This window comes from Pseudorasbora parva, chromosome 13 (assembly GCF_024679245.1).
Source record: "Pseudorasbora parva isolate DD20220531a chromosome 13, ASM2467924v1, whole genome shotgun sequence".
NCBI classification, from domain to species: domain Eukaryota; kingdom Metazoa; phylum Chordata; class Actinopteri; order Cypriniformes; family Gobionidae; genus Pseudorasbora; species Pseudorasbora parva.
In genome coordinates, this window is record NC_090184.1 from 36,292,257 (window position 1) to 36,868,972 (window position 576,716).

A 576,716-nucleotide genomic window follows, 5' to 3' on the forward strand; every position below is an offset into this window, starting at 1 on the left:
TACTGTAGGGTCTCCATGACGGTTCATAATGGCCATCGTAATGTTGAACGCAATTCATGTACTAAATGCAAATATCATATGTTGTGGGAACGCATGTTGTGAGTGTTTTATCATCAAAACGCAGTATTTTGTCATTATTGTCATCAAGTATTTTGTCTAGTATATATGTGTATGGTCTTCGTGCTTTAAAGACTGTACAGGTTCTCATCACTTCAGGAAACCACACCAAATGATGTCAGCTGGTCATACGCCTAGCATCACAGAGAGAGCACTCAGAGCATGCAGCATGGACTGATGCCAGGCAACACTTCATACATGCAGTCAGAATGTGTCAGAGTCAAGCTACTTGCATCACCGGAAATTAGTTATATTTTCCCCATAAATTAAGTGCATTATAACAGAGTTAATACGTTACAAACATGTTCAAGAGACTATTACAATAATAAATAGTTATTTTTGTTCAAGTTACACTTTTCCAGCAATAACAATGAATGAGGCTTTCAAGCTTCAGCAGAAAAAAATGCACAAGCATAATCAAATCCTCATAAATCCTTGACTTGTATTTAAAATACAGACTTGTATTTTCTGAAATGGACGAAAATGTTTCTTATTTTATGAGCTATTTTATAAGTTTAAGAAAAATAAGCCCCATTCATGAACAAATCTAGCTTGTCAACTGGATGTTGTAATAGGATCAACCTATTATCTGAAAAGATTCCAAGCTGGCAACTTCCCTAATGAAGAATGTTAATTTGTCAAAAGTACACATTTTACAGCCTACTCTTATACAACACCTGCTACAGGCTACAACTGTGCAACTAATCAGTGCATCTTGCACTGAATAGCATCCCTTACAAATATTATGTATACTTCAAGTATATTTTTGAGTATACTTTATTCTTTATCTCAATGTGATATAGTATATTTCTAAGTGTACTATTTAAATATTACTTGGGACTAAATTGGCCTAAATTTTATTGTATAAAGTATACTTTTAAGTATACTTTAGGTGTAACAGTAGTATACACAATTATCAACCAATTCAGAACCTGTCTATAATATACCTAACCCCTTACCTGTCGTGTGGACAGGTTAGGTATACGGGTCCTTCTCCAAAAATTAGCATATGTGATAAAAGTTCATTATTTTCCATAATTATTTATTTTTATAGTCTCCAGTTTACTTTATCTCACATATTTTATTCCACATCTCTTATTTCTTTTACTTGATTTATTCATAATTCTACATATGTATATATAGCACCTTATCCTATTCCTATTTTATCCTATCCCTATTTTATAATTTATTGTGCTTTTTTTGTTAATTGTTATTTGCTGTCCATGGAGCGGACCTGTTTACATTTCACTGCCGGTTGTATTCTGTATAACTGTGTATGTGACAAATAAAACTCTTGAACTTGAACTTGAAAATAATGTAATGATAAAAATTAAATTTTCATATATTTTAGATTCATTGCACACTAGTGTTGTCACGATACCAAAATTATGACTTCGATACGATACCAGACTAAAATACCTCGATACCGATATGTACATATACCGATATATGTAAAAAACAAACAAAAACAGATAATATGAATAATATGACAACATAACTTATTATTCATTGTTTTATTTTTGTTACTAAAAATTCACTTGGCCAGCATGTTCCTGTCCTGATTTTTTATCATTCCCTCCTCTATAACTACATGCCAGTGTGAAGATCCTCACAGAGATCACATTATCAATCATGTTATCATTCACTAACCTTTCACTTCTCAATAGGTTGGGATGAACAAAATCTTATTTTATGATTCAAGTAATTTAATATTTTTTAAGATGTAATCTTATAATTTTAATATAGATTTTTAGTTGTATCTTGTTTTTAAAAATAAACAAAAATGCAAATTACAAACAATATGACAAAAACAGTTCTTTATTTTTCAGCTTCATTAGGTCTATTTAACAGTAGCAAGTCAAGAAATAAATTAAATAATCAAATATAAAACTGCTTACTTAGTCTTCACTCTATAATTTAACTATACACTGATTCTTAATAAATATATTTTAGTTATTTAGCCAAACGTGGTGGTTTTCTATTTTTCATTGTTTGCTTAACATTAATCACAGAATATTAGGTAAGGTTTAAGACCTGCACTGATCTAATTACCTCAGTTGTAGGCTACACGTTCACTAAATACAGAAATGCAGCTCATAGGCGCTGTCCCCCTTAAAGTACCGGTGCTAATAAAAGTCCATATCATACTGTTTGTAATAGCAGGGTATCGCAATACTTTTCTAGTACCGGTATATCGTGCAACACTATTGCACACCAACTGAAATATTTCAGGTCTTTTATCGTTTTAATACTGATGATTTTGGCATACAGCTCATGAAAACCCTCAAGAAAATTCTCAAAAAATTAGCATATCATGAAAAGGTTCTCTAAACGAGCTATTAACCTAATCATCTGAATCAACTTACGAGAGGGTAAGACACAGAAAGAAATTTCTGAACGAATAGGCTGTTCCCAGAGTGCTGTATCAAGGCACCTCAGTGGGAAGTCTGTGGGAAGGAAAAAGTGTGGCAAAAAACACTGCACAACGAGAAGAGGTGACCGGACCCTGAGGAAGATTGTGGAGAAGGGCCGATTCCAGACCTTGGGGGACCTGCGGAAGCAGTGGACTGAGTCTGGAGTAGAAACATCCAGAGCCACCGTGCACAGGCGTGTGCAGGAAATGGGCTACAGGTGCCGCATTCCCCAGGTCAAGACACTTTTGAACCAGAAAGCACTGGACTGTTGCTCAAATTTTGCATGTCATTCGGAAATCAAGGTGCCAGAGTCTGGAGGAAGACTGGGGAGAAGGAAATGCCAAAATGCCTGAAGTCCAGTGTCAAGTACCCACAGTCAGTGATGGTCTGAGGTGCCATGTCAGCTGCTGGTGTTGGTCCACTGTGTTTTATCAAGGGCAGGGTCAATGGAGCTAGCTATCAGGAGATTTTGGAGCACTTCATGCTTCCATCTGTTGAAAAGCTTTATGGAGATGAAGGTTTGGTTTTTCAGCACGACCTGGCACCTGCTCACAGTGCCAAAACCACTGGTAAATGGTTTACTGACCATGGTATTACTGTGCTCAATTGGCCTGCCAACTCTCCTGACCTGAACCCCATAGAGAATCTGTGGGATATTGTGAAGAGAAAGTTGAGAGACGCAAGACCCAACACTCTGGATGAGCTTAAGGCCGCTATCGAAGCATCCTGGGCCTCCATAACACCTCAGCAGTGCCACAGGCTGATCGCCTCCATGCCACGCCGCATTGAAGCAGTCATTTCTGCAAAAGGATTCCCGACCAAGTATTGAGTGCATAACTGAACATAATTATTTGAAGGTTGACTTTTTTTGTATTAAAAACACTTTTCTTTTATTGGTCGGATGAAATATGCTAATTTTTTTAGATTTGGAATTTTGGGTTTTCATGAGCTGTTTGCTAAAATCATCAGTATTAAAACAATAAAAGACCTGAAATATTTCAGTTGGTGTGCAATGAATCTAAAATATATGAAAGTTTAATTTTTATCATTACATTGTGGAAAATAATGAACTTTTAACACATAGCCTATGCTAATTCTTTGGGAAGGACCTGTATATGTTAACACTGAAGCAGTGGTGATGTTGATGAGCTAATTTGGTGATTAATTAAGTGATGACTGACCCTTGTGGTAACACCTGATGATAATAAGTTTAGATGTTGATGTTTAAATGTAGGTTTCTTTTGAAGTTGCCATTATGGTATATTATTTAACAAATTATTGGCTTTAGTTGGGCTCTTGACCTTTTACTTTTTTCTTATATATTTATATTTAAGAAAAATACCTTATATATTTTTCTCTGGATGCTTGTAAAGCACATGGACATGATGTTATGGTAAGAGAAACAATTACCTAGGCTGCATTTGCAAAAAGCATTTTAAGCCTAAGTTGGTCATATAGACCACTTGTTGCTGTTGGGATACTATCAGGTTTATGTTGCTTTTGGGAAATCCAGCTCAAAATACAGGAAATACAGGTTATGTGACATACATGTGTATGTTAAAGGGTAAGTGGATAACTTTTGTAAGTAGTCATAGCAGCTCAATCTCGGAACAAGAGTTGTCTGACAGACAGCTGTGCGCATCAATTTATGGTAAAAGATTAATCCCTGACTTGACACATGACATATTGATGAAAGCGGAAGTGCTGAGGATAGAGCAAAACAAGTCTAAGTCTAGAATTAAAATTTGTAAAGAGAAATGTCTTATATTTAAATATAAGAGAAGAGGATCTTGAGTTTTTTGCCCAGCCTTGTTTGTTTGAACCACAAAAGGTGTCAAAGCCTACGCTGCTCCTATTCTATGTCATACATTGTGCTTTTGGTGCAAGTCTACTTGCATAGACTGTCAGTCGGAAGCTAGTTATACTTCGGAAGCTAGGAATACTTTTATTATGGATGAATGCACTTTTTTGGACTTCATCAGGACCGTCATTTATCACCATTATAAACTTGGAAAAGCAATGATATTTTCCCAGTGCCACATTTATATTGAAAGATGTGTGTGAAAGCTGCTGACACTTCTGTCAGACACTGAGAGAAACGGATTGTGCTGATATAGGCCCATTTTCGGTCAGATAGATGTGGCTGTCAGGCTATATGTAGGTAAAACCCAATGTTGTGGCCCAAGGCACAAGCTGTCATTTTTAAATTCACAAATAAATCTAATCACCGCACAAAGAGAAGAAGAGAGCAAGGAGAAGAGCAAAAAGATGGCCCTCAATATAAAAGATAGACAGAGAATAAAAGAAACAGAGCATCAGTTACAATCTTCTTTTATCTATTCCTTAACCATGTAACTGAAACCCAAACACAGACCAGACCCAGAAATTCAAACTGAACAATCAGACCAAATTTGCCCCACCAAAGGTGTGGCTCACATTTGGCCTACAGAATCTCGTTGTCTTTAGAAATTCCAAATGGCCCTTCTCATGAGAGATGGTGTTGAAAAGAGTTAAGCAAATGTCAAAGCAGATAAATCTGAAGCCCAAGCAATTCAATCAGTCAACTACAAATTGACAATTCAAACATACCATGTTTCATGTCTTAGCTAGCATGCAAAATAACACGCACGCACGCACGCACGCACGCACGCACGCACGCACGCACGCACGCACGCACGCACACACACACACACAAAAGTAATAGGTTAAAAAATATAGCAAAAATGTACAACCCAATACATTATTTTATCAAGCCCGTAACGTATCACAATTTCCTGAAGTCCAGGAACAGGCAGCCCGCGGACCATACCTGGCCTGTCAGCATTCAATTTGCAGCCAACATCATGCTTAATATAAACATAATTTGTTATTATACTTTGCATTCAAAAGTAGAGCTAATATTAAGCCTAAAATGTACTTTGGTTTTTATGTGTACATTAGGGTAGGTGTTGTAAGCCCGCCCAAATTGTCCCAATGGAGGCTAAAGATCCGAGGGTGAATGTCGCTGCGCGTTCTATCTTTTCAGCCGCGCAAAGGGATTTTATTCCAATTTATCTTTATATGACTCCATTTTATTATGACCTTGAATTTGTTAGAATGCCAATTGGTTATTTGCTCATTTATATTTAATAGTTAACCACACATGTAATTATTCTGTTTAACCCTTTGTTGTAAATTATACCCGTTCATAACCTGAATAATTCCAGATAAGTAAATAAATTACATAAAACATAAAATTTAAATGGAGAAACAAAATCTGCATGCTTTTAATTTCAGTGCAACAGAATAAAGTTTTGATAAGCTTGGTAGGAAAGGTAGCATATTCTATTTGGTAAGTTTTTACTTTTGTTCACTTATGAAGACAAAGAGTGGGCAAGAGCTGCCTAAAATGTGTCTGCGGTGCCTGGTGTTTTGTACTGTAGGGTCTCCATGACGGTTCATAATGGCCATCGTAATGTTGAACGCAATTCATGTACTAACTGCAAATATCATATGTTGTGGAAACGGATGTTGTGAGTGTTTTATCATCAAAACGCAGTATTTTGTCATCATTGGCATCAAGTATTTTGTCAACAAAGCTTAGCACATAATTCTAGGTCTTTCAAAAGTTATTCGCTACCATAAAACATCACTGCTCTTTGCTTTGTACAATTAATAAATGTAACAGCATTCTCGAGCAAAACTATTGGGACCCACTTTATATTAGGTGGCCTTAAGTACTACTTACATCAAAAAATAAGTACAATGTACTTATTGTGCTCAAATTGTATTGCAAAACACTTTTGCTGATATTGAGGTGGGATACGGGTAGAGTTAGGGACAGGTGTGGTGATATGGGTCAGTTTAAGGGTAAGGTTAGGTGTAAGGGAAGTGCCAACTGTGTAAATACAAATGTAACTAACCTACAGAAAAGAATTACAGATGTAATTACATGCAGGTATTTTTAAAAATGTAAGTACAATGTAAAAACATGTATGTACGCAATAAGTGCATTGTATCAAATGATTAATTAAAATGTTAGTACATATACTTAAGGCCACCTAATATAAAGTGGGTCCAACTATTGTAATGTGATTTTTTTTTTTTTTTACACACCAGTGGGTTTATCTTAAAGTTTAGACCGTTTTATGATTTTTTTGTTGAGTTAGGATGCTTCTGTAATTAAGAAAAGATTCTGCACTTAAATCTACAATATGTAATTTTTCACCGCTAGAGGTTGCTTATTCAAAACAAAGGCGTGGCTTGATGACGCTTTGATTTCACAGAGCTTTTATTATGCCACAGATGGCCGCTTCCGCTTCTTCCGGTTATGTGTATATGAGAAAACAAAGCGCTGTTTGATAATATTAGATACATTTAAGTGTGTTGAAACTTTCTATAACAAAAATTAAAAAAAAAAATCTGCGTTCTGGGGTGACAGTATGGGGGGCTTCTATGATATTAGACTGCGTAGGAAAAAAATGCTGCAGCCAATGAGCAGCCGGCGGAGGGTGGTTGCAGGATGACTCAACCTCCGCAGACAGTTTTTATTGTTTATCAGACAATAACTTCTCAAGATTTTGCTTTAGTATAATTTTCGAAACAATTAGGGCCAGATCCTTACACAGAGTTAAAATGTTTTTTTTTTTTAATCATCCATAAAACCACCAGTGATCATTCGGAAATCAGCTATCATGGCAACTGTCTAACATAATAAAACATAACTTGATAATCAAAAATGAATTGCTGAAAAAATAATTGATTGCCTTTTTCCAATTTTGATCGTCTTACATCTCCCTGAAAACTATCAACTAAACGGACAGCGTCTACTTCTTATTTTTGGTAAATTAATAACTGGGAAAAAAGCTGTTCACGGTCCATTATGATAACGAATGATAATGACGATTGTAGCAGCAGTAGCACGACTGGAAGTAGAGCTTTCCTACTTCCGTTCTCGGTCGCCATATTGTGAAATAAGGGCAGGGGCAGGGGCAGAGGGGAGCAACCGAACTTGGGTTTTGTCCAGGCAATCGAACCAAGTGTGAAAGCACCCTTAAAGTCGCGCATGTACAATAGAACACCAGACTGCTGTTGCCGTTCCATCAGCAGCTGTTAGCAGACAGAGAGAGCCACACCAAGCCGGTAACATTGCAAAGTTGTGGACAATTCAGTTGTAAATAAGAGTTGCTACCGCAACTGAAATCGCATTATTTATATAATGGTATGTTATGTGCTCTGTTTTTTATTAAACTGTTTACCTTGTTTCTCTCTCCTTTTCCTCTGCTTTCAGCCTATCTATGTCCATCCAGCCTGGGTTCAACATATATATAACTGGGACTGCCGTTCAAAGCTTTCGGCCCATCAGCAGTTCTGCAGGACTATATCCATTAGCTAATGGTGTTGCCCAATATTCCGTAAGAGCAAGATATGGATCTGATGCTTTGGTAAGGAAATCCTTCACAGTCCTCTTTGCCCTTTCAGCTTCCCCATGGACTTGAGGATATGTAGGACTGGATTTTGTATGAGAGAAACCCCACTCTTTAGCAAATTTCTTGAAATATTCTGTTCCATTGTCTAACACCAACTCAGTAGGAACTCAGTGATGAGCAAACATACTTTTGAGATGGGTTACCACACCTTCAGCATTTGCTGATGACAGTTTTCCACAAACCTGAAAAAATAGTCAATTACCTGCAAGTATTGATCCTCTTTCCAATGAAACATCTGCTCTGACCTTTGTCCAAGGCCTCTCAGGGAAATTCTGAATTTCATGAGTCTCATTCGCAACCTTTGGATACATGGTGGTAGTTTGTCTATGTTCTTTCAACATGGCAACCAGGCACGCTCCGGGTACTAGTGATTTGGGCCTGCCTTCAGACCGTCACACTGTGATTCAAACATCTCCTTTCTTCAGGCCAGATTGCTCTTAGAACGATTTTCCAGACATGTTGTTGTATCAGCAGATGCCTCTGCCCTGGGTTGGGGTACCATTTGCAATGGACATGCTACCACGGGTTCCTGGACAGGACTCCAGTGCCTTCTGCATGTCAATTGCATCGAGTTGCTGGCAGTATGCTTTACTCTGCACCGCTACCGGGCATGGCTCAAGGGCCAACACATATAGCCTGGTCAGACAACACATCCATATTAGCATACATCCACTGACAAGGTGGCCTACGCTCCCGCCATATGTCGCAACTCGCCTGCCATATCCTCATATGGAGTCACTTTGTGCCATTCACATCCCGGGAGACTTGAATTACGCAGGTGGTAAGCGCTCATGGTTTTAACCATTTCCTGGGGAATGGAGACTCCATCCCCAGACGGTTTGTTGAATTGGGAACAGTTTGGCAATGCTCTGGTAGATCTGTTTGCCTCCCATGACTCTTCCCATTGAAGACCCCAGAAAATGCCTGATTGGGTCCTTGCTCACCTTTCTTGGTTTACTCCCTGACCGGGGGAACCCTCAACATGGATGCAATAGCACACAGCTGGCCACAGGACCTCCGCAAGTATATGTTTTACCCAGTGACTCTTCTCGCACATACCCTGTGCAAGATCAGGGAGGACAAGGAGCAGGTCCTTTTGGTTGCACTGGTAGAAGTTAAATAACGTGTTTCCCATCAAACAACAGGTGGCTGTTGAGATCAAAGGGTTATTAAATTATAAATAAAAATATGATCTCGGCTTTGTTGCTTTGTTTAATAAAGTCTTATTTTGACGTCTGGAACTCTTGAATCCTGAGCTTTATTTGCAAGAGAATCATTTTTATTCACAACAGTCTCTCAACCGTACCTGTCAACACTCCCATTTTTGCCGGGAGTCTCCCGTATTTCACACCCATCTCCCGCCCCCCTCCCGTTTTGTAATTTCTCCCGGAAATCTCCCGTAATTTGTATTGCCCAAACCTCGTTCTTTGAATAATCACAAATGTGTTATTCCAAGGTTGTTCAGTTGCCAGATCTTGTATGAAACGGTGACTCATACAATCGACACATTGCACAAATTTCAAACCCTTTGTGGACTCGACCTGGCAACCTAGTTGCGCTGTTGATATCTGCGCTGGGCGCGGGAAGTTGAATCAAGCATCATTAGTAGAAACCATGGTAGAAACGAGAGAAGACTCCACTGGTAAATATTTATTTTCTCTAATCCCCTGACTGTTACATTATATGATCACGAGTTTATTCATGCAAATGCTTTTAAACCATTTAAGAGCGACAAGACAAAGAGAATGTGCTGTATGAAAAACTCACACAACGCCCAGATTCAAGTTCTATTTCACGCTTTAACAAACAATAACACACACAATTATGCCAATATACCAGTTTTGTTAAGTTTCTTCGTAAGAGCAGCCTTAAAAAGTTAAATAACATCTTAAATGAGTTTAAAGAGGTGTGAGAAAATGAGATGTGTGTGAGATAGGCTACGCATCATGTGCGACAGTGGAAGATCTTTTAAAGGGACAGTAACCACTTATAATGACAATGTAAAGAACAAAAGTAATTGCTCACTAAATATGCTCTGCTCTTGACTAAATAACTTTAGTACCTTTAATAAGGATTAATCTATATATAATTCATAATGTATGTAGTGCAAACTGATAACATGTATTTTTCCTACTTGCTAACTTCTTGAGCACTGGTACACATGAAATGTGAGGATTTTTTTTTTTATTCACTTAAATTAAAAGTAATATTTTTTGAAGCTTAATAAATGTTAGTGTGTTATTTCATTTAAGTGTAAATTAAATATTATTTCATAGAGACATCAGAAGCTGTATTACTATCAGTGATACTGGCCTAAAAAGATAAAAAGGTTCCAATAAACAAATTTTTATGTTGTTTCTACATTAATTTGGAGCTAATATACATATTATATACAGTGTTGGGTAAGTTACTTTAAAAAAGTAATGAATTACTAGTTACTAATTACATCTTCAATAGTGTAATTAGATTACTGTACAAATTACTCTCTGCAAAAGGCATTTAATTACTTATTACTAATTACTTTTTAATTACTTTCTAAATCCTATATCAACCTCGAGTTAAACAATTCATGAAAGGGCTATTTTAATTAATTTAAATACATAATATAAAACTACATAAATTACACTTATTAACTGACCAAAGTATTACAAATCTGAGAAGGATACATAAAAACATGCATTTTTAAGTTAGACTTTTAATGTTGATGTTAAGTCCACTATTGAATTATAATTACATTTAGTATTTTGTTCAATTACATCAAAAGTAACTGTAATTAAATTACAGAAAATGTAAGATGTAATCCCTTACTTTACTTTTTCAAGGGAAAAGTAATTAAATTACAGTAACTAATTACTTAGTAACTAATTACACCCAACACTGATTTTATATATGTATATATATATATATGTTTTAATGGCAATTAATTGAATCACAGAAACAAAATATCAATATAGTTAATTAAAAAACGAAGAAACATATTTATATAAAAAAATATGTATTAATTTTAGATTTTTAAAATTAATACATTAATATATTTAATGATGTGCAGCCTATACATATCTGTTTACATCTCAAAAAAAGTGTTTTGGGGTTTCATGACCCTTTAAAGTTGGGCAATCTTTGACACATTAAAATGCCTTTAAATTCTCAGCCACAGAATGAGGAAGGGCCTAAAGGTATACTAGTCTCTTTGAATGAATGCAACCCTATGGATAAGGAATGTTAAAACTCAACAAAAAATGCAGGCCCGGCTCCAGCTTTGAGATATAGGGTTGGTGAAGTGAAATTCCTGGTAAGACCAGACTTTTCAACATTATTTCTTCCCCGTAACAAAAGAGGCAGGTCTTGAAAGGAACTCTCTTCATGTGCAGGGCTCAATGCAAAGGAGCTGTAGAAAAACAGGTTCTTTCTGGTCCAGATTTGTATTTGCCCTGCAAAACTTTTCACTAACCCCACCACAAAAAAGTATTATTAATATTTTAATAGATATTAAGACAAGTAAACAGTCAGTACTAAAATAAAGAACAAATGAACATATTACAAGCAGTAGCACAAATAAATAGAATCAGGGCAGGACTGAGGGGTCTAGGCTTTAGTTTATGTCTGGGCCGTATACACTACAAATGACCTCTACTAGAACATCATTATAGATAGCAACGAATACACAAACATTTAAATATACTTTGAGGTTCCTATATCAATTAATATGCCACATGCCTAGCCAAGTCTGTCAGGGCTTGTTGAATGGAAAAGGAGCGATGACTCAATTCCAGGAGGAATGGGCTTTATTAAAAAAAACAAGAAAAACAAAAACTACCCCAAGGGGGAAAAACAAGACTTGACTTGACTTGACGAGCAGGGAAACATGAGGTACATACGACGACGACCCAGCCCAGGACTGCAAACAACAGTGGCCTGTTGCACAAAGCTGGTTTCAGTTGCTACCCATGTAAGTTCAAGATTAGTTTGAGCAAACTCTAGTTTTTCAGGCTCAAGAAGTTGGATTGGTTTTTATCAGTGTTCATCACCAAGTTTTTGGTTTTAAGTTTTGATTTAGGTCTTCATTTAAAGATGACAATCAGCAGATTATTGCTGAAGTGAAAGCATTTCAAAATATAAAATTATAGAAAAGTTATGGAAGTTTAAATTTATTGAAAATGAAAAAAACAGTACTAAATATTATTTATTCTATATAAAATAAATATTTAACAAAAAATGTTTTACTCTAAAATTACTATGAAATCAAAGCCATATGTCTAACCAAATTGTGTTCCAAATTTGAAGTTGATATCACAAAAATTGAAGTCCCCCATGAGATTTTGTTTAGGCGCTATACCAAAAATAGCCATCGGGTGTCATTCAATTTTTCATTGATTGTTTATTTGATGTATTTTCCTGTAAATTTCTGTCCAAATATAACTTCCATCATAAAACAGTCACCAAATATGGAACATTGAGACTCAAGACCTTTCAAATTATATGTGTTTTGTCAAGAAATTATGTGTTTTGTCAAGATAAGAAAAGATTTTCATTACAAAGTAGTTAAATGTATTAAATGTGTCCTCTTATGTCAGATCAAAATGTTACATCTTATGTTAAAATGTAATGTAAACCTCTTCCTTTAAATACTTTGGTGAGTTCAAGAATAAGTTATGCAATTTTATGTTATTTAAACATATACACTCTCTCCTCCACTTCTGCAGTCATCGTTCTTCTTAGTTGCATTCACTCATTTTCCAGTCATCTTGAATGTTATTGAAAATACAACTAAATACTTTGGGAAAGCGTCACATAAGCTGACTTTATAAATTTATGTTGATTTCCTAAAATTTCTCACCATTATGGTGATCAGGGTTCCCTTTGGTTGGGCACTTGGAACTTAATTTATATTACTGTAAATCTCTTGCAGCAATGCAACACGAAATCAGTTATCTGATTTCAAAGGAAGGGAAGTAATACGTATATATATATATATATATATATATATATATATATACACACACACACATACATACACACATACATCTACGCACACACGCACGCGCTCACACACACACACAATTTTAATAACAAATAATGATCTTTTAACATTTTATTGCTAACACTTATGACACACTTTTAATTGTGTTGATATAATGCCTCTATATTTGTGACAATATCCAACAATTGACCATGCTTGAGTCACACAAAGACTTCAACATTCAGCATACAAAACACAACAATGGTAAAAAAAAAAAAAATTGTTTACACTTAATTAGACCATTACAAGTTCATTTGCTGTCATTATTGGGTTAAAATAAATAAAAAGCAAATAAAATGGTAAAATAAAGCCAAAAATAATAAAATGGAGTTACAATTGCCCTGTGATTAATTTATTCATGCTGCAATGCATTATGGGAGTACACTTCCTCAGCTCACAGAAACCCCTTTTCCACCAAGGCAGTGCTGGTGCTAAATCGGAGCCAGAGCCTAGTTTCAAATCGGTTCTTTGTGTTTCCACAGCCAAAGCACCAGCTCCGAGCCAGGAAAAGTGGTTCTTAAGTAACACCAAAACATTGCTGGGCTAGAAGTAAGAACCGCTTGCGTCACCGGCTGGGGGCGGCGTTACCGTGATCAACAAGATGAACACAAACCTGTGACCACCATTTTTTCAATAGCAGCTAATCAAGCTAACAGCTGCTGGATTGTAATCTCCGTCTATACAAATCATGGAGAGCTGCACGAATGCGTTGGATTTGCGGCGTTTTAATGCTGATGTAGGATCATAAAGCCATGAGCCACTGAGGGAAGGCTTGTTCGAGATGCATCGGCGCGCGCTGTGCAGACTGATTGCGTATGACATCAAAGTAGAGCGTGCGCCAACGACTCATGCTTTTGAATCGCTCACGCGGTATTTTAATATCATACACGGATCGGTCTGCGCAGCGCCGATGCATCTCGAACAAGCCTGGTGTGTTTGTATTTCCCGCTGCCTCGCTAGCTAGTGAGAAAGATGAGACGTATACAGTGACGTAAGACCTAGCTCTGCGGTGGCTCTCTTACATGTGGAAAGCCAAACCGGTTCATAAAGGCTCTCAAGTCGAACCAACTTAGAACTCACATTAGCACGGGCTCTGAACTAGCACTCGGTTCATTCTGGTGGAAAAGGGGTAAGATAGAATTATGTCGACACAACTTGAATGGTTTAAGTAAGAACAACTTGATGCAATTAAGCTTACTTAATTGAGTGTTAAGTTCAGCTTACTTGATAATTTTAAGGCAATCCATTTCCACACATTCTTCTAGTAAAATGAACAAGCAGACATTAAAAGAACTACTTAAAATAACTATTTTGTTTGAGTTCTGCTTACAAACCCCAACTTATATATGTAAGTTGGCTGAACTTTTGAAATTGAGTTACTTGTACTCAAGTTTTATGGAAACCTCTACAAATACAGAAGTTAACTCTACAAAGTAGTATCAAGTCAAAAATTTACTTGATACTACTTGCAAAAATTGACTTGAATGCTTGCGTTCTGCGAGTGAACGGTGCCTCGTGGTTCCATCCCAAAGGGGCATGAAATCGCTCTCACTGACATTTTCCTGGACCGTTCCCACCTGGTGGAATGACCTGCCGATCTCAATTTGTGCTGCCGAGTCTGTAGCCATTTAAAAAAAAAAAACATCTTAAGACACATCTTTTCCAATTGCACCTGACTAATAAAGACTAGCACTTAACTATCCAATTACATTTTCTGTTTGTTTGTCCCAAAAAAAAAAAGTTTGTGTACTGTGCTCGATTAACTGAGAATTCTTACAGCTCTTACAGCTTGTTTGTTTCGTTGCTTCTATTGCTCTCCCCTTTTTATAAGTCGCTTTGGATAAAAGCGTCTGCTAAATGATTAAATGTAAAGTAAAATAATGACCTAATTTGCTTGAAAATTCTGAGGCAATCAGTTTCCACAGCTTTTCTAAGTCAGCTTATTACTTTTTACAGTGTATTTTATTTAAGTCATCATTTTCAAAAGGTATTCATTTTACAAAGCTAATTTTAATAAACTATATTTGAGTCACATTTTTTTAAAGGTCCCATTCTTCGCGTGTTTTCGAAGCTTTGATTATGTTTACAGTGTGCAATATAACATGAGTTCATGTTTCACGTGTAAAAAAAAACAAAGTATTTTTCACACAATTGACTTATCTGTACAGCGCTCTTTTCTCTGTCCTAAAAAACGGCCTGATGATTTCCTCTGATGATTTGTTCTATGAAGTCCCTCCTATAGAAACACGTAACGAGTTCTGATTGGGCCAGCGCTTCCCGTGTTGTGGTTGGACACTAGAGCACTTTGCCCGGAAAGGTCCCGCCTCTTACCATCACGGGGAGATGCAAGCGCTGAATGCGCGCTCTTCTCCACGTGGGAGAGCAACAAGACCACGCCCCCTATTTTGTGTGTACTTGTGGGCGGAGAGTTTGTCAACAAACGGTTCTAGTGACGTCATTAATGCAAGGAAGTGCAGGGGTGTAGTCCATAGTAGGGCTGGGCGATATGGCCAAAAATTAATATCCCGATATAGCTAATTTGATATCCCGATAACGATATAGCAATTTTTCTGTTAATTCAGTTTATGAATAGTCTATACAAAATTGCATTGTGGAAATGCAGTTTGAAATGATATACAAAACAAATAAAGGTAGTATGGACTACATTTTTATTTTATTTAGAACCTTTTTTCAAGCAAAACTGTTGGTAAAGTTAACACCTGCCTAGGAATGTTAACCGATGACCGTTTGACCGATGGTTGACCGTATCAACGCTAACCGATCAAAGTTGTCGGTTGAAAAAAAAAAGTGATTTCTAAATTAGGCTATTATACAGTGGACTAAACGCTACTACAGTTAGCCATCTCATTCCAAAATCTTTTTGTGTGAAGTGAACATATCCCTCGCACTCAATTTTTCATAACTCGCCTGTTTGCACTTAAAAAACTAATAAAAACATTTGACGCGAGGTCACAGCGTTTGGGTTTGCGCGCTCACAAGGTTTGCATAAAGTAAACAGGCTAAACACTCGAGGTTAGAGCCAGAGCAGACGACAGTATGAAGCGTGCATTTCGCTTAAGATGGGCTTACATTTGGAAATGTATATTACATCTACATTTCAGTGGTAACACATAAGGTGTTGATCGTCTTTCTCGAACTAAAGCGGCGTCTCTTCGGAGCTGTCATTTTCTTAAATGAGCCGCGGCAATGTTACAAATGAGCTTCTAACGCTAGACAAATGCCTTTATTTTCAACGCGATCACCTCGTGGAAACTAAGGAGCCATTTGTCCTCAGATTACAAACAAGCTCCTCGGCGTCGCGTTTGCGGGACTCATGTTTCGCGCTGTAGAGGATTTTAAAAAAGTGACGTGAGTGGAAGGGAGGCGGCAGCGCTAGGACAGTGCGTGTGTGTGTGTGTGTGTGTGTGTGTGTGTGTGAGTGTGAGAGAGAGAGAGAGAGAGAGAGAGAGAGAGAGAGAGAGAGAGAGAGAGAGAGAGAGAGAGAGAGAGAGAGAGAGAGAGAGAGAGAGAGAGAGCAGGAGCGAGGCTCGCGGCTGTTATTTCAAATAGCGCAGCATATTTTAAACTAACCGGTTAACCGGTGTCAACCGGCTAATGAGGCTCGGTGGTCGGTCAAGAAAATGTTAAGTTTTCGCCATCCCTACACCTGCCATTAAAATATTTCAATATATGGCTTCAATATGTGCCACGCGTAAAAGCCCGTTGCAGCGTCTGTGTCTGAAGTTTGTTTTGAGCGCTTATGCCACCACTCTGGCATAGGCTAATTACTCTGAGAATTACCCTGGTCTGAACCGCGTCTACTACTCCATGTTTGTTGTTTATGTATTGCAGCGTGCATGGGCATGCCGTGGCGTGAGGTGCATCTTGACATAAAATTCTGCCGTAAACGCCTTATCGTAAGCGATAGAGCCTTATATAAAACGATAGACATTTTCTATCGTCCAGACGATATATTTCGTCATATCGCCCAGCCCTAGTCCATAGACAGTTAAAGAAATGGACAGAGCTATCCCATGGACTTCAACGGCGGAAAATGAGGTCAATCAGAGGCACTCACTTCCTTATGGCTGAGCGAACTGCGCAGGCTCAGACTGAGCTTGACGACGTAGATGTGACGTGAGCCTCCTGTCTGACAGCTGTAGGTCTTCTAGTAGTTGTGGAAAGTGAAATCTGAATCACGTTGTTTAAATATTTTCTCCCGTTGCTTTTGGTTCACTATCGGCTTCTCCCCATTCTTCCCCCTTGACTTTATCGGACTTTATGTTGCCACTTCCCCTGACTGTCTGATAGACAGTAAAAGATTGTTTCTGAGCGTCTCCTCCTGTCTATACGAGAATTTCTTAACTGTGCGACAGAGTCGCGTTGGTTATGACGCAATCGTTAGCCTATTTTTACAAAAACAGCTTCTACGGGGCGATAGTGTAAGATACAAGGTAATGGAGCCTTTTATGCATCGTCGTGTTTCTTTATAAATAAACAATGAACAAATGGAGTCTTTAAACGCCTCAGATGTAAAGTTGTTCTGTCAAAGTGACTCAAAAATGAATGGGAGTCAATGGGATGCTAACAGCAGGTGATGGCTTGGTTAGCAATGGCCGCCTCTATGGGTGGAACGCTTGCCGAGTGCTAGATTACCCCCTTGGTGTAGTCCAGACCGGCCATTCGCTGTAGGTTTTGAAAGGGAACTTCTGTTAAATAAAATATCTCGCTTGGCATTGAACTTTGAGCTTTATAATTTTACAGGTATTATTTATGCTCTAACAGCAACATTTCACACTAACTAAAGTTTGAAAGATGGAATCGCGAAGAACGGGACCTTTAAAGAAAAAAAACATTCTTGGGAACCTCATTAATTAAAAACAAACTTCTCTTAAAAGCTCTTATGTTTCACACCCTGTTCAGTTGTTTATGGGCTTTCCTGAAGAGATGAATTTGTCTTTCCACATTGCAAATGTGGGTTTTGTATTTCATTCCACATTACAAAAATCATGTGTGGCAGAAATCTGTGGACTAATATGATTTCTCTGTAATAGCAAGGGTGAAATTGGTCAACGTTGTTAGCTGGGACATGCAGACCAAATGTCCTTACACCAATGTGGGATGTAGGTTTGAGACCAGCCTTTTCCAAACACATTCCCATGTAAACATCATCAATGGGCATTACAATTATAGAGTGAGACATGTTGTAGATAGTTCTGGCTGTGAAGCCAGAGAGAAGAAAACCTCCTCCACTACAGTACGGAGGATAGCTTTCAGACTCCTGAACCTGCACCGGGACAAAGTATTTACTTGAAGAGTGTCTAATAGGCCCTACGTTCTGGATGAGGTGCCCAGTAAAGAGATGTTTACTGCCATCATTGTCCTTTTGACCTTGAAGATACTCAACCATGTTAAACGTATTGGCAAAGATGTCATCGTCCCCGTTTAAGAGAAATCTAGCGTGTGGGCACCATCTTTCCATCCACTCTAAGAAAAGGATCTGCTTTAGTGTGAGGTTGAAGAAGGAATCATTGAAGTCCCACTGTAAAATGTCCTTGTTCTCATTGTTCTCCAGCTTCAATAGCTTATTCAACCTGCGCTTCTCGAAGCCAGTTCCAGTTGTTCCGACTATGAAGAGTCTTCGGATCCACACACCTTTGTGCAGTCTTTCCTTAGCCCATGTTTCCCGCAGGACTTCTCGTCGATTGTAGTTTTCTGGAGAACTCTTGATGACCAGCAGAAGGAAGACATCTGCAGAATTTAGAGGTCCACCACACTTATTAGGCACGTCGAGCATTATGGGAAAATTCCTACAATGACGGTAAAGCAGGAAATCTTGGATATGACGTGGCAGAGTAGAAAATCCAGTCACATTATAAAAAGACATATTCTGTTGACAGCGTGAAGACAAGGGCTTGAGAGTTTCAAATATAGGCAACTCGGTTTCATGAGGGGGCATCTCATATGTGTTGTTCTTGGATGTCACGTCGTTTTCAGTGTCGTTTTTGCTCTGATTTTTTGCTTTGATAATGAACAGGAACACAATACCTGTGAGAATCAATGCAATTGCCTCTGGTTTTTTCTTTCTCATCTTTGCACCTGTTTAAGAACAGAGACACAATTCAAAAGTTCAAGTTCACTCAACAAGGATTTTTATGTTTATATTTTCCATAGCCTATACCTTTATTTCAGGATTTATTTGATGATGTCCAAGAAACTTCTTTTGTGCTCTGCAGAAGTCATACACATTTAAAAAAGAACATTATCATTTTTGTTTTAAACAGGGATGAAAACACAGGTGTAGCCCAGTGGTAAACTTTGGCATTATAGTGTAATGGAAACTGGGTGGGTTATGATTAATCCCTCTTATTCTCAAAAACAAATAACATGACTATTAAAAAGTAAACGTTTCTTTTCTTTTCATAAATAATAGTGGGCACCTGATTTTTTAAATAAGTAAATATCTATTCATTTTACATAAAGCCGGGTGCACACTGTGCGATTTTGCCCACGATTTGGCCGTCTGGGACAAATTTAGCAAATCCTAAAAGATTCCTCTGATCCTAGGCTAAAATCTGACGTCTTTGGTCGTTAGTTTGACATGTTCACCGGCAGCCGATTAATGACCGCTGCGATCAAATTTTACCTCAGACGAAATTCTGGCAGTGTCAGAAGATTTGGCACACAATCCTGCAGTGTGACTTCTCCTACGACAACAGTCAAATATCTCCGTTTTTCAAGACAAACTATGACCAAAACGAGAGCTAGAGATTTCTTTGTAGCCAGCATTTCAGTCCCGCGTGTAATGCAGCTCACTGTCACTGAACGCGTCATTCATTGATGATATAAAACTCCGGGTGAGTTTTCTTGCGCGTGTCCGTTTTTAGCGCGCCTTCACAATCGTGCAGTCTGACATTAATGACAACTGAGATCTTACAGTGTGACATGGCGATCATGTTCGTACAGTCTGACAAGGGACATTCGCAAAGGATTTTGAAAAATCGCACAGTGTGCAGGACCCATAATTTAAAAGGAGATCAATATTGGGTAACTTTATTTCATGAAAGTGATTAAAATTAAAGTTTAAAGTATATTATTTAGATAAATAGCCTAACATTACCTACTGTTTTATTGTTACTGTGGTTTTTATTGGTCATTTGGGTATTCATGTATAGTTGATATCTATGGTTGATAGTGTTTGGCTGCAGGCACGTAAAAACGTGGATACACGCGAGAGGCGTGTGTGAGGAAGTGCTATAGAGGACGTGTTTTTTCCCTCGCGCGGAGCACGTTTGGAGCACGCGACGCTCGCACGTGTGCGGGAAAGAAAAGACGCTGTAAAAGACCTAGTAAAGTAGTCGCTGAAACTGAGCGGGAGGCTTAGAGAAGAGGACCGCGGACTCTTGATGCGGGTGAGCAAGAGATTGAGTGAAAAACGAGGTCGGAGATCCGCAGGGCCGCATCAAGACTATAAGGGGCCCCTGGGCTTTTATCTCTTGAGGGGCCCTTCATCCATTGGAACTGCATAATTAATCGTTAAAAGTTATGGTCCCACCCCTTTTACCCCACCAGGTGGAAACAAGATTTGTCATTGAATCAGTCTCAATTTTACTCAATCTTTTTAATCACAAAGCCTTTTATTTTACGGGAATAAATGGTATTTAAAAACATCCAAATCTACAGGTCTGTTATATAAAATAAACAAATATAAGTATAAATATAAAGGTACTTAAAGACACCATGAATATGAACTAAAATGTGCTTTTTTTAAATACAGAGATAGTATGTTAAAAACACATTTTAGTTCATATTCATGGCGTCTCAAAATGTTCTTAAGATTATCGTAGGAAATGTATGATAAGGCCTATTTAATTACATGTAGCCTATGCAGAATTTTTTGTATCAACTTTTTGTATCAAATTTTTTATTACAACTTTTTGTATCAGCTTTTCCACAGCTCTAGTGTGGTAGCTAACTACTGGGAGCTCAACTAAGTTGTTAAGTTTAAAAGGAGTTAATTATTTTGATCATATCTAGCTACTGCAGCTAACCTGCTGTATCACAACCTACCCATACATGGTGGTGATTCCTTTTCCCCTTCACCGTCACTGTTCTGACGTTTTACTTTGTCTTGGGCTGTTTTTCTGTTTTGCGCACTACTTTTATATTACGAGACATTGTTGTCACACAGTGGCGGAGCCAGGATTTTTTTTTTAGGGGTGGCCGGGCAGGGGCCAGCAACCATTCTCCAGTGGCACAGAAATCTTTGTTATTTCAACATAAAAATTAGTTTGACTATTATATACTGGACTGTTTTAGTGACTACAACACAAATTAATACAGTTAATTTGTACTTAATTGTAATTGAGATAGTATAGTGAATTAGATCATGGAATACTGAGTGAATTTGACAATTTCTTAGTGTTATTCCCCACCTCCAGGCAAGGGGCTTACATTATAGCTAAAGTTTAACCTGCTCAGTCAGCTTGGTTCTGGTTCTCAAAAACCCAATAGCTTGTTCTCCATTGTTGCATCTTTCATGGATGAGACATGCAGATAACTACATAGCCTAAATTATTCAATCTTCTTTGAATTTGATATAATCAATTAACTCTTCAACAGTTCTGAGTTAGTCTGTAAGGACTGTTTCTTAACCTTGCAACTGAAAAAGTAAAGACTGAATGTTAGTAAAGTATAAAGACTTTCTAAATTAGTTGTCAAAATAAATAATTGCAACAGTTCTGTCAAAAATTAAACTCAGTAAAAGAAAATAATTCTCTATTGAATCCCTAAGAATATGAATTTATTTAAATGATATAATCAGGACAGAAGTCAACATTTTATTTGATGCATTTAAATATTATACATTGTTGTTTGTGTAGGCTACTTTACAAGTTAAAGCAAAATAAGCGCCTATATTTCAGTATAAATGCAGAGTGCTCACATTTATTTGAGCATTAAAAAAATCATATTATCAGCTTATGCCTTAGGCTATATTGCTATATTACATGGCAGAATATTTTAGCACAGTTTTGATGCAACTGAAATACTAAGATTTTGCATGTTGGTAGTTTCTTTTGTGCTTTATTTGAAGTGATATACAGCGCGGCGGAAAGCGCCACATTTTTGCGTGATATTCAAGAGTTTGCTTGTCTCGGAATCTAACAGAAGTGTCAACAGTTTTCACATACGTCTTTTGAGCAAACATAATTTTACCGGTGAGGGATCATGATGATTGCGGATTATTGAGCGGCGTCACACCGGTCCGCTTCGCTCATTACAGGCTCGATCTTTCTCATCAGAACGCCCTTGTATTGACAAATGGTCGGATTTAAATCGGGCTCATAATTACAGTTAATGTGTCGGGCAGGGCCGGGCTCGGACAAAATAAGGGGCTCGGTAGGGTCGGGCTTGATTTTTTGAGCTCTAAGCTCCAACTGTGACTGTTGATTGCAGGGTACATTGAGTGAGAGGGTTTGACTGACATTTCTCGAGCAGGACTTGCAAAGCCCGCATGTGCATTCAACGCGATAAAGCGTAATTTTAAAGGGACAGCCAACATATTATAAAATCCGGTTACAATATTTTCCGGCATCATCGGGGCCCAGGTAAGCCCGTGCATTAATGCGGCCCAGGAGATCCGCCAGTCGGAGCGGGAGAGATCAGAGCAGAAGCCGTGATCGGAGGTAGCCGAGCGAGCATAGGCACAGCGGGCATACGCTGGGCGGAGCATGTCGGTTCACCGCACAGCACCTGAGCATCCGGACCAAAGTTTTCCACACTCTAAATGCTTTGCAAGAGTCCATTCAGTGCACTCAATGTTTTGCAAGACCCAACCGGCCTACAACGTGTTTTTTTTTCCGTTCAAATCGGTACCGTTTGCGTGCATGTGTGTGTGAGTGGGCCCACCATCGCATTTGCTAAAGCCTAGTTCAGACTGCACGATTTTCAAACTCGTCGGGTCACTGCTCTTTTCACACTGTATGGCTAGTCACTGCTGTGTTCACACTGCAGGATGGTTTGACGACAGAGAGTTCACACTGCAAGACTGAACAAGAGGAAGAATCGCTGACAACTCTCTCTCTGGTGCGCAAACTACGCTTCCCAACTAAACAACGCGAGATCACATGTGCGTCAGACCGGGGTTCTCGAGACTTTGAATTGTTATTAAAAATAAACTGCACAAAGTTTGCTTCAAATTGTATGTACGCTGATTTTTGGAGAAAAAGAAAAAATATTATGGCGGAAGAAATTGTTGGAGAGACAGAGGGAGCCAGGATTGTGTTCTGCAATGAGAGTTTGAGGTAAATAAACAATTTTGTAATGCGCTGCTGCTGTGGCTGGATGTGCAAATGTTTGGCCTTTGTTTCTGTTTGATAGAATTGTAAATATATCTATTAAAATACTTATATTCTGCTCTATAACTCCTCCCTGAACGTCCTGTATGATAGACACGAGAGGACAAGATAGACTTCTAATAAAAGTTTAGTGCACAAAAAACATAAATCAGAGCGACACTAAGCGCTTATGTACGGTGGCCCAGTAGTGCAGCTGTACTAAATTAAACCACAACACAACAGAAACGAGCCACAACACAACAAAATCACCACAAAACAATGGAAACCAGCCACAACGCAACACAATGGAAACCAGCCACAACACAAAATCACCACAACACAATGAAAACCAGCCACAACACAAAATCACCACAACACAACATAACCGAGCCACAACACAACGAAATCACCACAGCACGACGGAAACGAGCCACAACACAATAAAATCTCCACAACACAACATAACCGAGCCACAACACAACGAAATCACCACAACACAACGGAAACGAGCCACAACACAACAAAATCACCACAACACAATGGAAACCAGCCACAACACAACACAATGGAAACCAGCCACAACACAAAATCACCACAACACAATGGAAACCAGCCACAACACAAAATCACCATAACACAACATAACCGAGCCACAACACAACGGAACCGAGCCACAACACAACGAAATGCTCCAGATCACGGGGGGCTCTCGGAGTGCAATAAAGTTAGTTTTCCTTGCCATTGCTCTACAGATTGGCCAGTCTTACAAAGATATAAACTAGGGATGGGCGATATCCTATCGTTATCGATATACCGGTAAAAATCCTCCCTGCGATAAGAATTTGTCTTCCCGCGATAATAACGATAAATCCTATTTGATGACGTATTTCTGTGTGTGTCGGTCTGCGACCCATTCGCAGCTCACGTGTAACAAGTTAGAGCGAAAACAAGAATGGCGGAAGGCGGGCGTGAAGCTGAGGAGGAGTTAACCGCTAAACGAGGAGCTACTTCAACAATTTGGAACTGGTTTGGTTATAGAAAATCAGATGTGGAGCAAACGACCGTAATATGCAAACTTTGCAAGAAAACGGTGGCTACAAAGGGTGGAAACACATCCAATTTGTTCCACCATCTTAAACACAAACACAAACCTGAGTATGACGAAAATATGAAGATGCGTGAGGAGAAAGAGTCAAGTAAGCCTAAAGTTAAGACATTTCCTACTCAGACAAAAATTGCCAGCGCATTTGCAAACTGCATTCCTTACGATAAACAAAGTCAACGATGGGCCGAACTAACAGAGGCGGTGGCGTTTTGTTTGGCAAAAGACATGTTGCCATTCCAAACTGTCGAAAAGGAAGGATTCAAGCGAATGATCCTTAAACTCGACGCAAGATATAAGTTGCCTTCAAGAAAGTATTTCTCCAAAACGGCCCTGCCAGCGATGTATGATGAGTGCCGTAGTAGGTTACAAACAACGCTGTCTACGGTGGAGTTTTATGCCTCAACTGCAGACATGTGGAGTAGCAGAGCGACCGAGCCGTACATTAGCTTCACAGTGCATTACATAACAAATGACTGGAGTTTGAACAGCTGCTGCCTCCAGACTAGTTTTTTCCCAGATGACCACACGGGAGAAAACATCGCGAGTGGTTTAAAGCAGTTTCTTCAAGATTGGGATTTAGACGAGGAGAAACAGGTGTGCCTGACAACGGACAGTGGCGCTAATATAGTAAAAGCAGCCACTCTAAACATGTGGACAAGACTGTCTTGCTTTGGCCATCGTCTACACATTGCTAAGCATACTCTTTCTCTCAGTGTCAATGTATTTAATGCATGTATATTGAGCATAGTAGCATACGTTTTATTAGAGGTAATGATACAAATTTATAAAATTATAAAATTGCACTACACTTAAGTCAGTGATAATAATGCTGTTGTTTTTTTCACGTTCTGTATATCATTTTTGAATTACTGGAAATGAAAGCATTATAATAGTAACTTAACATCTTTATTAAATTTATTAATTTATTGTGATCATGTTAAATACAAAATTTGTTGTATTAAAATGTGTGGTTAGATTACATTTTTTCTTATATATAATTTTAACATTATAACAGGCAAAAAAAAAGTTAATTTCAAGCCTTGATTGTGTATATTTAAGATTATTTTTTAACTGAACTTTCATTCATTTTGTTGTTGTTTTGCAGAGAGGAGCATGAGGGATCCCAGGATTGACAGAGCTGTGGGGGTTTGTAAGAAGGTCGTCTGTGCATTCTCACACAGCTGGAAAAAGCAGCGAGCACTCAAAGATGCTCAAGTAGAACTTGGCCTTCCTCCACACAAACTTGTGACTGAATCACCAACACGATGGGGATCAAGGCAGAAGATGATACAGCGCCTGCTTGAGCAAGAGAAGGCTATCACGCATGTCCTGGCTGCTGACAGGTCAACCAGGCATCTGGTACTTACATGGCAGGATATTGATATCCTGGACTCTGTCAGTAAGGCACTTGGGCCTCTTCTTGATTTCACAGACGCCCTCTCCTCTGAAAACTATGTCACAGTGTCGTGCTTGAAGCCTACTCTTCACCTGTTCAACAATGAGCTGCTGCAGAGGAAAGATGAAGACACTGATCTTACCATGACTATTAAAAGTTCAATACTGGACTATATGAACACCAAATACAGTGACCCAGAGGTTCAGAAACTAATCAACATGGCAACGTTTCTTGATCCACGCTTCCGCACGCAGTATTTGAGTCAAGAAGAGATTCTGGTCATCAGAGCTAGAGTGGTCAGAGAGGTGGAGTCCCTTTCTGTCAAGCCAAGTGATGCTGGCTCCGCTACCCCTGGAACATCTGGTGAATCTACAAAAGAAGCCCAGAGTGCATCAAAGAAGCAAAGGAAGAGTCTTGGAAGCTTTTTCAAGAAACCAGCTGCTGAGATGACCACCAGTCTTTCTGACACAGAGAAAATCGAGGCTGAACTAAACAGCTACTTGCATGGCTCACTGGCAGATAGTGAGAGCAACCCCCTCACATGGTGGAAGGTACACGAGGTGAATTTCCCTAACATCAGTTGCTTAGCAAAAAAATACTTGTGCATCCCCGCCACAAGTACACCCTCAGAGAGGGTATTCAGTGCTAGCGGAAATGTAGTAACATGCCAACGGTCCCTTCTGAAACCAGCTACAGTGAATATGTTGGTCTTCTTGACAAGAAATCTTAAGGTTTGAGCTCTGAACAGTGTTCTCTTTTTGAATTCTGCTACTTCCTGAATCACATGCTTAAATAGTATGTGTGCTTGTGTTTTTTTGTGTTTTTTTACAATTTAAGATTATATCAGTGTTTACACTTTAATTTAATAATTTAATTTTGTTGTTTTGCAGAATTTTGCACTATTTACACTATGTAACCTAACTGAAGGGAGGGATTGTTACTTTGTTACAATGTTTTGCACTACCTTTTAGCTGTTGTTCCATGAGACGAGTGTGTGATATTAAAGGAACTGTTTGTTACTTTAAGGGTTTAATTTGCACTCTTGTGTAATTTTGTAAGGAATAAGCATGGTTGGGATTGTTACTTTTGCTGTTTGCACAATGAGAGTGAATAAATACAGAATCTGTTTACATTTCAAACTTGTAATTGATTTATTTTATGTAATTGATATATTTCAGTAGTCTATTTGATGATACATTTGACTTTTAGATCAATGTTTGTGAGGCTGTCAAGACTGCATGCAGCTATCACTTATAGCCAAAAACAGTGAGTGGTATTTATATCGTCATTTATATCGTTATCGTGATAAATACCCGAAAATATCGTGATATAATTTCAAGTCCATATCGCCCATCCCTAATATAAACACTACAATCAGTAGTGTAATTAGTGTAAAATTGGTAGTAGTATTGCCGACAGACCAACTAGTTGGCGTGGCAAGCATAAAATATCTCTACACATCCGACTTTCTGGCTCACTCCATGTTGCTTTGAGCATGCGACACACGTGCAGCTGACAAATGACGTAAGGTTCTGCTGCGATTAAAAAAACAAAACAAAAAAACACCTGGATCGGCCTGTGGATCTGTTAATTTTTCCAATCCCCGATCTAGCTTTGTCGTCAGTATCGCGGCCATTATCCGATCCTAATATCAGATCGGTGCACCCCTAATTTGTAATGGGATAAAGAGAAGATCAAACAGCCCTTTTATACTTTTTTGTTTATTTTAGATTAATGCACAGAAAAAGAGATTTAGGGTAGATTTCTCATTTTTCGTGCGGGATTAACAAATCACTGATTAGTGAAGAAAATCTAAGCATTTGACGTCATCTGTCATTCTCCAGGTTTGAATCCAAAATCGCCCCCTAAACCCTCACTATTCCCTACTTTAATCCACTAATATAGTTAACTTGAAGGAGTGAATGAATGTAGGTCCGTTGAGTTTTGTTTCGGGGGTGGGGGGTGGAGTTAACAATAATAATGGGAAATGCTCTAATGTGGTGTGACCTGTTTTTTAATCAATCAATCAATCAATCAATCAATCAATCAACTTTATTTATATAGCGCTTTTACAATCACGATTGTGTCAAAGCAGCTTCACAGTGTCAAACAGGATAATATTGCGACAAAATTAGATTTGGCTGTACAGTTGTACTGGAGAAAACAGTGATGTTATCAGCTTATTTTAATTTATCATATAGCGACAATGTTGGCAGAACAGTATTATAGTTTATAGAATTAATTAAAACCTAATTCATACATTTTATTTGTATAATAAGTTGAATAACTTAAATCATATTTTCTGTGTCCCCAACTGAGCAAGCCAAGCCAAAGGCGACAGTGGCAAGGAACCAAAACTCCATCGGGGCATGATGGAGAAAAATAAACCTTGGGAGAAACCAGACTCAGTCGGGGTGCCAGTTCTCCTCTGGCCAATTAACACACCGTGTAAGATTATTATTCTGGCAACCTTACAGGTCGGAAATCATATTAGATTGGAATATTCAAAATTTCAGGGTATCCCGGAAGAGACGGATTTATTTAGGATGGGGCATCGATTACACAAGAGTATGAATACATGAAAGATCGGAATTATTGCGCCGAAGACGGGTTTTGAGCATGTCGTGCCAGTGAGGCAAATTCGAAGGAGACACCATTTGACACGGCTCAGCAGACACTCCAGGATGCGTTGGTCATGTCCAGGCAGGTCCACCATCCGATCCGGACAGGGCCCAGATCCGGGATAAACCTCGGGATAAACAGAGAGACTAACATTAGCGTAGATGCCACTCTTTTTATGATGTAACTAGTACATCAGGTGTTATGGGAAGTGTTCCCGGTTCCGGCTGACCTAGTTAATGCAGCCTAACAATCAGTCAATTGATCTGAATAATGAAAGTTAAAAATGTTCTATGTGTATGCCATAGTAAAGAGATTTGTTTTTAGTCTAGATTTAAACTGACAGATTGTGTCTGCTTCCCGAACAATGCTAGGAAGACTATTCCACAGTTTAGGAGCTAAATAGGAAAATGATCGACCGCCTGCAGTTGATTTAGATATTCTAGGTATTATCAACTGGCCAGAGTTTTGAGACCGCAATAGACGTGATGGAGTATAATGCGTTAAGAGCTCGCTTAAGTACCGGGGAGCTAAACTATTTAGTGCTTTGTAAGTAATAAGCAAGATTTTAAAATGTATGCGATGTTTAATAGGGAGCCAGTGCAGTGTTGACAGAACTGGATTAATATGATCATACTTCCTCGTTCTAGTAAGAACTCTAGCTGCTGCATTTTGGACCAGCTGGAGTTTGTTTATTAAGCGAGCAGGGCAACCACCCAGTAGAGCATTACAATAATCTAGCCTTGAGCTCATGAACACATGTACTAACTGTTCAGCATTTTGCATTGAAAGCATGTGCCGTAATTTAGATATGTTTTTAAGATGATAGAATGCGGTTTTACAGATGCTAGAAACGTGGCTTTCAAATGAAAGATTGGTATCAACGAGCACACCCAGGTTCCTCACTGACGACGAGGGCTTGACAGAGCACTCATCAAGTGTTAGACAGTATTCTCGGTTACTACTTGTGGAGCTTTTCTGTCCAATAATTAAAAATTCAGTTTTATCTGAATTAAGTTGCAGGAAATTACTATTCATCCAATTTTTTATATCAGCTATGCATTCCGTTAATCTTGTGAATTGGTAGGTTTCGTCAGGGCGTGAGGAAATATAGAGCTGAGTATCGTCAGCATAACAATGAAAACTAACGCCATGTTTCCTAATGATATCTCCCAGTGGTAGCATATACAGGGTGAAAAGCAACGGTCCTAACACTGAGCCTTGCGGTACCCCATACCGAACTTGTGATCGGTGTGACATCTCTTCATTTACTGCTACAAACTGATAACGGTCAGATAAGTACGATTTAAACCATGCCAAAGCAGTTCCACTAACGCCAACATAATTTTCGAGTCTATTCAGAAGAATATTGTGATCGATAGTATCAAATGCAGCGCTAAGATCGAGTAACACTAATAGAGAGATACGACCACGATCAGATGATAAGAGTAAATCATTTGTAACTCTAATTAGAGCAGTCTCAGTACTATGATACGGTCTAAATCCTGACTGGAAATCCTCACATATACCATTTCTTTCTAAAAAGGAACATAATTGTGAAGACACGGGCTTTTCTAGTATTTTTGATAGAAACGGTAGATTCGAGATTGGCCTGTAATTGACTAATTCTTTAGGATCAAGTTGCGTTTTTTTAATAAGTGGTTTAATTATAGCCAACTTAAAAGTTTTCGGTACATATCCTAATGTCAAAGATGAATTAATGATATTAAGCAGAGGATCTATGACCTCTGGAAGTATCTCTTTTAATAGCCTAGTCGGTATAGGGTCAAGCATACATGTTGTTGGTTTTGATGATTTTACAAGTTTAGCCAATTCTTCTCCTCCTATAGTAGTGAATGAGTGTAATTTTTCCTCAGTGACCCTACAATGCTCTGTCTGAAGTGATACTGTAATAGACGGCTGCATGGTTATAATTTTATTCCTAAAATTATCAATCTTACTAGTAAAGAAGTTCATAAAGTCATTACTGCTGTGTTGTTTACAAACATCAGAAGCTGAAGCTTTATTTTTTGATAATTTAGCCACTGTATCGAATAAATACTTAGGGTTGTGTTTGTTTTCTTCTAAAAGAGTTGAGAAATAAGCAGATCTAGCCGTTTTTATGGCCTTTCTGTATGCAATTATGCTCTCTTTCCACAAATTGCGAAAAACCTCTAGTTTTGTTTTCTTCCAGCTGCGCTCCATTTTTCTGGCTGCTGTTTTAAGGGCCCGAGTGTGCTCATTGTACCACGGCGTTGGATTATTTTCTTTAATCTTCTTTAAGCGCCGGGGAGCAACTATGTCTAAAGTGCTAGTAAAGAGAGAGTCAATAGTTTCTGTTGCAGCATCAAGTTCCTCTTGGCTATCTGTAATGCTGAGGAGATGGAACTGATGAGGAAGATTATGTACAAAGCAATCTTTAGTCGCAGCGGTTATCGTCCTGCCATATTTGAAGCGAGGGGATGGCTTTGCAGCGTTAGGTAAATTAAGTATACATGATATTAGGTAATGATCTGAGATGTCATCACTCTGCTGCAGAATTTTAACAGTATCAACATTTATTCCATGTGACATTATTAGATCTAAAGTATGATTAAGGCGATGAGTGGGTCCCGATACGTGTTGTCTAACTCCAATAGAGTTTAGAATGTCTCTAAATGCCAATCCCAATGCGTCTTTTTCATTGTCTACATCGATATTAAAATACCCAACAATTAGTATTTTATCTACAGCTAATACTAACTCCGATACAAAACCAGCAAATTCTTTGATAAAGTCTGTATTGTGCCCTGGTGGCCTGTATACAGTAGCCAACACAAATGTCAGACGGGATTTATCATTTACACTACACAGCGTTACATAAAGCACCAAAACTTCAAAGGGATTATATTTGAAACTAGACTTCTGAGTAATACTGAAAATATTATTATAAATTACAGCAACACCTCCCCCTTTACCTTTCAGACGTGGCTCATGTTTATAACAATAATCTCGGGGGGTGCACTCATTTAGAGTAATGTAATCGTCAGGTTTTAGCCAGGTTTCTGTCAAACACAGCACATCTAAGTTATGCTCTATAATCATATCATTGACAACAAGCGTTTTTGGCGAAAGGGATCGAATATTCAGCAACCCAAGCTTTATCAATTGTTCATCCGTATTATATCTGTTGTTTATTTGTTGGACATCAATTAAATTTTTACTGTTGAATGGTTTTGATGGTTTTTTGTATTTACTAATTCGGGGAACAGACACAGTCTCTATATGATAATATCTAGGTGAAAGAGTCTCTATGTGCTGGGATTTAGCTGACTTTGGTGACGTGAGACAGCTAGCAGACGGTTGGTTTAGCCAGTTTGTCTGCTTCCTGACCTCGGCCCCCAGTGAGTCAACTTTTAACAGTCTATGAGCATGACATTCACAGATCACTTTAGCCCTCAGTTCAAGCAAAAGGAGCGCTCACGACATGAACCAATCACCTCCGCTTTACAGCACAAGTATTCTGTAAGAACTGAATTTCTGCGTTTTGAATTTTAGAATATTGAATTTGATGATCTGAATTTCCTTTTCATCTGAGATCTTGAATCTGTATTTTCAAAAACTGAATATTTGCAGTCTATTAATTCAGAACAAAATATCTGCTGTTTGAAAATACATGTCTATACAATTTCGACATAAAAACATTTTAGATGTGTTTAATTTTCAAATGTTCTATATTCAACATTTAAAAAAATTCAAATTCAGTTCTATGTAAAATGCAACATAATATTCAATTTTGTTAGATTACACTTGTCAATAATTCAGATTTATACAATTCAAATTCAGATCATTTTGTCATATTTCTAGCTCCATATTCCAACAGTTTACAGATCAGTTGTTTCTTCACAGTTTTAAATTCCAGTTATTGTGTGTGTGATGCTAATGAGTCCTTGTGTAGTTACCCGATCGCGAGTACAACATAGTTCAGAAACAGCTATAAACTCAAATCCACAGCCCTTTATTTACAGATCAAGTATTATAACGGTAATATATGGTCTTGGAGAGCTTTACCTGCTGACTGTCGTAACCAAACGCGGCGCCCAGTTTGAATGATGAACGGTTGATGATTGATAGCTGCAGCGGAGGGAACACGAGTTTCCGTCAACTTTAATTTTACGATGGAAATAATATTAAAGGTGCCCTAAAATGTGAAAGAATATGTTAAATTGTTAAATAGATGGTATTCGACTTATTTAAGGGCAAAAATTGTCCAGATATAGTTTTACAGGTCCATTTACAACCCTATAAATTGTCCCTAGGATGTAATGCTCTGTTTTTGCCTTATTCGGAAGGGTCATGTATATTTATGTTGAGCTCTGCTCTGATTGGCTTATTTCAGACACTCACAGCAGTTCAGCGAAGCGGCTCGTGAGTCCTGACAGAACACAGACTGACTGAATGAAACTTTAAGCAGAACATCTCAAAATGGAGATTGGTAAAATACAGCATACTTGTTTATTGGTGTTTTCAGATCATCTGCGCGCATGAGAGAGAGCTCGTGTTCGTGCGGTTGCCAGATTTCAGTAATTTAAATCCCCCAAACAAAGCTTTTCTGTGAAAAGAAACCTGTATACTATCTGGTGTTTTACCTAGACATGTCCAATCTGACAACCATATGCACGCAAGCTCTCTCTCTCTTATCTGTGGATGATCTGAAAACACCAATAAACAAGTAAGCTGCATTTTGGAGTAAGCTCCATTTGAGATGTTCTGCTTAAAGTGTCATTCAGCCTACATTTTAGACTTGTCTTTTTTCGTCAACGATATTGCATGTTTACATAACGTTAGTCACAATGTAAGCTACGCAGTGACTGTGATGAAATACAAGCATGCAAAAACATCATATGCCTACTTCAGTTCTCAAAAATATAAAGATATAACTTATATTTTTACAAAATGAATAGCCTTGTCTAGGGCTGGGCGATATGGCCAAAATTTCATATCCCGATATAGCTCATTTGATATCCCGATAACGATATACATAACGATATAGGAATTTTTCTGTTAATTCAGTTTATGAATAGTCTATGCAAAATTGCAATGTGGAAATGCAGTTTGAAATGATATACAAAACAAATAAAGGTAGTATGGACTACATTTTTATTTTATTTAGAACCTTTTTTAAAGCAAGACTGTTGGTAAAGTTAACACCTGCCTAGGAATGTTAACCGATGAACGTTTGACCGATGGCTGACCGTATCAACGTTAACCGATCAAAGTTGTCGGTTAAAATAAATAAAAAAGTGATCTCTAAATTAGGCATCTAAATTATAGACAGTGGACGTTGTGGACGTTGTCTCTACGTTGTTTAATTTATGGAAGGAATCCTATATCATACCAGTACCCAAAAAGAAAGCAGTGGAGTGTATGAATGATCTGAGACTGGTGCCCCTTACCTCGGTCGCAATGAAAGTGTGTGAAAAAATAGTTTTAAATAACTTAAAGCCAAATGTGGAGAAATATCTTGATCCTTGCCAGTTTGCATACAGAAAGAAAGGGGGCAGAAGATGCTATTGTTTTTAAACTGGACCGTATTTATACACACCTGGATACTTGTGGGCGTTGTGTTAAAATTGTATATTATGATTTTAGTTCAGACTTTAACACTATTCAACCACATATAATGGTTGAAAAGCTCATAAATATGAAGGTTCCAGGGGTTTTCAGTTTATTTATTTTACATTTTATAGAGAACAGAACCCAATCTATCAAGTTGAACTCGAGCATACAGTCAGAAAAAATCACCACAAATACAGGTTCTCCCCAAGGAACAGTTCTATCAACATTCTTATTTGCCAATACATAATTTTACACAGGAAAAGTCACGAAAAAAGATGCTGTCGAGTGATGATGTTAAACGCACATGATAATTGTCCTAAAAGGTATTTTTATGATTTATGTTTAATTTAATGAACACATGGTTAACCATGGAAAAACCAAATCTATATTTATTGCAATAATATATAGCCTACCATCAATTAAACTAAAGCTAGCATGGAGGAAGCCTATAATTACAAACTAAAGCCGCTGTGATTGTTTTCTATTTCTAAAGTAAGCACTCAAATAAATGTGTATGACAAAGTTTATACGACAGCTTTCTGACACGGTATATTAGGCCTACGTCAGTGTATTACCTCACGGATCGCTTCATTTCATTCCCTCCTTGCTTATAGTGCACTCAGCTGCCATGCACTTTAAATGAGAGATTCAGAAAACATTCAATAAACAAGAGCGATTTCGGACACAGCAAGAGTCGACACCGAGAGTCGATTCCAGTACTGCAGTCGACCCCGACTCTGGGGCTATTAAGAGTCGAGGAATCGACTCTTTTGGAGTCGACTCCCCATCATAGGCGCCGATACTGTGGGTGCTCCGGGGCTCGAGCACCCACGGAAAATATCGAGCACCCACGTGTGCCAGACTGCCAGTCAGGGACGGATTGGCAATCTGTGCGTTCTGGAAAAATCCAGAACGGCCGTCCAACCGAGGGCCATCGGCCAAAAAACCCCAAAAAGTATAATAACTGTCGCGATAGTCAATGATAATAAAATAATGAGCTCGATAATTTTTCCGGCCGCGATAATTTCCATTTGCATGCTTGTTTGTTTTCGATGTTTCTCTCGCTGACGGAGCGCGCGCCTCGTCCGTTTGGGGAGATGTTTAAACTCGACGCGCAGACTGGGTGTGTGCCGTGATGAGACGTCAGGCTCGGCCAGATTCGTCTGGATCTCGTGCTTCTTCGGTTGCGGAGCCGCAGGCAAAGTTAAAAGATTTGACGGGTGCACCGCCAAGCGAAACGGGGTCTCGCGCACTCCGCGTTTTTGCAGCGTGCGCCCTCGCGCTCGTGCGGACGCGTATAACAGGACGCGAGTATAACAAGGCAAACCTACACTGATGTTGGCAGTTTGATAAATGCAAGTTAATTCTTCAGTTCAATGTTTGTGTGCTAAAAAGGGCAATAAGTTCCTGTAGAGATACGTATTCTCCTTTTTTGACAAATAAAGGCATGTCATCAATGTCTTCTCTCTAGCTGTATCAAAATCTCACCTAGCTTTCCTCAGAGATGGTCAAGTTTTGTGCATGATTACATGATATATTTGTCTGTATTTGTGAGAATTGGCGCTGTCTTGATTTGAAAGAGATGCTACTTTACGGCTTTATTATCAATTAAATAGGTGTGTGTGTTCGTGTCGGCCGCTGTCCATTTCCTAAGGTTCTGAAATGCAAAAAATGTTTGACCAATTTTTTTAGGTCTTTCTTTAAAGGCCGCGTGCGCCAATGAGCACCCACGGAGGAAAACATAAATCGGCGCCTATGCTCCCCATCACTAATCATATTCTGACTAGAATTGAGTATGATCACGTCAGGCTAGGGAAAACCATCAACAATCAAAAATATAAATAATCAAAAAGTATATGGTGTCATGGCTTTGCAATCAAAAAATGTGGTTATAATGGAAGTCATTGGGGCAAAAACAGCCACGAGGAGTAAATGAGGGAGAAAATATTAAAATCTGATCATGTAAATAAAAAATCCAGTCCACAATCACATTTTATATTAAAAATAAGTCATTTTGTGTGCTTTCTTCACCAAATCAGTGACATAATTTATGAACTTGGCAATTAAATATAAACATTTAGTAGTTTTGATCAGGACTGAGGGTGATTAATAGATTTATGCAAAATTTGAAAGAAAAAAATATATTTATCTGATACATTTTTACAGCAGTATAAAGTAGTGGATGTTTTCATCCACAAGGGTAACTAAAGGGTAGTGAATCTGAAGGATGCCCTTTATAGGGTTAAAAGCTCACACAGCGCACATACCCGGTAGCCTAATTTACTGGTAATGTTACAACTTCTCTTACTGGCACAATGCAGGCATTCTGTTGATTTGTTCTACCTTGTCAGATTTTGCTACTTCCCATTAAAACAGAGTCATTCTAAAAACAAAAGCAAGGGACCGTTAGTCATTACTTAAATATATTGCTGTGAAATAAAAAATCAAGTTCTGAGATGCTGTAGACTTTTTACTTGTAATTGTTATTTTATTAAGCTTTGATGACACCTTATGCCTATTGATTCAAAATACTATCATGACTTGTCATAGTTTAACATTTTCAGTTAATCAAAAATAATACAATTTTAAGTTCTGTTAATGTAAAATACAATTTGAAGACGTGTAAAGGTATAGTCTTGACTCTGCCCTTCGATGATCGCTGCCTTGCCAGTCGACGGCACCATTTTATCTTAATTTATCTTAAAATTAAGTACATTTGTTAACATTTTTAGTCAAATATGGCGGCGAACACATTTAGAAATGATTAACTGCGCGTTTATGTCAGAAAGCTCTTCAAGTTCATTAGATCCTGAGATAGCTTCAGAAGAATGCTAAAGTTCATCATGCAGATTTGATTTCCTGGATTAAGATAATTTTACAATTAAAATAAATTTGGTAGGATGTGTTTACAAGGTTTAGCCTATATATACTTTTAGCTTCTTTCATTTTGGTTTGTTTACAACCTTCATGAAATTATGCATCCACACCTCTGGTCAAGCAGAGGCTTGGTTTGTTACGTCAAACACAAAGGAAAATGGTGCAAGGACTCATGGTTATACGATGAGTGTGGCACAGAAGTTGATGAGGAGATCCGAAGCAGCCACATTTGTGTGTTTTTTCTGCGCTGCGCAGATGAAAGAATTCTTCGCAAATTCACTTAAGGAAATATTGTGTAAAACATCAAAAGACATAAGTAAACATTTGTTTAGTTATTTAAAGGCCACAGGTTTAGCAGATAGTTTATAGACAGGATATAGTTTACAGCTCGGAATAATTTTTTTTTGTGTAATTCAACTTCAGTCCACATTCCAGTACAGTAGGTGACGGTAATGCACAATTAAAGTTGGATGCCAACCGAAGAAGAAGAGAGAATTCTTCAAATGGTAATTTTATATTTGTTTTGAAAGCCTTAAGTATCCATTACGTTTTGTCCTTTCCTCAAAAACTGTAACAATGGCTGTGCTATAGGCTACACTGACGTTAAGAATTCAGTTTGTGTGACGCATATGCATTACTAACAGTGTCAGTGTGTTTAAGTGTCTTGTAAGCACACAGTGCTTTTTGCAGACTGAGGTGAGGAAGCGTTTAAACTTTTTATTTGCCCTATGTTTAACAAGGCTATTATAGTTTTGCATTTTTCATTCGTTTTTATTTTTATTTCGTTTTGACTTTTAGTTTTCAAATTCAGTTCAGTTTTAATTATTTTTCAAAGTGGGTGTGCTAGTTTAGTTTTTATTAGTTTTAGTGTTAGTTTTACTCTTATTTTTTTGTCATGTGGGTTATTTGTCAGGGACAAAATTAAAAAAGTTCAGAAAAAGTATTGTATAATAATAACATCATAGAATTTTAGAAAATATTAATTAAAAAATAAAACGAGTAGGCCTACATAAAATGTACATATGGGCAGAAATATGTAAGTCTCAAAACTCAGCAAGTGCAAAATGTGTAAGTGACGTGCCAATAAAAATCCTAAAAAGCCAACAGACGAAAGAAGACATGAACGACATGTATTCAAGCCACAAGTGACTTAAGTTAAGCCATCACAAAAAGGCTGTATTTACATTTTTTTTAATTTCATGTTCTTTTCTTAGATTGAGCTCCCTGACAATGTGATAGAAATGTTTCTTATATTTTTAACTTATGACGCAGCACATACGCAATAAATTATAAGTAACATTACCTTTGTTTCGAAGGTGGGACCTAGAATATCTGGTATATGCAAATTTAGGGGGCGTAAAATGAACCCGACTGCAAAGTTATAGGTGTTATGTTGGGATTTGCCCCTAGCTTTTTCAGTAATCTTTTGTATGCGCACAAGATTTACATATGAAGGAGGAAGCAATGAAGTTTGAGGCTCAGGGTGTCAGTTCCATGAACACAACTCTTATTGTTTAACTATACCAAGGTAAAAAATAGTTTTACATTATGGATCCTTTAAACATTCTTTAAAAAACTAAATAATTAGGCTACACTTTGCAACCAATACATACATTTTCACAATACATATACATTCTGCTTAAATTGAGCCCTAAAATGCAAAATAACAAGCCTAATTAATTTAGCTATATAATTTTCAAGCACAAACGTAGCAAACAAAACATTTGAAGTTAAAACGTAATTTCTGTAGGCTATAGCCTACAGTATAACCCACTTGTGAAAATTAAAATATACAATTATAACATGTAACAATATTATAACAATATTTGTTAAATAGTTGTAGGCCTATTTATATAATACATTTTTTTGTTGATTTATTTTTGTAATGTGCTTTTGTAAAGTTTGAATTTTGTGATTTATTTTTTTTCGTCTGCAGTGAATTAAAACCAGACCAAAAATCCTAATAATCAAACTAAATCATAATCATTATTAATGTAAATAATAGGCTAATATGGGAACCCACAACAATTAAAAACCAAAAACATATTCATTAACAAATGAGATTTCAGGAGAACTCAAATAGGAAATGTCCCCGGTTTCCATTTCAGAAATCTGGTCATCTTAATCATGGCGTAATAATGTAACATTCACTAAAGTAGAAAATCACACAATTTAATTTTTGTTAAATGAAATATTATTTATTCAGCAACAATATTTAAATGAACAATAGGCTAATATTTTAGGCCATTATGAAAGTGTATTTGTGTGAGGAAATATATATATATATATATATATATATATATATATATATATATATATATATATATATATATATATATATATATAGATATATATATATATAAATATAAATATATATATTGTTTTGTGTGTGTGTGTTTTTTTTTGTGTTTTTTTCAACAGAAGGTTATGTTTTTCTGTCTTCTGATGAGTATTATTCTGGGCTGTGTGTTCATAATAGCTTTGGAAACGCAGTTCTGTTTGAATACAATGGCATCAGTGAGAAAACAATTTTGAAATGCTGTTTCATGCATACTGAGCTTTTTACACTGTTAAAGACTTGGATTCCCATCCTAAACATGGACAAAGTTTCAAAAACTAATGTTGGACGTTTGATGGAGTATTTCTGTTTTTTTCGAGTATGGGTCGGCTTGACGTCGACAGAGCGGAAGGTCCTTCTATGGGCCGTACGGGCTCTTCTCCGCGCGCGCGTGACTAGAGCGAGAGAGGAAATGCACGCTCCATCAACAATGCTCTCAGCTGCAGATCCACTCGTCCTTGAACACTTATGTCGGTTATAGTCCGCGCCGCGCTCCACTTTATTCCTATGGGTGACATCAAGCGACTTCAACGCTTCAGCACAGCATTCCGGGAAGGCAGTGCTGCATTTGAACCGATTTGAACGCAGAAATGACGGGACGCTTCACAACATCGCTTCAGTCGCATCGCAAAGTGGATCTCCGCGGTCACTGCTGTCAGGACTTTACCAAATCATACCAAAGAAGTGTGTTTTTGACGGCACGGTCCCAGCGATAAAGGTTCGGTCCTGCTTTGGAAGCAGCCGGTGAGTAAAACTGCTTCAAATTTCTCTGCTGTTGGCTCGTCGCGTGCGTAAACATTAAGAAAAGACACGATCGCGTGCTTCGTCATTCAAATGCGCTAACGGTTACTCCATTGTTGTTCTATGTATAACGTTACACTAGTCTGACGTGCAAAACCGGTTTGCTTGCTACTGCTAAGGTTTAGTCGCATACAATAGTCCATAAACCGAATCATGTCCTCCTAAACTGCGAGTAAAGACACAAATGTTGACAGGCCACTAAATACAGTACCACAGAGACGGACGTCCTGCTGTTGCTGTTTCTCCTGTTCAATTTATTTCAGCCTCCGAATGATTCTGGATCATTATCTGTATTAGCTGAATTTGATCGATAGCGATGGGTTTCTCCACGCTTGAGGACGTCACCGCTTTGTTCGCACTCGTCATTCTTTAGTTCCGCCCACTCGATACGCCTCCAGGCGCTCGTTTTTTTCCGGAAAGACTCGGTACAGCCTATATTTATTTTATAAATATAATAAAACTAAAGACTTTTCGGAGATATGAAGGATGCAATACTACTCTATAGGTACTCAAGATTGACATGAGATTGATTTGGGGAGAATGAAAATATTCCAGCATTTTCTGAAAATACAGTATGAGAATTAACTGCACAATTACTATAAATGTGTACATTGGATAATATACAATTTGCATACATGCAAAGTTAGTGGGGGAAAAAATAGAAAATTTCAAGATGTTTCCACCTCTGACTTTGCACCAATTTTCTAGAATGCACCAATTGTATGTTAACTTAACTAATCTTGATTTTTTTTTTACTGAAACATACTTTCAAAGTATGGCTATGGGTGCACACACTTGTGCCTAAGAACCATCTTCTTCTATTTTGCTATGAACTGATCAGTGTTCAAAAAAAGTTGGGAAAATGTATATGACCCTATAAGAGTGATTCCTGACAGACTGTCTGAAACAACAGCAACAAAAAACCTTTTAAAGATGAAAAAAATCCTCAGACTTTCGACCTTGATAGAAATGTAGTGGAGTAAAAAGTATGATATTTGTCTTTCAAATGTAGAGTGTAAAAGTCATACGTTTTCAGAAAAAATAATACTCCAGTAAAGTACAGTACAGATACTCAAAAAGTATACTTAGGTACAATACTCAAGTAAATGTACTTAGTTACTGTACACCTCTGCATAACAGCACTTGTCATCTCATTAGGTTCATTTTCTAAGAGCAGCGATAAAAAAATCTAAATAATGTAAACTCATTTAAAATGACAATATTTATGTTTTTACCCAACTTAGCCTACCTTTCACAGTAAATCGTTTAGTTATCTAAACATATTAACTTCTTACATCAAAACAATTTTATCTTACCTGAGCATTAATTAGCTTCTTCGGGTAATGTCGACACAAGTAGCCTAACATTTGATGTCGAAAAACGCTTTAACAATCTTCCTCACCCTGTATGCACTGCTCTAACATCCCTCCTCATTATGAGGAAATAATAGAACCGCTGTTTTTGTACAGAAAAAAACTGAAACTGAACAAAACCTGGAGGGTATTCCAGAAAGCAGGTTATGTGACATTCCATACGTTTAAGGGTAGCAACTTCAATGGTCGTTCGAAAAACGGAGGTAACTTTGAGGGTACTAGAGAGGTATCTGATATCTTCCTTGCCACGGTGTCATTCTGTGTCTCAAAACGCGTGTAGAAGTGGTTCAGTACATCTTGGAGGGTGGCATCACTGTGGTGAGGCATCACAGGGGATGTTGGCCTATAGTTGGTAATTATGGGAGGCCGAATGGGACTAAACACATTGAAAACCTTGCGCACACACTGAAACACTCGCGCGCACACACTGAAACACTCGCGCGGACACACTGAAACACTTGCGCGCACACACACTGAAACACTTGCGCTCACACACACTGAAACACTTGCCCACACACACTGAAACACTAATTGCCCATGTACTGTTGTGCTGCACCTTCAAACACATGCGTGAGAGAGCAAAACACATTTTAGTGTGACCGGAAGTCGTTTCATTGCATCCGGAAGTTTTAGCTTAAATAGTCTCCATTTGTGGCTCCTTCCAAACTTTTTTAAAGAATGAAGTATTTGTTGATATTCTTTACAATAGGCTTTTTCATATGTGATCACTCGTGTTATTGCTCTATAACTCTGACGAAATTTTTAATTTTCTTTCGCGTGTCCTTCAGTGCCTAGAATGTTTACAAACTGACCCTGTAATATATTTCACAAAATATTTACAGCTTCTGCAGCAGCCTTGCTATCTGCCATGACTGCTAGATTCCAATAAACTGCACTTCAATTTCCAAATTAACTAAGCTTCCAGTTGGAAAGAAACGACTTCCGGTTGCACTGAAAAGATTTCCGGTCACACTAAAATGTTTTTTGCTCTCTCACACGTGTGTTTGAAGGTGCAGCACAACAGTACGTGGGCAATTACAGGTTATATGCAAGGACTTCCTGTAACCGCGTGTGTTTCATATGCGCCCAAATATATGTTCACGAGTTCACACTTACAAATAATTCAGATAGAATAAATGGTATGCGTATTTGGCGTGCTGTCCGAGGAGAGGGCTCCGAGCTCGGTATTTGGCCCGAACCCAGAGTACTCCCCCCGTATTTCTGGTTAGGAAAGTTAACCAGGTGCGTGTGAGGTAGAAGGGGTGGTGGAGGGATGCTGCAAACTTTGTCAAGGAACGTTGGTGAGTTGACTGGGTATTTATGTGATCCTCCACTTGAGCTGATTGGTAGACATGTTGATTACTGATTGTTGACAGCTGGTTGGAATGACATCATGATTAGGTAGATCATTTGAACGTGCTTCTCCCGAACTTAGTTTTTTAAGAAACATCATTTCACGAGTTCACACTTACAAATAATTCAGATAGAATAAATGGTATGCGTATTTGGCGTGCTGTCCGAGGAGAGGGCTCCGAGCTCGGTATTTGGCCCGAACCCAGAGTACTCCCCCAAAAAATTGCTACTAGCATAGGACAGCAGCCAGTAAATGATGTTGATGCCCCCCAAAAGTTGCAGAGCATGAACTGGTGCTGTGCCAATCGAAGGGGGGGGATAGTCACTGGATCGGGAGATCTTGTTCATCATTGTCTGAGGTTTGTATGGTCGTGATATCAGAAAGGTGAACCTCGTTAGTAGTCAGCTGGGGTGGTTGCGTGTAGGCGAGAGGAGATAGCAGTGCTGTGGCAGTGGAGACGAGCCGTTTCAGCATACTTTCAAACATATCCAATGAGCTGGCTGTACAAAGAATTAGGCTCCTGTAGGAGTTGAGAAGATGACACTGCTGTGGGGGTGGGACAAGTTTGGATGGAGGAACAGAACTCCTGCGGGAGTGAGGTTGGTGATACTGCTGTGGCAGTGGAGATGAGCCCTTTTAAATCTGCTTTCCAAACTATCTGAAGACCCAGTTGTACAGAGAATTGGGCTCCTGTGGGGTGGAGAAGGTGAGACTGCTGAGACAGTGAAACAGGTTTTGAAAAGACGTATCAGAGCTCCTGCGGGAGCGAAATTGACTATAACTGCTGCGGCAGAGGATACGAGACGTTTCAACTTGCTTTCCAACTATCCAAACGAACAATTTGCACGGATGATTGGGCTCCTGTGGGAATGGAGATGACGACATTGCTGTAGTATTGAAACAAGTTTCAATGGAGTATCGGGCTTTGCGAGAGCTGAGTTGTCGATACTGCTGCAGCCGTGGAGATGAGCCATTTTAACTTGTTTTTCGAAACCAGTGAGCCGGGTTGGACGTAGAACTGACACTCCTGCGGAAATATGGAGAAATCACTGCTGCGGCAGTACAAGCAAGTTGAATGGAAAAACGGAACTCTTGCGGGAGCTGAGGCGGTATCACTGCTGTGGCAGTGGAGGCCTTTGGGTGGAGGAACTGGCTTCTGTTGGAGCGGAGGAGATGACACTGTTTTGCAATAAAGTCGGTTGGAGAAACTGGGCTTCTGCTGGAGCGAATGAGATAACACTGCTGCGGCAGTGAGAACTAGCTGGATGGAAAAGCTTAGCTTCTGTTAGAACGGAGGAGATGCTGCGGCAGTGAGAGCCAGCTGGATGGGGAATTCTGAGCTTCTATTGGAGTGGAGGAGATAACACTGCTGCGGCAGTGAAAACCAGCTGGATGGAAAAGCTTAGCTTCTGTAAGAACGGAGGAGATACTGCTGCGGCAGTGAGAGCCAGCTGGATGGGGAATTCTGAGCTTCTATTGGAGTGGAGGAGATAACACTGCTGCGGCAGTGAAAACCAGCTGGATGGAAAAGCTTAGCTTCTGTAAGAACGGAGGAGATACTGCTGCGGCAGTGAGAGCCAGCTAGATGGGGAATGCTGAGCTTCTATTGGAGCGAAGGAGATAACACTGCTGCGGCAGTGAGATCCAGCTGGATGGGGAATACTGAGCTTCTATTGGAGCGAAGGAGATAACACTGCTGCGGCAGTGAGTGCCAGCTGGATGGGGAATAATGAGCTTCTATTGGAGTGAAGGAGATAACACTGCTGCGGCAGTGAGAGCCAGCTGGATGGAGAATTCTGAACTTTTGTTAGAGCGGAGGAGATAACACTGCTGCGGCAGTGAGAGCCGGCTGGATGGAGAATCCTGAACTTCTGTTAGAGCGGAGGAGATAACACTGCTGCGGCAGTGAGAGCCAGCTGGATGGAGAATCCTGAATTTTTGTTAGAGCGGAGGAGATAACACTGCTGCGGCAGTGAGAGCCAGCTGGATGGAGAATTCTGAACTTTTGTTAGAGCGGAGGAGATAACACTGCTGTGGCAGTGAGAGCCAGCTGGATGGAGAATCCTGAGCTTTTGTTAGAGCGGAGGAGATAACACTGCTGCGGCAGTGAGAGCCAGCTGGATGGAGAATCCTGAATTTTTGTTAGAGCGGAGGAGATAACACTGCTGCGGCAGTGAGAGCCAGCTGGATGGAGAATTCTGAACTTTTGTTAGAGCGGAGGAGATAACACTGCTGTGGCAGTGAGAGCCAGCTGGATGGAGAATCCTGAGCTTTTGTTAGAGCGGAGGAGATAACACTGCTGCGGCAGTGAGAGCCAGCTGGATGGAGAATTCTGAACTTTTGTTAGAGCAGAGGAGATAACACTGCTGCGGCAGTGAGAGCCGGCTGGATGGAGAATCCTGAGCTTTGTTAGAGCGGAGGAGATAACACTGCTGCGGCAGTGAGAGCCGGCTGGATGGAGAATCCTGAGCTTCTGTTAGAGTGGAGGAGATAACTGCTGCGGCAGTGACAGCCAGCTGGATGGAGAATCCTGAACTTTTGTTAGAGCGGAGGAGATAACACTGCTGCGGCAGTGAGAGCCAGCTGGATGGAGAATCCTGAGCTTCTGTTAGAGCGGGGGAGATAACACTTCTGTGGCAGTGAGAGCCAGCTGGATGGAGAATCTTGAGCTTCTGTTAGAGCAGAGGAGATAACACTGCTGCGGCAGTGAGAGCCAGCTGGATGGAGAATCCTGAGCTTCTATTAGAGCGGAGGAGATAACACTGCTGCGGCAGTGAGAGCCAGCTGGATGGAGAATCTTGAGCTTCTGTTAGAGCGGAGGAGATAACACTGCTGTGGCAGTGAGAGCCAGCTGGATGGAGAATCCTGAGCTTCTATTAGAGCGGAGGAGATAACACTGCTGCAGTGAAAAATTTGAGGTGGGTTCCTGCGGGAGTGACTGGAGAGATGCTGCTACGGCAGTGAATATTATTAATTCATTTAGTGAATTTGGTGATGTTGAATTGGAGTGGATGTGGTGATCCTGTAGGATTGAGTGTATGGAAACAAGCTGAAGCTGAAACAATTTTAGCTGATGAGGGTCTGTTGGGCTTCTTTGATGTGGGAGCGATTGGAGCGGATGTAGCTCTTGAAAGCCTCTGACGACCAGCGACCAAGTTTTTGGATCTGGTGCTGGGAGAGACCTTTTTGAGCAGTTGTGGTTGCTGCACTTATGCGGAATGAATGGCTAGAAAAGTTGTCTGCCGAGATGCCGGATAGAATCAGTATAGACTTGAGGTGTTTTTGGAACCAGAAACGTGTGACAGGGCGGTTAGCATCGTCTGTGAAGAGTGGTTCAGATAAAAGTTTAGTCTGCAAACTTCTGAAATGTAGGTTGGCTAAAATGGATTGATACGGCTGGATTGGTGATGGAAGGTTGAAAATGTAAATGGATTGCCCTTTTTTCATTTGATCCGTCTTGCTTTGTTTGATGAAGTAAGAGATTGTTTCGTCATCTAGCACTGCTAGGTCTGAAATTATAGGATGAAGCTTTGGGTTGAAGGTGGTCGTGATGGTAATTTCTGAGCTTCTGAGAAAACCGGAGCAAGCCAATATAAACATTGCATCCAGAGTGCGGGCAGTATTGGTGGAGTGGTAGCCTTGGCGGAGGGTGGAGATACATTTGGTAAGTATGTCTAGAGTTATTGGTTGTCTGCGTGGGTGGGTTGAGTTTTTTGGATGCCTTTGATGAGCATGGATGTTTGTGAATTGGTTATTTCTGTAGAGGGCAGACCAAACACAAGTTTGTTGAATTCAGCTTAGATGACCCTTGATGGAGCTGACTTGGAGGTTCTTGATGCTGTTGAAATAAGATATGAATGAAGTGATGGTAAGCAAAGAATAATCTGGAAAATTCAGCTTGTATATGGAGTGAAAAGACTTGAAACACTTCCATGCAGTTAGGTAGGATTGGAGGGTTCTGGGGGAAACAGCTTGAAGGATGGAATTGAGAGAAGCGTCAATGAGGGGTCTCAATGGGTGGTTTATGGGAATATTAGCTCTCAATACTTTGGTACTGGGGTTGGGAATGGGAATGGGTCCGCCTCTGGCACCAACAGCCTGAATTTCTGTGAGGATCTGTGCTCTAATGTTGCTGCCGACAGGGGGCAGTTCCAAGGCTGTAGCATTCGGTGGGAAGGGCATCTGTGTTGCAGAAAACAGGGTGAGTGGAGCACTAGTTTGGGAAAAAGTGTTAGGCGGATAGAAACCAGGGGCCGAAAACCGCTTGTGGAGGCAACCTCTCGTTTCGGTCGGTCCCCGACAAAGGAGGAATGGGAAAAAAGGGGAAAGAGGAAAGCTAAGGAGGACAAAAAGCAGCTGGGCCTGCACCGCTAGCGGAGGCAGCCTCGCGCTAGAGTTTGATGGTGGGGCTGCAGGCCAAGGGAAGGGGTTAGAAAAAGTGACAGGAAAAGGCTGTGATACAAAGCTTGAGCTGCTGGCGGAAGCGTACTTACGCTTAAAGGATTGCCTGGGGCAGAGGAAACTGGTATTGTAACCTGAGGTGCAATGCTGGAAACACCCACGGTCTCTGGCTCGGCGGAGCAGAGAGATGAGTTGGGCTGGGTGGCGGCGACGATGGCAGCGGTGGCTGGAACTGGGGCGCGGCCCGGGCTAGCTGAGGGCCTGCTGCAGTGGCCTGGTGCTCGAGGAAGAACCAGTTCTGTGCGAGAAGGGGTCTTTTGAGAGCGTGAGTTCGGATCCTTATGTTTCCTTGACCTGTTTGTAGTTTTGGAAGGTGGAGTGGATTTTGGAGATGGAGAAGCTGCTTGAAGTGACACATACAGGTTGTATAATTTGGCTTTATTAATTCTTCTGGAAAAAATTATCATCGACACTGATTAGCACTTGTCTTAACCCTAGTACGGTCCATTTCTCTATTGCTGGAATCGTAGGTTGTACTGAGGAGTAGGAGGAAGCTGGAGATGGTGGATGTCTTGAAGGTGGAGGTGATGGCAAGCCTCTGCGTCTCGGTGTACGGGATGTGGCTCGGCTGGGCCGACGGCCACGCTGTGTTGCTGGAGATTCAGTCACGGTGTCTTGTTGGGTTGTGATGCTCCTTGCAGCTGTGGGATGCTGTAGAGGATCTTCGTCAGATGGACAAATTTCATTCTCAAACATTGCAATGGGTAGGACCAAATGCTGATTTTCTTCAGCTCCTGCGGAAGCATAAAGAACAACACTGCTTTGGCAGTGGAGAAACGGTTAGCCAGAGAAACTGAGCTCCTGTGGGAGCAGAGGGAACAGCACTGCTGCAGCAGTGGAGAAACGGTTAGCCAGAAAAAACTGAGCTCCTGTGGGAGCAGAGGGAACAGCACTGCTGCAGCAGTGGAGAAACGGTTAGCCAGAAAAACTGAGCTCCTGTGGGAGCAGAGGGAACAACGGTTAGCCAGAAAAACTGAGCTCCTGTGGGAGCAGAGGGAACAACAACTGCTTTGGCGGTGGAGAAATTTGCCAGAGAAACTGAGCTCCTGCGGGAGCAGAGGGAACAGCACTGCTACAGCAGTGGAGAAGAGATTAGCCCGAAAAACTGAGCTCCTGTGGGAGCAGAAGGAAACACACTGTTACGGACACTGGAGGAATTAGCCAGAGAAACTGAGCTCCTGTGGGAGCAAAAGGAAACACACTGTTATGGATACTGGAGAAATTAGCCAGAGAAACTGGGCTCCTGTGGGAGCAGAAAGAACAGCACTGCTGTGGCACAGGAGAAAAATAGCCGGAGAAATTGAGCTCCTGCGGGAGCAGAGATAACAGCGCTGCTGTGGCGCAGAGGAGAAAAAGATTAGCCAGAAAACTGAGCTCCTGTGGGAGCAGAGAGAATAGCACTGTTATGGCAGAGGAGAAATTAGCCAGAGAAACTGAGCTCCTGTGGGAGAAGATGGAACATCACTGCTTCTGTGGTGGAGAAAAAGTTAGATGGAACAAAATGGAAAAGCATGTTTGTAAAACCATAATGGGACTCTTATTTTGAAAGAGACCCATTTGGGTCCAACTCTTATTAAATTTAGCATACAACATTACAATATAATCACATTAAAGGAAACAGTCCTGGTTCATAAGAACTTGGCGCCATACATTGATTGTAAATGCTCTGAAACTGTAATATTCTGAACGCAACACGGCGCCACATTCAAAAGTTTAATCACAATTAGGAAGATGTGATGTATGTTTCTGTCTCCAAAATATAAGATGGCTTAAATAATCATTATGCTGTATTGTCAACATTTAAGTTACTTAGCCTCACGATACATTCATTCGCTTTGCGAGCGAGTAAATTTATTGTTCATCACCACGGCAAATGCACTTTGTGTGTGACAAGTTTCTGTCTGTTGTACACAGAGGCAGCAAGATCACAACAAAGCTTGATGCATGCCGGAACTATGTTATTTAAGATACATTTCTATTTCTTGGGACAGGAGCTGTTGTAGCTGTTGTAGCTGTCCTGCTGCAAGTCTGTGCAGTGTGCACTCTTTACAGTGTCTGAGCGCTGCTCAAACAATTGACTCCTCATTGATTGAATTGTGGCAAAGACCACATTACACTTTGGAAAAAACAGGAATTCTTTTACCGTGATGTTGAGGAGCCATTGGTTTGAAATAATGCTGATGAAAAGCGGCCAAAAGGGGCTTTAGGTAGCTTAGGAATTTGTAAGGAAAGTTTTGTAGCATTGTAGCATAGCTTCAAGCAGCATGTGGAGCCATGTTGACAGCGTGGGTAGAAAAAGTGACCTGCCAGAATGCTGCAAACTTTGTCAAGGAACGTTGGTGAGTTGACTGGGTATTTATGTGATCCTCCACTTGAGCTGATTGGTAGACATGTTGATTACTGATTGTTGACAGCTGGTTGGAATGACATCATGATTAGGTAGATCATTTGAACGTGCTTCTCCCGAACTTAGTTTTTTAAGAAACATCATTTAGTCTGCACAGTGTATGTGCAAGTGTTTCACATGAACGTGCAAGTGTTTCAATGTGTGCACCCGCAAGTGTTTCAATGTGTGTGCGCAAGTATTTCAATGTGTGTGCGCAAGTGTTTCAATGTGTGTGCGCAAGTATTTCAATGTGTGTGCGCGCAAGTGTTTCAGTGTGAGCGCAAGTGTTTCACATGAACATGCAAGTGTTTCAGTGTGAGCGCAAGTGTTGCAATGTGTGTGCGCAAGTGTTTCACATGAACATGCAAGTGTTTCAGTGTGAGCGCAAGTGTTTCAATGTGTGTGCGCAAGTGTTTCAGTGTGTGTGTGCGCGCGCACACGAGTGTTTTAATGTGCGCGCACGAGTGTTTCAGTGTGCGCGCAAGTGTTTCAATGTGTTTAGTCCCATTCGGCCTCCCATAGGTAATGGTTTGGATGCCCTGCCACATACACTGTGTGTCGCTGCTGTCACTGAACAACAGGGTCCCCGCGGAGTCCTAAAAAGTATTACATTTCAAAATCAAAATATAAGGCCTTAAAAAGTCTTAAATTCGCGGAAGCATTGCGTTCTAGGTCTTAAATAATGTTAAACAGGTCTTAATTTTCATGTAACGCTACCTTGAAACGCTATCGCCTCCCGCAGCATGCGCGCACGTGTGTGTGTGTGTGTGTGTGTGTGTGTGTTTGTTCCGTGGTGTTTGTAGTTCTTTCTTTCTTTCACTAGACTAACTATTGTTCGCCATGTTGTTCGCTCTATTACAACTACAAATTAGACAAGCATGCCACTTATATTGCAGCCAATCAGCTTTCGTGTTATTGGCACTTACACAGCCTCTTTCTGATCTCCACAGACAGACCATAGACAGTAAAAGCATAAAACGGATTTTATTCTGACGGTTCTTGTAGTTCCGCGATCGTGAACGCGAAGGCGAATCTTTCTCACCATCTTGCTTAATGACCAAATAAAAGTATAATATAAAATGATAAATCCCGTTGGTCTGGCAATTAATTTGGCCTGCTGCCATGGCGAGGGTTTATTTTTAATTTTTTTTAAATAATTCTTATTTTATATTATTGCTTTGACTAAAGTAATAATTTTCGAATTCGGCATTGAATACAATTATTATTAATAATAAAAACAAATAAATCACGAATCTGTTAGTCTGGAGAGCGCGGGAACCGGGCAGCACCAGGGCAGCAGGGGCAGCACCCGATGATGGAGAAAGCGGCAGGTCAAGCAGAGAGGAAAGGCAAAGAAAAAGAAAAAAGGATGCATTCAAAGAAGAAGCCATGGAAGAAGCAGCAAAACGTTGCAAACTTACAGGTCAGTTTTATCTGTAAATACAGTTCTTTTTTTCTGTGTTAAATTAGTATTGAACTGCTAGCGAACGTTAAGCGGTAGTACCCCTACCTACTATCGCTAAAAGAGATTAATATTATTTAGTGTAAAGTTACATTAGTAATTTAGCAGAAAAATATTCACATTATGTAATATTGATAAGTACTGTGAACAGGGAGGAGCAATAGTCCAGACAACAAAAGGACAATGCTTTTCCCATCACTTCGGAAAGGCATTTATTTTGAATTAAAATGAAGAAATGTTCCAAAAGCAATGTGTTCGCATATTGCATACGTTTCCAGTCAACTCGCTCCTTGTCCAATAAAAACAACCCACGGCACATAACCCGCCTTCTTCATGAAAAATCTTCCTTTAATCTTGATTTGTTAATAAATTAAGCAAATATAATAAATAAATATTATCTTAAATCCTAAATATTACGGATGCAAGAAAAGGTGAGACTCATAGACAGTAAAAGAAATGGACACAGCGACCCCATTGACGTCAACGGCGAAAGAATGAAGTCAACCTAGGGGCACTCACTTCCTGATGGCTGAGCGAACTGCGCAGGCTCAGACTGAGCTTGACGATGTAGATGTGACGTGAGCCTCCTGTCTGACAGCTGTGAGTCTTCTAGTAGATGTGGAAAGCGAAATCTGAATCACGTTGTTTAAATATTTTCTCCCATTGCTTTTGGCTCACTATGGGCTTCTCCCCATTCTTCCCCCTTGACTTTATCAGACTAGTCTCCAGGACATGTCTCCACGTCACCCCGACTGTCTCATAGACAGTAAAAGATTGCCTGCGAGCGTCTCCTTAGGTCTATACGGTAATTTCTCAACTGTGCGACAGGGTCGCGTTGGTTATGACGCAATCATTAGCCTATTTTTACAAAAACAGCTTCTGCAGGGCGATAGTGTAAGATATAAGGTAATGGAGCCTTTTATACATTGTCGTGTTTCTTTAGAAATAAACAATGGACAAATGGAGTCTTTAAACGTCTCAGATGTAAAGTTATTCACTGTCAAAGTGACTCAAAAATGAATGGGAGTCAATGGGATGCTAACAGCAGGTGATGGCTTGGTTAGCAATGGCAGCCCCTATGGGTGGAACGCTTTCCGAGCGCTAGATTACCCCCTTGGTGAGACTCCACTCTCTTTCGCCTGATTTACAGTCGCAATTTCTTAAAGGGCCAGTCTACAATTTTAACATGCAACATATTTTGATGTAAAATTAGAGAATAATTATCTAAAAGTACACACAAATAAATAAAGTGTACAACCTAAACACAAATACTTAAAGACTGAAATGCACCACAGAATTTGCAATATTTGTCAGTGAAAATAATTAGGGATAGGTGTCCCATTAAGGCTGCATTCATTTAATAATTTGAATACATATAATCATTTACACATATTATTAGTGAATCATGTTAATGTATAACAATACTGAGGTGCAAATATTAGGTTTCTGTCAAAAAGTATAAATTGCATGTTATTACTATTTACACATATTGCAAAGAACTGCTCCTTTTATATGGTGTAAATCTAATCTATTTTCACTTAAGCTGTTTCACTTTGTAAATAGTATCTACAGCTTTTTTGTTTTGGGAACATGGGGGCTCATCGGGACTGCAGTGCATAGGGCCAGGAGATGGTGCATTGGCCTGGATCTTGTGCTAGGCCCCTGCAGATACTGTCAAAATATAGTTTATTACTGAATACATTTTGACATTTATTTATAAAATGATGGGTGCGTCTCAATCAGCTAACTAGTTTGGTAGGAAAGGCACTGATCAGGGAATTAGTCTGAGTCTTAAAGGGATCCCCTGGTGTTGAGACTTGTATGGCTTAATATAACATAAATAATGTCTCTTACTGAAATATGTAGTAGAAAACTCATGAAAGATCTACGTTATTTTAAAAATCGATTTTATATTTGGACCATGGGTGGTGCCATTTTGTTTGCGTTCCAGGTTGATGACGTAGAATGGTTGCACTCCTCAATCAGCTGGCGTTACCCGTAGCTATTTTTACCACAACGCAACTCGAAAATTGTTTCAGAGTTAAACAAAACCAATGAATTGCTTTGTAATTGTACTTAAAACACACTCAAACATACATGTGCACACAAACTCACCTACAGCTGTTTGTAAATCGGCTGTACACTCGTTATTTCGGTGCAACGTGAGACTGAATGACTGCACTCGAACATGTCCACTATGGTGTCGGACAACACTACAAATGGCCGTCCCTTCAAATAATGCCCTATTTCAGGGTATAGGGGGTCGATTTCAGATTCAGCCCGTCGTGGAGACTGAGCAGCCCAACATCTCGATTGAGACAGCGCAGTCTGTCAGGTGTGTGTGCCCGCCCGCCAATCTGTTTGTGACTTGTGTAGGTGAGTTTGTGTGCATATGTATGTTTGAGTGTGTTTTAAGTACAATTACAAAGCAATTCATTGGTTTTGTTTAACTCTGAAACAATTTTTGAGTTGCGTTGTGGTAAAAATAGCTAAAACATAAACACATAAAGAATCCTGCAGTCACTTTACATTTCCCTTAATTTAGATTGCACATTGCATATGATTAGTGATATAAATGATACTGTATTAATTAAATAAAATACTTTGTCTCGTGTTTTAGGCTTATGGTTGTGTTCTTTATTCTTTTAAATTATAAAAAACAAAAACACACAAAAAAGAAATATTGCAATATATTGCCTCTCTTACAATATCGCAATATATTGCAATATATCGTATCGTAACCCCTGTATCGTGATACGTATTGTATCGCCAGATTCTTGGCAATACACAGCCCTAGTCATCAACCTAGAACGCAAACAAAATGGCGCCGCCCATGGTCCAAATATAAAATCGATTTTTTAAAATAACGTAGATCTTTCATGGGTTTTCTACTACATATTTCAGTAAGAGACATAATTTATGTTATATTAAGCCATCCAAGTCTCAACACCAGGGGATCCCTTTAAAACTCCCCCCCCCCCCCCCTTTTTTAATCAAAAGAAGGTGGAGATCATTTTCCTAGCATTTGATGGGTGTAGGATTTCCCGGCCTGAAATTGTGTCCCAGTCCGGCCCTGGTTTGTTTGTATGTGTGTGTGTGTGTGTGTGTGTGTGTGTGTGTGTGTGTGTGTGTGTGTGTGTGTGTGTGTGTAAAAAAGGCACTGTATGGTTGCAGCAACTGCTATAGCATAATAAAACTCATAGATCTAGCCTGTGACATGGTTGTGCATCATTTGGCAATAGGGGACAGCCATTCTGCTGAAAATCGAGCCGACTCACAAATTTTTTGAAAATGTATGTTTAAAAAATATTGTGAGATAGGGAGGTGCGAGAAATGTGCTCGGCTGGTCTTGTTTTTCCTCACATGCTGCGAGCCACGACCATACGAGCATCCACAATGTCCACGCGAGAGAAAAACATTGTCTGCGAGCTCGTATGACAGCAAAAACAGCACCGTGTAACTTTACGCCCCGCGCCCGACTAACGTCTAATGTGGACGCCGAGTGTGACTTAAACTAGATGGCCTGAACTTATTATTAGTTTCTGTTATTGGTATCAATACTCCTAGATTTCAAATACCAGCTTTGCGATTGCCTGATACATGATAATTATCTGCAAATTATTGTCTCCCCCCAGACCTGCAACTGTCTGCGCTTCCACCGCGATCTAAAGTTCCGTGAAGATTAGGCAAATTAGTCCGGTGATGTAGGACTGCGCGCGATTGCTCCTCCAGTCAGTGACGGACAGTAATCTTTTTTGCTCGACACTAGCCACGTTTACAAGCACACTTTTTTTGTCATTCCGATTGAAAGATTTAGTGGACTGTTTACATGAGACGTTATCCGATCTTGTGTTTACATGTGATGACTTTCAATCACAATCATTTTGTGACATGCAGTTTGTCTGCCTCGTCAAAAATGTCAATGCTGTTTTCTCCACCAGCTGGAATGTGTTAACTGTAGCCATAGCAACTCTTAAAGGGTTACTTCACCGCTTTTTCATATTAAACTATGTTATTCCCTTAACTAAAACGAGTTGATACATACCTCTCTCGTCTCAGTGCGTGCACTTAATCTCTCTGACGCGCGGTGACTATCTGATAGCATTTAGCTTAGCTCCCTAAGCCCAGTTCATTCACTATGGAACCAAACAGAGATCAAGTTAGAAGTACCAAACACCTCCATATTTTCCCTATTTAAATACAGTTACACGAATAGTTGAACGATCAAGTATGGTGACAAAATAAAACATGGCGCGTTTCTAATTGGATTAAAAAGGAGAACTATAATGTATGGCGGATTAGCACTTCTGAGAGTACTTCAGCTCGGCGCAGTAAAAAGTCCCGGCCGAAACATCTTCCCTCACACCTCCCCCTCACTCTCTCATTTCTGTCAATAGGGAGATGTGAGGGAAGATGTTTCGGCCGGGACTTTTTACTGCGCCGAACCGAAGTACTCTCAGAAGTGATGAAAAATGATGCGAGCACGCCCGAGTTCTATTTGGAACCATTTTACTGCTGGAGTTACACCTTCATCATGACTGCAAGCCTGCATGTGCATTCGCAGCCTTTTGTTTTGTGCAAATGTAAGTTGTAATATTTTGTGCAGGCCTATCTTTAGCTGATTTATCTCATAAGGATGCATTTGGTTAATAATTAACGTTAGAGGTGAGTGGTAGTAAAAGCGTGGCGGTGATCAGCTTCAGCGTGCAGCTCCAACAGCACTAATAATGACTGATTGGGACTGTCCTATTAAACAACATTAATGAGAACACTATTGTAATAAAACATTGTGATTGTTAATTATTTGGGTTTATTTGCCGTGTGTTTCATTGCGTTGATCCAGGAGGAGCGCATGCACAACATGAGTCACGCATTCTGACTCGCGCATGTAACTTAGTTCAAGTTCACTTGTGCATTCGCATCAGATTGTGGCATTGTGCTGAAGTAATTTGTAATATTACATTTATTTTGTGACGTTATATATGTGATCAATCATATAGGATGCGTTTCTTTCAGCGAAAAAAAACGCACTAACAAAAGGCTTCAGTCAGTGATGGCTACCGGTTTTCATTCAGTGCTTCGGCTTTAGCACATACAGAGCAATGCATAATAACGATGATTGGGACAGTCATATTATATAACAGAAATGAGAACACTATTTTAATAAATGGTTGTAAAGTCATTGGGTTTAGATGCCGTGTTCATAGCGTTGTTCCTAGAGGGCGTCTCCCATTCTGAATATGAATATCAGCAACTCAATTCAAGTTCACTTGTCCATTCGCATCATTTTGTGAAGATATATAATTTGTAATATTTTGTTAACTTAATATAAATCTGATTAATCTCATATAGGAAGCTTTTTGTTGAGTTAAATAACGTGCTAGCAAAGAGCAGTGTAACTTACCAGTGTTGATTAAGCTCATCGGCTTCAGCTCGCGCAGTTCAAACAGCAACGCACGACTAATAATAACTATGATTGGGGCGGTCACATTACATAACATTAATGAAAACAATATTTTTATAAATCGTTTTGAATTAACTGGGTTTATTTTTAATTAACGTTGCTCTTGCAAGTGCGTCCACAAATTCTGAATAACAGATCTGAGGCGGCGTTCGTGTTGTATTACATGTTATATTCGGTTATTAAATAAGTAATTAAATTAAATTATAAATAACATCGACTAATTTTACAATCCCATAGCCCTTTGGTTAAAAAAAAAAAATCCTTCTCATTCATTTGGTGAAGAACATGGCGTTTTGAGCAGCATTGCACATAGGCCTACTGTCATGCTGTCGGCTATAAGCCACTGCTGTAGACGCATATTTCAGTATTATGGTTAACGATTAATCGATTAATTGATCGTTAATTTAAACGACGATCGATCATGGGAATTTGTGAAAATTGACATCCCTAGTGCTTACTTAATTATACTTTTAAGTACATGTCAATCAAAAGACTGAGTACAAGTATAGGCCAAATAGAGACTTTTCTGTCACTATGTCTTTTCTTTTTTTAAGCGTGTATATATATAATATAATCTTAATATATATATAATATATACACTCCTGAACAAAATCTTGAGACCAGGGGATTCATTGCAAGTTTTACACATTTCACACTAGTGGATCATAACCGGGGTTGTAAGTGCTGATTCAAAATGCCAAAAGAAGAAACAGGAGCAAGAGACAAAAAATAGAGAGTGGGCAATTTATTGAAAACTGCATATAAACTGAAACAGGCCGTTCATCAGCTGATCAAAAGTTTAAGACCATAGCCATAAAAAGGTCAAATCTGCACAAAAATATAGCTTTCATGGCATTGTCCTTCAAGCAGTCATACTGTTAAGATCTCCTGATGGCAAAGGCAAAAAGGCTTTCTCTCTTTGAACGTGGCAGGATTGTTGAGCTGCACAAGCAAGGCCTTTTGCAACGCGCCATCGCTGCTGAGGTTGGACGCAGTAAGACTTTACATTTCTTAAAAAATCCTGAGAGTTATGGGACAAAAAAGTCAAGTGGTACACAAAAAGATTTCACCTGCACTGAGCCGCAGGATCCGACGGGTCTCCGTGAAGACACAGGTCGATCCTCAACCCAAATTAAGGCCCTTACTGATGTTGACTGCAGCCCAATAACTATAAGATGTAATCTGCTAGAGAAGGGATTCAAGAACAAAAAACGCCTTCAAAGGCCACGTCTCCTCCCACGACACAAACTTGCCCGTTTAGAATTTGCAAGGGAGCACCAAACATGGGACATTGAAAAGTGGAAGAAAGTTTTATTCTCTGATGAGAAAATTTAACCTGGACGGTCCTGATGGCTTCCAACGTTACTGGCATGACAAGGAGATCCCACCTGAGATGTTTTCTACACAGCACAGTGGAGGAGGCTCCATCATGATCTGGGGTGCTTTTTCCTTCAATGGGGAAATGGAGCTTCAGGTTGTGCAGGGGCGTCAAACGGCGACTGGCTATGTGGATCTGTTGCAGCGGGCATCCCTCTTGACCGAGGGCCCCCGTCTGTGAGGTAATGACTGGGTCTTTCAACAGGACAATGCTACAATTCACAAAGCCCGCCTGACAAAGGACTTCTTCCAGGAGAATAACATTGCCCTTTTGGACCATCCTGTGTGTTCCTCTGTTCTAAATCTCATTGAGAACATTTGGGGATGGATGGCAAGGGAAGTTTACAAAAATGGACGTCAGTTCCAGACCGTGGATGCCCTTCGTGAAGCCATCTTCACCACATGGAGCAACGTTCCCACCAGCCTCCTGGAAACAGTCGCATCAAGCATGCCGAAACGAGTTTTTGAAGTGATCAACAAGAACAGTGGGGCTACTCACTACTGAGTCCTTTTTTGACACTTTTAGTACTGTTGTGCGTTTATTTTTGGGCTATGGTCTTAAACTTTTGATCAGATGATGAACTGTTTTAGTTTAAAAGCAGTTTTCAATAAATTGCCTACTGTCTATTTTTTGTCTCTTGCTCCTGTTTCTTCTTTTGGCATTTTGAAGCAGCACTTACAACCCGGTTGTGATCCACAAGTGCGAAATGTGTAAAACTTGCAATGAATCCCCTGGTCTTAAGATTTTGTTCAGGAGTGTATATATATATATATATATATATATATATATATATATATATATATATATATATATATATATATATATATATCAAAAGTTTAAAAACATCCCCATATTTTACATTCTTTGATGGTTCTTCAGTGTTGTGTAATGTATCCAGCCTTCAAAAATAAAGATACCTTTATGCAGGTTGACTCCAGCACATTTTACTCAGATAAGTAAGTCAAGAAAAATATGTAAGTAAAAATAATGAATAATTCAATATGAAAAGAAGCAATTTTATAAATAATACAACTGGTTATGACAAAGGTAAGGTGCTGCTTGAGTCTATGTAAGAGTAAACTCAAGAGAAAGGCTCTGAACAATTCATTGAGCGAGTTCAGTGGATCTCTGGTGCATAAAACAAAGCAAACAAGGAGAATAAAGCCACATCATGACACCGTGAGTAAATGTAAATCTTTCATCTTATACCTATATTTGATCTTTGAAGTTGGTAACTGCTAAAACTAATATGATCAGTGGTAACAGTATTAAGTTTCTCCTCAAAAGGAGTAAAGCAAAACACAATATACAGTACTGTAAACATAAATATTCAAAGGAAGCTGAAACATCCCACAACTCATAATTAGCCAACAAGCACTTTTTTTTTGTATATATTTTTGTGTTTTGTTACAGCCCTGTACTTTTTAACACATTCAGAGATGTAAAACCCTTTATTTGCTTTTGCAGCAATCACGTAATGCCTGGTATGAATGTGAATGATACTTCAATATATAATTTACTCTTAAAATTTGTTTTAAAAGGGCAAGATGTAGATATTTCTATCTCTGTATCTTGAGAAGTATTCTGATTATTTAAAAACAAGCATGAAGACTACAACGACTATTGCTGAGAAAGAATCTAACACCTATTTCATTTAAGTCATCATTTTAAAAAAGTATTCATTTTACAAAGCTAATTTTGCTAAACTATATTTGAGTCACTTTTTTTTTAAAGAAAAAAAACGTTCTTAGGAACCTCATTAATTCAAAACAAACTTGATCACATAAATCCCAGCAAGCTCTTATGTTTCACACCCTGTTCAGTTGTTTATGGGCTTTCCTGAAGAGATGAATTTGTCTTTCCACATTGCAAATCTGGGTTTTGTATTTCATTCCACATTACAAAAATCATGTGTGGCAGAAATCTGTGGACTAATATGATTTCTCTGTAATAGCAAGGGTGAAATTGGTCAACATTGTTAGCTGGGACATGCAGACCAAATGTCCTTACACCAAAGTGGGATGTAGGTTTGAGACCAGCCTTTTCCAAACACATTCCCATGTAAACATCATCAATGGGCATTACAATTATAGAGTGAGACATGTTGTAGATAGTTCTGGCTGTAAAGCCGGAGAGAAAAAAACCTCCTCCACCACAGTACGGAGGATAGCTTTCAGACTCCTGAACCTGCACCGGGACAAAGTATTTACTTGAAGAGTGTCTAATAGGCCCTACGTTCTTGATGAGGTCCCCAGTAAAGAGGTGTTTACTGCCATCATTGTCCTTTTGACCTTGAAGATACTCAACCATGTTAAACGTATTGGCAAAGATGTCATCGTCCCCATTTAAGAGAAATCTAGCGTGTGGGCACCATCTTTCCATCCACTCTAAGAAAAGGATCTGCTTTAGTGTAAGGTTGAAGAAGGAATCATTGAAGTCCCACTGTAAAATGTCCTTGTTCTCATTGTTCTCCAGCTTCAATAGCTTATTCAACCGGCGCTTCTCGAAGCCAGTTCCAGTTGTTCCGACTATGAAGAGTCTTCGGATCCACACACCTTTGTGCAGTCTTTCCTTAGCCCATGTTTTCCGCAGGACTTCTCGTCGATTGTAGTTTTCTGGAGAACTCTTGATGACCAGCAGAAGGAAGACATCTGCAGAATTTAGAGGTCCGCCACACTTATTAGGCACGTCGAGCATTATGGGAAAATTCCTACAATGTCGGTAAAGCAGGAAATCTTGGATATGACGTGGCAGAGTAGAAAATCCAGTCACATTATAAAAAGACATATTCTGTTGACAGCGTGAATACAAGGGCTTGAGAGTTTTAAATATAGGCAACTCGATTTCATGACGGAATATCTCATATGGGTCTTTGCTCTTGGATGTCACATCGTCTTCTGTGTCGTTTTTGCTCATGATAATGAACAGGCACACAATACCTGTGAGAAGCAATGCTATTGCCCCAGTGTATTTCTCTCTCATCTTCGCACCTGATCAAGAACAGACACACAATTCACAGTATGAACACAAAAGTTCACTCAACAAGGATTTTCATGTGTTTATATATTCCATAGCCTACCTTTATTTCAGGATTTATTTGATGCTGTTCAGGAAAATTCTTTTGTGCTCTGCAGAAGTCATACACATTTAAAAAACAACATTAGAATTGACATTTTTGTTTAAAGATGGATAATCTTTGACACATTAAAATGCCTTTAAATTCTCTGCCACAGAATGAGGAAGGGCCTAAGGGTATACCAGTTTCTTTAAATGCACGCAACCCTATGGATTATGGAATGTTGAATCTCAACAAAAAATGTCTAAATAATAGCACAAAACAATATTGGTATTTCCTGTGGAGTTTACAGGGCAAACATTCAGTATTAGTGGATTTTCAACCATCAGGCCAAACCTTCCTCGCTGGGGCTGGGGCTGTACTTATGCTGCCTTCACGTGCTATTGGAATTATTGTAAAAACTAGTTTCATAGGTAAAGAATTGGACATGAACGCCCCCTCAAGTTTAATGCGATGAGCTCATAATTACAACTAGCACGTGAAGGCAGAATAGGACCAGCTATATTTTTCAATTGGAGCGTTAAAAAAATGCCAGCATGAGGAGGCTGAGCACTGTGCGCTTGGCTTTTTTTCCGGAGACAGAGTTGAAAAATGTTCAAATGTAAATGCAGCGCTCATTGACAAGCACCATCACTTATTATAGAGTCGTCCAATCACAGTGAAGGAGGGGCGGAACAAATACCACACTGACCAACCGCCACATCCTACTTGGTGTTCACTAAAGCGTTTTAGGGAGCTGAAAACACCAGGCACTTTTCTGAAAAAGCCTTGCAGCACTCCGGCACAGCAGGGTTTTTTTTCTTTTCAGATGAGTCACTTTGGTTGAAATGATAAAAAATATATGTATTACTAGTATCTAATTTCACACAGAGTTTGTTTTCTGAATATAAAATGTCGATACAATGTTAAAGGGGGGGTGAAATGCTGTTTCATGCATACTGATCTTTTTACACTGTTAAAGACTTGGAATCCCATACTAAACATAGACAAAGTTTCAAAAGTTAAGGTGGACGTTTGATGGGAGTATTTCTTTGTCAAAAATACTACTTCCGGTTAGTCATAAGTTTCGGCAAGTTTTTTGAGATCATGCGTCCCCTTTGACGTTAATGGGGGCGGAATTTCCTTGTATGGGCCTTACGGACAATTCTACCGGAAGCGCGTGAGAGAGAGAGAGGGAGAGAGCGAAAGTAACAGGCTACGCCCATCAAAGTGCTGGCTTGTAGGATGCTGGACAGGTGATGTGCACATAACAATGTCACCAAAAAAGTGCGTTTTTGGTTGCCAGACCAAGACAGTCCTGCACAGATTCCCCCAAAACCCCGCGTTAAGGCAACAGTGGATGGAATTTGCTTTTCCGGATCAGCAACTGAGTTGCGCGAATGTTTATATCTGTTCGCTGCATTTCGGTGCCGACTGTTTCATAAACAAGGCCCAGCTCGACGCCGGATTTTCCCGATCGCCTAATGCTGAATGATGGAGCAGTCCCAACGTTAGTACCGCAGGCGGTGAGTGAGACTGCTTCAAATGTCTGTGTTTCTGCCTATGCTCATCAAGTAGCCCAAACATGATCACGTATAGTTAATTGATCAATGGAGCATGCGATGTGTAGTGCGTGTACATTTGTTTAGCTGGCCACTATATGTGTAACTTTATGTTTGTGTATTGTAAAAGCACTCCAAACAACAATACACAAAGAGGGGGGAAATATGTTGAACTAAATAAGCACGCTTCTTCATTCAAATGCGCTACTATTCCGTGTCTTTCTATGTAAACACTAGTAAACCTGCCGTGCAAAACCAGTCCGCTTACTGTCTACACAAACCACGCGTAAACACACAAACACACGTGCACAACTGCACTTCCCACATGTACACCTTCAAAGACAAAAATACGACGATATAATTCAAGTATAAATATGTAAATAACACAAGCCGCTAAGCATATTATATAGTTAGTGTATAACTTGTACCACATAGAGACGTCCTGCTCTAGTCGTTTTTGCTGCTGCTCCTGTTCAACTGCAGCCTCTGGGTCTGATTCCAGATCATAGATGTATGGCTGTATCTGATTAAAAGCCATATTTTTATTTTGAATAAAGTTTTTTTCCCGCTGTTAGGGATGACACAGCTTTACGACGCACTCGACTCAACACAATAGCAGCAGCGAGCACACGTCATTATTTAGCTCCGCTCACACGACACGCCCCCACCCGCTCGGCTTTTTTCGGAAAGACTCGGAACAGCGCATCTTTCTTATATAATTATAAAAAAAAAAAGACTTTTTCGGAGATATGCAGGATGCAATGCTACTCTATAGGTACTCAAGATTGACATGACACTGACTGAAACTGAGTGTTTCACCCCCCCTTTAAGTATTTGCTCTTGCTTTAAAAAATATTGTGTCATTGCTATGCTTGTGGAAAAAAACAGAAAGTGCCCTAGGGTGGATGGTAGACAAAGGATCAGTTGGATCGATACTGCATCTTTGTCATCTGTTAATGGGACAGAGCTTATTCATTCGTAACTGAAAAATACTGGTTAAAACAGATTTAATTATTTTATCTCTGACTAGTATTATGTTGATGTCCCCTGTGCAGCTTTCCAAAAGGGTCACATGAGGATCAATGACTGTTAGGATGCTGTCTAAGTAGGCAAAATAATGTTCACAGGTTTGAACAAGAAAAAAACTTGTATTTATAAAATCTAAAAAGACATTAAATTACCATTCTAGCCAGCAGAATAGTGACCAGCAATCACTATTATAACATTTAAAATCAACAGACCAAGTTAAATTTAAGATTGAACATTGGTCTGGGTAGTCTGCTATGTAATTTCTAATGCACAAGAGGCGTGATAAACGAGCATAATTCAAATGACTCTGCAATCTGCACGTAATTGGATATTAGTTGGAGTGATTAACATCGCTTCTCTATCTGTCAACGCTCTCCATTGACTTTGTATTGCGTGAAGCGGTCGCCTTGTCTTTTCTTACTTATAACAGGACAATGTCTAAAAGCTGATATGTGACAAGGTGTAAAAAAACCCGCATAACTACGTTTTTATAAGCTGTCCACCCCAAAAAACGAGTGTTTAAGGAGACAAAAGTGGATACAGGCAATGAGATGTGAAGCTTCAGCAGGAAGAATGGGTCAAATGTGGGATACTGACACTCTGTATGCCTCAGTATGCCTACTTGTGGAGAAAACACTTTGCAAACACTTTGACGAAGACCACCGGGGAGGAGGGGCGGGCACCCTGAAGTCCTGGGGGCTGGGACCAGGCTGGCTGGGGACCTTCAGGGTGAGGCCATGGCGGGTCAGGGGCCTTGAGCGGCCATGGCAGGACAGGAGCCTGGGGCGGCCATGGCGGGACAGGAGTCTTTGGCAGCCATGGGGACAACAGGAGTTGAATGGGGGTGCTCGTAGGCGTCTGGAGGCGGCTCTGGGAAGCGGTAGCCTCGGGTAAGCCGGGAGGCCTGGTGAAGGCTCTGGGAGGCCTGGTGAAGGCTCAGGGAGGCCTGGAGCGGGCTCTTGAAGGCCTGAAGTGGGCGCGTGGAAGCCAGGAGCGGGCTCGGGAAAGCCTGGCGTGGACTCGGGAAAGCCTGGCGCGGAGCGGGCTCTGGAGGCAGCCGGGAGCGGGCTCTGAAGGGGCAGTAAGTGGCTCAGCCCAGAAATCGATTAGCCAGCCCTCCTCTGCTGGCGTGGAGGGCTGGAGTGGACTCTGGAAGGGCGTGGGTGGCCATCTCTGCCTGGCGGGTGCACACCGAGTCGTACTCGAGGAAAATGATGGAGGATGAGCGGGACTGGGCGCTGGCTGCGGAATCCTCCGTTCCCTCGCCCACGACGAAAGAGGATCCCTGCACCCATAAGGCCATGGTGACATACTCGGCCAGCGTCCAGCAGGAGTCTCCCCTCAGCATCACCAGCCGCTTCTCCTCGTCGAGGCCGACCCAGAACCCTTCCATGAGGGAAATGTCGCTGCAGGTGGCATGGTGGCAGACGCCCAGAAACTCCTCCACATACTCCTCTATGTCCCTTCCGCTCAGGAACAAAAAAATGATAGCCCCTGTGGTCCCAGAAATCTTCCCCAGAGGGGCTACATTAATGGAGGCAACCTCCATTCCTTTATCGTCACCTCTTCGGAAGTCTTGTTTGTTGGGGTCCGGTCTTCTGTTACGTGTAGATGTAGCTGGGAAGAAGGTTCCAAGACTTCCAAAACTCAAAGGAACTTTATTAACAATCAACTTGACTTTACAAGAAACATCTAACACGTGTGTGTTCCATCTCAGAATATCACAAACATCGAGGACCATCAAAGGTGTGAACATCAAGACCGGACCAAGACATAGTGAGACCTAGGAACTTAAATACAAACACTGATGACATACTAACGAGGGGGAACAGGTGACACAGATGACAAGACACAGCTGACAATACTTAATACACGCTGGGACTGACTGTGGCGGGAAAACTAGAACAAAGGGACATGGGTAAAAAAACTGAAACCAGTGCTGCGTTCCACTCCACTTTAAGACACGCACTTGCAAACTTCCCTAAGCACTTTCCCTTGGGGGAATCCCTGCCGCCATTTTGAAGTGCGTTCCACTTCGTGAAGTGGACAAGGGAAGTTTATATGGACAGACCCTTGCTCCCTCGATTTTGACCGAGTGAGCGAGTCTACTTCATATGTACACTTCAGGCAGCTTCATATACCACAATGCAACGCGATTGTGACGTCAACACATATCGCGTTTAATTTACCCCACCACAAACAACTCTATGATATTTTTAAAAACATTTGAAACAACCCAGACACATCCATATACATATAGAATGCCGCATTAAACAATTTCGTAAAGGAAATAAATAAATAATAAATCAACTCCATAGTGGATTCCAAGTGATCAAGGGCTTAGGCCGTTCCAGTTCAGTCCATTGCAAAGTTTCCGCCAGTAGTGGGCACTCATGCAACATAAGCAATGACGCACATCAGAGTGAACGAGACGGAGGGAAGTTTGCGAGTGAAGGGCATGATAAAAATGAACTGGAACGCAGCACAGGAAGAACATGAGGAAAACAGACAAAGACTAGACTGACAATATGTTACAATCGCAGTCATTTGAAACATACGCTGTGTCAGAATTAAACAAGACGTCCTTTGTAGGACAGACAGGCAGGAAGTATCACGTTGCTATGCCAACACATTCAGTTTCGTTGCGCTTGCACACCAGTCATATGAATGAAAATTATTTCGAAAATAACTGGAAAATGACTATGAATTGTTTCTTGCCTTGCAGTAATGTACTGTTCTACACGTTTAAAAAACACTAAACACCTGTAATCAGTAACCTGTAACCTGTAATTGAGGTAATACACAAAAAAAAATTGGTGCTATTTGGCACTTAAAGTGGTTCTTGGCTTGTAATCATAGGGGAACCACTTTTCGTGCCAAATAGCACCATATCTTTAAAGGTGCTCTATTGCACCTTTGTCAAATGGTGCTATGTAGAACCCATAAGAGGTGCCATATCGCATTTTATTTCTTCCTCAATAATGGTGCTAAACTTATTTGGTGGGTAAAGAACCTTTAAAGGGGCTTGAAAGGTTATTTTTAATATATGTTAGTTATATAGCACCTTTATTACCCCAAAGAACCGCTGAAGAACCACACAGGGGCCTAACAGGTTCTGTATATGGTAACGGTGCTATATTGGACTTCAGTCATCCCAAAGAACTGGTGAAGAACCGCTGAAGAACCACTGAATCACTAAGATTTGGTGGTAGACAGCACTTAAAGTGGTTCCCCTATGATTACAAGCCAAAGAACCACTTTTAGTACTATATAGCACAGTTTTTTAGAGTGTACTGTTTAAAAAAAGTAACATCTTCTACGGAAAAAAAGGCGTTTGGGGGATTTATTTTGGCAAGGCTGCATTCTAAAATTTGCATTCCTGGGTCTATATATCACATAATTGAGGTCGCTTCAACCTGCGGACATGGAAAACAACCCTCGGGAAAACCGCAGACTTAGCAGCAGTGCAGTTGAGTTCTGTTGACAACTAACGTTATGTGTCACTCCGTTGCTCTGATTGGTTGTAGGTCCGTCTATCCAACAGGTCTTTCCTGGTTCGGTTGAAACACGCCCCATAATTACAGCCCAGTGGATTAGTATCAGACTCATATTCTGACTAGAATTGAGTATGACCACGTCAGGCTATTCCAAAATGAGAAACAGCTATGGATTCATGCAGGATGAGAGAGCTAGGCTATGTGAGCCCAATTTAAAGGTGCAGTGTGTGAATTTTAGCGGCAACAAACGGTGAGGCTGTCAATTGCAATTACCCACTGATCACCCTTCCCTTTGAAGTACACAGAGAAGCTACGGGGCCGACACAGGACAAAAGGGACTCTGTCCTTGTCAGAGAGAGCAACTGTAGAAACACTGCGGCACAAAATGTTGACTTCACTGTAAGGGGACCAGTGGTGTATGTACAGTCCCTGACAAAAGTCTTGTCGCTTATCTATTTTCTAGAAATACCTGATATTAACCTGAGTTTTAATTAATTCATTGGTGTTAGAAATAGCTCATATGAAAAGCCAAAACCCTCCCAAATGATGTGTAATGCACTGAAATAAATAATTTTCACAGAAAAAATATTTATCATTTAATCAAGACAGAAAGGTCAAATTTTGGCAAGACAAAAGTTTTGTCGCCTATACAGAAATTGAACAAATTTACTGCAAATACAAAAATATGTCAGCAAATTAAGTTGTGGTGCTGTGAGATCCAAATTTAATATCTTGTATGACTTCAATGAGCTTGAAGGACTGCATCCATGCGGTTTGGCAAGGATTCATACAATTTATTGATGAAGTCATCAGGAATAGCTAAGAAAGAAGTCTTGCATGCCTCCCAGAGTTCATCAATATTCTTTGGTTTCGTCTTCCATGCGTCCTCTTTCATCCTACCCCACATATGCTCAATGATGTTCATGTCTGGTGACTGGGCTGGCCAATCCTGGAGCATCTTGATCTTCTTCGCCTGAGGAACTTTGATGTGGAGATGGAAGTATGCGATGGAGCACCGTCCTGCTGCAGAATTTGGCCTCTTTTATGTTTGGGAATATAAGAGGTAGCTAAGATTTCTTGGAATTTTAGACTATTGATGTTGCCTTCCACCCTGCAGATCTCTCGCACACCCCCATACTGGATGTAACCCCAGACCATGATTTTTCCGCCACCAAACTTCACTGTTTTCTGGGTGAATCTCGGATCAATTCGGGCACCAGTAGGTCTCCTGCAATAATTGCGGGCGACTGTGGTGTAATTCAACTGAAGATTCATCTGAAAATCCACCTTCTGCCACTTTTCCAGCGTCCATCCTTTTAGCAGGCTGTGGGCCTTGGCAAATGCCACACGGTTTTTCAATTGTCTTTTGTTTAGTGCTGGCTTCTGGGCACTGATTCGACCATGGAGGCCATTTCGAGACAGAATCCGACAAACTGTTCTGGTTGACACAGGAACTTCAGGTGACCAGGTCTCGTGGAGCTCTGCTGCAGTGGAAAATGGGCTTCAGGTGACCAAGTCTCGTGGAGCTCTGCTGCAGTGGAAAATGGGCTGGCCTTGGATTTTCGAGCCAACAAACGGTCCTCTCGAGCAGTTGTCTTGCGGGGTCTGCCTGACCTGGGCTTGTCAAAAACGTCTCCAGTCTCTTCAAATCTTTTTTTTATCCTCTGTACTTGACGCTGAGACACATTGAAGGTGTCTGCCACATCAGCAGTGGATCTGGTCTTCAGCCTCTTGATAATCAAAACTTTAGTCTCAGGGTGAATCTTAGGCATGTTTGCAGAGGTCTAGATGCAGTTGATGTGAAGGTCTAGTGTACTGGGGTTCTTTTTTATACACACTTGAGACCTAATTGATCCATTATTAGTCACAGGTGAAGCTCATATGACAAGGTGACAACACTTATGTCTTTGCAAAAATTGACTCAATGGGCTTTACCAAGCTGTGAATATTAGAATACTTTTTGAAAGTTTAGTTTTTCACTGAAACATTATCACAAAAGCTGGTGGGATTAAAATGAGCCATTTCTTGTAAAAGAAATCTTGATTAGAAATATATTTCAGCGGCACTTTAGGTCAATTTGTACACAAGCGGCAAGACTTTTGTCAGGGACTGTAGATAGAAATGGCTTATCTAATGATACATTATGTAAGGGTTTTATACACCACTGAAAACACATACACAATAAATTATAGGTAACATTACCTTTGCTGCCTGGCCTAGAACATGGGCTGGTATATGCATACCGGTATTTAGGGGGACGTAAACATTAATCACCCCGACTGCAACATCAAAGTACGTGTTATGTTGGGATTTGCCCCTAGCTTTTTCAGTAATCTTTTGTACGCACACAAGATTTACATATGAAGGAGGAAGCAATGGCGTTTGAGGGTCAGGGTGTAAGTTCCATGTACACAACTCTTAGTGTTTAACTATACCAAGGTAAAAAATAGTTTTACATTATGGATCCTTTAAACATTCCGCTGTTACAAGTAATTTTCACATTAAAAAAAACTAAATAATTAGGCTACACTTTGCAACCAATAGCCTAAATTTTCAGAATACATATACTTTCTGCTTAAAATAAGCCTAAAATGCAAAATAACAAGCCTAATTAAGTAAGCCATATAATTTTCAAGCACAAACGTAGCGAACAAAGCATTTGAAGTTAAAAAGTAAAAATGGGCTATGGCCTATAACCCTCTTGTGAAAATTAATGTTCAAATATTTGTTAAATAGTTGTAGGCCTATTTATATTATAATATTTATGTTGTTTTATTTTTGTAATGTATTTTTGTAAAGTTTTCAATGTGTGATTTTTTTTTTTCGTCTGCAGTGAATTAAAACCAGACCGAAAATCCTAATAATCAAACTAAATCATAACCAATATTAATGTTAATAATAGGCTTGAAACCCACAACAATTAAAAACCAAAATTGTCCCAGTTTTTTAATTAATAGAGATTAACAAATGAGATTTTAGGAGAACTCAAATAGGAAATGTCCCCAGTTTCCATTTCAGAAATCTTAATCATGGCGTAATAATGTAACTTTTACTGAAGTTGAAAATCATTTTTTTAAATGTATTTAAATAAAATATTATTTATTGAGCAACAATATTTAAACGAACAATAGGCTAATATTTTAGGCCATTATGAAAGTGTGTGTGTGTGTGTGTGTGTGTGTGTGTGTGTGTGTGTGTGTGTGTGTGTGTGTGTGTGTGTGTGTGTGTGTGTGTGTGTGTGTGTGTGTGTGTGTGTGTTTTCCAGTAGAAGGAAGTCATTCGATTTTTATTTCATGAAAGTAGCATTGATATATTTTGGCTTTAATATCTGTATTGTGTGGTAATCTTTTTCTAAAAGCATCGTGCCTAACAACGCCTTCCAGCCGCCTCAAGAATCTTCAGATGTAACTTGGTAGACTAGCCTATAGATACATAACAGCACTTCTTGTCATCGCATTAGGTTCATTTTCTAAGAGCAACGGTAAAAAATCAAAATCATTTAAACTCATTTAAAATGACAATATTTATGTTTTTACCTACCACAGTAAACTGTTTACTTATCTAAAGATATTAACTTCTTAAATAAAACAATTTTATCTTACCTGAGCATTAATTAGCTTCTTCGGATAATGTCGACACAAGTAGCCTAACATTTGATGTCGAAAAACGCTTAAACAATCTTCCTCACCCTGTATGCTGCTCTAACATCTCTCCCCCTGATGAGGAAATAAACGAACCACTGTAGAGGAAAAAACTTAAATTATAAATAGACCGCTCTTTCAAAACCTGGAGGGTATTCCAAAAAGCAGGTTATGTGACATACCATACGTTTAAGGGTAGTAACGTCAAAGTTCTGTTCCAAAAACGGACGTAACTTTTAGGGTAGCCTATAGCCATAACTCACTCTCTGAACAGAACCTGCTCCGGAGTAGTTCCAGGGTTACTTTAAAAGTTGTTGCTGCACAGCTTCAGGTCCATTTGGAGCATAACCATCTTTATGAGAAATTTCAGTCTGGTTTCCGCTCAGGACACAGCACAGAAACAGCTTTGGTCAGGGTCACAAACGATCTTTTGATGGCGGCAGATGCTGGTTCCCCATCCCTTCTCATCCTCCTGGACTTAACTGCAGCTTTCGATACAGTTGACCATAACATCCTCCTTCACCGTTTACATTCCACCATTGGTCTCTCTGACTCGGTCCACAACTGGTTTTCTTCTTATCTCACTGGGAGAACTGAATATGTTGCGTTAGGAGAAGCTACATCCCTGTCACACAATGTCACCTGCGGTGTCCCTCAAGGCTCTGTGCTCAGACCCACCCTGTTCATACTCTACATGCTCCCCCTTGGCCGACTCATCAACCGGCATGGGATTTCTTTTCACTGCTATGCTGATGACACTCAACTTTACTTTAGGACAAGTTCATCTCCCTCTGCTGACCTCACACCTTCCACTTTGATCACTTGCCTGGATGAGATAAAGGCGTGGATGAAGCAAAACTTTCTGCAGCTAAACAGCTCCAAAACTGAAGCTATGCTAGTCGGCACTCCACTTCAGGTCCAGAAGTCCGTTATCACCAGCATTGCTTTCTCTGATCAGGTCATTCCTCTTTCCACTTCAGTCACGAATCTGGGGGTCAGAATGGAATCACAGCTTACTTTTGAAGCGCACATCAAACACCTGTGTAAGACCTCCTTCTTCCACCTCAGAAACATTGCCAAACTTCGTCCCATTCTATCACTGGCTGATGCGGAGAAGCTTGTCCATGCCTTTATCTCCTCCAGGCTGGACTACTGCAATGCGCTCCTTATTGGCATCCCTAGCAAAAATCTCCAGAGGCTGCAGTGTATTCAGAACAGCGCTGCTAGGATCCTCATGAGGGTGCGCAAATACGACCATATCACCCCCATTCTAAAATCACTCCACTGGCTTCCTGTGTCGTTCAGGATCGAGTACAAGATCTCTCTCCTTACCCACCAGTGCATCCATGGTGATGCTCCCTCCTATCTCAAGGAACTCCTCACCACACAAACAGCCACTCGTAACCTCCGCTCTGTTTCGCTGTATCGCCTCAAAACTCCCACAGCCAATCTCCGTACTATGGGGGATCGGGCCTTCTGCTCTGCAGCCCCCAGTCTGTGGAATGCTCTCCCTGACCACCTGCGGACTCCACAGACTATAGATACTTTTAAGCGTGGTCTTAAAACCCACCTTTTTAGCAGAGCTTTTAATTGACTTTTAATTGACTTGCTACTTGTTTAATTTATTTTATTTTATTTTTCGGTTTTATTTATTTATTGTTGTTGATTGTTTTGTTTTTGTTTTTAAATTCTGTAGCACTTTGAGATTTTGTTTAATATAAAGTGCATTATAAATAAAATTTATTATTATTATTATTATTATTATTATAGTTTGCTTTCACTAAAGATGCGTGTTACAGGTTGCCTAGTTATGCATATGTTAATATTACTAAATTAAATTCATTATATAGTATACAATATTATATATTAATAATTCTAAAGCACTATTATAAGAAGGTAATGTTTTAATGTTTGGCTAATTAAATTCACAAATATTTATTATTGTCATCTCACACGTGGATCTACATTAGGGTAATTAGCATCAAACAAACAATATAATCATTATTCTCAGTGAAAACAACAACTGAATAACCATTTTTTTGTAAAAAAAAAAAAAAGTGGTTGTGTGTAAGGCAGAGTTGGACCAGTGTTTCCAGTTCTTTTAATGTTTTAAAAAAAGTTTCAGATTTCACTTTTGAGACATTAAAAATAAAAAGCAAGCATTGAAGTTTTGTACAGACTGTTTAAATGAACAATTTTACTCAAAAGACACTGTATGAAAACTGCGGTGTTTACAGATTGCAAGCTCTTTTATCAATGAAACACTGCACTCTCATATTGATAAACCTTAAAATTGTGAAACTGTTTAAAAAAGTAAACATTTGTGTGAATATTTATTATTTATGGATCTGGCATTGAGTGACCTGTTTTTCTTTGCTTTGTCCTAAAGATATTTTAAGCAAATTTGGACAAGTGTTAATTAAAGGGTAAATTTGGCCAAAAATGAAACAAATTGTCATTTACTCACCCCATATTGTTCATGACTTGCATGTGTCTGCATTCTGTTAAACACAAAGGAAGATATTTAGAAGAATGTTGGTAACCAGACAGTTGACAGTAGCCATTGACTGTCCTGTACATAGTACCCAAACCCCCCCCCCCCCCCCCCCCCCCCGGACATAGTACCCCCCCCCCCCCCATGTAAGCCAATGGGTGCCGTCAACTGTCTGGTTACCAACATTCTTCAAAATATCTTCCTTTGTGTTCAATATAACAGAAGTGTCATACAGACACTTGCAAGTTTGGAACAACCTGTGTGTGGTAAAAAATTTTATGCAATTTTGGGTGAACTATCCCTTTAGGAATTCTATAACATTTCACTGCATTCTGTTAAAATGTATGTACTTGCATGTGCTTACAACTTAAATAAACAGATTAAAATAACTCAATTTCTGTCATTTGTAAATAGATGTAAAGTCACTAAAATAATTATAGGAAGGATAGTGTCACTAGACTCTATTTTGCATTCAGGAAACAGAAAATGTTTTTAAAAAAACATGAATGAAAATGAATTACCTCAACAACAGTAATTGTTGTTTCAGTTGCTGTGACAAGAATATTTTTATTAGCAAAATACGACTATCAATATTGCATGAACAAACAAATTTATGTTTACAAATTATCTTTACTGGGAAGAATTACAAAATAATTGTTAAGGGCAGATCCAATAATTTTAAACTTCAACAGAGTACCCGCCGTCGCGGAAGTAAATGCGTATCAATGAGAGTGGACTATGTACAAATGAACTGTACAAGAGTCTGGTAAGACCAGGTTAGTTCATGCAGGGTTGCCAACTCTCACGCATCTGGCGTGAGACTCACGCTTTCAGGCTCTGTGTCACGCTCTCACCCCGCCCAACTCAATCTCACGCCAAATTGCCAAACCTGCGTTTGATATTAAACAAAGCTAAGCTTTAACATTTTTAATGTGTTTTAATGAAATTCAAACAATAAATAGGGGTTTGGCGCTAATGTGGCCAGAGTCGTTGAAAAGCAGAGTTGCATGCTCTCGTCTCCCTGCGGTGCGCGCTGGTCACGTGGCCCATGAGCGCTCAATACTTCTAGCGCTGTGCCAATGCATTTAAATTGCTTAAGCGGATACACAACAGTTTCACTATATAGATGTTTGCTGCAAGTTTTGGTAAACAGTACAGCATAGTGTTTAGTGTGTATTGATTATTAAGTCAGCCATATTTACAGGATCGTTTTATTATGGAAAGTGATAGAGATGCAACATTGTTAACATTAATGTTATTCTTGTATTTAGCCATCAGGTATTCCTTACTAATTGGTCACACTCATACTCATCAAATTATATTTTTTTAATATTTTGAGGAGATCTTTTGGTACTAAATACTATTTGTGCAATAATTATTGTCAATAAATAACCACTTAAAATATTTTTCTTCTAATATTTGTATATATTTCTTCTAATATTTATATTACAATTAGTGTAGTAATTAAGGTTAAAATAGAGAATTCCAATTCAACGAGGCAAATTAGAATCATTTTGTGGCTAAACAATATTAATGTTTATTTTTAATGCCATTAGGTGCCTTATGGCTCTTTAATAAATATACATGTATCTAATCGGCCCCAAAAAAATCTCACTCCAACCTGAACTTAAAAGTTGGCAACCCTGTTCATGTTAGCTTCAGTGGGAAACTTGGGCTACAGGGTGATATGATCCTTGTTCGTGTGAGGCGTGCCACTTCTCGAGATTCCTGCCTTTATTAGAGAGAATATGTTCAGCCTCCTCCCTTCAAATATTTGGTGTTGATTACTACTGAAGCTTCGAAGCTCAAAAAATGGTATTCGGAACAGCCTTATATTGCAGTGATTACAATGTTTCTTGGATGTTATATGTTTGGGAACAGTTCTTCTAACCTTAATTGATGGAGTGTGTAGCTTTGAATTTCTTAAAGGGGTCATATAATGGTACATCAACTTTTACAAGCTGATTGTATGGAAATGTGTGTTGGCAGTGCCTGTACACAACCATCCTATTATGAGAAAAATCCATCAAGTGTTTTTTTTTTATCTCCTTATATGTTTTCCCGTCTCTCTAATCGAGCCGTTCGATGTGTGACGTCACATGATCGGACACCCCTCCCACAACTGTTGATTGACAAGCAGCGTTTGATCTCAGACCCGCCCTGAGCTCAAGTGTCGTCGTTACCATAGACATCATATAGGTTTCAAATCTATGGTCGTTACAGTCCGTCATTGTAAGTAGAGACGCTGGGCGATTGTAGTGTTCTGTTCTTGGGTGTAATAATGAACACAGCAGTCATTCTGATGTTCCTAAATCCGAACATTTAATTCAGCTGCTCCTAAATAAAGATCTGTACCAGCTCTTCGTGTTTAAGCTGCCCCTCCACAAGAAGTTAAAAAGCTTCATGATGAACTGCAGCTAAAGTTTACAGGGTAACGTTAAATTACGGCATGCTTTCTATGTTTGATGTTGTTAATAAAATTCATGATCCCACGTTTATAATGAACAACACGTTATAGTTATTGTGTTATTACAAACTGTGTACGCTGGTTTTAAAGTTAACGTGGATGCGGTAAGTCAACACTAAGCTTAATTATGTAGATGGTTTATAACGGTGTTTGTTACTGTCTAAATAAATCGTGTTGTAACAGTTATTACTATGTATAGATAACGTTACACATCACTGACAAACAGACATTAACAGAAAAAAAGTTTTTATTGGCATTAGGTGTAACAACATCAATGAACTAACTTATACATCAGTAAACACATAGCATTCACGCTAACATTACCCTGCCAGTCCATAAAGATAGATCAAAGTGACATTACGTTAACCAACTATTCATAAACTTCCCGTTAGCCTTAAATGTCAAATTTCGTTGGCGATGTGATCTTGTCCCGGTCCGACTCCGGTTAAAATGGATAGAGTTGATCTTTTTTACGGTCTATGATCTGTCCTCAGAGACTCGTGTAGCAGTTCTTTCACCTCTGTTGTTAATGGCAACACTCATGAAACAGGGGCCGGTCATTTGTCATTTAAAGCTGTATGCACCGAAATGGCTTGGTGAAAACAGCTGCTTTTGATCAGGTAAAATCATAGACAGTAAAAGAAATGGACACAGCGATCCCATAGACTTCAACGGCGGAAAATTAAGTAAATTAGAAGCACTCAGGAACTGCGCAGCCTCAGACTGAGCTTGACGACGTAGATGTGATGTGAGCAGCCTGTCTGACAGCTGTAAATCTTCTAGTAGTTGTGGAAAGTTGAATCTGAATCACGTTGTTTAAATGTTTTGTCCTGTTGCTTTTGGCTCACTATGGGCTTCTCCCCATTCTTCTCCCATGACTTTATCGGACTTTATGTCTCCACGTCCCCCCGACTGTCTCATAGACAGTAAAAGATTGTTTCTGAGCATCTCCTCCTGTCTATACGGTAATTTCTCAACTGTGCGACAGAGTCGCGTTGGTTATGATGCAATTGTTAGCCTAATTTTACAAAAAGAGCTTCTACGGGGCGATAGTGTAAGATACAAGGTAATGGAGACTTTTATGCATTGTCGTGTTTCTTTATAAATAAACAATGGACAAATGGAGTCTTTAAACGCCTCTGATGTAAAGTTATTCACTGTCAAAGTGACTCAAAAATGAATGGGAGTCAATGGGATGCTAACAGCAGGTGATGGCTTGGTTAGCAATGGCCGCCCCTATGGGTGGAACGCTTGCAGAGTGCTACCCCCTTGGGTAAAATGAGTGTTTTCTTACAATAATAATGAGAATTTTTTTATTAAAGTATATTACAAAGTTTTCATTTAGGCACTAAAGAATCATATTAACTTGTATAAAAATTGCATTATATATATTACAACCATGTATAAGACACATCATGGCCATATTCCAGGATGATAATGTCAAGATTCATCAGGCTCAAACTGTGAAAGAGTGGTTGGGAGGGAGCATGAAGAATCACCTCTGAGTTCAGACCTTAAAGGTCCCGTTCTTCGTGTGTTTTTGAAGCCTTGATTATGTTTACAGTGTGCAATATAACATGAGTTCATGTTTCACGTGTAAAAAAAACCAAAGTATTTTTCACACAATTTACTTATCTGTACAGCGCTGTTTTCTCTGTCCTAAAAACGGCCTGATGATTTCTTTGTTCTATAAAGTCCCTCCTTCAGAAACACGTAACGAGTTCTGATTGGGCCAGCGCTTCCCGTGTTGTGATTGGACAGCAGCTTAGCACACTTTCCCCGGAAAGGTCCCGCCTCTTACCATAACGGGAAGATTGGAAAGATGGAATCGCGAAGAACAGGACCTTTTAAAGGGTCATGAAACCCCAAAACACTTTTTTTGAGATGTAAACAGATATGTATAAGCTGCACATCATTGAAAACACTAAGGGTACTCATTAATGGTATTCATATGTGAAAATAGTTATTTTTGCATTTTTCAGAGCGATTTCTGTCTTCCAGTTTGAAAAGCTTAGTTGGAGCAACGTCACAAATGCTGACGTCGGCATGGCCTTTTCGGCCCAAGTATGGGCTGCTGGGCACATGCTGACGTCGACCGCTCCGAGCGATTCTCGATATATATTCATGACATGAAGCTCATTCAGTCCAATCCCTGCGCTGGCTGTAGTATGCATACAAGATAATTTAGTTAATATGCATGAGACAGTCACTTCTGTCAGGCTCGTCTTCCATCATTATTGTAGAGATATGGTGGGGAAGTTTTGGAAGCAGCGTGCGGAAAAGTCACGGAGGAAAGCTAGGCGTTGTGCTGATACGAAGTAACGTAAAGGGCGCCGAGCGAGCTGTAACCGGCGCCGTCTGTGGAAGCCTTTGCTACAAAGGCTCGGTAAAGTAAAATTCACCTGAGGAATCGCACGCCGAACCTCCAAGCGTTGACTATCTATGTCAGGAGTGCAAAATAACCAATCTGTAATCTGTAGGCTAATGAACAAAAGCCACGTCCTCTCCGTTTTATTTGTGGTCACAGCCATGCACTAAACCGCATGTGTTCGGGCTCTTAATGAAACAGTGTGCATATTTGGTGGGGCTGTAATGATACACCAAACCCACGATTCGGTTCGTATCACGATTTTTGACCCACGGTACGATACAAATCTCGATATGGGGGGGACAAAACAGTTTTATTCTGTACAGTATTCTGTAGCCTATTTTGCCGTCAATACCATATATCTGTATGGTCAATAGGCTACTGCCGACATTTTCTTTGCGGTACCAATAGGCAATATATATTTAACATGAAGTATAGGGCCTCCTGTACATCAATACCAACAGAAGCGCCGCGTCAGACACCCTTCTGGTGTGCAAAGAAAGAGAAAACGCCACGCAGCCGCCCCGCAGATGACGCAACAGAAACGCCACGCTCACACCACGTTGCCGGCCGGTTGGGGAAGTTTCTTGAAACACTTACGGCAAATTGTGTGGGTCTTGTCAACTACACGATTGCCATCCTTGTTCTCCACCGGGTAGCTGAAATGTTGCCATACTGCTGACTTAAAAGTTGGACCTGGACAGGAAGGATAATTCTGGGAGTTGGAAGGGGTGTGTCGCAATTCTGCCTCCTCACATCGCGATACAGGTTCGTGGACCTGCGTATTGCGATTTCGATTTCATAACGGATATCGTTACAGCCCTAATATTTGGACAAATATAGATTTAGCTGCCGAGTGATAGACAGCGCGGATCGTCACGGCAACCCAGCGCGCGTCGCTCTGCTTCAGATGCGGGGTCGAGACTATGAAGCCTCAAACCCCTTCGCTTTTACCCCGATCTAGAATTACACATCTCTGTCGCATCGCATGTTGGGTGGTTCACGTTCTCTTATCACGTTGGCGCGTTGTTCATCTTGCCAAACAGCGTGCATATTTGTACAAATATAGTTTTATCACGTTTGCAAAATATTTCGTCATGCAGAATAACATTTATTTTCATTTCTCACTGAATTATGCTGGTTTGAAGAGCTGAATGATTTGCAATCTCTGCTGCACGCCACTCATAGCTCTCTCATTCGCTGTACTCATCCCTCATTTAATGTCACTGTGGTAAACAATGCCAACGGGAACCAAGAACATGTCTCAGAACCGCTGTAACTGCTGCTGTTGGTATCGCTAATCTTAATGCACCTATATGACACTCCCCTATTTATGCAAACCATTCCCTCTTTCCACGCAATACCATCCCACCTTTTCACAGTCGACCACTCCCCTTTTAACAAGCTTTTTCAAATCGAAGGTGTGAAAAAACACCGCTGCAGCAGGGGGGTTTCATGACCCTTTAAATTCACTGATAGTCTTTAGGATGTGCTGGAGGGGACTTTACAGAGTTCTTAACTCTTGCATTCTCAATACAAGATCTTGAACATAAATTTATTGAAATAAATCACAACATTTATTTCCATAAAGAGGTGCATCAATTTTGGTCAAGATCTTGTATTTTTGCTGATAACCACACCTTGTTTGTTAAAAAATCTTGCTGCTTGATTTAGGGAACGTTCTAACGGACTCAATGGAAAGTTAAAAGACATGAAAATAAATATATGATATTCATTTGATGTGTGCTGACAGGTTATTTCAGTTTTGATTAGGCTTTTAATGCGAATGCCAAAATATACTGGAACAACTAGCCTGCCTTTTTACTGCACTTGATTGGAACTGCACTGCATACAATGGCAAAATAAAATCACAAAAACTAAAAGTGATGCCTTAACAATGACTATATCTTTGTGATGACAGAGGAAATCCAAAGCATTTTATGAAGGAATATGATTAAGGTATATGAAAGTGGTAGTGATAGCTCTTTAAATGTGCAGGAAACTGCTAATATACAAGCTGATCTACTGTAACTCTTTTATGGTCAGAAGTTCAACATTCATTTAAAATGTAAAAAAATATTAAAAGGATACTGTAAGAATATATGCCCTAAAATTACCAATTTATATATTAAATATACATATTGAAAATACAGAGATCAGTTTAGGGTAACTCTAATTTACCCCTTACATCCCTCTCTCTCATCTAACAGGCTATTTTCAATCAGGTCCTGTAGAGAGGCGAAGCTTGGTCTGTCCTCGCTGTTGAACTCCCAACACTGCATCATAATCCTGTGCACCTGTGTAAAAAAAAATATATATATATATCAGTAACACTTTACAATAAGGTTTCAGTTGTTATTATTAACTACATTAGTGTCAGGGTCATGTTTAGTCTTGTATTTTCATTCATGTCTAGGCGATATAATAATAATAAAAAAATATTAATAGGTCCATAATATATTCAGAATTTAAATAATACTTTTGTTTTCCATTCTTGACAAGCAACTACATACACGCTTCCATACACTGACCCATCAGCATATAGATGCGGGATTCAATCGAAAAATGTGAGGACTCACAGTTATAAATATTCATGTCGAAATCAGGCTCACAAGTATGTCAGGAAAACACGATTCCTGGCTGCATGTCATTATCCATGGATCACTAAATCTTTGGTAAGTTGTAAGGAAAACTATATCGAGCCCAAATTTTAGTTTAAACTAGGGCCGGGACTTTAACGCGTTAATTAAGATTAATTAACTACGGGACTTTAACGCGTTAATTAATTACGCAAAAAAAAATAAAAAATTAATCGCACTTATTTTTGCCCCGAGGAACGTTTTTCAATGAATGAGTTTTGACGGACCGATTATACTGGAACACCAACTAGCGCTCATGAGTCACGACAACAACCATGACAACAACAAACCATAGTGAACATGAACGAAGAAGCTGATGAGACCGCTTTGCTTGGCCCCGTGGAGGATGGGAAATTTAGTTTTAAAAAACGAAATGATGGAAGCGTCGACAAGAGCATGGTTGTGTGCAAGCTATACAACAGGGGTATCCAAAGTCGGTCCTGGAGGTCCACTGACGTCCTGCAGAGTTTAGCTCCAGCTTGCCTCAATACACTGCTAAAGTTTCTAGTATGCCTAATAAGACCTTAATGAGCTGGTACAGGCGTGTTTAATTGGGGTTAGAGCTAAACTCAGCAGAACAGTGGCCCTCCAGGAGCAGGATTGGACACCCCTGCTATACAACAAGGAATTAGCGTATCACCGCAGCACATCGAGCCTCAAATATCACAAATATGCTTTTGCTACACTTAATGGCAAACATTGCACTGGTCTGCTGGACTGAAATAAATAAACAATATTTTGTTGATTAAGCTTATGTATTCAGTCATTATTCAATGGTATGCTAAAAATTCATGTGAAAAATTGGGCTACTTCTCATTGTTCCAGGTCAAATATTTATATGCAATTAAAATGCAATTAATTTCGATTAATTAATTACAAAGCCTCCAAATAATTAGATTTAATTTTTTTAATCGAGTCCCGGCCCTAGTTTAAACTGATAGTTGTTTGCTCTATACTCGTGTTTTCCTCTGTTAACTGCAGTCACGCAGCAGCTCTTCTGCCACCCAGCCCGGCTGTGTGGGCGTGTTCCGGCTGGAAAGTGACGTCGATGCATACCCTCTATATATAGGCTTTGGCCCTATCCCAAATGGCACCCTAAACCCTCATGGTCTTCCTTTGAGTCCGCATTTTCACGACAACACGTTACAAAACGGTCCGCAAAAAGTGAGAATTCCTGATTTTTTTTACCTTTGGTGGACACTGAGGCGGTGCTGGTAACCTCCAGTTATCCTTGAGAAGATTAAGAAGATGGATGGCCATGGATGGACTCTGGACATAACTTCCAATCTTCTGGATACACAACTGCATGAAATGATTTACAATAAAGCAGGGTTTAGAAAGTTAATACATTAAGGTCATTCGAGTTGGGGTGATGGCAGTATTTTCATTTTTTTGAAAAGGGGCCATTGAAGCTCAGTGACAATCATTCATCCACTTTGTATTGAATGAATGTTAATCAACGCAAGCTTCAAGGTGACTGTAGTCATACAGTAGTGGCACCATTACTGTATGGAGCTTAATTTACTCACCCTTTTGGGGTTTCGACTTATGTCACAGTAAGAGAAGAGCTCATGTAGAACAATGCCGAAACTCCATACGTCTGATTTGTGGGAGAATTTCAGTTCTGAAATCGATTCAGGTGCATACCTGAACAGGACACAGAACAAAACACAAAAAAAGAATGAAAGGCAACATGTAAAAAAAAAAATAAAAAAACAACAACATGAATCGTTCACGAGGACGTGGACGCACTGAAGCTCTCTTTGCTTAAATTAGCTCAAAATTACCTTGACAAACTATACATCATTAAAAAGATCTAAGACTAAAGTTTATTTCTTTTTACCTCTGTTTTAATCTCAAAGTCTTATAGTGACCGTAATGTGTTAATATGTGCCAGGAGTAATAATTGATTGTAATATGCACGTCATTTGCATAGACCGTAAAAAAATATGGACGACTCGACATCATCCGTTTCCGCTTGCCATATTTGAAGCTTTCAGGCGGGGTGCACGGCGCAGACATCTTGGGACTGAGTCTGCGCAGTAGCGATTTCGGGACCGGAGTTGCGCAGTAGAGCGCAGGAAGTAGAGCAGGAAGTACAGCTGCGATATCAAAAGCCCTCCCACACTCTCGCAGATGCAGAACAATTCATTATGTTGGTGTGAAATAAACAGTTATGGAAATATAGAAAATAAAGCTAAAGCACCAATCTGTGCCTAAAAAGTCCGAAAAAAGTCCGTTAGTGCCTCAGTGACAACTTCACTCAGAGAAGCCGTCCATCTCAGCTGTCAATCATGACGTCACACCCTACCGTTTTTAAAGCATCAGATAACTAACTAAAACTAAACTTATTTTAAAAACGAACACTTGAAATTAAATCATCGTGATGATAACTGCCTTCAATGACATAAACTAACTTTGGGGAAAAAATATTTGAAGTGTAATTTTATTGTTTAGTTTGCCTCGCGTCCATTAGAAAACACAGAGGGGCGGCTATACTGGGACCGGTCACCGGGGGACGATCGAGGCGCGAAAGCTTCAGTATCTGAAGCCCCTTTCACACTGCGATTCCGGCAAATACACGGATAATGCGACCCGGCATTTGTTCCCGGGCCGCTAGATTTGGTCCATTCACACTGCCAGCGAAATACTGTAATATGTGCGCTGACAGGTTGCTTACGTCACATCTATGTTGTCAAGCTCAGTCTGAGCCTGCGCAGTTCGCTCAGCCATCAGGAAGTGAGTGCCTCTGATTGGCCTCATTTTTCCACAGTTGAAGTCAATGGGATACCTGTCCATTTCTTTTACTGTCTATGCATAAACAACAGCTGCCAGAGATCTTCAGATCGCTATAGCATGCAGATAGACACGTTTGAAGACAATAAACACACAATCGCGGCAATATATGGTTGGTCTGTGTTCTTTATGCCATGTTGGTTTAGGGTTAGGGTTAGGCCATGTTCTTTATGCCATGTTGGGTGTTGACCCGAAGCTACATGAGATCACAGATTGTTATATAAAACACTCAACTCATAAAGTATAAAGTGATATGAAGTAAGTTTTGAATAAAACATGATTTTAATCTTATACATTTTAAGGTGTGCTAAGCTAACATGCTAGCCTGCCCTAGATGCACCTGCCACTGAGCAAATACTTAATTTTTATGAACATTTTCTAAATGTAAAACTACTGAAATGCTTATTTGGACGAAATGCATTTGATATATTCAGGGAAGGTAAAGTGAGAGGTTTGATTTAGAAATGATGTTTGAATAGAACAGTTTGAATAGATAATCATTAGGAATTATTTTTTATTTTCATAAAGATATTTCATAAAAATAAATTTCTAATAACTTTTCAAAACTTTGAAGCTTATTATAGCTATTTTTGATTATACAAAATATTATCATTTTGACTTTAATGATAATAAACTGCCAGGTGTCTGCTTTCAAATGAGACCATAATTATGCTTTTAGTGCAAAGGTTTCACAAACTGTATTTGTTTTAGTCTGAGTATGCATTTCTTAGGATTTTTTCAAAAGTTGGGATTCAGCTTAACAGGTTAAAAACAGGAAAGAAATGCATCTGTCAACACTGATTCAGTTTCAGCAAGTTCAGTTGGTGAAAACAAGCTCCAACAGACTCCAACGAAACCCGATCTGATAAAGTGTATGTTGCCATCTGTCAGCTTGGTGTGAATAAGCCTTTATATTTACTTGTTGATTTGTAAAAAATGTTACTGTATTTGTGCAATTAGAACATTAACATTCAGTTCACTGTTGGGTTAAATGCACACTAATCAAGGTAACACTTTTCAATACAGGTGCACTAATATGCATTAATTCATGCTTAATCATGCCCAGCAAATTGTGTAGTCTGGATGAACTCCAAAGAGCTTAATGTAATTGTTACCAGAAAATAGGGCTTTCTCCTGGCTGCGTGACACGGTAGTACTCTTTATCCAGTGGAATGATCTTCGTAAGCCCAAAGTCAGCGATTTTCACCAGAGAGTCGCTGGCGACTAGGACATTGCGAGCTGCTAAATCGCGGTGAACGTAACGCATGCTTTGCAAGTACTCCATTCCCTACAAATGAAAGTTACATTGCTGGTTAGAAATGTGAAGCTCCACACGCCAATTCAAATAAGCTAATCTGACCAGTTGTATGATTAACAAAAGGTTTGGTCATATGTTTGTTAGTCTGTTTGTACCTTACAGATTTGCGAGGCAAAGATCAACAGTTTGCGGATACACACGTTCTGTCTGTTTTTCTCCATATATCCAATCAGACTGCCGTACGGAAGATATTCCATCACCAGTTTTGTGCTGAGTCGACCTGTGAAGAGTTCAGAAATAAGGTACGTTGAAATGGGCAGACTGTACAGATTGTAAATGGATCTGTATTTTCAAAGGTAGTCTGACCTGCACTGTAGCAGATGCCCTTGTATTTGACAATATAGTCAGAGTGCAGGGAACTGATGGTTTGGATCTCTCTCTGGAAATCTGCCATGGTGGCTTGTTTGTTAGACTGAAGTTCCTTGACAGCAACCAGATCTCCAGTGTTATCACCCCACGGATCATAACGACAAAGTTCAACGCTACCAAAATTACCCTAAACACACACGTACACAGAAACCCATCAGTCTTTATTTTAGTTTTTACCAATGATCATTACGCTTTGTTAAAAAATCAAACTGTGAATTATGAAAATAGCAAAGTACATCATCCATTTGCATAAACATAGCCAGTATTAGCCACTATGTTCAAAACTATGTCTAAAGAACTAGTCTAAACAAGGGTAAATAAGTCTTACTTTTGGGATCCAAATGATACAAATCTACCTTTCTATGTAACTGACTTTAAGTTATAGCATCAGTATCTTGAAGGAAAAAAAATTAAATGACTAGCTTGTATGCAAATTGTGTCCATTAAAAACAAGCTCAACAGGCTACAGAGCTGTGTTATTAAATGTACAACAGCACTCTCTATGGGTGGAATGTTTCTCTATGCATTTTACATTTTACCTTCCCCAGAATAGAGATGAATCGCAGGTGCCTCTCCTCAAAAACATCCCGTTGTTGCTTTTTGAACATGTTCGTTTTTTTCCAGAAGCCATCACTCTTGGGCAGTGTGCCAGTCGCATGAAGTATCTCATAATCTACAGAATGATGATTAGAACTGTCATGATAGCTTTTCATTATGTTCCCATATGTTTTATGACATTTTTATATATTTATATAACAGGATGATATGTAATGCAGCCATTTGTCCCTCAATAAAAAGCTACATTTCAGAGTAACAATGAACTGTTCCATTAAAATGAATGGGGGAAAAAAATATTATTACACAAAAATAACAATGATCCATGTATTTAATAAAGTAAATATTTTACATATTTTAATATAGCCCTTCAATGTCAAACAGTAATACATAACACTTACTAATAAAATCTTTATGTACTAAATTTTATATTAAATATTTAAATTTTATAGTGCTTTTATTCCTTTTGTATTAGTTACACATTTCATATCTATATTATATAAGAGATGTAGGCCTATACATAATTTAATACATAAGTGGACATTATTAATACATTTAAAGCATTTTTAAATTGATCCCTTAAATGTCAAACAGTAATAAATAACATTTACTAATACAGTATGTATTAAATATTATATTACATATTTGAATTTTATTCCTTTCAAATTAAATTCAAATTTCATATCTATATTATATAAGAGATGTAGGCCTACACATCGTTTAATAAATAAGTGGAATTAATGATAAATAGTGATAATGATCAAATAATATTATTTATTAATTATTGTCTATTAAATATATACACTTTATTAATTACATTTATATGTATTATATTAGAGATTTATACATACATTTATTTCATAAATGAGATACTTAATGAGAACTTAAATGTGAAAAAGAAAGTGATCTTCCTCAAGGGGTGGTAACCAGCCTTAAAAGCCAAGACTATTTGCCACTTTTTCTTTCAAGAATGGGAAAACTTAAACTGAGCAGATCACGCACATCAGAGTCATTATGAGAAGGGAGCTGGTGAAAATCTGTGTGTTAGTAGACCTACCTGAAGTGATGAGGCTGTTAAGTTGTCGGATTATGCTCCGGCAGGACGGTCTGATCTCAGGCTGGTACTGCATGCACTGAGTGACAAGGTCGGCCAGCTCAGTCCACTCCAGCGCAGGCAGGTTTGAGAAATGCTCATAAAACTGCTGCTTCTGGATACAAGGAAGGACAGCAACTGTTCAGCCACAGTAGTGGAGTCACATTACGTAACACACACATTTTTAAAGGTTGTGGTGACCTTTATCTATTAATGTGTAACATTGTAAAGAAAAGTTGAAGTTAATTTATGATGTTGTATTTCATTTATGTTCCATTTATATTTATGTGAGGTGTCTGTACTTGTATGAGGTCCAGGCCCTGCAGTGGAGCTTCTCCACCGTTGAAAATCTCCCACAGCGTTGTTCCAAAACTCCACTTGTCACACTCCAGTTCAATCTCAAGTGTGTCCAGAACCTCTGGCGCCACCCATGGGATTCTGTCCAACACCACTGGATTCACAGAAATGTGCATTTCATTCTTTTATATACAATCATGTTATGGTGTAAATATAATACACCATCAGCTAGATTTAGACAAAAAGTGCATACATTCAGCAGGCAAAAATGTCAATAAGGGCATTATTTAATTCATAAGTAAATAGTTGGCACAACACATCTCCATAAAAACACGTTACAATATAAAGGTATTTGTATGTTATAATGCATTATATAGTTTCATAAATAATTGTAACCACAGTTATAATACATTATAATACATTAATTGCTACAGCTTAAAAAAGAATAATGCACTAAATCACATGACAAATAACACATTTCCTTTAAACTTTAGTTACAATTATTTATGAAATATATATATATAATGCATTAAAACATATATCATGCATATTATTTATTGCATGTTTTCACCAAAAGCGAATGTTCAAGCCATGGTGCAATTAATTTCTAATTAGAGCTAAATAAAGAATCTATTATTATTCTAGAAGAGTACATTGTTTTGATATTCATATAGGTGTTCATTCAATATAATTACCATCTTTTCCCAGCATTGCCATGCTGATGCCAGGGTCACTCAGTTTAATGAAGGGCGAGTTATCAGAGGAAGGGTCACCCTCTCTGGCTAACAGCAGATTCTTTGCACAAATATTCCCATGTGCAATATTCTTCTCCTCCTGCATATGACAGACAAAAGAAAAATAATCTTGCACCACTGCCGAAATCAGGGCTGGGATGCACAAATAACTTCTTGTCAATTCTGAATATTTGGTTGCCTTTCCAGAATACACCTTTCTACACTACCAGTGAATATGTAAAAGGGTTAGTTCACCACAAAAAACGTGCCCTCATGTCGTTCGACACCCGTACGAATTCCGTCCATCTTCAGACACATGAAGATATTTTTGTTAAAATCAGTTGAAATTCGATGGCCCAGACAGGCCTTCATTGACACCAATGTCATTTCCTCTCTCAAGACGCATAAAAGGCACTAAAGACATCGTTAAAAGTCCGTCTCACTACAGTGACTATAATTTTATGAAGCAACGAGGATAGTGTTTGTGGGCAAAAAAACTATTTAAAAAACGAAATAAGTTAAATAACTTAAATAGTAGCCTAGTGATCGGCCGATTAAAAAAAAGAAGAACCGTTGTACCAAAGTCACGTGATTTCAGCAGTTTGGCAATTTGACGCAGATCCGAATCATGAATCGATACGTTGATTCATAACCGTTCGAATTTGTGCACAAAACATATTATCGTCGCTTCATAAAATTATTGTAGAACCGCTGTAGTGAGATGGGCTTTGTAACAACGTATTTAGTGCCTTTTATAGAGAGAGGAAATGACATTGGTGTCAATGAAAGCCTTTCTGAGCCATCGGATTTAAACAAAAAAATCTTCATTTGTTTTCCGAAGATGAACAAAGGTCTTGTGGGTGTCGAACGACATGAGAGTAAGTAATTACTGACAGCATTTTTCATTTTTGGATGAACTAACGTTACCTTTGAGTTTATGTTAAATTAATAGGTTTATTCAGCAAGAACGCAACAAACTGGTTAAAAGTGACTGACTGCAAAGACTTTTACTTTATTACAAAGAACTTTCTATTCATTAAAGAATATAATGTATTCTTTGGCAGCAAATCAGCATATTAGAACGATTTCTGAAGGATCTTGTGACACTGAAGACTGGAGTAGTGCTGAAAATTCAGCTTCGCCATAACAATAATACATAACATTTTAAAATAGAAAATAATTTAAAATTGTAACAATATTTTACATTATATGTATGTTTTACTGTATTTTTTTTTTAATCAAATAAAAGCAGATTTAAGTAAACATAAAAAAAACTTTCCAAAAATCCTTATTTAGTCAACATTTTTGAATGGTGTATATATATTGTATATTTTATTATGAATAGGGGTTTGCGCTAATATGCAAAAAGGTCTAGCTAAAACCAATAAGACAAGTGTCAAAAATGTTATATTTAGTATTGACTGGTAAATAGCAACCAATACCAATAAATTAAAACCGAGAACTGATATTGTCCTGATATACTGTAGTTCTGTATTTTGTCATTGGTAGCCAATTTATCATGCATATTTCTCACCAGGAAGTTGAGCGCACAGGCCAGTTGTTTTGCCACGTCTAGTTTCCAGCTGACTGAGAGAGACGTGCTCCTCTTCAGGTACAGGTCCAATGCGCCGTGCTTCACAAACTCCTGCACCATGATGTCTGCGGGGGTCGGGGAGGACACACTTTAGAGACATGGTTACATTCACAGGTACTCTGACAGGCAACCAGCATTACCAACGATACTCCAAACCTACTCAGAGTTTAAGATGATTTAAAGAGCTGAGGTCATTACACAGACTTTTAATTGCTTTTATAGGGTTTGTCCTCTTCAGCTTACACTTTGATAAAAGAGTGTCTCCTAAGAGTGCTTTTACATGACTTTTAAAGATGCACACTTACTTTTGGATTTGTGCACGCTGATGCCATATACCAGGAGAAGGTGCTTGTGGGAAATTTGACTCATCAAACTGGCCGCCTCAAAAAAAGACTTGAATATAGCGGGAAGATTAAAGTCATAATTAAATGGCTGAAAATACAGGGTTCCTACACATTTTACATTTCTAAATTCCACACTTTTCCAGACTCAAATATCAAAACCTCTGTAGATTTTCAGACCAGTATTATTTCTTTCAGTATTATTTTCAGCATTGTATTTGGTATAGTATAAATATAGATATCTGAAAGTGACAACATGTGTTTATATATGCTGAGAAAAAAACCTAAAAAACTTTATAACCTGCATAAAATGTTTAACTACGAGTTTGAAATGTACTGTAAACTGTAAAATTAACTGTAAATGTGGTTTGATTTTGCACAATCACCATGGCAAAGAGAAGTCTGAAGTTCAAAAGAGACTCGCTAATGGTAAAGACAAATTATGTTATGACATTATGAAAACGGCGTGTTTCACAATCACTAAATGACCACTAAAGTTTTCCCATGAAAACACTGCTTGTATGGTGCATTATATTTTATTTTATTTTATTTTATTTTATTTTATTTTATTTTTTCCCCTATATTTTAGAAAGCTGAATTGGGCAATAGTCTAAAAACACCATTTTCTCCTTATTCAGACTTATTAAGACCTGGAAATGACTCAAATCAAATTCCTACTTTTTCGAGCTGCGTAGGAACTTTGTGTAATCATTATTCATTACACAAGGTCTTTATTACATCACTTTTTAACATTTTGGTTTCAGAGACTGAAGATTATTTCCAAGACTTCCAAGTTGCAAATACTATAGTACACTAAAACATTGTAGTGAGTTGTCAATTAATAGGAAGTGCAATATTCTCCAATGCAAAGTAAATATTTGAGTAAGAGTTTATAGGGAATTGTCTTTTCAACGCAAATAACCACATTCAGCATATGTTCCAGGAATGAATACACACCTCCCAGCAGTTTTTATGATTTGCATCCAGGACCTTCAGAAGCACCTCTGTGGAGTGTGTCACTCCATCTCGCTGGTCTGTCTTTCCGCCTCTAAAGATATGTGTGAAGGAACCTTGGCCTAAGCTTTCCTTCTGTTAAAAGATAGAAATGAAGGAGCTTGACTTGAGTCATTTTGAGATTAGACATATTGTTGGTAAAATTCACACTTCCAGTCGCTTTCAGTCATTCACTATAGTTTGAAAATAATAATAAAAAATATATACATTTAAGCTGTCCCTATTATGCTCTTTCAAATACCCTTTCATGCAGTGTGTAATATAGCTGTTTGTCAATGTAAAAGGTCTCAGCAGTTTTAAAGATTAAAGTGCATGACAAATAAAGTTATTGTCTCATAAAAGAAAGAATCGATTCTGAATTCCTGCCTGAAACCATAGACAGTAAAATAAATGGACACAGCGACCCCATAGACTTCAACGGCGGAAAATGAAGTCAATTAGAAGCACTGACTCACTACAGTGTATCTAGAATCATTTTATGAAGCAATGAGAATAGTTTGTGTGCGCAAAAAAACAACAACAACTAAATAACAACTTATATAGTGATGGGCCGATTTCAAAACAAAGTTTTGAACGGTTATGAATCAACGTATCGATTCATGATTCAGATAGCGTGTCAAACCGCCAAACTGCTGAAATCACATGACTTTGGCGATCCAAATCATGAACCGATACGCTGATTCATAACAGTTCAGAGCTTTGTTTTGAAATCGGCCCATCACTATAAAAGTCGTTATTTAGTTGTTGTTTTTTTGCGCACAAAAAATATTCTCATTGCTTCATAAAATGATTGTAGATCCACTGTAGTGAGACAGACTTTAACGACGTCTTTAGTGCCTTTTATGGGTCTTGAGAGAGGAAATGACATCGGTGTCAATGAAGGCCTTTCTGAGCCATCAGATTTCAACAAGAATATCTTCACTTGTGTTCCGAAGATGAACGGAGGTCTTACGGGGGGTCGAAGAACATAAGGGTGAGCAATTAATGACTGAATTTTCATTTCTGGGTGAACTTACCCTTTAAAAAAAAAAAGAATACACTGTTATGCGCTCAAAATAAATAATGGTGATGCCTTTCATTCATGGAAATGCATTTAAAATAACCCTTAATAAATGTGTACCCAGGTGAGGTCCTCGTGTTTAATCATGTGGAACTGCATGTGGCTTGGGTTTTGTCTCTGTAACATGGGGGAACTGGGCATCTCAGTCATACTGCTGTTACGAATAATGATCATGTTGGTAAGTTCTGCAAGGAAGACAAGACATAGCATGCATATATATTAAATACTTAAATAATATATCTATAAAAAATATGAAGAAAATGTTTAAAAAAAAAGAAAACAATTACAAAAAATTCCTGCTCTCGAGCTTTTATAGAAGATAAACACAAAAGCAAATAATGCACAGAAATGTTTATACCTTTTGGTCTGGGTGGGCAGCACTTGCCCAGGATGACGGGGATGTCTGACATGAGAAGTGTATTGTGCTGATAGAAGTCTGTGAGCTGTCTTAGACAACAGAATGAGTTCTGGATCCCGGCCAGGCTGAACTTTTCATTTTTATCTATCAGGCAGTCCTTGTAATCCATCCCCAGAGGAGTCTGTTGGAACATCCAGAAGTTAAGAAAAATAACACTGGAGTTTAGTCATTAACAATGCAGCCAATCTGTAGAACAAAAAAGAACGGTCATGCTGGCGTCAAAAAAATCACATTATAATAATACTAAGAAGCTTTGTTGTCAGTGTCTTTTAAAAAGTAACTATGTTATTTAGTTAATTTTAATGGAAAGTAATCTGCTCCGTTACCTTTGCGATACACCTGGCTGAGGCTTGCTGTTTTTCTAGGCCTTTTTTTAAATACTTTTTTCTCCAACTTTTTTGCAAATGTTTATCATAATAATGCATTTATACACCTTCATTTACTTTTTAAAACACATTTAGAATATTATTATATTCTGACCACTTATTCCTGACCCCCCAGAGGTATGTATGCCATACAAAATATATCTTCACATTATGGATTATATAACATACTGTACAGATCTTTTTATTGAAAGGTAAAAGTGATGTTTTGTTACTTTTGTACTTTTTGCTTGTTCCTGCGCACACATGAGTGTGTAAGTGACTGTTTTGGAGAAGAGAGGATTTTAATTCAGTAGTTTTAAAAAATGTTTAAGCAAATTATTTTAAATGAAAAGTATTGTGCTTTACTGTAAAAAGTAACTCAAATATAATTGTAATTTTAAATGTATTAAGTAAGGAGTTAAGCTGATTACATCATGCAAGTTATTTGTAAAGCATTACCCCAACACTGCTAAGAAGTGAGATATAAGATTAGTCAGAATTAATCAGAATTAAACACATTTGAAGTTTGCATTTATATGCTGTTTTATTTACTTACTGTCTGTGAAAACCCAATGCTTGGTGCTTTATAATGTTTGTGTGAGTCCAGCAAATCTGGTACCTGTATGCAAACAGTGAGGAAGTACTTGTCAAAGTCTTTGGGACTGTGACGTAACAGGAACATCCCATTTTTGGCTCCAGCTTTCTTAAGCTTGTGCACTGCAAATTCTGACCTTTAGAAAACACACAAACAAATTTTTTTCTTATTATTTAGTCATTTCATTTCTAATTTCACCACATGGGTATATATGAAATTGTGTAGTACGTGATTGGGCCGTGGCAGTAATTTTGTATGTCCTCCAGCAAGCTTGGCGGAGCAACCTCTGCGCAGAAATAGTGAGTCGAATCTGTAGTCAGTCTAAAATATCCATCAACCAGAGATACAAAGGAAAGAGCCTCAGTTAGTGTCTGAAACTCAGCCTCCTATTGGTGGAAAGAAAAACAAAATGCACAATTTAAAATAAAACGAACTGCTATGTAACAGAAAAATAATAACTAACAAGAAAATGTAAAAAAAAAAAAGAACTAAACAAGAACTGTAGCAAGCTTTGGTTAATCATAATGAAAGATGAGTCAGTGACACTGATACCATCAGTGTAAAAGTTTACTTCCTTTTTCTAAAGAGTTTGTGTTAAATGCTGTATCACCCAAATTTCTGTCATTAATTATTCACACTCATGTCATTCCAAACCCGCAAGATTTTTTTTCTGTCCCTCCAGAAATGTGAATGAAATCCTAAATTCAATCTGTTCATCATATAAAGAGATTGAGTCTCTTAAGAAAGTTTGACTAAACAGCAATAGGTTTACATGCATAATTTATATGGATTTGTTTTAAGATCTCTATGAACTTCAAAGTGCCAACGTTTGAACCGGCATGAGGGTGAGTAATTAATGAAAGATTTGTTTTGGGCGATCTATGCCTTTGCAAAAATGAATTTAATAAATGACTGCAATGCCACTACCATGCACTGGTCGTCCTGGCGTGTGAGGGTGACCACCCTTCCTTCCAGGGGCATCTGCTCTTGACAAAGACGTTTAATACTAATGTCTGTGATCTGGGGGAAATCACAGAACGTCTGCCATTCCTGTGAATGGTACCAGAAGGAGCTCGGTAAATAACAGAGGGCAAATTATTCTGAATGTCTAATGTACTTTACATGCATTACCATTTAAATGTTTTTTTTTTAAAAGTGCTCACCATGGCTGCATTTATTTAAAGGAAGTGTATGTACGATTGTGGCCAAAACTGGTACTGCAATCACTTTCAAATTGCTAGAGCTGCTTAATATTTTTGTAGAAACCGTGTTACATATGTCTTTGATTAATAGAAAGTTTAAAGTATATAGAAATATATTTTGTAACATTATAAATGTTTGTAATGCCACTTTTGGTCAATTGAATTCATCCATGTTGAATAAAAGTATAATATTAAATAACATTAATAAAATAAAACTTTCAAAAAAATAAAAAAGAGAAATCATACTGTCCTCAAACTTTTAAACAGCAGGGTATAGATACAACTTTATGAAGCGTTAACAAGACCACTTATTTAATTCATTGTCTTCTCATTTCTTTTTAATTAACTTTTTAATTAAAAAAGTGTAGAGATTCTGAAGTGTACATATGGTGGACACTTTACTATCCCAAGAGGCCACATGAGAGGGTTTGTAAACGGCATTGAAGTGACATAAATGATGCAGGTCACATGATAAGTCACATGATAATGAAAACATGGAAAATGTAGTACGTCCAGATTGGGTACTACACACACACTTTTTTTAGCAGTCATTAAGTAATTACTGATTCAAAATAAGTAACTACTCGAGAGTATGCGATTTTAGACGCATTGTGTTAGGAACTATTTTCTTTGGCGGAGCAAAAATAGACAACGTAACTGGGAATACTGTGTCTAAAATGTAAGTTACTCGAAATTAAGCTCTTGTTTATTGAACTTTTGTATTAAAACAACATCACACCACAGATGTACTGTTTGAACATCACAACGGATACTCTTCTAGATTACCTGGCTCTCCGTGGTCTGTATCTGAATCCCTCCCTCTCCAGACACCTGAACAGCTATGACTCTCTGCTGCTCGCTCTGCTCCAACCATCCAGAGTGATGCAGACTGAAGCTCTCTGAACCATAAGATGGCTCCATCGCACTCAGCTCCATCAGGTACTTGAGCTTCAGGCTGCGTTCTCCAGCTGAGCATTTGCCCAGCTTCTTTAAGAAGCGATTCAGCGTTTTGCGGATCTGATACCGTGCTAGCCGACTCATACGCTGTATATCTTGTCTGTGAGTCTCAGGGAGGCAGGACTTGTAGCTGGAATGAGATGTTTGCAGTGGTTAGCGCAACTTGAACATTTAAAGTGTGTTGAATGCACAGAAAATTTCTATCCGTCAATTTATACGAAACTTTCTCCATTCTCATGTTGTAACATACCTTGTTGTATTGCAGATCTCACTAACGCTCAGGTTTCTCTCTTTGGCCATACGCCACAGATCTAGTACTGCCATACCCAAACATTCCTGCAAACCCAAAGCAGGAGAAATCCAGCCACATCCAGACACAAAATCACTGCGGGACTAAAACAGGACAAGAGTTCAGTCAGAGGTGAAGAGAAAATTATCTTAAACAGTTTAGTGAGCAGTTTTATGGTAGCTTTTTTTAAATTCAGGATAGAGACACATAATACTGGATGTACATTTCACATTCACATACGGTTTTTAAAATAATTAATTTGCCTTTTGGGAAGCCAATGGCAGATTATTGTGCTATACATACCTGAGCAAAAACATAATCAACGACGCAGTAGTCCAGCACTGCAAAGATTCGTCCTCTGCTGAGGCTAAAGCGATACGATGCTCTGGACCCTTGACCAAACCAGCTTGAGAAGAAAAACCTTTAACATAAAGAAAAGCCTTTCAATCACAGAAACAGTTTTCACTCTTATTGTTTTATTTGTCCACTAGCAATCAGCAGGTTTTAGTCATTTTAGTACAGCACTTTAACAAACTTTTTTTAAAATCTGATATTTATATTTTATTTCAGCTACTTTGAATGATTAGTTTTAGTTAACAATAAATAACACTGATAGCAATGGGCAACAGGGTGATATGGCTGCTGGCTAAGCAGACATGCATTGTTGGCCATTGTTATCAGTGCTATATAAGACTGGTTTCCACTGAAGCTAAGCTGGGCTGAGCCTGGTCAGTACCTGAATGGGAGACCAACTGGGAAATATAGGACGCTGGTGAAAGAGGTGTTAGTGAGGCCGACGGGGGGGCTCACCCTGTGGTCTGTGTGGGTCCTAATGACCCAGTATAGTGATGAGGACACTATACTGTTAAAGAGCACCGTCCTGAGATGTTAAACCGAGGTCTTGACTCTCTGTGTTCATTAAAAATCCCAGGATGTCCTTTTATAAAGTATAGGGGTGTAACCCCGGCATCCTGGCCAAATTTGCCCATTGTTCCCTGTTCATCAAGGTGTATATATATATACATTAAAACAATAAAATATTTACATAACAGGAATTTGAAAATATATATATATATATATATATATATATATATATATATATATATATATATACACGATTGTCTCCTCTGCACGTTGCTGATGGATGAGTTTCCCCCCTTCTATGTAGCGATTTGAGTGCCTAGAAAAGTGCTATATAAATGTAACAAATGATATCAGTGCACCACAAAAATTCAGTTAAAAAAAATCTGCAGGTAATTTCCATGTTATTTCCGTTACATATCAAATTATATATTGTGTTTGATGACATTCTGCGGTGCAAATGATGGTGATGGAAATGACACTGACCTCCTTTGTCTTACCAACTCTAATTGGTCTTAGTCAAGTTAATATATTTCGCATATTTTGACAAAATGATTGGGAAAGAAGCACTATACAAATATTTTGTTATTGTGCATCATATATATTTTTTAAAATCAAATCTAAAGATGAAAAAAAGTTCTTATGAGTTGGTAACAAAATGAAAGAGAGTATTTAATTACAGAATACAATTTTTTTTTTTTTGGGGGGGGGGGGGGGGGGGGGTAAACTAACCCTTCAAGTATGTTCTTCACAGACACTGATGCCTTCTTGGTGACCAAGTTTGTTTGTAATGGAAATGACACCATGAATAAGGGTGTGTGAACACGATGATGATTATTAAACCCTTTAATTTATTATTTTAAAAACATAATAGTATTTTTTTAATGAAAAAATGTATGCATTAAAACAATAAAATATTTACATAACAGGAATTTTAAAATTGAATGAAAATGACACCCTTAGAGTAAGATATTTGTAAATAAAATATGATTATTACAGCTGTGTTATACCTCACTCTGTAGTGAACTTTGATGTTCTCCTCACTCTTAAATACATGAGTTGGTGGATACCAGAATGAAAGATCTTCTGATGCCAGAGCAAACAGGTTGTGGAACACAGGAATAATTCCTAAAAATATAAATATTCAATTCAGGTTATTGTAATATTTATGGTGCTTAACTATTTTAAATGTATTTAATTATAAGAGGAGCAGATTATAGCTCATTTATGCTCACCGCTTTCTTTTGCAGCAATCAAACACACACTTTCCGCTGTGATGGATCCGGTGTAGACAGGGAAAGTAGTCTCTGAATTTAAGCTGGGGCTGTAATACAGGTGCACCTGAAGGGCAGAGTCACAGCTGGACTTCTGACTGCCGGCCCTTTCGCTCTTCATCAAGGGCACCTCTTCCTCTTCGCTCATGGTCTTGCCAAAAGCAATTTCCTGATTGGACGAAAAGAACTAGAATATTTTTTTTCTCAACAGATAGAGGTTCTGACTATTCTTTCTTTCTAAAACAGTGCATATAACTCAAACTAGGATGTTCTTAAAATAAGACTAATGGTTATTTCTAACAGTGAATTATTTTGATGTAAGAAGCAATAATAAAGTACTGAATTAAGATTAAATAAACCCTTATGTTCTGTTCAGGGCTTTTTGATGGTCTTTCAGTTTTTACAAGAACAACATCGTTATGGTAAAGCGCCACGTTGCTTTAAAAATAAACTTTCATGCAGTGTGTAATATAGCTGTTTGAAAAATAAAGTTATTGTATCCTAAAAGAAAGAATCAACTCAGAAGAGAGTCGAGAAATAAGCAGATCAAGCTGTTTTTCCTTTCTGTATGCACTCATGTAGCCTAGAAATCTAGACGCACCCTAGCGGCAGCAAATTTAATTTGCCCGCAAACATCTTGATGTGGGTCTGGCTTGTCAGGCTAGCACTCATGCTCTCTTTCCACAAATTGAAAAAGTGCTAGAACAGAGAGAGTCAATAGTTTATTTTGCAGCAGTGAGTTCCTTCATGCTATCTGAGATGCTGAGGAGATGAAACTGATTAAGGAGGATTATTTACGAAGCAATCTTTAGTCGCAGCGGTGATAGTCCTGCCATATTTGAAGCGAGGGGATGGCTTTGCAGCTTTAGCTAAATGAAGTATACATGATACTAGGTAATGATCTGAGATGTCATCGCTCTGCTGCAGAATTTCAGTGGTATCAACATTTATTCCATGTGACAGTATTAGGTCTAAAGTATGATTATGGCGATGAGTGGGTCCTGATACATGTTACCAACAGAGTTTAGAATGTCTCTAAATGCCAATCCCAATGCATCTTTATCATTGTCTACATGGGGCTGGGGAAAAAATCGATGCGATTTAAAAATTGAGTTGGTAGGTTAAATTGAATCATATTTTCCAAAAATCTTATTTTTAAAGGGGGGGTGAAACACTCAGTTTCAGTCAATCTCATGTCAATCTTGAGTACCTATAGAGTAGTATTGCATCCTTCATATCAAGTCTTTATATTCATAAAAGAAATATAGGCTGTACCGAGTCTTTCCGGAAAACACAGAGCGCCTGGGGGCGTATCGTGTGAGCGGAGCTAAAGAATGACGAGAGCGCAAAGCGGTGACGTCCTCAAGCGTGAAGAAACCCATGGCTATCGATCTCAGCTAATAGATATATGATCCAGAATCATTCGGAGGCTGAAATAAATTGAACAGGAGAGCAGGACGTCCATCTCTGTGGTATGTACTGTATTTAGTGGCCTGTCAACATTTGTGTGTTTACTCGCAGTTTATGAGGACATGATTCGGTTTATGGACTATTGTATGCGACTAAACCTTAGCAGTAGCAAGCAAAACGGTTTTGCACGTCAGACTAGTGTAACGTTATACAGAACAACAATGGAGTAACCGTTAGCGCATTTGAATGACGAAGCACGCGATCGTGACGTTTTCTAATGTTTACTCACACGACGAGCCAACAGCACAGACATTTGAAGCAGTTTTACTCACCGGCTGCTTCCAAAGCATGACCGAACCTTTATCGCTGGGACCGTGCCGTCAAAAACACACTTCTATGGTATGATTTGGTGAAGTCCTGACAGCAGTGACTTGCTGTGCTGAAGCGTTGAAGTCGCTTGATGTCCCCCATAGGAATAAAGTGGAGCGCGGCGGGAGTGTTTATGGGCGTGCATTTCCTCTCTCGCTCTAGTCACGCGCACCCTACCAGGAGAAGAGCCTGTACGGCCCATACAAGGACCTTCCGCTCTAGTAACGTCAAGTAGACCCATACTCTAAAAAAACTCTCCGAAACTTGTGAGAAACCGGAAGGAGTATTTTTGACACAGAAATACTCCATCAAACGTCCAACATTAGTTTTTGACACTTTGTCTATGTTTAGGATGGGAATCCAAGTCTTTAACAGTGTAAAAAGCTCAGTATGCATGAAACAGCATTCCCCCCCCCCCTCCCACCCCTTAAGAAATATATCACTGTTGTACAAATACTAATGCAATAATGTTATAATTATTATTTTAGTTAGGATTTTGTTGTTGTTTATTAGCTCAATCCAAATACAGTATAAATAATTTGGATGTTTAACAATCTTTGTTGCTCACTGCACAGTGACTTTTCAGTTAGATAAAGAAAAAAAAAGAAAAATTTGTTCATGCACTTTAATTTAATATAATAAATATATATATTTAAAATATATGTACAGTTTGCAATTATTTTGTTTTAAATGGGGGGCGGGGAAATAAATCGTATTTTTTTACGGTAATATTATGTCTACATGAATATTACAATTATATTTGAAACTAGATTTCTGTGTAGTGCTGAAGATATTATTATAAATTACTGCAACACCTCCCCCTTTACCTTTCAGATGCAGCTCGTGTTTATAACAATAATCTTGGGTGGACTATAGTAAAGTAATGTAGTCGTCAGGTTTTAGGCAGGTTTCTGTTAAACACAGCACATCTAGATTATTATCTGTAATCATATCATTAACTAAAAGCACTTTTGGAGAAAGGAATCGACTATTCAGCCATCCAAATTTCTATCATTTGTTTATCTGTATTATATCTGTTGTTTATTTGTTGGACATCAATTATATTTTTACTGTTGAATGGTTTTAATGGGGTTTTTTTGTGGGTTTTTTTTTTTGTATTCACTAATTCAGGGAACAGACACAGATGGTTGGTTTAGCCAGTTTGTCTGCTTCCTAACCTGGGCCCCAGTGAGTCAAGGTTTAGCTCTAAGACTAGGTGCCAAATGACTAGAGAGAAGAGCAGCACCAGCCCAGGAGGGATGATTGCCGTCGTCTATCTTTAAAGGCGCCCTAGAATGAAAAATTGAATTAACCTTAGCTATAGTTAAATAATAAGAGTTCAGTACATGGACATCACATACAGCGTCTCAAACACCATTGCCTCCTCCTTCATATGTAAATTTCTTTTGTGAAAAACACCACGAAAAAACAAGCGATTCTCAACATAACACCAACTGTGGCGCAATCGCTGGGATCATTAATATGTACATTTTCATCCCAGCCAATGTTCATTGTCAGACGGAACTGCGGGATGTGAGGACTTTTCATACCCTTCTCACAGATAAAAAATGTAAACAGTTCTGTATGATGTTTATTTACATTCGGATACCGCAACAATTTAATTCAAAATCGTTTGTTTGCGCTGCCCATTTCACCACGGACAGTTTTTCTAACCTGGACAATATCAAGCAGGATTTGCTCAGCGTCTGATATGGTTGGGTCGATTCCAACCATATTCCTGCAAACAGTAAGTAGTGATTTTATCCACTTCTTGACTGTCGAACCCGTTTCTGGTTAAATTGAAAGTTTCTTTGTAAGACAACATTAACGATAATATCCCTGTGTTTTCTAGATCCAACGCAAGATTCTAGTAAAGTAACCATTGGAAACTCCAAGTAGCTCACATAACAGTTTGTCAAAGGACAAAGGTTAATATTATTTCCTGCCAGTGTTGTTATAAAATACAACAGTAGATACGTATGTCGACCCCTTTTGACGGAGTGAAATCTAAATTCGCCTAAATTTCATCATCAGCTCATAACTACGTTCACTACTACTGTTTAGTTTTCTACAGATCGCTCACTCGATCCTTGTAGCTAACAACACCTTCTTCAACATCTAAGCTGAAACGATCATTTGACAACGCATCTAGTCAATTTGTTAAATAAATATACATTTTTCAGAACTGAAGTATGATTATTTTGCAGCGGTGAGTATAAACATGACATTTGAGTGGCTTCTACATTACTTTGTTTGGCTAAATAAATCAACTTTTAAATCAGTACTCTACTGTACACACAACATATTTACTTGCTACCAAGTTCAGATCGTGATTCAAAGTGGAGAAGCTATCATTGTAAAATCATTGCCATGACGGATGGTAGATGTGTTAGCTGTAATTGAGCAGCAGTGGAGTTAAACAGCCCAACAGAGCAGAACTCTGCATTATATTCATGACCCTTCCAAATAAGGCAAAAAACAGAGCATTACATACTTGGAACAATAGGATATAATGGACCTGTAAAACCGCATCTGGACAATTTTTGACCTTAAATAAGCCACATACCCTTTATTTAGATATCAGAGAACAATTTAACATATTGTTTCAAAAGCATTCTAGGGCACCTTTAATAGACGGCATTCAAAACAGACAGGATCTGACCAGCCAGGACGGAGTAGCCCAATCACAACAGACTGAGCCATCTGACCAATCAGGACGGAGTAGACCAATCACAACAGACTGAACCATCTGACCAATCAGGACAGAGTAGACCAATCACAACAGACTGAGCCATCTGACCAATCAGGACGGAGTAGACCAATCACAACAGACTGAGCCATCTGACCAATCAGGACAGAGTAGACCAATCACAACAGACTGAGCCATCTGACCAATCAGAGCAGAGTAGATCACAACAGACTGAGCCATCTGACCAATCAGAGCAGAGTAGATCACAACAGACTGAGCCATCTGACCAATCAGGGCAGAGTAGATCACAACAGACTGAGCCATCTGACCAATCAGAGCAGAGTAGATCACAACAGACTGAGCCATCTGACCAATCAGAGCAGAGTAGATCACAACAGACTGAGCCATCTGACCAATCGCTTAATCCCATATCCTAGTTTTGTGCAATAGGCCCCAGAATGGTGTGTAAAGAACTGAGATCAGAACTGAGAAAAGAAAAAGAGGGGTTTTGAAAGACTGAATCTTGGAACGAACCGTTTTCAGAAAAGAGGTGATATGCAGTGTACATTATGAGAAAATGAAAGTGCTTTTGACTTTGGATGCGTGTAAATCTATTGTATAACGGAGAATAGGGGCACTTTAAGGTTGGGTTTCCTAATATTATAAAGACTGATTATAAACGAACAAAACATCCTAAATGAAGGAAAAAAAACATTACTTTTGCTGGGGGTCTCTTATGCCTCAGCTATATTCCCCAAACAGAAGCAACACTGCTATTACTGACATTACCTTTAGGCATAACCTTCTGGCATTTAACAGAGAGTTCAAATTTAAGAAAATCTCTCAAACAGGCTTTAAGTTCTAAGTTAAGTAAGTCAAGGGAGCATATTAAAAGGGGAATTTAAAAGGCTAGGCTTACAATTACTATTACTATTTTTAGACACTAATCAACCCCTAATATAAATGCAACAGTCCATCTTAAGAGAATCTAAGGCCTACTGTAAGTAATAAACATTAGAAGAGACTTTGACATCGTACAGTAAAGCAGTGGATTACTGCTAACACCAGTTTCTGGAACCGTGGTGGTCATACCAGTGATAAAAGTGAGCTCATCGTTCTCATGTTGATGATCTGTACTTTCCGCAACAAACTAATTTAATGGGTGTTTTCCAAGAGCTTAACAATTTTAAGGAACTAACAGTAAAGGATTGAATATATATGATATTATATATGATTTTATATATATATAAAACAGATTTTAAGTTAAGGTTAGGTTACATAGCCTACGTTTGGTTTGGTTTTGATAAATGTTATTTGCTGTAAAAATATAAAATATTATAGTGGAACATCCTATTAAAAAAACATCTATTCATATTTCAGTAACACTATAGCAATAATACAAACAATAAAACATGAAACACAACGCCACACTCAAAAAACGTATATTTCATTGGTAGTCACACTCTTCACACAGACTTCCAGTGGCATATTCTCTGAAATGTTAAAATGTTAAAGTTACAAGTTTTTTTTTCGTATCAAGATTCTAATAAAGACAACTAAGAGGTGTTACCTTATTTAAGAAGAAACATTGATGATTTGTTCATGTTGATGTGATGAGCTGCATAAATATAACTCCGATTTTGCTGTTGTGAGCCTCTGGTGGGAGGGATCAAATGAGACTCGTTTCCGGAAAGCGACAAACCGCAAAAAGCACCTCATTTCTGACTGCTTTAGCAAGATCGACACCACGTGGTGTTTCTTTACTGATCTGCCTCATCTGACATCTTGGTTTCTAGACCTGTGACTAGGCCTTAAATTGACACCAGGTCCACCTGTGCATATTATGAAGTGCAAGAATGTGTATTTATAAGCATGAGAGAGAGGGAGGGTGTTTGCTGGAGCTGCTGGGGTTGGTGCTTTCTTTACGTGGGAAGACTGAAACTGTGGTTTCCTCTTTCTCTTCTAGTGAGCGGCGGGTTTGTTATTTCCGCCTGCAGAGAAAAACTGAGTAGGTTTTCTTCCGTTTGGCCTGATACAACACAGTGGCATATGAAACTTTCATTTAAACTATTTTAATCAGAAAGTATGTGCACCTGATAGTAGTGTTGACATTTCAGTTTATTGTGAATGTGACAGGGGCACTGCATCATTCTACAGCTCATATCTGCAATACTACTAACAAAGAATACACAGATTCAAAATATGCATGAATTATACAGCCAACAGCATTCAGTACATAAACACTGAAACAGTTTCATCCTGATTTATGATGACTTTTAGGGCTTCTGGCACATTCAGGGACTTTTCTAGGTAATGGCACCCAGAGCTTAGAAATGCTGAGGAATTAATATCCCGTTAATGGGCCTTGTTTTATAGAAATCATATTTCTGTCTGCCAAAAAACAAATGAAATGCATTATGCTTATTGTAGGTAGTATGGCATAGTTACAATCTGAAGCATGGTAGGTAAAATGGATCCTTATAGTAACCATTTAGACTACATATCTTAATTAATTTGCACTAATACTCATACATACTTTTATGGAGTTATTGGATCATAGTGATATATCTCCATTAAAAGCATTCTGTTAATTAAACAAATTTCAAATCACTTAGTGTGCGTGCTTATGCTCTCTTCTCCTCTAGACTTGGCTAGGAATGAAAGTGAACTGACAAACAGGTGCGATGCAGGTGTGTGATGAACAGAAACGTATTGTGTGGGATTTTGTACGAAGAAAGAAAGCACTATTGTTATATAGATCAAAGAATCATCCTTTAAATCAGGTGGTGATGGTCAGGTATTCAGTAATGCCAATCAAAAAGGAAGATAACCAAAATCTGTATGGCTTTGACATATTTGATATGCGAGTCTGTGCAGAATGTACCTTGCATGATGTTAAATAGTAAAGCTGTGTCTTTCAATATTTCATTGCTTTCAAGATTTCAGTTGTTTTCATTTGAATTAATTGGCATTATTTATTGGAAATTTAGTATGAAACCTGACTTTACAAAATGGGTTCTGCACATGTCTAAACTTCACCTTTGTTCAGTAAAACAACTTGTTTATCAGCAGTGGCAATTAGTTCTTTTGGACCGAGAAGGATTTCGGTGGGATTGTGCGTCGTCGTTTCATTCTGTAGAGACAAGAATATGATTTCAGTGGTGTTAGTATTGTTAACTTAAACTATTTTAAAAAATGTGTTTACTGAAATAAAGCAGAAATAAAATTAGATGAAAAACTTAAACTAGTAACCAAATTTAGAAATGTTGTCTTGGCAACTAACTGAAAGAAAAAAATCAAAAACAACGAAAACTAAAAATATCTCTAAAAAAAAAAAGAGCTCATTTAAAATATTAATAAAAAAACTATAAATAAAATATCACTGGATTTCAGATGGTTAGAACTGAGCTGTAAGTGAATTAATGAACTGCTACAACTAACTTACCACGTTATGACAGGACTCATCGCAGGTCTTTTGTTCTAGGTTCCATCGTAATAAACCAGGACTGATAGAATCCTTTCTGGTGGGTCCTGCATTAATTCATCACATGTTCATTTGAAGGTAAAATAACATTTGTTGAGATTTTCATTTGTTTTATTTTTAAAGTGTTAGCTCATCCTTACATGAAAAATCTGTCATCATTTACTCACTGTCATGCTGTTCCAATCCCGTAAGACTTTCATTCATCTTTGGAACACAGATGAAGATGAAAATGAAATTTTCTTTTTAATGAAATCTGAGTTTCTGCATTGACATGCAACTACCACTTTGACGCTTCAAAAAGTTCATAAAGAGATGGTAAAAGTTTAATGCATATTTTCTGAAGAGACAAGATCACTTTATATGATGAACAGACTGAATTTAGAATTTATTCACATATAAACATTAATCAGCAAACATAAACAGAAGCTCAACCAAGTTTTTTTTGGAAGGGGGGGGGGGGGTCTTATTGGTTTTATTTAAAGGAAATAAATTATTAAAGGGTTAAAAGGGATAAAAAATAAGAAATGTAAAAGTTCCTGTTCTATTGTTGTTATGAAGTAAACGATTTGGAATAATTCTAATTATTTGAGGAGACTTGTCCCCATCAATGTCTATGGTGGTTACGGCCCTGGCACAACCGAACCAGCTTGACGTGTTAGAAGAAACCTCATTGGTTCTTGAGGAAGCTCAAATGTGCTGCATAACATGAAAATGAACCTCATTGGTTCTTGAGGAAGCTCAAATGTGCTGCATAACACGAAAATGAACCTCATTGGTTCTTGAGGAAGCTCAAATGTGCTGCATAACATGAAAATGAACCTCATTGGTTCTTGAGGAAGCTCAAATGTGCTGCATAACACGAAAATGAACCTCATTGGTTCTTGAGGAAGCTCAAATGTGCTGCATAACATGAAAATGAACCTCATTGGTTCTTGAGGAAGCTCAAATGTGCTGCATAACACGAAAATGAACCTCATTGGTTCTTGAGGAAGCTCAAATGTGCTGCATAACACGAAAATGAACCTCATTGGTTCTTGAGGAAGCTCAAATGTGCTGCATAACACGAAAATGAACCTCATTGGTTCTTGAGGAAGCTCAAATGTGCTGCATAACACGAAAATGAACCTCATTGGTTCTTGAGGAAGCTCAAATGTGCTGCATAACACGAAAATGAACCTCATTGGTTCTTGAGGAAGCTCAAATGTGCTGCATAACATGAAAATGAACCTCATTGGTTCTTGAGGAAGCTCAAATGTGCTGCATAACACGAAAATGAACCTCATTGGTTCTTGAGGAAGCTCAAATGTGCTGCATAACACGAAAATGAACCTCATTGGTTCTTGAGGAAGCTCAAATGTGCTGCATAACACGAAAATGAACCTCATTGGTTCTTGAGGAAGCTCAAATGTGCTGCATAACACGAAAAGGAACCTCATTGGTTCTTGAGGAAGCTCAAATGTGCTGCATAACATGAAAATGAACTTCATTGGTTCTTGAGGAAGCTCAAATGTGCTGCATAACACGAAAATGAACCTCATTGGTTCTTGAGGAAGCTCAAACGTGCTGCATAACACGAAAATGAACCTCATTGGTTCTTGAGGAAGCTCAAACGTGCTGCATAACACGAAAATGAACCTCATTGGTTCTTGAGGGAGCTCAAATGTGCTGCATAACACGAAAATGAACCTCATTGGTTCTTGAGGAAGCTCAAATGTGCTGCATAACATGAAAATGAACCTCATTGGTTCTTGAGGAAGCTCAAATGTGCTGCATAACATGAAAATGAACTTCATTGGTTCTTGAGGAAGCTCAAACGTGCTGCATAACACGAAAATGAACCTCATTGGTTCTTGAGGAAGCTCAAATGTGCTGCATAACACGAAAATGAACCTCATTGGTTCTTGAGGAAGCTCAAACGTGCTGCATAACACGAAAATGAACCTCATTGGTTCTTGAGGAAGCTCAAATATGCTGCATAACACGAAAATGAACCTCATTGGTTCTTGAGGAAGCTCAAATATGCTGCATAACACGAAAATGAACGTGTTATGCAGCGTTCATCCAATCAACGTGTTAATTGGTTCTTGAGGAAGCTCAAACGTGCTGCATAACACAGAATGAACCTCATTGGTTCTTGAGGAAGCTCCAACGTGCTGCATAACACAGAATGAACCTCATTGGTTCTTGAGGAAGCTCAAACGTGCTGCATAACACAGAATGAACCTCATTGGTTCTTGAGGAAGCTCCAACGTGCTGCATAACACAGAATGAACCTCATTGGTTCTCGCAAATCTAGTGAACATGCTTGACCTTACGTTTACCACAGCTGATTTGTGAGTTGATGAATGTTTATATGTAAAAAACAAACAAACAAACAACTAAATTCAATCTGTTTGCATATAAAGCGATCAAGTCGAGTCATCAAATTTGGACTACACCACTCAATTCATATGGGTTCGTTTTACAATCTCTTTTTGAAGTTTTAAAGTGGTAGCTGCATAACTCTCAATGGTGGGATAGAGATAAATCCCTCAGATTTCATCAAAAAGATTAGTGTTCTGAAGGGAACGAAAGTCTTATGGGTTTGGAAAACATGAACGATAATTGATGACAGAATTGTCATTTTAGGGTGAACTAACCCTTTAACAATACTGTAAGTGAGTTTTTCTCACCTGTAATGTAGCTAACCACCACACCTACTAGTATGACTGCACTAGTTGACAGGGCTCCGAAGTACAGGTAGGATATTGAATAGATATTTTGAAAGCTGCATGAATTTATTTGGAAAAAGAAAACTTAATGTTTGTGCTACGTCCCAGTATTCAATCACACAGCAGTGAAATACTATGCGATTATGGTCAGTATAAAACCTGATACAACTTCTAGAGTCTTACCCATAATCCTGGGGGACTGATGATAACACGATAGATGATTCAGTGTCTACCATGGTGCTGTTGAATGTTGCATTCGTTGCTAGACAGTGATCAGCACTAGTGGGTAAAACACCCATTATTTGTGGTGTAGGAGGATAAATTGTGCTTCCAACAGCAAGCCATAGAGACAGACAGAAACCCACAGCCACACCTGAGAACACCCCCTATAGTGTGAGAAATATTACATAGCTATTCATTGAGTGGGAGGATAGAAGAATTATATAGTGGACATAACAGTGATGTCTATGAAATCTTACCGGTTTATTTGTGGCTGGAACAAACATGCCCAGCACAAATGCTCCCAGGAGTGGACCATTCACTACACCCATGACTGTGAACGAACCCTGAGGTTATTAGAGTTAAAAGAAAGCTGGTTAGAGCATAGACACACAGACTGAAAAACAGCATGTTTAAAATCCCAGTTATTCAAGTAGTTCACACCTGAAGGACTCCCCAGTCCAGCAGAGAGGAGAGCGCAGCCATTGTAATGCAGCCAAGCCCGTACAACAGAGCTGTTTTACACATGTACACATTACTTGACACTGTAGTTATATTCAATATAACTTATATTTCATATAATTTCATTTATATTTCATTATCATGTTGATATCATCAGGTATTTTCAGAATCTCATCATGGTTTCTTAGTTTAATACTGTAAATACTGTAAAAACAATCTCACCAATAGTCTCATTTTAATACATTACAAATCCAACATTCATTTAAATGTATTTTAAAAAAGTTGTTTTTTATTTAAAGAGGCAAAAAAACCTAACATTATATAGTTATATTTTTTATAGATGAATATGAATAAAATATTATATACTGGTAAATATATTCAAATAATCTTTTCCCCTTAATTTTAAATAAATATATATCAACATATATTTTTAGATATATTAATATAAGTAATATTCAAATGATTGGTAAGATTTTTTATGTTTTTAGAAGAAGCCTCTTCTGCTCACTAAGGCTGCATTTATTTGATTAAAAATACAAAAAAACTTGAATATGGTGAAATATTATTAAAATCTAAAATAACTGTTTTCCATTTGAATATATTTTAAAATGTAATTTATTCCTTTGATGCAAAGCTGAATTATCAGCATTACTACCCCAGGCTTCAATGTCACATGATCTTTTCAAAGCATTCAAATATGCTGCTTAAAAAACATTTATGATTATTATCAATGTTGAAAACAGTACATAATAAAGCAAGATTTGGTTGTTAAATAAACTATTCGTGCACTTTGGGGAAGTTTGGTCTTTTTAAGAAGATGATGTTTACTTGCACCACAAGCAAGAATGAGAAGTGGCTTTTGATCCTACATAATGACTTGGAGAGCAAGAGCTGTTTTCTCTGTGAAACTGTAATTAGCCACGGCTTCATTACATCCTCCATAGTAACGGCTGCCATGGCGTTAATGCTGGTGGAGACAGTGCTATGGAGAAAGAAGGAGGTGATTTATTCTATTGGTATCAGTAATCAACACCTCAATGAAGATTCAGATCGTTTCAAGCACCTTAAAGTTCCACTGTAGGCACAGGCCAGAAAAAGACCCGGGAAGCCTGGATGATTCCGGAAAATGTCCAGGACCAAGTACGGCATGTACTGGGAAAATAAAGATAGTGAAAATGAAAATAGTTTTGCTTAAAATGTAATAGTGATTAGTAGAAATACAGAAAATACAGTTAAAGGAACACTCCACTTAAAAAAAAGGCTTATTTTCCAAGTCCCTTGGAAACAGTAAACAGTTGAGTTTTACCGTTTTTGAATCCATTTAGCCGATCTCTGTATTTGCCAGTAGCACCTTTTAGCATAGCTTAGCATACATCATTGAATCGGATTAGACCATTAGCATCGTGCTCATAAAAATGACCAAAGACTTGCAATATTTTCCTATTTAAAACTTGACTCTTCTATAGTTACACCATGTACTAAGACCAACAAAAAATGAAAAGTATTTAGGCCGATATGACTAGGAACTATTTTCTCATCCCTGGGTAATAATCACAGATTTACTGCCGTAAATGTGCATTCTCTGCAACTACACAAACTTAGTACTGGATGCATTGGAAATTACCTCTCTGAGGACTACTTTTAGTCACTGCGTAATATTATCGCGTAATATTAACTTTAAAAAAAAAATTGTTGGTCTTAGTACACAATGGTACTACAAAAGAGTCCAGTTTTAAATAGGAAAAATATTATCTTTGAAAAAATAAAGATGCTAATGGTCTAATCCGATTCAATTATGTATGCTAAGCTATGCTAAAAGGTGCTACCACCAGGTACAGAGATCGGCTGAATGGATTAAAAAACGGTAAAACTCAACTGTTTAACTCTAAGGGACTTGGAAAATTAGCCTATTTTCAAAAAAGTGGAGTGTTCCTTTAATTCTGTTTATGCATGTATTCATTTACCTGGTCAGGTGCAGATATTCTGCCAGTCTTCAGTGGGTCACAGTTGGAGTATAAAGCAAACATCACAATGCCACAGGTGGCTGCACTGCTCACAATCAGACACAGACCCACCTGATTAACTAGCAGCGCCCTGCAAGACAAGAGTGACACTGGGATCTGTATCTCAGTGAGCAGTAGCAGAAAATATGTGATTTACTCAGATTAGACAGATTTTACTGATCTATTCTCTCACAGTTGGGCTTGTTTCTCAGTCCTGCATGATATGTAACGCTGTACTTGGGCCTGATTGGCTCCATACATGGATAACCAGACCATTGTGCCACCCACTGTGAAACTCCAGAACGAGTACCGCCTCTGAGGGTCTATGGCAAAACTGTAACACACAGAGAATGAGCAATAGAACACTAAATAAACATTTAATGAATTTGAGAATTTATCGTTCAATACTCATTAAAATTGATGCGTGATCCATTGTTGGCGATCTCTAAAACTCTGGCAGGCCCTCCTGCCAAAACGGTGCCCTGAATGAAGACCGCAATGAACCCAGAGAGCATGACTACAATCTGAAACACATCTGTCCAGATGACAGCCTTTATACCACCCTGCAGGAAAACAGAAACATGTTACGTTTTACTAATTCATCATATAGTCAAATACATACACACAAATCAAATATACAGGCCAAAAGTGATGTCCGGCTTAGAAAAAAATGGACATCTTCACCCTTTAAATGAAACAAATATCCACTCCGGCTCCGGACGTCACTTTTGGTGACTACTGAAATTTATGAAAAATATTTGATCACATTAAAAGGGTCGAAATAGTGCACCAATAAAGCAAAGACCGTTTTGGACACCAGCATTTTTATTATTCAGATCAGGCAATATTTCACAACACTGGCCTACCACTGTTGTGTAAAACGTGCAGATGAGTCCAGTTGAGAAAAGAGACGCCCACATATTTAGGCCTGTGGCTTGATTCAGAAAAGAAGAAAACTTGATAAGAATAAGGGCAAAATCAAACACATAACTTCCAACCCTCATATGGGATCCACTGATGGATTTGTAATGACTGACACAGAATGGACTCATGAAGCCAAGAAAATGAGAGTAATTCAGTTTTAAAAGGAGGAAATCTGTTTATTTCTCTTACCCTGATTCAAGATGACTGCTGGAGCAAAGATCACTATTCCAGTATAGAGAAGCTTCAGGAAGAACAACACAATATCAGAAAATTATTTATCCATTCGACAAAATTCTAAAACTAAAATAAACATTTAAGAAAACAAAGGAATACTTTTTTTGTGCAAACTAAATATTGGAATAAAAATATGCAGATACGACTTATTGATCAGACTTACATTTTTCTTTAATAGTACTCAAATTATTATATTTTATATGATTATATGAATTTATCTTACTGTGGCTACAATGAACTGCAAACTCCCCAACAGCTGCATCCCTCTGCCAAACCTCATTCCTAAATACTGACACACAAGTACAAAAACAGTGCGGGCCAAAAGTAATGTAAATGCTTGGTGAACATAAATGTAAATCCAGACATTTAAATGCAACAAAAATTATATTGGGAAAATACATATTAAATTAGAAAAATAGATGGAAATTCCATCTATGAGTGGCCTCACATTTCTACACTCTTTTTTATCACTACAGAGGAAATACTCCTCCTCACATTACTGAGACGCTTTGTGAAATCTATTAAATTCAATAGAACTCATGGTATGCAATTCATATATGTGTATGTATAAACACATTGCAAAACTACTGAGAAATGGACAAAATCCAAACCTGATGTGCGCTGGTGATTTTAAGACGATAAAACACAGGAACAAACACAACTGCAGTAATGAGGGAGTTGAGGGCTTGTCCCAGACACATGTAGAGGAACTTAAAGCCATATAAATATGCCTCTGATGGCACACCAAGCACTTGGACAGCTGACATAAAGCTGGCACAGAGCGACAGTCCAACTGGTACCGCAGAGAAACCCCTGCCTCCTGTGAAGAAGTTGTCCACGTTCGAGCGACCTGGGGTCTTTCTCAGAGATTGGAATAGCCCGATGGCCACCGATACCCCCAGCATAGTAGCAAATACTGCATAGTCCACCAAACAAAAGCCCAAGTTGCCCGAGTCCGAAGCCATGGTGCTCTGTTTAGACTCTGCCAGAGCTTAAATGACTCTAGTCCTTCTCTTCAAGAGATTGTCAGCTGTAACAACAAACTTAGAAATCACAATGCATTCTCAATCGACCCCCTGTTATGTTCTCTTGACTTTCTGAGATTAGGACTCATGCAGTGCATGGTGTCATTTAAGGTAAGAGCAGATTGAGTACAAAATAAAAAAGGGCATTACAAAAATGTTTTACACAATATTTAAATATTTTAAAAACAACTTACCGGCTTTGGCCAAAACAATGTTAAATGAGTTTATGAGTGTATGAAAAGACCAAATTCCACAGGCCAACACGTACAGTAATCAACTCATACAGGAAATAAAATGGGAAGATATGGTCACTATCACTGACCAAGGGGAAAGTGAATGAGCATTTTTTCAAGTAGAGGTGGATTTATTTTTCTGGGCTGATCATTTGGATAATCGAAGGCAGTCTGATGGGAGGGGAATTAGGAATAATGTAACATGGGGAGGGAGGAGTATGTTGTGATTGACAGCAAGGCTAAGTCATTTGACACCACACATTATTTCCTTAACTTTTGTTTAAATCTTTTTTGCTATGACACTCATGATTTAATATTGATTTAATAACTTTAATGACAGTGCTGAGAAGGATTAAGAAATATCTATTCTGAATGAATTTTTCTTTCTTTCTTTTTTAAAAATTCAAGTCTAAGAGCACATTGAAAATCTGGCAAATAAAGTACAATTCAACAACAAATAGATACAATTAAAAAGGTATAATGAAGAAATATTTCAGACTTTGAATGGGTCTTTAATGAAATATATGTGTAAAGCTGACCATGTTAATTCCGTTGTACAAAAAGCCATAAGATGCTTCAAATTTCAAATCAAATTTGTTAAAGTTTGTTATAGCATAATTTAAATAGACTTATTTTTTAACATTATGTTAAAGCTAAAATATGTTTAAGGCAATTGTATTTCTAATTATATTTTTAATTTTTTTTTAATTAAAATCCACATCAAATGGGAAAATAATGGAAAATAGAATTTGAATGGCAGATAGCCTGCACACATTAATCTCCATTAACGTCGAAGACTTTCTCATTACTTTTGGACTCCTGTTTACTGGTTAAGGAGCAAATATACTCATACCAGAGTGACTCTGAGTGGTATCGTGCAGTATATCACACGTATTTCGATTTTTATTTACCTGTTGAGTATTGACAAAACGGGCCACAAGTAGGCATGGCGTTCGCTGTTTACCGACCGTGTGCGTGTAGTAGTGGATTGACCATCGACCCTGCAGAGGGCGCTAAACGAACCGCTTCAACTGTGACACAGCGGCTTGAGAAGAAGCGCAAACAACATCCCGGCGCAGGAAAAGGTTGGTGCTATTACATGATATATTAAATTCGGAGGCTGAAAATGACTTCGATTAATAAAATGAGATGTTTAAGACGCCCCCGTCTACATCTGCTTTCATTATTTATCTGACAGCTTCTGATTTAAGCTTGAACATGAATACAGTCACTCTCTGAAACCAGAGTGCTTAGCAAAGATGCTAACGAGAAGGTTTCTGGGGGAAAAAAATACAATTAAAATGTTCATAAAGTTCCTGAATTTTCACTTTACGACACAATTTTAGGAAATTTTGAGAATTAAATCTTCTAGCCAGGAAACATTTCAGACGATACGTGTGCTTTTAAATAATTTAAAAAAAAATCAGGAGCAGGTGTATGAGTCATGACAGTTATTTATTTTATGAAATGTATGTAATTGTATATTATACAAATAATTGTGCGTTCTCTCTCTCTTTGTATACACACACACACACACACACACTATGTATATATTACGGTTTTACGTCAACTTGCCATTGCTGCTGCCTAAAAATTTAATTCTAGTTTTACCACAGCTTTTAAATATCGAAAATACCTTTCAAATAACAGAATAAAATATATAAGGTGATAATAAGTGGATACATATTTTAACGTCTACCTTGTTCTCTTTTGAAACCGCTGTAAAAATATTTGTATTTGTAACTCCAGTGATACCAGATTATGTTGATACTGCAAGAACAAGGGCTTTCAAAAATCCTTTTTATTGAGGTTTGTGCTTTTCTGTGAAATGTACAAGATGCACAGAAAACACACAAACCCTAATAAAGAGCCCAATAGCATCTAGTCCTAAATAGATACTATGTTTTAGCCTCAGGTCATGATTGCCATGTGTTTAGTTTATTGTCTTTCTCTCATCAGTATGTGTTAATACACTACACTTTAATGCCCTTTGTGATCTTAACACATGTTTTGCAACTTTCAACTGATCATCATCTCTACCTTACCTCTGCAGGGAAGTCCCAGGAATGCCGAAGAAATTCCAGGGTGAGAATTCCAAATCGGCCACAGCGAAGGCCAGGAAGGCTGAGGCCAAAGCAGTCGCTGATGCACAGAAACAGAAGGAGCTGGAGGATGCGCTCTGGCAAGATAATGACAAACATGTCATGAAGAAAGAGCAGAGGAAGGTAGGCTAACTACTCATGTCCTTCAAATCAGGGAATGTGATCTACTTGTAGAATAAAAAAATAAAAAAAATCTATTACTGTTAGATTTTTGTCACATCCATACCTAATTGCCTGTGTATTCTATGAAATGTGTGCATACAGAGTGTAGAATAAACACAAGGTGGCAGTAAAGATCTTCCCCTCTCCATTTAAACAGTTTGACAGTGAAATAGTTAGTCCTAACCAATGTAGTCAGTAGTTCCTGGAGAGAGATTGCTATCTATTAGAAGTCAATGGAAAATGACATCACAACGATAGTTGGCTGATGGCACTATATGAATATGAACATCTTAAATTGTGAAATTAAAGGCAGCAGATACACAAAAATATTAGTCCATTTAACTAATTTAAACTCTTCAGAATGAAAATGGTCATTAAAATTGGCATTTATACCTTACCGTTCAAAAGTTTAAGGTCGGTAAGATTTTCAAATCTTATGCCTAGGCTGCATTCATTATGCTATCATTATAATTAAAATAATGAGGATATATAACAAAAATCCTGTAATGCAAAGCTGAATTTTCAGCTTCATTAGTCCAATTTTCAATGTCACATAATCCTTCAAAAATCATTCTAATATGTTGATTCTCTGCTTAAGAAACATTTCAGTTGTGCCGCTTAATATTTTTGTGGGAACTGGGATGAATAGAAAATAATTTTTAAAAAAAGCATTTATTTGAAAAATTATTTTTAAGTTACAAATGTCATTTTTAATCAAGTTATGGCATCCTTGCTAAATAAAAATATTAATTTAACAACAAAAATGAGTTTTTTTGTGTGTGTGTGTGTGTGTGTTGTGTGATGCTGTGTTAGGATGCTTTTTGTTCATATAAAGGTACAGTATAGTAATACAGTTTTGGTCAGAATTATTGGCCCCCTTGGTAAATATAAGCAATTAAAACTAAAAAATATGTTTATCCTTTTGATCTTTTATTCCAAAACAATCACGCAAAATCAAACCTTTCATTGAAGTAAAACAATTGAAAATGTGGGGAAAATCTCTTTATGAAATAAAATGTTTTTATCCAAAACATTATTGGCATCCATTTTTTGAAATGTTCCTTTGCCAAGATAACCCTCTTCTATAGCCTTTTTTATAACGCCTAATGAGTTTGGAGAGCACCTGATGAGATCATTCCTCCATACAGAATCTCTCCAGATCCTTCAGATTCATAGCTTACATTTGTGTGTTGATTTTTATGTTTTTTTGGATGATTGTCCTGATGGAAGATCCAACTATGGCCCATTATACAATTTCTAGCAGAGGCCGTCAGGTTTTGATCTGTTGGTATTTACTAGAATCCATGATACCTGAACAATGTAATGGAACAAGATGTCCAGGACCTCCAGCAAAAAAATGCCCACAACATTAAAGATCCAGCGGCATATTTCACCATGTGCATGGGGTACTTTTTATCTCTGTTTACACCAAAGCCATCTGGTGGGTTTGCTGCCAAAAAGCTTCTTTCTGACCCTAATAACAAAGTCTAATTCTCCAGCTGTAATTCTTGGAGAGTCTTTGGCCACTCAAACTCTCCTCCTCCTCATGCATTAGGATGGTGTAGACACGTTCTCTTCCAGAGAAATGCGTAACTTCTCTAGTTGATTGGAATATCTTTAATTATTGCCCTTGTGGTGGAAATGGGAATTTTCAATGCTTTAGCTATTTTCTTGCAGCCGCTTTCTATTTTGAGAAGCTCAGCAATATTTTGCTGCATATCAAAATCATCATCTTTGGTTTTACTCATTGTGATGATTGATTAAAAGAATTTGGTGTTTGTGTACCTCATATTTATACTGAAACAAGAAGTCATGGCTGGAAAATTTCATGTTCCTAGTCACCTTAGGAATATACTTCAGAGATATTTTACTCATAAACAAATTCTAGGAGTGCCGATAATTATGGCCAATGTGTTTTGGAGTAAAAAAACATTTCATAATGAGATTTTCCCCCCACTTTCAATTCTTTTATTTCAATGAAAGGTTAGATTTTTGTATCAAAGATCAAAAGGATAAACAATGCATATTTATTTTTAGTCATCTTTGATCATATTTACCAAGTGAGGCAATAACTCTGACCACAACTGTAGCTAACTACCCATGCTACCCATCCAAACTTTGGCCCCATTGGTCCTAATTGTATTTATAATTTGGAGATGTTTTTGAGTTTTGTTCTGAATGTACAGAAAATTGATTTCCACCGCGCCCATGTTTTCCATGTTATGTTGTCTAGCATTCCCGCCGTTGGCTGCTAATCTTGTATCTAAATGACACAGCTGTCTTCCTCGCTAAAGCTGCAGACATGTGAGTCTGAGTAGCGCACAATAGATTAATACATTGCAAGTCAGGTTTAGGGTTGCTCAGGAAATGAGGTCCCAACGAATAAAATGAAAGCCGAAGCCGACTGGGTTAAAGTAACACGATTACGGAAGCTCTGATATCCTCTATCAATTATGCCGCATATTGATGAGTGTTCTTTGACAGTAATGGAGCATGAGCCCTGTTTTGAGCCCTGGATGAAGTCCATGGGCGAATGTTGTGTCTCGTATGCAGTGATTGGTTGGTTATGTCGCCAAAGCCGTTTTTTACACCATGTTAAGTGTCAGTAGACTAGGCTGCAATGCAAGTGATCTATGCTAACATATAATAAAGGACAAAACTCATTTCCTGGAGGGCCACAGACTTAGTGGTGTTTTTTTTTTCTAGACTTGGTTGTGTTTATAAGGCGCAGTATAACATGTCTTATTACTTCTTTTTTTAAAACGCCGTATTCTTCTTATATTTGACCTTTATTCCACACCGCTGTCTTCACTGTCCTTTGAACGGCTCGTTTGCTTCCTGCTTCTATGAAGCCCATCCTTCTGAAAAGCGCTATGGTCTTGGATTGGTTAGATTGCCGACGGTAGTTTTATGTATTTTATTGGCTGAAGTGCCAAGCACAGGTTGTCCGGAAATGCCACACCCCTTACCATTATGGGCAGAAGTCACATCTGCGGTGACTAGCTAAGGGTTTATGATGTCACCAACCCAGGAAGAAGCTTGTTGTAGTCCAAACCGGCCGTTTTTGTAGGCAATAAACTACCATAACTTTAAAAGACAATATCTCCATTTGCAATGAACTTTCAGTACTGTAACTTTGCAGATACTGTTTATGCTAAACATTACACAATAACTAAAGTAAAAAAAAATGGAAATCGCATGCAACACCCCTTTAAGCGTTCACATCCTCATCGAACTTGTAATTTTGAATTTTCTGGGAGCTTCTACTTGTACCACCTGACCGGTGCAGATTAATTTAGGCACTGATAGTGTCCGTGGACGCGAGAAGTAGAACGTCATGTGTTGTCATAACGAAATTACGGTTCAACACACATACCTGTAGTTTTCAAATGAGCCTGAAGGACTTGATTAGCTGGATCAGGTGAATTTAATTACGGTTGAAGCGAAAAGCTGTAACTTGTAAGTTAACACATGCATAATCATAAATCAGTATTTCACCCAAAAATTGTGGGTCAGTACGATGCAATGCAGCTTGCAAATGTTAAAGGAACACTCCACTGTTTTTAGAAATAGGGCTTATTCAACTTCTTTCTTAAATTTAGATATGTTTGCAAATGCTTTTTTGTCTCTCAGTGCATGCATTGTTTTAGTTTGGCAAGGCTCTCATCCTCAAGGCTCTCATCCTCAAGGCTCTCATCCTCACGGCTCTCATCCTCACGTCTCTCATCCTCACGTCTCTCATCCTCACGTCTCTCATCCTCACGTCTCTCATCCTCACGTCTCTCATCCTCACGTCTCTCATCCTCACGTCTCTCATCCTCACGTCTCTCATCCTCAAGGCTCTCATCCTCACGGCTCTCATCCTCAAGGCTCTCATCCTCACGGCTCTCATCCTCAAGGCTCTCATCCTCAAGGCTCTCATCCTCACGGCTCTCATCCTCACGGCTCTCATCCTCACGGCTCTCATCCTCACGGCTCTCATCCTCACGGCTCTCATCCTCATGCCTCCGGCTGGTGAGCGATCGCAATCTGTTGCGTGATACCTCTGCGCCCAAGTAGCAGTGCTTCGCCTGTGCGTTCCCATAATATAGTCCCACGTCAATATCTGCCTAGGAAATTGCCTAGTCTTAATCTGCATCGCTATTTGTACTTGTTGTGAATACGTAGGCCACAATAAGTAATTAGATGTTTTTTATTTTTTTATCACTTTTACTTTGTACATGCTACCTGGCAACATAGGATTCCATTCATTATGCTAAGATAAGTTAGCGGCGACCCTGCCAAACTAAAACAAATGCATTTGTCCACATATCTAAATGTAGGAAAGAAGTTGAATAAGCCCTATTTCTAAAAACGGTGGAGTGTTTCTTTAAACGGATAGTACACCCCCCTTGTCCTTTTTGTCCGTTGTTGTTTTGGTCCCCATTGATTTTCAAGAATATCTGTTTCACAGAAAGAAAGAAAGCCATACAGGTTTGGAACGACATGAAATTATATCTGCTATAATAAATTATTGCAGAATTTCATTTTTGGTGAACTATTCCTTAAATTGCCTCATATTGACCCAGTTCTCAATTTACCTATTTTGATGTGTTTTTGGTCTGATATAGATGAAGTATTTTAATTATGAGAAGATATTTTGGTAGTCTAAATATTTAAATAGCACTCTTTGCAGGCCATCGGTGGCTTTTCTCCCTCCCTGCTCTCTCCTCCCTCTATTTCATACATTATTTAGCCAGTGTTGGCATATGTAGTGAGCGTCAGCAATGCTGGCATGATGTGTGCCAGTCTACTTGGTAAGTCACTTTGGTTAGGAGCTCCTCACACCCTGTTCCTTTCCTCCTGTTTCCTCCCATCGCTGCCATCTGATCCCTGCCTATCAGACCCACACCGCTGTTATCCTACTGCAGCCATTCTGCTAATTATACCCCATGTCACTGGGGGCGCTTTGTGTGTTCGGACAAGCTCACCTGCAATGGAAACACTGATTTATCCCTTACATATTCTAAAGATCAGTCACCGTCTCGGACTCAATGTAGATCCGGCTCTGTGAATATAATTTATCACCCATAGATATGTGAGAATGTCAAGAGAGAGGAACGTATCTTGGTTTGCTCTTAAGCGCGGCCTGCCGTGCGTCTTATCTGTGTCACGCGAATGACATTTCAGCCTCTGTTCGACATCTGAAGGTGTCATCTCATTATGCGTATCTCCTTACTGTTGTGTCACCATTTCTAGGGATGTTATCAACAGGAAGGTGGCTGGGTGGTTAGGATGTGGACAGTTAAGACCATGTCTGATCCTAGTAACCATTACTTACCCGCAACGCTGACACAGAGTGACTCTGAGCAGGCAGGAGGCATCTCTAATTTCTTTACTCTGCTCTGCAGTTTACACTTACATTTGCCTAATGACCGTCAGGCTGCCTCGATAACATCAGTCCAGTTGTAATTTAAAAGAGTGTGTGTGTGCGTGTGCGTGTGTGTACAGGATGATAAGGAGAAGAAGCGGTTAGAGGCCCTGGAGAGGAAGAGAGAAAAGCAAAGGCTCCTTGAGGAAGAAGATGCCAAGATAAAGGGTAAACCGACAAAAGAAACCGCCCCCAGTAAAGTGACTCGAGCCCAGATCGAGGAGAACCTACAAAAAGGGCAAAATGTTAAGGAAGTCAAGGAAAAAGGTAAGGACAAAACCAATCCAATGACTCCAATGGCTTCAAAATGTACAGCGCTTCCTACGCAGGGAAAATCCTAAATATCATGAAACCTCATAAGTGACTGACTTCCAGTGCTTTACATAGTGTATGTCACAAAAAAGGCCCTCATAGATTTGAATCACATTGACTTAAGTGGAGTTTTACATTTGCATGTTGATAAACCAAAGACATGACATTCTAATAAGCATAAAAACGCAAATGTTTAATATTTGATGCCATGGTTTATTATTATACTGTTCTTTTTGTCACACTGTATCATTTCAACCATTCATGAAGGAAAACCTGACATGGTAAAGTCACCTTGAAACTGAAGTGGTGACATCTTTTCTTCTGTATTGTGGCATACATCTTAGTGGCAGATTGGAGATCAGTCTTGCACTTTTTCCAGAAAATCAAAATTAGTAAACATTTGCATTGGTGAATTGTTAAAAATTTGATGTATTTTCATTTCATGCTGATATTCAGCCCTATTTAGAGTCACACAACAAAATTATTTGGATTGCTTGACAAAATTCTTACCCAAACTGTTCACACTGTGTGCACAACTGGATAAGAGCCACATGTTGCACTTATTTTTGTGCATCTATATTGTTTCATTGTTTTGAATCTACTTTTTCAGTTTCCTCGTTTAGTCTAATGTGTCCTTTCAAATCTACAGAGAAAAGCCACTTGGAGTTGCCGCTTGAGGAGAACGTCAATCGGATAGTTCCAGAAGAAGGCGAGGTGGAGGCTCGAACAATAGAGGATGCTATTGCGGTTCTCAGGTATTCTGCTCTCTGGAGAAAGACGTTTTATTTTCCAGTACATCTAAGAGCACTACAGTCCCTGAACAATCGACATGCGTCAGTCTATCAGAGGGTCCCCGCGGGGTCTTAAAAAGTCTTACATTTTAAAATCAAAATGTAAGGCCTTAAAAAGTCTTAAAGGTCCTGTTCTTCGCAATTCCATCTTTCAAACTTTAGTTAGTGTGTAATGTTGCTGTTAGAGCATAAATAATACCTGTAAAATTTTAAAGCTCAAAGTTCAATGCCAAGCGAGATATTTTATTTAACAGAAGTTCCCTTTCAAAGCCTACAGCGAATGGCCGGTTTGGACTACAGCAGGAAGTGCAGGGATGTAATGACGTCACTAGAACCGTTTGTTGACTAACCCTCCGCCCACAAGAACACGCAAAATAGGGGGCGTGGTCTTGTTGCTCTTCCACGTGGAGAAGAGCGCGCATTTAGCGCTTCCATCTTCCCGTTATGGTAAGAGGCGGGACCTTTCCGGGCCGAGTGCGCTAAGCTGCTGTCCAATTACAACACGGGAAGTGCTGGCCCAATCAGAACTCGTTACGTATTTCTGAAGGAGGGACTTCATAGAAGAATGAAATCATCAGGCCGTTTTTAGGACAGAGGAAACAGCGCTGTACAGATAAGGAAATTGTGTGAAAAATACTGTTTTTTTTACACGCGAAACATGAACTCATGTTATATTGCACACTGTAAACATAATCAAAGCTTCGAAAACACGCGAAGAACGGAACCTTTAAATTCGTGGAAGCATTGAGTTCTAGGTCTTAAATAATGTTAAGCAGGTCTTAATTTATGTAATGTATTACAACTACAAATGATGCCAACATGCATCTTATATTGCAGCCAATCAGCTTTCATGTTCTTGGAACCAGCCTCTTTCTGATTGTACCCCACAGACGCATAAAACGGATTTTATTCTTTATCGTAAAAGCAAAGGCGAATCTTTCTTACCATCTTACATAATGACCAAATAAAAGTATGATAGCACTAAAAAGAGTTAATAAAAGTGATGTAAACCACGAACTCCGATGTCAGACTGCGTATTTGCTGCCTGTCAGCGCTCACGCGAGTGTAAAGTTACCGAATGTGTTATTTCTAGGCTCATCATTCTTGAACGATCAAATACACACATTATTATGCACATGTCCTTAACCTGACTTGAGTAAAAAAAGTTTGGGACGTGTCTCAGTAAGTACCGGATCTGCGCATTAGTAAGTTCTCAAAGTGAAAGCAAACTAATATAGCTTATACTCGCACTTGTCTGTTTGTTAATGTTTCACAAACAAAAACACACACGGGGAAAACGGTGCTTAAAGCACTGTTTGTATCTTTATGTTGTATTTTTTTAGTCCTATTGTCATTTGTTTATAAGTATATGTTTTATTACTGACCATTTGCTTGATTAGCCTACTTGATTACTTTAAAACTTTTTACTTAAAGTGCATGCTGTGGTTTACTTTTAAGATTTTGGTCATATTTCCCACCCTTAGCAATCATGTTATTAAAGATAGATAGCACACAACTGGACCAGCCCTTTTTTTGTAACAGCAAACAAGATTCAGGTATTTTGTTTGTTGTATTGCCATGTGTGACCATAATAATATGGTTAATGTGTCATCCTAATTATGAAATAAAAATGTAAAAAAATTGCAAATTTATGGAAGTGACCACCACAAAATAAAACAAAAAATCATTTTGATGTAAATAATTAAATTTAACGTGTATATATAGTTAAATCCTGGTGGGATTGCGCTATGAATAAGTGCGAGTTTACTAATACTTTGTTCAATTTAAATTAATTTATTTGTTTTGCAAGTAATTTAGTGATTTTGCATTTCCTTTGTGTGTTACATTTACATTTACATTTAATCATTTAGCAGACGCTTTTATCCAAAGCGACTTACAAAAAAGGGGAGAGCAATAGAAGCAACGAAACAAACAAGGCCAACAACCTGTAAGAGCTGTAAGAAGTCTCATTTAATTAGCACCGTACACAAGTTTTTTTTTTGTTTTTTTTATAGCCATCTACAATAGCCACCTACAACAAAAACTCACGTACGCAAAATACAGAACACTGGATTTTGATAGCCCTGATAACTATCAAAATGTTAGTTTTGATACTTTTTTTAATGTTTAAAAAAAGTTTTTCGATGTTTTTTTTAAATGCGCCATATAGGTCTTAAATTTAATTCATAATGGTCTTAAAAAAGGTCTTAAAAAGTCTTAAATTTGACCTGGTGAAACGCAGATACCCTGTAACAGTAAGAACAAATGCATAGTTACTCTTTTGCCCATTCTTCTTTGGATTGTCAGTCTACATCTTTGTCTACTGTGTATCATAATAATCCATCGTGTCATCACATTCATGATCAGATGTACGGCTGTATCATTGTCCTTATTTGCGCATATATTTCAATTGAAGAAGACGTGGTTAAATATGTGTAGTGGGTCGTGGATCATTTTAAAGGGGGTCGCAAGACGTTCTATGCGATCTCCTATTTTAGAATTTCGTATGTTGAATCATTATTGCCGTAACTTTCTAACGCTGATTCTAAACTGTCCTATCACAATAATATATCACTGCCGCAAACGGCTCTTATTGGACAAGGTCCTACTCTCTTTACGCAAACGATTTACCCCGTTGCTTGGTACCGACAGCACGCTCGAGATGCCAGACCTATACTGTACGCAGCCACGGCCTGTTAGCTTGAGACCTGAATTCCTTCTGGATTCAAACCAGACACGAATGTCCAGAACTCGCAGATCGTGCAACATAGTTTCTCTTGCCATTCAGCACTACCTTGCCATTCAGCACCACCACGCATCTTTGTGAGTCGGGATTTTCAACAGTGACTGCAATGAAAACAAAAAGCAGGAATAGACTGACAACAGCTAACGTTAGTTTGAGTGCAACACTACGAGTGGCCCTTTCCCCAATTCCACCACGTCTGGATATCATCGTTTCAGAGCAGCAGTCTCAAATGTCACATTGTGACATGTGAGTAAAAATAATTAATGGTAAAACTTAACAATATGGTTCATTAGTTAACATGAACTAATAATGAACTGCACTTTAGATATTTACTAATGCATTATTAAAATCTTGTTAAGATTAGTTTATGCACTGTGAACTAACATGAACAAACCACGAACAGTTGTACTTTTATGAACTAGCCTAGGTCTAAAATTTATGTTATTTATTTCTAGCCATAGTGGGTCGTATGACTGGCATACAAAAAAAAAGTGGGTCGCAGTAGGCAAAAGGTTGAGAAACCCTGCTCTAGAGTATATGAAATGTGTCCATAATAAAAACGTATCTAAATCTAGTCTGTATCTGATCTATGATCCATGAGTGTTGTTATACTCATCGCAGCACTGGAATGCAATCTTAGCTGTGTCCTCGCTGCAGTGCAACAGTGAAAAGAGACCACTCACAAACAGTGTTTTAGCAGCACACTGGTATTGTGGTATATTAAAAATTCATATTATAACAAAAATAAATACCGGTATTCGGTGTGAACCGCCCAGCACTAAATCACCATAAACAACTTGGAGCACTGACCTGTATCACCTGAGTGCTGCTGATTCATTTCAGCGTTGATATTGTTGCCAATGAAATGCATACATTTAAGTCACAAACTGCTCCGATTTTGACACCACGGGTTTCCATCTCTTCAAATTACAGTAGTTACGGTATGAACGCAGCATACGCTTGTTATTTTGGTTCAGGGGGAACTGTAAAAGGCGGTTGCTATTTTGGTCGCAATGCTCTGTGACTGGTGTCTGTCTAACTTTGCATAGCATGAAATGCACTGAATGACGTGTGACGTTTGCGCGAGCAGGGTGTGCAGAGGTATGAAATAAATACGTTGACAGGCAAGGTAGGGCATTGTATCATTGAATATGGGCTGAATGCAATGATTGGGCGAACATTTTAATTTTATGGTCCTACACTTGCCACAGATGAGACATGCATTTAGACCACTTAACTTCATGATTGAACTTAATGATCAGGATGTGAAGAAACTTTCAACAAGCATAACAAAAAATTATTCTGGAACAAATCGCCTACACTGCCTTTAAATGTACAACAAAAGGCTTAATTATCATTTTAAGAGCCCTTGAATTTGAGGATGCAGAATAGGAATCATGACACAGCCTAATGTGAATAAACTTCAGAAGGTATGATTTAATTAATAAATGTGAGTTTAAAGTGCAAAGTGTGACGCTTTTGCGCGTTCTACGGCTCGAGTTTTCAGAGCAGTTCGCAATCAGTTAATAATGCGCATTTATATCAAGCGAATGCTTATGATTTACTGATGATGATGTTTACTTTATGGTTTGTAGATGGTTGATCTCCCTCAACAATTTGAATAGGCATCACTTATTCAAAATAAGAGTCACTGTGTAGTTTATAATTAAAAGTCCCAGATTACACACAACATTTTTCTGTCAAATGTATCTGACATTTGCTTTAAAGTATTGTGGCTTCCCTCTGGTCCTCCCTGTCACTGGAAGAAAAGACTTTGAATATTAGAATATAGAGAATATAGAGTTTACCAGTATCAACATGATAGTCTGTTTTTGCCTTTCTTTAAACTTGAATTAATTTCTACTTTTGGATCACGCCACTGTTTTTTCTGTTCTTCAGCACTAAGGAGGACCTGGATCGACACCCTGAGCGTCGTATGAAAGCCGCCTTCGCGGCATTTGAAGAAGCAAATATGGCACGCCTTAAAATGGAGAACCCCAATATGCGACTCTCCCAGCTAAAACAGCAGCTGAAGAAGGAGTGGACGAAGTCTCCAGAAAACCCCCTCAACCAACGCGTGGCCTCCTACAACTCCAAGTAAACCAACACAATGGCACTTAAAGACTGACCCTCAACGGCGATTCTAATGAATACAAAAAAGACACCATGAATAATTTGGACACACAAAATTAACACATGAACTGGTGATCTATTCACAGCCCTCGCCTCTTACATGAACTCCTAGACAAACTTGGATTATTTAACTAATTATTCAATAAATATCTCATGAACATATATGTATGAACAGCATACAACCTAATTTGCTTATCTGCTAGACCATGGCCTATCAAGAGCTGCTGGAAAGGTTTTAGTTTTGGTTTGGACTGAACGCAGAGTCAATTCTTCTCAGCTAGCACATGTTTTTTCCACATGTGTTTCTTCACATGTGTCAAACTCATTTATTGATGTCTCCATCTAATATGCGGCACTTGAGCTGGAGTGTGGTTAACCTGAAGCAAGTTTTTATTTTTGAATTTAGTCTCTATGTGAACAACTTTAGGGTTCAGCTTCTGGTTTGATATTTATGGAGAAGAGAAAGGTGATCTGATAACTGCCCTAAATTAAGATTATTATGCTGTTATGGATTTTTTTTTTTTTTTGATTGATTGATTGATTAATTGATTGATCTTACATGGGCTATTTGTTTTGAAACTGCACTTTGGACCTTGGAACAATATCTCCACATTCCAAAAGAGAGTGGACTAATAGCAGTTGGATTCCCATACACACGTGTCAAGTAGTGTTGTTAACACACTCTATGCTTTGCTTTGCATCCACAGAGGTGAGGACACACACTCTGGGTAGCTCTTGGAAAAAAATAAAAAAGAAGGACAAAAGAGCTATTATTACATTTGCAGTTTTTTCTTTTAAAAGAAATGGCCTTAAATTAAGGGAAAGATTTTAGTTCTAGTTTGATTCCTTTTTTGGTCTCTCATTTAATTTATTTTTCAGGAAGTATTTGGTGTCGGTTTTAACTAACCCTAGTTCTTTCCTCTTTTACAAATATTGGAGTGTTGTCTGCATTTGTCAAGCTGAATCTTTCAAACCTGATACCCAAGTTATGGTAAGAAAAACTGATCAATACTTTTCCTAAATTTAAGGGAAACTGAGAACCACTTGTTGCAGCTAAATTTAGGCTAGCTTTACAAGGTTAACTTTACAACACTTACTTGCAACTGTTGGTGTATTCACATTTTATTTATTACATTATTTACCTATATTAATTTAATTTCATATTTAATATAAATTTATATTGTTTCATTTTATAAAATATATAAAAAATGTATTTATGATATTTAATTCTACAAAATGTATCACTTCATTTTTATTTAATGGTTAAAATTATTGCTAGAAAATTACAAACATGCATGTTTAATACCGAGATTTGGTTAATAGATTTGCAAAAATGGCTAAAACTTAGAGGAGAATAAATAGAAACCAAAACAGCATATGGAATATTTAGTTTGACCCCTAGAACTGACTGACCATTTGTTTTATTTTTTGACCAAGTGTTTCCGTTCTTATTCTGTATTATATTCATGGAAAGCAGAGTCCTGCACGAGTCCATTTTTGGAGACCCGCCCCCGCCCGTACCCGCAAGGTTTAGCACCAGATCCGACCCGTGACCCGTGAAAATATCAAAATTAAATCCGTACCCGACCAGACCCGTTAATATTTGGCCCGTTACCCGACCCGTGCCCGCAATAAATCACACACGCTAAAACATTCAAATTAAAATGCTTTATTTTTTATCCTGCCCCTCTCTCAACATCAACAGCGTCATGAATGGGCTAATGAAACAGGCAAAAGTGCCTTTAAAGACTCATTGTCAACAATTTCATATAGCTACTCCACTCACCAACTTTACTTTTACTTCATCCATTGCTACTCCTGCAACGCTCGCTTCATCCGCGCTACGAGAGGCATCAACAAAGGTTTCAATGTCGCAGTGATGGTGACGTGATGGGTCAAATGGCATATCGTTGTTGCGTGTGTGTGTAATGATAATTTGGACATAGAAATTGTAAAAGCCTACAATATGTTCGATGGGGGAAGAAGGAGGCGGAAACCGGCGAACATTTAAAAGACTTTAACCAAACAAAACAAAAGTAACGTGGGCAGCCCCTCATAGACATCTGCCAACCGCACACACATAATAAAAAGTAAACAACTCAACGTCAAATCCAGGTGTGGTGATCTCTCGTCCTTATATGCTTCCGAGCTCCCTCAGAGGACTCGAGACCGGTGTGGCTCGCAGGTGACGCTCATTCACAATCACGCCCTGGTCTCGCTCTCGCTCTCGCTCTCTCTCTCTCGTTCACTTTGCCACAGAAATATTGCACATATTTTTCATCCGCCCATACGCGCAACTACCCGCCCGCACAGAGTTAATTATCCGCCCGCATCCCCGCCCGTGAATTTTATAAATGTCACAATCCACCCGTTTTAGACACTTTTATGCGGGTACCCGCGGATACCCGCGGGTACCCGACCCGTTGCAGGACTCTGATGGAAAGTGCCATCCCATGATGACATTGTCCCTCATTCAACCATGTTTGCAGCGTATGTGATACTCCAGACCTACTGAAGGTAGATTTGCTTTTGATAACGTCTATGCAGGTACATAATCGACAGACATAACTGGTCACTGACCCCTATGGGACGTTCCGGAAGGAAAGGAAATTAGCCTGCAGGCTGGATAATTCCCAGTGGCCACCTTTATCCTCGGCAGGAACACTCTTTAGCACTTAAGGTAATTTATGGCCATAATGTGTCATCAAGCAGCGTCAGAGTGAAAGAACTGTAGGTCATCTAGAGATTATGCCATGCGATAACCTCTCCCGTTTACTCGCCTTCCATTAAAAAAACGTCTCCCATGCAGAATGTTTTAAAGAATGTGTCCTTTTTATAACTTCGACGTAACTGCCTTTAAAACAATCACGAGGACAACATATGAAGACCTCAAATACTATTGTAAAACAAAAGGTGTTTTTAATCAACCTAAAAACCTTTGAAAAAGGGTGTTTCAAAGCAAAGATATTACTCACGTAAGAGTGCCGTTTTATTTTTAAACCTATTTGCACATTATTAGTTGTGACCCACTGAGAGTGTTAATTAAAAAACATCCCCTTCCTGCACTCAAGGGCAGTGACTATATTTGGCCAATCTTTATTAGCAGCGCTGTTTCATCGTGATTGTTTTATCAAGATCGTTTTAGAGATAAGGTTTCTTAAGTGCAAAATTCTTTGCTGACTGAGTGGTTTTGTCGCAGGATCAAGCTCAATATGAATAGCTGATACTCTGCGCAGCATGATGAATCTAAAGGCACCCACACACTACAAGATAAGCCACTTTTGGGCCCAATTCTCCCCTTTGGACAATGTTCGGATGGTTCTACTGATTATTTTATTCGATTTTCCTGTGATGTGAGGCGTGTTAAGAGTCACTGAATCTGCTTGGAATCTGCTATGGTGTACATTTTAGGACATCCTCAGAAGTCAGTCATATGTCAAAAGGGCAACATACATCAGACTAAAGGGCTTCAGCCATTGGACAAAACGGCATTGCGCCTCAGACTGAAAGGCTTCAGGTCTCCTGAAAATCAATGCCAGGTGTCAGGTCTCAATTGGGAGAAACTGGCTCATACAAAAAGGCATCAGACATCAAGGTCCCTATTCAATCTGAGCGTATGGTCTGACGCATATGGTCCACTTTTGAATCCACATTTGCTTTTTAACGACAGGGACAACAGGCACCAGGCATATGGTCCAAAAGGGTTGTACCTAGTCTCTTAATGAGTCATGGGTGTGTTTTGGGTGTAACACACAATAAACCAATCAGAGTCTCATCTCCCATTCCCTTTAAAAGCTAGTTGTGGTTGCACCATGGCGGATTCGCTATTTACATGGCAGAATTTGCAAGCAGAAAGACTGAACGTATTTTTATTCAATAATGTTTGTGTGCTGCTGTGCATCCCTGTGTATGTAATAAGCAGTGTATGCATGTTGTGCACCTGCTTATAGTCACGTTATTAACGCATCAGGTTTTTCTGGTCAATGGCGCAGTCGTTTTCAGTTGCTTCAAAATAGCAACCCGCCAACAATGCGCACAAACAACGTGGACGTAAAAATTATGATTGCATCATGCTAAAACTAGCAAAAAACAAAGCGTTGCACTTGCCGTCATATTGCGCCGGCTGTATGATAGGGCCCTTAGGCATTCTGCTGTTTTCTAAGTGCCACAGTCTAGTGTCCGAGAGAGGATTTGCATTTTCATTACACTACTTTAACCCACTGACTTCATATGACTTCTGAGGTCTGAGGATGTCCTAAAATGTACACCGTATGGGCCCGCACTGATCTCAAATCGTAAATCATAATCCTGTTGTGTTGACACCATGGACAAATGCACAGACGCTATAGATTGTCACGTGGAGCGAAAACGTAAAGTCCATGTTCATCAGAACATTTTTCTTCTTGCCCAATGTCCACTGTGTTCATTTACTCATAAGTCACATTTGACGAGAGATTTTGCAAGATTTCCCATGTTCAAAGTCGGGACTCTGTTTTTTTGTGAATGTAATCTTAAACCTGGCCATGATTTGGCCGCCTGAGACAAACTTTGTGAATCCTAAATGATTCCTCTGATCCTAGGTCAAAATCTTTGTCTTTGATCGTTCGTTTGACGTGCACCAACCACGTCAATGATCAATGACCATTGCCATCAAATTATACATCAGACGAAATCTGGCAGTGTGAGAAGATTTGACGCACAGTCCTGTAGAGTGACTTCTACGACAACCATCAAATCAAACACCAATAGGAGCACAGAACCTGATGACCCAACAAAAAAACGCCACTTGCTCCACACATTGTTATCGCTCTTTTCTATTTTTCTTTTCAAGAGAAGCCAGAGTCAAAATGAACACTAGATTGTTTTTGTTTGCTAGCCACCATTTCTACCTTCACATCACTGAACATGTCACGGATTGATGATGTAAAACCCCGGACGAATCTTCTAGCTTCTTGACTGCTGTACAGTCTGACATTAATGACAGCTGACAACCCACAGTGTGACATGGCTTACAGCGGGGATCGTGTTTATGCAGTCTGACAAGCAACAGTCGTAAAGGATAATAAATCGTACAGTGTGTACCCGGCTTTAGTGTGTGGTGTGCTGATGGTCACATCGGGGCACTCCACACACTATAAGAACAAAACTGTTAAATATATGATTGTTTTTAATGTCATGTTTGTGGTCTCTCACATTTTGCGTGGGACGATCCAGCCATTAGAGGGAGATGTCTTAGAGAGCATCAGGCCTAAAATAGCACGGAGTTTCCTTATCTGTCTCAGAACATCACTGATTGATGACGGTTCACATCCAGCTAAGGCAAAATGCGAAGTCCGTCATTATTCTTTCTAGCTGGAGGCCTTTGAAGAACTTTAATTATAAGTGATTTTTGTCTGATCTGATCAAATCTGTGACACTGAAAATGTTGCCTCAGATGTTATTGCTTCCATTACAGCACAGCATCTCAAATCATGTTGGAGAACATGATCAGGTTCTGTTCAAGTATTCAACGCTGCTGTCGTTAACATTAAAGGGGGACTGGAGAAACACTAGGAAATTCATATAGATTTTAAACATTGGTTAACATTGCACTCAAAATCATTTGTAATGTTATTTTAAATATATGTTTATATAATGTTTATTATAATATATGCTTATGCAGATCCAAAATACAAAAAAGCAAAATTAAACATTTGGGCCCCACTTTATTTTTCCAAGCTCTTCTAGCATTGCTAAATTATTTCGTTTTTACATTTAAAAAGAGATTTATTGAAAATGCTTATTTTAGAGAAATACTAAACAACATTAAAGGTGTCAAGAACTGGCTTTAAATTTTTTTAATACTGTTGTCTGAGGTTAACTTATGACGTTTGTGTGGTTTTTACATTCAAAAACATCATAACTAATAAGTATTAGGCTATTTTCTACACTGGTTTTGAGGCTCTCTTCTGAATGCTGTTTTTTGATGGTCACTGGAGACTTGGAAGTAAACGCCCACGGCTAGGATTGGATAAGATTTGTATATTTATTGAGCTTCAGGGCTCGTAAACGTCTTTATCAAACAAACACAATGATTTATTTCTCATCCACCCGCGATTAATTGGACTATTATTTTTGTATTACATGGCCCACCTGATTGGTGGATATAAGTGCGAACCGCGCGCGCACCCTTCAAATGTCAAGTCAAGAGAGAGTGAACAGCGCAGATCAAGAAAGGAATATGATTTCACTATTTGAGCTTCATCGGCCTGCCGACGGGCTTTCGTTTTGGTAGCCCGTCTCGAAAACGCATGCCTCCGGGACTTTGGGCTTTGCGAATCCTGGTCCATACATATACGAGTCCAGCATGCTAAATGTATGTTCTGTTAGACACGTACACATAATCAAAACGATCTATAACAATGCAATACTATTACATATAAAAACACATTTTACTCACATAAGTGTGTTGCACCATTTCTGTTGGATCCAATCTAGAAGGCACAGCATTGTGTTTTAATCTCAATATGTCTGCAAATACAGCATCGACCTGAGACTAGGGGTGTGACGGTTAGTATATAACCGTGAGGCCGACGGTTATAGTTAAACCCTGTCATTAGAAATCTATAACCGCCAAAACCGTGTTATTAAAATATTTTTTACAAACATAAAAAAAAAAAAAGATGCACTCCGGAGGGGAAATTGTATCAGCTGACGGGGGAAACGGAGGCGGAGTTAGTGGTGCTTCAGAGGTTGCTACTGCTAGAGATGATTCAGGAGAGGTCTGTGCACCACCCTCTACCAAGAAGAGAAATCTTGGACATCTCCTTAATAAACGGAGGTCTGAAATCTCTGCCCCTTTGCCGATCAGAGCGCGCAGTTTTAAAAGTGCCATGTTGCGCAATTTTTTACGGTCGGGTGCGTTTACATGGAGCACTGTAATCGGTTTAAAAGTCCAATCACATTGAAAATGCGCCATATAAACACCTCATTCGTAATAAAAATGCCCAAACTGAATGAAATTGTAATCGTTTTGAGATGGGTGGGATCAGCCACGGATTTAGAAAGCAGAGGCCCTATGGCGCAGAATTTTGGAGGCCCCCCAGAACTCGTGGCCCAAACTCACACAGCTTAAAAAAATCATTAAAACACAGTTTCTAAACAATCTTAATTTTATTAGACACAGTAAAAGGGAGCGTATAACAACGTCAATTTCAGGGCCGTAAGCAGGGTTTTAAAATGAGTGAGCTCTCAAATGTGAGGTAGTTAGGGGGGGTTCAGGGGAATACTCCCCTGAAATTTTTTGATTTTTCTGATCAACATATGTGCATTTTTAAGACGTTTGAAGGCCCCCAAAAATTTATACAAATTATATTCTATACTTTTATAAATTGAGAAACCATAAGAAAAAGTTCAATGTTCAGAAAGTATTAATTATTATGTTTTGAACTATGCTGTATAGCTGCATTTTACGATGTTTGTTGTCAAAGAATTTTTATTTACAATTTTTATTTTCTTTCTATTATATCAGATACCATTTTAATCTGTCATATGCTCATGTTACACCGCATAGCCTACTGCACCTATGGGGGAGGTTGTCACATTTCACTTCCATTATTTCAGGGTAAATCAAGAAAAAAGTATAAGCTACTGAAACAAAACCACATAATTGCAGGCTAGACGTGTGAAATTAATGTGGGAAAAAATAAATACTCTGAACCCCAAGTGGATTTACACAAACTGAGAAAGTCAAAAAGTCACATTCTGCCTAATCTGATGAAATCTCGTTCATTAATGTTTATTTTCCCCTCACATTAACAAAATATGTTACATTAGAAAAAAAATACATTATGAATCACTTGAATTATGAAATTCGCGCTAAGTATCTTCTGTGAATGTAAAGCCCGCCTACTTTTGATTTGATTGGTCATCACAAATTTATGGTAATATTTTGATGAGCGCCGCGGTGACAAACCGCTGAGGCAGCTCCGATGAGAAGCGCGCTTGGTGCTGTGCTGTATCATTCATTGCAATACTAAAGTAGTGTTAATACTATATTAGGCATTTATTTCATTTATTATATAGCCTACATCTCAGGAAAATACAGAGGTCCGGACCTCGGTGACCTCATCATAGCTGCTTTTTTCTGAGATGATTATTACACTTTACACGGACGGCTTCGACATCTGATGCGGTAGACAGACTTAAAACTCTGATGATTGCATAGTGGCACATCATTTCGATTAAGTTGATAACCTGCTGATATACGCCTTTTATACAACTTTTACATTATTATTGTACTATAATACAGCATTTCTCCGTGTTAAGCAACACAAGCCATTCAGCATTTATTAAAGGGGGGGTGAAATGCTGTTTCATGCATACTGATCTTTTTACACTGTTAAAGACTTGGAATCCCATACTAAACATAGACAAAGTTTCAAAAGTTAAGGTGGACGTTTGATGGGAGTATTTCTTTGTCAAAAATACTACTTCCGGTTAGTCATAAGTTTCGGCAAGTTTTTTGAGATCATGCGTCCCCATTGACGTTAGTGGGGGCGGAATTTCCTTGTATGGGCCTTACGGACAATTCTACCGGAAGCGCGTGAGAGAGAGCGAGGGAGAGAGCGAAAGCAACAGCCTACGCCCATCAAAGCGGGGCTTGTAGGATGCTGGACAGGTGACAATTACACATAGCACATAACAATGTCACCAAAAAAGTGGGTTTTTGGTTGCCAGACCAAGACAGTCCTGCACAGATTCGCCAAAAACCCCGCGTTAAGGCAACAGTGGATGTAATTTGCTTTTCCAGATCAGCAACTGAGTTGCGCGAATGTTTATATCTGTTCGCTGCATTTCGGTGCCGACTGTTTCATAAACAAGGCCCAGCTCGACGCCGAATTTTCCCAATCGCCTAATGCTGAAGGATGGAGCAGTCCCAACGTTAGAAGGGTGAGTGAGACTGCTTTTAGTCCGCTTACTGTCTACACAAACCACGCGTAAACACACAAACACACGTGCACAACTGCACTTCCCACATGTACACCTTCAAAGACAAAAATACGACGATATAATTCAAGTATAAATATGTAAATAACACAAGCCGCTAAGCATATTATATAGTAAGTGTATAACTTGTAACTTACCACATACAGACGTCCTGCTCTAGTCGTTTTTGCTGCTGCTCCTGTTCAACTGCAGCCTCTGGGTCTGATTCCGGATCATAGATGTATGGCTGTATCTATTCAAAATAAAAATATGGCTTTTAATCAAAGTTTTTTTCCCGCTGTTAGGGATGACGCTCGACTCAACACACAGCGCGCTGCTGCACACGTCATTATTTAGCTCCGCTCACACGACACGCCCCCACCCGCTCGGCTTTTTTCGGAAAGACTCGGAACAGCGCATCTTTCTTATATAATTATTAAAAAAATAAAAACTTTTCGGAGATATGCAGGATGCAATGCTACTCTATAGGTACTCAAGATTGACATGACACTGACTGAAACTGAGTGTTTCACCCCCCCTTTAATATTCTAATATCGATCCAGCTCATTGCAGTGTGCAACAAGTGTCTCATAGCAGCTGCTGAGAGAGCATACGGAGTAACATTATGATGTCATTTTCAACACACTCAGATATATCTAATATGATAAAACAGCGCTTCGTTACCCCACACGTTTGACCAGAATAAGTGGTCGACTGTGGCATAATAAAAGCTCAGATGCTCTCAAGTCATGTGTCCCGCTCCTCTCTCATTAGCAATCGCTCCTGTGGCCTCGTTCACCTTCCACAGCACTCGGCCCTGCTCTGCTTTATACTACAGTAACATTAATCATTTCATCCATGGACATGATTTCTGCCCGAGTCCCGTCCCCATTCTTTTCCACAGGCTGTGAGGTGAAGACGTTTCACGCATCAATTTACGCCTTTCTTTTGAATAGGCGACCTCTAGCGGAGAAAAACTACATAGTGTGCCTTTAAAAATAAACATCTTGAAACATTTTAAACATTATTTGTAATTATTGTTATTTAAATATTTAGTTTTTTAAATAACCAAAACTACCCTCTTCACTGCATGACACTGAATTTGCAATATACTTTTCTTCCCTACTGTGGCATATCAGAGAGAAACGGCTTATCGAACAAGAAAAAAATGTAAGGTTGGACTTGATTTTGTCCATCGGGAAGGTTGTCCTGCCCTCGCGGCAGTAAAACGTCATCAGAGAAGAGATGTCACTGCAAGAAGGAAGTTATTTTGATTTAAAGATGAGAGCACATAAATAAAAAAATAAACATGTGCATGGATAAGTCAGTCATTTATAATAAATACTGAAATATACATTTAAAAAAAAGTCAATTTTGATTTCATGGTGACTTAAAATGTAATCATGAATAGAGGACCATATACTCTTTAACGCATGAAACGCTGCTGTTTGTGTACATCTCCAACATCCATGTTTCCGTCTAATGCTTAGTGTGATGTGTGTTTGTCTTTTATCTGAGCTGCCTCTGTGGCGGGAAAGATAAGAGGGTTTGGGAAGGCCTTTGAACTGCTGAGCATCAATCGCAGATTTCTCTCCCCTCGATTTCCTCATCTGCGGACCTCAATGTATTCGACTACCTCAGCCAACCTGAGCAGTGGACGCAATAATGACACCCGACACTTAAAGCAGAAAGTGTTGTGGTGTGCGCAACATATAGTGTTTTGCTCTCCCTCCCTCTCTCTCTCACTGTGTTTCTTTGTCTCCTTATCCATTTGCATGCCAACCCTTATCAAGCTGGGCTGTCCTTTCTTCAGCCTGCATCCTAATTATGCGTCTCAAAGAGAGACCGGCCGGCCCCCTACATCTGACAAGCGTCTGAGGAAAAAGCTGCATGTCTGATGACTAAATCCTGTTTTCTCGAAAAAGCGCCCATCACTCACACCTCATGTATGTTAGGGGACCTGAGTCTAACGCGCTTACCGAAGGAAAGGAGCACTCTGCTTTAAGGTAAGGATGTCTCAGTATACAATTATTAATGCTTTTTGAAAGTTTTTTAATCTATATGTCAGACTCCATAGTATTAACTCTTGTATGCAGAGATTGGGCTTTTTGGAAACTTAAGTACAATGAATAGCTACTATTTCTAAGCAAAAATAAAATTACATTTTCATTTTGAGTAGTTACTGTGCAATAGTTTACATATATTTTAGGCATGGTGGCTTAACATGGTAGATTTACTCTTATTCTTACAATAAGGCCTCATTTGTTAACGTTAGTTAAAGCATTAGGTATAAACTATGAGCAATATGTTTTTGAGTGTTTATTATTAAGCTTTGTTATTTATAGTTCATAAAATAAATTGTTCATGTTAGTTCACATTAACTAATGTTAATGTGTTAACTAATGTAGTTAACTGTAATGAAAATACAACCTTATTGTAAAGTGTTGTCGTCTAACAAAAAGTGTATAGAGTTTGCTCAGATCAGATCATCAGGCTGTATTTTCAGACAGCTGTAATTTATTATACATGACGCATGGGTGAAATGTCCATAACCTTTATGACAGATGTTATTCATCCTTTTAATTTTGTTTTAACATCAACCCTGTTGCATGATATATGGGGAGATATTAAATCACAAGTTGCCTGTTATGCTAAACATTGTGTTTGTAGGAGTGATTAAACAAGGCCAAGAGTTATCAAGAGTTTTATGGTCTGTTTGTTTTATATATATATTGGAAATGGCTAAGGTGTCATCCCACAAATTAGCGTGAAATCTCTTTCCCTTTGCCCAAACCCCCCGTCAAGGGTAAAGTAATGAACACTCATCTGCTTGTGACAGGACCTCTCCATCTCTCTCTCTCTCTCTCTCTCTCTCTCTCTCTCTCTCTCTCTCTCTCTCTCTCTCTCTCTCTCTCTCTCTCTCTCTCTCTCTCTCTCTCTCTCTGTCTCTCTGTCTCTCTGTCTCTCTCTCTCTCTCTCTCTCTCTCTCTCTCAGACAGGAACATGCGCTTCTTCATACAAAAGAGCATCTGTAATAGCAACAGTTAGCTTAGCACAAACAGAAAATAACACAGGAGCAACCATTTTGCAATATTTTTCCTGAGCCGTTCTCACAATATTGCTAATCAGTTTCATAGGCTGACTTGAAATTAACATTTTTAAGTGTTGTTCAGATTGACTCTATATTAATTTAATTAAACTGTAAACTGTCATTTTGCCATCCCTGAAGCTGAATATAATTCATTTCAATCTGCAGACATTTATATTTTATGCAAATGAAGTATCTACATTAACACAAACCGCTCTAGTGCCTTTATGGCTATTGATTGGTGCTGATCTGGAGGCAGTGTTGCTTTTCTTCAGGCCTGGATTTTTCCAAGAAAAATGAGCCAAGATCAGCAGAAAGGCAATTAAAGGTATAAAATCTATATTTAGAGTGTGTGTAACCTCCTCGTAGCTGTAGGCGAGAAGTTCGAATGCAGTTTAATGAACAGGTGGAACGCCGGGAGGAGATGTATAAATAATGCACAATGAGAAGCCTTTGTATAAGAGCTGTCAGCTTGATTGCTAAAAGAATTACTTATGTTCACTCTTTGGTACAGGTTAAAATGGAAAACAGATGGCCCTTCTGTTGTAAAAGTGATACCTGGATATTAAATACCTGATAGACCATAAAATTGCTCTGTTTGTTTCCAGGCCCTAAGTGGTTATACAAATTACAATCTGGTCCATATGGGGAGGTTTGATTCTGATGTCAGTGCAGAGATGTGTTGAGATTTCATTTCATTTAAAATGGAGAAGAAAAAAAAACACTGTCAATGGTTCTACATCTTCTCTCTGCTAAAAATGACATCCTATTTGGTTAACACTTTACATTCATTTGAGTATTGTGAACTAACAATGAGCAACATTTTTAACAGCATTTATTAGTTATTAGTTTATTAATATACTTTTGTTCATTGTGAATTACTGTTAATTTGTATCACATAAATGCATTAGCATGTGCAGACATTAATATTATCCAAGACCAATTAAAAAAAGCATTCTGATAACATGAATAGTAAACGTAAACATGAATGAACAATATTGTAACATGCAGTATTTGTCGTAGTTCATGATACTAAGGTAAACCAATTTAACTTTGAAGCCTGGTTTCACAGACAAGGCTTAGATTAAGCCAGGATTAGGCCTTAGTTCAATAAGGACATTTAAGTAGCTTTTATAGATGTGCCTTATAAAAAAATAGCATTAATGATGAGCAACTTGAGACAAAACAATGGCATTGACATATTTTAAGATATGTCAGTGCAAGTTGCTTTTAGTTAAGACAGCTAAAACATGCATTTTAATCTGGGACTATCTTAAACCTTCTCTGTGAAACCAGGGGTATGTGGTGATATTAGGCTATTCATTTAGAATGTATGCTTACTGGTCAACATTTCCCTATGCACTTCATATATCCTTCTGATTTCAATGTTCAGCCTGTAACCTGTTAACAAAATTAAATAAATCTAAATAGCAGTGACAACTGAGAACATTTTGTTTAGCCTAATGTAAATGTTGTTTGTTAATTCTACACTGGGGTCATTTCAAGAGGCAATCCCATGTCACTGAACATGGAGTGGGAAAGGGAAATTAATTATTCATTTGGTTGTAAGCAACATTGCCTTCAAAACCAGCAAGCAAATGATACAGCCCAGGAACCCATACAGGTCTTCAGGACTAATTACTTAATGAAAAAGCTCAAATTACCAGCTTCCTTCTTCTGCGCCCCAGATCCACTCTGAACTCCAAACTTTGGCATCACCTTCATTGACATCAGCACTCAATCCTGATGAAAAACAACACTACTATCCTGAAATCTAAACAACTTTACTCTTGAATTTCAATGTATTTGTGATACTGATGTAGGTGCATGTGCTGCATACATCTTAGTATACCTTATTGTTTGAGAACACAAGGCTTCATTGGAACTGATGTGCATTTATTCTCTGATCTTTTTACAGGTTTACTAGGAGATTCATGACTGCCTGACCATCAGATTGACCCAGCATTGCATCACATTAAGATTAGATGTGTCACAACTGGTCAAAATTGGAAAACTGGTCACAACTCATTGTCATTTTTACGCAATTATGTTAAGTTGTAATTTTTGTTATTGAAATGGCCAAGCTTAAGTTGCCATTAAGCTGATAAATCTCACTAAAGGACACTTGCCCATGACCAACTTCATATAAACATGAGTACAATAGTGCCCGATCAGGACTGCGATTTCTGTTTTCCTCCGGTTCCTAAGTCACCTCTACTAGGGACCAAACCAGCAGGATTTGTGTTAGCAACCTAGCAACTCTCACCACTAAGTCATTACCACCTTCTAAGTATAAGGAGCATGGACGACGATTTTAAATGAATTTTAGTCAGGTAAAAAAAAAAAAAAAAACATGTTTTTTTCTGTCTAGGTTCGTCTTGCGCAGCGAAAATTGTAATTTGGCAAAAGTTAGCTAAACGTAATTGACTTTCTAAAGTTATTTTCAAACACCAATTCTTTCTTTTTCTTTTTTGTGAAATATATATATATCTGAACGTGATCGAAATAATGAGAATATTTCCCACGTTTTACGGACATATCGACAGAATCTGACCGCAATGGAACCGGTCGAGTGGCTTCCTATTGCTATTACACTAGCAAGCGTACACAACTTTTATTCGTTAGCGTTTGTTCGTTAAAGCCATAACTAACTTGTATAAAATGTATTTAAACTAAGATCCCCCTCAACCTTTTGTTTTGATTTCCTTTAGGGGGTTCGAGTCTTCATTTTGGGGAGCCTGGTTTCTCCAACCCCCCCAAAATTCGCAACCTCGTACTGTGCACTTCCCTTAGTATACTCATTCATATAAACACTTCGACTGTCACATGTAGGCGGGGCTCCCTGTAACTCCATAGTGACGTGATGAGGCTGGTCTTGGTCAAACCTACCAATGAAACGGGCCTTCTTGACTCCACCGGGGCTGCGCGCAGTGAAAGGGTGCCGGATCATTGCAACGCAAAGCGGCACTCCGCCGCAGGTGAGGCGGGGATGCAGCATCGCTACTCGGGAGCCGTCCATCAGCATCACCACCAACACGCGGAGCACAGGGGTGGCCACAGACAGACCGCAAACCCTTTGCCAAAACAGAGCCAAGAGAATCTGCCCAGCCCTTTCAGTCAAGAAGCACCAGTCAAAAGCCAAGGGAGCAACCCAAGTCTCACAGACTGTTCCAAACCCTCCCTAAGTCGGCAGCAGAGTGTCGGAGGGGCTGCCAAAACTGCGAATTGCCAACAAGATCATTGTTCGTGCAGCTGCGGATTGCAAGAGCATCAACAGCTGTTGCAGCAACAGCATCAGCATCCAAGCCAGCGTCACAACCCTCCACCACCTTCCCTCCAGCTACAGGTTCAGCAGCAGCGGTTGCTGAGGAGCAGCCTACCCAACTGCTGCGTGAGAGGATCCGGGGAGCTGAGAAGCCAGCAGCCGTCTCTGCTGCAGCACCGTGACAACGACAGCCTGCGATCAGGCGAGCAGCGGAATCCAGCTCATCACGCCCGTGCATGCACGCCTGATAGATGCCAGGGAGCCAGGAACTCCGTTTCGCCGCGGAGTAAAAGCAGCCCGCTGTCTTCTGACAGTCGCGTGTGCCTCGAGGAGAATAAACATAGACACGAAGGCTTTAAGGTAAACCTGCATATACCAACTCATGTTCTGTTGTTGCGCACAGACCGCATGAAATACGCATCGTTTATACATGCACTCTGTGAAGTTTATGCTTAACAGGTGGCCAGTTTTATCAATGCACCCGATTACGCAGGCTTCAGCTTGACTCTGGGAGGTCATGCTTGATATCGCTTGCCGTTTTTAACACCACATTTCGGCCGTGTAGATGCAGAAGGCTGGTTTGTAGTTGCTAGGTGGTGGTATTCGTGTTAACCTCGAAAGCATGGAAAGAAAGAACAGGCGGGGGTGCTTGCAACAGGCTGTCCATGATTCCCATGATGGCGTTCAATAGTAAGTAAACATTACGAAGCATTCATTCATTCCTACACCTGCATCAGTCATATTTAGTCCATCCCTGGGTATTTCTAGCCTACCTCGTTATGTGAGTCACAGCTTAGAATTATAATGCATCTATCTATTTATCTGTCTAGCCGTATATATCAATGCATCCATCGCCTGAAAGGACCTGGGGCAGAAAAGCAAGGCAGAAAGGCAAATCAGTGTCATTCATTCCTTGTGGGAGAGCCGACCCTGTTTCTGCCTCGCTGTTCCATTTTCTGCCTGTGCAAGCCAAGGGAAAGCCCCCCTGAGTGGCACTAACATGTACTTCAGGCCTGTATTATTCATGACGGGTTAGACATCACTGCCAGAGCGGAGAGACATTAGTATCAGTTTAGTACACAATGCACAGCAGATGGAGGTAAAAGCCATCACCGATCTCTTCTCATGAAATCTCCCATAAGTCTTCCCTGTTGTTTGCGTCAGTCTGTTTCTTTCTCCGCTTGACTGGTTCTTGTGTTTGACTGCATTGTGCTTGTTCTAAAAAAAAGTGATTGCTCAACCTGTGCCATTTGATTAAATTGTGATGTAATGAATGCCTTAATACAAGGTTCAGAAGCAGCTTTTGGTAGGAAGTAACATCACCCTGGGAGCTTTAGATGTTTGTACAAATCAGCCTTTTAGGAAAACCACATTTATGCTGAATTCTCTCTGCGGAGGGGTTGTAATTATGTAAATATTTACGCAGAGTTTACAGTAAGGCTTCTTGATTGTGCATGAGAGGGAGTGGAAGCACTGGGATGTGCTGTGGATGTTGAGGGGAAGACTGGTTCAGTATGAGCGAGCAGGCAGAGGGGAGAATCTCTGGGTGTTGTTGCTCTGCAGCTGGTGTTCTGCTGCTTAATCAAGGGTAATTTGTGGAGAGTATAATTGGCTGAGCTCTCTTGTCTCTGTTTGTATTCGAACTAAAACTAGCCAAAGGCTCCCTCTATAATACCTAGTGTGTGTGTGTGTGTGTGTGTGTGTGTGTGTGTATCTACTATGTCAAACTATGTCACGTCCTATTGCTAGGATATAGATTATTTATAAAAGAATATGTTCAAGAATATGTTTGAATTATTGATACTACCAGATAAAACTACTATTTCAGAGTAATTCATCCATCTATTTTTAAATACATGATTCTATTTTCTATAGTTGGTTCAAAGACTTTGATTTGAAAACAATGTCTTTGATTCTGCAGGTTTTGTTCCTGTTGTCTTCTAGCCCATGAGAGTCTCTGCAGTTATTTGTGTGATAGTGCACAAAATTTCACCTGGGAAAAGGATGGAAATTATGTTATGAAGTCAATTGCTTGAGGATGTAAATGCAGTCCTTTTAACCTAAACTGTTTTGCAAGCGAAACATTATAAAATCTACTTTTCATGATGCTGGATTTGGCTGGAAAGCTTTCCCAGTATTCCTAGTTTCAATGGCATTGCTAGGTTATTGCTGTGTGATCACTAATTTGTTGCCAGGTACCTTTTAAATGTAAATCGAAAGGATTTTTTTCCCCTGCAGATTTTATCACCCACCCTGCAAAAGGCATGCCCATTCCCTTACAAATGTAATTAGGCAATTAGGCATGATATGAGGTGTCATTCATATTCATATCTTCAGCACTGTAGCATGACTTGCAGACACTTAAAAAAAGGTTCTTGGTAACACTTAATTACAGTACAGTGTCATTGTTACATGTTACTATAGTAATAGCTAGCTATAAATTATGTATAATTATTACATGCAACTAACCCTAAACCAAACCCAGTAAAACTTTATTTTACAGTGTCCTTGTTACGTTACATGTACTTACCATAGTAAGAACAGTAAATTAGGCATAATTACAAACTAACCCTCAACCAAACCTTAATCCTGCCATAACCCTTTAGTAAGTACATGTTGTTAGTTAATATTACTCAGTACTTAAATGTATAGTTACAATGTAACAAAGACACTTTAAAATAATGTGTAACCATTCTTTATTGACATCTATGGTTCCATGAACTTTACATCCATGGAACCTTTCCATTTCACAAAATATTATAGTGAAAAAAAAAGATTGTTTAGGTTTTTTAAATCACTAAAGGCTGATTCACACTGCACTGACAGATGCTGACCAATGCGGACAATCACCAGTTTACTACATTACTTTCCAGATATGCCACGACCTAATAAACAATTGCCGACCAACAGCAACAGACATTGACGTGGAGAACACCCTGATATGACACAATCTGGTTGCGTTTGTCATGCAGTATGAATTGGCCTAAAGAAAAAAAAATCTTTTAAGAATTGTTCACTGAAAGGTGAAAAAAAATGGTTCTTCTATGTCATCACTGCAGGGGGAAAAACCCCTTTTGGAAACTTTAAATTTAAAAGCTAATTCACACTGCACGACTGCACTGACACCGGTGGGTAACACAGATCTGACAAAAAAACAGACAAATTAGATGTCTGCATCTGGCGTTGCTGTGTGAATTGGCCTTAAGAGTGCACTACAGCTTTGTAAGAATAATAATATGTAATTAAAGGCACCGTGTGTAATTTTCATCGATAGAGGTCGCTTATTCAAAACAGTAACAAAGGCGTAGAATGAGCGAATGAGTGGGGAGTCATAGGAGGTTGTCTTTACCTCCACAGCTGATGGAAAGCAATACGGCGGGACTCGGGCAGTAGTCATGTTCATAGATGAGCTAATGAAGCATTGCTGTTGCCTCTCATTTCTTTTTGTTGTTTAGGCATATTTTACAAATGAAAGTTACGTTTAATGTTCGCCTCCTTCCCTAAACTTCAACTTTGATAGAGTTATGTTTGATCATTTAAATTCGCCTACTCTATTACTATACAATTCACTTTATTTTACTAATTAAAACGGTGGCAGTGCCGTTTTACTTGGGTCAAAACAGTCACTCTAAAAATACATTTGAGTGTGTTGAAAGATGTTGTAAAGTTACTCTAAAGCAGCTGCTATGAGACACTTGTTGCACACTGCAGTAAGCTAGATTGATATTAGAATATCATATTAATAAAAGCTGGATGAATGCAATTTATAAGGGGTGTAACGATTCATCTACTACATCGATGTATCGATTTATATTCCTATGATCCAATTACATCGATCTGTGCTCGGCAAGTTGGCCTTCCGGTTGATATGTATCGATCTAATATCGTTTTAAAAGGTAATCGATCGATTGTATCGATAATAGGAAATAATGCATTTGATTTAAGCACGCCAGACTTTATATGGTTGTTTTTTTTTTTTTGATGTCTTTTAATGATAAAGGCGTTAAACGTTACTCAGTCTGCCTATATGTGACATCAGCCACGCGCCGCAGCAGCAGCGCACACGGACAGGAATTGTCATGACAGTTGATGACAGAGCAGAAGCCAATGAGCGAGAAATGATCAAGCCACCATTGCGTGTGGACACTTTGGCTTTAGTAAAGACGAAGATGTTCTAAATAAGTCGCTCGCTGTTTGTAGTAGAGCAGGTTCAGCCACTGCTCATTTAACCTGAAGAGATGTTGGTTGCACTTTATATTTTATATTAATATTATATTTGTATTATTTTTATATTGAAAAACAACAGCAAAAGTAGCAGGTAAACCTACTGTTAATTAAACCTGAAGAGATGTTTGTTGCACGGCCCCACTTTATATTAGGTGGCCTTAAGTACTATGTACTTACATCATAAAATAAGTACAATGTACTTACTGTGTTCAAATTGTATTGCAAAGCACTTTTGCTGATATTGAGGTGGGATACGGGTGTAGAGTTAGGGACAGGTTTGGTGATATGGGTCAGTTTATGGGTAGGGTTATGGGTAAGGGAAGTCCCAACTGTGTAATGTACCTACAGAAATAATTACAGACGTAATTACATGCAGGTATTTTTTTTTTAAAGTAAGTACAATGTAAAAACATGTATGTACACAATAAGTGCAATGTATCAAATTATTAATTAAAATGTTAGTACATAGTAGTTAAGGCCACCTAATATAAAGTCGGTCCAGTTGCACTTTATTTTTTATATTAATATTGTAATATTTTTATTTTGAAAAACAAGCAGAAGTAGCAGTAGTAGTAATCTTGGTTGCACTTACTGTAGTTTTATTGAAAATGAGAGCAGAAAAGGTTAACTTCCTGTTAATTCAACCTAAAGTGTTGTTTGCACTTTATTCAAATAAAATGTGAACACATTTGCCATTAATTGTTTACTTGTTTGTTTATATCCATAATTCATTGATATCTGGTTCCCTTAAAAGAAACAACAGGAATCTAGGAAACTTCATCTGCACCTATGTATTTCAGTCACACTGATTTAAATTTTTGGCAAAAAAGTTTTTGGCAAAAAAGTTACTGAATCGATTTCAAGTTACTGAATCATTTCGGATCGTATCGTTCTAAAATCTAAATGAACCAATATCGTCCTTGAAAATATCGACAACCTCAAATCGTGATACGAATCTAATCGTTGTTAATACGAATAGTTACACCCCTACAATTTATTTTAAAACATTCTAGTGCGGAGAAAATTCTGTATGTCTGTTACTACAAAGAAAGCTCTTTCTGATTAAGTTATGTTAGCCATTTAATTAAATACAAAAAGCGTTGTCTCATTTACTTTTTATGTACAAACATGTTGCTCGCGGTAAATCAAGAAAACGAGAGTGAAACAATAATACTAACCGTGCTGTGCTATATAACAATGCTTAGTTTTCTGTTGATAAAGGTATCTAAACTGTTGCTCACCTGTCTAATAAATCTTTGATGGTTTCTACGGATGTAAGAATGGAAAGAGATTATAATGCGGATAGACACAGAATGTTTCACTGGTTACAATAGTTGATTTCACAGCATTTAAACATTGTCGAAAACAATTGGGATAATGTAAGTACACACATCAACAGAATATATAACATTGTTCTAGTGGTTTTGGATTTTAAGCCAAAAATCTTACATATTGTGCCTTTAATAATGATTAGATGATAGAATGATAGAAATGATTTTCACAATTTTTCCTACGTCTCTGTAAAGTGTTTGGGACTGAGTGTTCTTGTGATGCCATCAGCTTCTAGCAGCTCTAGTGTGATTCGTCACAGTATTTACTGTTCATTTGCTCGACTCAAAAAGTTCTGTGGTACCCATGAGCAAAGGCGGCAGATTTCTTATCGCATACCTCCGAGGGTCCTGAGCGGGCCAGACAACTGGCATCTAAATGCTAACTGATAGCTTTCTCCATGGTATCATGATTCAATCTACATAAAAATCACAATTGCTGAAACAAATCACATACAAATGTTTTTCTTATTTTGTCTCCTCATCGGACGGGCCCTGAGGTGCGAATTTTTTGCAACACGAGACGTGGGAAGATGTCTGGTTGTAAAGATCACATTTTGATAGTGGTGAGCAGTTAGAAAAGATATTCTTGAATAGCGGGATCTGTAATCAGCTCTCAGGTCTGCTGCAGACATTTCATTACAGAAAGAGACCTGAGGAACAGAGAGTCCGATGCCACATCTGAATGAGTGCAAATTCAATGTCAAAATAGATTTGCTAAATTGGATTTGTACGGACCAAAGCTTGCAGAGAGGGGAATGAAGGAGCAGGGGAGGGTGAAGTCTAAGGGCCCTTCAGCTTTGACACGCACAGAAGAGAATATTGGTTAATATGGAAAATTAGTGACATGTGAAATTGTGAGGCTGAGACAATGAAAACGCCATCGCAATGTGGTAAATGCTTAGCCTGTTGCATCACAATTTAGTAAATGGGGATGTTGCAGATGTTGTTTTTGTGACTGATATATGATCAGTTTTGTAGACGTATCCCAAATCAGCATAAAATTGCACCCGGAGCGTGCAGCTGTGTGTCTTTAATTGACTCTTCAAGGTCATGCGAAGAATTTCTAGCTTTTTGCGTCTTTGTTGTTACAGCAGCTGTGCTGTCATTTGTGTTGGAAGTTACATTGTGATGCATCCCATTGGAAAGAAAAATCACAAATGAGATCTTTGCAATATCCCAATTGTTTCTCTTGGCAGCAATGTGATTAAATGGAGAGCAAATGGAGACTTTTGCTTAAAAAATGCAGCAATCAATGTGCCTCCTCTGAGTTTCAGAAGAGATCAATGTCACTAACTGTTCTGAGATTTAAGCCTGCGATGCAAAGTCAGGGATTTTTTTTTTTTTAAATACATATGGTATATGAATAGAATAGCTTATTTGGAAATTGGTATGTAGCGTGTATAAAATACCTAATATACAGTACAATTCAAAAAAGTACTTTTATTCAGCGAGAATAAATTAAACATCAAAATCTTATGTTAAAAAATTGTATTTCAAATAAATGTTCTATTTAACATCAGAGAATCCTATAAGAAAATGCATCACGGTTTACACAAATAAATGAAGCAGCACCAATGTTTTTAACGTTGATTAAAATAATAAATGTGAGCAGCTAATCATCATATTAGAATGATTTCTGATGGGTCATGTGACACTGAAGACTGGAGTAGTTAGATGCTTAATAGATGCTATTTCTTTTATAAAATAAATGCCTTGGTGAGCACAAGTGACTTCTTTCAATGAAAAAATAATCTCACTGACCCCAAACCATTGAACGGTTTATAAATTGCATTCGATTTATAGCCTTACACTCTTACTGTATGTCAGCAATAATCTCAAGGATCTGGGATTTCAAGGATTTAATTTACCCAAAACAGACCCACTTTATATTAGGTGGCCTTAACAACTGTGTAATAACATTTTAATTAATCATGTGATACAATGCACTTGTTGTGCGCATGCCTGTTTTTACATTGTACTTAAAAAAATGTAATTACTTGTATATAATTACATCAATCTATCAACTTTATTTATATAGCACTTTTACAATCACGATTGTGTCAAAGCGGCTTCACAGTGTCAAACAGGATAATATTGCAACAAAATGAGATTCGGCTGTACAGTTTTTCTGGAGAAAACAGTGATGTTATCAGCTTATTTTAATTTATCATATAGCGACAATGTTGGCAGATCAGTATTATATTTTATAGAATTAATTAAAACCTAATTCATACATTTTATTTGCATAATTAGTTGAATAACTTTGATCATAATTTTAGTGTCCCCAACTGAGCAAGCCAAGCCAAAGGCGACAGTGGCAAGGAACCAAAACTCCATCAGGGCATGATGGAGAAAAATAAACCTTGGGAGAAACCAGACTCAGTCGGGGTGCCAGTTCTCCTCTGGCCTATTAACACACCGTGTATGATTATTATTCTGGCAACCTTACAGGTCAGAAATCATATTAGATCAGAATATTCAAAATTTCATGGTATCACGGAAGAGACGGGTTTATTTAGGATGGTGCGTCGATTACACAAGAGTATGAATACATGAAAGATCGGAATTATTGCGCGGGAGACAGGTTTTTTGAGCATGACGTGCCGTAATTATATCTGTAAATAATTTCTGTAGTTACATTTATAATTACACATCCCTTACACCTAACCGTACCCTTAAACATATCCATACCACCACACCTGTCCCAAACTGTACCCGTATCCCAGCTCAATATCAGCAAAAGTGTTTTGCAATACAATGAACACAATAAGTACATTGTCATTATTTTTTTTATGTAAGTACATAGTAGGTAAAGCCACCTAATATAAAGTGGGCCCACCATAACTAATACCCTTGGATTAATACAAATGCTCTCGATATTGTATTATTTTAAACCTCAGGATAATATTAATAATCAACTTTATCTTTCCAGAACCGATTTTACAAATGATTGTGCTTTCCCCCCTCATATCCCCCTGAGACAAGAGATTTATGCATTTTATTTCTGGAAAAATTCCTCCTATAACGCAAATTGACAATATTTGCATCATCGGAATGTTTGGCCAAAGGCTAAAGACTACAGCCAGCAGAGAGAGCCATTTCCGCATGTGTTGAACCCGCGCATGGGTGATGGAGATCACACTCAGAGCTCAGCTCGCAGCTACAGGCACTCATTTAAACAGAGCTATGGTGAGCAATGTAAGTCTTTTAACTTCTCAAATTAATTTCTATGAAAGTTAAGCTTCCAAAGGCATGAACTGAAACGCGCCAGCCGCCAGACTGAACTCGCGTTGTGAATGTATGCCGCGAGTGTAGTCGCGATTCCCTCAGCTCTCATCATGAGAGCTCATTCAGCTCATTTATCTGACTCCTGCAGTTAGTGCTCAGTGCTGTGGTACTCGCGGTGACTCACTCATTATATTGAACAGACACTTTCGGTTTTTAATTGTAGTGTCTTCTCTAACTCTTTCACAGTATCAAGTAGGTGGCTTTGGGAGTGGCCTCACAGGGCAGCAAAGCATTCTGGGAATTGTAGTCTGTCATCCCCATGAGACAAAAATAGATTTTCTGTCTTTTCTCAGTCTAGAAGGCACCAAATTCAAAAATAATTTCACATTTCTACTACATTGATGACCCAGTTTAAATACAGATTCATCTTACCAGCTCTGAAGTACCCCTTTAATATTTGCAGGAAGAAAGACTAATAACACAATTGACTACTGGCTCTCTTTGGGCATTGATAGAAAAAAAGAGCTCATTTGGCAACTGGCAAACCATGTTGGCCTTGGAAAGAGTGGAAGTTTTGACAGAAGCTTTGCTATGTATTGCAATTGATCCCTGGAGCGCTTTCATCAGAGACAGTCACTGCTTGTTGGAAATCAGTTCTGGGTCTGTTTTATTATGTCTATTACTCCTCCATTGTATTTGAAGTACTATATGTTCACATAAGCAGTCCAAGGACAATAGATTTATTTTTCTCTATAGCCTACAGTATTTTAGGGACATTATTGGAGGAGAAGTCCTCCAATTATATAGTCCAAAGTGTGTGTATGTTTCTCTACAGTAAGCTTCCTTTCTGTTCTTAGTTTTTTACTTCTGCAAAGCTTGTTTTCCCATCACACTCTCATTAAAATGTGTAATAATTTGGTAATAATGATACAGTTATGATTTGAAAACATAATATTTCCTATTACAGTGATTATTAGGTCTAGGGGTTGGGGTTTTGTTACATTTAGGTTTAGGTATTATGTTATGTTTATGTTGTATGTTATTTAATGCTGTGCACTGCAAAAAATGGTGTTTCAGCTACTAAACTAATACAAAGAAACCGCAAACAACAATTATACATGAAATTTTGTTGTAGAAAAAATGTAAATAGTATTTTCTTGTAAAACTTACTACTGTAATCATTTTTATTTACAACTTCGGAAAATAGTTTTATTCACAAATTGATAACATTTTGCCATTTCAAATCAATTCTATAACTTTTCATCTGACCAGGTTGACTTTTTATTTTGGTAATAAATGATATGCAGTTGCATAAATATAAAATATACATTTTAGACCACAGGGTTGTTGAATGCTTGATTCTGGTTCGCATTGTGGCCGCATTACTTACCACCCCAAATGTGCATTATTTTTCTAATAACAGCCCGTCGTCAATTATTCCTTTCATTTTGAAATTGGTTATTCAGAATGTTCCTAAAAGGGTACACTTTGTACAAGACTGTACTTTTGGACAACTTCTAACAGCCCATTTTGTTTAAAACAACACATAAAAAGTGAGACAAACAAAAAGCTGTAGAGAATTATCAGTTGCCATGTGAGCAGAAAGCCTTGTGAAAGACTCCATGATAACTGTCTTGCATGAGGGGCCTTGATGAAAATGTACTTTTGGGGGTCCTAAATGCTTGTTTTTCCAGTTCTAAATTGTATTATTTTTTTTAGGGCTGGTCCGAATACCGTTTCTGGAGCTTTCGAAGCTTCGGTAGTAATCAACACCAAATATTCGAAGCTTCAGAGGGAGGCGGCTGAACATCTTCTTCTTGAAGCTCCGCCCTCACCGTCGTTTTGATATTTTATAGTTGGGGAAAAAAAATGTTTAATTAAAAACCGAACATGTAGTGTGAGCTGAACGAGAGTGGCAGCAAACTAGCAACAAGAGTCAGATCTCATCCATCACGAGAGTGAGGAGGCGAATGACAAGATGATTGCAGAACATTTGGTTTCAACACGAAATGTACAAGCACCTATTTTAAGGGAGTTCAATTGTATTGTACTCTTCTGTTGTTGTGTTTTTCATTAAGAATAATAGGCTACTGAACCCACCATTCAAGAAACCATACCCCGAATTGGCAAAGCGAAAGTGTTTCGGACGAATATTCAAATATTCTGGTCCAGCCCTATTTATTTCCGGGCTCAGCTTAATCGTCAGTAGTGGCAGTGCTGTTATTCCTGATAACATATGGAATAACTTCCATAGAAGACTTTTTGATAAAAAGTCAAACTGTCAGTTATGCTGAGATGGATGGAGGTTCAAGCAGTGGTGGTGGACTCATTGTGATCTTTACGAAGGTTCAGGTAAACCAGCAAAACCTGGTTTGTGTCAGGAGTGGGTTTCCAGGTGGTGCCACAACTAGCTTTGGTTAACTATGCCTAATCAGCAGTGATGGTTGTGTATGTTTGATATATTATTTCGTTTTCTTTTTTTTTTTTTCAAAGCAGCTGTCTTGACTCTCATTTGTAATCCAATGGTGTCTCTATGTTCGGTTTGAATGTGGGTCTACATTGTGAGCTGCCTATCAGAAAATGACATTACAGAAGTAGGTCTCTGCAAATGAGTTGGCATTGTGTCAGCCCAGCAGCAGTAGCTAGATAACAGAAACTGATCCTTATTGCCACGAAATTTAGAACAGTAGAATAAAAATTCAATTCAGAAATAATTTAATAATGCAAGATTGTTTTGAACAAGCTTTTTTTGTATCATCATCATAAGCATTATCACAAGTATTTTGATGTATTAATTGGTTTAATATAATTAATTTCTGAACACTTCCTATGTTCCCATAAATTTAAAGGCACACTGTACTGTCAGTTCGCATGACACTAAAAGCATATTTACACTGTCTGAATTGTTGCCTATTCCCTATATAGTGAACTATGCACTATCGCCTCAGCTTAAGCTTCTATTTGAGGGTGGGACCCTTCAGATTCTAGAGAGCATTTGATTGGACAAAAAATCTGATGAGAGGCTGAAGTGAAGATATTAAAATGGCATTGATCAATATTAGTGGAAGTGAGACACTGTATGTTTGGGATGCTTATATCTTCTAAATGTGAATTTTGTCATTGTTTTGGAGCAAACTAGCTTAGAGATAACCGTAAGGGCGTTTCACACTTGACGTCTTTTTTTGAAGCTGCCAGTATCTCTTTTACATTATAATCCTATGGAGCAAAGCGTGTTTTCAAAAAAGTTGTGAGTGCTATTTTAAATCCCAACATTGACGTCTTTTTCTGCACCTCAACGTGTCTTTTCAAATTGAAAAATTCTGATAAAACTACCTACTTTTTGACAGATGACCAGTGATAAGCAAGTAGCAAGACCTGACTTCCATAACTTCCATAAATAAGATCGCTGTGCTAGTATCGGCGCAATGATTTGTAGCAGGTCTTCAAACTGAAAAAAACAAAACATTTTATTGAAAGAGTTGTGCTGCTTAATATTTTTGTGGAAACAGTGATGCACTATATGTGATGAATACAAAAAAGTTCAAAAGAACAGACCATCCATCCTCCCGCATTATGAACCATGTAGATTCTGGCATTTATAATGTAATTTTCTAGAGAAATGTCCATTAAATCAAGCATTGTTGCGAATTGGCAGTGCTCTCCCTCTCAGCCAGTACACAAGATCCTGGACACAAAAGACATTGATCAAATCTATAAAATATCTTCTCTTTTCTGGCAGGTGAATGCGGATGCCAGCAGGCTGAGCCATGCTGGATCAGGGCCTTCCCTGTCCCACGGCGGCCCACAGTATCCTCAGATAGCCATGAACAGCTGCAAGTACAATGGGGGCATAGTCAGACCACTCGGCAGTCTGGGGGCGTCCCGGAGGAACCTAGCAGAGCTGGACTCTGAGACACAGCCTTTGCAGACCCTGCACACTTCCGGCCTGGAGGTGGTGGTCTCCAAAGGGAACGGGGAAGACCCTAGTAAGCAGTCCAGCGAGAACCTTGTGACGCAAAGACCATGCAGCACTCCGCATAAGAAGAACAAGGACATTGGCTATAAACTCGGGCACCGGAGGGTGCTATTCGAGAAACGCAAGCGCCTTAGTGACTACGCTCTGATTTTTGGAATGTTTGGGATTGTTGTCATGGTGACGGAGACTGAACTCTCCTGGGGAGTTTATACAAAGGTAAGAATTCCTCAGACATGGCTATTCTGACGTTTTAAAGGGTTATTTCACCCAAAAATGAAAAATATCCCGTGGTTTACTTACCCTCGAGTCTTCCTAGGGGTATATGACATTCTGTGAGTTATATAAAAAAAAAAAGCCTGGCTCTTCCCAGCTTTATAATGGCAGTGAATGGCTGATTTGTTTCTGAAGTCCATAAAAGGGCATCTATCCATCATATAACTGCTCCACACAGCTCCGGGGGTTAATAAAGGCCTTCTCAAGCAAAGTGGCACGTTTGTGTAAGAATAATATCCATATTTAAAACTTTATAGACTAAAATGACTAAAAAGTTGTGAGAAATCAAGATTAAAGGGAACTTATCACATGACTTTTTCCATGTTTAAGTGCTATAATTGTGTCCTTATTACATCTACCAACCCAGAAAACGTGAAAAAAGGGACAACCCAGTAACTTTGTTCTGTTAAAAAAAACAACCCACTCAGATTTCGGTACCCTAGTGACGTAGGAAGGGGATCTATTATAATATTACCATCCCTTTTTCCACATATGGGGCTGACGCTCTGTTCCGTACTAACATTGTTTCTGCCCTCATTTTCTGCCATTTCCTCAGTGCACAAGCAGCTATAGCGACAACAATGTTTTGTAATCAATGCGGGGGCATTGCCTGAATGAGTGACAATTCAAGGGTTAAAGTTAAAGTTTAGCTTTAAAGTTAAAGCTCAAGGGTGGATCAGTACCAACTGTTTGTGATCCGTCTTATAGTCGCTGTGTGATGCAAGGTGGTTTTATTCAGCTCTTACATTGATTTTTCTGGATTGAAAACGGATGCTTCATCTTTTGTGTGATGAACAATAAACTTCATAAAACTTATCAGTAATTCTTGGCCACCATTCGGGAGGGGTCCGCTACAACAGGCTTGTACTAATAGTAGACAGCAAAAGTAAAATGGCAAAATAAGGTAAATCATAATTTAACTAAACTATACATGTTCTATCTCCATGCTGCATATATTCTCTGACTGGTGGCATCATTATCCAAATCCGGTTCAAACTGAACACGGACAGTTTCTGACATTTTTGTTTTGTTTTTGCATGAGCTCTTGATGCTCCGCCCTCTTCTTGAAAGTACAGACTGTAAGCACCAGCTCATTTGCATTTGAAAGGCTTACACAACAACGGTGTGCTTTTTCTCACCCCCAAAAAGTGGCAATTGTAACATTCTATAAAAAAGCGATATTTTGAGCTTAAACTTCACATCCTCATTCTGGGGGCAGCGTTTGATCTCAGACCCGCCCTGAGCTCAAGTGTCGTCGTTACCATAGACATCATATAGGTTTCAAATCTATATGATGTCTATGGTCGTTACAGTCCGTCATTGTAAGTGGGATAAATAAGTGGGAGTGCTTAAATTACTTCAGAAATAAAACTGAAATAAAATAAATGAAAGCCGAATAGAAATTATTAAAACTTAATTATAAAACTTAATGATAAAAATAAAAGCATATAAATTACTAAAAATAAAATAAAAAAATAAAATACTAATATTAATAAATAATATTACTATGTAACTAATATTAAAATAACAGTGTTTGAAACCTAACAAACATGTTTTAAGAAATTATTTGCTTAAAATGTTCAGAGTGTATTTCTTGCAAATAAATAACACTTGATATTTTGTTACTTAATTCAAAGACAATTGTAGATTTTTTTTTTTTAGTGTAGTTTAGTTTTTTCCTACTGTCCAAACAATTGTTGAGGCCGCCGTATATATATCTGTAGGCTATTGCTTTGATGTTGGTTTGAAAACGGACTTCATAACTGCAGTATCTTACTTAATTAGCATGCCTTTCCTAGTAAAACCATGTTTGTTAATCAGCAATTTTCTTGAAATGGCTATCATGGCTATCAAAATCCAGTGTTCGGTATTTTGCGTACGTGAGTTTTTGTTGTAGGTGGCTATTGTAGATGGCTATTAAAATTTTTTTTTTTTTTTTTTAATTACAAAATGTGTACTGCGCTAATTAATTGAGACTTCTTACAGCTCTTACAGGCCTTGTTTGTTTCGTTGCTTCTATTGCTCTCCCCTTTTTTGTAAGTCGCTTTGGATAAAAGCGTCTGCTAAATGATTAAATGTAAATGTAGAATGGCTGATCTACAAGTTAGACGAGTGCTAAACAGCATAAACCTGAACCACCATTAAAATTCATGCTTGTGTAAGATGGTCTTTTTAAAGAGGGCAGTGATGTATCACAAGATATTGCATGTTGACCTCTGTAAGAATAGCTTTATGCAACTTATTTCATCTTTAGTTCTTTGATTCATACCATGTAATTAAATGCTGCAGCATATTGAAGTCTGGGATTGATCTATTTATGACCGTTTAAAAACACTAAAGGATACATTCATCATTGACATCTGCTAATTTGTGTGCACTTGCTTAATGTAAAGAGGCATCAAAGAGCATCAATCAATGATCTCTTCATAACATGTTCTTGACCGTTACATCATATGTATTTTTTCATACAAGCATTTGCACTCTTTCCCTCCAAAGTATAGCTTCTATATAAAAGGGCCTGAGCTAATAGGCCTTACCCTTAAATATGTCCTCACTTAATAATTTAAGGGACCTTAATGGGCTCATCTATAGTAAGTGCATGCGATCTTTACTTAGAGATGTGCTCATCAGACCGTCAAAAATGCTGTTTTCTGAAAGAAAAGAGAATGGTTGTATTTTATCATTGAAGACATTTAGGCACAGTATGCATTGTTTGGGTTGGTTCAAAGTTTTCTGTTTAGAGATTCTCATATGGTGCTACAGTAAATCTGTGCAGTTTCTTTTGGCCCAAGTGAATGGCTGGCCCAAACAATCCCTGACAATCCCTGGAGTGGAGCTTTCTTCTTTTTACCTTCCCCTAAAGCATATTTCAATGCCTTAGCCAGCACATCATGTTCCAGTGTATCAGCAGAGTCAGACAGGCTTAATGAGCCCCAATTGCACTGATCTCATAATGAGGATTGTCATCCAGAGAGAAGAACAAGAGCTAAGATTGAGGGACAGAAAATTATTATTGTTGTTAGTTCCTTAGATCTTATGGTGTTCATTGTGTGGTAAAATCTGTTGGAATTAGTTATGAACACACACTATACTTCCCGGCTGAGAAAGAATCAACAAGCTGGTTTTAGATTTAGGTCTAGTTGGCCTGGAGTTATATTAATAAATATCCTGACACTTCCAAGCTTTATAATGGCATTGATGGGGTCCATTGAGTTTAAAGCTCAATAAAGTGCATCCATCATCATAAACGTATTCTACACGATCCCCGGGGGGTTAATAAAGGCCTTCTAAAGTGAATCGATGTGTTTGTTAAATAAGTATAAAAATATACTTATTTAGCACGTTATGAAGTAAAATATCTAGCTACCGCCAGACCACCTTCCGTATTCAACTTATGATAATAGCGCAACTGACACAACGTATGACATTGGACGTTGCATAAGCATTTTGAACTGCGAGGCGAGACTGGCTTTATAACGTTAAATATGTATATTTTTCATAGATATGATTATTCATTATGATTAATAATGAATATTTGAATCAGTTAAATAGATTAACTTGATGTCGCTACATTAACATTACAATCAATCAATCCATTTATCCTGTGAACGCTCAGTATTGATTATTTATTAATTGTTCATGGTTACGGAAAAATAATTCTTCCTTTGTATTTACATAAGCACTTAATAAGTATCATTTAAGTGACAAACGTTTAATAACTAAATCACGTACAAGATTAAACAGACATAAAGCATACATAGAAACAACAGTTACATTGCAAGAGGTAAATTCAAAGTGGTTATAAAGTTGTGGTGATGTTATGCTAAGAGTCTAAAACCTGAGAACCATCATTGATAAGCTTCTTTGTCTGAACAAAGGGTTTTGCAGTTTTACTAAGTTCACAGTGATTTGTATGTCATAGTATGTTACTTGTATTTGCCTGGGAAGGCGTCCAGATATACAGTATTTATTAATATAATATGATGTAATATAATTATTATATAATAATATTGAGCTCATCAGAAAGTCATATACACATAGGATGGCTTGAGGGTGAGTAAATTAACACATCATTTAATGCTTTTATTCAGCAAGGATGCATTAAATGTATCAAAAATGGCGGTGCAGACATTTATAATGTTACAAAATATATTTAAAATAAATTACGTTATTTAAACTTTCTATATATCAGAGAATAATTTTTTTTTACATAATATGCAGAGAAGCAATAATGGAGTAATAATAAGAAATGTTTCTTGAGCAGCAAATTAGCATATTAGAATGATTTCTGAAGGATCATGTGACACTAAAGACTGGAGTAATGATGCTAAAAATTCAGCTTTGATCACAGGAATAAATTACATTTTAAAATACATTCCTATAGAAAACAGTTATTTTTAATTGAGAAAATATTTCACAATATTACTGTTTATTGTATTTTTGGCTTAATGAACACAAAAAACCCAGTATTAAAATAAATAAATAAATAATAATAACCGGGTCGGTTATTATTATTTATTTATTTATTTTAATACTGGGTTTTTTGTGTTAATTAATCCAAAAATACAATAAACAGTAATATTGTGAAATATTTTAAACTTTATGCTAAAATCTCCCAACCAAACTGAAAGATCGTACATTTTATATATATAATAGCTACGGAAAGTATTCAGACACCCTTACATTTTTCAATCTTTGTTATATCGCAGCCATTTGCTAAAATCATTTAAGTTAATTTTTTTCTTAATAATGTACACAGCACCCCATATTGACAGAAAAACACAGAATTGTTGACATCTTTGCAGATTTATTAAAAAAGAAAAACTGAAATATCAAATGGTCCTAAGTATTCAGACCCTGTGCTGTGACACTCATATATTTACCTCGGGTGCTGTCCATTTCTTCGGATCATCCTTGAGATTTTTCTACACCTTCATTTGAGTCCAGCTGTGTTTGATTATACTGATTGGACTTGGATTAGGAAAGCCACAGAACTGTCTATATCAGACCTTACAGCTCACAGTGCATGTCAGAACAAATGAGAATCATGAGGCCAAAGAAACTGCCTGAAGAGGTCAGAGACAGGATGGTGGCAAGGCACAGATCTGGCCGAGGATACAAAAAAATGTCTGCTGCACTTAAGGTTCCTAAGAGCACAGTGGCCTCCATAATCCTTAAATGGAAGACATTATTTGGGACGACCAGATTAGAGCTGGCCGTCCAGGCAAACTTGGTGAGAGAGGTAAAGAAGAACCCAAAGATCACTGTGGCTGAGCTCCAGAGAGAAAGTTGTAGAAAGTCAACCATCACTGCAGCCCTCCACCAGTCAGGCTTAATGGCAGAGTGGCCCGACAGAAGCCTCTCCTCAGTGGAAGACACATGAAAGTTTGCTAAAAAAAAAACAAAATAAACAACAACAACCTGAAGATGGTGAGAAATAAGATTCTCTGGTCTGATGAGACCAAGATAGAATATTTTGGCCTTAATTCTAAGCGATATGTGTGGAGAAAAATATCAGCTGTCCAATACAATACCAACAGTGAAGCATGGTGGTGGCAGCATCATGCTGTGGGGGTGTTTTTCAGCTGCAGGGACAGGGCAACAGTTTGCATTCTAGGGGAAGATGAATGCGGCCAAGTACAGGGATATCCTGGACGAAAACCTCCAGAGTGCTCAAGACCTCAGACTGGGCGGAAGGTTCCCCTTCCAACAAGACAATGACCCTAAGCACACAGCTAAAGTAACGAAGGAGTGGCTTCAGAAGAACTCTGTGACTGTTCTTGAATGGCCCAGTCAGAGTCCTGACTTAAACCCAATTGAGCATCTCTGGAGAGACCTAAAAATGGCTGTCCACCAACATTTACCATCCAACCTAACAGAACTGGAGAGGATCTGCAAGAAGGAATGGCAGAGGATCCCCAAATCAAGGAGTGAAAAACTTGTTGCATCTTTCCCAAAAAGACTCATGTCTGCATTAGATCAAAAGGGTGCTTCTACTAAATACTAAGCTAAGGGTCTGAATACTCAGTTTTTCTTTTTTAATACATCTGCAAAAATGTCAATAATCCTGTGTTTTTCTGTCAATATGGGGGTGCTGTGTGTACATTAATGAGAAAAAAATACAAATGGCTAGAATATAACAGAGTGAAAAATTTAACACAGGGTGTCTGAATACTCTCTGTACCTACTGTGTGTGTGTGTATATATATATATATATATATATATATATATATATATATATATATATATATATATATATATATATATATATATATATATATATATATATATATAATATATTCACACACACATCATATGTGTGTACATGGGCATTGGAAGTAAATAAAAAGTGGGTGGGACCTGAAGTAACGTTAAATGCCATATTTACATTAAATACAGATAGGTAAACAGACGTGCTAAATTATAGACGATAAAAGTGAGTGGGTCCAACACCATTTGTCATTAATGGGTCTTGTCCCACCCACACACAATGGTTCCGATGCCCATGTGTGTGCAGGTCCTTCTAAAAAAATTAGCATATTGTGATAAAGTTCATTATTTTCCATAATGTAATGATAAAAATGTAACTTTCATATATTTTAGATTCATTGCACACCAACTGAAATATTTCAGGTCTTTTATTGTTTTAATACTGATGATTCTGGCAAACAGCTCATGAAAACCTAAAATTCAAAAAATTTGCATATTTCGTCCGAACAATAAAAGAAAAGTGTTTTTAATACAAAAAAAGTCAACCTTCAAATAATTATGTTCAGTTATGCACTCAATACTTGGTCGGGAATCCTTTTGCAGAAATGACTGCTTCAATGCGGCGTGGCATGGAGGCGATCAGCCTGTGGCACTGCTGAGGTGTTATGGAGGCCCAGGATGCTTCGATAGCGGCCTTAAGCTCATCCAGAGTGTTGCGTCTTGCGTCTCTCAACTTTCTCTTCACAATATCTCACAGATTCTCTATGGGGTTCAGGTCAGGAGAGTTGGCAGGCCAATTGAGCACAGTAATACCATGGTCAGCAAACCATTTACCAGTGGTTTTGGCACTGTGAGCAGGTGCCAGGTCGTGCTGAAAAACGAAACCTTCATCTCCATAAAGCTTTTCAGCAGATGGAAGCATGAAGTGCTCCAAAATCTCCTGATAGCTAGCTGCATTGACCCTGCCCTTGATAAAACACAGTGGACCAACACCAGCAGCTGACATGGCACCCCAGACCATCACTGACTGTGGGTACTTGACACTGGACTTCAGGCATTTTGGCATTTCCTTCTCCCCAGTCTTCCTCCAGACTCTGGCACCTTGATTTCCGAATGACATGCAAAATTTTCTTTCATCTGAATAAAGTACTTTGGACCACTAAGCAACAGTCCAGTGCTGCTTCTCTGTAGCCCAAAAGTGGCTTGACCTGGGGAATGCGGCACCTGTAGCCCATTTTCTGCACACGCCTGTGCACGGTGGCTGAAAACCAGCAGATGTTTCTACTCCAGACTCAGTCCACTGCTTCCGCAGGTCCCCCAAGGTCTGGAATCGGCCCTTCTCCACAATCTTCCTCAGGGTCCGGTCACCTCTTCTCGTTGTGCAGCGTTTTTTGCCACACTTTTTCCTTCCCACAGACTTCCCACTGAGGTGCCTTGATACAGCACTCTGGGAACAGCATATTCGTTCAGAAATTTCTTTCTGTGTCTTACCCTCTCGCTTGAGGGTGTCAAATTCTGTCAGTGATGGCCTTCTGGACAGGGTCGGGTCGGCAGTCTTACCCATGATTGCGGTTTTGAGTAATGAACCAGGCTGGGAGTTTTTAAAAGCCTCAGGAATCTTTTGCAGGTGTTTAGAGTTAATTAGTTGATTCAGATGATTAGGTTAATAGCTCGTTTAGAGAACCTTTTCATGATATGCTCATTTTTTTGAGACAGGAATTTGGGGTTTTCATGAGCTGTATGCCAAAACCATCAGTATTAAAACAATAAAAGACCTGAAATATTTCAGTTGGTGTGCAATGAATCTAAAATATATGAAAGTTTAATTTTTATCAATACATTATGGAAAATCATGAACTTTATCACAATATGCAAATTTTTTGAGAAGGACCTATATATATATATATATCAAAAATGTTCAGTCATGATGTGAATTTATGATCTGAACCATGAATGCCAGCTGGTTCCATTGAGAATTTTTTAGAATAGCAATTTTCGATTTATGAGTAGAGATACTTTAAAAGCTTAAGTTTTATGCATGAACAACTTCCACAAGGTGTACATGCTGCCAAATCAGCAAAACTTGTAGTCTTTGTGACAACTTGTTAGCAACTTAGCACGTATTTCTTAACCACTAATTTCTTAGTGGTTAAGAAATATTAACCACAGACATTAATGTACTTTTCAATTAAGTGTTGGTATTCAAAAAAATCAATTCTCTAAGGAATCTCTGACTCAAAAATGCAAATGCTAATTCTTCCTGGTTTTTAGGACTAAAAACTGAACTGTTCTATACATTTAGCTTGCCTGCATCATAAAAAACAAAGAATCCTCCACAAAATGCAGTATGTTGCATATAGCAGATCAAGACTTGTGCACACTATACTGTAGCTGTCAAGAAATGGTTTGTCTATTCCTCATAAATAAATTTGCTCTAGTAAAAGACTATTTTTTCCAAAGCGACATTCAATTAATTGAAGGCATACGTTTTCTAAGTATGCGTATTCTCTGGTAAAACTGTCATGACATATATGAATATAAAAAACTAATGTATATATTTTTTTTTCCACTGTTTCTGCAGGAATCCTCATATTCATTTGCACTGAAATGCCTTATTAGCCTCTCCACTGTAATTCTGCTCTGTCTGATCATTATGTACCACGCACGAGAGATTCAGGTAAGTAGCCGACTCAGCCTTGGAAGTCATAAACTAGAGTAGTGACTGAGACAGGAGCCTAAAAGATTACAGAGGAAACACTTATGCCAATTCCTAATGACTTATAGTAGCAGTAGCCCTGGCTTTTGTAATTCCTGATATCTGCATTCAGTGTCTGTGCCATTTTACCTATCCATTAAAAGGTCTTTATTGAGAAGACACTGATTTTGATTAATGTTGGTATTACAAGGCTGCGTTCCACTCCACTTTAAGACACGCACTTGCAAACTTCCCTAAGCACTTCCCCTTGGGGGAATCCCTGCCGCCATTTTGAAGTGCGTTCCACTTCGTGAAGTGGACAAGGGAAGTTTGTATGGACAGACCCTTGCTCCCTCGATTTTGACCGAGTGAGCGAGTCTACTTCATATGTACACTTCAGACAGCTTCATATACCACAATGCAACGCGATTGTGACGTCACCACATATCACGTTTAATTTACCCCACCACAAACAACTATAACTATTTTTAAAAACATTTAAAACAACCCAAACACATCCATATACATATAGAATGCTGCATTAAACAATTTCGTAAAGGTAAAAAATAAATAATATATCAACTCCATAATGGATTCCAAGTGATCAAGGGCTTAGGGCGTTCCAGTTCAGTCCATTTGCAAAGTTTCCGCCAGTAGTGGGCACTCATGCAACGTAGGCATGACGCACATCCGAGTGAACGAGACGGAGGGAAGTTTGCGAGTGAAGGGCATAATAAAAATGAACTGGAACGCAGCACCAGTGGGGCTTATGGCTAATAGGAGATGTAATTCAATACAGGCCTGTCAATCAGTTGCTTTGTGAGTACTATTTAATGGCTGGGAACATAAGATGATAGTCAAATTACAGAATGGATGAACCTTTATTCCTGATTGAAACAAAAGAGAAGAAAAATCCATATCATAGTCTTAATACGAAAAACACAAAGAATGTTTTTATATTACTTGTATATTATTATATTAGACTATATTAGATTGTTACATAGGCTTTTATACAATTTTATTATTCACTGTTCAGAGAATTTGCTAAATCCTTAAAATAATGTCTTTGTCTAACGTCTAGCTCTTCATGGTGGACAATGGAGCAGATGACTGGCGGATAGCCATGACGTACGAGCGTATCTTCTTCATCGTTTTGGAGCTGCTGGTGTGTGCCATCCACCCTATTCCAGGTCAGTACGTCTTCACCTGGTCTGCCCGCCTGGCCTACACCTACTATCCGTCTGTGGCGGATGCAGACGTGGACATCATCCTCTCCATCCCCATGTTTCTGCGGCTGTATCTGATTGGACGAGTTATGCTCCTGCACAGTAAGCTCTTTACGGACGCCTCGTCACGCAGTATTGGAGCCCTCAATAAGATCAACTTTAACACACGCTTTGTCATGAAGACTTTGATGACTATCTGCCCAGGCACGGTCCTGCTGGTTTTCAGCATATCATCATGGATCATTGCTGCCTGGACAGTGCATGTCTGTGAAAGGTGAGATAAACCTTTGATTTTTTAAGAAACACTGTTTGTACCGAGAGAATTAAAGGAATATTCCAGCCAGAAATGAACTCAGCCCTCATGTTGTTCCAAACCTGTATCATTTTCTTTTGTCTGTATAAGAAATATATCCTGGCTGCTCTTTTCTCGTTTCCATATTATGTAAGTGAATGGGGACTCAAAATATCTAAAACGCATCATAAAAGTTGTCAATTTTACTCAGGCACTATTTTCCATGTCTTGTGAAGTCATGCAGTAGTTTGTGTGATGAGCAGATCGAAATTATAACCATGAGCCAATGATGCTGACACACTGTTGTCCGTACGGCTTTCCACTGCAGAGTTCAAGAACTTCAAGAAATAGGGGGACAACATCTTAAAATGTAGTCTGTCCTTCACTCAAAGCTATAAAATGGCTTCAGAAGCATTGGAATAGGCTCATAAGTCATATTGACCATTTTTATGGTAACTTTGTTGTTTTTTGTCATTTTAAAGGGTTAGTTCACCAAAAAATGAAAATTGTCATCAATTACTCACCCTCATGTCGATTCATATTTGGAACACAAATGAAGAAAAGTTTAATTAAATCTGAGATTTCTTTCTGGATGATCCGACGGCAGCCATATTGCGCCAGAACGCTCACCACACACCAGCTGATTGGTGGAGAGGAGAACGAGTGATGAAGCCAATCAGGATATGGGGATTATTTAGACATCCTGGGATTTTTAATGACCACAGAGAGTCAGGACCTCGGTTTAACGTCTCATCCGAAAGACGGTGCTCTTTGTCAGTATAGTGTCCCCATCACTATACTGGGGTGTTAGGACCCACACAGACCACAGGGTGAGCACCCCCTGCTGGCCTCACTAACACCTCTACCAGCAGCTACCTGGTTTTCCCAGTTGGTCTCCCATCCAGGTACTGACCAGGCTCAGCCCTGCTTAGCTTCAGTGGGAAACCAGTCTTGGGCTACAGGGTGATATGGCTGCTGCTCTATAATCTTTCTGCTGCTCTAATTCCTATATAATCTATAGGAATCGAGAGGTTTAGTCCAAATTTTCTGATGAGTTTTGATCACTTTTTGTGATGAACAGACTGAATTTAGGGTTTTATTCACATATGAACACTGATCAGTGAACATAGACAGCTGCTAAATTGAACCTGCTAAACACATGAGAACAAACCTCATTGGTTCTTGCGGAAGCTCAGACATGATATGTAACACACGAGAATGAACCTCATTGATTCTCGAACATCAAGAAAGCTTAAAGAGTTAGTTCACCAAAAAAATGAAATTTCTTTCATTAATGACTCACCCAAATGTCGTTCCACACCCGTAAGACCTCCGTTCATCCTCGGAACACAGTTTAAGATATTTTAGATTTAGTCCAAAGGCTTTCTGTCCTTTGAATGTAAGTGTGCGCCCACTTGCTGTCCACGTCCAGAAGGTAATGAAAACATCATCAAAGTAGTCCATATGTGACATCAGTTAGTTAGTTAGACTCTTTTGAAGTGTCGACATTACTTTTTGGTCCAAAAATATCAAAAACTACGACTTAATTCTTCTCTTCCGTGTTCCTCAAATAAAGAATCAAACGGTCATGATTCATGATTCGGATCGCGTGTCAAACTGGCAAACTGCTTAAATGACGTGACATTGGCGATATGAATCATGAATCTGCTGATTCACGACCATTTGATTCTTTATTTGAGGTTTGAAAACAAACGCGGAAGAGAAGACAATGCTGAATAATGTCGTATTTTTGGTTATTTTTGGACCAAAATGTATTGTCGACGCTTCAAAAGAGTCTAACTAACTAACTGATGTCCCATATGGACTACTTTGATGATGTTTTCATTACCTTCTGGACGTGGACAGCAAGTGGGCATACACTTACATTCAAAGGACAGAAAGCCGTCTGACTAAATCTAAAATATCTTAAACTGTGTTCCGAGGATGAACGGAGGTCTTACGGGTCTGGAACGACATTGAGGTGAATCATTAATGAAAGAAATTTCATTTTTGGATGAACTAACCCTTTAAAGCTCCCCAGTCACTTTCATTGTATAGTAAAGAGTGGCCACTAGCATATGCTTCCACAAAAGAAAATCAGTCTTGGGTTTGAAAAAACATACAAGTGAATAACAACATACATTTTATTTTTGAGTGAACGATGTCTTTATTCATGTATTTTTTCCCCATCAAATGCAGTTGGTCAAGACCCTGTGTTGTTGCCTTTATAAAATGTGATGTGATGCCAGTGGCAAGTGGATGTATGCGTGTTTCATTGTTCATGGTTTTGTTCTATGTTTCTCCCACATGGCTGCTGCTGGATAGGGGTCCAAAGTGAGTCTGTGATCTGCAAGGAAAAACTATTACTTGGCTCTTAGCTTCTGCTCATCTCTCTTGATGAGCTATACTGGCACAACAGCAATTTGCTGGCATCCTGGAAATCCCAAATTCTTTTCTTTTCCAAATTCAGATCCATTTGTTTTCGCCTATAAATGGTCGGGCATCTTATAGCCTCTGTTAAAGAGGGATCTTAGTGCTAGGTAATTTAATTTTTGAGTCATTTGGATTTTGGGATTTTCACGCAGCTGACACCATGTGTCAACATGGTGGTCATCATGTTCATGGCAGCCTGTTCTTTTCCTAAAGCGCTGTCAGATATGTGACCTTTTCTGGTGCTCTAAAGTGCTATTCTTACCAAGATACCATCTTGACCTAGACCTTGGGGGAGAGTAAAGATCCAGTATGTTGTCATGACCCATAAACATAGAGAGAGCAGCACAGCTATGCTAATCAGGTCATCCTTAGCCCTTTAGCCAGGTTCTGCGCCCACTTCTTACCCATTAGACGATATGTGCTACATCATCTGCTATTTCTTCACTGCACTGCACCACAACAATAATCCATAGTGTGAATATATGGGTTTTCTTCAACTATGGGCACTTTTCACTTCTAGAATACAGACACACCATTCACACATTTTTTTTCAGTAACAATGTCTAACAGCCGACATCAATGCATCACAGGAGAATTGCTATTTTTCCCTTTTTTCACCATTTCCACAGCCTTATTATTTAATAGCATTCTGTGGATAGATTTTATGTATCCTAAGTGCAATTACGGTTTCAGAACGGTTTCCACACATAATTACAGAATGGCTGTGTTGTCAATTAAAATATGAAATGTTAAAATATGAATTTGTTTGATTAGTATAGATTTATTTTATATTTATTAAATATCTCTCTCACCCTTTTACTTCTCACACATTTGTCAGATTAATATTACAGCATAGTCGTGTTGTTAGTGATATGTTTCTTTGTTTTACATGGTAATTTAGTACAATAAAGTAAATCTTTATCCATTGGGATGATGCAAAAATGATGCCACAATTAAGGACTGGTGTATTTTAGTATTAAATATTGAAATGTAAGAATAATGTTTATTAGATTATTTAAGGATTTAAAATATACTATTATCTTTATGATGGTTTAGCATATTTTATGACAAAAAAAATCTGGAAACAGGATTAAAAAAATACAAAGTGAAAGTGTAATAAGTCCCCATATTTGTGAGACACCCATATCACCATTTAAGTTGATTTCTCCTTGAAATTTTTCTTGTTTTGAGAACCTTGAGAAAAAAAAATACAAATAAGTCAGGATACAGTCTCACAATTTAGCTTCACAGATAAATATATATTGTTTTAAGCAAGCCTATATGTTGTTAATGTAAAGCAAGAGAAAAATACAGAGTTAAAAAATATTGTTTTTGCAGTGTGGTTGAGAAAAAAGTGCTGAGGACACCAAGAAAGCTAATGTGCTAGTCAGGTGTCATGCTAGCTTGTTTTTCTTCTGTATTGTCTTGTTCTTTGTAAGAGTTTCAGTGGATGAATCTGTCAGAGGAATGGAGAGGTGCTTCATCAGCACCTTTGGAACCCTCTGAGGCTCTGTATTTCACCCTCGCTTCACCCCTAAACGGCCACAGTTACTTCCACGCTTTAAATCATTTGTCGGCAGGCTAGTCGACAGGCCTCATTTAATAGCACTCAAGCTAATGAGTCCTCTGTTAAATTCATGGGCATAGAAGCTGGATGCTCACTGATTGATTCATTACAACAGAAATGTAGTTACCCCGTAGTCAGCACATGGGCTGTTCATGCTGTTGGAACATGCATTTGAGGCGAAGTCCTTGTTTTGAAACTGTCATCATCATCGTCATCCATTTTTAATTGTTTTATCCTTTATATTTGTTTAAGGGTGTTTGGGTGCGAGTGGTTCTTGAACTGAGTGGACTGTTTTGTTATGAATGTTTTTATCGGAAAGAATCAACATGGTATTCTGTTTCCTTTACAGAAATTTACCATGGTAACTAACCACAGTATCACCAAAAATACCATAGGAACTGTTATTTTTTGTTTCTGCTGTACAAACACTATTAGAAGCTTTTCTGTTTACTTTTGATGGCGGCGAATATCAAATTACCACAGTTTTATTTCAGTAGCAGTTACTGTATAGTTACTGTCGTGAATTGCGGTTACCCTGGTCAAATTCTGTAAGGGGTTGAATCTATGTTTAAGATTCTTTGATGTGTACAAATAAAGCGCTCAAACAAGTGTTCTCTGATTTGAGATAATGCTAACGTGCCTTTGTTGAAATCTACTGCCTGAATGCCCTTATGTGCTCCATACTGTCAGAGCAGTGCATTATCTGAGTTCATGGCAGCTTTGGATTTGGTTACACTGCCAGCATGTTTCTCCATATACCCTCTTTATGCTTGTGTAATGGACAGTGACTTCCACAGTAGTTTTACACAGACGCATTCTCCACACAAGACCGAGCTAGAACACTGGGGGAAGAAGAGCAAGCCATCTAATGGGTCCTGGCTGCCCTCTCATTCATACGAGCAGAATATGGACATCACTGCTTTGAAATTATGTACACAAAGGCACCTTGATTTATATTTGGGCTGTCCGCCTTTTATCCAGTGCGGTCAGGCCTGAATATTGATATATGCTGCTGCATTCAATACTTATTGATATGGCACTTTAGGTCGTTTTTAAGATTACCCTTCAAATGTAATTGGGCTTCTCAAAGACCCCTAATGTAAAGCGTACCTGCATGGGCACTGATTCGGACAGGTCCTTCTTCATGTTTGAGCCGCGTCCATCTGCAGTGCTGTTTAAATTTCAAGGGAACATAGCTTAAAGCTTTTGTAACTATATCATTTACTGTAGTATAGGACAAATCAGTGAAAAAAATCGATGAAAATATTATTGCAGCAGCACATCGTATTAAGTAGGGGTCAGAAAACCTGGAATTATTATTTTTTTGGTTCATTTTGTTTGTCAACAGAAATGTAGCTACTTTTGTATTTTTTATTTCTATTTTTTTCAATGTTTTAAATTATTTAAATAATCTAACTAATGAATTAACTTATTTTAACCTTAGGAACAAGATATTACTTCAAATATATATTTTTTCTGGTTATTTTATTTGTCAACATAAATGTTGATTCAGTTATATTTTTTAACTTATTTAAATATTATAAATGATGTATTAATTTACTGGACTGAAGTGCAAGAATCACTTCAAGTATTGTTTTTCCAGTTAATTTTTTGTCAACATAAACATAGGCAATTGTATATTTATTAATTTATATAAATTTAGTTAAATGTATTTAAATGAATTAAATAATTATTAAAGTAATTCATTCATTTATGTTTTAACCTGAACAAAGGTACAATAACTATTCCTATTTTTTGTGGTTCAGTTTTGTTTGTGTTAACATAATGTGTATATGTACGTCTACAGTATATACATAATATATATATATATATATATATATATATATATATATATATATATATATATATATATATATATATATATCATTATTATTATTATTATTATTATTATTATTATTATTATTATTATTATTATTGCCTTTATTTAACCAGGCAAGTTACTTAAGAACATGGTCTTATTTTCAAACATGCATATTATTATTTAAATAATCAAAATAATTAATTTAGATTTTAATCTGAACTCGACGTAAAACAATTATTAATTTCCTTTCTTGTTAAATTTGTTTGTTAATATAAATGTAGATGGAGTGTGTATATAATTGATTTAAATTATTTAAATAATAAATTAATTTAGATTTTAACCTGATTTTTTTTTCTGTCAACATAAATATTGCTTTTTTATATTTAATAATTTATATCCATTTAAATGTATTTACAATTTCTACATTTATAATTAACTCTTTTTTTTTTTATTATAAACTTATACTGCAGTCACCTTTAACTTTTTTCTTTTTTGAGATTTATTCTATGAGATATTGATTTGTCATTTTCAAATTAATCCAAAGTTTTTTTTCTTGTTATTTTATCTCATCAGATACCATGATAAATTGGAAGTCACCAGTAACTTCTTGGGAGCCATGTGGTTAATTTCCATAACCTTCCTGTCTATTGGTTATGGTGACATGGTGCCTAACACGTACTGTGGAAAGGGAGTGTGTCTCCTTACTGGAATCATGGTGCGTCTCTCTTTTACCCTAATAATTATACAAATCTTACATTAAATTCTATGTTTAAGACATTTATGTCATTGTGAGTTTATCTGCATATATTTTACAGTTATTAGTGTCCATTCAGCCATAACATCATTACGCTATAAAGCCTTTTTGTGGAGGAACTGTTTATAAAAAAAAAATGCATGTCACGTCTTCCATGAAATTCTGTTTTTGAGATATTTACATCCTTGTGAGTTTATCTGCATATTTTTTACAGTAATTAATATCCACTCAGCCATAACGTAGTCAAGCTGTGAAGCCATTTTACAGAGGAACTGTATACAGTATATAAAAGCTTTTTGAACTTTCTTACTATAGGACTGTTTTCACCTGGTATTAAGATGCATTTTGGTTGATCAGATCACAAGTGAACGATTCTAAATACGAGTTTAAACAGGGTCTAAAATATTTTGAGCTTGTCCGCTTTTGACCACTTCCAGAGATGCCTTCATCGTGGAGATGCTCATGTGGTCAAATGCATCCGAACAGACACAATAGACCACCTATTCTTCGCCTACACTCTTAAAAATAAATGGTTCTTTGGCAGGGTGTATGGTTCTATGAAGAACCTTTACTATCCAAAGAACCTTTCCATTGCACAAAATGTTCTTTGTAGTGCAAAAAGGTTCTTTAGACTAGAAAATGGTTAGAAAAAAATGGTTGTTTAAAGAACCTTCCACAAAACGGTTCTTTGCGAAACCAAAAATGGTTCTTCTGTGGAATCACTGTAAAAACCCATTTTTGGTTCTTCTTGGCATCTTTATTTTTAAGAGTATACTAACCTGATTAGGGATGGGTACCGAAAACCGGTATTAAACGGGCCCCGGGGGTGAATTTTGAAAGACCGTTGTATCGATAAGCTCGGACGTTATCGGTTCTTCTGTCGGTACTTTTGAAAATACACGTGACGAGAGAGAGAGAGAGAGAGAGAGAGAGAGAGAGAGAGAGACCACGAGCAAAACGACAGAGGACAGAATTAAACAGTCAAACATAGCCTGGTTACACTTTAGATCTGTGATAGTCTGATTTTATTTTAGATTTTGGCTTCCAAAGATTAAAATAATATTTATGTCTAGCGCAACTTATAGGCTAATTCCCTTTGCAGCAGTAGCCCACGCTGTCATTTCTCCATAAAACTCAAACGCAATGACAGAATCAGCACGATCAGGGATTGTTGTAAAATACAGTCTAGCTACTGTTGGTAAATTGTGGGGACGCGTTTTAATAATAAAAAGAGCGATTAAGCACAAAAATGTGCGCAAGAGGATGTTCCCAAGTCAGCGCGCGCCCTCCGAAACAGCCGCAACGAGACGAGCAAATTACACTTTCGGTTTCACACTCGCGTCTAAACGATCAAATGTACACAAACATCTAGGTCAAAATCCCGGCTTGGAGAGTCTCTTAAACACAACAGTTTAACAGTTTTAGTTTGTGTCTAAAATGGACGTAGTTATTATGGATATAGTCAGGAGAAAGTGTAGTGTATCTGCCTATTATCAGTCGCCTATAGATCTGCACATCTGTCTTAAAGAGGCAGCGGTGTAAATAAACATGCTGATGAATTACTGCGAATTAAACAACCAAATGCAAAGAGAAAATCACTCACAGCTCTTGAATTAATAACTTCAGCTTTATTACGCATTATTTTGGCTATTTATGATAAACTATGCAGTGTTATTTTACTAGAATTCTTCCTGAAATTAAAGCACTGTATTGGCCTATATAATGTGTATTTTTGTTAATTGTGTGTGTGTGTGTGTGTGTGTGTGTGTGTGTGTGTATATATATATATATATATATATATATATATATATATATATATATATATATATAAAATCTCAAAAAGTACCGATAAGAATACCGTTAAAGTACCGGACCGATAAGCAGTATCGGTAAGAGTAGTAATATCGTTAAAATCTTAACGATACCCATCCCTAAACCTGATGCGTAAAATTTGTGGGAAGCTCGCTAGCCAGATGGGATTTAAACTTTGTTGGCTGAAGACCCAAGTTTGGTTTGAAGATGAAAAAGCTCCAAGCACAATGTTCTTTCACAATCCTGATTTCTAACATGCACTCAGAGTGTTCACCATGGTCTCGTGGCTGTCAGAGCAGAAATGAAAGCCTCTGCTCTCTTGTTTTTTCAGTTGTCTCCGGTCACGTTCATATGTAAATTGTCTGAGCTAATTTTGTCCATTAGATAGATCTTTTAAAAAGGCCATAAATGTAACCACCCATAGACTCTACCCTTGAAGAAATCAGGATAGAAGTGGTTAATAGTGGACAAAAAAGACGGAATAAAACAACTGGTATGAACTAGGATTCACCTACTTGTGATCCGATTGATCAAAACTCATCTTAATGCCAGGTGTAAACAGGGCCTAAGATGTTTGTTGTGGTCTGTGTGTTTTTTTCAGGGGGCCGGCTGCACTGCCCTAGTGGTGGCTGTCGTAGCCCGGAAGCTAGAGCTCACCAAGGCTGAAAAGCATGTCCATAACTTTATGATGGACACTCAACTCTGCAAAAGAGTGAGCATGTTTTAATATACAGAATTAACATAAGACTTTAGCTAAGTGAAAAACAAGCAAGTATAAAATCAGTGTTAAATGGAGCAGTCAAACTCGCTGCAAAAAGCACTTAATGCCAAATGTTGATGCTGCATAAGCTGTGGACGCTAGCCAACATTCACTTGATGATACCATTTTCTAGACGAAATCTGGCAAGCATATCTCACCGATATCTCTAATTCACCAGAACCTTGCAGGGTCTACAACTAGCACTTAAAAGGATAGTTCACCCAAAAATGTACTCATCCTTAAGCCATCCTAGGTGTATAAGACATTCTTTTTTCAGATGTATTCAATCAGAGTAAAAAAAAAAATTGTATTAACCCCCTGGAGCAGTGTGGATTAATTTTATGATGGATGGATGCACTTTTTTTTTTTTGGCTTCAAATTTTGGGCTGCCATTCACTGCGATTGAATCTGAAAAAAGAATGTCATAAACACCTAGGATGGCTTGAAAGTGAGTAAATTATTAGATAATTATAATTTTGGGTGAACTATCCCTTTAACACTTTATTTCAGGAATATCCACTTAAATGTTTTAATGTAGTAGTAAGTTCCCAAACATTCTGTAACTGTACGTCTTTCTGTCTAGCTTTACTGATGTTTTAAATGATTTTCTTAACTGGACTTAATCTGCTGACAGGTGAAAAACACGGCTGCTAATGTACTCAGGGAAACATGGCTAATCTACAAACACACAAAGCTTGTGAAGAAGGTTGACCATGCCAAGGTCCGGAAACATCAGCGCAAGTTTCTGCAGGCCATTCACCAGTACGTATATTCGCAACATTTATGCTTTATATTGCTACGTGTGCCGTCCACCTTTGTATTTTATATGTGATGAAATATTAATCTACAATTTTTGGTGATTTAAAACTGGATTTAGTTCAAGTTCACTCTTTCCAATTTAGGGAATCTACTCAAATAAAAAAATGCCTATGGAGTTTATGAAACTGAATTGAACCTTTTAGACTGAGTAAACCTCATATTTCTTTCCTAATGTATTGATAATTTACAACATTTTCTTATGGGTGTCCTCGAAGCGGAATGGAAATGATGTGTACTACGGAGCCCGTAAAGGTGTGGAAAAAAGGTGATGGAAATAAAATATGAGATGGGAGAATAAAATAGATTTCAATGCTTTTGCATTGTATTGCAATCATATAGTTGGCTAATTATATTGTATGTAATTTTTGAAAATTTGCTATCAATATGCGGGGTATTGAAAAATAGTTTTTGAATGCTCGCTTTTTACTTTCACTTTCCAATTTCCGTTTACGCATACCCTGTGTATAAGGAGCGGCATGTTTTACAAGATCTGTGAATGATGCTCGGGATCTGTTGCACACCAATTCCTCCGCCATCATCCTGTCAGTCATCTCTGATGTACTGTAATGTAACCTCACCATGTCCCTTTAAGGGCTCCGTAGAATGCATTATTTATTTTTCATGCCTTCGGGCACATCCCCAATTTTTTGGGGGGGTTTACCTGTCAGATCATGGGCTGAGAATGATTAGATTAAATACTTTAGATGATTAGGGTTAGTATATTGGACAAGCTGCATAATTTGTGTACATTAATGACCAAATGCACCTTTGTCTTGGTGAGATGTTAATGTAAACACAGTCATGTTGTATTACGTGAATGTAAACGGGCAATATCGGATCAGTGCATTGGAACTTGCCATGTAAATGCAGCCTGTCTATGTCTATTATGAAATTATTAATCAAACATCAATAATGGCAAGAAAATAACAAAACTAACTGCTATTAATTATATCTTTGTTCTTTATTACTGACTGTTTATTAGAATAATTACTTGGAAAAACTTAAAGCAATAATGTTTACTTACAGTGGGGCCAAAAAGTATTTAGTCAGCCATCAACTGTGCAAGTTCTCTCACTTAATAAGATGAGAGAGGCCTTTCATTTTCATCATAGGTACACTTCAACTTTGAGAGAGAATGAGGGGGGAAATCCAGAAAATCACATGTTGCTGGTAGTTTGTACATCTGTTGTACTCTATTTTGGTTTCATCTGACATTCTCCCAATCCTCTTCTGGATCATCCAAATGCTCTCTAGCAAACTTCAGATGGGTCCGGACATGTACTGGCTTAAGCATGAATACACGTCTGTCACTGCAGGATTTGAGTCCCTGGCGGTGTAATGTGCTACTGATGGTAGCCTTTGTTACTTTGGTCCCAGCTCTCTGTAGTTCATTCACTAGCCTTTGACAGCTCTTTGGTCTTGGCCATAGTGAAGTTCGGAGTCTGACTGTTTGAGGTTGTGGACAGGTGTCTTTTATACTGATAATGCATTCAAGCAGGTGTCATTAATACAGGTAACGAGTGGAGGACAGAGGAGCCTCTTAAAGAAGAAGAATCTTGCTTTTTTTGTAGGTGACCAAATACTTATTTTCAACTACAATTTGCAAATAAATTCTTTAAAAATTGAAAATCTTTGTGATTTTCTGGATTTTTTTCTCATTCTGTCTCATATAGTTTAAGTGTACCTATGATGAAAATTACAGGCCCCTCTCATTTTTTTTAAGTGGGAGAACTTGCACAATTGGTGGCTGACTAAATACTTTTTTGCCCCACTGTACAATAATAGAGATATACTTGAAGTCAACTAGGCATTGCTTTTATTTAATTTGTTTATATTTAAACTAATCTTTAACTTCTTATATAAAAGAGTGTCTTCAATGGAATATTATTAGTATTTGGTATTGTAGAGAGTAACCTTGATACATGACTTGCTCTCAGCTCACCCAGAATATGTGCTGGGCAGAATAGTGTTTACATTCAGCTCATGCAAAAGCACTGAAGCATTTTTCACTATTGATGGAAATACCATGAAAAATTGAAGTGAGACAAAAATGTTGCTAAATGGTCTGGCAATGCAAATTAGATATTTTTTTTATTATTATTTTTTATTTTTTGGTGTGGTGTGGTGGGCAACTTCAGGATTTTAAAAAATGTATTCTGTGTTCCATTTGTTTTGCCTTAAATCACTGCAGAGCTCAGAAGTAAGTCATGTCTTCTCTCTTTCCTTACCATTGGAAACCCTTTTCATTTTTACAAGTCTTATTCAGCGATATCAACCAACATAATGAACATTGAAAACATTTGAAGCTGGGCATCATTTTTATTTAGACTTGATATCCATTAACGATATTAAGACAAATAAGATTTGAAAGGCTTACCAACCTGTTAAGGTACTTGAGGGAAAGGTTCTTCGCATCTTCTCAGCTTCAAATTTATCAGATGCCACAATGTCCGAAATTCATTCATCTAGCCTGTACCAGATTTCCACAGAACACTGCACTTTGATCCTTTTAGTCGTACCACCATGTACAATCTGCTAGTCTGGTGGTCTGCAGTGTTTTCTTGCAAACACAAATCTATTGCAAATCAGAGATGAGTTTAGAGGAATACCAAATGTAAATGTTAACTTAAGAGACTGCATGAGACGTTTAGACACAAGCTTCAGCATTTGGTACTCGTTTCCTTTCACTTGGTTGGTTCTTTTTAAAGGGACAGTTCACCCAAAAATGTTTAATTCTGTCATCATTTACTCACCCTCATGTTGTTCCAAATGTGTATGTCGTACTGATGTCTGATTTGTGAATGAATTGAATAACTTGGGTTGCAGTCATATTCATACAAAAAAATAGTGCACTACATAGAATTTGTCCTTTTGTGTTCCTCAAAGGAAAGAAAGTCATACAGGTTTGGAACAACATAAGGCTGATTAAATGATGAACAGAATTTTAACTTTTGGCTGAACTAATCCTTTAAGTGCAGCAACATTTTCTGGCCGTGTTATAGGGTCTCTGATGTGAATCGTCAGTCCTGCCTCTGTTTGGCACGCAGTCAAAGTGAAAGCACGACTGCTGAGCACAACAATTCATTTATAATGTATTTGGCCTTCACTTTTACGAGACCACATAAACATTCCCTTGCCTAATGCATACAATCATAAAATTCTATAAATATCTGCACATGAAATGCTTCGTAAACTCAAATCGCCCCGTGTTGCTCGAACTGCGGAGAAGGTAACAATTTCATCTGGAGTGCAGGGAACTATGGAGGTCTGGGTACAGAAAAAAAAACAGACCAATTTTGGCCCTCCCAAAATTGAGAGTTCATATTTAAAACAGTACAAGCACATGTGAAAAAGTACAAAGTGTTCACCTTTTATTTTCCATAAAGCTTGCACACTTGAGTTTTTCACACTTGTTTTATCGTTTGCTTTGGGAGGGGGAGCGTTTAAATCAAATGGATGGTTGGGATTTGTTTAGGTTGTTTTGTTAACTCTGGAAAAGACAAAGTATTTCTGAAGAAGCCATCATGTTGTGTTTATATTCTGCATGTGAGAATCGTTGAAAAGCATTTTTCTCAAGACATTTTATTAAGATCTGACAAAAAGTTCCTCATTCTACACTTACAAAACTCTCTTCGCCATCTTCCCTTTCTGGGTTTTGTCCATGCTTTCCTAGAGGAAAGCCCAGCTTTGTGCATCTAGAGTTTCTGGTGGTAGCTTTCTGAATTCATAGGCACTGCAATTAGGTTCATGCTAATGCATCACTACTAACACATCTGTCTTTTCCATGGACCACAAACCATGTGTCCACCACATTTTTTTTCCATCTGTTTGCACATGTGACACTGGCTCCATTCTGACATATAATGAATGTTTTCAGCTACATCTCATTGAGTTTTAATGTCTGCAGTCTCAGTGTTAAGGTGGTGTTCAAGGTGTGTTTTCACACATTTTACACTGTTCTTGTTACAGTAGAGCTGTATAGTCTTGACGTCAAGTTGTAGGCCTGCCTTTCAGCTGCCATAAAAAGGTGTTAAAATCCAGCCGTTTGCTAAAATCATTTAAATTCATTTTTTCTTCATTAATGTACACACCACACCCCATATTGACAGAAAAACACAGAATTGTTGACATTTTTGCAGATTTATTTATTGCTCCCTCCTTTAAAGGAGTCTGAATACTTTCCTTACCCACTGTATATACAAATTTAGTTTCAATCTCAAGTAAAAATCTCTTGGCTCTTTTAAAACTGGACTTTAAAGCAACTTTAAAGAACATTATGAATGCATTTCATGCTTTTATTACTTCATCATTGTCTAACTGCATTTCATTACTGTCCATGCCACTTTTGCTGAAAATCTGAATCAGGTCACCATCTAAAAAGTTCTACAGCACATTTTCTTGACTTTGAGGTATTACTGTACAATCCATATCCATATGCTTATGGAGTTTTGGACGATGCCTCAATTGTTCTTTTCAATTCTTTCTTTTTCATTTTACTTCCTGTGGCTGAATACATTTGCATGTCTGACTGGACAAAACTGGAATGTAAATGTTTGCATGTGGGCATATCATAATAATGGGGGAAACTTAGACCTTCATAATACGACACTTAGACCTTCTAGATTTCAGCCTAATTATCAAACTCTGTTTCTTCTCTTTTCCCTGCTAATTTTCCTGCTCTTTTCATTGACACCTCATCATAACCTCCTGCACTTCCTTTTGCACTCCTTCCTCTTTAAACTTCTGCCTCCCTTGTATATATCTGTGTGTCTTCTTTCCTTGCGGCCCATCTTGTTTGCTTTGTCTGTCCACCTGCTCCCTGGCTTCTTTTTTTCCCAGACTGCGAAGTGTGAAGATGGAGCAAAGGAAGCTGAATGACCAAGCGAACACGCTGGTGGACTTAGCAAAGGTGTGTACTGTATTGCTTGTTCACCTTAGTAGATTTATAGTAATGGCATGCTTGTTTAGTATAGTCTTGTACTGTAAGGATTATGTGAGAGTGTGTGTATTAGACTAGATTTTGTATTAGATTGTGTTTTAGTAGATTATAATTTCAGGAGGCGTGTGATGACAAGGCTATGTTATGTACACTACCATGCAAAAGTTTGTTGTAAAAATTATACATATATATAATATATATATTATAATATATATTATATATTATAATATATAAAAATTATATATATATAAATATATATATATATAATTATTATTATTATTATTATTTATTATTATTTTTTTTTCAAAATACAAGACATTAATACAGCAAGGATTCATTAAATTGAAAAAAAAAAAAAAAAAGAATTATTTTAATCAGCCGGGATTCATTAAATTGACCAAAAGTGTCAGGAAAGACTTTTATAATGTTACAAAAGATTTCTATTTCAAATAAATTCTGTACTTTTGAACTTTCGGTAATACATTATAATAACTTTCAGTCATAAGTCACTTATAAGTTATTAATTACAAAACATGATTATATGGTCATAAAGATTAATCGGTGATATGCTAACATTTTACATCTCGGTTTCCACAAAAATATTGTAATAATCGTGTAATATATACAGCATGTTGTAAAATAAATCTAAATTTAAAAAAATTAAATGTCTAAATAACATAGATGTCTGGAACAATATATAGACATTTTATTTAAATTAGGGGTTTTTCCATAATTTTTTGTCTTAATGTCTTAATTTTGTGTCTTAAAATTCTGAATGCAAAAAATACCTCACTACATTCACCAGAGCACAATGTGTTGAATACTGTATCCCACAATGCAATGCGCTTGACCCTGACCTTTCATTAACTGTGATTTTTACTAAAATGTATTTCTAAATCAAACTCCTATATTTTTACGCAACAGTTAAATAAACTTCTGGTGGTCTTTGGTCACAGGTTTTTAAAATCTGAATGCTTTCATTTTTTTCTGGTCAGTGCCTATACTATGTGCAGGTGTTTTCCATGCCATTGGACACATAGGGTATATGTATGTGTGAGTCTATTTATTTTATTGTGATTGTCAGTGATTGTCAGTGATTTTATTGTGATTCCTCAGACGCAGAATGTGATGTACGACCTGGTCTCAGAGCTGCAGGAGCGCAGCGAGGAGCTGGAAAAGCGGATCGGTCACCTAGAGGCAAAACTGGACTCCATAAACAGCAGTCTGCAGGCTCTGCCTGGCCTGCTCTCACAAGCCATACAGCAGCAACAGCACCACCTGCTGGACGGGCTGACCCAGCGCGGATTCACTGTCACGAGACCCTCCTCGCAGACCTCCGAACGTTCCTGGGCATCGTCCGTGCACCGACGGAGATCACCTTCTACCGCACCACACACATCCTCCGATAGCGGCTAGCACGCTCTCACACACTCGAAACCATGCTCTAAACCTACACACACACTCCGACACACCTCTGTCATCAACTAACACTGCTAAATATACTTTTAGTACTAAAACGTTAACAAGAATGACAACTTCAACACACTGGAATAAAATGTAATGAATTAACACATCATGGTAGAGATATGGTTTATGTTTAGCCATTGTATGGCTGTTTAAAGTTAGCTTTTTTGTAAAGCCCTTGTATAGTATGGACTGGATTCAGACTGCAGGGGGTGGAATGGATTTATACAGAGAGATATAGTTGGGAAACAGAGCACTAAATGGAACTAAACCCATGAAAATAAAGAGGACTGAGAAGGAAGGAAAAATGTGAGGGAGAGGAAGTCACCGGAGACTTCCTGTCCATGGCAGTGTTTGAAGATGTAGGCTACGTTCAGATTAGCATACTAGCATACTACTTACTGTTGATGCAGTATATATTTGTGTACAGTGTGCAATTTTGTCTGTGCATAAAATACGTTACTACATTTCCCAGAGCACACTGCATTGATACCGTATCCCACAATGCAATGCACTCGACTTGACCTTCCATTTTAATGGTGGTTTTAATTGTATATTTCCAGATTGAACTCTAAAATAAGACATTTTAACCGAAAATGTAATTATCCCTCTGGTGGTGTTCGGTCACTTTAGACCAAATCATTTTACATTTTGAATTTTTTTACGTTGTTTAACTTTTTAGACAGAATGGCACAAAACTTGTGGCACTTACTAGATTAATACATACAATGTGGGCATCATTAGAAAAGGCTAAATGGTCTTTAAAATAGTCACACTTGTGATCGCCGCGGTTAAAAATGAGAGCTATAGGAAATAAAGTTTCCATGATGAGGTAGTCCGTGGTAATTTTGATGAATATTGTCTAGTACCATGAAATTCCCTCAAAATACAAAATATTAAAGATTATTTAATATTATTTAAACAAAGTATAGTACATTTAATTTCATTTTTTAAAAATGTATGCTTACAGTCTTCGGTCTCATTTGACTGCCGAGGATCACAAGAGTGAAGCTGAATTGAGAAATACCTTAGGGTTGTAAGTGGAATATAAATGTATTCCAAAATGATAACTGGACGCTACTCTCTGAATTAACATTTAATTGAATTTTAAAAAAATAATACAGTATACTGCACAGTATTCAGTAAGTACTAAGCTGGTATTCTATTCCGTTGACTAGAAGCTTATAGAATTGTTGTTGAGTTCATTGGAGGTGAGGAAGGGCCTTTGGAAGACTGCTGATCAGGTTTATTAATCATTACTAGATATATCGAAATGTAACCAAATATAAGGATTCAGAGCAACAGGTGTCTCTTTTGTGTTTTACAGGAGCCACATAATAATATGTGGCCAGTCAACACAAGATTCAGGATGAGCTTCCAAGGGTCCTTCCAGCTCTTTTAGCTCAAGCAATCTTCAAGACAGCCTGGGGATGTGATGGGAAGGAAATACTGTACTCAACCCCCTTGCATGTTTCAATGCAAATGATGATGGAGATAGGATGGTTTTCTCTTCATTTTTCCTTTCTTTTCCTTTCTCATTTTTTTACTGAGATTCCTTTTTTATCATTTACCTACATTTTTATAGCTTGTAGAGGATATAGAAAATGTTTTCCGCAGAGTGGCAGCATAGTTGAAAACATGCATTCCTTGATGAAAATTCACCTAAACAAAATGTAGAAACAAACAACAGGAGATGAATCCCACACTTGGTTATCATTACCCCTTACATGAATTAACCAATTTGGTTCCCAATTCTAGGTTTAGAACAAACATGTCAAGATGTGATTGTCATTACGGGTTTGAAAAACAGCAAACTGCCTTTACTGTGTGTCTTTGGCCTTGTTGACCAAGCTGTAGCGGATTAACTTAATGCTGGGCTCCAACATAAAGAAATAAATGAACAAATCCACTACCTAGTCACAGTGCATTTTTATCAACTTTGTCTTCGTTGGACATGTTGTCTTTACAATAACCCTTCTTTGGTCCATTTTTGGACAACGGCGTAAGCGGTAGTAGGCCTAATGACGCAGGATGTGGGACACAACCTAGAAATAGCAATCCACTCCCGTTTAACCATGTAGAACCTTTGAGCTGAAGAAAATGTGCAGCATTTTTTAGGTCACTCTGAACAAGCAACCTGTAGTGCTTTTTCGAGTGCTTTTTTCTCTCATTCTTCATCCATCCATCTGATCCTAACCCTGATTTGCAAAATTAAGTTTGACTACAGTCTATTTGAAGGAAAGGATTGTAACCTTCTTGTAATAATTTAATGGGGTTTTTTTTATTATCAATTTTTATGTTTTTTAATTATTATTATTTTTAATTACACTGCTGGCTCTGACTCAGTTCTAATTGGGCGATTCCGCCGATTGGCTGACAGCCTGTTTCTCCTAAATTGTAGTAAAAATGTCTCTGGTGCTTAAGTAAGGTAACTTAAGGGAAGATGAAAATTCAAGATAAAAATTACTCTATGATTTACCTACCTCCAGTCATCCTAGGTGTATATGACTTACTTATTTCTGATAAAGACAATTGGAGTTATATTAATAAATATCCTGGCTGTTCCAAGCTTTATAATGGCAGTGACGGGGTCCATTGAGTTTGAAGCTCAAAAAAAGGGCATCCATCATCTTAAATGTACTCTACAGGACTCCGGGGGGTTAATAAAGTCTTTCCGAAGAGAATTGATAGAGTTTTGTAAGAAAAAATATCCATATTTAACACGTTATAAATATAATATCTACTTTATGCCAGAGCAAATCATGGGGTAATTTTCACTAATCCTTTAAGAGCAATGTTCATTTACTTTTAAATCGTATTTAGATATAAGTTTAGCATGTGCAGGATGATGAAGCATCAGCCAATGCGCTATTGTAGGAAATAAATAGAAACATTTGCTAATTTGTAATGAAAAAAATTCCACCAAAAGACCATCTTACATCTGACTACTACTGGGTAACCCGCACACAGTCAGGATAAAAAAAAAATTAAAGGATAGTTCATCCAAAAAATGAAAATTGTATAATCAAGACAGTTGACGGGACTCAATGACTTCCACAGTATTTTCTACTCTGAGAGTTGATGGCTAAGGGTCAACTGTCTGGTTGCCAACATCTTTTATGTTCAACAGAATAAAGAAACTCATTCAGGTTTGGAACAACATGAGGGTGAGCAAATGATGACATAATTTTCATTTTTGGGTGAACTGGGTGGTGAGACCATCGCTGGCCCACAGGGCATCTTCCCCCGAATATGTTGTTTGTTGTTTTTCCTCCTACTATAGGCCTACTAGCTATAGGCTATGATGTAGCCCACAGAAACAGGATAGGCATATAGCCTAATTCAAATCAGTCTATATAGCCTACTACTTTATTTCCACACATGTATTTTTTTAGTTGCCGTGTAATAAGCAAAATAGTTCACACTCACAGTTCACCTAGTGGCGCGTCAAACACCGATGATTATCGCAAAATCTCTTATGCAGTTGTGAAAGTTGATATATTCAGTCAGTACAAAGGAGTGGGTGCTGTGATCCGGACAAACCTGTCTCATCTCGTCCTCATTGATATTCTTTCTTGTATTATGTCTTGTTTTAGTAATTGACTTCAGCGCTACAAAGCGTTTCAGTGACACACACAGCATGCATAAACATGTGATCAAAATACAGTTAAATGCGAATAGCTACTCAGAATGAAGATTACTCTCCCAAATGGTTGTACAATCATACAGGCGGTGTCCAGTGGCATATTATGAGTAGGCTAAGTTATATATATATATAAAAAAAAAAATTAACTGCGAAATGCTGTAAAGCTGAGAAATAGGTTTACCTGCATCAAAAAAAAAAAAAAAAAAAAAAAAATGGCTCAGTCAGGTAGCGCAAATTGGCAGAAATTGCCCATTTCTTTATCAATGCCTCTAAATCTCATTCAAATTAACTTTTTCTCTCTTTCTCGACAACATAGGGAAGACTGGGGTAAAATGAGCCACAAGGTAAGACGACCCCTTGTTTCTCTATGCAGCCAAACACTAAAGCATGTGACAGCATTTTCATGTAGAAGCAATCATTTTTATCTGTGGGGTTGCACATGTTGAATGTGGTTATGATATCCAAAAAAAGGAATTCTAACCTTTCCACATGAATTTCAGTAATGTCTGGAGTTTGGATGAAACTATGGGAAACTTGTAGACATCACATTACAGTTTTTAGACCTTATAGAGCTCCAAGCTGACAAATAAGTAAGATAATATTGTGAATGTTGTTTGTGGTCATCCTACTCCATCTGTTCACACTTTCTGTAAAAAAAGAAACCCGCATGAAACTTTCACAGCCATAAAGCTGTTTTACACTAAAATTCTTCTGTCAAAACTGTGTAACCCCAAGTGCTCTGGTGTGGGGAAATGCCTTCTGCATTAATCTTTGAAAAAAAAGCACTTTCTCTCTTTTCCGCAAGCATGCTTACTCAACACTCCCAGGTCAGACTTCACTCAGTGAATATTTATTAATATTTAAGAACCAAAACAAATAAACCTGGCACATTTTTCTTGCAGTTTTGTTGAAATGGGGACACTCTAAGTACAGCCAAGGGCACAGAAATAATGTGAATGAATGGCTTTATCAATTATTTACACACACACACAACCACTCACATATATATATATATATATATATATATATATATATATATATATATATATATATATATATATATATATATATATATATTAAAGGAGTGGTTGTAAGTTTACTTTTTGTTCATAAAGGGTAAAACAAGCAATTTTGGCTGTTGTTGGCATGCTTATTCTACTCTCTCGATGATTCACAAGAATAAAAGAGTCTTTCGGGATCCCTTAATCTTATTTTAACAGTTATAAGAATAATGAATCTGGTGCAAAAATGTTATTATATTGTTGCCTATATGGCAATGTCATTTTTTCAACTGATGTCATTCGAACATTCAACTAAATAACTTTGAAAAATAAGGCCTAAACTATTAGAACCACACGCTCTTTTGTCCACAGATGGACATGCCACGCAATATTTTTGTGCAACATCTATTCAGTTCAAAATTATATCACAAGTATGGCCATTGTTCTGCTTTTGTGCCAAATGTAAGTTAATTACCATGTTTACATTCCTTAACATTGTTTACAGTTGTTCGTTTATTTTTAAATATACATTTGTATATGTAGGCTACAGCCTTTACATTTCGACATGTAGCAAAAATGGGCAACAGATTATTGAATAGGGCATATACTGTTTTATAATCCCATTTTCCATATACTAGTATTAGTCATCGTAATAAACAATGTAAATAACATCAACCAATCAGACACATAGCTCATATGTTGCTCAAGTATTTAGAATGTTCACTTCTCACCTCGGTTTATTCTCATGCCAGCCTTTGATTCTACGCTAGAGGGCGCTATTTACCTGCTCTATGCAATGAAAGGTCGCTCTTTGAAAACACGCATGTAACTCATGCTTACTTCTCAACATTAAAATCACACTAAAGCGTCACCAACACCTAGCCTAAGTTTTTACATAATGACAAGGAAATTAAAAGAATGGCGTCGAACAGCTGTCAAAAATTTAAATATTAGGCATTTCTTTCTTTTCTATAGTTGTATGCTAGTTCCCAAGGACCTTTCAAGAAGTGATAACATTTGTTGAGGGAAAACAAGTGTAAAAACATCAATAAGTAGGCCACCAGAGTGGATGTCCCTTATGCAATTATAGAAAATGGTATGATATCAACACTTCAAAAGTTAAATATAAAATAAAATATATTTGGAGCAGGTGTGTTTTTTCCCCCATGTAGGCCATAAATATATATAAAATTTATTTTTGTAACGTGGAAAAAAAACACACCTGCTCCAACAAAAATAGTGAAATTATCTTATTTATATATATATATATATATATATATATATATATATATATATATATATATATATATATATATATATATATATATATATATATATATATATATATATATATATATATATATATATATATATATATATATATATATATATATATATATATATAAAACTTAATTTTGATAATATAAAACTATATTTTCAATTTTTTTTAAATTAAGAAATGCCTGAAATTATTTAAAAAAAAATAAAAAATCATAACACTTCATGCAGCCTACGAAAAACACCTGCTTGAACCAAAATAGTGAAATTATCTAATAAATAAATAAATGAATTAATTAATAACAACTTAATTGTGATAATATAAAACTAAGATAATTTCTATTTACAATATTAAAAAATATTATTATTTTTTTATCCACTATAATATGAGAGGGACATAATGAAATACATAGGCAGGCTATAGTTTATATAGTAATGACCGGAATGACCCGCCCCCTGGAGCTTTTGTCCAATGGGATTAAACCTGGACGGACGGTCACGTCCTTACATTAGATCGAGTAAACTTCTTGTTCTGAAGGAAGTTTATTTTCGCAGTCGTTCATGCATTTCCACCCACATCTTTTCCAGGGGGGTCAGGACTGGTGAATCAAAACAATCAGTCCTCTGATAAAGAGAGACAAATAAAGATGTGCTTCACTGCATGCAGGCGCAGGTGGACCAGAGAGATTTAACCGAAAGACAGAGAGAGAGAAATTCTCAAACAACACCTTTACTTTCACCTGCTGAACTTTTTCAATATTGTAGACATCAAAAGCAACTGAGAACTGAATTTGAAGACGAAGAAGAATAATCTGGGATAATAATACCATTTTAATTTAATCAGAAGTCACATTCAAAAAGGTAAACAATGTTTTCTGTGTTTATTTTAGGTTTGCATAGCCTGCATATTTTAGATATGTATATATAGTTTATATTTTAAAATGTATTTAGCTGTTTATAAAGTATTTTTTGACATTGATGCGTTTAAGCTTCTTATCAAATGAATTGTTGTCTCAACAATTAATGAAACTAATTGTAGTGCGTTATAGACGTGCAGCAGTTTTACGACCAGGAACAATAAGAGATTTTATGATCTTTGCTCCTACTTTTCGTAGGTCTGGAGTTCATACACCATCTTATTCAGAAATACTATGCTAATTTTACGTTTGAACAGTAGGCTATGGTAATACCATGGGTTTATAGACATATGTTTCTTTTTGTATTTGATCTATTTACCGTGGTGTTTTTTACTTGCGTATTGAACTACAGTAATACCATGTTTTTTGGCCATGTAATGTGGTAGTATTCTTTTAAATATCTTGTGTTATGTATGTACCTTTGTATATACCCTGACGCTGCTATAGTTTTTATGGACGACGACCACACAATTTCAGCCTGAAAAAGTGTAATCACCTTTTTTTACCCTCTCACATGTTGGTCATTCAAAAGATTCATTAATTAATCATTAAAACAAACCTGTGACGGGATGGTAAATAAGAAAGGATTGTCTTGAGGACACCTGATCTTACAACTGTATCTGCCTGCGTAGGCACCCGCTCTCCAGAACGGCCCAGACAGTGAAGCTCTTGTGTTTTTCTATCCAAGCCTCTCTTTTTTTCTTTCTTCTTTTCTTTTTTTTAACCTCAGGCCTTTATTACCATGGGAACCATGCGCAGACATAGTGCAGCCTTGACTTTTTGCTGTAACAAAGGAGAGAAGTTGGGGGAGGCTGGGCAGTAGGTGAACAAATAGTAACCAACAAGGCAAATGGAATAGTTTATCTAGGCCCTTGCCAAGGTCTAAAAGTGTAGTACGCATTCTTCTCTTGTTGTGGTTTTGCACGCTACAGTAGATACTGAGACAGAAGACTTTTAAATAAAACAACGCATGCTTCTTGTTTTTCCCTGTTTCAATATTATATTGTATTAATGTCAATAAAATCATGACATTACAATTTTTATAAACAATGCGAGGACTTTCATATCTCCTCTATAAAAAAAATGAAGAAGAAGGAAAAAAAGATACAGAAACAGAAAGAACTTTTCATGAATTAGCTAAATATCTCACAGTAGATTGTGCTGTAGCTGTATCTATCAATGGTAACATGAAAGTACAACCAGTATTCGACTGTACTCAACATATAACCTCCTAAGATTATTAGACACATTTTAAGTTGTGGATTTTGAGTCCTGTTCTGTCTAGTTTTGCCCTGTTTGTGACCTTATCTCTAGAGCATATGATCTAAAATTAAACAAACGGCATATTTGACAGGAACTGAAATCTATGCATTTCAAAGTCAGTGCTGGACAATGGTTGAGATTGAGTTTAACTCCCACGGTCAGGCCTGTAAACAGTGGCTTTGTGTGGACAGACTCTGATCCCTGGTGCCGATGTCTCCGCTCTGTTGTTACCTCACACTGATCAACAACACAGTTATTTCAGCACAGTGATTACACGGCTTGTGGTTTTGGGTAACATCATTTTGGCCTGTGCATTAATTGATGTCACTGACCACGTGCTGACCTTTAAAAAGACATTTAAAGGGACGGTTCACCTTAATTATAATTCTGCCATTGTTTATTCACATGCTGTTCCATTCTTTCCAGAGTACAAAAAGGAGAATTACTATCCAGTAATTATATTTATATGAAATTCCATGGCAGCTCCTATACACTTCCATTCAAAAGTTTTTTTTTTAAAGATATTAATACTTTTATTCAGCAAGTATGAATTAAACTTGATCAATGTTATAATGTTACAAAACATTATATATCAAATAAAATATGTTTGTGTTTTTTTTGTTTTTTTTTACTTTCTATTAATATAATACTATCCAAAAAAGAAAAGAAAAAAAGCATGATGATTTCTGAAGGATCATGTGACTCTGAAGACTGGAGTAATAATGCAGAAAATCTTGCTTTGCCATCACAGGAATAAATTACATTTTAAAATACATAAAAATAAAAGAGTTATTTTAAGTTGTAATAATATTTGACAGTATTACAGTTTTTGCTGTATTATTGTTCAAATAAATGCAGCCTTGGTGAACATTTTTTTTAAATGTTACAATTTCCAAACTGTAATGTTTGTCTGTGTGTAATTTCATAGACTTGATAAAATAATAATATAAAAATAGATATTATAAAATAATTTATCAATATTTGTTTGTTTCTTCTTTTTTTCTTTTTTTAAAAACTCTTTTCAGTCAATAATTGCATCAGGCAATAAAACATTTGCTAAATCTGTTCGCTATTGTATGCCTTAGACTGGAAAATGGTGCATTGCTTAAATTGGCCTATGTTTATGTTGTTTTTTGGTTTTCTTAAAAAAAAAAAGATTTGTAATTACTTTGTCTTAAAGGGATTATTGACCCAAAATGAAAATTACCCCATGATCTACTTACCCTTAAGCCATCCTAGGTGTATATGACATTCTTCTTTCAGTCGAATACAATTGGATTTATATTAAAAAATGACCTGTCTAATCCAAGCTTTAAAATGGCGGATGAAAGGCAGCCCAAAATTTGAAACTGAAAAAAGTGCATTCTTCCATTATAAAAGTAATCCACACGGCTCCAAGGAGTTTAATAAAGTCCTTCCGAATCTATGGGTTTGTGTAAGAAAAATATCCATAATTAATACGTTATAAAGTAAAATATCTAGCTTCCGCCAGACCGCCTTCTGTATTATGGGATCATTTAAATCTTTGTCTGAACTATTCCTTTAAGAACCTAATCTGTCTGTAATAACTGAGTGATGCTATTCATGTTTACACATTCAATTGCTTCTTTTAGCAGGTCATTGGCCGTCATTGAGAGATGTTTGAGAAACAACCGTACGATAGTCCCCCGATGTACACCCCCCCTTCCAATGGCTTTGGACCCCCGGGGAGCTTCCATGACCCACGGAGTGAATTTGATCTCTTCCCTCCACCTCCAGGATCCTACTATATTGGCGAGGAGGTACCACAGCATTTCTACAAGTGGTTCTCCCCTCCGGGAATTGTGAAGATTATGATAGGGGCCGTTATAATCCTCTGTCTAGGAATCTTCGCCTGCGTGGCCTCGACTCTGGTTTGGGACATGCAGTACGGATTAGGTTACGGATCTAGCTATCCTGGATATGGAAGTGGGTACGGATACGGCAGCGGGTATGGATACGGAAGCTACGGATATGGAAGTGGTGGATATGGTTACGGAGGCTACAATTCTTATCCGACCCCTTACTCGGCAAAGACCAGCATGATCGCCGTCGCTGCCATAAACTTCATCATCGCTTTGGGATTCTTTGCAGCCAGCTTCTCCAAAACAAACACGTTTCGCAGCAGGAAGTTCTACCTGGCGGTGCTTATTGTCAGTTCCATAATGGCTGGGATTCAGGGCATTATAAACATTGTGTACATTGTAGGAGTGAACCCTATGGCCCAAAGCTCCAGCAGCTCATACTACAACCCCATGCTTATGATGTGTCAGAACCTCTACGGCAGCAGTGTGACAGGAATGGGGGCCGGCTTTCCTGTCTATAACCAGTACTTGTACCACTACTGCTACGTGGACCCTCAGGAGGTACCATTTAAATATACAGGATGTTTGGAAATGTCTTTAATTTGTGTCTTCCTTCAAGTCTACAATCAAATGATTACAGCAGACCATAATTTCAACTCATCCCTTAGTGTATAAAATCCATCAGGAAGTGCATTTACTCCTACAATGGAAGCCTGATATAACCGTTGCATTTTGTTTTGAAGAAGTGCAATATGTAATATACTGAAAAAAATATGTTTCAAAGTTTCAGTCATTCTACGTACGTAAATACATAAATTGGGAATGTATTTGCAATTTGAGAAAGTTGCTTATACATATTTTTCTCCGTTTATTTAGGCTGATTTAGTTATTTCTGGCATCAGTTACTCATCCTCATGTCGTTCCAGGCCCATAAGACTTTCATTCATCTTCAAAACAATAATATTGATATTTTTAATGAAACCTGCCAGATTTGAAAGTCCATGTAAACATTGTTAAAAAGACAGTGTTAAAGAAATCCATATGATTTAAGCTTTTATTCACATATAAACATTGATCAACTCACATAGAGCACATCGAAGATGGTAAATGGAAGCTCTTTTTTAATTATTATTATTAAGGTAATTATTAAAAAAAAAGATGTTAGATTAGTTTACTTCTCATTTACAAAACAATAACTTGTTTAACATATTTTTTCACTAAGTATGGGCAACAAGAGATATATTACGAAAATAAATTCAGACCGTTATACCGATTAAAACATGTTGAAGTAGATTCAGCTCTCTTCTCTAAGTTTTTACTTTGACTTTCTGTAGTGAATAATTGACTGGAGTTTCTAAATAAATGAGTAAATAAACAAGTACGCTAAATTACCCAATGAGGAGGGGCCTCGGACTTGTGTTTCCCTCCAGCCCCCCTGAGAATTATAAAAGCTGTTTCCTCAAAACAGCAATTTTGCTTAAGAACAGTTACACCTCAAATACATGAAATATACATTTTAATAGAAAGATTCATACAAACGCTTAACAAATATGTGAATTAGGCTTTCATTGTGAGTACATTACTGTAAACACATTTTCTGTTCCCTTTTGCAAGTTAAGAAACCATAATTCAGTGAGGAGTCAAAATGTGTGCTAATGTAATTATTAATTACCCAGAACTTTCATTTCAATACAGAACTGATTATAAGAGGGAGATGATTATTAAGTTGATATGGCATACAAAATTATTTGTTATAGCATACAATTATAGCATACAAAATTATATAAATAATGATAAATAAATTCTATATGCATTCAAATTAACTATCCAATTTCGTCTTTCCCAGGCAGTTGCAATGGTTTGTGGGTTCATGGTTGTGTTGGCACTGGCTGTGGCAGCTTTCTTCTCGTATAGGACCAGAAGTAAAATCTGGCAATTTGGGAAACCAAACATCTATTGGGACCGACCACTGATGGGAGGAACCGAGGGCAGAGATGTGGAGGATTGGGTGAGTTTTATTACAACTTTGGTTGTCTAGGCTGAGACGTGCTGCATGGAAGAAGAAACACATGGTCACTAATTAAACGACACACCCAGATCAAAGTGGCATGACGTTTCCTGCCTAAGATGATGAAAATGAAAGGCAAGTGTCAGGGTTATTGCTCGTCTCTAAAGCAAACAGTATCAAAAAAATTAGCAGTGGAAATATAGTCATTTCAATCCGCAAGATATGTCATAAATTTATAACTGATATAAAACTGATTATCTCTTCATCACAGCACCTGTTAATGGGTGGGATATATTAGGCTGCAAGTGAACATTTTATCCTTAAATTTGATGTGTTAGAAGCAGGAAAAATGGGCAAGTGTAAGGATTTGAGCAAGTTTGTCAAGGGCTAGACAACTGGGTGAGAGCATCTCCATAACTCCAGCTCTGTGGAGTTTTCTTGGTCTGCAGTGATCAGTATTTATCAGAAGTGGTCCAAGAAAGGAACAGTGGTGAACCAGCAACTGTGGCCTAGGCTCATTGATGCACGTGGTGAGTGAAGGCTGGCCTGTGTGGTCCAAACAAACAGAAAGGCTACTGCAGCTCAAATTGCTCAAGAAGTTAATGCTGGTTCTGATAGAAAGGTGTCAGAATACACAGTTCATCGCAGTTTGTTGCGTATGGGTCTGCATATCCGCAAACCAGTCAGGGTGCCCATACACTGTATTTGATCATAATGTCTGATCAGTGTATATTATAGGCTCCAGCATCCCTTTGACTATCATAGGACAAGCAGTTTAAATATACTAAATTGTTTGGGATAGTCAATCCAGACCTTTGTTTATGTATACTGGGGGAGCGGTTTGAAGGTGTTTCGAAGCCTTTAATAGTTTCAATAGCCTGTGCGACGTTGGTGATAATTCAGTCACAAGGTTGAATGAATTGCTGATATGGTCTGTTTGTTAACAGCCAGCCCAGTTTCGCTGTGATTGATCATTAACCAAACTGTGAAAGTTGAGTAGCTTTTAACATCTCTGGACTGTGAACTTGTTCAACTTTTGTAATACCCAGATGGTTAGTAGACATGCTTGAATTAGTATTCCTTTGAAACGGATTGAATAAATGATATATATCTTTAAACATTTATTTTTTTAAAGTTATATTGTTTAATAAATATATATATTAAATTGTAGTAATATGTCACAATATAAAAAAATTGGTTCCGTATTTTTGATCAAATAAATGCAGGCTTGATGAGCAGAAGAAACTTCTTTCAAAAACATTACAAGTAGTAATGTGTCCAAACTTTTAGCCTGTACTGTATGTGTTGCAGAATGGTTTCAGTGATACAGTACATTTGTGCCGTGTAAGAGAACATGAGTCATGATGTGTGTGCGCATCACACATTAACATTACATTACTCATTGTGACTCTTGAAAAGTAGGAGCAATTCATGCAATAAATGTTATTCATAAAACAGGCAAAATAAGCTTAAATATAATTGCTATCAAATAAAATAAAGTTTGAGTACTCTGCGAGGCTCATCGTAGTAAAGAAAAATAAGTTAACAGATGAGATCTCTTTAATATCTTAAAAATACCTTTTTTACATTTTTATCTTTATAATAATAATTTAAAAAAAATCTCAGTTACAAAGCACAAACACACTCCAAAGTGAGTTATTCTCCATATCAGTAAGCATTGTCTGAACAAAGATTTCTTCCAGGAATGAACACATCACAATATTCCTCATTTTAACAATTCCCACCCAAGACTATAAGTTAAAGTAAGGGGTGTGACATTTCCTGGCGTGAAGAATACAATGTTTTTAGTGGAACGTTGTCGTCTGTACTTGAAAAAGGCAAAGGAAAACTTTCCATTTTTAGTAAATTGGAGGTGTAAAAATGTGCCCTAAGTAGATCATCCAACCATTATCATAGAATGATCAACTTAGCTTATGATCTTCCCAGAGGAAGAGTGCTGCAACAATGTAAAATATAACATTCAAGCATGAAAACCTATTCTAGTAGAGCCCAAAATCGAGACTTTGTAGGAGGGCATAATGCGGTTTTAATTGTTTCAGATTAAATGGAGAGCAAATGGCTCCTCACATTGTCTCCCGAGGCCCTAGAAAAATGTCTCTCCTTTCACATTTCAATGGGATCACAGTGTGCTCACTGCTTAGATTTACAGAGATACCAAAGTCTGCAATAAAAAGTCAGAGATCTCAGTATGAACTCAAACATTTCTCATATTTTTCCAAAACCATCCATAATTCTAAAGCTCTATGCTATTAACAGATGTTAAAATTGCCTCATTTGTTTCTATTTTTACTTCTAGGAATTTTAGGAGAAATGTCTGAGACAGAGTTGCTGCGCTATAACTGAAAATCCTGAGCTATAAACTTCTTAGGAATAAATCTTTCCACCAGTCTGCAGGTTGTTAATGAACCTGTGGTTGGTAGTAAAGGCTCCGTGGGGTGCGGTTTGATTTTGGATTAAGTCCATTGGAAACATAATTACAACCATCATGAGACAGGTCTGTCTTTCTCTGCCCTGGTGCTTTCAGGAGATCTATGAATTCTGACAGCGTTCCACGCACTCCCTTTGAATACCTTTCTCTCTTTGCCTTTCTGCCTCTCCTTCACTTTTTTTCTGGTGAAAAAGGAGGTCACGAGCATGCAACGACCCTCTTTTCTGTGTTCTCAAGCATTCTTTCCCTGCTTATGTAGCGTAATCACGGATCAGCGGTGGCAGTAGCTCATGCAGGGAAATCATTGTTGGAATTCCGGGATGACTTGGGCTCTTCTACACAGTGGCTTTTCCCTTTCTGCCCAGCTGGAGGGAAACGCACCTCCACCCTCTTTCCTGTTGCGTCCTCCCTCCAAATACACAGACATATCTTCACAAACAACCTCTCCAGAACAAAACAAACAATCCCTCTGACACACACACCTGCTTTCATTGTTTTAGCAGTCTGCTGCTCGGAATAGTTTTTCCTTATATCCACATCGCCACTCACTTTTTTTCACATTTTTGCTAGGAACGCTTGTATATTGTACCAGAAGTCATAACTATATTGGCATTGTGTGTTTAACACAAAACTTGCATGCTGAGAACATCCTCTGAAATCAGACTTACACAGGAAGAGCTGGAGCACTTTTGCGTCTTATTTGCTACAGAATTTCCTGTACACTAGCAGAAGGGGAAAAAAGGTCTAAACAATGGATCCAAAATGGTATAATGTTATGCACAGAATAGAGTTTTAAAAGTCTGCATTTAAGACTTGTGATGTTAATTTCAATGATTATGTTTTTTTCTTGCATTATAGCAATAATCTAATAGGCAGGCATAAGCTTTTGCAGATAAAACTTTTATTTATGTTGAATCATTTTTCCAAACAGATTTAAATTTGAAAATGTGGTTCTTTTGAACTTTCTATTCATCAAGAATACTAAACAATGGATTACAGTTTCCACAGAAATATTAACCAGCACATATCTTTTCAACATTGATAATAATACATAATTGATTTTCTTGAGTAAATCAGCGTATTAGAAAGATTTCTGAAGTATCATGTAATGATGCTAAAATTTCCGCTTTGCCATCAAAAGAATATTTTAAAAATATTTTAAATAGAACACATTTATTTTAAATTGTACAAATATTTCACAATATTACAGTTTTATTTCATATTAAGACTTATTTCAAAAACAAACAATCCAAAATTTCTGTTTGAATGATATATAGATAACATATTAAATGTTGAAAGTGAGATATTTTGAAATGTCATGCCAAATATTGGCTTATTTTGGATTTCATGAGAGCTACATATTCCAAAAAAGTTGAGACAGGTAGCAATAAGAGGCCGGAAAAGTTACATGTGCAAATAAGAAACAGCTGGAGGACCAATTCGGAACTTATTAGGTCAAATGGCAACATGACTGGGTATAAAAAGAGTCTCTTGTGGCAGTGTCTCTCAGAAGTCAAGATGGGCAGAGGATCACCAATTCTCCAAATGCTGTGGCGAAAAATAGTGGCGCAATATCAGAAATTAGTTTCTCAAAGAAACATTTCAAAGAGTTTGAAGTTATCATCATCTACACTGCATAATATCATCCAAAGATTCAGAGAATCTAGAACAATCTCTGTGTGTAAGGGTCAAGACCAGAAAACCATACTGGATGCCCATGATCTTCAGCCCTTAGACGGCACTGCATCACATACAGGAATGATACTGTAATGAATATCACAACATGGGCTCAGGAATACTTCCAGAAAACATTGTCAGTGAACACAATCCACCGTGCCATTCGCCGCTGCCGACTAAAACTCTATAGGTCCCAAAAGAAGCATATCTAAACATGATCCAGAAGCACAGGTGTTTTCTCTGGGCCAAGGTTCATTTAAAATGGACTGTTTCGAAGTGAAAAACTGTTCTGTGGTCAGACGAATCAAAATTTGAAGTTATTTTTGGAAAACTGGGACGCCATGTCATCTGGACCAAAGAGGACAACCCAATTTTTATCCGCATTCAGTTCAGAAGCCTGCATCTCTGATGGTATGGGGTTGCATGAGTGTGTGTGGCATGGCCAGCTTACACATCTGGAAAGGCACCATCAATGCTGAAAGGTTTATCCAAGTTCTAGAACAACATATGCGCCCATCCAGACGTCATCTCTTCAGGGAAGACCTTGCCCTTTTCCAACATGACAATGCCAGACCACATACTGCATCAATTACAACATCATGGCTATGTAGAAGAAGGATCCGGGTACTGAAATGTCCAGCCTGCAGTCCAGATCTTTCACCCATAGAAAACATTTGGCGCATCATAAAGAGGAAGATGCGACAAAGAAGACCTAAGACAGTTGAGCAACTAGAAGCCTGTTTTAGACAAGAATGGGACAACATTCCTATTCCTAAACTTGAGCAACGTCTCCTCAGTCCCCAGACGTTTGCAGACTGTTATAAAAAGAAGAGGGGATGCCACACAGTGGTAAACATGGTCTTGTCCCAACTTTTTTTAGATGAGTTGATGCCATGAAAATTAAAATCTTATTTTTCCATTAAAATTATACATTTTCTCAGTTTAAACATTTGATATGTCATCTATGTTGTATTCTGAATAAAATATTGGAATTTGAAACTTCCACATCACTGCATTCAGTGTTTATTCACAATTTGTACAGTGTCCCAACATTTTTGGAATCAGGTTTGTGTATTGTGTTATTTGTCATTTGAAGAGCCTCTGCCAAATAACCATATATGTAGAAATGTTCCTGTTCATCTTAAATAGTGTTTTAAAAAAACACACAGACCTTTTGCTTTCTCATTATCTGAAAATGTTGCTTCCTGATTTTATGCGAGTCAGACTTTTTGTTCAGATATATATCGAAGTTGGCAGACTTTGTACTGAACAGATAGTTTGTTCCTTTTTCAGGTCAACCATGTACAGGATGGGCAGAGCGTGCGGGAGGCGTCCATGGTGTTTTCAGAGAAGATGGCTCCTGTTCTGGCTTCTGCCCCCAGTGTCGGTTCTATCCCCCTAAAGACTGGCAGTGTCTTTAGTTCTGAGACCCACAATATTATCGGGTGAGTGAGTGATCCGGCCCTGACCTAACTGGAGATATTAATGCTGATCTCCACGTAAACAGGAAATATTGCATGTCCCTGCTAAGGAAATATTGGAGCTAACTTTATTGCCTGAAGTCATTTGAAATTGCATTCCAGTTTTCCACACACTACAGATCAAACGTTTGGGGTCAGTAAGGTTTTGAAAAGAAGTATTTCAGTCACCAAGAAAACTATAAAACTATAATATTATTAGAATTGAATAGTGGTGTACCAATATCCTCATGTCAGGATTCGATTCATATCACAATACTGAACTCACGATACGATATTATTGCGATACGCAAAGACACATGGTAAAAAGTTTACAAAAAATGTACTGTTGATTAAAATGCTACATCTGGGATTACAACTTGGATTTGGTGCTGGTAGCCCAATGCCCAGGACAATGGTGACACCAGAATAAAAATATTCACGATTCTGAAACTGAACATACAGAATTGTTTTAGACAAAATTTGCTTGCACTCTGTCACTGGCTAGATATATTTAAAATATTATAGGCCATTTTTTTACTGTAAAAAGTAATTTGCCATTATCAGGACCCACAAATATTCCTCCATTGCATTATTATACATTATATTCAACATGAAATAGTTATGTAGTACTGACACTAAAACTCTATTCATTTTCATTTTGGGTGAACTATACACAATCTATTGTCACTGTCCACGATATATTGTTACACCCCTAGAATTTAATAGAACTTTTCTATGTATAATGTATTTTAAAATGTTATTTATTCCTGTGACGAAAAGCTACATTTTCAGCATTATTACTCCAGTCTTTAGTGTCACAAGATCCTTCAGAAATCATTCTAACATTTCTTAATATTATCAGTGTTGTAAACATTTTTTTAAATTTTTCAGGATTTTTTAGGGCTTATTTGAAATTACTTCACTGAATTATTTATTAAATTGCATCTTTCCTTTCTGAATAAAAGTCTTAAAGACCTTACACTTTGGAACAATAGTGTACATTTACTCCTGATTCAAAATAGTCTGTGCTGTGGCATTTTTTAGACTTTTCTGTGACCTTTGCTAGATGTAGTTGGATCAGCAGTGCTATTGTGCTTTCATTAGTTATCTGGGCCATTAGTCTGGCTAATGGTCTGGGCCATTAGTTTTTATGAAGTCAGGTCAGATTACACCAGATATTACGTGTCTTGGCCTGAGATCAAACTGTGTGCATTTTTTAATCAGATGTTCTTTCATTATAATTAGTTTTTTTTTAAATTAAGTCTCTCCCTCCACGTCTGCCTCTGACTTTCTCTGTGTGGCTGCATGAGCTTTGATGGTTTTGATTCAATATAAATGAATGCATTCATGTCATTTTTTTATAAACAGTGTTGACAAAGTCCCTGTTAAGAGTAAACAAACAGACATTGTCTCTGTAAAATATGAGTGGCTCTTCATTTCATTTCTTTTAACAGGTATAGCACATTTACTAAAAAAAAAAACATCACAATAAAAAATCTATTTTGCTACGTACAGGGTTTGTACGGGCTACATTTGGAAAAAAAAAATCCTCACAAACACCAATTTATGAGGGCATTTGAAATTTTCCCCACAATTTTTTTTGGTATTCTTATAAATTGAGCAAGTGATATTTTGCTACAAAATAGCCAACATGTTTCTGTTAATGTTATATTTAAAAACAGGGTATAATAGCTTAAATATGATTATCTCAAGAAAAAAACTCTTCACATTAACATTGTTTTTAACATGCATTTCCTCATTCAGTTCATTAATTTCCTCATAACTATGCAGTCTTGAACCTCATTTTCCCCTTCAGGTTGTCATACAGTATTCTGAAGAATATTTGGATTCCTTGCTTCTCTGTTTGGATACAGTAGTAACAGTTTTTTTCTTCCCACAGTTACCCTGAGCGCTCTTTCAGCCACCCGTCTCAATCTACATCCCCGTCAGGAGACGTGAGCTCCAGCCCCTCTGACCAGACGGACACCATCCGCAAACCATCCGCCTCCAGAGGAAAGAGGCGCAGGAGGAACCCTGAGCTGGACGAGTCCCAGTACGAAACGGAGTACACGACGGGAGGAGAGACTGCCAACGATTTTGACGAGGATCTATGGACACGGTGAGGATTTGTTGTAGGCTTAATGTTAGAAACACATTCCCGCAATGAAGTTTTTAGGAGAGAATCAATTCATCTCTGGAACGGATGTTCACATGCTAGTAACATGATAGACTAACTTTAGTTTATAGGGTGAAAGGCACGTGTGAATGTTTACATGTCTTGTTTGTTTTGCTATGATGAGTTAAAAAACAGACCATGCTGGACCATCAGAGGAAAATCTCTTAGCAAACAAACCTAGTAAACCTTATTTGTTTTAATGACATATTTTAACCTTTGTTAATGTTACTTTAATGTTAATTTTAGTTCAAAGTGGATTAACTGATGTTAAAACTACACTGTGTAACTTTTTTAGTTTATTCTTAGCTAAAAACACTTAGTTCTTTCAAAAATATATGTGCTCATTAATGTATATTTACTTCTTTCAAGTTATAAAGTATTTTTGTAAGTTTATAATATACCATTGAAAATATATACAGGTGAGGGGTTCGAATGCCGGTCGCCATGTTGCCCCTCCATCTTGAAGGTACATTAGCCAAAGAGGGACATACCCGTAAATTCAAGCTTCGCCTTTCGCGTTTTAACACTCGATGGCACCGTGTCGAATGTGAAGAAGGGGATAGCCATGTTAAACTTGGACTAAATCGGCCAACGAAATCAGAATTGAGAGGAACAGAAACTAATATTTACTGGATGGTCATATACCTTTTCACCGCTAGATGGGGGAAAATATCCCACAGTGTAGCTTTAACAGATACAATTTTTAATCTTAAATGTATTGTAAATGCTTAGATTATCATTAACTAAGATTACTAAATTTAGAAGTGGAAACTATTTTCTTTGTTTGTTCATATTAACTTATGTATTTAACTAAAGTTGTAGAAATAAAACCTTTTTGTGAAGTGTTACCCAATATTCACTGCATTATGGCTAATTCTAGCTATATTTTCTCACTAGTTTGCTTTTTTTCACTCAAGAATATAGGGGTGAAAGTTTGGATGGCCACATATTCATGCGAACTTTCTGCAAATAATGTAATTTTACAAAAGTGAAATTTTGGTAAATTATAGTATTTCATATTAATGAACTTATGCTGCAAATATGGGAATTTTACAAAAGCACATTTTTGGCAAATGGTAGTATTTTACAAAAATGAAATCTTGGCTTATTATTAATATTTGTGAAAGTACTTTAGTACATTATTTATAGTATTGTTTCATATTAGTGAAAATGTGGTAAATGGTGCAATTTTACACATTAGGTAAATTTCACATTAGGTAAATTTCACATTAGGTAAATTTCACATTAGGTAAATTTCACATTAGGTAAATTTCTTTGAATGTTGATATTTCACTTTAGCAAAATTTCTGTGAATGGTGAAATTTCACTTTAGCAGAATTTTGGCAAATGGTAGAATTTTACAAATGCAAAATTTCGATGAATGGTAATATTTCATAGTAGCAAAAATTTGGTAACTGGTGGAATTTCACAAAAGTTGATTTGGCGAATATAGTAGTGTTTCACATTAATGAAATTTTGGCGCATGGTGGGGTTTCACATTAGCAACATTTCATTGAATGTTGACATTTAACTTTAGCAAAAATTGGTGATAGTTGGTGATTCACATTAGCAAAATTTCACTAAGCAATGTTAAATGTGTGCACTGTTACTTGGTTAATGGTGGGTGTTTTCTGTGTTGTGGCAAATAAAAGGCTGTCAGTTCAAACTCCACAGCAGTAAATCCATTAAATACCATCATTGTTGCCTTGATCAAAATGCTTAACTCTAGCTTTCTTCAAAGGGATTGTTGCAACAAAAAAAGGGTATTTGTTTATCCATTTCTTTTAATAAATGTTTATTAAATTACTACCAAATGACTATTGACCCCCTTTATCTTTTCTTCTTAAAGCTGAATATACATACAATTACCATCACAACATCTATGTTCCTGTGCACTTCCATGTTAACTTCCTTTGGTTTCATTCCCAATCAGTCTGTATCCAGAGATCAGGTCTGATGGCCAGCGGCACGAGTATAAGAAAGAGTTTGACTCGGACCTCAGGACCTATAAGGAACTGTGTGCTGAAATGGATGACATCAACGATCAGATAAACAAGCTCAGCAGAGAGCTGGACACACTTGATGAGGGAACGTCCAAGTACCAGGTGACTGACTGAAACATTTTAGAATTAAACTTCATCTCCCTGTTGTTCAGTTACATTACTTAGTTTTCTATCTCACGTTACAGGCTGTAGCAGAGGAATATAATCGTCTGAAAGACCTAAAACGGGTGAGTCATGATTATAAATCTCAAGAATGTCTAAACATCTGACTCATATTCATCATGGTAATAGATGCCCTGCTTTTTGATGATAATATGAGGCTTTCTTTCCCTTATTCTCTCTGCTTAGATGCCAGATTATCAAAACAAGAAGCACCAATGTCGCAAACTGCGCCACAAGCTTTTCCATATTAAACGGATGGTTAAGATCTACGACCGCGGTCAGTAATGAGCTCCGTTAAACAACCACACCTGCTCTCCTTGTTTAACATTTTTGCATCTAATCATGGGCGGCCAAGACGAAGCCTTCAAAGGACTGCATGACCAAAGTGGCCCGAATCCTAACTGCTGTAACATTGGCTTCACCCGGTGCTTATGATTAACCTGAGCCCTAAAGATGGTTGCCTTGGAAACAAGGACCAGGGATTCCAAAACCAATCCTTTCAAAGTCTTTCCATTACCTGGAACCTGTTCTTTCACTGGAAACATCTGGTTTACCCAAAGAGAACAACTTCATATAGCCTGTAAAATGCCACAAAGCATTGAAATATTGTCATTTGGTTGTTTGTGTGTGATTTGGGTGTGGTTGTGAGCTCAAGGTCAGCTGATTACAGCGGTGCATGTTTGTTGGGAAAAAAATGAACTTTGGACAATCCTCTCCAACTGAGTAACATGACGTCTATGAAATCAGTTTCCTTGTGTATGACGATAAGTGAGTTATGTTTGCTTTATTGTGTATGCCTGTAATTGTCAAGGTGTCACTGCTTGTTTTCAAGTCAGAAACCATAAATGTTCTCATTTCCAAGGTGAGCCAAAACACTTCCAGATAACCATTACAAAAACAACTGACTGCCTCAGTGAAAGAAGATAATAATATTTGGAATTTTAAAACACAGAAATAAACGTGTAATTTTAAATTCAGTAGTGGTGCACTGTGAATTTAAGCAAATATGCATTAATTCTGTTCATGTAGTTCTAGATGTTTATGTTGCACTTGATTCATTTGGGAATATTGTGATCCTCACACTTTTAAAACATTAATAGCTGCTTATTTCTAACTAATCGACTATCTATGCAAGATCAAATATTGAAGCTCCATTTGTTTTATGTTGTTATAGACATCAAATAAGTTTTGTTCAGAGATTTTTTTGTATGGAAAACTGAATTTTTTTAAAAAGTGACCTTTATAGGGCATTCACTTTCAGCTGTTAATGAGATCGTGCTTTTTGTTTTTCTCATGTACATAACAGCGTTTGTTTTTGGTCATCTTCATATTTGTTGTCCTTTCTATTTTGAATAAAGTTTTGTATTTTAAGTTTGGATCTATTTTTGAAAGTATATCTAAAATTGTAGCCAGGTTATTTACGGTGTAAAGTTTTGTTTTAAATCATTAATAGAGAAATATGAAAATATGTAATAAATTACAACAATAGCAACAAAATTGAGAGGTTTCAATTTAAAGCACAGTAACACTAGTATAATAATTATTTACGTAATTTAAGTGTAAACGCAAAAATGTCACAAAGAAGATTATGGTATGTATTTATTATAAATGAAGTACCTTTTTCAACTTAGGACATGCGTCGAATGTATAAGAAATGCTAGACAACAGCGCCCTCTGCTGGAAATCTTTTAAATAACAAAGCAAGAGGACGCACTCGCCCTAGTTCTTCGACAATGTTACGAAAATATACGAGGAGACATCGGCCTGTTTCGGGAACGTCACGGAAATGCACGATTGTTCAACACTCCGCTACAAAGAGCTTTTGCTAAAGTACCAAAAAAGAAGCGAAAGCCTATTGGTCACCACGAGAGACACCACACTCCAATCCTGACCGCTGAGGCGAGTCCATTCAATGAACGAGATGCACAAACATGAAATGAGGCTGTGATGTAGAAAAACTTTCTGAGGATATTGCGAAAGGTTAAACATAAAGGTATGTGACTTTCATTAGTAAACTTCCGTCATTATCAGCGGTGCTTCTGTTATATTTAATGCATTTTGTTATGCGTGCACAGCGCAATATTATGACTGCATTGCGCTTCTCTGAGTTTGAAGAGTATTATGACGTCTTTGTTAGTATATATATATTTTTTTCTGATCAGGGATAATCTACATTACTTAAACATAAGGAAAGAATGAGTTTTTATATTATTTAATTTTTCTAAATGGTCTGATAAGAAAAAATACATGCTCGTATTGATTAATGAGATGCCAAAATGCTTATAATAATACAGTGTTGTTTTATTGTTGTTGTTGTTATATTCAAAAATACTTATTTGTATTAATAATCTAAATGTAATATAAATACGTGATATTTTCATTTTAATGACAATGCAAGTGACCTGTGTTCAGCAGCTTTTTTTATAACCTTCATCCAACACCACATCTCACACTTACATTACACGCAGGGTTCCTGGTTTAATTCGCTTAAAGGATCAGTGGTGTGATTCGGGGGAGCAGCTCCTTGTGTTCGTTCACGTGGTTTGTGTGTCTGAATCTGTCAAGACCTCTTTTTAATCTGTCCCTATTCCCGACCTGACACGTGGTGTGACAGTGCCAACACTTCGCCAAGCTGAAAACAAGTGCATACTGCAGTGCACACCAGGGGAACCAAACAAGGTTCAAACTCTGATCTTCTGGAAATGCCTTGATTTACTTACAGATAGATGGAATGGCAGCTAATGTGTCTGAGTGGTTGTTAGGGTGTTGCCAGGTAGTTTCTTGAGTGTTCTGGGTTCTTTTTGCTGATGTCTACAAAGCAACAGTGCATTTAAAAGCAGGATAGGCAATTTGTTACACTGGTTGAAAGCCTTTAAAAAGTTATGGGGTCTAAATTAATTTATATGTATATAATCTGTGAAAGGACCATAAAATGTACTAGGTCCGAATACCATTGTACAGTGTCCTACCTGCATGTCATAGCCATTTTCATACCCTTGTGCAACCTGTTCACGCAGACATCGCACTTCATCACTGAGTTGGTTACACTGTGTCCTAACTACACACGATGACATGACACTCAATAAAAGTTATCTTTTCCATGTTAATTTGAGTTTTTGTCCTAACCAGACAATGGCAACACGGCAATTCTTTTTTTGAAACAGTTTCTATTTCTATGACGTCATGGCTGGAACAGAAACATAAAAAACATGGCAATGATAATCTCAGGTAATGTCTATGTGCTTTATTTAAAGCTGCACTAAGTAATTTTTCCGTCCACTGGATGGCGCCTATTCAAAACAAAGGCATAGTTTGATGACGTTTAGTTTGAGCACAGAATCTTAGGACGTGGTTATCACCTCATAGCCGGTGGAAAAGAATAGGGATAAGACTCGGGCAGAAATCATGTTCATGGATGCGGTTATTAACGTTACTGTATGAAGCAGAGCAGGACCGAGTGTTGAGGGAGCTGAGTGAGGCCACTGGAGCGATTGTTGAGCAACACACGCCCTGCAACCAGCGAGACTTTTATTATGACGGGACACAGTCGTCGGTCGGCGTCAGTTCCGTTTTTCCGGTCATGAGTATGAGGTAACAGCTCTGTTTATCATATTAGATGCATTTAAGTGTGTTTAAAATTATGTTATGACGTTACTCTGTACGTTCGCTAAGCAGCTGCTGTGACACTTGTTCACACTGCTAAGAGTAAAGCGTTTCTTCAGAATAAAACCGCAAACCGAGGGTAACGCAGATATGACGCAATTGACAGGCGACTCCCTCAGACCGACGTCCCGGCTCCTTGGTTAAAATACCAATTTTCTCACAATTTACAAATAGTTGGAAACATTTGGGATATTGTAAGAACTCACACAATATATAACACTGGTCTAGTGGTTTTTGGATATTTTACTACAAAAATACTACCTAGTGCACCTTTGTTAATTAACAAAGATAATGTTAATTAACATGTAATGTGACTTTGAATAGCATTTAGTGCTCTCAGCTTTGTAAGTCGTACTAAAAGCAACAATGGATAATTCACCTCAGATCTTGAAATTAAATAAGTGGTAAAAAGTATATTCTACGACAAAGATTGTTTTAGTAACACAGTATGTATTTTTAGTAATGTTTAAATGGTGTAATATTTGTGAATTTGATTATGTACGTATCCATTTCCTTGCGAGTGCTGTCAAATTAATCTCTGGTGCCATAGCCTACACTTGCCTTCGAGAGCCCGCCCACACACTGTTCTGATTGTCTGTGGTTTTTGATTGATTTTGTCGCATCTCGTAGTCATGTTGTGCCTGGTGTGAAAAGACAAGTTGCTTGACGCTGGAATCTTATTCCATGTTAGCATTCTTAGCGTCTAGGACACGATGTTAGACAGACGTCAGTCACTGAGCACCGCAACCGAAACAGCAGCCGCCTTGTTCAGTTCCACCTGAACCAAAACAAGCTTATTGATTTGTATGCTGCGTACACGCCGTAACTACTGTCATTTGAAGAGATGGAAACCCGTACTGTTATACTATAGCGGTTTGTGGCTCGAATTTATGCCTGTCAGTGGCAACACTATCAACGCTGAAATGAATCGGCAACAGTCAGGTGATACAGGTCAGTGCTCTTCAAATTGTTTATGTTCGTTATCGTTGTAATGTAATGTGCTTTAAGACATGAGGTAGCATAACTCTGTCTCTTTTCTCGTTCTTTTCATCTAAAGAAGGCGTGGCTTTAGAGACTGATGAAAGTGTGGGATCTTATGCTTTTAAAGCTAGCGCTATTGCTAGCCTCTCTGAAAATGTCCTACCCTATCTTTAAATGTATTAAAATATTTATATTTGGATTGGAGTGATCCTTAATTTATCATATTTTATTTTTCCAATCTATTATATAAAAAATGAAAGCTTACTTGGCTTACTGGCTGTTTGTCAAGTTTGGTGGATGTAGCTTAAAACCTCTAGTCTAGCAGGAATTACAGACTGAAGGAATTATGATGATAAAAAGCTTTTAAGTTACGTTTTGTCTGGTCTTGCGGTGGTCTAACAGCGCTATTCAGTGTCAAAATGACTGAGATGTACTGCACATTCACGCTCTGCCCCTCAACAGGAGCAGAGTGTGAATTCCAGAGAACGTTCCCTATCCATGCAGTGCATTTTTTTCTTAGTGCACCATATACTGTCAATGTAGGGGACTTTTATTTCTTTATTAATCATGTTAATCATGTTAATTCGTCTAAGTCAGCAGTTTTATTTGATCATAAAAAAAAAATAAAATCCGGTTAATTAGAGCCTAAATAAAACAAGTGCATATTGCGCACCAGAGGAACATGATTGAATTTAATTGAGTTCAGTATAGCTGATCATTAATAAAGTCTTATCAGAGTCTGGCTCCCTGAGGATGTGGTGCCTGTGCATTTTATTCTCAGTGCACCATGTAAATATACAGACAAAACTCATTTATCATGTTCATTCAACAGGTATAGTTAATCGTGAATAAATCTCTTGTGTGACATTGCACTACTGTGCCAAAACAAGCTTGAATTGCACACCAAAAGAACATCAATTTAAGGAATTTGCCTAATTTCCTAATTGCCAAATAAAATTAATTATTTAGGTCTTATTTAATTCTATAAACTATAATTCTGATCTGCCAACATTGTCGCTATGATAAATTAAAAAAAAGATGATAACATCACTGTTTTCTCCAGAAAGACTGTACAGCCAAATCTAATTTTGTTGCAATATTGTCCTTTTTGACACTGTGAAGCTGCTTTGAATTTACCTATCATGATTGTAAAAGCGCTATATAAATAAAATAATAAAAAATGTTATATATATATATATATATATATATATATAAAATTTTATAAATAAAATAATAAAAAAATGTTATATATATACATACATATATATATATATATATATATATATATATATATATATATATATATATATATATATATATATATATATATATATATATATAATATAATTATAAATAAAATAATAAAAAAGTTATATATATATATATATATATATATATATATATATATATATATATTATTTTATAAATAAAAAAATAAAAAAAAATTGTTAAATATAAAAGTATATATATATATATATATATATATATATATATATATATATATATATATATATATATATATATATATATATATATATATATATATATATATACTTTTATATTTAAAAACAAATCTTATATCTTGAGAAAAACGGTCCGACTTGCAAAGTATATACTCAAAATTGCGAGAAATAAAGTCAGAATTGTAACATAAAAAGTAATTGTAGCAATTGTGAGGGAAAAAAAGTCAGAATTATGAGATAAAATAGAAAATAACACTTTGTTTTTATTTTTTTAATTTAATGGCTGAAACAAGCTTCCATAATTTATTCTAAATGATTAATCTTTTTTTAATTGATGTGCCTCATAATCTTTAATGAAAACTTCCCCTCCCTGTAAAACAAAGAAGAAATATTTTTTATACTGCACTGTTTCACTCAAAATGAAGCTAATTAGATAATTCCCAAATCATGCTGATGTCACATGTCTGTTGGGTTTTTTGCACTTGTCACATGTTCGTTTGTCTCGGTTTCCCGCCACTTGTTTGTCACCATGGTTTCCCTTGTTAGTCTAGTTTAGTTCAGCTGTGTCTAGTTTATCTCGTTTCTGTTTGCTACTTAAGTTCCTCTTGTGTAGTCACTCCTTGTTCCAGTCTTATGTCTGATTAATGGTGTTTGGTGTGCCGTTCAATGTTCCTTAAAATGAAAGGCTATCTGTTTGGAAGTCCTGGATCACCTCATCTCTGCTGCACTACACACACTGTGACAGCTGAATAACATGATCACAATTTACACAAATGAGTGCTTCTGTCATTAAAGCAAAAGACAATCCAAATGTGAAAAGATATCATGAAATTCATGGTTATTTTTTTATTGCACTCAAATCATCATCCTGTTTATATAATTTGTAATGAAAAATGTTGTCTTAAATTCTAAAAATGTTTGTACTATGTTATAAGCTGTTTTAAAAATGTTTGTACTATGTTATAAGCTGTTTTTGACATTTTATTATTGGGTTCTGAAGATTTGGGAATCGACTGAGAGGTGAGGTGCTCTGGCAGGTTATGTGGAGAAACGCTGAGAAGACGAGCTGACTCGGCACAACCGCATCCCACTCTGTCCCCGAGCTTCCATTAAAAGTGCTTCCGCGGGTCTCCCTGGACCTGCAGGACCCACTGTCGTAATGAGCTGAACCGAGCAGAGCCGCAGAGTGATCAAAAAATATTGCGTTGTTGCAGGTTGAGTCTGTGTTGAGTTTGCTGAGTTTTGAGAAAAAGGCTTTTTACAAACCCCTCCCATCTGTCTCAGCTGCTACACTCCCTCATTTACATCATCAGATCTTAAACATCTCAACTCTCTCTCTTTTTCTCTCCTGCTGTATTCTACACTTCGCCTCTTTCAGATTTCTAAAAGGGTCCCGTCAGCCTGCCAACATGATGAAAGATTGCCTTCAGTTCCTCATTGAGCCGGCCAAGAAGCTCAAGTTTCGTCTCAAGGTACAGTGTGCCATTCATTTATTCATTGCATCAAATGGTTTATCAGTAAATCAGGCTGTTTTTAATGGCATGCACTTGTACAGTAGTGGCCAAAAGTGATGTCATTGACCCCTTAAGTTCAAGTACCATCAAAATACATATATATATAATACACTTTAGAATAATGGTCATTAGTTATATTAGTTAATTTATTAACTAACATAAACTAACCATGAGCAGTACATTTGTTACTGTATTTGTTCATCTTTTTTAATAATAGTTCATAAAAATCCAGCTGTTCATGGTAGTTCACAGTGCATTAACTAATGTTAACAAGACTTTAATAATACATTAGTAAATGTTGAAATTAACATTAACAAAAACAAATAAATGCTTTATAGGGGCAGTTCATTAGTTAATGTTAATAAACTAATGATCATTATTCTAAAGTGTTACCTTGTTGCATTTGAATAAAGGATGAAGATTTAAATGTAGAATTTTGGTCACTACTGTATATCAGATGTTGGGTGCTTGTAGGGTATGTATAAGTAAATTATTTGTGCCATTGTTTTTTAGCAAGATAAGGTATGTATGTAATTAGGTCAAAACATATGCAGAAAGTGTAAAAATGTCATGTAAGGTACAACGGCAACGGGGTTAAAGGCACACCTTAAGAAAAATGTGTTTTTCACTACTTCTATAATGTGTGATATACAGAAAAAAAAATGTTTTTGAGTGAAAATAAATCATAAAAATTATAATGGTTTCATTATAAATACGGTGAATACCTCTAATGTAGCCACCCAACTTAATATATGAAATTACCTTCTGAATCTATCCGTCATGTCAACAATTGGAAAAGTCATTCATCTGTTTACCATCATGTTAAATATGGTGCCTTTTGCCACAACAGCAGGGGCGCCTTTTACCCCAAATACCATACTTTTACACATTCTTCCATTTTTGAAAAACTGTTGCTTTAATTACCTTGAACAAAACTGACAAACATTAACAATTTTTGTAACAAAATTTTCAGTAATTTCAGCAATTTGTATTTGCTACTTAAAGCTACAGCCTTTTAAAAAAACATAAAATATTAGATCAAATGAGCGCAGGATCAACTTTGCGCAGCTGGATCACCTCAAAAATCGGACAAATTTCCACGTGTATCTTGAAAAATGGATGTTTTGGAAAGTGCTGAGGCAAGTTTTTGTGCCAGCTAATGGTTTAGAGAAATATAAAATCAAAGGAGCCTTTTACCCCATTGTACCCTAATTATTTATTTACTATGATTATGATATTGAAATATTGGTTTGAATGAATGATTCAATGACCCAGTCATAAATACTTCACTTGTTTCATTACTGGATAAATCAGCGTTTTTGAACGAATCTCTTAAATGAATTATTCAATGACCAATACATTTTTTAACAGTCATTTATTGCCACCTAGTGTAACCATGTAAAGACAAAATGAATTTCTTGCAATGTAGTGTAAATGTTCATGACTTTCAGAAAAAAATGGATATAAAATTGATATGTTCAGCTATTATATTCCCTAGTGGAGTTTTAGTTACTCCATAGTTTCCAAATCTCTGTACAGGAGACACGGAAAAGAGTGAAACATGTAAAGAAAGAGCCGTTAACAGAGAGTCAGCTGTTTATAATGGAGCTCGCGCGAGAACTCAACAGGATCTGTCAGGTGAGACAAATATATTTTTGCATTTTGCTTAGCTTTTCTCCAGCTGTGTAGAGTCAGGATGAATCATCCTGCCATCAGCTCAGAGATGTCCACTAGATTTCCACACACATTTTCAGACTCTGTTGGAACCTCTTATGCTAATGTCTTTCAGAGGTCAGATATTCTGGCTCACATCTGGACCGGAGAGGACGTATGGCCTCCGCACGCCTGTCGAGAGTTCATTGTGGAGACCGCTAATATTCTGGAGATGAAGGTTAGAACATGAACTCAGTCACAGGCAGAGGAATTTACTGAATTGCACTTTAATGAAATTCAACACACAACAGGAATTGTATTAGTCCAACAGCAAAACACGAGACCAGATTATTTCACGTGCGGCCTAAGGTTTTTCTATTTTGTAAGCTCCTTCATCAAGACTGAAATACAGCTATGGGAAAAATTAAGAGACCACTTAAAATGGATTGCTCAATGTTAAGTGGTCTCTTAATTTTTTACTCTTAACTTAATTACTTATTCTGTCATGGTCCATAAAATGAAAAATAAGTCATTAAATGTATCCATGTGTATATAACAGCTGATTAATATATTATAGAAGAATATTATTGAAATTTGTATTTAACATTCAATTTTTTAAGTTAATTCATAATAGCTATAATGATATGCACTAGAGGTCAACAGTTTGGGGTTGGTGAGATTGTTTTTTAATGGTTTAAGAAGTCTCTTATGCTCAACAGGGCATATTATTTTATTTATTTATTTATTTAATCAAAAATTCAGTAAAATATTAAAATTTCAAATAATTGTTTTCTATAAATATATTGTAAAATGTAGTTTTTTCATGTGATGGAAAAGCCACATTTTCAGCATCCTTACTCCAGTCTTCAGTGTCTCATGATACTTCAGAAATCATTCTAATATGCGATTTGATTCTTCAAATCGTCTTTAATGACTAATTAAAATTTGTCTTTAATGTCACCTTTCTTAAATTTTTCTTCAATCTTTTATCAGTTATTAATGTATCCTTGCAGATTAAGATTATTAATCTCTTTCATAAAAAAAACATTTTTTTACTGACCCCAAACTTTTGAATGTTAATAAAAATTATTACTGCCATTATAAATGTATTAATGTGTAATAAAAGTTTAAAATTATGTGAAAATTGTTTATATATATATATATATATATATATATATATATATATATGCAACTTATGTTGTGTGTGTAATAATTTAAGGGTGATAAAAAAAATATTAGCCTAATATCTTTATGTATAAAATCAACCCAGTTAAATTCATTTTCATTCTTCTTCTTTAAATTAAATTTTTCATCTGATTTTCTGCCTCAATTTAAGATCAGGATATAATTAGAATTGTAACAACAATTTTCAGTTCATTTTTTGAATAGTGCACAGCCCTGTTCCTCAGCAAATAAACTCACCTTCCTGTATTCATTTAGCTGCATCCAATAGGAGATACACACTGTTTTTCAGACAGCTGTTGTTTCTCAGGATCTGCATGACTTTAATTACAGGCTGATGTTTGTTGGTTAGAACCGGGTGTTATATTTAGATAAAATCCTGCTTTAGACTCAAAGTGCCACCAGTCCCCATAGTAACCAGCTAGTCTGTTTATATCAGGCTGACTGACAGGTCCAGTGGCTTAAGGGTTTAAAATTCTGTGTCAGTTTTCAAAGGATCAAGCTCTAATCATGGTTTGTTTGTAAGTTATAGGACACTTTTGTGTCCTTGAGAAAGGCGTTGAGCTGTAGTAGTTCACTCCAGGGCGTCCGCCTCACGGATTTAGTGTACTTTTAAAAAAGCTTGTTGTCAGCACATTTCTTCGGAGAAATCAAAGTAATTGATTCGAGTCAGACACGGGCTGTTTATTAAAAAGGTTACTGCATCATAAATGTCAGCTCAAGGGGCCGAGTAGGCCTCTAGTTATTGAAGCAATTATTTTCAGAATCACTGATACTGAATCAAATATATGTTGCAAATTTGGACCCTTTGCAAAGACCTGCCCCCTCGGTTACTGTTGCTATGTCCGACAAACCATTGCAATCTCACATCACACATCGTTTTCTCAAGCAGTGAAAAATTCATCACGGAGCAAAGAAGACACGACCACGCAGACTGACAAGACTGAGCAGGTTACTTTAGGTTCAAATTCAAACAATAAATATAAATCATTGTTTCTTCAGTGTGACGTGACGGATCGCTGTAGCGCCTCAGTTCAAGCAGCATGTGAACCAATCATCTCTTCCTACTAACTATAGCACGAAATAAACACAAATAAAAAAACTAAACCTTAAAGGCTCAATATGTTCCAATTTTTGGATTCAAATATCCAAAAACTATTTTTTTTAATAGAAACCATGGAAACACCAAAGACGCTTTAATATATTATGTGTTTTATTAGACAGACGAGCAACTGTTTGGATACATTCATCGACAGAAAACTAATCATTATTATATAGCTCAACACAGTTAGTCTTATTCCTTAAATATAGTTTTCATGATTTACCGCGAGTACCATGTTTTAAAATGCCTAATATCAATCTAGCGATATGAAGTGTGCAAGTGTCTCATAGTAGCCAACAAACACAGAGTAGCATTATAACATAACTTTCAACACACTCAAATAATGAATCTAATATGACCAGAAGAAGCCTTTGTTTTGAATGAGTGACAAATTGACCATATTTACTTTGTTAGCCGATATTAAAGGTCTTCGGGTGAACATTTAATCCATGCAAGTTAATTAATACACAGAAAAAAATAGTTTGTCGCGTAATCTTTAATCAAAATCTGAAAAGTAACTTCCGGTATGGAAACGGCATTCCTTCTCAGATTACGGCAGTTTGTCGGCTTAGGTTTGAAAATGCTTAACCACACCCCTCCAACCGTTAGTTTGCTATGAGCGATCCATGGAGATATTCAATATTCTGTTTCACTTGGAAATATGTCACAGCACTGAAGAAAACTCACTTGCATCTTCCGGTTCACTGGGACTTAACTATAAAGACATAAAAAAACACGAAAACAACACGACAAAAACGCAATAAAATGACTTAAATTTTAACAAATTATAATAAAAATGTAAATCAAAAATTAAATCAAATTAAAAATATTAACTAAAACCACTTTAGAGGGGCGTGAATTCAAAAACAAAATAGAATGATTCAAAATTCAAAAACAGAAATGACATTTGCAGGAGCATCAAGGGTGACTGTACCAGGGCAATGAACTAGGAAACTGTAGGAGTGCAATATAAATTTAATTATAAATAAACATTTATAATACATTTTCGTACAAATTCTTTATACATTTTTGTAAAAATGTTTTGACATTTTCTTGAAAATTTTCTTGACCCCTTAAACCAAAGAATTTCTTGCTGGGATGCAACATAAATGTGTATTTTATACAAATAACTTTTATTTACAGATCGCAAAACAAGCAATGCTGCCAGATGCAAATATTGCTGCTTTAAGTCAGACAAGAACAAATCGTCACCGCATTCTGTGCAAAAAGACAAGAGACGTCCGATTATTAGGTTATACTTTACACATGCTCTTTTTGAAGCTATAGAATTCAAATGGTCCTTCTTTGTTCATTGATGAAGATCTTACCTTGTGACAGACCAGGACTGGACCAGATGTTGGCATAGATCAAGAACAGGTCTTCGGCTGCGGGATAATTTCCACACACCATTACGAGGAGGAGGATCCCTAGTGACCACAATGTTGTCGGCTTTGCGTGGTACTTGCCGTTGTATTTAGCCTCTGGTGGACAGTAACCTTCTGTGCCTGGAAGACAGAGACATTGTCTGATGTTGAAAACATTTCCACAGCATGTTGACTATATAGGATGAGTTTCTGTGAGATAATCAACAAAGCGGTTCATAATAAGCAATTCTGCTAGATGCAAATATTGCTGATTTAAGTCAAGGCTCCAGATGCTCGTATTATTTGCTGGCCCCACAAGACGCTGTGGCCCGAGGCTGACTGAAGAAAGAACAACAGGTTAGCCGTGACAGGAGTTGTTTGCTGATGTTCTCCGTGTCTTACTCAATGACCTGAAACAAAAAAATAAATCAGCATTATTTGTCTAAACTAAAACCATTACATTTAGAGCAAATGTGACTTAGCGACACGTTTATAATGATTTTATGACTGATGCTCAAACTAAAAAAACAACAAAATGAAAAAAAGACTACCTTAAACCAGTCATGAAGATGCATCTTCTGCAGACCGAGTCTCTTCTGTGGTTGAGGGTGCAGACAGGCACAAATCATGTCACAGCATTCTGTGCAAAAAGACAAGAGACGTCCGATTATTAGGTTATACTTTACACATGCTCTTTTTGAAGCTATAGAATTCAAATGGTCCTTCTTTGTTCATTGATGAAGATCTTACCTTGTGACAGACCAGGACTGGACCAGGTGTTGGCATAGATCAAGAACAGGTCTTCGGCTGTGGGATAATTTCCACACACCATTACGAGGAGGAGGATCCCTAGTGACCACACTGTCGTCGGCTTTGCGTGGTACTTGCCGTTGTATTTAGCCTCTGGTGGACAGTAACCTTCTGTGCCTGGAGGACAGAGACATTGTCTGATGTTGAAAACATTTCCACAGCTTGTTGACTATATAGGATGAGTTTCTGTGAGATAATCAACAAAGCGGTTCATAACACATACCACTGAAGACTTTGAAGCCTGATTTCTTCATGAGCGCACCACACCCAAAGTCAATCAATTTGACCTCCATGGTGTCCTGGTTCACCAGCAGGTTCTCCGGCTTTATGTCCCGATGGAAGACACCACGCTCACAGCAAACATTAGCGGCGTGAACGACCTGCCGCATAACATGCTGTGCTGTCGCCTCGTTAATGCTTCCTCCGTGGAGCTCCATGAAACTGAACATGTCCATGCAAGGCAAGGGCCGCTCCATGACCATGATGCATTGGTGTGTGTCATCCTGCCAGTCCAGCATTTGAATTATCTGAGGAATGCTTGGGCCCTTATTGGCCATCAATGTCAGGCCGATCTCCAAGGGGAGGCGCTTGGGATGACCGGGCTAAAAGAAACAAAAGATGACAGTATTTTCCAAGATAAATAAAAAATTGCCTTCTAAAAAATAATTTGTAGTCTGTGATTAGCATGAATATAAGACATGACAGTATAAATTGAAAACAGTGACTGAAAAGCAATAACAGGCTACTCACCACTTTGATATATGGCATGTCTGGAGTCTTCTCTAAAAATTTCACAGCCACCTGATCAACAAAACAAATAGTTAACAATAAGCATGTCACAGAGATAATATCATGCCAGTCAGTAACTGATATGCAATGTTTTGCAAACAAAAGAAAAAACCTCAAGTCCATCATATCGAGTCCCTGCATACACAGAGCCAAATCCTCCTTCACCTAGCTTGAGGCCAATTTTATAACGGCTGCAAATGTGGTCTATTAAACAATAAACAATTGTTAGTGTAAAATATTATATATTTTGTATTTAATGATTTATAATAACATTTTTCTAATTCTTCTTACTCTCATTCAGGACGGCCTGCTCTAGCTTCTCCTCAGCAGCAGAGTAGCTTACTTCAGAAGTTGGAGCTATATCAAATAAAATAAATAAATAAAAATTGCAATCTCAAATTAGAGTAGTTTCTCATTTAGAGGCACTTATTCAGTCATCAATCAGCGATAATTCGGTCTAACGTAAGTTACTATCATGACATGTTCATGTGATTTTACCATTGGAAAGTTGTCGGTACTTCTGATAGTCTTTCTCAGCCTGAACCAGGTCGTATTTTCCAGATCTAGGAAAGCGGAGAGCGGGCCACCTCCAAAATCTATCATTCGTCTTTTCCTCCTCTCTCCCTCCATTAATCTCCTTCGTACCAACAGACGTCTCATCAACCCAATGAGGATAGTTCTTCTCCGCCGTGTTGCGAGTGTAGCTGAGTAGTACACAAGGCTCGTGTACAGACTCATCAAACACTTTGTACGATCGTGAAAATAGCTGTCCCATGGTAAAACCGTTGTCACACTGATATCAGATACTCCAAAACTTCAACCTACAAAATGAGCAAGACACTTTCGACCCTTGTTATATCATAATCGGCGACATGTTCTTAATGTGATGTCATAAAGACTGCTGAGGAGAATGAGAATGCAAACAATATCTATTATTATTTGAAATGTAATGTTTATAGCGCAGTATGTAAATATAGCTTCGCAACGCATGATTGCTTAAGTATTTGACAAGTTAAAGCAAATAAGAAAACAAGCAACCGCGAAATATTACAATATCTGGTAATATTAAGAGCAATAAACCGCGAAAAATTGAAGGTCTTAAAGCGACAGCAGCCACGTTTTTTAAATATTATGATTAAAACGTATTATTCATGCCAGGCCAGTAAGGCCGAAGTCACTGTAAAAAGTATGCACATTATTGTTTTCAAATGGGCTTTGGCCCAAAACATGACAATGGCGATTTGGGGGCCTGAAAATGTAAACTTTTGAAAACTGGATTCAGAGTGCAAGTTTTTGAAAACATTGCTGTTATCGTCTCTCTAAACTACAACAACGTGAATTTGTGAAAATGGTGATATCGTGCCATACATGTTCAGTAGTTTTTTTACAAAGTGACATCACCAGCTAACGTTATATGTTCCAAGTCTTGTGGTTTTTACACACTATGCAGGAAAATACTGAGAAGCCCATGCAAGTTTATGCCGATCTGCATCCAGAAAAGCGGGACTGGAAGAGTCATTTACTGAGCATGCTTGAGCAGGGAGGAGAGCATGACATGGGCCCATACAAAAGGATCATAATGGACTGGACCAGAGGACAGCGCAACAGACACCCGGTGAGGATCAGAAACAGCTGCATGTACACTTCCAGCCATTTTCTCAACTTCACGATGTGCATCCTGGGATTCATACCGTATTGAATCAGTTAACAGGTAACATGTCATATTTTTTTAGATTCATTCACTCAAGCAGGTACACATTTTTGAATGGTAGTGTTTAGGCCTCTATATATATAGATATAGAAAATACATTTATATCAATACATTAATGTGAGTTTGTGTGTAATTCTCTCTCTCTCTCTCTCTCTCTCTCTCTCTCTCTCTCTCTCTCTCTCTCTCTCTCTCTCTCTCTCTCTCTCTCTCTCTCTCTCTCTCTCTCTCTCTCTCTCTCTCTCTCTCTCCCTGATTAAGAATTAGAATATTATCCTTGCTAGATCCTCTTGTCCGACTGTGATTACACACGACCTCACTGACTGACCTGAGAGAGACATGCACAACCCGTTAAGCTGTAAATGTAAACGTACCAGCTGCTTGTACAGTTTTTCAATTAAAATAATTAAAAAACTGCAAGACAGGTTTGCCAAACTTCTAGCTTACTGCATGTACACACACTATAAACTACCTAAATACTTTAATAGTATGTAAAACACTATGCATTGTGCAACATTATCTAGATTAATATAGTCTGTGTCGTATACCTAACGGCTACCCAGCTAACAGAAATGTAGAATACCGTTTTGCTAACGTTCCCATGGAGGGAATACATAAGAACCTGTTCCCTCCATATACACATATTGAAAACCAATTTTGAAGCTGTTATGTTTATTTAAAAAAAAGAACATTTTAATCTGTGCAGTTTTATAGCAAGATGTTCATGTATCGTCAAGTTGTTTATCACAGACCTTGATTCTCTCATATATTGAAAAGCCCATATAAAAGCCCATGAAAACCTCAAGGGAACCAGTGGCCAGTCTGGAGGGTTTTGATGGAATTCCTGTACCAGTTCCCATCAAAACATTATTGCTGAATTCTCTTAAATGTTCAAGATGTTTGCTTATTTAAATGTTAGAGAAAACATAGTAACAGATTGTTCAGAAAACATTTAAAATGTTCCGATAATACTTGCAAAATTATAGAATAGAGAAAATATTAGACTAACATCCAAATAAAATCTTTTAGAAAAATATTCATGAATGATGTATGCGCAACATGTTTTTTTTAAAAGTCTGATAAGGTTATTAAATACCAGCTAACTTTGAACTAGGGCTGTTAAACGATTAATCTTAAAAGTTAATGTACTGTGTATAATTATGTATATTTGAACACACACACATACATGTATATATTTAATAAATAGTGCATGTATAAACACTATTTATAAATATATATAATATTACATTTATACATGCATGTGTGTGTTTATATATACACCATAATTATACACAGTACACACACATATATTATGTAAACACATCTATCATTTGACAGCACTACTCTGAATGAACATCTATTAACGTTAATTGAAGAACGTCAGTTCATAACTTTAAGAGAACCTTGCCAGAAGGATTTGCCAGAATGTCTGTGTTAGCTGGGGAAGCAGCCCAAACTCACATCATTGGTTGAGGCAGATGATTTGAAACGCCTCAGAGCCACAGGCTGGCCCCTATACCCTCATTCACTATTCCCTAAGTTAGTTCTACTAATGTAGGCTAGTTCACTTGAAGGAGTGAATGAAAACAAGTGAGTGAATTCAGACACTGGCTGTATCTGAAATTGCTCCCTACACCCTTAAACAGGGCACTATTTGAGGGCACAGCCATTTGGAGTGGTGTCCGAAACCATAGGGGACATTACTGAGTGCACTCATTCAATCCCACAATGCACCACAATAACGAGTGTACAGCCGATGTACGCTAGCCTGACAAGCCAGACCCACATCAAGATGTTTGGTCTGGAAACTCACCATAGACAGGGCTCAATCCGAGGGGCAGGATAAACGGTTGTCTTTCAAACTCCCTCTGCACGCGATAGGATAGCGCTACACCAACCAGAGCAACGGAGGTGAAACAGAGCTTGTTGATAGATTAAACATTCGCCGTATCCTTTTGGCTAAACTCCGAACACATCTTCCCTTTTTAAGAATGACTTCAGTGCCGTTCTTTGTTCTTTTCTCAGAGAAAAGCTTAACTCCAAGTCTTCCAGAGTCGCGGTCAAAGCTGATTCGAAAGACCGCCGCCGTTCGCAGTTTCTGTGTTTACTAGAAGCACGCAAGCGCAACTCGGCTGTCGTCATTATGGCCCCGCCCACCGACTCTATACACGATGTGATTGGCCCGGCAAGAGTTGGGCGATTACAGCTCAGAAGGGTATTGAGAGTTGCTAGACGACACTCGCGGGCAGATTAAATTTGCTGCCGCTAGGGTACGTCTAGATTTCTTGGCTAGATGTACACTCAAAGACTAGAGAATTTCAATAATACACTGTGAGGGTTATGCCAAATGAATTAATGCATCTGACCAGAAGATGGCGCCCACAGCAGAAGCATCCATCCATTTTCCAAACTGCTGTTCCAATGTGGGTACAGTGTAATATCATACAGGTATAAATTCATCAGTTTAATCAAGGATTATACCTCGTTTCCACGAGTTCAAGATAAATATTTTTCATGACAACTGGAGTTGCCAGTTAGCTGTTTCAAATAATTATTAAACCGCACAATTCAAAGCACAAACTGTGCAAAAGCAGCATTTTATACCGAATTTAAATTGGTTGAAAATGGATGGATGGATGATTCGTCCGCGGGCACCATCGTCTGGCGAGATACGGGAATTCATTTGGCATGACTCTCACAGTGCATTATGGGTACACTCATTATTGTGGTGCATTGTGGGATTGAATGAGTGCACATGATAACATCCACTATAGTTTCGGACACCACTACAAACATCTGTCCCCTCAAATAGTCCCCTATTTAAGATTGTAGGGCGTGATTTCAGACAGCTACCGTGTTTACACTCTTCGAAGAAATCAACCTTCAAATGGCAAACTAATAGTTGTCACACATTAACCTGGAAACGATTAAACATTTAAACACTGATTACATGAAAATGACACTCCTTTAAGTCTATAGGGACATGTATCCTTTCAATATAGCATCACATTTATGATGCCTAATCAATAATTCATTCATTTCTCAGAGTCCCCTTTTTATCCTTTTAGGAATAATTTGTGTGGAACTTAATATCATTAAATACTGTTAGTGAACAAAAAACTCCACTGACAGATGCACACAAAAAGACTTTTCTGAAGTGTGGTATAAAAATATATATTTTCAGATTTCAGTCATTTATCAGTTTCTCTCTCCAGCACGGTATCTGGCCGGGAGAAGCAGTGTTGATGATGTTGGATGACGTGGAGCTGCAGTGGAAGCGGGGTCACGTGTCACACCTGCAGTCTGCTGTAGAGCTGATCATTGGGCTCGTTCTCGGGGAACACCTGGACAAGGTGCGATGATGCCTCTGGAAACATATACAACATCCAGAGACTTGCATAAAATCTGCAATTTATATTTTGAACTGATCTAGTAACAAGCACCATTGACATTGTAGGAGCTCATTCCAAGACTGTGGCTGGTACAAAAACAAAAGACTCAGAAGATCGGTGAGCAGGCAATGACATTAATTAGTTTTGATGACCTACAGCTGCTGTAAGGGATTTCTGCATAACCCTTAGAACTGGAAATTTAAAAAAGGTTAAATTGCTTTGGTAGTGTTCTGGGACGGCAGGAGTATCCAACCCTGGTCCTGGAGGGCTACTACCCTGCAGATTTTAGCTCCATTCTGAATCAAACACACTTGAACCAGCTAATCATTGTGTTCAGGGCTGCTTTAGAATTACAGGCAGGTGTGTTGGAACTAAAATCTGCCAGATGGTAGCCCTCCAGGTCCAGGAGCAGGGTTGGACACCCCTGTAGTATAGTGTATTCCATGAAATTACATACAGCAGTTTTATTAGATCAGACCTGAATTTCTTTGGACATTGAGAAGATAATTGGTCTCTCTCTCTCTGTCTCTGTCTCTCTCTCTGTCTCTGTCTCTCTCTCTCTCTCTCTCTCTCTCTCTCTCTCTCTCTCTCTCTCTCTCTCTCTCTCTCTCTCTCTCTCTCTCTCTCTCTCTCTCTCTCTCTCTCTCTCTCTCTCTCTCTCTCTCTCTCTCTCTCTCTCTCACAGATTGCATTGGCTACATTCCACACCTTGGTAAGAGTAATAGGTTCAGCCCTCAAACTATTATTTTATACTATTCAAATGCACTGGCACTCAGTGGAATAGTTTCTATTATCTTATGAAGTAACACAGATATGTTGCTCTTTGTTTCAGTGTGGAACTGGATATGTGATGCTACAGGTATGTCAACATTTTTGTCATGTTAAGTTAGGTTACTTTATTAATACCTGCAGGTACATTTCTTTTGCAGTAGAATGTTATAATAAAACAATTGCAAAAGAATGGCAAAATTTGTGTTAACATTAGTTAATGCACTGTGAACTAACAAACAAACAATGAACAATTGTATTTTTATTAACTAATGTTAACAAAGATGACCAAATACTGTAAAAAAAAATGTGTTCATTGTTAGTTAATATGTTAACTAATGAAACCTTATTGTAAAGTGTTATCAAAACACATAATATAACACAAAAAACCCCCACTATATATCATAACAAAATATAAATTACACGATACATGTGCTTAATGCTCCACCACTCGAGACTTATCAGAAGATATAAACCTGTACATTCAAATACACATTGACGTGTGTGTGTATGTATATATATATATATATATATATATATATATATATATATATATAAAATAAATGATCCTTCAGAAATCATTCTAATATGCTGATTTGATGCTCAAGAATCTTTTCTTCTGTTATTGTCAATGTTGAGAAAACAGCTGTGCTGCTTATATTATATATATATTTAAAATATATATTATATTTGGACTGAATTTGGACAACTTTAAAGACAATTTTCTCAATATTTGGATTTTTTTTTTGCACCCTCAGATTCCAGACCTCGACGAAATACTGTCATATACTAACAAACCATACAACAATGGAAAGCTTATTTAGCTTTCAGTTGATGTATAAATGTCAGTTTCAACAAATTGAAATTCATGGGTCATGGGTGGCCTAGGCATATTGATGCACGTGGGTCTGATCAAAAAGACGAGCTACTGTAGCTCTGATTGTTCAATAAATTAATGCTGGTTCTGATAGAAAGGTGTCAGAAATCCGTGCATCGCAGTTTGTTGTGTATGGGCGGCATAGCCAGCGCTGACCCCTGCCCAGCGGCAAAAGCGGGCACGCGAGCATCAGAACTGGACCACGGAGAAATGAAAAAAGGTGGCCTGGTCTGATGAATCACTTTCTTTTACAACACGTGGATACTGCATCATTATTTTTGCAATATCCTAACATCAAACTTTTTTAATTAGCTTTACATTTTTAATTAGTCTTCAATTTGTTGATATATCTAGCTTTCTTGAAAACCTTCCAAGATAAACCTAAAAGCATAAGTCTTACCGTAGTGTGGCCTTATTTTACAGTGGAGGTGACTTTTGACCCAGAGTCGGCCAACCCTGCCCTTGTTCTGTCTGAGGACCGCAAGCGCATGCAGTGTGGTCTGGAGCGGCGCGTGGTCCCCTGCAGCCTGCGGCGCTTCGATGGCTGGTGGTGCTGTCTCGGCTCAGAGGGCTTCTCGTCAGGACGCCGCTACTGGGAGGTAGAAGTGGGCGACCGTGATTGGCGTCTCGGAGTGGCCAGAGAATCAGCCCTCTGCAAAGGCTATAAACCGCTCAACACTCAGAGCGGATATCTCACCCTCAGGCTGGAGCGGGGGTCCGAGCTCAAGGCCCTGACCACACCGCCTACCTTCTTGCCCCAGTCGCTCATCCCGCGGAGGGTGGGAGTCTACCTGGACTATGAGGAGGGGCAGCTGTCCTTCTATGACACCCAAAAGCGCGCACACATCTACACGTACAGTGAGAGGTTCACAGAGAAGCTTTACCCAGTGTTTGGGACGGTGGAGATGGTGCGTGAGATGGTGATCAGGCCTGCAGATCTGAGGGAGCCATGTCTCTGTAAGGGACAGTGTCTGTTCTTCTAACATACATGACAAGCACACAATTCTCACAAACAAAGATACAATAAAAATCACACACCATTAAACAATCATACAGTAAATGCTTATTAAAAAAAAACAAGTAGTTTGAGAGGTGCATAGAAGGTATATTACATTTTTTAGAGTAGCTAAAGCTGTTATTTCTGCACCACACGGAATTGAAAAAGACACATTTGTTAAAGGGATAGTTCACCCAAAATTGAAATCACTTACCCTCAAGTTGTTCCAAATCTGTATGAGTTTCTTTCTTCTATTGAACACAGGTGAAGATATTTTAAAGAATGTTGGTAACCAAACAGCTGACGGTAGCCAATGACTTGTATACTAGTGAAAAAAAATTCTATGGAAGTCAGTGGCTACCGCAACTGTCTGGTTACCAACATTCTTTAAAAAATATTCTTCTATGTTCAACAGAAGAAACTCATACAGGTTTGGAACAACATGAGGGTAATTGGTCAGACAAATAGATAGTCCCGCCCAAACCTCATGTCTGCAGTGATGTATTTTTATAGGTGGATCTGGAATTTAGCATCACCCTAGTTCACTTGACAAAAGCCCAGTAGGATTTTTCAGTTGGCTTTTGCAGTAACGGCTAAGCTACGCAAAGCATCAAGGCTTTCCTCTCAACTGTATCGCAAAAAGGTCATTACTCAAAGCATTTGGATTATTGCAGAAAGTTTATGATTCTTGCAAGTTTTGTTAATCATTATAATCTTCACAAACTTTAATGAATTTTGAAGCCTACATTCATTCGCCAGAAGTCAAAGCTAAATGTAATATAAAAACAAACTACACCACTGTCGCATTATTTTCTTATCAACACCAAGTAGCATATGAAAATGCTTTTAGCATTTTTCTGAAAGTTTTAATACTTTGCAAGAGTGTGATTATAAACACAACAAAGGTGTAATAGCGGACTAGTGAGTAGATGATGTTTAATGTCCTGACAGCTTCTGCAGTCCCATTAAGCAACCACCTTTTCAAGACACGTAAAAGCTTAAAAAAATCACAAGGGGTATTACTGATGCATTCATGTTCACCACTGACCTTGCTTCAAGCATTTAACCAAAAACCCATTAAAAAAAATTCAATTATTGGAACCAGAAGTGCTAAAATGCTAACTCATTTCTGGGTTTTGGCCTACAAAAATACCTCCCTGCAGCCAGTTTTGGGGTGTGCGCTGTGTAAACATGATGGTTACTGTAGTTCTATTGCTGCCTTCATGTGCTATCAGAATGATCCTAAATACTAGTTTCCTAGTTAAAAAATTGGACACGAATGCCCTCTCAAGTCACAATTTGAATGTTATGAGCTCGTAATCATGACTTTAGAAGTGGGTAGTAGGAAATTTCAGCATAAACTTGAGCATGCATTTACTCATCTCACTCGCACAAGCACAGATTCGGTATTCTTCGAAATAAATAAAACGAATGAAATCCAAACTCAGAATATTACGCAAACCTGAGATAATTAAATGTTAAATAACACAAATATACTTCATGTATTTAATCTCACTTTATTAACCCATTTTTCTACTACTGACCTTCAATGATCCAATTCAACCATACTAATAAGCAAAAATTGACTAGATAAACCACATTTGTTTGATTTGTTGCTGAAAAAGTGTTGTTCAAAAAAACTTTGTTCTGCATTATTTTTTTTTGTGATCTAGAATGGCAGCACGGCTGAAAGGTTTATTTGAGGAGCTCTCTACTGTACAGGCGTGAATGTACAGTTCCTTCAGCCTGAGGCCTATCCATTTCACTTTGGTGAATAGAACTTTAGTTTTTTTGTTATTAAAAAACAAGCAAGCCCAGCCCAGGTGTGAACAAGTAATACCGAAATAATGTTCTTAAAGGTGCAGTGTGTACATTTTAGTGGCATCTAGTGGTGAGGTTTGTGAATGGCAACAAACGACCACTCACCCCTCCCTTTCGAAGCACATAGAGAAGCTACGGTGGCCGACGCAGGACAAAGATGTCCTTCGTCTCACAGCAGAGTAGCTAACGCTCTGTAGAGAAGTTCGTCCGTTTAGGGCTACTGTAGAAACGTGCCGGCACAAAATGGTGACTTCACTGTAAGGGGATCTCAAGGTGAATGTAGATAGAAATGTCTAAGGTAATAAAAATATAATGGTACATTATATAAGGTCTTAATACACCACTGAAAACATAGTTATGTATATTATATTGCATTTCTGTCAATAGATCCTTACTAATACTACACACTGCACCTTTAAAAAGTAACTATGTAACCCAATTCAATTACTTTTTCATTTGAGAGAATGTTCAACATTCAAAATGTAACCGACAGCGATTGTAATGTTTTTTTTATTATTATAAATGGATAGTTTGTGTTTTTCAATAACGTAAGGAACCATATAGAGGTCCCCGTCAGCACGTACTCCTTTAATAAAGCATTTCAGTAGGTCCACAGTGTGCTAAAACAGTTGATTGCACTAAATCTGTTTATAATAAACAAAGCTACACACAATGAGTCGACTGTGGTAGAATGATTTATTGTTTCATTTAGTGCGGTGAACTGATATGCAGTGAGAAATTGTGCATACTACATACTACAGCTTGAATATGATGGTGAAATGCAATTTTAGTATAAACATCTAAAAATATATATTTTTCCCCCAAGTCAAAAGTACCATACAGATTATAAAAGGCAGTAAAAAATGTAATTTAAGAGTACATAGGTGTGACGTCAGTAATCTTTTCCAAATTGCCAGTAGTGCACTAACCTGGCAGACGTTACATGTCATCAAAAATACAGCCGCAAGCCTGAAGTTGCAACAGCACATCTTGCAACCAGGCAATAAAAAACGAACATCAGTAACATATTTACAGTCCTAAGAATCGAGTCCATATGCATGCGCCTGTGTTGCAACAAGTTAAATTTGATTTAGGAGGAAAAATACTAATGAGTTAAAGTGTAAACTCTAAATCAAAAGACATGGCATATTTGATGTGAAAAATACATTTAGAAAACCTCTATGCTTAAAAAACTTGATACAACTAGAAAGCAACATCAGGATATGAAATCTGCTCAATTCAAACCGAACGCAATCAAGCTCAATAAGCAACAGAAGATCTCAAACTGTATCCCATTGCGCATACGTCAATAATATTTCTCGCACACACTATGGCAAACACGGCTTGATCCCACACGTTTTACCAAATACCTGTTTGGAAGCGATAACACTAAAAGGTTTTAAGTCTTTATACATTCAACAAAATATCAAGGCTTGAAGACTTTGGTCTTTATGAACAATCATCCAAGGAATCCAAGAGCTCAGCTGTTCTCTTTCTCACATAAAAAACATATTTTGTGCACATTGGCAGTGAACTTCTCTAGTTAACTTAGTTTAGTTTGAGCGTATATATATATACATTCTGCTGAAGGCAAAGGGAAGTTCGATTAGGCCTCGAAGTACTGCCTCTCCAGCTTCTTTGTGACGGTGCTGCTGGACACGACTCCTCTCTGCACCATCTCCACCTGCCGCGTGACGGTGCTGCCCGACTCCGTGATCTGCCTGCTCGACATCATCATCATACCATCTTGGGGAACAAACAAAAAAGACAAATTAATAATGAAAAGACATTAATAATGTAGTCTTGCATCTAGAATTGAACTCACTGGTGCTGATCGCATGGCGGTCAAAAATGGACTGCATTTATATATATGGACTGCATTTATATATATGGACTGCATTTATATAGCGCTTTTATCCAAAGCGCTTTACATTTTTGCCTCACATTCACCCATTCATACACCGACGGCGATGTCAGCCATGTAAGGCGCCATCCAGCTCGTCGGGAGCAGCTGGGGTTAGGTGTCTATGCAGTAGTCTATTTATGCAGTAGTCATAACCCATTTATTCACTTTTTGAGTATAGAAATTTCCGACTTAACCTGTCATAAATCTTGAATGCTTTGGAACAGTTTAACTTCGGTCTCTTTTTAAAGACAACACTTGGCAGATTATTGCTGAAATTAAAAAAGTTGAACTAAAAAAAGTTATAGAAATGTAAGTTTATTATTATAAAAAATACACAAAAATATGCATACATTTTTAAAGTTGTTAAATCGTTCTAAATATAAAAGAATAGCTGAGTCCACACTACAACTCCAACGATATCAGCACAGAGAAACAATGTCATCGGACTCCTGCTGATGAATAATAAAAACCTTCACAGCCAATCAGAATCCATCCTGATTTAAAGAACTCAAACCTTTAAAGTTGCAGTGTCTGCTGGTGTGGATGCTAATATAGTAATTGTTATCTTTATAGTTATCGTTCTTGGTGTGAACAGGCCTTATCTGATGTATCGAGTTCCTAACCCTGGAAGATGTGTAGTGTGTGAGTTGGTACCTGAAGACACAAAGGGTTCTGTGAACATGGTGTGTGAAGTAATCTCTGTTGGTAGGTTAAACACCTCTCTCTTTGTGACTGACTGACTGCTGTACTGTGACATGGAGCCTGAGGAGGAGGAGAAAAGAAGAAGAGATGATGAGATTATTTCAACCATGCATTACCCTCCAAAAAAACATTCAATGTAATTCTCAAGTAAAACAGAATATTCATCAGCATATAATGTAGGGCAAGACTGAAAGACTCTATGCATTGTGATTTTATTTAATCATAAAAAGCACGCTATGATGTTATTAAAACATTTACCCGAGAAATACATAATAAGGCCTAAAGCCTTAACGCTATCATGTCACTCTCTCTGTGACACTGTCCCGCATACCTGCATCTTGAGATTCGATGGTGATGATGCCCTCTCGCTCCGGTCCAAAGCCCTGTGTGGTTTGAGCTTGAACTTTAAATTTGTACGGCATGTTTTCCTTCAGGTCAGACACAGTCAAAGAAGTCGCAGCGTTACCATTCACCTGGAAGGAGCGAAGATCTCCTGCACAGACACCAAAGATAGGGTCTTAAAAAAGGAAGCTGCAGAATAGGGGTATATAAGTAAACATTTTCTTTCACATGTCAAATGAAAAATAAAGCCAGTTTGGTGTCTGACCTCCACCGTGCAGCTGTTCGCAGGTAACCACGTAACCCAGGATGTCCCCGTTGGGTTTGCGGGGTTTCTCCCAGCTCAGCTGCAGCGTGTCTGGACTCAAAGCTGTGAAGATCAAAGGTCCTGGAGCGCTGGGAGTGCTGAGAGTGAACGGAGACCCTGAACAACAGCACACACACATACATGCATGATTAAGAGCAATGAAGTGATACATAATAATGTGGTAATATTTCATCAAGATTTCACAATAGTTGCCACTGCTACTGCTGACATTAGCTACTCTGCCTCTATAGCTACCTTTTAAAAAAATGAACCAGCTCACCTGGCATTGGGCTCAGTGGACTCTTGGGGTCGACAGCAGACTCAATGGTAATGACTCCCTCTCTATCAGGACCCCAGCCCTCCCGACTCTGGGCCTTTACTTTGAAGATGTAGGAATGGTTGGGCAGGAGATCCTGAACCACCACAGAGTTCTGAGCGGGATTGTTCACCTCGATACGCTTTACATCACCTATAAGATGAGTAAAATACAATAAAATTGGAAAATAAATAGGAATCAAATAAACAACCTCTACCATTATATACAATATTAAATTCTTGATTAATAGCATATAATAAATTACTATATATATATATATATATATATATATTATAATGTAATATAAACAAGGACACACATTATTATAATATAAATATATATATATATGGGGTTTTTTTGGTTGAAAATGTACTTTATTCTAACTTGAATATATTATCAGTTTATGCAAATATGGCATATAAATGTATCAGTTGTATATATATATATATATATATATATATATATATATATATATATATATATATATATATATATATATATATATATATATATATATATATATATATATATATATATATAAAATGAATAAGTATAACAACTATGAGTGAGAACAGATGAATCACCTCCATTGATTTGCTGGTAAAGGACGCAGTAGCCCAGTACACCGGTCTCACAGTGGGGCTCCTGCCAGCTTACTTTCAGGGCCGTGGGCCCCAGGGCAGAGAACACCAGTCTGCTGGGGGTCTCAGGAACACCCGGGTTGAAGCGAGAGTCTGAGGGCACAAGCAGTGCAGACGGTAAAATGTCAAACCACAGAACAGACACATTCAATTTTGCAGCCACAAATTGTTTTATTGGTTCAGCACTGGGAAAACAGCAAGGAATTGGCTGAGGTGTGTCAGTCTGCAAATGTTGTTCAGACGCGAGTGGTGTCTCAGTGTTTAATTGCTTGCAGTGTTGAGGAATAAAGAAAAGTAGAGCGCTACTAACTTGATTACATTTTTCAGTAGTTCAGCTGTTTTCAAATTCATTTAGCCACTTCTCACAATGACTAGGATGACAAAAAAAACTCTTGCAACTTTCGCACAAATGAATGAAGAAAATAATCGTGTCGTCTCTAAAAATGCTAGATTGTGGACAATTTATTTCAGCAAATCAGTTCAGTCAAACAGGCTAAGTAAATGAACCAGTTCTACATATTTAGTAATACGTTATGTTTTATTATTTTTATTTATTGTAAAATTATCTTTTTAATCTAAGTTCAATGTTGTAAGATATCCTCAAGTCCCCTGATGCACTGATTGCTGTTTCCAGGTTCACTCACCCTGAAGAACACTATCCAGGTTCTGCAGTGCATCGTTGATATCTTCAGACTGAGTACGAGCTCTGGAGCTCAAGCTGTAGCTGGTAGTTGTGCTCTGGCTGAAGCTAGAGACCCCTGAGAGACAGCCAAGCCACGGCAGGGTGGGGTACGGCAGGGTGTGGCGGGAAAGGGTTGGCAGGCAGCCGTCGCATGACGAGAAAACAGTGAGAGAAAGTGTAGAGAACAGACAAATGGCACAAGAAAGAAGAGCAGGGTTGAAGCGAGAGTCAGCCAAGGATTCTTGCCAAAAGCTGCACCTTGCAAATTTGATTGGCTTTGTCACTATGTGAAGGCAGATCTATAGAGATCACTTTACCTAAACTGTCCAAAAATCCTCCGGACAGGTTTCCCATGACGATAGAATCCCTCACACCATCACCGTCAGTGTAATGCCTGTTCTCAGATCGCTTCCTCAGGGTCACTTCCTCTTTGAGAAGCCCGCCGTCTCTAAGATCATATCTATGTGTAGTTGAGCCCCCTGATTGAGACAAAGCAATAATTGATGAATGAGCGACAAAGGCAATTTATTCAACAGTTATGTTTTTGAAGCATATGAATTGAATTAAAGAATGATTCACACACCCTTAAATTAACATTCTGTCAACATTCACTCACCCTGGTGCCATTCTAAACCAATTTAACTTATTACTTTCATGGAACACAAAAATAGATGTTCTGAAGGAAATTCAGTTCTGTTCTTTTGCATAATGAAGGAAGACAAATGAGCATAATAAACAAAATTAGGGGCAAAAAAAGTGCAATAAAAGTGATCAAAATTTGAATTCCATGTTAAATAGACAACATTTGGAACAACATAAGGGTACTAAATACTAATAGAAATTTAATTTCACTGCCATTATAAAGCTTGGAAGAGCCAGGAGATTTTTTTATATAACTCTGATTATATTGATCTGAAATAAGAATGTCATATACACCTAGGATGGCTTTAGGGTCAGTAAATTATTGGGTAATTTTCACTTTTTTCACTTTAACCCTCTGATGCTCTTCGAAAAATTTTCACAGAAATGTTTTTTTTTACTTCATTCATCATCAAAAATTGTTAAATATACGCACAGAAAAAACAACAACATGGACAAGATTCAAAAAGGTTAAATGTCCTGAAAAAAATAGTCATGCATAAAGTGACTGCATTGGAAAATAATCTAAGAATCTAGTGGAAACGTTTGGTACTGCGGCAAAATGAAATCTTACTGAAAGCACATTTTTTGAGATATCAACCTCAAATTTGGAGCACACCTTGTTTAGATTTATGGCTTTAATGGCTGTGCAGTTTTAGAGTAAAATGTGTTTTGGAAAATATATATTTTAGTTAAAATTTTAAATGGTATTTTTGTGTATTTTTCTTACCAATAAACATGCCATTTCTATAACTTGATGTAAGTTTGTTTTTTTACTTCAGCAATATTCTGCCAACTGTCATCTTTAAAAAGAGGCCAAATTTAAGTGTGTTCTCTTAGCATTTCGACATTTTCAACAGTTTAAGATTAAAAAGTAAATAAATGGATTATAACTACTGCATAAATATAATTTAGTACCATAAAATAGAAAATATTAAAGGGATAGTTCACTTTGAAATTAAATTTTGATATGTTTTAGCTTACCTCATGGGCATCCGAGATATAGGAGTATTTGTTTCACCAGTAGTTTCAATTTTGATCATTTTAGGTCAAACCGTTCTTGTTTGTGCCTCACAGAGCATACACAGAGAAGTCCAAATTAAACAATCCCCCATCGTAAGTACACACTGATGGCCTAAGACACGAAACGAGCGGTTTGTGTGAGAAAACGAACAGTATTTATATCGTTTTTACCTCTTGTACACCACAGGAAACACGCACACGCGCCCTCGGATCAGTCGGACGTAGTGGTGTACAAATACTGCTCGTTTTCTCACACAAACCGCTCGTTTCGTGTCTTAGGCCATCAGTGTGTACTTACGATGGGGGATTGTTTAATTTGGACTTCTCTGTGTATGCTCTTTGAGGTGGTGACCATAGACCTGCATTATGTGAGGCACAAACAAGAACGGTTTGACCTAAAATTATCAAAATTGAAACTACTGGGGAAACAAATACTCCTATATCTCGGATGCCCATGAGGTAAGCTTAAACATATCCAAATTTAATTTCAAAGGGAACTATCCCTTTTAAAAAAAACATTATCAAACTAAAATATTGTATGTTCATTTCATTGAATAATAAAAAAAAATGGTCTTTTTATGACCGCCACACAAAAAGCACTAGAGGGTTAATCAGGAGAATGATATGCCAAACAAACGTCTTTGTAAAAACCTTGTAGTAAAACAGTAAAACTGTAAAGTTTGATGTATGTAAGTGCAGCTGAAGTGGAGATTGAAAAAAAAGTAGACAATGTGCAATAAAATAACCACCTAAATGTATATTTGCGATGTTTTGTTCCCACTATTCTGACAGAAGACATGTTGTGGAAGCAAAAGCCTACAACCTCAAAACTGACCAGATGGAAGGAAAAAAATAACGGTTTGGCCAATTAATTGTTTCTTTGATCATCTTACCAATACCTTTGCCGGAAATGTATGTTGTGGAGCTGCTGTGATTGGTCACAGCGGGGCGGGGGGTGGAATGGCTGTACGTCGATGACGAGGAACTGACGTTGCGGGAGAGGGAACTGCTTCCTCCCGGGAACAGGAAATTCTGGTCCCATTTGCCATTTACAAACTGGTCTGTAAGGATAAATGAGAAAAAGACAATTATTCAAGAATTCGCATAGCAACATTAAAGCATTAGAATTCACAGTTGAAGTTAGCGCTCCAGATTAGCGCTTTGAGCTGCAGCCTAGAGGAGAGAATCACCTCAACAGACCCAAACTGCAGAAAGCCTCTCAGTTCAGAAGAAGAAACAATATTTATAAAGTAGCAATGGAATTATCAATCTAGATTAAGCAAGAGAAATAATGCCAGCTAGCACTCTGAGTCTCTTGATGGCAGTTAACACTCAAGCGACTTTGATAGCACAGCTGTGGGTTGACGTTGGGTGTAGCTGGCATGCTGTCTGCCAGGGACAGGTCTTCACCTTGTGGCAGGGTGTGTGAAAGACCATCTGTGGCTGGGCTCAGGCGGCAGGGGATGATGTCAGCAGGCAGTTTCCAGGACACTTTACGAAGATCCAGGTCCGAACCGACTAGCTGGACATGTTTCCAGCGTGAGCCTTCCGTAATCATGTGGGGAAGCAAGCAAGGCACAGAGGATGTGTGGGCTGTCCGTGCTCAATTGAATTCACCCAAAAATTAGAATTCTGTAATTATACTAACGCTAAATTTTGTTTTAAATCTGTATGACCTTTCTGAACACAAAAACATTAGTTCTGTCACTAATGTCAAAGATGACTGGCAATTAGTATATCGTTTGGATTGGTGGTATGATTCTGTTCTGGGCAAGAACTCTCTGCACATCCATGCAGCCCAGCATGGATAAGAGCAGGGAGCGCAGCGATAACTCGTGAACAGAACAGAACCAACATAATGTATTAATAGTTTGATTCAAGGGGAATCAGAATGCCAAATCCTGCCTGGACAAGAGGAGGAGCTGGGGATGGAGGAGGGTAATTAGCGATAGAAATGTGATAGGTATAGATGCTGATACTGAACTGAAAGAGCTATATATTTATATGCTGTGATAGACATTTTATTATTATGGATAAATGTGATCAGCTGAAAGTCACCTAATGCAAGCTTGACTAACGTGACCTGCCAGAACTAACACTGCGCTTGATGTCTGTGCTTTTTCCATATGATAAAAGAGTTATGTGGCTATAAAGCTCATTAAGAACATAAAACTAGGATAAAAGTAGTTATCTGTTTCTCCGCCATTGACGGAATGCACTATTATGCATCTTCTGAAAGAGTGCAGACTCTCCGGATCAAAATACAGGAGAAAAAGAAGCAGAAACAACCGATAGCATATGTAAGCAGATGCATTTGTAAAATAATGTGATCATTAACATTAAACAGCATATAAATCAAAAATGCCTAATGTTTTCTGAATACATTTTTTTAAATTTTGTTTAAAAGTAGAGTATGTTCTTTGTTTTGATCTATTGCATGTTTAGATATTCCTCAAAATATGCTGGTGGCCTTGAAAGTTTTGTGACAATGATCAAAATGCTGGCACTGGCAACTTTAAAAAAAAATGCTGGTGGGGAAAATTATTTTGTGAAATGTTAATCACAAGTCTATTTGTATTTGATAAATGTATATTTCATTGTATATTTCAACACTTCTGAAGCCATGTGCTTGGTTATGTGAGGAATAGACTGAAATATAACTTATTGGCTGAAGAATCTTGCCTTCTGAAAGTCTTTAATTTATATTTACTCTTTTAGTTTTTCATTTACTCTTTAGATTTAAGAGTAACGGCTGATAGGAAGATGTTCAGTGAATGTCTTTTTACGGAAAAGATCAGCTTCTTATTCTGTGCTCCCTGAAGTAAGAAAGTCATACGGTTTGCAACATCTTGAGGGAAGAGTAAATGATGACAGAATTTTCATATTTGGGTGAACTGTTCCTTTATGAATTATAGCGAGGCAAAGAAGGAAAGAAGAAAAGGTGGAAAGCTGATGTCTTCTGAGCCCATCCATGATGTTGCTAACAATGTTTAGTTTAACTAGCAAAGCCAAGTCTGATCATTCTTGCCAAATGAAAGCCGAAGAAGCCCAAACGTTACAACATTCTCTAAAGGCTGCACAAACAAGTTAAACTTCCACAAAAAAAAGCCCAGTCACCCAGTTTGACAAAGCCAAAAGAAAAGAAAAAGACATTGTTCCATGACAAAGGCAAGTGCTTGTGGGGTCTTCAATGCACAGGGGACTAATTAGAGCCTTTCGATTTCAACAGGAGTTGCATACGAATGATGTAACAACATCATCCTGTTACACCAAAGATGAAGGCAGACCATGATGTCTGACTGTCATTGACCAATAGTCTTTAGGTCACACAACACAAAAAAAGCTTTCAAATGCTTGAAACAGTTCCACCAGCATGTTCAGGCATGCAATACGGACAAGCATTTGGAAAACCTGTCGTGTTTTAATTTCCTGCTATCACCGATAAAAAGTCTAGCATTGTTACACCGTGTCTACACCGGACATGACAGTTGTTGTGTCGCACTGCAACAGCTTGAGGCTGTCTACAATGGATGCGACCAACCAATCGTTGCAAATCCATTTGTCCTGTGTGTCAGAAGTAGCGTTAGTGCTTGAAGTATATGCGAGTAGAGAATGGGGCATCAGTTTACTTATGCGTTGTACCACGCTGCATCCAGTGTAGACAGCATCACTGATTATAATGGGCTCTATCTGTTTTTGTCACATCACGCAACTCACGTCTGGTGTAAACACAGTGTTAGGATGCTAGTGCACTGGCATCCCATTAGTTGGCCAACCAGTTTACCCATGCTGCTTGACCACCTTCACCAGCTCAAGTTTTGCCAGTGAACCAGAACAAAACCAGTAGTATAAATCATCCTTGAATGTCATGGAAATACAACCTGGTCTTTTTAGCAGGAATCTTCACCAAATACACTGTTCAAAAGTTTGAGGTCATTAAGATGTTTTAATGTTTTTGAAAGAGGTCTCACCATACCTGCATTTATTTGATTAAAAATACAGTAAAACAGCAATATTGTGAAATATTATTACAATTTAAAAGTATGTTTTCTAATTTAATTTTTATAAAATGTAATTTATTCCTGTGATGCAAAGCTGAATTTTCAGCATCATTACTCCAGTCTTCAATGTCACATGATCCTCCAGAAATCATTGTTATATGCTGATAAGTTGCTCAAGAAACAATTCTTATGACTATCAAGGTAAAAAAACATTCTTCTTAAGATTCTTTGATGAATAGAACGTGTTAAAGAACGACATTCATTTGAAATAGAAATATAATATTTTAAATATCTTTACTGTCACTTTTAATCAATATAATGCATCCTTGCTGAATAAAGGCCACAATATACTCACAGCTAAGTTCTTTATCGTTCTTTATTTAGGGATGAAACTAAGTTCAAAACACTTGACTAGCGATATACTGTTAGCGAATATCCATCGCCACGCACACTTCTGTGAGCAACAGTTAGATGAATATGTAAATATGGGCTGCACACTTTCCTCTCAATAAAAAAAACAGCTCTGTAATTCGGCGGCACTCTAGTAAGGTCATGTCACGTTTATTTAAATAGCACTTCATACAATAGATTGCTTAAAATTAAGCAGCTTTACCATATTATAAACACTGTCAGTGTTCTTCAGAAGTACAACTTCATTTTCTACTATAAAGCAGGCTGATTTTGTTCAAAATTACGTCACATCCGTTCATTCTTGAAGTATATTGAAGTCTTAAAGTTATTAATTTATTTCTTACTGACCTCAAACGTTTGGGTAGTGTACATTGACATGATTCTAATGTGTTGAAATAGTGCACCACATCACAAAAGACACCCACCTTCGGACAGATCTGTGACACTAGGCCTCTGGCTACTTGATGGGGATCGTAGTACTTCATTACTGTACATCAGATAGCTGTCATAGTCATCACCAGCTTCAGCATCCACAATTGGAATGTCGGGAATGATGGGAACTGTAAGATTGATGTAAACCATAACAAACACAATCAATCCACAGTCAGTACAATGGTTTATTAAACAACTGCTCAAGTTCGATTCTACCCCCTTTTTGTGAGCCGCTTACTTGACATGGGTCTGGTAGGCTGTGATGCCAGGTTGATTGTGGCATCTCTGTATGGGCCCCAGCCCACCTTATTGCGAGCACGCACTTTGTAACAATAAGTCTGAGAAGGCTGCAGGTTCTCGATGAGCAGCATGCGCTTTTTGGGGTTATCAATCATCACCTTCTTAGAAGGTCCTGAAGGCTCTGAAGAGAGAAATAAATATGGATATTTACAATCAAATCACAAAAAAGTCACAATACTCACACACAGAAGGCATAAAGGGAATCTTACTTTTGTCCTCATCTATGGGTATGTAGATGACTTCATATGAAGTAATTACACCATTCGTCTCTGCTGGCTCTGCCCAGCTGACCTGAGTGACTGTGGGGCTGATGACATTGAAAGCCAAGCGACCAGGTTCACCGGGTACTGGAGGGGTTAAATAATGCAGATGGACATATTTGTGAGACAGAGTCTTCAAAAAGCAACAACTGTCATGCTAGAAAAGATAAAATATAAAAATATGCATGCATGCTTTCCAAAAATCAGACAAAAAGTCCATTACAATCCCCAATTAGTATAAATACAAAATTCAAAGATTGACTTACCATCCTCTAGAGTTTGGCATTGGATCATATCGCTGTAATTGCCCTCTCCAAGTGCATTGTACCCACATACACGCATCTCATAATCGCAGTAGGGGTAAAGGTTAGTCAGCTCAGCTTGTGGAGTCTTCACATCCAGCACCTGAGCATCAGCCTCAGGATCTCCATATATCCAGTACTTCACCTGGAAACAGCAAATCATGGCTCAAATATAGTATTTAACATCATTTTCAACAGCTAGTGTTTTTTGAAATACTAATCTCATAAAAATATTGCAACTAAATAACAGACATTAACTAAAAAAAATGTATTTAAATAGAAAAGATAATAACATTTCATAATATTAAGGTTTCGGTATTTATAAATGCATCCTTGATGAGCATAAGAGAGTTAAAAACAATTACAAATAAATCTTACCAACTCCAAACCTTAATTAATTTATATATCATCTCTGTATTTCAATGTTTAAAATTACATTTATTTCAAAAACTATAAATGAAAAAAATCAATAAATAAAGTCACATTTCAAATTAAAAGCCTAAATGTTCTGCAACTTTCCTGGCTTTTGCTACTACAAATAAAGTAAACAACATCTTATATTGGTTAATGCTGTGTTAAATACCGAAGATTTCTTAACTGTAGCTAATCAGTAACATGATTAATGGTCTGAGGAAGATGTTTTAAATAACTGCTGTTGCTTTAATGGGCGTAGTTTCTAATATTTGTATTTATTAAACTTTAGAGAGATACAAAAAAGAAGAAGCAAAAAACAGATCATACATGGTAAATAATACAAAAACTGATTCAATTTTGTAATATGTTATGGCAGATATCATGTTGCGTGACCTACTTTGTAGCCATTGGCATTTGTACTGGGGTTCCAGTTCAGACGGATGTTTTTAGGACCGGTAGCGACAGCTTTGATGTTGGTTGGAGAGTAAAGGCGTCCTCCAGGAGATGTGGCTGTCTGAAATTTCTGATTTTCCATTTTCTGCAAATCCTGGATTTTCCCATCCCCTGAAATCACAATACACAAAGATTACGTGCCATTCAGCATCTGCAGATTAAAGGGTTCAGTTCTTCCATAAACATGAACTAAGATAAACAAAACAATGAATATTTTTGTATTTATAAATTGTTGCAAACACAGACCCCAAACCCCCTTTTATCTCACCTCTAGCATCGATGACGTTCACCAGCGTAGTCTTCCTGTCTCCAATGACTGCACCGTTGCTTGGGTCAAAAAGTTCCAGTTGGAAGGTCTCGGGTACGATGGGAGATGGATATGCACGAGGATCAATGACAACATTCTTTTCCATCTCTCCAGGAGCAAATTTGAGAGGAGTGGAAAGGTCAAAGCGTGAGGCTTTCTTTGTGCGCCAGTACACAGTGGTCGGAGACTCCTGGTTTCGACTGCGTACCACAGGGATGGAGTATAGCTGGTCGGTTGTATTGTAAGTTTGAGTACTCTTCTTAAAGTTCACAACACTGGGTTCTGTGAGGACAATTCAAATTTAGGTTAGGGAATAACAACAAATTATAATTGCAGATCTGTAAACTTGCTATGTACCTTGTTTATCGGCGATGGTGATGGTGGTGCGGGGGTACCGGCCTAGTTTAGCACCTTGCCGTGGGTTACTCAGATCCATCACAAACTGTTTGACCTGTTTGTCCTCTAGTAGTCCATCTCCTTCCCCAAGCTCCAAGAGTTTCACTGGGACAGTCTTCTGCGTTTCCCCTGGTCCATAACTCATGTCTCCATCAACTGAGATATAGTCCTGTGCAAGTAAGTGAAAAGAAAATAAGAAGACATTACCTTCAATTACACAATCAAACCCTGAGATTACTTTTGCAGGTTGTTTGGCCATATATAGTTAAATATGATCAAATACATTTAAATAGACTGCAAACTAGAACAATGAAACTCAAGATGTAAAGTTAATGTGTTTTACCTTCTTGTCTTTAGCAGTGAGGTCACGAGTGCAGTATGTGACCTGAGTCCGTCCATCCTCTATAATCTCACGACTGATCGGGATGTTCGCCACACCGTCCTGACGACTGTAGGTGTATGAAGGCTGCAGGAAGGTAAAGATGCTCCTTGCTGTGGTAGAACAAATAAACATACACAAAAATCTAAATTTTTGATTATGCATCATCTTAAAACAAACTTATCTATATCAACCTAATCTAATTCTTATGGTGTTTTAAGGGTGTTTAAATATTCTTAATAAAAAATAAAACTCAGTTAAAAAGATTTTAGGTAAAACTTCCTACCATGTTCTTTAATCACCGTAATGTTGACATGATCTTTGCCGATCTTTGCAATTCCAACTGGAACATCAACTGCTTGCACAAGCAGCTCCTTCTTTTCATCATCCTCATCTTTGACGAACAGGGGAACCCGGACATCCACTGACTCCACGCCCTCCTGAAACTCCACAGCTCCTGCCGCCTCTACAGAGGTGAAGAGGAAGTGGAATCAGAACAATTGAAATTACAAACAATTGAAATAGCTAAACATTTGAAATGTTACAGAATAACAACAACATATTGTAACCAAACTATGACAGCCCACTGCAAAAATATATATTTTTTACATAGTATTGTCCAAAAATCTAAAAAAAATGTTTTTAAAAAGACAAGCTATTATGTCTTGTTTTCTGAAAAAAGACTGAAAAAAGTTTTCTTAAAACAAGCAAAAAAAAAAATTTCTTTCAGAAAACAACAATAATTAAAATTGTCATGAGGATCGCAACTTAATCGCACATTGTATCAGTTGTAAATGTATCTTAAATTAATGTTTCAAGTTTTTAATACTCTAATCAACATGGGTATGGAAAAATATGCATGCTTTATGTAAATGTACATTTATTATTAGTGAAACCATACTCAACATGTTCATGTTTCTTATGCCTAAACTTAAAAATTCAGAATAAGCAGTGATTTCTCTCATTTTAAGAATATAAATAAATGGAGCTTGTACACTGGCAGTTTAGTTCAGAAATGGGCAGAGTTCGTATGAAAAATTGGTAATGTGAAAGCTGTCATGCGGACCTGATTGTAACGAGTTGGAATATAATGTGGCCCTATTAAGAGCTGCGCGCTATCTATTGAACTGGCCATATTTTGTGTGTTTGTGTGCGCCGAACTGTGCCGCGATTCACATGAACAGTGTGAGAAACACGGACTCGGGAGTACTCTTGTTCAGAAAAGTAACCTGCGTATTCGTTTTAGCCGGTCGTAATGTATAAATGTGTTCAATAAAACACATGTACTGTGAGTGGTAATGGTGTTAATGATTTACTTTGGATATGAGTGAGAGTAAGCTTGCAGTGTATTCGTGCATTCGCTATAACTGCACTTGTTCCAGAATAGTAATGTTAATGTTAACCCTTTTCTTTCCCTATTAATGTTTGCTGCTGCATCCTTTACATCTATGGCTTATCTTAATTTCTTCAACTACGGGCTACGCCACAGATCAAAAAAATGTGCACTGCGTTATTACGCGTTAATAAAATTTGTGCCGTTAAAATGAATTTGCGTTAACGGGTTAATTTTGACAGCCCTACTTTTTAGATATTTGGACTGGAAACAAGACAAAAAAATACTAAGTAAGCTTTTTTTGCAGAGCAGTTAGTGTTTGAAAAATAAGTGCGTTTGTACCTCTGTCAGTAGCTACGGTGTAGTAGCCTGGAACCACCTTCAGATCCCGGAAGTTTCCAGCCTGAACCTGTTTATCAGTCAATTTCACAATATCTGGGTAACTGGCCCGAGGGGCAGTTAAAACTGTGTCCACAATTGTGTTGTTCTGTCTGTGGATGAAAATTAAAATAATTATTGTTCAATTATGTTAACATTTTTAGATTTTTATAGTAAATCTCATGAAATATTCAGGTTATATTTTACCCCCCCAAAAAATTAAAACTCCACAAAGATTGCTAAGCACATTATACATAATACTTTGCATAATGCAAATCATTTTATTTGCATTAAGATATATTATTTTTTAAATAAGAAATTAATGTCCTAATCAAATAACTCGACATACACCATTTAACTTATGTAATCAACTGTAGCCATTGTACCTCTTTCCAGAATTTCTTTGTGTCCTGAAGGATAAGAAAAACAGTACATTCAGACACATGATGAAATCTGAAACTCATCCAATACTTTAGACAAATTTGCCCACAAGGCACAGCTTCAGCCATTTTTATGAGTCATTGGGAGCTACTTCTCACCTGAACCGAGTCTTTTGCACTCTCTGTGCGCCAGGGATCTGCAGGAACACGTCACTGAGCTGTTTATGAAGAACACAGAGAGTCATTCGCAGTCAGGCATGACCAATCATGTGTGAGAAGTTGCTTCTTGGTTAGCACTCACATTGTCCTCCACTTCTCTTTTGAGCACGTCTGTGTCCCGAGCCTCAAGGTGGGAAAGAGTTTCGGAATATTGCCGGTTTAGACGAAGAGAGACAGGGTACTGAACTATGACGAAGAATAGAGAGGGATGAAAGAATACGAATATGAGGTAAACAAGCACAAAAAAGATGCCAGTTTGGTTTTACAAGCTAAAAGAACAGTAACCTAAAAATAAAAATTATACCATCATTTTCTCAGCCTCATGTAATTACAAACTTGTATGACTTTCTTTCTTCTGTCGAACACAAAAATTGATATTTTGGAGAAAGAAAAAAGTCCATACAATGAAAACCAACGGGGTCCACTTTTGTTTTGGACAAATAGACAAAAAAAACTTTTGAAACATTTATAATAAAAAATTTAAGTTCCACAAAAGAAACCAAGATATAATGGTTTGAAATGACAAGAATTTACTGTTCCTGAACTATTCCTTTGATTTTGATCTGAATGTCAGTTTAGACTCACTGGTCTCATTGGGGTTGGGTTTGATTTGGTTCTGGGGGTGGTTTGGTCCTCGATGAACATTGTCCGTCACTTTCCAGCGCACAATGTCTGTGCTCTTGGGTGGGCCGGTGCGCACCATCGGGGTGTCCAAATGATCAGAGGTCAGCAAAGACTGCCGTAGCATGTAGTGGTCTTCTTTGAATCCCACCATACGACCTACCGATCACACACACATTAACAACAATACACTATGTCTGTTTCCACTGGTTTCTTTTTACTTAAGTGTAACAAAATGATTACCTTTGCCACAGCATGGAAGAAGAGCAAGACATGCCTGTTGGGGACAGACGCAAAAGTAAATTAATTGAGCTATAACATTACTACACACGTCCTAACCAGTTGCATCACAAGTTTTAAACAGCAAGTAACTTGTTTGGTTTCTATACAACAATCAGAATGTATAACAACCTGGACAAGCAACAAGGCATTTGATTATCATATATGATCATTTTTATATTATACTGTACACCAATGCCTCCAGTAAAGTCTTATTGATTGGCAGTCGTGCTCCACTTAGCAGTAAATTACACATCAAACATGTCATGATTGGAAGTAATTTTGCTTTTTGTGCAGAATTTTCTCTTTTATCCAGAAAAGAAAATTATTTGACAATGGAAGCTTGTCATGTTGTGCCTGGTTAGGTGTTATTTTGTCAGTTTGTCTTTTAATATTTTTTCTATGTTTTGTTGTTGTTGTTGTTGTTGTGATTGTGCATTTGGATCTACTTAGCTATAATTTGATTACAAAAAAAAACAAGTTAGCTAAATCTGACATTGAAAAAAATGTAAAATGGCAGGGCAAAATCTGCACTTTTCTGAAATTGCGCTCTCACGTTAATTTGCCCTGTTTAGAAAATTTAGCCATAATAATAAAAAATGTGTTCAGAAAATGCAAACCGATTTATTTTAGGAGTATGGGAATGTGGTACGGGTTAGTTTATAGTAATTATAACTATCTTTATATAAAAAAGCAATCTATGGTACAGTATGTTTAGACAGCTAGGTGTGTGATTTCTGTGTAGCTAACAGATAAAAACGCTAGAATCTATATCACTATGCTTTGTATGTTCATGTGTGTGTGTGTGTGTGTGTGTGTGTGTGTGTGTGTGTGTGTGTGTGTGTGTGTGTGTGTGTGTGTGTGTGTGTGTGTGTGTGTGTGTGTGTGTGTGTGTGTGTGTGTGTGTGTGTGTGTTTGTGTAGCTACCTGGCAGCAGGAGCAGTATTTCCAGCAGCAGAGCAAAAGCAAACCAAGCAATAGCATCAGAAACATGATGAGAGGAATCAACCACAGGAAACCTGCAGGAGGACAGTCTAACACATGGAGAAACAATCAGTTAGTTGATGCATTCTCTGTTTGGTTGGGTAACACCCTTTGTGACAATGTTGATTCCAATACTGCTGATTTTATTGGCCGTGTGTATCTTTGGGCCATGCTTAATGCAATGTTTGATGAATAGAGTATATGCTACGATCTCTAGCATGACACCGCCACATCACTATGAACCAATTTCAAAACGTTAAGCTTTCAGCTTAAAAGAGGGGATTGAAAGATTATATGTGCATATATATTCTGCGTATGTGTTTTCTGCAAACTGTCTTTCTGAAAACATAAAAGGGGAACTGATGTTTGTGTCCTGTTTTGCTGTGTACAGCGTGCACCCACCCAGCTGTTATCATCTAACTGCAGAGCTATCTATTCCTGGTATTTGACAGCTAAATGCGTGCATTTCTATATTGTTGACATATATGGAGTTATCTTTCTGTTTCCTATGTAGGGCGCGTCCAACTATTAGGGTGTGGATTGATGTATAAGTATCACTGCTTTTCCTGTTGTACTTTGAGAGCTGCATTCTGAATAAACCATATTGACTTCACTCGTGTGGTTCATTGACCTGCACTCTCCCGAGATCTCGACTGATTGCTGAGCAGAGACTGAGGCACACAAAGACACGGGAACAATTTCCTACATAACCCTCGCACTAGCAGCTAGAAATACAGAATAAGTAGTAGGTGCATAACTACAAAACATATAGCTCAATTTTATTTAAAATGAAATAATATAGATGTATATGAATATCCCATTTAAAATGTACCTGCAGGCCACCCAAATGGCAAAATTCTGTATGAAAGAAAAACTTTATTAAATGTATTTTTCACCTTTCTTTTTCTTCACTAGGACTCTGTGTTCTTTGTCTGTGATGTTTGATGGATAATTCACAGTGTAGTGATATGTGCAGTCGTCGTCTTCATCACGAAAACTGCATGTCTCTATCACGTTTTTATCTGTGTACACAAATAAATCAATAATTTGTTCATCCATTCATAAACAAACCCATGAGTATAGCTATGTGTTAATATAAAAGAAAGATCTTACCTTCTTCAAGCTCTTCCACCAAGATGATTTTAAATGGGCACTCATCGCATTTCCGTCCTTTTCTCTCACCAGTGCTCCAGGCCTGGCACTGAACACAGCTCCTCTTGGCCTCACACATACCCAATTGTTGCTGTATTATGAGAGACGGTTGGTACAAGGACATTTGTTAACTAATAGTACTTATTAACATGCATAGAAAAGAAATACAGATGGACAGACACACATTCACAGACATCACAGTCGTACCTGGAAGTTCGCTTCACAAGTGGGGCTCAGTGGAAGTCCAGAGTGTTCACACTCACAACGACCACATTTACACACACCACGGTCATTGCAAATTCCCTACAAAAGAGAAAAAAATATTTATATACACAGAGCTGTGTTCACCTGTGATATTTGTAATATAGTTAATGATGCATTGATATCGAAATTTTGGCCAACACCGTCATGATCATCTATATTGCCTTTTCCCTTACAAAAAGGCAAAATACTACATATTTATCAAAATCAAGTTATGAGCAAAATCCGGTCTCTTTCTGGTTTTGTTCAACTATACTATGATTTAGATTGTGAACAGATTGTGAAAAAAAATTTAAGTTTCAGTTTGAAGTAGTTAATTGAATGTGATCAATGAATTGTCTGTTGGGTGCGTAATAAATGGCACTAATTACATTTAATAAGTACTACATTTTAAAAAGATATGTATAATAAAATATACAATACATTTAAATATTTTAATTTGTAGGGTACAATACTATTATAAACTTTCAGTTTTTATTTAGATTTTTTTTAAATATAATTTTAAGTGCTTCAGGTGTAAAAACAATGTTCATAAATGTAATCATAAACAATTATGTAAAATCAGCAGGTTAATATTACAAAACAAACAAACCCAAACAGCATGATCTTGTATCACCCTGAAGATGTTCTTCATTATATCAAAATATTTGACCACAGAATGTTGTGAGTGACCAATTTGAGTCCAATAATCCAGAGAACAGTATTTAAAAAATAAGTAATATTTAGAAATAAATATGTATATTGACAAATATCACACATATATCAAGTGAAATTTAAAATAGTATGTAGACTACCATTCAAAAGCTTGGGGTCAGTAAGATTTTAAAGAAGTCACTTATGTTTACCAAAACTGCATTTATTTGACAAAAAAATATGGTAAAAATTTTGTAATATTGTGAAATATTATTGTGGGCTTTACCCCTCTGCTGTCCAGGCATGAGTCGTTGCTAATGGGACATTCACATGCATCTCCCGACCAGCCTGGTGTACACACACATCTGCCCATACTGCAGCTTCCACGTTCTGTTGTCACAAACAAAGGTGAAAGATCACAAACCTCGAAATGGTATGTATGAAAACACATTAAGGCACGTACATCATTTTCAAATGTACTGTTTTTCTTTATTTTCTCAAACAAATTTTTGAGATATATCCAGGTCTGACCTAGGGGTGACCCCGAATAGTCGAAGATTCGATGCATCGATATGCAGGACCGGATTCGACCACTGATCTCACGGTTGAATCTTCGCGGGTGTTATGAAACGAGGAGTATACTAGGCTAGGAGTATACCATTTTGGCAATAAGGGGCTGCTCAATATTAGTCTTATAAAGACGTGTCGCGGCGCTGAACGATCGCCCCTTTAAGGGCACTGAGCTTCGCACCGGACGCGTCGCGCCTTTAAAATTCGAACACATATACACCTAGGGCGGCATTCAACGCCTGTCCTCGGCGATTAAATGTATATTTCCCTCAAATCGTGAATGTACTGATTTCACCCTGTGCTACAAGATACACTCATCGTGCAGCTCTTCTGTCAGGAGTCGATTCAAAATTGAGCTCGCACATATATAATGTTCCCTTCTGCCTGGTATGAGATACCGGAGACACGGCGCTGAGCTTCAGTCCGGTGTGCGACCCCCTTTAGGCACAATCGGCTTAAGAATGTGCATATAAACATACTCAAAGTGTTCTTTTCCTCTCTAGGCAGGTATTTTTTTTAGGTTTATTTATCAAAATGTTCTTTTATATATATGTGTGATGTTCTGTTTTGATCGCGGCTTTTAAATGTTATGAGATAACGGTTCATTTACGAATGTGTAGTGTAGCCTAGTTTTGATCACTTTATTAAAAGTGGTGGCTGTGTGCCATGTGTAAAGTAAAGTAAAAATAGTCTTAGCCTCCTGCTGACTAGTGTCCTGCCCTTCCCAACCTGTTTATACCGTTTACCATTTTTTTCTGGTCTATGGTTCACACACACACAGATGATTCGACTATCGGTTGACCATAGAGAGATTCGAAAATTCTGATTCGAATGTGTAAATCCTTAGTCGGGGACACCCCTAGTCTGACCCATAATTCTGCTTAATGCAACCAAAAATTTTATTAGACGATTAGTCAATTATGTGATTAGTCAATTAATCGTCTAAATGAAGGATTACTAGTTGACTAGAAAAATCTAGTCAGAGGCAGCCATAGAAATATGTAATATATATATATTTTTTTCATTAATAAAAAAAGACTAACCATTACAGAGAAATCCACCAAATCTCTGACACTGAGATTTGTCAAACTGGCAGAAGGGTCCTTCAAACTGGTTTGGGTTATAGCACACACAGGTCCCACACATGCAGTCTCCTCTGCCTGAGCATGGCTCGGTCTTCCCAGGTTCGATGCACATGTCAGAGCCTGTGGAGGCTCCCACTGAACAGTTACAGAAAGGGCCTAGCCTATAAGGAGCAGAGCATAGAAAAGAGGTGGGGTTATGGAATGCTTCATATATGATGTCAAAATATGTATACACCAAAAATGTCAAAGGAATTTCCATCATACCATCCTTCAGAACACTGGCATTTCCCACAGACAAGATCTCCATGGCCAGTACAGCGGACAGCATTTTTAACGGGGGTCTGATGTTTAAGTAAAAACAAAAAGTGTAAGATGTGAAATAAATACATAGAACAAGAGACATTTTTTTAAAAAAAGATGGCAAACCTCACCTTTTCACAGTCACATGCATGACAGAGCACTTCAGCATTGATTCTGAGTGCGGCGCTAAAGGTTGTGGGTTTGACTCTCAAGGTTCCCATCCGGTCAGCCTGGTTGGCCTTACACACATGATCCTCTCCCACCTGAGTAAGAGCCTTCAGACGGACTTTAAATTTACCCTAGAAACAGAGAGAAATTTGAATCAGTCTCTTCATGGCAAGGTTTTCATATTTTAAAGTGCCCATATTATGTTTTTTGAATATTTCCTTTCATACAGTGTTATATAGCTGTTTGTAAATGTAAATGTTCTACAAAGTTGTAAAATCAAAAGAGCACGATAAATAAAATAATTGTCTCCCAAAAGAAAGAGTCGACTGTAATTAGCCTAAACGAGTCGTCTGTAATTAGAATCCTACTGCGTTATGGTTCTATATCACAAAAAAATACATGTGCATAACATCTGTCTATGTTAAATGTTGTCTGTTCATGAAAAACTTGACCAGCCCTCAAATGTCATTTTACTGACGACTGTTTCTCAAATCTCGGAGGTCAATGCGGGATTTGCAAAATGCTTGCTCTTGAACATTGGGTCAGTACTCAGTTTATTTGGACCAACTTGCTCAGAATCACAACCTGTAAGTATGAATAAATATTGATGTATATATTTTTCACCTGGGTGTTCAAAATCCGAAGTTTTGTGTTTTATAATGTGTAAGTTTCCAGCTAACTCACGTTACTACTGTGTTACTGAAATACTTCTGCTAATCAGCTGTGGGCCACTATTACCTAAAACTGTGTCTATTAATGCAGATTGGCTGTCGTTCTTACTACTTTAAGTATAGATTAAGGATGGACCAAGACTTGTTTTCTTCCAATGGACTCGTGCTCGGATTGATATGGTAACATTTACTTCATAGTTCCTGTCTTTACAGTGTATACAATCGCTGAGGACTGAGGAGAAAGCCTCCGGATGGAGCTGTAGTTCAGTTATGATAATGAGTGTTAACTTATGACACGCGCTGTAAGGGGTAGACCAATCGTAGCAGACTGGGCCATTTGGCCAATCAGAGCAAAGCAGGCTCACGGAAAGAAGGGATTGAATTGTCATAAGGGCATGAAATAAATTTTAACTACTGGCCCAAACTGGATTATGATTTTATTTATATTCATTTTTATTTTTTCCTTCATTATTTTCCCACTTTTGAAAATAAAAAAAGTGTGTGCAATACTACAGTTGTAGTTGTCCATTTAAACTAATGTAAAAACTCACAATTTGTCCTGGTGTGATTTTGAAATTGCCATATTCAGAAAAAGTGCCAGACTGAGACAGAATCTTGGCTTCCACTGCCTTTGGTCTGTCCTCTGCACGAATGCTAATCTTGGAACGAATATTCTGTTTAAAAAAATTAAGAAGAGTTACATCACATTTGAAAAGAAATCCCAGCAATGTATTTGGTATGAAAATGTATTTACCTCAAAAGCTTTTTCTAAAATGTTCAAGATGTTGGAGGAATCTTCCTGTAACTGTCCCAGCTCGGCAATAGGGAAGTATTCATGCAGTTTCTACATACATGGCCACACAAAGGAAAGCATCACACTTGATTCACATAAAAGTTTTTATCACAGTTTCAAAATATTCAATTTATTTATATTGGGGTTACTGAATTTTTTTTGCGTATTTAAAAGCACACACACACCTCATAGTATGAGTATGAATGGTTGGTAATAGCGAAGATTGGGATGATGTTATGTTTCACCAGAAGTCGCACTAGGGTCGGTATAGATGGGTAGTCTTGAAGAACGTCATGTGTGTACTTTCCGTCTGGAGTCAGATGGCATTGCTCATCATTACGGTCCAAGATGCCCGCTAGCACGTTGGCACCATCTGCCTCATAATGAAAAGCCGATTCAGTGGAGAAGACAAGCAAGTGGGTGCTGTGTTCCCTCCAGCCAATCTGTTGCTGTGAAAAGAAGAAACTGTTATACTGTACCAGTAAGAAGCAAGCTATTCAATTACAGTACTGTAAATGCCAAGCAAGGCATTTAAGTGTATTTTCTACTTCCATCTACCAACATGTCAATACCTGGCAGACAGCAGTCTGTAAGATGGCATCAAAACCCCCCTCAGGGGCATCCAGGTTGCCAGATATGCGCTCTCCCTGGAGCTTCTGTCTGAAGAAGGTGATGTTCTTGGTGAGAGTGATGACGTTACGGAATGAAAACGGAGGGTCACTGTTGGTCCATGGCTCAGCTAATCTATAAGAGGGAAAACATATACATAAGGAACATATGCAGATAAATTGAAACTGTGTGGTGCTGTAACAGTGTATTGTTCTTACTTGGCTGGCCTCATGTCTGTCTGAGGCTCAGTGACTTTGTCCACAAACTTGCCAAATCCGATGGTGTAATCAGCAGAGAGGTTGCCAACAATCGTAGCTGTAAGGAGTCGAGACAATGAATAAAAATCAAAAAGTTGCAAAAACGTCTCGGTTACGTATGTAACCCTCGTTCCCTGAAGGAGGGAACGGAGACGTACGTCAGAACTGAACCGACGAATGGGATCTTACTTTAGAGAGCCCATTCGTCGGTTCAGTTCTGACGTACGTCGAACGTGACCGACTGAAAGGGAACAAACAAATTTGTATTTATGAGTGTGGCACACGAATCATAGTTTACTTCAGGAATATGCGTTCAAAAACGAAACGGATTCGAATAGGGAGTTGAAATGCTTTTAACTTGACCCACCATTTAAATAATGCGATACTCATGGCTCAAGATAAAACATTTTTTTTTAAACGAATGTAAAAAATGTAAATGTAAAAAAAAAAAAAAAATACAATCACAGCATAGCATGATAGTCGAGATGTTAACTTACAATAGGCCTTATCATGTGGCAGCATAAAAATGATTAAATTATTAAAATTATAAAGATTTTAGTATTATGATGGTTCCTTTGATTATGACCACACCTGGTAGTATTCATTCTATTCATTTATTTATTCAGAGTCAAAAGTTCAGATTTCATGCATTCATGCATAGCTAGCCTAAACTGTATAGTTAGCCTAGTTCAAACAATGCAAGGGGTGATGCATGAAATATTATTAATAGTATATATGTGGATTTTTAAGATAAAAACATTTAATGCATTTCAAATTTATTGATTGATTGATCAATTGATTGATATATTTGCTCTGGAATATGTTTTCAGAGGAAGCGTCATTTAAACAAGCAGCCATTAAGCAAATTAGATTAACAATGTTAATGTTGAAATGTATAAACAAAAAAATCACAATACATAAGTAATGTTTTAACAATTTAATATTATATAATACATTTTAATATATGAAAATTGCCAGCTTTGTGAGTTTTTGATCCACTGTAACTAAAATGACACAAATAGCCTGAATTACAAAGTTTACTGTTACTCCACCATTCCTCACTCACCCAGCTGTTCTCCCATTCTCTTCAGGTTGTCCAGATCATCAGACATAGAGTTTGAGAAGTCCATGAGGATGTAGAGATCCAGAGGGCCATGTGTTGGTTCAAACACTTCCATCTCCACCTCTTTCTCCTCCCCTGGGAGAAGCGTCATGCTCATTAGCTGAGGGGCCACCTGAGAGTACTTTCGTGACTCGTCGATTTGCACGTTCTAAAAAAAAACCACAAAGACACATAAATGCATAAACGCTCACGATTTTATTATATAGAAACATAACTAAAGTGAGGGACAGGCCAGTAGAGTCAGATGGAACAAACCTCTTCAATTTTCCTGGTGCTCTCAATTGCTACCATCCGACTACATTTACGGGCCTCCAAGTTTTGCTTCAGGTCACAGCGCTCATACTCAAAGATCTGATGAGAAAAAATAAGATACAAATAAAAGTGTATTCATACAGAGAGCAACAATAGCCTTTATGAACATACAAATAACTAAACACAATGTTACAGTGGGGGTGTAAAATAAGATTCACCTCTGTTCAAAAGTTTGGGTTTCTTTTAAATAAATGTAAACTTTTACTCAAGTGACAGCAAAAATATTTATAATAATAATAAATGCTGTTCTTTTGAACTTTCCATTAATCAAAGAATCCTGAAAAAAAATGCATCACGGTTTCCACAATAATGAATAGTCCAGCCATGAAACACTATTTGCATTCGTTCAATGTAATGTTCTCAGCTAATCAATTTCACATATCATTACTATTTCTCTTTATAACCAGCCAAACGAATGCATGCTATGAAAATTCTGGAACACATTATGTCTTTTTGTGTTTTTGTCATTATGTTTGGAACACATTTAAGTCTCATTGTTACATGTTACATGTACTTACCATGGTAAATTGTGCATAATTACATGTACCCAACCCTCAACCAAACATTAATACACAAACCCTATAGTAAGTACAAGTTGTTAATTAATATTGCTCAGTACATAAATATAATTACACTGTAACAATGACAACCAAAAATTCTTACTCTAGCCTCCCGAGCACCACTTGCTTAGATTATGCTACAGAGGGTCTACCTCTCTCTCTAGTAATTATCTGTCGTATTTGCTCAGCAGTAGTAGCAGAAACCACAGCGCCAGCAGCAGTATGTATTTTCTATTTGGGTTAATAAAATGTTTTACAAACTATCCCGAGAGTTCTCATGGCAGAAATAATAATAAGAAATGTTTATTGAGCAACAAATCAGCATATTAAAAGATTTCGGAAGGATCATGTGACACTGAAGACTGGAGTAATGATGCTGAAAAATCAACTTTGCCATCAAATGAAAAAAATTATATTTTTTAAATATATTAAAATAGAAATATTTGCTTTTTTAAAATTGTTAGTCTGTAAGTTCTGCCTCTTTGTCTGTATCTCTGTTTGAAACCTGCAATTGCAGTTATTTGCAGAATTATCATCTTTACGTGGGTTATGCATCGGCCGGCTTCTCAGCTCGGATGAATCTAGTGTTTTGAGGAGTATGTGTGGTTGTCAGTCACCGCACCGGTGTGGATACTGTACTTCAAAAACACAGATTCTATGACTTGAAAGTAAGACCCAAATAATAATTTTCTCCCGAAAAGTAACGTGTCTGCTTGATCGCTTAGCTCATATCAAACAAGTGCAAATTATTATTCTTATACTCTGTTCTCAAATTGTTATTGTTAGCAACATCAACATTGCATGACTGTGTGTATTTAGTGTGCATTAGCGTTAACTGTAGATTTAAATTACTGTACAGTCTAATCTCTAATTGTCCTACCATTCCAAGTTCATATAAAGAAATTGTTCTTTCATACCAAAAAGCTAATTAATGTTCCTAAGATCTGGTTTTCTTTTAAATACAAATATTTTTTTCTGCCACTCCGCAGTCTGAAGTCTATTGTTTTTGACAACGGGTGACACCCCAGTTGTCACTGATGACTGTCGTTTGGACCTTTCTGGATTACAATCTGCCATCAAAATGATACATTTAATTATTCTAGCAGCTGTGAGAAAAGGCTATAAATGATCCGCCACCTGCAGCATCCTCACAAACGATATAGTCTACTAGCCCAGCCCCAGACTCCTCCTTTATGTAGACAAACGTGATGTAATGAACACAAAAACGACAGGAGAATTTCCTGCAGAAAGCTACCAGCATGGGCGTAGATTACGTGGGGGACGGGGGGGCATCCCCCTCACTTTTAATAAAATGTATTTTCGTCCCCTACACTTTTACTGGGTCTCCCCGATCCTAGTCGACCTGCTCAGAGCAGGATTCGAACCGGCGTTCCCTGCGCGGGGGCGGGCAAGTTAACAGCATGGTTACCAGGGATGCTAAAACAGCTTTCTCTAGCCTCGGTTGATAGCGCGCTTCTTGAGGTAACGGGGAAGTGTTTGTATTCACATAGAAACCAAAGTGAATACATCAAGATTTAAATTCAGAGACCAAAAAATAATTTATGCATGACCTGTCATTTTATTCAAATCTAAATATGAGGAGGGCACTCTCACACAGAAAGTCCAAATGCGGATTCATAGAAGTAACCCTGTCACGCTGGAGCTGAAGCTGAAGGAAAACAATCGCTACGATGATGATACGTGACGATGACAATCAGACGATTGTGACAAAATGCTTTATGCGTGTTTTTTCAAGTCATCTTAATAGGCTAATTATTGACAATATAGTATCATATGAATAATGCAGCTTTTTTAATGTTTAGTATCTTCTGCTCACCAAGGCTGCATTTATTTAATCAAAAATACAGTTTAAGCAGTAATATTGTGAAATATTATTACAACTTAAAACAGCTTTTTTTCTTTTTGAATATATAGTAGGCCTAGTGTAAATTATTTCTGTGATCAAAGCATCAATATTTTACTGTATTAAGTTTTTCACAGCATTTTTAATTAAATAAATGCAGAGCATGTGTGTGTGTGTGTGTATATATATATATATATATATATATATATATATATATATATATATATATATATATATATATATATATATATATATATATATATATATTACATTGTATAAACTCTATGGAGGATTAATGCACAAGTGTTTGTATTATATAAACCAATCATAAAATTGGCATATAATAAAGAAGAAAAAATATATAGATTAGTGGTTATTTTTCAGCAGTGTATTTGATATCTTACCGATTTAAAAGCAAGAGATGCGATAAATTATATCGGACAAAAAAAAAAAAAAAAAGGTATTACGACATTTCTGTCCCCCTCACTTCTGAAAAGATGGCTACGGCCCTGTCTACCAGTACCGCTCAAATTATAAAGCATTATTACAGGCTTACCATGATGAATTGGGCTAAAGTAAGGAGATTAAAGTAAGGAGATTGTTTTGAACACTGGCTGGTTATATACTTTATTTTGGATAATTTTTAACCAAAAAAAGATATTGACTGCAGTTTTAAATTGTAATAGAATATGTTATAATTGAAGTTGAACAGTGAAATTGTTATTTTGGACATTTATAATCATATGGTTCACAATTCAGTTTAGCTAGCACTCTTCTCCATACCTGATCTCTGGATCAATGTCATATTTCATTCACGAGTTTAGACTTACATCAAATTAAATAGAGTAAAGATTATGCGTATTTTTAGTAGGGAGGTTAAGCCCAAAAAATAGGCCTTTGACTTCAAGTCATGATGCAAAGGTCCCCTTTGGTATGGAAGTACCTTAGGGTCATACAAATAAATTTATCCTAAGACACAAGTGAGATCACAATTTTTGTCAAAAATAAACAGGTTTTTTTTTAAAATGGCCGACAATGTGCCGAAAATACACTAGAGCCCATATCTTTGCTTCTGTTATCGCTATAATGACAAATTTGGTGTCAAAGTGTACATTTTTGGGGTCAGGGAATCCAATAAAATTGGTTTCAGGTTTAAAAAAACAAAATATTTCCCCATACTATGACAACTGGGGGTAAAAATGCACATTTCACATAAAAAATGATGTCATCAGAGTGACTTTTTAATTATATTTTCCTTCAAAAACTTTAATTTTGTATTTAAGCAGTGCAGCTACTGCTGTACATTACATTTGTCCTAAGTAGCATGAGATTTCGACCAGTCAGGAGTAGCCTATAGCAAATCAGTTCCTGCAACAACACATCCCATCTGCACCAGGAGCTGTGACAGCTGTTAAAGGTCAGAGGTGACAGGTTAACACTTTGAGGTTCGAATGACTTTCTTATTAAATAGAAACATGTTTTTAATGTTAGATAACTAATAACTAGCTAGCTAGTAACTAGTTAGCTTCATCATAACTGTATAAATTTTTATTGAAGCAAGCACATAGCCTACTAGTCCAGGCATTTAAGGAAACAAGGGTGAACAAATTGCAACAGAATCAAACTCAACTGATTTTGTATCCTCAATATGTCCTGAGTAAGAAAGAAAAAAAAGCCCAGAAGAATCCCATTAGGGGAAATTTCAGAAAAAGACCCAAATATAACATATTCATACGTCTATTCATTATTTTTCTCACATGAATAGGGTAAAACGTTTAACCTGTATTACAAGTTTTTTTGTTTTGTTAAAATGGACAAACGGTGTATAATCTAATTACAGATGTGCTAATTTGAATAAATACCACAACAGATCTAAACATTGCGTACAGTGTTTTTAAAACATTCAGAGATTCAGTCGGTCATGGAGGGGTCTTGAATCAGACTGAAGGGGTTAATATTTGCTATAACAACTGCCTCGCTATACATTATCCCTTACTTGAGATTAATGACTTGAATTAAATAGCCTACATGGCTGTGTAATTCCTACAACAATCCATGTATCCATATCTTAAGACAGCTAACAAGTTATTTGGTGCTGATTGCCGTGTTAGCTATCTAATGAAACTATTCTCTAATCCTAAACTTGACATCATTTCACCAAAAATAGTTTTAAAACAGCTCAACACACACCCAGATGTTCCCAATAAATTGTAGTTGATCACCAGGTATGATTTATTAATGAATAATCAAGTGTATCTCATCCGAAAGTTGACAGTTGAGTGGACCTTGAATTAATGACTGACTGAATCTCTGAATGTTTTAAAAACGCTGTACCCAATGTTTAGATCTGTTGGGGTATTAATGCAAATTAGCACATCTGTAGACAAGGCAAGGCAGTTTTATTTGTATAGCACATTTCATACACAATGGCAATTCAAAGTGCTTTACATAGAAATTAATTAAAATAGTGATAACATATGCATAAGAAATAAGAATACCATGTGTAAAAAAATAAAATAAAAACAAGGACAATTAATATGGTTGTAAAGAGAAAATAATAATAATACAATTAAAATATAATGGTGAGAAACAGATCCCTATCTGCCTTATTCTAAATTCTGGTTCCCCTGTCTGAGATGGAAGAGATGGAGCAGGTTCACAATGTCTCCTGGACCTTACAAGTCGGTCCAAGATGGCCTCCTGTAGGGGACGTTACCGATGCCCCGCAGGGCCTCCCCTTTCTTGAGTTCGCTTCTTTACACTCTGCTACCACAAGCAGAAAGAAGCGAAGCACACTGCTCTCCTTTTCCAATCTCTTCCAGTTAGACAGCCCAAACCAAAAATAATAATCAACCGATGCATAAGAAATAGAAATATACAGTTGCAAAGAGAATTAAAAAGAATAAAATGATGATATATACACTCACCTAAAGTATTTTTAGGAACACCATACGAATACTGTGTTTGATCCCCTTTCGCCTTCAGAACTGCCTTAATTCTACGTAGCCTTGATCAACAAGCTGCTGAAAGCATTCTTTAGAAATGTTGGCCCATATTGATAGGAGAGCATGTGGGATGCACATCTAGGGCACAAATCTCCCGTTCCACCACATCCCAAAGATGCTCTATTGGGTTAAGATCTGGTGACTGTGGCGGCCATTTTAGTACAGTAACGAGTGGTTATTTCAGTCAAAGATGCTCTTCTATCAGCTTGAATCAGTTGGAATATTCTCCTCTGACCTCGAGCATCAACAAGGCATTTTCTCCCACAGGACTGCCGCATACTGGATGCTCTTCCCTTTTCACACCATTCTTTGTAAACCCTATTAATGGTTGTGTGTGAAAATCCCAGTAACTGAGCAGATTGTGAAATACTCAGACCGGCCCGTCTGGCAACAACAACCATGCCACGCTCAAAACGGCTTAAATCCCCTTTCTTTCCCATTCTGACATTCAGTTTGGAGTTCAGGAGATTGTCTTGACCAGGACCACACCCCTAAATGCACTGAAGCAACTGCCATGTGATTGGTTGATTAGATAATTGCATTAATGAGAAATTGAACAGGTGTTCCTAATAATCCTTTAGGTGAGTGTATATATAAAATAACAATAACCAAAGATAAGAACAAAGGTAAACTAAAACAGTTATAAAAGAATAAAAAAATGATGCATAGATAGGGAGCAATCAGTCGGACGTACAGTGCTCAGAGCTCATTCAGTAAATGCTCAGCTGAACAGATGTGTTTTGAGTCTGGATTTGAATGTGGCTACTGTTGGAGCACATCTGATCTGTTCAGGAAGCCGGTTCCAACTACGGCTGGCATAATAGCTAAAAGCAGACTCTCCTTGCTTTGAGTGAACTCTTGGTAATCATAACTGATTTGATCCTGCTGATCTGAGTGATCTGTTGGGTTTGTATTTAATCATCATATCTGCGATGTATTGAGGTCCTAGCTCATTGAGTGATTTATAAACAAGTAATAGTACTTTAAAATCGATCCTAGATGTAACTGGAAGCCAGTGTAAAGACCTGAGGACTGGTGTGATATGGTCATATTTTCTGGTTCTGCTCAGAATTCTGGCAGCAGCGTTCTGTATGATTATATCTATATATTTTGCTGTTTTAGTTATTGCTTTGACATGACTACTGAAACTCAGGTCTGACTCCAAAATCACTCCAAGATTCCTGACTTGATTTTTTGTTATCAGGCCTTTAGCCTCAAGATATGCGTTCACCTTGAGAATTTCATCTTTGTTTCCAAATGTAGTGATTTCGGTTTTGTCTTTGTTTAACTGAAGATAGTTTTGGCACATCCAGTTGTTAACTTCATCAATGCATTTGCACAGGGAGTCAATGGGGCTGTAGTCATTAGGTGATAGTGCTAAGTAGAGCTGGGTGTCATCAGCATAGCTGTGGTAAGCAATATTGTTCTTTTTCATTATTTGGCTCAGTGGCAGCATATACAGGTTAAACAGGAGTGGTGCAAGAATGGATCCTTGTGGGACTCCGCATGTCATGGATGTCCACTCAGACTTATGGTCTCCTATACTCACATAATAACCTCTCCCTTCTAAGTATGATCTGAACCATCTGAGGACCATCCCAGAAAGCCCAACCCAGTTTTCCAGCCGGTCTAGAAGTATGTTGTGGTCAACAGTGTCGAATGCAGCACTGAGGTCCAGTTGTACCAGAATTGATGTTTTGCCTGTATCAGTGTTTAAGCGAATATCATTTATAATCTTTATGAGCGCTGTCTCTGTGCTGTGATGTGGATGGAAACCAGATTGAAAATTGTCAAAGAATCCATTTGAGTTTAAGAATTTGTTTAGTTGATTGAAAACAACTTTTTCGATGATTTTGCCTATGAAGGGGAGATTTGAGATTGGTCTGTAGTTGCTCAGTATGGAGTTATCTAGATTTCTCTTTTTCAGAAGAGGCTTAACTATTGCAGTTTTAAGGGCGGTTGGAAAAGTCCCATAGAGAAGTGAGGAGTTCACCACTTCTAGGAGATCTGCTTCTAAACAGTTAAACACACTTTTGAAAAAAGAAGTGGGGAGTGTGTCAAGGGCGCAGGTTGATTTTTTTTTAAGGTGCTGTACCATTTCTTCTAAAATACGGTCAATTGTTTCGAAATTAGACATAGTAATTTTCTGATGTTGTGGTCTGATCTGACTGACCCCAGAGCAACTAGAGGATGTGCTAATAAGATTATGCACCGTTTGTCCATGTTAACAAACAAAACAAAAAAACTTGTAATACATTTTTTGTTTGTCTTGATATAAGTAATCAATTCAATAATTTTCATGGCGATATCTAAAGGTTAAACGTTTTACCCTATTCATGTGAGAAAAATAATGAATAGACGTATGAATATGTTATATTTGGGTCTTTTTCTGAAATTTCCCCTAATGGGATTCTTCTGGGCTTTTTTTTTCTTTCTTACTCAGGACATATTGAGGATACAAAATCAGTTGAGTTTGATTCTGTTGCAATTTGTTCACCCTTGTTTCCTTAAATGCCTGGACTAGTAGGCTATGTGCTTGCTTCAATAAAAATTAATATAGTTATGATGAAGCTAACTAGTTACTAGCTAGCTAGTTATTAGTTATCTAACATTAAAAACATGTTTCTATTTAATAAGAAAGTCATTCGAACCTCAAAGTGTTAACCTGTCACCTCTGACCTTTAACAGCTGTCACAGCTCCTGGTGCAGATGGGATGTGTTGTTGCAGGAACTGATTTGCTATAGGCTACTCCTGACTGGTCGAAATCTCATGCTACTTAGGACAAATGTAATGTACAGCAGTAGCTGCACTGCTTAAATACAAAATTAAAGTTTTTGAAGGAAAATATAATTAAAAAGTCACTCTGATGACATCATTTTTTTTGTGAAATGTGCATTTTTACCCCCAGTTGTCATAGTATGGGGAAATATTTTGTTTTTTTAAACCTGAAACCAATTTTATTGGATTCCCGACCCCAAAAATGTACACTTTGACACCAAATTTGTCATTATAGCGATAACAGAAGCAAAGATATGGGCTCTAGAGTATTTTCGGCACATTGTCGGCCATTTTTAAAAAAACCTGTTTATTTTTGATAAAAATTGTGATCTCACTTGTGTCTTAGGATAAATTTATTTGTATGACCCTAAGGTACTTCCATACCAAAGGGGACCTTTGCATCATGACTTGAAGTCAAAAGTCACTTAACCTCCCTACTATTTGGCGTGCTGTCCGGTGGAGGGCTCCGGGCTTGGAAATTTTGGCCTGAACCCAGAGTATCCCCCCGTCATAGAGATAGGCTAGACTTGTATTATGGATTGTGTTGACATCAAAAAAGAGTCTATTCAATCAAAGTGAGAAGATGGGGTGGTGGAGGGATGCTAAAATAAAAATGGTCAATGAAAGAAGCTAAATCTTGTGTGTATATTCTATCATTGATCGATTGATTAGCTTGATAGGAGATTGGTTAGCTTATAGTGCTCCACTCGTGTTTAATTAGGTTTAATTATCTGACGTGCTCCTCCCGAAATTTGCTAATAAAACATCACTGAGATGTATTTATTCAGGAAAACATGTCGAACACATACAACATCAGTTCATCTACAGCATAAGGATAAATTATTTCTCACCTCATCGGGGCAGTATGCACATCCTGCACCGACCTGGATACATTCTGAGCAGGTTTTGGTCCTGGCAGCCGTACAGTGGTTCACTAAACACAAAAAAAGCATATTTAGAACATAAAGATAATTCTGTCTTCTCAAATATAGTTTTAAAAGTTTTGATCTCAGTAATTTATAGGACTTCTTAGCATTAATGTATACATTTGGGTAACACTTCTGAATTGCATTGCATTAAATAGGAAAATATAAGTCGCATTTGCAAACAAATGATGCTAGAGATTTTTGCAATGATTATTTAATCAACTAGTAATTTTTAGTGAATGTATGAAGTTTTACCCTAAAATTCACACAAAATGACGGAGATGTTTCACTGACAACCAAAAAGCGTCTTTATTTTAAACAGTATATATATTGTTTTATCATTTATATAAAACTTTTCTTTTGCTTGAAAATTCTTTAAAAGCACATTTGGTTGATGTTTTATTATCCAATGCTGTCATTACTGACAACAATTAGCAGAAAGTAATCTGGGGTTTTTAACTGACTTAGTATTGCTTCCTAAGTAAACGTGTTTGTACTTGACATTTGAGGTTTAAGGGGATTAAGAGTTGATGTTCCCACCCTCATTAGCATGGCCGACTGTCACAGCAAGCATGAGAACATAGATCCCCACAGTGAGACGCAGCGCCCATCCTCCCATTTCAGTCTGAAAAACAAATACAATAATAGCCAAATAACAAATATTACATAAAGTTAAACATGGTGAACAGATGTCACACATATACACATGCACACACATGGAGATAAACACCATAAATGATCGTAAGTGAACTGAATAATTCAAGGCATGCAAGACATGTGCCTTGATAAACACCATAAAACATGCAGTAAAAACTTCAAACTGACGACTCTGATGAACAGACACACTGCATTTACTATAAATCTACACCATATTTGTGTATGTCCAGTAGAGTTTTACAAACTGCTATCCATATCTAATCTACAAAAAGAAGAGCATGCACTTCAGCTGTTATATCGGCGCTTAAATCAGTAAAACAGCAGTAGAAATCTGATCCACCTGCTGATATCACCTTCTCTCGCTTTCACCCGCTCCCTTTTTCCCTGAAAACATCAAATGAAAGTTGAGCCCATTTCACCCCCCATAAATCTGAACTCTGACAGTCGAGAGGAGAAACAGACCAATGATTCCTCAGGAATTCCACTCATATCCTCTACAGATGGACACAGAATCCAGGGAAGAGAAAGACAGTGGATTGTTTCAGAACAACATTTTGTTTTCATTTTTCTTCTACAATGAAAGATAATAAGTGAGTGCTTTAATCATATCAATATTTGTCTAATTAAGGGGAAGAAACACATTCTTGCCATCAACACACATGTATGCATCAGGCAGACGTTGTATCACATCTCACTGTTTTGCCCCCAAATGTTTTTTTAGTTTATACCTGTTTAACTGCATCTGTGTTCTTGAACACGTTTAAACACCTCTGTACTCATTCTGTGCCGCATGTTCTCTCTAAATGTAATGAATTTAGTGAAAGAGTGGCTCTATAGCAACTGGTGCTGCACTGACTGCTGCAGACCTGCAAAAAGCATCAAGGTGGTTCTTCGAGTTCAATATCGCCGATGGTACAAAATATACGATAACTTTACAAGTCAGCGAGTATGATTTTTATAAAAATAACTGTAATCTAGACTTGAACCCCCAAAGTCCCCAAATCATCCCCAAAAAAGGAAGTTCTAAACCTGGTGTTGGCACATCCATCATCTTTACATTCACGTATATCTGCTCTGAGTTCATATTTTGACCAACATCCCTGGAATTTCACTCCTGAATGAGAGAATACTCAATCTCATATAAACATCCCTGTGCCTGGACAGTCACTTGTGACCTAAACAGACCTCAACAGGCTATTGTGAACCAGATCTGTGCTGCGCTAACCTAACAAATGGGCAGATAAATCATGTTTAGTCAAACACCGAGAAAGAAAACATATCCCAGAAGTACAATAAAAACGTATTAAATATTTTGTGTACTTGACATTTTTGTGTGGCAAATGATGCGTAATTCTGTATAATGTTTCCAACCAGCATGCTAAATACAAATTTTATTAAATGTTAATCAATCTGAGAATAATAATGATATTATAATAGCATAAACAAACCCAATATTCACATCCAGGCACAAATGTGATTCGACGGGCACAATTGCATAACAACATTAAAATTAAAATTAACAAATGCAAATGCATGATGCAGCCTTGCAAAAGGTATAACAGTTAAACACTTTTACCTCTCACATCTTTATTCATTTGAAAAAGATTAAACAAAAGCTGAAGAACAGAAAGAGCTGAACAGTAGTGGGCAAACTTCAAAGAATTAAAACAAAACGATTCAAAGTCTTCATATCGCCAGCAACAAACATCAGCAAACAAAAAGACCCAAGCTAGCAGATAGTAAAGGGGAAGTATTAAGAGAGATTAAAAAAAGAACCTTACAAAATATATGCAGGACTGTGAGGCTTTACAAAAAGATTGTTGATCTCACAAACCTCTTAGTTTGTTGTTTACCAATCCAAATCCCAGAGTCCAGCCAGAAACAGCAAAGTTCTGGAAAAGAAAATCCTTAATTCTCTCCCTGTTGTCCAATGATTAACCAAAGAGTGAAAAGAACCGGTTTTCCACCTGCGTCTTCACAAATCCAAGCAACACGTAACCTTCTTGTGCTTGCAGGAAAAAGTCCCCCTCCTACCCCACGTTGTGCTGTGCAAAATCGACTGAATATTCCCCCAGATACGACTTGTGTTTAAGAGTGAATGTGCGTCTGGTCCCTCCTCTCTTGCTCAAGTTGTTCAGGTGGGTTACAGGCAACACCCTTCCTTTCTTTCTCTAGCTTTGAGGTAACAAAGTTGCTCCACCTTTCCCTCTGTCCTTTGCTCGCTTGCTCTCTGCACATTCCTTCAGCAGCACCCTCACCTGTGTGGACTTGAGAATGACAGGTCAGAGCTCCTCCCCAAGGGAAAAGGAAAAGAGAGAGAGAAAGAGTGAAGAAAGCCTGCCCTAACTGACCTTGCACAGGGAGTGGCAGGCAGATATATTGCCTGCAGGGTACAAAGAAACACCGCCGCACTCATTTCTGCACATGCACACAAACACGTGCCCTATCACACTTTAGGACGACGAGGATAGTTTTGAAAGCAACCAACTAAACCCGGAGGAATGCACGAAAAACAATCCGATAGGCTTCACACACTCAAACAAACTCAACAGCGCACACTGCGCATTGCCTTTGAAGTCTTTCAAATGTCACTGCCACAAAAATGTGCCCTAATTCAAGAGGGAAAAGAGAATGTGAGACAGCAAGAGAGGAGGCGAGACAGGGGACAGCATTCGAAACGAGGAGACAGAGAGAGAAAGTGGTGAAAACAAGCATTCCTGTGCAGCGGGAACAAAGCAACAGTTTTCCATTTACAACTTGACCAGGTCAACCAGATCAGAGAGAGAGAGAGAGAGAGAGAGAGAGAGAGAGAGAGAGAGAGAGAGAGAGAGAGAGAGAGAGAGAGAGAGAGAGAGAGAGAGAGAGAGAGAGAGAGAGAGAGAGGAGAGAGAGAGAGATGGTGGCTGGGTGGAGCCACAGAATAAACATACAAATAAGCAAACAAACAAACAAACGATAGATAGATAGATAGATAGATAGATAGATAGATAGATAGATAGATAGATAGATAGATAGATAGATAGATAGATAGATAGATAGATAGATAGATAGATAGATAGATAGATAGATAGATAGATAGATAGATAAGGCAAGGCAAGTTTATTTGTATAGCACATTTCATACCCAATGGCAATTCAAAGTGCTTTACATAGAAATTAATTAAAACAGTGGTAACAAATGCATGAGAAAAAAAAGAATACCATATGGACGAATAAAGAATTAAAAACAAGCATAGTTAAAACAGTCGTAAAGATATAGTAATAAAAAAAAGATAAAATAAAATAAAATGGTCAGATCCACAATAATGGTCTGATATAAAAATAAACATTCTTCAGTTTACAGCCTACATACATGTACCATCTTAATTAGAACACCTCTCATTCATTTCTTTCTCAAACACGTTCATAACATCCATTTTAATCACTATTCCCTGATTTTTACTCAGAAAACCTTCTTGTTAAAACCCTTACTCACTCATCATACCCTCCACAGATTTACACATACTCAAACCTTATTGTCAAACTTACTATTTCCATCAAACCCAGTTTTCACTCGTCATATTCAACTCAAAAGAACATATAAAATAAACAATAACCAGAGATAAGAACAAAGGTAAACTAAAACAATTATAAAAAGAATAAAGAGATAAGATAGGGTGCAATCAGTCGGACATACAGTGCTCAGAGCTCATTCAGTAAATGCTCAGCTGAACAGATGTGTTTTGAGTCTGGATTTGAATGTGGCTACTGTAGGAGCAAATCTGATCTGTTCAGGAAGCTGGTTCCAACTGCGGCTGGCATAATAGCTAAAAGCAGACTCTCCTTGCTTTGAGTGAACTCTTGGTAATCATAACTGACTTGATCCTGCTGATCTGAGTGATCTGTTGGGTTTATATTTAATCAGCATATCTGCGATGTATTGGGGTCCTAGCTCATTGAGTGATTTATAAACAAGTAATAGTACTTTAAAGTCCTAAATGCAACTGGAAGCCAGTGTAAAGACCTGAGGACTGGTGTGATATGGTCATATTTTCTGGTTCTGCTCACAATCCTGGCAGCAGCGTTCTGTATGAGCTGCAGCTGTCTAATGGTCTTTTTGGGAAGGCCAGTGAGAAGGCCATTACAATAGTCCACCCTACTGGTGATGAAAGCATGAACGAGTTTCTCTAAGTCTTGCCTGGAGACAAAACATCTAATCCTTGCAATATTTTTCAGATGATAGTATGCTGATTTAGTTATTGCTTTGACATGACTACTGAAACTCAGGTCGGACTGTAAAATCACTCCAAGATTCCTGACTTGATTTTTTGTTATCAGGCCTTTAGCCTCAAGATATGCGTTCACCTTGAGAATTTCATCTTTGTTTCCAAATGTAGTGATTTCGGTTTTGTCTTTGTTTAACTGAAGATAGTTTTGGCACATCCAGTTGTTAACTTCATCAATGCATTTGCACAGGGAGTCAATGGGGCTGTAGTCATTAGGTGATAGTGCTAAGTAGAGCTGGGTGTCATCAGCATAGCTCTGGTAAGCAATATTGTTCTTTTTCATTATTTGGCTCAGTGGCAGCATATACAGGTTAAACAGGAGTGGTGCAAGAATGGATCCTTGTGGGACTCCGCATGTCATGGATGTCCACTCAGACTTATGGTCTCCTATACTCACATAATAACCTCTCCCTTCTAAGTATGATCTGAACCATCTGAGGACCATCCCAGAAAGCCCAACCCAGTTTTCCAGCCTGTCTAGAAGTATGTTGTGGTCAACAGTGTCGAATGCAGCACTGAGGTCCAGTTGTACCGAATATCATTTATAATCTTTATGAGCGCTGTCTCTGTACTGTGATGTGGACGGAAACCAGATTGAAAATTGTCAAAGTATCCATTTGAGCGTAAGAATTTGTTCAACTGATTGAAAACAACTTTTTCAATGATTTTGCCTATGAAGGGGAGATTTGAGATTGGTCTGTAGTTGCTCAGTATGGAGTTATCCAGATTTCTCTTTTTCAGAAGAGGCTTAACTATTGCAGTTTTAAGGGCGGTTGGAAAAGTCCCATAGAGAAGTGAGGAGTTTACCACTTCTAGGAGATCTGCTTCTAAACAGTTAAACACACTTTTGAAGAAAGAAGTGGGGAGTGTGTCTAGGGCACATGTTGATGTTTTAAGATGCTGTACTGTGTCTTCTAAAATTTTGCAGTCAATAGCGTCGAAATCTGACATGGTAATTATCCGAGGGTTTGGTATGATCTGACTGACCCCAGAGCAACTAGAGGATGTGCTGATCGCCTTTCTGATATTATTGATTTTCTCTGAGAAGTAGGAAGCAAACTCACTGCACTTACTGTCTGAGAGCATTTCACTAGGAGTCTGACTCGGGGGGTTTGTTAGTCTCTCGACAGTAGCAAAAAGAGTGCGCGTGTTGTTTATGTTTCTGTTTATAATATTTGAGAAGAAGGTCTGTTTAGCTTTGCCTAGTTCAACATTGAAAGCATGAAGGGTGTCTTTATAGATGTTATAATGGACTACAAGTTTTGTCTTCCGCCACATGCGTTCAGATTTTCTGCATTGTCTTTTCATTATTTGAACTGCTGTTGAGTTTCTCCATGGTGCCTTTTGTTTGGTACTCTTTTTCCTGACTTTTAGAGGAGCAATATTATCAATTACACTCTTAACTTTTGAGTTAAAGGAGTCAAGGAGAAAATCAACAGAGTCTGCAGATATGCTTGGTGTTAGAGATAAAGCCTTCATAAACAGCACATTAGTGTTCTCATTTAAGCATCTCTTTTTGACAGAGACAGATCTAGCTTCAATGGCAGGAGAGATTGATATGTCAAAGAAAATACAGAAATGATCAGACAGTGCCACATCCTTAATAACAATTGATGAAATGTTTAGACCCTTAGTGATAAGTAAATCTAGGGTGTGTCCACGATTGTGTGTGGGTCCATTTACATGCTGTGTCAAATCAAAAGTGTTAAGAACAGTCATGAGCTCTTTTGTTTTACTGGATTCAATATTGTCTATGTGAATGTTAAAATCCCCAGCAATAGCAAAACAGTCAAACTCTGAGGAAATTATTGATAACAGTTCTGTAAAGTCCTCAGTGAAGCCTGCAGAGTATTTCGGAGGCCTATAAATAATGATAAGCAGGATGCGTGGAGAACCTTTTAACACAATACCCAGATATTCTAGAGACAAATAGTCACCAAATGATACTTGCTTACATTGATAGAAATCTTTAAAAAGAGCAGCAACACCCCCACCTCTCCTAACAGATCTGCAAACACTCATAAAAGTAAAGTTAGGAGGGGCTGCTAGTTAGGAGCGCTGTGTTGATTTGCTGAAGTTGAAGTTATGAGATAAAATATAGAAGCGATAGAGCAAAGCGCGGAGCAGTAAGCAAGAGCGTCCGAACAGTAGCGATGCAGGAAGCAGAACGCTACTGCTTCCTGCATAGAACGCTACTGCTTCCTAGATAGATAGATAGATAGATAGATAGATAGATAGATAGATAGATAGATAGATAGATAGATAGATAGATAGATAGATAGATAGATAGATAGATAGATAGATAGATAGATAGATAGATAGAGACAGCATGATAGACAGATGGATGGGTAGATGGAGCACCAGAACGACAGAATGACAGACAGACAGATAAATAGAATGACAGACAGACAGATAGATAGCGTGACAGCAAGATAGACAGATGGATGGATGGCTAACTTAATAAAAATAAATAAATATACCACAACAACAAATACCTAAATGTAATGACAAAAACAATAACAAAGCAAACAAAGAGCAATGTAATCTTTCAACAGTAACTGTCCTTTATTTAATGCCATTATAAATCTATAAAGCAAACCAAACAAGACAAGCAACAATACATCCAATTGAAACTGAGTTCTTTCCTACGGGAAAGATATTTGGGGAGACTGATAGACCGATGCATGATACATAGACAGACCAGGTGTTAATTATTCATTCTTCTAACACTTAGTAAATTCACAAGCTGAAAACACACAGTAAAAGCACATGGACTAACCATGGCAACGAGAAATCATGGGAACCACATTCCCGCAGGGCAGATGCATAACACTAAACACAATGAGTCAGAAACGAGGTGTGTCCTTCCCTAAGTAACAATCAGACTGCCTGGCACTCAGTGAAACTTTAGAAAGGGATGTGTGTGGTACAGCTGTCCCTCTGGGATGACCTGTGGAAAACCTTAGCTGTTACTGCCATTGCCGGACATCAAAAAAAAAAAAGAAAAAAGTTCCAACTGCATTTCCTCACATGCTTGAATGTGTCCCTTGGATTATTCTTTTTTTAAACATCAAAGTACTAAAGCATAGTTTTTGGTCTTAAGGAGACATCCAATTCACATTCAGACCTTCTTTTGATTATAAAGACTGAGGTCATAACATATTTGCATTCAAAATTGGCACAAAAGTACAAATAAATATACAAATAAAACAGTTTTAAAACAAAGGAAAACATATTGCCTACCAAATATTACAGGTTTTCTTGGAAGTCTTGTGTACATTTTTTGCACTAGAACAAAAAAACACAAAAAAAACAGGTCTTATTACTGTAGCTATCTTCTGCCAATTTCAGGCACAATTTCCAAAATAAAAATTGTTTTCCTCCTTTAGTGATAAAGAGCATCCCTCTCAGGATATCCCTACCCCACCAAAAAAAATAGAGAGAGAGAGAGAAAAGAACATGGTAACAATAGCCAGTTACTGTTTGTTACTAATTTATATCTAATAATAATAATATGGGATCTGCTAAAGATAATGTTTATCAGGTAGGTCTCTCTCGCTAACCAAACTAACATTTTAAAATACATAGGATATGTAGCTATTTATAAAATAAAAATGCTGACGACAGTGGTGACTAATATACAGTTGTATTGTAGTGGACCCACTTTATATTAGGTGGCCTTAACTACTATGTACTAACATTTTAATCAATAATTTGATACAACGCACTTATTGTGTACATATATGTTTTTACATTGTACTAACATTTTACAAAATACCTGCATGTAATTACGTCTGTAATTAATTTCTATAGGTACATTACACAGTTGGCACTTCCCTTACCCATAACCCTACCCATAAACTGACCCATATCACCAAACCTGTCCCTAACTCTACCCGTATCCCACCTCAATATCAGCAGAAGTGCTTTGCAATACAATTTGAACACAGTAAGTATATTGTAGTTATTTTTGATGTAAGTACATAGTACTTAAGCCACCTAATATAAAGTGGGGCCCACTTTATTTTAGTGTCATTGTTACATGTGTATAGTTGTTATAGTAATACCTCTAAATAATGCATAATTACATGCAACTAACCCTAAACCAACCCAAAACCATATAGTAGCCCAAGTACAGTTAATATTATAATTACAGTGTAACAAAGACACCTTCAAATAAAGTGTAACCAAGAAAGTTAACTCTTGGTTAACACGGTAATCTTTCTTAGGAGGATGTATCTTTCAACTCTTGAGCATATTATGTTTTATAAATACATATTATAACCAGTCACAATTTACAAACACAACAAATATTGTTTCCGCCTCAGCGCTCTCAAACATTTCTCTCAGGATTTCCCTTGGCAAATTCGACCACCCACGAAGCATAAACTTCTGCAAACGGTTAAAACGTGATTTTATAACACTTACAGTGTTCAGCACGAGCATGGTTTGGTCAAAATAAAGTAAATTTAACTCACCTCTTCACTGAGAAGTACTTCAGTCAGTGTCAAAACTCAGCGAGGTCCTAGAAAACATCTGTCCAACATCCAAGTCAGCTCAAATATTACGTATCATACTTACAAACATCCATGCTTTTATAAATTCACATTTTCCTTGCACTTTCAAACGCCCTGCACTGCATTACGCACATTTTTGGCAACCGCTCTTCGAGAGGCAAACGGCTCCATCATTTACATGACAAAAGATTCACTCAGAATTTATTACTTTCTTTTGTTATTTGTAATCAGGCTGGACAAATGAAAACGGCTAGCTAGCTGTGTCATTGAAACCAGACCAAAAATATCAAATCAGAAGAATCAGACTCCAAAGAGCAAAATTCTAGTCTGCTTCACCCAGCAAAAAAGAAAAAAGAAAAAAGAAAGTTTATTATCCCATATTACATCACAAAATTGGAAACGTCCACGTCCTACGCGCTATGCATGGTTTCACAGATATATCGTTCAAAAGTGTAATGTGTCAGCAAGATTGCTTTATGGAAATTAAAACTTTTACTTACAAGACATTTTTAGACATTTATTATAATACAACATATTTCTATTTCATATAAAAATTCTAAAGAATTCAAATATTTAGCAACATAATTGTTCCCAACATGGATAATTATAAATGTTTCTTGAACAGAAAATCAGATTTCTGAGGGATCATGTGACACTGAAGACTGGAGTAATGATGCTGAGCCTTGTTATATCACTGTTTTTTATCAATTAAATGCAGTTTTGGGGAGTAAGAGAAACTTCTGACAAACATTAATACGTTTGTATGTTTATGTAACAACGCACACATGCTAATTATGTTGAAAAAATAAATAAAAAAAATAATAATAATAGACAATAAAAAAAACAATGCTATGATGAATTCTGAAAACTTGCAAACCAAAACCACCAGCAACAATATCTTCAATATGAAACTGCCTGTGAATTCATAGATTCTGCCTACATTCATGGTCCAATACCCCTATATTGTACTTGCTTTTTGAAAAAAATAAGTGCATCAGTGGTATGTACGGGTTTTGCTGTTGTCAGCAGTGTCTAGAGTTTTCACAACATTACACAGAAAGGTAAGTTCTGGTTTAATCATTGAATCACTATGCATGTTACTTGGTAGCAACATAATTATGTGTAGTGTATGAGTAAACCTTCGTGGCCGGATTCAGCTGTATATCAGTGGAGTCAGGGCTTGTACCAGGTGTGTCTTCAATCTGAGTCACACTGACGCACAGTCAGCGCACACTGCTGCACTCGCACAATACCCATCTCTCAATCTCAGCTGGCAAACTCACTCCTGTGTGTCAACTGATTTACCTGGGGCCATGCACAAATCAAATAATAGTAAAAACACCCTTTGTTACAACCTTGCGTTTGATCAGAAATACAATTTGACGGATCAATATAAGAGTGGGGTAAGATGAGCCACCATAATTTGCTTTCCTTTAGCTAGGAGAATAAGCAAAAACAAATGTTATTTATATTTCAGAATGTCTGTTAATGACTGAAATGAGGAGAACGCATATAGAATCTGTTTTAATGAGGTCATAATAGCAAAGAAGAAAATAACTCTTATATTTAATATTATGGTTAAGCTGAGCCATGTCAAGGGGTAAACTGGGGAATAGACTACAGTTCAAACATTTGAAAGATGTTCTTTAAAGAAAATAACACTTTTATTCACCAAGGATGCATTAAATTAATCTAAGTATTACAAAAACACTTCAAATAAATGCTGATCTCATGACCTTTCTATTCATCAAAGAATCCCGAACATTGTCTTGCACAAAATTTTACAAACCCATTGCAGAATCTGTGAAAATTATTTCAACAAAATAAGATGGATCATACAAAATGCATGCTATTTTTTAATTAGTACTATCCTTAATATGATATTTTACATACAAGATGTTTGCATATAGTCCACAAGACTATCAGCTGAATTTATAAAAAAAGTTCCCTGTTCAAAAGTTTATGAACCCTTGATTTTTATACTGTGTTGTTACCTGGATGATCCACGGCTGTTTTGTGTGTTTTGCGATGGTTGTCCCTTGTTTGCCAGCAGTTAAACTGCCCAATGCTCTTCAGAAAAATCCTCCAGGTCGTACAGTTTTCCAGCATCTTTTGCATATTTGAACCCTTTTCAGCAGTGACTGTATGATTTTGAGATCCATCTGTTCACACAGACAAACTTTAAAAAAAAGTTTGAAACATTCACTGATGCACCAGGAAATACAATGCATTAAGAGCTAGGGCTGAATTATTTTTGAATTTGAAGATCAAGGTAAATTGTATTCAATTCATCTTCTGAGCAGTACTAAACTAATTTTAAATAAATATATATAAACAAAATAAGAAAAATGTGGACAACAATATCCTATTTAAAATGTTAATGCAGGGTTCCTTCTGGAGCATCATTGAATGTTTTTTTTTTTTTTTTAAGTTAACCATTTTATGGTTTCAAATGAACTTGTCATTCATTCTAACGTTACACTAATTTGTTAATGTGTGCAATGTTTTATCTGAAAGAATAGTACACCTAAAGCAGTGGTTCTCAAACAAAGTGCTGGCACCCCCAACATTGCACATAATGTATGTCTCCCTCATCAAATACAACCATTTCAGGTCATCAGCTTATTAGTAGAGATTCAAAGACCAGAAATGGGTGTGTCAGACAAAAGAGAACCAAAAGAGCACCAAAATTAGTGTTAACCACTAATAACGATAGTGGGAACCACTCACGTTAGAGTAACCACCACTAAGAGTGAAGTATCTAGATCAAGGGCAGTAGGTTTGAACACACAACCTTCTGATTATCAAGCCCACATCTTTAACCACTAGCCTGTACCACCACATTCTCAGCAGAAGGTTTTAAAAATAACCAAGGGAAAGTGCCAGAAAATAATCTCATTGCTCAGGATTTCTTAGGTTGAACGAAAGTTTGGATGGCTCAAGTTCAGAATGGAAAAGGTATCAGGTGGATATAAATCAGTAATGCATCTAGTGAACGCACACCATCTTCCAATTTCAGAAGCAAAACAACACATTCCACATCCACAACAACGTTCAACACTACCGACATCACATCCTATGGCTTTCTTCATCCATCCTTTTAGATTTAAATTAAACACAGAAAGCAGAGTTACCAATTTTAACAGCTTTGCAATTATACAAAAAACATTTATTTTACACTGGTGATCTACAGAGAAGCCACAGAGTCGTTTTAATATATACATGTTTTAAAAAAAAGACCTAGTTGCATTGCTAAAATTAAATAAAAAGGGTAGAAGTGACAGAAGAAAAACTGTAAAAATGAACTTGCACTAAATGATAAGACCCCCTTCAGTCTATACAACAAATGCAATAATACAGTCACAATTAGCCCTGATCAGTTGTAATAAAATACCAAATGAATACTCCAGTGATGTTTAATTCGTGTACTGTGACGTGACCTATCCAAAACATGAAAATGGAAACAGACAGTAGGCAAACCTGACTGGACTTCTATCAAACATTGAATGATTACTAAAAGGAAAAATAAAATCACTTGATAAATTATTGCAGGTTTGAAAGAGTTTTCATATGTTGGACATGAAAGTTCCGATGACTTGCGATGTATGACAGCTGCAGGATAATTTTTACATACATGAACTCAATGGAAAACATCTGGGCAAAGACAACCAAGAAGTTTAAATACAAAAAAAGTATCGCCCATCAGACAAAAGCACTTGAAATAGCTAGTGAAAGTTGAACACAAATGTCTGGTACAATTATGCCGTAATGAAGATGTATCCAAAATATTCTCTTTCTGAAAATGAGATAAAGACCATCTATTCCAGTTGTCAGACAGTTTAAAATAAGCTGTTGCTCATGTGGTTTACATGTGGCCCTGCAATTGACTATCAATCTGGCAAACGGAAGTGACATCCCATGTCTTTTTCCAACACTTTTTTTTCCTGTGTCATTGCTTAGCTTTTTTGAGAATGGTTCCCACTGCAGAGATGACTGTGGTCTTGGTGCCGCTGGCTGTTGTGGTCACAGAGACGACTCCAGGGAGGGTGGCAGTGGTGGTGAGGAGGGCGGGTTGTGCCAGGGTCACTGGCACTGCTGAGTCCCATTTGCTCTTCCTCTTCTGAGCATCTGCTGGGTCAAAGCACTTTGGTTAATGCTTCTGTAAACAAACCTAGTTGAATTAAACCAAAGACCGAAGATGTAGGGCAGTCACGAATCCTCAATAAAATTTGAGTACTCGATTTATAAAAGTCCTCGATTGTAATTTGCCTGTCGGAAGTGGCAAATTCCACGGACGAGATTCCATGAAGGGCATTATTAGACGGTTTTCAAAGGTGCTATTGTGAACATATAAATATATATGCGCTGAGGGTTTTAGGGTCAAGCTTTAAAGATACAGTGTGTAATATTTAGGAGGACTTATTGACAGAAATGCAATATAATATACATAACTGTATTTTTACTGGTGTATAAATACCTTACATAATGATCTGTTATGTTTTTATTACCTTATAATGAGCCATTTCTACATCCTACATCTACATTCACCACCAGTCCCCTTAAAGTGAAGTCACCATTTTGTACCGCCATGTACAGTTGCCATAAACGGACAAACTTCTCTACAGAGCACTAACTACTTTCTGCTGTGCCAGACGGACGACATCTTTGTCCTGCGTCGGCCACTGTAGCTTCTCTGTGTTTCGAAAGGGAGGGGTGAGCGGTGGGTGGTTGCCATTCACAAACCTCACCACTAGATGCCACTAAAATGTACACACTGCACCTTTAAGAACATAATTTCTTTAAGTTCTTTTTTAAGTTCATCAGTTCTTTAAGAATTATTATTTCTGTATTACTTTTCACAGCTGGGCTTGGCTTGCTTGTTTGTTTTTTTATAACGATGAATTCTATTCAGTTCTATTATAGTGGCTGTAGCATTTCTATCTTAAATAAGATAAAGATTTAAGTAGACAGTTTCATTAAATATTGTTTGCCCAATATTAAATAAGGATTTGATCTGCTGTAAAATGTAACAACAATCGACTACATAAGATGATTATTTATTATTTATTCATTACATTATGCATTTTAACAGTCTTGGCTTATGGCTTATGTAACTATTATCAAAGTGGTGACACTAGAAATAGAAATATACTGACAAATTTTATCTTAAATTTTTAATTTAAAATGTTTCACATTTTCATAAATAATGAATAGTACTGTTAAAAAAAACCTAATATACTGTATTTAAAAAAAATAGTAAAGCCTCAAATCTTACGGTCTTTAAAAAAAAAGAAAAAAGAAAGACCATACTCACTTTGTGTGACCCAAAATCTATAAGCTATTTATTCATTAAAATAATTGTATTTGATAATTAGGATAAATCATTTACAGAAAGAAAGGAAGATCTCTTTTACATCATTTTTAGTAATACATTTTTTCAATAATAATAATCATAAAAATAATCAGTTGAATAGGCTGTTACTATATAACAACAGCCTACTGATGTTGCAATTTCCTCACTTTAAATGTTTAAAGCCCTGATTTTTTGCATCAAGCACTCAATCATGCACTGTACCTGTGGATGAGGCAGTTGATGTGTTTGTGGCCAAAGCTGCTGCATTACCAGTGGTGCCTTTTTTGGTGCCCGTCACAAATTCAATCTAAAGACACATGGGTAAAACATGGTAAAATGGGCCATTACAGAACAAACTAACTTTTAATATTTAAAAATAAATAAATAATAGTAAAAATAGGTGGAGTGCCTCAAGGTTTTAACCTTGGTCTTTTCCTTTTTGGCTTTTTCCAGTTTGTCCATCTCTACCTTCTGAGCTTTGGCTGTGGAGAAGACAGGACACAAATGGTTAACAGATGTTGTCAATTTAATCCACACAGATGTCAAATCTAATTTCAAGCAAAACCTACCTAGTGCCTCATAATACGAATCCTCCGACCAGCCATGGGGATCAAACATGTCCTATGGAGAAGTAAACACAAAAAGTTTTATAAAACAGCAATTTGCATCTACATGTTATTAAAACGTAAGCATTACATACTTTTGGATAATTGGTTCCAAGTTCATCGATTCCACAGAACTGGATTAGCTTCTCATAAATACTATAAACACAAACACATGGTTAGGTTGCAAACAAATAAAACATTATAAAAATATAATCTGCATCAGGTTATGTCTGGTGCCTGATGGGTCATTAACACTTGTTATCTCCAGACCTTGGGTTGCGAAACTCTTTCTTCTTTTGAATATGGCTGTTTGTATCAAAGTCTCCATGAAGCTTCCGCTCGTAAAGTTTAAAGATCTTTTCCTGCAAACAGAAAATGTACAACAGTCTTATTCACCTAAATATTTTTCTGATCATTACTGATATTGAATGCATATATAAACTTGTTAAATGAGCAAATTGTCGCACTGCAAAACAAATACTGCTTTGCTCCAAATGTTGTGAGACACTAAGAATGAATAAAGTCTTTGTGCGACTGAGTTTCTAGAACTAGAGGGTGATTTTTGACAACCGGACTCCAAGAAGCACTTGGAGATGTGCCATTTTCAGTTTTTCACATTCCAAGAGCTCAAATAAATTAAAAAAGTCCTTTGTTGACAGTTAAGTCACTGATCTTACTTCATTTGTACAAAATGTACTACAAGAAAGTTAGCAGGAAAACCAACTAAGTTGTATAAGGGAATGATGATCATGTCTGAGCAGTGATAAAAACATAGCCACAAGGACAGGATAGTCAACATGACGTGGAAAAGCACAGCCCATCTATCAGTAAAAGGCTGTACGATACGAAGTGTGAAAACCACACCCATATACACCTGCCCTAACAGCTCACGAGAGATAGAGCCACAACAGGAAGTGGTAAGATTAATAGGAATTTGACAATGAGATGTGAATAAATATTAACAAACCACATTATTCTGAAGCAATAAGGTCAGATATGACCTTTGGATCAACATGGTTGACATCATTGACCTCAAATGTTTACACCCCAGGGCATGTGCTGACAGCACGCAAGTTGCATGATTTAGGGCGAACTGCCAGTCCTTACCCCGGGGTGAGGCAATACACCTGAAAGACTGACACCCACAACCTTACACCCCCTTAAGCCCCCCCCAAGTGCCACACCCTGAGATAAAACATGCCAGCCAGGATCTGAATATGTGGTCTAAAGACTTTGCCAAGAACTAAGACAATGAACCCATATGATCTCTCTCTTTTTATGACTGTTGACAAGGAGCAGCAGCCCAACCAAAACAGAGCAGCTGAGAGACGACTTTTACGACTGCTATACGGAAAAAGCAAAAAAGATTTCACCAAGAATGAGTAGGCCATTCTGTTTATTTGCATGTTATAGTTATTTAAACTATAGCTGTTTTAGTTATTTTAGAACATCAAGTTAAACTAAATGAAAATGAGAAATGGCAAATCACTGCAATTAAATATAATTTTTTTATTTGAAGTAATGGATTTTATTTAAAGGTTTTAGCTTTAACTATAATAAATAGTGAATAAAATGCTAAAATCCGGTTTAATCTGCAAATAAAGTAACACTTTATACTAATGATTACTTATTTTAGCATGAAAATACTATTGGCATAAAGTCAGGTCTACAGCATACATCCTGAACTAACAATAACCAATATATTTTTGTACATGTACACACACACACACACACACACACACACACACACACACACACACACACACACACACACACACACACACACACACACACACACACACACACACACACACACAGGATTATTAGGAACACCTGTTCAATTTCTCATTAATGCAGTTATCTAATCAATCACATGGCAGTTGCTTCAGTGCATTTAGGGGTGTGGTCCTGGTCAAGACAATCTCCTGAACTCCAAACTGAATGGCAGAATGGGAAAGAAAGGTGATTTAAGCAATTTTGAGCATGGCATGGTTGTTGGTGCCAGACGGGCCGGTCTGAGTATTTCACAATCTGCTCAGTTACTGGGATTTTCACACACAACCATTTCTAGGGTTTACAAAGAATGGTGTATAAGACTTCAAATAATCATGCCACAATTTCCCAAATTTGTGTCCAAAAGCAAAGGAAGCATGGGTTAGGATCTGATTTTTTAAAAATGTGTCCTTGAGGATCTAATTTATTACCAAAAGGATCTCACAAACGTGAACAGTGCAGCAGTCTTCAACACAGCTTTTCCTGTAAACGTGAATCCTGGAAATTGCATAGCAGCCAACCAGTCAGATTATATTTGCTTTTGGCCCAGTTTCGTTATTTATTTGTGCCTGTGAATGGTCAGTGATCTGGACCCGAAATCTAAGACTAGCATCTATAAAACAAAAACAAATGCTGTCAAGATTTCTCTTATTGGACCCCATGGCAGCAAGTCAAGAACATCTCAAATAGAACAGAGCAACAATCTCACCTGCAGATGACTGGAACAACGCCCAGCAGGTTCAGGAGGAATTCTGATCTCATCAGGAGACATGTTCCGAACCTTCTCTGAAAACTGGGCTGTAAAGAAGAAAGAAAATACTCATTTGAAGACTGTAAACATCTATTAAAGTATAAAGTATATTGCAATTTAGTTTACAGTATTAACAGGTATGCTGTAACATCGTAATGACAGCAAGTCATACATTTATAAAAACAAACTATGTTTTCTAAAAAAAATCTGTGTGTGTGTACACAGATCAGGCATAACATTATGACCTCCTAATATTGTTTTGCCACCATCCTGCTGAAAGAGGCCACATCCACAAGGGAATACCGTTTCCATGAAAGGGTGTACATGGTCTGCAACAATGCTTAGGTAGGTGGTACCTGTCAAAGTAACATCCACAAGGATGGCAGGACCCAAGGTTTCCAGCAGAACATTGCCCGAAGCATAACACGCCAGCTTGCCTTCCCATAGTACATCCTGGTGCCATGTGTTCCCCAGGTAACAACCATGCATGCACCAGGCCATGTAAGGCCAAGATGTAAGAGAAAACGTGATTAATCAGACCAGGCCACTTTCTTCCATTGCTCCGTGGTTCAGTTCTGATGCTCACGTGCCGTGCCCACTGCTTTCGGGGGTGGACAGGTGTCAGCATGGGTACCCTGACTGGTATGTGGCTATGAAGCCCCATTAGCAAAAAATGTGATGCACTGTATTCTGACACCTTCCTATCAGAACCAGTCCAATTTGATCTACTTGAACTACAGTAGCCCTTCTGTTTTATCGGACCACACAGGACAATCTTCACTCCTCACATGCATCCATGTGCCTTGGCCACCCATTACCCTGTCACAGGTTAACCACTGTTCCATCCTTGGAGCACTTTTGATAGATACTGATCACTGCAGACCAGAACCACTCCACAAGAGCTGCAGTTTTGAAGATGCTCTGATCTGATGTTGTCTAGCCATCACATTTTTCATACTTCTAACACATCAACTTTGAGGACAAAATGTTCACTTCCTGTCAATATATCCCACCCACTAAAAGGTGCCGTGATGAAGAGATAATCAGTGTTATTCACTTCAGCTGTCAGTGGTCATAATGTTATGCCTGATGGGTGTGTCTATACACATACAGACATAAAGTGCAAGCTTATTTATACAAGTAACAATATTTTTTGGCATATTTTTTTCAATAAAATATAATGTAAACTTATTTAAATAAGCTTATTTGTTGTGCAGTTACATAATTTTTCTTTGATATAGACTTTTACAAAATTTCATGCAAACAAAATAACTTAAAAAGCAAGCACATGTTTAAAACCTTTTTTTTTTAAAGAAATAAAACATAATGAAAACCCTCCCATCAGTGGCATGAAGTTTCCAAACACAAGCATTCTGGATTCTGTATGCAACTTTAACCTCAAGCTATATTTTTTATTTTCACATTTTTAAAATGACACTGAACTATTACAATTTCGTAAGCATTTACAAGAACTGTGTTTCTGTATTTTTTCTTTATTTCCTCAAACTAGAAGGATCTATCAGCAGTCTTTGCCAGACATCGCTGGAGCGAATTACAGAGAAATGGAATTTGTGGTTGCATACACATGCAGCAGTGAACACTATTCAAACCATACTGGTTGGAACAGGTCACTGCCGAATTCCCTTTCACCTCACCTCCTCTCTTCTCAATCCCACACACCCTTCCTCCCCCATCTGCCTCTCTCACACCCCCTGGCTGCTGTTCTGGGCAGGTCTGAGGCAGTGACTGTTGGCCAAAACATGCCTCCTTTTGTTAAAACACATGACAGACACACACACACACACACACACACACACAGAAGCAGGGAAGGGCTGGGTGGGGCTCTCTAGATGTGGCACACTTCCCAAAGCAATGCACAGACACACAGACATAAACATGTAGAAACAGGCCCTCTAGCGATGGAAACTTTCTGAGGTAGGTTGGAATTTCGAAAAGGTAAAAGTATTTTTCAGCCAGAGCAGCCTTACGTAAAGTGAACATTTGAGAACAACCCTGCAGCAAAACAGATCATGCACACCCGTAGAGCTGCTCTAAGCAGAAAATAATATAATACACAGATACCATTTAAAATAGTCAGATTCACTAATTCTCATTGCTCATACTTAAAAAATAAATAAATAAAGACCCATAAACTTGCATAAACGGTGCCAGTGCACTTATTCAGGTTTTTTTTCCTATTCTTATAAGGTCAACAAATCAAAATTTGTAATGTTGTTAAAGCAAAATCAGAGAAAAAGACAGAAGGCGTCAATGAGGAAAAGACCTACACTCACAAGAAGCATTGTAAACATAATAGAAAAACAAAACTAATGATTGCTGACCAGCCAAAAACGTTGCTGTTTGGATTTAAATAGGCAAATGCTTAAGAGTCTATGATTGGATCATTATTACAGTGATTATTATGTTTCTAGCATGTTATATGTTTGGCAACAGTTCTTCTAACCCTAATTGATGGAGTGTGTATTTCTTAAACAACTGTGTAGGAAGACACATCATGGCCATATTGCAGGATGACAAGAAACTGTGAAAAAATGGTTGGTAGGGAACACGAAGAATAATGTTTCACATATGATTTGGCACCTTAAATTCCAGACCTTAAAATCATTGAATGTCTTTTGGATGACTAGATCTTTAACCAAAAATGTACGCAACTCCTGATGGAGTTCAATGTCCATGGTGTGTCTGCCTAATTCCTACATGTTTGTTAAAGAAATGAAAAACTACACACTCTATCAGTTGCCAAACGTAAAACATGCTAGAAACATCATAATCACTGCAAAAACGACCCAATCTTAGATTCCTAAGCATTTGCCTATTTAAGTGACTTTATTTGGCCAGGCAGTGTATATAGGAAATAAATATTATGTTTATTGCAATACATAAAGCAACCAACTAGAAACCACGCAGAACACCTTAGCAACTAGGTCTGGGTAATGACACAAATTTCACAATTTGATTCATTTTTGATTCACAAGCTTGCAATTAGTTTCCGATTTAATTTAGATTATTTTGGATATTGTTTACAAGCCGCTTTACTGACGTCTTTCCACGGTTGAAACCTAACTGAGGGATTATATAAAACACAATACAGATTTTAACAAGTTGTCTCTTTTAACATACCTTCTGATGTTCATTTATGTTTATTTCGCGCTGTAACTAGCAGTAAAGTGGAAGAGTCATAGAATATAAGTTCATAAATTGTAAAAATAAAAATTATAAATACATAAATAAATAAAAAATAAAAAAATATATATTTTTAATCCAACGCTATTAGCAATCAAATAGCAACACCATGGCAGTTACCTAGAACACAGGCAAACAACTAAAATGTTCTTAGAAAATAAAATAGTCCGTTTACAGGACTTTGTGATTGTATTGGTGGCTGTTATGGATTAAACTGTAGTTGGTCTGAAAGCTGTTTTATAAAGCATTCACGCATGTCTTAATTACAGTGTGATTAGAATAAATGTGGTAGCAGCAGGCAGCAAGTGAGAGCAGGAATGTTGGCAAGACAGGGGTCTTCTATAAAACCCACTGCTGCTTTCAAGCCACGTTTCTTCATCCTGATTTAATTTACAGTGCGATTTTAGCTAATCTCTGAGCAGCAGATCTCTCCCCATGTGTCATATTTTTTGTCATTTCCTCTCCATCAGAGTAATCAAGCGCTGACTGTAAGTGACTCATTTTTCAGGCATCTTCAGAGCAGTGTTCATCCAAACAAGTGGCACCATCGCACACAAAGCCCATACACCAACTCCCATCTCAGAAAGACTCAAAAAAGAGAAGGAGGGAAAATTAGAGCCGAATCTAAAGATCTTCTGTCTCCCAACCACAAAGCAAATCTTTGAGTCTCCAGCAGGACCTTCCTGTCTACAGTCTATTCTGAACTTTTTACATTTTAATGTGAAGAAAAACAAGACAAAGTGGAATGTTCAGTTACTCGCCCAAATGTCTTGTTTACTGTAACTCCCTACAATTGTAAAAGTAGAATATTCTGGCTCTGAGTGCATCAGAAAGATATGTGGCATAATAAATACAGTTTTTATACATAAATACACAGGAAAAGTTTAGGAATGTAAACTTCACAAACTTTCAGTGCCGGCTGCATGTATTATGCTGTTTATAATGTTGCTCATTACAAAGTTATCACTAAGAAAAAACTGCACTCTCTTTATATCAGGACGAAGTAATAATACCACATAGATACTGACGTAAAATGTTTTTAAAACACAATTTTAATTTCTATTCAGTGCTGCTAATGGCATCTATTTTCACAAAGCATTATATATATATAATGCTTTGTGAATATATATATATTATATATATGCCTATTTAATACTACAATTTACATATTTTAGAAATTGCCAATAAGGCAGATGGAAGACTATCAACTGACAAGACTATAAACTATCAATTCACGCCAAGGACCATAACGATAAAGTTTTTATAATCGTTACAATTCTATGAGAATAGAGAAGTCGACACCACAGCTACAATGATAATAACAATACAAAGGATAGATATTGTTGAAATCCCTATTAGAAGGGTCCAGATGATGAAGGATACAAATATTGACAGCCAATCAGACTTGACCAAACTTTAAAGAGCTCAAGCATTTAAATCGACAGGTGACAACCGCAGCACATGCTGACTATAATCAGAACATTACTGTGTATTATCTGGACACTTATGTAGTTATTCTTGTGGTTGTTGGTGTGAATGTGCCTTTAGTTGGAATCACTTTCAGAACACATTTTTCTGGAGATTTAGAATCCACAAAACTTTAAAAAGCTCTAGCATTTAAAGCGGCATACAACATAACTGCAGTGCAAGCTCATAATAAACGGAACCATATTGTATATCTGGACGCTAATGAACAAGCAATAAAATGTAAGTGTTTTTTGCTTCTTCTGTTGTTCTGCTATTCATTTATAGCATTTTATTCGTATTACTTAATCAAACCGCAAGCTATAATGACAGTCAGATATCATTGATGTCTTTAGAAAGTGACGATCCTGATGTCTCACTATAATCAAACTAATAGCACACCGAGTTGCCATAAAATAGGACTGAAGCAATCCAACCTGGATAACTCATTTCCTGGGCACGGCTAAGATAGACAAACACACACACACCTCAACCATTTTCTGAGAAAGAACTTGGCATCATGGTGGCTGAAGCACAAACACAGATCAATGTTTGGAAAGATATTTTACTTTTGATACTTACCAACAAGCTCATTGGGGTCTTTAACCTCCACTTCCAGGACATCCTAAAATAGAAGAAAATGTGAAACATGCATTTTGAAAATCAATAATACATTTCATTTTTTAAGTGGTTTCAAATAAGCTTGTACATCCACATTAGACAAACTATGATAAACCAATCAATATATATTTTTTAAACCATTTAATCAGATGGTATTTGGGCATTTTGGCATTATTAGCATCAACTAATAACTGCGCCTGCTGTTAATTTAACAAGTGTTAGCACCCCCTTGAGTAAACTCTAAAAACTACCAGCTCACATTGTTGATGTTTTTTTTTTAAATAAGCATTTTTGTCAGGGTTCCATGTATATAGGTTTCTACCCAAGTACTGGTACTTCTGAATGGGCTGAGGCTGGGATTTAGTAAGTTTAAAGTGACTGTATTTTATGAACGTATACTATAGGTGGAGAGCATTCACTTAGTATCATTATCTCCTTATTGACCAAAGTGGCTTTTAGAGGCTTTTGCGTCTGAACTCTTTATATGTATATATGTATGACATATGTATAACAAAAATGTTTTTTTGTTTTGTTTTGTTTTTCCAAGTAAATAACTGTTTATTAACATATATTTACACACTACTAGCTATTCAGAAGAGTAGCAGTTTAATCATTTTCTGTAGCTTTTAAAACCAAATGTCTCTCCTGGGAAGCTTAAAAACCAAGGCGTGATGAAATTTGCACCGAAGTGCAAAAACCCTGAATAGTAAAACTAGGCTGAAAAATACACAGGGCCTCTCTTCACTGTCCTCCTTTACACAAACTCAGATAGTCACTCAGCAACAGGATGTGCAGATGGAAGAATCGTCTCATAAAAGTGCCCAAGTAGAAAATGTGTCTAGGCATGGCACACACACAGAGCGAGAGAGAGAGCGAGAGAGATATGACTCACTAAGAGATGATTCTCTTGTAGCCAAAAGTGCAAATCCTAACAACAGTCCTTTCACTTGAAATCCCACTATGGCAATACAATGTCAGACACAAAAAAGGACCCATCCATCTCCACTGAGGCAGGGGGGCTGCTTTAAAAGAGGTCTTTTTCATTTAGATGAGCCCAAAAATGGGACCACGGGTTAATAGAGCTACCCCTCGCTACTTCATTGTCATGCCCCTGCATGCACTGAAGACAAAAAAATTGTCTGAATCATAAAGTTATAAGACACTTAAGTAAGTGAAGATTACAGCCTTCATTTAAAAGGAATTGTTACCTTCATGCCATTCCAAATCCATTTTTTTTCTGTGTGTGGGTGTGGAAAATCAATATAATTTTTTTTTTTTTATTCCTTTTTGGGCTAATGAAAAACAACACCATATGATTTTGGAACAACAAGTAAATGAGTAAATGAGAACTGTCTTTTTTGGGTGAACAACAGTCAAGGACAAAAATTAACTGAACCCACATAAAAAGAAAAAGCACTACAACTCTTACATATGAAAATGCCATTATTAAGCAATCATAATTTCATAATTTCATAAAACATGTTTTGATGCTCTTTTATCATTTAGTGCTCATAAAGTACAGCGTTTTCTCTCTGGGGTGTGGCTCTAAATTTATGCAACATCACAAGCTACTATTGTGAAAAAGTCATTTCAGCGCATGAAATAACTTGCCACTGCATTTATTTGCACATCTGAATTCCTTTTAGTTTTCTTGGAATTTAGAATCCCCCTAATCATGAAAAATACTATTCGTAAAAAAGCAACATAAACGTGTTTTCTGACACCATCATCAAAGCACCATGTAAATACCATATACACTATTATTCAAAAGTCTGGTATCAGTAAGAAAAAAATCAAGTAACTGTCAAGACATTTATAGTTATTTCTTTTGAACTTACTATTCATCAATGATTCCTGAAAGAAAGGTTTCCACAAAAATCTTAAAAATAAGAAATGTTTCTTGAGCAGCAAATCATCATATTAGAATGATTTCTGAAGGATCATGTGACACTGAAGACTGAAGTAATGATACAGAAAATTCAACTGTCATCACAGAAATAAATTACATTTTAAAATGCAAAAATATTTCAAAATATGACAGTATTTTTGATCAAACAAAAAAATGTAAAGATCCCAAACTTTTGAATGGTAGTGTACATTCAGTTGTTAGTTACAACAAAAGTACAACAAAAACACACAGCTACAGCATTTAAAGTATATTTAAAAAGATTATCAGATTACCATAGTATTTATCATGATACCAACATAGTACTGTTTTGTAAAGGAATAAAAAAAATTAAATCTTTCATTTTTAAATCTTTAAAAATTGAAACTTTAAACACACTGACAGCAAAAAGTATTTAGTCCGCCACCATTTGTGCAAGTTCTTCCACTTAAAAAGATGAGAGAAGCCTGTAATTTTCATCATAGGTACGCTTCAACTATGAGAGACAGAATGAGAAAAAAATTCAGAAAATCACATTGTCTGATTTTTAAATAATTTATTTGCAAATTGTGGTGGAAAATAAGTATTTGGTCACCTACAAAAAAGCAAGATTTCTGTCTCTCACAGACTTGTAACTTCTTCAAGAGGATCCTCTGTCCTCCACTTGTTACCTGTATTAATGGCACCAGTTTGAACGCATTATCAGTATAAAAAACACTTGTCCACAACCTCAAACAGTCAGACTCCAAACTCCACTATGGCCAAGACCAAAGAGCTGTCAAATGACACCAGAATCAAAATTGTAGACCTGCACCAGGCTGGGAAGACTGAATCTGCAATAGGTGAGCAGCTTGGGGTGAAGAAATCAACTGTGGAAGCAATTATTAGAAAATGAAAGACATACAAGACCACTGGTAATCTACCTCGATCTGGGGCTCCACACAAGATCTTAAGCCATGGGGTCAAAAAAGAATGGTGAGCAAAAATCCCAGAACCACACGGGGGGACCTAATAATAATAATAATAAATTTTATTTGTAAAGCCCTTTTCATAGTTAAAAACAATCCCAAAGTGCTACACACATAAAAAAAAAAAAAATGAATTAGCAAAAAGTAAAAAATGCTTGTTTAAAAAGAAAGGTTTTTAGTTCTTTCTTAAAAGAGTCTATGGCTTGAGGAGCCCTTAGGTTTTCTGGAAGTGAATTCCAAAGACACGGTGCGGCTGAGCAGAAGGCTCGATCCCCCATAGTGCGGAGCTTAGTTGTGGATGGTTGAAGCCGGGCTTTATTTCCAGAACGGAGGTTGCGTGAAGAGTTTTGTGTTGCGACGAGTAGTTCCTTTAAGTAGGGGGGTGCGTTTCCGTGGATGCATTGATGGGTAAGTAAGATGATTTTATAACTAATCCTGTATGAAACAGGGAGCCAGTGGAGCGAGTGAAGGATGGGTGTGATATGGTCATATTTTCTTATCCTCATTAGGATCCTGGCAGCACTGTTCTGAATGTATTGTAATTTTTGTAGACTTTTGCCAGGAATCCCAAAAAAGAGAGCGTTGCTGTAGTCCAGCCTGGATGAAATAAAAGCATGGACAAGTTTTTCAGCATCTGACAGACCAAGTGTGGGACGGAGTTTAGCAATGTTCCTGAGATGATAGAAGGAGATCTTACACAGATGTTGTATGTGGGCTTCAAATGTGAGTTGAGCATCAAATCTTACTCCCAGGTTAGTGACTGTCGATGAAATTGGAATGTTTTGACCAGAGAAGGTGATGTGCGTTATAGGTGATGACTGGACCTGGTGTGGTGTACCCACTAAAATAGCTTCTGTTTTGGAGCTATTTAGCTGTAGGAAGTTTGCCTTCATCCATGCCTCAATATCCTCAAGACAGGAGCTCAGAGATGACCGAGTGGCTGTAGATGAAGTGATGTTGGTTTTTATATATAGCTAAGTGTCATCGGCATAGCAATGAAATGATATTCCATGCCTGTTGATTATGTGGCCAAGGGGAAGAGTATAAATGGTGAACAAAATCGGGCCGAGGACCGACCCTTGCGGGACACCACAAGTTACTGTATGCGTCTGAGACTTTACACCTCCCAAGGAAACATACTCTGTTCTTCCAGACAGATATGACTGGAACCAGCTCATAGCAGTGTCAGAGAGTCCGATAGAATGATGGAGACGCTGAAGGAGGATATTGTGATCAACCGTGTCAAAAGCAGCAGATAAATCCAGTAAAATGAGCAGCGATGGTGTGCCGGTATCAGCTGCCATCAACAGGTCATTTGTGACCCTGATCAGGGCTGTTTCAGAACTATGAGCGGAACGGAAACCGGACTGAAATTTTTCAAAAAGGGAGTTTGAATTTAGATGATCCTGAAGATGGGCATCAACAAATTTTTCTAGAACTTTGGACAAGAATGGAAGGTTGGAAATAGGCCTGTAGTTTGCAAGAACTTCAGGGTCTGAAGTGGGGTTTTTCAGAAGGGGTTTGATGACAGCAGTTTTAAGAGCAGATGGAACATGACCAGTACGTAGAGAATGGTTGATGACTTTGGTTATTAAGGGACTAAGAGAGCTGATGTGTGTTTTCACCAAAGCTGTGGGTAAAGGGTCCAGCATACAGGTGGAAGCTTTCATCCTGCTGATGATGTCCTCAACTTGTTGCTTAGAGATTTCAGGAAAACAACAGAGAGGCTGGAAGGTCCCAGGCTGTGGGTCAGCAGTAGGGACAGATAGAGCAGCAGTGCTGGAAAGGAGAGAGTGGATGGTCTCAACTTTTTTCCTAAAGAAGGTGATGAAGCTGTTGCATTTCTCTTCTGATGTGTCATTGTGTGAAGTAGTTTGTGGCTTGATGAGATGATTTATTGTGGAGAAAAGCTGCTTGGAGTTCCCCTGATTTTCACTAATGATGTTTGAGTAGAACTGTGTCCGTGCTTTTTTTAGTGACATTGAGTAGGCCTTCTGATGTTCTTGATAGGCTATTTTGTGAACAGTAAGTCCAGTTTTTGAAACACGTCTCTCAAGTACACGCCCTGCTGTTTTCATTTTCCGTAGTTCTGGAGTGAACCAAGGGGATGTACGAGAAAAAGTTACTATTCGTGTTTTTTCAGGTGCATGGAGGTCCAAAATACTGCTCAAAGTGTTATTATAAAAGTCCACAGAATCATTTACAGATGTGAAATTTGCTGCAGGGATTTTCATGAGGTCCAAAGCCAAAGTATCTGGGTTGATATTTTTTATGTTTCTGAAATGGATTAGACGTTTTGATTTGATGTAATGAGAAAAATTCACCTCCATTGAGATGGCTTTGTGATCGGACACTCCAAAATCATATACCAGTAGATTTTCAATGGGGACAGAGTCAGTAATGACCAGGTCAAGTGTATGTCCTCTGTTGTGTGTTGGGACATCCACATGCTGTTTGAGATTCAGACCATCCAATAGCTGTAAAAAATCAGCTGCTGGGTGACAGGAGGGGGTGTCAACATGAATGTTCAAGTCTCCAAGTATAACAATGTTAGCAGATGTGGTACAGAATGAAGTGAGAAATTCATATATCTCTGACATAAAAGCTGGATTTTGCTTAGGAGGCCGGTAAATAAGAAGAATAGTCACAGTGAGAGGTGGTTTGCATCTGAAGGCAAGGCATTCAAAAGTAGACTGTTCAGGCAGAGACAACGGGGTGAGTTTTAAGTCACTGCGATGTAGTACTGCTAGGCCACCACCGCGACCCGAGTGGCGTGCTTTCTCCAAATATTGATAACCAGGAGGACATGCTTCATTTAATGCAAAATATCCTTCTGGCTAGGGCTGGGCGATATGGCCAAAATTTCATATCCCGATATAGCTCATTTGATATCCCGATAACGATATACATAACGATATAGCAACCTTTCTGTTAATTCAGTTTATGAATAGTCTATACAAAATTGCAATGTGGAAATGCAGTTTGAAATGATATACAAAACAAATAAAGGTAGTATGGACTACATTTTTATTTTATTTAGAACCTTTTTTTAAAGCAAGACTGTTAGTAAAGTTAACACCTGCCTAGGGATGTTAACCGATGAACGTTTGACCGATGGCTGACCGTATCAACGTTAACCGATCAAAGTTGTCGGTTAAAATAAATAAAAAAGTGAACTCTAAATTAGGCTATTATAGACAGTGGACTAAACGCTACTACAGTTGGCCGTCTCATTCCAAAATCTTTTTGTGTGATTGAACATATCCCTCGCAGCTCGCACTCAATTTTTCATAACTCGCCTGTTTGTACTTAATAAACCAATAAAAACATGTGACGCGAGGTCACAGCGTTTGGGTTTGCGCGCTCACAAGGTTTGCAAAAAGTAAACACTCGAGGTTAGAGCCAGAGCAGACGACAGTATGAAGCGTGCATTTCGCTTAAGATGGGCTTACATTTGGAAATATATTACATCTTCATTTCAGTGGTAACACATAAGGTGTAGATCGTCTTTCTTTATTATTGTTAGCACTACCTCGAACTAAAGCGGCGTCTCTTCGGAGCTGTCATTTTCTTAAATGAGCCGCGGCAATGATTCAAATGAGCTTCTAAGGCTGGACAAACGCCTTTATTTTCAACGCGATCACCTTGTACCCAAACCATTTCGAAACTAAGGAGCCATTTGTCCTCTGATTACAAACAAGCTCCTCTGCGGCGCGTTTGCGGGACTCGTGTTTCGCGCTGTGGGGGATTTTAAAAAAGTGACGTGAGTGGAAGGGAGGCTGCAGCGCGTGTGTGTGTGAGTGAGAGAGCGAGAGAGAGACAGAGGGAGCGCGTTTATGTATTGCATGGGCATGCCGTGGCGTGAGGTGCATCTTGACGTAAAATTCTGCCATAAACGCCTTATCGTGGCGTAAGCGATAGAGCCTTATATAAAACGATAGACATTTTCTATCGTCCAGACGATATATTTCGTCATATCGCCCAGCCCTACTTCTGGCTGATGCCAGGTCTCAGTAAGACACATGATATCAATATTCCTGTCCAATATGTGGCTGTGTATAAGACAAGATTTATTTGTGAGAGACTGTGTGTTAAACAGTTCTATTTTGATATCTGATGGAGCAGTGTACTGTAGAGAACGAAGTACACTGAAGTCCACTCCACGTTTTATGTTCCGCTCCGTAATATCAGTCTCCGTAGTGACGGGTCTTATGCAAGTAGACTTCCCAACGCTTTTTGTTCCAGGTAGAGAGGCATTCTGATGACGTGGATGCCGTGCGACAATGCGCTCGCTTTGACCAAAGTGATGGAATAGAGTCACCGGACTGATAGAAAACAAATTTTCTACGGCAACTTCTATGGATGTAGCGGGGTCGGCTTTGAAGTTGACGCTGTTTAATGGCTGGAATATGTATTGGACTGAAGTTATTCCTAAACTTAAGCAGTTGCGGGATGGAGTACCTTAGCGTCATGTCGCCCTAAAGAGAAGATCCGAAGATTATCCAGCCAGTCGGCAAGTGGCTACTCGCTGGGGAGATGTTACTTTATCCAGCGAGGGCTAACTTGGCAGTGAAGTGTTGTCCGTTTAGACGCTGTTTATGCTGGTGTTGATGAGTGATATCAAGACCAGGGCCAGTAATAAAAACTCTAATGCAACGGCTCAGGTACAGGCAGCACGAAAAAGATTGCCAGCAAACACAGGTATGATGCAAAAAATCCATACATCCATATAATCCGAAAAATAGCAGATAGTGACTTTGCAAATCCTTTGCCGTTTCCTATTTGGAAGCACTGAAGCAACCGCAAAAATCCAAACAAAAACAGCAGAAGATGAACGATGAACAACGTCCTCTCAGCAGTCGCCAGCAATCAGCAATGGTCCCAACTGCAGCCCTGATCATTTGACTAGTCACAGCCACAAGAAAAAAAAACAAAAATCTAAATCTAACTGTACAGTTAACTTGATTTGTGAGTGGAGAAGCGGCGAACAGACAGCGCCAGCGTCCTCTCCCCCTCGTTGCTAGGCAACATTCACCTAGTGAATGACCTGCAGAGAGCTGGGACCAAAGTAACAAAAGCTATCATCAGTAACACACTACGCCGCCAGGGACTCAAATCCTGCAGTTCCAGACGTGTCCCCCTGCTTAACCCAGTACATGTTCAGGCCCGTCGGAAGTTTGCTAGAGAGCATTTGGATGATCCAAAAGAGGAGCTTGTCGTGTTTGGAGGAGAAATGCACCATACCTACTGTGAAGCATGGGGGTGGAAACATCATGCTTTGGGGCTGTTTTTCTGCAGAGGGACCAGGATGACTGATACATGTAAAGGAAAGAATGAATGGGGCCATGTATTGTGAGATTTTGAGTAAAAATCTCCTTCCATCAGCAAGGGCATTGGAAGATGAAACATGGCTGGGTCTTTCAACATGACAATGATCCCAAACACACCGCCCGGCAAACGACGGAGTGGCTTCGTAAGAAGCATTTCAAGGTCCTGGAGTGGCCTAGCCAGTCTCCAGATCTCAACCCCACAGAAAATCTGTGTTGCCCAGCAACTGCCCCAAAACATCATTGCTCTAGAGGAGCTCTGCATGGAGGAATGGGCCAAACTACCAGCAACAATGTGTAAAAACCCTGTGGATACTTACAGAAAACCTTTGACCTCTGTCATTACCAACAAAGGGTATATTAAGCCCCGTTTCCACCAAAATTACCTGGAACAATTTATACCAGGAACTTTTTTACAGGAACTTTTCTCCCCCCCAGACCTGCAGCTGTCTGCGTTTCGACCGCGATAAAGTTCAGAGAAGATTAGGCAAATTAGTCCGGTGATGTAGGACTGCGCGCGACTGCTCCTCCAAATCAGTGAAGGACAGTAATCATTTTTAAGTGTACCGATTGAAAGATTTAGTAGACTGTTTACATGAGACGTTATCTAAACCGATCTGGTGTTTACATGTGATGACTTTCAATCGCAATCATTTTGTCACATGCAGTTTGTCTGCCGCATCAAAAATGTCGCCGCTGTTTTCTCCAGCAGCTGAATGTGTTAACTGTAGCCATAGCAACTCTTAACGGCCACCAGGACTAATACAGTATTATTTATAGCTATTTGTTGTAAAGTGTAATAATCATCTCAGAAAAAAAAATCTTCTGTCAGGCGCAGTTAAAGTAAAAACTGCCCGGGGCAATATACGCTGTGTCATTACTCCAACATTATCTTCATAACTTACGAAATAAAAAGTTTACCCCTCAGAAAAATGTACTTTCCTCTGTCAACATGAGCGCGGCGCGCGCCGTCACGTCATGTAAGGACACACACTTCCAACATTATCTTCATAACTTACGAAATGAAAAGTTTACCCCTCAGAAAAATGTACTTTCCTCTCTCGTCAACATGAGCGCGGCGCGGGCCGTCACGTCATGTAAGGACACACACTTAAAAGTAATCGGTCAGGTCGTTTACATGGTGAAAACAAATTAATAACGAGTATGGAAGAGATTCAAGCTGTGCCGCTTTTGCTGGTTATGTATAGGTTTACTAAAGAGGTAATTAACAACGACAGAAAAGAGCACTAATATGCAGATTCAGCAGCATGCAGCATATTCAGAAAGCTTGTAAAGCTAGATTTAAAATGACAATGTATATTATTATCAGCTATTACGGACATTGAACGTGAGATGGCTGAGACGACCGCGCGCCACCAGACAGAGAGCAAGACTGATATTTACTGAACGCAGAACGAACCTCGCAAAAGACTTTTAAAAATGCCAGTTGAACTAAAATGCTGCTTGAGCTCAACCAATCAGCATGTTCAGCGCCCAAGTCCCACCCTCGAAAGTTCCTGAACTTTGAAAAAGTACTACCTCGCGAGCAGGGCCGTTTGGAGGGGGAAATATTTACCCGGAACTTCATTTAGACCCTGGTTCCTGCGGTCTAAACACACGAAGTACCACCCAAAGTTCCTGGTTCCTGGGTAAAGTTCCTGTGGTGGAAACGGGGCTTAACAAAGTATTGAGATGAACTTTTGTTATTGACCAAATACTGATTTTCCACCATCATTTGCAAATAAATTCTTTAAAAATCAGACAATGTGATTTTCTGGATTTTTTTTCTCATTCTGTCTCTCATAGTTGAAGTGTACCTATGATGAAAATTACAGGCCTCTCTCATCTTTTTAAGTGGGAGAACTTGCACAGTTGGTGGCTGACTAAATACTTTTTTGCCCTACTGTATATGTATTTTTATTATTATTATTATTATTATTATTATTAGGGTATGCTGTACTATTCTCATAAGTCTCTTCTCTGCAAGTTCAAACACACATGATCCTCAGATGGAGTGAAGTAGTGTTCGGAGACCAATCATAAGACCAACTACATTAAAGTGAGGAAGAATTTTTCTTGAGTTTGATATCCTGAACAGGGAATTTAGATGGGGTCAAATACCTTCACATCCTCTTGGGTCCGCCCAGAGTCCGACTCCTCCTCTTCCTATGAAAACAAAAAAATGAACAGGGTCAAAGCCACATTACCATATTAATAAACCATATTCAAGAGCTCCCCCTTTAGGTGTGCAAGGTTTCAACCATGGTTCTCAGAGAATGACTGGGAATTCAGTTCTGACTGTATGGACTTTTTTTCTAATTAATCTAATTATGACACAGACCAGATGAAATCAAATACAATTCATTAAATACATTTTGGTCCAAAAATAACAAAAACTACAACTTTATTCAGCATTGTCTTCTCTTACGCATTTGTTTTTAAACTTCAAATGTAGATTCAAACAGTCATGAATTAGCATATTGATTCATGATTTTGATCGCGTGTCAAACTGCTGAAATCACGTGACATTGGAACTCTGAATCATGAATCAATACGCTGATTTATGAATGTATGAATGTTTAGTTGAGGTAGGGATGGCTCGATACCACAATTTTGGCTTCGGTACGGTACCACAATCTAATACCGAAGTACCGATATTAAATCGATACCACAAGGTCTGATATTAGCGCGGGTATATTGGACGCGAATGAGAACAATTATGCAACTTTTGAGTTTATAAAGTGGGAAATTACCACAAATGTTTATTAGTAAATTAATCAGCAAAGCTTATCACATCAAATCAGTCATTTGAAAACTTTCTTGTGAGAAATAATTTCAGCAAAAATCTCTCAAAATTAGCTAATTGCTTCTGGTTTCAAAAGACATCGCACTACACTAAAGCAATCTGCATAATCCTATTCAACATTTCTCGCTCGTCTCGGGATGGATAACGGAAATCATTTGAACATGCAAGTGATTTTATAGCATTTCGTAATAACAGTTACAGGAGATATGAGAATACGACACACACACACACACACACACACACTCCTGTCACTTAGTCACGCTCGCACATTACACATTAAGTTTCCTTAAACAGTCAAATACACAGAATTATGTACAAATGTCCGTCTTTAGTGAGTATTCACATAAACACAGTCGGGTGTGTCTAACGTGAATGTAAATAGTGTAATAGTACGCGTGCAAATATAATGAGATCTAAATGTCATTGGTTGAAACGAACGCTGGAGATTGTGATATTCGATCTTATGTTAGGCTATGTGTGTGCGTTGATCAGTGTTAAAAGAAAATAAATGTCTAAATGAGATGGTTTGAATGATTCACTGACCTGTCGATCTCTTCAGAAGTCTTAAAGTCAGGATAGTGACAGATGCTTCTTGGCTAGGTTTGATGGTTCTTCATCAGTTTTATAAGCAAAGTCATTACAAATGTCACTTCTACTCCTCTCTTTATTAATTCGTTTTGGGCATCTTGAGTGAGATTCAACTGCTTTATCCATTTTGTCCGTCTATGTTGTTGTCACATTTGCCGGTTGTTTCGGCTCAGTTTGGGTAGCGCGCTGCCATCTAGCGGTGAACTTCGGAACAGCAGCATATACCGAAATGTGCCAAATCATGATATCGTACCGTTTTAAATAAAATATATACCGGTATTTTTCCAGTACCGGTATATCGCGCATCCCTAAGTTGAGGTTTGACCTCAAACTTGGAAGAGAAGACAATGCTGAATCAAGTTGTAGTTTTTGTGATTTTTGGACCAAAATGTATTTTCAATGCTTCAAGAGATTCTAATTAACCAACTGTTGTCACATATGGACTACTTTGATGATGTTTTTATTACCTTTCTGGACATGGACAGTATAGCGCGCCTACACTTAGATATGCTCTCGGACTAAATATAAAATATCTTAAACTGTGTTCTGAAGATGAACGGAAGTCTTACAAGTGTGGAACGACATTAGGGTGAGTCATAACATGAACTTAGTTTTTATTAACTAACATTAACAAAAAATAATAAATACTGTAACAAATGACCATAATAAGTTTGTTAGTTAATACATTAACTGTATTTACTCACCCTTAAGCAATCCTAGGTGTATATGACTTTCTGTTCAAATTATGTGTTATTAAGGTTGAAATTAAGAAAATAAATACTAGGTGTATATGACTTTCTACTTTTATACAAATACTATATATATATTCAAAAATGTCCAATCTCTTCCAAGCTTTGTAATGGCAGTGAATGGAGGAAAAAATTGAAGCCAAAAAATTAATCAAAAATTGCATCCATCCATTATAAAAGTAATACACACAGCTCCAGGGTATCATAAATTAACAAATCTCAGTAATTTTTCATTTATGTTTGCAAAATGTTTTAGTATAGTATGCTAGTATACTGTTTAGTATACAGTTACCTTTTTGTTACAAATGGCTCTATTATCATCTAGTTACAATAAATGAAAGAAAAAGGACCTTTAAAAATGTGCAGGATAATTTTGGGGAATAGGAGGTCATGTAATAAATCTAACAGTCTGACCCAAAACTGAAAGATGTGGTGAAAACTGACCGAATTTCTAGTGCTGTCCTCATCACTATCCTCATTTTCTGAGGGCTTCTCATCTGGCTCCTCCACACGACTCACGTCATCCTCTCCGTAACTAGCCGACACCAATCCACCATGAGATTCTGATTCTGCCCAAACAAAAAGTAGCCATTTTCAGTTCCACTGTTCAAGATATTCAAAAGAACCTTGACTTACATTCCTGATATAAAGGGGCGTTTCAACAGACTACCAGATTCGTCATCATACAAAAATCATATAAAAATGTAACAATGAAATATGTTACCATTATATAATATAGATCAGAATGAGACAAACTGAATAAGACAAGTCATAAATACATAGGCTAAAGGTATGCATACATACATGGAACACATGATGTGCCAAACACTGTTACAAAAACAGTGACAAATGATTTTAAGTTTAATTGGATATGGTAACAACGGTAGCCTATATAACGTTACTATGTTACAACAAGTTATTGATACAACTGTAAACTCATAATACATTAATAAGATATATTTTTGATAACAGTCTAGGTTAATGACAAGTTACCATCGTTTTTCTGTCGTAACAATGAACGTCACAAGCATAAAGTTACATAAAGTACCAGAAGAACATAACGTTAGCTAAGAAACAACTTTAAACGAAATAGGGTCTCATTCTGCGTAGTGCCATGGTAACGTATAGCACTCCACGACCATCGTAATAAAAAATGATTTACTAGCCAAAAGTGTATAAATAGCTGCTTAATCACATAGCAGTGGTATATTTCACAAAATAAGCTATTAACATATAAATATTCTGTCTATTTCACCGCATATTGTAATTCGCTGTCATTTTTACTGGTGCGTAAGAGGCGCTTAACCACAACAACAAAGCCATCAGTGTTGCAAACTCCCAATATCTACATACTTTTCCTAAGTTTTATTAGACCCTATACCTTGATCATCTGTGTCTGGATCTGAATCCTGCTCTGAATCATCGCCATAAGCCGCTAGTGAAGAGAGAAGCGCACTTCTTTTGCTCGCCATGTTCAGCGCTGGCGCACAACGGTGACGTTGCGGTCTATATTCCGTCTGCGCATGCTCGCCGTTTCGCAACGCGCGTCGCGCAGAATACGCAAGCATAGCTTTGTAGACGTATCTATGTACTCAAGCCTGTTTGGTTTCCATAGGTTACCACGACGCTTTAAAAACTTTGATCAAACATGCAAACTTTTGTTAGAATTAACTCTTTAAAAAAATAGAACAATTATTATTTAATAACTTATTGGCAGTATTTATTAGAAGAGCCATATTCACACTGTAATTAGTGAGTTTAATGAAATCGGAGATGACATGCCTCCCAAACGGAATAAAAGTATTACTCCGTCTGGAGTAACTTCAACTGGGGCATCTGCTGCTAACAAAAGCTGGGAAACGGCTCTTACTGATGCTGTATTTGAGGAGGTAAAATATAAATGACCCTTAAGAAACTGTGACCCTTTAAAACGTTTTTGACATTGCTGCTCAACTTAATGTTGTTGTTCTTCTTCTTCAATAACTGTCCTCTTTCTCATTATTTACTCACCATTATGTTGTTAGGCAGAATTACATTCCCAGTCACTATTTACGTTCATTGTATATTGAAAAAGATTCAATGGAAGTGAATGTCCCTCCCTGACATCTACACTATATTTTCAAAATTATTTGGGATATACATTTATTGTTAACGTTACCCCTCAAAAATAATAATTGAATTCAGGTCTTCCAATCACTTTCATAGCCACAGATGTATAAAATCAAGCAAGTGCAGTGCAAAGAGTCTGGGATTGACGGTTGCCAGGAGAAGGGTACTTGCCTGACTTCATTGTGGCAATTGTAAAGTTTGGTGAAGGGGGGATTATGGTGTGGGATTGTTTTTCAGGGGTTGGGCTTGGCCCCTGAGTTCCAGTGAAAGGAAGTCTCAATGCTTCATCATACCAAGACATTTAGAACATTTTCATGTTCCCAACTTTGTGGGAACAGTTTGAGGATGGCCCCTTCCTGTTTCAAGCCTTCTCAGAAGAATTGATGCTGTTTTTGTGTATTCCTTTAAATAAAGAAATGCAAAATCATATAGCAATAGCCAACTCAGCTTGTAAACAATGCAGAATGTAGCATTGCTTCAACTGTCAAAAAAAAGTATTTTTCTTCCTCTGAATCATCTAGAATGACTGGAGGACCAGTCTGTCTATGGTGCAGGCAGAGAGAGAAGAGGACGAAATGCTCATCAACGCCCTCCAGCAGGCTGTCCGGCAGCCCCTGCGCAAGCTTTTCAGCGTGCTGTCCTGGGAGGATACCCTGGAAAAGGTTTCTGTTCAAATTATGTTTCATTAATGTTGAAATTAAGAAAATAAATATTAGAATCAGTTGTCATAAATAAACCAATCTTCCTTATCACAGATCAATGAAATGGGAAATCCAAAGACCAGAAAGATTAAAGATGTTCCCATGTTTTTTGAGGTGGGAATTGCTATTACCATGACAAGTTGGAATCTCATTGTTACAAAAATAATATAGAGATTTTTATTTTAAAATCATAATCCAAATTTGTTTACATATCTTTTGCAACCTTTAATAATGTAAAATGATGTTGTCCATTTATGGTTTTAGTAATATGTTATTTGTGCTTCTGTAGGTGACTGAACTTGCAAAGTCTATGATGGATTCTGGAGAGGAAATTACTGTGGACCTGATGGCAAAATTAATAAAGTTCCAGCTTCTGACCATCAAAAACAATGACATTGCAAGAAGAGCTGCTGAGCAGAAGGTGAGAGCTTTTTATTATTAGCTAAAGCATACACTGATCCAGCATAACATTATGACGAAGTGAATAACACTGATTATCTTTTTATCACGGCCCCTATTAGTGGGTGGGATATATTAGGCAGCAAGTGAATATTTTGTCCCCAAAGTTGATGTGTTAGAAGCAGTAAAAATGGGCAAGTGTATGGATTTGAGTGAGTTTGACACGGGCAAAAATATGATGGCTAGATGACTTGGTCAGTGCCAAGTGCCAAGTGCAGCGACTTGGTCGCTTGGGCAACACATGGCAGCAGGATGCACTATGGGAAGAAGGCAAGCCGGGTAGGCAGTGTGATGCTTTGGGAAATGTTCTGTTGAGAAAACTTGGGTCCTGCCATCCATCTGAATGTTACTTTGACACGAACCACTTACAAGACCATGTACACCCTTTAATTGAAACGGTATTCCCTGGTGGCTGTGGCCTCTTTCAGCAGGATAATGCGCCCTGCCACAAAGCAAAAATGGTTCAGAAAGAGTTTGAGGAGCACAACAAAAAGTTTAAGGTGTTGACTTGGCCTCCAAATTCCCCAGATCTCAATCCAATTTAGCATCTCTGGGATGTGCTGAGCAAACAAGTCCGATCCATGGAGGCCCCACCTCGCAACCTTACAGGACTTAAAGGATCTGCTGCTAACATCTGGGTGCCAGATTCCCCAGCCCATCTTCAGGGGCCTAGTGGAGTCCATGCCTCGATTGGTCAGGGCTGTTTTGGCAGCAAAAGGGGGACCAGCACAATATTAGGTTAAAGGGATAGTTCACTTTAACATGAAAATTCTATCATCCTTTACTCACCCTCAAGTTGTTTCAAACCTGTATGAAGTTCTTTCTTCAGCTGAACACAAGGGGAGATATTTTGAAGAATGTCAGTAACCAAACAGTTAACTGGAGCCATTGACTTCCATAGTAGAACAAAAAAAAAATACTATGGACGTCAATGGCTCCAGTTAACTGTTTGGTTACTGACATTCTTCAAAATATCTTCCCTTGTGTTCAGCTGAAGAAAGAAATTAATTTAGGTTTGAAACAACTTGAGGGTGAGTAAAGGATGACAGAATTTTCATGTTAAAGTGAACTATCCCTTTAACATTGTTATGTTGACACATGGTTGTTCTATTATATTTACTCATGGTTATTATATTATGTTGATTCATGTTTATTCTATTATGTCTCTTTTTTATGAACAGACTGACAGTTTATTTATAAAATGGCATTGTAATATGGTAAACAACTGAAAGCTTTAAACACTGATAACCAGATTGTGAATAATAATTTATAATAAAAAAAATACTATATTATGTAGAGGAGAATTACATTTACACTTAATATGTGATAACACCAATTTATTCTGCAAAATATTATAATTTACTTTGCATACATTTTTATTATAATAGTTTCTGACAAACAGTAATGCACAGTGTGTATTTTTAAGGCAGTAGAAGAGAATACGCATGTTAAAGCGGGCCTAAATTCTGCCAGCAAGGACCAGGGGGGTAAAGGAGCAGCGAAGGGGAAAAAAGCTGCTGAGCTTCCAGTTCCAACCAAAGACACCAAACTCAAACGCAGAGGGGAAGAGGAAAATACAGTCAAATACATAGGTGAGGCCTGATCACAGTTACTAAAAAGCTTAAACATTGGAAAATTATTGCTTCTAGTTGAATAGCCTGTAAAGGTCAGATTTGGAAGTAAAATGGGTTTTGATATTGACTTTAAACATATCCGTCCAGATGATGAGCCTGATGATGGGCCGGAGCACTACATCCTGATAGTGGGATTCTACCAACCTTGTCTGATTTCTGCATTGGATTCTCTGGCTATCCATGTGTCCAATGTTATTAAACTGAACTTAGATAGAGAAGACCAATCAGAGGCAACAACGGAAACAGTGGCAGGGGAAAACCATCACTCGCCTGAAGATCAGGGCAAGTTACTAAGAATTTCATTACACATATAACTTTTAAATTATATTACATAGTGCAAGCAGAATTGGCTGGATTTGGTGTTGAGATGTAGTTGTATTTGTACTTAAATTAGAAGGCTGTTGTTACATGTGTATACATACAAAATCAGGATTTAACGTCAAATCAGGTTTAACTTGTGCTGTGTTCAGAAGTGGAGACTCTTAAGCAAAGAAGGCAGGGGGAGCGAGATGTGTTCTGGGAGCAGTTGGATCAAGTCTTGAACAGTGGGAATATGGGATCCAGACTCAGTAATGTGGCCAGGTTGAACTATAGTCTGAATATCCATCTGCTGCCACAGGACAAGGACAACACTGAAGAAATGGTGAACAAGTACACTTTCTTGTACCACACTGCACTTTACTCACATTTTTTATTTTTACATATTACTCAGATATTTTTAAGTACAAATATATAAACATACTTAAATCAAGATACACTGGAAAAGCAAAACGAATTAAGATATTACGTCTTAGTTTCTGACAAAAAGTACAGAAAGTAAGTTACTACTACTTACTTTCTGAAAAATGTATTCAAATGATATTAGTTTATGCTTAAAACAAGAAAAAATATCTGCCAATAGGTTAAAGGGATAGTTCATTCATTTCATTCATTTCTTACGACAAATGTTGTTTCAAAACCGTACGGCTTTTGTTTATCTTTGGAAGTCAAATGCAGATCTTTTTGATTAAATCTGAGAGCTTTCTGTCCTTCCATAGACAGCTACGCAACTACCACTTTGGCGCTTCAGAAAGTTCATAAAAAAGATTGTAAAATGATCGTAGAGTGGTTTAGTCCAAATTTTCTGAAGAGACTTGATCACTTTATATGATGAACAGACTTAATTTAGGGTGGATCAAAGAACATAAACAGAAGCTCAACCAAACCTGATTGCGAGAACAAACCTCTTGTGGAAGCACAAGCAGGCTGCGTAACACAGAATGAATCTCATTGGTTCTTGCAGAAGCTCTAACGTGCTGCATAACAAATGAGAATGAACCTCATTGGTTCTTGCATGTCAAGCGAATAAGTTCTTAACCTTTTGGCAGATATATTTTTTCTTGTTCTAAGTAAAAACTCAATGACTGTTTGTATATAATATTGTTATAATTTTTCGTTTGTGTAATTTTTACTGTCTGAAGCTGGCGTTCGGAGCTGCTATATTTGAGGGTGTGGCATGTCTGGTGTATGATAGCTTGGATTGGAGAAGACAGTACAGCCATTATCTCAGCTGCATGAGGTTGATCCAGGTGCCTGTGGCCTGCAGATCCATCTCAAAGTCTCGACCGCAGAGCTCCACTGAGGTACACGACTGCCTTTACTGATAGTAGTGCTGTTAATATGTCATATAAAGTAGACAATTATGAAAAAACAATTTATAATCAGTTATTTTCAGAAGTGTATTGTTGCAGATGTTAATGTTGGTTTCTTGGTGCTGATATTTATCATGATTTATGTTTTAGGTTGTACAAACTCCAAAGAAGAAAGTAGTGACAGAGGAAGACCCTGTTACAAGACATGGTACACTGATTCTGAGCTTTGGTTTTACCTTTACATCCTTTACACACACACACACACATTTGTTTTTGTGAAATGTTGGGACATTCCATAGGCGTAATGGTTTTTATACTGTACAAATCGTATTTTCTATCCCTCTACACTGCCCCTGCCCCTAAACCTACCCATCACAGGAAACATTCTGCATTTTTACTTTCTCAAAAAACTCATCCTGTATGATTTATAAACCTTTTGAAAAGCGGGGACATGGGTATGTCCTCATATTTCACCCTCTCCTTGTAATACCTATGTCATACGCATGTCATTATACACATTTGTGTCCTGATATTTCACAAAAACAAGCACACACACACAAGGTTTTTTCTCATTTTTATTGGGGACTTTCCATACACATGCCATATGAGTGCATGTGACTGTGTCTCAGCACTCTTAGTGAAGGAAGTCAATAAGGGCATCCGGTGTAAAACCTGTGCCAAATCCAATGTGTGTGTCCAGATAATTCCAATGAAGATAAGCAGGACTAACACAAGGAAAATATATATTCAAAATAAAAACACAAAATCCTGTGCTTATTCACATATATTGTTCTCTGTTTGGTCAGTGTCTGCTCCATTTCCTAATTCATTGCAAAAAAAATTAGAAAGTCTTAAACTGACTTTAAGTTTCCTTAGCAGAGCCAGAGTCTCCTATTCAGAGCACAGAGGTTGATATGAGATACTACTGCGGCCTACTGGACAAGATTCCTGTTGAAATCACATCTGTACCACTTGTATTGCATTGCATGCTGGAGCAGGTGAGCGAACTTTGTAGGATTCCACATAACCTTGAATTTAAAGAGATAGAAGACTGTTAAAGGGATACTTCACTGCCTTTTCATATTGAACTATGTTATTCCCTTAACTTAAACGAGTTGATACATACCTCTCTCGTCTCAGTGCGTGCACTTAATCTCTCTGACGCGCGGTGATGATCTGATAGCATTTAGCTTAGCCCACTAAGCCCAGTTCATTCATTATGGAACCAAACAGAGATCAAGTTAGAAGTACCAAACACCTCCACGTTTCCCCTATTTAAATAAAGTTACACGAGTAGTTGAACGATCAAGTATGGTGACAAAATAAAACGTGGCGCGTTTCTAATCGGATTAAAAAGGAGAACTATAATGTATGGCGGAATAGCACTTCTGAGAGTACTTCGACTCGGCGCAGTAAAAAGTCCCGGCCGAAACATCTTCCCTCACATCTCCCTATTGACAGAAATGAGAGAGTGAGGGGGAGGTGTGAGGAAAGATGTTTCGGCCGGGACTTTTTACTGCGCCGAGCTGAAGTACTCTCAGAGGTGCTAATCCGCCATACATTATAGTTCTCCTTTTTAATCCGATTAGAGAAGTACCACGTTTTATTTTGTCACCATACTTGATCGTTCAACTATTTGTGTAACTGTATTTAAATAGGGAAAAGATGGAGGTGTTTGGTACTTCTAACTTGATCTCTGTTTGGTACCATAGTGAATGAACTGGGCTTAGGGAGCTAAGCTAAATGCTATCAGATCGTCACTGCGCGTCAGAGAGATTAAGTGCACGCACTGAGACGAGAGAGGTATGTATCAACTCGTTTAAGTTAAGGGAGTAACATAGTTTAATATGAAAAAGCGGTGAAGTAACCCTTTAACTTTAAAATGTATTTACCACATGAGTGAACAGACTAAAGAGACACAAAATGCAGACATTTGCACATGGGTCTTACATTCAAATAAGGTACACATGCACGAGACAGTGCTTGTAGTGTTTATTTTTTCATAATGTGGTTTCTTGTTACTTCCGTTGTGAAGGTGGTGGCCTCAGAACAGGATGTCAATGCAGCATCAGTTGATTCAGAGGAACACTTTGATAAAACAGACCAAGATTTAATCAGATACATGCTTTCATCTGTGTTGAGTCTGCCACTGGATGAAAAACACAAGAAGGTAAAATGTCTGCTCACACCAATGCTACAAAAACAGCAAAAGTCACTAGATTATAGTGATATATATATACGTCTTTCGGATGAGACGTTAAACCGAGGTCCTGATTCTCTGTGGTCATTAAAAATCCCAGGATGTCTTTCGGAAAAAGAGTAGGGGGTAACCCCGGCATCCTGGCCAAATTTGCCCATTGGCCCCTGTCCATCATGGCCTCCTAATAATCCCCATATCCTGATTGGCTTCATCACACGGTCTCCTCTCCACCAATCAGCCGGTGTGTGGTGAGCGTTCTGGCGCAATATGGCTGCCGTCGCATCATCCAGGTGGGTGCTGCACATTGGTGGTGGTTGAGGAGATTCCCCCCTTCTATGTAAAACGCTTTGAGTGTCTTGAAAAGCGCTATATAAATCTAACGCATTATTATTATTAGGTTTCTAAATCAAAACCAATCTACAGCTGCCATAATCTGCGTTTCTTTGATGCCAGGAACTCATGGAGGATCTTGGGATGCAGAAAAGCCCAATGGATTCTAATCAGAAACTCCCTCTCCTGCTCAATCACCATGATGAGAGAGCGAGGAGACTCCATCGGCTTCCTGTGAGCATGTGAATATACATTCCCCCAAAAATGCTTGAAAGCATACACAAATGTTTTTATTCTGTGCATTTGGATCTCTTGAATACATTGATGCTTTTTTAAACAAACACATTTTAGCGTTAGGTCAGCTATAACAGTATGTAAATATTCTATATAAACTGTCATATTAATAAAATCCTTATTCGTATGACGCAGATCCTGGATGGTTTTGATGTCGTCAAAATTGAAGCAGACATCATGAAGCAAAGCCTTGTGTGGACCAATCTGATGTTCAGACACACTGAGAGCACCACTGATAGACTGGCGAGGTCCCAGGAGCTAATGCACTTCTGCACTGATGGTAAAAAAAAAAAAGGACGATGGATTGCTGTTTGTTCCCTTCCTAATGTAATGACTTAAAGGGATAGTTCAGCCAAAATGGAAAATTCTGTCATCATTTACTCACTTACAGGTTGTTCCAAACCTTAATGAATGTCTTTCTCTTGCTGAACACAAATGAAGATGTTCTGAAAAATGTGGGTAACGAAACATTGACTTCCATAGTATGGAAAAAAAATTACAATGGAAGTCAGTGGTGCCCATCAATAGTTTGGTTTACATTCTTCAAAATATCTTCTTTTGTGTTCAGCAGAATAAAGATATTCATACAGGTTTGGAATATCTTGAGAGTGAGTAAATGATGACAGAGTTTTACATTTTGGGTGAACTATCCCTTTAACGTGTCTCTCCAGATTCACTGAGCTGGTCTGAGCTGCAGAGGTTTCTCCAGCTGTTTGTGTTTGAGAGCATGATTTTGACTGCGGTGGATGAGGACGGCTGTATTAAAGGTTCTCAATCGAACCTTTCAAACCCCACACCATGGGACAACCCTGTTGAATTCACCAAACACCTGTATTGGAACAGCAGAAAACCAGGTGAGGTACCAGCACTAGAGCAGCCATTACAGTTTACTTCAAGTTATGCAAATACATTTAATTTCTAAACAAATATTCTAAAGCAGTGTTTAATTGTAAACATTATTTTAATTTTTTTGAAGGATCTGCAAAAAACTATGCTGGGATTGACAAACCACCGGTATGACTGAAGTTTTTAATTTAAAAAAAGCTGCAATTTGAACATTATACAAGTAAATGAAACATTTTTCTTAACACTATCGTTAGCAAGTGATTGTTTTTGAATATCCTAATAACTTAAATAGGATAATGAAGTGAGTGTAACAGATCTCCAGAAGACCTTGATTCGTCAGCTGGGACACTGGAACTTTGTAGAAAAGCACAGTGCTTATGTTTTCCCCCAGGTATCTTATAATATTTTTGCAATATAGTTAATATAATATATCATTCTAAATGCAATTCAATATTTTGAAAATGTATGAGAAGTTAATTAAAAAATGACAGATCATTAATCTCTCCTCATATTCAGGTCCTCCAGTCTGCATCTGAGACTTATAGATGTGTGGACACATTCCACTGTAGCAGAGACAATGCCACATATGTCATCTGCCACAATCCCATGAGCCCTCAGAGGAGTTGCAAAGAATTCTGGGATGCATTACTTCACACAGATGTGGGCTTTAGGTAGTTTGTCTCATCTTAAAAGTTGTACATGCCAATTTATTTCAGAATGTAATTGCTACATTTATTTAAAATTTTAAAAATAGTTATATATTATATTATGTTATACTATAATCATGTAGGAACTATTTGGAGTATGTGGCAGACTCAATCAGTGAATGGACCAGACAGGAAGAGGAAAAATGGCTGATGGAGCAGCAGAAGAAAGAGGCAGAAAGAACTCCCATCCAAACCCCTTCAGAGTCTGACAGAAATCAAGGCAACATATTCATATCTAATGTCTAATATATGTGTCTTTGAGCAGTATCCTGTAGTTAACATATCTCTGCATCAAATATATTTAAAAAAAAATATGTTACTATGGATATAATGATGTAACATGTTTAAAATTGAATTTCTTTCTTTTAGACTCTCCAGTAAAGTCCCCATTCTCAGATATATTAGAACCATATGTAAGAGAGGATTCTCTCAAAGTAAGCTGAGACATATAAATATAAACATATGAATATTTTTGTTATTCACATTTTCAGATTGCATGATTCTTATTCTTGTCCTTGTTGGCATGCATTTACTTTAGGCATGGAAAATCGAGCAGGATAGATTAAGGGAGGAGGAGCAATCCAAAAAGACCAAAAAAGAAAAAGGTGGAAAAGCAACACCAAAAGTAGAAGAGCGAATCGATTCTGTAAAGGAGAACAAGAAGACGTCACAGTCCTCAAAAAAGAATAGAGACACCATGTCCAAAACACCCAGCTCGGCTACTAGAGACAAAACTAGAGATGTTCCGGAAACACCCCAAGAACCAGCAAATGAGAGAAGAACAAATGTCTGAAAAATATATTGCCGGATTAAATTATTTAATCTAAATTTAATGGTGCTTAATTTTAAATGACCTGGCAAAATGTGTGTGTTTCACATAGGTATTCACAGGCTACAGTTTAAATGGGAAACTGGTGCAGGTCACTGGCAAAGTTCAGTCTCTCTTTCCCTGTGATGGAGGACAAATAGATGTGGAGAGTTTTCACTTCACACAAGGTTTGACAAATCAAACAGGCAAAAATGCACATGCAAAAATACACATTTGTTTTGTTATGTTAGAGCTTCTTATATATAACTTTTGTTATTTTCGATTTTTTGTTATACCTTATTTATACGATTGGTTCCATCCTTAGGATTGGCACAAGTGAAGGTATGTGTGAAGAAGGATGGCCATCACTTCTACACAAACATTTCAGAGAGAAAAAAAGAAGGCAAACTAAAGGATATTGACATGGTTAGTAAACAAGGTATGTATTGCAAACGTAATGTAACACTATTTTAAAGTTGTTGTTTTTTGCATGAAAACAAGCAACTTTAAACAAGCAACTTTATATATATATTAATCCACTTGTCCCGGACAAGCGTTAATGCAGAGCCCTATATATATATATATATATATATATATATATATATATATATATATATATATATATATATATATAGGGCTCTGCATTAACGCTTGTCCGGGACAAGTGGATTTTTTGAAGTGAAAAAGAATTGTACTTGCCCGACGGTGTAAATTATTTAATTTTATTCTTAACAGCCTTTATAGTGTCTTAATTTAATTTAATGTATTGATCAAATTTAACAATATAAAATTAAACCTGAAGCATAGCCTATATTTAATAAGATTAGGGGGAAATGCCCTTTATAAAAGGTAAAAATATCACAAATTTGTAATGATTCAATAAAAAAATAAAAATGCAAAAATATGCAGATTTAAATATGTCAAAGCTGAATGAACACTGGTAAGAATATTGCTTCAGAATAAATTATAGTTACAACACACACACACACGCGCGCAAAATTAAAAAAAAATATCGAACTTTTTTCCGGACAAGCACATTTTTTACTCAGACAAGTGAATGAACGATTTACTTGTCTGAAGGACAAGCAGATGAACATGCTTAATGTCAAGCCCAAATATATATATATATATATATATCTATATATATATATATATATATATATATATATATATATATATATATATATATATATATATATATATATATATATATATATATATATATATATATATATATATATATATATATATATATATATATTTGCACATATTGTTTTGCCCAATTCAGCCCCTCTTGGAGTCAAACCAGATTGTGAGACAGAGAAATGTGGCTCTTTTTATGCTGTACTGGCCAATGGCATTCAACTCTCCTTAAGTCACAGCAGCCTGAATAAAACAAGATGTCAAACTCTCCATCCCACTGTGCCCAGTGCCTTCTGTACAGACCAGCAGGAACAGGTGAATGGGCAAAGAATAATAATGGAAAAATGTTAATTAGTTGATTAGTGTTAGTTTTGAATGCAATAACATTTTTTTTTAGCTGATTACCATAACTAAATAGCCATATTCTCCTTCACAAATGTTTCTGAGGTACCTGAGGTACACTGTGAGCCGATGAACGCTTCCTCTCCTCCACCATTCCTCAATCTGTATGTATCACTTCCCAACGGACTAATTCTGCATTTCGATTTTGAGGACTCAGCAGGTGAGATATTTTTTATTGGCATACATAAATAGCTTGAGCACATAAAATTCATGCACCATAAGATTCATTCTTTTGATGCAGTACATTTTCATGTCTCTAACTTATTTCTTAATATAATGAATAAAAGATGTAATTCATATTAGTCTTATTTTATCATTAAATACATTTTTAAATAACTTAAAAAAGGTACCACACAGCAGGAATGACCCATACAAAACATAATTTGTAGTTTATATTAATCATTGCAAAACATCAACAAAAATGACTATAAATGACGATTTTAATAGGCTTGATGTTAAGATTATTTATAGTTTCCCTCACACAGCACAGCACAGAGAGCAGCTGTAAGGTCTTATCTGTTTGTTTTTTTAGATGGGGAATCTTGTGTCCGATCTCTTCTGATACGACAGAGGTTTTATAATGCAGGGTCTAGTTCAGACCTGACCCCAGACTTCAGCATACACACTGAGGTCTCCAGGGTCATCACCATCACAGGGACTGTCATCAAACACAAGAGAAATGGATCTACTGAGGTATTCACATAACACTGATAATATAGCACACTATACTAATTAATGACATAGTATACAGAATATATGTGTATGTGTGTTTGTTTCAGGTCCTGTTTGCAGACGGTACAGTCAGTACAAGTCCAGACTCTGGACCAGTGTGTGTGCTGCTTCTACACAAGCCCTTAAAGGAGGCGGAGCCTATCAAAGAGCCGACAGTGGACACCAAAGACACTAAAGACAAGAAAGGTAATAGCAAACACATACACATTTCTTTGAATATTGAAAACCTCTATGGATACTGATTTATTTATTCACACTGTATACACTACCATTATAACGTTTGTGGTCAGTAAGATTTTTTGCTGCATTTATTTGATCAAAATATAATAAAACAGGAATAGTATGAAGTGTTTTTGTGTTTAAAAAGAACAGTTTTATATTTTAAAATGTAATTTATTACTGCTTTGGCAAAGCTGAGTTTTCAGCGTCATTACTCCAGTCTTCAATGTCACACAATCCTTCAGAAATCATTCTAAAATGCTGATTTTATTGCTTTTATTATTATTATTATTGTTGTTGTTGTTGAAAACAGCTGTGCTGCATAATATTTTAGTGTAAACATGATACATTTTATACATTCATGAACAGAAAGAAAAAAAAACGAAACCGGCATATATATATATATATATATATATATATATATATATATATATATATATATATATATATATATATATATAACTGTTCTTTGTACAGCACAGTGGTCAAATTTTGTTGTGTTTATTTGTGTTTTATAAATAAATAAATGAAATTATATATATATTTATTTATTTATTTTCTGCGACTTTTGATCAATAATGCATTCTTGTTGAATAAAAGTATTAATTGCTTTAAAAAAAAGAATGATGACCGCAAACTTTTGAACAGTAGTGTACATGAATGAAATCTCCACCGTTTGTTGTTCACAGGCAAGGCTGATTTTAAGGTAAATATAGAGGATGAGCAACAAATCTCCATAGAAAATGAAAAACCAAAAAACTATCTTGAGATTACTGGAGGCTCTTGGACCACCACCACCCCCTCTGGGCTCAGAGTTGCCTCTGTAGGAGGGAGGGAAGTCGAAGAGCAGCCGATACTGGCCTATCACGCTACAGATCCCTTTAGCGGGACAGTGAGTGCCTCGTCAATCAAAACTAACTTCTTCTTTTCTGTCAATAGATGATTGTTGTAATATAAATGTTTCGTGTGTAGGTTGTGGTCACAAGAGAGGACAAAGTGTTGTCTGTGTTGAAGAAAGATGGAACCGTGATAGTAGATCACGCAGATGGAACACGTATTACCACCTTCTACCAGCAGAGGGAGCTGCAACAACATCTGCTGTCAGGTGCAAGGGTCTTCACGCTGTACAAATAGCTCATACAGTGTTGGCAGTTACGTAAGTGTCTAAAATCTGATTTCAGAAGAAAAACTGGTTAGGGTGGAGAAAGCTGAATTTGCAACGGTAATAATGAACTGCGATAGAAGAACATGTGATGTTTTATTCGGGGATGGCACTTCAATAAGCGCAACTGCTAATGGATCATATAAAGTAAGAAGACGGATGGAAGAATATGTTTGAAATGTGAAATGAGTGAACATCTTTTGTAAATACTCTCTCTGTCACTATAGATTTATCCTTGTGATGGTGGTATCCTCCTTATTGATAAAGATGGTGGAGTGGTGTACACACCTCATCAGTCCGAAGAGGGAGCAGAGAAAGACACACTAGGCCAATATGTGATGAACCACAGAGCAGATGTCCTCTGTCATGTGACGGACCCCAAGGGGAACTACTTTCAAGTACTTTCCATAATAATGTCTATATAGTTAACATTAAATGTGTCACATTTTTGATCTGATATCATATTAATAATCTTGGTCATGGAAAACCTTCAAAATTGTGATTTTTACATGACAGGACAGTCATATAAATGTCTATAGTGAAGGGAAAAAAAAAATTTATATATATATATATATATATATATATATATATTCATTATTATTTTATTTATTTATTTATTTATTTATTTATTTATTTATTTATTTATTTATTTATTTATTTATTTATTTATTTGGTACCTTTTTTTTTTTTTACCAGAGTGTATCTGTCAAAAATATTGAAAATAGTTATCCATAATTGAAAATGAAACTGATAAATTAATTAATTAATTAATTAATTAAAATGAACCTAAATTTAAGTTTTAGTAATTTTGTTATGTGCTTTTCTATATAGTATTCGATATAGTATTCTATCTATTTATATATATATATATATATATATATATATATATATATATATATATATATATATATATATATATATATTTTTTTTTTTTTTTTTTTTAAATCAGCCTTGGCAAGTACTAAAATTACAAAAAATTATTTAAAAAATATATAGAATACTATATAGAAAAGCACATAACAAAATTACTAAAACTTAAATTAAATTTAAACTGAAAATATAAAAATAAAAGCCAACTCAAAATAAAGGTACATTGCTATAACTGGGGCAGTACCCTAAGGTACAAAACCTTAAAGGTACTAATACACACTCTTGAAGTCCTGATATGTACCTTTTAATGTACTCATATGTACCATTTAGGGGTGAGTACACTGTCAGAAAAAAAGATACATTGCTGTCACTGGGGCAGTACCCTAAGGTACAAAACAGAAAAGGTACTAATATGTATTTTTAAGGTACTACTATGTACATTTAAGGTACTAACTCGCACTCTTAAATTACTGATATGTACCTATTAAGGTACCTTATTTTCTGAGAGTGTAAGGTATAAAGATTTGAGTAAGGTATAAACCAGTGACAGCACTGTACCTTTTTTTTCTGAGAGTGTAATAGACTTGTTTCCTAGTCATTCTGAATAAAACCCCAGAACATGTTAATGCTATGTGCAGGTCAGTGCAGATAGTCAGATCACCGTCACGACTAATGGACCAGAAATGAGAGAGACAGAAATAGAGATTCCTGATCCTAAAACAAACCCACCCAGGTAAGTCCCTAAAAACACACACCAACGGTCACTTAAAATTAAAGGTATAGTTCACCCAAAAATGAAAATCCTGACATCATGTACTCACCCTCAAGTTGTTCTTTCTTGCCTTGCCTTCTTCTGTTAAACATTAAGAAAGATATTTTGAAGAATGTTGGTAACCAGACTCGGTAATATTTTCTCTCTCTATAGTATTGTGGTGGACTAAATATATATTTAAAATAGTACGATTTTTTACATATTGTGCCTTTAAATTTTCTAATAAATCGTCCCCAAACTCTTGAAAAGTAGTGTATACATTGTATTTTATTTGCATTCATAGTAAGGAATGAAAAACTTTTTTATTTATTTTAAGTTGTAACTTTTTTTTAAAACTTTTTTGACTTGTTAAAAAAAATGTTTAAGGTTGTTTGTGGTACATGAGGACGGTTCAGCCTCAGAGCTACTGAGAGCTCAATATGTGGAAGATCTCCTACAGAAGGCTTACTGTGACTCTTCTATCGCCGTTCTCACTGACCCAATACCAGACTCACAACGTGAGGACAGTTGCCATTCATTCTGTGCATTATGTTACCTTTAGAGTCTGTATTTTCAACATCAATCCATTTGATATGATGTTTAAGGCAAGTTTGCGTAAATACAGCAATTCAAATATCCCAAGTGTTGTTCAACCGTTTTGACTTCTCTTCAGAATCATTTGGCATCACTCTGCTAAAGCCCTGCCGAGAGATCAGCACTCATTGGCTCTCATCCAACGAAGATGATGACATCATTCCCACCAACCTCAAATCCAGGAAATGGGAGTCATTCCCAGCATTTGAGGTAATTTGTAATCAATAGGTGTTCTATCTTAGATGGAAACTTTCTTGTAGTGTTAAATTTGGACCTGCTTATAGGAACAAACTAATGTGTTTTATATTTTCAAAACAAATCCACATTAAATATCCTTTTTTTTTGCTCCCAAACATGTTTAAACGTGTTTGTGTTTGAGTATGCAGTGTGAATCATTTATAATGCTTTGATGATTTGTTTCCATCTCTGGCTCTTAGAAGAAGACTCCAGGCCCCCCTTTTGGGACCACTCTTGGTTGTAGCCTCGAGTTAAAGGAGAAACCCTTGAAGTCTAGTTCCATCGGCATTCAACCGGTTTTGGAGTGCCCTGACGTACTACTGGTGCGTCAGATTACTCAGCATCCACCTGTCACTGAACCACTGCGCAGGAAATTTCAAGAAAAAGTCAAGGTGATCTAATTCCTGTCACATATAATAACTGAATGTGATATGTTTCTTTTTCAGGATAACCTTTTTTAACCTTCCTGTGTTAATATAGTGTGTCATTCAAACCACAATATTACCAGACCCCATTACTGTTCTCTTTTCACTTCCCTTCAACCTAATTTGTTCTGCAACTGACCAGTTACTAAATGTGAAAAAGAAAAAAGAAAAAAAAAGAAAAAAGGATTTTACCTAGTGGTTTGAATTTTAAACTGTATATCCATGCCTATTTATATAATACTATAATTACTATTATATATAAAAACATTTATAAAAAAAAACTGACCTGAACATAGCAGCAGTTCCTTTAAGTCCTGTAAGTTGAAAGGGAGGGCCTCCATGGATCGGACTTGTTTGTTCAGCACATCCCACAGATGCTCGATTGGATTGAGATCTGGGGAATTTGGAGGCTTTGCTTTGTGGCAGGACGCATTATCCTGCTTTCATGAAAGGGTTTACATGGTCTGCAACCATGCTTAGGTAAGTGGCACGTGTCAAAGTAACTTCCACATGGATGGCAGAACCCACTGCCTCCACCTGCTTGCCTTCTTCCCATAGTGCATCCTGGTGCCATGTGTGCAGCCCCATAGACAACAAACTGCGATGCACTGTGTATTCTGACACCTTTCAATCAGAACCAGCATTAACGTCTTGAGCAATTTGAGCTACAGTAGCTCGTCTGTTGGATTGGACCACACAGGCCAGCCTTCGCTCTCCACGAGCCTAGGCCACTGATGACCTTGTCGCCAGTTCTCTATTGTTCCTTCCCTGGACCAATTTTGATAGATACTGACCACTGCAGTCCGGGAACACTCCACAAGAGCTGCAGTTTTGGAGATGATCTGTCATCAGCCCATAACAATTTTGCCCTTGTCAAACTTGCCCAAATCTTACACTAATGCCCATATTTCCTGCTTCTAACACATCAACTTTGTTCACTTGCTGCCTAATATCACACACACACTAACAGGTCTTGTAATGAAGTGATAACAACTGTTATTCACTTCACCTCATAATGTTATGCCTGATCGATGTATATTCTAAAATATATTTAAAAATATAGCTAATAATGTTATTTTTCACTCTATGGGTTTAATCAAACAGGCATATTTGGAGCAGCTGCTACAGAGAGAGAATCAATGGGAGAAGATGCAGTTGAAGGACCTTCGGACAACAGAGGAGAAGGTTCATCAGAATGATCTACTGCAGCTTGTACTGGTCAGACAAGATCCAAAGTCATATTTTTAAAATGATTTAATGAATTCAGATGTCTATATGCTAGCTTGGCTTAAATCCATTTAAACTTTATGTTTGTTTTAGTCCCTGCCTGATGCTGTAGATCCTCCAGTTGAAATGGAGATACGGTCAGGTGAGCAAATGTATTTATTATAACATAAATTCTAAATGTTTAATTATGATTATAAAATAGTATTTCATACTTAAAGAAAGAAGTTAAAGGGATAGTGCACGCAAAAGTTAAAATTCTCACCCTCAAGTTGCTCTAAACCTGTATGAGTTTCTTTCTTCTGTTGAACACAAAAGAAGATATTTTGAAGAATGTCGGTTAAGAAACAGTTACCGCTCCCCATTGACTTCCATGGTATTTTACACTATGCTATAGAAGTCAGTGGGCTCATCAACTTTTCGGTTACCAAAATTCTTCTAAATATCTTTCTTTATGTTCAAAAGAAGTAAGTACGTCATGCAGATTTAGAACAACTTGAGGGTGAGTAACTAATTGTATGAATAATAACACCAATATTTTAACATTTCCTTTTATTTCAAAAATAATAATCCACAATGTTGTTTAAATTAAGAATTTTGAGAGTGTTAAAGATCAGCAATAAAAAAGTGAATATATGATTTTTAGCTCTGTTAATCGCTGTCAATGGTCTCACATTAACTGATTGTCTGTTTTTGTGCTTGTCTCAGCTGATGTGGCGTCTCTCTACACTCAAGCAGTGAGAGCAGCTCAGCGTCCCCACAAACTACAGGAAAAGACAGAAGAGAAAGTTTGGTTGTAAGTGGTAATTGTTCCTCATTCACTACAAATGCAATTTTATGAGAGTTATTAAAAACATGCTTATCACTCAGCATTTTAGTGGGTACATTTGCTTAGCCAATAGACTAGAATTCATAGATAAAAATAGACCACAGATAAGCGTTACCGTTAGTGAAAGTAAAAAAGCGTGAGGCGTGACTAATTGCACTTCTGTTTAACAGCGTCAATAAAAAGAAGCAAAAGTCACTGTGGGAAACCAGGGTTAACCAGAACAGGTAAACAGTTATTCTGTTCCACCGCTTTTGGTTTCAGAAGCTCAAAGCAGGTGATGCATACATTTTTTGTTTATCCAACCTTCAGGCAAGAACTCCGGGAGCAGAAAAGACACCGAAACGCACTCAGACACCATATTGTTACTCCATACTTTCACCCTGAGCAGAAGGAAATGTCACTCTTTACAGATGAGACGTCTACAACCATTTGAATATTTATGGAGAGCCGAATAGCATTCACCTCATCTGATTATTTTTGTCTTTTTTTTTTTTTTTGTTCAGAGCAGGAATTCCTACCTTTGTTTTTGAGTCAAACCTAATTGACATCAAATATTTACTTGAAAAGAAGGCTATCATCATTAATTAAAACTATCCTGTTGATTGAAATAATATTAAAATATTAGTAGAAAAAACTTTGCCTTGGTAATCAAATCAAATAATAATTGGAAATAAATAAAAACTCAAACTAAATTAAACCTAAATAGCAATATAAAAGACCTAATACATTGAGGTATGGTATATAGTATATAAAATAAGGTATGACCTAATATTTCAATAATTAATCAACAAAGCATTAAAACAGAAATGTTGGTTTAATTTTGGTTAATTGTTGTGCAGGTTAACAAATAAATATTTAGTATTTTTAAGTGATATAATTTGAATGTTTGTATTATTTTCATTATAATTATTAAGCAATGTTTTATCATAAATATTAGCTGTTCCGTGGAAGAAGAAAAAAGTGGGTGTGGACGAAAATGCTTAGTAAGCAACATGTGGTAAAGAATAATTCAGCTGATGTCACATAAGGACTGCACTTGCTGTCCCTTGTAAACCAGGCTGTGCACTTATTTTAAAATTGCAATTAAAACCACAAATTATAACCTTTCAATGATGGCAATATTTTTACAATCTCAGACTTCTGTAGATGCACCTGTTACAGGCCTAATAAGCATTAGTGTTTGAAACAAGGAAATCCCCTCACTGCTGTAAGGCAGTCCGCTTCGGTTCTTCTGTTGCGTGAACACTTCCTCTAAGTGAAAGCAGAAGCGGCAAAGCAATTCAAGACTCATACACCAAAGCAAACACCGGCAAAGCAGTTGTACAAAGACTGGGAGAGGACAAAGGCAGTGAAAAGAATCACATGGTAGTGAGGAGATGACTAGTTCCAGGTGGTTCAAGAGAAAATAAATAGAAATAGAAGAAACTGGTTCAGCAGGTAGACCAGCATGGGACGTCTTTTTTTCTGTGGACCTGTTTGCTAACACGCTGAGGTGATGTGGTAAATATTTAATCAAATCAAACCGAGGATTTCCAACCTTCTCAAGCTACAAATCGGAGAGGCACAGGAGCGCGCTCACAAGGTAAGTCACCTTGAACACACTGTGTTTTTGTCCTACAAGCCACATGAGTGTGATATCCTTTGATGTCCTGTAATGCTTGCTTTCATTTCGTAGAAACACCTGTTAGACGTCAGTTAACAGCACGAAAGCTATTGTAAATGAACAAGATGTGTTTGAAACTGAATGTGTTTCAGTTTCAAACACTGAATGTGTTTGATGTGTTTATTTAATGATAAACAGGAAACATTAAGGAAATTAGTAGTAAACCTCTATTGAAATACCAAAAAATGTAGAGGCAGTAATACATACACTGTATCAGTGTGAAGTTTTTATCTGCACATAAATTCTGTTTGAAGGAAATTTATGAAAATTTCACATGCAAAATTAACAATTTGCCTATTTTATGTGTTGCATTTCTGTAGAAACACATAAGTTACAGGAAAAACTAGTAAAGTCAAACAAGAAAAGTGACTGATTCAATGGATCTATACAAACATAAAAATATATAAAAATCTTTGTTGTAATTTACTTGAGCTATAGATGACTCTCAACACAAGGTTTTGTTTTTTGCTAAGTTTCCTGTAGTGAAAACAGCAAAAATTTAACAACTTCCTCTTAAAGGGATAGTTCACATTAAAAAATTTTTCTATATACTATGGAAGTCACTGGGGACCAGCAACTGTTTGGCTACCCACATTCTTCAAAATATCTTCTTTTGTGATGAAGAAAGTACTTTAGAATTTTAAGAATATCAGAACTTTTTTGGGTGAACTATCCCTTTAAGAACACATTGTAGTGTTAATGAACTGGATGCTTGCTGTACAGACTGTAGTGAACTAAGGATTGTTTAATGTTGCATGATCCCAGATAACATCCCCCCCCCATAATATTCTTGCTAGCATGTCCAAATATATAAGCTTGTTTCTTTACAGTTTTTAAAACTATGGGAAATAAGAAAGAAACACACAGTAACTTCATTCATATAGTACTGCATTGCCCTCTAGAGGTTGTAAAGAGACTGTAAAGAGGTTGTTGTAAAGGAATCTACCTTGGTAATTGTATGACCAGATCAGTTTTCATTTTATTATAAAAATAACAACACTAGGGTGTAATTAAATAATTGTATCATGATCAAGCGCCAAATTTTACCCACCTTTGCCCCTGCCGCGCTGAACAGCCCTCCTGTACAGAAAGGAGAAACTACCATTAAATAATAACCTGCTGCTTTAAGGGAAAGGTGCGTACCGCACGTGTCGATGCTTGTCTGCTGACTGACATGCCGCTGCGCTGCTTCCAGTCAATAGCACTACTCAAATTCCTATTCAGTTTGTATCAGGGTTTGTAGTTCTGTGCTTAGTGAAATCTGTATGCATTTACATGCACTTTAAAAGCTCAATGTCAGTCGTGCCAGCCTAAATCGTACCAGTTCTGTAAACAGGACTTTGTAACACGTCTTCGTCCAGCATGGTGTTCTGCGCATGTTCAGAAAGCCAGTGGCGTATGGCGACGAGCAACACATTTCACAAAGCCCCTGGCCCTGTTCCAAATGACACACCATGTGCACTTTTGGTCTTGTGGACTTATAATGGCCATTGCATGCGCGTGTCCGTTAAGTCCACAAGACCGTAAGGTGTCCCATTCGTCATTTAAAACAGCTGAGCCCGCGAGTTTGCTGGGTTGACAACTTTTAAGTTTAGTTTGGAGTGAGATTTTTTTTGTTGCGGTTGGGTGGGGTGTGTGTGTTGGGGGTGATGCTTTCGATATTGATTCAGTATTTATATGTAGCCATATACTACTGTACATAATAAGGAAAAAAAATGTTTGTCGTAGCACTATTTTCAACGTTTCTTGGGTCAAATTATTCATTACTATTCATTCGTGTGTGCTTATAAGTATCATAAGTAGGCTATCATTAAAATATTAGAATGCAAGTTATTAACGTTGTAAATTTTCACATTTAAATAAATCTAGTGTTATATCTAAATATTTATTAGAATGCAAAGACTGCAATACTTTTTGGAGCAACTAGATTAGATACATGTATATTAAAGAAAGAGCCATCTGGCACTGGGTAATGGCATTACAAATAAACATGATTATTTTTTTAGCCACAAAATGACTCTAATTTGCCTCTTTGAATTGGAATTCTCTATTTTAACCTTAATTACTACACTAATTGTAATATAAATAAGAAAAATATTAGAAGAAAAATATTTAAAGTGGTCATTTATTGACAATAATTATTGCACAAATAGTGTTTAGTACCAAAAGATCTCCTCCCAAAATATACAATAAATATTATTGAACTAAAATATAGAACATGTATTTAATTGAAAAAAGTTACGGTGTATGGTCACATTTGACCATCAATGAGTATTAGTGTGACTAACTAATAACATTAATGTTAACAATGTTGCAGCATCTCTCATTTTCCATAATAAAACGATCCTGTAAAAATGGCTGACTTAATAATCAATGCAAACTAACACTATGCTGTACTGTTTACCAAAACTTGCTGCAAACATCTGTATAGTGGAACTTGTGTATCCGCTTAAGCCATTCAAATGCATTGACACAGCGCTGGAAGTATGAGCGCTCTATGACACGTGACTTTGCGCGCCGCCGGGAGATGAGAGCATATGCCGCAACTTTTCAACGCCTCTGGGCAGGGGCGTGGGACTGGGGGGATAAAGGGTACTGAGTAACCAGGGCCCGAGGCAGAGGGGGGCCTTAGAAGTCAGTTTTCTATACATACACATACATGGTACGGGGGCCCAGCAAGATGGTTTGTACCCAGGGCCCAAAATTTGGTGCTACGCCCCTGCCTCTGGGTTTAACATTACGCCACATTAGCGCCAAAACGCTATTGTTTGAATTTCATATTAAAACTCATTAAAAAATTTAAAAGCTTATCTTTGTTTAATAGCAAAAGCAGGTTTGGCAATTTGCCAAATGCGTGAGAGTTAGCAAGTAGCAACACAGTGTGAGCTACGCAGAGGACTTCTGCCCGGCAGTCAAAGCGGCATTACGTTGTGAAAGTGCGGACTCAGAGGAAGACCGTGAGGGTTTAGGGTGCCATTTGATTTGGGACAGGTCCACAATATACACTCCTGGGCTGGGACAGGATGGGCGTTTGTCAGCTGTAGACTGTAGTGCAGATTATAAAGGCTACAAATCACAGTTTACTTACAAGTCACAGTTTTGATGTCCTGTAAAGAGCACATTTAGGCCTTTTCAGAAATAGCAAATGTTTGTCCATTAACCATGACAACAATTTCTCCTTGATGACTGACATTCATTTAGTGATCAAATTTAGCACATTATGTCATAAATCACCATCTCAGGAAAATGGGGTTTCTAATCAAAATATTACTTTCTGATACAAAACGGCATTGATTTCAGACATGTCACTGTATGACACCAGGACATGTTTATCAGGCACTTTGGGAGACACAAGAGAATGATTACCAGATGGTAGCTAATAGCCATTGACTTCCATAGTGCCATAGGGAAAGGAATTTTAGCAATAGCATATTTCTATGAAATATTAGGTTATTATGGAATGTCATTATGGAAATGTTGCCAATTATTACACCAATTATTACACTTCTTTTTCATTAGGCTATGTTGCCCCAAGAATATTAAAGGGTTAGTTCACCCAAAAATGAAAAATCTGTCAATACTTACCCTAATGTCGTTCGACACCAGTACAACCTCAGTTCATCTTCGGAACACAAATGAAGATATTTTTGTTGAAATCCGATGGCTCAGACCGACCTTCATTGACACCAATGTCATTTCCTCTCTCAAGACTCATAAAAGGCACTAAAGACGTCGTTACAAAGCCCATCTCACTACAGTGGCTCTACAATCATTTTATGAAGCAACGGGAATCGTTTTCAAGCTCAAAAAATAACAACTAAATAACAACTTAATGGGCCAATTTCAAAACGAATGAATCGATTCGGGTCGTGTTCGAAACTTTGTTTTGAAATCGGCCTAAGTCGTGATTTAGTTGTTGTTGTTTTTTTGCACAAAAACTATTCTCATCACTTCATAAAAAGATTGTAGAGCCACTGTAGTGAAATGGGCTTTGTAACGACGTCTTTAGTGAATTTGATGGGTCTTAAGAGAGGAAATGACATTGGTGTAAATGAAGGCCTGTCTGAGCCATTGGATTTCAACAAAATTATCTTAAATTGTGTTCTGAAGATGGAGGTCTTACGGGTGTTGAACGACATTAGGGTAAGTCATTAATGACAGAATTTAAACTTTTGGGTGAACTAACCCTTTAATATGCAAATTTGATATGACTACCCATTTATGGCCATTTTACCCACCTATTGCATAAAATTAAATGGTATATCATGTAAATTAAATGGTAAATGGTATTAAATGGTATATCAAATAATTCCATATGTTGTCATTCATTCCATGCACTGTAAGGTTTAGCTTAATTATATTTTTATAACTTAAAAAGGGAGTCTGTTATGTTACATAGTTAAATTAAAGTAATAGTTGACATACAAATTAAAATTCTTTTAATTACACTTTATTTTGTTCAAAAAAACCTTATAACTTTTTTTTGTCATAAAATACAAGTGATAGTTATTCCAAAAGTCCAAAACAACCATGACAGCAGACAGTATATATGCCTTGTGCCTTGTTTTACTGGATATTTTTGCCATAATTACCTTGGCTGAACAATCCCTTTAACTAAAAGTTCAAACTAATCCTGAAAAAGCATTGCCACCTGGTTCAGGTGCTTCCAAATGAACATGCTTTTTTCCAGTAAGTGTCTTTTTAGGGTCTGAGTGTGTTTTTGGTGTGTGAGACATGCAGGAACATCTGTTTGCTAAGCCTTCTTTAAAAGAGAGTTGCATTCCTCAGAGCTACAGTATTCCTGAGTCAACATCATACCTTTCACAAGATAATTTGAATGTTGATTCGGGAGTATCCTGATCTGAGGTCAGATCTTGTGTAGATAAAGAGACAAACAACTGGACAAACGGGGATAAAGGGGGTTTGAGATCAATTTTGGCCAGCTAACAAAAATATGTTATAAGAATGTTTTGCTAATGTGCCCAATAAGTTATGAAAACATCATTGCTGAATGTTCTCTGAAACCATCTGAAACAAGTGGTAACATTTAAAAACCATTAGACAAATGTTCAACTAAAATGTTGCAGAAAAACACTTCAAGAACAATGTATAAATAGCATTTTGTGCTAACATTTTGAGAACATTTAAAAACCAATGAACAAACATTCTATTAACAAACGAAGAATGTTTGTTGAGACCCTTGCCAAAGTTTTGAGAACATTCCCTGTTAGCTGGGGAAGAGCTGTAGTAGGATAATAACAGTGTAGTGTGAAAAGCTCAGATGTCATCTACTGTCTCACCACATTCATTACATGATGAATGGCCTTTAATTTTGAGTAATAAGCGAGTAAGAATGAGTGCTGAGTGAATGGAAGAGTTAATGATTGATTGATGTTTGAAGGAGGAATCAAGGAATCCCTTTCCCAGCAATCGGCAGTTCTGATCTGAGCCATAAAGGATAGAAAACCAGGATTCTTTGACACCTTCATTTTTCCAAAAATCTTTATTTAGCCATCAGCGATTTGACTAAGTTCTATTAGCCTATAATAAGAGATCTTGGACAAAAAGGGGAATGGAGAAAAATTTCTGAAATTATGGCACCCAACAACAACTACCCCACTCTCTGAATCTGAAATAAGATAAAGGAGCTCCTTAAAGTCCAAATCTGCACTAGGCTTGAACAACATATAAAAGTCATGAAGTGCATCCTCAGAATATTCCCACATAACTGCTGAGATGGAGTCACTGGGGCAACAGGAAGACCTACTGCTGACCTGAGGTCATCCTGTGGGGAATACAGTAAGCTAAAAAAAGACCCGGAGTATACTAACGACCACGTCTTACACGAAAACATGGCAATAAATGTATGGGAGAGATCAGGGATTCTTATTAAACATTACAGAACTTGATACAAAGCAAATTAACTAGGAATTTGTCATTAATTTATCATTAAATTATTAACAATAATAATACAGTGACAATGTTTCAGGCAGTTTTGTGATTGTATGTTTTTATAATTTTTTTAAAACAACATTTTGTTAAATTATACACCATTGTTTGGTTCATTTGAGCAAAAGTACAGTAAAAACTGTAATACTGTGAAATGAAATGTATTCCTGTGATGCAAAGCTGAATTTTCAGCATCATTACTCCAGTCTTCAATGTCACATGAGCCTTCAGAAATCATTCTAATATGCTGATACACTACAGTTACACTGAAAATATATATATTTTTACTGCTTGTTCAAATTGCTTAATTAAAATGAGCTAAAACAACACAATTGCTATACATTTTGTCCAAACTTAATTTGATTGTGTTTAATCCACTTAAATATAAGTCAAATTAAAGTCAACCGTAATCAATTTGTGTTGTGTTACATGAATGATTTGTGTTGCATTAACTGAAACTGGGAGGGGCTTGTTAGTCGCAGCATGATTTGCATATGGCTAAATCAAGAGCGAGGGAATGTTGTTAATTTATATGTAGAAGTGTTTTTTATGTATTTTTGCACAAGATGAGAAATAGGGAGACTTGATTATGTTTAATAGTTTAATAGAATCATCAGAACAATTTAAATGATTGTAGGTTACCATTGTGGAGAAGAGTGGAACATTTGCTTTGGGCAAATATATCTAATGGCATAATGGCTTTGCTGAAGGAGCTTTTAATGCTTAGCATTTAATATGCTAATGTGTGTTATTGCTAGCTAAAAGATTGTCAATTATAGCTAGAGCTACTATAAATCAGCTGTATAACATCAAAGCATATAAAATAGATGTGTATGAATAAATATATGAAATTTAATGTCTGAATCATGACAGGGAGTCATATAAAATTCACTTTGAAACTACTTAATTGAGTCACTTAAAATGTATTCATTCCATGATGTTGAAGTTGAACAAGTGAACAAATTATGTTTGTTTAACGCAATTGAGTCATATGGGACCGATGTACACAAATTCATCTAAATTCAATGCACATTTTTCAGTGTATATGAAACATATTATCAGTTGTTCAGTCATCTTTAATGTGTACAAAGTTCAAATATTTTGTAACATTAGAAATGTTTTTACTATGAATTTTTTATCAACTGAATAAGGTAAAAGTAAAAAGTATTTTTTATAGAGTATTTCAGTATAATTATTGCCTGATTAAATTTAAAAAAAAAGTATTAACCATTTAACAAGGCAAGGCAAGGCAGGTTTATTTTTATAGCACATTTCATACACAATGGCAATTCAAAGTGCTTTACATAGAAAGGAATTAAAATAGGGATAAAAATGAATAAGAAAAAGAATACAATGCACTGTCAGAAAAAAAGGTACATTTCTGTTACTGGGGCGGTACCCTAAGGTACAAAACCGAAAAGGTACTAATATGTACCTTTAAGGTTCTACTATGTACCTTTAAGGTACTAATTTGCACTCTTAGAGTACTGATATGTACCTTTTAAGGTACTAATATGTATCTTTTAGGGGTGAGTAAGGTACAAAGATGTACCTTTTCACTTTTGTACCTTAGGGTACCGCCCCAGTGACAGCACTGTACCTTTTTTTCTGAGAGTGGTAAAGAGAATTAAAAATAATAGAATGATGATAACCAAAGAAAATAACAAAGGTAAACGAAATCAGTTATAAAAAGAATTTAAGAAATGATGCATAGATAAGGTGATCAGTCGGACGTACAATGGCTCAGAGCTCATTCAGTAAATGCACAGCTAAACAGATGTTTTTTGAGTCTGGATTTGAATGTGGCTAACAGGTTTTTACTGATTTAGTTCCCCAATGTAGGTTTCTTTGTGTTAAATTATGGGTGTACAAACACAGAATTTATATAAAAATACTCTAATGAAGATTATTTTAACAAGCCATGGCTATATGTACATTAAAGTGAACATATATTCTGACTCAGCTAAGCGCTAACCATTACTCTCTTAAGACACCACAAGTCAGACACTTCCTGTGGTAACTTAATCTTAGACGTGTGAACATGTTGCTGTATGTCAGCAAAAGCAGTTAAAACTTTCACATCATTTCATTTTGTTAAGTTTCCTCCTCAATTGGTGTATGTGTGATGCCTCCTGTTTGAATATGCCTGCTCTAAGCGGGACTCGAACCCAGGTTTCTTGAGATCAGAGGAGTGAGGTTTACTCGAAAAGCACTACTAGCTGACCTCCGATACAATCACCCCCCTAAACCTCACTACTATCTGGGTCACGGCACCAATGTAACCCCTCCAGTTCAAACCTGCCCACTCTAAACAGGACTTGAACCATAGTCTGCCGGCATGAGGGTTGGACGCGCTAATATGGTGGCAAAAGACTACAACCCCTTGCGTCAGTCGCTAGAGCAACTCTTGAAATCAGATTTACTCGCAAAGCGACTGGTAACTGGGCTCTGTTACACATGGGCATGATGTATTTGTGAGGAACTTTTCATAAAATAGGAATATTTAATATCTCATAAATGTAACTGCAGGCCTAAAAAACGTGTTAGATTTGGCTTGAGGTTAATCATGTCGGTGATCTCTGCAGTAAAGGGTGTGTTGCGACTTCTTACTGAAGAACAGTTGTTGAGTTAATATTTACTTAAGGACCCAATGGACTATGACCTTGGTCCTTGGGAAAAAACTATGAAAGTTTCTCACATGTAAGGAACGACGACATAACGCAAGGCACGGTTTTCTCTGAAATATTTTTAGACAAATTGCAATGAATTTTCTTGCTTTATAGTACCTTAGATAATGTTGTTCTAAGGAACTTGATGAATAAGTGTGTGTACATGTTTTTTGTAGGTGGCACAATGGCATCATCCAGGAGAACATGGATGTTCTCCTCTTTGCGTTCCAAGAGTAAGTAGAGTTTATGTTTTTTTTTATAAATCAATTTTAATGCATATTCTTATTTTCTATTAATGCTATTAGCAGAAAAGGGTGCTCCAAATCACAATATTTTCACATTACACGGTCAAGAAAAAACTCCTGATCTTTTATTTGTCTCTTTGACTATTATAGCTAGACCGGATGATGGGGAAAATCCTTTCAGAAGGAGATTATTTTCTTCTTTCAGAGGTGAACGACGTAAGTTGCTCATTTTGCACACCTTTCTTTACCTAGCCAAATGTTCTCTGCTTTGTAAATAGACTGCCAGGTTAAAAGATAAGTGTACAGATGAATTAGCACACTTTAGGCACTAGTACAAAGTTCAGCTATCTGTTTTGGCCTACAGAAAGGTCTCAAGGACTAGAAGATGGTGTCTCTGAACTAGATAAGATACGGAGTTTCTCAGATGGAGGAATTGAGACCAACAAAGGTAAGACTTTCACCTTCTGAATTTGTTTGACTTTCATGCCAATGCATTTGTTCCGTCCTATCAGTTTGGGGTAGTCATGATATGGGCAATAAATGTGTTTCAGAACAGATCAATTCACACCGCATAGATAAAAATATGTTTGATGGATCAGTGGTAAACCAGTCGGCGTCTGATAGAGTTGGTCAGGGTTTGTTTTCAACTGACTAAACATGTTCACTCAGCGTTTGTCTATGTCTGGTTGGGGCAGTGTGAAAATGACAGTAATTTTTCATAAAATTATAAATCAAATGACCAACTTGTTTGTTGGTGTATGCTGCCAATTGTCTGTGTGGTGTGTGTTTGCCTATGAACTGGCTTATTCATAAAGCACTTGTGTTCAATATACACTGCAAACCCTAATGTGCTAAATAATGAATTAGTTTGAGTCGGCCTATATATAGTTGGCTACATAAAATGAGTCTATAACTCCTAAGCAAATAATGAGGGGATGGAACAACATGCCTCTAAGAATGTTCTTATGGATTACTATACCAAAGTGTTAACCTAAGTGAAGCTAGAAGATAGGACAACACAAGTAGCCTAGGCTATTATTAACTTAGCAACTTAAAAGTCTGACTAAAAGGAAAATCTTTTTTACAAGAGACACCACGGTCAAGAAGGCAGCAAATGTAATTTGAATGATTACTGCTGTCATTTTGTTACAAAAATCACCCAAGAGTACCTACAGTTAAATGTGAAAATAATTTCCCTCATGAAATATATACCCGAGTGATATTTCATGAGGACAAAGAAAACAATAAAATAATGTTCAATATAGTCAGTATTTTTTACAAGCTATATGTAAAATCTGACAAAAAACCCCACTATATTTATACACTTAAAATAACTATAATCCTCCAAACTGTAATTGAGAAAAACAATTCCCACTAAAAATGAGTCATCGGTTGAATCTTTAGTGATTATCCGCTGATCCGCTCTTCTCCCCCACTTCACTGACTCGGTTCGTTCGAACAGTTCGTTTCAATAAAACAGTTACAATGATTCACACGTTAGTTTGAGTGCTCTGTAGTTTTTCCACGTAACGTTACGTCCCCTCGTTTCTCCCCCCTCCTGGTATTTGTTTAATTAAGCTACTTATTACTATGTTTTCGATTACGTTTTATCAAGTAGGGTTGTTTTTCTTCTCTCTAACAGTCTAGTGATTCACAAAAGCTTTGCGAATAGGTTCGACTGAACATCCGTGAACAATTGATTCATTTCTCGTGAATCAGCAGGGGGCATACATGCTGACTGCGCGCGGCACAGACACGCATTCTCGGTTGTACCGTGATCTCGCGCCGTCCGTGGGAAAGACTGCCGTGAGACCACGACATAAATATTTACGCAAAGAGATTGGAACATGAATGGAATTACTAATGTCAAAAGAAGAGCAACGAAGGCAAACTCGCGTAAACACCGGAGTAAGTTCAATAACACTATGCTTGAGTGATTTTGTATAATCAAAATAACATGAATTGTTGAAATATTTATGTTCTTTTTAATGAATCCTATCTATCTATCTATCTATCTATCTATCTATCTATCTATCTATCTATCTATCTATCTATCTATCTATCTATCTATCTATCTATCTATCTATCTATCTATCTATCTATCTATCTATCTATCTATCTATCATCGTCTGTCTGTCTGTCTGTCTGTCTGTCTGTCTGTCTGTCTGTCTGTCTGTCTATCTATCTATCTATCTATCTATCTATCTATCTATCTATCTATCTATCTATCTATCATGTGCTGTATGACTGGTTGAATAGTTGCTGTCACAAAATTGCATAAGGGATATTGATGCTTGATTAGCCAGCATATGGAAAGATTCAAAAAAAAAATTTTTTCTAAGATTCTAGATTATAACAGCAGGTTTTGCAAGACTCTCTGGTGAAATGTGTCATGTGGGAAAGAGTAATTTACATTTGTTGAAATTACAATTTACACTACAGCTGTGAAAACCAACATCTTTGCCTAATAAACTGAATAAGCAAATGTGCAATTAATTAAATGTCATGTTCCGTCATTTCTCAGGTGTCTTTCTTCCAGGTGATGATCAACAAGATATGGGAGCAATGAAGAGATTCAGTACCTTATTTACATCCTTCCGTGGGAAAGGCAACAAAGACAGTGAGGAAATATTATTTTGAGTATTGCTTTATAATCTTTACAAACATATATCTAGCTACCGAATTAAATGTCTCAAGCTCCTTTTCTTATAAATTCAGTTGAATCATACACTATGTATGTTTTAAGTGCCAAAAAGCCCTTTTAATGAATACACAACAAACTCTGTTATCTTTAGCTGTGGTCACTTGTTTTATATTGCATATAAAAGTAGTTAACCTTGTCAAAACATTTCACCATGACTCATTCTCCAGCCTCGTAGTGTACGTAGCGTAGGGCAAAATGCCTAAAAGATTTAGAGTCCTTCAAACTGGTTTCGACTTGATTTGCTTGTAATGTGTTGTTCATTTAAAATTAATTTATGAAGTCACAAGGAAGTTCACAAAGTCACACGATTTGCATCTGTTCTTTAGTGCACTTCTTGTCTTTTCAGTTACGAGCAGAAGTTTTTGTTCTGCTGTGTATAGAAAGGCACATTGAGGGTTTCTATGGTGAGGCAAGTCAAGCTCGAACAAGACTTTCTGACTTAGTGGACTCCTGTGGTATTCCAGTCAGCTTTGTTTGCTCAGCGTTGGGGGAGGCTGCCAAAAAGCAGGCTCAAAAGGAAATGTTACGGAAATTCACAGAAGAGCTCCATCTTTCTCATTTCTTAATTAGTTTGGCTCAGCGTTTGAAGTGCTGTTTCTGAAGAGCCGCTCAAAAATCGGACCTTTACAAACAGTTGTTTTTTTTCTAGTATTTCCTCTGCGTTTACATGAAAACAGCCTCAGTAAATATATCACAGCAGCTAACCTATGTGTGTTTTTGTAGGAACTAGTAAGGAACCAGATCTACCTGTTAACACAGAGATCTTTCCCGTGGAAGAAAAGGCAAAGGAGCAGCGATACGCTAGCGGGCAATTCTTTTTCGAATATCTGGTGGTGGTTCGGCCTAAGAAGAACAAAGATGGGATGTATGAGCCACAGATCATCTATCAGTTCCCTAAGGTGATACAAACAAAACGTGTGAGCTCTGCATGCAGACACATGTAGCCTATAACTTCAGCTGGGAAAGAACGTGAATAAGCAACCGTGATTAGTTATAAGTGGGAACTTTTCTGAACTTTCTTACTCTTTTAGTACTTTCGTCGCATTGTATCAGCAACTATTTCTGTTCAATAACAATTTAATACATTTATACATTTTAGTACTACTTTATTTTACAGTGTACTTTTTACACAGGTTGCTCTAATAACTATTAATTATGCATAATTACATGCAACTAACCATAAACCAAATCCTCATCCTAACCCTTACCTTATAGTAAGTACATTATTAATTAATTAATTAATTATTAATTATTATTACTCAGTACTTAAATGCATAATTACACTGTAACACAGACGCATTCAAATAAAGTACAACCTAATTTTTTAATGTTTGTATTACATTTATCTTTTTAAGATTTAAATCGAACCTGACATACAAATGAGGAATGTTACAACAGATCATGATCCTGATTCCCAGCTAACGGAACGTTCTCAGAACTTTGGTTTATGTTCCTGCAATGTTTTGACCAAAGATGATTTCTAGTAATGTTAATAGAACGTTCATTTAAAGCTGTCTTGTTATCAATAATGTTAGCACAAAAAATTCTATATCGTTCATTGAATTTTTTTAAACGTTTGGGTTGGGACGGTCATCGAAATGTTTTTTTTTTTAGAATGTTCTGAACTTTCAAATATATAACATTCCTAATATTTTTGCAAAACGATCAAATGTAATATTGCCTTAACATTCGCATAACCAGAGAAGTAAAATGTAAAAAAAAATAATCTAAAAACGGGATGTATTAAATGTTTTCCGAAACAACATTTCATAACATCATATAATGGAAATGTTAGATTTTTTTCTTAGAAAATGTACTTATTATTATGGTTATTAGGAGCCGTTCACACGCGTTTTTGCATTCCACTGCATTTCTTTTCCATTGATTTTCTGTGCAAACATACCTTAGACTGATGTGTTTGACCTTTGCACTCGCATCTTTTGCAGTGTCTCACACATGACACAGGGTTCTAATAAAGCGGCGCTCAAATGAAAAGAAGCTAAACTTTTAAAAACACATCTCTAGACCTTGCAGGCGTTTTTTTCAGTTCCATTACGCTTTTAACCGCAAAAAAATAAAAACATTCTGTTTGAATGGAACCTTAGGGTTTTATTAGAAGTTGTCTTGTGTCTTAAGGTGTTTTTTTAAGATTGTAAAATTGAAGTTTGGAGTGAAATTTGGTTGTTTAGAATCATTTTATTTAAGTATAAGTATTTTAAAAAAAACGTATTGTGAATTAAAACTATTAATGTAAATTGTTAATATAAAACTATTAATATATATATATATATATATATATATATATATATATATATATATATATATTTTATATATTTTATATATATTATAAGAATGATATATATATATATATATATATATATATATAATTCTTATAAAGGTGAAAATGATAGTGTAATACCCAACATAATGGACATCAAGGACGATAACTATAAAGATAATGATAAAGATAGTTAATTAATGAATAGAGGAGTTTACACTATAGCTATTACAGTAATGGGACAGAGAAACCAATATCGTTTGAATCACTTTCAGAAAGTTTTTTTTCCAGAGGATAAATGATAAAAACATTGACAGCCAATCAGAATCCATCCTGCTGTAATGAACTCGAGCATTTAAAGTGGCAGACAAGCATGTGCTTAGAAATAACAGAACGATATCGTCCGCTGGTGGGGATGCTAATATAGTTATCGTTATAGTTATCGTCCTTGGTGTGAACGGGCCTTAATTATTGTGAAAAATTATATTGTAGACTGCCATTAGACATTACAATTTTTTTTATTGCGGAGTAGAGATGAAATGACAACTTTCGTGGTAGAAATAAGTGTGAAAATAAGTTTAAATAGCTCATTCATTATCATTCTGATTGATCAGATCTATATAATTAATGAAAGAGATGATCTTGTAGACATGGGGAATCCTTGCCTTTGCCTTTTTTGTCCCTGATGCATATTAATGTAGTCTTTTTCACTTTGTAATGAGCACAGAAGGATGGAATGGTGCGATTTCAGAGGGAGGAGGAGGAGAAGACATTAAAAGCGCTCACACTCTTTTGCTTTCCGGAGGGTGTTAACTGGGCGCCCTTAACAGAGTATCCCAGGTACTGTGACCATTGTGGCATTATTTCTCCCAGCATGCCCTGTGGAGGCAAAAAGTGCATTTTTCATTTTTTCTCTTTTCTCTATTTCACAGTGAAACATTCTCTTTCGTGCTTACAGATGTTGATGGATCGAGGAAGAATGGATACTGTAGGAGGCTGCTGGTAAATGTTGCCTGGACTCATTAATGATACTTCCTTTTACTTTTGTTCATAATTACAGATAGTGATTTGAACAAATCCCTAGTGTTAGGTGTTAAACCTGCATAACAACCCGCTAACAACCACCCACATCACTCTAACAACATAGCAACAGGGAAATCACAACTTTCTTCAGACTTGTTTTTTTTTTTGTAATGCATGAAAAGACACAAATACGGTCAATATCTTTCAGATGTTCTCACTTCTCTTGTTATTTTTTTCTTGTTTAGCCTTATGGGAAGGGTGCCCGTCTGCCTGAGGCCTACTGTATCATTAGTAATTTAGCCTGCTTTGGACTCTTTTCCAAGGTAAAACAGAATCATTTATTGCACAGTCAATATAAATATCTTTGTACTTCATTGTTTGATCTGTATTTGGGAAATTTGCCATTTGTTGTTCTGACTTTGTGTTAATTCAGAGTCTGAAAATGGGTTGTCTAATGTGTTGAGCTGTCCATTGAGCTTAATGCTTCAATTGTTGGAGAATTGTTTGTTTGTTTAAGCTGAACTTTGTGCAGGTACTTTTTTCAGTGAATGCACACTCATGACTGGAACTGAGTTTGTTTGTTCAGGACAAACATCAAAGACAAGCTAATGTGAACTTAAAGAAATGGACATATTCAAAACTTATATTTGTATGTCATATTCAAAACATATATATGTATATTTGTATGTTTGTATATTTGTATGTTAACATATTTGTATGTCAGATCATATATATATGATCAGAAATACATACAAAAAATGTTTTCTAATAGAATATGTTTTAAAATGTATTTTGGTCTTTTTCTTGAATCCTGCATTCCCTGCATTGATTAATCTGTCTGCTTCATATTTTAGATTTTTGATGAGGTGGAGCAACGCAGAAAGATCTCTATGGCGATGATTTACCCATTTATGCAGAGCCTGAGGGAGGCGGCTTTTCCTGCCCCTGGACACACTGTCAATATCAAAAGCTTTATTCCAGAAAGAGGCACTGAGGTAAGAACAAGATAAAGCTACAATATGGCTGGATGACTAGTCAGTCTTAAAGGGCTGGTTCACCCAAAAATGAAAATTCTCTCATTATTTATTTACTTTTCAAATTGTTCTAAACCTGTATGAATTTCTTTCATGTACTGAACACAAAATAAGATATTTTGAAGAACGTGGGTAACCAAACAGTTTTGGGTGAACTATCCCTTTAATGGAGCCTTTATAGTCATGCTCATCACACATTTTCTTTGGGTATTGGTCTTGCATTGATCATCCCTGTAATTTTTTATTCTAATAAAATACTTAAAAATGGAAATGCCACCTGGCTGATATTAGGGTTTGAGTGACTCCGTATAGAATGGTGCAGGGAGAAAGTACTTTTTGTAGGCCAATTCCTGAAAACATGTTAGCATTTTAGCACCTCTGGGGCCAGTACCATGAAGCTGGTTTTAGCTGGCTAGCCAGATTTGTTTAAGCTTAATTTGTGCCAATCCTGGGTTTTAGGTACCATTAAAGTGGTTTGGCTTTTAGCTATGTTCATCACCATAGTAACACGTTCCACGGCTAACCTGCTCTAGGGCAGGTTATGTTCTGGATAAGAGATCTCAAATTGAAATTGGACCAATCAGCTGTGAGTAAAGTGACATACTTCTGATTATTATTATACCCTTACTCAATTTCACATTTATCATTTTAGTTAATCATCAATAGGCTCTTTGTTAAAATTAATATAAATAGCCTACATTAAGTCTACAAATAAGCTTTAAAATCAATAAATAAAACTATTAAGAAATAAGCTTACTGAGCTTAAATTTGTTCTGTATCCACTAAACTAACTTCATAATTTTTTACTTGCATTGACGTATACTATTTTGTCTTTAAGTTCTCCTCTTTCATAGACAGCTCTTTTCTTCTTGCTCTGTAAGTTTTTTTAAATTCTTAATATTTTTCAATCATGTTATATTCTGCAGAAGAGAGAAATGAACCTCACTGCTTCTCTTGCGAGAAGTGAATCTCAGTTCCACTGATCCACAGCGTGTGATTGGCTGTTCACTACTGGTGTCACAGCTAAACTCCTGAACTCAGGATCAAAGTCTGAGTTAGTATTATTATTATTACTTTTATTTGAAACAGGGACAGTGCACAATAAAAACATTAGCCCTGTTTATAGCAAGGAGAGATGCATTGCACCGGGTTTTAGCAAATTGCTATTTTCCACCCGTAGTCCCGGGGCAGGTAGAAATAGAAACATACAATAAATTAACAGTTACTAAAATCTGTTGACAGAGAAAAATCTGAGTTGACAGAGAAAGCTGATGATCAGCATCATAGGACCAACAAAGCCTTAATACATTGGTTTGGTTTTGTCAACTCAAAACTAATCCTGTAACCCTGAGTTTGTTAAACTACCATCATGGTACAGGCCCCTGGTCCTGAAGTCAATGTGTATTGTAAAAAATGGGATTTTACTCGTGTGATTTTCTTAAGCTTATATGTGTCTTGAAAAGCGTTTTCTAAAAAGTGGCTAAATGGGACTTCAGAGGACATTAAACGTCATCATCCAAACTGGAAAATGAATCTATGCTTTCACAGCCTCATTGTGTTTATAATCCCTCTCTTGCAAACTGTTATTTTTTATATATATTTTTTAAGTCATGCGATCGTGTACTGTTTTTTTATAGCCCACATTTAGGTTTTGACTTCTGTTAATTGTATTTATGCTTCAAAATTCACTTGTGTTTATTTCTGAAGATTATCACAACGAATAACGCGTAAGAATCATATGCTTTTGTGAGAGACAGACCTTATTTTCTGCAGTAATCTAATGGAAAATCCTATTGTGCTTTTGTAGAGGGAATCAGGGTGATGCTAACTTCCGATTTGGCCTACATAATATTGTAAGCCCGCCCAAATCATTCCAATGGAGGCAAACGATTGGTGGGTGAAGGTCACTGCACGTTCGGTGTTTCAGCTGGGCAAAGGGATTTCATTCCAATTTAACTTAATCTGGCTCCAATTTATTATGACCTCAAATTTAGATTACAATGTATTGGTTATTTGCCCTGGGGCCTGTACCATGATGGTAGTTTAACAAACTCAGGGTTAAAGGATTAGTTTTGAGTTGACAAAACCAAACCATTGTATTAAGGCTTTGTTGGTCCCATGATGCTGATCTTCCACTTTCTTTGTCAACTCAGGCTTTGATCCTGAGTTCAGGAGTTTAGCTGTGACATCAGTAGTGAACAGCCAATCACACGCTGTGGAACTGAGACGAACTTCTCGCGAGACAATCAGTGAGATTCATTTCTCTCTTCTGCAGAATATTGCATGATTGAAAAATGTTGAGAATTAAAATAAAAAAAAATACACAGCAAGAAGAAAAGCTGTCTATGAAAGAGGACAACTTTAAGAAAAATAGTATACGTCAATGCAAGTAAAAGTTATGAAGTTAGTTTAGTTGATATAGAGAAAATTGAACATTTAAGCTTAGTAAGCTTCTTTTTTTTAATAGGCTAGTTTTATTTATTGATTTTAAAGCTTATCCATATGACTTTATGCAGGTGATGTTATTTATATGACTTATGTATTAATTTTAACAAAGTGCCTATTAATGATTGATTAACTAAAATGATAAATGTGTAATTTATTAAAGGTATAATAATTACATAAGTTATATCTAAATCATTCAAAATTATTATTTTTTATAAATAAGCATTGTTAAAAGCCAGACACTTTAGTCTTTAAAAACCATTTACTATGCAGTTACCTTTAATTTGGAGTAGAAACAGGGGGAGTGACTTGCGACACTGCATCAGAGGTGTGTCACTTTACTCACAGCTGATTGGTCCAATTTCAGATTGAGATCTCTAATCCAGAACATAACCTGCCCCAGAGCAGGTTAGCTCTGGAGCGTAAGTTACTATGGTGATGAACACAGCTAAAAGCCAAACCACTTTAATGGTACCTAAAACCCAGGATTGGCACAAACTAAGCTTAAACAAATCTGGCTAGCCAGCTAAACCAGCTTCATGGTACAGGACCCTGGTCATTTATATTTAATAGTTTAACTACACATTTAATTAATCTGTTTAACTCTTTGTTGAAATTATACCCATTCATAATCTATAGATTATACTAGAATATAGTTAATAATTACAGAGAAAGTCAGAATAAATCATTTATTAAATCACAATTTATTAACAGTCAGGTAAATGTATAACGGCAATTTTAATCAATTCAAACATATAAAGATTCGGCCCTGATCCTTCTAAAACATCTCCTTAAATACCCAGATAATTCAACCGACTCACCAAATAGTGGTTATTGTAATTATAATTAGATTCTGATCTCTTATTCAGGGGGTCACAAATGGGCAATCAGAATTTGTGTCTGAATGGGTTCTCAACATCCGTGAAGGAGGGCACATATTTACATAGGAGGCATCCTGAATTATAGCTCTGTGGGAGGCCAACTTTAATATGTTTTGTATTGGTGTTCTTGGAAGGGGAGAAAAGACAAGTACAGAGGGTGATATGCAGAGTGTGAGGTTGAGGTGTGAGTGTATCGGTATGGTGTCGCAGGAAAGTGTTCAAATGTTAATCCTTAGAAAGTGCTTTGTTTCTCAGGCCAGACGTCCTGGCACCTGCCTTACAATATGTTATCTCTGCAGCACTCTATTGTGCATGAACACCTTTTGCCACACTTTTAGCCCTGAAATCGTTGCCTCACACAATCATTGTGTTTATTTGCAAGATATGACGTGTGGAGGGAGTTTCGAGCACTTTCTATTTCCACTGTATTACAGCAGTTGAGTCAACAGCAAAAACATAAACTGCTATTAGTCAGTCATTTCCAACCAAAAAGGAAGAGGAAATGAAATGCAAGAGAATACAATCATGCAAAATAATAAAAGTTGGTTTTCTGTGTTTTTTCCCTTATAATTATTACCCATAGAGTGTTATATAGAGTACCTTAAAAGGGGGTAAAGTAATTCATCTCTAATTCCAAACAAGCAGGCAGAGACATGCTATCACAAACACAAACCTCCTCAGCTCTGTCAGAGCAGCAGGAAATTGCTGTAGTAAAAAAAAAAAAGAAGTGAAGTAATAGCTCAAGGGAAAGGGTCAAAGATGAGTTTCATGCAGGCATGCCCTCATGCTTTGTACAAACTTGACTTGGTTCTGCTTGAATTTCTCCTCCAGCACATTTTCTATGTAACACTCCATTCATGTGATCTGTACATACCATACATTAATATCATATATTTATGTGTGATCTATTATTCTGTCATTCTATCTTTCTGTCTGTCTATCAATCCATCCATCACTAAAACATTATTTAGCAATGATTCAAATGAATCAGTAGGTCATTTTGAACCAGTTAAGTGTCAGAATCAGAACTAATTTGCTAAAGATGAATCTAAATCATATCGCTTCTTTTCACGCAGTAAGACAAGGTCACAAGTACAGTCCCAAAGAAAATGCTTCTAGCTATCCCTCACTGTTTTTATAATAAAATATCCACTCATTTAACAAAGTATCGAAGCGAACAAAAGTTTTGGATGTGAAATTTAAGGAAAACTACTTTATAAAGAAAGAATATAACTGCACACCCACAAGTCCTTTCTTTATAATAAAATATCTCCCTATAATAAAGTATATATTTATCTCTCTATAGATCATCAGTTTGACTCGTCCGACAGACTCCTGGCTGGAGCATGTAGATTTCAGCACATTGTTCAGATGCCTGTCAGACGAGGCGGTGCTCAAGGTCTTCGCAGCTGCTGTACTTGAGCGGAGGATCATCTTTATCGCTGAGGAGCTTGGGTACTAAAACAAACATACACGCACACATACACACACACAGGTTTTAGTTATTGCTTTGTTTTATATGCATAACATTGATCAAACCCATTCGATCTGTCTGCAGGACATTGTCTCAGGTCATCCACGCAGTGGCTGTTCTCTTGCATCCATTCATCTGGCAGCACACGCTCATTTCCATCGTTCCCGAGATCCTAATCGACGTCATCATGGCACCCACACCGTATCTGCTGGGTGTCCAGAAACGCTTCGCAGATCAGGTCACTGACCAGACTGATGTGAGTGACCAGACTCCTGACACTGTTAAAACATTACAAGCGATTTACATTTGAAACCCTGCAGGCTGATATATGAATTCCTCTACTCACCAGCTGCTTGTTGTTGACTTGTCAGAAGGCAGGAAGGAGACATTTATCAAGACTGTAAGTTCATGTTCCCATCTTAGAGGACATCTTTTATTTTGCTTCCATGAAAGTGGACTGATGAATGTAGTGTGGGTGACTGTGGTTGAAATGTTTCTCCAAACAGATAGGAGATGAGGACACAATATTACCTCACAAACTCAAAGACGAAATCAAGCAGGCCCTCAGTGCCAAAAATGAGAAATCAAGTAAGTAACTTTTTTGTATCCTACTTTATATTTAGTGGAGTTTGCTAAGGCAAGCCTTTTTCCCCCTTTCTCATGACTCATACTTCCCATAATACTCATACTTGAAGTCAAAATTAAAGTGGTGGTTCCGTGTTTTTTTTCTAGGCTTGGTTGTGTTTATGGGGTGCAGTATAACATGTCTAAATACTTCTTTTTTTAAACGCCATATTTTTCTTATATTTGACCTTTATTCCACATCGCTGTCTCCACCGTACGGCTCGTTTGCTTCCTGCTTCTATGAAGCCCATCCCTCTGAAAAACGCAATGGTCTTAGATTGGTTAGATGGCCAAATGTAGTTTCCTGTATTTTTATTGGCTGAAGTGCCCAGCACAGGTTGTCCGGAAACGCCACGGCCTTTACCATTATGGGCAGAAGTCACGTTTGCGACTAGCTAGGGTTTATGATGTCACCAACCTAGGAAGAAGCTTGTTGTAGTCCAAACCGGCCGTTTTTGTAGGCATTAACTGCCATAATTTTAAAAGACCATATCCCCGTTTGCATTGAACTTTCAGCGCTGAAACTTTGCAGATACTGTTTATGCTAAAGCAGCAACATTACACACTAACTAAAGTAAAAAAAGTGAAATCGTATGCAACCACCCCTTTAACAATTCTTATTTTTATGGAATATTGCATTATTTATTATAAATGATTTATCCGTGCACATTATTATTAATATTTTAAATTCATGTGCCATGATAATCTTTAATCAAAATAACTTACTGGTGCGAGGGCGAGACAACCTGTCACTCACATGACATCACAGCAATAGCCAACCACAACCATCCAATGATCCAAACAATTTCCGATGGACAAAATCAAGTCCCACCCTAATTTTATTTTATTTTGTTCACAAGTTCACACTTTCATCAAATTAAATAGAGTAAAGGTAATGCGTATTTGGCGTGCTGTCCAGGGGAGGGCTCCAGGCTAGGAATCTGGAGTATCTGTTGTATATATACACCTCATCATTGATTGAATTGATTAACTGAATGTGCTCCACTCATGTTTAATTAGGTTTCATTATATGAACGTGTTCCTCCTGAAATTTGTTAATGAACATTAATTCGAGAAGCTGGCGTACATCACATCAGTGAAGAAAACACTAACGCAATGTTCTGTTCATGCTGAATTTGCTAGCTAAGTATTTTGTACAGTTGACCATGAGCTCCGAAGGACATTTATAGCAAATCTTGCCAAATAGAGGATATGCATTGACGTCACTTTCCGGGTGATCCCTTATTTCTACGTTTGATATATTTTCATATCGTCCAGCCCTAAACGTTTTTGTCTGTGTTTATTTAAAAAACCAACTATCCAAAATATAAGATGGTAAATATTTAATTCATGAGTCAATACATTATATAACAATGCAATATATAGGCTATGATTTTATTTTTATTAGACATTTCCGGAAACACTTTAAACGCTAATATTACTTTTGAAAATAGCGGACACCAAACGAATGAACCCTAGAAACTGCACATAATCCACACAGAGCAATGTATAAATCTGTTTTATTTTTCTCACACGGTTATTTAAATCAAGTGTATATATTTGTGTCTTCATCACTTCAGGTCTTGAGGAGTTGAACCGGGTGGTCCCAGAAGCTTTCCTGCCCTTCTTTATCAAGACTGTCGGCCACTTCGCTAAACACATTGTGCGGAATAGCAAAGACAACCGGGGCGTGTTCCAGCGAACAGATTTCTGTAAATCTATAGAATCCAAGAGCACGCGGCGGTTTGTAAAGAAGTTCGTAGCGACGCAGATGTTCGACCTATTCATTCAGGAAATGGAGCAGAGACCCGCCTCTCAGGACGGCACAGGTGAGACATGCACCCTTTGGCTTACTGTTATTAACAGTGATCAGAAAATTAGCAGTTTGACATGTATGACATTATTAATAGTTCTTTAATAATTATTATACTTTTGATGACCTATTAATTTAGAGGCCACGTGGAATATTTGTCACATTGCGAGAGAGCTGCACAATTTTTGATAAATTGAGAATCAGAGAGATCATGATTCTCCCACGATCCTGAACAGAAAACTAAATAAAATAACTTTTTATTACCATAATAACTAGCAATTTACCAGAGGTTCTGACAAAATGTTAATTACAGCAGTTTAAATAATCTGAATGAATAATTCAATAAAACGTGTTGAATGAATGATTCAATGACTCATATTTCATTACTGGATGAATCGGCATTTTTTGAACAAATCTCTTGAATGAATGATTCAATGACAAATACATTTTAAATCACTTCTTGCCACCTGGTGGCATAACGTTGTAATTGATACAATCATTATTTGAAGCGATAAGTTACTTTCAAAAGGTGATTTGCTTAATTTTGATCTTAGATATCAGTGTTCAGTACATCTGTGATTATATTTGTAACGCAGAAATAACGATGCATGGGCCATACTTACTTTTGCTTGAGAAGGGGATGGTTCCAATATACAAAATATCTTGAATAATAATAAAATATCTTGATAGTTAATATTTTGTCCTTTCTTACAGGTTTTTTTGACAGAAATATTGCAGAATACCAGAAAAAGATGAGAGAGAAAGCCAAGAAACACTAGTGGAAGCACTCACCAAAGTACCTGCTTGTAAATCTCGTGTGAAATAAATCAGCTAGTAGTAAAATAATTGTTAAGGAATGTAGATAGAATTAAATGTCCGATTATTTTTTTATTTATGTTCTTGTGTTTGGTTTGTCAGACTTTGACTGCTGTTTGTCATTTGTGTCGGGGTCTTGTTGGGTATCGGGGTATTTGTTTTGTGATAAGCTACCGTATTTAATGTATGTAAGGCTTGTTTCAGCTAGAAACGTTTTGACCAGAAGGTTTAATGTTACAGAAACGAAGCCAGTGGAAACATGCCGAAGTGAAAATCATACATTTCTAAATGCATTTTAAATGAAAACCACACAGATTCAGTCTGGTATGAAATTAAATAAAACATTTCATCTCCATAAAGATCATCAGAAATTACTGTAAAGCACTGAAAGATGTCCAAATATGCAATGAGTTTATTCTAAAATTAAAAGGACACTTACTTTAAAGTGATTGTTTTACATCATTTGTAATGTAACTATGCTGATAAAACTTATGTCAAATATTTATACACGTCAAGTGTCTCCCTTAATGTTTTCAAAATATTAAAAATAAGAACAATGCAAGAACATGTAACATTACAGAAGCTTCTCTTGAACATGAAAAGTTTCTTTTGGAATATTCAGATGTGTGAAGAAGACGTCTGCAGTGTCTGATGTCCGACGCAAGGTGGCAGAGTGTCTGTCAAATGGTACCAGCCAGTAGAGGAGATCGTTCTTCCTGATGCACATGCTCTCTCTCTTCATAGTGAGGATAATCGTAGAGATGGTTACTCTGAAGTACAGGCTGAACCCACAGAGTGATTTTCTGGACAAAAACAAGGCTCAAACAGGTAGCAAACTTTAAGCTAAACTGTATATAAATGGACAAAAATTACAGAATTTCAAGTGTGTATGTATAAATTGTAAAAAACAACAACAACAACAAAATCTTGAACTGGTGGACCACAAGATCATACCTGGAAATCATGCATGTACGTGAAGAAAAAGCAGATGAAGGAGAATGCCAGAGACCACTCTGCTGCAGCACTGACCTGGTGCGGTATAAAGCCCTAAAATACAGTATATTTTACATTTACATCCACACATATACATTAGCAGAGCTGCAGAGCCATATAGGCAATGGCATAATAACCAGTGGTCTTTAATGGTCTTGACCATTTCAATCACAAATTCCTGGTCATGAAATTAGAAATAACTGCACAAATACTGTAGATAAAGTAACTTAGGATAGTCTTCCTCAAATTGCAGACAGCTTTTTACAGGAAGAAGAGTCACGTGTTGTTCCACCCAATGTAAATGTCTTCAAACTGTTCACGAGTAGTTGGAAAAATGTCTCTCAGTTCGTTTGATTTTAATGTGAGACCAATTATTCATTATAGGTTTTAAATCTGGACTCTGACCAGGCCAAAACATGAGCTTGATGGACTTGTGGGTGGACCTCTGATCACTCCTCTTTAGATTACAACGTTTTATTTGTGGGAAGCAAGCCATTCTGCAATATTCTGCTGTACTCCAAAGCATTAAATAACTTGTCACAGTGAAGTCGCTCACCAATACCAGCAGCTGGTATTTTATTTCGCAGCTGATTTCTGAAGACATCACTCTGGAGCATCACCACTTCCACTGCATTTGCTGAAATTTAGCTCATTTTTTGACTAATAATTTGTTAGACAATTAAAAGCTTAATATTTACCCATTTTGGGCTTGGTAAATTCCTTTGCCCAGGAATGTGTGTATATATACATATACAATATTACTTGAGACAAAATCTGCTTACATTATGCTGGGTATTACACTATAATTTTTTACCTTTATAAGAGCTATATATACTGTATATACAAACACTGATGAGCCAAAACCTCCACATGCTGCCAAAACCAGCCCTGACCCATTAAAGGGGTACTTCAGTGCTGGGAAGATGAATTTGTATTTAAACTGGGTCTTTAATGTAGTAGAAATGTGAAATTATTTTTGAATTGTAGAGCTTTCTAGACTGAGAAAAGACAGAAAATGTATTTGTCTCATGGGGATAAAAGACTACAATTCCCAGAATGCTTCCCTGCCCTGTGAGGCCACTCCCAAAGGCGCAGCTACTGATTCACTTTTACTTTCCCACCGCGTTCATCTTCATAAAATCAGTTCAGTTAGAGAACAGACACTACTTAATTAAAAACTGAAAGTGTCTGTTCAATATAATGGGATTTAGCCGCTGAGGAATTGTCAGAACAAACGCAGCAGGAAATCGACGATATTTGCGTCACCGGAGTAATTTTTCCAGAAATAAATTGCATAAATCTCTCGTCTCAGGGGGATATGAGGGGGGGAGCATGGTCATTCAAATATACTCCAGGGTTTCTACTGATAGAAAGCCATATGCTAATCGCTGAAGTAACGCTTTAAAAGGCATTGACTCTTCAAGACCTCTGAAGCTGATCTGTGGTATCTGGCACCAAGACGTTAGCAGCAGATCCTTTAAGTCAGGTAGGTCGTGAATTGGAGCCCCGTGGATCGAACTTATCAGTCCAGTACATCCCACAGATGCTCAAATGGATTGAGATCTGGGGAATTTGGAGGCCAGTGCAACACCTTGAACTCTTCATCATGTTCCTCCAACTGTTCTTGAACAATGTTTGCAGTGTGCATTACGCTGGTGAAAGAAGTCACTTCCTCCAGGGAACACCATTGTGTCATGAAGGGGTGTACCTGGTCTGCAACAATGTTTAGATAAGTGGCACATGTCGAATGTAAGTCTACATGAATTGCCGGACCCAGGGCATCCCAGCAGAACATTGACCAAAACATCACACTGACACACCACCAGCATGCCGTCGTCCCTCATCCTGGTACCATGTGTTCCCTAGGTAAACGGCACACACATACATGGCCATCCACATGATGTAACAGAAAACAGGACTCATCGGACCAGGTGACCCTCTTCCATTGCTCTGAGTTCCAGTTCCAACACTCGCATGCCCATTGTAGGTACTTTTGACGGTGACAGGGATCATCATAGGCACTCTGAATGGTCAGTGGTTACACAGTCCCATACGCAGAGATGCTCTGTGTGCTGTAATCCATTCCTTCCATAACCATTCTGTTGGCTCGGACCAGACTGGATAGCCTTTTTTGCTAATGAACCTTGTGCGCTCAAAACTCTGTCACCAGTTTGTGGTTTATCCCTCCTCGGACCACTTTTGGTCCCACAACCCATAAGCAATTTCTGCTGCATCCAGCACGTTGATTATGAGAACTGATTCTTTACCTTCCATCTAATCTAACCAGGTGGATAGATATCACGTGTCAAACTGCTGAAATCATGTGACATTGGTGATCCGAATCATGAATCAATATGCTGATTCATAACCGTTCGAATCTTTATTTGAGGACTGAAAACAAATCTGGAAAAGAAAACTATGCTGAATAAAGTCGTAGTTTTTGTGATTTTTGGACCAAAATGTATTTTCGATGCTTCAAGAGATTCTAACTAACTGATGTCACATATGGACTATTTTAATGATGTTTTTATTCCCTTTCTGGACATGGACAGTATAGTGTGCATACACTTCCATACGCTCTCTGACTAAATATAAAATATCTTAAACTGTGTTCTGAAGATGAACGGAGGTCTTACGGGTGTGGAATGACATTAGGGTGAGTCATTAATGACAAAAAATTCATTTTTGAGTGAACTAACCCTATAATATGTGGCCTACTTAGGAGATGATCAGCAATATTCGCTTCACCTGTGACTGGTCATAATGTTTTGGCTCATCTGTGTATAAGTGGCAGTCCAATCAAATGACAAGCCAAGAAGGAAACAATAAATGACTTCTGGTTAATTCATGAAATGGAATTCCAGTGTAGACTGCATATTTTGGCAAATATAATTTTGCATATAGGTGCATCATGCATATGGGTAGTATATTTAAAATATTAAAAGTAAAGCACATCATCTGTCTTACTCTCTCTCCTGGCCGCCAGTGTAACTTGTTAGTGACATCCACACCAGGCAGGTCATCGTACATCAACACAGAGGATATGAAAACTGACAGATTTAGTCAAAGAAGCAGAACAGGAATAAGAGTACTGACACGACAGAATCATATATTGAGAAAAAGGATACGTGTAATTATGCTAATGAGCGTCCACATTCCCACGGCCATACGTGCCCACAGAATGTCTCTGCCGTGGAAACGCGGCTGCATGCGGTATGACATACCGGTCTGAACCAGGATATACAATGTCCCAGGGCCGAAGGTCAGCCCCGCTCCCAAAAGGTGGATGGATATCATATCTGTTTTCTGAAAGAATAGAAAAAACATTACACTGACAGTTTCAGAGAAGCGATACTAAACAGACAGATCATAGAAGTGTGGCTTTCACCTGGAAGTTGGCCACAACACACATCCCTACAGTGCTGAAGATGCCCATCAGGAGGCCTGTGAAGTTCAGCAGCAGTAAGCCTGACTCAGAGGCCGATATCAAAGCCTGAACTTGTTTATATCGCACATACATGGTGCCCAACCCTGCAAACACACCAATGGGAGAGCAGGAATGATAAAGTCCTCTACATCCTCCCAATATCCACAATAAAGTTTATGACGGAAAAACAAAAAAAACAAACACATATCATTTTCAAGTTATCTTACCTTTAGAAGTTACATATGTTGCATGTATTTAGTTTTTGGTCTGATTTGGTTGCAATATTACAAACAAGTTGTAATGTGAATAACTTTGTATCAGAATAATTAATTCTGTAATCATTTTGTTGATTTTTTTCCTTTCACAACGCAACAGTGGCTTTATCAATTCTAGTTAATTAGTATCTGACCCAATTAAGTTAGAATTGAGCTGTTTATAGAAGAAAGAGAATAAAAAACCTAAAAGTATTACAATTATCCATGCTCTCCCTTATACAGTACTCATTGGACTGCACTATACTTACATTTCAAATAAAAGGCATAAGGTTATATTAACCATAAGTTAGTTATACCATGGTCTGCCTGAATAATTGATTCTGATTGGCCGAAAGGTTTGCAATAAAACCGTTTAATGCCCAGGTAGGTCCAAAGTCAGTTTAATCACTGTTCTATATTAATGTACAGTTTTCACTGAAGCGAATAAACATTTAGGACCGGATATTGCCAGATAAGTTTCGTGTTAATAACAAAATTAAGGAAGTGTTTTACAAAATACTTTACAGAATTGATCCTGCTAAGCATGTATTGGAAAGATGCAAGCTCAATATTTCATATACCTGTGAATTTTGTGGGCTAGAAAAAAAAAAAATTGACATGCATTTACTCATGTTTAGAGTTTAGAGAATTTTATCAATAGAAAAGTGAATTGATTGAAATTTCATTTGATGTGCTTTTTAATCACACTGACAAAATGGAATATAAAAAACCCAACATATTATAGTTATTTTATTAGGGAAATACCATATACATAAAAGAAATAACATTTTATGAATGACTAACTTCTATGTAAAGATTTTTTGTAAATGTAGATGTTTTATGAAAGCTTTTTTTTCATTTCCTGGCAGCTGGTTAGTGATAATGCTAGTATGTAATACCTCTTGTTCTCGTGGCATTGAATAAAGTAAAATTAAAAATTAATAAAATTTAAAAAAAGCCATTCAGGAGCACAGATACTTATCAGCGCTGCCCTGCAACTGTTATTAATAAAATAGCTTTGCTACTGAATCGTTATTTATTTTTAAAGGAACAAGGGGAGAAGCATCGCTGGTTTTGAAGAAATTAAACTTACAGCTGCAATGTTAAAAGAGTGACGCTGAATAGATGCAGGAAATTCACACACGTATCTCTCATCTCTCTCTCTCTCTCTCTCTCTCTCTCTCTCGGAAATTAATTCTTATAAGTGTTATATTCATTCATTCAAATAAATGCAATCTTATGCACTACTTTATTTCTGTGTCTGATTAAAAGCAGTCAGAATTCTAGCTCTAACGAGCTGGAACAGATTAAACAAACCATCATTTTTATCTTTCCGGTCAAATATTGCGCTTTCAACACTTCAGCTACAAGAACATATGAAAGTTATTATTACCTAGGAAAGCTGAGATTGACAGCATGAAGCCGAACACACAGCGTTCAGGAACCTCAGTGCCTGTGTCACTACAAACAGAAGGATACATGCACAGTATGAAATATGATGGAATTAAAATTAAAAAGATAATTCTGGAAGAAAAGGGTGGTGTTTCACATTATGTCTATGATTTACAGCCATCAAAGTATTAAAAGTAATATTATACTTCATAAAATGCATTTTTACCCTATACATTCCAGATATTTATCCTAGGGTTTTCACAATACCAACATTTCAGTAGTCAGTACTAATATCAGCCAAATTTCATTTTGGTATACTCTTAAACAATTCTGGGTTGTTTCAACCCATGTTTGGGTCAAATAAGGACAAACCCAACTGTTGGGTTTAAAAATAAATCAATTAAAAACATGGTTGTCTGTATTTGAAATTATCATACATAATTTTATAGCAAAAACCATTTTAACTAATTTGTTTTAATAATAAAACAGTAAATAAATAACATTAGTAAATAATACATTAAATGGTGGTTATTGTAACAATTTAAAATGCTTGGCCAAAAAGTTTCTCACTGATTATTTTAAAGCCTTAAAGGGATAGTCCACCCAAAAATGAAAATTCTGTCATCTGTCAAGATGTTCAAAACCTGTATGGATTTTTTTCTTCTGCTGAAAACAAAAATATATTTTGAAGAATGTCTGTAACGAAACAGACGATGGGCAACATTGACTTCCATAGTATTTTTTATTCCAAACAATGGAAGTCAATGTTGCCCATATTCTTCAAAATATCTTATTTTGTGTTCAGCAGAAATTCATACAGGTTTGGAACAACTTGAGGGTAAGTCAATGATGACAGAATTTTGTTTTTAAGTGAACTATCCCGTTAAACGCCTCATGGACGTCGGATAAATCTGAAAAAGCAGTAATCTTTCAGGATCTTACCTTATGTATGGGACAAGCAGGTCGGCATGGCCCAACACGACCGCTGTGACATAAGAGATGAGGAACGTAGCGGATGACCAAATAACCAGAGCCACCGGTAGAGCACACAGCCCCCGTTGAAACCACCACATACTGCCCTCACATAGGGCCGGTCAGAAGAAATTCACTTACTGAGGTCACCAACATGAAGAAGAATCACTAACACATAAAACATGGAGCTTAAAGGTCAAATCAACCCAGCACATAGAAAGTTACACACACAAGTAAACACACTGAGGAGAGGAGGCACATCCAAAAAGAACACAACCAGAACTCAGGGGACGACAGGTCAACTGAGGCTCAGCATTACAAAATGAAAATGAGCATCATCTGGTGAAGCTGAATTAGTTACACAGAAACAAACATGCACACACAGAAATACAGAGCAGAAACATATTAGAAGCTCAGAGGTGGTTGGAGTGGGTTAGTGCCTGTGGAATCTGAAATCTTGCACTGATCGGGTGTGTTTTTTTGAGATGCTCTCTCTAAAGTCCTGTGACCAAAGTCAGCTGACACTCATTCAGCGTGATTTCACTTTCTGGAAACTCACATGCACTCACTGTGTTGTCTGCACACGTTCGCCTCTGAAGGCCAGTATATTAACCACACTATAGCAGAAATACACTGCCGTTCTATAGTATAACATCTATAATTATGACTTTTAAATACAAACCCGATTCCAAAAAAGTTTGGGACACTGTACATATTGTGAATAAAAACTGAATGCAGTGATGTGGAAGTTTCAAATTCCAATATTTTATTCAGAATACAACATAGATGACATATCAAATGTTTAAACTGAGAAAATTTATAATTTTAAGGAAAAAATAAGTTTATTTAAAATTTCATGGCATCAACACATCTCAAAAGGTGGCCATGTTTACCACTGTGTGGCATCCCCTCTTCTTTTTATAACAGTCTGCAAACGTCTGGGGACTGAGGAGACGTTGCTCAAGTTTAGGAATAGGAATGTTGTCCCATTCTTGTCTAAAACAGGCTTCTAGTTGCTCAACTGTCTTAGGTCTTCTTTGTCGCATCTTCCTCTTTATGATGCGCCAAATGTTTTCTATGGGTGAAAGATCTGGACTGCAGGCTGGACATTTCAGTACCCGGATCCTTCTTCTACACAGCCATGATGTTGTAATTGATGCAGTATGTGGTCTGGCATTGTCATGCTGGAAAAGGGCAAGGTCTTCCCTGAAGAGAAGACGTCTGGATGGGCGCATATGTTGTTCTAGAACTTGGATAAACCTTTCAGCATTGATGGTGCCTTTCCAGATGTGTAAGCTGGCCATGCCACACACACTCATGCAACCCCATACCATCAGAGATGCAGGCTTCTGAACTGAATGCTGATAAAAATTGGGTTGTCCTTGTCCTCTTTAGTCCGGATGACATGGCGTCCCAGTTTTCCTAAAAAGAATTTCAAATTTTGATTCGTCTGACCACAGAACAGTTTTTCACTTCGAAACAGTCCATTTTAAATGAACCTTGGCCCAGAGAAAACGCCTGTGCTTCTGGATCATGTTTAGATATGATTCTTTTGTGACCTATAGAGTTTTAGTCGGCAGCGGCGAATGGTACGGTGGATTGTGTTCACTGACAATGTTTTCTGGAAGTATTCCTGAGCCCATGTTGTGATATTCATTACAGTATCATTCCTGTATGTGATGCAGTGCCGTCTAAGGGCTGAAGATCATGGGCATCCAGTATGGTTTTCTGGCCTTGACCCTTACGCACAGAGATTGTTCTAGATTCTCTGAATCTTTGGATGATATTATGCAGTGTAGATGATGAGAACTTCAAACTCTTTACAATTTTTCTTTGAGAAACTCCTCTCTGATATTGCGCCACTATTTTTCGCCACAGCATTTGGAGAATTGGTGATCCTCTGCCCATCTTGACTTCTGAGAGACACTGCCACTCTGAGAGGCTCTTTTTATACCCAGTCATGTTGCCATTTGACCTAATAAGTAGCGAATTGGTCCTCCAGCTGTTCCTTATTTGCACATGTAACTTTTCCGGCCGCTGCTACCTGTCCCAACTTTTTTGGAATGTGTTGCTCTCATGAAATCCGAAATTAGCCAATATTTGGCATGACATTTCAAAATGTCTCACTTTCAACATTTAATATGTTATCTATATTCTATTGTGAATAAACATACGTTTATGATATTTGTAAATTATTGCATTCTTTTTTTATTGACAATTTGTACAATGTCCACATTTTTTTGGAATCGTAGTTTTGAAAGTCTTTTGCTCAACAAGGCTGAATTTATTTGATGAAAAATACAGTAAAAACAGTAATATTGGGAAATGTTTCAAGGTTATTATATCAACATATTTATAGCATTGTAGATTAAGCGCAGGGATTTTATTTGGATTAAAAGGCCTCCACTTGGAAAGAGCCACTGTGGTCAGAAAGGCCACACAACACACTAAGGCACACATGAACTGCTCCACAATGCAGATGATTCATTAGTGAAAAACTGTATGACTGTAGCTGAAAGACAAACACTGTTCATTTACAAAAATGAGTAATACACAGTTGGAGTTTAATGAAATAAAGTGGTTATGCAATTCCAAATACATGCATGGCTAAATAAAGAGAATATTCACTGATTATTTAGAATTAAGGCCCATTTCACACAAAGATTGACAACTATAAAGACAGCTATAACAATAATTATATTAGAGTTCACACTCGCAGAAGATATCGTTCTGCTTTGTATTATACGCGCACGCTGCTGATGTCACCAGCCGATTTAAATGCCCACTAAAGTGCCTTGAACCGCGCAGCACTATTCAATGTGTTGATGTAATGTCCCCGGAAATGGCTTTAGCTGTTAGCAGATCCTCCCCTTTTTTGAACTAGCCAATAGTGTTTTGTTAATACCACAGTTTTTAGAGCCTTTCTGTAACGCCAGAGTTTCCTCCTAATCTCTATCCGTTTATCATCATAATCTTCTCCATATCGCTTTGAAATAGTAAATGTGTGAACAGCTGACCGATTGCATTCGCAGCTTCAGTGTCTATTTATAGTGTAGGGGGCAGGACGGTTCAGATTCTAGAGAGCATTTGATTGGACAGAAAATGTAATGTGAATATGAAATCTGCAACGATGTCATCAAAATCTGTGATTCAATTTATAGCAAAGGGAGACTGTAAATTGTGAATGCAAATTTTGTCATTGTTTTGGAACACACCATCTTATTCCTAACCTTAAAGCTAACATAGTCATACTAAACGCTAAAAAACTTCAATTTTGATTTCAGGGGGTCTTTAAATGCTCGCTCTCTTATGCCGGCTTTACATCAAAATTATCGTAAATACTAGTTTCCTATAGTTAAAAAATTCGATGAGCTCGTAATGATGACTTCAGAAGTGGGAACTGATTGGATTATGCAGGAGGGATTATGATTGGCTTTCAATGTTTTAATCGTTCATAAGATGGAAAAAAACTTGTTCTGAAAGTGATTCCAACAATATTGTTTCTGTGCCGTCATGGTGTGAAATCTGCTTTTCTTTAATATTTAGAAAACATTTTTTTAGCTTTATTGTTACCGATATAGTTATCGTTTTTGGCGTGAATGGGCCTTAAGTTTGCACTTAGCATATTAAAATATCTTACTATGTTAAAAAAAATACAATACTTGCCATATCATTATAGCCCTCACAAAAGACATACTTCCCACTAGTTTCTTTTATATACATGATTTTAATGTTTTACCAGTTTATGTTCACACTATGATGCTCCAAATAAAAAACAAACATTTGCATGGCACTCCAAGGTACTTCAAAACTCAAAAAAAAAAATATATATATATATACCGCAGTACAACTATGGTACATGTCAAAAAAAATAAACATGGCACGTTTTTGCTAGTATAAGGACCATACTAAAGCAAAAAGAGGCAGTGATCAAGAAATCTGCTAACATAAATATAACAATCTTTATTTCAGGACCATTAATCTATTAAAAAGTAAGCTATTTGCTGTAAATCAACAAAAAAATCCTGCTCAAAGTACAAATAATACAAGTATGCAAATGCAGTTGCAGCGACAGACATCATTTTCTTCAACTATGTGTGTATTGCAACTTTGGTTGACCTCAGCGCGGCCCCGGTGAACGGATGATGCTTAAAAAAGGGAGAAACACAAATACACGGAAACCCACTTAAATAACATTCACAACAGGGTTAAAACATTGCTAATAAAAGTCTTGCACCGATAGACTAAAACAACACGTACAAGCAACTGCTCAGAGGTAGATGCAAAACAATAACGCGTTTTGAGAAATATACATTGAGCTTGGCCACTCCATTCATATTCAACCCCTGGAAGCACCCGATACAGAACTACAGGGTTAATGTCCATTGTTTTGCAATATAAATGAGTCAATAATCTAGTTTCCTCTAAAACAAAAGGGCATGAAGGTAAAAAAATAATATATATAATGACTGAATTTGGTACGAGAACTCAATCAAACAAGCACGAATATGAAATTGCATCATTGTTGAGTTTGATGCTATGAACATAATTTACTTACAAACAAAATGCGATTTACACGAGAGGCTAAAAAAATATCAAAATCGCTGAGTCCAACTTTTACTGTGCATAGGAGTATAATGACAGTGAGAAAAAAGGCACAAAAATAAATTAGCACAGGTTATCACGTTAACTAAAGTATTTAGACCACAAACACGATTTTTAGGTTTTAATAATCTATTATTAAAGGTTCACATATGTACAGTGTAACTCAATCATTCTTGCCGTCTATCTTGGCCCCAGTTATTATTAGGAAAATATGGCACTATCAAAATACTGTTTCCAATACAGTTTTTATCATTTAGTGACATGGGCATACTAATTCCTTCCAAAACACTACAACCACAAAGAAACATATGCATAGAAAGCAAAACGATACACACTGTATAAATTAGTTAACCCGATGACATCAGATGAGAGGTGGCGTTAGGAGGCTTATCAGGATTTGTAAATGTGAAATTCTTGATGTTTCTGCAATATTGATGGAAACACTTGTGCCATGTTTAACATGTCACAATGTTATCTGTTGCATCTCTGAAAGCTCTCTGCTCCTCTCAGACAACAGCACAGCTTCGTATTGGCAACAGTGATGTGTACTGGCGTGTAAGTTTAATTTTGTTTCCATTTAATTTAGCAGTGAACGGCTGGAAAGTTCACAAATAATACCTATAGCATTGTGTAATTAGATAATTACACTTAGATGGATCGCTGGTCATTAATGGAATGAATTATGCATTGCTGGCCAAAACAAATACACAAAACAAAACATTAAAACTGAAAAATAAAACAACTTTAAACATTCATAGTTGTGGCAGATCTTCTATTCTTTGACTTACAAAAAAAACTATGGCAAAACAAAACTGGTCATCTAACATTGCAATACTGACAACTGAACGGTGTTATAACTGTAGGATGTCTATTCTTTTTAATATTCCCTTTCGGCCTTTAAATAGCCCCTCTTCCATTATGAGAACAAAGTTTGCATCTGCAGCCATTCGGGCTCGGTCTCTGTGAGTTGTGTTGTACATTCACTGAAGTGCGTGACCTACTGGAGGTGTGTGAGGAACGGTGTTAGTGGTGGTTTTTGCTGTCCGCCGGGACTCTGGATGGGGATGAGGGCTGGATGCTGAAGACACGGATGTTTAAGTGTGTGGCGATCTGGTTACAGACGCTCACGCAATACCGCACCAGATCAAACGCTGACAGCACCTACGAACAATAAAGGAAAGAGCTCAAGCATGGAAAAGCATTTTTCTTACTGCAAGAGGAAAAATTGAGCTTTTAGGGGTTAAATAAAGTTGAAAATCATGCACTTACAGCAACCATGATGTACACTTTCATACCATTTTTCAAATGTATTATCTAGATGTGGAACAGGAAGTGAGACTGACGACCCATTTCAGCAGTTCAGAATCAGTTCTTTTGTTTGGAGGACTCCATTTATCATGTACTGTGAATTTTACAGACCTTTTACATTCACAAAAGCTATATTACAAGCCGCGTGAAAGGTAATATTTGAATAAGCATAATAGGGGCACTCAATGTGAAACCTCATTTACAATTAAAGAATCAAAGATTATTAAAGGACCTGCAGACCTGAATGTTTGTTTAAACAGCTCATTATATGGCTCTGTGGAATGCTTGATTCTGATTGGTCAATCACACCATCCAGTTGTATGTTATCCCCCCATAAAACAACCGGTAAATACTGATAACATAGGCTTAACCGGGGAACTGAAGTCACTACACTATGCTTGCAAGGTGCATTTTTAGGTAAGCTAATAAAATATTATAAACTCAAATCAGTCTTTTGTGTACAGTTATTTAATTATGTCATCCGGTATCATGGACTCGATTTCGTTTCATACAAAAACAGCTTCAGCCATTTTGCAACAATCATTTTGTACGCTGTAATGGATTATAAAGATAACATCTCAAATCAATATCTCTTATTCCCATAAATATGTATGTGGTGAAATGCTGTGTAATAAGTGGTATGACTGTATCGTATCCCTTAAAGGGATAATTCACCCAAAAATGAAAGTGTGACGTTTATCGGGCATCCAAGATGCTTCTTCAGTAGAACACAAATGAAGATTTTTTTACTCCAACCGTTGCTCGTATAATGATTATATCAGCAACGGTTGGAGTTAAAAATCTTCATTTGTGTTCTACTGAAGAAACAAACACACCTATATCTTGGATGCCCTGGGGGTCAGCAGATAAACATTAAATTTCCATTTTTGGGTGAACTATCCCTAGTTTGAACTTACCACTTGCATCTGCTTTCCTCACGGAAGCTTTGTGTTTAAAGACCTAGTCAAATATTTCAACTCAATCTGTCTAATAATTGACTTATTTAATTATATGTGGAAAGTAGCCGTGTAATAAGTGTAATAATGTCCATCCAGACGGTTGTTATCACAGAATAAAATGCAAGACCTGATCACACTGTCAGGGTTTATTCTGTGATTACAACCGTCTGGATGTACATTTGGCTATTGGTTAGCATTAGCTTATTAAGAAAGTAATGGTGTCAATTTTAATATCATGTTGTCTTTAACGTGCCTTTAGTTGTGACGTCACACCATGACGGTATCTGAATGACATTGGTTTCAATAACTAGTCTCAGTAGACCGTGGAAGTAGCTTTGCGATTTATGTCTACATACTACAAAGAGCTCTTTATTTCAAAAGAGCAAGGAAAATCGATGTTTTCACACAGATCTTGAACGTACCAGAGCGACCCATAGAAGGCAGTACTCATTAATGAAACTGTTGAAGTACTGATTCAGAAACAGCAGCGCTGGTCCGGTGAAGGCCAGGTCATTACGCTGCATTTCGCTTTTTGTCATATGAGCAACCTGGAAAACAAACCAGAAGTGATTTCAGTGACATTTAGATTAACTAATACTAATGCGGTTTGACAGATGTTTAAAAGATATGAACTACAGACAACAATGTCAAGTATTTATGTTAAAGTGCAGAAAATCATACTAACAGCTATTTTATGCTTGCGTTCCTACCAGTTATAAAAACCAAGCTAAGACCAAAAGTTCAAGTAGAGGTATATCTCCAGTAATCTGCCAGTAGTATTCATGTGTGTTAGGAGTGAAAGGGGAATTCTGAAATCCACTGCCGCTTCAATATACCTGTATACAGTACATATATCCTAATTAACTTCATAATCAAATCCTTAATCAATATTTATCTTCCCATATTATTATAATGATTCTTTCCAGTTATGATTTTGCTTTTAGTTTCTTGTTTCTAAAGTGTGTATTTGGTCTCTGAGGAGTGACTGAGGGTCTGGCCTAGAGATGTGTGATGTGTCACTAAACACTTGCAACAAGGTCGTGTGTTTGGATTTTTGAGGCATCACACACCCCTAACAGGAGCTTATTTAGCAAAGTAAATACAGTATAGTGATGTCCTTCATGATCTTACCACCAGCCTGTTGGTGAGTTTGGCCGAGACAAACCCAAACGCTAAGATGTACAGACAGGGATGCCTCTGAAAGAGCTGCACCGACGACTTCTTATAGATCATTAGAGCAAGTGTGATGACCACTCCTATATGGAAGGATGGAGACAAAACGCTTGTTCCCTAATAAAAAAAAGAAAAAAATTGTGTCACTAATTTAGACTTAGTAAAATAGTAAACAAGATTTTTAAATTTTATTTAGTGCAACACATGCATGTAAATAAACAATACAAATGCCTGATACATACTAATAAAATATCAAATTTTATTAAAAAAGCAGGTTACTTAAATTGTAATAACATAAAATGACAGAATGCAACTAAATAACAGAAAATGAATAAATACAGTGTTTATCATTACGGATTTATATCATGTTTATCTTTTTGCATTTTTTTGCGCACACTTTAGCTTTAACTTACTGCAATAGTAGATCCATTTTTGCCCATTCCGCCTGTGAAAATAACCCGGAAGTAGTTTGTGCAGGAGAAAATGGCACCCAGTAGAGTGAAAAGGGCTGGTATTATTTTAGCCTGGATATTTATCACAGGAATCTGAAAGATTAAAAACAAATCTCTGATGTCCTGTTTCATTATATATAGTCTTTTTCACTATAAAGGCCTGTTCACACCAAGGACTATACCTATAACGATAACAATAAAGATAGTGCACAAAGAAACAACACAATCTTTTTCAAAGCTGATGAACAAGGTCGAGCTCGAGCACCTAAAGTGGCAGATGACAAAACTGCAGCGTGTGCTAATAAACAGAACAATATCACTGCTGGTGTGGACACTTATATAGTTATCGTTCTTGGTGTGAATGGGCCTTAAATGTTTCAGGGATTCTGCATTTCACTGAACACATGCAGCATGCTGGAGATTTCCTGACCATGATTTTATAGATTTAGCACATTTGTCCTAGAGCAAATGCTCTAATCATCTGATCAAAATGTGAAAGAATTAAGATTGATTTAAATTACCACAGATTTCCAAAAAGCTGTTCCTCCAATGGCAGCCAGTAAGTACATGATTATAATGAAGATTTGTACCTCAGTCACATCAATTCTGCACAAGCAGAAAGCAAAGAGAGATTAAAAGAAGAAATAAAGTTAGTTAAGTAATAATCTCTTTCCCAATCTAGCATTTTTCTTTCTTTCTGTAGTGCTTTATCAACAGTACAACAGCTGTCTGAAAGCAGCCGGTTTCCCATGAGCAGACCAGACTGTTCAAATATAATATATTAGGGAACACATATTCAATATTAACTAGGAGTTTACCCCTCAATAAACTCAGAATTACTGCTTATTGATAGTAAGTGGTTATGTTTAGGTATGAGGTAGGGTTAAGGACGTAGAACATGATCATGCAGAACAAGGCATTAATATATGCTTTAGTACTAATAAACAGCCAATATGCTAGTAATATGCATGTTAATAAGCAACTAGTCAATAGTGAATAGTGTTCCCTAATCTTTGTGTACAGACCATGAAGTACAGTTGCCATGAATTATGAATAAAGGGAGAGTTTTCACTCACATGCCAAAGCGCAGTGTTCCAGAAACATACGTCTGCCAGTGGGCACAATAAAACATGAAGATGCCCACAAAACAGCAGAAAAACATCCAGTCAGGGTGAGTACCCATCTGAACTGCTATACATGTGCCCAGGATCACAAACACTGCATCAGAGAAAGAAAGAAAAGAACAATACAGACTTCAGTTAAACATATATGTTGTTTGCACGTACATATCTCATCTATTTAGGGATGCACAGAAATCTAAGACTGCTTACTGCATGATTTGTATTATCTTAGAAATGTAATATGGCACCGTCACCTCTGACAACAGATTGCACTTAATTGTAATGTAGAAACATTCATTTTCTGTACTGCTGCTTTTAAACAATATGTATTTTGTGAAAAGTTCCATTCAAATAATTGTGAATCGGATCTAATAAAAATGTCTGATGGAACCTGCAAAGTTATTTTTCCACAATATTTTTTGAAATAAAAATTTAATAAATAATGTTAAAATGTTATTTTAGTAATGCCAAGAAATATATTATAATATACAGCTCTGGAAAAAAATTAAGAGACCACTGCAAATTTTTCTTAAATCAGCATCTCTACAAGTATGGAAGCCATTCCACTGTCTGAATTGCAACGCAGGCAGCACACCTCATTCTACTGAATGAGGAGCAGATTAGGTGATCACCTGAACCAAATCTTATTAAATCTTATTATTAAAAAAAAAAAAAAATTCTGTGGTCATCACTATCCTCTTGCAGTAGGACCAGCTGGATGGCAAAAACAGTGCTAGTGGTACCTCAAAAGTAATTGTAATAAAACAATAACTATTGACATTGCCAAAAAAGTTTAAAAGGAAAGTTGAGTGAGGAAAAGAAAGGTTCAATTCTGGCTTTACTGGCAGAGGGATACAGTGAGGGTCGGGTTGCTTCCATCCTTAAAATTTTAAAGACGGCGGTTGATAAGAACAAGGTCAAGCAGTAGATATTGGGGACAACAAAGCTACAGACTTCTCCACTGACCGCAATGAGAGCCAACTCATTCTAATGTCACTCAAAAACCGTAGGATGACATCAAGTGACCCACAAAAAAATACATTTTGCACCAGGAGTGGCATAAAGTCACCCAACATCAATATGAAAGACTGGTGGAGAGCATGCTAAGACGCATAAAAGCTGTGATTCAAAATCAGGGTTATTCCACCAAATATTGATTTCTGAACACTTCCTAAGTTAAGACATTAGTATTATGTTGCTTTAAAATGAATATGAACTTATTTTCTTTCCATTATTCGAGGTCTGACAACACATCTTTTTTTTGTTATTTTGACCAGTTGTTGCTTTCGGCAAATAAATGCTCTAAATTACAATATTTTTTATTTGGAATTTGGGGGAAATGTTTCAGTAGTTTATAGAATACAACAAAAATGTTAATTTTACCCAAATATACCAATCAATAGTAAAACCAAAGTAACTGATCATTTTGCAGTGCTCTCTTAATTTTTTTCAGAGCTGTAAGTTTAGTAGTAGCCGACTAGTATTTGCATACACAAACGTGAGCAGACCTGTAGAAAGGGAGTCACAGCCGTGGTCAAACAGCTCGCCAAGTGGTGTGCTGCTATTGGTCCGTCGTGCCTGCTTCCCATCTATGGCATCCAATGATTGGTAGATGAACAGACCCAAAGCACAGGCTAAGTATGCCCACGTTGGTGCCTGAAAAAGACGGCCATATTTAAATTAAATAAACATTTCTGTCCACTGGGATGCTTTTCATGGATTTTGTGAACTTCATACTTACTGCCACCATAGTGGACATGAAGTTGTTCTTTTATCCCTAACAACTACTAAAGGTATGTGGAGAGAGACAGAGTGTCGTATTGCAGAGTTTAGCAATATGGTTGTTTTCCATAACAGCAGGACTCATAAGACCGTTATAGTTGATAAACAGAGACTGTTACAGCTGACAGAACAAGCTGTCTGACAATACACGGTATCTTATTGCGCTGTTTAAACAGACCACAGCAATCATCTCCCTAGTAGAGCTCTGAATATACTAAATTATGGCTTTCGTAGACTTCATGTGAGGCAGGGTAAGAAGGGAAGCCAAGACTTACAACAATAGCTACTTCATATTCATAATTACACTAAAACTGATATTAAAAGACCACATCCTACTAGTGACTATTTAAATAACGGTGGAATGAAACAGATATAAAAAATTGACAAAAAGGTCATGCTCTAATGGTGAACCCTCCAACTATTTAATATTTATAATGAAACTAAAACTGACATAAAAGGGCATAAAAGATTGAGTGGTGACCACCGTAACAGAAGTTAAATATACATAATTCAATCAAATTGATTATAAATCAACAAAAAGTCCATGCCCTAAAGGTAACCACTGTAATAGCTATCAATCATAATTAGTTTAAAATCGATACAAACTAAAAAGAAAAAACATATTCTTACAGTCACTACTGCAAGCTTCAAAATATTTATAAGTGGACAGAACTTATATTAACACAAAAAGACAATGTGCTGAAGATGACAAATAAAATAACTATTTAATATTCATTATTATTACACTAAAAACTATATAACATTCAACAACAACAAACATGTCCTAATGGTGACCACTGCAATAGCATTTCATTATTAAATAAAACTGCCTTAAATCAATTAAAAAAGCCCACATTCACAAGCTGAATACTTTAAAAGCTATTATATATTCATAAGTGGAATGAAACGGAAATCAAAATAGACAAAAAATCATGTCCTAATGACCATAAATTAAAACTGACATAAAATGAGAGAGTGGTGACCACTGTAACAGAAGTTAAATATTCATAATTAGATCAAACTGATTATATAAAAAGTTATTGTCCTCTAATAGTAACCCCACTGTAAAAACATATTCTTATAGTGACTATTGTAAGCTTCAAAATATTTATAAGTGGACTGATGTTAAAAGCAGCAAAAAGACAATGTGCTGATGATTATGACCAATTAAATAAATAACCATTTAATATTCATAATTAGATTAAAAACTATATTACAATCAACAACAAAAAACATTTCCTAATGGTGACCACTGCAATAGCTGTTTGTTAAAAGTGCAATATGTAATTTTTCCCCCAGTAAAAAAACAAAAACCACTAGGCCACAGTGTGATATATTTTGTTCAAATGAGGTGAGAAAATTGCTATTTTAACCAAGGAAATAAATAAAATGTCTGAGGGAGTCGCCTGTCAATTTCGACATATATGCGTTACCCTCCGTTTCCGGTTCTATTTTGCAGAAACGCTTTACTCTTAGCAGTGTGAACAAGTGTCACAGCAGCCGCCGAGTGAATGCACAGAGTAACATCATAACATCATTTTAAACACACTCAAATGGATCTAATATGATAAACAGAGCTGCGTTACTAATATATGTATGTTAATAATAGCATCCATGAACATGATTTCTGCCCGAGTCCTATCCCGATTCTTTTTTACCAGATGTGAGGTGAAGACCACAAATCCCAATATTCTGAGCTCAAACTTGGCTTCATCAAACTATGCTTTTGTTTTGAATAGACACCCTCTAGCAGATAGAAAAGTTACATAGTGCACCTTTAAATATTCATTATTAAATAAAACTGGTTCAAATCCATAAAAAGTCCACATTCTTAAGCTGACTACTGTAAAAGCTACTAAATATTTAAAAGTGGACTGAACTGATATAAGAAAAACATGTTTTAATAGTGACTACTGTAACAGCTACTAAATATTCATAAATACATTAAAACTGTATGACTTAAGAACTAAAGTTGACCACAGCATTCTTCTAAATAATGATAATTAGACTTAAAACTGATCATTAAAATAAAATAACTGACAGCCTGCATTAAAAGTTTAGTAGGCTAAAAACAAGTTAGTAGGTGAAAATAAAATGAATTGGGAGTTGATTTGTAGTTCCATTTAAACAAATAATGTAATATACTGAAACAGTGATTAAGTAAAGCACAAGTATACCTGTTCAGTGGCAGTAGGGCAGTAGTATACCAGTATCAGAGTGGTGATAATATTGGTAGCAAGTCCCACTATAGTAATGAGGTTCGGAGCCATCCAGAGAGGCACTTTGTTCACCAGCCAGCACCAGTATCCCTGCATGACGGACTCCATGAGGGACCGTCCCGCACTGCTGTACTGATGATCCTCCAGCCGTTTAAGCTGCTGCGGGGACAGACGGGATACCGGAAGCTCCATCAGTTTGGTCAGTAGCCCGGGCCACTCTTCTGCACCTGCCACTGTCGGGTCACGGGCCACGGAGGAACTGGCGTCAGAATCGGTGCGAGCCCGGACAGGCCTCTTGTGTGAGCTCATGCTTCTCTGGGGATCTGTGTGGATGTGTTGAGTGCCAAATCCACAATGAGTTTATGGGATTAGATCTATGGGAACACAACCATTGGCATGCAGAAATTATTATGGAACAACTCTGACACTACTGGAAAACAGGAATGTATAATTAACTAATAGTTTTTGTGGGGTGGAGTAATAGTTAACTGCTATTTAGTAAATGATTTCCATACAGAGCAAGCAAGTAAGATCATTTTCCTCCCTCCATTTGGACATGAACCATTTCAGTCTGGCTGTCGTCTTCTCTCTACATTAGAGACTTCTCTTCTAAGAGTAGCGAATGACCTCCTTGCCTCTGATACTGGTGTCCTCAGTCATCTGGTGCAGTGCAGTTATTGCCATTCTGTACTCCTATATTGTCTAACTGCTGTCCTTCAGTGGCTGAGTTCATATCTCTCAGACAGGCAACAATTCATTACCATTAATAAACACAAATCTCATTCTGTCATTTTTTTCCGTGGACCTCAAGAATCTGTTTTCAGTCCACTTCTATTTAAAACCTATATGCTTCCTCTGGGTCAGATCATCTGGCATCAAGGGCTTAATTTCCAGTTATGCTGATGATACGCAAATCTATTTTACTGCTAAGCCCAATCCCTTCAACAACATCCCTGACTCTAAAGGGTAGGCATTGACATCACTTTCCCCCTCAGCCGGACTGAGTGGCAAAAGAGCTCTAGCATGACTGGAGTTAATACGGGAAACTGTGAAAACAAACGATTAGTCGTTTGAACTAAAGGTCTGACTCAAAGATCCAGTGATCCATGGATGAAAACATGTAGCCAGGATCGGTGTTTTCTTATTATTTTGTGCCTGATTCCAATCATGAGGAATATAATTGACACAAAATGATAACTGCAAATCCATGCTTCGCTGCCTGGAGTCCAGTTGTTTCTTGAATTGCAGCGATCCATTTGCTTCTCGTTTCTGTAACTTTCGACAGTCTGTAAAAATATACCTCTGATTTCTTGTCAAACCTGTTTGTACAGTCAATATCAAAGCTCTTTCCCGTTTTAGATGTGGTTTGCGTAGCATTCACGCTGAAAACCAATGCTGCCACTCATTGTTTTTTGCCACTCAGTGGGTGTAACCGCAGTCACTCCAGTGGTGGTAGGACTTGTGCGGTCCTGGAGAGCCTCAGTCCTACAGAGTTCAGCTCCAACCCTGATAAAACTCTCCTGCCTGTAGCTTCTTAATAACCCTTCATTGGTTGGCTTGTAAGCTTGTTCAGGAGTGTTTGATTAGGGTTGAAGCAAAATTATGCAGGAATGTGGCTCTCCAGAACCACTTTCGCTACCGTATATGATTTCATAGTATGGATGGCTCAAAACTTCTTAAACTTGAATACTGAAAAAACAAATCCTTTTAGTAGGCCCTAAATCCCTTGTCTACACCCAACATTACTTCTCCATTCATATTGACGGAGTTATTCTTCACCTACTACACACAATCTAAAATATTATTCTAAATTATGTTTTCAACACTTTATCGATCAGGTTGTTAAGTCTTGTTTTTTCCATCTTCATAATATTGCCAGTATACAAGTTTCATTGAATCTCAAAGATGCTAAAACTGTTATCCATGCTTCTATTGCCTCACATCTGAACTATTGTAACACTTTGTTTTACGCCTACCCACTAAAGCCTTAAATCGCTTGCAACTCATTCAAAACTGAGCTGCTCGTGCCCTTAAATTTGACAAAGAAAAATCAGCTCACATCATTCCATCCTACAGCCATTTCATAGGCTGCCTCCCTGTTATCCATTGCATTCAGTTTAAAATACTTGTCCTAGTTTCCAAGGGTTGTCATGGTTTAGCACCTTCCTACTTTTCAGAATTGATACACCCTTTTGTCCCTATCTACTTTATATATCTACTTTTGATGGTAGGGCATTCTGCATTTCAGCTCCTAAGCTTTGGAAAAAACTCTTGCACAAAATCTCCATCACTGTCTTCTCACTCCTAGTCTCAGCCTCAGACGTCAGGCCCAAGCCTGCAGTCTCCCTCTCATTTACTGAAGCTTTCGCGCCTCGATCGCCCCCCGGTGACCGGTCCCAGTATAGCCGCCCCTCTGTTTTTTCTAATGGACGCGAGGCAAACTAAATAATAAAATTACACTTCAAAAATGTTTCCCCAAAGTTAGTTTATGTCACTAAAGGCAGATATCATCACGATGATTTCATTTCAAGTCTGTTCGTTTTAAAAATAAGTTTACTTTGAGTTAGTTATTTGATGCTATAAAAACGGGGGGTGTGACGTCATGATTGACAGCTGAGACTGACGGCTTCTCTGAGTGAAGTTGTCACTGAGGCACTAACGGACTTTTTTCGAAATTTTTGGGAGCAGATTAGAGCTTTAGCTTTAATTTCTACATTTCCATAACTGTTTATTTCACACCAACATTATTAATTGTTCTGCATCTGCGAGAGTGTGGGCGGGCTTTTTGATATCGCGACTGTACTTCCTGCTCTACTTCCTGCGCTCTACTGCGCAACTCCGGTCCCGAAATCGCTACTGCGCATACTCGGTCCCAAGATGTCCGCGCCGTGCAAGGGCGCCTGAAAGCTTCAAATCTGCCAAGCGGAAACGGATGATGTCGAGTCGTCCATATTTTTTTACGGTCTATGGTCAGGCCCAATGGCTGAACGTCTGATGCATATGGCTCACTTATCTGTAAACACTTCAGGAGTTTCAAAGTTGTCAGTTGAATTCTATAGGATATCCACGAGATGCATTTTCGCGTTTTGCGGCTTCATTGTTGCAGTAAACTTGCACAATGTTCTTTAATTAATAATTTAAGACAAAAAAATCTGATTTTGCAGGGACATTGACTTTACATTTTCACACCCCTAAACATGTTGGGAAACAAAACAAACTGTGATTGGTTGTGTTACATGTCACTCAAACGTCCTCTCGGGCGGTTCTTGACCAATGAAAGCTTTGATAGAGTCCAGACCTTCTGCCGTCAGTCTGACCTCACTCCAGATCATTAAAACTGATCTCAATATTCATTTATAAAGTCGTGAAAAAGTACACCCTCCTGAATTCTATGGTGTTACGCATCAGAGAACACAAAAAACCCTAGTCTTTAGCAGGTCAAAAAAATGAGTCAGAGTCCTCAGATGAACAACAGCACATGAAAAATGACATATTATTGACTTAATCAGTCTCTCAGATCATTGTGGATGAATTTTGGCCCACTTTTCTGTTCTTTTTTCTGACTCAATGACTGCTAGGTGCCCGGGTACTGTGGCGGCAAAACAAGCCAAAAATCATTAACCCTCCATGAGCGTGACTGACAGTTGGTATGAGTCGTTTAGTTTAGTTTTTGCCTAACTTGCACTGTGCATTATGGCCAAACATCGTCTGTCCAAAGGACATTTTTCTAGAAGTCTTGAGGTTTGTTCAGATGCAACTTTACAAACCGAATCGAGTTCATTTTAGAGGGGAGACGCTTTCCCTGGCAACCCTTCCAAACACACCATACCTGTCCAGTCTTTTGCTAATCGTATTGCCAAGAACATTTAATATGTTAACTGAGCCCTGAGGTCTGAGGTGTAGTTCTTGGGTGTTTTTTTGATCTGGTGGTGAATTTTCTGATGAGCAACTGTTATAAATGCCTCCCACTTGTGAATAATCTTCCTCACTGTAGAATGATGGACTTCAAATTGTTTAGAAATGGCCTTGTAACCCTTCTCAGATTGATGGCAGCAACAACTGCTTCTCTAAGATCATTGCTGATGTCTTTCCTCCTTGGCATTGTAAACACGCACCTGAATACTTCAGACCAGCAAACTGCCAAAACTTCTGCTTTTATGTAGGTGATCGTGCTTGTCACAAATGTCCATTTTGGCCTAGGTTTTGTTAAATAAATAATGACACACAGTGTAATATGTCATGTGTTGTTGTTCATCTGAGGTTATATTTACCTAATTTTAAGACCTGCCAAGGTCCAAATGACGTTTTTTATTTATTATGTCCTAATATGTAAAACCATAGAATTAAAAAGGGTGTACTTTCTTTTTCACATGACTGTATGTGTGTGTGTATATATTTTGTTAACTAGAGGTCATCTAAATATGTGTACTACATTAAAACAAAGATAACAGATTTTTTGTAATTTAATAGAATTTTCACAGTCCCTATCGTTTTTTTACATTTATTTCAGGCAATATTATAAACGTAAAAAAATAATTAAATAACACAATTAAGAGGCATAATAAAAGAGGCATTAATAAAATTAAGTTGTGCTCAACAATACATGCCACCCCGAAATACACCTGACACTTAAGAGGGCAGTTAAGAAGGGCAGGACAGGAAGAGAAATTATGTATTGGGATCTAATAAAACCAAACCCTTGCACTGTGGCATTAATCAGTCTTATATATTTTATGAAGTACTCTACTCACCAGTTGACCGTATTTATGAGATCTGTAACAGCCCATTAAAATACTTGCTGGATGATGACGTCAGCTTGATAACGATCTGAGTGACGTCGTCAGCTTGATGGCGATCTGTCAAACGTGTCAGTCAATATTAGAAATGCGATAAACGTTTATAATTATATTAAACACATTTTTAGAGGCAGCGAGATTAATAAAGTTCGGTTTTGAACAGCACCTTTGTTTACGTGGTGAAGATGTCTTCTCTCCTCGAAGCATTACACTGGAGATGCCCGTGTGATGTCAAAAGTTGAATTATTAAATTAATTTTAAATAAATAATAGGAGGAAATGCCAATACGAACAAACGTTCGCATCAACGGGGTTTGGTGAAGGATCGTTCACCGACGGCGGCGCAAACGGCGTGGATGAGATGCAGACTTGCAGAGGCGTGAAAAACGCCTCAATAACACAACGACAACACCTTCCGGAAGTAGGCATTTCAAAATAAAAGAAAAATATGAAATATTATTTAATTACATTTAATTTATCATTAATCAGATCTGTTCATAAATCGGATAATTAAAATACGGAACTAAAAAATGAGCAGTCATTAATTAGTACAGAAATAATTTAAAAGTTGATAGGGTTTCTTATAAATAGCAGCAATTTGCACAAAACCTATTGCCTGAAATTACTAACAGTGAAATATGACGGTACTTATACAGTTCGGTTTATGGCTTTTAATACTGTTCTTATTATTCTGTTTATATAGCCTAAATAAACAATTACCCCCCCCCCCCCCCTTTCCCAACGTGATCAAATTGAGTAAACATCGCCCCCTAGGACAATAACTTTGGAACTGCATCCACTCAAATTTCTATCTATCTATCTATCTATCTATCTATCTATCTATCTATCTATCTATCTATCTATCTATCTATCTATCTATCTATCTATCTATCGAATAAAACTCTCCATTTTTACAAAAGGCAAGAAATCAGGTACTCGTATGAACAGTAATTAAAAGTAAAGACAGGAAACAGGATAAAAAGGCAGAATTTTGTTGAATCAATCTTTATTTAGCAACCACTGAGTTGAGAGGTGCCAACACTGAAAACATCAGCAGCGAGTAAGTGGTATTCCCCATTTCTTATGAGAATCTTGCTGTAATAATACACTTTACAAATTTTAATAGGCGATGTGAGAATGTTGGGAAGTTTTAAAAGTAAAACACTAAGGGATGAGTGTTTTGGTGGATTGTTAACTTCCTTTCCGCAAGGAAACATGATATGGCACAAAAGCTTTCTACAGATTAACGGACGAGAGACGGCAAAGAGAATATCATGGAAAAGGCACAACAGCCATTGAGAAACCAACAAAACTAACATGACTGCTGATAATTCCCACATTCATTCACATAACCTCAACAGTTTTCTCCCAGTGCATTAAATGCTTCTTTTAGAACGTCTTAAACTTCAATTACTATGACTTCAAGAAATGGCAAGGTAAAACAGAGTAAAATGCTGTAACAGCCAATCAACAGAAACCTACACTGTGCTGAGTACGGCAAACAGACCCCCCCAAAAATAAGGTTATTTAAAGTGCAGATGAACCAAGTCAGTCATGCTGGGAACGGAGTGATAATCAGTTGCAGAGTGTTCATGCATACAATTAAGAACGACTTTGAAGGAAAGATTTCAGTGGTACAACAAACAAAACAAAAAAAGAAAGAAAAAACAAAGGGTAGAATGTGAGTATCAACTGATACAAGTCTGTACCCTTAACCTACAATGAAGTAAATAAATAAAATCAATACTAATATAAAAAAATTCTAAAACTTTCCTCAGAATCTTAATCATTCATCAAGGATTTTTAAAGCTGAGCAAAATCCCCTTATCATCCTCTGTTGATTTGTAAGAGAATCACCTAACGCTTAATTTCACATGTGAAAGTAGGAAAGAGTTTTTTCAGAATAATTCTGAATACTATCAAGAAGCCTACAAGACTCTTGTATTTGCCGTTCCTCCGCGAGCGCGCTCCAGGCTACAGTGCGCGGGGCCGCTTGGGGTTAATCTGCTTGCTGGCTTGTTCCTCTTCTTGGAGAGTTGAACGGAATGACCTCACTTTATCTGATAATACAAGCAGACATCCATTAACACTCCATTTCAGCAGGAGAACACCAAACTCTTCTTATGAAAGGAAAAAATAACAGATAATTGTAAAGGAGATTCATTACCTCTGAGCTCGATAAGGATCTCAATCTTCTGGTCAAGAATCTGCTCGAGCTGAGAGGAGTATGTGTCCACGTCATAGTCCACCTCCTCAGTCATCTCCAGGAGAACCTTCTCGTCTTCGAGCCACCTGATAGACTCCTGTCAACACACACATCATTAGCAAATCCCTTTTCCAGTTTTGGGGCTGAGGCTTATCAGCGTATAAATAAACAGAAAAAAGCAAGCACAGCAAACCAAACGCTCTCGTGTGAAAGCACCATTAAAAACAAACACCTGAAACACAGCCCTGTGGTCCTCCAAAACCTGCTCCTCCATCTCCACTAGCTGAGATACTGCCTCATGGAACGTGAAGAGCTGAGGGGAGACTTCCTCCTCCTGTCAATATTCAAAAACAAGCTTTTATCCCACCTATAATAAGAAGTCTTAATGGTGTATGGTCCACATCCATATCTAAAAAGGAGAAGGAGGCAAACAAATCGAATGCCTGTCTAATTTCCCGGTTTACGTGCTTGTGTGCTTACATATCTTTACAAAGGATGAATACATTGATAACAAATAAAGCCTTTATAGGTGCACATAAATTATACTAAAATTAAAAATCAAAACAAAAGAACCATTAGTTACAAAACAACATTTGCATATATACACTTTTTGGGGGTCAGTACTAAGGTTGTTCCTTTAAAGAAATTGATCATTTTATTCAGCAAGGACACATTAAATTGATATAACAGGTTGACCAAAAGTCTTCCCAGGACATAGATATTTTGCTTATAGATAGCATTTTGTAATATAACAATCTTCTATCCATACAAAGGGGGCATACTTTAAATGTATTGAAATCTCATTGCCGGCCAAGTGTCCTGGTTTTTGGTAATCAAAATATGATCACACGTCATGAAAAGTGAAGCCAAAACATTTCAAGATTCTTTGATGAATAGAAAGAATCTTGAAATGTTTTGGCTTCACTTTTTTTTAGGATGTGTGCTGCAGCACTTGTATTCAGACAGTTGGTCACAAAATATACTTCTAAAAAGTATCAAAAGACAAAGCTCAAGTAATTTTCATTATAATGTCATCATGAATGCATTTTTAAAGCAGAGTAAGCAATAGGAAAATGCCTTTTTACATTCTGTTCACAGAGCAGTTTGAGGTCATCTCTCTGAGGGGAGTTGCCCAAATCCCAATCCTCATCCATGATGTCTAGCTGGTTGATGACGTTGACATTGGGGCGGACTCCCTCCGTCACAGCATTGGGATCCACGGTCAGCTCCTTCACTCTAAATGCACAAATTGACAGCATTTATGATGATGTTTTTAGAGCAATCATGCTGACCTAAATGACACCATGCACAGGTCACAGAACTGAAAAGCTTCAATATAGTCTGGGTCTTTAGCACATAGAACAATTAAAGTGTAACCTGACGTCCCACTGCATTCTCTTATTTTATTTTAAATCAGAATTACATTACATTACATTATTCATTAAAAAAATGTAAAGTCTAAAAGTACATACTTTTACCAATCATGGTAAATCTACAAAGAGGAACAACAGTTTACATTTTTTGAATACCATGATAAAATGCAGACATCAGTCTCCTTTCAAATGCAAAATACAACACAACATTTTTTTTGCCATTTGAGCAGTTAACGCAACCGTTTATGGTGTCATCTCATTTTTAACAAATACGTAGAGTATTTATATGCATTAATATTCATATTATAGGTTATTTCTAAAGGAGAAGGAAGGACAAGAGCACCACAGAAATGCCAGACATTCCCAGGGTTAGAAAATTAAATGACAGCAGATCAGAGGGGAAATGAAAAATGTTGACACCAAGCACAGCCATTAGTGAGACGTGAGTGCAGCCAATGTGTCTAATAAAACGAAACAGACTGTGGTTACACACATTGCTGTGCATGAGAATGTTTTTTTCATGCATCAGTTACAAGCCAACGTGGGATTTTGGTTATCCACTGAGCAGTGCTGGGGAAGCTATGGCATTTATAATTACATAACTTTAATAAATCTATCAGATTATATTATTTTGAATCAGAGCAGTATTTTTTTCGGAGAAGTATTTACTGTCAAAACAAAAATGACACTAAGATAACTATTGACTATTTACACAACATATGGATAAACAGCCTTTAACTAAATATATATTGATACAAACACGCTGTAAAATTCTATGCCGACTACTGAGTGAGTTAAATGAATCTGTAAATAATTTTTTGAAGTAGTCACTGAAATTAACAGTTTGACCTAAAATTCTCATGAAACAAAAATTACAGTAGTTTTTATGAATATTGGCCATTTCACACCGCAAATGTTAGCGGCGCCCATGAAAATCAATGAGTGCATTCACACCAGGAGCAGGAGCAGCGCGTGAGTGTCAAGCAGGATCGTCGCGTGAGCAGCAGTGAAGCGGGGGTTTCGGCAGCGAGCCTATTTTTGTTGCGCTGCTGACGCTCAATTAAAGTGAAAGTACACTTTTAATGGACAAAATAAGTATGATTTCACACAAAAAGTGCCCAAAATGCACACAAGAAGCACGTGTAGTGTTTTAACAAGAACTGGAGTATATGAAGAATAAAAAGAAACTGAAGAATAAAAAATATCTGTAGAAGATTTACCCATTTAAACTTATTTTAATTATTCAGTTTGGGTGAAAGTATGGTTATGATTATAACAAATAAAGTAAACTAGCCTGAAAAAAAAAGATAAAATTACTTTTAGTTTAGTATGTAATACTCAGACAGGTATAGGCTCTAGCATTGTAGGAGCTGCTGCCGTGACGCTGTACAAACGCTTCCACTGTGAATACTCTCGCGCATCTGCAGCTGCAGTGACGGTGTAGTTACGCTGATGTGCAGCTCACGCAGTGCTCACGCTTGTGGTGTGAAACGGCCGTAACAATACCAGTAAAATGTGACAGTAGAATTTTGACATCCCTAAGTAGAACATTGTAATTCATTTAAAGGAAGTGTATGTAAGATTGTGGCCAAAACTGGTACTGCAATCGCTATCCCCACTCCCTCCTGACTTGAGGTTGCCAGATAAGCTGCAGCATCCAGCAGGAACGTTTTTAGATCTGCAGTTGTTGTAACTAGAGCAGATCTGGCAAACCGGATGCTGAAACACTACTGACTTTGTGATTGGTAGACAGGTGGAGGGTGGAGCTTCAGGTTAAAACATCAATATCAGTTGAGGGCTGCAACAACAACTTATAAATGACAATATCCTGGCCGGACTACTGCTGTCAGTGATATAAGTATTTGAAATTAACATGATTTATTAATGTCTAGTGACATATCAGAGCCATTTTATGATTAATTAAAATACATTTCTTACATACAGTTCCTTTAAATTAAACATCCTACTTGAGTGATCAACTAACTATGGTTTAGTTTATTAAGTTATAAGACTGGAATACAATACAATTGAAAAAGACTGGTACAGGGGTTTGTTCATAATTTTTTGCTACCCAAGATGGAAAAAAATACTTGTTCATGAAAAAGCTACAATTTGAAACCAGCTTGGCTACTATTTACGCTATTACCACTATTTTCAGTTACTCCCCAACACTGCTGCCGTGTATAGGGGCTTTCACACTGGAGGAACCTTTTCTAAGCTTCTAAAATATTTGGCAGAAGTACCCAGGTTTTGTTGTGTTTGCACGGCAGGAACTAAGAACGATTTTAGTTCTAGATACTCCTCCTTTTAGGGGAATTAATTTAGCTCCTACTTCAGAATAGGGTCTAACCAAGAACAATAGGAACTACCAGTGACGTAAGTGTACGCTGATTGGCCAAAAGGACTACCAGTGATGTAAGTGTACACTGATTGGCTGAACGGACTACCAGTGACGCAAGTGTACACTGATTGGCCGAACGCATGCGAAATACCAGCAACCGCCATTTTAAAACAAACACACAGATTATAGCCTTATATTTAATTCAGAAACTAACTCTACGAATATGGAAAACAGTGATAAATGGACCTTTCGACCTTTACACTAAAAAGAAAACCCAACGCAACTTTGAGGGGGCTAAGCAAAACATAATTATGTATTTTGCTCAGCTAGCGACGTTAACCACACGGCAAACGCTAATAATTTTTCATACCGTCAACTTTCTTTGTATAACAGTTCTTTCTTATAACATTGTAGATAGGACTGTTAAACAGATCAAAGTAATGAAGATGGAGATTTTAAGAGCTGTGTGCTCAGACTTTGGCAATCGACAACATAATGGACTGCATTTATATAGCGCTTTGGATGGCCATGGGTCTGTTAAAAACGCTATATAAATGCAGTCCATTATGTTGCCTCACCTTCCCTCATTTATACACCAACGGCGGTGTCAGCCATCCAAAGCACCATCCAGCTCGTCGGGAGCAGCTGGAGTTAGGTGTCTTGCTCATGGACACCTCAACACCTGGTCAGGTGGAACCGGGGATTGAACCACCAACCTTCCGGTTTGTAGACAATCTACATGAACCACTGAGTTAAAATCAAAATAAATAACATCAAATTAAAATAAAAGTCACAACAAGCGCGGCTTACGTCACTCCAGAGTTCCTACTGGCGGTGCAAATGCAACCAGGAAAATTGTCCTATGGGTGGCCTACCCTGGTGTCTAGTTCCTTAAACTAAGTTCCTATAACTTTCCAGTGCGAAAGTCCCTTATCTGACCGAGGATAAGGTGGGAAGCTGCGTAGACATGTGCTCATACTCATAGGTAGGAGAGGGTTCAGAGCGACTTCCTCCCCCCTGAGAGAAGGGGATGTCAGATGGGCTAATCCCAAACTCCTTTACTCTGAAGACAGTCAAGAAAGAACAGAGAAAAACAGCAAGACAGAGAGAAGAGCCAATCAGGATAGACAAGTTACGACAAGACTTAATCCTATCAGCACTTGCATGTCAAATCATTGGTAAATTGATGTAAATTAAATCAGACACTGAAGGCAACCTTTTGAGTGATAATTAAAATATCTTCAAAATGGTACAAAAAACCTGCATTGGCAAGAGTTCTACTTTTTCATGAATGCACAACACCGTGCCACGTCCTCACCTGTTGGCATATCTCAGAGTGTTCAGTGTGTTCTCACAGGAGGCCATACCAGGAGAGATAGTGGCAATCTGAGCAGGCAACAGACACAATAAGAGCTGTGCAAACAGGCAAATCCCAATGTTTGAGAGAGAGGGCTTAATTAAACTTACCATGCATGTCCTGGAGTTCTCACCAATAAATGAGTCTCTGAGGACTTGTGTGAGCTTGCTCGCTCTGAATGGGGTGTGAGGCTTATTACGACCCAGAGCTCTGATACATTCCTAATATTTGGGATATGCAAAATCACAGTGATTAATTTAAAAATTCAAAAATGATCAAAAGTTTGCCAAGCCATGTTCTAGAGTTTGCTCTGGGGTGATATTTTTAAGACACCGACCTTTAGAGCCAACAGACTCTTGTTAATTTCGGCTCCCTCTAAACGAGTCTGCCGATCAGCGCTGGACGTGTCGGCTCCACGCTCATTACCTGCCAGATCAATGAGTGAGAATTTGCCATGCATCTTGCCCTTCCTTCGTAGTATGATTTGGAAGACAGCATGGCTACGGGACGAGTGGGCATTGGCTGAGGTCTGTCCCGATGTTCTGAAATGGTAAATAGGAAGAAAATCAAGTCAGGAGGGCCTGAAGTATGTATTGAGACATAGTATGGGCCAAATGCAAATAGCAGAGATCATGAATCATATTGAGGAATATATATATATAGGACATATATAGGAATTTTATACACCAGCAAATAATTCAATGTACATGTTAATTGATTTACCCATCAAGTATTACCTGCAGCTGTTCCCCATTTCAATGAGTTTGAGAACGTCCTCGGTGCATTTGACCTCACGTTCCTGAAGCCCAACCACTTGCACCTGCTGCTTTCCATCTTCTAGCACGCGCAGCTTAGCCTTCCGATTCAAAAGATCAAATACCTAAAGACAACAAAGATTTTAAACGAATTGTCCTTTTTTTTCTTTTTTCTTTTTTTACAAATAGGCTCACATCAGATCCATGAGTCAACAGTTTTCTAAAATAACACTCCTGTCCTGATAATCAAAAACAAATCAATGAATGGACACATTTTGTGAAATGAAAATGATCCAGTCATGCAAATGTGTAAAATTCTTCAAATGGTATTCACAACACATTTTCAATTGTTTCACAGAACGCGAATGCAACTCAGCCACTTGCCTTTCCACTGTAAATTTCAAAGAACGTTGCGTAAACCTGAAGATCCAGCTTCTTATAATTTGGTTTCTTCAGCATGAGAAAAACATCTCGAGCTGTGTGAACAACACATATATGAATGAGTTGCTTGATAGAAATTACAAGACTAAACAAATTACAGGACCAAATAAACATAAATTACCAGCTAATGCATAGATTCCTTTAGAACAATCCTGGTTCTTTCCTGAAAAATCTCCACCCATGGTCTAAAAAAAAAGAAGCAATTGATGAAAAATTAGCAGTATAGGTATTGTGGTATTTTTTTAAGTACAAAAGCTACTAAATATCCAAAAAGGATAGTTATTTATACAATTATATTAAAAGAACAATTCTTACATGAGTTTTTCCACTCCCTGTTTGACCATAAGCAAAGCATGTGGCCATTCCTCTATCAAAGATGGTTTCCACAAGAGGCCTTGCAGTAAACCTGTGGAGAGAACAGATATAAGTTATTTTCCTCTGATAGCGGCCAATTCCCAGCTTCCTTTTTAGAGAAAGATTCTTGTTAATGAATAATGAATCCTCCTCTACCTGTAAACCATTTCATTTGTTGTGCTGTCGTCAAAGGCATAATCGAAGCGGAATGTTTGGTTCTCTAGGTATCGAGTCAGGTCCACCTTCTGTTTTGGTTCATGAACCATGACAACATCTTTACTTGGAATAGTGATCACATCTAGGTCCTTTACTGTCAACTCTACAACACAAATGATAAATAAATACACAAGTCAATCAAAAATAAAACAGAAGTAGAGCAATCGTCATTTCTGAGGCATTACCTTTTTTATTGAGGGGTCGTTTCCTAACACAAACACATATTCTGTGCTCTTCAATCTGTCGAAACATGAATTATGTTTTACTTCTCAAAGTAAAATTTTGTACTCAACTTCCAAGACTTTTTCTTATTAATACATTTTTATAATAATAAGATACACTTTAATTTTGTTTTCAGTAGTACCATCATCATCATCATCATCATCATAAAATGTGAATCTCAAATACAGATTGCTTTGAACATGTCCATGAACATGAAAAAATTATAAATAAATAATCATCATCATAAAAATAAAACAACAAAAAACACATTCATGAACAATTACCACAATAAAAAAAAAAATGGAAAAATATAAAATGGTAGTATTTGTTGTATTACATTTCATTTCATTTAAGCTAAATTATTATTTAAAAATTATTTTTATTTTTTTTAAATATGACCCAGATATTTCTTTATTAATACCTACCAAATCTGTTGTGGTTAGTGGTCGATAGTCCAGACTTGCTCTGAAGTCTCTGATCATCTGAAGTATTTCATAGTTTGGAACCGTTGTATCAATTTCCTTTAAAACAAAAGCAGATTCACAATAGGAACACTAGTCCCTGATGGAGTTTTGGTTCCTTGCCACTGTCGCCTTTGGCTTGGCTTGCTCAGTTGGGGACACTAAAATTATGATTAAAGTTATTCAACTAATTATACAAATAAAATTTATGAATTAGGTTTTATTTAATTCTATAAACTATAATACTGATATGCCAACATTGTCACTATATGATAAATTAAAATAAGCTGATAACATCACTGTTTTCTCCAGTACGACTGTACAGCCAAACCTAATTTTGTTGCAATATTGTCCTGTTTGACACTGTGAAGCTGCTTTGACACAATCGTGATTGTAAAAGTGCTATATAAATAAAGTTGATTGATTGATTGATAGTCAAACCCGAGAAACACGTTACAATTAGAAGCTGAGAGACGAGGCAGAGAGATATAATGACAGAAAGATGAGAAGAAGTCTCACCTGTGCTCGCTTCTCTCTCAGTTCCTGTTGCTGTAGCCTGCGTCGCTCCCTCTTCTCCTGCAATTTTTCTACTTCCTTCACACAGTTTGACTTCCTCCTTGCTGTTGGAGGGCAGACAGACACACAATTCCATTTTAACAAAGGCAACAATTGCTTCCTCTCTTTCAGCACACCCGCCCTCTTCCACTCTGTATCTCCCTCTAATATAAGTGTGTATTTGTGTAGACAGAGTGGCTATAGAGGGAAGCCAGAGCCTTTGGCAGCTGGCACATGGTAGCGCCAAAAGCCCTCTCAATCTTTAAGAGGTCTATTCTATGAGCAGACCTTTTCCAAAGTCAGTCGCTCAACATATCCAAAATTACTTTTTCCTATTACATGCAAACAATAGTACCAGTCAAACATAGAATAAAGGATTAGGCCACATAATTAAATCATTAATATTCATGTTACTGACTGTAATTTCATCTACTTAAAATCTGCGCAATTTGAACAATGACTCATATCACAACACTAAACTAGGGGTAGATATTTTTAGACACCAGGTGATTTTATTTAATCGGAATTCAAAGAGTTATGAACCAATTACAAAATGATTCTCTTTGCATCAAAATTTTGTAGCAACAGCATAGGTGAATATATAACTGCAGTGATCCACCAATAGACACTGTATGGAACCTTCTCAGTAGTTTATCTGTAGTTTTGTCACTGCATATGCTTTTCCAATAAACTGACTAATACAATTATTATTCATACATTTGTGAAGATCAACAAGACATCCGTGAATCAATTATGCCCTCATCCTCTGCAATAAACAAGCAAATCAATTCAAACAAATCAGTCAATAAATGCAGTATGCAGGATGTGCAGTGCACAGAAAACAGGCTGAACATTTTGAGTTCAGATTAATTCGGCAGACAGACTCTTGTAAGCTTCATAAATCAAAAGCAAAAGGATTAATCGGGGTGGTTCAGAGTCAGATCAAGGCTGCCTGGTCGCAGACAGTCACAGAAATTCAGAGGGGCGTCAGGGTACACCCTACGAGATTTGAGCCAAGATACGGACAGATGAGCAAGGTTAGGTTTACTGCAAAATAAAGACTCTAAAAGGGTGCTTTCTCTTTATGAATGACATGCATCCTCTGCAGGAGGCCTCAGTTCAGCTTTTAGAGTTGTCCTATGGGGGAAAGGGGGTTGACTTGAAAAGACTGAAAAGCACTGAGGAGTGTCATATTACCGTTTTGTTGCTGAGTTAGCTGACTTTGGATCTGGCTCTGTGTGGGCTGAGAAGGTTGTTGTGCTGGTGGAGGGGGTGCTGATTCTGGCTGCTGCTGCTGCTGCTGCTGCTGTTGGGCCGGACGTGCCCGAGTCGAGCCAACTTTAAAACAGAACACATAAGAGTAAACAAATCACACTCAGACTATGTCTGAAAACTTAGGCATAACAGGAGCACTCAAACATGCCTACGATGCGCAAAAATGGCATTCAAGTAGACAGTTCTCCAAATTTCGAAAAAGCCAGTCAGCGTAGTAGTGTAGTATGCTGCTAAAACAACTATAAGTTATTTAATTAAACTCTAAACTTTGTTGATATTAGGGCTGCACGATTATGACAAAAATCATAATTGTCGATTATTCCCTTGAAATTGCAATTGCGATTATTAAATATGATTATCACATTTTTACATGTTGTTTTGAATAGCTTTATACTAGAGGTTTACCAATAAACTTGTCACGATTCGATATAAATCACAATACTTAACTTATCAATGAATTTATTGATTTTTAAGACAATATAAAGAGGTTTTTTTTACTTTCTTTAAAAAAAATTATTATTATTAAAATAAAATATTATTATTGTATTAGTATCAGGACCCACAAATATTCCCCAATTACATCATTATACATTATATTCAACATTGTAGTGGTATTAGAGTCCTGCAACGGGTCGGGTACCTGCGGGTATAAACATAAAATGTATGCGGGTACCAGCATAAAAGTGGCTAAAATGTGTGGATTTAGACATTTATAAAATTCACGGGTGGGCATGTGGGCGGATAATTAACTCTGTGCAGGCGGGTAGCGCGGATGAAAAATATGTGCAATATTTCTGTGGTGAGGTGGAGGAGCGCGCAAGACCGGGGTGTGATTGTGAATGAGCCACACCGGTCTCGGGTCGTCTGAGGGAGCTCGCAGTCCTATAAGAACGTGCGACACCAATAAAGGATGAGAGATCACAGACCTGGATTTGACGTTGAGTTGTGTTTACGCTTTGTGTGTGTGGCAGTTGTCTGTGAGGGGCTGCCCACGTTACTTTCGTTTTATTTGGTTAAAGTCTTTTAAATGTTCACTGGTTCCCGCATCCTTCTTCCCCCCCGAACATTCTGTATTACAATTTCTATGTCCAAATTACCATTACCCACACACACAACAACGATATGCCATTTGACCCATCACTTGACCACCACTGCGACATTGCAACTTTTGTCTATGCCTCTCATAGCCCAGATGGAGCGAGCGTTGCAGGAGTAGCAATGGATGAAGTAAAAGTAAAGCGGGTGAGTGGAGTATATGAAATTGTTGACAACGAGTCTTTAAAGGCGCAGCCAGTTTCATTAGCCCATTCATGACGCTGTTGATGTTGAGAAAGGTGCAAGGTAAAAAATAAAGCATTTTAATTGGAATGATTTTAGCGTGATTTATCGCGGGCACGGGTCGGGTAACGGGCCAAATATTAACGGGTCTGGAGGGGTGCGGATTTAATTTTGATATTTTCACGGGTCGGATCTGGTGCTAAACCTTGCGGGTAAGGGCGGGAGCGGGTCTCCAAAAATGGACCCGCGCAGGACTCTGAGTGGTATAATGTAGTAATGTCACTGAGACCCATTTGAACGTCCGTGTTTACTAGCCTACAGTATGCGAGTCATGGTATATCTGGTCATCAGATAAAGCCAATATTTTGTCTCTTTAGAAGACTTGGATTAGACACTCAATTAGTTATTTTTTTACAATGCTTTTATGACATTTATTGGATCTTTTTGATCCAACGTTTGAAAGGAATGAGTACCCAGAAAAGCACTATATAAATGTAACTAATTATTAATTATTATAGGAATGAACAGTCCCGCCGCTGGCCATCTTGATGCCCTAAGCATCAATACTTTATGATGCCCGTGGCAGTGGGAATGAACTTAAATGGCGGGACAGAAATCGCAAGTTTTATAACAAACATCTTAATTTGTGTTTAGGAGCTAAACGAAACAACATATAGGCTGTGTGCACTGTGGGCTGTGTTCTGTGCTATTTCACGAGCATTCGTCCAGTCAGCTTACTGCTGTCACAACGTAACATGCTATCTAAGCACATTTTTGTAGCAACTGCGGCTTTGAAAGATTACATAATCGTAGCATCCATAATCGTAATCGCGATTAGAAATTCGATTAATTGTGCAGCCCTAGTTGATATGTTTTTTTAATCAGTCACAATAAGATCAATAAAATGCATTTAGAAAATAGATTGGGTGAATTTTCATTTCATGTCGACATTAACCCTATAAAGCCTACCACATATATATTTGCTGTGCAAAATTTCTAAAGTCTCCACATTGTGGTTATTGCTCTGTTGCAGGAAAGTAGATGAGATTTTGTGGGACAATGTGGAACATTGGTGTGAGAGATAAATTTACTAATATTGAGACCTGTTCACTCCAAGATTAATAACTATAATGATAAAGATATATAAATAAAAATGTCAAAGCTGATGAACGATAAATCCAATGACAGCCAATCAGAGTCCATCCTTCTTCAGAGAGCTTGAGCATTTAAAGTGGCAGACAATAAAACTCAGTGTGCACTAATAATAAACACTACGTTATCATTCTTGTTGTGAACGGGCCTTTATACTATGTAAACATTGATTTGCATTAGTAGGTAAAAATCACATTTTATACTAAAATACATTTCCTCAGGTAGCGACTAGATAATTTTTCTTTATTAGACTATGCAAATATTTCATACGTTTTTACCAGATTCAGTGCATCTTGAACTTATTTTTTTGTTGGGTCTGGCAGGTTTGATCAGGATTTTCTTATCCTGAATGTGTCTGGATGAAGTCCTGGCTGGTGTAGCTGTATTAAATGATTTTTTATGAGGTTCACACTGATTCTTTTGCTCCGTCCAGTCGTCATCTGCAGAAAAAAACGTCTCTACGTATGCGTTGGTTGGTAGACCATGATGGCTGCGCAAAAGGATTTTTAAATGGCAATTAAATTTTAAGTATTATATTGTTTGTTGTGGTATTGTAATTTCAAAGAAGAAATATAATATATAATTGAAATTTGGGACAGAGTATTGATCATAAAACGAAGCATGTCAATATTATCTTACTATACTAACAATAAACATATGTAAACTGTTTTTTAATTTAGTTTTTTAATATTTTGTCTAAAAATAAAAACCGTCTATAAACCGTTTCATTTCAAAAACTGTTTTTTTTACTATTATTTTATGTCAGGCTATACAGTGAATATTATATTATTGCAAAATAATACTGAATAATTATTAATAGCACTGAATAATTCTGTAATACAAAAGTACCCCATTGAGGTAAAGTGCATGTGGAGTGTGCAATCTCTGAAAACACTGCATCAGACAGTGCACAATGAGCCTGTCACATGCACGTGTCACCCCTTCATTTTGAAGCACCCAGCACACGCATATTTAATTAAATCACAGTCTTTAGCAGATTAATAATCGCACATGGACATACCGCAAATCAGAAATTATTTTGATTTATTGTGCAGCTCTAATCATATAATAGCAAATATACCTCTGTTGTCTCTGGATGGGATTTCACTCCTACCCGGTGCAATAGTTCTACGATTCTGCACACAAACAAAAGCACACAAAAAGGTTCAAAAGATGCATCCAATTAGAATGCAAATTCAACTTTTAACTCTGACCTTGTACAAACCTTAGGGATTTTGTTGACTTTCACAGAGCTGGGTGTAGGAGGCGGTGGTGTAACAGGGCTCAAGGAAATCTCTTCCTCTGCAGCAACATCTGGATTTAGTGAGAATATGCACTCCAAATCAATCTGTTATAAAAATAAAGAGAGCAAGCGGTGAAAATTACAAGAATAAAACATCACTTGGAAATCACTATAATGAAATCACATCATTATAGTTAGTGATTAATTATTATAATGATGATAAAGTTATTAGTTCACTCATAAATGAAAATTATCCCATAATTTACTCACCCCCATCTCATCCAAGATATTTGTGTCTTTCTTTCTTTCTTCAGCCGAAAAAAAATTACGTTTTTGAGGAAAACATTCTAGGATTTTTCTTCACATAATTGCAACCAACGTGACCTTTTCATCATGATTGCTCAATCCGTGGTGTCACAGAGCAGCACTAGATGGGCAATTTCGGTTAAAAGTGTGTGTGTTTTTTTATTAAGAAAATGACTGATGGTTTCGCTAGATAAAACCCTATTCCTCAGATGGGATTGTGCAGAGCCCCTTAAAGCCATTCGAAGCCCTTTGAAACTGCACTGATTTCAACATTTTAGTTGCCATTGAAGTTGTTGAAGTTGTTGAAGTTATTATATGGAAAAAATCCTGAAATGTTTTCCTCAAAAAAACGTCATTTCTTTTCCACTGAAGAAAGAAAGACATGAACAGCTTGGATGAGATGTTGGTGAGCAAATTTCCAGGACATTTTCATTTTGAAGTAAACTAATACTTTAATATAAGTCTGGTGGTATTTGTCTGAAAGCAGAATGTCATATACACCTAGTATGGCTGAGGGTGAGTAAAAAAACAAGGTAATTTTCATTTTTAGGTGAACTATCCCTTCAAAGCTGCTGTCCATAACTTTTTGTGTTCAAGATTTACAAAAATTATATAATGAGAATGTAAAACATGAATCCATTTTCCAAACCGTTTTTTTGTCTTATCCTGAATCATTAGGGTGCAGTAACAGTTATAATAATTGTTTATATTGGGACTGATTCAGACCGGTCTGGTAGCAACTGCTGCGGATGAGCACAGTCCCTGCATGACTCGCCATAGACATAGAAAGAAGTAGCTCCGGTGTCATGACAAATCCTGCCCCCCTGTGAAATCGTGTCTGCTGGTAGCGGTTTTAAATGCCTAATCAAAAGTTGTTATACATGGTTCTGGACAATCAATTGTTTAAAAATAACTAAATAATAAACTATGAATTCATTGCCATACTAAGTACACACGCAAAACATTTATTTGAAATATGTAATTGATTGCTATAATGGTAGCAAAAACATGTTCTGAATTATATACTTATATAAGCACTTATAGCTTCAGTTATATACCACTAATATATGAAACACATGCTTTGTAAGACGTTAAAGACTATTTTAACACAATTTAAACAGCAAAAATCAAAACGCGATTGTGTAAGAATTGTAATCAGGCTCTGAACAGATTACCTATTAAAATTTATTTCAGCCAATAGAATCGCTCTTGGGGTCCTTGCGGACACGATTTCACAGGGGACAGGATTTGTCATGACACCGGCTGTAATGTTCTCCAGCAAGACACATACAGTTCTGTTTATTAACCGTTAGAGCGCAAAAAGTTACAGACTGCAGCTTTAACTAAAACTGAAAATGATTTTTGAAATAAATGTTAAGTGAAATAAAATAAAATATAAAAAACTTACTTGATGTACTAATATATAATTTTATAGTTATGTTTTTTATGTTATATTGTTTTATCTAGTATATTATTTAGCTTTTTTATTTATGAAAACTATATACATTAAAAAACACCTATTAAATGCACAACAAAACTATTAAAATGTTTTACTAAAATTGAAAATATAAAAATAAATGCTAAAATAACACTGATCCAATTCATTCAGAATATCCTAATATAAAAAAAGGTTCATTGTTTGATTGCAGAATTCATATTTGAAAGGAACACACAGCACGTGTCCACTGACTGAGGGCTTACAGCACCCTAACAACACCAGAATGTTGTTCCATCCATAATTAATAACATAGGCAGCTGAGAGGCTACTAGACTTACCTCTTTTCCTTTGGTGTCTCCATTTTCTATCCATTCCACGGTAACACTGTCATTATCTTCATTTAAAGAGGTCACCATGGCCTGGTGTATTCGCCCTGTAACAAATCCAACAGCTCTAAGTGAGAAAGACAAATGGAAAAACATTCATTCATATGTTTAAAAATTTAAATAAGTTTGAGTGGATCTTGAAAGGGTTATGTCCGCAAAAATCGACTTCTCATGACACTTCAGAAGTTGTGCGTATCAACTACTGAAAAGTCTCAGACCATCACCGAAAACAAACAGCCATGTTTCCGTATCTATTATTCAGAGCTATTCCTGCTCGCACGTCTCCATCCCTGCAATTATTCAACAGAGGCATCAGCAGGAAAAAGCACATATTATCCTGCCATAAAACAAGCTATTTAAAACCCCAGCTTGCAACATCAAGAAGACAAAAAAAAGTAAAGACCCTGTTTTAAGTAAAAAAGGAGCATTAGAGACCTCCTCTGTTTAAAATGTCACAAGCACTGTTCGTCTTCAGAGAGCATGTCAAGAGTCATCTCTATTACGCAATACATGAAACTTCCCAAAGAGACAGGAGTGGTTTGTTTAACACGTCAACACATCCAGGCTCATTTGTATCTTTGCTACAAACTCAAGTTAAATATGACGCAGACTTCTCAAAGAGATACAATCATAACCTGTTCCGACAGTCTTCAAAATTATATTGATGCGAATACCAATGAAAACAACTTGATGGCAATTGCAGATTTACTGTTGAAATCTTCATTAAACATCTTAAATATATTGCCTTTTTATGACAAAATTATAAAATACAGACTATCTGTGTCCCTAACAAATATAAAGAACATTTTGTGTTTCCTTTTACACAACATTAACTTACCATTAAAATCCAATGAAATGTACCAGTAGTAATATTACTATTGTTGTTATTTATGCAACGTTGTTTTATTATCTAAATGGGAAAAAGTTTTCATCTTTGTCTTGGGCTGTTTATAAACATACACAGTTTTAACCTTAAAATATTATTATTTAAAAAGTGAAGTAGTTATCCAAAGTTTCCACACAAAAAATTAAAAAAAAACATTAAATACATTTCTTTACACATAAAAGCCTTTATTTATAAGTTATTCAAATGTGAATAGTGTTAATATATTTATAATCAGTCACTGATCAAGTCTATAATAATGACAAGGCCAGACGGATGAGATTAATCTCTTGGACCAAAGAATGACACATTACATAACTTTTTGGGAACTTGCTTGTCATCTTCAAACCATGACATCTGTTATTATAAATACGGAAACTCTCAGATGTAATCATAACTTCAAATGAGTGACTTGTGTGAAGTGAGCTGAATCAAAACTTATAGTGGGCTCAAAACTACCAAGCTAAACCAGCTGGTTTGAGTGAACCCAACAACCCTTCTCTCTCCAGTCTCCACACTATTTACACCCAATCTGTAAAACAAAACATTCATTTGCAAGTGACTTAAGATGGCTAACTCACATAAACTTAGAATCTACAGGACTTACATGATACTATTTCCTACCAATATAAGACATAACTAATTCCCCAATAATTTGGATCAACTAAATAAGTTGCTGCGCTCAAATAAAGTACAATCGCACACATTATGAATAACTAAACAAACTCCACCCGGGTTTAGCAGGTGGCTAACGTAAACCTACAGTTGCACTGTTGATTGACACAAGCTCGTTAACTACCCCGGCAACCAGCGGCAACAGACTAAACTTAACGCCATATATCGATTTATACCGGGCTCAACCGCCTAAACTGTCGTTTCTGTCATGTGTATGTGTGAGGTAACGTTAGCATCCGTTAGCCGAACCGGGGCAACGACTTTAACGGACGGTTGCAAGCGACCCAAATATGAACTCACCATCGCTGCGCTTTATCTCCACATAAATCCCCACGACGATCTTACCGAAGTTCACCGCCATGGCTCATTTATGGGACGAATGCAATACTCAAATAGACGGGCGTGTGGTTACTAAAAAACAGTGTTTGTGTTTGAATTTTTCACATTTGTTGTTCCGTGTTGCTAAAAACCGGGAGGCGGCCAAAGCGCGAGACATAAAAGAGGGAGTGAGTACAGAGCGCGTGCGCGGGGGACATTCGATTTACGTGTTTTTTTTTCTCCTAACACAAGTCCCGCCTTTGGCAGAATCGGCACTAGGATTGGCTAGAAGCAGCTGGCGGTTTGCGATCGGGCAGTTGAGGTAACCCTATGAGGTAACCTTAGCAACCAGAGTAAGCGGATGAAGGTTTGATGGCTGTGCTTGCTCTTCTGACAGTGGTACAGAGTACAGACTCAGAGATGGTGGCTGGTGCCCCCCACTGGGAGTTGGTGCTGCCCTACGCAAACTGCGTACTCTACGTATAGGGAGGGGCGGCACTGAGTAAGTTAGGGACATTGAATTTTGGGTGCGTCTCATTTAGCTCCCTAGTCAAGGGGCACTGACAGTCTCACAGAGTCAATGGGCTGACTCCTTAATCAGCGCCCTGACTACTGAACTAGGGAACTGATTAGTTAACCCTTAGTTTGGAGAAATATGTCAGTTGGGAAGAAAAAAAACATATATCAAGAAACCAATAGGTACAATTAGCTTGTAAAATATTGTAGCCTATATTTTGCGTGTTTTACAACTGATGAAGTCCTTGATGATTCGTCAACAATTCCAGTATTTCATATGAAAACCCTTTTCTCCTATAAACAAAAAGGAGAAAAGGCAAATAAAGTGGGTTAATGGCAGTGCAATTTTTTTTTAAATTTGTTAAACTAGGCTAGGTTGACAACGCATGATTATGATTAATAAATAATTAAGGAAAATAAATAAACTACACAAAAGTATTGGGAACAAGGATCTGATTTGATTGAACGAGAGGGACTATATCGGTTGAGGGCCTACAACTTTGCTGTCATTTGGTGTTTATGATGCCTGCAGGTCTTTGTGTTTTTAGAGTTTCTGTTAATTTAGTGGTACATTTTACTTAATTAAAACATTAGACGTATTTCAGCTATATATATATATATATATATATATATATATATATATATATATATATATATATATATATATATATAGCTGAAATACGTCTAATATATTTCTATATATTATACGGTGTAGCCATATATATATAGCTACACCGTACACCTACTGTGCAAAAGTCTTAGGTATATTAGTTTTCACACACACACACAACATTTTTTAAGCCAGTTATTTGTATAATTGAAATAGTTTAAGTTGCTGGGTTGACATATGTGAAATCTGAAAGTATCAATGCAGGCCCCTCCTCCTATATTGGAATCTTCTCTTTCTGAATGGCCTTTGTGTCCACTGACGGGAAAGTTCTGGTTGCTTAACATTGCGCTCACATCTCTTTTGAGAGGAAGTTCCGACATTTGCTTCCTTAAATTCTTTGTCCACTATCTACCTAAAGAAATCCCAGGATTGCAAAACGTGCTTTTGCTTTGTTATAATCATTCAAACATTAAAGTGATTCAGTCTGCTGAGAGAGACAGAGGAGAGATGGCAGAATGTCCAGATGAAACCACCGCATTAATAAGAAACAAGCCAGCACGAATTAGGTGACTTTTTGGTTTTCTTTTTCCTTTATTTGATTTATATTGTCTTAATTCGTTCATGTTTTGTATTTATCTGATTGTTTATATTTTTCAGACATGGAAGGCTCTATCTTGCTGCGTTTTCAGCTGTTTTGGGCAATTTCAATTTTGGATTTGCCTTAGTGTTCCCTTCCCCTGTCATCCCCCAGCTTCAAAAGGGAGATGACACTCAGCTCCAAATGGACATCCATCAGATATCATGGTTTGGCGTAAGATCATTTATGTACTGTATATAGAAGTGTGATAAGATGTTTTTTTTTAGGTAAGTATACAGAGAAAGTCATGAATTCTGTCAAACTAGTTTGTCTTCTGTTGTTTAGTCAATTTTCACCCTGGGAGCAGCCGTAGGGGGTCTTAGTGCCATGGTGCTGAATGACAGAGTTGGGAGAAAGATGAGCATCATGTTGTCTGGAGTACCATCTGTTGCAGGTCTCCTTGTGATGGGGGCCGCACAAAATTTCTGGATGTTATTATGGGGCAGATTTCTGACTGGCATCGCTGGTGGTATCACTGCTGGCTCCATTCCTGTAAGTGATATGTTAGTTATTTTTGTATATCACACCACAAGAAAGTCTACTAGTTTAGTTTAGTAAGTTTGCAGTCTGATTTAAATCTGATGAGATAAAAATATTTAACATGTCTACTGGTTCATGCAAAAACAAATACTGTGCAACCATTAATTCACAAATATATTTTTGAATGAAATGTATGTATGTATGTATGACAATGTGTTGTTAAAGGGGTCATGACATGACAAATCAAATTGGCTTTGCAAGCATTGCAAGACATTAACAAATACATTGTCGCACCATAGGCCCCGCCCACTGGCGGTCAGTTGTTTGCCTACCCATGTCATGTTGCGTCAAAAGCAAATAAAATCCATTATAATCAATAACACTATCTACACTGGATACAGTACAGATGCGCGTTCAGTTCAGCGTTCAGTGCTGACAACAAGACAAATGGAAGAACATTGGCTTTGACTCGTCCTGTGTAGAGCTCATTTGGACTTTAGAGTCACAAGTCGATTGTTTATTTTTAATGGTATCCCGGATCACATCTGAGGATTATATGCATGTTCAGAGCATTTGCCTGCAGATTGTTTTGTAAATGAGGCAAAGTGTAATGTAATGGAGAGTTTGCAAAAAAACTTTTATTCAGACAATTTTATTGGATCTGACAGCAGCTGCATCACAAACTGTAAGTAAATGATTTCATAATAATAATTTCATAATGTTTTATATGGATAATGTTTCAAAACACTTACATGCAATAGCAATTTGATACTGTTTCCTCTGCAATTAAGCTAACCAATAACAACAATGACAAGGATCTGCCCCTTAAAGGCCCACTGAAGTGCTTTGAGATATGCCGCATTATTCAATGTGTTGACATAATTTCATGTGAATGGCTCTAGTTTTTAGCCTCCCTTTTTTGAAACAGCTAATAGCGTTTCGTTAACACACCGTGTCAGTTTGACTCATAGACCGTAAAAACAGTTTGACTAGAGCCTTTCTGTTTGGTAAAGCGAGTTTCATCTAACCATTTATCACCATAATCTCTTCCATATCGCTTTTAATTGCAGCATTCTGTGCAGAATTCAAATGGGTCCGATATGTTTTTTGTCTGCGCTGACTCGCGCATGGCTCTGGTGTGGACTATGTGTGTGCGCTGCTGTGGTGCGTGAAACTTACGTGAAAACAGACTTCATTTGCCTCAACTGAAAGCATATTTACACTGAATGGTTTCCTATCGCATAAATAGTGTGCTATGTGTTGTTCACCATGTAGAAATTAGTAAATGTGTTAAAAACTGACTGATTTCAGCCGCAGCTTCAGCAGTGTAGAGGGGCGGGCTTTAGATTCTTCTAGAGAGCATTTGATTGGACAGAAGATTTTATGAAATGGGGAAGTCTGCGATGATGTCATCAAAATCTATCATTCGTTTTAATAGAAGTGAGAGAATCTCGTAAATGCAAATTTGGTCATTGTTTTGGAAAACACCAGCGTATTCATAACTTTAAGGCTAAAAAACTTCCATTTTAATTTCAGTGGGCCTTTAAAAACGGATCATTTTAGACAGAGAGGCCGAATGAGGGTTGAAAGTAATCATGTGCAAAAACTTTATTAACATTAAGTGAACCTCAAGGAACATGATTAAAGGGGTGGTGATTTGAGAAATCAGCTTTCCCTTGAGCCTTTGAAGAGTCATGTCATGACTCTTTTTAATATAAGGCACATTAGAGTTTAATTGTCACAAATGGAATTTGAATGAATGATTATTCAGAGTATATAAGGGTTTGTTTTTTGTGTCTAATAGATCTCATTGACATCAGTTTTTTTCTTTCTTTTTTGAAACAGGTATATGTGTCAGAGATTTCACACCCATCTGTGAGGGGTGCGCTGGGTTCATGTCCTCAGATCACAGCTGTCTTTGGAAGTCTAGCACTCTACGCTCTTGGTGAGAAAGCTCATATTTCTCAGGTTGATATGGCTGTATGATGAAACACACTTTCTCCTACACTTTCAAAAATTTCCAAGCACTGTCCTGTATGAATGATTCTGATTTATGGTCTCTTTCCAGGCTTGATTTTGCCGTGGAGATGGCTGGCTGTAGCAGGGGAGGTCCCTGTGGTTATCATGATGATTTTGCTTTGCTTCATGCCGACCTCCCCACGTTACCTCATCATGAAAGGAAACAGAGAAAAAGCAGTTAAATCGCTAGAATGGCTCAGGGGCCCCAATTCTGATTACTTGACTGAGTTCAATAAGATCGAGCGCAGTATCAGCTCTCAGGTAAAGCACACATTGCAGTGGATTACATCATGTTATCAAGACAATTGTGTCATTAAAAATATATAATTCAAGCAGAATACATTAAGGGACAATAGGGTATTTGTAATTGTTATTGTTCCATTTGTTTAATCACAGACTTCAAGGGGACCTATTATGCCCCTTATTACAAGATGTAATAAGTCTCTGATGTCCCCACTGAAATTTAGCTCAAAATACCCCACAGATAATTTTTATAGCATGTTAAAAAAAATAGTCTAAGCAAAAACGTGCCGTTTTTGTGTGTCCCTTTAAATGCAAATGAGCTGGTGCTCCCAGCCCCCTTTCCAGAGAGGGCAGAGATTCAAGAACTAATGCTCCGGTTTTCTCAATTTCTGAAAATGTCAGAAACTGACAATAAGCTCTGTTCAGCCTTAGAGACACACCAAAGTGGCATTAAAATATTACTGGTTAAAGCCTTATAAAAGTGCATTTTACACGGTAACACTTTACAATACGGGTGCACTAATATGCATTAATTCATTAATTCATGTGTTCATGTACACATGACTATTAACTAATTCAAAATTAATTCAAAACCCGTAACCACAATTACTTAATCAATTAGTTAATAGTCATGTGCCCCAACAAGTAAAGTCATAACATAATGACACCTTTATAAATCATTAGCTAATGATTAATTAAAGCAGACAACTGGAAGTTGAAATGCATGGCTTTGACCACTTGTGGTAATTAACACATTAATTTACATGATTAATTAATATAATATGTTATTACGGAATTAATACATCATGACACATTTAACTAATAACATTTTAATGATAACTTAATCTATTAATCATGTATAATCTTCATTAGTTGCTGATGCAGTAATCATTAATAAATGGGTTAGTTCACCATTAGTAATACATTAACTAATGATTACCTGTGCATTAGTTAAGCATGAATTACTAATGCATCTTTTCATCAACAGGGTGCACAATGGAGTGATCTTAAAACACCTTTATACTATAAACCAATCCTAATCTCAGTCTTCATGAGATTTCTGCAGCAGATGACTGGTATAACCCCAATTCTGGTATATTTGGAGCCCATCTTCCACATGACAAAGATATCACTGGTATGTCACATAGAGTATATTATTTATTACTATGAAAAAAATGAAAGCACATTTACCCATTCAAAAAAATTGTCATTCAGAAACCAAAATATGATGCAGCATTAGTGGGAGCAGTAAGATTGATCTCTGTCGCTATTGCAGCCAGTTTGATGGACAAAGCAGGTCGAAAGGCTTTGCTCTTCACTTCAGGTTTGTGTAGAATTAACTAAAGTATTATACTTGGTCAGTTTAATTTATTGGAAACAGACCAGTGAATAAAATATCTTTTTTTTCTTCCTGCAGGGTTTTTGATGTATCTAGCTATGCTTTCAATGACCATGTACACCCACACAACACCATGCAGCCATGGCAATCTTACCTTAGAGGGTTTGAAGAGCGCCTATGGAGGCTCAACAGACCCTGCCTTCGATCCAGTGACTCTAATTCCTCTCATTAGCACTATGGTCATCATATTTGGTGAGTTTTCTCAGTTCATGTGTGACCAGTTTTCTTCCACTTACTGTAGAAGCTTTTTGAACATGAACTTGTTGATTATTATGACGCATTAGTTAGAGATCTCATAGCTTAAAGGGTTAGTTCATCCAAAAAGGAAAAACTTTGTCATTAAAACTGCACTATGTAACTTTTCCATCCGCTAGAGGGCGCCTATTCAAAACAAAGCCATAGTTTGATAACATCAAGCTTGAGCTCAGAATCTTGGGACATGTGGTCTTCACCTCACAGCTGGTGGAAAAGAATTGTGATAGGACTCGGGCAGAAATCATGTTCATGGATGTGATTATTAACGTTACTGTATGAAGCAGAGCAGGACCAAGTGTTGTGGAGCTGAACAAGGCCGCTGGGGCGATTGTTACGCAAACACATGGCTCGCGAGCACCGGGACTTTTATTATGACAAGACACAGTAGCCAGCGCCATTTCCGCTTTTCCGGTCCTAAGGTAACGCAGCTCTGTTTATCATATTAGATACATTTAAGTGTGTTTAAAATGATGTTATGATGTAACTCACTGCTAAGAGTAAAGCGTTTCTGCAGAACAAAACCAGACACAGAGGTTAATGCAGATATGACGCAATTGACAGGTGACTCCCTCAGAAGTCCCGGCTCCTTGGTTAAAATAGCAATTTTCTCACAATTTACAAATAGTTGGAAACATTTGGGATATTTTAAGACCTTAAAGGTGCACTATGTAGTATTTTTGCAGTAAAATATCCAAAAACCACTCGGCCAGTGTTATATATTTTGTTCAGTTGAGTACTTACAATATCCCAAATGTTTCCAACTATTTGTAAATTGTGAGAAAATTGCTATTTTAACTAAGGACAGGGACGTTTCAGCATAGCGTTTGAGGAAGTCGCCTGTCAATTGCGTCATATCTGCACTACCCTCGGTTTCGGATTTTATTTGGCAGGAGCGCTTTACTCTTAGCAGTGTGAACAAGTGAACGCACAGAGTAACGTCATAACACCATTTTCAACACATTAAATGTATCTAATATGATAAACAGAGCTGCATTACCTCATAATCATAACCGGAAGAGCGGATCAGTGCAAGCGCCCGGTGACTGTGTCCCGTCCCGTCATAATAAAAGTCTGGATGTTCGTGAGGCGGGAATTTGTTTAACAATCGCTCCAGCGGCCGTGCTCAGCTCCACAACACTTGTTCCTGCTCTGCTTTACACTACAGTAACATTACTAACTGCATGCATGAACGTGATTTCTGCCCGGGTCCTATTTTCCACCGGCTGTGAGGTGAAGACCACATGTCCCAAGATGCTGCGCTCAAACTTTGCATCATCAAACTATGCATTTGTTTTAAAAAGGCGCCCTCCAGTGGACGGAAAGTTGCATAGTGCACGTTTAACTGAACAAAATATATAACACTTGCCTTGTGGTTTCTGATATATTACTACACAAATACTACATAGTGCACATATAATTACTCACCCTCAGTACCGCCGCTGGCCACCTTGATGCCCTACGCATCATTACTTTATGATGCCCGCGGGTAAAATTCTAGTGGTGCCCCTCTCAGCACTTGGTGCCCTACACGCCGCGCGTGATGCACGTGGTGGGAGCGGCGGCACTGCTCACCCTCATTACCTTCCGAACCCATAAGACCTTCATTCATCTTCGAAACACAAATTAAGATATTTTTGATGAAAGCTCTCTGATCCCTCCATACAGCAACTTAAATGAACACTTTCAAGGTCCAGAAAGGTAGTAAAGATATCGTTACAATAGTCCATGTGACTCCAGTGGTTCAACCTTAATTTCATGAAGTGACAAGAATGCTTTTTGTGCGTAAAAAACAACAAAATAACGACTTTATTCAACAATTTATTCACGTCTGTGTCAGTCTCCTACGCTGTTGACGTAGTAGATACAGTCCAGCGCTTCTGAGTTATGTCAGAGCTTCACCAGAACGACGGCCTACCATTGGCAGATGCTGTTCACGTCAGCACCACGACGTATGTGTGATGCTGACGCAGGAGCTGACCAACGTAACAAGAAATTGTTAAATAAAGTTGCTATTTTTGTTTGTTTTTGCACACAAAATGCATTCTCATTCCTTCATAAAAATAAGGTTGAACCACTGGAGTCACATGGACTAATGTCTTTCTTGCCTTTCTGGGCCTGGAAAGTGTTAATTATGTTGCTGTCTATGGAGGGGGTCAAAGCTCTTGGATCTCATCAAAAATATTTAAATTTGTGTTCCGAAGATGAACGAAGGCCTTATGGATTTGGAACGACATGAGGATGTGTAAATAATGACAATTTTTTTGTGTGGATGAACTTAACCCTTTAACATTATAAATGTGAAATGGCTTAAAAGGGATTTCGTTTTTTTACAAAAGCGAAACCAAAGGTTTGGCAATGGGACTGGATTACATAATTTTCAGCATTAGAAGTTCTTACTTTTAAAGCCAATTCCCAGTGAACCGACAGACGGCAAACAAAAACAACTGACACATTGTCGATTTTTGACGGATCAGGGCTCGGCACATGTCGAGCGTTCATTCGTCAGGTCATGAAATGTCTGAGAACTGTAATGATTTTTCTGCATTGTTTGGTGTCTGTTGGTGCAGCGTGAATTAGCCCGTAGAATTAGTTCTAGTTCTATTTCCTCAGGTAGAATAACATGCAGCATAACATCACTGAAAACTTTCCCATACAGGTTATGCCATGGGATGGGGACCAATCACATGGCTGCTAATGTCAGAGATTTTACCCTTGGGTGCACGTGGTATAGCATCTGGTTTGTGTGTTGGTGTTAGCTGGATCACGGCCTTTGTTCTGACGCAACTCTTCATGCATGTGGTGGTGAGCTGAATCTATTTTTTACACACATAGAAAGAGGAATTGAAAAATACTTTTTTAATCTTTAGCATGCACAACAGCATCATTTTTCAAGGTCATTAAAAGATAATACAAGCTGCTCTTGATAATTTAATTATGTTCTTTGCTTTTTATCTTTTGCTTCTTATCTGATTTTTATTGAAGTATAACTGTAAAAGGCCAACTTTATAACACATCTTTTTTATATATATATATATAGGAAGCTTATGGACTTTTTGCACCGTTCCTATTTTTCTGCGTCGTATCTGTAGTGAATATAATTTTCACTGCTAAATGTGTGCCTGAAACAAAAGGCCGAAGTCTGGAGGAGATTGAGAACTATTTCAGGACTGGCCGAACCTTCACCATTCATGATCCTTAAAATGTTCCTATACTGTATGTTATTTATATATGACAAATATAATATAAATGTATGGACTGCATTTTCTTACACACATGTGGGCTACATAACTGCTTTATGTTCCTCTGTCTTTATGTAAATACATTAATTTCTCTTAAAAATGCTATGTTGTCCAATGATAGAATAATCTAAATCTAAAATATATTAATAAGTGTGTCTATATATATGTATGTATGTATGTATATTACTATAAAAATTAATTCTCTACCATCCTCTCAGAACATGTTGCTGTACTTCCCCTCTACTGTTCCACAATTGTTTCAGTGTGACCAAACTAACCCTATATTGCACAAAATGTGTTTGTCCATGTATAAAAGTACAATGACACAAAGAAGTTCAGAAAGCATGATTTCATCCAGTTAGGTGTGGACCACAGCTAGACTTGAGCAAGACTTATAGCACAATAATTCATGCGCCAACATATAAATAAAGATTGTCGTTATTATCTGTTTAAAACTGAAGTTAATACTAGCTATGTGGCTATGCACAAAAATCATTCTTTGTTTAGATTAGGGCCCGAGCATGTGAGGACCCTGTTGTAATTGCTCGGCTCATCATTCTTCTCCGAAATGAATCATATTTTTGAGGGTCTTAACATGCTCGGAAACTCACCCATGTGTCAAAAATGGTGAAAATGTATGTCTGATAAGGGTTTCAGAATTAGGTGTGGCTAAATGGCTCGATAGCACCACCTACAAAATTAAGCGCCGTCCACGATACATTTCTACCTAAAACATGCTAACAACACTGAGTGTTAAAGCATGCTATTATCATCATATAAAAGGAAGTTGTTGTAACTCAAGCATACAATGTCCAATCTGCCTCAAACTTCACATGTTTGATAAGTGCCCTGGCCTGAAGACATTTACTCACCAAAATATATGCATAGCGCCACCAGCTGGTAGCAGGAAGTGTGGCAATCCTCCTATTTTTATATATATTTATTTCTCCATAGTGTGAGGAAACATTTGAATTAATTGTGAAACTTAAAAATGCCTTAAACTTAACTTAAACTTAAAAAATTACCAATATAATACACTGTAAAAAAAAATCCTAAAATTACAGAAAATAACTCTAAATTTTTTACAGTATTTTTTTGTAATTTTTAATTATGTTTAAAACTATGTAAAATTACAAACAATATCTGTAAATTAACAACTTGACCATTATTTTAAGGATTATATCATTAATGACAAATTACAGTAATTCTTATTTTTTATACAAGAAAATTACTGTATTTTTTAAATAATATTTTTCTGTTTTCATAAATTACGTACAAATGCATGTAAAATTATAAATAATATTTGTAAATTAACAACTTGACCATTATTTTAATGAATATATCATTCATGACAAATTACAGTAATTCTCAGTTTTTTTATACAGGAAATTACCTTATTTTTACAGTATTTGTTTCTATTTTCATAAATTACATAAAAATTCATGCAAAATTACAAACAATATCTGTAAATTAACAACTTGACTATTATTTTAAGGACTATATCATTAATGTCAAATTACAGTAATTCTTATTTTTCTATACAGAAAAAATACTGTATTTTTTATATAGTATTTTTCTGTTTTCATAAATTACATACAAATGCATGTAAAATTACAATTAATATCTGTAAATTAACAACTCAACCATTACTTTAAGGATCATATCATTCATGACAAATTACAGTAATTCTCAGTTTTTAATACAGGAAATTACCTTATTATTTATACAGTAATTTTTTCTATTTTCATAAATTACATAAAATTCATGTAAAATTACAAACAATATCTGTAAATTAACAACTTGACTATTATTTTAAGGACTATATCATTAATGACAAATAACAGTAATTCTTATTTTTTATACAGGAAAATGACTATTATTTATAGAATAGATCTCTGTTTTCATAAATTTGATAAACATTAATGTAAAATTACAAACAATATCTGTAAATTAATATTTTGACTGCAAGTTTTAGTATTAAATCATTAATGACAAATAACAGTAAATCAAATATTTATGAGAAAATCACTATATTATGGTATTTTTTCTGTTTTCTTAAATTATATACAAATTCAACTCTGGCCTAGATGAAGAAAGCCAAGAATTCTGACAAAAGTAAAATAAGTATCAGGAAAAAACAAATGATAGTTAAACACGTTTATTTTTGTCAAAACCTTGGAAAAAAACACATTTGAAAATAAAGCATTCTTCTATTAAATTCGGGAGTTAAAAGGGATGGTTCACCAAAAAAAAAAAATAATTGTCATTATTTACCCATCAAACCTGTACAAGTTTCTTTTTCTGTTTGAACACAGAAGCTGTTATGAAGAATGTTGGTAACCAGACAGCTGACTGACTTCAAACTGACCTCCATAACAGTAGTCGATGACAGTCAGCTGTCTGGTTACCAACATTCTTCATAACAAACAGAAAAAGAAACTTGTACAGGTTTGGTGGGTAAATGATGGCCTTTTTTCGCCATGATTTGCACATGAGCATCAGAATTGGACCACAAAGCACGAATCCTGATGAATCATGTGTGCTTTTACATCACGTGGATGGCCGGGTGCGTGTGCGTGGCTTACCTGAGGAACACATGGCCCCAGGATGCACTATGGGAAGAAGGCGAGCCGGCGGAGGCAGTGTGATGCTTTGGGCAATGTTCTGCTGGGGAACCTTGGGTCCTGCCATCCATTTGGATGTTCCTTTAACACGTCCCACCTACCTAAGCATTGTTGTAGACCGTGTACACCCTTTGATGGAAAACGGTATTTCCTGGTGGCTGTGGCTGTGGCTCTTCCAGCAGATAATGCTCCTGACACAAAGCAGAGGTGTTGTCTTGGCCTCAAAATTCCCCAGATCTCAATCCAATCGAGCATCTGTGGGATGTGCTGAACAAACAAGTCTGATCCATGGTGGCCCTGCCTCGCAACTTACAGGACTTAAAGGATCTGCTGCTAACATCTTAGGGGTCAGGGCTGTTTTAGCAGCAAAAGGGGGACCAACACAATATTAGGAAGGTGGTCATAAAGCCTCATCTGTGTATGGTGTAACTTGTATGGAATTATGGCAATATTAGCAAACAAGTGTTGCTTTGGACAGAGCATCCACCCTAAATCAACAAGTTATGTTATAGTGCCACACAGTAAAAGGGAAAATGAAAGTTGACAATAGGCAAGATTATTTCTAAAGGAAAGGTCAGTAATTTGTAAAAATGTAAAAGGGTCATTATAGGTCACATGAATGTAACTGTAATGCCACCAAGATGCAGAAATTGAAATTAATACATATGCAGTGTTTACGCTGTATGTGTTTAGCAGAGTAGGGGTTGGTATATATATATATATATATATATATATATATATATATATATATATATATATATATATATATATATATATATATATGTATGTATGTATGTATGTATGTATGTATGTATGTATGTATGTATGTATGTATGTATATATATATATATATATATATATATATATATATATATATATATATATATATATATATATATATATATATATATATATATATACACACACACACAATTTAAACAATTCGTTAATTCATTGTCTCTCTGTATTGCTTTGAGCATGATTGGTTATTCTGACTGTCATCCGGTATACAGGCCAATGACAAATGCGCGCGCCTTTTACAGGTCAAATTTGAATTATACGTTTGTTGTAGAGTGAGTGTGTGCGCTGCTAACGTTAACGTTACTGCTCGGGCATCTGTAATGCAGTAGCTAACTTCGGTTCTGTTCGGTTTTACATGGATTTCTACATTGGTTATTTTTTTTTAAAATGTTTTATATTTTGGGCGAATTTAAGTTGCGGGATGTTAATGGAGGACAAACAAGAAAAAAATTCATATGGGCAACTTTTACCAACGTAACGGACATGGAACTGCAGAAGGTAACGTTAAGTTAACTAACGTTAGTTTTATTTTTATTTTTTAAAATCTTCTGTTACATCAAGATATAAATGTTTAAGTGATAATCAAATCGCGATTACCCCAATAACGACAAATAGTAAGTTACATACTGTAATCATTAACTACCAGCTATCGTTATTGTCGTTGTTTGCATGTGTTAATATTATAAGCTAGGTTTGAGATTAAAAAAAATCAATATAGGAGCTTTGGATTGAGTGAACTGACTTTTGAAAATACCTCTGTTAGTAAGTAAGTTAAATAGCTAATATTGTTGTGTGTTTGTTTCCCTCATGAACCAGAAATTTTGGGAAGAAAATCCAGCCTCACGATCTTCAGGGGTGGTAAGTATTGTAATACTAACACGAAGACAGTGAATTGATACTGATATGCACAGTAGTAACGTTAGTAATTTTATTGGAAGTTTGTCGTTATGTTAATATTTAATTTCATTTGTTGAAGATATGAAGGTCATTCGTGTGGGAGACAATACATGAAAACAGAAGTACGTTAACGTTTCACATGTAACGTTAATTCAGGTTTAGACAACATATGTGTGAGTAAATGATAAGAGAATTCTCATTTTTGGGTGAGCTATGTTTTTAGGGTCTTGTTTCCAATCTTGGAGTCATTAGAGCATACTTTATATCTTTTGGGGATCATAGTCATGTTTCCCTTATGTGCCACATAAACGTGGGGAACATAGGAATGACCCCCAATGAACCCAGAGTTGCCAAATTATAAGTGTTAAAGGGATAGTTCACCCAAAAATGAAAATTAGCCCATCATTTACTCAAGCATTATAATTGCAGTAATAGTTGTTCTGTTTTTGAAGTCCATAAAAACCAAATAACGTGCTCCATGTGGCTCTGGGGTGTTAATTAAGGCCTTCTGAAGTGAATCGATGCATTTGTGTAAGAAAAATATCCATATTTAAAACTTAATCAAGTAAAGTTCCAGCCAACCACCTTCCATGGAAAAGTGTTGAAAGTTAAACGTGAAACTCAAGATGCGTACGTGACGTCATGACGAGCCTACCTTGTCGCGTTAGTCTTTCGTTTGGCTGAGGCGCTTTCAACACTTTTTCCATAAATTGAACACAGAAGTCAGTCCGCTAAAACTTTACTTTATGAAGTTTTAAATATGGATATTTTTCTTACACAAACGCATCGATTCGCTTCTGAGGGCCTTTATTAACCCCCCAGAGCACGTTATTTTACGGGCAGATGCATTTTTTTTTTTTTTTATGGACTTCAAAAACAGAGCAACTATTACTGCTAGTATAATGCTTGAATTAGCCTGGACGTTTGTAATATAATTGTATTCGTCTGGAAGAAGAATCATATACTTCCTAGGATGATTTGAGGGTGAGTAAATTATGGGCTAATTTTCATTTCTGGGTGAACTATCCCTTTAAACCCCTCCATTCAAATATAAAAATGCGCATAGTGCCTCTGGCACAACCTGAATATAAATCCCTATTCTCTATGACTATTACATCATGCTGGCCGCTAAGATTTGTTACACTAGGGGTGTCACTCCCACAAAATATTCAAGGATGTTGTTCAGTAATTTAGTATTATTATGAATTCTGGTTAAAATCATTAACTTTGAATTTTCTGAACTTCGAAATAAGCACATTGCATGGCATCATTACTCCAGTCTTCAGTGTCACATAATTAAAATATGCTGATTTGCCATTGAGATTTGGGGAGTTTGGAGGCCAAGTCAACACCTCAAACCCGTTGCTGTGCTCCTCAAACCATTCCTGAACCACTTTGCTTTGTGGCAGGGCACATTATCCTGCTGAAAGAGACCACAGCCACCAAGGAAAGGGTTTCCATGAAAGGGTGTAAAATAGTCTGCAACAATGCTTAGGTAGGTGGGACGTGTTAAAGTAACATCCACATGGATGGCAGGCCCCAAGGTTTCCCAGTAGAACATTGCCCAAAGCATCACACTGCCTCCGCCGGCTCGCCTTCTTCTGGTGCCATGTGTTTCCCAGGTAAGCGACACACCTGGCCATCCACGTGATTCCTCAGACCAGGCCACCTTCTTCCATTGCTCCGTGGTCCAGTTCTGATGCTCACGTGCCACTGTTGGTGCTTTCGGCGGGGTCAGGGGTCAGCATGGGCACCCTGACTGGTCAGCGGCTATGCCGCCCATGCGCAACAAACTGCGATGCTCTGTGTATTCTGACACCTTTCTATCAGAACCAGCATTAACTTCTGGAGCAGTTTGAGCTCCAGTAGCTCGTCTGTTTGATTGGACCACACGGGCCAGCCTTCGCTCCCCATGTGCATCAATGAGGCTGGGCCATGACCCTGTGGCCGGTTCTCCACTGTTCCTTCCTTGGAGCACTTTTGATAGATCCTGACCACTGCAGACCGGGAACAGCCCACAAGAGCTGCAGTTTTGGAGATGCTCTGACCCAGTCGTCTAGCCATCACAATTTGGCCCTTGTCAAACTCGCTCAAATCCTCACGCTTGCCCATTTTTCCGGCTTCACACACATCAACTTTGAGGACAAAATGGTTACTTGCTGCTCACTTCAATTTTCACTATATATATATATATATATATATATATATATATATAGTATACACGGTGTGTACGGCTTTCTTATATATATATGTATGTATGTATGTATAATTTTTTTTTTTTTAGCAACATAAAAATATGATGAAGCTTGTGCTTGTCTTTGAGAGATTAAAATTATGTTTGACTGCCTGTTTCTTTCCAAGTATTTTTGACATTTCCTTTTCCAACTGTGATAACTGCTAATGATAAAACTTTAAAAGTAGATAAAGCTCATTTTAACTTTTTTATTTTATTTTCCTTTTCTTTAGATCAAGCATCGGAACAATGTTTGCAGGGCAGAACCGGTACCAACAGAGAAACAAGTACATCACTAGTAAGTATCAATGCAGTATATAAAACCATAGACCATAAAGGTATAATGCACTCCAAAATGCTCTATTTTCCCTCCATCATGCCATCCCAGCTTTCCACAGATTGTTGGAAAAGTGATTCATCTTTTGAGTCCATATAGGCCTACAGTGTGTGCATAATTACACAAGGTGATATTCTGATCTTATTTTTTTCCAAGCACATTTTACCCATTTCACACAAGTGTGCCACACAAGTCCTAAAAACTGACTTGTTGTCCATCTTTTTTACAGTCTATGATTCCACACCATATTAATCTTGATAACTACTATTAATTTATTAAATCATTTATAAGGGATGTATAATTAAAGAAGGCTGAAAGTGAAAAAAGGCTAAAAGGTAAAATGGGCTAAAAAAGAGATTTAACTCAGACTGAAGAGTCAAAAATTATTAAAATGGAATGACGCAATACTAATGCAATAATTAAAATTAAGGTGTGACCATTGGACAGCAAAATGCTTATTGATTCAGCAGGGTCATACAAAAACAGGCCGATTTTCCAGAACTGCAACCTACCTGGAGTCTCCTGAAGTGCAAGGTGTCAGGATCTCAGACACTTCAGTTAGGTAAAAAATCCTAAAAAACACCATTTAATAAGAATCAAACATGAAGACATACATAATAGACAGATTGAGAGTGACTCTTGTGATTCTTATTAAGTGGGGGTCATATTTCAGGGTTCTTAAAAGTCTCAGTCTCCAGAAGTGCAAGGTGTCAGGATATCAATGTAGGTTGCAGTTCTGGTGGTGTCTGGTCCTGTGGTTCTGGAGACTAAAGGGTTCCTGATGGTTCACAACTAATTCACCTTAATTCATATTTTAGAAGTTAATTTATTTCTTCACCTGTTTTTTTATGACCCTGCTGAATCGATGTTTTGCTGTCCAATGGGCATGCCTTAATTGTGCAATTTCTAGTATTGCATCTTTCTCATGGGTATTTAAAAAAAGGACGTTCCAGTCTAAGTTAAATCCTTTTTTTTTGCCCAGTTTATCTATAAATGAAAACCTGTGTAATAATGATGCACACCTGAATACAAGACATTTTTCACTCCGAGCCTTTCTTAAAAAAAATATATCACTTATAATTTTGGATTTGAATTGGTAAAATGTGCTTAGAAAAATAAATCTGAATATAAACTTGCATTATACTAAAGCATTCTTCAGAAACTACATAATAATAATAAGTTATCTTATCATGTGAGCTTCACAATTCTCTTGGATTATTGTCATGATGTGTATACTGACGTGTTTGTTAATTTTTTTTTATACAAATGACAATAATTTATTGAAAAATCCCTGTTTGCACAATTCTACGAAAACAACTAAATAACTCTGTATTAATACATTCTAGACAAGTGATTTGGCAATTTCATTGGTAAAGAATGCATATTATGTGCGCAGACCTACCTTGTCTGCGCACATATGCATTCAAACACGCATACCTATAAACTAAACATGTAATGCGCATATGTGTCCATCACCATTAAGTTTACACAGAGATAACGGTATTGTTTTCAAAAACATTGTGTTTTCAGGCCACCAGAACTCCATTGTTGTGTAAATGAATGTCCAAAACGCGTTGTGTAAACGTCCCCTTATAAAGCATATATATTTTTTAAAAATCTTGTCATTTTTTAATTGAATTTGCCTAATTAAACTCATCTGAACCACCTAATCAAGGTTTTCAGGACTACCAGAACATTCCAGGCAGATGTTTAGAGCTACACTCTGCAGGAAATTCTACACACAAACTGAAGGGATAGTTGACACCAAAATTAAAAGTCTATCAATCACTTACTCACCCTCATGTTGTTCCAAACATGTATGACTTTCTTTATTTTGATCAATTTGTTTTCAGTGTTTTTTTTTTTTTTCTCCATACAAAGGAAAGCAGTTTGGTTGCCAACATTCCTCAAAATATATCAAGAAATAATTATACAGGTTTGAAACGACATGAGGATGAGTTAACGATGACAGAATTTCCATTTTTGGGTGGTAAACCATCTCAAGTATTTTCATAATGTCTTTTTAGTTAGTTAAAAAATATGCCGTCATTAATCCTATATTTAATTCCCTTAAAAATATTGAGGGAAAGACCCTCAGCTACCAGACCCTACCAGATGAAAGAGAAGACAAAAAGAAAACTTTAATTACATTAAATTGAGCTTGTTTAAAGTAAAAAATAATAAATAAAAAAAAACATTTATTTTTTTTTAAAGACTTTTCAGAGAATCATAGTGTTCTTTTTTTCTTCCCAGATGCACCAAGGACCCTGCTGATTACTGGTATTTTGAAGGATTGTTCTTTATCTGCTTTATCTTCTGGTAACAAATCATGGATCTTTTTTTTTTTGTTACTTCTTAAAACGCTTGTTAGAATTCTGAATAAAAGACTGTTATATTTGTAATCAGAAATCTCGAGTTAGAGAGACGGTTTGTGGATTGTACCCCCCTCATTTGTGTTGAAATCCGATGGCTCAGTGAGGCTTGCATAGCCAGCAATGACATTTTGTTTCTCAAGATCCATTAATGTACTAAAAACATATTTAAATTAGTTCATGTGTGTACAGTGGTTCAATAATAATATTATAAAATGACAAGAATATTTTTTGTGTGCCAAAAAAACTGACCGATTTCAAAACTGCTTCCTGAAGCTTCAGAAGCTTGACACGCTGATCGCGTGTAAAACCGCCAAACTGCTGAAATCATGTGACTTTGGCTCTCCGAACTGCTGATTTGACACACTGATCTATAATGCTCCAAAGCTTCTTGTTTTGAAATCGGGCATCACTATATAAGTCGTTATTTCGTTTTTTTTGGAGCACCAAAAATATTCTCGTCATTTTATAATATTAATATCGAACCACTGTACTCACATGAACCGATTTAAATATGTTTAATGGATCTTGAGAGAGGAAATGTCATTGCTGGTTATGGAGGCCTCACTGAGCCATCGGATTCAACACAAATATCTTAATTTGTGTTCCAAAGATGAACGAAGGTCTTATGGGTGTGGAACGGCATGAGGGTGAGGAATAAGTTACATTATTTTCACTAACCCTTTAACATTTAATAAATAAATGCTGTATAATTTTAATAAACGTTGTACATTTTGTAAAGTGTTACACAGTCTTGTATAGCCATAATCCTAAAGTTTGAGAATTTGATAAAACTATTGTTAATTACTGAAGTAGTTTAAATGTTGTATTTTATTTATATCAATATCAATAATTGAATGATGGAATCATTCCATTTTATTTAGATTGTTTTACATAATTTAAACACTATTAAATTGTGTAAACAAATGCTGCAAATCAGAGTTTGAGTTGATTTGAATTCTTTTTATACTGTTTTCAGACTTATTTTATCTGCCAAAATAAAATTCTTAATTTTAAATCTTTATCACGTCTTTGCATTTTATTGAAAGAGTTTGACTGTAATAATCTGGAAAATGCTTGTAAAATTACAGTAATTCTCTGTAGAACTATCAGCGCCGTCATTTTATTGAAAGAGTTTGACTGTAATAATCTGGTAAATGCCTGTAAAATTACAGTAATTCTCTGTAGAACTATCAGCGCCGTCATTTTATTGAAAGAGTTTGACTGTAATAATCTGGAAAATGCTTGTAAAATAACAGTAATTCTCTGTAGAACTATCAGAACCGTCATTTTATTGAAAGAGTTTGACTGTAATAATCTGGTAAATGCCTGTAAAATTACAGTAATTCTCTGTAGAACTATCAGCGCCGTCATTTTATTGAAAGAGTTTGACTGTAATAATCTGGAAAATGCTTGTAAAATAACAGTAATTCTCTGTAGAACTATCAGAACCGTCATTTTATTGAAAGAGTTTGACTGTAATAATCTGGTAAATGCCTGTAAAATTACAGTAATTCTCTGTAGAACTATCAGCGCCGTCATTTTATTGAAAGAGTTTGACTGTAATAATCTGGTAAATGCCTGTAAAATTACAGTAATTCTCTGTAGAACTATCAGCGCTGTCATTTTATTGAAAGAGTTTGACTGTAATAATCTGGTAAATGCCTGTAAAATTACAGTAATTCTGTGTAGAACTATTAGCGCCATCATTTTATTGAAAGAGTTTGACTGTAATAATCTGGTAAATGCCCGTGAAATAACAGTAATTCTCTGTAGAACTATCAGAACCGTCATTTTATTGAAAGAGTTTGATTGTAATAATCTGGTAAATGCCCGTGAAATAACAGTTTTAAACTGTAAAAAAACAATCATAAAAAAATGGTAATTGACTGGCAGCAGCGGCTGCCAAACAAAAACCGTAAAAAAAAGGTAAAAAACCTTAATTTAAACAAGGAAAAAATCTGTAAAATAACATTGTTTTTCAATAAATCTTTTAATGAAAATTTCTGTAAAATTATTGTTTTTGCATTTTATTTGAATTAAGATATTTTACTTTAATTTTACGGTTTTTGTTTGGCAGCCGTAGCTGCCAGTCATTTACCATTTTTTTACGAGATTTTTTTTTACAGTGTAGGCCACCAGCTGGTAGCAGGAAGTGTGGCAATCCTCCTATTTTTATATACTTAAAGGGTTAGTTCACCAAAAAATGTATGTCATTAATGACTCACCCTAATGTTGTTCCACACCCGTAAGACCGCCGTTCATCTTCAGAACACAGTTTAAGATATTTTATATTTAGTCAGAGAGCGTATTCGGATCGCCAATGTCACGTGATTTCATCAGTTTGGCAGTTTGACACACGATCCAAATCATGAATCAATACGCTGATTCATTATCATTCTAATCTTTATTTGAGGATTGAAAAAAAAAGCGGAAGAGAAGACAATGCTGAATAAAGTCGTAGTTTTTGTTATTTTTGGACCAAAATGTATCTTTGATGCTTCAAGAGATTATAATTAACTAACTGATGTCACATATGGACTACTTTAATGATGTTTTTATTACCTTTCTGGACATGGACAGTATAGTGTGCATACACTTAGATACGCTCTCTGACTAAATCTAAAATATCTTAAACTGTGTTACGAAAATGAACGGAGGTCTTACGGGTGTAGAACAACATTAGGGTGAGTCATTAATGACATACATTTCATTTTTGGGTGAACTAACCCTTTAAATGCATATTGCCCACCGTGCAGTTTTCCTAAAGCCACCAGGTGCGAGGGCCCTTTCATCACTGCTTGCAGCTGTAATTTATACTTCCGTTTATTTTCTTTGTTTGCAGTTTTTCTTCATCCTTTTTTCCCAATTAATTAGATGGATCAGTTTTTTTTCAGTAAGCATATTTTTCAAACAAAAGCTTTCTGTTTTAGAGAAAACAGAAGTTTCTTCTCATTGACAGCTTTTGATATGATTCCTCTTTCTGCGTTCATACTGTGTGTTTCCTGTCAATCAACACACTCTGTGTTATGCACCATACATTTGTAAAGGCTAAAATTTGTCAAACTCCTACAGGCAGCATGCCTGAAAATGGATTATTCATCTGATTAGCTAATGTACGTCATTCTTGGTTCTCAATCTCTAAAATTGACCTCCTACACACTGTAAAAAAAATAAATCCATAAAAACAGAAGGACATTGCCCAGTAATTTTACGGACATACACTGCAATGAAGTTCAAAATTCCTACTACAGGTAAAACACAAATAAATCTGGAAATTTCTGTTAAATAAATACAGTACATTAGCATTATAATAATATCAGTATATTGTTACGTATTAAATTAGAAATTAAAAAAGTTAATTGAAGCCACAATATATAATTTTTCACCCGAGATTTATTATGCCGCAGACAACCGCTTCTGTTACTTCCGGTCATGCGTATGTGGAATAACGCAGGACTGTTTTTATCTTATCAGTAACTGCTTTTTATTTGTTTTAAAGTATTACAGTTTGTTTAATTTTCTTAAATTTTCTGGAGTTTTGATATATCTCTGAAACTGTCCTACATTTATTGTAATTTCACATACATTTCTGTATTGTAAACAATAATGATAATTCTAATAATAATTAATAAACTGTGGCAAGATGTGAAGGGGGATGAGAATTTATTTAGCTGATAAAACACTTCCACAAAGGATACACCTGTTTATTGAGTTGAGATGTCCAAGTTGGCTGAGCTCGATCAGTTTCTAAGTCTTAGGATGGAGGATTGAGGAACAGGGAAACGAGGTGTGATATTGGGAAGCACCCGGTTGACATAGCTTATTTCTCTGAATTTAAATAATCTTGGAAACATAATGTAAATACACAAGTCAACAAGATTGCTCTAGTGGTTTTTGGATAGCCTATTTTAATCCAAAAATCTTACATATTGTGCCTTTAAGATGATTTGATATGAAGTATCCCAGCATGTAACATAATTCTGACTGGCTAAGAGTTAAGTTCATGTTCAAAAAGCCTTTTTAAATGAACAATAATGTGATGAATGTTTGGCTTTAAGCTGCTTTATGGGTTACGATTGAGTTGAAGGGTTGCCAAAAATACATAAGGGTGTACTGTTAAACCCTGCATTACACAATCAGGAAGGGCCAGACCCGACTTAGCCGTAGGCTATTAACATATTGTATCGATCATATAATAAGGCTAATTAATTTATTTATTTATACACGGGTTTTATTTAGGTCTATTTATTTCTCCATAGTGTGAGGAAACATTTGAATTAATTGTGAAACTTAAAAAAATACCAATATAATAGGCTATTAGATAAGCGCATTTAAACTATGAAATTCACTTTTCCTATCAGCTGATGTCCTGGCTTCAAATCATAGCCTACAGAATGTGATTCCCGTTTACGTAACACCATCTAGAGTCGCCGTCAACACCGTGTTACCTAAAAGAACTGAGGAACCCCTCCAGTGAATTTCATAATGAGGTTTTGTAAGGGCAGGCTGACGTATAAGGGCTTTGGAAGCCAGTGGGCTATGCAGTTCGTCCTCGCACTGAAAACATTGTTTTAACCCCTCAACTACGGACTGTGAACCAAACATGAAAACGACTAAGCCCGGGTTCAAAGTCAATGGAAGTCAAGTCATTTCAGCTGAACTTGTGGTAGGACTATTAATCAGCATTGCGTATCGGATTTGTTCCAGTTTGGCTTTGTCCTCAGAGGTGGGTCTTTACTTGCTGTGTGTGTGTGAGTGAAATAATGTAATTATATACAGTAATGTGTTTGGTTTGTAAATGTTAATAATAAGCGAAAACAAACTAGCTTATTCGTTTCGTGTGAAAATGCCTGCAAAATAGCAAATCAACACATTTAAAATGCCATGGTAGCCTATAGCCTAGTATAAAATAATAAAGCCTCCATATGAAAGTCATATGGATAAGTTCAAAACAAAATAGTTTGAATGGAACTGAACGCATCGGTCTCGAGACGCAGCCTACTTGTCGTGTTGTAAAACGCAACGCGCTCCGTCTAAACACAATTTCCTATAATAAATAATAGCCTAGTTTCTTTTTTTCTGCCGTTTATAAGTTTCAGAATCTTTTTGTTCTTTTGTATTACTAGCATATCTATGACTATATGGTACTAATAAGTAGCCTAATTTATTGGCAGTTACTGGTAATTGTGTAAAGCGTTCCGCTCTTGTGTTGCAGGGGGAAGGCGTCAGTGACGGAAGCGCGCAGTTTGAAGTAACGCGCTCACTCGTGTGTGTGTGGGTCGCCAGTAATATTAAGTTCATTTTCTTCAAAAGCAACAACCATCCACTTTCTCTCTCTGTTCATTCCATATCAAGGCTTGTGGTAAGTGAAATGCAGCTCAGTATTTTTTGAGCAATATATTGTTCGTCAGGTTGGCTAATCTAAAAATATAGGCTATATTATGAATTTATGATATCAGATTACACCAACATAATTATGGAGCCTATTTTTAAGTGTTAGGGGAAGATGTGCCTTGAAATGTAACTATGTAACAAAAAGTGGAAACAAAAACTGTAACAAAATCTGGTAACAAAAAGTGGATTAATGTAGTAGTTGAGATATAAATGACCTGTGTTGGAGCAGTTAGGTATATATATATATATATATATATATATATATATATATATATATAATATCTGACAATTCTTTACATTGCATTTCTGTAGTATATATTGCCATGTGTGTTATGTAACAAAGTCAGGCAAATAATTTATTCTTCAAATATACACTACGGCCACTACCCTTCAAAAGGTGGGTGTCAAAGATTTTTTAAATATATTAATACTTTTATTAATCATGGATGATGCATTACATTGATCAAAAGTGATAAGGGTTATGATGTTACAAAACAAATTGTATTTCAAATAAACATTGTTCTTTTGAACTTTCTATTAATCAAAGAGTGGTCTACTGAAAAATTATGGTGTCCACAAAAATATTAAGCAACTGTTTTCAACGTTTGTATTAATAACACATTTTCTTGAGCACCAAATCAGCACATTAGAATGATCATGTGACACTGAAGATAGGGTTATGATGCTGAAAATTCAGCTTTGCCATCACAGGAATAAATTACATTTTAAAAATGTATTAAAACAGTTATCTTATATTAGAATAATATTTCAAATATTACTGTTTGTTTTACTGTATATCTGATTAAGAAAATGCAGCCCCAAAGTTTTTAACTGTAGTGTATATATTTCAATAAACCTGTCTCTTGCGCGATACCACGAACTTAAATATTTCGATCCAATATGATTTCTGACCTGTAAGGTTGCCAGAATAATAATCATACACTGTTTGTTAATATGCCAGAGGAAAACTGACACCCCGACTGAGCCTGGTTTCTCCCAAGGTTTATTTTTCTCCATCATGCCCTGATCAAGTTTTGGTTCCTTGCCACTGTCGCCGTTGGCTTGGCTTGCTCAGTGTGGGGACACACAAATTATGATCTAAGTTATTCAACTAAATATACAAATAAAATTAATTTATAAGGTCTTATTTCATTCTATAAACTATAATACTGAGCTGCCAGCATTGTCGTTATATGATAAATTAAAATAAGCTGATAACATGTGAACGTCTGTACAGCCGAATCAAATTTTGCTGCTATATTGTCCTGTTTAACACTGTAAAGCTGCTTTGAAACAATCGTCATTGTAAAAGCGCTATATAAATAAAATGTATTGATTGGTTTAAATGTTGCATGTTATTATTTATTGTTACATTTAACTATATTTTCAAAAATGTTTTGCATCTTTCAGGCTTTCCTTTCATTGTTAGGAGTCTGCGGAGAGGGACACATTCATGGAAGAGATCGTACACATGTAGGTAACATGAAAACCTGATGTGAGCATTTTATTGTAACAAGTCACTGTGGAATGGTAAGTGTCTGAAAACAAATGTAAATGCAGTGCTCTTGACTTTTTCTGTCCTCTCATACTCTCCAGCTTCCCATGGTGGATGTGGTGGTGTTCCTGTTCTTTGTTCTAAGTTCTTTGATTCTTTTGGTCTTGGATCACAATCAGTTGCAAGGCTCTTTGAAACGATCTGAACGGCTCACTAAGCCCCAGAGGTTTTTCCTTCAAATGGATTTTTTGGCCAACTTCATTTTCGGCCTCATGTGGTTGGTTTTTCCAGGATGGCTACTTGGGTCACAGGTAAAAAACCTTGGACTATGTTTGATGGAAATGTTGGAAATGAAAAAGTTATTTTTATTTATATAGCACTTTGTACAATACAAATTGTTTCAAATCAGCTTTACAGGGATACACAGGAACATAATGATTCAGTAATGCAAACAGGGTACAATTCTGCTGTAAAGCAGCTCTAAAAAAATAGTGATATTGCAGTTGAGGTCAGTTCAGTATTGATGCAGTTCCGTTCAATAACCTTATATATCTTGTAAAGGTCATCAAATATGAAATGAGTTCTGTTAATCTATAAAGCAGCTCTGGGGAAAATGGTGATGTCATCAAGTGTAGCAAAGAGTTCATGTGGTCAGGAAGCTAAAGTTCTTCTAGGTGCTATTATCCATAGATATTAATCCTGGCTTTGTGTATCCATCCATTGTAGATTAGTGGATCTGAGGATAATCTTCATCTCACACGTGCATTTGGAGCCATGATGGTTGGAGACAGCTTTGTTTCTTTTACCACTCAGAAACAAATGGCAACCAATGAGGTATCTGTCTTCAGCAGCCGAGCTGTGGTAAGTTAAATGTACTATTTTTTTTGCTACATTTTGAATTAAATTAGCTCCAAGATGATTTCAAGTGATTAAGCAAATTGTAACAACTGCAAAAAGTGATATAACTGTACTTATAAAATAGATTTTAAAAAGTTGAAATGACAGGGTTAATTCAGTCTTCTCTCTCTCTCTCTCTCTCTCTCTCTCTCTCTCTCTCTCTCTCTCTCTCTCTCTCTCTCTCTCTCTTTCTCTCTCTCTATCTATCTATCTATCTATCTATCTATCTATATATATATGTGCTTTTTAATTCAGTTCATGTTTACTAATGTAGTTAACTAACGCTAACTATGAACCTTATTGTAAAGTTTTACCTTTTTTTTTTTTTTTTTACATGAAGCAATTTTTTGAACTACCTGAACATTGTTTACAGTGTAGGTTTGTATTGTGCCAGCTGTGTTTGTTCATAATAAATCAGACAAATAATATATTCTTCAAATAAACACTAACATTCAAAAGTTTGAAAGAAATTAATATTTGATGGTCAAAATGATTGTAAGGACAGTTATAATGTACAAAAACTAAATCTATTTCAAATAAATGCTCTTCTTTTGAACTTTCAATTTATCAGAGAATACAAAAAAAAAATGGTTTCCACAAAATATTGAGCAGCACAACCGTTTTCAACATTGATAATAATAACCAATGTTCTTGAGTAATAAATCAGAATATTTGAATTATTTCTAAACATATTATGGACTTGTTAACATTAAGAGTTATAATGTTAGAAAAAATCTATTTAAAATAAATGCTGTTCTCTAGATCTTTCTGTTCATTGATGATATACTTTTTTTGTGCAAATAATTTATTTATTACCATTTGGTTTGAAATAAATTGTTACATTTATTCATCAAGGATGCATTCAATTAATTTAAAATGGTGAGGACAGTTATGATGTTACAATAAAAGTTTGTGGTTTCCAAAAAAAATATTAAGCAGCACGACTAATTTCAACAGTAATAATACATTTTAATATCAAAATTTCGCATAATTAGCATATTAGATTGATTTTTGAACATAATGCAGAGTCATTAAGGTTAAGATTTAATTTGCAACAGTATTTTCTTCCTTAATGTGACATATCCGAGTTAAAGATTTAGGGTGGGATTTGATTTGATTCAAGAATGGGAAAAAAAAGACTTGTCAAGTTTGATTTCATGGTGACTTTAAGCATGCATAAATCTGTATCCATTTAGGGGACTGTGGCAGTTGTCGTCTTCATGATCCACTCCCAGCTCACCACATTGGCGTGGAAAACCTCACATCTCTGTTTCTGCCTGGCAGGAGTTGGTCTCTGGGCTGCTAACTCCATCCTTGGCTACCTGAGCTCCAAAGACAATAGGACAGAGTCAGCGAATTATATATATTGGCGTGCTGTACAGAAAAAAGACAGAAGACTTATCTATGTAAGATAGATTTTGTCATGTGCAAATATCTTCAGACATCATTCTGTGCGTTTTGATGCATGACAAACTTATTCTTCTGTAAATATACTGTTAATGTGTTTATAAATATTAAAAGGAGGTATTCCTTTGTAAATAATTGTTCTTCTTAATTTATACTCATGAAAATTGTAATTCAATTGAAAATATCACTTTCATCATATGTACAGTATATATGCAAATAAAGACAATGTTGGGATGTGAAGAGCAAAAAAACATTTTGTCAGCTGTCTGTGACCCGCCGTTCACACTCTCAGGTGTCGAGTCAGTCTCCTGCAATACTCACTGAACCATTTTGGTTCCAACAACTGATATTGCCACAAGCACCAAACTGCAAATATACTGTTTGAACTGTACAAGGGTGCAGTTTCTGTTTTTATTAGATTTTTATTTTTGAGAAAATGATTTAATGTGTTAAAGGGTTAGTTCACCCAAGTTGAAAATAACCCTATGATTTACTCATCCTCAAGCCATACTATGTGACATTCTTCTTCCAGACGAATACAATCGGAGATGTATAAATAAAAATGTCCTGGCTCTTCCAAGCTTTATAATGGCAGTGAATGGTAGCACAAAATTTGCCCCCCAAATTTAGCCATTATCAAAGTAATCCACATGGGTTAATAAAGTCCTTCTGAAACGGATGATTTTTGTAAGAAAAATATCCATACTTAACACGTTATAAAGTGAAATATCTAGCTTCAGGCGGACAGCCTTCCGTATACAACTTGCGTAAAAAGCATAACTGGCACGTCGATGACATCGGATGTATAGCGTAAGCGTATTGTACTATGAGAGGCGTTATACTTTCTTCGTAAGTTGAACACGGAAGGTGGTCTGGCAGTAGCTAGTTAGTTTGCTTTATTAGGTTTTAAATATAGATATTTTACACAAACCTATCTCTCCCCCACGCCCCCCGAACCGTGTGGACTACTTTTATAATGGATGGATGCAGCTTTAATTTTATTAGCATTACTGCATAATTTATGCAATACAAAAATTTAATAATTCCTGATCAAATGTTTTTATTTACAATCAGAATAGTTTTGCTAGATTGTGGCATCTGTGATAAATTATTTTTTTGACCTCTGGCCAAGAGGCTACATCTCCTGTTTTGTGTTGATTGTCAATGACAGCTTAATAAAGTGCTTAGCAGTTGTTTGGTCTCTTTGGCAAGACCTGTGCGAGCAGCCACATTGACCTTAATTGAACTTTATTCCTCCTGCAAAAGCCGCGATGCACTCTAATTTAACAAGACCCTGCTAAGTCCAAATAAACAGCTTTACCGTGCAGCGGAGACCTATTAACATCTCCATCAAACTGCCCTGAACCTTGCACAAGAAGTCTGATTCAACAGGTCAGTCATGGCACAGGGTGTGTTTTAAATATGGCCACTTGATGGCGCTCCATACACAGATTACAGTCTCTGGCGCAAATAAGAACAGTGTTGGTAAATGTACCATGAACTGTTATTAAAATGCCATTTCTAAATTACAGTTGGATAATCAGAACTGAAACTACTGTTGGATTACTGCTTATTACTATCCTAATAAGCTTTTTTTTAAATTAAGCAAGATGATTGCAGGCTCGTTTCAAGATGGCTGTTTCATTCAGTCATATTTTTACTCATACACATAAGGGTTAAAAACCGGTCATCATTTGGATTAAATTTTTCCCCCTGAGGAACACAATTGGAACAAATTCTAAAGAATTATACTGGTTGCTCTTTTCCATGAAATTACAATGAATGACAACTGAAGGTTTCAAGCTTCAAAGTGCACAAAAACATTAAAAGTAGGCTATGACTTGTGCACTATATTCTAAGTCTTCTTATAAGCTACAAAATAGGTTTGTATTAAAAACAAAACTAAATTGGTCAACAACGATATCCACACATGCTATATGTAAACTGACAGTTCACTGATATTAAAATGTATTACATAACGTTAGAGACATGGAAAAAAGGCACCATCCTGACCACACCATTCTAATTGACACACTAATGATGCCCATATTTAATATACATATCTTCAAATAAATATATTTTAATACATATAATAAATATATATTACATATATCTTTAAATAAATACTATATATTTTTTACGAAAAATCCACATTTCTACCTAAATAAACTGCTGGATTTAAAAAAAAAAAAAAAAAAAACAAGCCAATGAATCGTATTTTCACCAAAGCACAGCGAGTTCCCACACATCTATCTTTGTGCCACAGCTCCGAATTCCTGACTTATTTATCAGTAGTACCCTTTAAAAGTAGGGTAGGCAATTCCTGAGAGGTTAGCAAAAGGACCCCTTACGAAAAATAAGTATACTTCACGTTTTATTAAGTAATTTTCAAGTATATTTTTAAGTATACTTCATGGACTAAGTATACTAATATTAATGTGTACTAGTAGTAAACTTGTAATTGTACTATTTCAATACTGCTTGTGGCTAAATTGGCCCACATTTAGTATATAAAAGTATATGTTTATGTTTATGTTTACTGTAAGTGTAACAATTTAAACTTTAAGTGCACAACTACGTTTCTCATCTGTACTGCATCATGTACTACAAGTGAACTTACTCACCTAAAGGATTATTAGGAACACCTGTTCAATTTATCATTAATGCAATTATCTAATCAACCAATCACATGGCAGCTGCTTCAATGAATTTAGGGGTGTGGTCCTGGTCAAGACCCTGAACTCAAAACTGAATGACAAAATGGGAAAGATAGGTGATTTAAGCAATATTGATCGTGGCATAATTATTAGTGCCAGACGGGCCGGTCTAAGTATTGATGGTAGAGTCAGAATCTGGCGTAAACAGAATGAGAACATGGATCCATCATGCCTTGTTACCACTGTGCAGGCTGGTGGTGGTGGTGTAATGGTGTGGGGGATGTTTTCTTGGCACCCTTTAGGCCCCTTAGTGCCAACTGGGCATCGTTTAAATGCCACAGCCTACCTGAGCATTGTTTCTGACCATGTCCATCCCTTTATGGCCACCATGTACCCATCCTCTGATGGCAACTTCCAGCAGGATAATGCACCATGTCACAAAGCTCTAATCATTTCAAATCGGTTTCTTGAACATGACAATGAGTTCACTGTACTAAAATGGCCCCCACAGTCACCAGATCTCAACCCAATAGAGCATCTTTGGGATGTGGTGGAACGGGAGCTTCGTGCCCTGGATGTGCATCCCACAAATCTCCATCAACTGCAAGATGCTATCCTATCAATATGGGCCAACATTTCTAAAGAATGCTTTCAGCACCTTGTTGAATCAATGGCACGTAGAATTAAGGCAGTTCTGAAGGCAAAGGGGGTCAAACACTGTATTAGTATGGTGCTCCTAATAATCCTTTAGGTGAGTGTATAGTTAAATACTTGTGAAGTGCACTCTCATTAAACTACTAGTATTTATACTGCAAGTGTACGTTTTCTTTAAGTGAACATAAAATTACACTTAGTTTACTATATATATTATTTTTGCACTTTCAGTATACTACTGTTTTTTTAATACTTTAACTATACCTTAAACTAATTATTCTAGCTTCATGCATCCTTTTTATCAACACTTGAATGTGGCATATGTTTCATAAAGAAAGGCCACATTTTAAACAAAAAGTTGAGAATTTTTACCTTTTTTTTGTGTCAAATTTGATCAGAATCAGAACGATGATCATAACACAGATGGATTTGATCGAATCCATCACCACCCCCAAAGCTTACATGCTGTTTAATGTCTGATGAACGTGTTATTTTTCCACCACCAGCGCCCCTGCCTTCATCTTGCAGGAAATGCAGAGTCCGTTACCCTCGAGATGAGAGCTACGGACGGGGCCTACTCTAAAGAACCTCTAAATATAAACTTGCTGGTCTGTTAATAAATTAACGTCTCGGTTACGTATGTAACCCTCGTTCCCTGAAGGAGGGAACGGAGACGTACGTCAGAACTGAACCGACGAATGGGATCTTACTTTAGAGACCAATCCTACTTCGAGCATCTAACAACGAGCCAATGAAATTTGGCATGCGATCACGCATTCCACGCTCCGCCCCGCAGCGCGGGTATAAATAGGAAGTGGAATGGTAGATCAGCGCTTTTCCTACTGAGGAGCCGAAAGGTGACCGGACTCCCAGCGGAAGCACAGCATCTGGCGACGGGACGTACGTCTCCGTTCCCTCCTTCAGGGAACGAGGGTTACATACGTAACCGAGACGTTCCCTTTCAGTCGGTCACGTTCGACGTACGTCAGAACTGAACCGACGAATGGGATCCCTATGGAAAACGCCAGGATGCTGGCCCTTCCAGCGTCCTGCTTGAGCGCACTGCACCGTCTAGTATGGTACGGAAGTCAGGGCTCCAAGCAGGGAGTACAGTCACTGCTGTTTCTGCAAGACCCACTCAGAATGACTATTGGATAACGCTGGGAAAGCGTGCCTACCTCGTGCTTGAGAGAGAGGGTACGCTGCGGGGCCACGTCCTTCAGGGAAGGAGAGGTGGCAGAATACACATAAGGACTAACCTGGCAGGGTAGTGCAACATATGGCAGTCTCTGGGGTGGTTCCAGCCTGACTGAAGGGGGGAAAGAACACGCCCAGAGACGACAGAGCGGGCTCTGTCGAGGGAAAGACACGGGGCTAGCCCGAAGGGTAGCTGATACCGTGGAAGAATACACATATGGGGTTGCCGTGAGGGAACCGCTACATATGGAACCCAGCCTACAGCCACGTTTCACAAGCATACGGGTGCAGGCCTGGCGTCAGACGGTCCGCAACGTCTGACACCGGAGGGGTGACGGAGGAGCTCGACAGGGTTAGCCGGTTTCCCGGGGAACACAACTGGAGACAATAGACGCACGTATCCGGCCCAGAGGGCGGGAGTGGCGTTTCGCAAGCCGACACTTAGAACGGGCACTTAGCGCTCCTGGCCACTGGGGGCGAGGATGCGGGAAGATACCGGCTCTACACGTAAGCTATAGAATCTAGCAAACGTGTTAGGTGTCGCCCAGCCCGCAGCTCTACATATGTCTGTCAGCGAGGCGCCTTGCGCCAGCGCCCAGGAAGAAGCAACACTCCGAGTGGAGTGAGCTCTTACACCGAACGGGCAAGGCACGTCTTGGGACTGGTAGGCCAAGACTATAGCATCCACTATCCAGTGGGCTAACCTCTGCTTGGAGACAGCCTTTCCCTTCTGCTGGCCTCCGTAACAGACGAAGAGTTGCTCTGAGGTCCGAAGGCTTTGGGTCCGGTCAACGTAAGCGCGAAGAGCGCGGACCGGACACAGCAAAGCCAGGGCTGGGTCTGCCTCCTCCGAAGGCAGCGCTTGCAGGTTCACCACCTGATCCCGGAAGGGAGTGGTAGGAACCTTGGGCACATATCCGGGCCGGGGTCTCAGGACGACGTGAGAGTTACCTGGCCCGAACTCTAGGCACGATTCGTTGACCGAAAGTGCATGCAGGTCCCCTACCCTCTTGATCGAGGCCAATGCCGTCAGGAGCACTGTCTTCATTGACAAGATTTTCAACTCACAAGACGCCAAGGGCTCGAAGGGAGGGCTCTGAAGTGCTCGGAGCACTAGAGCTAAGTCCCAAGAGGGTATCGAGGATGGACGAGGAGGATTTAGTCTCCTCGCACCTCTGAGGAACCTGACGATTAGGTCGTGCTTCCCCACGGACTTACCTTCTACTACATCATGGTACGCTGCTATTGCTGCAGCATATACCTTGAGGGTGGAGGGAGACAGCCTTCTCTCCAACCCATCTTGCAGGAAGGAAAGCACGACACTGATCGAACACCTTCGGGGGTCTTCCCGGCGGGAAGCGCACCACTCAACGAACAGGTTCCACTTCAGAGCATAGAGGCGCCTCGTAGAGGGGGCTCTAGCTGAAGCGATGGTATCTACGACAGCTTGTGGTAGTCCATCTAGAACCTCCGCGTCCCGTCCAGGGACCAGACATGAAGATTCCAGAGGTCTGGACGCGGGTGCCATAGCGTGCCCCGTCCCTGAGAAAGAAGGTCCTTCCTCAGGGGAATCGGCCAAGGAGGGGCTGTCGCGAGGAGTGTGAGTTCTGGGAACCAGGTCCGGTTGGGCCAATACGGCGCAACTAACAAGACCTGCTCCTCGTCCTCCCTGACCTTGCACAGAGTCTGTGCAAGAAGGCTCACTGGGGGGAACGCATACTTGCGTAGGTCCCGGGGCCAGCTGTGCGCCAGTGCATCTGTGCCGAGGGTACCCCCGGTCAGGGAATAGTACCACTGGCAATGGGTCGAGTCCGGAGAGGCAAACAGGTCGACCTGTGCGGCTCCGAACTGGTCCCATATCAGCTGGACCGCCTGGGGGTGGAGTCGCCACTCTCCCGGAGGTGTCGGCTGACGAGAGAGCTCGTCGGCTGTCTGGTTCAGCACACCAGGGACATGAATGGCCCGAAGCGACCTCAGCTGCTTCTGACTCCACAGGAGGAGGTGGCGGGCGAGTTGGAGCAGACGACGGGAGCGTAGACCACCCTGACGGTTGATGTACGCAACGGCCGTGGTGCTGTCCGTACGGACCAGTACATGCTTGCCACGCAGCGGCCCCTTGAGGCGGCGGAGTGCCAGATGTACTGCCAGTAACTCGAGGCAATTGATATGCCAATGCAATTGCGGCCCCGTCCACAGACCAGCAACTGCATGCCCGTTGTACGTGGCCCCCCAGCCCGTGGTGGAGGCATCCGTGAATAGCACAGCATGCCTGGACACTTGTTCTAGGGGCACCCCGGCCCGGAGAAACGAAGTGCTGGACCACGGGCTGAAGGTTTGGCGGCAGTAAGGAGTCACTGGGACCCGGTACTGACCGCTCTGCCACGCCCACCTCGGGACTCGGCCATTGAGCCAGCGTTGAAGCGGTCTCATATGAAGCAATCCGAGCGGCGTGACCGCGGCTGCAGATGCCATATGCCCCAGGAGCCTCTGAAAGAATTTCAGTGGGACCGCTGTCCTGCTCTTGAACATATTCAAGCAGTTCAACACCGACTGGACTCGCTCCTCGGTGAGGCGCGCCGTCCGGTTGACCGAGTCCAGCTCCATACCGAGATAAGAGATCCTCTGTGTGGGACAGAGTTTGCTCTTCTCTCGGTTGACCCGAAGGCCCAACTGGCTGAGGTGACTGAGCACCAGGTCCCTGTGTTCGCACAACTGGTCCTTCGACTGGGCTAGGATCAGCCAATCGTCGAGGTAGTTGAGAATCCGAACGCCGCGTTCTCTGAGTGGAACAATGGCTGCCTCCGCGACCTTCGTAAAGACGCGGGGCGACAGGGACAGCCCGAAGGGCAGGACCTTGTACTGATATGCTTTCCCCTCGAACGCAAAGCGTAGGAACGGTCTGTGTCGAGGGAGAATAGACACATGGAAGTACGCGTCCTTCAGGTCGATCGCTGCAAACCAATCCTGGGGACGGATGCATTGGAAAATGCGTTTCTGCGTCAACATCCTGAACAGGAGCTTGTGCAGGGCCCGATTCAGAACTCGCAGGTCCAGGATTGGCCGTAACCCACCCCCTTTCTTGGGCACAATGAAGTAGGGGCTGTAAAACCCCGTCTTCATATCGGCTGGAGGAACCGGCTCGATCGCGTCCTTCGCCAGTAGGACCTCGATCTCTGACCGCAAGACTTGAGCATCGCTGCTTCGCACGGAGGTGAAGAGGATGCCCTTGTACTTGGGTGGCCGGCGTGCGAACTGAATCGCGTAGCCGAGTCTGATGGTACGGATGAGCCAGCGAGACGGCCTGGGGAGACCTAGCCAGGCCCCCAGAGACCGTACAAGCGGGACCAACGGCACCACAGACGTGCCCGGGGTGGGGCAGCGAAGCGGAGTACTCTGGCCCGACTCGGGAGGCCCGGAGGCGGCCCGTAGTGTTGCCTGAGCACTCCTGGTTTGGACAGAGAGTGGGTGAGAAGGCCCGGGGGCGTCCTCGGAGCCCACTCTGCTGTCCACTGCCCGGAGGCAGGGAAGTGAAGCACTCAGCCCCGACCCGGAAGGCCCGTGGGCGGCCCGGAGTGTTGACTGAGTGCTCACAAGAGAGGCAGTGTGTGGGTGAGAAGGCCCGGGGGCGTCCTCGAGGCCCACACAGCTGCCCCCTGGCGACGGGAGGGTAGGAAAGGAGTGACAAGGCCCGTGGGCGTCGCACACTGCCAACCTGACCCTCTTGGGGCCCAGAGAGAGAGGAAATTGCTCTTTTGGTGAAAATGTGGGTACCGCTGGACTCCGGAGAGCCAGCGGCAGAGATGTTGTGACCAGTGTTGCCCCCCCGGTCCTCCTCCGGGGGGGTGGGAGGGATGCGGACATCATCTCCCTCAGAGCAGCTCCTCTTCTCCCTGGGCTGCCCGTCTCAGGGCCGCTTCCCCTTACGCTTGCCGGCAGGTTTGGCGGGCCCTTGGACGGGTTGGGCGGCCCCCTTGCGTCCGGCGCCCTGCTTCGCGGGTGGAGGCTGCTGCTTGGGCTTGGCAGGGGCGGAGGCGGACGCTGGAGGACGCCCTCGGCGACGAGCAGACTGGGGGGCTGCCCCGGGCGGCTGGGTGGAGGCAGCAGCGGGCCGCCGGGGCAGGATGTTTTTGATGGCCTCCGTCTGCTTCTTGGCCACCGAGAACTGCTGGGCAAAGTCCTCGATGGCGTCGCCGAAGAGGCCGGCCTGACAGACAGGGGCGTTTAGAAACCGAACCTTGTCCGAATCCCGCATGTCTGTCAGGTTCAGCCACAGGTGGCGTTCCTGGACCACCAAGGTGGACATCGCCCGACCCAGGGAGCGGGCCGTGACTTTCGTCGCCCGGAGGGCGAGGTCCGTCGCGGCTCGCAGTTCCTGCATAACTGCCTGGTCGGAACCACCCTCGTGCAGTTCCATGAGCGCTTTGGCCTGGTGGACCTGCAGGAGCGCCATGGCATGCAAAGCTGATGCAGCTTCTCCGCAGGCTGCGTAAGCCTTGCCCGTCAAGCCGGACGAGAACTTACACGCCCGGGAGGGGAGACGCGGGGCGTGCCTCCAGTCCGCAGCGGTCTTAGGACACAGGTGCATCGCAACCGACCGCTCGACTGGAGGGATCCCCTCGTAGCCCTTAGCTGCACCACCATCGAGAGTGGTGAGGATGGAGGAGTCAGTCGATCGCTGGCGTACGCTGTACGGCGCTACCCAGGACTTCGTGAGCTCCTGATGCACTTCCGGGAAGAAAGGCACCGGGGCGGGACGCTGAGAACCAGCGCGACCCGTCCCGAGAAACCAATCATCCAGCCGCGAAGGTTCGGGACGTGGTGGAGGGTTCCACTCAAGCCCGACACTTGCGGCGGCCCGGGCAAGCATAGCCGTAAGTTCCGGGTCAGACTCGGGCAACGCTGTCACACCCGAAGGGGGCAACGCAGCCGAGTCTTCATCCTCGGAACCCATTAGCTCATCCCCCGATGCAGCAACCGACATCTGGTCCTCCGCCGGAGCCCCAAAAGAGACGACTGGCGCTCCACGTGGGAGGTCAGCGCGCCCTTCCGGAAGCTCCACCGGTACAGTGGAGGGGGGAGGGGCCCGAGGAGCCGTGAGACCCGTCGGGTTTACCCTGACCGACACCCTCAGGTCCCCACCAAGGTCATCAGCCAAAGTAGTAGCCCTCTGCTTTGCAGCTGGAGGACCACTAGATCGGGGGATGGACGATGGTGTTCCACCTCTTCTGAGGTACTGGAGACGGGACCGCAACACTGCAATGGACATATTCCCGCAATGGGAACATGTCTCATCCACGAACGCAGCCTCAGCGTGCTGTGCGCCCAGACACGAGAGACAACGAACGTGTCCGTCAAGCGGGGACAGAAATCGACCGCACCCAGAAACACACGGCTTGAATGACATCTTGAAAAAGACGCAGGGTCAAACCGTGTTGCTCTTTTGTGAATGGAAGTTTTGCTCTTTTAGTGCTGAAGCACTCAGGGAGATGACCGCGGCTCCACGCAGTTCGATAGTGCAAGCCTGCGTGAGCTCTCAGTGATATGTATGTGTGAGCGCCCAGCGAACCAACTGTAATGTGTGTGTGTAAGGAAACGCTCAGCGAACCAAAGCTCTTTGTACACTCTATCACTGAAGTGGACGGTCTCTCGCTGACGCGCCGTATCACCCGCACTGGCAAACTCTTTCACAGGAATATTCACGACTCGTAGTCAGAAAGCTCTTCGTAGAAAACAGCAATGAAGACTGTTCGGCTCCGAAGTAGAAAGCGCTGATCTACCATTCCACTTCCTATTTATACCCGCGCTGCGGGGCGGAGCGTGGAATGCGTGATCGCATGCCAAATTTCATTGGCTCGTTGTTAGATGCTCGAAGTAGGATTGGTCTCTAAAGTAAGATCCCATTCGTCGGTTCAGTTCTGACGTACGTCGAACGTGACCGACTGAAAGGGAACACATTGTTACTTAATCTGGCCTTCCGAGTCTTTCTGGTAGAAGTGCACTGTAAAAAATGTTGGTTGTTTTTTGTTGGTTTAACTTAAAAAAGTAAGTAACCTGGTTGTCTTAAAATTTTGAATGAAGGAAGGACAATGAAGGAAATTTGTTTAATAAATAGAAACTCAAAATATTTTTGTATCTGAACCACATAACAAATTTGATAAATCATGAAAATTACACTATTTGGCATGTTTCACTACATCATAAGGAATAAAACACACACAATTACCCAATATGCTTACAAAATCTTTTAATAATATTTTAATAAAGGTTGTCGATTCTCAAAAAATGTTCATTGTGTTAACTCAAAATTTCAATTTCAATGAACTCAAAATTTTAAGGCAACCAGGTAACTTGTTTTCTAATAACTTTTTACAGTGTGGATTTACTTATTGTAGAGTTACCGAAAGTTATCATGAGCATTGTAATGGTTGGAGCGGATGTCGTAACAAATATCAGTAGACAGGGAAGATTTTAAAACAAGCGGTTCATTCATAAATTTGTAAGATCTTACCACAAACATGGAGACAGAACACAATGAGACCAGCGCTGAAATGGGGTGGAGCTAGGTCTATAACGCATTTTTATATTTATTTACTTAGGTAAAAGTACAGAAGTATTTGTTTTCAAAAGTACTTAAGTATCAAAAGTAAATTTCCTTTTTTATGTCAAAGCATTATTATATTATTGTTGTATAAATGCACACTATGCCATCATGGTTTAAGCCATTCAGTGATGCTCCATCTGACATACTACCACTACGACTAACTTAAACTAATTTAAATACTTGTATATAAGTTACAAAGCTCTTTACAAAGCTGCTGTCACTTTAAGGCCGAATGCACGAATCCAATACACTGATACACATCTGATATTCTCCCAACTGTTTACCTTCAATTAAGACATAATCAACTTTGTTTATGTGAATACTCAACAAAATGAACATTTTGACATCCGTCTTCTTCCATTTTGCATCAGTGTTCAAAAAATGTTGTGAAATCATCGAACTTCACGAGACCCTACAAGAATGATTCCTGAAAGGCTTTCTGCAAAAACCCAAACACCTTTTAAAGAAAAGGAAAAAAATCATCCACTGACTTTCAAAGCTGCCACAGAAACAACTTTCGACTTTGAGGACCTCAGTAGAAATGTAGTGAAGTAAAAAGTATGTTATTTTTCTTTCAATATAGTGAAGTTAAAGTACTCAAGAAAAAAAAATACTCAAGTAAAGTACAGATACTCAAAAAGTGTACTTAAAGGGTTAGTTCACCCAAAAATGAAATTTCTTTCATTAATGACTCACTCTAATATTGTTCCACACCCGTAAGACCTCCGTTCATCCTCAGAACACAGTTTAAGATATTTTATATTAAGTCAGCCAGTGTATCCAAGTGTATGCACACTATACTGTCCATGTCCAGAAAGAGAATAAAAACATCATCAAAGTAGTCCATATGAGACATCAGTTGGTTATTTAGAATCTCGTGAAGCATCGAAAATACATTTGGTCCAAAAATAACAAAAACTACGACTTTATTCAGCATTGTCTCTTCCGCGTTTATTTTCAAACTTCAAATAAGGATTCAAACGGTAATGAATCAGCGTATTGATTCATGATTCGAATCGCGTGTCACACTGCTAAAATCACGTGACATTGGCGATCTGAATCATGAATCAATACGCTGATTCATTACTGTTTGAATCCTTATTTGAGGTCCTTATTCCATATTTTAAAACTATTTGTAAAAGAAAATTTCTATTTTAATTTTATTCTGCAGAAGCGCTTTACTCTTAGCAGTGTGAACAAGTGTCACAGCAGCCGGTGAGCGAACGCACAGAGTAACGTCATAACATCATTTTAAACACACTTAAATGTATATAATATGATAAACAGAGCTGCGTCATACTCATGACCTGAAAAGTGGATATAGCGTAGACAACTGTGTCCCATCATAAAAAAAGTCCTGCCTCTCCGTGTGTTTGTGTAACAATCGCTCCAGCGGCCTTGCTCAGCTCCACAACACTTGGTCCTGCTTCATGCTACCATAACATTAATAATCACATTCATGAACATGATTTCTGCCCGAGTCCAATCCCGATTCTTCTCCACTGGCTGTGAGGTGAAGACCACATGTCCCAAGATTCTGAGCTCAAACTTGCCGTCATCAAACTACGCCTTTGTTTTAAATAGGCGCCCTCTAGCGGATGGAAAAGCTACATAGTGCAGCTTTAAAATGATTTCTGGCTGAGTCCCATATGATTCTTTACAGAGGTGAAGACAAAAAATCCCATGATTCTGTGACATCAAGGCGTCATCAAGCCATGCCTTTGTTATAAATAAGCGACCTTTAGCGTGAAAAATTCATATTGCGCCTTAAAAAAATGAATCGTGTAAAAGGTTCTCAGTGTAGGTTACCATTAAGAACTCTTTGTCTGAAGCATCTCCTTTAAATTTGACACATGGTTTCTTTGATATTGTTCCATATTTAAAGTACTGTAATTTGCTGACAATAACAGGGTCTCAGCCACAAGCTGTCTGTTTGGCCAGTGTGGCCGTAGACCCAGTTAGAACAGCCAGAGCTAAACGTCACCATGAGAACAGCAAAATGACTTTGGCTGGAGAGTTAAATCTCTATCAGATTAAAGTCTTCTTCACTGTAACTGCTGAGCTCAGAAAGGGAGAGATTCATAAAGTCCAGCCAAAGGTGACGTCAAGACGAAAGTATTTTACAATTGGAACAGGCCACTTCTAGCCTGGATACCAGCCGAACGTAGTTCCGCACACAAATGTTTTAGGTCGGGCAGTTCTGACTAGAATTGAGTGTGACCATGTCAGGCTAGGCCACTTCAGTATGAAGATGAAAAATGTATTTATCAACAAACTTCTGCAGAAGCCAAAAAACAAAACAAAAAAACAAAAACAAACCTGTGACTTGTTTCATGCCAAGTTTTTACAAATTTCATTAGGCTACTATTCCTTCGCAACAATTAAAAAAAAAATTGATTTACAAGAATGAGACTGATATACATTGCATTAGTATATTTTTACATTAGCACAGTTTTGGACTGTTTGAATGATTTCGATTACTGGATCACTGAAAAAGCTCCTAGTGTCTAACGGCTTTAAATGGGCTGATCACAAACAGAGAAGCAGAATCGAGTTAAAGAGTTAGAGAATGGATATTTCCTCCTACCAGGGTTACAGGTGCTGTATGCTCAGTGTGATTGTGATAAACTCCAGAATTCTAACAGCATCTACTGCGTGATGAAAAGTAAGTACACATACTCCACATACTTCTGTAATTTATTTAAATGCGTTAAGGACTTTAAATTGACCACATGCGTTAACGTTGACAGCCGAAATCTTATATTTTATATAAGATTAAATAAATATAATATTATATATATATATATATATATATATATATATATATATATATATATATATATATATATATATATATATATATATATATTTAGTTACTTGTGAAACTCTTCTATGGTGTAACAGGGTTTTCTAATATGATAATAGAGTTTAGCACATTGTTAAAGAAGTTCATGTGTTGTGATCCTCCTAGAATGTTTTGTCTGTTGTTCTTTTTCTTGTAATTGTTTTGTTGTCATGACAAGGTAATTTTTAAAAAATAAGGTTTTACAATAAAATTAGCTAATGCACCCCTTCCCCCACCAAAAAAAGAAAAAAAGTTTGCTGTTTATTTTGATCAACAGAGGGCGCTACTCATTTAATCAGTTTTATCGTGAGATCGTTCGTCTTCTTCAGCTACTGATGAGTTGCTATTTTGACGTTGACAGTTGGACATAACTACACAACCACAAGAAGAAGATAATTTTATAAGGTAAGACATTGTTATCAGCTTCCCTAATGCACCTAACCTTATACTGTGAAAAGCATTTTGTAAAAATGCTCTCTGCTTTTAATTTACGTGATGAAGTGCGAGTTGTTCACACAGGACGTTTCTCACTTTTGTTCGTTTGCGTTTAAGTTTTTCATAGTCTTTCGCTTCGAGACTTTTATTAAAATGTCACAAAATGCATTCAAGACGTGTTTGTAATTTTTTGCGCTGCATTTAATAACTGTTATTGAATTAAAAAACGCGCCCAGAACTCGGGCCTTCAGTTATAAATGTAAAACAATGTCCTCAGCATAGACTGATAGAAATGTTATAATATTAACACATACAAAAAAATAAAAAAAAATAAAAAAAATCATATTAGATATAAATAATAAAATACATTTAGATATTTGTGAACGTTCATAAACTACTGACCTGTTGTATTAGTTTGTAATCAATAAGACTAAGAGGCATCGTTAATGTTGTAAATATATTTTTGTTGGTATTGCTGGTTTTGTAATTAGCTGTGTTCAATTGACTGAAGTTGACCAGTGAAAGTTCCTCATGTATCAGTTATATATATTCATATCTCTTTCTTCTTATATTTCTTATTTATGTATCTTATATTTCTGAAGTGATTCTGTAGTAATTCTTCTTTTAATAATAATAATAATAATAATAATAATAATAATATGTTTTATTTATATAGCGCCTTTCCAGAGCTCAAGGACACTTTACAATAAACAAACAACAATAAAGCCAATTGACAAACAGAGTAGACAGAACAACAGTAGGCAATTAAGAGGGCAGGTACAATAATTGAGAAATCGGAGTGGAGAAAAAAAAAAAACATTCTATATAAAAGAGTATAAACATATACTATAACATTCAGAAAAGAGGTGTGTTTTGAGCATGAATTTGAAATCAGAGATAGTGGCAACAAAACGGAATGATCGGGGTAGAGAGTTCCATAATTTGGGTGCTATTACACTGAATGATCTGCCCCCCATTGAAGCAAGGCTTTTGGTTTTTCAGTGCCTGGTTGTGCATTATTTTATTGTGTCTTATTGTTTGGCAGTTACAGGTTAACAGTCATGTTTAAAAAAACCAGCAGAATATTGTTTGTGATTGTTTAATTCAGTATCAAGACTGATGTTTTGCCACACATTTGAATTCAGTAAATAAAATGTTGTTTTTCTTCACCATTCACAATGCCAATTCAGCTTTGCCCCAAATACAGTTTCACTGCTGGTCATTTTCTGACTCAGGAGGTTGGAAAACCACTCAAAATTGGCCCATCATTTTTCAGTAAATTGCTCTTTAAAGTTGAACCTTTGTGTTTTTTGTGACATTGTCTGACCTGAAAAAAATTAAGAAAAATCAAGCATCGGTGTGCCAAAAAAGTGGCCGACCACAACAAGGTCGATTTTTATGACAGCGAGCGGCTTCTAATTGATCTCTGGTGATTTGCACTCTGGCCGGCCATTTATGATCTTTCAACCTGATGAATTTGTGTGCACCTTTCTGTCACAACTGTGGATATGTCCAGTGACGCATGAATCCGATTCAGCAGTTTTCTTGTAAGATTGCAGATATATTGCCGGTAAAGACCTTCAATTAGAATAGCACAGTTGACATTGTTGGCAGTACAACATTCACTTCAACATACATCGCCTAGAAATCTATACACACCCTAGCGGCAGCAAATCTAATCTGCCCCCGAGTGTCGTCTAGCAACTCTCAATACCCTTCTGAGCTGTAAACGCCAAACTCTTGTCGGGCCAATCACATCGTGTATAGAGTCGGTGGGCGGGGCCATAATGACGACGGCCGAGTTGCGTTTGTGTGCTTGTAGCAAACACAGAAATTGGCGAACGGCGGTCTTTCGAATCAGCTTTGACAGCGACTCTGGAAGACTTGGAGTTAAGCTTTTCTCTGAGAAAAGAACAAAGAACGGCACTGAAGTCATTCTTAAGAAGGGAAGATATGTTCGGAGTTTTGCTGATCGGATACGGCGAATGTTTAATCTATCAACAAGTTCTGTTTCACCTTCATTGCTCTGGTTGGTTGTAGTGATAACCAATCGTGTGCAGAGGGAGTTTGAAAGACAACCGTTTATCCCGCCTCTCAGACTGAGCCCTGTCAATTGTGAGTTTCCAGACCAAACATCTTGATGTGGGTCTGGCTTGTCAGGCTAACGTTCACTAAGAGTGATGAGAAAATGTTTTTCAGTAGACCATTCATTCTCAATGATCAACTTCGTATTATCAAAATGGATTATTAATTGAATATACATAGTGCATACTAGGCCCTTCATGATTTTTTATTCATCATATGATAGGGATATTCTATCTAATCACAATTATGTGAGATAAGCGCAATAATTGGACAGTTTAATTTTCAATTACATTTTGCCATCCAAATAAGGGATAATTGAAGCGCCTGATAGCATCAAATGCACAATATCATGTCTCCTTTTCTGGTGTGGTAGGGAGAAGCCGGCGAGTCATAAGCTGGTAGGGAGTAACCAAAAAACTATTATAAAGTAGAGGGTCTACCTTTATATGAAATAAAGGCTTGTGTATTTAATTTGACTGGATAATATTATAGTATTAAATATATAATTGTTAGCACAAAACTCATATATATGACATCATGCATTGCAATTGTTTAATAAAAAGCAGAGTTATTTGTATTAAAAGTCACAAGCCTTTGTGATGACATTGTGTCATCCTGGTCGTCTCTGTGCCAGACTTATTTGATGTGACTTTGGCTTCACATCAAATAAACTTCCTTTGAGGGTTATTGACTGATCATTCTCACCAAAGAACACATTTCCTGTAAAGCTGCTTCTTGCAGGGGTACTTCTATGACAAAATAACAAAAAAACATTAAAAAAAGAGAAAGAGCTGTGTGTGTTTTGTTTTCCCTACGTGGAAAAGGAAGTGAATGTGTGATAGTTTTGCTAGAGATAAGAAATGAGCTTTTTTTTTTTGGTCTGTGAAAGAAGGCTTCCTTGAGTCAAGATATGCTTTTCTTGACAACATCCGTTATAGCGTTTGCCTCACGTATCTCCAGATGTCATCGAACAATGCAGATTAAATTGTGATCAAATCACAATACAAATTTCAGCTCATGTTCCACTTCATGAAACATGAGCTGAACAAATTCCTCCACTGTAACAGTCATTCTCAGATTAAGTAAATAATGCTGTAGCTTTATTACAACATTTTGTTTTTTAAGTTTAACCAACATACAGAGCATGCAAACTTAATTCATGTTTTTTTTTATACTTTAAATAGGCCTATAAAAATATATCGGGTATCTGTCATTAATTGGGTGTATATCAGCCCTTGATTCAAATAAGAGCAATTTCTGCACAGAGAGCAGCGATTAGATTAACAAAGCTCTAAGATGTCGTTACAAAGCCCATCTCACTACAGTGGCTCTACAATCATTTTATGAAGTGACGATAATTAGTTTTTGTGTGCACAAAAAAACAAAACAATTAAGATTTTGAAAAACTCCTTGGTAAAGCCAGAGTCACGTTATTTTAGCAATTTGGCGGTTTGACATGCGATCTTGATACAGTGATTTATAATGTTTCGAAGCTTCAGAAAGCAGTGTTTTGAAATCAGCCATCACTGTATTAGTCATTATTTTAAAAAAAATTGCGCACAAAAACTATTCTCATCGCTTGTGTACATTTGTGTTCCGAAGATAAACGGAGGTTTTACCGGTGTTTAATGACATGAAGGTGAGTAATTATTGACAGAATTTTCATTTTTGGGAGAACTAACCCTTTAATGTTAAACAACAAAATATGTTAAATATTTTGTTATTGTTACCAACATCATCATTGTGTGCCTGTGTATTAGTGTTACTTGTAGAAGTGTAGATTTTAATATAAGTCTAATCTATTGTTTTTGAAAACGGGTGAATCTCCAGTTGTCACTGATGACTGTCGTTTGGACCTTTCTGCATTACAATCTGCCATCAAATGATAAATTGAATTTTTCCAGCTGCTGTGAGAAAAGGCTATAAAAATTCTGCCACCTGCAGCATCCTCACACGCGATAAAGCCTACTAGCTAATATCCGGACTCCTTTATGTATCAATCAATTAATCAATCAATCAATCAATCAATCATCTTTAAATCGTCAATCAGCATAGTGCTTTTACAATGACGATTGTTTCAAAGCAGCTTCACAGTGTTAAACAGGACAATATTGCAACAATTTTATTCGGCTGTCCAGTCGTTCTGGAGAAAACTGTGATGTTATCAGCTTATTTTAATTTATCATATAGCGACAATGCTGGCAGATCAGTAATATAGTTTATAGAATGAAATAAGACCTAATGCATGTATTTTATTTGTATATTTAATTGAATAACTTAGATCATAATTTTCGGGTCCCCAACTGAGCAAGCCAAGCCAATGGTGACAGACATGTACACAGACATGATGCAGTTACACAAAGACTCAAATTATAACACATTATTACAAGCTACCATTGTGAGATGGTTGTGCAATTGCTCAAATTTATTTTGGAAAAATGGATGCATGTTTCATAAACCTACTGTAGGCTACTTAATTTATAACTCTATGTTTGTACTTTAGTTTGAAATTAGCTTCTTTGTTTGTTCATTTTTTGTTAATTTTTTTGTTCATTGTTCTTCTTTTATATAACAAATATAAAATAATAATGATATGATTTGTTATCATAAGTGGGGGCTGGCTGTCCATTTCCATCCTGTCCTATAATATATACCATAAGAACTATGGTCACCCTACTTATAGATCATATACATTTTTTTTTGAGTTTATCCTCTACTTAAAATAGTATTTTGGTCATCTTTTATTCATTTTGTGCTTCATGCACTGATGTCTTTGTATGACAAAGAGTGAATATTAGACAAAATAATTATTTTGTTTAGTTGGTTTTATACATACAGGCAAACAGTTACCGTCATATTTTTAAGTTCTATGCAAACATCTGTTTTAAAAATGGATGTAAATCAGTCATAAAACCATTATATACATATTGAATGTGACATAATGGAGATTTATGTTGAATGAAGTCCGCAAACTAAAAATAAAATGGATTCATGTGGCGTAAAGAAACACACATGGTCTTTGAATAATGCTTTTTTTTATTACTAGAAATAAAACACACATTATTTTTAAAGACCAATTGCGAATGCGACTCAACCAATAGCCACAATCACTGCCTGTGTCCAAAACAATGCCTACAGATTAGCCTTTAATAGTCATTAGGCTTTGGCACTTGAAAGCCCCGGTGTGTTGTGGGATTGCAAGCGACGGTTGAGAATTTTGCCAGTGTCAGCAGAAGGGGGGCATTTTTTTGTAAGCAGAACAACAGTAAACAGATTATATGGCAGACAAACAACGGAGAGTGTTCCTAACTGATCACCTCATTACAGAGGAATAACAAGGCCAGCTAAGATTAGCAGCGGGGGAATGAGAACTTGATTGTAGTGGTATTACAGAGGTCCCTTAAACCGTACTGCTTATTAGCCGCAGGTTGAACCGTTCCTGTGTGGGTTTTAAATGGAGTTGGGCTCCTCCTGTAGGCAGACTGTAGACGTTTCCTCAGTGGGATCACATTAACCCTCGCTGTGAGCAGCATGGCTGCCCTACAGAGCTGTGGAAGTAGGACTGCTAATTTAGCTTATTATAATTCAAAGACGTATTTCGATGGTTGCTTGGTTACCGAGAGAGCTCACTGCATGACCAAGACCTCGCTTTATTTAAATCAACATTTGTGCACTTTGGGCCATTTATTTTAGACACCACAAAAGAAAGGATATTGACTTTTCTTGTGCAATAAGTGTTTAATGTTATTGATGTCGCTGAATGGATCGTTTAGGCTCATTAGCCTGTGTCTGCATCACTAACTATTTCAAAATGATTGAAACTGCATTTCATCTGAAAAAACCTGCATGTGGAAAGCCCATTCTTTGCACTCTTTCGGCCCACATGCACTAATTTATATCATCCTATGCAGATGGTATTGCCTGTTGCAATCGATACCTTTTTATATGTGGTGGCTATATTTACTAAACAGCATCACAACAAATTGAATCTCATGAAAACATATCCAGGTGATATTATTAAGACTTGGCATGTTTTACCACCACTGCTGTGTATACCATTACTCTCTGTTTGTTTGTTTATTTGTTTACATTGTAACATGAAAAGGCAAAAACCCAGACAAACCACAATAAAATATTAACATAATATAGAAAAACAACATATTTTTAAAATATATATTTTTGCAGTTCCTATTGCTCTCATTAGCTTCTCATAACTGTAATACAGTTCTGTTTTTGTAAAAACTGTAATGCAGAAATTAACCCCATAACCTCCCTTTTTTAGAATAGACGTGAAAATGCACTATCCTTGATACTTAAAGGACAACTCCGATGAACCTAGGGGTAATTAACACTAGTTACTGAGGAGATTTTTCTCTGGGATGCATTTTCATTAAAATCGAATGAAAAGAGTTTTATCTCTAAAAACAGATTAGCACATAACGCTAGTTTATGGGGCACAGAGTAAGTGAAATTAAATCGCTAGTTAATACCACTAACAAGGCTCAAAATAGCCTCACACTAACACGGTAGCATAATGAGGGTCCCTACATGCAAACCGAAGCATTGAGAACTTTGTAAGTGTACAAACAGTTCAATAAGAAGATACTTTATAAAGACAGTACATTACTTGAATACAGACCAGAGCCATCTTGGAAAACGAGAAGAAACGAGTCGAGCCACGAACGCTGTGCTAAGTGATGAACTGTGACTTGGAATCTCATATGGGACACCTTCCCTTGTAGTTAGTCAACCATATATTTCAATTTCGGATATAATTCATGCATTTCCATGTAATTAGATTTCACAAACTTAATTCCTATCAGCTCAGTTAGCACAGTGACCGTGGCTTGACTGGTGGCAAGATGGCTGCTGTCTGTCTGTATACTTGTAATGTGATATAACTCTGATATAACTCAGAAGTGCTGGTCTGTATTTACTACGTCAGCAGCGTAGGAGACTGACACAGACGTGAAGCAATTGTTGAATAAAGTCTTTATTTTTGTTTGTTTTTTGCGCACAAAAAGCATTCTTGTCAATTCATGCAATTAAGGTTGAACCACTGGAGTCACATGGACTATTTAAAACAATGTCTTTCCTACCTTTCTAGGCCTTGTAAGTGTTAATTATGTTGCTGTCTATATGGAGGTCTCTGAAAGATCTCGTATTTCTTAAAAAATAACTTGTGTTCCAAAGACGAACGAAGGTCCTATGGGTTTGTAATGACATGAGGGTGAGTAATTAATGGCAAAATTAAAATTTTGGGGTGAACTAACCCTTTAAGCATGCAGAATAATGCAAGAGGACTTTTATTTTTTGTAATTGTGCCGTAACGATTATATAACTCTGGCATCTGTAATTGTAATCACGATTAAAATGTGATTAATTGTTCAGCCCTAACACAGATCGTACATGTGTTGTGTAAAGTGCTTCTTTCAATAGTTTCACAGAGAGTAGTGTTTTGCCTCATTATCTGTGTAGTTTGATGTGTATGTGGCTAATCATTTTATGTTTGTGTGTAGAGTTACGATGCATAAATAACATTTTTAAAAGAGTTGAAATAATTTTGAATTAAATGTTTGGTTCAGTTTTGAGAAATGGCGAAATGGAGCTGTGTTAGCATTCATTTTTAAACTGTAAACTCTCACCCACATTCAAGTGTTGAATTTTTATAAAATAAAAGATAATATATTTTCTTACTTTTGATATATTGACTGTTTAAATAGTCATGCAACAAAATATTCTGGGGGACATGAAAGTTTTGTGAATATGATCAAAAATGCTGGTGCCATGGCAACTTTTTTTTTGCAAATGCTGTCAGGGAAAGAGTAACGATGCTGTTATTTCATTTATTGAAATAATCTTTTTGACATTTGGGGTAAAAATGTGAACGTTTTCATGGTAGGTTTTTAAACGACCTGCTATTTTTTGGCACATTTTGTAGTTTACGGCTTAATATAAAATCCATCCAAGACAGTGAGTAACATATGTTTTCACCCACACTTACTCCTCTCCTTGACCACTCACAGAGACAAATAACCTTTGATTTGGAAACATGACAGAAACCAGGGTCGAACAGATTTTATGTGGAATCTGTCACAGTAGAGGTCTGTATTAATCTGTCGCTCACTTGAGCCCCATCACACCCGGTGTGTAGGTTACTAATGTGTCTCTGCCGCTCTTCTGGACAGCAGCCACTTCCAGTTGTCTGCTGCAGGCAGAGGTTTGCCACAAGAGATATTTGGAACCGTATTAGTAAATTGCATAAATCGTCTAAGGGAGTGCCAAAAAATACAGGATGGTATAAACTAAGACAGCTTTCCCGATTCAAATGTTTTATTTTTTTGTATTTAAGGCAGCACAGTCATCGATGTCTAACCTCAACATATTTCCAGCTCTTGTTATGCAACTCAATGAAAAGTTCATCCAGAATGCAGACCGCATCTGTGTCGTGGTAAAATGCATGCATACTGGTCCTCTGCACCCAGGGATTAGTCAAAGAATATTAAGTATGGATGCAATTCCCATTACAAATCTCATGAAATATGCATAACTGATATGAATTATAAAGAGAGAGGCTTCTGAATGTATCACAGAGCAGGACTGGAGGTCATTATGTTGTCTTTTAACGCGTTTCATACCACTGCTTAAAGTTGTATTTGAACTTTGAGTGCCCCCCTCGCCTCCCTCCCCTCCTCCAGAGCCCTGTCAATGTGTTTGGCAGGAGTCGCTTAGCCGGCACAGCTGTCTGAAGTCAAGCCTCTGTTAGCGTTTGGCATATGGACACCAGTAATGGCTGAAGAAAAATGAAAAATGACATTTACTATGAAACACGTAGCAGTGCAAAGTTGTGGTTTATCAGAGGGGAGCCGGAGGTCTGACAGCTCGCTGTGAATATAAGAATTCAAACTGTGATTTTAGTACAGTGAAGAAGTACAACAGATAAATGTCAGAACTTTTGTAAAACTCCTTTTCACCTCCAAAAAGTGTTCATATTGCATATCTGACTGCTTCTATGTTTGCTTGGAGAACTGTTTTTTGGAGAACTGTTTCTTCCCAAGTGAAAGCCAGTAAGAGAGAAATAGTCTGTAGCCTCCATCATGTGGTTTGCAGGGTTTAATAGTAATTTTATTTCATGAAAACAATGTATATTGACTCGTTTCCACTGAGTACAGTACAGTTCAGTAGAATTCGGGATGCCAAACCCTAATCCGGCTTGCGTTTCCATCGCCAACGCGCTCTCTTACTTGATAGGCGTGGGGTAGAGTTAAACAACAGTGGAGGACATACAGCAGATCTTCTTGTGGCTGTTTGTCACAAGAAGATGCGCTTTGTTTGAGCCCAGTCTGCAAGAAAAAACACTGTCAGAAAAGCACGGCAATTGACGATCAATCAACGCTCTGCAGTGCGTCTAGCTCCACCCTTTAGTACCGGACTACTGTGGTAGGTAGCCCAACGGAAGAGTCCCAGAAAAGTAGTTTGGAACAGTTTGTAATTAGGGTACCATTCACAACTTCTGACAAACGAAACACAAAAATCGCATACCATTATGAACAGTGTAAACCACAATATAGTTTTTTTTGGCTTTAAATAAGGTTTTTATATCTCAAGTTTTGATACCATTGGAATTTCACTTTTTTCGGACACTTTTTGAGATGGCTTGAGCCCCTTTCACACTGCGATTCTGGCAAATACACGGATAATGCGACCCGGCATTTGTTCCCGGGCCGCTAGATTTGGTCCATTCACACTGCCAGCGAAATACCGTAATATTAGCGCTTTCACACACACCGCTTAACGGTCCCGGGTCGAGTTGACACGTGACATCCGGATGTGACGTATAATGGCGAGTAATCTCAGCTTCAGCGCGGATAGTAAGGAGCTCCGTGGTCTCGACTTGTGTCCAGTTTGCACACATTTCTGCTTGTTTAATTTTAGTTTCTTTTCACACGTGCAGTGTGAAAGGGGCTTTGGAAAAAGTGTCCCAATCACCCTAAATTCCCCCCTATGTAATTTTTAATTAAGGGAAACTTGAAAATGTAGATCTGAAACTGTGGTGAGACACTGAAAAATAGTTTCCGTGTACTGGTTTAGAGAATAAAATAGAATAGAGAATAGGAATATAATACAATTGAGGGCCAGTGATGTATGATAGACATCAGACATTAATTCAATGTCTCTTTAACGGTTTGATCCCTGATGTACCTCCCTTGCTGTGACAAGCAACGTTGGGCTGCCGTGAATTCCAAAAGAGAATTTTCTTCCCAGCAGACATTTTTGGCTTCAAGAGAGACAGTGAGTCAAAAGGAAGAGATATATAGAGATAAAAATACAAAAAGAGGAAAATGGTGAGAGGGACGGTTGCGTGTCTGTGCCCTGCAGAGCCGTTCAGAGATTTGCTCTCTGTCTCTTTCCAATCTTGGTCCCCTGGATTTGGTGAAGGTGACGTGTCAGTCACCCATGGTGATGTGATGTGACGCTCCATCGCCGCAGGTGCCGGTGCACTTGTCACAGCCTCAGCTGGCTCGCTCCATTAGTGTCCTCCAGATCTTGAATGCTGCCGCCCCACCTTTCAGACCAGTTGTGCCTCATTCGCCCAACTTAAGCCCGAGGCAGAACGCTGCCTGTGTGCACCTCATATGATGGACACCAAAGCTGTCTGCTGTTATAGTTGCCATTTACAGAACAGCGCACAAGGGCACAGTTCCGTCTGAGTCGTCGGGCTGAAGAAAGACAATAAGGATGAACCTGACCTCAAGCTTTTTCCACATTTATCCTTTCCCCCCTGTGTGGCCTTTACAATAATCCAAAATTCATTTTCCTCTAAGGGCACAAAGTAGAAAAGCCAAGAGTGGGTGCACTGAAAAATAAAAGATTTTTGTTGCTTGCTCAGTTTACTTGGTTTAAAATGATCATATGCAGTTCAATTCTTGGACTTTATTTCACAATTTTATTTCATTGTGTTCAATATTCTTCATTTTGTAAAATAAAAATTTACTTAAACTGTTTGTGTTGAGAATATTTGCTTGCTTTCACATGGTTTTCATTGCGATACTTTAAGCTTGGTACATAAAGAAACAAAGAAGTTTGCTTGTTTTCTCAAAGTGGCAAGAACAAGAACAAAGTTCGTTCTGGCCAGGATATTCCATACTTCAGGAGAAAAGCAGATGCCGGTTCTCCAATCCAATCACACAATAGTTCTCGGACACCCACAAGAAAACATTTCTGCTCAGATAATGCGTTGAGAACAATCTGTGCAAATTTCCAAACAAGAGCTGCGAGAACAAAATGCGAGAACTTTTTTTTCTTCTCTGTTCTTGTGGAGTATGTAATGGCCTTTAGTCAGTTTGGAATAATTAACATTGTATTTAATTATTTTGAAAGAAGTCTCTTATGCTTACCAAGGCTGTGAGCATAATCATTTTTAATTAGAAATGTACAGTAAAAACAGTAATATTGTCAAATATTTTTACAGTTTATTATAACCGATTTGTATTTGAATATTTTAAAATATGATGTATTCTTTTAGTTCGTCTTTTTCAGTCTTTAGAAATCATTCTAATATGCTAATTAAATTTTTTATATTTTAATTCATTTTTTTAATTGGAAAAATATATAGAGTACAGATAAACTGAACAGAAGTCTCAAGATCCTCTGTATTTTCCTTATGTAAACAGAAATCTAATCTTCTGTAGGTATTGACTATATATACATCTTACATACATATGTACACATACATACATAGAAAAAAAAAATTAAGCCAACGTCTCTTTCCTTCGGATCTCCTCAGCCTCCTCCCCCTAATTACTTTCTAAAGGGTTTTCAAGTTTTAGCAAACTGTTGTCTTGTTCCTTAGAAAGAGCCGTATACATTCCAGATGAAGTGTATTTGTAAGTTCATCAAGCCAAAGCTGGAAAGGAGGTGTCAATTTGTTTTTCCAGAATGTTAAAATAAGCTTTTTGGCTGTTAAAAGTCAGGAAAGAAATAGTTGTTGTGACTTTGACAAACCGAGTTCATTTCTTGAAACCCCAAACACAATTAAAAAGTTATGGTTCAATAGACTGATTAGGAATTTCAGAGATGACACTATTCCACACTTTTGACTGATAGTTTTTAAATCACTAAAGAAATAACTTTGAACTTTTTTCCATACAAAGAAACATTTAATGAAACTAACTCAATTTAAACTAAAGCTGAAATTGATGTATATTTGCTATGGAAGGAAAAGGCAAGTCTTTTTGGAATTTTGAATACAGTCAACCAAATGCTTGTCAAAACCATTGAAGGGTTGGTTGGTTAGTTAGTTCAACCAAAAATTAAAAGGTTGTCATGAATTACTTACCCTCATGATCCAAACCTGTAAGACTTTAGTTCATCTTTAAAACATAAGTGAAGATAATTAATGAAATCTGAGAGCATTCTGTCCCTCCATTGACAGACTACCACTTTGATGCTTTAAAAAGTTCAGGAAGAGATCGTAAAACTAATCTATTTGAATTGAGCAGTTTAGTACAAATTTTCTAAAGAGTCAATTGCTTTATGAACAGATTGAATTTAAGTTTTTTTTTCCACATCTAAACCTTTTCAACATCAACAAACATAAACAGAAGGCTCTTTCAGAAGCTCAAACAGACTGCGTAATATGAGAATGAACCTCATTGGTTCTTGCAAATTAAGCAAACACGCTTGAGTTTCCGTTTACCACAACTGATTTGTGAGCTGATGAAAGTTTATATGTGAAAAAAGCCTAAATTCAATCTGTTCATCACTTAAAGCGATCGAGTTTTTTAGAAAATTGGATTAAGCCGCTCAATTCATATGGATTAGTTTTACAATCTCTTTATGAACTTTTTGAAGTATCAAAGTGATAATTGTGTAGCTGTTTATGGAGGGACAGAAATCTCTCAGATTTAATAAAAAATACCCTCATTTGTAGCCTGACAAGCCAGACCCACATCAAGATGTTTGGTCTGCAAACTCACCACTGACAGGGCTCAATCCGAGGGGCGGGATAAATGGTTGTCTTTCAAACTCCCTCTGCACCCGATAGGATAGCGCTACAACCAACCAGAGCAACGAAGGTGAAACAGAGCTTGTTGATAGATTAATCATTCGCCGTATCCGGTCAGCAAAACTCCGAACACATCTTCCCTTTTTAAGAATGACTTCAGTGCCGTTCTTTGTTCTTTTCTCAGAGAAAAGCTAAACTCCAAGTCTTCCAGAGTCGCGGGCAGAGCTGATTCGAAAGACCGCCGTTCGCCAGTTTCTGTGTTTACTAGAAGCACGCAAACGCAACTCGGCCGTCGTCATTATGGCCCCGCCCACCGACTCTATACACGATGTGATTGGCCCGACCAGAGTTAGGCGAATACAGCTCAGAAGGGTATTGAGAGTTTCTAGACGACACTCGCGGGCAGATTAAATTTGCTGCCGCTCGGGTGCATCTAGATTTCTAGGCTACCTCATTTGTGTTCCGAAAATGAAAACAACTGAAAGTCTTACAGGTTTGGAACGACTTGAGGGTGAGTAAATAATGACAGAACTTTCATTTTTCAAGTCTATGCTCCATTTCAAGTTTTGATAAAGCTGTCTAAATGCAGTTAGAACAACCGCAAAATGTTAATTGACCAATGAGGTGTTACCATAATTCAGTTGTAATCTATAATATCAGTAAATACCTTTTTACAATATAAAATCTCATTGTCTTTTTTGTAGCACTTATTTTTGTAGGTGGTACAAATGAATACAAGTTTATTTTGTATTACTAACAAAAAAAAATCCCTGTTATTTTGAAACTGTATGAACTGTGGTTTTTGAAGAAGTGTTTTTAATGTGCCCATCACTAATGATTAAATTGGAAAGCCATGGTTTTGTACGTTGCATACATGCTAACAAGAGGACGATTTTTTGTTCTTACTGCGCGTTTAGCCTGAATTGAAGCAGTTTTAGCACCTTATTTCTATGTAGAATGAATTAGAACAGATGCTGTTTGGGATTACTTGTGGGAGAAACTCAGTGGCCTGAATGTAATTTGGCTTTGGCCACTACCCTATAGCGCAGACAAGTCATTATGCAAACTTTATCTGACAGCGTTTCTAGATGGCTTTAGAAGAAGCAGGAAAAACTTGCCTTTTATAGGAATGGCATTGTGGCTCCGCGTTGAAGCTTGTTACGTACGTGCTGCCAAAAATTCCTCCTCCAGAGGACCGGAGGCGGCATCTCTGAGGCAGTTCTCAGAGTTCATTGCAGACGGCAGTTGAGATCAAGACCATTTATTGGTCCCTTTGGTTTCCCAGATCTTCTGTAATGCAGTTTTTTTTTTGTATCTCATATGGTGGTAATTTACTCAACTCCCAGGCACAGGCGTCCCCTGCCAGTTGAGTGTTGATGTTGCGCTTGGCTGTGTTAAAACAAAACCACCGCTGGATATTAACAAATGAGAAGCAATTTGCTGAATGAGTAAATCATTAAAAAAGTGATTAAATAAACATACACACAAGCTCTGTTCTGAAATCTAGTGAGCTGCCTTGTTGTCTACATAAGCAGCTCCCTACATTCTGCCAAAGCCATGGAAAATCATAAGCAATCAATTTGGAGCTTTTTAATTTAGCAGCAATTCTAAAAATACTAATACTTCACTAAAAATACATTTCAATAGCTTAATGTTTGCGTGTTGCTAAGCCAACAGTGTGATACTCTAATAAGTAATATAATGCATACAATTATTTTATAAACAGTTTTATATTGTAATATAATAAACTATTTTTAATTCAAAACATAATAAACAACCTAAAAATTAAACCAATTATTTTAATAACAAAATGATGAAGGCACAACATTAAATTAAAAATAAATTAATAATACTGTGAGTTAAATTAATGTTATTAAAGGGATGGTTGCATGCATTTTCACTTTTTTTTTTTACTTTAGTTAGTGTGTAATGTTGCTGCTTGAGCATAAACAGTATCTGCAAAGTTACAGCACTGAAAGTTCAATGCAAGTAGAGATAATGTCTTTTAAAGTTATGGCAGTTTATTGCCTACAAAAACAGCCGGTTTGGACTACAACAAGCTTCTTCCTGGGTTGGTGACATCATAAACCCTTTAGCAAAGAGAGAGAGAGAGAGAGAGAGAGAGAGAGAGAGAGAGAGAGAGAGAGAGAGAGAGAGAGAGAGAGAGAGAGAGAGAGAGAGAGAGAGAGAGAGAGAGAGAGAGAGAGAGAGAGAGAGAGAGAGAGAGAAAGACCAGGGTGTGATTGTGAATGAGCGTCACCTGCGAGTCACACCGGTCTCGAGTCCTCTGAGGGAGCTCGGAAGCATATAAAGACGAGAGATCACCAGACCTGGATTTGACGTTGAGTTGTGTTTACGTTTTATTATGTGTGTGCGCTTGGCAGATGTCCATGAGGGGCTGCACGTTACTTTCGTTTTGTTTGGTTAAAGTCTTTTAAATGTTCGCCGGTTCCCGCCTCCTTCTTCCCCCATCGAACATATTGTAGTCTATTACAATTTCTATGTCCAAATTACCATTACACATACGCGCAACAACGATATGCCATTTGACCCATCACGTCACCACCACTGCGACATTGAAACTTTTGTTGATGCCTCTCGTAGCCCAGATGGAGCGAGCGTTGCAGGAGTAGCAATGGATGAAGTAAAAGTAAAGTGGGTGAGTGGAGTATATGAAATTGTTGACAACGAGTCTTTAAAGGCACAGCCAGTTTCATTAGCCCATTCATGACGCTGTTGATGTTGAGAGAGGTGCAGGATAAAAAATAAAGCATTTTTAATTGGAATGTTTTAGCGTGTGTGACTTATCGCAGGCACGGGTCAGGTAACGGGCCAAATATTAACGGGTCTGGGCGGGTCGGATTTAATTTTGATATTTTCAAGGGTCACGGGTCGGATCTGGTGCTAAACCTTGCGGGTACGGACGGGGGTGGGTCTCCAAAAATGGACCCAAGCAGGACTCTGGTGGAGACAGCGGTGTGGAATAAAGGTCAAATGTAAGAAAAATACGGCGTTAAAAAAAGAAAAGAAGTATTAAGACATGTTATACTGCGCCCCATAAACACATCCAAGCCTAGAAAATAAACTAAAAATTGAGCGTTAGATGAATGCCAATGAATCATTTTTTAATTAAACCAGTAATCATATCAGTTTCTTTAAGGGAATTAAAAATATTACATTATATATATCATTAACATTTTTCACAGAGCATTTTTCGCAATGCATTCTGGGATTGCTTTATCTGCCATGGATATTTGCAATACTGCTGTAGACATTGGCCAAAACAAGATATCTTAATAGGCATAATTAAGATTTCTTACCTTCTGGAACAGTGTTTGCGCCTGTGACACATTGAAATGCTCTGTAGGCAGCTCACTAGGTTCTGGAACAGAGCAGTGATCTTCCAAGTATAGTTGGCTCAATGATTTACTGCAAGATTTGTTGGAAAGCTTCAAGGAAAGAGTGATGACAAATGTGGCATGTGGTAAATTCAGCGACGTGTGCTATGTTCTCTGTATTTCTAACAGGGTCAGACACAGGAAAACTGATTTAATTTGTATATATATCATGTACAGTACATGACAAATTTTCACAAGGAAGAAAAATAATGTTCTAAACTAGGGCTGCACAATATATCTAAATGAGTGCAAATGTATTTTATGAGATGCATGTCGAAATGGCTTGCGATAACTTGACACATGACTGTTTCATTCATGTCACATGCTAAATGTCATTTTAATGCAATAAGTAATCATGCACAGAAAGCTGCCTCATGGACAACATAGTGCTCGGCATAAATTATTATTTTATCAATTTCTCAGTGAATCTGACACCCATTTAATATGTATATGTATTTTTAATAAACATTTAATTCCATTTTTATTACCATAAGAGTGTGGTCAAAACATTTTTAGGATAAGAAATATAACACATTTGTTGTTGCAAAAATTATTACACCCTTCTACAAAATTTAAATTGAATATTTTGTATGGCCTCCTTAATTTTTAAGAACAGCAAACTGTCACAGGGTTGTTTTTAGTGTTGTCACGATACCAAAATTATGACTTCGATACGATATCAGACTAAAATATCGATATATCGATACTAAATCGATACCACAGTAAAAAAATAAATAAATAAATAAGATAAGATGCTTAATATGACAACAGAACTTATTATTCATTGTTATTTTTTACTAAAAATTCATGTGGCCAGCATGTTCCTTAGGGTTGGGCATCGTTTTGATTTAAACAATTATTGATCAATTGATCAATTAATATTAAAATTATCTCACAAATTTTTGCTATCTCAATGTATTTTTTACAATGGGGTAATTGTGTTGCAATCGCTTGCACACAGCACAAGAAAGCTTGATTTCGAATGGTAAATTGAATTTAAAAAGACGAGTAAACAGTAATAAAATAAGAACAAATAAACAGATTACAAACAATAGCACAAATAAATGCAATAGAATAGAAGATACAAATTAAACAGACTGCTTTATTTTTTCAGGTAAGTCTAACATTCAGGTAAGAAACTGAATTAAAAAAATGCAGTTATTACATTTAAAACAACATTGGATAATGTTCTTTGTAAAAAAATTCAATAGCGTACAGATGAAACTATTAAAGTTACACAAGTTGATCAGTCAAGAGCAGTTGATCGTGTCTTTTTGTAGTTTGAATAGCAAATGACTGCGGTCCCTTTAAGACTAACGGACGAATGGATCCTGCACTGTTCCTGTTCCTCGTTCTTCCTGAACTGTTTGCGACTGTGTTTACGTTAATACTCTTCCAGATGTGCACTGATAATTCTTTGAGTGTATTTGACCAATAATAAACTGGAAAAGGAAGCAAATGTTTGCACTTGTATCATGTCAGAGGCGGCTTTATTACGGTAGGCTATGTGTGTGTGCGCTTCAGATGTGGAGCACGAAATCTGCGGGGATTAGTAGAATTAATTTATGTGCAATCCCGCGCGAAATTCAGACCGATCACACACTAACACTAACACACTGTCATGAGGAAAAAGTCTAGCAGAACGCGCGCTCGCCGTGCTCAGAGGTTAACCGGGCTGAGTGAGAATATGCCGGTGTGTGTCAGCTCGCTTTCGGTCGGAGAGGAGAGCGCAGCTGGTATCGATACTGTAAAAACTGAGAATCGTATCGTTTCAGATATTCCAGTATCGATGTATATCGAAATATCGATATTTTTGACAACACTAGTTGTTTTGGTGTTGGGTGTTTATCATGTTCACTGTCATGTTCTGTCATGCAATTCCTGGTTTTGTCTTGTGCTCTATTGTCATGTGAGGTGTGAACTTCCCTGGATGCCATGGATGTCTCAGTGAGCTTCCCACAGGTCCATCCTTGTTTAATTTTTGGATCACTTTTGCAACAGTATATTCAAACTTAAATTTCCTTATAACCTTGACCTTTTTTGTGCAAAGAAATGATTTTCTTTCTCAGCTCTTGTGACATTTCTTTTCCATGTGGTGCCTCCCATATAGTGGATTTCCTCCCATATAGAGAAAATTGACCTCAGGAGCATTGACCCCTTGACCCCAGCATTGACACCAGGAGCAAAAGTTACCTAGTACAGATGTAAAAAATTTTTTTACAGTTTTTTTTGGTTTCTTTTGAGTTTGGATAAGTCTGCAGTAATATAAAGCTAAGTCTGCAATTAGCTTTATATGAAAACAAAAGAAGTCTATGGTATGCCCTAATTTAGATAATGTCTTAGATAAACATGCGTGTGCTCTTTTACCTCAGGTTCCTCCTCTGGAATATGAATGATAAGATGTTTTTTATTGGAAAATGGTTTTATGAGGCAGCCAGACTCATTTAACCAGGTGTTGGGATGTTATAAATGGTCTCTGCCAAGGCAAACTTAAGATACATGCAGTTGTTGGAGTGCTAATGGGGTAGAAATCCATTTTGCTGATAAGGAGGTATTGTAATTACCTGATAACTGATTTAAAAAGTCACATAAATTAGGAAAGGAGCAGGGCAATTACTCAGTGTATCTGTCTAACCGAGAGCCATGTTTAAATGCAGCGCTGCGTGGTGAAAATGACAACCAAGACACTGTGAAATAAACTCTGTGATTTTTCAGGTTTCATCTGCATTTTAAATCAGTCATTCATTAAGTATATTATGTATGCATGAGCATAACAGGGGAGCAGAACCTAAGCATGTGTTGTCGTACCTATTCAGCTTTGTAAGCGAGTCACAAGGCTTTGTTTATTGGAAATTTCTGTTCAAGAAACAAACACTTGTCTAAATCTACTTTTAATTACTTCAAGAAAGATGTCTGAAAAGTCTCATTGTTTTTCAAAGCTACAGAGTAACAAAGCACTTGAGAAAAAAATCACTTGGTTATAGACAAGAAAGACAGTTTATATGTATTTAATTTAACTACATTTTAATATGATATGATTTATAATGAATGTTGTATTAAAATGCAAAAATGCAGCACTATCACCTGTTCTCAGCCTTTTGGACCCCCCCCTGTGTCTCTTATATATGTGCAAAAATTAAAAATAACCTAAAGAGAACATGTTTATAAATATAGATTGTGTTTCTCCTTATGCTACAGGCACTCATCTTTTGCACTTGAACAAAAATCATATTAAATTTGAAGGTGACAAAGTGGTAGGCAATGAGAGTCACGGGATGTTTTTAAATGGGCAGTATTTGGCATTGATTAGAACCGGCACTTGTAATTTCCCAGCCTGCGAATGTAATTAAAAGACATGCTTCACTTGCACTGCCAGAACTACAAAAACAAGTTAGTCATACTATTTGAGGTCTGAAAAAGAATTCGATTACCAAAGAAGTCTTCAGGCAAATGAATAGGGCAGAAAGACGGCAATCATGATACGACAATACATGCAAATCAGCAAGTACTGTGCGAAAAGATTTGTTTGTATCAACTTGTTTGGTATGAAATACACATTGATGTACATATTTCCTTGTGAAAATTATATGGAACAGTTTTGTTATTATATGGAACAGTTTTGTGAATATTTATTTATTAACAACAATCAAAAAATCATATTAAAGTCATCAAGGTAATACATTATTTAACATTTTAGGCCTAGGCCTACTTAAAAATTAGCTCATTTGTTAACATGTGCTATATCACAATTTTTCAGTTTCCATCTTGGCACCTCCGTTTCAACATACTGTACAACTGGATGTACATTAGGGGTGTAACGGTACTCTATCTGGTTCGGTATGTACCTCAGTTTTGAAGTCACTGTTTGGTTCAATACGGTTTGGTTGAACTTTATTGGTGAAAACTTATAAAAATATAATATAATTTTATAATTAAAATATAATTTATAATAAAAATTAAAATATATTTATTTATTTTTATTAAACAGCACTTTACTGAAAAAATTGTCTCTATCTTTAAAATAATTCAATTATAATTAAACATTTAGAGATAAAAAAAAAAAAAAATCTTCTAATGCTGTAAACTATAAAGCACATAGCACATTATTTGTCTGGCTATCACCAGACCAAGCTAAATATAGTCTTGGGAGTCTGCTCTGTATTTTCTACTGCACAAGAGGCGTGATCAACAAGCATTATTTGCAATTGGATAGTCCTTCAACCAATCAGACCACAAGAGGCGTGATTAACGGGTAATGACCCATGGCTTCTCTATCCGTCAACGTGTTAAACCTGCCAATAGCGTACCAGGTGGATAAGCCAGTCTATGATTGGTTCCCGCAAAAGTGTAACAGAAGCAGTAGAAATGAATGTATAGGTTTCCAGAATGATTTGCTGGGTGTAATCAAATCGCCAGTAGATCAGGCTAGGTTTACCTATAGCACATTACTATAATAATAAAGGGATGGTTCACCCAAAGATTAAAATTATCCCATGATTTGCTCACCCTAGGTGTCATCCTGCTCATCCCCATAGCAGTGGTCACCATCAGCATGCAGTTGAAAGTAGTATAATTAAATATGGTGGCATTGGAGAAAGAAATCAGGAAAGCCTGTCAACGTTTAAATCAAATGTATGGACTTACTTAGTTTTTAACAAGGAGGGGACAACTGGGATTGATATTTAATAATAAAATACTCTAGGAATGCCAAAAACTTGAGGGCTCATTAGGGGTGTCCATGGTTAACCGATTGACCGATTAACCGTTAAAATTGCGTAACCGAGTGAAACATTTTGCTCGGATAAGTGGCGTCAATGACGTGCCTTGAATTTAGTTGTAATATATGTTTGCACCCCTAGAGACCGCCAGAGCGCTCCCAGACATTTGTAATATCCACAAGAAGAAGTCATGACCAGCTTTCTAAGCGGGCAATGAAGCGGGCAAAGAAAGCGTGGGAGCACTTTAAAAATGAGAGTGACGGGGCAAAATGCAAGTATTGCAATGCAGTGCTTACCACATTTTTCAGGCTATAAGTTGCTCCGGAGTATGAGTCGCATCAGTCAAAATATGCGTCATGAAGAGGAAAATAACATACGTCGCACTGGACTAAAAGTCGCATTAGGGCAGAAGCAGAGCGGGAGCCGCGCGCGCTGTGCATAACGGAGCAGAAGAAAGAAAGTTTGAAGTGAGAAACTTGTGAATGACTAGAGAAAAGCAGACGTTACTTTAACTGTAATGAAGAAAACAAAAAAGCTAATCGCGGACTGAAAGCAAGATGGCCAGAGCTGAAGGGACGAGTCCACAGATGCTTGAACTCTCTGCCGGGAGAGGCTCAGCGAGTCAAACGCTGTGTCTGTGTGAATAATTCTCGGCTGCATATTTTACTAACGTTACATGCTGTAATCGTGCAGGCGCCCTCGCGGCCACTCGCATTGCTCGTGAACTGGAGCGCATCTCATCCTAATTTAACGAAACTCAGCATACGCCTCGCAGACATGAAATAGATCTTAAGACACTTGAAATGTCTTTTAACAATTTAAAACGAAAAGAAATAGGCTACTCTCTGATTATGTAATCCATGATGTGCATTTCTCTCTATAGGCGCGTTCACTACGGAGATGGTGGTCGTCAAATTAATAAACTAAAAATAACCCTGACGCACACTATGGTTAACCGAGTATTAACCGCTAAGTGCCTCGGTTAACGGTTAATGAAAAACTTGAAAACGTGCAGCCCTAGGGCTCATCTCACACACCACCATCCAGAGATAGCGTTTGCAGAGGACGGTGAAGCTAATGCATCAACTCTATCGAAAAACCAACCGACCCTGGACACACTTAGCCTGACAAAGCTACTGCTCAATTAAGAGTGAGGTGAAGAAAATAACTCAAGCCATCACCTACTTCACGTGCAAAGACCTGCATCCCTACAACTTTGTGGAAATGAGGCCTTGTGTTACTTGCTTAAAGGGGTACTTTAGCGCTGGGAAGATGAATCTGTATTTAAACTGGGTCATTAATGTAGTAGAAATGTGAAATTATTTTTGAATTTGGTGCTTTCTAGACTGAGAAATGACAGAAAATGTATTTTTGGTCTCATGGGAATGAAAGACAACAATTCCCAGAATGCTTCGCTGCCCCGTGAGGCCACTCCCAAAGACGCAGCTACTGGATCACTGGATCATTTGCCCACCGCGTTCATGACGCAATGACTATAGACGGCAGATAAATGGCTTTCCACCTGTAACCACGCCCTTAATTATGCAGAACTTAAAGGCTTTATATAACGTAAACAAATGAGTTATAAAAAAATTCACCCCCCTCGCAGTTGTCATGAAGGTCAAAATTAGCCGTATAGGCAAAAACCACAATTTGTAACAGGCTGTACCAACATGTTTTTTTCTGCTGTAAAGTTGGGCATTTTGACATGGGGCTCAATAAGATTCTGCTCCCTTCTGGAGCCTGCCTCCAGTGGCCAGTTGAGGAACTGTAGTTTACATTACTTCCGTGCTGGCTTCAAGAGAGATCACGGGAGGTTGCCACTTGGTTCATTTTCATAAAATCAGTTCAGTTAGAGAAAAGACACTATATTAAAAACTGAACGTGTCTGTTCAATATGTTGTGATTTAGCTGCTGAGGAAGTGTCATGGCACAAACGCAGCAGGAGTCAGATTGCATTCATCAAGCTTTCGTGATGAGGGCTGATGTATAATTTGAGTGTCTCGGATTGAAACACTCACTTTGCCCCACCGGCCGCTCCGTTTACATGAATGCCTGCAGCTGCGAGCTAAGTGCTGTGAGTGCGACCGAACATTGAACCTGAGGTATGTGACTCCACCGTAGAGTTTTTTCATGGACAAAGCCATACCCAAGCTCTACAAAGAAGTGAAGCTTAAAGTTGAGGAAAGTTTGAGAACAGCTGAACGGGTTGAATAAACTTTTGATGCTCAGACGTCATGGGCAGTGGATTCATATATGACCCATCACCACTCATTATCTCACAGACAGCAGACTGGCAACTGCTGTCTCACTTTCTCCAAACTAGAGCAGTACATGAAAGTCACACCGGGGTGAACATTACAGATCTCCTGCAAAATGCAGCACAGGAATGGGGGATTTCTGACAAAAAACCTGGTACAACACTTCAAATACGGCTGTAGCCGTTCAGTTAGCGGGACACCTCCATGTTAAGTGTTTTGCTCACATGCTGAATCTGGTACCGCAGCGGGCATTACATCTGCCAGCAGTGGCCAGGCTCATGGGGAGAGTGTGGCGCATAAATGGCTTTTTGAACAAAAGCACAATGACAAACCACGCTTTGCAGGAGAAACCAGAAAATGTTACAGCTCCCAAACCATAAACCTATGACTGATGTCAGCACGAGATGGAACAGTGCTTATAAAATTCTCTGGCGGTTCCTTGAACAACAGCCTGCCGTTTGTGCAGTGCCGTTATCTCCCCCGAAGTGAGAGAGAGTAACACGGATGTGTTCACATTGTATGAGACTGATATTAGGATTGCTGAAGAAATTCCACGGGCATTTGAAGTCGATGTAAGTGGCGACCACTGTGATGTCTGAGGAAAAGATTCCTACTCTCTTACTCGTAGCACCGTGGCTCGCACAGTTGTTTCATGAGACCCAGGACTACAATGGTGACACAATGCTGATCAGAGACATCAAACATAGCATCAGTCGAGATCTTAAAAAGAGATGGGCCAGCGCAGCAGAGAAGAACACCCTCTACACCGCATCAACCCCGTGCCCCTGGTTTAAAGGGGACCTATTATGCCCGTTTTTACAGGATTTAATTTAAGTCTCAGGTGTCCCCATGTGTCTGTGAAGTTTCAGCATAGAATACCTCACAGATAGTTTATAAATCCATGTTGTACAGTTCCTGCTTCAAACGGATTCTCTGACAAATGCTAGGGTGGGAAGAGAAACAACATATACAGGAGCTGTAAGAGGTATCTATTCGAAGACGAGCTATGAAAATTGTTGCAGATGACACGTTCTAATCTACACAATAATTTAAAAATGTTACCCTCGGGGGTCAAATCAAATCACTACAAAACTCTGATGATGTTGGCGCCCCAACAAAATCATTATCTGCCAGAGATGAGGAGGACGTGAAAAATACCAGGAGGTCATATCACTGACACTCTTAGAAGATCCACTAAGATGTTGGAAATCATATGAGCAAGTCTATCCTCTCCTAGCCAAGCTAACAAAAAGATACCTTTGTATCCCAGGTACTAGCAACTCAGCCAAAGAGTTTTCTCGACAGCTGGAGACATCGTCACAGGACAAAGGAGCCCTCTGACCTCAGAGCAAGAATGCTGACATCCCTTTACTGTCCAAATGTTTATGAACTGTTTTTGTCCCAGGACTGGAAGCAAACTGTAGCACATCATGTTTACGTAAGACTACATGTTTTATTTAACTGAATTTCAATTTAACAGTAATTTACTTTCAAATGCCCAAATTGCTCAAGGGCCTGCACTTTTTTTTTTGTACATGGTGCATTATTCAAAAAACATGTAGCACAGCAGTGCATAACTTTTTGCAATTAATTAAGTAATATAAATTGTAATATAAATAGCTGATATAAATAAACAAAAAATGCACCGTTTTAAATAAAACAGATGTTGACAAAATTTTCCTTTGGGGACATCATTTAAAGTTGGAAAAGGGTGATAAATTGCAATATCACAATATATTTGAAATATTTCAGTTGGTGTGCAATGAATCTAAAATATATGAAAGTTTAAGTTTTATCACTACATTATGGAAAATAATGAACTTTATCACAATATGCTAATTTTTTGAGAAGGACCTGTATTTTGACCACTGAAATAGGAAATGTCCCCAGTTACCATTTCAGAATTATGGTCACTGTTTTCACTACATTAGTTTGAATCACTACATTTTGTGATGATAAATATTTCCAATAAATTTAGTCATGGATTATTATCATCTAAAATGTTATACAGTTCAGTTCCAGTTTCACAGGGTGTCACTGAAAAAAGGTTGAGAACCACTGCTCTAACTGAACTGATTTTATGTAAATGAACGTGGTTGCGGTGGGAAAGTGATCAGTGATTCAGTAATCTAGCGGTGGCTTTGGGAGTGGCCTCGAAGGGCAGCGAAGCATTCTGGGAATTGTTGTCTTTCCCCTTGAGACAAAAATATATTTTCTGTCTTTTCTCAGTACACCAAATTCAAAAATAATTTCATATTTCTACTACATTAATGTCCCTGTTTAAATACAGATTCCTCTTCCCAGTGCTGAAGTATATCCCTTTAAACTGTCAGATACACAGAAGGTTTACATAAACTCAGTGGGTTATTGTAAACAAGTGCATTTACGCCACCTACTGGGCTGGATATATTGCTCTTTTGGACTTATCATCCACCCATAATACTAACAGTATCATTCCTATCACATTTTCAGACCATTAGTCAAGTTATTATATCCTGAGAAAACACTGAAGGTGTCATGATGTCGCAGGTTTGGAGGTGCAGCTGTACTTTAAATGAGCTGAGAGGTTGTAAAAACAACAACAACAAAAAAGAGCTCACTTCCACTTACAAGTTAATTGTGAAAGTGGTGATATTTGACTGGGTGACTTGTTTGCTTTCTTATTAGTCCATACTTTTGCATCATGTAATATCTATATTTACATAGCAGAATTTGCTAGCGGAAAGACTGAACGCTTCTCCAGAGAGGAATATTAAAAAATGTTTGTGTGCTGCTGTCTGTACCGGTGTTTAACATGCAAAGTGTATGCATGTTGTGCACCTACCTATAGGCGAATATTACTAACACGCCCTTTAAATAAAAATAAATAATGACTTTTGACCAGGGTTTTTTTGGTTAATAGTACACACATTTTGATTTGATTAAAAATAGCAATGCACCAACAATGCTCCTGAACACACCTCAGACCAGCACACTCATGGGCGAACAGATGGGCTTGAGTGCTTTTTCTGTTTAAACAACGTGGCGCTGCTGGATGTAAAATTGATTCCTGCATTGGGCAGGAACTAGCAAAAATACATGTCGCACCTGCCTTCACATTGAATGGCGACTAATAACAAATCTTAGTTGTATATATTATGTGTTGTGTTCAGTTTTTGTTGTTCCTTGTTATGCGTTTTAATCTTCCCTTTTTAAGAAGCATTATTTTGCTTCGTCCGGACAGGATAGAGATGGTTTTGCATTGCGTATTCAGGCATTTTTGGTGGTGGAGCAATGAAGGGAGGGGTGTGTTTTTTTTTTGTGTTGATTTCGTTGATCTCTTTTCATTACAGTGTTTCTAAGAAATCGCTTCCTGAACCTGCAAAGAACAGAACCTTTTCTTCCATTTTCTTCCAGCCTGATTTTAGGTCGAATTTGGCCAGTTTATTTTGATTGATGTGGTTACATGAGAGCCTTTTATTTAGACAGGGCTACTAGTCAGACAGCTCTATCTTAATGAACTATTCATTTATAAAATATAGGCCTACTGTTTACGTGGGCTGGAGTTTGGACCATCGCATGAGGTCTTACTTTTTTAAATATATTTTTTGTATAAGCTGGACTGTGTATAAAGAACATATAGTATTTTTGCTTTGTTGATTTATGTTTCTTATCTTGTTTTTGTTTCTTCATGTCTATTCATGTTTGATGTATCGTCATGTATCTTGGACTTTTTCTGTTTTGTTTTTTTAAAACAACAATACTTGTTGCCATCGCTAGAACAGTTTGAATTGCACTTTTTTCCCCTCATTGTTACGTCTGACCCTATCTGTACAAAACACTTTTCTGATGCTTTATTCAAACATATGGAGGCTGCCTCTGCCAAGTCAAGATCTGTTTGTGCTTTTTCAGTCTGCATGGCATCAGTGAAAAGTACTTATGATTTTTTTTTATGTTTATTGTCTATTCAGACCTTGGCACCAATGCTTCACAACATGCCTTCCAATGCCACAAGGCACATCGGCTGACATCTCACAGTCAAATAGCTGTATTTTATAAAGAAAAAAACATTTTCATGTGTCTACTGTTAAGCTTCAAGTATAGGACGATACAGTCTCTCAACGTAGCCATCAACTGTCTTGTTTTTAGAGATTTTTTTTTTTTTGAATTTTACTCCACAAACGTTTCATTACAGTCAGGCTGAGTGGCAACAATGGTACATCTTTGTTTTGGAAGTGAACCTCAACTGACAACACTTTCTCCATTTATGACCAAAAACAGAAAAAGTATGGGGCAAATTCACCAAAGATTGTGCAACATATCCTTTTGTACTTTACCCTGTAGAAAACAATATTCTATTGATCGTAGCAGCTATTATTAATGGAGGAGAGTGCTACGACAGGCAGATTGGGTGTTACCTTTTTTCTTTTTTCGTCAATCAAGGTAAACTATAAACAAACAAATATTCAACGCAATCAATCAAATAATCAGTGGGCACACTTTAGTCCTCCTACCTGCATGTTTTAATTTAAAGTTGACATGAAATCAAAATGCACTCTCTTTGCTTTATTACATATTGGTATTATTGGTCTTATTGTGCACATTACTATTCATCAGTGCACATTATTCTAAATAAAATAAAATGGTTAAAGGGATAGTTCACTTTGAAATTAAATTTTGATATGTTTAAGCTTACCTCATGGGCATCCGAGATGTAGGAGTATTTGTTTCCCCAGTAGTTTTAATTTGGATCATTTTAGGTCAAACCGTTCCTGTCTGTACCTCACATAATGCAGGTCTATGGTCACCACCCCAAAGAGCATACACAGAGAAGTCCAAATTAAACAATCCCCTATCGTAAGTAGCCTACACACTGATGGCCTAAGACATGAAACGAGCGGTTTGTGTGAGAAAACGAACAGTATTTATATCGTTTTTACCTCTTGTACAGGTAAAATAGTTATAGTAACTACGCAACTACAGTAACTACGACTTGCCACTATTACTTCTGCAATTAAAATAATATTTAAAGGTCCCGTTCTTCGCGATTCCATCTTTCAATCTTTAGTTAGTGTGAAATGTTGCTGTTGGAGCATAAATAACACCTGTAAACTTATAAAGCTCAAAGTTCAATGCCAAGCGAGATATTGTAGCCAATCACGGGCATTTCTGTTGAAAATAATGACCAATCATATGTTTAATTTACCTTGAAGATAATCCCCTCAGTATCGATCAAAACAAGTTGTATACGGTTTCAAAATGCTGAATGAATTTAGTGCAAGTTTACGTCTTCTCATCTTCTCTCTCATTACCTACACATCCTCTCATAAACAAAGCAGAGACACGATTTAAATAGATTTAGCCTATTGGGAATTTTAGTCAGATGTTTTTGATTTCATTAGACTTTGTGATGTTAATTAGCCTATTTTAACACTTAGGTACAAATAAAGTAACAAAAATAGAGATAAAAATAGTGTTATATTAGTGATTTGATCATCTATAGCTAAAATTCACTCAAAAGAAAATAAATGGTAAACTGCTAGACTAACTAAAAATCGTCACTGCACTAATTGCTGCTTCCATACTCTTCATTTGTAAGTTGCTTTGGATACAATGTAATTGTATATGTATAAAATAATAACTGCAATGTTACAGTATACAAATATAAAGATAGTTGTCTTTTAATGTAGATATTTTTGCATATTCTAAATTTTATACTAAGCTTGTATTTTCGACAACGGAAGTAACTTGACATAGGCCTACACTGTAAAAAATTATTTAGCAAAAAAGTTACCTGGTTTCCTTAAAATTCTGAGTTCAATGAAATTAAAATGTTGAGTTAATACAATGAACATTTTTTGAGATTCAACAACCTTTATTAAAATATTATTAAAAGATTTTGTAACCATATTGGGTAATTGTGTGTGTGTTATTTCTGATGACACAGTGAAACATGCCAAATAGTGCTATTTTCATGATTTATCAAATTTGTTATGTGGTTCAGATACAAAAATATTTTGAGTTTCTTTTTATTAAACAAATTTCCTTCATTGTATCAACTCAAATTTTTAATTTCAATAAACTCACAATTTTAAGGCAGCCAGGTTACTTACTTTTTTAAGTTAAACCAACAAAAACCAACATTTTTTTTTACAGTGTATGTGTTATGTACAATGACTAATAATGTAAATGTGCAGTTTCTGTACTATATTTTGTAAATTTAACAGAAATTGGCTGTAAAGGTTGCTATTTATGTACAAGTAGGCCTACTTAATTTAGAGGTTGAAGTTGTGAGTGGTTCTTTTAAAATAAAGATTAATACAGTACATATGCAAACATGTTTTTGAATTGACGTGCTTACTGCATTTTTATAAATAATATCTTAGTTATTGTAGTACATGGAAAACCTTTATTTTAAAAGTAAATTACTGTAGATGGACAGAGCAGGTTTGTAAAATAAATTTGATTGAAAATTTGTTGTTTTATGTGTAATTTGACATATTGATCCGTTTTTCCACAGTTTAATAAATTATAATTAACGTCAATATCCTGTAATTAAATTTTTTACAGTGTAATTGAACATATAGGTGCATATATACACACATATAAGTGCATATATATATATAGGTATATGTATATGTAGCCTACATATATGTGCGTACATATATGTGCATATAGGAAAACGGCCAGTTTTATATATGTCACATATATTAAAAACCTATATCAAATCCTATATTGAAACATATATGTTTATATAGGTTCTTTCCATGTGGGGTGGTAATTTATTTTACCAATTTAATGTAATAACCAATGTTATTTTATGATTCTTGAAGCATGTTAAGTAAAATCAACTGTAATCAAAACGACATCGATGCTTGTTTATGATTTCATACAGCTATATATCTATAACGAAGTCTATCATATCCGGGAGCAGTCAGTAAATTCAAGTAAAATCACAGGCTTGCTTATCCCGTGCGAATGCGCCACGCAAAACTCAGATGTGGGGGAGTCATTTCTAAATCACAGAGTTCCCTATAATACTAATCCCGTGTGAATAGTGCTGTAGATAGCCGAACCACTTCCAGGCCACTAAAGAAAGTTAGTCTTTCTTCTCTTATCAACTATTTCTTTCTCCTTACTTGTGGAAGCTCGTCCAGTCACATTTGTATTAGTCAGGGAACTCTTTTTGTAGCTAAAACTTGCCCCGTTGGATCTATCAGCCTACTACTGCTGAGCACTGGCTGCGTGTCCGTGGTGTACGTCATCGCGCAAGTAGCCAATCGTGTTCTGCTCTTTCTGACGGCTGCGCGCCCTGAACGTCAGTCAGTGAGGAATGCTGTAATGTATATATCGAAATATCGGAAATGGGTTTAAAAATCATATCACCGTTATTGAAAAAATATATATCGCGATATATATTGATATTGAATTATTGTCCAGCCCTACGCTGGCCCAATTAGAACTTGTTACGTATTTCTGAAGGAGGGACTTCATAGAACAAGGAAATCGTCAGGCCGTTTTTAGGACAGAGGAAACAGCGCTGTACTGATAAGGAAATTGCGAAACACACGAAACACGAACTCATGTTATATTGCACACTGTAAACATAATCAAAGCTTCGAAAACACGCGAAGAACGGGACCTTTAAGGCACCACTTAATAGTTTTTTTTAAATCTAGACCACATAGCAGTAGAAATAAATTTAAATGGCCATGTTTAACATGCTAATTAATTAAACAGAGAATGTATTTGTCTTTCTCCGCCAGATTGCTTGCTTGGAGCCCTCTCATGCATTTTGAACACTGACTGCTGTTTTGCATTCAAACAATCCCTGTTACTAACTAGATGTAGCAATCCATCTATTAAATTACATGTATGGTACTGATTTTGGACATGCCTCAAGCTCCAAAAAGCACCTTAAAAGTGGTCAATGTCACTTTTTGAAATTTTCAGAGATCAACAACTATTTCAAGCAATTAATCAGGATTATTTTCTCAAAAGATGTTTGATCATGTGTTAGTGGTTTGATTTCTGTTGTGAATCTGTGGAGGGAAACTTTATCCCTGCTGAGGGTCTCAATCAAGAGGACCCAGTGAAACAGAAAGCAAGATATATCCCTTATATATTTCTCTGTATGTGTGCTGAAGGTTCCTCCTTCAGAGATCCAGGAATTACGAGCTGTCAGTCAACACTAGCTCTGGACTGGTCTTTTGGAAGACAAGCAGCACAAGGTGTCTGAGTAGCTAGAGGTAATGTATCGATCTAAGCTTTCATTCGCTCATTAAAGGAGCAGAACAGATAATCACAGCTCCCAAATCCCAGTGACGAATAAACAGCATGTAGTTTCTTCTGGATAGGGAAAATATGTGCTGAAACTGTGAAATCTAGCACTGCTACGGTCTTGATAAATCAACAATATTTTATGCTTACAAAGCTCTTTTATGTTTAAAAAGCTGTCTAACTATCAACTAACTTCTTCTTCACACACCTGTCAATGGCCAGTGACTGAAGATCATTTACAGAATATACCATAAAATATTTTTTTACTGGCCAAGAAACCAAAATACTAAATTAGATACTATTAAAAATGTATTATGGTTCCCATACTAAAGTAATAGATAGTAAAATAGTTATTCAGTCAATTTATTTTACATTAAAAATGCAGACAGCAGCAGGTATAGAATGCCGTTACTTTAAGACTTTCTTCCTCAGCTGTTGACGTTCATTTTTTTAAAGACATAACCAACAATATTTACTAGGACATTCACTGAGACGGACATTTTTTGACATATTTTTTTATGAATTTGTCTATTCAAGTGCAAGATGACATGAAAGGGAGTTCAATGTAGTATTTGTGCGGCTTTCTTCGGATGTTTAAACAGCGCGCAAGTAACGAATTGAGTTCCCATTTGCTTTCAATTTAATATTTAAATTGGTTATATTAAATATTTAATATTTAGATTAAACGTTTTGTGGCGATGCAGCGTTATCCCATCAACTGTCCCGAGCGGTGTTCATGTTTGTTCACATTCATGTTCCTTCATGTTCATAATCTCACAACATTGTATTGTTAGAATTCATCCCTATATATATATATATTCAGCAAGTAAACTTTGTTTATTTATGTTGAATTATATGTGCTTATTACTTGTAGATAGGACTTCTGATTGAATTCTGCACTTATTTTCACAGCCTTGATGACACGGCTGTGCAATCATTTTAGTTTTTTTGTTGTTACTGTTGAGGTTTTTCTTTTACATTTTAGATAAACCTTGACCCAAATGGAACATAAATCAAAGCCACGTGATGTCTCAGCCGGACTTACCCTTCGGGTGTAAGTGGGGCGATTTTGTCTAGAAGAAGTTAAAAAGTCTGGCTACACACTAGCATGGCTTCAACAAACCTCAAAATGAGTCTATGTTTGACTTAAACAGTCAAAAGCTCTTTCTGATGCTTACTTTTTATTTTTTTAGATCCCTGTCTGAATCAACACACACTGTACCTTGTCACTTTGGCGTATATATTCACATTCCCCAAACACAAGTTGAATCTGTGTATCATTTCATGTATTGTTCATCTGACAGCTGCTTCTTGTTGTCCCCCCCTCTCTTTCCTCACTGCCAGTGTTTACATTTCCTGACTCAGAGGATCAGCAGGAAGGAAGAACACAGACTAAAGAATATTAGGTACAAAGCTGTGTAATGTTGCTTGATAGCATGAAATCTATTATACCCTTGCTATGAGAGTGAATGAATTTTGGGTTCAGTTTTTATTTCATTTCAGAAATGTTTGAATGGAAATGTCTGCCTCAGGAAATAAATGTTGCATTCCTGCTTAGTTATGTTAAGGATAATGTTTTTTTTATATTTTATTTTTGGTTATTTTTTAAACTAGAACGGTTCTAGTAGTTAGTAGTTTGCTCAATGAGTTTGTTGAGCACAGTACAGCAATTCTGCAAATTTTTGATGAGAATTGATTAAACGTGTAATTTAATTTTTTTTTAGATTATATAACTTAAAGGGTTCACCTAAAAATGAAAATTCTGTCATTAATTACTCACCCTCATGTCGTTTGACACCCGTAAGACGTTCATCTTCAGAACAAATGAAGATATTTTTGTTGAAATCCGATGGCTCAGACCGACCTTCATTGACACCAATGTCATTTCCTCTCTCAAGACCCATAAAGGCACTAAAGACGTTGTTACAAAGCCCATCTCACTACAGTGGCTCTACAATAATTGTATGAAGCGATAAGAATAGTTTTTATGCGAAAAACAAAACAAAACTAAATAACGACTTGTATAGTGATGGGCCGATTTCAAAACAAAGCGCCGAACTGTTATGAATCAGTGTATCGATTCATGTTTTGGATTGCATGTCAAACTGTCAAACTGCTGAAATCACGTGACTTTGGCGATCCAAATCATGAATCGATACACTGATTCATAACAGTTCGAATCTTTGTTTTGAAATCGGCCCATCACTATTCTTGTCGCTAACCCTTTAAGTTCAATACTGAAGGAAGATTAGACTATTGGGCTCTTTTGACCTGGGCCAGTAAGCAGCTACCTAGATTACCCTAGCAACGGCATGCCAACAGGCAAAAAATTACTCTGATCATTTTAGTTATCACATAGTAACACCCTAGCAACATGTTAAACTCTTTATTATCCGCATAGCAACAATCTGACAACTACACCATAGAAACTGTATAGCAATGTGCTAAACACTTTAGCATCCGCATAGCAACACCCTGGCAACTGCATAGCAATGGGCTATAATCACTCCGAACAGCTTAGTAATGGAATAACAATACCTTGGCAACTGAATTGCAACATAACAAACACTTGGGCAACTTTATTACCCACATAGCAACACCCTGGCAATCACTTATAACACCCTAGCAACTGCAAAGCAATGTGCTAAGCATTTTTTTATTCAATTTAGTATTCATATAATATTTAGTACACTAAAAAACGGACACTGAAACACTGAAAACACTTTAGTAAATGCATAACAACGCCCTGACAACCATCCAAAGCACCTAACAATTGTAACAGCTACATTTGCAAAAGTTGTAAGCATCATTCGCTTCCTCTGGCCATGTGTCTGATATGTAGGTATTGATGTTTCAACTACTAAATCTCCTGCTTTGAAGCTTTATCCTATATGTTTCTCTCCTGTTGGCCTTAAGGGGACACGGTGTGTGAACATGCGCAAGTCTGCATTCAGGGGACACTTCTCACATTGATAAAGGTAAACAAGCTCTGATGCTAACAAGTCTTTCACTGGGTCTTCACAAACTGCCCCGAGCCACATACTACACTCCTTTGATATCGCTGACCTCTTAATTTTACTGACTAGGCATTTGGGCCGTTTCATCTCCACAAGACTCTGAGTTCTACATGACATCCGCTTGCTTCCCTTTGGGAATTTTTGAGAGGGGTTCTCCCAGCGCGTAATTGTGGCCTCTGGCTTTCGAGGATGAACTTGCTTTTTATTCCACGCTAGTTCTCACTGACAGTTGAGGCAGTGTATCCGGTCAGCTCTGACAGGCGTTTTTGAGTTGACTCAGAATGGCTTTCTCCTGAGTTGATTCCAACTTGTACTAGTACTATCAGAGGGTCATAGAATGTTTTTGAGAAGAGAAAAATAAAATCACAATGACACTTTTCATCTATATCAAAGTCACAGCTGACATTATTATTTGCTGAGGAGTGCAGCACTTTCAGTATGGTTATAAAATCAGACTAAAATTGCTTTTTAAAAGCTGCTGTTAATGCAGCATTTAAATGAAACGAAGGTCACTCCTAAAAAGTGTCTGTTAATGTAATCGTATAATTTTTTTTGGTTCTAACATTTTAATTAATGATATGATTCAATTCACTTATTGTTTCATGTTTTTACATTGTACTTGCATTAAAAAATACCTCTGTAATTACATATGTATTTCATTTCTGTAGTTACATTTATAATTACACTGTTGACACTTCCCTTACACCTAACCTTAACCTTAAACTGACCCATATCACCACACCTGTCACTAACATTACCCATATCACACCTCAATATCAGCAAAAGTGTTTTTCAATACAATATGAGCCCAATGAGTACATTCTTCTTATTTTCTGATGCAAGTAGTTACATAGTTATACCTAATATAAAGTGGGACCACCTGTCACCATTCTGTTTAGTTTTGCTCATAGTTTTTTAGTTTGTTTTCATATGTCACGTTTCTTTGTTCAGTTTCTCGCCACTCGTCTGTCTCCCTGGTTACTGTCATTGAGTTAATTTATTCCAGCTGTCTGTTTAATCATTTTGTTTGTTGTTCTCCATTTAAGTTGTTCCTTCTCCTGCATTCTTTGTCCGGTCACGTTGTGTTCATTTGTGTTTCGCTGTTGCCTGTCTTCCTGCCTTCCTTGAGATTATTTGTAACTACATTTTGAACTTGATTCATCAGTATTCGCTTTCCTGCCTGCACATACCCGTGCACCATTATTTCTAATTATATACATTTTATACTTTTTCGAAGTTTGTTGTTGTGAGAACGAAAATACTGATTTCGTAATGTAGTAAATGTATAATATATATAAAAAAAATTCCCTCATTAAATCCCATTAATTTGCACTGCAATAAAGAGTGTACAGCCAATGTACAAACATCAGCTGTCCAAATTAACTCTCGTTTTCATTCACTCCTTCAAGCGAACTGTATTAGTGGACTAACGTAGGGAATAGTGAATGAGCGTTTAGGGGGGCGATTTCGGATTCAGCCTATATTTAGTTCCTTTCTCTGTGAAGCCCCTCCTTCCGAAAAGTACATTGCACTCTGATTGGTCAGCTGGACCAGTGTGTTGTGATTGGCCAACCGCTTTCAGCATGGGTCAGAAATGTCACGTCTCTTACCATAACCGTGAGATTTAAAACACTAATAATGCAACAAAATCATGTCCCATTTTTATGATTATTTCTTTTGTGCATATGCCTTAGAATTAGAATTATTTGACATGTTCATTCCCAGAAGAAAACTCAAGACTACAATTGAGTTCAGGTGTGCGCTGTCAAGAGAGAGACTCTCTTTGAAATGACTTTGTGCTTTGTAACTTTGCAGATATTTTTCATACTCAAACAGCAACATTACACACCAAAGAAAAAAAGAAAAGAAAAAAAACCATCCTCTTTATGTGCTTCACAGCTGAGGTCACAATTTATTTTTATTGTATTAAAAAGAGCTGCTTGGATATTTTATTATAAATAACTTCTTAATAACAGAAAAGTAACCGGTTTTGAATGATATGAGAGCTAGTAACACAAGTAAAAAATAAATATACCAAAATATATTTGAAATGAATTAATTTTTTACTAAATATACTAGAAATACATTTACATATAATAATAATAATAATAATAATAATAATAATAAATGTATGTATGTACTTAATATAAATTGTACTTTTGGTATACAAAATTTTGTTGGTTTAACTTTAAAACGTAAATAACCTGGTTGCCTTAATTTTTTAGTTTATTGAAATAAAAAAAATTGAGTTGATATAATGAAGGAAATTGGTTTAATAAATAAAAATAGGATAGAACTCAAAATATTGTATTTGAACCACAAAAATAATAATAATAATCACAAAGCACACACCATTACCCAATATGCTTACACAATCTTTTAATAATATTTGAATAAAGTTGGTCGATTCTCAAAAATGTTCATTGTATTAACTCAAATTTTTAATTTCAATGAACTCTCAATTTTAAGGGCAACCAGGAAACTTATTTAAAAAAAAACAAAAAAAACATTTATAGTGTAATTTTGTACTCAAAGGGTTAGTTCACCCAAAAATGAAATTGATGTCATTAATGACTCACCCTAATGTCGTTCCACATCCGTAAGACACAGTTTGAGATATTTTATATTTAGTCCAAGAGTGTATGCAAGTGTATGCACACTATACTGTCCATGTCCAGAAAGGGAATAAAAACATCATAAAATATAAAATATCTTAAACTGTGTTCTGAAGATGAACGGAGGTCTTACAGGTGTGGAACGACATTAGGGTGACATCAATTTCATTTTTGAGTGAACTAACCCTTTAATTGAGCTTTAGTTATCCAGAAGTAGTGTTCCAACTAAAGATACTTATGCTAAAATGGTACTATTGCAAGTATACTTTAGGTACACTTTAAATATCTTGCATTTTAATTTTATTCAGTGATCATATACTCATCCTTATACTAATAGAGATATTAAAACACATTTTAGACTTAATATTAAGAAATGTGCATTGTGCAATAAAGTACTCCAAATAAAATTTTAATTTCATAATATTTATACCAGTAAGCACGATGATTCTTGTATACTATAATGTATTTTAAATACATTTTGGTATAGGTGCATTACACTAGGTAAATGATGACAGAAGTTTTTGGGTGAACTATCCCTTTAACAGTTCAACAAATGATCCGCCTCTTCATTTAAATTCAGTCACTTCAATACAAACTGATGCCTGATTGCACAGCAAATCTGATGGCTGTTTAATAAATGCATGGACCTCTCAGAGACACACAGAGAGAAAGACACTGAATGATGTTTGATGTCCTTAGCAAGCACAGCCCATCCTTGCCCCTGTGACCTCGCTACATTATAAATGCACTGAATTCATAAGCAGAGAACATAAACTGGCCAAGGCTACAAGAGTCTTTTGGTACCGACACAGAACTGCCAGATGAGGGACTGCTGAGTGCTCATTGGTATTTTCAATGGAGTCAACCTTTGACCTGCGGGATGTAAATGCTATGCTGAGTGCCATGATAAGACGCTTGTATTCTCTTATTTATTTATTTATTTATTAAAAGCTGGAATTTCTGCCTTCACACAAGCAATTTTTATAAATGCAGTGTGATATTTAAATATTTTTGAGTTGTTAATTGGAATATTTCTGGACAGTCCTGCTGAAGTAATCACTAGTAGCATCTGTTAATATCATGTGTTTTTCTCTCACCTCCACTGGTGTCACTTCAATGTAAATAGATCATTATTATATACAATTTCAGTCTAAACCAGTGTATAAAGCATGATGCTGTATTTATGGGATGCCATATTTAATAGTGTGAAAAACCACAACTAGAAGGATAGAAAATTACATCCAAATGGTAATATCATGGATATTACTAGGATTGTATCTGTTTATTAACTTATAAAGCACATATTAAGGCCTTATTCTTGATGACCATATTCTACATCCCTTAATCTTACCCAATATCTTAATTCAATAACTTAACAACATTACTAACTAATAATAAGCATTAGGAGTTATTGAGGCAAAAGTCATAGTTAATAGTTATTTAATAGTGAGAATTGGACTCTAATCTAAAGTGTGACCAAATTCTGTCAGCAGTAACTAATCCTTGTTATTGCGAACCCATATTATTAGCACAAAAGTCGTTTTTACTTGCACTATTGCAACATAATTGCAACATATTCTATGTTATAAATGAATAATGTGATGTTTGTTAAACAGACTGAAATTTATTTCACCCAAAATCTTTTGTTCATCTTCGGAGCACAAATGAAGATCTTTTTGATGAAATCTAAGAGCATTCAGTCCCTCTATAGAGAGCCACACAACTGACACATTGACGCTTCAAAAAGTTCATAAAGAGATTGTAAAACTAATCCATATGATTTGAACAAAATTTTCAGAAGAAACTTGCATTTAGGCTATAATTTACATATAAACATTGATCAGCGTTGAGTACTGCACTCAGCGAAACTTAACTGAACTTGCTTGATGTGCGAGAGCAAACCTCTTGCAACTCATTGGTAGTTGCAGAAGCTCAAATGTGCTGCGTAACACATGAAAATGAATCTCATTGGTTCTTGAGGAAGCTGAAAAGTACTGTGTAACACATGAAAATGAATCTCATTGGTTCTTGCGGAAGCTCAAACGTGCTGTGTGTGTAACATGAGACTTAACCTCATGGGCTATTGACAAAGCTGAAAGGTTTTTTTCCCTCACCGAAGCATTCAGTCACTTTGGAGCAAAAAGTGTTCTGACAATTTATTTTTCACTTGAACCCCTATCCAATTTCTATGTTGTTTTGAATGTTTTTTTTTTTCCACAGATTGTTTTTCTGCCATGCTCTGCAACCTTATGAAAAACAGCGCAGTCTTATTTTACTTGACTACGATATGAAATACATTTGAAAGTTCATTATGCTGTTGAGTTATGAGAGGATGCTTTCCCACTGAGCCAGATGTTGATGGCAGATGGAATCCTCCTACTAAATAGTTTGAATGACCAGAGTGGAAGCTGCCTCTTTACCCTGAACATGCAATCAATAGACTTATGATTAACAACCATCCAATTTAGACATGAAGGGGCTGTGTAACAGGCAATTATTTTTTATCATTTAGGGGAGGGTAAATCTAAAATATCTATGTTAAAAGGGTCTTAAACTGTATTGTTTTAGACTGTTTCCCTTATTTTTTACATTAAAATGGTCAATTTTAGCCCTCTGATTTTGATGTGTCTGCTGAAAGACTTCATTTAAATGGCCACTGCTGTGATTGGCTAACATAGATGCATATGAAATAGTTAAGCGTTATAAATATAACTCTCTTGAAAACTTTTAACACATTTTTACCATTACAGCTCACCAGCCACTGTGGCTAGTGGTTTTCCAAAGTTACAAGCCACTCAACATTTTCATTGGCCATAATTTTGAAATAGAAACCATGGGGAAAAACTGCCATATAAATATGTTAAATGTGCGTTGTGTAATATTTAGGAGGATCTATTGGCGGAAATGCAATATAATATACGTAACCATATTTTCAGTGGTGTATGAATACCTTACATAATGATCCGTTATGTTTTTATTACCTTAGAATGAGTCATTTCTATCTACATTCACCACCAGTCCCCCTACAGTCAAGTCACCATTTTGTGCCGCCATGTTTCTACGGTAGCCCTAAACGGACCAACTGCTCTACAGAGTGTAGCTACTCTCTGCTGTCTCAGACGACAACATCTTTGTCCTGTGTCGGCCACCGTAGCTTCTCTATGTGCTTTAAAAGGGAGGGATGTGCAGTGGGCGGTTGCAATTCGCAACCTCACTGTTAGATGCAGCTAAAATTTACACACTGCACCTTTAAAGTTTCTCATAATTTGGCAGCCGGTATATTAGGCTGCTGTCACTTTAAGACCTCATGCAACAATATTTATCCAAGCAAATTAAATGAGCGAGTAAGGGGAGGCGGATTTACGTGTCATCTCGCTGTCGGAGAGATGAGAGCGGTAGAATGTGCAGCTGGTATCGTGTTTCTGTTACATATTCTGTGGAAATGTAAGGGTTTCAGATATTTTCAGTATCGATATTGAAAAATCTATATTTTTGACAACATTACATTATACATAATTTATTTCAGATACCCTTTTAAAAGTCTAAAATTGAATGTATATTATATAAAATTCAGCCTGCCAAGGCTAGTAGGAGTGACTGTCTTACACTCCACTGCTGAAGTCATCATCTCAATAACACGCCACTTTGTACCAGGCTGTAAACATGTTTTTTTCTGCTGTAAAGTTGAGAATTTTAACATGGGGCTCAATGAGATTCTGCTCCCTTCTGGAGCCTGTCTCTATTGGCCAGTTTAAGAACTGCAGTTTACATTACTTCCTGTATTGGCTTCAAGAGAGATTGCGGGAGGTTTGCTGCTTGGTTCTGAAATAAGAAATATCATATCAATATTCTAACAGACTGGCATGCAACACGGTGGCAGCTCATTTAGTACACAGTTACTTATCTGCTAGAAAACAGCTATATAACCACAAATGGCGATAAAAGGAGAAAATGGCCAATATTTGAAAGACTATATCATGTGGCTGTAACATTAATAAATGTTTTTACTGCAGCCTTTGGAGTTTAATGTATCATTGCGGAACAAAAGCATTGATTTCTTGCAAAAAAACACACACACAAAAAAAATTCACATTGTTCAGATGAGAGAAATGTGTGAGACAGCTGTGCGCAGGGTCAGCGCTCTGTGCCGAACATTGCTGCCATGTGTCGCCTGTGATCACATCTAGGACTGACTAGAGCGGAGGATAAATTAATGTAAGCTTTTTCACAACTGGTAGAAAAAGGATTCAGAGGGAAATAACCTTAGAGATCGTGCAGTTACAGAAAAGAGAGTGAATAATAAGTGATTGTTGGGGGGGTCTACAACACCAATTAACAAACATGTCTCAGGTGAACAAGCTCCCACGATCAGTTGCTCCAAGGTCATGATTCAAGCAAACACTGTGACTGTGGCTGGTGCTTCTAACACATTCACGCCTGTCTTTGTTGGTGAATCCGAGTCAGCCGTGAATCAAAGACATCACAGCATGGCCCTTTTTCCATCTATCAGATTTGCATTGACAATGCAGCTGTTTCATGGTACAGAAAGACTGAATAAAGATTTGCCTTTTGAACCATTGCACAGCAAAGGGAGGAATGATAAGCTTTAGGACCGTGCCTTTGAATCTTTAGGACTTAATAACTCGCTGTTATTATCTTAGTAATTTGAATGCACAGCCACAGGAACTGAAATGACTAGCTACTACTAGTGTTTGTAAATCTGTAAGTGTCATTTCAGCATATAATGGAACAATTAAATACTCAATTTAAGTAAATTCTGTTAATTTATTGTATTTAGTGTAATATTTACCTGTTTTATCCAGAAAAAAAATCATGAATTGCAGGTCATCTGTAACTATTTACTTAAAGCTGCAGTCCGTAACTTATGGCGCTCTAGCCGTTAATAAAAACAACTGAATGCATCGTGCGGAAAAACACTACTGCCGGAGCTACTTCTCTCAGTTTATGTCTATGGCGAGTCATGCAGGGACTGTGCTCATCCGCAGCGGTTCCTAACAGTTTGGTCTAAAATAGTCCCAAAATAAACACTTAACTTTCATAGAAATAAATTTGAGAAGTTAAAAGACTTGCATTGCTCATCAGTTTAAATGAGTGCCTGTAGCTGCGAGCTGAGCTCTGAGTGTGATCTCCATCCCCCATGCGCGTGTTCAACACATGCGGAAATGGCTCCCTCTGCTGGCTGTAGTCTTTAGCCTTTGGCCAAACATTCCTGCTATGATGCAAATATTGTCAATTTGCATCATAGGGGGAATTTTTCCAGAAAGAAAAAAGCATAAATCTCTTGTCTCAGGAGGATATGAGGGGGGAAAGCACAATCATTTGAATCTACTCCAGGGTTTCTACACAGCAAATTACTGAGGGATAAAAACCTGGTGTTGGGCATCTAGTGATAAAATCCGGTGTTAATTTACAAATATTATATGCTTTATCACTTGTTTAGTGATAAAGCACAGTGTTTCCTTTGGGTGATAAAGCACAGTGTTTCCTTTGGGTGTTAACAATCAACATCTGCGCATGTGCAGAGCATTTTAAATTTCCCAGCTCATCCTTCGGTCTCTCCATCTTTATGGATTTCCCTGCACACACAACTGTTACAAGGACAAGGTATAGTATAGTATTTTTATCTTATCAACTTGTGATTTATTAATGAGCTTGTATAATGAGTAACGTAGCCGATGTGGTTGACTTAACTCTGTTAGCGTTTTTTTTTTTTTTTTTTTTTTACCTCAGTTTAAATTTAGCGCGCTTTTGATCCGCCATTCAGTTTAACATAACTGAATAACCCCCACTAACACACTAAATTCGTTAATGGAGGACGAGATTTACGTAAGTGACTTAATTTCGTTGTAATAATTTTGTAATAATGTAGCAACATTAACATTATGTGTAATTTTTTAACTCACTGGACTTGGATAGTTATTTCTTCTCATTTGGCATAACGTTAAGTATCTTTAGGGCTCCAACCTTTATAAGACCGTTTATATCTTTCACCCCGTAACTACGAGTTAATTCTGGTGTTGAAATGTCATTCAAATGAGAAAGCAGACGTTAATCGAATTAATTGCTCTTAATTTTTTTTTCTTGTGTGACGCCGGGGCTCGATCCCTGGCCGAGCACCCACGGATAGCACGGTCCATCATTGTCGGCGCTGCGCATACTGATCGGCCTGCAACATTTTGCGAGTGAAATGCTCTGTTCTAGCAATCTTCTAGTGGTACTTTGATAACATACGCCGACCATTCTGTACAGCTCTCCAAAATGTCGAAAACATCTTAGGACACGCTTTTCTTCATGAACTGCTTCAGTCAAACTCATTTTGGCGTGCATATGATACGCTGTTTTTAGCGTACATATGATACGCAATTTATGGCGTATTATACATACGAACGTTTTAGTCTTATTTTGTATTAGTTGAGCAGACGTGCATTAGTGCCCTTCCATGCGCGATTTTTTCTGTACAACTTAGTTCTAGCCTTTTCTAGTTGTAGCATTGTCTGTAACAGTAGTGCTTATGTTTTAAATATAACGTTTTCTTGCTATGTGTTGGTATTAAAATAACCTGAAGTAAAACACAAAGTGACCTGATTATTTTGAGTCTTTTAGTTTGCTTTCTGCTTTGGAGGATTTTTGTTTCATGGAATATTGTTTATTATTGCAGAAGGAAACCACTTAAGGCCACAATCTATGTATGCCCTTGGCATTTTTACTCTACAAACCTAAACGATCCTGAAAGGAAGACAGGCTATGTAAGTATCTCTGCTTGTTGATTGAAGATGTTTGAAACTTTATATCTTAGATTTTTTTAAAGTGTTTGTTTTAACCAAATTTGTCTCTTTAAAAGGAACGATACTATGTGTTTCGATCATTTTGAGGAGTGCTATCAACGCCAAGATCGTGGGATTGATGAATTGGGAAAGCAAGAACTGACAAAATGTAAAAATGCGTACATTGAATGCAATGTAAGTCGCTTTGGATAAAATCATCTGCCAAATGTAAATGTATTAATTTATAAAGGAATAGTATTTTTTATCAGAATGAATTACAAACCAGACAGTTTTTTAACATTAAGGTTGATTTAATATATACAATGTTGAATTTTTGTATTTTCAATTAAAACATTACTTGAGGAATGTTTCTTTGTTTAATCTTGTTTGAAACGCAGTAGAGATTTATCATGGTAAGATATTGTAGCATTGGAGTATAATAAGAAATTGTTTTATTTAATTGTATGTGTGACAACAATGGCTTTGTAGCGATTCCCGGCGAAAGCAAGAACTGACAAAAATGTTTTTTTTTTATTAAAAATGGTATTGAATGCAGTGTAAGTCGCATTGGATAAAAGTGTCTGCCAAATACATAAATGTAATGGAATTGATATATTACAATTTCAATAAATATTCAAATAAATTTGTAGTCACTTGATTTTTTGGGGGAAAAAATAAAATAATATATATAAATTGTTTTAAATTTCATTCACAGTGCCATTTTAGTATTTAAGTATTTACATTAAATAAACATTAAATACACTGGGTGTGTGAGATTAATCACCATAAAGTGTTAAATGTACACTTATCAGTAATACATTTCTCAACACCTTGAGTGACTAAAAAGAAACACTAACACAGTGTTTGTATAACGAACACTTTCGTCAGTGTTGTTTTAACACTAGCATAGATGGACCTGTATGTTCACCCGGAAAGTGATAATTTTAACACCCGTGGTGATAAATCTCCCAACATGTTTTTTGCTGTGTACTAATACAAAGCCATATGCTAATCGCTGAAGTAACCCTTTAAGTGTATCATAATGATTCAGGTTAAGACAAAAACGTGGTTTGGAAAATGGAAAATGTTGTACATTCTCATGATATAATTTTGGTAAATCTTGAACACAAAAAAAGTTACGGACATGAGCTTTAACTAAGCTATTGATTTGTTTAATGAGTCATCGGAAAAGAACTAAAATAATATGTGAATAAGCACTTGCCAGAAGTGATGGCGCGCTCGCGGCTTTTGTACATAGTGTTGTATTGAGGTAAAAAATTATATAAATACTGTTCGGTTTCTTGCAGAAACTGATCGTTTTGTAAGATGCAATGTGTCACCACGAGCCACAGGGTTTAATATGGATTTGTATGTGTTGACATGCATTATACAAGCAACGGTTGGAGTTAAAAATCTTCATTTGTGTTCTACTGAAGAAACAAACACACCTATATCTTGGATGACCTGGGTAAACATTACATTTTCACTTTTGGGTGAACTATCCCTTTAATGCCATGACCAGATCGCTTCAGAAGATTATGTTTGTTCAGAGCATTTTGTTTTGTAAATGAGGCACAGTGTAATAGAGAGTTCGCAAAGAAAGTTTTGCTGACAGATGAAGCAGCAACTGTGTTTGATCTTACAGCAGATGCATCACAATTGATTTTAATTAAATTATTTCATAAAGGTTTGTCTGTCAGGGAATCAGGGTGTCCCACAGTATTTTGTGAGACTCTGGAGGGTAGACCTAATTCTTTCTAGAGAGAGAAATTTTGTACATTTTAAAGATAAATTCATTAATCTGTTACACTTTGAGTTTGCTAAATGAAAAGCTTCAGCCCATATTCAGTGTGCAAATTGAACAAAGAAGTCTGCTCTGACATTTTCCTGAACTTTAGAGGGGACTCCAGGGCTTGTGTGCTAGAGATGTGCAGATCACCTCTAAATCCGCTGTTAAAAATAAATCATCTACCCATCAACTGCCAGTCTTAAAGGTGGGGTAAGTGTTATTTCAAAATCGTTTTAGAAAAAGGACTCGGGCCGAGTGGAATAACAAGCTTGTAGCCAATCATCAGGTAAGGGGCGGGTCTACTAATGATGGTGAGAAGAGCGCTCGCTCTCGCTCTGTGCACGTCATTATTCAAAACACACGAGTCACACATGACGGACATTAGTCGAGAACTAGCCTAATATATGCTGCTTGACTATGCTCATGTGTCATGCTCGCTTGTTAGTCCATTTGTGATCGTATTGTGTCTCACTTCAGCGATGATAAAGACCCGTTCATTTCCACACCCTATGGAGCATCTAAATCCTCCTCACTGTGTGCTTCAAGCATCAGCTCACACAATGTGTCCAACAAGTAAGATACTATACTCCTAATATATGTTTGTTTCCTCTTTTCATGATCTATATAACCCGTATCCAGTCATAATTGTAATATATCGTTAGCTGGACTGTCGTGCTTGTGTACTATCGAGTTGTTCATGAGAACGGTTTGTGCTTTTGTGATCGCTGTAACTCTAATCTTGTCATAAGTGTAATATGTTCGTTAGTTGGACTGTCGTGCTCGTGTACTATCGAGTTGTTAATGAAAATGGTTTGTATTTTTGTGATAGAAGGGATGACTTTTTCATTGAATATGCGACCTGGATTAGTTACACAGAGATTCTGCCATATTCGTTGCCTGGGTAACGTATGTGTGGGGCGGAGCTATCAAAATAGGGGCAAGACCCTTTTGGGGGTAGGGGGTACACGTTTGTTTTGGTGATATATTTTGAAATAACTATACTTTAAGCATGATGAGATGGTAAAATATCACACTGCAGACTTTTAAATGAATATTTATTTTAAATTAAAGTTTTTCTTTGGCTAAATTACATTTCCTTTATAGTCTAAACACAGGCTTTACGTCCTTCAAACTTAAATTGTCACTGTTTCATAACATCAAAATTGGAAAATACTCTTATCAGAATAATTTCTGTTAAAGGGATAGTTCACCCAGAAAGGAAAATTTGGTGAACTGTTTGGAATTCCGGAAGGCTCTTAATTCCCTATGCAGTGGAAACCATGATAATGTTTTCAAAACACATTATCATAAAAAAACAAACAAACATGTGACTCGTGTGTGGGAATTGATATTTTATGATATTAGCCAATCATAACAGTGGCTGCATGTTTACTGAAAATCCTTAACCCGTCCCTTAAAAATAGATCATTTCAGGCAGAAGGTCAGAATGAGGGTTGAAAATAATTATTTGACTGCATATGTATTTGTTTTTGTGTTTGTGTACGCACACACAAAAAAACTATTATTAACATTATAAGTGAACCTTGAAGAACATTTTAAAGAAATGTAAGTGTTCTTGTTAGTTCACAGTGCATTAACAAGTACAGCTTGTTAATACTGTATCCGTACTGCTACAATTACCATTTACTTAGACTAATACATATTGGGGATTTCCGCTTGGATTTGGCCTAGCCAAATTGAAAAGCTTCCCATATGAGTAGTTGATTTTGGTGTCATTTTACAGAAAACCCTTTGTAGTTACTTAAAACAGTGCTATCTGAGCTGTAATTTTTCCCAATACTGAAATATGCTGGAAACAGCCAAAACATCAAAATCAAAAATTAATTTACAACCAAAGAATCAAAAAGCACCTCTTTTGGGGGGTTTATTACAGTTCAGACAACATATACTTAAATGTTTATCGCTTTTAGCAGGTTTTATGTAACTTCAAAGGGCTTCTTGTAAAATGACACCAAACTTGTGTTTTTAGACCACTGTATGTGGGTAAGGGAAGCGTTTCGGTAGGCCAAATTCAAAACCCTTATCAGGGATTTGGAGTTAAAAATAATAATGTTAACAACCGAAACCTTATACCAATCATTAGCGTTTAGATATATTGTGATACCACATAAAAAAAAACAAAAAAAACATTGTGATATTCAAAAATGTGCATAAAAATATGTGGATTAAAATCCAGATAGTGATGCTTCATTAAAACGCTCCCAAATAGGGTTATACACTTTTAAGTTTAAAGTCAAATTTAAAGTTGATTACATCATTATTTTATGTGTTTCGAAACAAGGATGAAGCTTTTCTCACCCAAATGTAGTTGGATTTGGCACAGATTCTTTGTTGTAGAAAGCAACTCGCGAAACCTCTAAGCGATCAATTATGAGCTGCTGATTAGATTCAGGAATGAGAAAACAATGAGTTTGTTGTAAACTAATTAGAGAAGAATAATAATGAATTAACACTGATCTCATCTGATCTAAGTATAGTTTCTAGAAATGCTGTTTCATTCGGTAGCCTTCTAGCACAGCGTCTTATAGCTATTAAATCTGAACTGCACACATACATCTATTGATTTGATTTTGACTGATTTGTAATGGAGGTGCTGAAGCGATTCAGTAAATTAAAGCAAAACGCACACTGGAGACAATTAGTCAATATGTGTGAGTCTGGAGAATATAGACGTGAATATAGCTGTCCTGTTCAAATCATCATTGGGCAAAAACCAATTAAATTACTTGCACAATTCAGGCAGAAGGAAAACAAATTGGGGAAAGAGATAGTGGGGATTTAGCAAGGATTTCCCTTCTCAGAGCTATAAATATGAGAGCCAGGGGGGCATATCTGTCCTTGGGTATAGACGATTGTATTTGAGTTTATGCTTTTCAAACATGAAAGATGAGAGTTTATAATAGATATTTTCCTTTCCATATTGCCACAGGACCATGGTCAGATATATCAAACCGAGATCTTTTTCTAATTTATAAATAGGAAAAAGAAAAAAAAAGAGAAAAATATACTAATGTCTGCACACAGAAGTTTCATCTCCATATAAATATAGCCTATATTTATGTATGATCTATTCTATATCTTTTTTTATTCCGGTACCTGAGGCCAACTTGGTTTTAGGATGTGCCTACCTTTTTGTAATTTTTGCATGCTAATTTATAAAATTACATGAGGCAAAATATTAGGTTTGGTTTGAATGGTCAGAAATAAAAGAAAAAGCTAACTCACAATTGGATGCTTTAGCTATCGGTACTTGTCTAGACAGCACAATTATTTCCACATAATGCTACAAAATACTCAAGGGTAAATTTGCTAAACAGTTGCATGTTATAGTTGAATTTTGACAAAATCAAAAAACATACAATAATACTTTTTTGATTACTCTAGCCTGATGTGAATGGATTCAGCATAAATACTGTACGTACTTAGCCTAACAAGCCAGACCCACATCAAGATGTTTGGTCTGGAAAGTACTGACAGGGCTCAGTCTGAGGGGCGGGATAAAAGGTTGTCTTTCAAACTCCCTCTGCACGGAGTGCACGCAATTGGATAGCGCTACAACCAACCAGAGCAACAAAGGTGAAGCAGAGCTCGGCGAAAGATTAAACTTTCGCTGTATCCGGTCGGCAAAACTCCGAACACATCTTCCCTTTTTAAGAATGACTTCAGTGCCGTTCTTTGTTCTTTTCTCAGAGAAAAGCTTAACTCCAAGTCTTCCAGAGTCGCGGTCAAAGCTGATTCAAAAGACCCCCGTTCGCCAGTTTCTGTGTTTACTAGAAGCACGCAAGCGCAACTTGGCCGTCATTATGTTAAGCCCCGCCCACCGACTCTATACCCTATGTGATTGGCCTGACCAGAGTTTGGGGAATACAGCTCAGAAGTGAATTGAGAGTTTCTAGACGACACTCGCGGCAAATTAGATTTGCTGCCGCTAGGGTGCGTCTAGATTTCTAGGCTAGTACGTACTATACCAGTGAAAAGTTTGGGATGAGATCATTTTAATGTTTCTGACCTCAACAAGGCTGCATTTATTTGATCAAAAACACAGTAAAAATAATAATATTGTTTAACATTACATATTTAACATATACATGTTTAACATATTGTTTAAAATAAAATGTTACACTTTAACCATTTTCTTTATTTATATGTAATGTATTCCTGTGTGATTCTCAGCGTCATTACTCCAGTCTTCAGTGTCACACGACCCTTCAGAAATCAATTTGCCGATTTGCTGCTCAAGAAACATTTATTCAAAATAGAATTTTTTTGTAACAATGTGAAAGTCATTAATGTCACCTTTGATCGATTTAATGCATCTGCATTGAATAAAAGAAATAATTTAAAAAATACTAACCCCAAACTTTTTGACCGGTAGTGTATTTAGAATTATAATACTATATTAGCATTTTAATGAAATGCGGGACTGCTGTGCCTGGACTGGGAATGTTTTGTAGATAATTCCTTAAGCATATTGGGTAAGCAGACAACACGTGCAAATAAACGACGCTATCAGCCGCAAATCATTCTTAGTGAATTTGAAAAATAAAGAGAGTCCTCGAAATGTTTCGAAAGAACCTCCTTGGCTGCTTCTGGCTTAAGGAGGGATGGGATTCAATTATCCGCAGAATTAAGTAATTAGCCCGATATGAAAAAGAGCAGTTCTGGAGCAGCCTCTGAGAGCGAGCAGGTGAGAGAGTCCCCCCTCCCCTCTGAGAATGCCCTTCATGCAAATGACTTCTGATTTGTCAGACATGGCTGATTCCGACTCTGCGTGGCACTTCTTAATCAATTGGCAAATGGCCACTGTGATCTTTCGGATGCTACAGATCATTACAGTTCAATTATACTGTATATTAGCCTGAAACTTTTAACCTAGAGACAATAGAACACATGGCCTGAATCATAAAAGCTCCACTACAAACCTAGCGAGCTGCCTCGTATGCAACCTTTTAATTGAAATGGAACCTCATAAGGGAGTGTTTTGAGCATTTCTAAGCATCAGTCATCATGATAACTCACAATAGAGGGCAACAGTCGGGATCCGGAAGTAAAAACTACATTCATTTTCCCCATAGGGAAATTTATTTTTAATGATATCGTATTAACCTTTAACCCTAAAGCATTCTTCAGCAGCTCTTAATGATGTCTCAGGTGTGATCTCTTATTTATTTATTTTTTATAAATGTCATATCACAATCTTCGATGAAAATGTTTTTGTTGTTCGTATTTTTTTTTATTGATCTCTAAAACTTCCATATAGACTGAAATCTATAAATTAATGTTGTAATAAACGTTAGATTAAAAAAAAATATATCACAAGTTAAAATTGTGTCCTAAGTTTGGGACACTATATATTCAAATACCTTTCAACTAAATTGCCCGCCCTGACACCATATGATAACTGAACTGAGCTGATGGCATCACTGTTTTCTCCAGAGCGGCTGTACAGCCATATCGAATTCTGTTGCATTACTTTTCTGTTAACACTGTGAAGCTGCTTTGAAACAAATTTTTCAAATTTCAATATCTCAAAAAAGTGAATGTAACAAACAGGAAGGAATAAACAATGTGTATGTGTTCATATTTTCATCGAAGCATTATCAAGTCTTTCAGTTGGACTTTGATCTGACTTTGGCTGTGAGTTTTTATTTGACCATTTTAATTCATCCAGTGATATGTGTATTTATGTGTGTTTTTGTGAGTTTGCTATAATGTTGTATAGGTTCACTCCTTAATGTGTATGCATGATTTGCATTGTGTTGGATTTATAGCTTTTAATTGGACAAATAAAAAAAAACGCTCTGAATTATAGTTCCATTCATTTGCCCTCTTTTGTCCACGAAGGACCAATTATTAATAATAATAATAATAATAATAATTTGTTACATTTATATAGTGCATAGGCCAATGGGCAAATTTGACCAGGATGCCGGTGTCATGACAAATCCTGTCCCCTTGTGAAATCGTGTCCACTTTGGACCCAATGTGGTAGCTGTTTTAAATGCCTGATCAAAAGCTGTTATCGCAACCAAAAGCTGTTATACATAGTTCTGGACAGGCAAGTGTTTAAAAGTAAACTATGAATTAATTGTATTAATACTATACATACTATACTATACAAGTACAAACAAACGCCATTTATTTTAAATATGTCATTGATTACTATAATGGGAGCAATTACATGTTGTAAATTATTTCAACTGATAAACTAAGTAATAATACCAATACAAAATCATGACATAGGAATGTAACTATAATGTAAATAATAAAGAATAAAAAATATATAATATACAGAACAGGTGCACAAAATTAAAAGATTATTTAACAATTGTATAAACATTAAAGATGGGCTAGGGCTTTGAAGATATAGGGCTAGTGCATCTGTGGTTTATAAGACTATTTTAACACAATTTAAACAACAAAAATCAAAACGTGATTTTTTAAGACATGATTTTCATCCCATTCCCCTGAACCCTATAGAAAATGAGTGGTGTGAACTCAAGAGAAGAAGCCTGGAATGAAGGCCTGGCTTGTAGGCTCTGCTCTAATTCATCCGAAAGGTGTTTCTATCAGGTTGAGGTCAGGACTCTGTGCAGGCCAGTCAAGTTCCTCCACACCAAACTCACTCATCCATGTCTTTATGGACCTTGCTGTGTGCACTGTTGCGCAATCATGTTGGAACAGGAAAGTGCCATCCCCAAACTGTTCCCACAAAGTTGGGAGCATGAAATTGTACAAAATGTATTGGTATGCTGAAGCACTTCTTTTCACTGGAACTAGGGGCCAAGCCAAACACCTGAAAAACAACGACGTCTGTATTTACTGCACAGGTGGGAACCTATCACGGTACCACGCTTAAATTCACTGAGCTCCTGAGAGCGACCCATTCTTTCACTAATGTTTGTAGAAACAGTTTGTGTGTGTGTGTGTGTGTGTGTGTGTGTGTGTGTGTGTGTGTGTGTGTGTGTGTGTGTGTGTGTGTGTGTGTGTGTGTGTGTGTGTGTGTGTGTGTGTGTGTGTGTGTGTGTGAGCCTGTTTATGTGGTTTATGAGGACACAAATTTGTATAACTACATGGGTATTACACTGGTATTATACTATAAATGTGGTTTATGAGGACATATCAAATGTCCTCATAAATCAAATGACCTTAAAAACATACTAAATGAGGTTTTTTTGAGAAAGTAAAAATGCAGAATGTTTCCTGTGATGGGTAGGTTTAGGGGCAGGGGCAGTGTAAGGGGATAGAAAATACGGTTTGTACAGTATAAAAACCATTACGCCTATGGAGAGTCCCTGTAAACCACATAGACCAACATGTGTGTGTGTGCGTGTGTGTATGTTAAATAGCCAAAAGAGGTTAATATTATTATTTAAATTATTTTGTGTAATTATATATCATATACATAGTTTCTGGTGAGTTATGCAAAATAAGGTAAGCTTTTTTTTTCACTTATTTGGTACCCGTCTTATATATTTACTTTTTTTTCTTATTTATATATTTGTCTCTTTCCTCATAGTCTGATTTTATTTTTCCTCTCTCTGTCTTCGACAGTCAGATGTGCATTTTCCCATTAAATCAGACAAATATATTATGAAGGACAGCTTTGGCTATTATACTGTGAAGAAGTAGTCTGTCAGTTTAAAGAATATTCTCAGAGGCTTGAGCATAAAATGGATTTTGATGCCAGATCAGCTTACTCAGCTGTCTGTAGGGAGAACGGTCCAGCATGATTCAGATTTTATAACCAAATTTTTCAAAAGTGACTAGACTTTGCTGTCCTGACCCCTCAGAAACAATTGCCCTGCTTGCCACAGTGATACAGCTGGATGATTCTTTAAGAAATCTCATTTCTTATTTGAAGCAGTGCTTCTCAACTGGTGGGTCAAGACCTAAAAATGAATTGCAGGTCTGTACTTTTGCAGCAGGACATCAGGGAAGGAACAATGCGGAGAGCAACAAACAAAATGGCACTGAGATACATGCAGGCATCAGCTGATATTCAAATGACTTTATCCTTATTTGCCAATATTGAATATTGTATTGTCCATGCTCATTTTTATTATGTATCGTTTTGTTGTCATCTAACATCCAAAGTTAATATTTAGAATAACACTGTTAAATGTATTGCATTGTGATGCCTAAATTCACATTTGAGTGAATTATCAACTTATCAGTATCAGACAGAATTTTATTTTTGCGGCATCTAGCAGCGAGGTTACGAATTGCATCCGCAAACCCCTCCCTACACATAGAGAAGTTAGCTGACACAGGACAAAGATGTCATCGTCTGAGACAGCAGAAAGTAGCTAATGCTCAGTAGAGCAGTTTGTCCATTTAGGGCTACTGTAGAAACATGGCAGCACAAAATAGCGATTTCACTGTAAGGGAACCCGCAGTGTATGCAGATAGAAATGGCTCATTTTAAGGTAATACAAATATAACAAATCATTATGTAAGGTCTTTATACACCACTGAAATCCACTGTCAATAGATTCTCATAACTATTACACACTGTACCTATAAATGTTTGCCCTATGATTTGTTGATGCCAAAGGCATCTGTCTTTTGGTAGAAGCTAGCTATGGCAAAAGAAAATGCAATCCATATTTACATAAAAATGATATGTTTCCCTTAATATTTTTCTACAACTTGATTGGAGTCCATCTGTGGTAAATTCGGTTGATTGGAAATGATTTGGAAAGGCACACACCTATCTATATAAGGTCTCACAGTTAACAGTGAATGTCAGAGCACAAAGCAAGCCATGAAGTCCAAGGAATTGTCTGCAGACTTCTGAGACAGGATTGTATCAAGGCACAGATCTCGGGAAGGGTACAGAAAAATGTCTGCAGTATTGAAGATCCCACTGAGCACAGTGGCCTCCATCATCCGTAAATGAAAGAGGTTTGGAGCCACCAGGACTCTTCCTAGAGCCTGGCGCCTGACGAAACTTAGTGATCGTTGGAGAAGGTCCTTAGTCAGAGAGGTGACCAAGAACCCAATGGTCACTCTGACAGAGCTCCAGTGTTTCTCTGTGGAGAGAGGAGAACCTTCCAGAAGAACAACTATCTCTGCAGCACTCCACCAATCAGGCCTGTATGGTAGAGTGGCCAAACAAAAGCCACTTCTCAGTAAAAAGCCACCTGGAGTTTTGCTAAAAGGCACCTAAAGGACTCTACGACCACTAAAAAACAAAACAAAAACTCTGGCCAATACCATCCCTACAGTGAAGCACGGTGGTGGCAGCATTATGCTGTGGGGATGTTTTTCAGCGGCAGGGACTGGTAGACTAGTCAGGATCGAGGAAAAGATCCATGAAGCAATGTACAGAGAAATCCTTAAATGAAAACCTGCTCCATAGCACTCTGGACCTCAGACTGGAGGAGTGGCTACGGGACAACTCTGTGAATGTCCTTAAGTGGCCCAGCCAGAGCCCAGACTCGAACCCGATTGAAAATCTCTGAAAAGATCTGAAAATGGCTGTGCACCAATGCTCCTGCAAAGAAGAATGGGAGGAACTGCCCAACAATAGGTGTGCCAAGCTTGTAGCATTATACTCAAAAAGACGTGAGGCTGTAATCATGCCAAAGGTGCTTCAACAAAGTGTCGAGCCAAAGCTGTTACTTTATTTTATTTTATTCATTTACAAAGATTTCAAACAAACTGCTTTCATGTTGTCATTATGGGGTATTCTTAGTAGAATTGAGATTTTTTTAACTATTTAATCCATTTTGGAATAACGCTATAACATAACAAAATATGGAATAAGTGAAGTGTTGTAAAATACTTTCTGATTGCACTGTATTTATACATTTTACAACAGTGCACATTTTACTATCCAGAATATATCAGATTTTTTGCCTATGCAGTTCAGACTAATATTACAACATTTCAGTGTTCGATTTCAAGGTCATTCCTGCAGCAAAACTAGTTGAGAACCACTGATTTAAGGCTCATTTTGTGGGTCATGTAAAAGATCAGAGAGAAATCCCTCTAGGAAGCCTTAAATGACTTTGCTATTTGCCTGTGAGGAGAGAAAGAGATGGATACAGACAGAAAGGAAGCAGGAGACGGTTTGTTTACAGACCCGTAATATTTTCCCTCCCACATGCGGAGAATGCTCCAAAATGCGGGGGTGCCAGGTCCCTGAGCTCTCTACCCTGGACTGAGGGCATTGAGCAGCAGCCCGACTGGGGCGCAGGAGGGGTTGTGGGCTATCGATCCAATAAAGAACTAGCAGGCAGCTCATAAGTGAACTCAGGCCCCCATGACATTGCATTAAAGTTGGCGTTTTATGGGAACAGCATCCCACAGGTAAAGCGGCATGGAGGTTTTATTATTGTAATTACCCGTGGCAGGTCGCTCAAAAAACAACTATGTTGGCTTGGCTGAAAAATACCTCTGCGCTATTTTAGTTCAGGGCTGTAAACCACTTGTCAATATGGAAAAAAAATCAATATTGGATCATGTATGTAAGCATGAAAATGAAAAGCTATTATGCATTTCTCATAGCAGCTTTGTAAATCAGACAAAAAGTAGCTTAATTTGGATGCTCAACCACAAAAAACAATCACAAAAATGAAGTTGTCATTAGGGATGCACCGAATCCAGATTTTTGAGGTTCGGCCGAATACTGAATTCACTGGTTAAGATTCTGCCGAATCCGAAACCGAATAACGAATCCAACTCCCATCCTCAGTCCATTATCACAGTAAACACATTAATGACATAAACAACGTCCACAGCAGTGTATTTTTAATTTACAGTTTTTCTCGATTGCTTAAACACTATAACCAGGCTTTTGAACTAAAATTTCAAAACCATAACGCCATTTATCAAAAAGCACACCCATTTCACTAAACTATAAACACTATTCCCTGTTTTGACACATGAGTCAGATTTGTTAAACTGTCACTGCAAAACTCTACACACAAATCCCTTAATTTCTCATTGCCTTGACCATGTGGTCATTTAGAAAGCACTAGCATTCAATATTGTTCACTCAAGTCAGCATAGTTTCAGCTCAATTAGCACACAATTACCCAGGTGAAAACACTAAGAGTCAAAATTTAACACACATCAATCAGAACTTTCAAGTTACATAAAAGTGCCAGAGTCAGTTCATTTGAGATTTGGAACAATGGATCCTCAAAGAAATGAAGGAAGAGGTCAAGGAGGGAGAGGAAGAGGACGTGGGTGGTGAAGGAGGAGGAAGAGGACATGGTGAAGGAGGAGGGAGAGGAAGAGGATGAGGAGGAGGAGGAGGAGGAGGAGGAGGAGGAGGAGGAGGAGGAGGGAGAGGAAGAGGATGAGGAGGAGGAGGAGGAGGAGGAGGAGGAGGAGGAGGAGGAGGAGGAGGAGGAGGAGGAGGAGGAGGAGGAGGAGGAGGAATACAAGCAGTCTCGGATGAAATTAGAGCCAGTTTAGTTGATTATACGAGAGAAGTGCCAATCATATGCATATTCCACATTTTATCATAAGTGTGGGGACATGCACTGGTCTTGGTCTTGACTCGGTCTCGGCCTGTCTTGGTCTTGGTCTTGGTCTTGGTCTTGACTCGGTCTCGGCCCTTCAAAGTCTTGGTCTTGTCTTGGTCTCGGTTTAGGTGGTCTTGACTACAACACTAGTGGAAAGTGTATGATCGAGAACCTTGATGCTTGTTCACCTCGTCCAGGCCATGTGTCAGTAGATGCGTGCCAGGGGTGGATCAGGCATGCAAGAGGATTTTACCCCCGCTGCCAGGCTAGGGCTAATATAGCCTGTGATGTGGATGAGATTCTCTGGCCTTACCCAGACCAAAGACGGGAGGCTGAGGCGGAATAGTGTTTTTTTTTTTTGTTTTTTTTTTTTTTTGTACTGTGTAGTATGAATGAATGAATAAAAATGTGCCAATGTATCCATTGGTTGTGTATTTTGTTCATCATGTGAAAAGGTTTGTGAGGAGGGGAACCACAAGTAACATAACTTACCAGTTTTGGAAATGTTGTTTTGAATTTATTGCACCAGTGTGTTAGACTATGTTGTAGTGTGTGTGATTTTGAGGGCTTGTGTGTCTTGTCTGAGGGCAAAGTTTGGTTTTTCAGCAAGAGTGAATGGTTTTGATTGTAGAGCTTCATTTTGACCTGCAAATAGGTTGTTTGGGAAACTGGGTGAGACGTTATGGATTTGTGTTTATAGTTTTGAGAATATGAGGCATAGTTTCAAGAAATGTGTTTAAGCAATCGAGAAAAACTGTAATTTAAAATAAAGGCAACATTATGCCAGGATGACTGTGCCATATTGCTGTCTGTAGATTCCTTCATGCACAATTCTCTCGGATGGGAAGTTCTTTCTTTTCCGCGAAACGGTTCTTTCTGACAGTTCCTTTTTAATGAACCGGTTAAAAAAAACGGATCACCGGTTCTTTTACGTCCTTACGTAATGACGTCATTTCTATCATCCCGGCGGATGAAAATACATTCAAACACATTCACATAAAGTATTTTTAATCAAAACTTAGTATAGTAATAATTATTATTGTCATCATCATCATCTTGGATATACGTTTTTTAATTCATGTTTTGCAAAAGCACTCAATACAGCCACTGTCGTGCAAACAATGATGTTTTACACAGATTAAATAAACTTACATTGACATAACATAAACTTACACAAATCCTTGGTTCACCCGTGCTCATATATTATCAGCATCCATTTTTCGAGAGATACAGCAGGCGTCTCACTCCGAGAGAAACAGTTCTGTTCAAGACGACGCTATCACGCGTGCAGTATCTCAGCTCACCGGTTCTCACAGCAAAACATGTCTCAGTTCAGTGAACTGTTGGAGTTACAACATATACTTCAAGATATTAGTTTATTTCTAGTCTGAGGGACTGTCACTTATGTCAGAAAGTGAGTAACTATAGTAACTTGTGAGATCAGTGCTGATTTGAGACGCAAACCGTTTAGAACGATTCAGTCCGATTTGGTGACGTGGGTCGACCGGATCACTAAAAAGATCCGGTTAAAAAGAACAAATCGTTCGCGAACCGGACATCCAGCGGCTATTGTTTAGGGTTCTTGCCACCACGAGACAAATCGGCATTGCAAATTGAACATATAGCTCGACTTGAATTGCCTTCTTGTGACTGAAAGTACTGCCAAACAACACTTTTTCTGTTCACAAGTTCCATTTTCACTTTCTCACAGCCTACTGCATTCGAACGGTCCACCTAGTAAACACGTTGCCATAATCAACCGCGGCATCATGTTCAACCAGTATCGCGTAGTGCAAGCGGGTTCGGTTCGGTGGAAAAAAATTCTAAGGTTCGGCAGAAACCGAACCCAGTCAAAAAGCCCAATATTCGGCCGAATCCGAACCCGAATCCTGGATTCGATGCATCCCTAGTTGTCATACCACCGTTCAAAAAATAGAAAACTAATTTATTGCATATTCTCACCACATGAAGTCATATGTCTTAAAACATCCCGTTTTTTTATATAAATCATGCAAACTTTTTTGACAAATTGTTGTTCTTATAGCAAAAAAATAACACACTTTACAAAAAAGTTCTTTGTCTTAGTTATTTATTTATTCATTTATTTTCTCTTTTTATTTGCAGTCTTATGGATGCAAACCAAAACACACAGTATACATGCTTCAAGAACCAAAGCAAACCAAAAGACGTGAAACTAATATAAAGCCGAACATTTCAACTAAATTCTGATTCATTCAATGTTAGTAATATGCGCCTATCAGCGGTTGCACAATGCACGTACACTCTGCTTATTACACACACAGGGACACACAGCGGCATACAATATAATAAATACAAATATTAGGATTCCCCTCTGGAGAAGCATTTGGTTTTTTCGGTCGCAAATTGCGACTCTAATTTAGACTCTAATTTGTTTACTGCACGTTAAGATCAAAACACACCCATGACTCATTGAGAGACTAGGTACAACCCTTTTGGACCATGTGCCTGGCACAAGGAAATTTTTTTTCCATCGCTAAAATTGCAAAAGTGGATTCGGACTAAGTGCATGTGCTTCAGACCATGCGCTCAGATTATTAAAATAGGGTCCTCTGTGTTTCTTTGTTGTTCTCAGGTATAAATGCATATAAAGCAGTCCTCCCTGCTGTCATACAAATATATCAAAATCTCTGCCGTTTGACATGACATGTAAACCGGAGAGCCCTACTTAATAGTGTGATTTTATCTGATTCATATCATACACAATTATGCATTAAAACACATGCTCAACAAGCATCTGGTAAGCACCGACAAAGCCCAGATCATATCATGTTGTTCTCAAATGAGTTGTATTTAAAAATCAGCATATGGCACCAGCAGCTGTCATGACCCTCAGATAAAGTTTTACCAACGGTCTGTCACTTCCAAACTCTCAGTTCGACCCAAAAACAGCATCGTAGAGCTGATGTGATTAAATGTTATACCAGCAGCGAGTCTTCCAGAACCCAAATTGTTCTAATGTGGCATGAAATTTGAATGATCCAACTTTGAGGGAGCTTAAAGCTTGTTTTCTGCTTGACTCTGATATGCATGAAACGGTTTCTTTATCATCAGCAGCCAATGTATTTTTTCTACTAAATTTTTGCCCAAGTACGCCACGTCCTGTTATGTAAGTGCCAAGGCTGAGCATCAGGGACGAACACTAACCCACAGACTAACAGCTTGTTTATTTATAGAAGTAAAGAATCTTGCAAAAGTACTGTATTATAGATGGAGTTTATTGAAAAGGAGTCAGTACACTTGTAATTAAAATTATCTGTAGGAACACATGTTCCTGTGTAGTTCCAGGGCTTATTGCTATACAAAGGAAAAACACTAAATGCAAATATCATATATTAGACAGTATTTACTACTTAGTTGAAGCATGTGTATGTTTCCATGATCATATGGATGGTATAATTTGTTGTAATGGTGGTGGTGGTTGTGGGGAGGGGGTCAATATAAAAAAAGTAGTAGTCAGTATGTGGTGTGGTGTGGCCACCAGATACAGTTAAGTACTACACTGCATCTTATTTCTCCATATTGCACCATCTTAGGGATTTTACATTATGGACATTGCAGTTTATTGCTCTGGCCACATCTGCAGTCCTCATGCTTTCCTATATATGTGTATATACAGTATATTTACACAACAGTTTTTTTTCTGGTTCTCAAATCTGATTCGTCTAGAGGCCTTTTCTTTTCCAGTCATGCAATATTCCCCCAGTATCAGGAACCGGAACCGCTTCACTGTTAGTATCACTCCGCTTGCAGCGACTATCATGGTGGTCGAGCAAATTCATGATATTTAAAAAAAAAAATACTACTGTTGTTGTGTCATGAAATGTAGTTTTAAGTGTTTTTTGTTTTGTTTCGTTTTTGCTGAGAAATGTGACATATAAACATTAGTCTAGAAATCTAGACGCACCCTAGCGGCAGCAAATCTAATCTGCCACGAGTGTCGTCTAGCAACTCTCAATTCACTTCTGAGCTGTAAACGGCAAACTCTGGTCAGGCCAATCACATCGTGTATAGAGTCAGTGGGCGGGTCCATAATGACGACGGCCGAGTTGCGTTTGCGTGCTTCTAGTAAACACAGAAACTGGCGAACGGCGGTCTTTTGAATCAGTTTTGACCGCGACTCTGGAAGACTTGGAGTTAAAGGGGGGGTGAAACACTCAGTTTCAGTCAGTGTCATGTCAATCTTGAGTACCTATAGAGTAGCATTGCATCCTGCATATCTCCAAAAAGTCTTTATTTTTTTTATGATTATATAAGAAAGATGCGCTGTTCTGAGTCTTTCCGAAAAAAGCCGAGCGGGTGGGGGCGTGTCGTGTGAGCGGAGCTAAATAATGACGTGTGCAGCAGCGCGCTGCTATTGTGTTGAGTCGAGTGCGTCGTAAAGCTGTGTCATCCCTAACAGCGGGAAAAAAACTTTATTCAAAAAAAAAAATGGCTTTTAATCAGATACAGCCATACATCTATGATCCGGAATCAGACCTAGAGGCTGCAGTTGAACAGGAGCAGCAGCAAAAACGACTAGAGCAGGACGTCTCTATGTGGTACAAGTTATACACTAACTATATAATATGCTTAGCGGCTTGTGTTATTTACATATTTATACTTGAATTATATCGTCGTATTTTTGTCTTTGAAGGTGTACATGTGGGAAGTGCAGTTGTGCACGTGTGTTTGTGTGTTTACGCGTGGTTTGTGTAGACAGGTTAAGTTAGTGTTTACATAGAAAGACACGGAATAGTAGCGCATTTGAATGAAGAAGTGCGCTTATTTAGTTCAACATATTTCCCCCCTCTTTGTGTACTGTTGAGTGCTTTTACAATACACAAACATAAAGTTACACATATAGTGGCCAGCTAAACAAATGTACACGCACTACACATCGCATGCTCCATTGATCAATTAACTATACGTGATCATGTTTGGGCTACTTGATGAGCATAGGCAAAAACACAGACATTTGAAGCAGTCTAACTCACCGCCTGCGGTTCTAACGTTGGGACTGCTCCATCATTCAGCATTAGGCGATCGGGAAAATCCGGCGTCGAGCTGGGCCTTGTTTATGAAACAGTCGGCACCGAAATGCAGCGAACAGATATAAACATTCGCGCAACTCAGTTGCTGATCCGGAAAAGCAAATTACATCCACTGTTGCCTTAACGCGGGGTTTTTGGGGAATCTGTGCAGGACTGTCTTGGTCTGGCAACCAAAAACGCACTTTTTTGGTGACATTGTTATGTGCACATCACCTGTCCAGCATCCTACAAGCCAGCGCTTTGATGGGCGTAGCCTGTTACTTTCGCTCTCTCCCTCTCTCTCTCTCTCTCTCTCTCTCTCTCTCTCTCTCTCTCTCTCTCTCTCTCTCTCTCTCTCTCTCTCTCTCTCTCTCACGCGTTTCCGGTAGAATTGTCCGTAAGGCCCATACAAGGAAATTCCGCCCCCATTAACGTCAAAGGGGACGCATGATCTTAAAAAACTTGCCGAAACTTATGACTAACCGGAAGTAGTATTTTTGACAAAGAAATACTCCCATCAAACGTCCACCTTAACTTTTGAAACTTTGTCTATGTGTAGGATGGGATTCCAAGTCTTTAACAGTGTAAAAAGATCAGTATGCATGAAACAGCATTTCACCCCCCCCTTTAAGCTTTTCTCTGAGAAAAGGACAAAGAACGGCAATGAAGTCATTCTTAAAAAGGGAAGATGTGTTCGGAGTTTTGCTGATCGGATACGACGAAAGTTTTATCTTTCAACTAGCTCCACTTCACCTTCATTGCTCTGGTTGGTTGTAGCGCTGTCCTATCGCGTGCAGAGGGAGTTTGGAAGACAACCGTTTATCCCGCCCCTCGGATTGAGCCCTGTCTATGGTGAGTTTCCAGACCAAACATCTTGATGTGGGTCTGGCTTGTCAGGCTATATAAACATAGCATTTAGATGCTTTTGCTGAACGTCCAGACCGGACAGCTACATCTCGGCCAATCCTTTGGGAATTTGTAGCTGGCTCTATGTAGATAGACATAACATAGAAATGTTAAACATGAGATTTTGTTCAATAAATATTATTTTATATAAATGATATGCCATGTTTTGTATTGAGAATAGGTCCATTCGTGATTGTGATATGGACTTTAGTGAAAGTAACATTATTATGCCATTAAATGGCATCAAAGATGGTCTTGAGTGAGTCAGAAGAAGGAAGTTTGCTTTAGTGCTGCATGGAAAATCTTTTAAAAGTATAAAGACACAGATATCGGTATTGGGATTCACAGACATTGGGATTGATGTTTTATAATTTTTATAACATTATGGACATCAACCCGGAGAATAAATTCTATATCAGATACAGGTAATACACTCGTTTAGTCGCTCTCTAAATCTGTCATAATCCTGGTGCCATGTGTTACCAAGGTAAGCGACGTACGCATACTCATACCCATCCATGTGATGGAAAATAAAACGTGATTCATCAAACCATGCTCACGTGCGCTCTGTTAGTGCTTTTGTTGGTGGACAGGGGTCAGCAAGGGAAACCTAATTGGTCTGCTGCTATGCATAGGTGACAAACGGTGATCCACTGTGTATTCTGAAACCTTTCAATCAGAACCAGCATTAACTTCTTGAGCAATTTGAGCTACAGTAGCTCATCTGTTTGATCAGACCACACTGGCTGAGTCTTAGACAATGAGCCTTAGCCACCCATGACCCTGTTCCTTCCTTGGACCACTTTTGATAGATACTGACCACTCCAGACCGGGACCAGCCCACAAGAGCTGCAGTTTTGAAAATGCTGTGACTCAGTTATCTAGCCATCACAATTTGGCCGTTGTCAAACTCGCTCAAAGCCTTACTCTTGCCCATTTTTCCTGCTTCTAACACATCAACTTTGAGGACAAAATGTTCACTTGTTGCGTAATGTATCCCACCCACTAACAGGTGCCGTGATGAAGAGATATTCACTTCACCCTTCACCTGTCATTATGTTATTTCTGATGTGTGTGTGTGTTTATATGATGCTTTTCCACATTATCCAATTATATATATATATATATATATATATATATATATATATATATATATATATATATATATATATATATATATATATATATAAAATTGGATAATGTATATAAAATATTTATATATTTATAAATATTTATTTATAAAAGATAAAAATATAAAATATAAAAAAATGTATATTAATGTTATAAATATTTTAAATTCCCCAAATGATAGAGTACATTGTTGGACACGTGTTGGAACTGCAGAGCAACATCAACACAGAAGAGTGCTGTTCAATTACTGAACATCTGCTAGAGAGTGTGTGATGACTCAAGGGTGGGGAAACAGAGTCCAAATTTCAGAGTGTCGCAATCAAAACCCAGCAATATCTGTATTCTAAATTACATAAATTACAGATGTGATGTAACATTTAAAGCAACAATTTAATGATTAATTAAATTCTTAAAAAATGTGTTAATGTAACCCAGGTCACTAAAGTGTTAAAAATAGAATATTGAGAAAAAAATTGTATCATGCTTTCTAGAAAAAAGAATGTCCTTAATACAACTCAAAATGTAATTCAAATAATAATGCTGCCTTCACATGCTATCGGAATTATTGTAAATACGAGTTTCCTAGGTAAAAATTGCACATGAACGCCCTCACATTTTGAAACTCGAATACAATGAGCTCGTAATCACGACTTCAGAAGTCAGCATTATCAAATTTCCGATAGCACATGATACATGAAACCCAAAATCTCGAGATGGGCATGCCATACACTTTAAACATGGTGGCAGGGAATAACTACTGCTGTGACAGGTAGGGCCTATATGAATTATTAGTTTTTACCCCAAAACAGTAGAACGTCTAGTCTTGTCGTATAGTGAATATTTACACACACGAGTAATCATTTAAAGCATAGGCTATTGTATGTTTTATACACAGCAAAAATGTCCTGCATTTGACCACAATTTCAGAATTTGGCATCGTAACTGTTTATGGTTGTCAGTGCATGTCATGTGGCACTACATATAATTTTGATTTTCCCAATAAATAGGCGAGAATAAATGGTGTCCTCCCTGATTCATTCTGACAACAAAGCACTTGAATGCAACTAGCTCGTAATCACGACTTCTGAAGTGGGAAGTAGAACATTTCGGATAGCACGTGAAGGCAAGATTAGAGAAATTTATATATAAAAATATTTTAATTTCATGCAAATTGAAACTAGAGTAATCTGAGATTGCGGAGGTTAGTCCCGCCCCCTAGAGATCATTTTGAGGGAGAAGTTGCGAGAAGTCAAGTGAGTGCGTTTGTTTTGCAGAGCTCTAATAAGAGATACAAAAAAACAAAAAAAAACCTACACTGTAAAAAATTATTTAGAAAAAAAGTTACCTGGTTACCTTAAAATTTTGAGTTCATTGAAATACATTTTTTGAGTTAATACAATGAACATTTTTGGAGATTCGACAACCTTTATTAAAAGATTATTAAAAGATTTTGTAAGCATATTGGGTAATTGTGTGTGCTTTATTTCTGATGACGCAGACGCAGATTTATCACATTTTTTATGTGGTTCAGATACAAAAATATTTTAAGTTTCAATTTTTAAAAACAAATTTCCTTCATTGTATCAACTCAAATGTATAAGTTCAATAAACACAACATTTTAAGGCAACCAGGTTACTTACTTTTTAAGTTAAACCAACAAAAACCAACAACATTTTTTTACAGTGTACAAATTGAGCTTGAAACTTTTGAAAGTGCATTGTATCAAACACACGATTGAGTTTGAGTATAAGGAAGAGAGGATTTCCATGAAGAAACCTGAATCAACGTGTTTACAAGTCTTTTCAGTCTTTTTGTAAGTCCAATTTTGAGGTCGGATAGTTTATAGTTTATATAAAAAATGCTGAATAGGAAAATCAATTTTGGAATTGATTTAATTATTGTGGCTGGCATCATAAAAACAACCGTTTTTAACTATTGATAGTGCTAGTAAAATAGGACATGTGTTGATTTAAAATATCAGTGGAGTTGATCCTGACATAAATCTGTGAGTTAAACACCTGTGGCATAGACACCTTCTGTCATGCTCTGATTTTAAATAGCCAGAGATCTTCCAGGTAATCCTCTAACATGATTAGCCTTTGACCTATTTGACACTTGAGGTGTGCTAAAACACTGACACAAACTGCAGTGACCGTATGGTTTACCAGCTTAGCATGAGTGGGTTTACCTGAAAATGTAGTGTGCTACTAATCTAGATAACATTTTTAGGTCTCGCTTGATATTGGAATGTTCTAAAAGACGTGCCTAAAAAACGTGCCTAAAATTTAGTTCAATCACCCAAAACATGTATTTGCTATGGCTAAAAATAACTTGCATGTTTCTTAAATTAGAGAAGCAGGTTTTCAGGTCCTAAAACGCTGTCGTATAAAAGCGAGTGTTTAATCTTCCTGTCAAATTGTGTTATGCATTTAATCTTGCAGTAGCGTGACCTTTTCCACTAATCATTTTAATATATTTTCTGGATAAGCATTAAAAGCTACAGCAGTAAACATCATATATTCCTGGATCTATCTCGTCACATTTTTTCCATTTGAGCAATTTACTTGCATTCTACAGGCAGGGCCATTTTTCTGCCAGTGCTTTAATAAAATGAGCTTCAATTTGGAAAGTGTCAGTAATTCGTGCTTTAAAGCAACTCTAAAGTTTCTCTTATGGACGCTTCTGGTCTCAAATTGGAGTCGTAAAGAATAAAACCCACTTTCCACCTGAAATGTGTACTGATTTGCCACTACAAATGGATTATAAACTCAAGTTTTAAGCACACTGATTAAAATTCATAGTCTCATTTTGTTTATTGCTGGTTTTTATCGGGGAGACTGGCTTTCTCTCTTCGGACCGATTTGTTTAAACCCTGTCAGTTGTGTTTCAGCACAATTTGCGTGTCTCTGTGGTCGGCTGATTGAAAAATTAAACATTTTCTGAAAAGAAACATGGTGTGATAATGAGGAGAAAGTGAATGGTGTCTGTTGGGATTCTTTCCTGAACTCTTGCCCAGAATCCGTGCGGCCCCTGAGGGCTTTGTCCTAGAAATTTCTCTCCAGTCACTGGTGATTTCTCCATTGCAGATTATGAGTCTTAATCAGAATCCTTCTTAGAAGTGCCACTAAAGCTTCTATGTCCTGTGCTTAAACACAGATAATTACTCTGACAGCTGTGGAGCCAAATGTGAGTAAAGATGTCCTATGTCCTTGCCAGCCACTCCGAGCCACTAAGATGCTCTGCTGGACGCACGATTTGCGAGCCTGGGCTAATGGCTTTCACACCTGGCTGTGGACGAGGTCTGGGCTCAGGCCGTCGGCAGGCTGGCACAGCAGAGAGACGAGTGGCTAAATTGGTCCAGAGAGGCTCTGGGCTGTCAGGTTCAGTTTTAAACAAGGGATTTAATCAAAGATGTGGGTTTTACACAGGGATTTGTCTATAAAGCCTTATTAATTAATGCTGTGCACAGCTTCTAATCTTTAGCTTCTGCTGAGACTGATGGGGACCATAGGTCACTGAATCAAACATGTTGTCTGGAAAGCCCGGAGAGCAAAGGCCGGAAGCGCTCCAAGGATGTCTTGCTTTATTGTTGACCTCGAGACCCCTGTGTCAACTGGGGATCAATTTAATGTTGTCGTATGCATAAGCTGGGATTTTAGTCACAGTCAAAATGTATTTACCCTTTATTTTATCTATCTATCTATCTATCTATCTATCTATCTATCTATCTATCTATCTATCTATCTATCTATCTATCTATCTATCTATCTATCTATCTATCTATCTATCTATCTATCTATCTGTCTGTCTGTCTGTCTGTCTGTCTGTCTGTCTGTCTGTCTGTCTGTCTGTCTGTCTGTCTGTCTGTCTGTCTGTCTGTCTGTCTGTCTGTCTGTCTGTCTGTCTGTCTATCTATCTATCTATCTATCTATCTATCTATCTATCTATCTATCTATCTCATTTAACAATTGGTGGAATAGAAATGACATACTTCTCCTATAAGTATATCATATTATTTACATTAATAAATGTAAATACATTCACATAGAACCTATACAAAATGTATCGATTCTATCAAATGTTTGTGTACTTATAAACTCTTTTCAAAGGAAATGTTGGCTTTTTCATCAGAATATGAGATGCATCTGTGTGTTATTTAAAAAAATATAGTGTGCTATAGCTGCCAGGCATGTAAAAAAAACAAGCACATGTTTCTCTGCATTATTATAATATTTTGAGGTACATTATTATGTCTATTCGGAGCTCTCCCATGTGTGGCGCATTTGAAACACCCATGACATGATTATTATCTGATGCTTTCCGAAAGTTGCCAGTGGCAAAAGTCTGTTTTAGCAGTCTGAGTAATGCTCAAGTGTAAATATATATGCTGTATATTTTCAGCAGTGATTTTTTTACCAGAAATATATACAGGTATAGCGCATGTGTTTGACTAGGCAATGAATGTGTTTTGTTTTTTGTTTTTTTTTACTCAAGACTGTAGCCTCACCTATTGCCATGAGCAAAATACAGCTGTTGAATTATTCAGAACTTTATGCGTCGATATAGAGGAGTATTTATTCCTCTAACACGCAGAACCCTAAGACAAACTAATTAGTCAAGATTACTCCTGAATTCATGATACAGCAGAAATGCAGTAAGATAATTAATTCTGCACTTGAACATTTGCATTCCAGGGACGCATTCAATTATTCAATAAAAGCATCATGCAATACTGTGAAACAATGTTTTGAATGTGGCTTTGTTTTGTGTAGTCTGTGCCTGGAGTGTGTGACCTTCTCCCCTCTGGCTTGGTAATGTTGTATGTTTTCTTTGTCGCGGTACGGTCAGAACACAGGGAAATATCGCTTGATCAAAGAGAAACGGAAGGGACCTCGGGGAACGCAGCAGCAGGTGCCCGCTACTCTGCCTGAGCCTAATTACTGCGTCCCTCACATTCTTAATCTAGTTTGTTGTGTTGTTTTTTTGTTCCATTTGAACAGTGTTTTGATGATGTTTTGCTTTCTTTGTCACATATCTAAATCAATGAAATATGTTATGAAGTCTGTGGTGTGGGATATCTTTAGTCACAGCCTTTGGGCAACATTTACATAAACACAAAGATTTCCAAAGGACCATGTGACACTGAAGACTGGAGTAATGACTGTTGAAAATTTAGCTTTCCCATTACATGAATAAATTAAAATACAATGCACTGTCAAAAAGTCTATGATTGGATCATTATTGCCGTGATTATTATGTTTCTATCATGTTATATGTTTGGCAGCAGCTATTCTAACCCTAATGGATGGGGTGTGTAGCATTTCATTTCTTAAACAACCATGTAGGAAGACACATCATGGCCATATTCCAGAAGACAATGTCAAGATTCATCAGGCTCAAATTGTGAAAGACTGGTTGGGAGGGAACATGAAGAATCATTTTCACACATGAATTTGAATCTCCAGACCTTAAATTCATTGAAAGCCTTTGGGATGTGCTGGAGGAGACTTTACAGAGTGCTGTAAGAAGATCTTGACCAAAAATTGATGCACAACACCTTGTAATGCTGGAGTATAGCCATGATGTGTCTTCCTACATGGTTTATTAAAGCCCACCTTTAGTCAATAATTTTATCCTTTAAAACTCATATATGATCACCAAAATTACATATTTAAAAGTTTTTTCTTAAAGGGGTGATGAATTGAGAAATCAACTTTCCCTTGAGCTTTTGATATATAAAAGGTCATGGTAATATAAGAATATCCTGTAAGTTCCAGAGCTGAAAACTTCCTTGTTTATCAAAGAAAAGCTTTTATAGACCCCAGGCCCAGAAAACAATCGTGTGCACATCTATACGTCATCGCATGGCGAAACACCGCCTCTACAGAATAATAAGCATGTGTAATTCAGTAGCACTGCCCACCGAATACATATATATATATATATATATATATATATATATATATATATATATATATATATATATATATATATATATATATATATATATATATATATACACACTCACCTAAAGGATTATTAAGAACACCTGTTCAATTTCTCATTAATACAATTATCTAATCAAACAATCACATGGCAGTTGCTTCAATGCATTTAGGGGTGTGGTCCTGGTGAAGACAATCTCCTGAACTCCAAACTGAATGTCAGAATGGGAAAGAAAGGTGATTTAAGCAATTTTCAGCGTGGCATGGTTGTTGGTGCCAGACAGGCCGGTCTGAGTATTTCACAATCTGCTCAGTTACTGGGATTTTCACGCACAACCATTTCTAGGGTTTACAAAGAATGGTGTGAAAAGGGAAAAACATCCAGTATGCGGCAGTCCTGTGGGTGAAAATGCCTTGTTGATGCTAGAGGTCAGAGGAGAATGGGCTGACTGATTCAAGCTGATAGAAGAGCAACTTTGACTGAAATAACCACTCGTTACAACCGAGGTATGCAGCAAAGCATTTGTGAAGCCACAACACGCACAACCTTGATGCGGATGGGCTACAACAGCAGAAGACCCCACCGGGTACCACTCATCTCTACAAATAGGAAAAAGAGGCTACAATTTGCACAAGCTCAACAATATTGGATGGTTGAAGACTAAAAAAATGTTGCCTGATCTGATGAGTCTCGATTTCTGTTGAGACATTCAGATGGTAGAGTCAGAATTTGGTGTAAACAGAATGAGATCATGGATCCATCATGCTTTGTTACCACTGTGCAGGCTGGTGGTGGTGGTGTAATGGTGTGTTTTCTTGGCACACTTTAGGCCCCTTAGTGCCAATTGGGCATCATTTAAATGCCACTGCCTACCTGATAAATGTTTCTGACCATGTCCATCCCTTTTTGACCACCATGTACCCATCCTCCGATGGCTACTTCCAGCAGGATAATGCACCATGTCACAAAGCTTGAATCATTTCAAATTGGTTTCTTGAACATGACAATGAGTTCACTGTACTAAAATGTCCCCCACAGTCTCCAGATCTCAACCCAATAGAGCATCTTTGGGATGTGGTGGAAAGGGAGCTTCGAGCCCTGGATGTGCATCCCACAAATCCCCATTAACTTTAAGATGCTATCCTATCAATATGGGCCAACATTTATAAAGAATGCTAAAGAATTCAGCACCTTGTTGAATCAATGCCACGCAGAATTAAGGCAGTTCTGAAGGCGAAAGGTATCAAACACAGTATTAGCATGGTTTCCTCACTGTAAATATATTGAATGTAACTCTACACCCTTGATTTTTATGTGGAGCCATTAGTATGTAAATTAGCCTCACCTCCACTCACTCACACATGGTCATCTACAAGTCAGTGTATCCGAATGGCAATGTTGCTTTATGTATTGCTGTTTACCACGTCGGACACATAACTGTAATTAATATTATTACCCTTTGGCTTGACTATGTTTTCAAACAGCTAATAAAGTGTTGCTAATGTTACACAAACCATGTTCCTCTTGGCCATCTCCATCTGCCTTCTAAAAATCGAAATCCTTAGAGACACTTTAAACTACTTAGAATGTTAGTGGATAAAAGCATATAGTTCATCATTGTAATATAAATAATTCACCTGCTATATTGCTAAATGTGCACAATTTTTCATATCAATAGAAAATTATACCAGGATAATCTGGCTTCTCTTGAGACTCCCCTGCTTTACAGCAGTTAAAGTTAATAAGCTAAAGCCCACCCACACGTTGACATGATTGGTTTACAAGGTTGTTTGTGACGTAGAAAACAGGAGAGATTTCAAACCAAGTCTTTTATCTCAGCAGTTTTTACAGAGAAAATACTCAGCATTGGTCTTGACATGAATTTGCACCTTGTTTGTCTTAAAGCATATTAAAAACACCAAAGATTAAAAACCTATTTTTTACCACATGGGTAAAATTTCAGAAATGAAAAGCTACACACTCCATCAAGTATAATTAGAAGAACTGTTGCCACACATGTAACATGCTAGAAACATAATAATCACTCCAATAATGATCCAGTCATAGCCTTTACCTATATATTAAATCCAAACATTGACTTTTTATTTTTATTTTTTTGGTCGGGCTGTGTATACACATTTACACAATATTACTGTTTTCACTGCATCTTGATAAATGCAGACTTGTGCAGACTCTTTTTTTAAAACAGAAAAAATGTTAATTACTTCAAACCTTTGATCGGTAGTGTATATGTGGCATTGAAAGTGTAGACAGATGAATTATTAATTTGACGCTGAGATTGGCATTGAGATGGCGATGCACCTGCATCATTATGCAAGTGAAATTCACAATTATAGCAGAGAACCAAGAGTAAATGTGAAGCATGTTACAGACAGGCCAAAACACACAGGCTTGATTACACATACATTCAGATATACTGATTGTACGGTCAAATGGAAGCGAAATCTCAACTGGTTACTCGAAACGCTTTGGCTTTTGATTGGTCCTTGATGTTATATTTATCAGTTTGGCGCTATTTGGCAAATCAATGTGGTTGATGATGAGTCAAATGATTCTTGCATGCATGTGTATGAATTATTCAAACCCGATACTCTGAAGAGGTAAACAAAGGCCTGTTCCATTTGATGGAGAGTCTCACCCTGAATGACCCAAACAAAATGCCGTTGCTTTGTTCCAGGTTTGTATTGCCTAAGCCTTTTAGACATCAAAATTCTTCTTATGCAGCGCAGAGGATGAGATACCAGAATGCAAAGTGGTTTAAGCTTCGCACATCATCTTGGTTTCATTTAACCTCAGTGATACGCTCCATTAATGCTAAATTTAGCTCCTCTCGCATTCGCCCCGTACAGACCCTGTAGATGTATTTTTATTAACTACAACCTTATTGTAAGATATGCGTGTGCAACTTTTTGTAATTATCTCTGTGTCCTTGTGTTACATTATACTGTCTTATTTGCATGTGTATTAACATTTAAGTCATTTAGCAGATGCTCTTGTTCGTACAAAAAGGGCCTTATTGTATATCAGGAAAAGTACTGTTTTCTTGTCACAGTGTGGGACTGCAGTGGCCCTCAAATGGCTAGCATCCAATTGTAAAAGTTATCTGCTTGGATGCATTTGCAATTATGAGTATGTCAGAAAATGTTAGCAGGGAACAAGCTAGTTTACATATTAGCCATTAGCCTTTAGACTCTTGTGACTGAGTAAATGTGATGGCGGAAGAATCTGTGAGGTCAATTCGAGATGGACAGCAAATATGCTTCAGGGTTTTGTGATGGGGTTAGTAGCTTTTGTGCTTTAGCCAGAATCCCCCTGATAGCATCTGTGTTTTGTTGAGACATCTGTTCAGCATCAGTGTGTTTATCTTGAAGATGTTATTACGAGGATTGCACTGTATTGTTATTCCTTAACGTTCTGATTAGGAGGTTGCCTGGCTATCACCAGACCAAGCTCAGTCTTTTAAGATTGAACATTGGTCTGGGGAGTCTGCTATGTATTTTTTTACTGCACACGAGGGGTGATCATAATTCAAATGACTTTGTACGCAATTGGATAGTCCTTCAACCAATTTTAATTAGTGGCGTTTAAGTTTATATTTGCTTGTTAATACATATACTGATATAATAATCATTCATATTAATTTTAATTTGTTTATGTGCTGTGATAAATACAGATATTTAACTGAATTTATTACTAATTTCATGTACACTATTCACAATTTATAATATTTGCATATAACTTTAATGATATATAAAGGTAATATTTTTATGATTTTCTCTTATGCTCACCAAGGTTTAATTAATTTATTTAAAATACAGTAAAAACAGTATTGTGCAATATTATTACAATTTAAATTGTTTATTTCTATTTGAATATATTTTTCAATGTAATTTATTTCTGCGATGCAATGCTGAATTTTCAACATCATTACTCTAGTCACATGATCCTTTATCAATGTTGTAAGCAGTTGTGCTACTTAAAGGGGTTGGTTGATCCCCCCTTTTTACAAAATGGAAAATAAGTCTGTAGCTAAAAAAAAAGAAGGTTTGTAGCATTTTAAAATTGTCACTTTTTAAGGGTGCAAAAACGCGCAGTTTTTGTGTGTCCCTTTAAATGCAAATGAGCTGCTGCTAATGGGGCGGAGCTTTTAGAACTCTAGCAGCTCTGATTACGGATAGTTGATGAATTTAATGTAGCTGATGTGGAGTTAACTATCTTAAAGTCATTGATTATCATATTCAGTCATGATAATCTCACCCCCTCTGTTCCAGGTTTATGTAAATGTCATGGTTAGCCATTTGTAGTCCTTAAAAATCTCCCTTTGCTTTGAACTTTGACATAACTTTGCAGATGTTGTTTATCCTCAAACAGCAACATTACACACTAACTAAAGTTAAAAAAGTGAAATCATAATCCACCACCATATTTTTTGTGGAAACTGGTAATTTTTTTGATTGAGTTGAATGTATTAAAAAAACAGTATTTTGTAATATAAATGTTGCTAATGTCACTTCTGTTCAGTGTAATGTATCCTGGTTGAATTATTATTATTATTATTATTATTTTTATTATTATTTTGAATGGTAAATATTCTGTGTATAAATTTCAGAAACCTTGCTCTATAAATTCTTTACTTTTCAGATTATGTACACTTCATTCTACTTCTACTTCATTGAATGCATCTGATGTCTGAATACACGAGAGGAAAAGAACATACTCTATATATATATATATATATATATATATATATATATATATATATATATATATATATATATATATATATATATATATATATATATATATAGTACAGGCCAAAAGTTTGGACACATTACTATTTGTAATATTTTTGAAAGAAGTATTTTCTGCTCATCAAGCCTGCATTTATTTGTTCAAAAAATACAGGTTTTACATACAGATTTTTAAAAAAATATTGTGATGTATTATTTCAAATTTAAAATATTTGTTTTTCAATTTATCATACTTTAAATTATCATTTATTTCTGTGATGCAAAGCTGAATTTTCAGGATCGGTAGTCCAGTCTTCAGTTTCACGTGAAATCCAGTCTATCACATGATCCTTCAGAAATCATTCTAATATTCTGATTTATTATGAGTGTTGGAAACAGTTCTGCTGCCTAATATAATATTATATATATATATATATATTTATTTATTTATTTATTTCAACAAAAAAAGAAAAAAAAAGATTTCTAAAGATCATGTGACACTGAAGACTGGAGGAATGATACTGGAAATTCAGTTTTGCATCACAGAAATAAATTATCATTTAAAGTATAATAAATTGAAAACCAATTCTTTTAAATTGTAATAATATCACAATATTACATTTTCTTCTGTTTTTTGATCAAATAAATGCAGGTTTGATGAGCAGAAGAAACTTCTTTCAAAAACATTACAAATAGTATGTCCAAACTTTTGGCCGATATATTATATTTAAAAAAAAAATATATATATATATATTCTTACTTAAAAAAAAAAAAAAATAGTATAAAAATATTATTGAACAAAGAAAAATACTGCATTTTCACTCATTAATGATTCATGCCCATAAGCACAGTAAAAGCACAGTGTAACATTGAGAGGGTTTTTGTCCAGAAAGACTAGTCCTACCAGGCAAACATCTTAAGTGCACCACGAGGATCAAGATATTTCTTACTGTCAGTGCCATTAGTGTCTCTGAATTGAGTTTTAGTGTATTTTAGATTCACTTATGTAATTTCATACATCTTTATTGATTTTCCATGGAGTATCATTCAGCAGCTGTATTAAAAGAGGGTCATATAATAAAAAATCTAATGATCTTATCTTTTAAGATAAAAAGCTCAATATAACATGAAAACATACTATAACTTTAAGAACGCAAGTCCTCTTTTCTAATCCAAAAGCTATTTATTGAAACTTGGCAGCAAAAATGACTCTTTCTGCACCCTACATTTACACAGAATCACCTTCTTGGCACATTGTGGCTTGATGTAGTGATGGCAAAAAAAGAGAAATATTGTCATTCAGTTGTTATTTAACTTAAACTGAAAAGTAGTCTTAGGGACACTTGGCTAACGTGCTGTTCCTGCAGGGAGAAAATCCCAATAATTGGAAAAAATGCATGGTTAAAGATCATGAGACACTTGTGTGTGTGTGTGTGTGTGTGTGTGTGTGTGCCAAATTGTGTTTTTATTTGCAGACCATGTAGCAAACCATTTACAATTTGAAACATAATGCATTGAATAATGACCTGAAATTGATATTAAATAACATGGAGCAACACATTTTTCCTCATAAAAATTGGAAATACTTGTATGACTTCAGAACCCCTTTGTCCCTCAAATATTACAGATTGTTCCCTTATGCCTACACATACTTACTTTATAGTTACACTAATTACCGAAAGTTACACTGTAAATTCATACAAGCGTTACCGCGACCTGTAGCGACTTGTTCACTGTTAAACCTTATTTTAAATTGTTACATTGTTATATTTTCTATTAACTATTCCTTAATCACTTTTATTCCTTCAATCCTTTTTTTTGTCTTTAATCTGTTTCCTAATTCAGCTTCAGAGAAACGCCGTGCCTTTTGGCCCCTGATCTTTACCTGATTTGACTTTGTTGACACCACCATAATGCATTTTCTCCATCATCTTAAAAGTGTGACAGTGCTCTGTCTAAAAGAGGGCCTGTGAACCCTGGCGATGATTGGTTGATCTCGAAAGCCCAGGTCTTTTGGTCAAATATCCCCCTCCTGGGAAAGGCACTTACAAAATGGAACACTTGGAGACCACCGCTGAGAGAGACTTCTCCGTCCGCGATGGGCGAGAGCCGCGCGGAACTCGAGTGTGTGCGTGTGCATGCTCTTTCCCTCCAGGCCTTCCCCTGGAGACCGGCCCACTGCTGGGAGCGCCATGTGGCTGATTGTCAACCTCCACTCTCACCGCTCTCTCTCCATCACGTATCTGCGGGAGGCCCTGAAACGTTTCCAATCCAAGCAGATTATTCCGAGATAAAGACTCGACGACAAGAGCTCTCAGAGGGACACTCGGTATTCCATTTGCAGCTGTATTATTCCAGCACTCTGTGGCATCTGCGTGACTCTTCCAGGGATGCGTTTCCTGCGCTCTGCTTCCCACTGGCACAAATAGATGAACAGATTTCCGTCTCATAAACAAGGTTCTGGTTCCACAGAGTGATTGTGTATGAATTGCACTTAATCAGCTCCTGTGTTCAAATATCAGCTCTGGCTGCCAAGCATTGGGTCTGCTTATACACTCATTAGGTAGATGATAACAATAACAGCGAAGTGTGTCGTTTGTATTTGCGATGTCATTGTTATTAGTGCCAGATCCGACTGCATCAACCTGTTAATGTGCGGTTTGGTGTCAGACACAGCCATTAAAACCCTTAGCAGTGGTGATGTAACACTGAAACGCTTTTCTGCTGTCCGTATGTGGAGTCATAAAAGTGTATAATGTTTTCTTTTCCTCTCTTTGTCATTTTAGTAGCTCCCTCTCTCCTCCCAGACCTCCGCGTCAACATCTAAACCGAATTACACGGCTTATCCTGAACCGAGAGAAGGTCTCCTGTTTTCAAAACAAATCATGACAATATTCAGCCCCTGTCCGGGGTAAGGCAACCTGAGAAAGTGTTGCTCCCATCTGACTTCCTCGAAAGTATGTAAATACAGTAAAACGCTCAGACTCCAAGGCAGAGAAAGACGCTGAAGGTCAGTTGTGGGCTGAAGCTGTTTTATGCTGCAGGAATTCTTGACAGCTAGTGTGCATGAATAAGTCCTGCATTATGCCTGACTTTTTGTTGCACTTTTCAATTAATATAATACCAGCCGTTGGCAACGTAATGCGTCTTTTAAATATATATGTTTTGAAACACAATTTTGCATGAATTGGTAACACTTTACAATAATGTCTCATTTGTTAAAGGTAGGGTAGGTAAGGTAAAAAACTTTTTTTTCCAAATTTGTTTAAAATTTCATTATATATCAATACATAATTAAAATGAAAGTACTCTGAAAAAGAAAGTATAAAAATTGAGTGTCTGTAGACCTCTCACGACTGTTTTAAGCCTAGTTCACACTGCCCGATTTTTGCCCAGATTTTGAGTCGCCGACAGGTTTTGTGAAATCGCCGACAAATGCCCGAGATCACAGGCAAATTGGTGCTTATGCACGTGAGTGACAATCACGCAGTGTGAATAATCAAAGACGCGATCAGAGAGAATCGCCGACGCCGTTGAGATATTTGGCATGCTAAATATCTGGACCTGTCGGCGATTCAGACTCCTGCTGTGTGAACAGCGTTCTGACTGAAAATTACACCGACAGCCAATGAGAGAGTGAGATACAGGGCAGCAGGAGGTTCAGGGAGGAGTTATAAAGCAGAATTTCAGTATTTTAATAGATATATTTACAATTCTATCAAACAGAAACAAAGCCCAAACATTTGCACATCCAGCCACAGCAGCAGCACTTTACAAAGTTGTTTATTTACCTCAAACTGTCTTTGCAGAACACAATCCTGGCTCCCTCTGTCTCTCCAACAATTTCTTCCGCCATAATCTTTTTTCTTTTTCTCCACAAATCAGCGCACATACAATTTGAAGCAAACTTTGTGCAGTTTATAATTTTTAATAACAATTCCAAGTCTTGCGCGGGAACTCCGGTCTGACGCACGTGTGATCTCGCGTTGTTTACTTGTCGCATCGCACGTGTGTTTGGGAAACGTAGTTTGCGCACCGGAGAGAGAAAGAGTTGTCGGCGATTCTTCCTCTTGTTCAGTCATGCAGTGTGAACTCCTCTGTCGTCAAACCATCGTGCAGTGTGAACACAGCAGTGACTGAATGATAGCCCAGATAGTCATGCAGTGTGAAAAGAGCAGTGACCCGACAAGTTTGAAAATCGTGCAGTCTGAACTAGGCTTAAAAGACAGCTCATTATTTTCATTCACTCCACCTTCTACCTTCTGGGCTCTTTCCAAAGCCACGCCCCCAAAACACATGAACACACATTTCGTGTAAGATTCATAACATATACTGTGTTTTGCATGTAAGAGTTTCCGTGATGAAAGCATTGATGATTAGTAGTACCGTATTTTCCGGACTATACGTCCAAGACCAAATATATCAACATTGTCATACATCATTACCATCCCAAACACTCCAAGTGTTGTCCTGACAGAACTAATGTTAACAAATACAACTTTTGATTTTAATAATGTATTAATAATTGTTCAAATTAATATTAACTAAGACTAATAAATGCTTTAGAAGTGTTACTCATTTTTAGTTCAAGGTAACTAAAGTAGTTAACTAATAGAACTTTTAATAAATAGACAGAGAGATGTAACAAATTCAATTTTGATACATCTATTAAATAGATTTGGATTATTATCAATTTATAAAACATTAATGCAAAAAAGTTTTTAAATTATTTTTGTAAATAATTTGACATAAATAAAATGTATAAATGTTTTAACTTAATATAAATGTGGATGGATGGATGAATATATTTAAACACATTTGTTATAAAGACATTTATAATACATTTTATTTATCAAATTATTTATAATGCATTTTTTGTTTTTTGATTAATACAAGCAACACTGGTTTGCTTGCATCATTCTTTTTCTATCATTAAAGTAAATAACATTATTGTACATATCCTCTTTCACCGTCCTACTTACTGTATATATATTTTTACTGCAGTGGACAGCAGAGAAAATCAAAAGCGCATATGTTGTTCGGTGTTTACCATGGATTCATGAAGTAAGCCTCTATTCTTCAGATGAATACAACATCTTACCATCATACTGTAGAGATTGAATATGTAGATCAGAGCTATGGCTGCTGTCTGTGTCAGTGATAATGGGGGTGGGGGATGAATAATACTCCCTCGCCAATGACCTCTGACTCCTATGGCCCTCATTTATGGCCCCTAGGAATTTAGTTGAAACAGAATGACTCCAAAATCACTCTAAATATACAAGCCAGGTCTACAAGGACTTGGGTTATATATGCCGAAATGTGTGGGAGAGAGAATCTCGCTGCAACCTCTAACAAGTTTAAGCCATGCGTAACAATCTGTCAGAGAGACATGAATATCATCGTTTTAAAGCTGACAACTTGATAGGAAAAAACCTTATTTAGCAACATATATGGATTTCTTTATTTTTACCACTTCTAATAAGAATCAATAAATATCTCCGCACCATCACCAGAAACAATGATAGCTTAAATGTTTTCAACTGTATTAATGTTTTCTGTGTCTATTTAGCTAAAAAATATTAGAAACTCCCAGATTAGCCTTTAACCCGACAGTATGACATTAGCAGTGAGAAGCCAAAGTTTCCTTGTTTCCTGGGTTCAGAAAAAGCAAATATTCAATTTTTTCTGCAATAAATTATTCAGGAGGCAAAATTACGTGCAAGGTATATTCCAAGATTTGTTTCCGTGTCTTTATTAGCATTTCATGAGGACCAGTATTGTTATTTTATTTGCTACGCCAAGCAAAGATCGCAAGCAAAAGCACTTGATATTTTAGCATGTTTTCTGTTTAGCATGCATGTAATCTGCATAACTTCCCAGTATTGGCCTAAAAGCTAGGTGGTTAAGTTTGTGGCTAATAAAAAAAAAAAAAGCATTTTTGTACAGAGAAGTGGAGTTTAGATACAGGAGAAGCCAAATCGTTTAAATGCACAGTGCTCAGCCATTACTCACTAATGGAAAAACTGAATGTTCTGTTAATGATAGCATCGTAATATTTTTAGTGCATTAGCATTATCATTTTGAATGCTACATAATACCAACAGGTGACATGATAAGAATGCAATAGGAACATTTATTCAGTGTTTTGGTAACTAAATGCATTGATGCTAAACTAAATTGATGAATAAGATAGATAGATGGATGATAGAAATTTCAGTAGATATATGCGATTCATGCAAATTAAATGCATTTCCCTGTTTAAGTTGGAAAAATCACTTCGCTAATTGTTAACTACACATTGGTTTGTTTCTCCATTTGTCCAGTACCATCATGTAATCATTGATTATTATTATTGAATTATTGAAAGCAAGTCATTTCTCTCGGTGGCCATCTTGGTAACATCCATAGACAGCTAGGGTATTATCTACTAAACTGAATGAGTGAAATCTCCAAAAGTGTCGGCTGAGCTGTAAATAGCAATAAAATTGGACAAAAATGTTCATGTTTAGCGCAAATCAAACTGTGGGTTGGGTTTACACACACACGTTCTTGAGTAAGACATTTCTCTCACTCATTTTCTGTGAGGGCTCCATCTCTTCCTCCTTTGAAAGACACTGCTCTCAAAAAATCTGGGGTCAGTATGTTTTTTGTTTGTTTTTTTAATAAAAAAATTAGTACTTTAATTCAGCAAAGATGCAGTAAATGGATTGTAAAGACATTTTTTACAAAATAGTTTTATTTACAAAAAAAATATTAAGCAGCACAAATTTTGGTAATAATAACAAGAACTGTTTCTTGATAGTTAAATCAGTATAATGCTTTCTGAAGGATTATGTGACACTGATGACTGGAGTAATGATGCTGAAAATTCAGCTTTGCCATCACATGACCAAAATACATTTTGTAATAAACTGCCAGCCAAAAAAGTCAATAGATTTAATGCTTAAAAAAAAGTCTATGATTGGATCATTATTAAAGTGATTATTATAGTTCTATCATGTTATATGTTTGGCGTTCTTTTAACTATAATTGATGGAGTGTGTAACTTTACATTTCTTAAACAACAATGTATAAAGACACATCATGGCAATATTCCAGGATAACAATGTAATGTTATTTCCTAGCCTGACAAGCCAGACCCACATCAAGATGTTTGGTCTGGAAACTCACCATTGACAGGGCTCAATCCAAGGGGCGGGATAAACGGTTGTCTTTCAAACTCCCTCTGCACGCGATAGGATAGCGCTACAGCAACCAGAGCAACGAAGGTGAAACAGAGCTTGTTGATAGATTAAACATTCGTCGTATCCTTTTTGGCTAAACTCCGAACACATCTTCCCTTTTTAAGAATGACTTCAGTGCCGTTCTTTGTTCTTTTCTCAGAGAGAAACTCCAAGTCTTCCAGAATCGCAGTCAAAGCTGATTCGAAAGACCGCCGCCGTTCGCCAGTTTCTGTGTTTACTAGAAGCACGCAAACGCAACTCGGCCGTCGTCATTATGGCCCCGCCCACCGACTCTATACACGATGTGATTGGCCCGGCAAGAGTGAGGGGAATACAGCTCAGGAGGGTATTGAGAGTTGCTAGACGACACTCGCGGGCAGATTAAATTTGTTGCGCTAGGGTGCATCTAGATTTCTAGGCTAGTTATTTCCATCAAGAGGTGCATCAATTTTTGGTCAAAATCTTGTATTGACAATGCAAGAGTCCAGCAGACTGTAAAGTCTCCTCCAGCACATCCCAAAGGCTTTCAATGAATCTAAGGTCTGGAGATTCCAATTCATGTGTGAAAATGATTCTTCATGTTCCCTCCCAACCAGTCTTTCACAGTTTGAGTCTGATGAATCTTGACATTGTTATCCTGGAATATTGCCATGATGTGTCTCATACATGGTTGTTTAAGAAATGAAAACCTACAATCAATTAGGCTTAGAAAAAATGTTGTAAAACATTCTAGAATCATAATAATCACTGGAATCATAGATCATCCAATCATAGACTTTTTTTGGCTGGGCAATGTATTTTAACTTTTTTATTGCAATGATATTTAACCATTTTGCATTTATTACAGTTTTTTGATAAAATAAATGCAGCCTTAATGTACTAATGGCAGTCTATGCACCCTCTCTAATGACAATATACTGAATAGACAGGAACTGAAAGGCAACTTAACAGAAATAATGTTTTGTAATATTATAGAGTTATATTATGCACAGCTCACCAGTAGTTCTTCAGAATGATGATGTGCTGTGCGTGTGTGTGTATCTCTGTGTGTGTGTGCGCCCTGTGCTCTGTTAAAACATGACCCTCTCATGTCCACACTTTCATTATTTCGAACATGCGAGGACAGCCTCTTCCCATTATGGAAAGGCCTGTCATTATTTTGAGATGCTCTGCCTAATGTTGTGGTGTCACCTCTTCACATCATGTCTTCCAGAGTCATATTCTCTCACACGCGCCATCAGGTAACACAAAATGCTCTCCCTCCTGCTGAAATGTCCAGTCCAGAGCAGAGAAGCTCCATCTGGGGCACCATCTGCTAGTGCGCTCTCATTACATGTAGGGGGCTGAAAGTCCAACTTGTGTTCTATCAACAGGTAAGCAGACTCAAATGCTTTAAAATGGCAATCTCATCCTTGATGAACCAGAAATGGTGCTGTTTAATTTATTCCAAAAAAATTTTTTGTGTGTATTGCATTTCTTTACTACAAGATAAAATAAGATCTCAAATTCAATCGCTGCCATTTAAAGATGCTCTTTGTCTGTGAAATGGAAATATAATTATGCCAATCCTCTGCTAGTCATCCTGAGATTCATGGTTAAATCCAAGCCATACATGTGAAATAAGCATCAGATGCTGTGTTTCTCCACCCCCATCCATTGGCTCTAAATTACAGGTCAGTGTTTGTTGGTCCTGAAAGCTGTGTGTGGGTTTTGTGTACTGTTGTCATTCTTATTCCGTCCATTTTATGTCGTGTGATAATGTCTCAAACAGATATTCATGGATATTACAGTTCTGTGAGCGCAAGCAATTGTCCTCTGTCATTTACTGGTGTCAGGGGTCTGACTTAAAATACATATATTTGCAAGACACATTTCTTCTTCTTTTTTTCCCCCCTGTGGCACTAGTGGAATTCATTTATAGACAGCAGCAACAGCTTTTCTCAGTGACATATTTAATTTAAATTCTGGCATATTTACTCACCGTCAGTGGTTTTAAACTCGTGTTGTTATACACTTTTTTTTCTTCTCTATAACAGTAATTATCATAATTAAACTCAGATTTGCGTGACTAAGTATATATTATATTTTGCAAATCTGACTTTATATCATGCAATCCGACTATATAGTAATTATAGTAATACTGTACTGTGTGTGTGTGTGTGTGTATATATATATATATATATATATATATATATATATATATTCACCTAAAGGATTATTAGGAACACCTGTTATTATCTAATACCTTTATCTAATTATCTAATCAACCAATTTCACAATACTCAGGCCGGTGAAAATTCCAGTTACTGGGATTTTCATGCACAACAATTTTTAGGGTTTACAAAAATGGTGTGAAAAGGGAAAAACATCCAGTATGCGGCAGTCCTGTGGGCGAAAGTGCCTTGTTGATGCTAGAGGTCAGAGGAGAATGGGCTGACTGATTCAACTTTGACTGAAATAACCACTCGTTACAACCGAGGTATGCAGCAAAGAATTTGTGAAGCCACAACATGCACAACCTTGAGGCGGATGGGCTACAACAGCTGACCTCAGCGGGTACCACTCATCTCCACTACAAATAGGAAAAAGAGGCTACCATTTTCGCGAGCTCACCAGAATTGGACAGTTGAAGACTGGAAAAATGTTGCCTGGTCTGATGAGTCTTGATTTCTGTTGAGACATTCAGATGGTAGAGTCAGAATTTGGCGTAAACAGAATGAGAACATGGATCCATCATGCCTTGTTACCACTGTGCAGGCTGGTGGTGGTGGTGTAATGGTGTGGGGGATGTTTTCTTGGCACACTTTGGGCCCCTTAGTGCCAATTGGGCATTGTTTAAATGCCACGGCCTTCCTGAGCATTGTTTCTGACCATGTCCATCCCTTTATGACCACCATATACCCATCCTCTGATGGCTACTTCCAGCAGGATAATGCACCATGTCACAAAGCTCTAATCATTTTAAGTTGGTTTCTTGAACATGACAATTAGTACACTGTACTAAAATGGCCCCCACAGTCACCAGATCTCAACCCAATAGAGCATCTTTGGGATGTGGTGGAATGGGATGTGCAACCCACAAATCTCCATCAACTGCAAGATGCTATCCTATCAATATGGGCCAACATTTCTAAAGAATGCTTTCAGCACCTTGTTGAATCAATGCCACGTAGAATTAAGGCAGTTCTGAAGGCGAAAGGGGGTCAAACATGGTAGTATGGTGGTCCTGATAATCTTTAGGTCAGTGTATATATATATATATATATATATATATATATATATATATATATATATATATATATATATATATATATAATACAGTTTGTACATAATATACATACATTGTACATAAATACCACAGAACAAACATACAACTGAAAAACAGTTTTTCATGTTTTTCTTAAGTCTAAACTAGATTTTCAGGTAGGCTACATAAATAGCAATCAAATGTAAAATATCACTTCTTCTGTATAAATATAGATTAACCCTTATTAAATGTATTCAGTCAAGATCAGTGAGTCTTTTTTTGTATAATATATGAAGTTATTCAACTAAATATACAAATAAAAATTATTAATTAGGTCTTATTTCATTTGATAAACTGATCTGCCAACATTGTCACTTTATGATAAATTAAAATAAGCTGATAACATCACAGTTTTCTCCAGAACGACTGTACAGCCGAATCAAAATTTGTTGCAATATTTTCCTGTTTAACACTGTGAAGCTGCTTTGAAACAATCGTCATTGTTAAAGTGCTATATAAATAAATTGGATTGATATGTACATTATTGTTATTATATTGTTATTATAAAATTTATTTTAGCAATTTTTGTTTTGCACGGAGATGTGAGCAGCTAGGAGTGTAAAATCATGTGTTTGTGATAATATGAATGACGTGACTACAGCATGACTATCCCTTTAAGAAACTCAAGGGTTCCTTGCATGAATTTGCAGTTCAGACATTTTTTTTTTTTTTTTTAACCAAAAATATCTTTGATATTGCCTGCAATAATCTCCCCCTCACAGGAACACGAGATAATCTATGGACAACAAGTGCTTTTTGCCAAACAGAGCTGTGTATTCCAATGAATTTGTAAAGTCATTTCCTGTCTGATATCTGTTTTGACCTTTACATCTCTGCATTAAACTTTTTAAGCGTAGACTTTAATGCCATGAATACCAGCCAGGCCATTAATCTCCTGAAGTTCCTCCTATTGGTTTACAAACATCTGTAGTTTTACAATACTAAGCTTTTCCCTGATTTGTTTGAAAAAGATGCTGAAGATGATAATTTTCACAACATCCAGTGGCGCTATCCAATGCTTAATCTCCATTGCAGCTTGACTAAATGCAGTCTGCGGCTTTCAGCGAAAGGTTGTCAAAGGGAAGCTGCGAGTGATTTGATACATTTCCTTTGTGAGGTATTCTGGTTGAAGTGATCAGAAATCTGAAGGCAGACACTGAAATGTGTTGATAAAACCAAAGCAGAGAGAGAGTAAATGCAGGCGCATGCACGCAAACATCCGGAATCCCTGTCTCATGCGATAATGAGAGTTTGAGCAGGCCTTAATTCTCACAGATGGGATCTGTCGATAGCAGATTAATGGAAACTAGGTTTGCGTGTTTGTAATGCATGGCCAGCAAAACCCTGAGGCATAAGAACGAGACTATGTGACATGAAGAGTAGCGTGACTGCCCAAAAGTAGCGATGCTACAAGCTTAGCAGCATTTTTCAGTCGCATGTTGGAATTTCAGCTCTTTTCCTAAGAGTGTAGCTTTTCCAGTAGTCTTCAACTCAGGAGAATTCTGTCTTTGTCATTTTTCCACCAATATTATCGTGGTCAGTGTCACGTATTCAAAGGCATTCTGTGATGGAAATGACAGTGATGGAAATTACATTTTAAACGTTGCTGGAATCAAATAGCTGCTTCTGTTGTTTTTGCCAAGGATGATTTTACATAATTTTATGTATCCTAAATACACATATTTTCATACTTTGTAAATTTTTTCCTTTACAAAACAAACAAAAAACAGCTCAAGTGGGAATCACGCACAATAATAATAATAATAATAAAACATTTTTTTTTGTGATTCCTACTCAAGCTGTTTAAAATATATATATATATATATATATATATATATATATATATATATATATATATATATATATATATATATATATATATATATATACTGTATATTTAAATATACCGGAAATTAATACTTTTATTCAGCAATAAAGCATTCATTTGATCAAAAGACATTTATACACTGTAAACATTTTTGGTTGTTTTTTGTTGGTTTAACTTAAAAAAGTAAGTAACCTGGTTGCCTTAATTTTGAGTTTATTGAAATTAAAAATTTGAGTTGATACAATGAAGGAAATTTGTTTAATAAATAGAAACTCAAAATATTATTGTATCTGAACCACATAAAAAATGTGATAAATCATAAAAATAGCACTATTTGGCATGTTTCACTGCGTCATCACAAATAAAACACACACAATTACCCAATATGCTTACAATATCTTTTAATAATATTTTAATAAAGGTTGTCAAATCTTAAAAATCTTAATTTCAATCAACTCAAAATTTTAAGGCAACCAGGTAACTTTTTTTCTAAATAATTTTTTACAGTGCAATGTTCTTTTGAACACTAGATGATGCTGAAAAATATGCTTTGTTGTCACAGGAATAAATTACATTTTTAAATCTATTCAAAACAGTTATCCTAAATGGTAATAACATTTCACAATATTATATTTTACCGTATATTTGATCAAATTAATGGTAAACTGACCCCAAAATTTTAAACGGCAGAGTATAAATGATACTGACCTTGATTTTTCTTTTCTCTTCACACATCATGCGTCTCATTTAATCTCAAGCATGGTGTTTGCTCAGCTCTTTTTCTAAAAGTGTCAGCTTTTCCAGTAACAAGCAATATTGCTGTTAATAGCTTCAGTGTTGTTACTCACATTTTGTTAGTAGCTTGTAATGTACATTTCAAAAAGTTTTTGATATAGCTTGTAGCTATTGGTGACACATTCTTTGGTTGTGTGCCATGTAACCTCTCATGAACGCTTCATTGCTCTGAGATTAGCACGAACACTCCTTTGGTCATCTATTCAGGCCTCTGACCGAAGTGAAGCCAAAGTGAGACTCAGGTCATTATGATGTCTCAGAACATCACACCAACTGCATGACATTCCTCTATTAATACACTCGATAAACTCAATGCAGCTGTCAATGTGGAAATCTTTGGCTCTGTCTGCTTTCGGAAATAATTGCCTATTTACAAACCCACTGAAGTGTTTCGGCACAAATAGAGTATAAAATGCAAGCCTGATGAGGCAGTGTCAGCCCTGTCAATGTTGCAGCGAGCCCAGCAGCGTCCTCCTTCGCCACCCTATTTGAGATTTCTGTCACCCCACACGCTTGTCACACAACTGTCGCATTACGCTGTCTTTCTCTTGTCTTCCTGCTTGTCACCTTTGGGATATTAGAGGGCGTAATTTGTGCCATTGAATTTAAACTGTGAAAAATAGTTTGAGGCCCAGATTCAATCAACCCACAAATTCAGACGAAACTTTTCGTAGAAGCCTTCATTGCAAAAGAGTGTGTCCAATGCATGGGCAAAATAGGTGAGGCAGAACTTAAAGAATTGAATCAAAAAATCAAAAAATAAGAATTGTGTGCTCACTCTTGGCATGTTTGGTTCAAAGAAACCTGGTGCGATTGCTCTGTTAGGGCGGTTCTTTTGAGTAAGTGTGAACTCTGCCATCCAAACCCTTGTGCGCACCAAACAAGCAGGCAGAAAATGCTACAGATGTGTCCCGGATTTTCATTTTAGGGAGGGCTACCAAAAAATGGTAACACCAATTCTAACTATTAACTAGTAGCTTATTAGCATGCATATTAGGATATCAACTGTTCATTATTACTTATACAAATAAAGCAAATATTAATCATTGCCTTATTCTGCTGCATGATCATATTGCACATCCCTTAATCATACTCAGGAGGCAGGGTTTTATCAATCACTGAGATCCAAAATGTGAAGTAGTTAGGGTGGTTCAGGGGCATGCTCCTCTGAGAAAAAATTGATTTCTATGATCTACATTATGTGCATTTTAAGACGTTCTGAAGGCCAAAAAATTAGATAACAATAGCCCGAAAACCATGTCAATTAGCAGATATGGCTGATATATTTTTTATCATGGGAGAAACCAGGCTCAGTCATGGTGCCCAAACGAACAAACAGTGTATGATTATGATTACAAACCAGAAGTCAAATTAGATCGGAAAAGTCTGAATATTTGTCCAGTTCCTTCCGGTTAAAGATCGTCAAGAGTCATCACGCAGGAGACGGCCTTGTTGGGATGTCGATGAGGCCATCACAGGGAGAGTCTAGTTGACACAGTCTTTGCTGACACTTAAGGGCAGCGTTTGTCACGTCTAGTTGCAGGTCCACGATCTGATCTGGATCCGGCCCGGATCCGGCTGACAGAGGGGAGAGAGGAAAGAAAAAAAGAAAAAAAAATCTGGTCCGGTTCCCGGACACACTGCTGTTCGGCCCTCCGCCAGCCAAGAGGCTCTTCCACTCGGTGCTATGCGATGACACTGGACGCTTGGTGGACAGCTCAATCCTCCTCCTCCCCCTGGCATCCGGCGGTGACTCCTCCTACTGAGGGAGCCGGCAGCGAGCCCCGCGCTCTCTGCTCCTCTCCTAACCGGCGGACGGCAGCAGGCTCCGGCCCACAGCGAGCGCGGCAACTCCACCGCCCCCTCTCGCACGGCAGCCACCCCACCTCGACCCAGGGGCACGGCAGCGAGCTCTCTGTCCCACCTTCTTTGCTCCAGCACCACCGCCTCGGGCAGCCCTCGTGGTCATCATCCATCCGCGCTGCCCGACCCCCTCAGTACCGCGATCCTCCTCAGCAGCGAGGGCTCTTCGAAAGATGTCCCTCCTTCCTTTTGGATTTCGGCACCAGTGTAACGAGGTTCTTAGATGGGAAGGAATGAGGCGGGAACACGGCGAACATTCAACAAACTTTAATTAAATAAATACACAAAACAAAAGTAACGCGGACAACCCCTCACAGACGACTGCCTGCACACACACATAATAAAACGCAGGCAGCCCCTCATGGACGACTGCCCGCACACACACAACAGAACGTAAACAAAACATAACATAAAATCCAGGCCTGGTCCGCTCTCCTCTTTCGCCGGCCTTGCTCCTCCTTTTATGCTCCCATCACTCGGCCGCGAGACGAGACTGTTGTGGCCTGCAGCTGGCACTCATTAGCACTCGTCACCAGCCCGCTCTCACGGTCCCTCGCCCCGCTGCTTGCCACACAAATGAACTCTGGTGTGGTTTGAATGATATATGAATGCAACACGGACCAAAAACAGGGCATGATGAGACCCTTAAAAAGGATTCTCATGCATATCTAGGGATGTTGCCCATCACAGTTCGGTATAGTCATCAGAACCACGTCTCCTTGCAGCAGATCTTTGTTTTTTGTGTGTGACGGAGGGACTCCTTACACATTTGATAAGCTCTTCACGAGTTCTCAGCTTATCAAAATACCATCATATGTAGGCTATGCACATACAGCGAGCACATAAAAGCCAATTAATCAGGTTGTGAATATATCCCTATGCCTTTAGATTTCAGTATCTTTATTAACAATAAAAATTGATTGTATGGAAAAGAGCAGCTCTGTAATTTTTATAAAACTCTTCCACAGGGAAACATTTCAGCAAGTTTGGAGCAACATGAAATAATTTTCAGTTAAATACCTGACAGTACAGTGCGATGTCTGCAATCCTATAAGATCATCACAGATCACACTGTATGGCATGGATCTAATAAAGTTGGGTATGACTTGAATGTAGACTGTACAATGATGACACCTATTGAATTGCCACAAGTTAGTAGCTATAGAAGAATAAAACATTATCAGCATGTGCTAATGGTAAACAAATAGAGAAAGATTAATTGGCATTTGTGGTTTTTAATGCTAGGGAAAAGAGGCCAACTTGGCATGCTTTGCAAATGGAGCTTGAGGTAAGTAGTTTTAGCATGTCGGGTTGCTCAATTCATCACTTCATGTTGCATTTTTATTGGCTAGTCCGTAAACATAGGTTTAGCAGAAAACACAAGATGCAAGATGATCATGCTAAATTTCTGACACTGTCAGGAAATGATGGCAGACTATTTTTGGTCACAAGACCATGACAACCTCTCTCAAGCCCCTTTTACATAGAGCGTTGATCCCAGAATATTGCCATAGAATTACTAGAGTGCCTTCCATCCCGGGTTGGCAACCTAGCAATATTGGTGGGATCAATCCTGGAACGCAGCCTGTGTGAACAAAAGGAAAGACCAATGCCATAAAGCATGGTGTCGTAGTAATGACGCTTGAGTCGTCATAATAATGTAATTTGTGCGACTTTTTGCCCTGGGGTTTTAAATGTACATAAACTTTCACATTGCATATTAACATAGAAGAAAGTTTGTGTTCATCAAGGAACAAAGGAGAAATTAAAAATGTCTGGAAACGCAAAATCATTAACCTGATGTCGTGTCTTTACGAGATGTGTGTGAACGCACGCAGAGGCAAAAAGAAAATAATCAGCAGACGATGCAATTATTACCATTGTGTTTTACAAAAAAATGTTTAACCGACATTAATCATGCAACTTAATTGTTACAATTGCAACAAAAAAATGACCCCCCCCATCCTTAAAAAAATACAAATAATAATAATTTAGAGGTACGTGTCTGTTCCTAGATGCTGTTTCTTTCAAATGGAAGGTTTCCTCTCAGCTTAAATGACAGGGGAACAGCCAAATGCTCCATATCCACCTACTATCACTGCTCCCTGCGCACTGATTTCTCCTGTCACCACAAACGATTCATCCAAATCTCCTCTTTTTCGCACTCTAGAAATATCTGCAACAGCCTCCCTAATACAATATTACCATTTTCCTTTGTCTTCGCTCATTTGCAGTTTGCACTTTTATTTACACAGTCATTTTTTTAAAGTCTTTTCTCTGTGTCAGAAGCGCATCATTTTTCACTATTAAATGTTTAATGGCTCATTAATGGGTAATAATTTAGCTCTGATAACTGCTGTACTGGAAGCACTCTAAAAGATCTATTATATTCATTGCTCAAGTAGTTATGTTCAGAGTAATCCGGCTAAAACCCACCCATGTCAATCCTGTAATTTTTGCTTTATTATCTCCACTCTACCTGCATAACTCTCTCCAGTGCTCCTTAAGCCTCTCCCGTTCCCTGGCAGATAAATCTAGGGACATGACAGATGGGCATTTTCACAATTTGGCTGTTGTCTGAACCTCCTACCTGAAGCAGAAACGCAGAACCATTATGATATTCCCAGGTGGCAGCACAACAGGCTGGCGGTGCTGGACTGTCTTTTACTTTGGTCACTTTACCATCGCCTAATGCGGTAAATAAGTGAACATTATATGTCCCCTGGACTTAAAACGCAACACAAACTATTGACGAAAAAATGATTCGGCTACAACTTAATCTTCCATTACTTCCATTTCCTAAACAGCCACTCATATGACACCTGGCACTGACATTTTTCAATTAGTGGACTGCGCTAAATACAGATGTCTTGTAAACGCTCTGTGATCTGATCACTGAAACAGCATTTGGGGGTCATGAACATATAAATGCTAATGTACCTCAGACAGCATTAAAAGGACCCCCAAGTCACAAAACATGTAATAATTGTGCCAGGTTCTGCTGTATTAGAAAACAACTCATGCTTATATCTCCACAAAACATCTAAAATCAATATGCAGTGACACACAGTGGTGGCCAAAATGATTAGAACACTTGGCATCTGGGAGTCGTCTTATTGGGCCTGGATTTATTTTCCAATAGGGCAATGACCCGAAAAACATTCTTCTAACTATTGCTGGAACTACCTGTGATGGAAGGAATCTGGGACATTAAAAATTATGAACTGGCCCCCTCAGAGTCTGGACCTCAAACCCATCGAGCACATTTGGGGCGAGTTGTAAAATAAAATAGACAGATCTATTGTACATTCAAAGGAAAGCCTTTGCTTCAGTTGGAGAAGGTATTGGATAACATTGTTGAAGTTCTCAGAGGATATATATTGATGCTATGCCAGCGAGATTTGCTGCAGCAATCGCTGAAAAAGGTGGACATACCGAATTTTAAAGTGGAGAAAAACAGCACGACTCACTTCATCTGATATTTGATGGTCAGAGCAACCGTCTACGTTTCATGAACATTATGTAATTAAATCATGTTTTTGAAGTTAATAAAAGGTCAATATTTTCAGATCCGTCAGGTGTTCTAATCATTTTGATATAGAACACAGGATATATATATATAAAAAAGGACAACCTATATAATTCCATGGTTTTCCATATCAGGACATTTAAAAAAAAGATCTGGTCCTTGGCATGTCACACCGTGTCATTATTTTTTTAGCAAAAAAATGGAAAAGCCATGGGTGACAAATTAAGGACACCCTATGATTCAGTTGCTTTTAGATCCACTTTTAGCAGCAATAACTTGAAGTACTCACTTTCTGTATGACTTTATCTGTCTCTCACATCGTTCTGGATGAATTTTGTCCCACTCTTCTTTACAATGTCACTCCAGTTCATTGTGGTTTGCAGGCATTTGTTTACGCACAGCTCTTGCCACAGCATTTCAGTCAGGATGAGGTCTGGACTTTAACTGGGTCATTGCAACATCTTGATTATTTTCTTTTTCAGCCATTCTGTTGTAGATTTGCTGGTGTGCTTGGGATCATTGTCCTTTTCCATGGCCCAATTTCGGCCAAGCTTTAGCTGTCAGATGGATCGCATCACATTTGACTCTACTTTGACTGCAAGGTGCCCAGGTCTTGTGGCTGCAAAACAAGCCAAAAATCATGAATCCTCCATCAGCGTGATTGACAGTTGGTATGAGGTGCTGATAAGCTGCGTTTGTTTTTTGCCTTACTTGGCACTGTGCATTATGGCCAAACATCTCCACTTTGGTCTGTCCAAAGGACATTGTTCTAAAAGTCTTTGATTTGTTCACATGCAGCTTTACAAACCTAAGCTATCCTGCCATGTTCATTTGAAAGAGAAGCAGCTTTCTCCTGGCAACCCTTCCAAACATGCCATACTTGTCCCGTCTTTGTATTGCCATGAACATTTAATATGTTAACTGAGCCCTGAGGTCTGAGGTGTAGTTCTTGGGTGTTTTTTGATCTTGTGGTGAATTTTCTGGGATGTCCACTTATGGGAAGATTAGCAACTGTTTTGAATGCCTCCCACTTGTGAATAATCTTCCTCACTGTAGAATGATGGACTTCAAATTGTTTAGAAATGGCCTTGTAACCCTTCTCAGATTGATGGCAGCAACAACTGCTTCTCTAAGATCATTGCTGATGTCTGTCCTCTTTGGCATTGTTAACACGCACCTGAATGCTCCAGACCAGCAAACTGCCAAAACTTCTGCTTTTATAGAGTTGGTCACACTTGCTGATGATCAATTAATCAAAGACAATTGATTAGCAGCGCATGACTGCTACTTACACTCTTAATTCCTATGTTAACAGTAAAGGGTGTCCTTAGTTTGTTACCCATGGCTTTTCCATTTTGGCCAAGTATTTGCTAAATAAATAATGACATGTACAATATTGTTGTATACATATTATTATGCCCTGATACAGAAAACCATGGAATTCAATAAGGTGTCATTTCTATAAGCTTAATGAGAGGGATTACAAAAAAAAGCATGCTATTTTTTATTTAGTGCTAACCTGAATAAGATATTTACATTTATATTTTTTACATAATATATACTCATATGTACGACATACTGTGTATATACATTATTCTGCCCACCCCTGAAGTATCTTGCACTATATTACAGAGCTAAAGGCCCTAAATAACTTGACACATTCGGTCATTAATTATGAATAGCAAATTGCAACAACAGTCATTTCTTGGGTGTCCTAAAGCACATTTACTTTGTATTAAGTTTCAAGAAGGATATAAGTGCCGCTGAGATACCTTGTTTCACCTTGACCACAATGGCTTATCCATTTCACGATAGGACATGTGAAGATAAATGACATGGCATGATAGGCCATTATTATTGTCCACTCTGAGGTAATAATTTACTAGAAATCATGCATCTTCATATTTACTGCTATTCAGAGTAAAATAACCTTGCAGTAAATGTTATGTATTGGAAGGTTAAAGATGTGAATCTAAGCAAAATGGCAAGTAATTGCCAATCAAGCTGTCAACATCTGACGTCCAGACTGCGGAGGAGCGACTCAAGTGTGAACCGAACACTGCAACTTGCATCTGTAATAAAAGGCCTAAAAGAGTGAAAGCGGTTGGACGGACGGACGGATAGACAGATAGATAGACAGATAGATAGACAGATAGATAGACACATAGATAGATAGATAGATAGATAGATAGATAGATAGATAGATAGATAGATAGATAGATAGATAGATAGATAGATAGATTGATAGATAGATAGATAGATAGATAGATAGATAGATAGATAGATAGATAGATAGACTGACTCAGAACTCTGATGACAGTAGCAAGTTGTGGACTGATGAATGTGAGGTAAATTGTCAGGTAGACAAACAACTTATTGACAAAGCAGTTGATCTATTGATTTACTGCTTGATTGATTGTGTTTTTTTTAGCTATGTTTTTTGAGTTTCCCATTATTGCTTTGCCAACTCAGATTTTTACCCCAACCCCCTTGAGGACTTTTGATAAATTAAGACTATAATTTAGTTATTTCTGTAGTAGAAGCTCATTTTTTCGTCTGCCTTCAGCAACTGAAAAATGAATTTGGCCTTAAGTAAGTTTGCTCTTTTGATTAATTTTAATCATGTTTTTCATTTTACTAAATAATAATGAGCGCTTTTGATATGTGTTCTATGTGTTTTGAACAAAACTATGTCAATTAATTAAAGCCAATCAGGGAAAAATGTAGTTGTTCCAGCTGAGGTCGTGCCTCTCGGATCTGAATATTTCATGGGCTCTGACACATAATGGTGGCTCATGAAGACTGTAAATAGTTATCTGTGTTTATAGTTCTGTTTAGACTTACCAAAGTCCCTTTAAGGCAAATCCATTCAAGATTTTAAGGTTCCTTGTGGATTCCAATAAATAACCTTTATCTTTAAGAGTGTAAGAACAAAAACAAACCAAAAATTGTTTTCAGCTTTCCCCCCCCCCAAGTTGTCAGTGAGATGCATCTTGTTGCCTATATTACCATGCCTTCACTATTTTGGGTATCTTTTTCAGTCTCTTTATTCCGCAGAAGGCTGTTTTTTTGACAGAGGGCAACTCTCTGTGGCTTGTGTTTCCAGCTCTGCTAACTCGCTGGTTTGACAACCTCACATTTGAAGAAGCCAGATTGAGCTGGTTACGGTTCCTCTTTCCGGCTCTGCACACATAGCTGGGAAAAAATAAAAGCATGAACGGATGTTCATTATGCTACATATTCTACAGGAAAGTTGACATCTGTCAATATGCCACTTTAAATGCTCACGCTCTTAATGCAGGATGGATTCTGATTGGCTGTCAATGTTTTTATTTTTCATCATCTAGGGAAAAAAAATCCAATGGTTATTGTTTCTCTGTGTCATTATAGTTATTTACATTTAGAATGATTTTTAGATCCATGTCTTTAACGTTATGATTCTAATCCTTGGTGTGAATGTTGAGGGTGATCCTCCGGTTGAGGGTTAATGATTAACAGAAGGAATAAAGGCATCCATGTCACTATTTTCATAGTTAGAGGACAGTTTATAGACTGTTTGCAATTCTGTTTCACTGAAAATTCAATAGTGTTAAGAGCTGAAAACCTTTCTGTTGGAAAGCTCATGGGTGCCCATACTTATAGCTGCATTGCAAAGGAAGGAAAATAGAGTTTTCTGCACATCTCTTGGCATAGTTTTCACAGCTCAAATGGCAGCTTGTTTACCAGCTGACAGAATAGTTGCTCATTTTTTAAACTACCTGAAGTGGATCTCTCAAACAAACCTGCCTGTTGAGGACTTGACATCCAAACAAGTTGAATTTTTGGTGGCTTGTCTGTTAACTTTGTACAGATAACATTGTCATACTGACTCACCATTTTTATACCCTTACAAAGCACTTTGGTACAGGTTGGTATCCACATTCATAAACAGTGGTACATTTTGGAATTCAGTTCTGATTCATACATTTGAATTGATTTGTAAGGAATGATATTCTGGACAATATTCAATAGGAATTGCTAATTGTATCTTGCAAATTGCATGTTTAGTTTGTGCACGCATACTTTTTGACATAATGGAAACACAATTTGCAGTTGCGTTTGGATTTCTTTTCTGTGTAACATGTCTGCCAGATTTAAAATGGAAACGCAGTCCGTTTGCAATTGAATTTACAATATCTTACGAGTTATGACCCTGCCATTTTGGAATAGCAATAAAAAAAGCACCCATTTGCTCTTTCACTTCCTCCGCATCCTGCCACAACCTTCACAAAATAGAATCACAATCCATTTTGCACTTGTATTTATAATGTCTAACACGGTCAACTGTCAATCCGTCTTGAGGATGTGGTTTATTGATATAGTCAGAAAGTATGCCCTGCCCTCAAGTGGTGGTAAACAGTGAATTTGGCTATTTTTGCAGTTTTTTCCACTTAAATTCAAAGTCAAAAATCCAGAATTGATTTTATGTTCACCTGGCATCCACAAAAAAGAGGCAAAAAGTACATCTTTAGATTACTGCTTCATTTCAGCATTTCTTTTAACATTTTTTTTTAAATGCATATATATTCATTCAACTATATTTGTATCTTTATTTTGACATTGGATACATTTTCAGACATATACATTCTAGGTTCCACAGATGTAGCTTCATTTCTTCTTGACAGGTTGCTTGCAATCTGAGCAGTCTTCTTTTAGAATCTTTTCGTTTGGTTGGCAGGTGATAAATACTTAGTTCTAGGTTTTTAGCTTTGTTTGAAGTGTGAAAAACTACACAGCAGTTTTACTTAAAAAAAAAAAAAGAAGCTAAATGTTCAGATTTATTCAATATTTCTCCCCATTTTCCTTATAGGAATGAATAACAAACGGTGCTTTGTTTTCCACAAGTTGAGAGTGTGGCATACTTTCTGACTATATCAATAAACCTCATTCTCATGACTGATTGACAGTTCACTTTGTTAGACATCGGAAATGCAAGTGCAAAGGGGATTGCAATTCATTGGAATTTTGTGAGGGCTATGGCAGGACATAGAGGAAGTGAAATTGCAAATTGCTGATTTTCTTTTACTATTTCAAAATGGCAGGGTCATAACCATAGACTGCAAAATAATATGGATGTAGTGTCCGTGAAGTCACCCATAGGATTTTAAAGAGCATTTTTGTAGACTAAAGTCAACCGTGGCCATCTTGGCAGCGTCACTCCCGGATAACTGACAATGGGCGTGGGTGGAGCTGAGGTGCTCGGTGTCTGAAACCACACCCACCTAGCTCGACCATAGTGGCAATGTCATGTTAATACGCTATAATAATAATATATAATTATCACGCTAATTTTCGAAGTTAAGTTCGGCGAAGTTAAGCTAAGTATCGAAGTTAAATGTGTGCAGCCACTCTGGCATTTATAACAGAGTGATAAGGAGCAAAGTGAGTTTTAAAGGGTTAGTTCACCCAAAAATGAAAATTATTTAATTAATTACTCACCCTCATGTCGTTGGACACCCGTAACACCTTCGTTCATCTTCGGAACACAAATGAAGATATTTTTGTTGAAAGCTGATGGCTGAGAAAGGCTTCAGAAAGGCCTCCATTGGCATTCAGTATATTTCCACTGACCCACTCACGAGAATAGTTTTTGTGCACAAAAAATCAAAATAATGACTTTATCTGCCAAGATATTGTCTTCTGTGTAGGTCTCGGACGTGAACTCGCGTGATATCGGCGCTCCTCCTCTTCTGGTTCATGTATCTGAACGGCGGATCTGCGTCATATTCTCGCGCATGTTTCGAGTTTACATCAATAACTTGGTGGATAAAGTCGTTATTTTGATTTTTGTGCGCACAATAACTATTTTCGTCGCATTGTAAAATTATTGTACAGCCACTGTAGTAAGATGGACTTTGTAACGAAGTCTTTAGTGCCTTTTATGGGTCTCGTGAGTGGGTCAGTGGAAATATACTGAATGCCAATGGAGGCCTTTCTGAAGCCTTTCTCAGCCATCAGCTTTCAACAAAAATATCTTCATTTGTGTTCCGAAGATGAACAAAGGTGTTACGAGTGTTCAATGACATGAGGGTGAGTAATTAATGACAGAATTTTCATTTTAGGGTGAAAATGAAGCTTCCATGAATGGAAAACGCACCCGACTGGACACACGAATGACTCATTTTAGTTTCGGTTTAGAATTAATGCCAATTCGGCTGCGGGTTGCTTGAATTGTGGGTTCATTATTCTGTTATTCTTAATGAAAAACACAACAAACTCAACAAAATGGTACAATGACAAACTCATTTAAATGCGCTTCTACATTTCACTTTGAAACCAAATCTTCCACGATCATCTTGTCTGTTTGCTCTTTGCTCTCGTGAAATCTGACTCCTGCTGCTAGTTTGTGCTGTGGCTCTCATTCTGCACACTTTATTGACCAGTGTCTGTTCTCTAACTGAACTAAATTATTTTATTACTATAAAAATGAACACGACGGTGGGGGCGGTGCAGCAGTGGGTAAGTGATGTAAGAGCAAGCCTATAATAAGCACAACGAGACTGTAAATGCAGAGTATAGTTGCTCTGTAGGCCAATTAGCAACGTATTAGCAACTGCCTTTTTCAAGACATGTAACGAATCACAAGAAGAGTAATACTGATGTATTTTATGTCATAGAATAAAACTTATTTCAGCCATTTAACCAAAAACCAATTGGAACCGAAAGTGCTAAAAGCCTAACTTGTTTCTGTGCTTTAGCCAAGCCTGCAGTATTCCTCTCAGAAACTGAAGCTTTCGCGCCTCGATCGCCCCCCGGTGACCGGTCCCAGTATAGCCGCACCTCTGTGTTTTCTAATGGACGCGAGGCAAATAAACAATAAAATTACACTTGAAATATTTTTTCCCCGAAGTTAGTTTATGTCACTGATGGCAATTATCATCAGTGACATAACTCCGGTCCCAAAATCTCTACTGCGCAGACTCGGTCCCAAGATGTCAGCGCAGTGCAGGCCGCCTGAAAGCTTCAAATCTGGCAAGCGGAAACGGGTGATGTCGAGTCGTCCATATTTTTTTACAGTCTATGGCTTTAAGCAAACAAAAATGCGTCCATCCCTACAGCACTCTATAGACCTAATGTGGAAGACACGCTGAAAAGGAACGGGGATACATAAGGTCTATTGCTGTGATCATGTGAATGATGGGTTCTCACGCCAGTAAACACCTTGCTGCAAAAGGAGGGGAACTTATTTTAAATAAATGCTTACATGGGAACATGAATTAAAAAATAAATATTTCTATGGGTAAGTATTTTATAGTAAATAAAATACTGCAATTTTCCATAAAAACAAGAATAGTCAAATTTGGTTTCACGGTAAATAAATATTGGGATAACTGTATAAAAACAGTGTGCATGTGTCAGTGTTGATCAGCGTAAAAAACTCCTTTTCAAGCAGAGATGCTGTTTTTTGATAAACAACAGCGGAACGCAATGACCTAAAAAATAACCATCAAAATTTTTTTTTTTGGGGGGAGGGAGATAAAAGCACATCTGTACTCTACATCTGTAAATCTCAATGACATGAAATGGTGTGTAGCTGTAAAATACATGGGTCAGACAAGTGCATGCAAGCTGTTCCAGAACAATAAACACTTTATTAATCAGACTGTACAGAGGTTTATTCTATGGCAAATATATAAGAGTTATATTTAGGCCTATTTTAAAGCAGATTAAGGATGTCACACGCTGATACAATTGATAAAGTAAAATACATTTGCAATCGCGTTAAAGTTTGTGCTTTCCATAGTTGATTATAGTGAGATAGATTTGTGGATTTAACTGTGTGGGTCTTATTAACAGATAATGCAGATTCAGATATTATAAGATAGGCTATTTAAACCCATGCAGGGGATCAAACCTGTGTATAATTTCTTTCACTTTAATTAAAAAAATGGTGCACTCTTCCATTCATAATGTCAATAATGTTGTCTGATTAACATTACAGGATAACTATATTAGTATACACACCAGCAGACGACATCATTCTGTTTATTCTAAGTAGCCTACACTTTTTTGTCCTCAGTCTTGAGCTCCAGAAGATGGATTCTGATTGGCTTTCAATGTTTTATCGTTCATTAGCTGGATAAAATCATTCTGAAAGTGATTTCAACGATGTGCCGTTATCGTTATAGCTGTGTTGTGAACTCTGTTATTCTTTAATACTGAAAACGATCTTTAGAACGATCTAATCGTCCGTGTGAACTGGCCCTTACGTGAATCGTTCGAGCAGTTCGTTTCCAGAACCGATTCAAACACTGATATGATGAGACTTGGCGTGCTTTATATAAGCTCATGTTATTGCACGTTTCGATAAAATGCCGTTTATTAATTGATTATTTCTTTCTTTATTTGTTTATTTAAATCAAACAGACATTCGTTTACATTAAACCCATTTTAAAGGCATTTTTAACATTTCTGCTATTCACCCTATCAAAATCCTCTTTTTTTTAATTAAACAAAGAGCAGGAGATACATATAACACAGGATACCTGCTTGAAGACAGGATAAGAAACTCTATGTAGATTTGTTCAATCGAGATCCTCTCGGACCCATTCGTGACCGAGTCGTTCAGTTCAATGCGCGAGACCTGTTTAGTGAACCGGTTCAAATGACTCATTGAACAGATCCGACTCAGAAGAACGATTCGTTCACGGATCGAACATCGCTAGCAGACACGGTGTAAGCACAAGATAGGGGGGCGCATTTCAGGAGCGTGTTATCACACCACAGGAATGAAGCAAATCAAACGGATGCTTAACATATAGTTATTTCGCATAACTTTGTGTTTTATTATCTAAACCCGCGTTTTTTTTGTTTCTCACTGACTGGACAGGGAAAGTTTCATAGCCTATCTGAGGAGGAATAACGTTACCTGTCAACTAACGGAACGCATCATCCGCAAACCGTCACACCTTCGCCTCAGTATTTGAGAGCGTTGAGGAGATCGGATCTGCTTTCGGACTGAATTTTCTTGTTTTGTTTCTTTTGGGGGTGAGGGATAAGTCCCTTGAAGTACGTATATTTTTCTTTTACAAAATGAGTGTGGATCTCTAGTTCTGTGCCCCGGTTTTCAGTAGGTTTGTGCGAATCATTTTGTGAAGTAGTTTTAGTTCCCCTAGACTGTTGTGTTGTTTCATTTTTCTCTTTCTTGGATGCTGGAATTTAAGACTGACAGTCCCGTTCTCTCCTCATGCCTGTGAAAACAACTCTCGGATGGTAAGGATTCCAGAGAATGGTAAATGATCGATGGAAAATCATGAACAGTGTTTCAGAACTCGAGGATGGTCAGCAGCATAAATCGCAGGTATGTTGCACGCGCATCATGTAGCGATTAGACAGACCTGTGTCGATGCATTCGTGAAAACTATGATGATGGTCATACGCATGTCAGATTGAAAAAATCCAGTGTGATATCACTCGGAGCTGAATATTTTGAAAGACATGCCACTATTAACATCCAAAATACAAGAACATTGTAGAATAAATTAAACAAATATTAAGAAATTGCAGTTGGCTGTTTGTCATCTATTCTGTGTCTTCTAACTAACGTACTGCTTTGGTTCAGAAAGTGTTGCCTTGAAAGATAGAGTATGACTTTAAGGAATACATGAATATATTTTTGAAGGACTTTTCTTGTATGTGCATCTCATTTATTTCAACCCAACTGTCTTTTTTCATGACACACACACACACACACACACACACACACACTCACACACACACACACACACGTTTATTTTTGTGACATGGGGACATTCCATAGGCGTAATGGTTTTTATACTGTACAAACCGTATTTTCTATCCCCTTACACTGCCCCTAAACCTGCCTATCACAGAAAATATTCTGCTATTTTAAAAAACTGTATGATTTATAAGCATTTTGAAAAGTGGGGACATGGCCAATATCCTCATATTTCACCCTCTCATTGTAATACCTATGTCATTATACACATTTGTGTCCTCATATGTCACAACCCCCCCCCCCCCCCCATAATTTGGGTGGGAAAAACTGAAATGTACTTTTACTTACTTACTTACTTACTTACTTACTTATATATATATATATATATATATATATATATATATATATATATATATATATATATATATATATATATATATATATATATAATATGATATTAATATCTAGAGAACAAAGTGGTCAATACTGGTGGTGAAACAAAGTATGTAGTACAATTTAGCTACAGCAAATAAAATGTACGCTAAAGGAGCACTTGCTTTACACATTATTTATGACAAAAACATATTTGAAAGCAGAAAATCCATTGATAAGGCTTTTGGTGAATTTACCTAAATATTGACAGATTAATCGGCTTAATGCAGGTTTATTGCCAGTAAAGAATAAGCCCCTTTAGCTTTCAAGCATTTAGAGTGATATAGTAGGAGTGTCAGATGATACCTCTCTCCATGCCCTCTGCACACGAGGGAATACATTTGTTTCTATTATGCAGCTCACAGAACTCAGGGATTAAGCTCAGCCCCTCCATGTATGAGCGACTGCGTGTCTGCCAGAAAATGCCACTCATGGCTGGTGGAAGTTCATGCATTCACTGCAGAGAGAGCGCATCGCAGATCGGCATGCTGAGGGGTGTTGCATCTTTGATTTCTTTATCTTTCTCTGTCCTTTTGAAAGCTCGTTTGAAAAAATCTATATCTCGCTGTTGCCTGCATTTCACTGCAACTGTAATCTGCTGTGAGCATTTAGGGGGAAATGTGCATAACATGCTGTTTATAGCAATCCTGATTATAGAGGTTTAAGGATGGGATCACGGTTGTAAACAGCTGTTTATTACTGCTATCATCCTCACGTGGCATCCTCTAACCTTCTCTCAGTGGGAGTGTGAAGTGTGCATAATACAATGCCCTTTCAGGAATATGTCAAGCCCTGCTTTTGAAGCAGCAACACGAGCCGCTTGTTTTAATGGCAGTTCTTCATTTGCCAGACTTGTGTAACTGAGTCATTTTATCACGCCCAGCACAACCAAAGTGTCGTGCCAGTTTATCAAACTGCCTGGGCTTGTTTGCATTGTGCTGTGTAAGTTATTTTAGGGGTTGTTAATTAATCAACGTGAATTCATCTGCCATCCATTTCTGACTGATGTTTATTAATAAAATATTCGTTTGGGAGCGGGAGCGAGAGAGGAGGGGGTGGGCTCCCATGGGACGAATAAAACCGTTCACCTGCTGTGCTGGAGCGTTCAGACTTTGATGGACACGATTTGTAATTCCTCATGCTGCTCTTTGTGCCTTGATTTTTTTTCTCCAGTTGGGTATAATGGATGAAGCCCCTGGTCCGTTGTGCAGCTGTAAAAACGAGTTAAAAATAGTCTTAAGGGTCCTGTGAGACAGGAGTACAGGTAAAATAAGGATTTGCATGTTTTAGCTTCCCTTCAGCAATGTGACTCTTTGTGTGTGCGTTATATAAATGCCACACGAGTCATAGTAACATTACTGTATGGTCAGATGGACTCATTAGCTCCTTGTTTCTCAAATGCTGGCGATGGTTTTTCATTGTCGGCCCACCCGTGCGATACTTTAATGTCCACCCCTGCAGACACACATGCTGGAGAAAAGAACTGCTGCAGTGATTTTTTTTTTAATTTTGTGTGCTATTTACTGACCTTCATGTCTTTTCCAAAGCAAAATGATTTTCTTTCTTCTGTGGGACATGAAAAAAGAAATTGCTATTTTGCATGCAATGAAAGTGAATGGTCACCAAAAGGGCCATAAAAATAGCCCACACAAATTGTGCACTATAATCAAAAGGGCCATTCACATTAAGGCCGATAGCTATAATGATAACTATAATTTTAATAAGAAAATGCACTCTTAAAAGTAAAGGTTCTTTATTGTAATCTATGCTTCTATGAAGAACCTTTAACATCCATGTAGCCTTCTTATTGTAAAAAGTCCACACTACAGCTATAATGATAACGATACAGAGGAGCAAAATCATTGGAATCCATTTCAGAATGATTTTTCCAGAATGATTGACAACCATTCATAATCCACCCGACAAACGACATAACTGCAGCATATATAATAGTCATCGTTCTTGGTGTGAACAAGCCCTAGGTCTTCTGAAGCTCAATTCTCAATCTTGTTCACTATTCCAAGGTTTGCTGTCAAATATTTTGATTTTCATGTGTCTTTAACCCGATGCAATATGCCAAACTTAAATATACACATATTCACATTACACAAATGAGGTTTTCAGGTGGATTAGAGAGAATTTATCTTATTTCTTCATATGACTTAGCTATAGTGCACAGTTTCTATCGACTACTGTTTTTTATAAAGCTTTTATACATTTTTATGTTTCCGTCTTGTCATTTTTGGAGCTTGTCAGCCTCTGGTCACCATTCACTGTCATTGAACGGGAAAGAATACTGTGAACATCCTGCCAAACATGTCCTATCCTTCCCCGTTCGGGTTTGGAACATAATGAAGGTGAGTAAAGAATGACAGAATTTCCGATCTTGAGTGAACTGTCTGTTTCTTTATGCTGCTACTGTATTTTTAACCCTTGAATCGGCAGGCTTAAATTGTTCTTCAGACTAAGTCATTTATTTGCCTGTCAGCTTTTTAACTTAAAGGCATTTAGCTATAAAGGGCTGGAGGAATTGACTACTTGGAAGGCTGTAAGATACATTTGCCATCCTGTAGAGCTGGAAAAATGAGCATTGGCCATTATAACTTGCAGACTTCATCTCAGCACAGGATGATAGCAGCCTCCTAAAGTTAAATAGAGTTTTATCAATTCATTTTCCTCTCAAATGTGTCAAGCTGCTTAAGTTGTAGTAGCTATTAGGATTTGCAAATTGAACAGACATGCTGACAGCCCGGGTAGCTTTTCATCAGGATTGAGTGTAGATGTGCAGGAAACCCAGATACTTTATCTCTTGAGTTAATCTTTGGAGAATCTGGGAAGTCGCGCCCAGCCGTTGCTTGCTTTCTGTCCAGCAATCTCCCATCGGTGCACACGGCAATTCAATACGGCCAAACAAAGACAATGTGAGAGATGTTTACCAATTGTGTGCTGGACACAATGGGGATAGAAAGTCCAAACATGAAATTGAAATTCATTTCTTCGGGATGCTTGTCAAACACGGCGCTGCCAATTAAACACTCTTCCAAAAACCTGGAAGCATGCTGTTCTGTAATGAAAGCTGTAACTGCATGACTGAACATAGCCATTATGTGTGTACGGGATAAAACACTGGATACCTAGTATGCCTGAGCACAGCTGTGATGACGCTGTGGCCTCGTGTCCACCAAAGCATTTTTAGCCAGCTGAAAACACCTCGCTGTGGGCGCCTGAGAGTGTTTTGGCATCAATAAAATGGATAGTATTTGCTCTGGCTCTTGTTTTAAATTATTTTGTTGTGTTATTGTGCTTCTTGTTGTCATCTGTTGATGTTGTACAAGAAGAATGTGGCAGTTGGCCGGCGTTGTATTTGTCCCGCCCCTCCTCCAATGTGATTGGATGGTTATAGGGGCGACCCCAAATAGTTGAAGATTCGATGCATTGATATGTGGAGCCGGATTCGACCACCGATCTCACGGTAATCTTCGCGGGTGTTATGAAATGAGGATCATACCATTTTGGCAATATGGGGGTGCTCAATATTTTAAAGACGTGGCGTGGCGCCGAGCTTCAATTTGCGGTGCGAAGCTCAGCGCCCTTAAAGGGGGCGCACACCGGACGCAAAGTTCAGCGTTCTTTTCCTCTCTAGGCAGGTATTTTTTTTAGGTTTATTCATCATAATGCTCTTTTATATATTTCTGTGATGTTCTGTATTTCAATCGCGGCTTTAACATGTAATGAGAAAACGGTTTACGAATGTTTAGCGACCACATTACCTTTTATTTAAACCTAAGTTAGAAAGCCATTGTAAGTACGTTGCAAGTCAATTTTATGTCACTTTAGCAGGAATGTAATGTGAAGATTGTAAAAAGTAACACTAATAACATAATCTTTATTAACACTGTGGCTACTGAATAGTATATACAGTGCATGTAAAATTTACGGTAAAAAAACCAGCAGCTGTCGTTGCCAGAACTTTACCGTTAAAAAAGATGGTAGCAACATTATGTGTTTTATGGGACAGCACTTGGTTTACTGTCTATTTTACAGTTCAAACCCTTCTAACTTAAAGGTTTATATTGTAATAATTATGTGTACACTTTAAAAATGTACATTAAATTAACTGAAATAAAGTTAAATTACCAACCTTTTGAAATACTAATATCTGGTATGTATCTTTGATATATACTGAAAACCACCAAACACAGTGGTGAGGAGAGTCACATGAGGACAATAGTAATATATGTTTTCATTCACACAAACACTAAACACCATCATGGTAACACACATGAAATTGGAATAAACATTAATTTAACAACATTAGCTGTAACATAAAACCCTAATGTACATAATTGATTAGAAAAAAAGAAGAAACAGTTATTTCAATGAAAATTCATCAAGTGTGAAGTGTCATGCAGGGAATTCTGGGAATTTTAATTTGTTTTTTTCCCTGTAAATTTCCCTGACTTGTTCTTTTTCACTTTCAAAACTGTATATTTAATGGTATTTTACTGTAAAATTAAGTAACATACCATAGCCGTAGAATTTTTTACAGTCTTTTACCGTTAAAATCAGTCATTTTTACAGTGTGGCTAATGTCTGTATAATAGGCACAATATGAATCATCATTTTCAAATGCCTCTGTTTTTCACAGTCCACAATACAACCCTAAAACAGTGTTTTCAAATTGTCCGCTTTGGATAGCGTCTTCAAAAAGCTCTGTTTTCTCAGGAGAAAAACAGTCACAATTCTTATCCCCTGACATCTGTGATTTCATGTCCCAATTCGGATGGGGCTAACAACTCTGTGTTTATTACGGAAGCAGGAGTGGGAGTAGGTGGGCATTACAGAAGCTCATTTGCTGTGCTTGCGTGCATAATGTATGAAGTATATGTTTTTTAATGAATTACTTATTGGTATAACTTTTTTTAATTTATTATTAAAACCCTATTTAAATAGACGTCATATACATTTATAGAAGTGGCTATTTATAAAAACCTGACTAGTGAGCAGAGACATTTTGACAAATATCTTACCTGACACTGATATTGAAATGGGCAGTCTTCGCAGTGTCCGAGATTTGGCTCTATTGCAAATTAGATTTTTTGCTTCAGATACCATCCATGTTGAAATGAAAGCATAATGAAGATTGTTGTGAAAATGGTAGCTCGGTTAGGCCAAAAACACACAAGGTGAAGCGTTAGTGTAATAAAATATCGGCAGTCACAGAAATTCACATTCGGACAGGATTAGATAATGAAGTATACTTTCTTTTCAGTGCTTTTTCAGCTCATGTTAAAGGGTTAGTTCACCCAAAAATGAAACCAAAACAAAAACCAAAACAAACACGCCCCTACCCCCAAAAAGGGTCTCGCCCCTATTTTGATAGCTCGGCCCCACACATACGTAACCCAGACAACGACTATGGCAGAATCTCTATGTTACTTATCCAGGTCGAATATTCAATGAAAAAGTCATCCCTTCTATCGCAAAAACACAAAATGTTCTCATGAACAACTCGATAGAACACGAGCCGACGGTCCAGCTAACTGTGCATCTCTTCTCACCATAGACACGCCCCTTACCTGCTGATTGGAATAACAAGTTTGTTATTCCTCTCGGCCCGAGTCCTTTTTTAAAAACGGTTTTGAAATAACACTTACCCCACCTTTTTAAGTCGTTTATTTTACTTTACAATGGCATTTTATGTTTGACCCAGGAAAGAATATTGGGTTTAACTTGAATTAAAAAAGCCATTTTAATACCCCTTCACTTCCCATCCGTGTGGTGTTTCAGTATTTATTGTGACCAGAAATGCTATCAGAATTTCAACCCTATCCTCTCAGCCGTACCTTATTCCTCGTCAAGCTCTCCTGTATGCATAATAAAGTCTTCTGGCCTTGGTTGTTGCACATTGACAGTGGATGGATGCGAAAGCTATGAAGTCCCTACAGATATATGGCTTTCCCTTCTCTGCTGTTATCCATGCTGGATATCCATCACAGGATCGTGGGGCTATTTGGGGGCGTATGAATTCTGATATATGGAGTCCCACAGGCAAGGGTCTCGCTCTAAGAGTAGTTGTATAATTATAGGCCATCAATGGCTCTCCTAGATGGCGTCTGTATATCAAACTGTCATGGATTGTTTTTTCAGTGTGATGAAGCGAATGTTATTTGGTTTAACCGGATGATCCCCAACGTGTCTTTTCCATCTCACCTTCAACAATAAGGAATGATTTTTAAGACAAGGTATAAAAGTAAACCATCTCATTTGCTCCGGGTCAGATCTGTTGACATTTTGCAAAAGCCATCTTTATTTCATTCAGGACTATAGACACACCTTTTGGTATTTATCTTGTGTTTGACATTTCTTCTCCGCTTTTGAGATTGCGGCGATACATCCATCTTTAGTCACCCTGAATAACACAACAGTCACTGTACACAAACAACTCTAGAAAATACTTGGACAAAGTCAACTAATTTGAATTCATTAAACAGCTGCCTATTTCAGGGCAAAAACATGCATCTTGTTCCCTTTCCCAGTGGTAAATTACACCATGCTAATTGTGTTCGGCATGACTTTTGTTTTTGTTCTTAGTAACTTTGTGAGATTCTTTAGGATGGATCAGTGTTAGCTGGGATGTGAACGTAAGAGCAGAAAAAGATTTTACTAAAATTTTAAAGAGGCACTATTATTCTGCAGTAGAATATAACTCTGATGCTGCTTGACCAGTTGTGTCCAAGAGTCAGCAGTTTTTACAGCTTTTATTTTTGGGGGATTGTGCTATTTTTATTGACAGAGGCGGTAGAGAGGCGACTGGGAATTTGTGGGAAAAAAGGGGAACAGGAACAAGAGACAGACCTGGATCACCCACAAAGCCATTATATATATATATATAGGCATAACATTATGGCCACCTTCCTAATATTTTGTTGGTCCCCCTTTTGCTGCCATCCTGCTATATAAATGTATTTATACATCCTGCTACATTAATATAGCACTTTTCTGGGTCCTAAAAGCGCTTTACATTTAGAAGGGGGAATCTTCTCAACCACCACCAATGTGCAGCATCCACCTGGATGATGTGACGGCAGCCATATTGCGCCAGAACGCCCACCGCACACCAGCTGATCGGTGGAGAGGAGACAGAGGCCAATTGGCAAATTTGGCCAGGATGCCAGCCAGGGTTACACCCTTACTTTTTCCGAAGGACATCCTGGAATTTTTAACAACACACAGAGTCAGGACCTTGGTTTAATGTCTCATCAGAAGGACCGTGCTCTTTTACAGTATAGTGTCCCTATCACTATACTGGGGAGTTAGGACCCACACAGACCACAGGGTGAGCGCCCGCCGCTGGCTTCACTAACATGGTCTGATGGTCTGCAACAACGTTTAGGTAGGTGGTACGTGTCAAAGTAAAATCCACATGGATGGCAGGACCCAAGTTTTCCCAGCAGAACATTGCCCAAAGCATCACACTGCCTCCGCCGGCTTGCCTTTTCCCTAGCCTAGAAATCTAGACGCACCCTAGCGGCAGCAAATTTAATCTGCCCACAAGTGTCATCTAGGAACTCTCAATACCCTTCTGAGCTGTATTCCTCTCAGTCTGGACGGGCCAATCACATCATGTATAGAGTTGGCGGGCGGGGCCATAATGACGACGGCCGAGTTGCGTTTGCGTGCTTCTAGTAAACATAGAAACTGGCGAACGGCGGCAGTCTTTCGAATCAGCTTTGACCGCGACTCTGGAAGACTTGGAGTTAAGCTTTTCTCTGAGAAAAGAACAAAGAACGGCACTGAAGTCATTCTTAAAAAGGGAAGATGTGGTCGGAGTTTAGCCGACTGGATACAGTGAATGTTTAATCTATCAACAAGCTCTGCTTCACCTCCGTTGCTCTGGTTGGTTGTAGCGCTATCCTATCACGTGCAGAGGGAGTTTGAAAGACAACCGTTTATCCCGCCCCTCGGATTGAGATTGTCAATGGTGAGTTTCCAGACCAAACATCTTGATGTGGGTCTGGCTTGTCAGGCTACCTTTTCCCCATAGTGCATCCTGGTGCCATGTGTTCCCCAGGTAAGTGATGCACATGCACACGGCCATCCACGTGATGTAAAAGAAAACGTGATTCATCAGATCAGGCTTCCTTCTGCCATTGCATTGTGCTTCAGTTCTGATGCTCACATTGCCACTGTTGGCGCTTTTGGCGGTGGACGGGTCAGCACCCTGATTGGTCTGCTGTTATGAAGCCCCATACGCAACAATCTGCGATGCAGTGTATATTCTGACACCTTTCTAACAGAACCAGCATTAACCTTTTGAGCAATTTGAGCAACAGTAGCTCGTCTGTTTGATAGGACCACACTTGCCAGCCTTCGCTCCCCACGTGCATCAATGAGCCTCCGGTTAACCACTGTTCCTTTCTTGGAGCACTTTTGATAGATACTGACCACTGTAGACTGGGAACACCACAGAAAAGCTGTAGTTTTTGAGATGCTCTGACTCTAGCCATCACAAATTGGGCCTTGCCAAACCTGCTCAAATCCTTACGCTTGCCCATTTTTCCTGCTTCTAACACATCAAATTTGAGGACAAAATGTTTACTTGCTGCCTAATATAGAGATAATCAGTGGTATAATCAGGCTCATAATGTTATGTCTGAACTGTTTATATATATATATATATATATATATATATATATATATATATATATATTAGGGATGTCACAATACTCAATATAATATTAAACCATTCGGTACGGCATTCACAGTTCAATACGCCCTGGTGAATTGCGGTTTATTCGGTTTTGCATTTAATTAATTATTTCTATTTCCCTCCATTTGAATTATTACTCTAACTTTATTTCGGCTCTTTTTGAGTGTGCCTGTGAGTCTACGCGCTGATAAAAAAATTTGTGTGGCTGTTGTGGAGTCAAAAGCCATAAAACAACAATGTTAAACGTTAACAATGTATACATGTTAATATGATGCATTATAAGACAAATACAAAATAGAATGGAATAAATTTACACATTATCCAATCCAATAAACAGCTGCATATGGTGGAATAAATACAAACCGAGTGGCATTTGCTGTATTATTATGCACAAGGGAGTGTGAAAATTATAGCCACAAAGCCTATTAGTCCAATGTATTAGAGGAAAGATAATCATATAAAGCATAAGTGCTTAAGGCGTCGTTTTTTTGTTTTTTTGCCGGGGGAATAAAAGCTGATTTTAAATGTGGAGGATTGTGCTATTAGGAGACAGAATCTCTTGTTGGAGCCAATTGGGGTGGACAGATTATGATCTAGGTGGATTGAATCTGGCAGCATGAGGGATTTGGAGGTGACAATGGCTGACATAGATTTGTTCAATGTATGGGAAGGTCAGAGCATGCAATTTTTGCCGCTGTTCAAATTGACCCTTGAGTGGCCTTCCACTATTGCAGCTGTTACAGACAGTGATAACAGACAAAAGATAAAGCGATAAAACTGCACGTTTATTTGCTCATACTGCACATAATCTGCAAGGAATTCACAAAGTGGATGTGCATCTGTCGTTTTTATGCTTCAGGTAAATTCATCTGAGACCTGTAGTGTTGAGCTTTCTGCAACATTCACCAGTTTCTCAGAGGTGTTCCATGAGGAATTTTCCAGGAAGGCTGATATGTCAATACAAATCTGTAGTGGGTCAAGTGACTCAGGGCCAGTTCTAGACATTTGGAGCCCCTTGGCAAAATTTATGTTAGAGGGCCCCCGCACCACACCCCTCCTAATAAAAAATGTGAAACAAATATGATTCCTTTTCTGTATTTTTTTTCTTCAATGTCCATTTAAAATAAACTTTAAGGTTATTTGTTTTTTTGAGAATAGTTTGTTTCCCATAGGATTTGGGGAAACGGTAGCCTGACAAGCCAGACCCACATCAAGATGTTTGGTCTGGAAACTCACCATTGACAGGGCTCAATCCGAGGGGCGGGATAAACGGTTGTCTTTCAAACTCCCTCTGCACGCGATAGGATACGGTACACAACCAACCAGAGCAACGAAGGTGAAACAGAGCTTGTTGATAGATTAAACATTCGCCGTATCCGGTCAGCAAAACTCTTAACACATCTTCCCTTTTTTAGATTTGACTTCAGTGCCGTTCTTTGTTCTTTTCTCAGAGATTTTCTTAACTCCAAGTCTTCCAGAGTCGCGGTCAAAGCTGATTCGAAAGACCGCCGTTCGCCAGTTTCTGTGTTTACTAGAAGCACGCAAACGCAACTCGGCCATCGTCATTAAGGCCCCGCCCACCAACTCTATATACGATGTGATTGGCTCTTCCAGAGTTTGGCGTTTACAGCTCAGAAGGGTATTGAGACTTGCTAGACGACACTTGCGGGCAGATTAAATTTGCTGCCGCTAGGGTGCGTCTAGATTTCCAGGCTAGGGAAACGGTGGTGGGTGGACCTGTGTCCCTCTAGGGGGCTATGGGGGCATCCCAAAAATGCCTGTTTTTAAATTAGATAAATATTCTTAAATGAACGTGAAGTATAGTGAGAAAATGGGATGCATTTCAGAGTAGCCTCTGATTAAGGATTATCAAAGACAAAGAGAAAATCACTCACTGCTTAATCTATCACTGCTTAATCTAAAAATTAATCTATATTTATTTGATTATTTATGCCATGAAAACATATTTTACCACAGCCGCACTCGTCACCTCTTAGAGACCATCACTGAAAAGCCAGCTTTTGCTGTTTACATTTCTGTTCATGCCTTTCAGAATGTCTTTAGTCCCAGTGACACTCGGGGCAAAGTTGTCGCTGACAGTTCTGTTGATGCATTCAGGCAGTGCATGGCTAAACTAGTTTTCTTGCTATTATCAGCAAATGAAATAATCGTGACATTATGGCTTGCAGTTGTAAGTGAAATGTTGAGAACATCTTACGGTTGATATGTAGGTCTGTGTGCTAATGAAGTTATATTGAGCATTATCACGACTGGTGGTCGTCTTCTATCATTTCTGACTGGAAATCAGTGTGCATTTGGCTTTTCAGTTGACTTAAGTACAAACACTAATATAATTGTCACCTATAGGGATTCAGATTTTGTTTTCTGCCAGTCAACTGGTGTGATTTACAAACTGGTTGGTGTGTTAGTCACTCCAGACGAAGTGCAGTTAATGTGAGAGATCACCACTCTTTTAAGACTAAGTGCCACTAAGCAGTAATGATTTAAGACAGGATACCTCGGCTTTCCAGATCCCCATCGCTGTGGTGGCCATTTTGAAGCTGAGTGGTTTTAAAAAAGGAGAGATGGAGATTAAACAGGACTCAGCTGTTCTGAACTCAGTGAATCCCGGAAGCCTTGTGTATTGCTAACCTGTGGTGCCTATATTTTCCTCTCACCTCACCAGATTGGATGATCTCATTAATAGACCTATAGGGCTACAACACTACAACACTAATATGTCCTAGTCTAGGTCAGGACGAAATATATATTCACAACATAAAATTAAGGACGTTTTGGTGTTAAATTAATTTTAAGAGTTTATATATATATATATATATATATATATATATATATATATATATATATATATATATATATATATATATATATATTATATCCTTTTAACAAATTCATAGAAAATAAATATTGAGGTTTATGTTGTGCATAGGGCAGAAACTTTGGATCTCCTTATTTGCACATTTGGGGCGAGTTGTAAAATAAAATAGACAGATCTATTGTACATTCAAAGGAAAGCCTTTGCTTCAGTTGGAGAAGGTATTGGATAACATTGTTGAAGTTCTCAGAGGAAATATATTGATGCTATGCCAGAGAGATTTGCTGCAGCAATCGCTGAAAAAGGTGGACATACCACATATTAAAGTTAAAAGTGGAGAAAAACAGCACGACTCACGTGATATTTGATCGTCAGAGCTGCATGTTTCATGAACACTTTGAAATGATTATGTTTCAGAGGCAACAAAATGTAAATATTTTCAGATATGTCAGGTGTTCTAATAATTTTGTCCATAAAGGCTAATGTATTATGTATTTGAGGAGTGGAGAAGTCTTAGTTTAGCATGTATTGTCTAGTCACAGCCAATACTGTCTGAAATAGCCTGTGCATAGTACTTCGTCTTTAATAACATGAGATTTTGGACAAATGACAGACTGAGCACCCACATATCTACAGTGAACTTTTTAACCACAGATGTGCCTGTTCTAATGATTGACAAAACAAATCCCCCCAAATTTGCTGGTCAAAAAACTCATAACTCATGATTTTGGTAAAATATTTATAATACAACAAACATGCAAGTGTCTGGCCATATATAAAGACATTATATCAACTTTGACACAGTGTTTTATTATTTAAATGTTTATGTTGTTCCCATTTATGTTTTACCCATTCCTGAAAGGTAGGGTTTTTTGAGATTTTTCTGAGGTTTTTTTTCTGGCCATAAGTGACAACATACAGAATACTATCAAGTATAGGTAGAAACATTTTAAAATATAATTGTTAATCACCTTGTTTGCCTTTTTAAAATATTGTGCAGAATGTGATCTTTAATTCTGTTTCTCTGGTTGTTGACATATGTTGTGATTTTATTGTGTGAACAAAAGCGAGTGATACAGGATTTGATGAATTGTGTGCAATAGGGCATATGCTTTTGACTGCACTTCAGTTAACAGTTTCAAATCAGCAATCTAATATTTTTTAATGTCAAACGAAACTCACCAGAACAATCATCTATTCATTCTTTCTCAAAATGATCTGAAGAGAAGATGGTTTTCTGCAGATTCAACAATAATGATAGGGTCTATGTTTGGAAATCTGGAGCTTTGCTGACAGCTCCATTTTGCTAGAAGCCATATAGAAAAGATGTTAATGACCATTCTGCCCTGTATAATGACTCACAGACCTTTATATCTAATGTGTTGCTCATTACTACGGTCGTGCTCCGCTGCATTTTGTCAACCACCCACTGACTGCTACTATAGATTCTCTGTAGTGTTGCATTTAAGTTTTTCCATAACTTCCCCAAACCTGTTCTGTCAATACTGGCAAAGAAACAAAGCATTTACAGATCTACTTCATCTATTTTAGCCTCTTGTAAACATAAGACTAAAACCTGGCCAAAACCCAGTGCAGATCAACTTTACAGTGACCACGGATATATCAAATGACTCATTGGAATGTGACACCTAACATAACCAACCACAACCTTCTTCATTTGACTGGACTGAAGGAAAAATAATCAGACTAATGTCGCCCCCATATCACATCTCACTAAAACATGACTAATTGCTTGAAAATATTATTTCTGCAAGCAGACATTGCTGTAGATGGTCCTACAGACATATATTTACATATATTTTGCAACATTCAGGCTCTGTTTACATTGGTATTAAGATCGTTTTCGGTCAAAAAGATCGCAAGTGGACGATGCTAAGTATGGGTGTAAAAGGGGCCTAAAAGAGGTTTGGAGTTTGACCACTTTCAAACATTTCCGGAGGTTGTCGAAAACACTTTTGTTTGGTCGAATGCATTTGAACAACTACAAAAGAACACCTACTCTTCACCTACTGACCTGATGCGTAAACATGGGAAGTGCGCTAGCCAGACGGAATTTAAAATGTCCCAGCCACTCAGGGTAAAATGCCCCAGCCATCTGGGGTAAAACGCCCCCCAGCCACGTGGGTTAAAACGCCCCAACTACTTGGGGTAAAACACCCCAACCACTTGGGTTAAAACGCCCCCCAGCCACTCGGGGTAAAACACCCCAGCCACTCGGGTTAAAACACCCCAGCCACTCGGGTTAAAACACCCCAGCCACTCGGGTTAAAACGCCCCAGCCACTCGGGTTAAAACGCCCCAGCCACTTGGGGTAAAACACCCCAGCCACTCGGGGTAAAACACCCAAGCCACTCGGGTTAAAACGCCCCAGCCACTCGGGGTAAAACACCCCAGCCACTCGGGTTAAAACACCCCAGCCACTCGGGTTAAAACACCCCAACTACTCTGGGTAAAACACCCCAGCCACTTGGGTTAAAACGCCTCAGCCACTTGGGGTAAAACACCCCAGCCACTTGGGTTAAAACGCCCCCAGCCAATTGGGGTAAAACACCCCCAGCCACTTGGGGTAAAACACCCCCAGCCACTCGGGTTAAAACGCCCCCAGCCACTCGGGTTAAAACACCCCCAGCCACTCGGGTTAAAACGCCCCCAGCCACTCGGGTTAAAACGCCCCAGCCACTCGGGTTAAAACGCCCCCAGCCACTCGGGTTAAAACGCCCCCAGCCACTCGGGTTAAAATGCCTCCAGCCACTCCGGTTAAAACGCCCCAGCCACTCGGGGTAAAACACCCCAGCCACTCGGGTTAAAATGCCTCCAGCCACTCGGGTTAAAACGACCCCAGCCACTCGTGTTAAAACGTCCCTGCCACTCGTGTTAAAATACCCCAGCAACTCGGGGTAAAACACTCCAGCCACTCGGGTTAAAATGCCCCAGCCACTCGGGGTAAAACGCCCCAGCCACTCGGGTAAAACGCCCCAGCCACTTGGGGTAAAATGCCCCAAGCCAATTGGGGTAAAACGCCCCCAGCCACTTGGGTTAAAACGCCCCCAGCCACTTGGGGTAAAATGCCCCCAGCCACTCGGGTTAAAACGCCCCAGCCACTCGGGTTAAAATGCCCTAGCCACTCGGGTTAAAATGCCCCAGCCACTTGGGTTAAAATGCCTCAGCCACTTGGGGTAAAACACCCCAGCCACTTGGGTTAAAACGCCCCCAGCCAATTGGGGTAAAACACCCCCAGCCACTTGGGGTAAAACGCCCCCAGCCACTTGGGGTAAAACGCCCCCAGCCACTCGGGTTAAAACGCCCCCAGCCACTCGGGTTAAAACACCCCCAGCCACTCGGGTTAAAACGCCCCCAGCCACTCGGGTTAAAACGCCCCCAGCCACTCGGGTTAAAATGCCTCCAGCCACTCGGGTTAAAATGACCCCAGCCACTCGGGTTAAAACGCCCCAGCCACTCGGGGTAAAACACCCCAGCCACTCGGGTTAAAATGCCTCCAGCCACTCGGGTTAAAACGACCCCAGCCACTCGGGTTAAAACGCCCCCAGCCACTCGTGTTAAAACACCCCAGCAACTCGGGGTAAAACACTCCAGCCACTCGGGTTAAAATGCCCCAGCCATTTGGGGTAAAACGCCCCAGCCACTCGGGTAAAACGCCCCAGCCACTTGGGGTAAAATGCCCCAAGCCAATTGGGGTAAAACGCCCCCAGCCACTTGGGTTAAAACGCCCCCAGCCACTTGGGGTAAAACGCCCCCAGCCACTCGGGTTAAAATGCCCCAGCCACTCGGGTTAAAATGCCCCAGCCACTCGGGTTAAAACGCCCCAGCCACTCGGGTTAAAATGCCCCAGCCACTCGGGTTAAAATGCCCCAGCCACTCAGGGTAAAATGCCCCCACCACTTTGGGTAAAAATATTTGGACTTTATATTTAAAAATCACATTTCACATTTCGAACTTCACATTAGCATCAGCTAGTTAGTTAGCCAGCCGGTTGGCATCAGCTAAATGATTTTTTTTAGAATAGGTTGATTTTTAATATGGTTCATTAATACATTTTCATATTTATTTTGGCATTTTAATTTTAAGTTAAAACATACTTGTACTCTGTTATTTTTCTAAACATATAAACCGAATGGCTTTGTCAGAATGGGGGAATTTATCCCACCCTGGGAGGCATTTTACCCCACCTTGTTTTTTTGTGTGTTTTTTTTCTTGCCATTGGTGACGTTATGAAACCTAATCTTAGCACACCGTTTGAGAGAAATTGCATTTCTTCATTCAAGTTTCTCTTAACTCTTGTCATCATCGAAAGATTGTTTTGGAAACTTTGTTTTGCTTTCCTAGCAACCATAAAGCGTTTTCAGTAAACTGTTTTGTGACCATTAATAGGATTTTTACCATCCAACAAAACAGACCTGTTAAATGGCCCATTTGTGAAGAGATTGGTCTGGTTGTGTATATGAGGCATAGCAGAATGCAAACAGTGAGAAGTGTCAGATCGCCCACAGTTCATGAAAATATCGATATAAGCATGACTCTAAGTGATAAACTTCATAAGATGACAGACATAAGCAATTTAATAGAAATAGGATCTTCATGTCACCACAGTCTGATCATGAGCACAATGACTGAAAATCTGGATCATGTGCTGCAGTCACTAGGCGAACAAGGGCCATTATTTCACCCCAGCCCACCTTTACTTTTACTGTGCATTTGTGTTGACATAACATTATTGAGTTTGTGCATGCGGCTTGGGATTTCTGATGGCTTTTAAAGGGCTGTTTTTGTTGCCGCTCTGACCCGGGGTCATCCTGGTGTGATGCCACCTGCAGGAGGCGCAAATGGATTTGACCTCTGCGGAGAGCTGGCCATCGACTAACAGGGATTTTAGAAGCATATACACATCATGCGTGGAAAGCCAGAAATGAGGGGCCGAATTATTACACTCAGACACACACACAAAAATGTCATACTTCACAACAGCTTTGGCAGCTGTCAAGTCAAATCATATAAAGTGAGATGGAATCCATTATGGACAATCTAATTAGTTTCTGCTCTGTGAAGCCCTAACCCGCTGTGTCATTTTAAATGCTCAGCACATGCCAGGGTTCAAAACGTACGCCATTCAGAGAGTTTTGTGCTCAAATTACCGGCTAATTCTTGAAGGTCCCCATTTTGAAGCGAAGTGCATTTCGTGATGGTGTTCATAAGTGTGTGAAAGCTGCAATATTGAATGTCTGCACATTATATGCTGAATTTTAAAAAGATTTCGATTGACAGTATCCTTCTGTTCCTTCTGCTTTGTATTTTTTAAAGATGAGACTTGAAAATGTTTTGTCTGACCCTTACGATACTGTAATGTTTTATGGAAATGTATTAAAAAATTCTTTCAGCGAGACATTTCCTCCCAGTAGCATTTCCTGGCAGTCTCTAACCATGGCTTTCTGGGGGAAAATGTCTCTGTAACAGAAACAAGTGACCATTATTAACTACCACAAGCTGTGACTTTCCATGAGTGATGCAATTTTTCCATTTGCCTTCTCGAATGCTGACTTTTAACACTTTAAACCTTGCCTTGCCTGTGTTTTTTTTAAATGTTGTGGCCTCTTGTATTATTTTATAGCATAAATACACAAGACCATACTGAAGTACTATGATTAGGTTTCCTATTCAACAGAGTCACTGTTTTAGGTAGCAGTCTGGAATAAATGATGATATGGAAAGACAATAAACAGACAACACAGTTACTTTAAAGGGGTAGTTTACCCCAGAATAAAAATGAACTCACCCTAATACCAATGAGGTACTAATATTAATGGTTAACGGTAGGTAAGGCACATAGATGTACCCTTTTCAGGGTAAAATTACATTTTTTTTCATAATTCTTTTCTGGCAGCGAAGCATAAAGTAAGTAGAATCGGTATCGGAACCACTCGACCAGCATTATTTTAGTATTACTTATATAGTATTGTGGTATTTATTAAAGTAATTTCGAATTAGCTTTTATTTCAGAAATTCAGCTTCCATTTTAATAGCAATATTTTGTTGTGTGCTTTTGTCATTTTTATTCATTTAGCTTTAATTTAACTTAATAAATAATATTAAAATGTAACTTTAACAACTTTTTTTTTCAGTTGCCAAGGCAATATTTATAAATTCCATTTTATAAGTTTAAGCTTTTCCATCTAGTATTCATATTTCAATATCTTAATTTCAGTGAACACAATTTATTTATAATAATTTTAAGTTTTAGTTAACAATAATAACACTTGAATGTATCTGTATCTGTAGAACGTGCTAGAACTAAATGTATTGGTTTGGTAACACTTTACACAATACAGCTTTATTAGTTAACATGAACTAAGAATTAACAATACTTTTTTATTTATTAATCTTAGTTGGTTAAATTCAACATTTTATTAAAATCAAAAGTTGTGTTAGTTAATATTAGTTAATGCACTGTGACTAATATGAACTGTATTTTAGTTTTAATAACTAGAACCAACCGTTAGTTAGTTACTAAGATTAATAAATACTGTAACATTGTAGTTAAAACATTATCTAATTTTAACAAATTACACCTGATTGAAAAGTTTTACTAATTCATTTGTCCAAAAATATTTTTTTAATAGGTTATTTAAACCTGTTTTGTTATTATCTCTAGTTTCCACAAAATCAAGCACTTTTGAGATGTTCCAGTTAAATTATTTGAAGCACCTCTGTAATCTTGTTTATTTCATACTCCTAAACTAAATGTCATAAATGCATTTCTCCTGAAAAATTCTCATTCCTTTGAACTTTTGCTTGAAGGATGTAGAACTCATATTCTGGTTGTGCACAAGACATCCGAAACAACATTTTACTTGCCTCTCAAAAACTGCCAAATAACATTTTTGAGATCTGTTTACTGTTGGCATCATACAAATGAGAGACGCTTTTACATCTTATGAATTTGCTTCTCTCATCCGTTGGTCCGTGTGTGCGTGTGTGTATATATGTGTGTCGGCTGATCTTTTGTCCCCTGCAGTTTTGATCCAGCGTGTCAGAGCAAAGCCCGAGCTGACTTCTGTGTGTCAGCCATTAGGGAGCGGAGAGGAAGAGTGTGAATGGTGACTTATGGCATCCCTGCAGAAGCAGCTCTCTGGAGCCCAGAGAAGGCCTGAAAGACAAATCGCTGCCTGCACACATCGCTGCCTGTCCTTGGAGTGCACTGACAGGCAAGCCTGCAGAGAGAAGGCACTGTCACTGCTGCTTGCCACTCTGCCGACTTACACATACACAAGCCTTACGCACACACACACACCGCACGCTGAGGCTAAATCATGTCAACAGTCAGTTGAGTGGACACACACACTACAGTTGTAAACACTTTCTGTTGTATATAGCAGTAAATATATACTTTGACTTCAAGATATTGTGCACGCTCCCAAAGTCTGTTTTGTAGAGGTCGCTTTGGTGTAGCTCATGCAGATGTTTCTTCTACAATATCCTAAGCTCAGTGAATATTTTGCCACACAATTACTAGTATGATAATGCTTTTATACAATGGTTCATTACAGAAAAAGTGACACGCATTGTAGACACAATACTGCTACGTCAACATATTTCCAACGAATCTAAAGCAGAACTAATTGTTTTGAATAAATGTATCTATTGAATTATTTATATTTGTATGAATTTTCCAGTTTTCCATGTTTTTACTGTTTAGAGGAGGGGGCGCTATAACACATCCGCTGAAAGAGTACAGAATCTCTGGATCAAAACATAAGAAAAAAAGCAGAAACAAGCAATAGAATATGTAAGCAAATTTGTGCGTAAAACAACGTGATTATCAACATTAACCGCATATAAAGCAAAACTGCCTAACATTTCCGAATGAAATGTGCACCCAGGGTGAGGTATAGGACTGTGCAAGCTTTAGGGGTGTTTATGGACTTAATCTACTACATATATAAAATTATAGAATATGTAAGCAAATTTGTACGTAAAATAACGGAATCCTCAACATTAAACCGCATATAAAGCAAAACTGGCTATTGTTTCCGAATGAAATGTGCACCCAGGATGAGGTATAGGAGTGTGCAAGCTTTAGGGGATGGACTCGATCTACTACATATATAAAATATATAAATATCTATATTTTGGTCATCATTATAAATCCCATTCAGACATCTCAGCGGTTTGCTCAAAATGAAAAAAAAATTTTTTATGAAACTTAACCACATTTAAGGGTGTATTAAGCTAGAATAACATTTATTTTTTCATTTTTTGATATGTGATATGATATGATATTCATGAAAATTGTGTAAAAACTGGCGGGGAAAGTTTTTTTCCCCTCTTTTTTCTATTCCTCTATATATTTAACAGAGAGAGCAGACATTTTCCACACAGTCATGCACACAAGTCAAAGTTATCTAAGGTATGAAGAAAGGAGGTTTAGGGTCAGTGGAGGAGGACTATGATTAAAAATTGATGGCCAAGTTTTCAGACCCACTTTAGCAGCACATGGCAGCAATTGAAGCAATATGTAACATTGAAGTGTTGATTTCCCCTGTTCTCAGTGGCACTCGCATATTTCCTTCAAGAAGACGCAGAGCTCCGAGTATGGCTGCTTCTCTGCAAATGCCTGAACGTCACACACAAAAAAAACCCTGCAATATTTATACAAAGAGCGCTGTTTCTTGACCCACGCTTATATGGATCTCAGTTTGAAGTTTCGCCGCTTGGAAAAACCGTGGTTTCTTTCTCGTATTAATTAACTGTAAGCGGACTACGAGTACTACAAAGCGCACGACAAATGCTAATTCATTTCTCCTGCCTTGTTTACCTCTCTCGCCCTATGCAGGAAGTAGAATTATTTTATCGCTCACCTCAGGCTATAATGAGCATGTAGCAGTGCTTTGACCCGCCAGTAACTCCTCAGATTGTAGGCGAGGCGCTTTTATCTGCTTTGGAGATGCTCGTGAGATGATTCAAAGATACACAGAGGACCCCTTCTCAGGATGTCGTCACCTATTGGCTCAGAAAAGCAGTTCACACTTTAGTGCGATGCGGTTTTAATAGCCTCTGTGGAGCGGGTGGAACAGTCTGCGTTTGACAGCCTCGGGCAGAATTACCCCCCCTCCCCACGCACAATAAACTATTTATCATTTCAAACCGGCTAATGAAGCCACATATTCTGAGCCAGCAGATTGTGCCGGTTTGTGTAAACGCGCGTGTGTGTGTGTGTGTTTTGATTTGTGTGGATGCGGCAGTGCGGATCTCGTAGTGAGTCAGTGCTTGGGTTCCCGCGTCTTACTGCCATGCGACGTTAGTGATAAATGAACTGGAGAAGAAGCGCTAGAGTTGTGTGGCCATTTTGCAGATTAAGAATAATCCCCTACATCTGGTCTGCCCAAAGCACTAAGACTTACTCGTTGGGATTTCTGCTTTCAAGTTGTATCACAAGATATTTTTTAGGCCTCGGGTTGCTGTGTAATTCAGAGTGAATGGCGTAGTGATCCCTTAATTCGTGTTGACGGGCGATGCTTTCAGGCGTTTGGCCTTACAAGTGTCTAATTTGTAAAACAACTGGAGCTTGACCACATTTAAGACTTGTGTGTTTTTGAAGGGGTCTGAAAGTGCTCTAGGGGTCTTCAGTTGAAGCCTTGCTCTAAACCAGCAACATGAACCAGTACATGAGTGCAGTATAAAAAGACCTCTGTTGACATAAGAAATTATCGCCATCTGAAATGTACAGTTAATAATACATTACATGTATTCCTTTAAATTCTTTTGTCTAAAGTGTCTAATTTAAAAAAATAAAAAAATAACATGAATAATTAAAATGTGTATCTTTAACTACACAAACACATATATATGTGTGTATATAACATTCTTATTTCAAACAAATACAATCTGAGTTATATTAAAAAAAATTATTATATTTGCAGCCCAACATTTGAAGCCAGAAAAGTGAATATTTATCCATTAAAAAAGTAATAATTAATAAAGGCCATCAGAAGCGAATCGGTGGGTTTTGTAAGAAAAATATTCATATTTAACATGTTATAAAGTAAAATATCAAAACTCCCACCTTCCATATTCAACTTACATAAAAAAGTGTAACTGCCTCGTGTAATTGCCAGAAGCTAGATATTTTACTTTATGAAGTTTTAAATATGGATATTTTTCTTACACAAACACTTTTTTGGGCTTCAAATTTTTGGCTGCAATTATAATGCTTGGATTTGCCAGGAAATTATTTAATATAACACTGATTGTATTCGTGTGAAAGAAGAATGTCATATACCTCTAGGATGGCTTGAAGATTATTAGACATTTTACATTTTTGGGTGAGCTATCCCCTTCGTAAATTCAGTAGCAGTGTTGCGACATTGTTGCATTATTATTTTCGTACATGACTATCTGCATCGCTAGAAGAATGCATGCCTAAAAGCCATTAGAAGAACCAATATTCATAGGAATCATTCAGCATTTAAAAAAAAGGAAAGAATGAAAATAGTTTTGAATAAGATCCCTTTCTCAGTTTTCAACCCTTATGAATATAAATAGCCTATATTCTAGATAGATGCTGTTAGCAGGTCAAGTTACGTACACATTAGCAGATGCGTTTTCATCTGTCTGGGATTGGTTTTTGCTGAAGCATTGAGAACATTAAAAGGTCACTCATCAAGACCCGTACAGTAGTTAATGAATACCCAGCACTTTTAAATCTGTTAGATCTGTATCTCAGGGGAAAGAAGTAAACAACTACATATGTCTGACTGCCAGCCTGTTTATTCACCCTGTGAATGTCTGTGCACAGCTGGGAGAGCATCTTTCTAACTTAAGCTCTTATAAGAAGATTAGGACAGGCCTAGATTAGAGCCTCGAGGCACCCCAATATTTCAGCAGGAGCTGTAGATTATTTTGCAAGATAACGGGACCCCTGAGCTAAAGCAAATGTTGTGGTACACATCATCAAGTCTATTATTGGGTGCTGATTGGGAGTGCTGTCCATCAGACTGTTATCCTTGCATGTACGAAGACATTATTATGTCTTTATCTGTTTATTCATCTGTTTATCCATTAAGTGTGGATATTAACAGTAGCTTACATTCTGTCCTGCTGTTATGGCACTCCATAACATGCATTAACAGACTATGTAAATGTTGACTTACTTGTGCTACTTTATTTCTGCCAAGTAGGAGGCAAACTGACCTCTGATACAAAGGGTAAAATACAGTTCAATCTTGGCAACTTTTGTATGCTCAGAAGCAATGCAATTACATTTATTTTTTATTTGTGCTGCGTTTTTCACTTTAGAACCCGTTCAATAAATACATGTAAATGATATTTGTTACAATGTTGAGATCAGAAATTAAAGCTTAAGGAATTAACAACGACTAAGCCTTTGAAATATCTATGCTATTCACATGATATTCTTCTCATATACTACATACATACCTTAGATTTGTATTTCTATGACCATTTACTTTCAAAAGCTTAGTGTGACCTTAGAATGAAGAAGCTATGCCCTAAAAGCCTGTAGTTCACTGTTGAAATTGTTGGCAACCTCACTGACAGTTCATTGTATTGAAACCCCTTCAGAACACATGCATTCATTGAAAAAACCAATATGAACCTGAGGCAGTTCACATTCTCATGATTTGTAATCAGAAAAGCATCATTCATAAGATTAGAAGGACACACAAACAATGAATGCGGTTCAGGGTTGTTGTTTTTTTGTATTGATTCCTTTGTTTCAAGAACAGAGAGCAGACCATTCAAAAGACAATTTTTTGTGGTATCTCAACTTATATAAGCTACAATTAAACTAATGGTGAGCGAAACCACCCCGAGGACATTTTTATTGCTTGAAGGTTACTTTTTCATAGCTCTGCAGACTTAATGGAGTTCTTCAATTATATTTGAACTTTTTCTCAGAAGTTTCTCTTCAATTTCTTGATGAAATAAACAGAAGAACCCTGCGGCGCCCAAGTAGTTAGCTGATATGATTTCCAATAATTGCCCTTGTCCTCGAATATGGATTCTTGAAGGATCTTCCTCAATACGTCCTGAAAGTTTAGAGAAGACCAAGGTTGTGCACCATTTAGAATTAGATTGAAATTGCTTTTTCAATTACAATTTTATTCCTGAATTTCAATTAAAATTAAAATCAGCTTCTAGTGGAGTGTGGCCAGTTCAATTCAAATTCACAAATGAATCTAGCCTGGATGCCAGCTGAACTCGGCCCTGCCCACAACATTTGAGCTCAGGCAGTTCGGTCTGGACTTCATCCATAGAGGAGTAATTATACCCGAACAGAAACTATTCGGACCAATGAAATCATCAGGGCGGGTTTTAGACAATGATGGACAGATGATCAACAGTAACGTAATCATCCATGTCATCAAATGAACACATGTAAAATGTATTATTTTGGCATGGTTGCCTGCTAAAATTCACATTCCTGGGTCTATATCATATTATTGAGGTCGCTTCAACCCGCGGACATGGAAAACAACCCGCAGAAAAAAACGCAGACTTGGCAACACAGTGCAGTTGAGTTCTGTTGACATTTGACAACTAACGTTATGCGTCGCTCCGTTGCTCTGATTGGTTGTAGGTCTGTCCATTTGAGGTCTTTCCTGGTTCGGTTGAAACACGCCCCATAATCACAGCCCAATGGAGCAGTTTCAGACTCATATTCTGACTAGAATTGAGTATGACCACGTCAGGCTAAAATTAATCACAAATGAACTGAAAATTTTCCACAACGCTGGAACAGACAGAGATTATTAGGGTCTATTTCTAACTATCCATCACTAAGTATGTTTCCATCCATCCATCTATTTTTATGTGCATTTTGGGATATCATATTCAATATCTATGAACCATATCTATGAACTTTGTTACCAATAGCTACTAGTGATTTGCTCTCCATTAATGTCATTGTTGTCCGGGAGAAACTATCGAGCTATTAGATCTTACTGTGATTTCTAATGGCAAGGCGATGGTTTCTCTGTGGATCTCCTTTTGTCGGGGGCCAATGTCAAGAGGAGAACCTGACACCTCACCTACATCTCCCCGAATAAGCAATCAACGGCTCTGTCATGTGACGTTCCCTTCGTGTCAACGCGTTTGACCTACCTCTCAGTTCCTGTGGCTGGTATCAGTGTCGATTCGCTGTGGGTCTTAGAGGTCTTAGGTGGGTGGTGGAAAGACTTTTTTTTGTTCCGCAGCTCCTCTGTTTCACCTCTCCTCATTCAAGAGCCTCGTCTCAGCGTGACAGATAAAAGCCCTTATCAAATATTGTCTGCGTTCAGCTGAGCGTGGCCTTCTAATCTCAACCTGCGTCTGTTCAGGGGGCATCTGAATACCTGCTGCCCACTAGACTGTGAGAGGTGTGTAGACTCCTCCGAATGCGGCCACAATCGCCTAGTTAAGATGCAGGTCGTGGAGTGGCGACCCAATGTTTACGAGTCCCTGGTTTTTCTCCTAAACACCCGTAGAGAGGCTCTATCACAATGAAGAGCAAGATTGATGGGGCACTTGTACACAGAATAGACGAGCTCGCAGCCTCATTGTTGTCGGCGAGGATTTCTCGCAGGGCTACTCTGGAGGGAAAAGCCGGGTCTCGTCCGCATCTTTGTTGCCACGCGGCTGTATGCGATATTCTTTGCAATGGAGGGGTCAGATTTAAGCCCGGCTAATTCCTGCAGACAGCAGGTATTGTTGCTTTATTGTAACAAATTGATCTGAGACCGCTCTCATCTGGTGCTGCATGATGAAGTAGGCTGGAGTCTTTTGTGCACATTAATTATCTTTAAAATAAATATGACAATGCCTGCGCTCGATGCGGTGGGACTGCAGGAATAGGGCCCTCTTCACCCGGCTCCACTTCTGCTTTTGTTCATAGGTGTCTTGTAAAGAGATTTTTATTATAACACGTATGGAACTACAATATAAAACCTCTGCAGAATAATTTATCCATGGACAATACACAGCTACCGTAAATTTAGATGTGTTTTGCATGAGAGCAGGGGCCATTATTCACAGCAGTGACTGTTAAATCAACACCTCAGAGGGTATATGTCCTTTTATTACATCCGTGAGTGTGTTTGCATATATGCAGGTGTATGCATAACACTTGGTGATATAACCTCACATGGAAATGTCGAACTTGGCAGATGCATTTATCCAAAGTAGTTTAAAGTGCATTCACGCTTTGTTTTATCAGTGCATGCGTTTCCTGTGAATCAAACCCATGATTGATTCACAGTGTTGCTAGCGCCCTGATTTATGACTATTGCAAAATTTGTAAAATTGGCCAATGTCAGAAAGTTTGGGGCTGTTGATGGAACTGTGACTTGCCCAATTGTTCCATCACTTTATCTTAAAGGTGCTGTAAGTTTTTGACTGTACTAAAGCATAAAATACTGTAATATTTAGGAAACATGCTAAGTTCACATACTCGTTTCTCTGAAAATGCTACAGCCAGTTATTCAGCCCCACTTTATATTAGGTGGCCTTAAGTACTATGTACTTACATCAACAAATGAGTACAATGTACTTACTGTGTTCAAATTGTATTGCAAAACACTTTTGCTGATATTGAGGTGGGATACGGGTAGAGTTAGGGACAGGTGTGGCGGTGTGGGTCAGGTTAGGTTATAAGGGTAAGGTTAGGTGCAAGGGAAGTGCCAGCTGTGTAATTACAAATGTAAGTACAGAAATGAATTACAGACGTAATTACATGCAGGTATTTTTTTAAGTGTAAGTACAATGTAAAAACATGTATGCACACGATGGGCCCTATCTTTCACCCAGCGCAATTGACTTTGTACACCGACGCATGTGTCATTCCTATTTTGCACCCGCGCAAAGCGTGCTTTTCCCTCCACAGAAGCACGTCGCTAAACTAGTGAATGAACTTGCGCTCACTGGGCGGTTCAGCGCAAAAAAGGAGGCGTGTTCCGGCGCAAACAATCCCTGGTGCTATTTTGCTGTTCCATTAAACAGTTGCGCCACTGACCAGAAAAAACCTAGTCTAAAATCAGTGGCGCGTTGCGCGTTGTTCATTATGCTATTTTAAGGGCGCATGCTTGACCAAAATGTAAAATGTATACACTTTGCTCATGAAATCTACACAGATGCAACAGTTATTTTAGCAAATCATAAATTGTTACACTTAAAAAAATATATTAACACATTGTGGTGTGCCACGAAGATGTGAAAAAATAGGCATAAATCTAGCTTACAAATTATTCAGCCTTATTGTTGTAATTAAGGATCAGACCTGTTTGCCCAATAGTGGCAAGGCATATATATATATATATATATATATATATATATATATATATATATATATATATATATATATATATATATATATATATATATATATATATATATATATATATATATATATATATATATATATATATATATATATATATATATATATATATATATATATATATATAAGGACATCTGACAAATTGGTTTGTCCGTCAAGAACCAGGAAAAAAAATCTACGGAAAAAATAAAAAACTGTTTAACCGACGCCTGTTTAACCGACGCTATTTTGGGTGGGTTTCTCCCATCCCCATATAACACAACTTCTCTATCTTTCACTCCCTTACGAAAGGAAAATATATTTACCAATATATTAGTTGAAATATATTTTAATATATTGTAAATATATGGAATAATATATTGATGGTATTATAAAATATATTATATATTCATGTAATATATTGCAAAATATACAAATGATTGCCGCTTTCAATATATTGCAATATATTGAAGATATAAATATTAATTCCCATATATGTTAATATATTTCCTAATGTATTGCATGAAATTTTCCAATATACTGCAATATATATATATATTTGTTTTGTAAGGGATGCTCTTACAAGAACATCAGTCTCCTCAGCTGTGAACCGCTCCTGGTGTGCGCCTGGTAAATACGCCATAATAATAGCAATCCATAATGGAACTTGCGCACCTGGTTTTAAAGGGAATGTTGGATGCCGCTCTGATTGGTTTATTCACATTACGCCCAAACCACACCTATGAATAATGAAACTACTTCAGACCAACCCATTTTAGATTTGCGCCGGGCGCAAGAGCCATTTATCCCGCCGGGAAAATAGCAACAGCGCCGAGACCCACCCACAAAGTTACTTGCGCTCCGCGCTTTGACACTTGGGTTTCAGATCGTTAAAATAGGGCCCAATAAGTGCATTGTATCAAATTATTAATTAAAATGTTAGTACATAGTAGTTAAGGCCACCTAATATAAAGTGGGTCCCTTGTGAGTTCTGTGTTGGAATGACTGTTTTTGATTACGTCTGTGCGATAAGGCACTGTGTGTTAGGCCCCGTCCACATGAAGCTAGAGCTTTCCCAATCCTTCGTTTCAAGAAATATCTGCGTCCACATGTGATAACCGAAACTGAATCAAAACATGCCAGGCCAGTGTGTGGCGCTGTAAATCTGCCACAGAAATATACTAAAAACAGAAAAGAAGAGTTGTGGCTAGACTGGGTACAGCAATGGTTGGAGGTGTAAAATAACAATGAATACATTTGCTACTGGACAGATGTTTTTTTTTACGTCAACACCTACCCCAACCCTAAACCTACCCTTGCAATAATGCAGATACGGTACTTAAATGGTGCGATATTGATGTGCGCATGCCCAGTGTCCGTAGTTATATCCCTTAACTCTTTCACCGTGCTGGACGTAGTGTGATGACATCACAGTTTCAGAAAATATACGGATTGGCTGTACACAAAAAAACGCAAGAATATAGTTTTCAGATTAATCCACTCTAGGACCCGGTTTCAGAAAATATCAGATTCATGCTTCCAAAACGCTGGATCCAGCTAAACGTATACAGCTAAAGACGTCTCCGTATGGACGGGGCCTAAAGCTTGGAACATACTCTGCAAGAACCAAAAAATTGGTTCGTTTTCTCGAGGTGGCAAGAACAAGAACAAAGTTCGTTCTTGCCAGTACATGCCATACTTCACGAGAAACGCAGGTGCTGATCATCTGCGTTTCTCCGCATTAACCACGCCCACTTTAAATGTCTGACCAATCACACAATAGTTCTTGGACACCCGCAAGAAAAAAGTTCTGCTAAGGCGATGTGTCGAGAACAAGCTGCGAGAACTCCCAAACCAAGGCTTTGCATTCCATTGTCAATTACGCTCGTCCCTGTTGTATGTCCTCGAAATGGCAAGTGGCAATCTGCGTGAGCGTCAAGTCTGAAGAGGAGGCGACGGGGCAAACAATAATTTCAAACTCTGTTTTTTTGTGACTAAAAATCTACTTGACAACTTTTTAAATGTATAACTTAGATTAGTATTTTTTATTATTAACTCTTTCCCTGCCATTATTGGAAATTTCTGTCTTTCCGTGTTTTCACTATTATGAGGTAGGAGGCACTATTAGACATATTCTATAAGAGTACAGAATTTATGGATCAAAACACAAGAGAAAAAAGCAGAAACAAGCAGTAGAATATGCAAGCATATGAATATGCAAAATAACGCGATCATCAACTTTAGGCAGCATATACATCAAAACTAACGTTACCAAATCAAATGTCAGCCCAGGACGAGGTATAGGACTGTGATGGTGTTGATGGACCCAGTCTACCTCATCTTTGTTTTGATTATCGTTATGAATCCCGTCCGGGCGTAGTCTTTGACAAAAATGTGAATTTCTCAGCTTTTTGCTCAGAATGTTGCTTTTTTTAATGAAACTTACCCACATTCAGGTACTGATAAAAAAACGAATGCATGACACTAGAATAAATAGTCTGTTCTTTCTTTTGATATATTGCATATTCATAAAATAAAAATATTCTAGAAGCCAAAAACACTTAAAAAAATGGATATGTAAAAAATTATAATAGATTTAAAATAATTTATTTAATAGTAAGTCATTGAAAAATAAATATTAAATAATGACTAAAATTTAAATTATGAATGTAAATGCTATACATTCATAAGATGTTTACATTTATTATCTTTTTATCTTTTTTTTTTTTGACCAGTAAAGCAGAAATAGTCTTTACTGTTGATCCAGTAAAAGTCTTATTTGTAGCTGTGCTCTGCTTCAGCCTGAGTGGCAGTGATTTAATTTCAATCATAAATGGCACTACGGCTCATGGGCATTAAGTCACTCTGGCATATATGTAAAAGTACAACAAATAAATGTAGAAAATGTACTCGAAGCTCACGCGAGGGAGCGGCACCCGCTGTCAAGTAGAACATTGAAGTGCCACTTGAATAACAGCGGGGCGAGAGATGCAGGCTCCCCCTGAATAAAAAGACATAGCAAAATGATAAGCAAGTCCTCTCCAGTGCCTGCGTGGCATTCCCTTGTTTCCCATCAAATGTTCTTCACTTCATTTGTTGTTATATCTGCATTTGTTGCTGTATGCACACACACACACACACACACACTCACAAACGTCCGCACGCTGGCACAAACTCGCGTAGATGAGAGAGTTGTCAACTCTGGGCACTTAACCAAACCGTTATATTGAGCTGTAAGGCTTATGTCTGTGGTTTCTAGTCTTTTGCCCTGTGGGGATTTGCCTTCCTAGATCCTCAAAGGAAACACTGCTCATCTTGTCGTTTATATTCCAGCCTACCGCTCGGGCCCTAGGCAATCACAGAAATCAGTGTAAAGTGTTCACAAATTAGCCGCTGCCGCCCCTCCTAATGTACACTGGCTTTGGCTTTATGTTACATTTTTAATGCACAATAAGAGGAACACATGTTTGCATGCATAAGTGAAACAAATCAAGACAAGACAATGTTTTTGATATGTCTGAAGACTTTGTTTAAAGTAGGGCTGTCAATTGTGTGATACAAAAATTAAGGCAATTAATCGTGTCCCCTAACCAACTCTACTGCAAAACTGATTGCCGTGAACTGAAGGTCAATTATTTAAAATCACTTATTTTATCATTTTTATTCTTTGATTTACTGTCTGCCACAATATTGTTACAATACAATTGATTTTATTGTATTATGTGTGGTTTATGTGATTTATTAATCAGCATATTATGTAATTAATTAATTTATCATGTGTTTTAAGTCTTTTGAAAATATGTAGGTTATAGACATGAAACTCAAAAAGACTTTTTGAGAGTTTCTATGAAACAAATACATATCTTAAAATTCATTCTTCTGAAATAAAAAATATATCTTAGAAGAGAATAAAGAAAAATTACACATCACAATCCAATCCTTTTTAAAAGTTTACACCCCCCGGCTCTTGATGGATCTTGTGACCTTTTTTTAGAATAGGTGACATTTTTCACCTTTTGTAACAGTTGTGAATTAGTCCCCTGGTTTTCCTCTTTGGGAAATGATAAATCTCAAAATCATACACACGGTTCAAATATGCAGAAGAATGTGCTGAACCTGGATGACTTTTCTGAAGGCATTAGGCAGTTTAATCATCCAGGTAACAACACACATTATTAAGATTTAAGGGTATGTAATCTTTTGAACAGGTTAACAACTTTTATGATCCATTTTATCTAACATATTCTGCATCGGCTATGCAAACTTATGCGTATAATTTATACTGAATTAAAGTCCCAGAAGTCATGATGATGTGAGCAATTTCATACGTTTACAGCATATATTAGTCCTATACAATATAACGAAGAGCAAAGGATACGCATTATGTGGAACTGATGCTTTATCAGTTTTTTTATCATTCTCGTTCTTCCACAGTGAATATAGTTTATTTGCTTCTTAAAACAGCTTAATGAATAGCATTATAGCTTTCTAGTGGTTAATAAAAGTTAAATTGTACACCCAAAATGAAAACGTAACTACAATCAATATCAGTTTGCTTTCGCCATGATTCTTTTATCAAAACATCCTAGGGCTGTGTGATTAATCAATTGATTTTCGATTTATGATTTTGGCTTGCAACGATTATGAAAACAAGATAATTGAGGTAAACCGATTATTGCGCCGCTGCTGCATTCCGTCCAGCAAAACCTGTTCCTTGTTCCTTCCTAAAAGTCCTTAACATCCAAATCAGCCAAATAAGGGAGTGTTATAAAACTGCAGAACATGCAGTGTTATTAAAAACGCATTAAGACACAAAAGAGACACGGTTCACTTGGTGGCTTTATATGTGCGTGCTCCGAGTCAGAGCCGAATACGGGTTCAGATATGTGTACACACAATAATGTCAAAATTACTTTTTGGAGAGTATTCACACAATAAACACAGTGGGTTATGTCTTAAGTAAACACACACAGTTGAGAAAGAAAATGTGTGTGTGTGTGTGTGTGTGTGTGTGTGTGTGTGTGTGTGTGTGTGTGTGTGTGTGTGTGTGTGTGTGTGTGTGTGTGTGTGTGTGTGTGTGTGTGTGTGTGTGTGTGTGTGTGTGTGTGTAACAGTATATTGTATCCATGCATTAGCTCTTAAAGTGACAGCAACCTAATAACCTGTTACAGTCTGTCATTATGATAATCAAACCACAAATGACAAAGGGAAATCATTCTGTGATCTTGACTGAATAACTTAAAGGGATCATATAATGCCATTTTTTTGCAAGCTAATATGATTCTTTAGTGTCTAAATGAAAACTTTGTAATGTACTTTAATTAAAATGTATCATTAGTATTGTAAGAAAACGCTCATTTTACCCGGTTTAAAAACAGCTCTGTTTTCACCAAGGCATTTCAGTGCATACAGCTTTAAATGATAATGAGCTGTGCTCACCCCGCCCCTCTGTTCTGTAGACCGGTTTGACACACACACGTGGAGCTGTTACCTAGACAACAGTTGAGGGGAAAGAATGGCGACGGGAGTCTCTGAGGACACATCTGTGCAACCGTATCGATTTGAACCGGAGTCGGACCGAAACAAGATGACAGTTCTGACAAAATTCGACATTTAAGGCTAAACAGGACGTTTCTGAATGGTTGGTTAATGTAATGTCACTTTGATATATTGATATATCTTCATGTACTGGCAGGGTAACGGTATCGTAGTGAGATACGAATGCTATGTGTTTACTGATGTGTACGTTAGTTTATTGACCGATTGATGTTACACCTAATGCCAATAAAAACGTTTTTTCTGTTAATGTCGGTTTGCAGTGATGCGTAACGTTATCTATGCATTGTAATTGTTACAACACGATTTTTTTGACAGTAACAGACACCGTTATAAACCATAATTAAGCATAGTGTAGTGTTACCACGTCCACGTTAACTTTAAAACCAGCGTACACAGTTTGTAATAACACAATAACCATAACGCGCTGTTCATTATGAACGTGGGATTATGAATTATATTGAGAACATCATAAAATGGAAAGCATGCCGTAATTTAAGTTACCTGTAAACTTTAACCGTATTCATCGTGAAGCGTGCACGCGTTTCAAACCACACTCACTTTTTCTGGAGGTGCAGCTGCTTTATTCAGGAGCAGCTTCTTAGCAAAACCTTTATACTGACACTCTGTTATAAAGCAGTCTGGTGAGATGCTTCGCAGTTCGCTCAAACATAAAAGCATTGACGAAATCTCAGCCACTGCATCTTCAGCGGTTCGGATTTAGCAACATCAAAATGACTGCTGTGTTCATTATTACACCCAAAAACAGAACACCACAATCGCTTAGATGCCATTCTGCTCCAACGAATCAACAATGGCGGACTGTGATGATGACAGAGCTCGCTCAGGGCGGGTCTGAGGTGAAACGCTGCTTGTCAATCAACAATCGTGGGAGGGGTGTCCGACCATGTGACGTCAACCGGTCGAAAGGCATGAATTGAGACAGGAGAAAACATATAAGGAGAACACTAGATGGATTTTTATCATTATAGGACTGTATGAAAACACATTTTCATACAGTCAGTTTGTAAAAGTGCATGTACCATTATATGACCTCTTTAAGCTTTTTTGATAAGGATGAATCGAATGTCTACAGTAAGACTAAGCAGTGTTATTTTAAATTTGATTATTCAATATTTCATTGTAGGCTATTCTGAATACCATTGTCCTGAAAAACTTAAAGCACTGTTTGTTTCATTTGTATATTCATTCTGTTGAATTTATTAGTCTATTTTGTTTGTAATTAGTCTATTTTTGCCATAACCGAGCAGCCTCGATCCTGAAAGTCCGGGCTTAGAGAAAATCCTGAGTTTCCTACTGGTTGAGGTTGCATTCATGTTCTGTGAATACTATCATCCTGACCCTGAAGCAGGGGATGGTGATTAGGTCTTAGGCAACCAGGCAAATACGTTTTCTTTTTCCGTCTTTTATAAACACCTTTGTGAAAAGCCTGAATTTATTCATTCAGGAGTCTTCAGGTGTTACATAATAGCAGATTAAACTTTCAAGAGGCATCTCCATGCATGTTTAATGCTCAACAGGGATTTTTAGAAATTTGTAAGCTGCAGTTGTGGGGAACCTACTTTTGAATCCATGTTATCGGTATATGTCAGATTTGATATGCCCTCCTGCAAGTTTAATCGGCACATATTACTTATGCATCAGCTTTACGGAGTTGTATTTAAGATTAAAATGGATTGGGGAGGAAAAAAAACAACACATTTCCGTCCGTCTATGACGTGCTGGTCATTTTAATGCTTCTTTTGAGACATGTCTTTTATTTTTGTATACTAATGCGTTTCGTTCTGTGTCTGTTTTTCACGCTTCTACAGAGGATGAGCTGTAGCTATCTCCTATGCACCATCCTGCTCTTTGTTGCCGTGTTACTGGCTGTCACGGTAACCGGGATCATCCTTCTGATGAACCATTACCAAGCGCCCAGCGGCCCCGATGGCCCCCCTCTCATCAGCACTAACCAGGACGAGGCTAATGCCCTGGTAACCATCGAGAGAGGCGACGGCTCCCGCATCAACATCTTCATTGATCCAAACTGCCCCGACTACAACAATAACTTCCTGCGTCTGGAGGGCGTGCAAACCTCACTGCTGCACTCTCTCACCGACCACGACACTGATCTGAAGTCAGTGAAAGGGCAGGACCGGGCTCTGCTCGTTAAACTGGCCGAGGAGGTGGCCAAACTCTCCGCCCATGCCAGTCAGCTGAAAATGGAGTACAACGCTCTGAGACAAGGCCAGGGCAACATTGGGCAGGAGCTCAGCACTCTGCAGACCGAACAGGGCAGGCTTATCCAGGTTAGTTTGTGCTACAAAATCAGACCTGACGAATCAGCCTGAAACGAATCTGTCCCTGTAGTCGTAGCATTATCCACAAAGCCAAATTCCTGTGCATACCAAGTCTGAATTTCTGGCAACAAGAACTTGCAGAACGAGATTATAAAATACAACAATGAGTTCACAAAGAATGAATGGCACTGTTGATAGTGCTTTTGCATTGTTTTTGCACCTGGTTCACTGAAGGAATTATGCAAGTTAGATGAACGTGCAAATGCGACCACATCCCCTATCTTTCAGGCTGGTTCTTAGTATGAGGTTGCTGGGAGTGGTGCGCACTGTGTGATCAGGCATACTTTGCTGGGACTTTACAGCATTGCCCAAATACTGCTATCGAGGTACCTGATTCTGAAATTTGCTCATCTGAATATATACCAGGTTATAACGGAGCAACTCTTTAACCCCCCTTGCGTTTTTTCTTATCAGTCCCAAAGAGACTCAAATAACGCGATCGATTTTTATCATTCAGGCAAGTGTTATACATCATTATAATCTGTTAAAGGGTTAGTTCACCCAAAAATTTTATTTATGTATTTAATGACTCACCTTAATGTTGTTCCACACCCGTAAGACCTCCGTTCATCTTCAGAACACAGTTTAAGATATTTTATATTTAGTCCGAGAGCGTATGCTAGTGTAAGCACACTATACTTACCATGTCCCATAAGGGAATAAAAACATCATCAAAGTAGTCCATATGTGAAATCAGTTAGTTCATTAGGATCTCTTGAAGCATCAAAAATACATTTTGGTCCAAAAATCACAAAATTCATATTCAGCATTGTCTTCTCTTCCCTGTTTGTTTTCAATCCTCAAATAAAGATTCAAATTGTTATGGATCAGTGAATCAATTCATGACCCTAAATGAATCCTTAATTTTAATCTATCTTAAATATATTTGCTTCTTATTTAATAAGCATATATAGCAGACAATATAGCATTAGCGCTGGCGCGATCATGCATTGCACGCATGTCTCATAAATAAACTGAAAGTCAAAATTATATTTGAATATTTGGTGTTACGGATAGTTTAAAAAAAAGTCTAATGATTCAGAACATTTTTGTCACTTAAATGACTGTGAACTTGATTTCACCCTATACTGTTTAAAATCATAATTGCATTATGTTGTTTTAAACCCTTAATATTTGACTTATAACATTCATCATTACCAATTAATTAGTTATTTGTATTTACTGAATACTGAATTGTGTTAATTGTCACAATATTACTTTTTTAGCATGAGACTTTAAAAAACATTAAAAATAGTACACTGAAAAAAATGCTGTTAGTATTTTTGTCTTGTTTAGTCTAAATATCCAAAAAAAAAATCTTAAATCAAGATGCATTTACTAGATAAGTAAAATTACATATGATATTTTTTTCCTTTTGTTGAAAATAAAATCTAAATGAAGTGGACGTTTGCTTAAAACAAGCAAAATGATCTGTTAATGGGAAAGATAATCTTGTTTTTGTTTGAAATATTGTTTCTTGTTTCTTTTTTGTTTCTTTAAAATTATTTTTCACCCCCCGTTGCATATAACTCACTTAATATTTTTTACCCAGAAAACAAGAACAAATATCTTATATCATTTTACTTTTCTATTAAATTAATTTTGATTTAAGAATTTTTAGATATTGGACTGAAAACAAGAAAACAAATACTAAAGCATTTTTTGCAGTGAAGTCAAATCTTTTGATAATTTTAAATATAATAGGCTTTTGCAATGTGCCTTCGTTGACTACATTCTAAATAAACTACAACAAAATATATTTCTTTTGTCCTGTTGCTTAGCTCCATCTCAGTCACATACCTGAAGCTCATTCATTATGCAGCTCATTATGCATTCCTTTGTGTCTCAGGTGTGATTCTCATATATATTCATGATTGTTCACGCCTCTTCACATACGACCTTTTATAAAGAAAAGTGTCTTACAAAATTTAAATCAATGTATTGTATTATGTGAATTAGCTAGCTCAATGATACTCACATCAGTTTGAAGCAAAAATTCTAGGCAAACCCATCCATTAGTTTAAAGTCTTGTGGCCGCATATCTCTTGTGTGTTTTGAGGCCTTAATTTTAAAACACATTTTTTTTGTTTTTCAAAAACTCAGGCATAAACATTATTCTGTCAAAAATACAAGCATGGACATACAGGTTGCTCACACATTATGGTAGCCCAGTTTGTGCTGAATACAGTACAATTACACTTTGCCATTAATGTGTTTATAAGCAACTGAAAAAAGCACAAATGTCAGAGCATGTCAAAACTTCTAAAGGGCTCCAAAACATCTCAGACTCCTTAGGGTTAAATGTGGTTTACCATCTGCTTTGAATAGGCAGTAATAGCTGATTGTTCACCCCCCCAAAAAAGAAAAAAATTCTGTCATCATTTACTCACCCTCAGGTTGTTCCAAACCTAAATGAACTTTTTTCTTCTGCTGAACATAAAATAAGACATTCTGAAGAATGTTGATAACCAAACAGTTGATGGACTCCATTGACTTCCATAGTATTTTTTTCTCTCCATACAATATAAGTCAGTGTGGTCCATCAACTGTTTGGTTATCGACATTCTTCAGAATATATTGAATATTGGGTGAACTATCCCTTAAACAGAGCCAGGCTCAAGAGTTTTGTAAATGCAACACAACACATCTATAACCTAATTTAGATAGAAAGAGAAGTGTTTTGTGTATATTTATATATACACTTTTATTTAATATTTACTTTTAATTGATTACTTTTAAAGGTCCCGTTCTTCGCGATTCCATCTTTCAAACTTTAGTTAGATTGCTGTTAGAGCATAAATAATACCTGTAAAATTATAAAGTTCAAAGTTCAATGCCAAGTGATATATTATTTAACAGAAGTTGCCTTTCAAAGCCTACAGCGAACGGCCGGTTTGGACTACAGCAGGAAGTGCAGGGATGTAATGACGTCACTAGAACCGTTTGTTGACTAACCCTCCGCCCACAAGACTTGCAAAATAGGGGGCGTGGTCTTGTTGCTCTCCCACGTGGAGAAGAGCGCGCATTCAGCGCTTGCATCTCCCCGTTATGGTAAGAGGCGGGACCTTTCCGGGCAAAGTGCGCTAAGCTGCTGTCCAGTCACAACACGAGAAGCGCTGGCCCAATCAAAACTTACGTATTTCTGAAGGAGGGACTTCATAGAACAAGGAAATCATCAGGGCGTTTTTAGGACAGAGGAAACAGCGCTGTACAGATAAGTAAATTGTGTGAAAAATACTGTTTTTTTTTTACACGCAAAACATGAACTCGTGTTATTGCACATTGTAAACATAATCAAAGCTTCGAAAACACGCGAAGAATGAGACCTTTAATAAATCTTTTGTTAATATTAAAAGATATACTATAAAATATATTTATGTTTTTTTAAAGGAGTCTCTTTTTAAGTTTAATTCGAATTTCAGTAAAAAATTTGATATTGTGAAATAGGACTTTTTTCTATTTTAATATGTGTTGGCAAAACGGAATTTTCACAGACTATTTTCTATATCTTTAGTATCCATGATCCTTCAGAAATAATTCAAATATTCAGTTTTTGTGCTCGATTATTCATAAATGCTCAGTTTTAATAATGGTTCTTAGTATGATCAAACAGCTTTTGCTGCTTAATACATTTTTATTTGGAAAGCGTGATACATTTTTATACAGCAGAGTTGTGCGCCATTCAAATTCCTCAAATTCTCAATATTGCCCAACCAATATTTGTTATTGTGCTTCTGTGTTGATTAGTGACATCTCATTTCATGCGAACAGACCTTGACACATTCCACATGAAAAACAGATTCAGCCTTTGCTGAACTTTTTACTGATGGCATTTTTAAAATAGTTTGGTTCAACTTCATAAGTACCATATTGCTTGCCTCTCCTTCACCTGTGTCATTATTGTAAAAGGCTTCATCAGTGCCGTCTGGATTGTCAAGACGGAAGAGTGTAGGAAAATCACAAGCACCATTACTCACAATGTCCCACAAGTTCCCACTTTATGACCTTTTATGAGTGTAACACTCGCTGATTACAGCAGACGAGAGATTATTTATCCTTGACAGTAATTCGAGCCTGAAATACTAAGGTTCCTCAAACATTCAACAAATCTTCCAGTGTTTACAAGATAGCATTTCTCTCTTGTGCCAATATGTTGTCGGCATACTAAAGCTTTTTATAAGCTTTTCCCGTGTGATGAACGGCTCCATCTTTATTTCGGTCTCTTTTCAGTTTTTTTAATTGAAACTTGAGGGAAATGACTCGCCCGTGAACTAGCGGAGGATGGATCTCACACTACGCAGCCGTATGCCAACATCCCCAGCAGGCACACACCACATTTTCACTGTGCATTTGAAGATGAGATGACAAAACGCACTGGAGCTCTGTGGTCAAACAGTGGAGGACTGTATTTGATGTGGCACACAACAAGGACATTATAGCAAAGAGTTCAGTCGACCACATCATGTCTGCATTAGAGACATAGACCCATTTGAATGTGCTCTATTGAAATATATCCAGAAATATATTAAAAAATATGTATTAGTTGTCTGTGTATATATTTCAATGTGCTTTATTGAGCTGTGCAGATTTTTAATGTAAACCTTTTTTCTTTTGCTTTATACATATATTATATTAACTCTTGCCATGCCATTGACGAGTTGACTCACCATTAGAGAGAAAACGCTTCCCTGCCACTAATGAGTTTTCACAGCTTTCCTGGGTTAGGGTACTGAATCCCGACCGGCATGTATCCGGACCGAATCAGAACAGATTTCACTGCCTCATTGCGTTGCCACTTCAAACGTGCTTTCACGCTTTGGTTGGCGCCGAGCCAAAGACTTGTCACATATCACAATTATTCAATGTTTTCAACCACATAAGGCTTATTTTAGGTTCTAGACATCTAAATGCACATGTACTAGCGAAAAATGCATTTATAGTTTGTTAAAGGGTTACTTCAGCGATTAGCATGTATCAGTAGGAACCCTGGAGAATATTCAAATGATTGTGCTCCCTCCTCTCACATCCCCTTGAGACAAGAGATTTATGCATTTTATTTCTGGAAAAATTCCTCCGGTGACGCAAAGGAACTTTTGGCCAGAGGGTAAAGACTACAGCCAGCAAAGTGAGCCATTTCGGCCTTTTTTTCAACCCACGCATGGGGGATGGGAGATCACACTCACAGCTCAGCTCACAGCTCCAGCCCCAGGCATTCATGGAAACGGTTCGGCCGGCGGAGCAAAGTGAGTGTTTCAACTTCTCAAATTAATTCCTGTTAAAAGTAAAGCTTCCAAAGCCATGAACTGAAAGCGCGCCAGACTGAACATGCACTGTAAATATATGCCGTGAGCGTTACCTCAGCTCTCATCACAAGCTCTTCCATGACTGTCAATGTAATCTGACTCCTGCTGTGTTTGTGCTGTGAGACTCCCTCAGTGACCAAATCACATTACATTGAACAGAACCGTTAAGTTTTTAATTGTAGTGTCTGTTCTTTAACTGAACTGATTTTATGAAGATGATCGCGGTCGCGGTGAGAAGTGATCAGTGATTCAGTAATCTAGTAGCGGTGCCTTTGCGAGTGGCCTCGTAGGGCAGTGAAGCATTCTGGGAATTGTAGTCTTTCATCCCCATGAGACAAAAATAATTTTTTTGTCTTTTCTCAGTCTAAAAAGCACCACATTAAAAAATAATTTCACATTTCTACTACATTAATGACCCAGTTTAAATACAGATTCATCTTCCCAGCGCTGAAG

The 576,716-nt window shown here is 37.6% G+C and overlaps 18 protein-coding genes, 2 long non-coding RNA genes and 2 pseudogenes across 42 annotated transcripts in view; 12 read left to right on the top strand and 10 right to left on the bottom strand.

Annotated features, from left to right (window-relative positions):
• Positions 1-16,555: 16,555 nt before the first annotated feature.
• Positions 16,556-104,233, bottom strand: jak3 (Janus kinase 3 (a protein tyrosine kinase, leukocyte)). Of its 3 annotated transcripts, XR_010897583.1 has the most exons (25): positions 103,891-104,233; positions 97,814-98,021; positions 97,589-97,706; positions 96,021-96,138; positions 95,679-95,821; positions 95,258-95,558; positions 94,197-94,319; positions 93,498-93,655; positions 93,231-93,405; positions 92,250-92,430; positions 91,952-92,076; positions 90,775-90,906; positions 89,782-89,869; positions 89,417-89,541; positions 87,844-87,982; positions 87,154-87,302; positions 86,816-86,966; positions 85,743-85,876; positions 85,141-85,330; positions 84,930-85,054; positions 84,632-84,804; positions 82,250-82,367; positions 81,909-82,022; positions 77,558-80,378; positions 16,556-17,856 (listed from the first exon to the last, which is right to left on the bottom strand). XR_010897583.1 is itself a non-coding variant. In XM_067414210.1 (24 exons), the coding sequence occupies exons 2-24, from the start codon at positions 97,998-98,000 to the stop codon at positions 80,259-80,261; spliced, it is 3,387 nt and encodes a 1,128-aa protein (XP_067270311.1). In that variant the 5' UTR covers positions 98,001-98,021; positions 103,891-104,233; the 3' UTR covers positions 75,949-80,258. The 3 variants fall into 3 exon arrangements, 2 of the variants coding, with proteins under 2 accessions (XP_067270311.1, XP_067270312.1); XM_067414210.1 differs by lacking the exon at positions 16,556-17,856 and having other exon boundaries at positions 75,949-80,378; XM_067414211.1 differs by lacking the exon at positions 16,556-17,856 and having other exon boundaries at positions 75,949-80,378; positions 93,294-93,405; positions 103,891-104,231.
• LOC137039054 (N-acetyllactosaminide beta-1,3-N-acetylglucosaminyltransferase 3 pseudogene) lies at positions 17,847-19,330 on the bottom strand (annotated as a pseudogene).
• On the top strand, positions 24,214-26,594 carry LOC137039327 (E3 SUMO-protein ligase ZBED1-like). The gene is made up of 2 exons (XM_067414684.1): positions 24,214-25,173; positions 25,567-26,594. The coding sequence occupies exons 1-2, from the start codon at positions 24,309-24,311 to the stop codon at positions 26,592-26,594; spliced, it is 1,893 nt and encodes a 630-aa protein (XP_067270785.1). The 5' UTR covers positions 24,214-24,308.
• Positions 59,128-61,127, bottom strand: LOC137038277 (N-acetyllactosaminide beta-1,3-N-acetylglucosaminyltransferase 3 pseudogene; annotated as a pseudogene).
• A 187-nt stretch (positions 104,234-104,420) lies between the features above and the next one.
• Positions 104,421-113,709, bottom strand: slc5a5 (solute carrier family 5 member 5). The gene is made up of 16 exons (XM_067414213.1): positions 113,577-113,709; positions 112,969-113,387; positions 112,581-112,646; positions 112,313-112,364; positions 112,066-112,133; positions 111,608-111,762; positions 111,393-111,533; positions 111,161-111,290; positions 110,260-110,348; positions 110,066-110,178; positions 109,179-109,249; positions 108,995-109,081; positions 108,699-108,901; positions 108,477-108,571; positions 105,766-105,851; positions 104,421-105,453 (listed from the first exon to the last, which is right to left on the bottom strand). The coding sequence occupies exons 2-16, from the start codon at positions 113,320-113,322 to the stop codon at positions 105,349-105,351; spliced, it is 1,815 nt and encodes a 604-aa protein (XP_067270314.1). The 5' UTR covers positions 113,323-113,387; positions 113,577-113,709; the 3' UTR covers positions 104,421-105,348.
• Positions 113,710-114,543: 834 nt separating this feature from the next.
• On the top strand, positions 114,544-128,037 carry ccdc124 (coiled-coil domain containing 124). Its single transcript, XM_067414214.1, has 5 exons — positions 114,544-114,700; positions 115,669-115,840; positions 121,370-121,556; positions 122,251-122,356; positions 127,038-128,037. Exons 2-5 carry the CDS (start codon positions 115,682-115,684, stop codon positions 127,237-127,239), a joined length of 654 nt encoding a protein of 217 aa, XP_067270315.1. The 5' UTR covers positions 114,544-114,700; positions 115,669-115,681; the 3' UTR covers positions 127,240-128,037.
• A 14,016-nt stretch (positions 128,038-142,053) lies between these two features.
• On the top strand, positions 142,054-184,328 carry kcnn1b (potassium intermediate/small conductance calcium-activated channel, subfamily N, member 1b). Of its 2 annotated transcripts, XM_067414216.1 has the most exons (9): positions 142,056-142,951; positions 155,117-155,569; positions 164,418-164,513; positions 165,613-166,031; positions 172,445-172,586; positions 175,039-175,149; positions 175,832-175,959; positions 180,856-180,925; positions 182,072-184,328. In XM_067414216.1, exons 1-9 carry the CDS (start codon positions 142,190-142,192, stop codon positions 182,369-182,371), a joined length of 2,481 nt encoding a protein of 826 aa, XP_067270317.1. In that variant the 5' UTR covers positions 142,056-142,189; the 3' UTR covers positions 182,372-184,328. The 2 variants fall into 2 exon arrangements, with proteins under 2 accessions (XP_067270318.1, XP_067270317.1); XM_067414217.1 differs by lacking the exon at positions 182,072-184,328 and having other exon boundaries at positions 142,054-142,951; positions 178,208-180,866.
• A 1,963-nt stretch (positions 184,329-186,291) lies between these two features.
• On the top strand, positions 186,292-205,653 carry si:ch73-61d6.3 (occludin). 2 transcript variants are annotated; one of them, XM_067414219.1, is made up of 8 exons: positions 186,292-186,409; positions 192,138-192,908; positions 194,194-194,355; positions 199,775-199,926; positions 201,842-202,060; positions 204,051-204,222; positions 204,306-204,347; positions 204,469-205,653. In XM_067414219.1, the coding sequence occupies exons 2-8, from the start codon at positions 192,162-192,164 to the stop codon at positions 204,565-204,567; spliced, it is 1,593 nt and encodes a 530-aa protein (XP_067270320.1). In that variant the 5' UTR covers positions 186,292-186,409; positions 192,138-192,161; the 3' UTR covers positions 204,568-205,653. The 2 variants fall into 2 exon arrangements, with proteins under 2 accessions (XP_067270320.1, XP_067270319.1); XM_067414218.1 differs by lacking the exon at positions 186,292-186,409 and adding an exon at positions 188,870-189,205.
• Positions 205,654-205,935: 282 nt separating this feature from the next.
• zgc:194990 (uncharacterized protein LOC568410 homolog) lies at positions 205,936-226,848 on the top strand. 2 transcript variants are annotated; one of them, XM_067412745.1, is made up of 10 exons: positions 205,936-206,275; positions 211,768-211,861; positions 213,443-213,541; positions 213,693-213,794; positions 220,254-220,418; positions 223,727-223,864; positions 223,969-224,020; positions 224,589-224,615; positions 224,736-224,762; positions 225,972-226,848. In XM_067412745.1, exons 2-10 carry the CDS (start codon positions 211,799-211,801, stop codon positions 226,529-226,531), a joined length of 1,233 nt encoding a protein of 410 aa, XP_067268846.1. In that variant the 5' UTR covers positions 205,936-206,275; positions 211,768-211,798; the 3' UTR covers positions 226,532-226,848. The 2 variants fall into 2 exon arrangements, with proteins under 2 accessions (XP_067268846.1, XP_067268847.1); XM_067412746.1 differs by lacking the exon at positions 213,693-213,794.
• LOC137038279 (serine/threonine-protein kinase pim-2-like) lies at positions 216,916-219,429 on the bottom strand. Of its 2 annotated transcripts, XM_067412748.1 has the most exons (8): positions 219,302-219,429; positions 219,095-219,160; positions 218,916-219,007; positions 218,765-218,815; positions 218,238-218,616; positions 217,955-218,131; positions 217,169-217,844; positions 216,916-217,058 (listed from the first exon to the last, which is right to left on the bottom strand). In XM_067412748.1, exons 4-7 carry the CDS (start codon positions 218,780-218,782, stop codon positions 217,639-217,641), a joined length of 780 nt encoding a protein of 259 aa, XP_067268849.1. In that variant the 5' UTR covers positions 218,783-218,815; positions 218,916-219,007; positions 219,095-219,160; positions 219,302-219,429; the 3' UTR covers positions 216,916-217,058; positions 217,169-217,638. The 2 variants fall into 2 exon arrangements, with proteins under 2 accessions (XP_067268849.1, XP_067268848.1); XM_067412747.1 differs by lacking the exons at positions 219,095-219,160; positions 219,302-219,429 and having other exon boundaries at positions 217,169-217,614; positions 217,756-217,844; positions 218,916-219,001.
• A 2,197-nt stretch (positions 226,849-229,045) lies between the features above and the next one.
• Positions 229,046-273,441, bottom strand: itgb4 (integrin, beta 4). Of its 6 annotated transcripts, XM_067414223.1 has the most exons (43): positions 273,238-273,441; positions 272,003-272,047; positions 264,379-264,463; positions 263,764-263,846; positions 254,648-254,743; positions 254,336-254,540; positions 253,231-253,327; positions 252,976-253,147; positions 252,589-252,852; positions 252,365-252,454; positions 252,162-252,284; positions 250,903-251,070; positions 250,736-250,812; positions 250,430-250,632; positions 249,103-249,206; positions 248,130-248,225; positions 247,884-248,013; positions 247,667-247,792; positions 246,714-246,820; positions 245,751-245,784; positions 245,472-245,666; positions 244,969-245,072; positions 244,827-244,885; positions 244,674-244,697; positions 244,252-244,400; positions 242,863-243,042; positions 242,541-242,689; positions 242,159-242,366; positions 241,763-242,083; positions 241,439-241,605; positions 240,592-240,772; positions 240,275-240,412; positions 240,004-240,186; positions 239,759-239,893; positions 235,815-235,982; positions 233,577-233,738; positions 233,222-233,335; positions 232,521-232,670; positions 231,901-232,089; positions 231,582-231,737; positions 231,306-231,467; positions 230,927-231,034; positions 229,046-230,112 (listed from the first exon to the last, which is right to left on the bottom strand). In XM_067414223.1, exons 3-43 carry the CDS (start codon positions 264,455-264,457, stop codon positions 229,973-229,975), a joined length of 5,796 nt encoding a protein of 1,931 aa, XP_067270324.1. In that variant the 5' UTR covers positions 264,458-264,463; positions 272,003-272,047; positions 273,238-273,441; the 3' UTR covers positions 229,046-229,972. The 6 variants fall into 6 exon arrangements, with proteins under 6 accessions (XP_067270324.1, XP_067270323.1, XP_067270325.1 ...); XM_067414222.1 differs by lacking the exon at positions 272,003-272,047; XM_067414224.1 differs by lacking the exons at positions 272,003-272,047; positions 273,238-273,441 and adding an exon at positions 266,330-267,039 and having other exon boundaries at positions 235,821-235,982.
• Positions 273,442-276,678: 3,237 nt separating this feature from the next.
• sap30bp (SAP30 binding protein) lies at positions 276,679-300,909 on the bottom strand. The gene is made up of 11 exons (XM_067412749.1): positions 300,752-300,909; positions 299,815-299,939; positions 297,349-297,393; positions 287,009-287,051; positions 281,717-281,805; positions 279,505-279,596; positions 279,330-279,390; positions 279,199-279,250; positions 279,053-279,111; positions 278,852-278,936; positions 276,679-277,404 (listed from the first exon to the last, which is right to left on the bottom strand). Exons 1-11 carry the CDS (start codon positions 300,840-300,842, stop codon positions 277,226-277,228), a joined length of 921 nt encoding a protein of 306 aa, XP_067268850.1. The 5' UTR covers positions 300,843-300,909; the 3' UTR covers positions 276,679-277,225.
• A 76-nt stretch (positions 300,910-300,985) lies between these two features.
• Positions 300,986-320,862, top strand: spag17 (sperm associated antigen 17). Of its 3 annotated transcripts, none has more exons than XM_067414227.1 (39): positions 300,986-301,259; positions 302,001-302,141; positions 302,235-302,294; positions 302,470-302,601; positions 304,066-304,231; positions 304,361-304,555; positions 304,744-304,916; positions 305,734-305,895; positions 306,055-306,112; positions 306,781-306,902; positions 307,940-308,074; positions 308,558-308,668; positions 308,864-309,008; positions 309,400-309,582; positions 309,705-309,742; positions 309,867-309,965; positions 310,091-310,245; positions 310,365-310,501; positions 310,651-310,715; positions 310,820-311,068; positions 311,163-311,277; positions 311,415-311,528; positions 312,378-312,547; positions 312,680-312,794; positions 313,167-313,327; positions 313,414-313,552; positions 314,275-314,477; positions 314,558-314,690; positions 314,767-314,894; positions 314,975-315,145; positions 316,256-316,350; positions 316,756-316,886; positions 317,042-317,172; positions 317,400-317,591; positions 318,729-318,842; positions 318,945-318,993; positions 319,557-319,644; positions 319,848-319,901; positions 319,987-320,862. In XM_067414227.1, the coding sequence occupies exons 1-39, from the start codon at positions 301,149-301,151 to the stop codon at positions 320,108-320,110; spliced, it is 5,064 nt and encodes a 1,687-aa protein (XP_067270328.1). In that variant the 5' UTR covers positions 300,986-301,148; the 3' UTR covers positions 320,111-320,862. The 3 variants fall into 3 exon arrangements, with proteins under 3 accessions (XP_067270328.1, XP_067270330.1, XP_067270329.1); XM_067414229.1 differs by having other exon boundaries at positions 317,403-317,591; XM_067414228.1 differs by having other exon boundaries at positions 306,784-306,902.
• A 189-nt stretch (positions 320,863-321,051) lies between these two features.
• dennd2da (DENN/MADD domain containing 2Da) lies at positions 321,052-345,740 on the top strand. Of its 4 annotated transcripts, none has more exons than XM_067414230.1 (16): positions 321,052-321,259; positions 330,135-330,191; positions 330,354-330,419; positions 330,568-330,651; positions 332,728-332,823; positions 333,631-333,806; positions 335,913-336,025; positions 336,118-336,187; positions 336,454-336,531; positions 337,063-337,203; positions 341,875-342,023; positions 342,127-342,298; positions 342,392-342,442; positions 342,549-342,630; positions 344,247-344,495; positions 345,194-345,740. In XM_067414230.1, exons 2-16 carry the CDS (start codon positions 330,143-330,145, stop codon positions 345,256-345,258), a joined length of 1,641 nt encoding a protein of 546 aa, XP_067270331.1. In that variant the 5' UTR covers positions 321,052-321,259; positions 330,135-330,142; the 3' UTR covers positions 345,259-345,740. The 4 variants fall into 4 exon arrangements, with proteins under 4 accessions (XP_067270331.1, XP_067270333.1, XP_067270332.1 ...); XM_067414232.1 differs by having other exon boundaries at positions 332,743-332,823; XM_067414231.1 differs by lacking the exon at positions 321,052-321,259 and adding an exon at positions 329,964-329,989.
• LOC137039063 (novel protein similar to H.sapiens TMEM77, transmembrane protein 77 (TMEM77)) lies at positions 345,690-358,023 on the bottom strand. The gene is made up of 8 exons (XM_067414238.1): positions 357,940-358,023; positions 352,304-352,501; positions 351,363-351,430; positions 349,677-349,819; positions 349,417-349,594; positions 349,256-349,338; positions 346,250-346,342; positions 345,690-346,098 (listed from the first exon to the last, which is right to left on the bottom strand). The coding sequence occupies exons 2-8, from the start codon at positions 352,432-352,434 to the stop codon at positions 345,976-345,978; spliced, it is 819 nt and encodes a 272-aa protein (XP_067270339.1). The 5' UTR covers positions 352,435-352,501; positions 357,940-358,023; the 3' UTR covers positions 345,690-345,975.
• On the bottom strand, positions 356,277-371,109 carry cept1a (choline/ethanolamine phosphotransferase 1a). Of its 3 annotated transcripts, XM_067414237.1 has the most exons (11): positions 370,915-371,109; positions 370,704-370,808; positions 365,911-366,326; positions 363,460-363,607; positions 361,907-362,048; positions 361,352-361,436; positions 360,792-360,923; positions 360,337-360,495; positions 359,628-359,753; positions 357,940-358,099; positions 356,277-356,481 (listed from the first exon to the last, which is right to left on the bottom strand). In XM_067414237.1, the coding sequence occupies exons 3-10, from the start codon at positions 366,259-366,261 to the stop codon at positions 357,962-357,964; spliced, it is 1,281 nt and encodes a 426-aa protein (XP_067270338.1). In that variant the 5' UTR covers positions 366,262-366,326; positions 370,704-370,808; positions 370,915-371,109; the 3' UTR covers positions 356,277-356,481; positions 357,940-357,961. The 3 variants fall into 3 exon arrangements, with proteins under 3 accessions (XP_067270338.1, XP_067270337.1, XP_067270336.1); XM_067414236.1 differs by having other exon boundaries at positions 356,277-358,099; positions 365,911-366,275; XM_067414235.1 differs by having other exon boundaries at positions 356,277-358,099.
• A 614-nt stretch (positions 371,110-371,723) lies between these two features.
• Positions 371,724-390,190, bottom strand: kif2a (kinesin family member 2a). Of its 3 annotated transcripts, none has more exons than XM_067414239.1 (21): positions 389,965-390,190; positions 388,059-388,153; positions 385,959-386,081; positions 385,815-385,869; positions 382,226-382,366; positions 380,993-381,093; positions 380,438-380,533; positions 379,976-380,030; positions 379,731-379,893; positions 379,536-379,626; positions 379,342-379,405; positions 379,164-379,255; positions 378,762-378,904; positions 378,362-378,566; positions 378,135-378,245; positions 377,986-378,053; positions 377,647-377,730; positions 374,039-374,189; positions 373,186-373,287; positions 372,915-373,050; positions 371,724-372,807 (listed from the first exon to the last, which is right to left on the bottom strand). In XM_067414239.1, exons 1-21 carry the CDS (start codon positions 390,023-390,025, stop codon positions 372,722-372,724), a joined length of 2,223 nt encoding a protein of 740 aa, XP_067270340.1. In that variant the 5' UTR covers positions 390,026-390,190; the 3' UTR covers positions 371,724-372,721. The 3 variants fall into 3 exon arrangements, with proteins under 3 accessions (XP_067270340.1, XP_067270341.1, XP_067270342.1); XM_067414240.1 differs by having other exon boundaries at positions 388,059-388,173; positions 389,965-390,188; XM_067414241.1 differs by lacking the exon at positions 377,647-377,730.
• A 1,400-nt stretch (positions 390,191-391,590) lies between these two features.
• Positions 391,591-399,602, top strand: slc2a6 (solute carrier family 2 member 6). Its single transcript, XM_067414242.1, has 10 exons — positions 391,591-391,674; positions 391,766-391,919; positions 392,031-392,237; positions 394,071-394,170; positions 394,294-394,505; positions 395,476-395,622; positions 395,703-395,811; positions 395,905-396,078; positions 398,798-398,943; positions 399,179-399,602. Exons 1-10 carry the CDS (start codon positions 391,616-391,618, stop codon positions 399,338-399,340), a joined length of 1,470 nt encoding a protein of 489 aa, XP_067270343.1. The 5' UTR covers positions 391,591-391,615; the 3' UTR covers positions 399,341-399,602.
• A 3,563-nt stretch (positions 399,603-403,165) lies between these two features.
• Positions 403,166-408,758, top strand: LOC137038281 (uncharacterized). Its single transcript, XR_010897443.1, has 4 exons — positions 403,166-403,303; positions 403,622-403,663; positions 406,169-406,233; positions 408,526-408,758. It is a non-coding gene; the product is annotated as an uncharacterized lncRNA (long non-coding RNA).
• Positions 408,759-413,058: 4,300 nt separating this feature from the next.
• Positions 413,059-418,452, top strand: LOC137038282 (uncharacterized). The gene is made up of 6 exons (XM_067412751.1): positions 413,059-413,373; positions 413,863-414,009; positions 415,452-415,514; positions 415,638-415,847; positions 416,263-416,397; positions 417,630-418,452. Exons 1-6 carry the CDS (start codon positions 413,251-413,253, stop codon positions 417,846-417,848), a joined length of 897 nt encoding a protein of 298 aa, XP_067268852.1. The 5' UTR covers positions 413,059-413,250; the 3' UTR covers positions 417,849-418,452.
• A 13,698-nt stretch (positions 418,453-432,150) lies between these two features.
• LOC137039083 (uncharacterized) lies at positions 432,151-465,375 on the top strand. Its single transcript, XR_010897586.1, has 3 exons — positions 432,151-432,199; positions 463,826-463,927; positions 465,303-465,375. It is a non-coding gene; the product is annotated as an uncharacterized lncRNA (long non-coding RNA).
• A 69,319-nt stretch (positions 465,376-534,694) lies between these two features.
• fibcd1a (fibrinogen C domain containing 1a) overlaps positions 534,695-576,716 on the top strand; it is a 140,887-nt gene continuing 98,865 nt past the window's right edge. The window contains exons 1-3 of one of the 3 annotated variants that reach the window (XM_067414247.1): positions 534,695-535,047; positions 535,257-535,339; positions 570,430-570,909. In XM_067414247.1, coding sequence (XP_067270348.1) covers positions 535,268-535,339; positions 570,430-570,909 — 552 coding nt within the window. In that variant the 5' untranslated portion in view covers positions 534,695-535,047; positions 535,257-535,267. Of the gene's footprint in view, positions 535,340-538,409; positions 538,507-570,429; positions 570,910-576,716 lie in introns of those variants that run through there. The other 2 variants (XM_067414246.1, XM_067414248.1) reach the window with 2 other exon arrangements.

Excerpts from the sequence above, each read along its gene's own strand:
- LOC137039327 (XM_067414684.1), top strand. The coding sequence starts at position 24,309 with ATGGCGGAAGGCGGGCGTGAAGCTGAGGAGGAGTTAACCGCTAAACGA. Across the intron at positions 25,174-25,566 it reads TAAGCATACTCTTTCTCTCA|AGAGGAGCATGAGGGATCCC; the intron begins GTGTCAATGTAT and ends GTTGTTTTGCAG.
- jak3 (XM_067414210.1), bottom strand. The coding sequence starts at position 98,000 with ATGAGCGAAGAGGAAGAGGTGCCCTTGATGAAGAGCGAAAGGGCCGGC. Across the intron at positions 94,320-95,257 it reads TACAGACCACGGAGAGCCAG|GAATGGCAGACGTTCTGTGA; the intron begins GTAATCTAGAAG and ends TACCATTCACAG. Across the intron at positions 93,406-93,497 it reads TACTGCCACGGCCCAATCAC|GTCAGAATTTGCAGTGCACA; the intron begins GTACTACACAAT and ends TGTTTTCTAAAG.
- slc5a5 (XM_067414213.1), bottom strand. The coding sequence starts at position 113,322 with ATGGCTTCGGACTCGGGCAACTTGGGCTTTTGTTTGGTGGACTATGCA. Across the intron at positions 112,365-112,580 it reads TGCAGTTCATTGTAGCCACA|CTTCTCTATACTGGAATAGT; the intron begins GTAAGATAAATT and ends TTCTTCCTGAAG. Across the intron at positions 108,572-108,698 it reads TCAGTCCCCCAGGATTATGG|CTTTCAAAATATCTATTCAA; the intron begins GTAAGACTCTAG and ends AAATTCATGCAG.
- ccdc124 (XM_067414214.1), top strand. The coding sequence starts at position 115,682 with ATGCCGAAGAAATTCCAGGGTGAGAATTCCAAATCGGCCACAGCGAAG. Across the intron at positions 115,841-121,369 it reads TGAAGAAAGAGCAGAGGAAG|GATGATAAGGAGAAGAAGCG; the intron begins GTAGGCTAACTA and ends GTGTGTGTACAG. Across the intron at positions 121,557-122,250 it reads TAAGGAAGTCAAGGAAAAAG|AGAAAAGCCACTTGGAGTTG; the intron begins GTAAGGACAAAA and ends TCAAATCTACAG.
- kcnn1b (XM_067414216.1), top strand. The coding sequence starts at position 142,190 with ATGAGGCTGGTCTTGGTCAAACCTACCAATGAAACGGGCCTTCTTGAC. Across the intron at positions 142,952-155,116 it reads ATAGACACGAAGGCTTTAAG|GTGAATGCGGATGCCAGCAG; the intron begins GTAAACCTGCAT and ends CTTTTCTGGCAG. Across the intron at positions 175,150-175,831 it reads ACACTCAACTCTGCAAAAGA|GTGAAAAACACGGCTGCTAA; the intron begins GTGAGCATGTTT and ends ATCTGCTGACAG.
- si:ch73-61d6.3 (XM_067414219.1), top strand. The coding sequence starts at position 192,162 with ATGTTTGAGAAACAACCGTACGATAGTCCCCCGATGTACACCCCCCCT. Across the intron at positions 192,909-194,193 it reads GCTACGTGGACCCTCAGGAG|GCAGTTGCAATGGTTTGTGG; the intron begins GTACCATTTAAA and ends CGTCTTTCCCAG. Across the intron at positions 199,927-201,841 it reads GAGACCCACAATATTATCGG|TTACCCTGAGCGCTCTTTCA; the intron begins GTGAGTGAGTGA and ends TTCTTCCCACAG.
- zgc:194990 (XM_067412745.1), top strand. The coding sequence starts at position 211,799 with ATGATGAAAGATTGCCTTCAGTTCCTCATTGAGCCGGCCAAGAAGCTC. Across the intron at positions 213,542-213,692 it reads AACTCAACAGGATCTGTCAG|AGGTCAGATATTCTGGCTCA; the intron begins GTGAGACAAATA and ends AATGTCTTTCAG. Across the intron at positions 224,616-224,735 it reads TGGCTACATTCCACACCTTG|TGTGGAACTGGATATGTGAT; the intron begins GTAAGAGTAATA and ends TCTTTGTTTCAG.
- LOC137038279 (XM_067412748.1), bottom strand. Across the intron at positions 218,132-218,237 it reads AGGCTTCAAAGTCTTCAGTG|GCACAGAAGGTTACTGTCCA; the intron begins GTATGTGTTATG and ends TCTGTCCTCCAG. Across the intron at positions 217,845-217,954 it reads CAGTCCTGGTCTGTCACAAG|AATGCTGTGACATGATTTGT; the intron begins GTAAGATCTTCA and ends CTTTTTGCACAG.
- itgb4 (XM_067414222.1), bottom strand. The coding sequence starts at position 264,457 with ATGGGAGGATGGGCGCTGCGTCTCACTGTGGGGATCTATGTTCTCATG. Across the intron at positions 240,413-240,591 it reads ATGCCAAACTCTAGAGGATG|TACCCGGTGAACCTGGTCGC; the intron begins GTAAGTCAATCT and ends TAACCCCTCCAG. Across the intron at positions 230,113-230,926 it reads AGAACCCTTTGTGTCTTCAG|ATGGTATGATGATGATGTCG; the intron begins GTACCAACTCAC and ends TTGTTCCCCAAG.
- sap30bp (XM_067412749.1), bottom strand. The coding sequence starts at position 300,842 with ATGGCGAGCAAAAGAAGTGCGCTTCTCTCTTCACTAGCGGCTTATGGC. Across the intron at positions 299,940-300,751 it reads TCCAGACACAGATGATCAAG|AATCAGAATCTCATGGTGGA; the intron begins GTATAGGGTCTA and ends TTGTTTGGGCAG. Across the intron at positions 279,597-281,716 it reads GTTGTTCCAGTCATCTGCAG|GAAAAGATCTTTAAACTTTA; the intron begins GTGAGATTGTTG and ends TTCTGTTTGCAG.
- spag17 (XM_067414227.1), top strand. The coding sequence starts at position 301,149 with ATGCCTCCCAAACGGAATAAAAGTATTACTCCGTCTGGAGTAACTTCA. Across the intron at positions 314,478-314,557 it reads CAGATCCCTTTAGCGGGACA|GTTGTGGTCACAAGAGAGGA; the intron begins GTGAGTGCCTCG and ends TTTCGTGTGTAG. Across the intron at positions 314,895-314,974 it reads CTGCTAATGGATCATATAAA|ATTTATCCTTGTGATGGTGG; the intron begins GTAAGAAGACGG and ends CTGTCACTATAG.
- dennd2da (XM_067414230.1), top strand. The coding sequence starts at position 330,143 with ATGGCATCATCCAGGAGAACATGGATGTTCTCCTCTTTGCGTTCCAAG. Across the intron at positions 330,192-330,353 it reads CTCCTCTTTGCGTTCCAAGA|CTAGACCGGATGATGGGGAA; the intron begins GTAAGTAGAGTT and ends TGACTATTATAG. Across the intron at positions 342,631-344,246 it reads TGCCAAAAATGAGAAATCAA|GTCTTGAGGAGTTGAACCGG; the intron begins GTAAGTAACTTT and ends TCATCACTTCAG.
- LOC137039063 (XM_067414238.1), bottom strand. The coding sequence starts at position 352,434 with ATGTGGTGGTTTCAACGGGGGCTGTGTGCTCTACCGGTGGCTCTGGTT. Across the intron at positions 351,431-352,303 it reads CTGCTTGTCCCATACATAAG|TGACACAGGCACTGAGGTTC; the intron begins GTAAGATCCTGA and ends TTCTGTTTGTAG. Across the intron at positions 349,820-351,362 it reads GTCAATCTCAGCTTTCCTAG|GGTTGGGCACCATGTATGTG; the intron begins GTAATAATAACT and ends GTGTGTTTGCAG.
- cept1a (XM_067414236.1), bottom strand. The coding sequence starts at position 366,261 with ATGAGCTCACACAAGAGGCCTGTCCGGGCTCGCACCGATTCTGACGCC. Across the intron at positions 362,049-363,459 it reads CTGTGACTCCCTTTCTACAG|TGTTTGTGATCCTGGGCACA; the intron begins GTCTGCTCACGT and ends TCTCTGATGCAG. Across the intron at positions 360,496-360,791 it reads AAAATGGATCTACTATTGCA|GGAACAAGCGTTTTGTCTCC; the intron begins GTAAGTTAAAGC and ends TTTTTTTATTAG.
- kif2a (XM_067414239.1), bottom strand. The coding sequence starts at position 390,025 with ATGGCGGTGAACTTCGGTAAGATCGTCGTGGGGATTTATGTGGAGATA. Across the intron at positions 379,894-379,975 it reads ACGACCCCTCAATAAAAAAG|AGTTGACAGTAAAGGACCTA; the intron begins GTAATGCCTCAG and ends TTTGTGTTGTAG. Across the intron at positions 378,054-378,134 it reads AGAACTCCAGGACATGCATG|ATTGCCACTATCTCTCCTGG; the intron begins GTAAGTTTAATT and ends TTGCCTGCTCAG.
- slc2a6 (XM_067414242.1), top strand. The coding sequence starts at position 391,616 with ATGGCAGAATGTCCAGATGAAACCACCGCATTAATAAGAAACAAGCCA. Across the intron at positions 391,920-392,030 it reads ATCAGATATCATGGTTTGGC|TCAATTTTCACCCTGGGAGC; the intron begins GTAAGATCATTT and ends TCTGTTGTTTAG. Across the intron at positions 398,944-399,178 it reads AACTCTTCATGCATGTGGTG|GAAGCTTATGGACTTTTTGC; the intron begins GTGAGCTGAATC and ends ATATATATATAG.
- LOC137038282 (XM_067412751.1), top strand. The coding sequence starts at position 413,251 with ATGAAAACGACTAAGCCCGGGTTCAAAGTCAATGGAAGTCAAGTCATT. Across the intron at positions 414,010-415,451 it reads ATTCCATATCAAGGCTTGTG|GCTTTCCTTTCATTGTTAGG; the intron begins GTAAGTGAAATG and ends TGCATCTTTCAG. Across the intron at positions 415,515-415,637 it reads ATGGAAGAGATCGTACACAT|CTTCCCATGGTGGATGTGGT; the intron begins GTAGGTAACATG and ends CATACTCTCCAG.